General features: G+C 46.6%; 3 protein-coding genes and 1 long non-coding RNA gene across 57 annotated transcripts; 2 read left to right on the forward strand and 2 right to left on the reverse strand.

Annotated features, from left to right (window-relative positions):
* Positions 1-11,161: 11,161 nt before the first annotated feature.
* HELLS (helicase, lymphoid specific) lies at positions 11,162-55,062 on the forward strand. 3 transcript variants are annotated; one of them, XM_054035693.1, is made up of 22 exons: positions 11,162-11,275; positions 13,179-13,300; positions 25,207-25,329; positions 26,728-26,787; positions 27,375-27,411; positions 27,523-27,587; positions 28,286-28,327; positions 29,874-30,098; positions 32,593-32,775; positions 32,964-33,107; positions 35,793-35,989; positions 36,626-36,722; positions 39,572-39,733; positions 44,570-44,712; positions 44,965-45,103; positions 46,234-46,317; positions 46,431-46,550; positions 46,778-46,894; positions 47,794-47,953; positions 53,731-53,827; positions 54,044-54,120; positions 54,837-55,062. In XM_054035693.1, exons 1-22 carry the CDS (start codon positions 11,245-11,247, stop codon positions 54,932-54,934), a joined length of 2,523 nt encoding a protein of 840 aa, XP_053891668.1. In that variant the 5' UTR covers positions 11,162-11,244; the 3' UTR covers positions 54,935-55,062. The 3 variants fall into 3 exon arrangements, with proteins under 3 accessions (XP_053891668.1, XP_053891669.1, XP_053891667.1); XM_054035694.1 differs by lacking the exon at positions 11,162-11,275 and adding an exon at positions 20,818-20,912 and having other exon boundaries at positions 13,219-13,300; XM_054035692.1 differs by lacking the exons at positions 11,162-11,275; positions 13,179-13,300 and adding exons at positions 18,092-19,621; positions 20,818-20,912.
* Positions 55,063-72,155: 17,093 nt separating this feature from the next.
* Positions 72,156-162,956, reverse strand: PDLIM1 (PDZ and LIM domain 1). Of its 3 annotated transcripts, none has more exons than XM_054034782.1 (8): positions 162,798-162,956; positions 130,631-130,782; positions 104,135-104,219; positions 88,459-88,529; positions 85,041-85,346; positions 81,055-81,203; positions 77,233-77,350; positions 72,156-72,694 (listed from the first exon to the last, which is right to left on the reverse strand). In XM_054034782.1, the coding sequence occupies exons 1-8, from the start codon at positions 162,891-162,893 to the stop codon at positions 72,508-72,510; spliced, it is 1,164 nt and encodes a 387-aa protein (XP_053890757.1). In that variant the 5' UTR covers positions 162,894-162,956; the 3' UTR covers positions 72,156-72,507. The 3 variants fall into 3 exon arrangements, with proteins under 3 accessions (XP_053890757.1, XP_053890758.1, XP_053890759.1); XM_054034783.1 differs by lacking the exon at positions 162,798-162,956 and adding an exon at positions 156,571-156,670; XM_054034784.1 differs by lacking the exons at positions 85,041-85,346; positions 88,459-88,529 and adding an exon at positions 88,782-88,978 and having other exon boundaries at positions 162,798-162,950.
* Positions 162,957-170,177: 7,221 nt separating this feature from the next.
* SORBS1 (sorbin and SH3 domain containing 1) lies at positions 170,178-459,622 on the reverse strand. Of its 50 annotated transcripts, none has more exons than XM_054034661.1 (38): positions 459,545-459,563; positions 379,067-379,122; positions 307,720-307,824; positions 277,434-277,489; positions 277,255-277,329; positions 276,497-276,565; positions 274,559-274,654; positions 269,817-269,936; positions 268,295-268,330; positions 268,049-268,152; positions 262,625-263,443; positions 261,703-262,074; positions 257,295-257,442; positions 252,801-252,830; positions 245,355-245,530; positions 241,989-242,052; positions 240,447-240,521; positions 240,050-240,112; positions 230,000-230,047; positions 229,762-229,891; positions 226,899-227,013; positions 222,572-222,655; positions 213,657-213,722; positions 212,983-213,084; positions 211,607-211,656; positions 206,275-206,450; positions 202,653-202,741; positions 200,552-200,719; positions 199,355-199,401; positions 198,015-198,129; positions 197,781-197,906; positions 196,473-196,667; positions 193,993-194,745; positions 192,433-192,546; positions 177,791-177,850; positions 177,029-177,219; positions 174,171-174,283; positions 170,178-172,245 (listed from the first exon to the last, which is right to left on the reverse strand). In XM_054034661.1, exons 4-38 carry the CDS (start codon positions 277,441-277,443, stop codon positions 172,178-172,180), a joined length of 5,067 nt encoding a protein of 1,688 aa, XP_053890636.1. In that variant the 5' UTR covers positions 277,444-277,489; positions 307,720-307,824; positions 379,067-379,122; positions 459,545-459,563; the 3' UTR covers positions 170,178-172,177. The 50 variants fall into 50 exon arrangements, with proteins under 50 accessions (XP_053890636.1, XP_053890637.1, XP_053890631.1 ...); XM_054034662.1 differs by lacking the exon at positions 459,545-459,563 and adding an exon at positions 419,123-419,138; XM_054034656.1 differs by lacking the exon at positions 307,720-307,824 and having other exon boundaries at positions 459,545-459,622.
* LOC128840548 (uncharacterized) lies at positions 318,474-340,563 on the forward strand. Its single transcript, XR_008445667.1, has 5 exons — positions 318,474-318,567; positions 319,149-319,228; positions 320,171-320,336; positions 327,935-328,015; positions 339,555-340,563. It is a non-coding gene; the product is annotated as an uncharacterized LOC128840548 (long non-coding RNA).
* Positions 459,623-576,716: the final 117,094 nt, after the last annotated feature.

Below are 576,716 nucleotides of genomic sequence, written 5' to 3' on the forward strand. Positions count from 1 at the left end.
CCTCCCCGGAGCGCTTCTCACGTCCCCCTCCCACACCCCTGACTCAGCTTACCAGGTGCTGCCTGCCCACCCCTGCTTCTTTTTAGACTTCCCGCGAACCTCTGATTCACGGGAAGCAGGGGCGGGGGAGGAGCAGGGGGCGGAGCGTGCAGGGGAGGGGAGGAGGGGGAAGTGAGCTGGGGGTGGGGTGGAGAGCTGTGGTGCGGGGCCCTCTTAGCGCGGGGCCCAATTCAGCCGAATCGGCTGAATCGGCCTAAAGCCAGCCCTGGGGAGTAAAGAGGAACGGTTTGGGGGAGGTGAGTGTCCAGACTCCCAGCCACCCTCTTTCTCGAAGGAGTAAAACAGAATCCTGCTTCCCACTAGGTTTAAACCTCGCTTTATGTGGTTTATGCACAATAGATGCCTGTATGTGCTCAATGGCATCATCTAGAGAAGCCATCTCATCCACAGTTTTCACATTTTTATCCCATAGACACTGTTTCACATCATCTTTACATATGCTTAGGAAATGTTCCTGAGCAACCAGGTCAAATAGTCCTTCAAAGCTTATAACCCCTTTTCCCCTCATCAACTTTCCCATCAAATCTTTCATCTTGTTTACATATTCCCGTTACTCATGTCAGCACCCCCTTAAAATTTCTAAATTTTACTCTATATGTTTCAGGGTAATCTGAAATTGCTTCAAAACCATTTATTTGAATTTACAATAATCTTAAGCATCCTCAATTGGCATTTCATTGAATATGTAACCCTTCTGCCAGGCCAAGTTGATAGCAGCAAGGGCCGGGTTCAGTACATAGGGGTCCCTTCCCAACAGCGTGACACAGAACCAGCTCGAGCCCCCACCCAGTGACCTGGGAAAATCTTACACAAACCCCTAGGCGCCTCGAAGAGGCAATATTTCCCCTCTCGCAAGCACAGAGCCTCGGTGTAGCAGAAAATGTTTAATAACATGAGGTAAACGACATAGCATTAAATTGGGAAAACACCACAACTAGAGTTCATAGACCAAACCATGAGCGAAGACCCACCCCAGCAAATTGGGCCGTGTCCTCTCCCGTTGGTTCTTGAAACCCGCGACCCAAGAATCACCAAAGTCCCAAAAGTCCACCGATCCCAAAGTCTCTTGGGTCCAGCAACCCAAGAATCACAAAAGTCCCAAAAGTCCGACAACCCCCCAAAGTCTCTGTCCCTGATCAGTGCAGCCCCAGAGTTCAAAAGGGGGGGGGTGAGCAGGGTGTTAAGGGGCACCTTACGTGATCCGAGGCCAACCCGGCTGCTTCTCCGTGGGGTTCCACCGCAGCCTTACCACGAACTGCTCCACTCCACCCACAGTCCTACTCCTGCCGTCCCACGAACTGCTCTGGTAGCTGCTCCGCTCCACTCACCGACCTGTGAGCCGCACTGCTCCGCTCCGCTCCGCTCCAGCCGTCCCTTGGGCTGCTCCCACAAGGCTCTGCTCTGCTCTGCTAGCTGCTCCTCCAGCCGCTCCACTCGCCCCTGCTAAGCTAAGTTAGCTTAGCAATATAGCTTCAGGCTCCCCCACTAGTTAACACAGCCTCAGTGATCTCAGCTCTTAAATAGCTTTAGCTCTTTTGTGATTGCAGCTTGTAGTAGGGGAGCCCCAGTGCTGGTGCACTAATGGCCCAGAGTAAATTCAGTTCAGCAGTCTGTAACTAGACTCCTAAGGGAATCAAAGTTAGCTCTGACATTCAACAGTGGAGAGAGGAGGAGGTGCAATTGGTGTTTCAGGCCCACAAAAGGGACCCACACCACCAGGTACCAATACCTGCCCCCAACCTCTCTCAATTCACTGGGTTTTGTAACCCATGCCCCTTGACAAGCAAATGCTACTTAGGTAATGGTGAATGACTCACTCAGTCCTTCTGTCATACACCAGTTCCACTGGCCTTGATTCACAGAATCAGGGTAACAAAACTTTATTCTTCCTGCCCCAATAACAGAGAAACTGGGGATCCCACACCAGCCAAAGTAACCACTTTGAGTTGCTGTTGTTTCCTGCCAGGCGAGTGGGTGTGCCTATGCAAACAAGATCAGCCCCTGGAGTTCTTTTCCACACTCACCATAATTCACCACCAGATGTCAGGGTAGAGCTCATCCTGACTCTGCTTACATCTATATCCAGAGGTTTACCAGTTAACTTGGCAACCAAAGTGGGGATTTTCTTGTCATCAGGAATCTGATGAATCACACACAGCCTCTCAAAGGTAGTGAAATAATCTGCAACATCACTGATCTTGGCATATGCAGGAGACAATTGTTCCCATTTGTGGATTTTTGGAGAGGTGGGAATTAGTGGTGGTGGTGGCAGCGAGGGTTTCTGGTTCTGCTTTTCTAGCAAGTCCAATGAGTGCTTTCACTCTCTCTCTCTCTTCAGTTTTGTCATTTCAGTTCCATACTCCTCTGGTGTTCTATCTCCGCAGCCTCTTTGGCTTGTTTCTGGGCTTTGGCTTCTACTTCCTTCTCCTTTATGTCCAGTTCTTTCAGTCTCAACTGGTGCTCGTAGTCTCTCTCTTTTTCTGCTGCCTGCAGTCTGAACAGCTCAAGCTTCGCAATTGCTTCACTGCTTTCATTCATCTTGCTACTTTTCTGTCCCCATTTCCATTTCCTGAAATAAGCAAACAGAAAATAATAAACCGGTAACCTTCTCTTTGACTGTTCTCAGCCACCACTCTTAAAATCTCACTTAAAATCTCTACACCAGTGTATGAAGTGCAAATCTCCCTCAGAACAACAAGCTGTGCATTTCACCCAGCTCACTGTTCCACTGTGACGAGTTCCCTGGGGTGCAACCTGGAACTGGGGTACTGCTGAGTCCTCTGTTTTACCCAACCAGGGCTCCCTCTCACACTGTGATGCTGTGACAAACTACAAATGTCTCCAGGTCCTGCACTTACACAGCCATCCATAGGCAGGGACACACCCAGCTGAGTTACATGTATGCTTCTCCCAGCCGCTCATGAACCAACAACGGAGAGACTCCAGCCAATTCCCCCACAGCTTCCCAGCCTAGGACCCCAGAGCTGTACCATCTTGCCTGACCGGTGTAAATTTATAACCTAGTCTGCCACTCCCTCCATGTGGAGAGGACACACACATGCCTTTGTAACTGAGGTGAGAATTCCCAAGCACTTCAAGCAAAATATGCTGTTTTAGGTATAAGCAGGCTCTGAATGAATTCTCCCCTGACAGTTAGCTGGGGGGAGAGACTTCAGGAACAAACTGTATTTACATAAATACACCTACTCTGCTTAGATATCCAGCAGATAGAGCAGTGTTGCTCAAAGTAATCAACTTTGCCTGGTGTTGGGTTACAAATAACTTCTGAATGCAGTGGTAATAAAATGCTGTAATCAGTGTGTTGTCATTATTGTATGAATGAAGGGACTTCCCCCTTGAAGCCTGGGCCAGTCTCCTCCGATGATCTTCATCTTCTTGGCGTCACAGTTGTTTCCAGCATAGGTGGTGGAGGAGAAAGGCCCCCATCATGCTGCAACTGTTCCTTATTTTATACCTTTGGCCCATGTGCCTGGCACACACTAGCCCAGGCGTGTCCTGGTTGGCTTTGCAGTGAACACGCAGCCCCCACGTCACAGTTCCCAATCCCATTGTGTGGTGCTTGCATAGCTGTCACATAGCTGATTGATGGGTGGTCCACACCCACCAGAGCAGGAATCCTTTGCATGCCATTAGCAAACTTACAGCATATTTCAGTAACAACCATAGAGCACAATCTCATAACTATACATATTACTGCTAAACACACTTGAGCAGAACACTGGGTTTCAGCAGATCATATCTTTTCCTATGATATCTTACATTGCATGCTTTGTATTAAACAAAGCATAATCATATGAGACTGGTGAATATGGGGATTCCAGTGTACTGTTTTGAGGCACAGAGTGCCACAGGGGCGGTGCAAAAGGGGTTAGTGGGGCGGTGGTCCCGGAAGGCAGTTTAGGGAGGGGATGGGGCAGAAGGGGTTAATGGGGTGATGATTCTGACGGGCAGTGGGGAGTGGCATGGAAGGGGTTAATGGGGCAATGGCCTTGGTGAGCAGTTGGGGGGATGGGGTGGAAGGATTAATGGGGGATAATGGGGGGTGTGCTGGCCCAGAAGGGCTAAAGCGGGCCATGCCCTGGCAGGCAGTGGGGGTTGGTGGTGTGGAAGGGGTTAATGGGGTGGTGGCCTCAGCCCAAGTGGGGATGGGGGGTGGCGCAGAAAGGGTTAATGGGGAGATGGCGCTGGCAGGCAGTCGGGGGGTGGCACAAAAAGAGTTAATGAGGCAGTGGCACTGGTGGGCACTGGTGGTGATGGGGTGGCATTGGTTAATGGGGCAGTGGCCTAGGCAAGCAGTGGGGGGTGGTTGTGTGGAAGGGGTTAATGGGGAGGTGCCACTGGCAGGCAATGGGGGGGGGGGTGCTGGCCCAGAAGGGCTTAAGGAGACAGTGCCCTAGCGGGCAGTGGGGGTTGATAGCATGGAAGGGGTTAATGGGGCGGTGGCCCTGCAGGGCAGTGGGGGAGGGGAGCGCAGAGGAGGTTAATGGGGGGAAAGGAGGGAAACTCCAGGGTGTGGCTCTGGAGCCCCAGAGAGAGGAGGGTTGCAGCAAGCAGGCCCTCGCAAAGTGAAGCAGCAGAGAACCTTCCTGAAGCATGGGAAGGACCGGGCGGTCGATCAGGGACACCCCAGGACAGGAGCCAGGAGGAGCACTGTGCCAGGGAGGAATCGCCCGAGAAGGACAGGCCGGAGCTGGACACAGTATCACTGCTGCCCAGAGCTGCATGGGGCTGTGAGTACTGAGACTCCATCTTGGCCATGAGAGCACTAAAGTTACACATAGATGAACATAATTTGTTGGGGAAGAGTCAACATGGTTTTTGTAGAATGAAATCATGCCTCATCAACCTAACAGAATTTTTGAGGGGGTTAACAAGCATGGACAAGGGGGATCCAGTGGATATAGTATACTTAGATTTTCAGAAAGCCTTTGACAAGGTCCCTTACCAAAGGCTCTTAAGCAAAGTAAGCTGTCATGGGATAAGAGGGAAGATTCTCACATGCATAGGGTTACCATACGTCCGGATTTTCCCGGACATGTCCGGCTTTTTGGGGCTCAAATCCCCGTCCGGGGGGAAATCCCCCAAAAGCCGGGCATGTCCGGGAAAATCGGGAGGGAGGGCTGGGCCGGGGTCGCGGGGCCGGGCGTGCGGTGCCGGGCCGGGAGCCGGGCCGGGAGCCGGGCCGGGGCCGCGGGGTCGGGCCGCCGAGGGGGTGCGCGGGGCCGGAAGGTCGGGCCGGGAGCCGGGCCGCCGGGGGGGTGCGCTGGGCCGCGGGGCCGGGAGGTCGGGCCGGGAGCCGGGCCGCCGGGGGGGGGTGTTGGGCCGCGGGGCCGGGAGCCGGGGGGTCGGGCCGGGAGCCGGGCCGCCGGGGGGGGGGTGCGTTGGGCCGCGGGGCCGGGAGCCGGGGGGTCGGGCCGGGAGCCGGGCCGCCGGGGGGGTGCGCTGGGCCGCGGGGTCGGGATCTGGGGGGTGCGCTGGGCCGCCGGGGTCGGGATCTGGGGGGTGCGCTGGGCCGCCGGGGCCGGGATCCGGGGGGTGCGCTGGGCCGCCGGGGCCGGGAGCCGGGGGGTGTGCTGGGCCGCCGGGGGCCGGCCGGCAGTGCTGGGCGGGCCGGGGGTGGTCGGCCGGGGGCCGGGGCCAGCACCCCAGGGCCCGAGCCGACCCAGGCTGGAGCCGCCGGGGGGCCAGCCTGGGCCGCACCTCCTCCCCCCACACCGCCCCTTACCTGCCCAGGCTTCCCGCGAATTAAATGTTCGCGGGAAGCAGGGGAGGGGGCGGAGACTTTGGGAGGGGGCGGAGTTGGGGCAGAGGAGGGGCGGGGCTGGGGGCGGGGCCAGGGCCCCGTGGAGTGTCCTCCTTTTGGAGGCACAAAATATGGCAACCCTACACATGCATTGGTAACTGGATAAAAGATAGGAAACAAAGGGTAGTAATAAATGGTCAGTTTTCAGAATGGAGAGAGGAAAATAGTGGTGTCCCCCAGGGGTCTGTACTGGAACTAGTTCTATTCAACATATTCATAAATGATTTGGAACAAGGGGTAAACAGTGAGGTGGCAAAATTTGCAGATGGTACAAAACTACTCAAAATAGTTAGGTCCCAGGCAGACTGCGAAAAGCTACAAAAGGATCTCACAAAACTGAAGCCCTTGAGGGATTTCAATAATTTCCATCCCACCATCAACCTCAGCCTAGATCAATCCACACAAGCGGTCCATTTCCTGGACACTACTGTGCTAATAAGCGATGGTCACATAAATACCACCCTATACCGGAAACCTACTGACGGCTACACTTACCTACATGCCTCCAGCTTCCATCCAGGACACACCACACGATCCATTGTCTACAGCCAAGCTCTAAGATATAACCGCATTTGCTCCAATCCCTCGGATAGAGACAAGCACCTACAAGATCTCTATCAAGCATTCTTAAAACTACAATACCCACCTGCTGAAGTGAAAAAACAGATTGACAGAGCCAGAAGAGTACCCAGAAGTCACCTCCTACAAGACAGGCCCAACAAAGAAAATAACAGAACACCACTAGCTGTCACCTTCAGCCCCCAACTAAAACCTCTCCAGCGCATCATCAGAGATCTACAACCTATCCTGAAAGATGATCCTTTACTCTCACAGATCTTGGGAGACAGACCTATCCTCGCTTACAGACAACCCCCCAACCTAAAGCAAATACGCACCAGCAACCACACATCACTGAACAAAACCACTAACCCAGGAACCTATCTTTGTAACAAACCCCGATGCCAACTCTGTCCACATATCTATTCAAGTGACATCATCAGAGGACCTAATCACATCAGCCACACCATCAGGGGCTCGTTCACCTGCACATCTACCAATGTGATATATGCCATCATGTGCCAGCAATGCCCCTCTGCCATGTACATTGGCCAAACCGGACAGTCTCTACGCAAAAGAATTAATGGACACAAATCTGACATCAGGAATCAAAATACTCAAAAACCAGTGGGAGAACACTTTAACCTGTCTGGTCATTCAGTGACAGACCTGCGGGTGGCTATATTACAACAGAAAAACTTCAAAAACAGACTCCAAGGAGAGACTGCTGAGCTAGAATTGATATGCAAACTAGACACAATCAACTCCGGTTCGAATAAGGACTGGGAATGGCTGAGCCATTACAAACATTGAATCTATCTCCCCTTGTAAGTATTCTCACACTTCTTAACTGTCTGTACTGGGCTAGCTTGATTATCACTTCAAAAGTTTTTTTTCTCTTAATTAATTGGCCTCTCAGAGTTGGTAAGACAACTCCCACCTGTTTATGCTCTCTGTATGTGTGTATATATATCTCCTCAATATATGTTCCATTCTATATCCATCCGAAGAAGTGGGCTGTAGTCCACGAAAGCTTATGCTCTAATAAATTTGTTAGTCTCTAAGGTGCCACAAGTACTCCTGTTCTTCTTTTTGCGGATACAGACTAACACGGCTGCTACTCTGAAACCTATCACAAAACTGGGTGACTGAGCAACAAAATGGCATATGAAATTCAATGTTGATAAATGCAAAGTAATGCACATTGGAAAACATAATCTCAACTATCCATATATAATGATGGGATTTAATTAGCTGTTACCAATCAAGAAAGCAATCTTGGCGTCATTGTGGATAGTTCTCTGAAAACATCCACTCACTGTGCAGAGGCAGTCAAAAAAGCGAACAGAACATTAAGAAAGGGATGGATAATAAGACAGAAAATATCATATTGCCCTTATATAAATCCATGGTATGTCCACATCTTGAATATTACGTCTAGATGTGGTTGCCCCATCCCAAAAATATATATTGGAATTGGAAAAGGTACAGAATTGGAAAAGGCAACAAAAATCTCTCCTCGTATGGAACGGCTTCCATATGAGGAGAGATTAATAAAACTGGGATTCTTTAGCTTGGAAAAAAGATGACTAAGGTAGGATATGCATCCGAGGGTGCTAAAGAAATTGGCAGATGTGATTGCAGAGCCATTGGCCATTATCTTTGAAAACTCATGGCGACCTGGGGAGGTCCTGGATGACTGGAAAAAGGCTAATATAGTGTCCATCTTAAATAAGAGGGAAGAAGGAGGATCTGGGGAACTACAGGCCAGTCAGCCTCACCTCAGTCCCTGGAAAAATCATGGAGCAGGTCCTCAAGGAATCAATTCTGAAGCACTTAGAGGAGAGGAAAGTGATCAGAAACAGTCAGCATGGATTCACCAAGAGCAAATCATGCCTGACTATCCTAATTGCCTTCTATGACGAAATAACTGGCTCTGTGGATGAGGGGAAAGCAGTGGATGTGTTATTCCTTTAGCAAAGCTTTTGATATGGTCTCCCACAGTATTCTTGCCAGCAAGTTAAAGAAGTATGGTCTGGAGGAATGGACTATAGAAAGCTGGCTAGATCATCGGGCTCAACAGGTAGGGATCAATGGCTCCATGTCTAGTTGGCAGCCGGTATCAAGCGGAGTGCCCCAAGGATCAGTCCTGGGGCCGGTTTTGTTCAATATCTTCATTAATGATCTGGAGGATGGCGTGCACTGCACCCTCAGCAAGTTTGAAGATGACACTAAACTGGGAGGAGTGGTAGATATGCTGGAGTGTAGGGATAGGATACAGAGGGACCTAGACATATTAGAGGATTGGGCCAAAAGAAATCTTATGAGGTTCAACAAAGACAAGAGCAGAGTCCTGCACTTAGGACGGAAGAATCCCATGCACTGCTACAGACTAGGGACCAGAAAAGGACCTAGGGGTACAGTGGACGAGAAGCTGGATATGAGTCGACAGTGTGCCCTTGTTGCCAATGGCGATTTGAGCTGTATAAGTAGGGGCATTGCCAGCAGATCGAGGAACGTGATCGTTCCCTTCTATTCGACATTGGTGAGGCCTCATCTGGAGTAGTGTTTCCAGTTTTGGGCCCCACACTACAAGAAGGATGTGGAAAAATTGGAAAGAGTCCAGTGGAGGGCAACAAAAATGATTAGGGGGCTGGAGCACATGACTTATGAGGAGAGACTGAGGGAACTGGGATTGTTTAGTCTGCAGAAGAGAAGAATGAGGGGGGATTTGATAGCTGCTTTCAACTATCTGAAAGGCGGTTCCAAAGAGGATGGATCTAGACTGTTCTCAGTGGTAGCAGATGACAGAACAAGGAATAATGGTGTCAAGTTGCAGTGAGGGAGGTTTAGGTTGGATATTAGGAAAAACTTTTTCACTAGGAGGGTGGTGAAGCACTGGAATAGGTTACCTAGGGAGGTGGTGGAATCTCCTTCCTTAGAGGTTTTTAAGATCAGGCTTGACAAAGCTCTGGCTGGGATAATTTAGTTGGGGATTGGTCGTGCTTTGAGCAGGGGGTTGGACTAGATGACCTCCTGAGGTCCCTTCCAACTCTGATATTCTATGATTCTATGATATGACTGAGGTCTATAAAATCATGACTGGTGTGGAGAAAGTACACCTCTACCTCGATGTAATGCTGTCCTCGGGAGCCAAAAAATCTTACCGCGTTATAGGTGAAACCGCGTTATATCGAATTTGCTTTGATCCGCCGGAGTGCACAGCCCCGCCACCCTGGAGCATTGCTTTACCGCAGTATATCAGAATTCGTGTTATATTGGGTCACGTTATATCGGGGTAGAGGTGTAAATAAGGAAGTGTTATTTACTCCTTCTCATAATGCAAGAACTAGGGGTCACCAAATGAAATTAATAGGTAGGTTTAAAACAAACAAAAGGAAGTATTTTTCACACAATGCACAGTCAACCTGTGGAATTCCTTGCCAGAGGATGTTGTGAAGACCAGGACTATAACAGGGTTGAAAAAAGAACTAGATAAATTCATGGTCATCAATGGTTCATCAAGTTCATTAATGGCTATTAGACAGGATGGATAGGGATGGTGTCCTTAGCCTCTGTTTGCCAGAAGCTGGGAATGGGCGACAGGGGATGGATCATTTGATGATTACCTATTCATTCCCTCTGGGGCACCTGGCATTGGCTACTGTCGGAAGACGGGATGCTGGGCTAGATGGACCTTTGGTCTGACCCAGTATGGCCGTTCTTACGGTGGCCCCAGCAGGCCGTAGTGGTGTTGAAGGGGATAATGGGGATGTGCCCCCAGGTGGCAGTTGGGGGGTGTTGTCGCAGAATGGATTAATGGGGCAGTGGTCCTAGCGGGCAGTGGGGAGGTAGTGCTAAAGGGATCAATGGGGCAGAGGCCCTGGTGGGCAGTGAGAGGAATGATGGCTCGGAAATGGTTATTGGGGCCAAGGCCCCAGCAGGGAGTGGGGTTGGTGGTGGTGTGGAAAGGGTTAATGGGGTGGTAGCCCTGGCAAGCAGTGCAGATGAAGGTGTGGAAGGGGTTAATGGGACTGAGGACCCGGGAGGCAGTGGGGATGATGATGTAGAAGGGGTTAATAGGGCGGTGGCTCTGGCTGGCAGTAGGGGTGGTGGTGCGTAAAAGGTTAATGGGCAGTGACCCTGACAGGCAGTGGAGGTGGTGGTGTGGAAGTGGTTAATGGGGCGGAGGACCTGGCAGGCGGTGGGGGTGGTATGGAAGGGGTTAATGGGGACGGAGCACCCGGCAGGCAGTGGGGATGATGGTGTGGAGGGAATTAATGGGACTGAGGACCTGGGAGGCAGTGGGGATGATGGTGTGGAGGCGGTTAATGGGGAAGTGGCTCTGGCTGACAGTGAGGGTGATGATGCAGAAAACGTTAATGGGGCAGAGGACCCGGCAGGCGGTGGGGGTGGTATGGAAAGGGTTAATGGGGAGGTGCCCCCAGCGGGGTGTGTGTAGCACAGAAGGGGTTAATGGAACGTTGGGCCTAGCCAGCCGTGAGGGGTGATGGCGGGGAACGGGTTAGGGGGGGGGGGGCTGGGAGAGATACCCCTCCCGTGTTCAGAGCCCGGATGTTGAACATCACTTGCTCGAAGACAGGCGGGTAATCGTGCGTGACTTGGCTACTTACGGGGAACCAGGACGGTATCGCGAGAGCGCCCCTTCTCGCTGTGCTTGGTAGCGCGCGGTTTTGGCGGCTGAGTGGGTCTCGCGACACTTGTAGCGCGTGGTAGGAAGTTTGGCGCGGGAGTTTGTGAGGGGAGCGGAGTGGTGTCGGGAGCTTTCGCGCCAGCCAGCCATGCCGGCCCGCAACACCCCGAGCAGCGGCGGTGAGCGTCGGTCCTCTCCCAGGCCTGTGGGGTTCGGAGGACGCAGGAGGGGAAGGAGGAGAGTCGGGGGCTGGAGGGAAGGGATGACTGGGGAGTGTGGGGGGGAGGGAATGGGGGATGACTGCGGGGGGGGGAGTGCCGGGGGCTGGAGGGAATGGGGGATGACTGCGGGGGGGGGAGTGCCGGGGGCTGGAGGGAATGGGGGATGACTGCGGGGGGGGGGAGTGCCGGGGGCTGGAGGGAATGGGGGATGACTGCGGGGGGGGAGTGCCGGGGGCTGGAGGGAATGGGGGATGACTGCGGGGGGGGGAGTGCCGGGGGCTGGAGGGAATGGGGGATGACTGCGGGGGGGGGAGTGCCGGGGGCTGGAGGGAATGGGGGATGACTGCGGGGGGGGGGGAGTGCCGGGGGCTGGAGGGAATGGGGGATGACTGCGGGGGGGGGAGTGCCGGGGGCTGGAGGGAATGGGGGATGACTGCGGGGGGGGGGAGTGCTGGGGGCTGGAGGGAATGGGGGATGACTGCGGGGGGGGGGAGTGCTGGGGGCTGGAGGGAATGGGGGAGGACTGCGGGGGGGGAGGGGGAGTGCCGGGGGCTGGAGGGAATGGGGGATGACTGCGGGGGGGGAGGGGGAGTGCCGGGGGCTGGAGGGAATGGGGGATGACTGCGGGGGGGGGGAGTGCCGTGGGCTGGAGGGAATGGGGGATGACTGCGGGGGGGGGAGTGCCGGGGGCTGGAGGGAATGGGGGATGACTGCGGGGGGGGGGGGAGTGCCGGGGGCTGGAGGGAATGGGGGATGACTGCGGGGGGGGAGGGGGAGTGCCGGGGGCTGGAGGGAATGGGGGAGGACTGCGGGGGGGGGAGGGGGAGTGCCGGGGGCTGGAGGGAATGGGGGAGGACTGCGGGGGGGGGAGGGGGAGTGCCGGGGGCTGGAGGGAATGGGGGAGGACTGCGGGGGGGGAGGGGGAGTGCCGGGGGCTGGAGGGAATGGGGGAGGACTGCGGGGGGGGAGGGGGAGTGCCGGGGGCTGGAGGGAATGGGGGAGGACTGCGGGGGGGGGGGGGGGAGTGCCGGGGGCTGGAGGGAATGGGGGATGACTGCGGGGGGGGGGGGGGGAGTGCCGGGGGCTGGAGGGAATGGGGGATGACTGCGGGGGGGGGGAGTGCCGGGGGCTGGAGGGAATGGGGGAGGACTGCGGGGGGGGAGGGGGAGTGCTGGGGGCTGGAGGGAATGGGGGATGACTGCGGGGGGGGGGGGGGGAGTGCCGGGGGCTGGAGGGAATGGGGGATGACTGCGGGGGGGGGGGAGTGCCGGGGGCTGGAGGGAATGGGGGATGACTGCGGGGGGGGGGGGGGGAGTGCCGGGGGCTGGAGGGAATGGGGGAGGACTGCGGGGGGGGGGAGGAGGGGGAGTGCCGGGGGCTGGAGGGAAGGGGTGACTGCAGTGGGAGGGCTGGGAGCTGGAGGAGGAAAAGAGGGCACATGGGTTGAGAGGGTACTGTGAGGTGTTGAGAGGAGGGAGGGAGTGGGTGTATGGGGCAAAGAGTTCAGAGGTGTGAGGCTGAGAAGTGTGGGTACAGGTGTAGGAGGTTGGACACTGAGGGAAGGGAATGGCTGCAAAGGATCTGGATGGGATTGATAGTGATAATTGCAGTGGTTAGAGTGGAACCTTCTTGACAGTGTACCCCAACATCTCATGTTCAGGGTCAGAATTGCCATTCATTCCCAATGAGAACAATCCTGAGACTCTTGTGCCCTGTATGGCACATGTCAGTTGATTGCTGAGCCAGTGATGCTTACTGCTGTTAACGTGGCATTGTGCAGAAAGGAGCATCTACTACTGTCCTCACGCTGCAGGGAGGCTTGTGCTCTTTGAGCTTATTTATGGTTTTCATGCCATTGTAGGGCACCTGGGGGCAGAGATGGGTGAACAAGCAGAAGCAGCTGTGATTACACCATCCATGCTGGAAGAGGAGGAGCAGCTAGAGGCAGCAGGGATGGAGAAGGAGAGGGAAATGCTGGAAAAGGTAAATTGGAGGGTGTAATCAACCAGCCACCGCCAATACCGGGAGTGAGCCGGGGAGACCTCGTGCACTCGCAAGGGGGAAGAGACCTATAAACCCCCCCTGCTGGGCTTTATCCCCTGAGCCCTGAACCCACCGAACCTAACTGAACTGCACCACGTGAGGGTCACCCCATCTCCATTACCCAGCCCGCTTACTTATACCCATGACTGTCTGTACTTTCTGTATGAGTGATGGCCCCTCACCGCTTGTCGGCTGTATCTTGATGCCGCCCACCATTTACCCCCCCCCCCCATTGGGGACATTGCAGTCTGTATATATTATGTGTGCTACCCAACCCCAAAATACCAGCATCCCCCTATACTCTGTATGTTACCCCCAATGACCAATAACTGACGCTTCAAATCTTCTGTATCATTTATTTTTAAAATATTTTCTAATAAAATTTCTGTCACCGGCAAAGCCAAAAATTATGTATTACTTTCTGCCTGTGGGTGCAGATTTGTTACATTCACTTAACTGACTCGTTACATGCTCGGACCTGATTTGTTGGTACTTGTAAAGTTGGGCAAGGTAATGGAGTGGGTAATATCTACAGCTATGCTTTCCAGAGTGGAAATGGTTCATCAGAGTGCACTTCAAGTGAAATCAGTTTCTCAGAAACTGAGAGAGTTTGTAATATTTTGTTATGGTCAAAGGACTGCATTATTAACGTTTTTTTTCACCTTATCAATAGATATTTAAGGTGACACTGTCAGTTTACAACTTTGTTTGTTAAATAAATTTGTTAGTTTAAAAAATGTTACTAATAACACAAGTTTAATAAAAGCTTTAGAACTTCAAATCCAATGTAGCTGTCACCATTATTTATCTGTGGCATTTCTTGGGCCTAGAAGTACTGAACGTTGCACTTTAAAAAATGATTTGGAAAAGGCAGTAGCTTTATAGTGAATTGGTAGGCAGTTCACAACAGTTTGTGAATCACCCATTTCACCTTTTAGTCATCTTCTGTTCTTTGTGTACGCTTTTTATACAGCAGCAGGGGAGAATAAACTTTTTTTTTAAATGGAAACATGATTATAGCACCACAAAAATTGGCTGGACTAGTACCCGAAACTACTTTAAAATAATTTTTTTAATTGATTACATTTCAATTTGACAGTGTCCTTTTAAGCTTGAGTATTTTAAACTGCTATGGCTAGAAACTAGTATTTTATACACCCTGTAATTATAGCCTCTGGTGAATAATAACTATAGCTAGGAATTAATACTTATGGTAAGCATTCATCTCTAAATTTAGCAGTTTCTGAGAATGTCTACAATACGTCTGTTAGTCTAGATCCAGACTAACACGGCTACCCCCTGATACAAAAATTATGTTACACTTGAAGTGGGGGTGAAATAAGATGATCAGAATGATGTGATTTTTTTTTTTTTTTTTTTTTTTTTTTTTTTTTTTGGAGAGAGACAAGATGGGTGAAGTAATACTTTTTTTTGGACCAGTTTCTGTGGCGAGAGAGACAAGCTTTCTAGCTTACAACAGAGCTGTTCTTCAGGTTTAGGAAACTACCTGGAGTGTCACTGTTAAATACAAAATAGGTAGTTAATGAATATTTCAAGGGGCCATTCAAGGTGAAGTGGCCCATTAACACCCCTTCCATCCTGAAAGGATGGGAGGGAAGAAAAGGCAGCTTGGTGGTGCCAGGGTCATTAATGGGTTATAGATTGGATTTATAGCTTATTACAACAATGTGTCTATTCCAGTGTTTCTCAACCAGGGGTAGGTAGAGGTCTTCCAAGGGGTACTTAACTCATCTAGATCAGTGTTTCTCGATTTGGAGCTTGCAGCCCCGAGAGTGGTCATAGGATGGGTTTAGGTGGGTTGCAAATGCATGGCTGGCATTAGAAGGTGGCAAGCAGAGCAGTTGCCTGGGGCTCCATGCTTCAGCCCTGGGCGGCAGGGCTTGGGCTTCAGACAAGGCTTACAAGTGAAAAACAGAGTCACAGTGAAATGTAAGTACATTACTTGTATTCCAATGAATTTATTTTATAATTATATGGTAAAAATGAGAAAGTAAGCAATTTTTCAGTACTAGTGTGCTGTGACACTTGTGTCTTTGTCTGATTTTGTAAGCAAGTAGTTTTTAAATGAGGTGAAACTAGGGGTACTCAAGACAAATCAGATTCCTAAAAGGGGTACAGTTGTCTGGAAAGGTTGAGAACCACTGGTCTGTTCAGTCCCTGATTTTTAATGTCTAGCAAAGTTATGAATTTAAGCTCCCACTCTCAACTTTGGAAGTGTTGTGCAGATTTCCTTTGAGAATGAGGACTGAGAGGTCAGATATGGAGTTGTCATTTTGTGAAAAGCATTTGCCACAGGTGATGTGGTGTTTTTGTCTTTTATAATTTTTCTAGAGTGTTCATTTGAGAGCATAGTGATTATCTGGTTTCAGCTACATTGTTGTTTGGGCATTTAGTGCACTGGATGAAGTACATTGTATGTTGTGATGGATGTGTAGGACTTATGGATCTTGAAAGGTGTGTTGTGGGGAATGGGGGTAGATCATTGTAGCAGTAGAGATCCGTATACAGGTTTTGTCTGTTGTTCTGGCAGGTCTGGTGCTTCTTTGAGTTGATGTGTCCTGATCTGAAGGGAGCTTGCTTCTGATGATGAGCTTGGAGAGGCTGGGGTTTGTTTGAAGGCCACAAGAGGAGGTTTAGGAAAGATTTCTTTCAGGATGTGGTCCTCATCAGGTATGGATTGTAATTGTTTAATGATACCCCATATGGGTTCCATTGTGGGCTGGTAAGTGACAACTAGGGGTGTGCGGTTGGAGAGAATTTTATTTCTGTATTGAAGTAGGTTCTCTTGAGGGTATATCAGTGGCCCATTCCTACTTCTCTGGTGGAGTGTCCTTGTTTGATGACCGTGGTTTTGAATGCATTAAGGCAGTGGTTCTCAAACTTTTGTACTTGTGGCCCCTTTCACATAGAAAGCCTCTGAGTGCGACACCCCGCCCTCCTTAAATATATAAAAAAGTGTTTTTAATTTATAACACCATTATAAAGGCTGGAGGCAAAGTGGGGTTTGGGATGGAGGCTGACAGCGCGTGACCCCCCATGTAATAACCTCACAACCCCCTCAGAGGTCACAACCCCCAGTTTGAGAACCCCTGCGTTAAGGGGTATATCCTAATGTTCTCGTCAGAGCATATTATGTGGAATCTGAGTGCCTGGCTGTAGGCAAGATTTTTTTGATGTGTTTGGGGTGGCTACTGCATCTGTGAAGGTAGGTGTGGCGATCTATGGGTTTCTTATATATAGCTAGCTGTCTGTAGGATTCCATTGCTGAAGTTGATCATGGTATCCAGGAAGTTGATGCTAGTGTGGCAGTGCTCTAGTTTAAATGGATCGATGATGGTTGTTGAATTTGTGGTAGAAATCTATGAGGGAGTTTAAGTTGTCTGTCCAGAGAATAAAAATATTTATGTACTTCAGGTATATAATTAGTTTTGTGCTGCATTTGTCCAGAAATTATTCCTCTGGGTGGCCAGTGAAGAGGTTGGCATTCTGGGGGCCATCCTAGTACGCATGGCTGTTCCCATGGTTTGGACAAAGTGAATATAAAATTGTTATGGGTGAGTATGAAATGGATGAGCTTGGTGATGTGTTTGGGGTAGATATCTGAGTGTTACCAATTGTCTTGGGGTATGTCTATACATACAGTGCTGCAGGGGTGGAGCTGAACCAATATGCTGCACCACTGCAGCGCATCTAGTGAAGACACTCTATGTGGATGGGAGAGAGCTCTCCCCGTCAGCATAAAAAAAAGGCTCTGCGAGTGGCATCAGCCATGTGATATTGTGCTGTGCACACGAACACTTAGGTCAATGTAACTTATGTTGCAGGTGGGGGTGGAATATTCACATCCCTGAGCGATATAAGTTTTGCTGACATAGGCTGTAGTGTAGACATAGTCTTGTAGATGTTTGAGGCAGGCAGTGATGCTGTCATTGGGAGGAATGTTGGTGTATAAGGAGGTGGTAAGGATGGTGTTCTGAGGGAGGTTTTTAATGTTGCAGAGTTTCTGGAGGAAGTAAGTTAAAACAAAAATTAAATCTCTATAACTATAGTCTTGTATTTCCTCACTTACTACAATCGTCTGTATTGAATTCTCCCTTATTTTTCACATTGCGTGTTTGAATATGATCTTATGTTCAGCTACATGGAAATTCCTATGTTTAATAATGCCCAATCAGTTCAAATTTAGTGAGTACTAGAACTCTGTACCAATGTTTTACTGTATCTTACAGTTTATGCAAGTTTTGAAATTGGAAACATCCAGGGACTAACACATCTGGCATCCTTTCTGATACCACTTTCAAGGCAAAGAAAGGATGAATTACCAGAGTGAAGGTTAGGTGCAAAAACTCTGAGAACATGCATATATTTACTCCTCTACCCTGATATAATGTGACCCGATATATCCAAATTCGGATAGAACGCGGTAAAGCAGTGCTCCGGGGGGGCGGGGCTGCACACTCCGATGGATCAAAGCAAGTTTGATATAACGCGGTAAGATTTTTTTGGCTCCCGAGGACAGTGTTCTATCGAGGTAGAGGTGTTCACACCTCTTGGTAATGAGTCTGTGAAGGACATAACCATATGCCAGTTTTGCTCATTAACTTTTTTTATTGCTTAAGCATTTTGCAAAAATTAGCAGACACACATTCATTAACAAGGATTTCAGATATGACAAGTTTGAATTTAAAATGCCAAACCTGTTTTATCTGACCAGGGCTTCAGTATAAATCAAATTTCTTAACTTATAAAAACAGAGATCTCTTGCTCTGATAACTCAAATAACTGAATGGATTTTCTTCAGACTCTCAAGTTAGAAAAGAGAAACTTCTACTATGGAGTAATAATGAGATTTCAATCCAGAATAACAGTGAAAAAAGGACTTACAGTTAAAGTGCCTTCCCAACCATTATTATAAAATTGCTAAGAATGTAATAAGACTGATTTATTTTTAGCAGTCCCCTACAGTTCTTCTGAATCTATAAAATTCCTTTCTAGCATTGGCAACACTTTATTATCCTTTATGCCTTCTCCTACCAGCTCTAGTATCTTTCAGGCAGGAGACGGGCATTAGAAGCATGGTGTCCTGCTAGAACCTGCATGTTCAAGAAGGCCTCATTTTTTCTTCTTGTCACTACTTTGCACCCCCGGTAGGTAATTTGTACAGCAGTTCAACCGAGGAGCCACTTTTCTATTATATGTGCTGGAGGCAAAATGCTGCTTTGCAAAACTGTGAGAATACGAAGTCTGATGAAAAGAATAGGGAAAACGTACTGCAATAAGAATCCTGATTGAAAAATCCTGCTGGACAGAGGGAGACTGACTCAGGTGGACAAAATGAGAGCCTATTCTGGACAAACGGAGTGAGTCAAAAGTCTTAAATGCTGCATGGCATTTAAAAGGCAGCTTTTGTTGACAAAACAGCGACTGCGTACGCACTGCGCTGCAACTCTTGGCAGCAGAAATGTCCTGCTTTGGTGACAAAATAAAATCATCCCGACAAAAGACATAAGGCTTTTGGAGCAAAATTTTTGTCGACAAAGTGCCAGTGTAGACACCACGCTTGATTTAATCACTTAAATTGGCCTCAGAAAGGTGTCCCACAATGCCCACCCTGACTGCTCTGGTCTGCAGTTTGAACTCCACTGTCCTGCAGCTGGGTAAACAACCCCTCCCCCTTAGAAGCCCCAGGAATTTTTGAAATTCCATTTCCTGTTGGCTCGGCATGGAGACGTTTCATTGCATCTTCTCAGGTGACCATGGCAGGTTATTGCAGCAAACATTCTCCCGCTTGGACCACTATGGAGCTGCTCAGTATATGGGAGAGGAGGCTGTGCAGACACAGCTGCACTTGAGCCGTAGGAATTTTGATACCTATGGGCAGATTTCTCAAGGCTTGTGTGAAAAGGGCTATGATCGGGACATGCTGCAGTGCAGAGCAAAGATAAAGGATCTGAGGCAGGTGTACCATAAGGCGAGGGAGGCAAACCATCGCTTCGGTGCTGCACCTAAGACCTGCTGGTTCTACAAGGAGCTGGACGGTATCCTCGGTGGTGACCCCACCACCAAGAGCCCCGTGGATACTTTGGGCCCGGAGGCGGTAGAAAGAGCACCTAACCCGGAGGAAAAAGTCACTGATGAAGAGGTGGAGTTAGACGATGATGTGGAGCTCCTGGTGGGGTTGCCCAGTGGGGCGGGCAGCCTTGCTCTCTGGTGAGCAAGAAGCAGAAGAGGAGACGCCTGGTAAGTGGCTGTGGTTTGTGTAGTGTAGAGGTGGGTTCAGGGTATAGAAATGTACAAGGCTGGCTGTGTTTCTGTGTGCTGGACGTTCCCCTGTGCAGCTAATCAGTACAGCAAAACAGGGTATTGATGCACACAGAGATCTCATGGGAATCCTTCTGAGAGATCTCCAGGAAAGTTTCCTGGAGGTACTCAGCAATCCTTTGCCGAAGGTTCCTTGACAGAGCTGCTTCGTTCCTTCCCCCATTGTAGGAAACCTTCCCATGCCATTTGTCTATCACTTTTGCCTGGACCAAAGCAGCACACAGGCAAGCAGCACAGGGACCAGGGCTGAAGCCACAAGTGTGTAGTAGATGTGCCCTTGCTTCCCTGCTTACCCTCAGAAGTGAGATCTGTTACTTTTCCACAGGCGGGGTTCATTGTGGGAAAATTTTAGAATTTTTTCCCTACTTGGCTGCAATGCAACCCTTGCAGAATGCTCTTTTCCCCATGTAGAGTGCTTCCCCAGCCAACACTCACCATGATTTGGGTGTTTGCCGAGATGTGTGCTTGCCAAGAGTCAGTGACAGGTTTCAGAGTTGCAGCCGTGTTAGTCTGTATCCGCAAAAAGAACAGGAGTACTTGTGGCACCGTAGAGACTAACAAATTTATTAGAGCATAAGCTTTCGTGGACTACAGCCCACTTGTTCGGGTGCATATAGAGTGGAACATATATTGAGGAGATATATATACACACATACAGAGAGACAACAGAAAAACTTCAAAAACAGACTCCAACGAGAGACTGCTGAGCTGGAATTGATATGCAAACTAGATACAATCAACTCAGGATTGAATAAGGACTGGGAATGGCTGAGCCATTACAAACATTGAATCTATCTCCCCTTGTAAGTATTCTCACACTTCTTATCAAACTGTCTGTATTGGGCTATCTTGATTATCACTTCAAAAGTTTTTTTCTCTTACTTAATTGGCCTCTCAGAGTTGGTAAGACAACTTCCACCAGTTCATGCTCTATGTATGTGTGTGTGTATATATATCTCCTCAATATATGTTCCACTCTATATGCATCCGAAGAAGTGGGCTGTAGTCCACAAGTGATTGTTATGTTACCAGAGGTGTATTTTACTGAAATGTTTCAATGCTGCATGTGAATTTAACAATCATGCTTCTGTGCATTGTTCCTTGTGCTTCGGCAGATGTGGCCTTGAGGAACACCCCATGCACACCGTCCAAACATCTCTGCCAGATAAGAAAGTGCCCAAGATGGAGCAAAGAAGACATGTTCCAGGAGGTACTGCACTTCTCCAATGCAGAGAAAAGGGAACACAAGGAGTGGAGGGGAAGCCAAAAGGCAAGACAGAAAAGATAATCAGGAGTTTAAGGATGCTACTGAGTGGACGATTAAAGTAATGGAGGAGTGCAAACAGATACTGAAGTCCTTAATAATGCTGCTGACTGAGCAGATCCATGCCCACCCTCCCCTGCAGCACATTCAGAACTCTTTTCTGTGCCCCCCCCTCAACTCCGCCCACACATTCCTTTCCACTTTCTGGGACTTCTCAGTTTCCCCTTCACTCCACCCCTCTGGACAACTTTCAAAATAACTGGACCTACACACAGCTCTGAAAGTCTGCCCTTCCCTGTTACCTCCTTACCTACCAAGCGTCTGTGTGTGTTGTTTCGTATGCAATAAAAGCAGTTTTTGAATGGTAACTCATCTTCATTTGTTTCCTACAAATTCAGATAGCAGGCACAACCAATACATACACAGGCAGTTTAATCATTTGCTTACTGGAATGTAAGGCCCCAAATTTCACCATTGCTTCCTAGGAAAACTACATGTAATCACAAAGATATACATTACTGGTTCTTGTTTTCAAAGTGTTGTCTCAAAGCCTCCCTGATTTGAATTGACCCCTCTGATAGCCCTGGTATCTGGCTGCTCAAAATCAGCAGCCAAGAGATCTGCTTCCACACTCCACCCGTGAGCAAACCTTTCACCCTTAGCTTCAACGAGATTATGCAACGTACAACATGCGGCTATGACCATGGGATTATCATCCTCATTGAGGTCTAACTTGCCATAAAGGCATCACCAGTGTGCCTTTAATCTGTCAAAGGCACATTCCACTGTCATCCAGCACCTACTCAACTTCTTGTTGAACCGCTCCTTACTGCTGTCCAGGTTTCCTGTTTAAGGTTTCATGAGCCATGGCTGTAAGGGGTATACTGGGTCTTCCAGGATCAATATGGGCATTTCAACTTCCCCCACTGTAATCTTCTGGTCTGGAAAGAAAGTCCCTGCTTGTAGCTTTCTATACAGGCTGGTGTTCCTGAAGATGTGTGCGTCATGCATCTTCCCAGACCACCCCGCATTGATGTCAGTGAAATGCCCACGGTGATCTACAAGCACTTGCAGCACCCTGGAGAAGTACCCCTTCCAATTGATGTACTCTGTTGCAAGGTGGTCTGGTGCCAAAGTTGGAATATGTGTGCCGTCTATTGACCCTCCACAGTTAAGGAAACCCATTTCTGCAAAGCTGTCCACTATTTCACACACATTTCCCAGAGTCAAGGTCCTTCGTAGCAGGATGTGATTAATTGCCCACTTGCATTAACGCAGCCCTGTCGGTCGACTTCCCGACTCCAAATTAATACGCGACCAACAGGTAGCAGTCTAGGGTCGCCAACTTCTACACAGAGATCACCATGTGCTTCTCCACCAATATGGGAGCTCTCATTCTGGTATCCTTGCGCCACAGTGCTGGGGAGAGCTCTGCACACAGTTCCAGGAAGGTGGCTTTCCACCTCCGAAAGTTCTGTAGCCCCTGCTTGTCATCTGAGACCTGTATGAGGATACGATCCCACCATTCAATGCTTGTTTCCCGAGCCTAAAAGTGACGGTTCACTGTCTGCAGCTGTTCCGTGAATGCCAAAAGCAATCTAAAGTTGCTCCTATCCATATCAGACTGCTTGTCAGGCAACTGGGAGTCTTCTTCAGTTAGGAACTTTGTGATTACCTGCACTGCCATCCGCAATGTCTTCATGACAGTGATCAGAGCTTAGGAGAGCAGTTCAGGATCCATCCCTTCACGCAGAGATGGCGGGGCGAACTGCAAACATGGGCCATTGAAAAATGCTGCGAAAGAAAGCTGGAAGCCCATGGAATGCTGGGACAGAAAACAATGCGTCATGGGACATTGCACCCGGTTCCAAGATGCACCATGATCTACTCCACCTTCCTACAAGACCTCGTGGCAGAAGGTGTCCAGCTGGACTGTGGGATAGGTACTCAAGGTGCATTGCTCAAACTGTTGATAAGTGCCCCAATTGTGGATGCGCTCTGCCGACAGAGGGAGCGAGTGTGAACATACAATACCAATTTTTATTATAAAAACGAGGAGTGCGGTGGCATCTTAAAGACTAACAGATTTATTTGGGCATAAGCTTTCGTGGGTAGAAGTGGGTTTTTTTTACCCACGAAAGCTTATGCCCAAATAAATCTGTTAGTCTTTAAGGTGTCACCGCACTCCTCATTGTTTGTTTTTGTGGATACAGACGAACACGGCTACCTCTCTAATTTTTACTATAGAGCTTGTTGAGTGTCGACAAATTCTGTAGTGTAGTCAAGGCCTTGGTCTTTAGGCTTCTTCCCTTGTATTAGCCTTCCCGGAGTTCTTGTGACACACCTTGATAGGAGGACTCTCTGCCCATGCTCTGTTAAGAGACCCTCAATGGGGGATTGAGACTCAAACTCCCTTACTCTTCATTTTCTCTCATTAGAAGCTGAGAGGTTCTAATCTTTTTAGTGCGGTCTGTGTGAACTTATCCAGCCAACAGTCGACCAGTCAAATCATGTTTAAAAACAAGATTTATTAAAGGTGGAGAGAAAATTATAGTAGAATAGCAGAAACAGGGTTTTCATAACATCTAGGCTTAAAGCTAAAAATAGAAAAGGCATTCTCAGTTTATCAATAAAATTAAAAGAAAACTGTACATCTCTTAATCAGTCACCTCACCCTGGCACAGCTTCTCCCTCCTGTGCTTCAAACCCTCTCTTTCTTGATAGCCTGACTGTTGTGGGCTCTTACAAAATAAAAAAAAATCCATCCATCCATCAAGTTCCTCTTCAAGGCTCATCCTATCAGGGCAAAGAGTACATCAGCATTTCCACAAAGTAATGTGTGGTCAGGTGCACTGTCTAGAGGAAATGAGTGAATCTGTTTCCCATACAGTGATTATTGCCCCATCATTCTACTAACATCCTTTCATTTAGTTCTGGAAGATTCCCCACACCTTTCTTCCCTCCCCCACCAGAGAGCTTTTCAAAGGTAGTTGTAGAGCTATCCGGCAGAACGTGGGTTTTAGATATGCTATTTCACCCTCCTTTCAAATGTCTAGTATTTTGACTGCTTAGTGCTAAGCTTTATTCCAGTTCTTTTTTGTTTGGGTTTAGAAAAGTAATTCACAAATCTCATGGCTGAGTTTTTACTATAACTTTACTCTGTATCAAATGCAAATACTACAGCTTCTCTGTTATGCAAGGCACTAAAGATGTTAATTCTAGGCGTATGTGTGACTGACTTGCTCTGCTTGGTAAAGTTAATTTGGGCTCTATCCACATTGTAAGTTAAGATTTGTTTGGAAAGTATAGAGCAGTTATCATTTAAAGGCTGTTTAGTTTACTGAGTATATGGCTAGAAACCTTATGTTGACAAAGTATTTGAAAGCATATTAAAATCTAAGAAATTACACACTGAAAACTGTGTGGGAGAGGAGTTATCTGTCCAAATCCTCTAGGGATACATCTTTTGGTGGTGTGTGGTGTTCATACCCACCCAGCCCACCTCACACGGGTATAAATAGCAGTATAGCTGGTGAGGCACGGCTTAGGCAAGTAAAAAAACACCTGAAGGCAGTGGGTATGTATGCAAGTATATATCATACATGCTCTCTACTCACCCAAGCTGTCTTCCTATCTATATTGCTAGTTTTAGCAGTGTAGTGTCCTGCTGCTTCCCTGCTGCTGGAGCCTTTCCCCTCTGAAAGAAAAGATTTCCCTAGCAGGGAAAGGGTTGGGCTGCTCCCTTCTGTGGAGCCTTTCCCTGCCACAGATGAAAGGTAAAGCCTTCCCCTGCTGCTGGAGCCCTCTCCTACCAAAAGTCAGGACACTGGCAGGAGGGAAAGGCTCTGTCACCTCCCCACTGCTGGAGCATTTCCCCTCCATGGGGAAAGCTCTGGTAGGGAGAGGCAGCTGGGAAAGACCATTGCAACTCTCTGCTGCCAGAGCCCTTCCCTGCTGCCTCCCTTGTACCAGAACCTTTCACGGAGGTGTAGCTACACGCCACAGTGTGGTTGCATCCTGCTTTTCACTGCGTCATGTAGCTGCACATACATGATATGTATGCATGGTGGTGGTGTGTAGTGTAGATGTAGCCTAAGTGTGTAACGATTGGGAGGGAAGGTCTGTATATGTGTAATACAATTGTAGCTGTCTTGTTCAAGATGTACAGAATGGTTTTATTCATTTCAAAAGAGTAAAAGCTGAAATGACTAAAGATATGTTTTCCTTCTTTGTTTGCAAGGCTCGCATGTCCTGGGACAGAGACTCCAGTGAAATGCGCTACAAGAGGCTTCAACATTTGCTTGAAAAAAGCAACATATATTCAAAATTCTTGCTGACCAAAATGGAACAGCAGCAACTGGAGGTAGATGTGTTCTAAGTTTAAATGACAGAATTTTATTTTTTTTTTAATTATTATAGAGCACTGTAAATCCTAGTCTGCACTAGGGAATCTTACAAAAATATTTCCCTCAGTGGGAGCGTCTGATGTCCTTGCCACCTCATTAGTTAAACCCAGATAAAAATGCCAGAAACTATTACAGCCCTATCTATATTATAGCTTCTTCTCAAGTGATTTTTTTTTAAGTTCCTAGTATAGTCACAGCCTTTGCATAACATTGATAGAATTTTAAAAATAAACTGAAGCCGCCCCCAAAGAGCTTCTATTGTATCTAAGGTCCGTGATAACAATAAATCATCAGAATTCTTATTAATGGCATTAGTCTTGGGGGATGTGGAAAAGAGGGAGAGGTCTCTTTTTACAACAAATTGAGAAAATATTTCAAAATAAGAGACAAGATTAAAGAAGGTGGGAAACCAGGCATGAGAGGATGATGATGGAGCAAAGATGTAAAGTAGAACAAGGAGCAAGAGGTGAAGTAAGAGTTGTACAGAATATTTAAGGTTAAGAAATAAGCTTAAACTTGGTACAAAAGGAAAGAGGAAGACAGTGAAGGGATTCAAGGGGATAGATGTGGTCAGCAGTGGGAGAGAGAGCATTGATTTTTGATAGACTACACGGGCTTTTTCCCCCAAATACTGGAGTCTTCAGTCTTTTAAAAAAAAAATCTGATTAGAACAATCTGCAGTTATTACACCTGTATAAATGCATACTCGGAAAGGATATTTTGCTTAACATGTTCCTATTTTAAAACTCCTTGCTTTTATGTATTGCTCCATGTTACATGTACCAAAAAGATCTGTGAGGGATTCTAAGAATTCCTGACTGAAAAGTGAGAATTTTAACAGTGTTTATCTTTTAGAAATCCTAGTTTCTTCAACGTAATCAGAAGACTAATTCCTTTTAAAGACACTGTAGTCAGTTAAATTATCACTTCTGCTGTATTTGGAACAATGCAACGTGTAAAACTGAAAGTGCAGCTACAGATCATGCAAAAATAGATTACAGGGAAGGCGTAACATTTAAGCCATTAGTTTTATGTAAAATAAACACTTAACTAGCTTACAAGCTTCAACTTTTTTTGCGATAAAGCATTTCTGCTATGCAGATTTTCTTTTGATAGAATTTTAAGTATCCAGCAAAAAGCAGTACAAAATAATTCTACTTACCCACTGCCAAACAATTTCAGCTACTTACCAGCTTTCATCTTGGCACCATTTTAAAATATGACTACAAAAGCAAAACCAGTCCCCATCTTACATTGTTAATATAGCACTGTGTGTATTCAGTGTCTATTAGTATTTTTATAATGGATAGATTTATTGCAGCTGTTCTATACAAGTAAGAACTTTGTTTTTTTAGGAGCAGAAAAGGAAAGAGAAATTAGAAAAAAAGAAAGAAATGTTATTAAAAGCGGCAACGGTAAGATGTGTTGGCGGTTTTATACAAATTGCTTCTCTGGGATCTGCATGACAAATACCCTGAAATTGATATAGCAACATGGGTTTCAGAGTAGGCTGTAACTTTTCCTTGATTGGTAAATGTTAAAAGTTAAGTTAGTAGAAAAAAATATTTTTTTTCCAGTCTTTGGCTTTACTCTTGAGTGTATGCACACTGTCATAAAGCCTTTTCCATGTATGTCCATGTCACACAACTGTCCTCTTAAGCAAAGCCATACTTAAACTTTTTTTGAACAGTTGTACCTAGAATGGCTTGATTTTCCAAGGTGGGCCAGGACTTTTTGAAAAACAGTTTTTAGCCCAAACTTTATTCAAGACTACCTGATGGTATATTTTGAGCATGTTATGTTGGACCTTGTTCTAACATCGCTAGATGTTATTTTTAGAAATCTATTTACAGTGTTTGGGAGTAACAGTTTTCAAAAATGATGTCCAACATAGTTACAAACTATGTAAACATGTCAGTGCTGATTATACCTTTCTCTTATCTATCCAAGAGATACTAGAAAATATTTAAGTTGATAATGCTTTTAAATATTCACTTTCTAGAGTCAGAATCTAACTGATGAAAAAGAGGAGAAATCTGGTAGGTTGATCTATCATTAGGTTTTGCTTTTTGTCTATATTTAAGTATAGTTTTATTAATTTTTGATGTCGCTTACCTAGTATTTTGAGCCTATGTGATATTTTCTTATAGCTGTGAAGAAAAAAAGAGGAAGAGAAGATGAAACCTATTACATTTCAGAAGTCATGTCCAAAGAGGTAAGAGTGCATTTTATGTAATTTGCAGCAAATAGAAAAATATTTTCAATACATTAGCATTCCCTTGTGATGTAGCTTCCAGATACTGCTGTCTTATGGTACTGCAGCGTATTATAAACATGCATAGAATTCATTGATGTGCAATTTCAGAGAGGTTATTGACTAAAATGTGGTGGTATGTGATTTCTGCAGCTTATATTATCATCTCTTTAGCATAATCACACACACCTTTGTTAACAAAATGAGGCATTTAAGCAGACTTCCAGAAGGTGTACCTATTTCTTCTCTCCCCAGCGTGTGTGTGTAAAAACGTAAACTTTATTTTGTATTCCCAGCTGTGTGGCCTTGAGCAAGTTATTTAATTTATCTGTGCATGTTCTCCTTATCAGCAAATGAGGATAATACACCTCTACTTCGATATAACGCTACCCGATATAACACAAATTTGGATATAACGCGGTAACGCAGTGCTCCGGGTGGGGGGCGGCTGCGCACTCCAGCGGATCAAAGCAAGTTCGATATAACACGGTTTCTCCTATAATGCGGTAACATTTTTTTGGCTCCTGAGGACAGCGTTCTATCGGGGTAGCACTTTCAGATCCTGGGATTAAAGGTTCTACAAAAATAGATATTGCTATATTAGTTTTTCAAGTTGCTATAAAGCATATTTTACACTGGCATTTTTGTTTTATTTCTAGGAAATCTTGTCAGTGGCCAAAAAAAGCAAAGTAGAAAATCAGGTATGTCCATGCATATTGTTACAACTTAAGTGTACACTGTAAAACCAATTTAAATGTCTCTAATTTCAAAATTCCTCGGTGTATTTTAGATTGTCTTTACCTCATTTTCTGCCCCCATATTTTAATTGTTTATTACTGAAAACCTACTTTTCTAACTATCCATATTTGTTAATCTAAGTTGCACATACCAACATGGAATAAGTGATTTTAAAATAAGTATCTGAAAATAGAATTCTTTATCTTGAAATTTTTTTTATTGGATTATGCCTCCAAACATCTTGCTAAAGAGAGAGGTATACAATGCAGTTTTGCCGCTTGTTCTCTGTATTAAACTGGGAGGAAATGTCTAAAATATGTTAGCTCAATTTCTCTCTTCATTCTAACTGATAAAATAACAAATATGCATTTTTTACATTTATATAGAATAAATACAATTTTAGGAAAAATAAGCACTGGGAACCCTATATAAGATGTATGATTTTTGTCTAACTTGATTTTATTCATGACAAAGTGGTGGTTTTACTTATACATTATGAATGACTTTATGTGGTATATTTTTAAACTTGTTCTGTAAATAAATGGCTAACTGATATATCATTAGGTGCTCTACTAGAAGTTTTAAAAGTATGGGGTTAAATGGTGCACTGATTTAATATTAAGTTCAAGCCTCCAGAAGTTGGAGCCTAAATTTGTCTTGTATTAAATGTGAATTGTTTGATAGTGTAGTGTGAAGCACAAGGGAAACATCTTTGTCTCTCAGAATATAAGTCATATGCTCAGGAAAAACAGAGTGCTGGAGTATCAAATCAGGCTTGCGACATACACATGATAAATTGTTCTAGTTTTGAGAATTGATAAGGTGCAGGATGGTGGGGAGTGGGGTTGGTTGTTCTTATAGGGAATTGAGTGTGTGGGGGGAGCCAACTTCTAGTGGTCACTAGAATTTGTTTAAAAAAGGGAAATAGTTCCATGTGAAATATGCCGTCCTTTGTGTGTCAAGTTTTGAGGTCTGTTCACTTTTATGGATAGCAACTTGGTGTTCAACTTTATCATTTTATTTAGTAAATATTATTGCTTTTAAACTACAAAGAGTTGAAGGATACATTGCCATTGGGTGGTTGAATGTTTTAAATATTACACCTCTACCCCGATATAATGCGACCCGATATAACATGAATTCGAATATAACGCGGTAAAGCAGTGCTCCGGGGGGGGGGGGGCACACTCCAGCAGATCAAAGCAAGTTCGATATAACGTGGTTTCACCTATAACACGGTAAGATTTTTTTGGCTCCCGAGGACAGAGTTGTATTGGGGTAGAGGTGTAATTGGCTAGGTGGCAATATCATCACTGGAAATTTTGTGCTTGAGTCATTGTGTGTGGTCAGCCACACTTTGATTAAATCTGCCTTTATCATTGCAGCTGGATATTGTTTTGCCTAACTGTAACATTGACTTGCAGATTTGCCAGAATTCTCAGCAGCTTGCTGAGTGTTAACTAAGCTTTGCAATGTTTGTACTTAAATTCTCTGAACTTTCTTCTGTAGGATGAAAGCTCTTCTAACAAACTGTGTGCAGAAGACCTACAGAAAAATGGAGATTCTAATAGTGTCATTAAAGATAGGTTGTCGCAAGCTGTACGACATAATGCCAAGCACTTCCTTGATCCAGTACGGAAATTTAACGGGCAGCCAATACCCTTTCAACAGCCAAAGCTTTTTTCAGGAGGTGTTATGAGGTGGTACCAAGTTGAAGGCATGGAATGGCTCAGGGTATGAATCTGTATGTTAGCCTAAATCTTATGTTTATACTTATTTCAACAGAAGATGATATTGCTCATGTTTCAAAGTCTTCCACATTAAGTATATTGGGGGAACAGTGTTTCTTTTGGGTTTGGCACCAAAGCTGTGCAGAGCTGGGTTTTTTTGTTTTGTTTTTTAAGGAACTCTTGGTCCACGTTAGCTTTGGCCTTTCCAGCCCTATGTGGTTGACTGAACTGCAGAAATTGCATGCACGTTCCTTTAAAAGAAGGGCATATGTATGGGGACATTGCCACGTAATGTCTGGGTGAAAGTTTTGAAGGAAAACCGCTTAAAGCCACTCTTCCAATAGGAGTAAAACATGCATATGGGAAGCTGTACTCCGTTTTCTCTGTTACAATGTACTGATATTTCAGGCAGGATTTTCCTTACCTGATTTCAGATGAGCTCTATCTCAAGTGTCAAAAATCAGTGCTTCCATCTTTGTTTTGAAATTATGACTGGCCTGTAAAGGATTTCTAAAACTTAAAATTGGGCTCATACACTTAGTTTTTTAAAGAATATTCAGGCCTCTTTTATACATCATAAAGTTTTTCTTCTTGATTTTTCACTTTAGAAATATCAGGAGTGTCAAGTCTAGTCTTCCCTGCTCTAACTAGAGAATGTCTTGGGGATCTGATGTGTGTTGTGAGCTCTTGCAACCTATTTGGAGAGTTGATATTTTGAATTTTTAACAAAGACTTTTTTTATATAGGGCATTGGAGTTAAATGTATTAAAAGATTTAAATATTCTGACAAAAAGTCTTTCCTCTTTCAACTGCTCATGGTTACAGGGCTAACTGCACCGGTTCCATGTCTGGTCTCTCTAAGTGCACCTCTTCAGGTGCTAGGCCTCTTGCCCGTACCTGTCGCAAGGTGGAATCTTGTGCCGTTTTCCCACTCTTAGACAGGAACCTGAGTATACCAACTGCTTAACATCCAGCAGGTCCAACCCAGCTTCAGGCATGTGTTTCCTCCTTATGGGAACTTGTGACCAATGATATTGACCCAAGAGCCTTCTAAAAAGTGTTTTAAAATCCATTTCTCTCTTGAATATTTGTTCCTATAATTGCTAAATAAAAATAAATAGCCTACATGCACATTCAGTTTCATCTAAATTGTGCACTTCGCTACATATGGAAAGGAAAGTCTGACTTAACAACAAGAACAGAATAGACCCAATTAAGTCCCCTGTAGTCATCACAGGGCATACCTACACTACAGATTTCTGCTGGCACTGTTATGTTGGTCAAGGGTGTGAAGAAGTGTGCCAGCAAATGCCCCTACTGTAGCCACAGGTACACTGGCAAAACTGTGCTTTTTCATGTTATAGCTTATTTCTCTTGGGCTAGGAGGTTGGAAGAAGCTTTACTGAAAAAATTGCAGTTTTTCTGGTATAAGTTGTGTACACTCTAGGAGCACACTTTGTCTGTATGGTATAATAGTATATCTATACTACCAAAGCACTCCTAGTGTAGATGTGGCCATAGGTCTTGTCTACCCTGAAAGAGACTAACTTTCTAATATTTAAAAAACAAACAAACAACCCCTCTCCCAGCTTTTCTTTAAATCTTTTCCACTGACTTTTATCCATCAAAGAAGCTTAAAAGGATACAAGCGCAAGTTTTTCCCTCTGATTGTTTTTGGCTCAGACTTAAAGGTAACAATGTGCTGATTTTAGAAAGCAGATGATAAAGGCTAGTTGGCTAAAACATCAATGTAACTACACCTCTACCCCGATATAATGAGCCAAAATATCTTACTGCGTTATATCGAACTTGCTTTGATCCGCTGGAGCGTGCAGCCCCCCCCCCCCCCCATCCGAGTGCTGCTTTACCACATTATATCCGAATTCGTGTTATATCGGGGTAGAGGTGTATGTAGGGAGATTCCTACTTCTGTGCAGAAGCATGACATTACAATTATGCAGCTGGTTTTTTGTTAGCTATGTCTCTGTATTTGTTTAACTTGTAAAGCATATTTATTCATGGAGCAAGCGTTCACTCTTAAAATTTATTTTAATATTGAACGCTAAAGTGTCTGAATATGAAATACTCAAAATGACCAAGCAGAATTTTTACCAAACTTTATAAAAAATTACCTTTTAGTTTAGAAACCAGCATGAAAAATGTCAACAGAAAATTTCTAGTGAGGTTATCATATCACTTAGGGATAAGCGTTCAGTTAAGGGCATACAGATACCTGATATGTGTCCAAGTTCTTGCACTTTCACAAGGCCAGTTGGCCACCTAACCTGCCACATGTATACGTAAATATTTGACTGGCACATGCATACAGTCCTTTGTATCTAAGTTAGGCAAGTAGAAATTTTATTCATCTAACTCTGAAAATATGCGTATGGGAAGAGATTGATAGCAGGAGCCAAATGGTGAATGCAGTCATAGGTGTTTATATTCACCTGGATGTCTAGTGCTTATTAGGCATATGTATCTTTCTGTGTATGCAGATGCTTTGGGAAAATGGCATTAATGGCATTTTGGCTGATGAAATGGGACTGGGAAAGACAATCCAATGTATTGCTACAATAGCACTGATGGTAGAGAGAGGAGTCCCTGGACCATTCTTAGTATGTGGTCCCTTGTCTACTCTTCCTAACTGGATGTCCGAGTTCAAGAGATTCACTCCAAAGGTAAAAAGTATTTTCTTTTTAGTGTTTTAGAAGAGCAAATTATTTCATTCTCATAACTGTTTTGATTTGGAACTTGTTCTATATGTATTGTAACCACAGTGGTAGTTCTTACTATAAAATGTGATTACTATAAAATGTGTGGGTTCTTGATTGCTACTTATTAATGGAAGTATAAAAACTCCTTTTAGATTCCCATAATGCTGTATCATGGAGCCCAGCAGGAACGTCGTAAATTGGTTCAAAAAATTCACAGGCGAGAAGGTTCACTGCAAATTCATCCTGTGGTCATTACCTCGTTTGAAATAGCCATGAGGGACAGAAATGCCTTGCAGGTACGCAGTGCACCTTCACAGGTGGAATGCCTCAGTATCTCTAATATAGCTTACAACAGTGCTTTCTACTGCTGTAGAAACTTCAAACGTTTTTTCTGCTGGGTAGCAGTGTCACACCGTAACAGTTAGAGCTGCTTTTATCAGTTTCTAAGTGCACTGTTCCCTCAGTGTCTAGAGCCCTGGATTGGCATATTTAGTAACTTCCTGAAAAAAGTAGAATGCATTACCCAAAATGGGTTGTGGACAATGGTAGGGAAATTACAGTAAGAAGGCAAGCATAGTCATTGGCCTGAAGCAAACTTGTCCTAAGTGATCTCTCAACAGATGGACAAAAATTGGTTGTTTAAAGGGGAGGTGGTTGTGACGGGTTCCCACTCGTGTGCCACCTGGAACTGGGGTACCACTGAGCTGCCTGGGCTCCCTCTCTCACTGTGCTGCTGTGACAAGCTGCAGACCCCCTCCCAGTCCTACACTTCCACCAGCATTCACACAGGTAGGAACACATCCAGCTGCAGTTACAGGCAGGCTCTCTGATCAGCCACTGCATGAAGCAACAGTAGAAAGTCTACAGCCAAAGTAATTCAGCTCCCCAGGCACACACTCCCTCTGGAGTATAAGCCCAAAATTATACCATCTTGCACTGCATAGGCATTTGTACAGTATAAGCTCATAGCGTCTTTTCTCCTCCGTCCGCCCCCCCCCCCCCCCACACACACACGTGGAGAGGAATATGCAACAGCCTTTGCCCCTTGAGCTATGATTTCCCATGCATTTTGTTCAAATGCACTGGTTTAGATAAAGCAAAAACAAGTTTATTAACTACAAAAGATAGATTATAAGGGATAGGAAACAGATCTAAGCAGATTACCTAGCAAATAAACAAAACACAAACTAAGTTTAATATATTATAAGATTAGATATGAATTAACAGTTTCTCACCCTGAGAGATGATACAAGCAGGCTTGCAGATTCTTAAGGAACAAGCTGCACTTGCTTTACAGCTTGAAATCTCCAAGTCTTTCATACATGTCTAGAAATCCTTTTAGCCTGTGTCCAGCACGTCCCCCAGCTCAGTCTTTGTTCCTCAGGAGTTTTCTTGTGTGGGGAGTGAAGAGAAACAGATGATGTCACTCCTTATATAGCTTTAACATATGGTGGGAACCCTTTGTCCCAAAGCTCAGCTTGTGGAAAAATACTGGCATCCCAAGATGGAGTCCAGAGTCATGTGACCTGGTCACAGGCCCTTGCATACATTACTGAGGGCTGGTCAATACGACGATGTTGTCAACAAAACTTTTGTCTTTCAAGGGTACTTTAAAAAGCCCACCCCGTGAAAGACAAAAGTTTTGCTGACGTAAGTGGCAGTGTGAATGCGGCTTTGTTAGCAGGAGCCCTCTCCTGCGACAAAGCTAACACTGCTTGTGAGGTTGGAAATATTTTGTCGATAAAAGTGCCTACAAAACACCAACAGAGCGTTTACACACGCTGAATTTTAGCAACAAGGAGACAGCCTTGTCGCTAAAAGCTGCATAGTGTAGACAAGCCCTGAGTCATAGCAGCCATTAATTACAGGCTGCCTGGAACCTTCAGATGATGAAGTTCTTCTACGGTCCATTGTCTTTGATGGGCCATCGGCACTGTCTGACTTCATTGTTGTACCTGAAAGACTGGCTGTGGGTGTTTTCCAGAGTAAGCCCATTTGAAATACAGATCCCTAGTCAGTATTCATAACTTCATATACAAAAATGTTACATGCATACAAATAGGATAATCATATTCAGCAAATCATAACTTTTTCAATGAAACCCCACATGACTTATATTGTACAAAATGCATCATAATTATGCCATAATCATATATATATATAGTAATATTACTGTGAAGAATATGGGGTGCAGTGTCAGAGTGGGTTGTGGAGTAGAATTTGTATTTAGTACAGTATATTGGAGTGGTCACTTAAGACAGGAGGTTGCTTAATAATGGTCATCTCTGCTTTTGCTGTAGAGTCAAGGAAGGAGCATTCCTGGTGCAACACATTTTTCTATATCCAGCTTAATAACATTTCAGTTCTACATCAGTTTTTGCACTCCTGAATAATATAAACTATAAAATATTACAGAAAGTACATTAAAAACGTTAAGGTTGCAAAGTCAACAGTTAGGAAGTGCCAGAATTAAGGTTTCCTGTTGCTCAAGCATGGTCTTCACGGAGTATGCACGAACTGAGACTTTTCCACGGCTTATAACATGGCCAAATTTGGGGTGGGTTTTTATGGATATTTAGAAAGACACTTCACTGACACATAGGTCAGTCCTTGCCGATTTTAACTCCCTGCTCCACTAGAGCTCAGATAAAGTCACATGAATTTAAAATATTTTTGTTAGCCTTGTTCTTGGAAACAACTTGGAGTGTTGTGGGTGAAATTACACACACACACACACACACACAGCCTTCCCCACTCCCCCCAAAAGTCCAGCCTGAGGTAGATTCTAGGCATGGGAAATTTTAGCCTAAACAGTTGAAGTTTGGCAAAGTTATAAGCAAATGACGATAGGGTCTTATAATTGGGAGTGTTGGGCAGCCATAATAGGGAGTTCTACTAGTCCTGTCGGTAATATGTATTTTGATTGTGGCAAAGATCACATTCCTTGAAATGCTAGGTGACCTCTTCTTTTCTTTCTGTAGCATTGCTTCTGGAAGTATCTGATAGTGGATGAAGGACATAGGATTAAGAACATGAACTGTCGTCTTATCAGGGAATTAAAACGGTTTAATGCTGACAATAAACTTCTGTTAACTGGTACTCCCTTACAAAACAACTTGGCTGAACTCTGGTCACTACTTAACTTCCTGCTGCCAGATGTATTTGATGACTTGAAAAGGTAGGCCATGGTCTATTGGCCCAGACTGTTTGTGTGTGTTCTGCATGAGCTACTCAGAACTAATGCCCTGCATCATTACAACTATCCATCTGTTTATTTGAGTTGGATAAATTGATAAGTTATCACACAGTGATTGGAATCATCTTTGTTCAGTGATGGAGGGGCTTGAATGACTTCTCCCTTCCTCAAGTGACTTTTTTTTTTTTTTTCCTGAAGTTGCTTCCACAGAGAGGGAAACAATTTTTATATCTCAGCCAGTGAGCAAAAATTAAAATCCTCTGAGCCAAGCAGCAAGCATTAAGTTTTCCTTCATGACTACCTGTCACATCACAGTGCCAAAAAACAACTTGAATTCAGTGCTAAGCTGGAAAGAGGTTGCAAAGGTCTAGTTCTACAGCAGAAATAATGTTATTTTGTATAACAAATTGCACTGTGCTTTTCAACTAACATTTCTATTTATTATAATTCAGTTTACAATTGTCTGGCCTTAGATAAAAGAAAATGCTTGTTTTAATTCTACCCATTGTACATCTTTCATACATAAGGTGCTTTAGAAACTTATTTGGAGTTTGACACACATTCAGATAACAATAACGTATATGAAATAACTCAAATTTGTTTTGTCTCTGTCTCTAGCTTTGAGTCCTGGTTTGACATTACAAGCATTACAGAAATTGCTGAAGATATTGTTGCTAAAGAAAGGGAGCAGAACATCTTACACATGTTGCACCAGGTCTGGGTTCTTGATGATTTTGCTGTTCTTGTTTTAAAGTTTTATTGCACCTTTAATCCTGAGCATATTATTAGAACAGATTTCTTCTTTAGAGTTGATCATAACACAACTTCTTCGGGTGATTGCTCATGTGTATTCCACAATAGGTGTGCGTGCTCGCCACGTGCACCGGTGCCGGAAGTTTTTCCCCTAGCAGTACCCATAGGGGGAGCACCCTCCACGACCCCTGGAATGGCAACTACCTGGCGTGGTATAAGGGGAGCTGCGTGCTCCTACCACCCTCAGTTCCTTCTTGCCGCCAGTGAAGGTGTGTCGGAACGGCTCTGCTCCAGCTTTGCAGTAGTTTGTCCCCAGAACTGTTCGTTCGTTCAACGTTAGTACCTGTAGTTAGTTAGCTTTTTAGTTAGTTTAGTTAATCAGTGAGCCCGGGCCAGGGCATGCCCCACACCCCGGGGTTTAAGTCATGTGGCTCTTGCAGGCGTTCTGTGCCAAGGAATGACCCGCAACGCAGACTGTTTGTGCTGCTTGAGAGAAACCCATATCAGTGAAAGTTACAAAATTTGCAAGTTGTTTAAGCCTCGGACCAAAAGAGGACATTAGGCTCCGGGCCATCCTGATGGAGTTGGCACTGACCCCGATTCCAGCACGCCGCTCCGAACCAGTACCCGGCACTGCGGTGTCAGTACGCAGTGACCCTCCAGTACCATCGACCAGTCGGCACCATTTCCCGTCCATGGGGCACGCCAAGAGGGCCATGAAGACTCCCTCTTCACAGCGGCACCGAGGGAAATCTGGGACAGAGGATAGGCCCATGTCGGGCAGTCCTCAATCGCCACAAGGCCCCAGGCCTCCGACTCAAGCTGAGCGGAGTAGCCTGGTCCCTTTGGAACAGGCCTCTTCGGATGTCTGGATGCCTTCTACGTCTGAAGCCCTCCAGGCAGCCTGGGACGTCATGTCCATGACTGTGCCTGGAGCCCAACCGATGTCAGTCCCGCGCTCCAGAGGCAAACCGCCCCTGGGATCCCCAAAGCCGCCTCCAGCCTGGTACTCGTCTCAGTCGAGGGAACATTCCTGACGCCGATCACTGCCCAGCGACTGCTCGGGGCAGAGTCCACATGGATTGCCCTCAATGCTGACCAGACTGTCTGGCTGCGTTCCATCCGTTCAGGACTTGCGGCACCGCTTGTCCTCAAGGAGCGAATATCGACGTGTCCGCGGTGGGTGTTGCTGTCGGCCCTTGTCTCGGAGAGGATACCACAGTTGGTCATGACACTATTGTCGACGCAGTTCCCACTCGGACTCCTGCTCCAAGTCTCCGCCAAGACATCGCAGCCCCGGGCATCAATTGCTGGCATCTCGCCATCGCGGGTCTGCCTGTCGAGGCCGTTTGTGAAGCAGCTATTACCATCGGTACCAGTCCTCAACGTCGAGATCACGGTCCCATGGCCGTCGTAGATCCTGGCACCGCCACTCCTCCCGGTCCAGGGACAGCAGCGGATCTTACGCCAGCCCAGTATCCATCTGTAGCCGTCCCTCGGTGAGCCAGGCCAGACAGCCGGTCCCGCCGGTGCCATAGCAGATGCAGTGGCACCGAGCGTTGTGGCCGGCCGAATGGTACCAGTGGTCACCATGGCCTCCGGTGGAGCCCCCGGTGGGGGCTCTCTCGGTGGCTGGAGCTTCGGAAGCACCATCGGCCTCCCTCTCATGTCCCACCGACTCTTTCCTCGGGGGTCTAATGTCCTCTGCACCGTGCCCGGAGTCCGACCAGCTGGTGGACCCTCCAGTGCTGGCTGACACCCAGAGCGCCGCACCGGCCTCTTCGCCCAACCCGGAGGAGGTGATTGCAGCCCCTCCCCCCTGTGTCCTGCAGGAAGACTCGAGGGCCCACCAAGAATTCTTAAAGAAGGTGGCAGCATTACCATTATAAGGATTTCTCAGTATTTTAGTATGTCCCAAATCGTCACAAAGACATGCCTATTCCCAAGATGTATGTAGCTTATAGCGTGTAGTTGTATACAGCTCTACAGGCCAAATTCTCTAGTGTAAATTGGCACTACTCCATTGAGGTCAATGACATTGCACCAATGTATGCCACTAGAGCATGGGTCACCAACCGGTCAATCGTGATCGACTGGTCAATCCTGGAGACTCTCTCCCAGTAAATCACAATCTCTGGTGGTGCATCGGGGCTGCTGTTAAGGCAGGCGCCCTGCCTGTCCCAGCCCCATGCCTCTCCCAGAAATGGCCAGTGGCCCAGCATGGCCCTGGGGGCAGGGTTCTCCATGCGCTGCTCCTGTCTGCAAGCACCGCCCCCACAGCTCCCATTGGCTGGGAATGGGGAACTGTGGCCTGTGGGGGCGGTCCCTGCAGAGAGGGGCAGTGCGCAGAGCCACGTGCCCCCCACAGGGTGCGTTGGCCCCTTTTGGGAGCGGCGTGGGGCCGGAGCCGCATGAGGTAAGCACCGCCCCCTTCAATGGGCAGGTTCTGAATGGCTCTGCAGCATTACAACCAGGAGTAGTATGAGTACAGCAGGCCCAGCTATGCTGGACCAGAATTTCTCTTCCACCACCCAACCTGCAGCCTCCCAGAGCCAGCCTTCCATATCCCCTCCTGCACCCTAGCCCCGAACCCCAACCCGCTGAAAGTGAGTGAGGGTGGAGGAGAGCGAGCGATTTTGGGGGTGGGAGGTGGGATGGAGTGGGCGGGGCCCCGGGGAAGGGGCAGGGTAGATCCTGGGTTGCCCTTAAATTCAAAAAATGATCTTATGCGTAAAAAGGTTGGAGACCGCTGCACTAGAGAGCTTGGCCCCACTGTTTAGTGGTTGTAATACATGTTTGTTTACATTTTAGATTTTGACGCCTTTCTTATTGAGAAGACTGAAATCTGATGTAGCTCTTGAAGTTCCTCCTAAACGAGAAGTTGTGGTGTATGCACCACTGGCAAAGAAACAAGAAACCTTCTATACTGCTATTGTAAATCGGACCATTAAAAAGCTGCTCGGAAACAATGAGGTACCTACTGATGTGGATTTCAGAAATGTATAAAACTATTATGGTCAATGGTTCACGAACGAAAATACCATAGCATTGGTTACACTAATAGTGACTTCTAAAACACATTTTTTTTACCAGTTCTGTTTTGTGTACAGATGCACAGCTCATTAGTTATATTATAATTCTATACATTGAAGTTGAATAGAAACATTCTATCTGATCAATTTTGGTGTCAAATTTTGTTTGTTACAGGTCTCTAAAATATTTTCCTGATTTGAGATTTTTGACTTTTGTCTATTATTTCATTGCCACTCAGCTCAAAATTGGCTTATTACCCTGTCAAACTTTCCATATATTTAAATCTTTTTAAACTTCAGCACTGCTTATTATTGAAGAAAATAATAAAACTGAGCAAAAGCTTTTTGTTGTGAATAGTTCTGGGCTTAATCCTTCTGCCACTTATTTCAATTGGAATTTATTGCTGTTGACTTCAGTGGTAACAGAATTTAGACCATGTTGCTCCTTGGCTAGTTTTAGCCTAGAAAGGACATAATGGTATTTCTATAGTTCACAGCTAAGAGACCTTCCTCTTGCTCAAGTAACAGTTAAGGTTGTTGTGATAGTTCACAAGATCAATGAGTGCCCATGCTCCTCTTAAAAATATGAGGCTTTCAGTATCTGAAGTTGTGTACTGAGAATTGAGGCAAAGGGCACACAAGTGACAAGTGTCAAATTTGTAAGTCCTTCAAACCCAGGACAAAAAAGGAGCGGGACAACCACCTTAAAGTGCTCCTGATGGAGTCTGCACTCACTCTGGCACAAGGGCAATAGTTCAGCTTGGCACCAAGCACCAGGGTGTCGGTGCACAGTGCTCTGCTGGCACCGCCATGAGTCAGCACTGATCTCCCTCCATGGCTCTGGCCAAGAAGCCGAAGAATACAGTGTGGGGAAGATCTCCTACTTCCCACAAGGGAAAGGAGAAGGCTGGGGGATGAGCCAAGACCCACGCCGGCAGCTCAACGCCCCCTTCAGGAAGTCGGGCCCCAACTCGAGTTGAGCGGTGCTGCCCATCCCATACCTTGCCTGCAACTCCGGATAGCAGTGGAGGCCTCTGTCAGCTTCAGGTGCCATCGACACCTGAAGCCCTACAGGAGATCCCGCCTTGGTACCTCCTTGTACGTCCCTGCCTCAGTGGCACTGTTCCCCATTGCGATGGACACCCCGCCACCGCTCGCCTGCTCAAAGCCGTCACGTCTCAGAGATAGAGAAGCAGGCTCAGCAGAGCCCTCTTCGTGTCTCCTGACTTTGGGCACCGACAGCAGGATTCGAGGCATACCTCGCCAGTAGCCTGGTGCAGACCCACTGAGGCATGTGCCCCACCCAGCAGACGCACCAAGACCGACCCCTCGCATCTCCAAGGGCTCGGTATAGATCACGGGACTGATCGGGGGACCAAAGCCACCAATCACTAGCCCATCGTCATCTGTCTCCAAGATTGCCATATTTGGGAAGATCCTCCTGGCAATCGGCTCGTGGTAGCTCCCAGTCCTGCTTGAGATCCTGGTACAGGTCGAGTACATCAGGCATAGATCGCTGGATTTCCGACGCTGATCCGCCGAATGCAGTAGGTGTCCCCGAGGCCCCGACCAAGACATTCGTCTCACTCAGACAGGTCTACCTCAAGGCGCAGCGACCAGCACCAGTCAGACAAGAGCCACCGCCCTGCCCAATCTTGGTCTTGGTACCGATTGCTCCAGTTATAGCTCCGGCATGGAGCAGGGTCCCCTGTCTGTGGGACGAGCTCCGATGCCTGCGGTGCCATCTACATCATCTGCACCAAAACCCATCCTATGGCCCCAAGCACAGTGGCCGGTGCCATGGTATCCATAGAACCCTTGGGGAGTCACCCAGGCTGCCCACTCGATGCCGGCCCCCTCCAGTGCTTGTGGCTTTGGGTGGGAAAGACCCCACAGGTCCAGGAGGACGTAGGAGAGCAAGCTGCTGGACCACCAATGGACATTGAGGATCCTACAGCACCAGCATCATCCTCGTCATCACCAGACAAGGCTATCACGGGACCTTCTCACCCAGTTCCTCAGGATGATGCTAAGACACACCAAGAATTATTGAAGAGGGTTGCATCTCACCTGGGGCTTCAGGCAGAGGAATTGGAGGAGTCTTCGGACTCCCTGTTTGACACCCTCTGCTCCTCCTATGGTGGCTTTACCCCTTCCAGGTGGATTTCCTGGCGGATGCAGAAGTCCCAGAGATGGATTGCCTCTTGGCTGAGAGCCGACGAGTGCGTCCCCCCTTGCCTGTTGATGTAGAACATTTGAGACTGTGTTGTCCGTTGGGACTCTACAACCTTGCCCGACAGGTGAGGTAGGAACATTCTGCATGCCCAGTGGATCGCTCTGAGTTCTTTGACGTTTATGTGAAATGTCATCTCTTCTGGGGATCACACACCCTGCGTCTGGAGATTGCTGAGGTGCACACCTCAGCCGAGGTCCAAGGTGTCCAAAACCAACTCGATGGAGTGAGGGGCGGTGTCGAATGGAACTCCCTCTAGGACTGTCCTGCAATCGGTCCACCATCGCAGTGAGGTAAGTATCATTGGGGGGATGGTAACGATCTTTTCCAGGTGATCCCTGGACAGGGAATAGATCGTCGCCAGCCATGGCTGCAGGGCAATCCGTCTCTGGGACTTCTGCATCAGCCACGAAATCCACCTGGAAGCTTGTCATCTCCCTGGTGTCAAGTACATGCTAGTGAATCACCTCAGCAGGGACTTCTCCTCTTACTACGAGTGGTCGCTCCACCCAGAGGTAGCCTGCATGATCTCCCAGAGGTGGGGTACTCCCCAAGTGGACCTACCAGACAAAACAGGAAATGTCATCGGTTTTGTTCTCAGCAAGGACTCCCTCTCCGATGCCTTTCTCCTGTCCTGGTCAGGGAGCTTGATATATGCGTTCCCTCCGATTACACTCATCAGCAAGGTCCTGGCAAAGATAAAGAGAGACAAGGTGCAGGTTATCAGATCTCCCTAGCATGGCGTCGCCAGCAATGGTTCGGCATGCTCATGAACCTGGCAGCGGCCCCTCCCTGGCCCCTGCTCAACCGGCTGGACCTGCTGTCACAGGACCACGGTCAGCTATTACACCCCACCTCACGTTCCTCCACCTCTCGGTGTGGATGCTGCGTGGCTGAACCTGGAGGAGCGGACCTGCTCAGATGAGATCCAACAGGTCCTCCTGGGGAGTAGGAAGCCCTCAACCAGACTGACCTACCTGGCCAAGTGGATGAGGTTTTCCTGCTAGGTGTCCGAGCGTGGCATCTCTCCCTCGCATTCTTCCGTACAGTCTATTTTAGACTACTTGCTTTGTCTGAGGAACCAGGGCCTCGCGCACTCTTCCATTAGAGTACATCTTGCAGCCATCTCTGCTTTTCACGCACCGATCCAGGGCCAGACAGTGTTTTCTCATGACATCATGGTCAGATGCTTGAGAGGCCTCGAGAGACTCTTCCCGCCAGTACGGACCCCTGTCCCACAGTGGAATTTTGGTTCTTTGAGCCCCTGGGCTCCTGCTTCCTTTCCCACCTTTCATGGAAGGTCGCTTTCCTGGTGGCAGTGACATCGGTGAGACAAGTCTCTGAGATTAAAGCCTTGACCTCAGAACTGCCGTACATGGTCTTCTTCAAAGACAAGGTTCAGCTGTGGCTCCACCCAGCCTTCCTGCCGAAGGTGGTATCGATCTTTCATATGAACCAGATCATCATCTTCCCGGTGTTCTGTCCCAAGCTGCACAAGACCAGTGAAGAGAGGCGTCTTCATGTGCTGGACGTCCGTAGGGCCTTGGCTTTTTACCTACAGTGTACCAAGCCTTTCTGCAAATCAACTCTGCTCTTCATCACCACAGCGGATAGGATGAAGGGCCTTCCAGTGTCCTCCACAGAGGATTTCCAACTGGATCACCTCTTGCATATGTTACCAACTGGTGGGGGTCCTGCCGCCGCTGATCGTCAGAGCCCACTCGACTAGAGCTCAGGCGTCCTCAGGAGCCTTCCTGGTGCACATCCCTATCCAGGACATCTGTAGAGCCGCGACTTGGTCCTCTGTCCACATGTTCACGGCGCATTATGCCATCACTCAGCAGGCCAGAGACGACACTGGGTTCAGCAGAGCTGTATTGCAATCTATGAACTCCTACCTTCATTGGTACTGCTTGGGAGTCACCTAATATGGAATGGACATGAGCAAGCACTCGAAGAAAAGAGTTACCTTTTTCCATAACTGGTGTTCTTCAAGATGTGTTGCTCATATCCATTCCATGACCCACCCTCCTTCTCCACTGTTGGAGTTGCCTGACAAGAAGGAACTGAGGGTGGGGGGAGCTGGCGGCACCCCTTATACCGCGGCATGTGCGCGCCACTCCAGAGGGTGCCAGAGCTGGTCCCCTACTGATGCTGCTGAGGGAAGAACTTCCGGAACCAGTGCATGTGGCGAGCGCACACACCTAATATGGAATGGAAATGAGCAACACATCTCAAAGAACACCAGTTACGGAAAAAGGTAACTGTCTTTTTCTGATGTCTGCTGCAGACTAGTCTTCATTACATCAATGTCATAGAGAAATCTGGGCAGTATAAAATATTTTCCCAATAATTTATATTTACCTTCAATAATGAATATTGGGAAATGTGTACTGTTAGTGAAGAGACTCTTTTTAAGCAGCAGATATGTTGAGAATCACTGGGAATCCAAGGGATTGGGTCACATCTGACTGCCCTCTCCCCTTCCTCCCAGTGATACATGTGAAACGTCTGCTGACTCACAATTTATATCACTTTCTACAGGAAGAGGTAGTCGAGTTGAGTCCTACAGGACGACCAAAGCGTCGAAGTCGAAAAGCGGTTGATTACCGTGAACTAGATGGTGATACACCTGATGAGCTGGAAAAACTGATCAGCAAAATGCAAGAGGAAGTAGAAAAAGAGAGGTGCATATCTTGAAGAAAAAAATCCGTTTTAAAAATATCTTTATAGCTTATAAGATCACTTTAAATACACTATGAAATATTGCATAACATTGAAACTGAATTGCTAAATCAAGATAAATGAAAAGCTGTATTATCCTTTCTAATTCTGAAAATCCAGAAGTTCACAGTAGGTTTTCCAGACATTTGTTAGGTTGTACTGTACTTGAAATGCATTGACATTTTGCTGTACTAATAATATTGTGTCATTGCAAGGCCAGTGATAGAAATGACCATTCCTACGGATTCAGAAATCAACCTTAAACTGCAGAATATTATGATGTTACTGAGGAAATGTTGTAACCATCCATATCTCATTGAATATCCACTGGACACTGCCACACAGCAATTTAAGGTACATATCTTGAAGCATTCAGAGCAGTGTTCTTTGAAAATTATTGTAGGTAATGTAATGCCAGTGAACAGTTTTAGGCTTGTATAGTATGCTTCTCCACAAAACCCTACCAATGTGATATTGTCTTGTTTTGAAATTTCTACAGCAGATATGAGAGGGAGTAAGTTCAGTGTCTGTTATGTGGGGGGCAGTGCCTGTGGGTGAGAGCCATGCGGAGCGGCTTGTGGGCCTCTGCCTAGGAGCTGGCCTGCTGCTGGCTGCTTCCAGGGCGCAATGCAGTCAGTGGTGCCAGGACAGGCGAGAAGCCTGCCTCTGGATCCTGGCTGTGCCGCTGACCAAGAGCTGCTTGAGATAAGCCATCACCCCAATCCCCTGCCTCAGCCCTGAGCCTCCTCCAAACCCGGAGCCCTCTCCTGCATCCCAAACCCCTCATCCCTAGCCCCACCCTAGAGCCCCCTCCCATACCCTGAACCCCATACGCCAACCCCTTGCCCCAGCCCTGAGCCTCCTCCCACACCCCAAGCCCCTCCTCATCCCCAGCTCCGTTGAGTCACGGGCATCAACAATTTTCTTCAACTGGGTCACCAGAAAAAAAGTTTAAAAACCACTGTTCTAGAGAGAGCTTCCTAGAACTGGTATACAAGACAAAATGTTCTTTCTGGAGCTCAACATCCAACCCCCCACTCAAAAGATAAGTATATATAAAGATCATCTTAATAGTTTTTTTATACTACATAAATCCTCTTACTATATTGAAAAGGGGAAAAGAATTTGGATGATATATAATGTATATTTGGGAGTTTTAACCCTCTAACATTTTTACTAACCCTTAATAAGCCATTAATGAAAACCAAAGGATCTAATTCAAAATATAGTCTTGCAAACTAACATGAGCATGACTGCCATATAGTTGAATCCACTATCATTCAGAGGGGCCACTTAGAGGTTGTCAAGAACTTTGAGCCACAACTAATGGTTGACACAATCAAATGATCTAGACTGGACAAGGATGGGATAGGATTAGCCACGCAGGTGGAAGCCTAGTGCATTAACTGTCATCGCTAATACCTGAATGTCGATGCATCTGAGAGATTGTAAATCTTGACTTTTCCTTTTTACTCTCTTTTAAGGTTGATGAAGATCTAGTGAAGAATTCAGGCAAATTCCTACTTTTGGACCGGATGCTGCCAGAACTGAAAAAGAGAGGTCACAAGGTATTTTTGTTTATGAATATGGATAATAACTGATCACTTGCCTTGTGTGTGGTTTTTGGTGTTTGGTTTTATTTTTTAAAATAGGGATATTGAGGAATCTTAACTACTTGTAGGTGTTGCTGTTCTCACAAATGACACTGATGTTGGACATTTTGATGGATTATTGCTATCTGCGGAATTACAAATTTAGTCGTTTGGATGGATCCATGTCCTATACAGAGAGAGAAGAAAATGTAAGTATCAGCTTAAATACTTAAGTGCATGCATCCAACTCAACTAATTGCAACAAATTCATCCTCTGTTGGTATGCTTTATATGTAATGCCTTGTAGAAAGACAAAACAAATAATATATTTTTAATCATCTGATTTAATTTAAAACATGGGGTTTAAAAAAAAAAACCTGCTGACCACATCCTTTTATTCTGTATGCTGTTTCATGTTAGATGTATTCTTTTCCAGATGCATAAATTTAATACAGATCCTGAAGTTTTCATATTTTTAGTGAGTACACGGGCTGGAGGCCTGGGCATTAATTTGACTGCAGCAGACACTGTCATCATCTATGATAGTGACTGGGTAAGATGACATACTGTTTCTCAAATGCTACATCATACAATTTTCTACTGTAACCCTAGATACTCACTTAGCATCTTTGTGTTTATAGGATGCTTTACCAGATAGTCTATGAAAGTAATGTATGTGAAAATTTCATAGTAAAATATATATATTCAAATTAAATATGTAGCCTAGGGTAATGTGCTGCCCTATACAAACCACCTAAGATTACTTTGTAGGCAACTGGCTGATCCCCTGAATTTCCTTTTAAAAACAGGCTTTTCTGCTACTTGAAAAGAATGTGTACTGCTTGAGTGCTGATAATTATTAAAATGTCTACCTTGGAGAGAAGAAGTTTAAAGCTCTTAAAGAAGTTTGAGCCCTCTTGGGCAGACAACTTTTGCAAACTTCCCTATTTCAACAGCTGCCTTGTTGGTTTCTGGTCCCCAAAATTTCCCCAGTCAACTGACATCCCAAAGCTCCAGCCAGCTACAACCCCACTGCCTCCTGTGAGTCTCAGGAGGATGGTTGAAGAGCTGTTAGGAGTCCAGTCCCTATGGACTTGGACATCTTCAACTTTTTCAGTATACAGCTACTTAGGCTGCACAAGCATACTTAGCATATCCCTTCCCAAATAAACAAATTGAGAATTCAGGAGCAAAAGTATTTCTCAGTGAGGGCTAATTCCATCATTAATTACAGATTTTTTTAGTAAAGGGATAAATATCTCTCACTCATTCTCCAGAACATCTGAACTGTGTTTTCTCAATCTTTCCCACTTCCCACTATACAAAATCCCCCATGGTAGATTTTACAGCCTGAAAAGTGACAGCTTGGAAAGCTGAGTGATGGAAAATGGAATCCATTGTGCATCTTTAACAATTAAGCTAATTTGATTTCTTTAATCTCGTTCATTTTAGAACCCCCAGTCTGATCTTCAGGCCCAAGACAGGTGTCACAGAATTGGTCAGACAAAGCCAGTTGTTGTTTATCGCCTCGTGACAGCAAATACTGTTGACCAGAAGATTGTGGAGAGAGCTGCTGCCAAAAGGAAGCTAGAGAAGTTGATTATTCATAAAAGTTAGTAAATTAATTCTTCAGAACTGTAAAACTTTTTTGTTCCATTAAGTTACTGTGGGGAATTCTTGCTGTAATTCAAGATTATTTCTAGTTGTCCTTGTTAACAGAGAAATTCTCTATATGTAAGTAGTTCGTCTCCTTTTTCTAAATATGCTTGTTTCTCTTAGCCCTTCTAATCAGCACTCCGTGCATTCTTTAGCATCTAGCCCGAATTCTGTGACATGATGCTGAATTTGGCTGCAAATTACTCTTTTCATGCATTTCAGACTGCTGCCTCATTTGTTCTGTCACTAAAATACTGGGCCCTTGCTGCGGAACTTGGGGTCAGTGTGTGCTATACCTCCTCCTGGCTTTTGGGGAGAGTGAGGAGCAAGGACAGTGTGTGCTGGCCAGGGAGAGAAACAGGAATGAAACCAGGCAGTAAGGAGCGAGAGTGGTTAGGATGACTGGGGACATGAAACAGCTGTTGGCAATATCAGCTTCCAGGTTTACAGTTATCTACCTTCAGGGAGGAAAATGTCTTATGGACAAGATTCAGAACTCTGCCTTTAAGTTGGTCTGAAGCTTTGAGAGAGGGGCTTTCTAGCTGCACAGGCAAACTTGTCTAGCTTTGGATCACATCCATTGAAATCAGCTGAAATGTGGGGGGGCAGAGGAAGGCAGGGAGAACAATATGTTGTCTGACAACGTTCAGATCAGCAGAATTTCATAGAATCATAGAATCATAGAATATCAGAGTTGGAAGGGACCTCAAGAGGTCATCTAGTCCAACCCCCTGCTCAAAGCAGGACCAATTCCCAGCTAAATCATCCCAGCCAGGGCTTTGTCAAGCCGGGCCTTAAAAACCTCCAAGGAAGGAGACTCCACCACCTCCCTAGGTAACGCATTCCAGTGTTTCACCACCCTCCTAGTGAAATAGTTTTTCCTGATATCCAACCTGGACCTCCCCCACTGCAACTTGAGACCATTGCTCCTTGTTCGGTCATCTGCCACCACTGAGAACAGCCGAGCTCCATCCTCTTTGGAACCCCCCTTCAGGTAGTTGAAGGCTGCTATCAAATCCCCCCTCATTCTTCTCTTCTGGAGACTAAACAATCCCAGTTCCCTCAGCCTCTCCTCATAAGTCATGTGCTCCAGACCCCTAATCGTTTTTGTTGCCCTCCACTGGACTCTTTCCAATTTTTCCACATCCTTCTTGTAGTGTGGGGCCCAAAACTGGACACAGTATTCCAGATGAGGCCTCACCAATGTCGAATAAAGGGGAACGATCACGTTCCTCGATCTGCTGGCAATACCCCTACTTATACAGCCCAAAATGCCGTTAGCCTTCTTGGCAACAAGAGCACACTGTTGACTCATATCCAGCTTCTTGTCCACTGTGACCCCTAGGTCCTTTTCTGCAGAACTGCTACCTAGCCATTCGGTCCCTAGTCTGTAGCAGTGCATGGGATTCTTCCGTCCTAAGTGCAGGACTCTGCACTTGTCCTTGTTGAACCTCATCAGGTTTTTTTCGGCCCAATCCTCTAATTTGTCTAGGTCCCTCTGTATCCGATCCCTACCCTCTAGTGTATCTACTACGCCTCCTAGTTTAGTGTCCTCTGCAAACTTGCTGAGAGTGCAGTCCACACCATCCTCCAGATCATTAATAAAGATATTAAACAAAACTGGCCCCAGGACCGACCCTTGGGGCACTCCGCTTTAAACCGGCTGCCAACTAGACATGGAGCCATTGATCACTACCCGTTGAGCCCGACGATCTAGCCAGCTTTCTATCCACCTTACAGTCCATTCATCCAGCCCATACTTCTTTAACTTGGCGGTAAGAATACTGTGGGAGACCGTATCAAAAGCTTTGCTAAAGTCAAGGAATAACACATCCACTGCTTTCTCCTCATCCCCAAACCCAGTTATCTCATCATAGAAGGCAATTAGGTTAGTCAGGCACGACTTCCCCTTTGTGAATCCGTGCTGACTGTTCCTGATCACTTTCCTCTCCTCTAAATGTTTCATAATTGATTCCTTGAGGACCTGCTCCATGATTTTTCCAGGGACTGAAGTGAGGCTGACTGGCCTGTAGTTCCCCGGATCCTCCTCCTTCCTTTGCACCCCTATAGATATATATTCAGTTCTACTGGGGTTTTCTGTACCATCTAGTCCACATGGCCAGTCTTGCAGTCACAGAATCATGGCATTTGCAGGACCCTGCCCACAGAAACTATCCAAAAATTACTATTTAAAGTAATTTCTGTAATAAAATAATCCTGGTAAAATAGTTTACATGTCTCATTTTGTATGCAACACAATCCAGTAATTTACTTGCTGCTATTTTGACTTCCTAGTTGGTAATCTCTGCACAACCCAAGTAACAAATGGTTTGGTGGAACTATTTCCCTCTCGTCGTTACTGATGAAGGCATACTGATTGGGCACTGTGATAAATCTGCTATAATTATTCTGTTGATCAAATTTTAACAATCCTGCACTCTGGCCTTTTTCATAAGCACTAAATCCACTGAAATAGGAAGTTGTCTATAAAGAAGTTTTTTATAATCTGGTGGGCCTCTGACAGTAGCCTGTACTTTAAATTTCAGAAGAAGGTAAGGAGTTCCCATAATACACCAAAAGCTGTATGTTGGGGTGGGGATAGGCAGAATGAGAGAGTTAAATTGCTTGGTGTGATGTTTTTCAAACTGTAGATCATAGGTTACTGCTAGTTTTTGGGTGATATTTGCCAGTCTTGAATTAGTGATGCTGATGAGGTTCAACAAGGACAAGTGCAGAGTCTTGCACTTAGAACGGAAGAATCCCATGCAAGAATCCCAGTTCTGCAGAAAAGGACGTGGGGATTACAGTGGATGAGAAGTTGGATATAAGTCAACAGTGTGCCCTTGTTGCCAAGAAGGCTAACGGCATATTGGGCTGCATTAGAAGTGATTATTCCCATCAATTTGGCACTGGTGAGGCCACATCTGGAGTATTGTGTCCAGGTTTGTGCCCCCCACTACAGAAAGGATGTGGACAGATTAGAGAGAGTCCAGCAGAGGGCAATGAAAATTATTAGGGGGCTGGGGCACATGATTTATGAGGAGAGGCTGAGAGAACTGGGATTATTTAGTCTGCAGAAGAGCAGTGAGGGGGGATCTGATAGCAGCCTTCAATTACCTGAAGGTGGGTTCTAAAGAGGATGGAGCTTGGCTGTTCTCATTGGTGGCAGATGACAGAACAAGAAGCAATGGTGTCAGGTTGCAGTGAGGCAGGTCTAGGTTGGATATTAGGAAAAACTATTTCACTAGGAGGGTGGTGAAGCACTAGAATGTATTATCTAGGGAGGTGGTAGAATCTCCTTCCTTAGAGATTTTTAAGGCCTGGCCTGACAAAGCCCTGTCTGGGATGATTTTGTTGGGGTTGGTCCTGCTTTGAGCAGGGGGTTGGACTAGATGACCTCCTGAGGTCTTTTCCAACCTTAATCTTCTATGATTTTTAGCCTAGTCTGTTTTTTATACTCCACTTACATCATGGTGATATCTAGCCAGGGCTGTAAACAGAGTGGGGCAGCCGTCCGGATAGAAAAATGGGGTGGAATTGGAGGAGGGGGGTGATATATGGGGGCATATGCCCCCACCCCCATAGATTTCTGACTTCCATTTAGCACGGAAGTTTTCAAACTATGAAGAGTGCCTCCCACAGTTTGAAAACCGTTGCCTTCTGGTTGCTTGGAAGCTGGTGGGAGCCACCCAGCCTGCTCTTGCCTAGCACTTGCTCGCTACTGCCCTTGCGTTCCTCTGGGCAGGGTAGTGGTGGGGCGAGTGCCTCAGAGAGCATCTCATGGCAGCTGGGCTCTGCGGACAGGGGCTGGACTCCTTCGGGGGAGAGGCAAGAGTGGGCCGAGTGGCTCCCACCAAACTGTGGTAGGCGCTCGTCATAGTGACCCCCACATCCCTTACCCACACTGCCCTATATTTCTGTCCCCGTGGTTTTGCACTTGGGCGGCTACCCCTCTCAACCTGCCCCAGTTACAGGTCTAGTATCTGCCAGCAAATTTCTTGGCTTTTATGACCTATTAAAATATGAGAAAAAGCATCTCTCTCAGGAATTTCTTTGGTATAAATGCAACTGATCCAATTTGCAGATAAACTAAAATGGGAGGAGTAGTGCAAACAAAGGAAAAACTGTAAAATGACCTACCAAGATAAGAGACATGAGGGCTTCAGGCAGCAAGGGAGTAGGAGGGATTGGGACTAATAAATGTAAAGTCCTTTACAAAAGGAGAAGAGACACATGGCATGGGATATGTTAATTGAGCAATCTGACCTATTGCATTAATGCAAATGTTTTTCTTCTCATTAATTATTTGCTAAACCTTGTTCTCTGTAACTAAGTACTAGATTTTAATCAGTGGTCTCTTCCAGGACTCCTCCTGTCAACAGTCACGTTGGAAGTGGTTACAGAGGGCTGGTAAAATAGAAGTAGCTCCAGATTTGGAATTGGTTACAAATCAGCATAGCTTTCAGATCTTGACGCATTTTGTTTTATCTTTTATATTTATATATAATAAAAAACCCATAGGAAACATCACCTTTAAAAAAGCTGCATGAAGAGAAGATTATGGTTAAGATCTCAAGTCAGGAAATCTCAAAGTAAAGTTATACATGCAAACTTATTTCTGCACACTGTGTATATACATTGATCGTGTCTCTTTAAAATGATTACATACTGTTTCTCAGTATTTCATGCAACTTTTTCTGCATCTGAGAAGTACATTGTTAACCTGTAACATATGTTAAGTACTAAAGCACTACTACAGGGAGAATTAACAAAAACTTAGTGGGGTGCGTGGTGGGGTTTGAAAGCAAGATCTTAGACGTGACTGAGGAAAGAAAGAGGTGCATAATGGGGGAGACAAGGATGGGCAGATGCTTCAGTAAATGTAACAGAAGTTCAGGCAAGGTTGGGTGAGTCCAATGATAACAGAAAGCTGCGAGGCCTTCTGGGCGTGTGTTGTGTTGTCCTTGGCCAATTAGAAGTAATCTTATACCATTTCTTGATAGACATGATAACTGATCCAAATGACATTTAATTTCATTAAACCTTCCAGGTCTCATCTTTAGTCATACTTTGACTGAACCCCTATATCTCTTGTTTTTACAACACCAGTACACACTATTGTCTGGAAGACTTCTCTTCCGTTCCCACACTCAGATCTGAATTGGAAACATCCAGATTTGGGTACAAAAAAGTGTCTGGATGTTCTCATCTGAAGAAATGTGCTTGTTTTAAAAATGTTAATCAAAACGGTTATAGCTAATTCACTGATTGAGAGAAATACACCCCAATAAAATGGGCAGGATATCTTTCATTTATTCTCTATCTTGTAGTGATAATACGCCTCACTTTTTTCAATCAGCAACATTGCAAACTGGACACACTTCGGCATCTACCATCTAACTTTATTTGCAATGTTTTTACTGTAAGTAGAACTAATAGCTTTTCCACTGTGTGGGCGCATGTCAAATCAGTGTTTTGCAACTTTTTTTTTTTGCGTGCCACAATTAGAAAGTAAAGGCCTACATGAAAACCTTTCATGCAGCTCTGACTTTCACTATTTAATTTAGTCATCACAATTTAGGGCATGTTTGGTATATGTTTAGGCAATATATCCAAGAATAGTTTCTTTCTCTCTTTCTCTGTTGGGTTAACAGCATACATTAGATGTCAGTTTATAGAATTCATTGGTAATTTGGTAGCCTTTATATTCAAGAAAGGCTTCTCTTTTTATAGATCAGTTTAAAGGTGGTAAATCTGGGTTAATCCAAACAAAGGGCTGCTTGGATCCTAAGGAATTAATGGAATTACTGAAATCCAGGGACTACGAAAGGTATGTTAACTTCCACATTTTGTTAGTCCTGGGAGATGCAAATAAGTGTCTGAGGATCTCAACAACCCTACCCTTCCGATATTGCTAAATGGGTTGTGGGTCTCTGCTATATGGGAGGGGAGGCCCTGTGGGATTCTGGTATGGAAAAGCGGTGTCCTTGGGTGGAAAAATGTTGAGAACTGCAGTGTTTAGACTAAGATACTCTTATTTCTATAGAGAGGTTAAAGGATCCAGAGAGAAAGTAATCAGTGACAAAGATCTAGAGTTACTGCTGGATAGAAGTGATCTTATTGGTAAGTAAAACTAATTTGGTCCTCTTTTCCTATTTGACAGTAACATGTGTAGAATTTTTCCCTTATATTTTATATGTAAAGGCTGAGGAGAATTGCCAATGCCTTTATTTGTCCAAGAGCAGGGTCCCCACAGAAATTTCTAATCAAATTTTGTGTCAGTGTTCTGTTCAAACAAAATGGATGTATGTGAAGTACCATTGTCTACTACTACATTGACAACTAGAGCTGGTCAGGAAGTTTAACAACTTTTTTGGTCTGAAAATGCCAATTCATCAAAACTGAAATTGTTCCTGGGAAATGAAGGGTTGTTTTGATGAATTTCCTGTTTCGAAAATCTTTAAAATTGTCAAAACAGGACATTTTTAAAACATTTGTGGGGGGGACTTGAAACAGCTTTTTGTTTTGAAACACGAGCTAATTATAGTATTTCTTGTTTCATTTTAACCTTCAAAAAAAAAAATTGAAATTATTGAAATGAAATGTTGCAGTTGACCTCAACCAAAAAAGTCTCAGATTTTGTTGTTTTTCCTCCTGATTTGGGATGGGGTAACCATTTCCTACCCAATTCTATTGACAACTAACACTCAGCATGTTGTATATTTCATTCAGCATCTGCTAGTAGGAGGAACAAGCTTCTTTCTCTGCACTGTTCTACTTCCAATGTAAGACTATACACAATTTTGTTTAACCTTTACTTTTGTTTGTTTTTCTCTTAGACCAAATGAAAAAGTCTGAATCAGCTGAAAAAGAAAAAGTGGGAGTGTTCAAGGTCCTAGAAGATTCTGAAGACTCTAGTGCAGAATGTGTATTTTGAAGCATGACTGGCTTCTTAAAGTACAGCCCAAACTTCTTGGGACTAACAGCAGAGCTTGTAAGGCCCTCATTTATATATAGTGACTCTTGATTATGCTGATTCTTCCCCTCCCCCCCCCCCCCCCCCCCCCCCCCAGCCTGGTTCAAATCTTTTTTACTTTTCAGTGAGTTGTACAACACATCAGGTAGCATACTTCATGATGTAGCATACCTAAAAATTTCATACTTGTGAACCTCACATGAAGAATTACGAAAATGAACATGTTTCAGATGTTTAGGTAGCTTGTGTGCTCTAGTGACACACTGCCAGGTTTGTACAAAATCTTCCTGTGGAAGTCGTGTGAAATTTTTTTTTTCTGTCTAATTTGACCTAATGTGTCATTTATGATTTTATTGGGAAAGGGAAGAGTGTCTAGTACATTTGTTTACAAACAATCGTGTAACTTCAGTTTTAAATTTTGCAAAATATTTTGCTAATAAATTTGTCCATTTTGTCATGTGATTTTATTGGGGGGGGCGGCAGCTTTCAGTGTAAGAATATCTTGTTTAATTATGCCTCTTTCTGATCTGTGAAAGGTCCCTTACAGGTGAAACTAGGGAAAATGATCAAAGCTACATACTTTTCAGTGGCTTATGTATAATATTTAGAAAAATTGGACAAGCACAAGGCCATGGGGCTGGATGCTCTGCACCTGAGGGTGCTAAAGGAGTTGGTGGATGTGAGTGCAGAGCTGTTGGCCATTACCTTTGAAAACTCAGGGCGATCAGGGGAGGTCCCAGCTGACTGGAAAAAGGCTAATGTAGTGCCCATCTTTAAAAAAGGGAGGGAGGAGGATCTGGGGAACTACAGGCCAGTCAGCTTCACCTCAGTCCCTGGAAAAATCATGGAGCAGGTCCTCAAGGAATCAATTCTGAAGCACTTAGAGGAGAGGAAAGTGATCAGGAACAGTCAGCATGGATTCACCAAGGGCAAGTCAGGCCTGACTATCCTAATTGCCTTCTATGAGGAAATAACTGGGTTTGGGGATGAGGGGAAAGCAGTGGATGAGTTATTCCTTGTCTTTAGCAAAGCTTATGATACAGTCTCCCACAGTATTCTTGCTAGCAAGGGTATGGGCTGGATGAATGGACTATAAAGTGGATAGAAAGCTGGCTAGATCGTCGGGCTCAATGGGTAGTGATCAACGGCTCCATGTCTAGTTGGCAGTCGGTTTCAAGTGGAGTGCCCCAGGGCTCGGTTTTATTCAATATCTTCATTAATGGTCTGAAGGATGGTGTGGACTGCACTCTCAGCAAGTTTGAAGATGACACTAAACGGGGAGGAGTGGTAGATATGCTGGAGGGTAGCGACAGGATACAGAGGGACCTAGACAAATTAGAAGATTGGGCAAAAAGAAACCTGATGAGGTTCAACAAGGGCAAGTGCAGAGTCCTGCAGGTAGGATGGAAGAATCCCATGCACTAGGGACCAAATGGCTAGGAAGCAGTTCTGCAGAAAAGGCCCTAGGGCTTACAGTGGATGAGAAGCTGGATATGAGTCAACAGTGTGCCCTTGTTGACAAGGAGGCTAACGGCATTCTGGGCTGTAGGAGGAGGGGCATTGCCAGCAGATCGAGGGATGTGATCATTCCCCTCTGACATGGGTGAGGCCTCATCTGGAGTACTGTATCCAGTTTTGGGCCCAACACTACAAGAAGGATGTGGAAAAATTGGAGAGAGTCCAGTAGAGGGCAACAAAAATGATTAGGGGGCTGGAACACAGGACTTACGAGGAGAGGCTGAGGGAACTGGGATTGTGTAGTCTGCAGAAGAGAAGAATGAGGGGGGATTTGATAGCTGCTTTCAGCTACCTGAAAGGGGGTTCCAAAGAGGATGGATCTAGACTGTTCTCAGTGGTACCTGATGACAGAACAAGGAGTAATGGTCTCAAGTTGCAGTTGGGGAGGTTTAGGTTGGATATTAGGAAAAACTTTTTCACTAGGAGGGTGGTGAAGCACTGGAGTGGGTTACCTAGGGAGGTGGTGGAATCTCCTTCCTTAGAGGTTTTTAAGATCAGGCTTGACAAAGCCGTGGCTGGGATGATTTAGTTGGGAATTGGTCCTGCTTTGAGCAGGGACTTGGACTAGATGACCTCTTGAGGTCCCTTCCAACCCTGATACTCTATGATATGCAACTTCCATGTGTAACTTTTCCATATTCTTAAGGTACTGGGCTAAAGCAATCACCTGAGACTACATGCCCCAAGCATGGAATTTGCCACAGACTGGTATTTCAGGATCTATGCTTTAATGATTTTCTGCACCCCATAGGCTTCTTTCAAAGCCCTAGACCAGTGGGCGTTGTTAGCATGAAGCAGAACAGCCAGCCCTGTCCTGCAACGTCTTTATAGAAAGAAAATACAAAACCAGATGCAGCAGCGAGGCAGGGGTTCAGGCACTGCTGATAAAGCAGGCACCAGGAAGATTGCAATGCGCACAGCAGCACCATACAGGATGGAGAGAAATGAGTGCTGCTTCAACCCTCCCTGCGCCAGCCCAGAGCGCCCTCCTGCACCCTGAACTCCTCAGCCCCAGCCCACACCCCTCATGCCCACCCCAGAGCCTGCACCCCCAGCCAGAACTGTCACCCCCCACACCTCAATCCTCTGCCCCAGCCCAGTGAAAATGAGCAAGTGAGTGAGGGTGGAGGAGACTGAGCAGGGGGCAGGGCCTCAGAGAAGGGGAGGAGCAGGGCAAGGATGTTCAGTAGGGAGACCAGCGGTCCCATTTTTAAAGGGACAGTCCCATATTTAAGCCCACCTGCAGGTGTTCCAACTTTTTCTTAAAAACAGGCAAATTGGCCTATATTTTTTGTCTCCCCCACATCAGTAGTGGTGGATTCTGCTGCTAGCTGGATGCCTGCTCACCAGCCCACCAGCGGTGAGGGGCTGGGGGTCCAGTGACCGACAATAGGGGTGGGTATGCAAGGCAGGTGGCAGGGTGAAGATGCAGCACGTGGGGCCAGCCATTCCCCTGCTGGTCCATCAGCCCAGCTGGCTCTTGGCCACTAGGGCTCCATCCCATTTCTGGACAGCACTTGGGAAAGCCCAAGAGCCTCCACCCGGGGTACTAGCCAGGAGGAGCCAAGCGCCACACAGCACTGGCATGGGGAAGCCTCTCCACCCCTCAGCTAAACTCTGGAGCAGTGGGGTGAGGAGGAGGGGGGAAGCAATTTCCAGCCTGTTCACTCCCTATACCTACAAGATCCACAGCAGCACCCGGGGCAGGGGCTTAGCACGCTCTTCACTCCCCGCTCCCCCATCCCACCCTGCATCCTGCCCCCAGCGAACATAGGACTGCTCCATCCCCTAGGCACCCTCCCCTCCTATGCCACCTTTCTTGCTTGGTTTGCTAAAGCCCCTGCAGTCAGGTTCCCTGGGCCCTTGTGCACCCTTAGTAGGGTTGCCAATTTTGGTTGTATTCCTGGAGGTTTCATCACATGACAATCCTTAATTCCTAGAGACTTCAGGGCAATCTTGGAGGGTTGGCAACCCCTTCCTGCCTGTGCTGCAGCTGGGTTATGTCAGGGGCCAGTAGCAGCCTGGAGGTGTTAGCTGCCTTTCAACCCGATGGGGTCAGGAAGGGACAAGCTGCTTCCAGCACCCAGGGTCGGATGGGGGAGACGAGATGAGCTTTGCAAAGACACAGGCCAGGTCATCCCACCTCCCCGGCACCTGGAAACAGCTCCTGTCCCTTCCCTTCTGCAGAACCGAAAGGCTGCTGGCCACATTCTGGTATGAACCCTGGCAGAAATGGGGGGGGGGCACGCGGGGTGGCACGCATACAAGCCTGCATGCCCCTACACATGTTGTCTTGGGAAAACATGATGCAAGCCTGAGGAGAGGCGGATCCGTCCCTAGGGCCCAGCCAGGCATGGAGGGCAGAGAGCACCAGGTGGGGAGGGGAGGGTCGGTCAGCCACACACACGCACACCCTGTGAGAGAGGGATATGGGTGTATGTCACCTCTCCGTGTGTGTCCTGCTGTGCCCCCCCCCCGCCACTGTTAACCTTAAAGATACGGTAAAATAAAAATAATCCAACTACGCAATATTTCTTTTTAACTGGGCTCAGTCAACTTGATGTTAATTTGAATGTTTGTACTGCATAGTTCTGATTGATTGCTATTGAACTAGCTTGCATACAAGTAATTTTACCAGGTGTCTCATATTCAGCATAGAGAACTAGGTCCCCCTAGTGTTCGGTTTTCTGCAATCGGAAAGTTGGCAACCCTAGCTTCCGAGCCACACCGAGCTCTGCTTCAAATCTTCCTGTGGCAGCGAGGAAGGGTTAGCTAACCTTCTTTTCTGACACCTTAGAGACTAACAAATTTATTAGAGCATAAGCTTTCGTAGACTACAGACCACTTCTTCGGATGCATATAGAATGGAACATATATTGAGGAGATATATATACACACATACAGAGCATAAACAGGTGGGAGTTGTCTTACCAACTCTGAGAAGCCAATTAAGTAAGAGAAAAAAAATGGCTGAGCCATTACAAACATTGACTCTATCTCCCCTTGTAAGTATTCTCACACTTCTTATCAAACTGTCTGTACTGGGCTCGCTTGATTATCACTTCAAAAGTTTTTTTTCTCTTACTTAATTGGCCTCTCAGAGTTGGTAAGACAACTCCCACCTGTTTATGCTCTCTGTATGTGTGTATATATATCTCCTCAATATATGTTCCATTCTATATGCATCCGAAGAAGTGGGCTGTAGTCCACGAAAGCTTATGCTCTAATAAATTTGTTAGTCTCTAAGGTGCCACAAGTACTCCTGTTCTTTTTGCGGATACAGACTAACACGGCTGCTACTCTGAAACCTTCCTTTCTGAAGCAGAGTAGGAAGGTTGGGATCTCCTGGGAATTCCTCCTTTTATAGCTCAAGGATTTGACGTACCTCCCTTCCTTGTCTGTAGGAGAGGCAGAGAAAAAGCAGAGAGCTGCATTTCTGGGAGGTTTCCCTCCTTCACCATTATTCAGACTCCACTTGACTTTGGAAATTTGCAGCCAATACTTTAGCACCAAGATACCTCGTTGCAGAAAGCCTCAGGAGATACACTACTGGCATGAGGGCTGTGGCTACAGCGCCACTGCAGTCAATGGCATTGCACCCACTCATGACAATGGTGGATTTGGCCCACAGAGGCCAATGTTTATTTAATCCAAAATACATGCATTTGATGAAGTGGGTATTCACCCACGAAAGCTTATGCTCCAATACATCTGTTAGTCAACTAAAAGGTGCCACAGGACTCTTTGTTGCTTTTTTACAGATCCAGACTAACAGGGCTACCCCTCTGATACAAAATACATTAGTTCACAGTATTGTCTAGATTCAGGCTGGTGCTGTCTCTCTCGGCACTGCAGGACCAGGAGTTTCCTCCTGAAAATGCTCAACACACGAGCGAGAGGTTTTCCTTTAACCTATATAATAGAATAAGCCAAAATGACTGACTCATTTAAAATACTGCCAAAGGGATTTCCCAACTCACACACAAGCATGAGATGATTTCAAAGAGGTGCTGAGCATCCTCAATGCCCATTGGGCTCAGCTGGAATTGTGGGTGCTTAGTACCTAGGAAAATCAAATTCTCTCTCTCTCTCTCTCTCTCTCTCTCACACACACACACACACACACACACACCCAGTGTGGGTCTTTTTCCCTCTCTAGCAGGTGGACCATGTAGACAGTTTTATGGGTCAGGCAGCTAGGTTCATGCTTTTAGATCCAGAGACCCTGAGTTCAACTACCACAGATGACCCACCAGGTGTGTGTGGGGGGAGTGTATTCTAACAAGGAAATAAGGATTTAATTTCTCACCTGTTAGTAGTTGGAAGATTATTGGTAGTTTCCATCCTGAAAAAGGAAAAAGTTGTCCCAAGTTGGAAGTAGTAACGTTTACATGCGTGCACACACGATCAACTTTCCAAACATGCTGGTGGACTCCTGACTTGAATTCTTCCCCCCCGCTGCATGGCCAGCACTTACTGCAGTGAAACAAAGCTAAAACCATCAGAATCCTGCAAGAACACCCATACAGAGATGTATGTTGTATGGGCCCTTTTCAACCCTAACCATCCATTCTAGGACACAAGATGTGGTGGGAGCCTCACTGCCTGCATACAGCATGGAAAACTTGCTCTACTGACCCGTTTACATTGAGTGGGTGGGGGAACAAAACCAACGCCAGCTAACATTAATCCTTGCCAAGAAGCTCATTCCAACATTCATACCCAGCCGCACACTCGCCCAAGTGCCACTGAGATGCTCATCTCTAGCAGCTTGCTGAGGAATCAGTCCTTGCACCGTTCAAGGTATACTCCCCATTTGACGGTGCTGGGAACCTGGGGTCAGAGGAGACACTAAATGCAGCAATAACAGAAGGTGCTGTAAATGCCAGGGATGAAAATCACTCAAAGCAACACAAACCATGAGGAGTTAAGTGTTAGTAGTTTTACAAAGATTGGCTGTAGCAAACCCATGAAAACTAGCTCTCTCTTCAAAAGAGCAGGATGAATAATTCAAGAAGCACTTCATCAGTATTTTTATAAACAAGCATGTAAGCTCATTTGTCATTCATGCTATTCATTTCTCATGAAGAGTCAGATCGACTGGTTTATTCATGAAAATGTTTGCTAATCACTGGAGTTCCATTAGCAAAAACGACAAATTGCACTGGATGCCATTCATTAATCTCCTGTTTAAAGTGCCTCATCCAATCAGGAATCAGAAACAATGTCATGAGACTTCAGTGATCACTCACATGCCACAAATGACGGTGCTTCATCTGTGGTATTTGAACCCAGGGTCTCTGGGTCTAAAAGCATGAACAAATGACAGCAAATGAATGGACAAAGTAAAAACAAATAGCTTGCACATAATCCATAGGCTGCTATTTCTTAAATTTTTCACTTGAGTGGTCTTGTGAATATCAAATACATTGAAAGAGGCTTGGGATCAAGTTGTCAGTAGACAAAATACGCTATGTTCATCAGGGCCCAATTCAAAGGGCAGCACTTGTGCAAGGCCACTGGACTTGCACAAATGAGCTGCTTCCAAACCAAGTGGATCCTATATGCTCTGGTGAGTTTGCTTTCCCAGATGTCTCACTAACTTGAATCCACTTCCTTCCCTCCTCACCCCCTCCTTCCTTTCCTCTCATTATATTCCAGGATAAACATTTCCTGATTACAAGCAGATCTTGAGGTTACTGGAGAAGGAGCTGGCAAACCCTGTTTCCCTTTGTTCTGTTCCTTTTCAAAAGAGTTCACTGAGCAGCACATTTTAAGAAGGTCAAAGAAAAGTATCATACCTGTCATGCCATGGTTATCAGAGCCCAGTAGAGATTGCTATACTTCTAGCTTATTTGAGCCCAGCCAAGTACCTATGGATGCTGTAAGCAAGGGAACCTTGGAGTTGTTTGAATCAAGAGGATTATAGTGGCTGTATTGTAAACAAAGTGAGGGCATTCAAGCCAATGCAGCGATAACAAAGAATGACTGAGGACCAAGGTGGGACATTTGGCAGACATTTCAAAACAGTTCCTTCTTACCATCAACTCTGACAGTTGGGAGAGAGGGCAGTTCATGGAATGGCCATGAGCAACACATCTCGAAGAACAATAGTTACGGAAGATAGAAAACCGTTCTTTCTCCTTCGAGTGCTTGCTCATGTCGATTCCATATTATGTGATTCACAAGCAGTATCCCTGGAGGTGGCCTTGGCATTCACGGTTTTGCGGCTTGCAACACTGGTCTACTGAAGCTGGCGTCATCGAAGGCCTGCTGGGTAACGGTGAAATGGAATGCAAAGGTGTGGCCCAAAGACCAGATTGCGGTTTTGCAGATGTCCTCCATTGGTACCGGAGCGAGGAAAGCTACTGCTGAAGCTTGCATTCTGGTAGAAGGGGCAGTCATGACAGCTGGCACCCCTACTTGCTCATAGCAGAACTTGATGCAGGCGGATATACACGAGGAGATTCTCTGGACAGAAACTGGCAGGCCTTTCATCCTGTCCGCCACTGTGACAAAGAGCTGCGTCGACTTACAAAAGGCTTTGTTCTCTCAAGGGCCAGTGCCCTTCTAACATCCAGGGTATGTAGCTTGCATTCCTCGCTGGATTTATGAGGCTTTGGATAGAATACCATCAGGAATATATCCTGATTATCGTGGAACAGTGACACACAACCTTCCACAGGTGCTGACTTTTTCACTAGGAGGGTGGTGAAGCACTGGAACAGGTTACCTAGGGAGATGGTGGAATCTCCTTCCTTAGAGGTTTTTAAGGTCAGGCCTGACAAAGCCCTGGCTGGGATAATTTAGTTGGGAATTGGTCCTGCTTTGACCTCCTGAGGTCCCTTCCAGCCCTGATATTCTAGGATTCTATGACTTTCCAATGTGCTGGGGGGTGCCCAACCCTAGCTCTGCCCCAGGCCCCACCCCTTCCCCCAAGGCCCCATCCCGTTCTACCTCTTCCCACCCCTGCTCCACCCCACCCCGCTTCTTCCCGCAGTGTTCCAGCCTCTCCCTGAGCATGCCCTTGCTCCTCTCCCTTCCCCCCCCCCCAGCCTCCTGCACACCATGAAACAGCTGATTGCTGCAGGTGGGAGATGTGGGGAGAGAGGGGGAAGCGCTGATTGGTGGGGCCCGCCAGCAGGCAGGAGGCGCTGAGGGGAAGAGGGGAGCTGATAGAGAAGGTTAGGGGGGTTGCCGGTGGGTCTCAGCACCCACCACTTTTTCCCCATGGGTGCTCCAGCCCTGGAGCACTCACGGAGTCGGCCGTGATGCCACCTTCGGCAAGAAGGCTGGGTGGGGCCGCAGTTGGACCTTATCCTTGTAGAAAAACGTATAGGGGGTTCTGATGTGAATGCGCTAATCCTTATCTTCCAGGAGAGGGAACACGAAGCTAATGGCTCGAAGGGAGGCCCAGTGAGCCTTGACAGCACCAGGTTCAGATCCCAAAGCAGGATAGGGTCACAAACCCGAGGATAAAGTCGCTCCAGACCTTTCAGAAATCTGACCATGAAAGGCTCAGATAGCCACCAAGTGGACCCTGATTGCTGAAAGAGTCAGACCTTTGTGATTTAGATGCAACAAATAGTCTAGGATGGATTGTAGGGAGGTCTGGTCAGCAGGCAGGTTTTGGCCTGTGGCCCAACATGAAAAATGTTTCCATTTGGCCAGATAGCCTGCACCAGGGCTACCTTTCTGCTGCTCATCAAGATCTGTTGGACTTGAGCCGAGCACGTCTGTTCCTCCACATTCAGCCACGCAGCAAGCATGCCATCAGGTGGAGGGATGCTAGAGTCAGGCGTTGGAAATGATTGTGACGGGAGCTCTAATGGAGCTGCTATTGAGAGCTCTAACAGCATGCCGAACCAGTGTTGGGGCAGCCATGCTGGAGCTATCAGGATGACTTTTGCCCTGTCCCGCTTGATTTTCAGGAAGTTTTTGTGCACCAGTGGTATTGGAGGGAAGACATCAGGGACCCTGATCACGGGACAGGAAGGCATCTGACAGGGAGCCTCTCTCGAGTCAGAGACATTTTCTGTTCTGTCTGGACAGGTCCACCTGGGGAGTCCCCACCTTTAGAAGATGTGGTTGGCCACCTCTGGGTGGAGAGACCACTCGTGGTGAGATGAGAAAGCCCCGCTGAGGAGACATGCCAATGCATTCTTGATGCCTGGCCGGTGCAAGGCCATGAGATGAATGGTGTGCTGGACGCAGAAGTCCCACAGTCGGAGAGCCTCTTGGCACATGCCTGACAAGCAGGCTCTGCCTTGCCTGTTGATGTAGAACATTGCCATGGTATTGTCCATTAGGATCCGGACCACCTTGCCCTCCAGAAAGGGGAGGAAAGCTTGGCAGGCCAGCTGAATCGCCTTGAGCTCTGTGATATTTATATGCAGGGAACGATCTTCCTGTGACCTGAAACCTTACGTGCTGATGTTGCCAAGGTGGGCTCCACATCCCAGGCCCAACGCATCACAGACCAAGGGTGCTGTGGTACACGGGTCCACAAAGGGGAACCCTCCAACACCGATTGGGGTTCCGTCCACCACCTCAGTGATGCCAGGATATGTGATGGGACTGCGACCACCCGGTCCAAATCGTGTCTGTCTGGCATGTAGGCTGAAACCAGCCACGCCTGCAGGGGTCTAAGACACATGCTGGACCACGTAAGTAAATGCTGCCATGTGGCCCAGCAGCTTGAAGCATACCCAGGCGGTTGCGAGTGGGTGGGCTCTCACATGGGAGATGAGGTCTGACGTGACTCAGAACCTGGACTCTGGCAGGAGGGCCCTGGCTTGGGCAGAATCAAGCACTGCTCCTATAAACTCTATCTGCTGAACTGGGGACAGCATTGATTTCTGTTAATTTATAAGCAGACCCAGATCCTGACAGGTTGACCTCACCAAGTTGAGGCTACCTTGCACTTAAGCTCATAACCTGCCTCTGACTAGCCAGACATCGAGGTAAGGGTAGCTCTGCACCCCTCGATGTCTCAGGTAAGCAGCCGAAAGGCAGAGCCACGAACTGATAGTGGCGTTGACCCACTACAAATCGGAGAAACTTTCTGTGTCCATGGAAAATGGAGGTACGGAAACAAGCGTCCTTCAAACTGAGGGCAGCAAACCAGTCTCCTAGATCCAGAGAGGGAATGATGGAGATCAGGGATACCATGCAGAACTTCAACTTCTTGAGATATTTATTGAGGTGACACAGGTCTAGGATGGGTCTGAGGTCCCTTTTGGCCTTTGGGATTAGGAAATACAGAGAACAAAACCCCTTTCCCCTCATGTTTAGAGGGACTTCAACACCTTTAAGAGGGTTTCCACCTCCTGGACAAGGCCTTTCTTGTGAGAAGAGTCTCTCAAGAGAGACGGGGAGGGGGTGGTAGTCAGGGATGGAGGAAAACTGAAGGGTGTACCCAGAATTTATGGTGTTGAGCATCCAGCCGACCGAAGTAATTTGGGTCCATGCACTACAAAAGGGGAACAAACGATTGAAAAATAAATGGGGGGGACTGGATCCAATAAATTTGGTGCATTGTCCTCAGGCGCACCCCCAAAATACTTATCTTGCATAGGTGCCAACTCCGTGGGTGCTCCAGGGGGAGCCAACTCCCTCCTTCCCCCCAGTGTCTCCCGTCTGCTGGTGGCCCCGCTGATCAACTCTCCCTCCCTCGCAGTGCCTCCTGCCAGCCACAATTCTGTGGCGTAAAGGAGGTGCTGGGGGAGGAGCAGGGATGGGGCATGCTCAGGGGAGGGGCAGAACTGGGTGGGAAGAGGTGTAGTGGGGGTGAAGCAGGGGCAGGAAGGCGGGGTGGGGGCGGATGGGGGTGGGTGACGGCGAGACCTGGGGCAGAGTGGGAGGTAGAGCACCCCAGGAGCCCAGAGGAAGTCAGTGCCTGTGCTGTTTCGGGCCCTCTGATTGGCGCACAGAGCCCGATTGGGTGGCTGAGGATGACCGAGTGGGATGACAGCTTTGGAAACCCTTCTCTCTGGCCCTTCTCCTATAGGAGCCTTGCCTTGAGGGGCCAGAGAATCTTGACAGTGGTGGAAGAGGCAGAAATGACTTCCTGGAGGCATGTGGTGTGTAAAGCCCCAGGAAATGGAGCATGGCATGGGAGTCTTTCAGGCAGTGCAGCTGCCATCCGTTTGCTCTGAAAATAGAGCATTGCTCTCAAATGGGAGAACCTGGATGGACTATTGGACCTCCAGAGAGAGGCCGGAGAACTGCAGCCATGAACTCCGCCTCATCGAGACAGCCATAGCCATGGCTCTGGCTGCCAAGTCTGCTGCAAACAATGCCATCTGGAGAGAAGCCCTGGCTACAGACCTGCCTTCCTCCAGAACAAACCTGAACTCCTGGCCCAGGTCTTGCAGCAGGGAATCTTTATACTTCCTAGAGATCTAACCATCAGAGGAATGAAGTTCTGGAACAGCCTTCCAAAGGGAGCAGTGGGGGCAAACGACATATCTGGCTTCAAGACTAAGCTTGATAAGTTTATGGAGGGGATGGTATGATGGGATAGCCTAATTTTGGCAATTAATTGATCTTTGACTATTAGCGGTAAATATGCCCAATGGCCTGTGATGGGATGTTAGTTGGGGTGGGATCTAAGTTACTACAGAGAATTCTTTCGTGAGTGTCTAACTGGTGAGTCTTGCCCACATCCTCAGGGTTTAGCTGATCACCATATTTGGGGTCGAGAAGGAATTTTCCTCCAGGGCAGATTGGCAGAGGCCCCGGGGGTTTTTCACCTTCCTCCGAAGCATGGGGCACGGGTCACTTGCTGGAGAATTCTCTGCACCTTGAAGTCTTTAAACCATGGATTTGAGGACTTGAATAGCTCAGACATAGGTTAGGAGTTTATTACAGGAGTGGGTGGGTGAGATTCTGTGGCCTGTGTTGTGCAGGAGGTCTGACTAGACGATCATAATAGTCCCTTCTGACCTTAAAGTCTATGAATCTTCATGGAGGATTCCTGGGCCATCCCCATGCACATAAAGTCTTTTTTGGAAAGCACGCTGCATAGCTAGAGTGGCCACCGATACTCACTACACCTACTTTTTTGTTCAGATTAAACATAAAATATAATAGCACGTAACCTAAAGTTTGATTAGAAACGTGTACTCACCAGAGGTGCCTTCCCCAGCATCACGCTCTACCGCCAACTGGTCCTGTGAAGGGATGGGCTCCTGGGTTAAAAACAGTTCTTGGCTGTCGGGGAGAATGGATCCGCTACTTGCCTGCCTCACATTCTCATCAATCATCATCATCAAGGTCCTCCTCGTTGCTGCTTGAGGTCGCCCAGGGCTCCTGGCAGGTATCCATGGAGTGTTTTGGGGTAGTGGTGGGGTTGCCACCGAGAATTGCATGCAGCTCCTCATAAAAGCAGTATGTCTCTGGGGCAGAACCAGAACAACTGTTCACCTCCCTTGTCTTCTGGTATGCTTGCCAAAGCTCCTTCATTTTCACATGGCACTGCTGCGTGTCCCTGGTGTGGCCCTTTCCTCCCCATGCCCTCACAAACTTGGCATAGAGTCAGCGTTTCTTCTGCTAGATCAGAGCTCGGCCTGCACAGACTCTTCTTCCCACACAGCACTAAGATCCACCATCTCCAGTGTACTCCACGCTGGAGTGCCTTTGCGGCCTTGAGTCTCTCTGATCAGCTGTGCTGGCGAGCTCTGCACGCTGATCAAACAGGAAATGAAAATTCAAAAGTTCCCGTGGCTTTAACAGGGGAGCAGCTCTTTCCTGTGTACCTGGCTAACGTGCAGTGGAGTTGAAAGTGCTCTCCAGAGCAGTCACATGGAGCACTGTGGGACACCTCCCGGAGGCCAATTCATTCGAATTACACAACACAGTGTCTACCCTATGTCCATGTCAACCCGTAGATGTCGAATCAAGTGCTACTCCTCTCGTGGAGGTGAAGTATAGAAGTCGACTTTACAGACCACTTAGGTCAGCGGAAGGGACTCTATAGTGTAGACACATTATCAGATTGACTTAACGCAGTTTATGTTGACCTAAATTTGTAGTGTAGATCAGGCCTCGGATACAGAAGCAGTTTGAAGAGACCACTATCACACTTGCTGAGCAAGAGCGAGAGAGGCATTCCAGTGACCATCATGGGTGATCAGAAGGAACTGAGAGGGCACAGAGCCAGCGCTGCTTCATATACTGGTGCATGAGTGCGGCACTCCAGAGCCAGCCCTACGGATACCACTAAGGCAAAAAGTCTTTGGCAACAGTGCACATGGGCACTCACACACCTAGCATGGAATGGACATGAGCAAGCACTCAAAGAACCACCACTATCACTTGTGGGTGAATACTTTTCACAAAGCCATCATTGTATCTGACCTCTCAATCCTCATCCTCAAAGGAAACCTACATAAAACACTTTCAAAAGATGACACTGGGAGCTTAAACTGAAAACTTTGCTAGACATAGAATCATAGGAGATTAGATTAAAGATTAGACCTCAGGAGGTCATCTAGTCCAACCCCCTGCTCAAAGCAGAACCAACCACAACTAAATCATTCCAGCCAGGGCTTTGTCAAGCTGGGCCTTAAAAACCTCTAAAGATAGAGATTTCATCACCTCCCTAGATAACCCATTCCAGTGCTCCACCACCCTCCTAGTGAAATAGTTTTTCCTAATATCCATCCTAGACGTCCCTGCCTGTAGTGCCTTTGGGCTGGTACAGCTACGCCCCGTTCCTTACTCCATGCACATCATGATATCACAAGGGAGCCTCAGGACAAATGCTTCCTCTCACCTGCTCATAGGTTTGGAACAGTCAATTTTTACCGGTAGATGTCGGTAAGTGTCTATACACCCAAAAACCCACTAAAAAAATATTTCCATTGATAACAACAGAAATTCACAGCTAGGCAAAGTAAAAAAAAAAGTGCAGCTGGAAACTTTGTAGAGTGTGATTGAAGGATATTTACTTGGTATGTTTTGACGTGATGTTGACAATTTGTTTTTTTGAACAGTTACAAAGATTTAATGTTTTGAATTTCAATGTCTACTATCCCTAAATACTTATTGTTGAACCCGTCCCATAATTTCATGCAACTGTGAAAATTTCAATCAATAAAAATTAGGGCTGTCAAGCGATTAAAAAAATTAATCGTGATTGATTGTGCTGTTAAATAATAGAATACCATTTATTTGAATATTTTTGGATGTTTTCTACATTTTCAAATATATTGATTTCAATTATAAGACAGAATACAAAGTATACAGTGCTCACTTTATTACAAACATTTACACTGTAAGAAAACAATAGTATTTTTCAATTCACTTAAGATACGTATTGCAATGCAATCTCTTTATCATGAAAGTTGAACTTACAAATGTAGAATTATGTAAAAAAAAAAAACCTGCATTCAAAAACAACAAGTCCACTTAGTCCTACTAGACAAATTAGAGGATTGGGCCAAAAGAAATCTGATGAGGTTCAGCAAGGACAAGTGCAGAGTCCTGCACTTAGGATGGAAGAATCCCATGCACTGCTACAGACTAGGGACCGAATGGCTAGGCAGCAGTTCTGCAGAGGAGGACCTAGGGGTTACAGTGGATGAGAAGCTGGATATGAGTCAACTGTGTGCCCTTGTTTGCCAAGAAGGCTAATGGCATTTTGAGCTGTATAAGAAGGGGCATTGCCAGCAGATTGAGAGATGTGATCATTCCCCTCTATTCAACATTGGTGAGGCCTCATCTGGAGTAGTGTGTCCAGTTTTGGGCCCCACACTACAAGAAGGATGTGGAAAAATTGGAAAGAGTCCAGCGGAGGGCAACAAAAATGATTAGGGGTCTGGAGCACATGACTTATGAGGAGAGGCTGAGGGAACTGGGATTGTTTAGTCTGCAGAAGAGAAGAATGGGGAAGGGGAGGATTTTATAGCTGCTTTCTACTACCTGAAAGGGGATTCCAAAGAGGATGGATCTAGACTGTTCTCAGTGGTAGCAGATGACAGAACAAGGAGTAAGGGTTTCACGTTGCAATGGGGGAGATTTAGGTTGGATATTAGGAAAAACTTTTTCTCTAGGAGGGTGGTGAAGCACTGGAATGGGTTACCTAGGGAGGTGGTGAAATCTCCTTCCTTAGAGGTTTTTAAGGTCAGGCTTGACCCTGGCTGGGATGATTTAGTTGGGTATTGGTCCTGCTTTGAGCAGGGGGTTGGACTAGATGACCTCTTGAGGTCTCTTCCAACCCTGATATTCTATGATTCTATGATTTGATACTTCTTATTCAGCCTATCGCCCACTTCTTGTTTACAATGTCACCTGAAAGTGAAAACAGGTGTTTGCATGGCACTGTTGTAGCCGGCATCGCAAGATATTTATGTGCCAGATGTGCTAAAGATTCATATGTCCCTTCATGCTTCAACCACCATTCCAGAGAACATGTATCCATGCTGATGATGAGTTCTGCTCGATAATGATCCAAAGCAGTGGGGACCGACGCATGTTCATTTTCGTCGTCTGAGTCAAATGCCACCAGTAAAAGGTTGATTTTCTTTTTTGGTGGTTCGGGTTCTGTAGCTTCCGCATTGGAGCGTTGCTCTTTTAAGCATCTCCACACCCCGTCCCTCTCAGATTTTGGAAGGCACTTCATTCTTAAACCTTGGGATAAGTACTGTAGCTATCTTTAGAAATCTCACATTGGTACCTTCTTTGCGTTTTGTCAAATCTGCAGTGAAAGTATTCTTAAGATTAGTGACATGTGCTGGGTCATTATCTGAGACTGCTATAACATGAAACATTACAGAATGCAGGTAAAATAGAGAAGACGACATACAATTCTCCCCCAAGGAGTTCAGTCAGAAATTATTTAACACACTATTTTTTTTTTAAACGAGTATCATCAGCATGGAAGCATTTCTTCTGGAATGGTAGCCAAAGCATGAAGGGGCATACGGATGTTTAGCATATCTGGTACATAAATATCTTGCAATGCTGGCTACAAAAGTGCCATTCAAATGCCTGTTCTCACTTTCAGGTGACATTGTAAATAAGAAGCGGGCAGATTATCTCCCGTAAATGTAAACAAACTTGTTTTTTGTAGCGATTGGCTGAACAAGAAGTAGGACTGAGTGGACTTGTCAGCTCTAAAGTTTTACATTGTTTTGTTTTTGAGTGCAGTTATGTAACAACAACAAAAATCTACATTTGTACGTTGCACTTTCATGATAAAGAGATTGTACTACAGTACTTGTCTGAGGTGAAATGAAAAATACTATTTCTTTTGTTTATCATTTTTACAGTGCATATATTTGTAATAAAAATAATGCTATAAAGTGAGCACTGTACACTTTGTATTCTGTGTAGTAATTGAAATCAATATAGTTGAAAATGTAGAAAATATCCAAAATTATTTAATAAATGTCAATTGGTATTTTATTGTTTAACAGTGAGATTAAAACTGCGATCACGATTAATTTTTTTTTAGTTAATTGCGTGAGTTAACTGCGATTGACAGCCCTTAATAAAAATGTAAAAAAATTCTTAACAATAAACATCTAAATTACCAAAAGATACAAATCGAATTCTGCCAACCCTGTTCAGAATGCGAAGTGTTTTTTGGTGGTGGTGGTGGTGGTGGGGGGCTGAAGGAGGCCAACATACACCGAACTGGAAGAAATGCAGACAACGGTTTGCCTTGTAGATTCATTACGTTTATTGAACATGAGCAGAAGGAAAAACAACTGAGACACACAGCTTCTGTGCTTCGGCTTCTGATTTTCATCTGCAATCGACAGTGAAGGGAAAAAGATTGGACAGTACAAAAAAGAGATCCAAACTGGTTTGTCAGAGCAGATTTTTAAAAATGCAAGTGTTGAACAATTAGTGGCACCTAAGGCTAACAGATGGAGGGTTACTGTGGCAGCAAAAAAAAAGCCATGCTGAGCATTGCTTATTGCAAGGCGGGTTCAAGCGGGGGGAGGGGGGGCTGCTTTTTGGAAAACAGTAGTGTAGGAAAAATAATACAGAGCTGATGATGTCATTCACTTTGGAAAGACGGTGACCACCTCATAGCCTTCGGGTGGGGTCACTCGCTCCCGGGCATGTGTCTCGCAATAGATGCAATCTTCCACAAAGAAGTGTCCTTTCTGCTTGAGGTTTGTCCCGCAGTCGCTGCACACATAGCATTCTGGATGGCGCTGCTTGTCACGCAGTTTCACGAACGCCCCCCTGTGGGAAACAACATAATGGCTCAGCTCTGGGGCTCCTGAAATCACCCAAGGACTCCCTGGCTGAAATTCCCCATGCTTGCCCACCACTGGGACTGCTCCAGACAGCACAGCCATCCCCTCGAGTGGGAAGGAGGCAGCTGTTCTGCAGCAGCAATGTGCCAGTGAGAATATCTATGGGGAGCATGGCTCTAGGGAGGCAGAATGTGGATATCCTCGCTGGACACAGACTGATGCCCAAGAAAGATTAAAAACTCTCTCCCCCTCACACACAGTGCAGGCCAGGGCCATGCAGGGTTAGAGAGACTATGGGCAAGATCTTCAGTTGGTGTAACCCCACTGCTCCACGTGGTGCTACATCAATTTACACCTGATGAGGATCTGGCCCTGTGACTGGTTAGCGCGATGCACAAGCAAGAACCCTTTTCCCAGAAAGCATTTTTAGAACTGGCCTTCCCACTTTTCCAAGCACAAGCACAAGGAAGTTCCAAGGAAAGTCCCTGGTCACATTCTCTGGTGATATCCCTGGCGAAGTTCCTTTGCTTTCACTCGGCATTGTAACGGATCCCTGTCAGACCCCTTTGCCTGCATCTCCCGGGCAATCTGTCCAGAGACATCCATGTTTCTATGGCTACACTGTAACTGTGCTTGCACAGTCTCTTCTCCCCACAGGCCCAGGAGATCCAATACCTCCCGTCTACTCCAGACAGGAGCATGCCCAGTGAGTGGAGCTGGCATGGTTGGCTGTGCTTCTGGGTGTGCTGGGCAATCAGGAAAAGGCATTTAAAAAAAAATGTGGGGTGGGGGTTAAAGTGGGGAGCAGCTTCTGGTCTCTATGACCCTGGGACAGTGGAGTTTACAATTGTGAACAGAGCAGTCATGGTAACAGGGAATGGGGCATTGTGGGACAGCTGCTGGAAGACTGTTAGGGTTGACACAAGTCACACTTGCACTGCATCGACCTCAATTGGTTGACTATGGCTCAAGGCCGTTCAAGGCGGTGGCTTTACTGCATTGGCATAACAGGGCGCTTATGTCAGCCAGAGACAAATTTGAGTGTAGTCACATACAGAAATAGGTTGGCGCAAGGTGACTTACATCAACCTAACTTTGTAGTGTAGACAGGCCTTAGTCTTAGAGAGGAGCTGGTAAACAGGTATGTGCAACACTGAGGGTGTACCATGAACAGTGGGTTCGAATGGCTCAAAACCAAGTAAAATTAGCCAAAATATAACTCCAGCACAACCAGTTTGGGCAAAGGGCTGCAGAACCAAAGGGCAGCCCTCTGACTTGCAACTTAAACAGATGTTTGTGGGAGAGGCAAAAGGTGCCTGGACCCTGGCTGAATTTTCCGATGCAGCAAATAGTCACTAACTCCTACGCTGTAGTTAGGTTGTCTAACTGTTCCATTGTATGTGGGCCTGCCCCCTCAGAGAAACACAATGCAAATGCTATTTGCAACTAGCCAAACCAAAATAAGGAAACTACACAGCAGCTTGTTAGCTACCTGAGGCAGCTCCCAAACAATTCCCTAGGAGTATAATTTTGCTCTAGCAGCACTCTCTTGAATTCATTAGTTACACTGTTTATAGTACAGAGCTTTCCAGACCTACCCAATTGTTAGAGTAACTGCAGGGTTTCATATTTTAATGCTGATTCCTATTTTACATGACACATATCCCTGGTAAAAGAACTCATTGATGTTCTAGTGTTGGTCAGCGTTCAGGCTATGCCAGGCTTGTGTGATTCTGGCACGGAGGATGTATGCAGGAGAATGGGAAAGTCTAATGGAGGCTTTGTATATATGGTCTGCAGAGGGAAGGTTTTAAACGAAATCTTCCAATCTGAGATCTATTTAAAGATTCCGCTTGAACTCCCAGGCTTAGAAAGGCAGAATTCTGCAGAGACAGCAGTTATAAAGAAACCAATGCTAAAAGATAAAAGGAGGACAGAAGATCTCATAGTTAGGCCATGTCTACACTTACAAGCTTACAGCGGCACAGCTGTATCGATACAGCTGTAAGATCGCTTGGGTAGCTGCGCTATGCCGATGGGAGAGGGCTCTCCCGTCGACATAACAAAACCAGCTCAATGAGCAGCACTATGTTGGAGTGAGGTGCTGTGCACTCAAGCACTTATGCCAGCAAAATTTATGTCGCTCAGGGTGTTTTTTTATACACCCCTGAGCGACAAAAGTTTTGCTGACATAAGTGCTAGTGTAGACATGGCCTTAAGGTACTGGACTGGCGAGTCAAGAAATCTGGCTCCCATTCCTGGCTCTGCCACACCCTCTGTGTTATGTATTATTTGCATTGCAGTAGCTCCTAGAGGCCCCGGCTGAGATCATGGCCCCATTGTGCTAGGTGCTGTACATACCCATAATGACAGTCTCTGCCTCACAGAGCTTATGATTTAAATAAACAAGACTGACAATGTTTGGGGGGGGAAACAGAGGCACAAGAAGTGATGTGACACTTGTCCAAGGTCACACAGCAGAGCTGGGAAGAGAGTCCAGATCTCCAAACTCCCACCCCCACCTGCCTAAGGCTCTGGGAGGGAGTTTGGATGAGGTCTGGGGTGCAGGCCCTGGGCTGGGGCAGGGGATTGGGGTGTAGTTAACCTTGCTCCTTTTTTTTTTTTTTTTTTTTTTTTTTTTTAAGTTAATAGTTAAGAACATTTTTTTAAAAAGACACTGTAGAATTCATATCCAAAATTTTCTTTTAAATTTTATAAATCAGTAAAAAACATGTTTGGGTATGGACAAATTTCTGAAAATTCTCAGAAGTTTTTTAAAAATTGAGTACAACTGAGAAATGGATCTAGAATATATTCAACTTATTTTCTTTTTAAAAACAGATATTTACTAAGAACCACTTCCACATTCATTTTTCTTCAGGAGAACTTTCATCTCTGAATTAACCTTGGTGATATAATAGCTACTCCTGATAGGTTGGGCTCTGGGAGGGAGTTTGGGTGGGGGAGGGGATGTGTGGGAAGGGTGTGCAGGATCTGGGAGTTTGGGGATGGGAGGGGGTGCAGGCTCTGGGAGGGGGTGCAGCACTTTCCTGGGGCTCCTAGGCAGGGCGGGCCGGGGGGGCCTCCATGTGCTGCTACCCCCAGGGACTGCCACCGCAGCTTCCTATTGGCTGCAGGGGCACTTGGGACAGGACACAGACCCACCCCACCCAGGGGCTGCAGGGAGGGGCCAGCAGCCACGTGAAGCAAGCAGGCAGGAAGCCACTCAGCTCCGCTGCTGGTGGTGAGTGGGGGCCCCGGACTGTTTTAAATGTGGGGGCGCCTGGGGGCAGAAGGTGGGTCAGAGGCAGAGACCAGTGCTGGAGCCGGGCCCGTGGTGCCTGGGCACTAAGAATATTCCTGGTACCCACGGGCCCATAGAACTCGCCACCCATGACAGGGAGTCACCGTGTCTGTGTGTGTCTTAGTGACTTGATTTGTTCTCTGTCAGTCTGAAATAAACCCACCACCTACACTGAGAAATACAGGCCTGGATCTGTGTGTCCAGAAAAACGTAGCCCCTGCCTCAGGAGTAGGGTTGCCAACTTCGTAATATTTAAAAAACAGACACTCCAGCAGGAGTGCTGGAACCTCCTCCACCCTGCCTCTTCCCCGAGGCCCAGCTGGCGGCCCCAGCTGAGATGGAGCTGGCACAGATGATGACCTGGTGCCTCCCCCCCCCCCCCACAATAACTGGACTTTGGGTGTCTGGTCAGTAGATCTGACTGGACACTGTCAGGTCCCCTTTTCGACTGGACTTTCCAGTTGAAAACTGGACACCTGGCCACCCTAGCAGACCTTTGCAGGGTTCACTGGCAGCATTTGTGAAACCTTCTGAAGGTACAAGCACCACGGGCCAATTTCCAGGGGAGCCAAGTGCCCGTAGCTCTCACAGAACAGGAGTCCTAGACAGCAGGCCGTATACACACAATAGAGTATGGCAAGTTCCACTCTATGGGCACATCTACACTGCATGTTTCTTTTGGCAGCGTGTAGCGTATATACCAGCACAGCCCCCTAACATGGGTATAAACCACAGTGTAGCTGGTGAGGCATGGTTCAGGCAAGTAAAGACGCACCTAAAGGGAGTGGCTATATATGCGAGTACATCCCCTGCATGGCTCTATTCCCCCAAACTATGCTTCCCTATCTATGCTGCTATTTTAGCTATGGCCTCCCCACTGCTAGAGCCCTTCCCTGCCACTGGGAAGACTGTAGGGAGACAGTGGGGAAAGACTCTGCCAATTCTCTTCTGCTGGAGCCTTCTCCTGCCGCAGGGAAAGACTAGCCCTGCCAGAGCCTTTCCTTGCCACAGTGAAAGGCTCCGTTAGTAGGGAATGCTGAAGCTTTTGACTACTCTCCCCCCACCAGAGCCTTTCACTGCCACTTGTAGCACATACCACAGCACAGATGCAGCAGAATTTTCACTGCAGCTTGTAGTAGATACACATACCCTACACGCTGCTACCAGCGGTGTGTAGGGTAGACATAGCCTATAAGCAATTGGGATGGGTCAATACTTACACAATGCCAGATCCACACTTATCGCAAATGGGCAGCTTCTGGGCATTTCCAATCGATGAGGCAACTTTTGTCATTGGTGGTTTCACACTTCTAAATCCAGAAGGTTTATTGGGATCCCCTGGGGATAGGAACAGAGCACTTCGGATTATGGGTTGCACAAACAAAGAGGAATCTTTAAATCCAGACTGGATGCTTTGCTAGAGATGGTCTAGTTCAATACAGCTGTTGGACTTGAAGCAGGAATTAAGCCAGGGAACTCCTAGGGCCTGTGTTATTCCAATATTACTAGCCTTACAGTAAAGAAAGTGGATTATGAAAGAACTTTTAAAATAATGTGGCAGTTAAGAAGGGCTGCAGATCCTCTCAGTTTACAGACAGTGGTACATACATTATAGATCAGGATAGGACAGAGGGACTTTATTCCATCTCAGGCAGGCCGGGACAGGGCGTGGGGGCAAAACCCTTGGGTCTCTCAAGAGTATGTGACTCAAACCCAAGAGTGAGCTGCTTCCAGTGTTTGCCAAAGAAAGGGGATAAAACCCCATAGAAGCAGCCACAATGGCCGGCAATATAATAAACACAAGTTGCTGCAGCCCAGGCAACATGGCACTGATGAAAGAACAAAGGAGAAAGCTTGCGCTATGATTACGGCCCTACCAAATTCATGGTCCATTTTGGTCAATTTCACGGTCATAGGATTTTTTAAAATTATAAATTTCATGATTTCAGCTATTTAAATTTGAAATTTCACAGTGTTGTAATTATAGGTGGTCCTGACCCCAAAAAAGGAGTTGTGGGGGGGTCGCAAGGTTATTGTAGGTGAGGAGTTGCAGTACTGCTACCCTTACTTCTGTGCTGCTGCTGATGGCGGTGCTGCCTTCAGAGCTGGGCAGCTGGAGAGCGGCGATTGATGGCCAGGAGCCCAGCTGTGAAGGCAGAGCCACAGCCAGCAGCAGTGCAGAAGTAAGAGTGGCATGGTATGGTATTGCTACCCTTACTTCTGCACTGCTGATGGTGGGGCGCTGGCTTCAGAGCTGGGTGCCCAGCCAGGAGCCGTTGCTCTCCTGTTACCTCACTCTAAAGGCAGCACAGAAGTAAGTGTGGCAATACCGTGACCCCCTTAAAATAACCTTGTGACTCCCCCTGCAACTCCCTTTTGGGCAGGACCCCCAGTTTGAGAAACTCTGGTCTCCTCTGTGAAATCTGTATGGTATAGGGCAGGGGTAGGCAACCTATGGCACGCATGCCAAATGCGGCACACGAGCTGATTTTCAGTGGCACTCACACTGCCCGGGTCCTGGCCACCAGTCCAGGGGGCTCTGCATTTTAATTTAATTTTAAATGAAGCTTCTTAAACCTTTGAAAAACCTTGTTTACTTTACATACAACAATAGTTTAGCTATATATTTTAGACTTATAGAAAGAGACCTTCTAAAAATGTTAAAATGTATTACTGGCATGTGAATCCTTAAATTAGAGTGACTAAATGAAGACTTGGCATGTCACTTCTGAAAGGTTACCAACCCCTGGTATAGGGTAAAAGCATACACAAGACCAGATTTCACGGTCTGTGACGCGTTTTTCATGGCCATGAATTTGGAGGGCCATAGCTATGATGCAGCTGCCAGCTACAGCTCCTATTATCACAGCAGAGTACAGAGAAAGGCTAGAGCACGGCCAGCCACACGCTCTGCAGATGCTGTTGCACCATTTGCCTATTGGGCCAATGGCTCAACATGTCAAAGCTGGCTCTCAGCTAGCCTGCTAAGACATCCCTGCCTACATCAAGGACATCTGTGCCGTTGTACCTACATCACTGGTACCCAGGGGTGACCCCTGTGGTTGACCACTATACCAAGGCAAAGCAGGGTTTGCACTAGTGAAGGCTAAACCGCAGAGGTGCAAGTCCCACTTGGCTCCAGTCCAACTCGTCTATGTTTGTGTTTTGCCCACCATAGGTGTATTGATGTAGTTACGCATCTGCAAAGCTCCTTAATCCTGAGTCGCCTTTGAATGGACCAGGAAGGATCCAGCACCACTTCAGAGTCACTGCCGCCCATGATGATGTCCCTCAGTGACATGTGTAACTACTGTTGCTCCATCCAGACAATCCAATATGATGGACTGTGCAGGGAAGAGGCACAGCAGCTTGCTCATGGTAGCCAACTCTAAAACATCTTTTTAGTTATTTAAAAAAACCCTTCCTACCTTATTTTACATGAAATGTGACACACCCCCCCCCCCCAAGAGTTCTAAGGCTGAAAAGCGATTTGAGGCTCACCCCAGAGGGACTGTTATTTCATTGGTTGTTATTCTGAATTTCAAGATAAATAAAGACCAAAAGACACAGACCCAGATCCTCAGCTGGTGTAAAGCAGTCAGATGACTGAAGACAGCGGTGTCTCTGCTGACTTCCACCAGCTGGAGATCTGGCTCAGAGTCTTTGAGCATTTGCTGCCTGCGCCTGTTTATCACTGTAAACTTTAGCAGCATCACCAAGCATCTGGACTGGAATGCCAGAGCCTTTCTGAGCTGTTTTGAAGGGGAAGCAAGTTAAGCAACAAACATTCTTTCAGGGATGCATAACTTTACAGGTCCTGCTCAGTATCAAGAATCAGCAGCTCAAAATGAAACCAAGCAACAGCCCATTTTGGCTCTTTATCAGGCAGGCACATTTCAGTGCTAGAGGTTTCCAGCAATGCTGCAAATCCTTGCAAAGTAGAAGAAGAGGTTTCAGAGTAGCAGCCGTGTTAGTCTGTTGCCTCTTATTTTCTTCAGTGCTATTGAGAACAGGGTCGACTTTCTCAGTGATTGACAAATGAAATGAGAGTTTCTCACATATGTGCAGAACTCCCATCAGTAGTTGTAAGTTACAAACATGCAACATAAACAGGGACACTTAAAAATATATGATTTTATCTTGGATTAAACTAAAAGAATTTTAAGAATCTAATTTTCTTCTCACTTTAAGGCCATTTGTTTGCTCTTTGCAAATCACTCAGCTTAGACAATGAAATTTGACAGATCTGTTTCACTTCCAGACTCATACCAGACCACCATGTTATTACAGATGGACTTGAACATACACCTCCCCAGTGCTGTGAACTCAGCCAAAGAAAGGCTTTTAATTGGCCATTCATCAAACACATCTCTTTCCCTATCTAGACCTGTTTGTTAAAGAAAGGAGTTAAAAACAAACAAACTTAAGATCTGGGGTTCAACTAAGTACAACACAGATCCCTTTGACAAGAAGATTGTAGTTGTGCATTGCAAAGTCCAGATGTTGACACAATGGTGCCAAAAAAGAGTGGCACCTTCAGCTACTCGTCCTTACCAGATCCAGTAACTTCCTGGATTTCAACTGCAGCTGATTTTTCCCCTTTCCTTGTTGAGAGGATGGAAACTGCTAGCTTTAGAGCTCACACCCTCACACACATTGTCCCATACAATCTTGAATCTAAAAATTCTTTACCCAGTGAAAAGTGAAGCCTGATATTTAGAAAATTTGGGGGAGTTTTTAAAAACTTTTGTTAAAGGATTCCTTTTTGATGTTTTAGGGTTTGTTTTTAAAATGCTCATGCCGTAAGAGTTCAAACTCATGGGTACATATGGATAACAACTGTATGGAAAGAGTATCCCTGCACATGGAAGTTAATGGAAAAGTGTCTGTCTGTAGGTTTCTGTGGAAATCATCTACAAAGACCACTTTGAACAATCAGTAGGTGGGGGAAGAGGGTTTGCTTTTAAACCAAATGTAGACTATAGATCAGATCATAGCGAAGGGAATCTGCCAGTCACATGGAGAACATAGTAACTGCTTACCTTCAGATTCTAAAATTTCTTGTAGCACCAGGAATGAAGCAGATTGCCTGGGTGGTTCCTTTGGGTCTTCAGTCTCCTGGAGCATCTTGTAAACCTCAGACTCCTTGTCTATGACAAGGTTATTGGAGGGCTGGTTATGTTGCTCCAAACTGGGAAGAATATTAAAAAAAATGCTTGATAAATGACCTATAATTAAAACAATCCACTGCCACAATCTGTAAATACTATAATCTAAGAACAAACACCCCCATATGCAAACATATAGCATACAACAATGGTGATAGAGGCTATGTTTGCACAAGTAAAGTGCAATCCTAGTGAGATGAACACCATGGCTTCCCAGTGGAAAACACTATTTTTAGAGGATTTCCACTGTTTCACTCTCTCTCTCTCACCCACACTTCTCAAGTATACTTTGCAATTCAATGTAAGAAATTTAAAAAGGGGCTTTCCAGGAATAACAGTTCTGCTGAAATTTAAAAAGGCCCATTGTGCCAAAAAGAATGAATTGTGCTGCTCTTGGAGCAGGCCCAGCTCCTGTTGTTTAAGAAGGGCGATCTGGCTTGGTTCTTAGCACAACTAGAGCTGGAGACAGAGAGTGTTTAGTGCAGGCAATAGGGAGCAAGTGGGGCTTAGTAATGAAAGCTGAGTTTCAACTTCAACTGCAGAGTGGGGACTCACTGCTTATTCCTGCTCTGGGAATATGGGGGGGACCAATGCTACAATTCAGCAAAACACTTAAAAATGTGCTTAACTTGAATAGGGGAATTTGTATTCCATTCCTAATATTACTTACACATATCAATATTGATTAGCTTCTATTAATAATTCTATAATTAAAAAATCCTTTGCATTATAGAGAGACCTGGTCCTGCAGACCTTACGCCTAAGAGTGACAGCTGCAGTTTCAAGCTCAAAGTGCTTTTTAAAAAATGGTTATCAATATTTCCATTTTACAGATAGGGTAACTGAGGCACAGAGCACTTCAGCAATTTGCCTAAGCTCACAGAGCAGGTCAGTGGCAGAGTCAGGAATACTGTTCCACCTCCTGCCCCCAAACTGCTGCTTTAAGGGCTGGATCTCCATTGTCTACCTAGACATTTTTTTTGCCTTTTGTGGTGAGAGTGATTAGCAATCTCAGTTTAATGGTTTTGGTTTTGAAGTGTAAATGTAGCACCTCAGAATATAAGCCATCTCTCTGTGGATACATTTGTGCTAGTTAAAGCATCCTAAACAAATGCAGCTGGAAACATTACCCAAACTGGATTAGGGGCAAATGTCTTCTTTAAAAAAATGGGACACTGAAGAATGAGTGTCGTCTGCCTACAAGGTTAAATAATATACAGTGAGACACAAGTGGTTTGCTAGGTTCAGCCTATAAGAACACCACTGTCGCATATAGTAAGTGCAGGCACTTGTAAACAAGCATCCTGAAATTGAGATGAATTTGTAGAGAGAAATCTTTTTGATGATGAAGCAACTGCATATTTTCCATGCCAATTTGTAATCAAGTCATCTAGGGGTTAGCCTGCACAATAAACACTCCAACTGCCAGAGGTAAATGGATGGCAAATGTTATAATGCACTTTTTCATGAAATAATCTCAAAAAATGTTCCCATCTATGGTAAAATATTCTGGAGTGAAAGCAGTGTATTCTTTCAAGCAATATACACATACATTCAAGCGTCTAGAATATGAATCTCAATGACCTGAAACTCTTAGCAGAAACAGGATCAAGTCCCGATGTCTTTTACATAGGAAATTCCCTGGATTATCCTAAATTAATCCATGCCCCCCATTACATTCTTATACCCTGGTGTTCTCCCGTCACCTTTTCTACTCTCAAAATAATGGGCTGACACCCACTGTTAGTCTTTCAATCACAATACTAAGGATATTTAATCCATGTACATTGAAAAGAAAATGCTAAAAATTGTCTTATGGAGCATTATAAACAGACACACAACATTTCAAACAAACAAGTATTGTGACAATGTGCATAATGTACATGTCAGATCTTCCACCTTTTTAGCACTTAGTGATCCATTTTTTAGAAAATGAGACTATGAAGACAGACCAAAAAAAAAATAAAAATCTTTCATGAAATTGTGCAATCGCTCATATCTTGAGGAAGGCGCACATACTAATGTTATTAATACAAAGTGATAGAACTGGCTTAAAAGTAAGAGTCTGTGGGGACAGATTTGGCAGAAGACAACTCTGACATCCTTCAGTGGAGTTAATCATTCCAAAAGGAGAGCAGAGGAACCTTGCTAATTCATAGTAGTGACCAGGAGACCCACTGTTGAATTACTGAGTTTTGCAAATTAGCAAGAAACCAACGCCACAGTAATAAAACCCACAAAGAGACAGCCTCACTTAGTGTATTTTGGCAAGTGTAATTTCGCTTTTATTTTACTGTAGTACATTTTGTAAAGGTAACGAAGGTCTTCGAGATTGGGCGGTAGGGAATTCTAATGCCACAGGAACTGAACTTTTGCATAGAATATGGTGGAGACCCACTTGGGTTCTTTTGTCAGCATTATCAGGGTCTGGATTAGCAAGGAGAAGTAGTGATGTTTACTGTTCCTGAGGTCAAGCATATCAATTACAAGTTGTAACACTGAAATGCTTTGCTCCTTGTAGGTCACTAACTGCACTGCATTGTTATAAAGTGGTGGCTATCTGGGATTTCGTGGCTGTTATATTGCAAAACTTGGCCGCATGGATCTCTGCAGTGACTGTTGGGTGAAAACTCGGATCCTCCTGCTCCAAAAGCATATGGTCCTTAACACTAGATCTAAAAGGACTGTTAGCAGTATATGAAACAAAGCTCTGCAGTTCTAATTTTGTCCAGCAAAGGAGAGTGGGACTCATACACAGTAGCCAGTTCATAGCACTGTAAGACGAAAGAGACACAAACTAACTAATAATCTAAGAATGTAGCGCTGCAGCTGATTTCCTGTGAAAGGAATTGGCCTCTTAGCTGTTCTGCAAGATGCTTCAAGTGGTTTAAGCTTTGCTTTTCTCTGCCCACTTTGATTTTAATGTCATCATCTGAAAACCAATTGTGCTGAATGTTGTTTGAAGTGTGCTGAATGTTGACAACTGTGATTTCATATAACTCAATACAGATCCTGACCTGCTGTGCTAGTTAGCATCAGGGAATCACAGCGCTAAACTGCCTACCATCAATACAGGCTAATACAATGAAGAAATATTTATATTGCTTTCTGTAGCTCTCAAAGCACTTTATAAAGGAGGTAAGCATCATTACCCTTACAGATGGAGAAACTGAGGCACAGGGCAGTGAAGTGACTTACTGAAAGTCACCCAGCAATCCAATGGCACAGTTGGGAATAGAACCCAGGTCTCTTGAATGCCAGTCCAATGCTCTACTAGGTCACCCTGCCTCCAAAATTGGACTAACTCAGGCTACATAGCCTGATCCTTCAGTACACACATACACCCACCAGTGATATGTGAAATGAAAGCTCACAGGACACTTACCAGCTGGACAGATGGCAGTGCCTTCCAGTCACTACCGAATTAGGAATTCGGGAATGAAATGTTACCAGTCTGGTGCTTTAAATAGCAACCCCACTCACCCTTCCACTGAACAAGTCAAGTCAGTACAAGACCATTTTTCAAGTAATCAAATCTTGTAAGTTTTACGTGTGTGTGTGTGTGTGTGTGTGTGTGTGTGTGTGTAAGTAAAAAAAGCAGCAGAGGAGAGTGGCAGATTGATTTGGTACATTTCGGTGCTTTGCATTGTGCACAGCAAAGAAATGCAATGCAGAGAAAGCGTCTGTGATGAGAACATCATGCACTACGTTTTCATTCAGAAAGGTGACACATAAAACCTTGGATTCTTGGTGACAGGTTGACACTGTGAGCAATGGACAAATAACAAGTCACTTGTGGAGATGAAGCCGTGGATGCACATGTGCGCCGAGTAAGCCACGCATGCAGCAGGCAAGGTTACCTGGGAAAAGCAGGGCTAACGGAAGAGATCTGCCCTTGTAAAGTATCCAGGATGTTTCTCTGGGAATAGAGCTGCAAGGGGGAATTAAATTGCACGTGCGCCACTTTGAGTCCCGGCACCTCCACTTCCACAGGGCTGTTGGGGCAGATCTGAGCGGCTTGCTTTAGCTGTTCGGGCCCCACTCTCACTTGGCTTGGGATGGAGGAGGTGCTGTGCCTCCTTTGCAATGGAGGCAAGGAGGTGTGCGGCTGGAGAGGATTATAGACCGTTGCAAAAGGTGCCTGGAACCCAGGAGGCGATAAACGGCTAGAGGCAGGAAAGGGTTACAAGGGAGGTTGTTTTTTTTTTTTTTTAAGGGTTGCAGAGTTGAGAGGAAAACACAGAGGGGGGAAGGAAGGAAGGAAGAAGTTAATGGAGGACTAAACCAAATTCCCAAGCAATTCTGAAATGAGTACTTCAAATCAGGCATTCCTTTCGCTAGAAGGATCCACCATACAAAGATGAGCTCTATGGTAAAGCTTCTGGCTAATGCTGATGTGCTGACTGAGCACAAAGGAGTCTACACTGCAGTCAGGAGATGTGACTGAGCGCACGGAGGCATGCCTGAGCTAGTTTTAATCTAGTTAGATCAGGTATGCCTACATGAACTGCAGTCCCACCTCCAGACTGCAATGCAGACCACCCAAAGGATACAGTGTAACAGGAGGAACTAGATGCTAAGTCCCTCCCCTCACCCACTCCCTGTCACCATAAGGCAATTCTTTTGTAAAGATCTGAAAACCAAGTATAGTGGTTGCAGTTTCTCTGGCCAGACTCTGCATCACTTACACCAGTGTAAATCTAGAGGAAATGCACTGGGCTGGACAATTTCAATTACGTTCCTCTGGAATAACACTGGCAAACGGATCTGGTCTCTTGAGTTCAGAGAAAGATGCTCTGGATGGGGGCTGGGGACTGTGCATTATAGATCACGTGATGTTAGATGAACATGGTGCCAGCCCCACTTTGAATTCTGAACCATTGAAAAACAAGCCACAGAGCATCAGTCACTATTGTCTGGGGTTTGGACAGGCGTAGGCCCCATTAAAGCAGCCTTGCAGTAGCTGTTAATTCAGTTCTAAAAGGACACCTGTTTGGTAAACAAAATCCTGCTAGGCTTTAGCAGCTATTTACAATCTCTGCCCACCCACTGCCACCTGCCCTCTTTCCAGGGAGGGAGGGGGGAGTGACAGCCCTATGGGGCTCACTGACACCAGCCTTCTTTCAGGGGAAAGAAAAGGCAAAAATAACCCTGAGGGGCAGGGAAGCCAAAACGTTGACGGCATTGTCCTGACCTTATCAGGGTGGCTACAAGCTAGCATAAGCACATATGGAGCCATGTTTTCAGACTAGTATTAAAAGGTCTCGATTTCTGCAGGCACAAACAACTGTGACCACAATTGAAGTTCCTAGACCTCCCCCTTTTGACTGCACCTGCAAGTCAGGGATTTAGAGGACTAGCACCTAAAGCACAGGCATAAAACGGCACCTTTGAAAGCAGAGGCCAGTATCTTCAGATTGTGATGGCATCTGTTCTGTGTTTGTGCAGCACCTAGCACCACGACGTCCTGGTCCATGACTAGTGGTTCTAAGCACTAGGGTAATACAAACAACACCGAAGTGCTCTGACTTCTTGTTATTATCATTATCTCCATTTTACAGATGTGGAAACTGGGATGTCGGGAGGCTAAGTGAGCGACTTGCTCAAGGTCAGAGAGGAAGCCAGTATCAGAGCCAAGTACAGAGTCCAACAGGTTCCTGGCTCCCAGACCTGTGCTCACATCAGCGGACATACTCGGGTTTGTTTCTAGCACTTCAGCCTAGAAGCAGGCTAGTTTTTTTGGTGAAGTGAGAGTTACTTGGCAAGGGTCAGATGCAAACACAAACCCACCCCCATGGCTGTTCTGCTTGGATTACTGTTGAGGTAGAGTATGTTTTCAGACTTGCAATCTCAACCATGTAACAGGTTGAGCAGAAGAGAAACAATTGCCCAGAGCTCTTTGCAATTCTTTAAAATCCAAAGAAAAGGGCAGTTTAATAAAAACTCCAAGCCTGGACATTGTCCCTGTAACATTTCAAAGCTCTCTTTGAAAAGGGGAACAGGAGTACTTGTGGCACCTTAGAGACTAACAAATTTATTAGAGCATAAGCTTTCGTGGACTACTGCCCACTTCTTCGGATGCATATAGAATGGAACATATAATGAGGAGATATATATACACACATACAGAGAGCATAAACAGGTGGGAGTTGTCTTACTAACTCTGAGAGGCCAATTAATTAAGAGAAAAAAAACAAACTTTTGAAGTGATAATCAAGCTAGCCGAGTACAGACAGTGTGATAAGAAGTGTGAGAGTACTTACAAGGGGAGATAGTCAACGTTTGTAATGGCTCAGCCATTCCCAGTCCTTATTCAAACCGGAGTTGATTGTGTCTAGTTTGCATATCAATTCTAGCTCTGCAGTCTCTCTTTGGAGTCTGTTTTTGAAGTTTTTCTGTTGTAATATAGCCACCCGCAGGTCTGTCACTGAATGACCAGACAGGTTAAAGTGTTCTCCCACTGGTTTTTGAGTATTTTGATTCCTGATGTCAGATTTGTGTCCATTAATTCTTTTGCGTAGAGACTGTCCGGTTTGGCCAATGTACATGGCAGAGGGGCATTGCTGGCACATGATGGCATAGATCACATTGGTAGATGTGCAGGTGAACGAGCCCCTGATGGTATGGCTGATGTGATTAGGTCCTATGATGATGTCACTTGAATAGATATGTGGACAGAGTTGGCATCGGGGTTTGTTACAAGGATAGGTTCCTGGGTTAGTGGTTTTGTTCAGTGATGTGTGGTTGCTGGTGAGTATTTGCTTTAGGTTGGGGGGTTGTCTGTAAGCGAGGACAGGTCTGTCTCCCAAGATCTGTGAGAGTAAAGGATCATTACAAACGTTGACTATCTCCCCTTGTAAGTACTCTCACACTTCTTATCACACTGTCTGTACTCGGCTAGCTTGATTATCACTTCAAAAGTTTGTTTTTTTTCTCTTAATTAATTGGCCTCTCAGAGTTAGTAAGACAACTCCCACCTGTTTATGCTCTCTGTATGTGTGTATATATATCTCCTCATTATATGTTCCATTCTATATGCATCCGAAGAAGTGGGCTGTAGTCCACGAAAGCTTATGCTCTAATAAATTTGTTAGTCTCTAAGGTGCCACAAGTACTCCTGTTCTTCTTTTTGCGGATACAGACTAACACGGCTGTTACTCTGAAATTTGAAAAGGGGCTGCTCTTTCCTCCGTACCACACTGTACCCTTCCAGCACTGCTTGCAAAGCCAGAAGAAAAGACTAATTGTACGAAGTGCTGATAATAAAGCATTGGGCACCTGTTTCGGTCAGAGGGTGATTTTAAGGGCTGGTATGTCATGCTGAACGCACGCTGAAACTGCGCTGGTCTCTGGCAAACAAAAACACACAATTGTTAATTTCAACTTTGCACCTTGCAGAATATTCCCTGCCCCCACAAGCCATGCCCCCCGGACTGCATCCAGTCTCACACCTGCTAGCTGCACTCCTTCCACAAGCCTGAAAGAGAATTGTCCCATGTTAAAGAATGGATACGCTCGCAATGAGTTTATGACAAAGCTCACTCCATGACAGACATCCCACCAAGAAGGGCGCAGGGAGAGAGAAGTGGGGAACTACTTACGGCTTGCTGGGGTCCTGGGCATCACCAGATGACTTAGACTCCACAGCACTGTTGAAGGTCTGGATGTTTTCTGAGGAGTACAGGCCTGCGGGACTGTTGTACTGGGCAGTGATCACTTTGGGGGCAGTGCTGGAAGCGGTGGCAGCAGTGAATGGCATAGCACTCCGGTTGTGTGCGCTTCCTATGTGCCTTATTTCCTGCATGCAAGGGAGCAAAGGCAATGTCAGAAGTGTCTGACATGCAGGTGGGAAGTGCCAGGGCAGCCCGATGAACATGCAGCACGAGGACAGCTCTGCATAACCAGAGAAGCACTCTCCCCAAATCCACCCAGCTGCGACCCTACACTGGGACAGAGCTCTCAGCAGCCTGAAGATCTTCGTGCTACAAGCATCCCTATCCACAACTGCTCGCTCTGCTTGACAGCAAAAGAGTCCATAAAGCAGACATTAGGCGTCAGCGATGATAGATCACTGGAAAGACGGGGCTGAGGCACACATATCAGAGCTTTTGTCTCGAGCTGTCGGCAAACTTCACTGGATCCACTGAATTCAGTCTCAAGCTTTTTTATTTTTATTTTTTTATTAATGGAATGGTTTGATTCTGGAGCACAAGTTGGCACAACCGCCCTCTCACTGAGCCCCCTGTAAGCCAGCCCTGGGAGCAGGACTGTTCAGATTTATCATGTGACTGGGCTTCCATTCAGATCTAATGTAGGCTGACATTTTCAAACGTGACTAGTGGATTTGGGGGGGGAAAGGGGGGAGGTTCCAACCTCTCATACCTTCAAGAGGCCTGATTTCCAGAGGATGGGTGCTCAGCGCTATCCAAAAGTCAGGCCTGGTTAAGGTATCTCAAGTTGGGCATTGAAAAATTGAGGCATTCAAAAAATTACTAGCCACTTCTGAAAAGATCCCCTCATATTCTCGCCGACATAAAGCGGAGAAATGGAAAGGCATTAAAAATTCTTGCATGTGGTTCCCGAGTAACAAATACCCATAGGTTAGTTATCAAGACAGTGAATTTCACCTGCTACAAGGCTGTGTGTCCCATTTAATTCAGTCAGTCTTCCAATCTGAGCTTCCAATCAATTTGATCAAAAACTCCGGAACCAAAATTCCTTAGTATTTCTTTAATCAAAATAAAGAATGGAAGGTTTTTGTGTTTTTTTAAATATTCCACCATCATCTTGCCTTTCAATGGCACTTTTCATCCAAAGCACTTAATGCTGGGTAAGTCTGAACCTCATCTACAGGCCCAGAAATGGGGAGTAGAGAGGTAAGTGACAGGACAAGAACACAGAGCTAACTGGTGCCAGGCCAGCCCATTCCTAGGGCCTCTGGACTAGCCATTAGATTATGCTGCCTCAAGCAGATATTACAGGACACTTAGAATCACTGGCTATAGAAAGTTGCTATTTAATAAGAAAAGGACAAAATTCTGAAGAAGAGACATGCTCAAGGAAGATTCTTCTGAAGAAGAGACTGCTGCAGCTACAAATGGAATTATTCACATATTGCTCTTGACATAAACACTGTTAAATGCTATGCAAGCTAGGACATGACGCCAGCTGGGCACGTGAACATTAAGGCCTTGTCTACACTACAAAGTTTTGTCGGCAAAAGCTGCCTTTTGCCAACAAAACAGGGCAGGTGTAAACACTGCAAAGCTACTTTTGGTGGAAAAACTCTGCTGTTTTGCCAACAAAATAAAACCACCTCAATGGGAGGCATAGAGCTATTTGCAGCAAACTTTAAAAGTCATAGCATCAGTGTAGACGCTGCTGCTTGTTTTGTTGACATAACTGGCTTCCACCAGTATCCCACAATGCCCATCATCATGACTGCTCTGCTCATAGGCGCCGACTTCCCCTCTTCCCCATGGGTGCTCGACACCCCCCCCCTCCGTCCCCACTCCACCTCTTCCATGAGGTCCCCCCACCCCGCCTCTTCCCACCTCTTCCCCGCCCCCATTCCAACCCCTTCCCCAAATCCCCATCTCCTCCCCTGAGCGCACCACGTTCCCACTCCTCTCCCCTCCCCTGCCCGGAGCGTGCTAACACTGTTTGGCAGTGGCTGGGAGAGAAACGCTGGGAGATAGGAGCGGGAATGCGGTGCCGGAGGGTAGAGGGGGGAGGTGGATCCGGGGGGAGGGGAGCCTGGCTGCCAGTGGGTGCAGAGTGTGACAGTGTACCCCATAAGGCTTTATGGGGAGGGGGTGCTTATAAATGTATGGATGACATAGCTGGAATATGTTTTGTGCTTCCTGTGCCATGTAACATATCTCCGTAAAGGTTATGGTCTACTATATCTATTCATCCAATTTGTACATATATATCATTTTCTACTCGAGGTTAAGAATATGGGCTGTATGCTTGCTTGATTTCTAAGTAAGCTTTGTGAGGCATTTGGTCAGCTTCTTTAGGAAGGAATGCGCCAGGTTAAGTACCTGATCAGGAGGCACTTGGGGAACAATGCATCTTGGAATGCTCCAATCCACATGAGAAGTCTTCCTGGAGACATGCAAGATGCCATGTGGACGGCTTGCAAAGACTGAGTCATGCAGGGGCATGTGACTTGCCCAGGTGGCTCCAAAACTCCATCTTGGAGCTGGACTTTGCATAGGAGGGAGGAGGGGGGTCTCCACCCACAAGAGAGAGTCTATTTAAACCTGTGGGAGACCCCTCCATTGTGGGTCTTCAGCTGGCCAAAGAAGGAGCCTCTCCACCCTCCCCCCCCAGGATACTTGAAGGAGACTGAAACAAAGGACAGTAACTACAGGGGGTGTGAGTGATTGCTGGACCCAGGCTAAAAGGAGATTAGCCTGTAAAAGAGAGCATTCTGGAACTGGTGAGGAAATTATCTGTATTCAGTTTGATTAGGCATAGATCTGCGCATTTTATTTTATTTTGCTTGGTGACTTACTTTGTTCTGTCTGTTACTACTTTGAACCACTTAAATCCTACTGTCTGTATTTAATAAAATCACTTTCTATTTAGTAATTTACTCAGAGTATGTATTAATACCTGGGGGAGAAAACAGCTGTGCATATCTCTCTATCAGTGTTATAGAGGGCGAACAATTTATGAGTTTGCCCTGCATAAGCTTTATGCAGGGTAAAACGGATTTACCTGGGTTTAGACCCCACTGGGAGTTGGGCATCTGAGTGCCAAAGACAAGCACACTACTGTGAGCTGTTTTCAGGTAAACTTGCAGCTTTGGGACAAGTGATTCAGACCCTGGATCCAAACAGGAGTGGCTGGCTCAGCAAGACAGGGTGCTGGAGTCCTGAGCTGGCAGGGAAAACAGGAGCAGGGGTAGTCTTTGCACATCGGGTGGCAGCTCCCAAGGGGGTTTCTGTGATCCAACCCATCACACAGAGCACCCACTAATTTTTCCCCGTGGGTGCTCCAGCCTGAGAGCACCCATGGAGTTGGCACCTATGGCTCTGCTCACGATTTTGATCTCTGCTGCCCTGCAGTCATGCACTCGCCCCCCCTTTCAAAGCTCTGGGAAGTGTCTGACAGTATCTGACAGCCAGCTGCTGCTATGCTCCAGGACCAAAGAGCAAATCATTAACATGGAATGCTCCTGTTCTGCCCTGCACTAGGAATACAGTGGCAGGCAGACTGATGCTGCAAGGTGTGTGTGGGGTGGGGACTGCTGTGCTGTTTTGACATTCCTCAGCACGACTCCCCCATCCCCAGACACACCACTCTCCTCTCCCTCCACCCACACACTTCAGTTGAAAAGTGTCTGACAATCTAGCACAGGGATCAGCAACCTTTCAGAAGTGGTGTGCCGAGTCTTCATTTATTCACTCTAATTTAAGATTTTGCGTGCCAGTCATACATTTTAACGTTTTTAGAAGGTCTCTTTCTATAAGTCTATAATATATAACTAAACTATTGTTGTATGTAAAGTAAATAAGATTTTTTTAATGTTTAAGAAGCTTCATTTAAAATTAAATTAAAATGCAGAGCCCCCCGGACCGGTGGCCAGGACCCGGGCAGTGTGGGTGCCACTGAAAATCAGCTTGTGTGCTGCTTTTGGCATGCGTGCCATAGGTTGCCTACCCCTGATCTAGCAGGATGCCCATGGAACAATGGGATTGAGAAACCTGTATCATGTGACGCTGTACCTGCCCACTGAGGCATTGCAAACCCTTCCTAAAGCATCCTGCAGTCAATTGCACAGTGAGATAACTACCCACAGTGCACTGCTCTCTGTGTCGATACAAGAGCTGTTAGTGTGGATGCCTGCTCTAGATCTTTCAAATTTGTGATGACCCTGTTCTATTGTGAAGGGTCTCAGGCCTAAGTGACACAATATTAACCAGAGGCCTCATCACCATCTTAGCTTCTTGGGTCTACAATCCCTTACCCCAATTAACACAGCACTCCTTCTGTACATCTCAGAACCCTAAAGCAATGCTACCGGTTTGACTGGTACAGAATAAACCGCCCATTTCAAAAGGACAAACAAATTCCCCACAAAATGTTCATTTTAATGTTCAGTAACATTTCTAGATTTCCTTAGCCAGCTGGCTGCTGTTCCCAAACTGACAAGAGTCAATCGGAAATGCTCCCATTCATGAGTCACTAGAAACCAATGAGGTAGCTAGAGACAGTCATGTGTGGGCTAGAAAGAGGAGCTTTCACATGTCATCTCCAATTGGAGTGTCTGGGCATTAGGCCTGTAGGTTTCTCACAAACTGATGAAAGACCGACCCCTACAATAAGAAGTTAATGTCCCATTTACCCAGCAGTGCTCAAGCCTTTTGTTCAAGTCTTATTTCAAGCACAATGATGACACTGCTCTTCTGTCCATAAAGATAGTCTTTCCCATGGCAGAGACTGTGGATGGTAGCAAGAAATGAGAGTGACCACTCTGTCAATTACCCAAGGGAAGAATCAATATTCTTACCCCAGGAAAGAATTGGCCCAATGCAATTATTAAAACCTAGGGTTACCATTCGTCCGGATTTACCCGGACATGTCCTCCTTTTTGTGCTAAAAATAGCGTCCGGGGGGAATTTGTAAAGCACTCACAATGTCCGGGATTTCCCCCTCCCCCGGCACAGCAGAGCGAGCGGCTGGGAGGGCTGCAGGAAAGTCCCGGGCTGGACTCCGGAGCAGCTGGAGAGGAGCTCCGCCCTGCATTCTGAGCAAGTGTCTCAGCACAAAGTGCAGCCCTCCCCTTTTGCAACTGGGAGCAGTTTCTGCCATGCAGGGTAGCAAAACGGGAGCGAGAGCACTTTGTGCTGATACAAGGGCAGCTCTCCCCTGCAACCCGGTCCGGACCAGGGACCGGGTTTTGTTGTGCAGGGCCAGGGACCGGGTTTTGTTGTGCTGGGGAGCTCAGCCACGTGTCCGGCTCGCACAGAGCCCAACACCCTGTTCTGAGCAGCAGGGTAAGGGGGGGCAGGAGAAGGGGCAGGGAGGTTCTGGAGGGGGCAGTCAAGAAACGGGGGGGGGCTTTTTGGGGGGAGTGGAGAAAGTTTTGGGCAGTCAGGGTACAGGTAGGGGGTAGGGTCCTGGTGGGCAGTTGGGGGGGGGGGTCTTAGGAGGGGGCAGTTAGGGGACAAGGAACAGGGAGTCTTAGGTAGGGGGTGGGGTTCTGGAGGGCAGTTAGGGGCAGTCAGGGGACAAGGAGCGGGGGGGGTAGGGGGCTGGGAGTTCTGGGGGGGAGCTGTCAGGGGGCAGGGGTGGGGAGAGGGATCGGAGCAGTCAGGGGACAGGGAGCAGAGGGGTTTAGATGGGTTGGGAGTTCTGGGGGGGGCTGTCAGGGGGTGGGGAGTGGTTGGATGGGGCGTGGGAGTCCCAGGGGTCTGTCTGGGGGTGGGGGTGTGGATAAAGGTTGGGGCAGTCAGGGGACAAGAGGCAGGGAGGCTTAGATAGTCCTGGGGGGCAGTTAGGGGCAGGGGTCACAGGAGGGGGTAGTCAGGGGACAAGGAACGGGGGGAGGGTTGGGAGGTCAGGGGGGGCGGGAAGTGGGAGGGGCAGGGGCGGGGCTAGGGCGGGGCTCCTCCCGTCCTCTTTTTTGCTCGCTGAAATATGGTAACCCTATAAAACCCCCATTAAGAGGATGCAAGTAGAAAACTGTTTCAGTCACGTGTATAATAATACTCCTGGGGGGATTCTGCGGGACTGTGTGCCCACAGAAAATGCCCGCCCCCCCGCCCCAGCTTTCCTGTGTTTCTCTGTAGAAAAGGGCACCAAAGCAAAGGGAAGCCATGCTGGGGTGGGGGGAGGTGAGCACCACCTCCTGGGTCCTAGTGCCAGTCATGCTCCCCCTTCTGTGTACTGGGAGCCCTCCTGTTTTCTATTCTGTGCAACAGTGAGTGCCTGCAGTGGAGCTGGGGGAAATGAGGGAAGGGAGGTGAGGAGAAGAGGCAGGGGGGGAGAAAGGGGAGATGGAATGTGAGAGTAAGGGGAGGGGAGGTGGGGGGGAATGTGTGAGGGGGTGGAGAATGAAAGGGGATAGGGGAGTCGGGAGCCCGGCATGCGGCGTCCCCTCAGCAGCAGATGGGGCTCCCCCATTAAGCAGGCCCATTGAACCCTCACCCTGACAGGCCCTCCCTCCCAACATCTGTACCCCTCTGACAAGCCCCCCGCCCCACTGGTTCCCAACCAGCTGCACCTGGACCCCCACCCCATCAAGCCCCACTCCCCCAGCACTCAGACCCTCCCACTTTGTCCCCCACACCAAGCCTCGCCCCACCAAGCCCCATCTCCCCACACCCAGTCCCCCCCAAGCCCCAACCACCTTCACTCGTAGAGTCCTATTGCCCCTGCACCCGGAACCCCCCCCCAACGAGATCCTGTGTATCTAGATTCTCCACTGAGCCACCCGCACCCAGATTGCCCCACCCAGAAACCTCTCACCCCGTACCTGGATCCCCTCACACTAAGCCGATCCACACTTGGATCCTGCTGGGCTGAGCCTGCCCACCCACCCACATCTGGTACACAAGGAATAGGAAATTCTGAGGGGTTATGTCACACAGGGAAAATAAAGGAACTGAGGAGCAGGATTCTTCTTCCCTACAGTCAAAGCTTCCATTCTCCCACCTCCTCCCGAAGCCAAAAGCTGTACTAGGAGGGGCAAGGGTTCTTGCTACCACTCCTCCTTCAGCGAATGGAAAACCTGTCGTATGAAAAGAGACTAGAGGAGCTTGGGTTGTTTAGTCTGACAAAGCGAAGGCTGAGGGGGGATATGATTGCTATCTTTAAATATATTAGAGGGATTAATACAAGGGAGGGAGAAGAATTATTCCAGCTTAGTACTAATGTGGATACGAGAACGAATGGATATAAACTGGCCGTGGGGAAGTTCAGGCTTGAAATTAGACGAAGGTTTTTGACCGTCAGAGGGGTGAAATATTGGAACGGCCTTCCGAGGGAAACGGTGGGGGCGACGGACCTGTCTGGTTTTAAGATTAAGTTAGATAAATTTATGGAGGGAATGGTTTAATGGTAAAACATAGTAGTCAAGGAAAACCAAACAATGGTAGGTAAATCGTATAATGGCTGACAGGGGTCAGGCTGGTGACTCTTGCCTATATGCTCGGGGTCTGACTGATCGCCATTTTTGGGGTCGGGAAGGAATTTTCCTCCAGGGCAGATTGGCCGAGCCTCTGGAGGTTTTTCGCCTTCCTCCGCAGCATGGGGCAGGGATCTCTAGCAGGAGGGTCTCTGCCGATTGAAGTCACCTAAAACAGGATTGGGGACTTCAACAGCAGAGTCCAGGGAAGGGGTAGGGACGGTTTTATGGCCTGCAGCATGCAGGGGGTCAGACTAGATGATCATAATGGTCCCTTCTGACCTTAAAGTCTATGAGTCTATGAGTCTATGAGCAGCATTCGAAGAGATACTGCTGCCTCCCCGCTGTGCTTGTGGGGGGCAGGCGTGTTGCCCCAAGCAAGGCAGGGAAACTGCTGAAATCCCATTTCAGGTCTCAGTGTTGTCAACTCTCCTGATTTTAGGGTCTTGCGATATTTGGTGCTTCTTACAACCCCAGCTGGTGGAGTCATGGGGCTACATGAGAGACTCTTTTTTTATTTAAAAAGTAAGTTTCTAGCCCTTGTTGTTGGGAGAGAAAAGCTTGAAAATCTGACCCCCTCCTCTGCCACAAAGGCTCCAAACTCAGGGGGCAAATGAGAACACAGAATTTTGAAGATCTCCTGGTATTTTTAAACTAATCTCATGATTTTTGAACTGGATTTTTGAACTGAACTGGATATTGCACCTAGATATCTGCTCCAAGAGAAGAATATTAACATTTCTTGGTGTCCATTGTTTATCTGCTCTACACTAGAGATGGGTCTAAGTCCAAATCTCAGATCCAATGAGCTTTAGGTTTATTGAGAGGAGTTGTTCAGATCTGGAACCAAACTTCTCACCTCAAACCCATCCCTCCCAGCACACACCATGCTAGCTTTGCATCTCTGCCTTTAAGAGCACAGTTCACAGAAGTATGTTTAAGCCAAAGATTTAGCAACTTCAAAAACAAAGTTATTGCAGCCAACTCTCTCACTGATTCCCGGTGCACAGACCAATCTGTCTGAGCTCCCATCTCTCTCTGAGATCCACGGGATGTGTCACGGCTCTTGGGGATTAGAGTGTCTTCACATAGCCTTACTCTTTTCTCATCCTTCCAAAAGCTTTTCTCATGTTTTGAAAGCAGAGTAGAAATTTGGAAGATTTTTTTGATGAGAGGGAGGCAAGGGGACAAAGCTGTCTGACCAGCTTCCCACATCCTCTCTCTCTCTCTCTCTCTCTCTGACTTTCCTAAAGCATTCCATACCTATGTAGTAATGCTGCCTAAATAAAGAAAAACAGGAGGTCACCAAAAGCCAACAAAGTTCAGCCATCTCCAACTAGAGATGGTTACGTTATAGACTATTGCTTCACACAGACTGCTAGTACACCCACAGCCTTATCAAAGGTCATATCAACAACACACCCACTCTCTATACTTTATGGCTTCTAAATCTCCATGGAGACAAATATACAAAATGGAAACAATTACATCACCCCATAGGACGTGAGCAACGCTGCCTAAGGAAACCTCGGGAAAGTTGATACATGTGGCTGACTGTTTCAGCCATCACCTGAATGCTGCTATTCACTCTCAGAAGTAACTAGAACATGTTTCTGCAGGTTATGTCTTATTTAAGACAAAACAAAAATCACTGTTCCGTTGTTAAGTTTACACAATTTTTGGTTAAAGGAGCCTTAAACCTTAAATTAACCTTAAACCTGAATCTTCCACTTAGATTTTTTGGGGATGTTCTAATATTTGTGCCTCAAAGTAGGAAGAGAGGATCCTTTGGGAAATGGGTCAGATCACCTGGAAATGACTGCAGCTTAGAACACTCTCGAAGCTGCTCTCACAGTCCATTTTATCTGCTTATTATTATTTGAATACAGACGCACCTAAAAGTGCAAACTGAGATCAGAGCCTCACTGTGCTGGCACTTCACAAACATAGTAAGAGACAGACCCTGCCCCAAAGAGCATGCACTCTAAATAGGCAAGACAAAGGATGGGGGAAAGGAAGTATTATTCCCCATTTTATAGATTGGGAAACTGAGTCACAAAGCGACTATGTGACTTGCCTAAGATCATTCATGGAGTCTATGGCAGGGCCAGGAATTTAACCCAGATCTTCCCGGTTCCAACTCATTACCTTAACCAGCAAGTCATTCTTCCTCTCCTATCTGGATCCCTATGAAACAGGGAAATGAAGCACAGAGGGCAGGTGGTTTTGTCCTTTCCACTGGGGCGGGGGGGGGGGAGGGGGAGAAGGGTAACTCAAGTGGAAACAGATGCTGAATGTGACACCCTTAAGATTTGGGTGAGAAGCACAAGTGAAATAATTGAGCAAATATACCAGTCATTTCCTTCCTCCAAAGTTAACAGTCACACCCAACACAGAACTACATCAGCTAGCTGACCCATCGCTACTGGAGGGTTACAGGCTTTTTTAGTAAAAACTGGTTTTATCATCACTCTACGATGTGATACATATGCTACCACAGCCATAACTCTCTAGCTAAACTTCCCACAGTCCTAGCTATTCATTTGAATGATTGCTCTCTGTACATCCTAAGGCTGGACCTCTTGGAGACAATGAGAATCTTCTTCAAGGAGTTTTGGATCAGTCCCTAAATGAACCACATATAGTTGTGTATGTAATATGGGACCAAAACTAGTCATTCTGTTCAGTATATGGCCCCCACACTCATATGAACAAGTACTATGCTTCTGGCAGAGCAAAAAGCCACCTCAAAACACATGCTATCTATTCTGCAAGTGAATAAATGAAAGTTCTATATCTAACTATTGCTAAGAATAATTTACTCATTATTTTTAATTATGAGTAAGCTATAATGATAGTTGCTTCTAAGATTCTGCATGTCCAACAAAAACATCTACTCACCCAACAAAAGTAAAATATAATAACTTGTACAATGATGTTGGTAAAAAGTTAAATCATCATTTTATTAGGCCTATGCTGGTAAAATTCTTGAAAGTTTTGCAAGGCTGGCATAGACAGCATGATCTGCTCAGGGTATGATGATGGATAAAAAACCCCATTTGCAACAGGCAAGATCATGAAGTCTAATTTGCTATTCTATACACAGAGCCCCCAAGTTAGCCAACCTGGCATGTTTGCTACATTTCCCGGAGAAATTAGCACTTTCAAGTTGACATTGCAGTCAGTGTCTACGTTGCAAAGTATCACTTGCAGCAGTCATTGAATGGGGTACGGACAAACCCCCCTAAGGTTTATTAAAAGCGGGTGTTATTCATGTCATTATTCTTTTTTTCTTGGCAGATTGGCTCGAGACATTTAAAGAGGCACTGGCAAAGCTGGCAAGCTCAGTGGGCTCTTCCGATTATGGGTTGGATTGCAGAACTCTTCCCTCACTGTGCCAGTTTGTCCTGCTCGCATACTAAAGGAGAGAGGGTGATTTATCCAGTGCCTCAATTTGTTAAGACTGCTGCAGCTGGCTCCACTTTTAAACAGGCTCTAAGAGGAGAGTGATGACAAACCTGATGTGAAGATTAAGCCTAGAGACACTGGAAGTAACCCTTTAATCCAGGGATGCCCATATTTTGCCAGGACGTATCTAGTGGGGTCCCACAGCTGTCTGTCCTAGATCAGGTTCTATTCAATATTTTCATTAATGACTTGGATAATGGAGTGAAGAGTATGCTTATAAAACTTGCAGATGACACCAAGCTGGGAGGGGTTGCAAGCACTTTGGAGGACAGGATTAGAATTCAAAGTAACCTTGATTAATTGGTCTGAAACCAACAAGATGAAGTTCAATATGGACACATGCAAAATACTTCACTTAGAGAGGAAAAATCAAATGCACACATACACAATGGGGAATAACTGGCTAGGCAGTAGTACCACTGAAAAGGATCTGGGGGTTAGAGTGGATCAAAAGTTGAATCTGAGCCAAAAATGTGATGCTGTTGCAAAAAAGACTAATATTCTTGGGTGTATTAACAGGAGTGTTTTATGTAAGACATGGGAGGTAATTGTTCTGCTCTACTCAGCACTTGTGAGGCCTCAAGATGGGAGTATCGTGTCCAATTCCGAGTACCAAACTTCAGCAAAGATGTGGACAAAACTGAGGGAGTCCAGGGGACAGCAACAAAAATGAATAAAGGTTTAGAAAACCTGATCTGTGAGGAACGGTTAAAAAAATGTTCATATTTAATCTTGAGAAGAGATCTGATAACAGTCTTCAAATATGGTAAGGGCTGTCAAAGAGGACAGGAATCTATTGTTCTCAATGTCCACTGAAGGAAGGAAAAGAAGAAAGCAGCAAGAGAGATTTAGGTTGGAACATAGAAAATGCTTTCTAACTTTACTATAAGGTTAGTTAAGCTCTGTAACAAGGGAGGTTGTGGAATCCCCATCACGGGAGGTTTTTAAGAATAGGTTAGACCTACCACCTGTGAGGGATAGTCTGGTATACTTGGCCCTGCCTCAATGACCTCTCCTGATCCCTTCCAGCCCTCCATGTCTCGGAGAGCTGCATCAGCAGGCAGTTGGTAGCCGAGGGCTGAAAATCAAAGGGGCACACCCATAATGTTTGCTTTCACTTAGAGCTTTCTTTATAAGCCAATAGAAACTGCTTGCCTGAGTTCTTAAGCAATAAAAACCTGCAGTTGAACTTGGATCAACTCTTTTGTCCTGTGCTTACAGGAACAAGAAAGCTGAAGGCTGCACCTCAGGACTACACAGTCCCTATGCGGTCTATTCAGGGGTTTATACTGTGTTCATCACCAAAGTTCCTGAGAACCCCTTGGTCTGCCCCTGCTTTAAACTGAAAAGAATCCACACCTCTAGGCATTTTTAAGTGATTTACAAAACAGAGAGAGGTTGGTGGCAAAACAACTATGTAGGTAAATTCAACAGCCAGTATAAGCTCAGCAATAGTTCTCGCATAGCCTTGGATTTAACTCTTGCTTCATTTAAGAGAGGAAGCATTAGCCAAGCACTGAGGTTATCCTTGCTTTTACAGAAGTGCTGGGGGATCTTTAGTACTTCGAGGGTCATGTCTGCCCACCTCTTCCAAAGGATGGAGTTTATACAATATTCTATAGTGCTGCAATGCAGTGTCAGAGCATGCTACGAGACTAGCCCCAGCCAAGGTGGCCAAGTTACAAGCTCCAGCTCTGAACTTCTCCAGTGTTTGGAGGTAGGAAAGCGTGAATCCAGGTGGTTTGGGCCCCAACTCTCCATAACTCACAGGCTAGAAACCCACCAGAGAACCCACAGCCATAATGTCCACCTCTGCCTTATCCCCTCCCAACCTACCAGCTTATGTGGCTTGCTGTAGCTTTACTTGTCTCAGCCACTTGAGGAGTTGACTGGGAGAAGTGCTACAGCAAGTTCTGTACATCAGCTGCTAGCCTACCATGAACACTGATCCCCTCCGAGCCTGGCATGGAACAGGGAAAAAGATGAGATCCAGGACAGTTCCTGGGCAAATAGCTCCAAGTTACTGCATCAAGATGGTCTTATTCTATACAAAGGCTCGTTTTGTGGTACAAGTTTACCACATAAATGTAGCAGGACAAATTAGTATTTTCCTGATTACACAATGAACTATTCTCACATTCTAATTTCGCTAGAAAAAAAACTCAAACATGGTAAGTTCTAGGACCAGATTCTGATCATTATATTGGTGCAAATCCAGAGCAACTCCTCTGATTTCACTGCAGTTACTCCACATTTACACACGTGTAACCATCTGAATTTGGCTCAAAAAATTCTTTGGGGATTGGACACCAGGAGCTATGTGAAACCGGGCCTCTGCTAACAGAGCCAAATCACAGCCAAAGGCAGAGGCTGAAAATAACAATGGGAAATTTTGTTTTTAAAGCTGTCAACCCCCAAGGTTTATTTGTATCTCCTGGCATGAAACCAAACAAAGGCTTCTCCTCCCTGCCACAAATGGACAGTGATGCAAAATGGGCACATTATCTTTGTATAGGATGGGTTATAAACACTTAGGTCTAGATCCTCCAAGACATTTAGGCTTCTAGCTTTCAATGATTTTCACGGAAGTTAGGAGCCAAAATACATTTGAGGATTGGCCTTCATATATTAAGTCTGACCCCACTTAGTGCACTTTGTCATGCTAATAAAGGGGGAAAGGCACTAATGGGAGTTGGAGGTCTTCATCCCATTGACTTCCAAAGGAACCTCACTGCCTTTGTCCCCTAAAATTGACTGAAATTGAATTGAAACAGGCCACTAGCATGCTTCAAAACCCGTGTCCTCAAATGGACTATGCACACCACAAAGGAACTGAAACCGTGGCACTCCCCCATCTCCAAAGCTTTCCCATTAGTCAGTATCCCTGCATTTTTAGCATAAATGAGTCATTGTGAGAATGAATCATTTGTCTCCCACCCTGCCTTGGGGCCTCTCTTATCTAGGAAAGCCAACAAGCTTAGCAATGATTAAGATTAAAGTGTTCAAACTATTATTTATGGCCTATATTCTGTTGCACCCGTTGTGTGATAGGCACTGTTCACATATACACATAGTCCCTGCCCCAAACAGCTCACCATTGGTAAGTCATTTAGATAAGTTCTTCAGGGCAGCACCTAGAGAAGGGGTGAGCAAACTTTCTGGCCTAAGGGGCATATCTGGGTATGGAAATTGTATGGGGGAGGGGGGCCATGAATGCTCACGAAATTGGGGATTGGGGTGCAGGAGGGGGTGAGGGCTCTGGGGTGGGGCTGGGGATGAAAGGTTGGGGGTGCAGGAGGATGCTCTTGGCTGGGACCATGAGGTTTGAGGGCAGGAGGGGACCGGGGCTGGGGTAGGGGGTTGGGGGTCAGGGGTGCAAGCTCCGAGCGGTGCTTACTTCAAACAGCTCCCAGAAGCAGCGGCATGTCCCCCATCCAGCTCCTACACGGAGGCACGGCCAGACAGCTCTGCACACCGCCCCATCCCTGGGTGCCGCCCCTGCAGCTCCCATTGGCTGCAGTTCCTGGCCAATGGGAGCTGCAGGGACAGCGCTTGGGGCGGGGGCTGCGTGCGGAGCCCCCAGGCTGTCCCTACACATAGGAGCCAGAGCGGGAACATTCCACTGCTTCCAGGAGCCACGGGGAGCGGGGCAAGCCCCCAATCTCATTCCCTGGCAGGAGCTCAAGGGCCGGCTTAAAACATCTGGCGGGCCGGATGCAGCCCCCAGGCCATAGTTTGCCCACCCCGACCTAGAGCAATTCTGAGGCTATAGAATGATGTCTGGGACCTAACAACATTCCAGGCTACGCCATGTTCCAAAGCCAGCCTGAGGCTGCTAGCTCCTTGAGGCAGGGCCTGTCTCTCTCACTAGACCAGATGAGTGCCTAGCACATCATGGGCAGTATGGCAAAAATGAGTACAAAGAAAACACAAGGCTCTTTCCAAACCCAGCTCATCATGCACCACATCAAGCCTCGTTAAGAGCTCAGCTGGGCCACAGCAGAGTTCAGAATAAGGACTAGCTCACTCTCCCTCACAGAGATCATAGAATCATAAAATATCAGGGTTGGAAGGGACCTCAGGAGGTCATCTAGTCCAACTCCCTGCTCAAGGCAGGACGATCCCCAACTAAATCATCCCAGCCAGGGCTTTCTCAAGCTGGACCTTAAAAACCTAGCACTAGCACAGCTAGTCTGCTCGCTCTTTGAAGATTTGAGGCCACTGTTTCCACTGAAATCAGCTGGAGCTAGAGATGCTTAGCACAGCTGAGAATCAGGTCATATGCCACTCTAGGACAGGGCACAGTGAGGAAACAACAAATAGCACAAGCCCATTATTACTTACCTGGGGTTGAGATGCTAGATTCATCTTGTATGGATTGGGCTTTCCCTCCTCTGTCACCAGAGGGGACCAGACTTTGGATTCCGTTCTGCAATACAGGAACATTAACGATGGTTAATTTGATAGTTTTCTTTCCTTGGTTCAGTTATGGGGATTCAATTAAATGGTTTTTAAACCATTCAGAAACAGGAATCTCAGCACCACAAGGGAAGGGCAAGGGCTGGAAAATATTCCACACAAAATACTGGAAAAGTCAATCTGCACGGGTAGATTGTGGTGGGGAGGAAGAAAACTGCAGTGTAAACTAAAAACTGTTAAAATCACAAGCTCTCCCCTTAAAATCCTAAGGGTTTTCCTTGTCCTGCTTGCAGGCTAGGGGGCTCTGAAGGAAGCATGCAGTCTGTGTTCTCAGTCTGCAGCGATTCAGCACAGAATGAGGCATGCTTCTGTTTTAGCCAGGGAACAGCTTGCTTTGTCTCTCTCTGTTTTTGGCTACAGTACATTTTTCTGGATTCTTCTAAGTAAAGTAGTGTTATATTGCAACCTTCCAACTAGAGTATTTTATGTTTTTATTTAAATTCTGTGTATAAATTCTGTGTATATACCACAAACATAACAAGTTCAAGAACCATTTGCTAGTGAATCCTGTATTAAGTGACCAACTCCAAAGACTGACAAAAAAGGTGGCCTAATAGAGGTGGGCTGAGAACTTTCCTTTAAAACTGGAGGGGAGCCTACAGATGTCTAGGTCTTTTTGACTGGATACCAAAAATGTGTTTTTATATTTAAAAAACCCAAATATGTAAAAACATTTGAAATATGGCATTTTAGCATAAGAACATTAAGTGTTACATAGAACTGTGCAAAGTGCAGAAACTCCTGCACACAAAGTCTCCTGATTTGATCACATGTCCTGTGGTATTTGGCATTTAAAAAAGAAAAAGAAAAAGAAAAAACAGCTCCTAGATTCAAGTGATTACATGAGGCTCCCAGCTTTTATTTTAATAAAAGTTAAGTTTCTAGCCCTCATGGTTGGGAGAAAAGTTTGAAAATATGACACCACCACCCAAGGCAAATAAATACTCCACATTTATTATTTTTTTAATTCTCATGTTTTTTGGGGGACTAACTCATGATTTTTGAGTGCTTGTGGTTGTGAAGCAGTTCTGCCAATCAGCTAGGAGATGGTGCTACTGTGCCTGGGCACAATTCTGGATAGCTGGAGTGAGCGGGAGAGGTTAAACACTGTGAAATGGCTTGGGGACCTAGGTTGGGGTGATCCCTTATTAAGAGGGAGAGGGCTTACAATCACAGGGTTCATGGTATAGAAGAGAGGAAGGCACCAGATGGAAGAGTTCTGATCCAGCTCTGAACGCGTTTGCATCAGACCCATCCCTAGCATGGTCACTACTAACCGAATGAGCCAGGGATGTAAGGAAGAAGCATTTTTGACAACAGAAGTTACCAGAATTTCCAATAACGATGGCCAGAAATCATTCCAGTAAACATTCCAGCAACGCGTTATAAACAGTAAGGTACATCTACACTGCAACAACAGACCATTGGCATGGCTGAGCTTAGCCCCACAAGCCTGGGCCAGCCAGTGGGGCTAAAAATTGCAGTGTCGACATTTGGAGTCAGGCTGGGGGAAGTCACACGAGGGGGTTGGGTCTCAGAGCCTGGGCTCCAGCCCAAGCCCTAACGTCTACACTGCTGTCACTGCAATTTTTAGCTCCACAGCCTGGGCCCCGTGAGACCAAATCAACTGACCCCAGGCTCTGAGACCGGTGCCATGGGGTTTTTATTGCAGTGTAGACATACCCCAAGTGCCTGATGCTGTGACCCTTATTCATGGGAGCAGTTCCTTTGGACTTCAGGGTGATAACCCACATGAGTAAGGGCTGTTTGAGTCATTAGGAATAGCTGGGAGGCAGTACTATTCATGTCTTTTCTTCAGGCACATATTGAATACACAGAGTATGTGTTATATCCTTATGCTGGCCTGTCCTAAATTCTAATCTTTTTGTATATAAAAGAATGTTACTGTTGATTAAACAGAGGCCTCTTGAGGGCTTATAAAATGATCTGTTAGACTCCATCCCTGGGATAGAGTGAGAACTCCAAGAACCCAGGGAGGTATTTCCACTGTGGATTGACTGGATTATTTGTAAGTTTCCCCAAACCAGCCTGCTGTGCAAATAAAGATTAGGAATACAGTAGCCCCTAGGTTTTAAAAGATCTTAAAACATAGAGTAAATACAAACTAATGATTATGGCTCAGGACATAGCCATCCACAGTCCTGGGCCTGAGAAGTCTTAGATTCTCTCTGCCCCAGCCTTCCCATATTTAACTGCCCCATCGAGATGTTGTGAGGCTTACATTTGTTAATGTTATATGTGGAATTCTTTTCTGAAAAATTTCCCCAATTTTTTAAAATTTAAAATTGTTAAAATGTTTTCAAACATTTCTGTCAGTTCAAGAACTGGTTTAAAAAAGGGGGGAAATTGTGGCAATTTCACTGAGATTTTTCCAGTTTTTATTCAAATTTGGAAATTCCACATGGCTGATAAACTCTTCAGAAGAGTTTTAAAAAATGTGTCCTGTTCTGACAAGAACCATTTTGCATCTGCAGTGGCAAACTCTACCTTTTAGATACCTAATTGCCCAACTGCACCCACAAATTAGATCCTTGAGTATTGAAATAGGATTTGCATATGCTATTAATACAGATGTTGGGAACAAACCTCTTTAAAAATCAGGCCTGTAATCGGGTGCAAAGGGGTGGGAAACAGAAGAGAGTGACTACAGGGCCACATTCATTGCAGAGGAAATACCACGGACTTACACAAGGGATGAATTTGGCCCATATCATTTAACAAGCCGCTTCCCATTGCCATTCAGTTTAAAAAAAGAAAAGAAAACCAAAATCTACAAGCCCACCACTCTTTCTCCTCCCTTAGTGATAGAGAGCTCTCCTGGGTATAGCATCTACCTCCTGTTAACATCTATAGTACACAGAACATTAAACATTAGAAATCCAATACACTGGAAACGCCTCATATAGAAGTAGGAAGTCGGTCTCATGTTGGGCCAGTTTAGTGCAGTATGCAAACTGCAATCCAGGGATAGAGAACCTCTTTCTACAAGGCAGGATAGTTAAAAAAAAAAAAAAAAAAAGTTTCATTGCAAGGGTCCATCTGTACCACTAATACCACCTGGCTTATATGAGAGAGTTGGCTTTTAATGGGAGTTTCGGGCACCCAAAAAATACAGAATGAAGTTTGCTATACAGCCTGACCAAAATACAACCACCTCCAAAATGGAGGTTGGCAGTCAACCAGTGCACAGTCACTGGGGATGGAGAAGTTTTGGCCAGAAGACAGAACCCCTCCCCTTATAAACAAAGAAATAAGATCTTTAATGATCATATAGACCAGATGGGACCTCTGTTTTCATCTCACCTGAAAAACAAGATACACCTCTATCCCGATATAACACTGTCCTCAGGAGCCAAAAACTCTTACCGCGTTATAGGTGAAACCGCGTTATATCGAACTTGCTTTGATCCGCTGGAGCCCTGCTTTACCGCGTTCTATCCGAATTCGTATTATATCGGGGTAAAGGTGCACATCACAAATTGCATGGAATTAAAATAAGCTACCCAGAATGGATGAAAAGCCAAGCTGATATTGGCAGAATATGAACCCTAGTTCCAAATCTGTAGGTATTTCAAATGATTCTTGGACTATTAAAGATATCCTTTAATACTAATTATCACGGGTGCTAAATCCTAATATAACTGGCCTATTTCCAATATAGACTCCCTTCTCCAAGCTCTCAATAATAATGTTGTCCTGCATCAGCATCAGACTACCAAAATACGGGAGCATTAAGATGCTTTACAAGGCAGATAAAGTTCTCTTCAGCAGAGCTTGGCAAACATTTTTTGGCAAAGAGTAATTTCAACAAAAAGTTCTTTGGGGGGGGGGCTCTAAAGCTTTGCAAATTTGGGTGGAATTTAACAAAATAGTTTTGGATTTTTTTTTTTTTTTTTTTTTTAAGTTTTAGAAAAAAGTCAAAACATTTCATTTTGACCATTTCAAAACATCTTGTTTTCATTTTTTTATTTCAAAACAGTATTGCATTTTGAAATTTGGCCAAAGTAAAACAAACACAAACACACGCACATGCAAGGGTGAAAAACAACAAACAACCAAACTAAAATGAAAGATTTGGGAGGAAACATTGTTTCAAGTCAACCCAAATGTTTCAAGCAACTCAAAACAATTTTTTTATTTTGAGTTTTTGAGCTAATGAAAAGTAAAAAAAAAAAAAAAAAAAAAAAAATCTATTCTCTGAAATTTTTTTCCAGTTTGGTCCCTAGACCAAATAATCAATTGTTCCCTCAGCCCTAATCTTCAAGGCAAGCCATATATCAACATGAGACAAAATTCTCCCCTTTGAGTCAGCGGATCTGACTAAGGCCTTGGCTACACTTGTGAGTTGCAGCGCTGTAAAGCCGCCCCCAGCGCTGTAACTCACTCCTCGTCCACACTGGCAGGGCACTTGCAGCGGTGTACCCAAGGAGATACAGCGCTGTAGGTACTCCACCTCCCCGAGAGGAATAGCGAGTATTGTGCTGCCGCTGCAGCGCCAGTGTGCCTGCCCAATGCGCTGTGAATGGCCTCCAGAATTATTCGGCAGTATCCCACAATGCCTGTTCTAGCCACTCTGGTCATCAGTTCAAACTCTACTGTCCTGGCCTCAGGCAACCAACCATGTGACCCACCCTTTACATTCCCTGGGAATTTTAAAAATCCCCTTCCTGTTTGCTCAGCCCGGTGTGGTGTGGAGTGCTATCAGCAAATCTTTCCAGGTGACCATGCCTCCACACGCCAAGTGAGCCCCAGCATGGAGCAATGGCGAATTGCTGGACCTCATCAGTGTTTGGGGGGAGGAAGCTGTCCAGTCCCAGCTGCGCTCCAGCCATAGGAATTACGATACCTTCGGGAAGGTATCAAAGGACATGATGGAAAGGGGCCATGACCGGGACCCCCTGCAGTGCAGGATTAAAGTGAAGGAGCTGAAGAGTGCCTACTGCAAAGCCCGCAACGCAAACGGACGCTTGGGTGCTCCCCCCCTCAACCTGCCGATTCTATAAAAAGCTGGATGTGATACTTGGGGTTAACCCCACCTCCACTCCGAGCACCACCATGGACACTTCAGACCCAGTGGGGGTGGGGGGGAGAGAGGAGGAAGAGGAGGAGGAGGAAAACGGGAGTGATGGTGGTGGGCCGGATGGAGACACTCCAGAATCCCTGGAGCCATGCAGCCAGGAGCTCTTCTCGAGCCATGAGGAAGGACGGTAGCCATGCAGCCAGTCGCAGCGGCTGGTACTTGGTGGAGGACAAACAGAAGAGCAGGTTCCCGGTAAGCGGTTTTTTTTTCAGGAAGGAATTTTTTTGGTGCTGGCTCTTTGGACGAGGAGGGTTAGGCATGCATGCCTAGATGCGGAATAGTGCATTGATGTGGTTTATCACATCGTGGTAATCGGCCTTGGTAATCTCCTCGAATGCCTCATCCAGAACGTGTGCAATGCGCTTGCACAGGTTTATCGGGAAAGCCACCGTGGTCCTTGTCCCAGCCAGGCTAACGTGTCCACGCCACTGTGCCGCGAGGGGACCATTGCTGCACACAGGCAAGCTACATATGGGCCAGGGTGGAAGCCGCATTGCAGTAGAAGACCCTCCCTTGCTTCCCAGGTCACCCTCAGCAGCGAGATATCGTCCAGGACAAACTCCTGTGGAAAATGTTGGGCAGTGTAGCTGCCCCCTGAAGCTGTTGGCTCTCCCCAAGGCACAGAAACCCAGAGGACAGTGCAGCCCTGAAACAATCAGTCCCCCTTACTCACCATTTTGAGGCTCCAGTGGGATGTGTGTGCTTTGTTTCACATTATGCAATTGTGCAGACCCTGTGTGTTTTCTACTCCTTAAGTGCGGGGGAAATCATTACTCTGTCTGGCATAAACAATGCTGCCTCTGTTAAATGTTGCATTTTGCCTATACAGCAGCATCAACCTTGAGACCTCAGCCGTCCCTCTTATCGCCTGCTCAGAGACTGCAAAGACTCAGGAAGAGACCGCGAAAAAGCAATCTATTAAAGAGAATGAGAAAGCACAGAACTGGAGGGAGAGAGAAAGCAGGATCCACCAGGAAAACGCAGCGCACCGGCAGCAAAGCACCGCACACCGGCAGCAAAGCACGGATCGGCTCATAAGCATCTTGGAGCGCCAAGCAGACGCTATCCAGGAGCTCAAAGCCATGCAGAAAGAGAAGCAGTACCGCAAACGCCATCCTCCCCTACAGCCCTTGTCCCAAAACTCTTTCCGTTGTGCCCCACTGTCACCTCCAACCCACTTTCCCCAACTTCCGTGTTCTTCACACCACCTGCTGCCTCCAACACCAGTATCTTCACCACCCAGCCCTGAAAACCACGACCCTTACCCTCTGCACTCAACCCCCATCACCATGCAGTATAGCTATCCTGAAGTGCAGCACTCACTGCACAGCACACCAGACAGGACATACGTGAATCTGTGATTGTGCCGTTTCCCACTCCACCCCCTTGTTTTCTTTTCAATAAATGGATTTTTTGGCTTTGAAAACATTCTTTATTATTGCATAAACTAAAAGATTCCTTAGCCCAGGAAATAAACAGGCACTGCAAGTCTGCTTAACAAACACTGATTCCTAAAGATTGGAACTACTGCACTTCACTCCCGTGCAGGGCACCATATATCACTGCTGGTCTTCAGCCTCAAATTGCTCCCTCAAGGCATCCCTAATCCTTGCAGCCCCGCGCTGGGTCCCTGTAATAGCCCTGCTCTCTGGCTGTGCAAATTCAGCCTCCAGGTGTTGAACCTCGGAGGTCCATGCCTGAGTGAAGCTTTCACCCTTCCCTTCACAAATATTACGGAGGGCACAGCATGCGGATATAACCGCAGGGATGCTGTTTTCGGTCAAGTCCAGCTTCCCATACAGAGATCGCCAGCGGGTCTTTAAACGGCCAAAGGCACACTCCACAGTCATTCGGCACTGGCTCAGCTGTAGTTGAACCATGCCTTGCTGCTGTCAAGGCTCCCTGTGTAGGGTTTCATGAGCCACGGCATTAACGGGTAAGCGGGATCTCCAAGGATCACAATGGGCATTTCGACTCCTCCTACCATGATCTTCCACTCTGAGAAAAAAGTCCCGGCCTGCATCTTTCTGAACAGCCAAGTGTTCTGAAAGATGCATGCGTCATGCACCTTTCTGGGCCAGCCTGTGTTAATGTCAATGAAACGCCCACGGTGATCCACAAGCACCTGGAGAACCATAGAGAAATACCCCTTCCGATTAACGTACTCGGATCCTAGGTGGGGTGGTGCCAGAATAGGAATGGGCATCCCATCTATCGCCCCTCCACAGTTAGGGAACCCCATTTGTACAAAGCCATCCACTATTTCCTGCACGTTACCCAGAGTCATGGTTCTTCCGAGTAGGATGCGATTAATGGCCTTGCAAACTTGCATCAACACGATTCCAATGGTCGACTTTCCCACTCCAAACTGGTTTGCGACTGACCGGTAGCTGTCTGGAGTTGCCAGCTTCCAGATTGCAATAGCCACCCGCTTCTCCACTGGCAGGGCAGCTCTCAATCTCGTATCCTTGCACCGCAGGGTGAGGGCAAGCTCCTCACACAGTCCCATGAAAGTGGCTTTTCTCATCCAAAAGTTCTGCAGCCACTGCTTGTCATTCCAGACTTCCATGACGATGTGATCCCACCACTCGGTGCTTGTTTCCCGAGCCCAAAAGCGGCATTCCACGGTGCTGAGCATGTCCGTGGGGAATGCCACAAGCAATTTCGTGTCGTACGCGTTACGCGGCTCGATAGCATCGTCGGACTCCTCACTCTCACTGTCACTTTGGATCTTAAGGAATAGTTCAACAGCCAAACGTGATGTGCTGGCGAGATAAGTCAGCATACGCCTCAGCAGTTCGGGCTCCATTTCCTGCAGACAGATCGCGCTGCACAGAAACCGCTGAAAGATAGCACCAAAGGTGGATGGAAACAAAGGGATTTCCGGGATGCAAAGTGATGCATCACGGGGCGTTGGGACAGGACCCAGAATGCCCCGCACCCACGCCCCCTTCCCACAACCCACGGCGCCAGAATGGGAAGAGGTGCTCTGTGGGATAGCTGCCCATAATGCACTGCTCCCAATAGCGCTGCAATTGCCGCAAATGTGGCTACGACAGTGTGCTGACAGCTGTCAGTGTGGACAGACTGCAGCGCTTTCCCTACTCAGCTGCACAAAGTCAGGTTTAACTCACAGCGCTGTACATCTACAAGTGTAGCCAAGGCCTGACATTCCACTGTACCTACAACACACAGGACTCCTGGCTCCATGCATGAGATGAGACAGCAGAGAGCCTAGCTCAGGTACACAGACCACAGAAGGTAAGTTTGGCGTTAAAGACAAACTACTTTATGCAACTATCAGATTTGCCTTCACATTAAAAAGAAAACATTTTGATTTCCAAGTCTGCAACCATCCCAATTTGTCACTGGATATAAATAGAAACAGCAAGGTCATCCCCAGCTTCACTTTCTATCCAAGTTAAAAGTTATCCAAACAAAAAGGTTAAATAGTCAACATTTTTATCCCCCTGTGGCCTGTGAGGATAAAGTTTCCCTTTGTCTTCACAACAGCTGCTACAAAATCCTTCCGTCAATCACTCAGTGAGCAATTTACGGCACCAGATAAGGTGTGAAGAGGAGAGAATTTAGCACTAACAGGTTTTAAAGAGTGAATTCTTCTAACAGATTTAAGTGAAGGCCTTCTCCAGCTACACACTATAGAGTATATAAATAAAGTCTGTGCAGTTGGATGACTGGTTAGATTAGTAATAGGCAACAAGAGCCTCTTACTAATAAATAAAAACAACGAGGAGTCCTTGTGGCACCTTAGAGACTAACAAATTTATTTGGACATAAGCTTTCGTGGGCCAAAACCCACTTCATCGGATGCATGGAGTGAAAAATTCAGTAGGCAGGTATAAACTCACACCTTCTTGTCAACTGTTGGGAATGGGCCACATCCACCATGACTGAATTGGCCTCGTTAGCACTGACCCCCCCCCCCCCACTTGGTAAGGCAACTGCCATCTTTTCATGTGCTGTATATTTATACCTGCCTATTGAATTTTTCACTCCATGCATCTGATGAAGTGATTTACGAAAGCTTATGCCCAAATAATTTGTTAGTCTCTAAGGTGCCACAAGGACTCCTCATTGTTTTTGCTGTTACAGACCAACACGGCTACCCCTCTGAAACCTGTTACTAATAAGTGATCAGTTAAATCCAACCCAGATGGTGGCATCTTTTCAAATTTTGCTCAGATGGCAGAGGCTGAACACCCACTGGACAGTTGTTTGGCTACAAGCCACCAATGAACTGGTGGTCTCAAACCAGCTCCTGGGGAAAGGAATTCAACCCACAAAAAAGTACCAACAGGACTGGCTCTAATCACTAGGTTTACCATACGTCCGGATTTTCCCAGACATGTCCGGCTTTTTGGGCTTCAAATCGCCATCCGGGGGGAAATCCCAAAAAGCCGGACATGTCCGGGAAAATCGGGACATGAGGGGCCGGCGGTGCCGAGCCAGGGGCTCGGGGGCCGGGCCGGCGGTGCGGTGCCGGGGGTGCTCGGCCGGGGGCCCAGGAGCCGGGCCAGGGGTGCTCGGCTGGGGGCCGGGCCAGGGACTCGGGGGCCGGGCCAGCAGTGCGAGGCCGGGCCGGCGGTGCGGTGCTGGGGGTACTCGGCCGGAGTCCCGGGGGCTGGGCCGGGGACCGGCAGTGCTGGGCGGGCCGGGGGTGCTCGGCCAGGGGCCGGCACCCAAGGGCCCGAGCCGACCCAGGCTGGAGACGCCGGGGGGGCCAGACTGGGCCGCGCCTCCTCCCCCCACACCCCGCTTACCTGCTTCAGGCTTCCCGCGAATCAAATGTTCGCGGGAAGCAGGGGAGGGGGTGGAGTTGGGGCGGGGACTTTGGGGAAGGGGCGGAGTTGGGGCGGAGGCGGAGCTGGGGGCTGGGCCAGGGCCCCGTGGAGTGTCCTCCTTTTGGAGACTCAAAATATGGTAGCCCTATAATCACCAGTCCCTCACACACACACAAAGATGTAACATGAGCCAGACTGAATGGTTACAAAGGGACTTTTCAGCTCTGACCCTTCTGCTCAGGACAGAGGTATACATGAGGAACACAGAGAAGACAAGGTTGCTTCCAACATTGTCCCTGTTTGTAGAGCTGTCAAGCCTGCACTTTTCACCAGTGCTAGGGATGGGGTTTTATAAAGGCACCTACGAGAATTAGACACCCAACTCTCATTGAAAGACAATAGGATTTGGACACTAAGGATCTTTTACAGATCCCAGACTAAAGTCTCAGAGATTTGAGATTCACAATTTGGTTTACATAGAACTTCCTTTAAACTCAGCCTCACCCAAAATAAAAGAGTTTCAATGTCAGGGTGCAGGAGGAAGAGAGGGACTGGGCAAGTTTCCTTCTGGGGCGGACACAAAACTCATCCAGGGTTTGTGTGCCAGCAGCAAACATGGGCGTGTGGAAAATGCTCTCGTCACATGTTTGCAGCTCAGGTTTCTAAGCGATGTAGTTCACCACAACAGGGCGAGTACTACAGGCACAGAGGAAAAGTCACCAGTTTGCTGCCCCCCCCCCCACAGGCAGAGACCAAGACACTGGATCAGAAAAGAATTCTCTCAGCTCCTGAAATATATCTACAAGGAATCAGGGGAGGAATTGGTAGGAAGGAGAAGAGGGAAAGCGCATACGAGTTAAGACAGAAGTATGGAGATATATTTCATAAATACAACATTTCACAAAGTTTGCCCTGAACATGATGTTCTGTAAACATAGAGTCTAGATCCCATTTTGCTGTCAGTATTCTGCATACAGAAATGGGCCTGAATGGTGGGGAAAGTTCAGAGCTGGACAATGCAGATCTAATTCTGTAATCAGGGATTGTAGAAATACATACTGTGAGAAGGGCAGATTTATATTCCCACTTTAAACCCTGGGCTGAAAGCGACCAAGTAAAATCTCAAAGAATTAACCAAAGCGCTAACACAAGAACGTTCCTGGCACAGTACAAGACTTAATACAGCTGTCCTGTCCCTTTCTGGGGTGGGAGCTGAGTGTGTGAGAAAACAGAAGATACCGTCCCCCTCTCAAACATTTTTAGAAGGGAGGTTTAACAAGCCGTGAAAGATGCTGGTTTGATGGCTAAGCATAGTCACCTTCAGGGCATGGTGTTTTCAACTATCATCATAGCAAAGTGTGAGCCCCAGGGTACAGATATGAGGCAGTAACTTTTGTGTCATTCATTATATGGCTGACTCACTTTCCCACATAGATACTATTTAAATATTGTACCCAATCTGTGGCCAGCTAGGACTCCAGGGGCACCATGAGGCTGTGCAATATGGCTGTTTGGAACTTTGTGGAGGCAGTGGGGCTAGAACGGTCTTCTTGCTCTAAAAGCACAGGCCTTTACCACATGACTTAAAAGGTACCACTTTGTTAGCAATCGATTCTAGGGCCTATAACAGATTTGAGCTGATTCTATTCAGAAAGGCAACAAGTCACACACTTGCCATTCATTACAATCCCCATGTATTAATCCCCATCTGACTGTTCAGACTGCCATGGTTTTTCCACTGGTCAGCTAGACAGATCGGTATTTTCACATGAAGGAAAGAGGCCATAAAACAGGGAAAACCCCAGACTTCAGCAATCATTAGTAAATTTCACACAGGAGTGCTGTAACACAGAGGAAGTCCCAGAAAGCAACAAAGAGCTCTTCTTGGGCTCCAGAGCTGCATCTGAGGATTAGACAATCTGCATGCCCATATATAGACATGCACTAAGCATCAGTTTTTTCCCAGGGCCAAGAGAATTATTAGTAAGCTGACAGGGCTGGAAAATTCCTGCTGGCAAGACAGCACAAGGCAAAGTTAAGAGAGTCAACAGAATTCACAGGGATCTGTTCTTAGAACGTCATAACAGAGTAGAATGTATATCACAAAACCAGTCCTCACCAGTCCAAACTAATCAGTGCCTCCGGTAGCAAGTGTACCTGCATGACACAGAACAGTTAAATCTTTTTTTACAACCCCCCACCCTTCCTTCTCATAATACCTGACAGTGTTTGGGTTATTGCATTGTTTACTTTTGTTGTAATATAACCTGGTAGGAGACCATACTTCCCTGTGCTCTTGGCAGCTTAAGAGAACGAATGCACAGCTTCACTTCTTGGCACCAGTTCTGCCAGAGTAACAGACTGTTTTTCAAACTAAAAAGGTGTGATAAGAATTTACATGCTGGTATCAGAGCCATGAAAGGGCAGCTAGAAATTTGATGAAGGAGATGGTGAGAGCAGGAAGAGAGGTGGCTATGGCTACACTGGCGCCATACAGCACTGCAACTTTCTCGCTCAGAGGTGTGAAAAAACACCCCCCTGAGCGCAGCAAGTTACAGGGCTGTAAAGCGCCAGTGTGAGCCACGCCTCCAGCACTGTAAGCTAATCCCCTCGTGGAGGTGGAGTACATGCAGCGCTGGGAGAGCTCTCTCCCAGCGCTGGCGCGCGACCACACCCGCAGCAACGCTTTGAAATTTTGAGTGTAGCCACAGCCATAGTTGTATTCCTTTCTGCAAATATTGTCATACTATTGCAACCCACACATGCTTTCATCACAGTGGAGAGAGGATTACTCAGAGAAAAAAATATTTTTTGATAGAGACATGCAAAATGTTGCCTTTTGGTTGTTCCTGGTTACATACCAGCATGGCATATGGGTCAGAACTTCTCGTTTGCTCAGTCATATTGTGAGAGCCAAGGATATTACAATTAACACCAACTTGAGCTAGCCAGTAAAAAAAAGCTTTCGTCTGGATCATCCAAATCCATTTTATGTGCATCTATTCTAGAGCCACACAGAAAGCTTGTGTATTTGGCTTGGGTCAAATTCAACAGATGCATCTGCACTGGAGCTAGTGGAGTTGAGTGATTAATTTGTCTGTATGAGAATTTGGCTGTTTTACTTGGGTTTTCCCTTCCTTGAGTGTTCTGTCTGTTGGTCCTACTGAATCTTTTCCCATCACCAATGGCTCCCAACATAGTCTGAGTTCCCAGTGTCCTGGTGATGTTCTCCTATCTGCCACTTCTCTCCTGCTTCTCATACCCTTAAAGGAAAAATCGCATGCTCATTTTGATCATATACAGCTGGGAAAAGATATTTTGCTTTGCCCAAGAATCCCAATTTTAAAAAAAGGAGCACAAACCCTAATTAAAATAGGACAAGAGTTCAGATCAAAGAGTCCAGTGCCAGAGCCAAAACTTCATCTCTCCAAAGGATAGAGCAGGCGCAAAACCCTAGTTGTGAAACTCCTGAACTTGGTGATAAGAATTAGGGTGGAGAATCCAAACTTTCCCCAAAAAGTCTGGAAAGGGTCTTTGGATCAAGCTTTCAGTCCTGATCTGAAACCAGATTTGATCCAGGATTTTGGTTTTGGGGTCATTCTCTTTAACCAATAAAGGGCAGCACCTCTGGATACTGAAAGAAATACAGAGCCAGAGGGGGAATTTGGGGATGGAGGCGATGAGGACTGCACTTGCTTATATATGTAGTAAGATGGAACAGTCTTGAGTCTGCTGGAGTATGCCAGCTATTATAGATCAGGGATTTTGTTTTCTTTGTTTTTGACTATGAAAGGAGCATGAGACATGGAGCTTGATTGTCCAGCACTGAAGACAATGGGAGCTTTAGCAGTGACTTAGAAGAGAACTTTACTTTTATACTTGGGAACTGCTTTTTAAAATCCCCTCCCACCTGAACTGGACAAAAGTACAGTGAATGAATGAATGGAAATGCTAACAGGCATAAACTCTCTGCTAGTCACATTAACCTAAATAGGAATTCAGCATGTGTGTCAACATTCTAGAGCTACCACACTCAAATGGCAGAAAACAGAACCCTCCAAGGGGTGTTATGTCAATGAGCAAAACAGCAGGCAGTGCATTCAGAAGAGCACACTCAGCAGACCAAATTCATGCTTGGTGTTAACTCCTCAGAAGTTAGTGGACATCCACCAGACCTGAATTTTCCCCATTGGGTGAGAGAACAAAACATGCATGTTTTCTTTAGTCAGTAATTTGATCCACTCCCACAAGCTGTTATCCTGCCTACAATCTGGTCTGAAATATTTTTGAGCTATTACCATCATTAAGGAAAATACCGAAACAGGAAACATCAGAATGCTGTTGATATTCATAATCAAGTACAGAGCACAAACAGCATTTCCTTTACCAGAACTGCTTGTGTCCATCCAACTCTCTACGTTTATGCTATTTTTAAACAGAGGCACATGCAAGACTAGGGGTAATTCAGCCACACAACTCCCATTAAAATAAGTTGGTCACATGGGTAACCAGAGACAAACACTCATTTGTAAGGTTAGGAATAAACTTGCATGATACCTTCATGGCTTTTGGAAGCTTATTAATATCATGAAGATCATGAATCAGTGTTTCATTCTGCTCTCCACTTCATAAAATGGAGATCCTCATCTATCTAGTGATGTATGCAGTTCCCATTACCATAGTATCCAAGTACTTAGCTCTGTAAATTGGATTCAAATCCATGATCTGGAGTCAAACCCACAATTGTAAAAATCAGTAACTAGAACATGATTGTAAAAATCACTAACACTAGACCTGAACCATGGGGCAGTTTCCCCTCCCAATCTTGGGTTCTCAGAATCTTTTGTAGACCTCAGGAACCACACCAGGCTCTAGGTTATCATTTTAAAATTATTTAGGTCCAAAAATTAAGATCCCTAGATTTTATGCTCTCACAAGGTGCATGTATTACTGCTCTTGGCACATAGAGAATATGAAGATGCAGCTTAGCACATTGGCCCTGGCCCTGCACCTTCTTCCAGCCTCACATGATTTATTGTATTGTAGCTTAAGTCCTCAAAGACAATCTCAGAAAAGATAGATCATATCAATTTCAAAGCAACTCATTTACACATAACAGAAATGGTACGAAATGAAGTACTCAGGGCTAAATCCTGAATTCTTTACATGTAACATGGCCACCTGACTACAAGGAGCTAGACAAATTATCCTCATTTCATATAGGCCATCAAATAGTTACATGGTTTGCTACCATGGATATGAGCTGGTGACTCAGAGGTGAAAAGCTCTATGCTCCATTAACAAAAGGAACCACCCAGGTTGAGATGATTTTTTTGATCACCACTCGTCTCCCCCTGCAGCTGAAGCCAGGAGCCACTGGGCCCTGGAATTTTTATAGCCTGTTTGGAGGGGTGTGGGGGACCTCAAAGAAAAACAGAGAACCCCTGCTCTATGCCACATTCCATCCTGGTATCTGAGAATGTGGAAAAACAAATATAAAATGGTTTCTTACCTCTCGTAACTGCTGTTCTTCAAGATGTGTTGCTCATGTCCATTCCATGTCAGGGGTCTATGCTCGCCACATGCACCAGCACTGGAAGTTTTTCCCCCCAGTGATATCCGTAGGGCTGGTTCTGGCGCCCTCTAGAGTCCTGTGTGTATGCGCTGGTATAAGGGATGCTACTGGCTCCCCCATTCACTTCCTTCTTGCTGGAACTCCAACAGAGGGGAAGGAGAGTGGGTCATGGAATGGACATGAGCAACATATCTCAAAGAACAACAGTTACGAGAGGTAGGTAACCATTTTTCTTCAAGTGCTTACTCATGTCCATTCCATGTCAGGTGACTTACAAGCAGTGCCACTGGAGGTGAGCAGGAGTTCATGGATGCATCGATTGTAGTACCACTCTGCCAACGCCAGCATCGTCTCAAGCCTGCTGAGCGACGGCATAGTAGGTCATGAAGGTATGGGCAGACAATCACGTCATGGCCCTGCAGAAGTCTTGGATTGGGACGCGTACCAGGAAAGCTGCTGCTAACTCCTTTGCTCTTGTTGAATGAGTTGTCACTATCGGTGGAGACACAGCTTTTGCCTGCTCGTAGCAGGTATGGATGTAGGCGGATATCCAGGACAAACTTCTTGGAGAGGACACCGGAATCCCTTCATCTTGTCAGCCACTACAATGAAAAGTTGAGTAGACCTGTGGAAGGGTTTGGTTCACTCAAGGTAGAAGGCCAGGACACATCTGATGTCGAGACTATGCAGACGCCGCTCCTCATTGGAATAGATGTAGGAGAGAGCAAGAAGCCAAGGGCTCAAAGGGGGTACCAGTGAGCCTGGAAAAGACCAGGTTGATATCTCCTTGAGGGACTGGATCACGGATATGCGGAAAGAATATTTCCAGACCCTTAAGGAACCTGATGGTCATTGCATGAAAGAAGACTGATCTACCCTGAATGTGAGGGTGGAAAGCTGATATGGCTACCAGGTGCATCTTGATCAATGAAAGTGCCAGACCTCAGTGCTTTAAATGGAGCAGGTATTCCAGAATGGATTGTAAAGAAGTCTGAGCTGGAGAAAATTTCTGTTCTGACACCCAGCAGGCAAAGTGCTTCCACTTAGCCAGGTAAGTTGCTCTGGTGGAGGGTTTTCTGCTTTCTAATAGGATCTGCTGGACCTGTGCAGAGCAGGCCTGTTTCTTGAGGCTTAGCTACACAGCATCCATGCTGTCAGGTGCAGAGAAGCAAGGTTCGGGTGCAGCAACCATCCGTGGTCATATGAGAGCAGGTCTGGGTGGTTGGGAAGCGTCTATGGGGCTCCACCACTAAGTCCATGAGCATGCCGAACCAATACTGGTGAGACCATGCCAGGGCTATCATAATGACTTGCACTTTGTCCCTCTTGATCTTCAGAAGGACCTTGCTGATAAGTGGGATAGGTGGGAAGGCATACATCAGGTCTCCTGCCCATGACAGGAGAAAGGCATCGGATAGTGAACAGCTGTTGAGACCTGTTAGGGAGCAAAATCGGTGGCATTTTCTGTTTTGACTGGTAGCAAATAGGTCCACTTGAGGAGTTCCCCACCTGTGGAAGATGGTCCTGATGACTTCTGGGTGGAGGGACCACTCATGGTGAGAGAAGAATGACCTGTTGAGGCAATCTGCTAGTGTGTTCAGGGGAGATCAGAGGCTTCCAGATGGAAGGGCTTCTTGGCAGAGGGCCGATGACCATGCTTCCCCTTGCTTGCTGACATAGAACATCGAAGCTGTGTTGTCTGTCAACACCTGCATTACTTTGCCCATGGGATTCTTGCACCACTTCACACGGCCTGGGGACCAGGGCATGCCCTATCCCAAGGCTAAGTCCCTTAGGGGACTACCTCACCTAAACCTAAATACTAAAACTACTAACAAACTACTACAGTTAACTATATACATGAGGATCGAAGAGAACCACTGAAATAAACACTTGCCAAGGCAAGAAGACATTCCAGCACCATCACTGGTGGTAAGAAGGAACTGAACGGGGATGGGTGGGGGAACGTCATCCCTTATACTGGCGCATATGCTCACGACTCCAAAGGGTGCCAGAGCCTGCCTATGGATACCACTGGGGGGAAACTTCTGGCACGAGTGCATGTGGCGAGCACACACATCTCATAGAATCATAGAATATTAGGGTTGGAAGAGACCTCAGGAGGTCATCTAGTCCAACCCCCTGCTCAAAGCAGGACCAACACCAACTAAATCATCCCAGCCAGGGCTTTGTCAAGCCGGGCCTTAAAAACCTCTAAGGATTGAGATTCCACCACCTCCCTAGGTAACCCATTCCAGTGCCTCACCACTCTCCTAGTGAAATAGGGTTTACTAATATCCAGTGGAATGGACATGAGCAAGCACTCAAAGAAAAAATGGTTACCTGCCTTTCATAACTGTTGTTCTTTGAGATGTGTTGTTCATGTCCATTTCATGACTCACCCTCCTTCCCTGCTGTTGGAGTTCTGGCAAGAAGGAACTGAAGGGGGTGTGTGGCAGTGCCCCTTATACCGGCACATATGCACGCCACTCCAGAGGGCGCCAGAGCTATCTACGAATACTGCTCAGGGAAAAACTTCCGGCACCGGTGCATGTGGTGAGCAGACACACCTGATATGGAATGGACATGAGCAAACACTTTATGAAGGAAAATTATCTGTTCTTCTTCGACTGAGACTGTACTCCGGCCAGTCTGGTTTCCAAAGAATCTTCCTTAAAGCAGGATGTCCAGAGCCTTAATGAGCCAGGGTGCTGTGTGGCAAACGCGTAAGGGTGTCTGGTTTGTTGCCTTTGGTTCCCAATCTTAGGCATATGGTTCTGATGAAATACATCCTAGAATACTCCCATATCTGAGCCACTAGTGATTATCTTTGAAAACTCCTGGAAGATGGGAGAAGACCGGAAGAGGGCAAACATAGTGCCAATCTATAAAAAGGGAAATAAGGACAACCCAGGAAATTACAGACCAGTTAGCTTAAATTCAGTACCCAGAAAGATAATGGAGCAAATAAACAATCAATTTGCAAACACCTAGAAGATAATACAGTGATAAGTAACAGTCAACATGTATTTGTCAAGAACAAAGCATGTCAAACCAACCTAATAATAGCTTTCTATGTCAGGTTAACAAGCTTTGTGGATGGGGGAAAGAGGTAAACATAGTACATCTTGACTTTAGTAAGGCTCTCGATACTGTCTTGCATGACATTCTCATAAACAACTTAGGGAATACAACCTAAATGGAACTACTATAAGGTGGGTGCATAACTGGTTGGATAACCATTCCTAGAGAGTAGGTATCAGTGGTTCACAGTCAAACTGGAAGGGCATATCAAGTGGGGTCCCACGGGGATCAGTTCTGGGTCTGGTTCTGTTCAATATCTTCATCAATGATTTAGATAATGGCATAGAGAGTACACATATAAAGTTTATGGACGATACCAAGCTGGGAGGGGTTGCAAGAGCTTTGGAAGATAGGATTAAAATTCAAATTATCTGGACAAACTGGAGAAATGGTCTAAAGTAAATAGGATGAAATTCAATAAGGACAAATGCAAAGTTCTCCACTTAGGAAGGAACAATCAATTGTACACATACAAAATGGGAAATGACTGCCTAGGAAGGAGTACTGCAGAAAGGGATCTGGGGCTCATAGTGGATCACAAGCTAAATATGTCAACAGTGTAACACTCTTGCAAAAAAGCAAATATCATTCCGGGATGTATTAGCAGGAGTGTTGTAAGCAAAACACAAGAAGTAATTCTTCCAGTACCCTCTGTGCTGATAAGGCCTCGACTGGAGTACGTCGTCCAGTTTTGGGCATCACATTTCAGGAAAGGTGTGGACAAATTGGAGAAAGTCCAGAGGAGAGCAACAAAAATGATTAATGGTCTAGAAAACATGACCTATGAGGGAAGATTGAAAAAAACTGGGTTTGCTTAGTCTGAAGAAGAAAAGACTGAGGGGGGACCTGATAACAGTTTTCAAGTACATAAAAGGCTGTTACAAGGAGGGTGAAATATTGTTCTCATTAACCTCTGAGGATAGGAGAAAAAGCAATGGGCTTAAATTGCAGCAAGAGAGGTTTAGATTGGACATTAGGAAAAACTTGCTGCCCACAAATTGCCTATGGAAATTGTGGAATCTCCATCATTGGAGATTTTTTAAAACAGGTTAGACAAACACCTGTCAGGGATGGTCTAGTTATTACGTAGTCCTGCCTTGAGTGCAGGGGACTGGACTAGATGACATACTGAGGTCCTTTCCAGTCCTATACTTCCATGATTCTATCAGCTTGGACAGCATGTTGCAGCATATCAGAGAAAGGATTCCCCTGGCCTTCAGGACACACACAGTCTCAGCACTGTCAGTAATCAGTGGCAGATTACTGCACGGGGCGACGAGGTGTGTGCCCAGGGATCCTGGCCAATTTGGGGGCACTTACAGGAGTGCTGGGATGCTGGCCCCGCCCCCTGCTACTTCCTCCTCTCCCCACCCCAGGGCCTGCTGCCCTGCTCCTTCTACTCCCTAGGAGGCTCTGCCCCCTGGCCAGGCCGGAAGCCAGTGCCAAGCTGTGTATGGTAAGGTAAGCATATTCCCCCCACCCCTCCCGCCTTGCATGGAGCTGGCCCAAACCCCTCTTCCTTCCCTCCCCCCCCAGGAGGCGGGGCCTTGGGGGGAAGGGGAGGGGCAGGGGCTAGGGCCCCGTGGGAGGGGTGGGGGGCGAGAAGAGAAATGTTATTTGGGCCCAAGGCCCCAGTAAATATTAACCTGCCTCTATCAGTAATACCCTTGTATAGCCTGTGAGGCATCATGGTAATAGTATAAATTTAAGTTGTGGATCAATAGGACTAACTGTTAACACTTCATTGGGGCTTATGGAGCTGAACCTAACCCTGAAGATCTTACTTGTTTCCAGAAAAGCATCTTGATAATGGGCTTTTGGTTCTTTGTTTTTGAACAGCTCCCTCCCCGTAGCTAAGGAATTGTTCCAGTTTTCTGCTCCACACACCCTATGAATAGCTTTGTAGGCATGGGTGGTCACTGGCTTTGGTTCTCCTATTTGTTTCATGGCTTGGTGGAATACCTCTGCACACCTGACTGCAATCACCTTCTTTGCTTGCAGAGAAGCCATCTGGGATTATTAACAGTCTCCTTACCAGCTGTATTATCTGTTCCCATTTCCAGTGAGTCCCTGTGGATAGTTTTTAGGGGCTTTTGTTTTCTGCTGGTTTATTTAACACTCCAGAGAAAGGAGTGAGTGAAGTATCTCTTGCCCCACAAACACCATTCATTTAAGTCATTATGGCAGTTTCTTCTAGCAGCAAAAGCCCATACAAACACTTACAGGAAGAGTTCAGCTTAACACTCTGTTTTCCATCTTCCTTTCTTTTCACGATGTACAAAGGAACAAACATTCTCCCAACAGACCGGGAGCATGAATGACAGGGACTAGGCACCACAGCTGGAGGAGCCAGGAGCTCCTAAGCTCCATCCCTGCCATCAATTTGCTGACAGAGTTTGGACAAGTCATTGGTGAGCAAGGGACTCCTCTCCCACAGAAAGCCTTCCAGTGGCCAAGCACATTGCATCCACTGTGCTGAGTGACCTTGATGCCCTGCCCAGCACAGCCATAGGACTACTGGGCCAGTCATCTCAGCCAGCAGAGCTATTTCACACAGCGAACAGGCTCATCAACCCATTCTGCTTAGCTCAGGGACCAGACCCAAGCATCGGCGGACATGAAGAGTTGTCAGCATACTTCATCATTCAGATCAACTGCATACGTATGGAACTAACTGGAAAAGAAAATTCCACCCTGGACCTAGCAACAGAGGGTCCTGTGGCACCTTTGAGACTAACAGATGTATTGGGAGCATAAGCTTTCCTGGGTAAGAACCTCACTTCTTCAGATGCAAGTAATGGAAATCTCCAAAGGCAGGTATAAATCAGTATGGAGATAACGAGGTTAGTGCAATCAGGGAGGGTGAGGTGCTCTGCTAGCAGCTGAGGTGTGAACACCAAGGGAGGAGAAACTGCTTCTGTAGTTGGATAGCCATTCACAGTCTTTGTTTAATCCTGATCTGATGGTGTCAAATTTGCAAATGAACTGGAGCTCAGCAGTTTCTCTTTGGAGTCTGGTCCTGAAGTTTTTTTGCTGTAAGATGGCTACCTTTACATCTGCTATTGTGTGGCCAGGGAGGTTGAAGTGTTCTCCTACAGGTTTTTGTATATTGCCATTCCTGATATCTGACTTGTGTCCATTTATCCTCTTGCGTTAGTGACTGTCCAGTTTGGCCAATGTACATAGCAGAGGGGCATTGCTGGCATATGATGGCATATATAACATTGGTGGACGTGCAGGTGAATGCAAAGGTGCCACAGGACCCTCTGTTGCTTTTTACAGATTCAGACTAACATGGCTACCCCTCTGATACTTGACACCCTGTACCTGTTTGTATTACCTCCCTCCTCCACCCCCCCAATCCTCTCTGACTGCATTTGGCCCCTTCACACACGCTGAAGCTCAAGAAAATGATCAAAGGTTTAGGAAACCTGATCTATGAGGAAAGGTTAAAAAACTGGGCATGTTTAGTCCTCAGAAAAGAAGACTGATAACAGTCTTCAGATATGTCCAGGGCTGTTATAACAAGGATGGTAGCCAGTTGTTCTCCATGTACACTGAAGACAGGACAAGAAGTAATGGGCTTAAGCTGTAGCCAGAGAGATTTAGGTTAGATATTAAGAAAAACTTTCTAACTCTAACAGTAGTTAAAAGCTCGGGAACAGGCTTCGAAGGGAGGTCGTGGAGTCCCCATCACTACAAGCTTTTAAAAACACTGGTCAGGGATGATCTAGACAAACACTGGTCAGGGATGATCTAGGTTTACTTGGTCCTGCCACAGCACAGGGGACTGGACTTGATGACTTCTTGAGGTCCCCTCCAGCCCTACATTTCGATGATAAGTCCTGAAAAATACTAGAGCACAACCTGTGAAACGGATCCATGCCCTCCTGGCTGGTGAAAGCCAGTGAAGAACAACTATGTTCACTACTAATGGAAACAGTTAATGCCTTTTTCAGAGAAACACACCTAACGAGCTCCTTAGGAGAAGTTATTGCATTTTCTATCCTCAAGAAGCCAACACTCAACCCAACCCTGAGGAACTTTTCCACTACTGTCCGGTCTCCAATCTCCCGTTCCTGGGCAAAATAACTGAGAAAGGAGGAAGCAACAAGTTCCAACAACACATGACATCAATCAACATCCTGGATACCCCACAATCAGGGCTCAGACCAAGCCACAACACAGAGTCAGCTCTAGTGACCCTAAAAGAGAAGCCTCTCCTGGCCATGGGCACAGGTAAGATCTCCATGCTCTACTGAGGTCCAGCAGTAGAGCATGGAGATCTTACCTGTGCCTCTTCAGCCTTTGACACAGTGGACCATAAGGAACTGTTAACCCATCTACATGATGCAGCAGGAGTAGATGGCCCAGCACTACAGCAACTCCAATCGTTCTTCTCTACAGAACTCAGAGTGTGATGATGGCAACTGCTCCTCCGCTCTGAAGGACCTCATTGGCGGGTTCCCACAGGATCCGTACTATTCCCACTTCTAAACGAGAGCTCTGGGTGAGGTAGTGACACCCCACAGGCTCAGCTGTCAACAAGATGCCAACATAACTTAACTACATAGCTTCATTCTCAACTGATGCAACCACTGCTACTCTTGGCATGTCAGAATGACCACAGGGAATCAGCTCCTCCATGAAGAGCAGCTAGCTCAAGCTGAACCCAGGGAAGATCAGAAAAACTGGCCAAGACAGCGTCTCCATCGAAGGCTCACAGGCCCCATTCGTCAAAGTGCAGTGAAGCCTCTGGCTCTGGTTTTACTCCTCACTAAGCTTGGTAGCATCAGTTTCCAAAAATGCCTTCTTCCACCTCCAGCTCGCTAGGAAACTTCATCCTCTTCTCCCAGAAGAAAACCTGGTCACAGTGATCCATGCATTCATCACCTCCAGGCTGGATTACCGTCGCTGAAGCATGATTGTGAAGGTGATGCACAGACTTTATCTGCTCACCTTCTCCATGAACTAGGGCGCCATGAGCACATCATGCCTGGACTCAAGTCCCTCCACTGGCTCCCAGGAAGCTTCTGATGCCAGTTTAAGGCCTTGGTCCTGATTTTCAAAGCAATTCATAGATCAAGCCCCAGCTACATCGAAGACCAAAGTTCTATCTATGAACCAATGTGACAGCCGTACTCCTCTGGGGCAATGCGGATCACAAACCCCAGGACAAAGCATGAGGCTCATTTTGGCATGTGGCACTCATTTCCTGAGCATATCAGCACAATAGAAGATGGTCCCATTGAGCATTTGGTGATGCTATGTATGGAGAGCGCACTGCAAAACTAAGTTGGATTATGTCCATTCAGAGCCACTGCCCAGCTCTGCATGCCTGCCCAGCTGGTTAGAATTATTTTGCTGGGCTGCTTCCCTGCCCCACTCTAATGAAATGCACAAAGGGCAGCCATAAAGTAAATGACTCGCTGATTAATATTAGCACACACATTTAACAAACTAAATGATCTGTAAGGGTGCACTTACCCACAGGCTCTACCAGCTCTGCTCTCCTCAACTCCCGGCCAACCAGACCCACCCAGGGGGAAACAGGATACTTCAAAGGGGCACACGCACTTCCCTACAGGAAGCAAGAGGGCTGCCAAGTTATATTCTGCACCGTCCTGATCATGAGAAATGGTAGACTTAACCCAGGCTAGTCACACCACTTTCACTGCACCCAGTCCCCTGCTCCCAGCTTTCAACTGTCAGCTCCTTTCGGCAGGGAGCATGACCTCTTATTGGACTGGGAAGCGCCTGGTGAACTATTGGAACTAACCAAACGTTAGAATGCTCAATACCACAGATCAGCCCTTGGCTGTGGAGCCCCCTCGCCCCTCTCCCCCCAACAAGTCCCCCAGCACCACCTCAGAGAGAGCAACTCAAAGGACACTGGCAAAGCAGGCAGTTGGCAGATTCCTTCCCCAGAGGGTAAGAGGATTGAAAGCTTATTGTGGAGGAAAGAGGGGCAACAAAGAAAGCTCCTAAGGACCAAATTTCCAGAAGTGACAAATGAAGTCGATGGGAGCTGCGAGTCCTTGGTACCTCTGAAATGTCAGGCCCCAGATCTTTAAAAAGCAATGGGCCTAGGAGAAGGAGATCACACTTTCCCCTCTGTGTGCATATGGTGCAAATGCCAGGCCGCGAGTGGCGGGGGAAACAAGAAGTCTCTCTCCCGAGAGCTCAGAATGGAAGATGAGGCGAGACGTCTGTGCCCTACAATAATGACTCAGGATTGGTTTAGTGGCAGAACTAAAGAAAAACCCTTTATGGCTCTTGTAGGTTAAGATGAATCCATGCAATGGTATCTGACACATAGGGCCGGTGAAGGATATTTTTTGCCCTAGGCGAAACTTCCACCTTGCACCGCCCCCCCCCCCCCCCGCACATCAGTTCATTGAAGGGCAAATCCCAACAAGCCTTTATAGACCCCAGGGGCCAGCCTGACCAGGGGCTGCTCCCCAGACCAAGTTCCCCCCCTCCCTGCCCCCTGAACTCCTCTGGAGGGTGCACAGCCCCCCTGCGAGTCCTCCCCACCCCACCCAGGCAGCCCCCGCCCCGAGTCCACTCACTGGCTTTGCCGGGCTTGGGCCGCTGCAGCAGCTCGGCAGGGAGGAGCCACCTTCCGGAGGCACCGGAGAGCCAGAGCATCCCACTTGTGGCAGCGGCAAGCCCCAGCCATGGAGGAGGAGCTCGGCAGGGAGGAGCCAGCATGGTGCAGGGGTGCAGCAGCCCTGCAAAGGCAGCGGCGCCACTAGCGGGGAGCATCTGCGCCCCCCGCCCCTCCTGCCCAGGCTGCGTCCCCCCCACCCTCCGCCATGTCAGTCCCAGGATATTAGAGATACAAGGTGGGTGAGGTAATATCTCTTATTGGACCAACTGTGGTTGGTGAGAGAAGAGGTGTGTGTGGCTCGAAAGCTTGAGAAGTTGGTCCAATAAATCATTTTATCTAACAGACACAAAGGCCGTGATTTGCACAGCTGTTCCCTGATTACTGAGGGCATTTCATTTCTAGAACTCAACAGGTGAGTTCACATTCAAATGATGCACTGGCAATTTGCATTGCTATCCTTGCAGTCACCCACATGGGCTGCTGTCAAGCTGCATGCATCCCACTTCAAGCTCATCATGGGCCACCAAAAGTAACGAAAGGCAGAAGCACTGAGCTACCGAAAGAAATCTAAGTAAAACACTGCAGTATGGGCACCATGTCAGTCTGCATTGTTTGAGTGAGCAACTCCATTAAACTTTAAAAGGTACATCTAATTCTTGCTAGTATCCTTGTATGTGGCCAGAACTGGCTGGCTAACAGCTCATAGAGCAGGAAGCCACATAGTGTTAAATTAATTCATCATGAACATGCATGCTCGTGGTTACTCTTCCACCTTGGTTATTAGTTACGACGACGACAGGGGTATCTTAGTGGTTAAAAATAAAACTCAGGGTCTGCTAGAGTGCTATTACTTTGGTCTTACATGTCCACTAGAATGAAAAGATCCCAGCTACTTACTTTCCTTCAGTTTCCTCCTGTCAGGAGTCACAGAACAGGCCTAGCAAGGTGTCCAACTATCAGCGAATTGGCCACCTGGACTGCTGTTTTCATTGTGCCAAAGAGCAGCGAACACGTGCAAACAGCATTAAGTTTAAAGGCTGACCCGCAATTCATTGTTGCAATACAAACCATGCCACTTAACCCAGAAAAGAGGCCAGGACAGATAAGCTAATCAGATACTGTTGCCATCAAAGTACAAGACAATAACGGTTGCCCCCAGGATGAGCGCATCCTCTCGGTGACTTACCTGCCAACTGTCAGAGTTATCTCATCTATGCAGCTCTTGATTTTGTTCTGTGCTTCTAAGTGTGTCATGTTATCTGTGTTCTCCCCATCAATTGCCATGACGACATCTCCTATACATAAATTGGCTATTGCAGCTTTGCTGCCAGGAGTCACCTAGGAGAGAATAAGAAGGTAACAATCCAAGAGAAACTGGATTCTTCCATACAATTTCTAGTCCCTTCAAAGTGATGTCCCAGACAAATTTCAGAAACAGTTGACAAAGCCCACAGTGTTGTCTGGTTGATGTCAAGGAGTGGGGGGCGGGGGTGAGAGAATTCAACATTAAAGGTATGTTTTAAATAAAAGGGTGACTGAGTTTAGATCCAGATACCAATTTTCCCCAAATCCAGAAGTATTAGAGTCCAGGGTTTTGCTTTGAATCATAGATATGGGGATGTCATCTTTTCCCCATATGCAAACTTCAAACATTTATTTCTTCACCTAGATGACTTATTTTAGACTAAGGAAAACAACCAAGAATGAACAAAGTCTCAGAGAGAGAGAGAGCGCGAGCACGTGAGCAAGCTCAGCAACTCACTAACAGTCTGCAACTGAACACAACTGCTCTCCACCATGGAGGGCCTCACAATGGGCAATTAGGAAGGCAAGCTCCTTAGTAACATTTCTCTGTACACTACGGAAGGCAGCTACACAAGTTCAGATCTAGATCACAAACTTACAAATCTGAGCACAGGGGTGAGGTTTGGGCCTGAGATTTTGGTTTCGGCCTCATCTCTAATTTTAATGAGTCAATTAAAACCAAAAATAGTTGCAAGATAATAATTCCCACTTTGAAGTAAGCGACTTGAAGGTAAAAATGGAGCAATTCAAGCAGGATGGAATGTTCTGCATACAAAGGCAAAGCATTGGAAATTTAATCCCACATCTAACAGGTGCTGCTGTGAGCACTAAGACATTTAGGGATGGCAGGCAGAGAGCCATGCAGAGTATTAACATACCCAGGAACATCGGCGCTTCTATTGGGTTTTGCCTAGCTTATGCAGAACTGTGCCCCACTGTGAGCACTGACATGCACTCAGGCATCTCTTCCACATTTCCATTTCTTTAACACTAGCAAAATGATTCATTGATGCATTGCAGGACCCACTTCTCTGGACTCCAGAGGAGATGCGAGCTAGATGTCCTCTACTCTGAGCAATGAGCACACTTCTTTATCACCTGGGGCAACGGATGGTTCTGTCTCTGCACCTGCAAGGTTCTGTACCAGCCTGTGCTGTGATCCTGCCCAGGGGAACTGGAACAGAGGGGGGCCAAGGGGCCATGGCCCCCCCACTTTTCGCCACGGGCATGGCCCCCTGCTCTTCATAGAATATCAGGGTGGAAGGGACCTCAGGAGGTCATCTAGTCCAACCCCCTGCTCAAAGCAGGACTAATCCCCAACTAAATCCCCAAATGGACCCATCAAGGATTGAACTCACAACCCTGGGTTTAGCAGGCCAATGCTCAAACCACTGAGCTATCCTTCCCCCTCTTCTGCTTTCCCCCCCCAAGGCCCTGCCCCCCAGTCAGGCCAGAAGCTGGAGCCTAGCCCGGATAAGAGCGGCACGGGGAGCCCGAGCAGCTCTAGGGAGTCGCAGACCCTCCACCTGCCAAGGGTGGGGAGGCCAGAGAGCATTCCCACCCCAGTCCACCGCCCAGGGCAGATAAAGGGTCCCCATAGCTGCCTGTGCCGTTCTCACCATGGCCCCCGGGGCCACGTCCCCAGGCCAGACCAGAAGCCGGAGCCAGGTAGGGGAAAGAGCCATATGGGCAGCTGTGGAGAGCCACGGACCCTCCATCTGCCCTGGGTGGGGGGCTACTCTCAACCCCAACCCGGGGCAGGTGGAGGCCCCCACTCCCCGGCCTGGCTCCGGCTTCTGGGCTGGCTGGGATCTTGGGGGGAAAGCGTAGGGGCGGGGCCACAGAGGGGGTGGGGCCTCCCCCCTCACTTTTAGGAAGAATCTGTCACCCCCAATTCTGTCACATCTCACAAGGCAGCCAGCATGCAGGGGGCATGGGAGACACCTGCACTATGGGCCTGTTTCAAAGCCCATTGAGGTAAATGGAAAGACTCCCAGTCAGGTCAATGGGATGTGGCTGAGGTCATACTGCTGACCTAACCAGCACATCGATGAGGGCACAGCATCGCTGGAGGGCCTCATCTTTTAGGTCAGAATAGGGCTGTCGATTAATCGCAGTTAACTCATGTGATTAACTCAAAGAAATTAATTGCGATTAATCACAGTTTTAATCACACTGTTAATAGAATACCAATTGAAATTTATTAAATATTTTGAATGTTTTTCTACATTTTCAGATATATTGTATTCTGGGTTGTAATTGAAATCAAAGTGTATATTATTTTTGATTATAAATATTTGCACTGTAAAAATGATAAAAGAAATAGTATTTTTCAATTCACCTCAAACAAATACTGTAGTGCAATCTCTTTGTCATGAAATGGCAATTTACGAAATGTAGAATTTTTGTTACATAACTGCACTCAAAAAAACAAAATAACGTAAAACTTCAGAGCCTACAAGTCCACTCAGTCTTACTTCTTGTTCAGCCAATCGCTAAGACAAACAAGTTTGTTTACATTTACAGGAGATTATGCTGCCCCCTTCTTATTTACGATGTTACCAGAAAGTGAGAACTGGCGTTCTCAAGGCACTGTTGTAGCCGGCGTCACAAAATATTTACGTGCCAGATGCACTAAACATTTGTATGCCCTTCATGCTTCGGTCACCATTCCAGAGGACATGGTTGCATGCAGATGATACTCGTTAAAAAGAAATGTGTTAATTAAATTTGTGACTGAACTCCTTGGGGGAGAACTGTATGTCCCCTGCTCTGTTTTACCTGAATTCTGCCATATATTTCATGTTATAACAGTCTCAGATGATGACCCAGCACATGTTCATTTTAAGAACACTTTCACTGCAGATTTGACAAAATGCAAAGAAGATACCAATGTGAGATTTTTAAGGATAGCTACAGCACTCGGCCCAAGGTTTGAGAATCTGAAGTGCCTTCCAAAATCTGAGAGGGACGAGGTGTGGAGCATGCTTTCAGAAGTCTTAGAAGAGCAACAGTCCGATGCGGTAATTACAGAACCCAAAACACCAAAAAAGAAAATCAACCTTCTGCTGGTGGCATCTGACTCAGAAAATGAAAATGAACAGGAGTCAGTCCGCACTGCTTTGGATTGTTATCGAGCAGAACCCGTCATCAGCATGGACACATGTCCTCTGGAATGGTGGTTGAAGGGCCATATGAATCTTTAGTGCATCTAGCATGTAAATATCTTGTGACGCTGGCTACAACAGTGCCATGAGAACACCTGTTCTCACTTTCAGGTGACATTGTAAACAAGATGTGGGCAGCATTATCTCCTGGAAATGTAAACAAACTTGTTTGTCTGAGTGATTGGCTGAACAAGAAATAGGACTGAGTGGACTCACAGGCTCTAAAATTTTACAATATTTTGTTTTTGAATGCAGTTTTTTTGTACATAATTCTACATTTGTAAGTTAAACTTTCACGATAAAGAAACTGCACTACAGTATTTGTATTAGGTGAACTGAAAAATACTATTTCTTTCCTTTTTTTTTTTAAACAGTGCAAATACTTCTAATCAAAAATAAATATCAAGTGAGCATGGTACACTTTGTATTCTGTGTTGTAATTGAAATCAGTATATTCCAAAATGTAGAAAACATCCAAAAATATTTAAATAAATTGTACTCTATTATTGTTTAACAGTGCAATTAATCACAATTAACTTTTTTTAATCGCTTGACAGCCCTACGTCAGATGCTAAATCGAGCTCATTAACACCTGTAGTAATTACAGAGTTTACAGAAGGTGCGGTAAAAGCAGTGGCATTCACCACAGCATCCTAGCATAATTCCAGTTCAGCTAGTTACAGTCTGTCTCCCTTAAATTCACTTTGCTCTTTCAGCTCAACACTATGCTTGGCTTCTTGTCCTAAACTGTTGCCCTGCTAAACAGCTGCTGTGCTTTTCCTCAGAGGTGAGTGCATTCAGTGCTGGGTCAAGTGATCCCTGACTAAGCTTACCAGAGATTGCAAGCCTTAATAAGGGCATGGCTACACTTGCAGATGTAGAGCGCTTTGAGTTAAACCAGCCTTCGGAGAGCGCAGTAGGGAAAGTGCTGCAGACTGTTCTCACTGACAGCTGCAAGCACACTGGTGTGGCCAAATTAGCAGCTCTTGCAATGCCACAAAGAGTAGTGCATTGTGGTAGCTACCCCAGCGTTCAAGTGGCTGCAACATAATTTTCCAATGCAGGGGGTGGGGTGTGACAGGGAGTGTGTTGTGTGTAAGTGGGGGGGAGAGAGAGGGTTTTTTGGGGTGCTGAGAGTGTGTTAGCATGCTGTCTTGTAAGTTCAGACCCCCCCTCTTCCCCTGCCTCTCTCTCACACACTCATGGCAAGCAACATTCCACACTAATGGCTTGCTTTGTCCCAGAGCAGATAAGCATGCTGGCTGTCAGAAACGGAGCTTTGAAAGGGCATATCCGCATTCCTACAGCCAATTTCAAAACAATGAGAAGAGTGGCCACTTGACTTAAAGGGATTATGGGACGTTTCTGGAGGCTGATCAAAGCGCAATAATGCAACAACACCTTGTTCACACTGACGCTGGGGCCAAGGCGCAACAAGCATTATGCTTTTCATGGAGGTGGATTACCAGGAACGCTCCAGCTGCAGAGTCCAGGCGCTCTAAGTGCCTTGCTAGTGTGGACAGGTTGGGAGTTAGGGCGCCCAGGGCTGCTTTAACGCACTCTAACTTGCAAGTGTAGCCATCCGCTAAGTGTGTATAGAGCAATTTGAGCTCGTGGGAGAAAAGGCACTACGCAGAAGTACCGCTAGTGCAATATTAATAGAGGAAAACAGAGAAAAAGTCTAAAATTTTACATTTCAGACTGATGAACTAGATTACTTATTTTTTCCACTTTATGTTAAAAGGAGAATTTAGAAACTGAGGCCCAGATTCACAAAGGTATCTGCACTTAAAGTGTTGCATGTCTACACTTACAGTGGTACAGCTGCGCCGCTGCAACATGTCTGGTGAAGACATTCTATGCTGACAGGAGAGAGCGCTCATCAGCATAATAAACCACCTCCACGCGTAGGTACTGGAACGAGGGGTGCTGCCGCACCCCCTGGTTTGAAGTGGTTTCCATCATATACAGAGTTTACAGTTTTATTCAATAGCTTTCAGCACCTCCACTATACAAATTGTTCCAGCATCTATGCCTCTGCAAGTGGCAGAAGCCGTGTGGGTGGGAGAAGCTCTCTCACGGACATAGTGCTGTGCACACCAGCGCTTCCGTTAGTGTAACTTATGTCGCTCAGGGAATGGGGGGAGGTTATTCACACCACTGAGACACGGAAGGTGTAGTGAGCCATAGCCCTAGTCACAGGCACCGACTATTCAAATTGCTGGGGGGTGGTCGACCCCCGGCTCTGCCCCAGCCCCCACTCCACCCTTCCCCCCAGGCCCCACCCTCACCCCATCCCGCCCCAACTCCACCCTGCCATGCCTCTTCCTGCTCAGTTCCACCCCCGCCCCCGAGCGCGCTGCATCCTCACTCCTCCCCCCTGCAGGAGGCGGGCAGGAGGCTCAGGGAGGCAGGGGGGATGCACTGCTCCATGGGGCCCGCCAGTGGGCAGGAGGGGCTGGGGGGAGCTGATAGGGCGGCTGCCAGTGGGTGCTCAGCAAAACCATTTTTCCCCCATAGGGGCTCTAGCCCTGGAGCACCCACAGAGTCCGTGCCTATGGCCCTAGTCACCTAATTCCCCTTGACTCCAATGGGAGTCAGGCACCAAATACCTTTGAGGGTCTGGGTCTCAGGCCCTGTACTGCTGTCAGGCCAGAGCAGGTGGATCCCTGCGCCCACACAAAGCTTGACGGACTTTGTCGGGAGGAATGCACATATCCAGCTGCAAGATCGGGGCCTAACTTAGGGCTTCTCTTCACATACAGTGCTGCTGCAGCAGCATAATTGCGCTAGTGCAGTGGCACTTTAAGGAAGATGCTCCTACACCGACCGGACAGCTGCTCCCATCAGCATCGTTAATCCACCTCCCCAAAAAGCGGTAGCTATGGCAACGGGAGAAGCTCCCCTGCTGACATACTGCTGTCTACATGTGTGTGGGGGGTTAGGTCGATATAACTGCGTCACTCAGGGGTGTGGATTTTTCATACCCCTGAGCGATGTAGTTATACCGATATAGGTCTGCAGTGTAGACCTGTCCTAAACAACATTCACTTGCAACATTGCAACCACCAAGCAAAGTCCTTTAATGGCCCCAGGGGAAGAGGATAGTGATCAAACCAGGGATTAATCAATTATTTAAGAAACTAGCTTAAGGAAATGAGAAAACTGGACTGATCTGAAACATAAGCACAGGTTAAACCAGGGGTCTCAAACTCAAATGACCATGAGGGCCGCATGAGGACTAGTGCATTGGCCCGAGGACCACATCACTGACACCCACCCCTTGCTGCCCCCGGCCCCGCCCCTGCCCCCATTCCAACCAACTAATGAAAGGGTCTGCCATATGCCAGATACTGAAAACATCCACCTACTAAAATTTAAACCCTATCCCAAATCAAAGCTCTCAAACACCCCCTAGTTTTGGGAAATTCAGATCTGCTAATCTTTGCAGCTTCGATGCATCACTAAGGGAACTGTGCTCTGGTGGACTGAGACTTGAGAGACTGGGACCTGGTATCCCTGACTTGGCCATCAACTTGCTCTGTGACCTTAGGCCACTTTGTGCCTTTGTTTCCCCAGCTATAGAACGGGGATACAGCCTGTTACTCCACTTGGAAAAGGCACTGTCTACAGACATTTTCATTTTTTCTTATTATTCTCTGTAAATTAGATAAAATTCAAAGTGGTTACGAAAAATAATGCAGTAGCACTACCAATGCAATACTGCCTTAGACTGATCTAGGCAGTTTGCTCTTCTTCCCAGTACAAGCTAATTCCTAATAGCCCCCCCAACACTGCTTACATCTAAAAGCTTTAACCTATAGAGTCTACAGACAGCCAAAGGCATTGACACATGAGCCTGCTGAACAAAGCCTGATGAATCACAACTCCATAGGGCTGAGATAGTGGAGGCTGCAGAAAAACTTATGTTGTGGTTGCTCTGCACTTGAGGTATTGTGTTACCCTCCACTGCCTGCGTAGGGATGGTACGGGCTCACAGCCATTTTGGGGGCAAGGGGGCTGATGCAGACCCCAGCCCAAGACTAACACATCTCACCTAAGCAGAGGTTATAAGGGTGCCTCGTAAAGCAAGAAAAGCAAATTAGAAATAAAAGTCTTTAAAAACCCACTTCTGTCATTCTGTAAATAATGATTTGCCCTGAAATGTAACCTTCACTAAATCCTTCACCTGGCTGCTTCCAGCCTGCATTTTCTGTGCCTCATACCGAACGTGTCAGCACAAGAGGGGGAGGCTAGCAAAGGGGAATGCCAGCCCCTCCTTCCTGAATGATTAATGAATAGAAATAAAATCTCCTCTTCTCCTGCTTGACTCAGCTGGCATGATCTGTGTCTGGCTCATTTCCCCACTAATGCTGCGTTTGAAATTCTCCCTGTTACAAATTAGGTCCGTAAAGTGAAAATCCTTCCAAACTAGAAAAGAATTGCATAGAGTTGCAGATAGGAAGATGTACGGTTGCGTTTGCATTTCTGTCCCAGGCTTATCCTCCAGGGAAGATGGGGAGAGATGTGCGCATGTGTGGGAAGGAGCATGGATGAGGGGAAGCAAACTGAAAAACACTCCCTCTAAACTGTGGCAATCAGTGTCCAACCTGCAAATCCCAAGGAAAGGGACATCCAAAACTCACTGGAGGCTAGCATACAGCTACCACCACTAGCCAATCAGAATTCAGACAGCAAGCTTCTGGGAGCCAGAAAGCCAATGGACTAAGGGGCTCTCCTAACTTGTGAGGGGTTGCCAAATTATGGAACAGTCCCCATCTCCCTACCCCCAAGCAGAATGTGAGAATATAGGGCTCTGCTGTAACTGTTTTGTCATTTATTGTGCTCCACTAGCTGTGCCTCATCTTAGACCAGATACAGCTCGGGTCACTTCTGAGTAACCTGCCCTGAAAAGATACCCAGCCTCTGTGCCTTGACCACAAGGGACAGGCTGAGCATGAGACATTGACCTGGAGGGGGAGAAGAGAGCAAGCAGTCACCTTGAAAAGTGCAGGTGACATTCTTTTGGCCAGTCATGCCCTTTGAATCCCCTTCCGGCTATTGGGGGAAGAGGACCAGGGAAAAGGCGATTTGGAGAGAGATTAAGAGGATGGGAGACCCCTAAACCTCACTGCTGGAGACCCCCTCTCTAGGGCTGCCAACTTTCTAATGGCACAAAACTGAACATGCCTGCCCTGAGGCCCGCCCCCTCTTCGAGGCCACGCCCATGCCCCACCCCTTCTCGGAGGCCCTGTCCTGCTCACTCCATCCCCCCTCCCTCCGTTGCTTGCTCTCCCCCACCCTCACTCATTTTCACCGGGCTGGGGCAGGGGATTTGGGTGCAGGAGGGGGGTCAGGGCTCCAGCTGGGGGGTTTGGGGTGTGGGAGAGGGCTCCAAGCTGGGGCAGGAGGTTAGGGTGCGGAGGGAGATGAGGGCTCCAGCTGGGGGTGTGGGCTCTGGGCTGGGGCCGGGGATGAGGGGTTTGGGGTGTGGAAGGTGGCTCAGGGCTGTGGGAGAGAGTGCAGGGTCCCAGCAGCTAAAAGGCTAAAATGGTATACCTTGCACAGGAAAACAATATAGTAAAAATCCTGACTTCATTTTGATGCTTTGCTATAGACACAGTAATCCCATACCCATAGGATAGTCAAGAAAGATATACACAGAGGAGAATAATTGAATTACATCCCCCCTTCTTCCTCTATCTTTCCTTTCTTTCTCTTCTCCTGAGACTCTTCCCCCATCTTCAGCAATCTACATAAACCTTACCTAAAGAGGGTCTTGACCAGAGCCTGGAGATTTTCAAAGTGAGATCTTCCTGTTCTCTAATCTGAGATCTCTTACACTGAGCAAAGTCACCTAATACTTTTAACTGCAATTTTTGGTAAATCCGTCTTGTCTTAGCTTCCCTTCGGTCAGCAGTGCATAAAACTTGGACACCTATGGAAACTCTACAAGTATTTTTAACCAGACAAATATAATTCTGTCTTGGGCCCCTGAAACTCAAGATCAGTGGAACCATTTTAAATGAGGTCCAGTTCACGTGATTTACCCGGCCAACATGTGGAAAGGGCCAAACAAACCATAACCCATAAGGCACAGGCTTGATCCTGCACCTTCACTTGGCAAAGTGACCATTGAAATCAATGAAATTTTTGCTTAAGTAACGACTGTCCAGAGGTGAAAGTAAGCTGGGATGGGACGGTACAGAGGACCAGTAAGAAAAGGTGCAGTACCGTACTGGCAAGAAAATGGAGCATTCTCTCCCTCTCTGACTTCTCCTCCTGGTTCCAGCAATATTGAGGGTCCGGGAGCCCAGCTCCACAAATGTTCGGGGCCGGGTCTCCCCCCTGGCCCCACCTGCTGCCCCCCCATGCCTCCCCTGAGTGTGGGCTGGCCCCCCTTTGCTGCCCCCGTGCACCTCCCCGGGTCCCAGGAGCTGTCTCTCCCCTGAAGCTCCATGCTGCCTGCCTGCATTAACTGCTGCTGCAGGGTCCTAGTGCCCCGCCTCCACTGCTGCCAGGGCAGGCTGCCCTTCCCCCTCAGACCCTTTCATTTTCCGGTGGGACCCTCCACCTGTACAGCCACCCCCCTGCCCGCTGTCACTGCTCTTGCCCCACGCCGGGCAAGGGGCAGCCCCATCCCCCACCTCCAGTGAGGCTACAGTGAGGGGCAACAGCAGGGGAGGAGGCACACATGTGATGGCAGCCCCCCCGGCATGGCACCTACCACAGGGGAGGTGAAGGGGATTCCTGGACCTGAGAGGGGCCCTAGGAGCACGTGAAGTGACAGTGGGTGGGTGGGTGTGCTGCCGGGGGTGGGGGGAGTAGGGGATCCCTACCCCAGAGCTCGCTGCTGCCGGCAGGGAGAGGGCTGGGGGGAGTCCTCCTCTCTGGCTCCAGTCCCAGGGCAGCCTGCCTGCACCCCAAACTCATCCCCAGCCCTGCCCCACCCCAGAGCCCACACCCCCATCCAGAGCCCTCATCCCCCCACACCCCAACTCTCTGTCCTAGCCCTGAGCCTCTCCAACACCCCAAACCCCTCAACTCCAGCCCTCATCCCCATGCACCATAACCCTCTGCCTCAGCCGAGTCCCCCCCACACCCCAAACCCCTCATCCCCAGCCACACCCCAAATCCACCCCCAGCCCTCAGCCCTGCACCCCCTCCCTCCACGCTCCCTCCCATCTCCAAACTCCTTCCCAGAGCCTGCACCCTGCACCCCAGTCCCTTGTCCCAGCCCAGGGCCTGCACCCCAGACCTCCTCCCCTACCCAAACTCCCTCCCAGAGCCTTGGGCAGGTGGGGGGTGGAGTTTGGGGGGGGGAGAGTTTGGGCAGGGGCAGGTTCTGGGCACCACCAAAATTTCTACAAACCTGCCACCCCTGCCTGCAAGAGCTGGTGCATCATACCGGGGTGGACCGGCTTCCTGAGGCAGCAATTTAAAGGGCTGGAGTCCAGGGCCCTTTAAATTGCCGCCAGAGCCCCGCTGCCAGAGCACTGGGGTAGCAGCGGCGGGGCTCGGGTGGCGATTTAAAGGGCCCAGGGCTTCTGCCACCGCTACCACCCCGGGCCCTTTAAATCACTGCTGGAGCCCCACTGCCGCTACCCCAGGGCTCCGGGGACAATTTAAAGGGCCCGGGCCCTTTAAATAGCCCCTGGAGCCTGCCGGAGCCCTGGGGTAGCGGCGGCAGGGCTCTGGTGGCTATTGAAAGGGTTCAGGGCTCCCGCTGCCTCTACCACCCTGGGCCCTTTAAATGGCCACCGGAGACCTGCCGCCGCTACCCCAGGGCTCCAGCAGCAGGGCTCCGGAGACATTTAAAGGGCCCTGGAGGGTAGCGGCAGCCAGAGCCCCCGGACCTGCTGCTGGAGCCCCGGAGCTCCGTCAGCAATTTAAAGGGCCCAGGGCTCCGCTGCGGTAGCAGCGGCTAGAGCCCCAGGCCCTTTAAATCACCCCCAAACCACAAGGCTCCCAGACACCTCTGCAGCTGGGAGCTCAGGGGGTGATTTAAAGGGCTTGGGGCTCCCAGCTGCTGTTACCATAGCCCTAGCCCTGGGCCCTTTAAATCCTGATTTAAAGGGCCTGGGGATTTAAAGGCCCTGCCTCTTCCAGTGGAGGCCACGCCCCTCCTCAGGACTCCGGAGTACCAGCAAGTCCTTTAAGTTACTTTCACCCCTGCAACTGTCACACTGGCCCCTGTGTTTTAATGGTTCGGGTGTCAGTGTGGATAGGAGGGAATCCTCTGCTAACTTCTCAGACTGCTGAAGTCACTGGGAGTTTGTCATTGGTTTGAATGACAGCAGAATCAGTCCCTCGGTTCATAGCTCCTCCTTCAGAGTGAGAATCAGGACTGAGACCAGGGTGACTTAATTGCTTTCATTATCGAGCTGGATATGGGAAGAGTGAGGGTTTGACTACCACATGGGAGTATCCAGCCTGGGGTCGAGTAATTGAATTTGCATTGCACAAATAAGTTCCTTTTGATTGGAAGTTGAGCAATCCGCTGCCTGCCTCCCCAATTCCCAGCCCTCTCTTTGAACAGCAGCACAAAACCCTCCTCTATTAAAAATTTGGTCCCACCATCAGTCCACTGTAGCCACATCTCACATATGAAAGTAAGTGCTGTCAAGCTGTGCCAGCATGTCTGACCTTTGCTGCCTGAAACCACCATCAGCAATTTTTGTAGAGTAGCTCTTGCCAATACTATATCACTCCCCTTATCTGTTGTCCCCAGTACTTCCTCAATGTAGATACTTAAATATATCCATTGTTGCATCCACTTCGTGTGAAGGACAAGTTACCCAACTAGACTGTGCTGGTGACATTTAATGAGGCTCCTACCTATAGAGAACAGAATCGTGCTTTATGGCATAAAGGGGAAGCTCATTTCTCAGAATTACTGAGAGCAGAGTGGTGCAATAGGGCTCCATCTAAAGCAAGAGACATGGGAGGACCACCTATTCGATTCATTCTGGCTTACTCCTCCTCAGCCAGGCACCTATCTTGTCCACCTCTTGCCTGCCTCCGTCATCACATTAGCCCCATGGCTTTGGGTGACCCCTACTCCACATATGTGATGCTGTATGGAATATGTGGAACACTTTGTGATACCAATATTATAAAATTGCAAGGAATCTGACACGATATGCCATGTAAGGTATCTGTGAAAATGTTATGATTTGCCAAGTATAATAATCTTGTTTGTATCATCTTTGTATTGTGAGTTAGACATGTATGGTATATCTGTATTTCAAACTTGTACTGTGTTTCTGGGTGACACCCCCAGACAGATTGAACAGGCTAGGCAGTGCTGATGCCAATGGCCCATCAAGGGTCATCAACTGTACAATAAACCCATTGAAAGGAACCAGGGAATACATCTTATGGGTCAGCAAGGCACGTGGTAAGTCTGTGGATAGAGAACTAAGGCTTTTCCAAAATTCCATGCCATGTGCTGGGTAGCTTGTGTTTGGGACAAAGGAAGTACAAGCCGCACGGCAAAAGACTATAAGAGGCAGCTGCATCATCTCCATTTTGTCTTCAATCCTGCTTCGTATCTCTGGAGGAACTTTTCTACAAATGAAGCTCTGAACAAAGGACTGAATGACCCATCCAAACTTTGGATGTGTTCCAGAGGGACTTTCAAGCCAGCAAAGTCACCAATATTGCTAAGAACCTAATATGTGGACTTTGAAGTCTCTGTATGTATCTGATTGCTTCACCATTTCACAACTCTCTTCTTGTTCTTTCTTTTTTCCTTATAATAAACCTTTAGTTTTAGATGCTAAAGGATTGGTTGGCAGCGTGGTATTTGGGTAAGATCCAAACCTATACAGACCTGGTAACATGGCTGACCCTTTGGGGTTAGAAGAACAGTTTGTATATGTGAACAGAGTTTTTTAAAATAACTTCTCACTGTACTGGACCTAAGTGCTGATTGGGATCCAGAGAACTGGAATTCAATAAAGGGGGCAGTGTGATTTCTTTTGTAGTTTCTTGATAACCAGTGTGGGGGATCAGAAGCACAGTCTGTGACTGGTTGGGGAGTTTAACTTCAGTGTTAACCACTAGTTTTGGGAGTATCTGCTCTCCCTTTTGCAGCCTGCCCTGACCTTGGCATTTTCAATGAGGGTTATCCCAGACACAGTGGGTCACAACATACATAAGCTAGCAGAAGGTAATCAAAAAATAAGATAGCAGAGGGAAAATTAAAAAAAAAAAAAAAAATGGCCTGAGAAGAGATGCCAGCACCTCAATCAGGAGGAGAAGAATATCTAGTTATATTGTTGCTGATCAGCCAGGTGTATGGCCACATAGGCTAAAGTGGGTTCATACCTATTAAACATATGCCAGTGTTAAGTTTAATCCTTTGCCACCCACTCACATTTCTGTTTTGCCATATTCAGCATTTGAAATATTATGTTACACGGACTTGCTTTCTCCTAGTTGAAAGCCTGTAGCTGGTCAACACAGATCAGAGGCTAAGAGAAAATTGAAACAAGCAGGATTTTCCTCTTCAGGCAGGAGGGGGGGGGGAGGGGGGAAGAGACCCAAACAGGCATGCTCCCTTCATATTGTTCCATAAGATTTGGTTTCTCAGCTACTGCAACAAGCTATTTTGTACCTTTACAGTCACCCACTACAGCAGAAGAGAGAATCAGCCTACTAGTGGCCCAACCATACACTGGTGCTAGGAGAAAGCAATTATAGCTGGCATTCTAGCGCTCTAAAGAGAAGTCAGAAGAGAAGCCTCCCTGAAATCAGCATTCTGTTGCACAACCACCCCTGGCAATACCCAGACCATTAGCATGTTCTTATTTGCTTTTGAGTTGTATTTACTTAAATGGCTGGGCCAGGTGACAAAAGGTTTGTTTTTTCACATAACCCTTGAAGAGCACTGACACAAAATGGGGAAAGGCAGCCATCTGACACGACAAACTCTGACCTGGCCCAGTTCCTTCCCTAGGAATACAATAATCTCAGGGTGAGAAATATAACATCTTCATCTTACATGGAGAGCAAATTCTGCCCCAGCCTTTATGATAACAGTTAATGCCCAGGTGGAAGTCGCCTGGGTACTGGCTCATTTCTAAGAGACCATTGGGAGCGCTGGACCAAGAAGGGTTTCTGTCAGCTGGGATTTTTGGTACGCGCAAATCCCTGCCTTCTCTGTTCCTTGCCACTAACCACCCCTTACCCTGAAGCCTGTGCCAGTGTCTGATTTGTCCATGACACTAGGAAAAACAGCGAAGGCAGGTCAAGCTGGGAATTTGCTGAAACTGACACAGAGTTGGCACCCATGCAAGTTGCATCAGGACCAGCAGGCCACGAGTCACATTGTAAGAGAACCATCCTGGGCCATTTCTATACCAGGCAAAAATGGGATCCACCATTCACCACTGGAGCAGCTCCACGTAGGGCAGCAATGGGGCAATCTGCAGGACAGACAGTGCTTTGGCATTTTTACTCTAAGCAGGATCTACTGATGCTGCAATAATGGACATCTGGAGCCCCACCATGCTACTGCCTCCATCATCGCTAAAATACAAGTGGAGCTGCAACAGTAGCCACCAGGGGTGAATTACAGGGCCTGTTTTTGCCAGTGTAGATACAGCAGTCTGATGCATTTAATTAGGAGAAAGGCAAGAGAATGGCAGTGGCCCCTGGTATGCTGGGTTGGCCATGGAAGGAGCTGAGCAGGCAGAATGCTCCTCTTCAGAGTTCTATGGGCCAGATTGCATTGGCTGCCTTGACAAATGCTGTAGTGAAAATGTGAAGAATGACATGGTGACTTAAGGAAAGGGTTCCCTGGTGTGCGGTCGTCCTTCATGCCCATTTCACTAGCCAACAGCAAGAAATTAGCAAATGTGCCCAAGCTGATACATAGCCAGTGGCCAAGAGGTTATTCTGCTCCAAGCTCATCTTGTAAAGTGATCCACATTTTGAAACAAAATTAAATGTTTCTTGCCAGCCCTCAAAACACTAAACAGTGAGCGGTGCTGCCCAACAATGGACCCTTACTTGTCTGCCAATTACCATCCATCTTAGTTTGTTTAATTATTTAAATAAAATAACATCTAAAACAAACTGAGGAGCCCTCCATTTATGCTGCACAAACCTATCCAAACAGTAACCGACATTAGCAACAGAGGGTCGTGTGGCACCTTTGAGACCAACAGAAGTATTGGGAGCATAAGCTTTCGTGGGTAAGAACCTCACTTCTTCAGATGCAAGACAGAGGCTAACCAACATTAGTTAGCATTTGATACAGCACCTTCCATCCCTAAGCACTTTGCAGACTAAGCACATAGGCACCAGTGATAAAGTCACCAAGTGCGGTGTAAGGTACCAGCAAGCCAGTCCATGGTGCATTGCTCAACAGCTAGAAGAGAGGGGAAATGCAGCAGATGCCTACTCTACTGAAGGATCAGGCATTCTCCAGTGTCTACACAAATCTTTGTTTTTAAAAGGTCTCATCCCAGATTTGAATGGATAGGTCTCATTCAAATTATTCAAATATTGGTTTTGCCATTTAGCCCCCACCCCACACCCCACTTCTAAAGGCCATCAAAAGCCCATGAGGGACAGGCCAGATGTTACCAAAAAGAGATGAAGTTGGTCTCAAAGGAATGTGTGGGGCCAGAACTGGGCACCACAGGGTTTATTCCCGGTTCCTCCCATCGAGTGGCTGTGGAACTTTGGGCAAATCATTTTACATATGAGGAAACAGATCCAAAAAGGTGAACTGGGGATGATACCTTCCTGCCTCCTAGCAGAGTTGGGGTTATTAGTGGAAGGCATCCTATACCTGCAAAATGTTTTGTTCAGGTTTTGGAAGATAAAAGGAATGCAAGTTACCACTTCTCGGAGGCAGCCCTAGCTTGCTTAACCAGCATGTCAACAGCAGCTCATCAGGATCTCCTAGACTTCAGCACCATTACTGCAGAGAGAAACTCATGCTTCCTACATCTCAAGTGGCTCCCAGGGACAAAAAGGGTTTTCTTCCACATCAAACATGCATGTCTCCCCTTCACTAATCACTCTCTCTTCTAGTGCACATTTATCGTGCCAATTGTGAGTGAAAACCCTGAAGGTGTGTCCCAAACATATCCCCTGCCATATGGCAGGGTAACAAAGCAGTGCAGGGGCTTGGTGCACACACAGGTATTTCTCCTCCACCCCTTGTGTCTCTAGGACTACTGGTGGTGTTCAGCTTTCAACAGCAATGTCGGGGAAGGGGAGAGATTTCTTGCCCTCATTTTGGCATGTAACGATTCAGCATTCCTTCTCCCACCTTCCTAGAGCATATGAGATGCTACCAAGGGGAAAAGGATGTCCCTATAAATACACTGGGTGATTAACCAGAGGAAGTTCTTTCAACAACTCCAAAGCAGAACCCATTGCCTACCCCAGCAATGACGACTGATCTCATGCAACACAACATCACAAGAAGAGACATCTTGAGCAGTTTCATCCTATGGACCAGCCACCTCTCCCACAGACGGCTGTAGTTTCCAGTTATACGAAATTAGAGACAGAACTAAACTCACTTTAATGTAAGGGGTACTGTTACAACCCCTTGATTTGTAACGGTGGTATTTATTTCATCCTCTTGAGTGCAGGATGCTCTCAGACACAAATGTGAGAAGTAGGGACACACCTCTCTCCACAGGAACAATGGCCACCTGAGAAGCCCAACCCACACCACAACCCCAGCAGTTGGGAAGAGGGAAGGCCCTGGGATTCCTAGCATAGCGCTGTAGTGTCCCTGCATCCTACACAGAGGTTTCTTAAGGGGTTCTGGCTAATAGGTGTCTGATCAGTTGGAAGCCACTCTGGTTGCTGGAAAGGAGGAGGAGAAGAAGAAGGAGAAGGAGATCTTTCCCTCACTGGTTCTTGCATCCTGGCTCCTGCATATGGGGAGGCAGGCAGCATCACATAGGTCCACCTTTAGCAGATTGCCTTGCAAGCATAATGAAAGCTTAAATTCTGCAGAAATTGCTGGCCTTTGTCCTACCACTCTCACAGGAAAGTTTCCCACTCCTCAGTGGCAAGGAGCCAAGAACATCCAAGACCTCACACACGTATTTCTTAGACAAGCAATCCCACTGAAGCCATACTTGGGTATGGGTTACAGGCCCATGCCCCATTACTCTTCTATCCAAGCTTGTACTAAGATACCTGAGATACATTATCGCTATTGAACAGCCCACCCCAGAACCAGCTCCTCCCCTAGCCTCACCCCCACCCCAAGGAAGTTCAGTGCTGGCTTTCATCAGTACAGACTCCAGCTAGCATTAAAGCCTTGAGGAGCTAACCCAGGGGTAGGCAACTTATGGCACATGTGCCAAAGGCGGCACGCGAGCTGATTTTCAGTGGCACTCACACTGCCCAGGTCCTGGCCACCGGTCCAGGGGGCTCTGCATTTTAATTTAATTTTAAATGAAGCTTCTTAAACATTTTTAAAACCTTATTTACTTTAATATATAACTAAACTATTGTTGTATGTATAGACTTATAGAAAGAGACCTTCTAAAAACATTAAAATGTATTCCTGGCATGCAAAACCTTAAATTAGAGTGAATAAATGAAGACTTGGCACACCACTTCTGAAAGGTTAGCTCAGGGGTCGGCAACCTAACAACTTTGGGATGATTAGAAGTCCTGACTGCATTTAAACGATGCAACAGTTGTGCTGTTCCTAACCTGAGTCAGCTGCCCAGGTGTTTTAATTACTCACCACCTGAATAGCTCTTTCTGCCTGTGCAGACTACTATAAAGCCACAAGATTCATTGCACCCCATTCTATGAGAGTAACGTACATAAAACAAAAATGACACTAGGACTGGCTGAGAAGAGGGCCAGAATCCTGGAGGTGCAAGGATGGCATAAAGCTACATTTGTCCTTTCCCTACCACTTCTTCCCCAGCCTGTTCCTCCTGAGGATCCACCTCAGAATTGGAGCCCAGGAGTCTGTCAGAGACATGGAGCAGTCAGGGCTAGGCAGCACCATGGAGGATCTACAGTTCTCAGTGTAGCTGGAACAATCCACCTCTCCCAACATTACACACACACAGCCTGAAAACCGACAGCCAGCCCAACCCAAAATCCAATTACAGTAGCCACATCCACTGTTTCCTTTGGCAGCAGGTGAAGCATTTCAGTTAGTCTCTGGGTGTAAAAACCCTCCCCGTACCTAACCTAGACCTCTACTTAAATTTCATACCATGGCTACAGGTTCTTCTTCATGCACATGGAAAAGGTCCCAGCCCAGATTTTGGTGGGACCCCAGCAGGTATTTGCATATTGTGATCGGGTCTCCTCACAGGGAGCAGGGTGAACGTAGCACTAACCCCAGCAGGTTTGTTTCCATGCTTATTTGAGCTGAGAAGCTCAGCACACAAAAAGGATCTTTTTTTTCCAAATATGTCTTTTAACTAACTTTTACTCACCCCCATTGAGCTGCTCTTCTCTTCCTGTATCCAGCTGTTTACTAGGGTTCAGGGGCTAGATTCAGACTGGTATAAACAGGTGCAACTGCCCCGAAGTAAAGTGAGCAGCAGCTATTTACACCAAGGACAATTTTACACTGTTTACATGGATTTTCATGAGACTATTTGTTCCATTGAGTTGGGTAAACAAGATTTGGTCCCAGGTCTGACTTTGGGCAATAAAATCCAAGTTGTAACCCCTAAATCAACTTTCAACTAAATCAACAGTTTACAGAAAAGACCTGGATGAACCACTTAGTGGGCTTGGAGGACTGTGTTTAAACTTTATACAGGTATCTGATTACAAAAAATTCGGGCCTTATTTTGCTTTAAATCCTAGTCTCTCTCTCTCTCTCTCTCTCTCTCTCCTTTTAAACTTCATTAATAGACTGGGTCAGACTGAATTCATTGTGGCAAATTCAGGCCATTGTAACTGACATTGTATACTATGTGCATTTTTAATCTCATACACACATATAACCAGGCTGACACGTGGCTTCTTTTTCATTAGGGAAAAGATGATGGCGCACCAACATGTATTGCTATACATTCAACTGCTTTGGGCATTTCACAGACAGCTCCTAAATTATGTGCAGATACATAGCGCAAAGAGGAGATTTATTTATTTTGCTATGACTCATTGTAGAGCCAAATCCCCCTCTGCCTCTTATTTTGTGTCAGTCAATTGCTTTTAAGATCAGCACAACCAACTGGCAGGGAACACAAAAAAACAGAGGGATTCAAAACACAGGCTTGTGGAGCAATTCCACACAGATCTGTTATTGGCATGATGAGCAGCTCCATCAGGTCGATCTGTGTAAAATGGTAAGAGAACAAAGGAAATAGAGGTCTACCCCTCCCACATTAGGAGCTGATTAAATGTGGGCTGTTACACAAAAAGTGGGTCTAACTGCACTTCATTCAACAGGTACTTAAATTCCCTTTCCCAGATCCACTAACCTCATAGGAGTTTAAACTAGGAATAAACCAGCCACAGGACAGCCAACAAAGTCATAAACCTGTAGCATGTCAGTCAGCAGCATGGAGAGGATTTGTGATAAGATCCATCACAACAATCCACAGCACATCATCATTAGAAGAGTAAAGTTATGGGGCCAAGTCCTGTTTACTGTACTCACGTGAGTAAATCAAGCAGGATTTGATCTATTGTATATTACACATATCTATACAAAATAGTTTATTTGTAATAAGAACTTGAAAAAAAAATTCCCCTCAAGCCCTACAACATTAAGTTCTTTTTAAAACAAATCCAAACTCAGCAGTGTCTGCTAAGCATCCCCTTTCAAAGGACAGTTACATTCACATGACAGCATCAAAGAGAGTGCTTGAGAAATCCTCTCAGTCTGCTCCAACATCATAACAATGCTCCAGCTGATTTAGAATCATAGAAGATTAGGATTGGAAGAGACCTCAGGAAGTCATCCAGTCCAAGCCCCTGCTCAAAGCATGACCAACTGCAACTCAATCAGCCCAGACAGGGTTTTATCAAGCGGGGCCTTAAAAAATTCTAAGGATGGCAATTCTATCGCCTTCCTAGGTAACCCATTCCAGTGATTCACCACGCCCCTGATGAAATAGTTTTTCCTAGGGTGACCAGACGTTCCGATTTTATCGGGACTGTCCCGATATTTCCTTGTTTGTCCCGCGTCCTGACTGATGTGCGGTTGGGACACTGGACAAACAAGGAAATGCTCCGGAGCCTGGAGCCCGGAAGTGCTCCCCCCGCCCCCCACCGCTCCAACTCCTCCCTCTCCTCCCCCCATTGGCTCCCTCCCGGAATCCCCGCCTCTTCCCCAGGCTCACCATTCCTCCTCCCTCCACAAGCGCTGGAGGGAGGCCCGGGAGATGCAGGGGGAGCATGGGGCCGGGGTGAGTAAGAGTCTGGCCTGGCCCTGAGCAGGCAGGACTCAGTCGGGCGGTAGGGAGAGTAGGGGGGCGGCCCGCGGAGCCAGGCGGCAGCTGTTCTCCCCCCCCGGGCAGCGGGACTTGGGAGCAGCCGCTGCTGCAGCTCCCACTGCTGCAGGGGGAGGAAGCGGCCGATTGCCAAGCTTGGCGGCTGCGACTCTGGCGCCCGGGCCCGAACCCCCTGAGCCTGTTCCCCTGCAGGACCCAAGCGGGACGGGGGGGGGGCTGGGGCCTGCTGCCCCCACTTTGGGGCCACCCAGGAATAGCACCAGCTGGGCAGCAGCCCAGACGCGACTGGCCAGGGGCTGGGCGCAGTGTGCGCGCTGCTGGGACCCTGCAGCAGGCCCGGGCTTGGGGGGTTCGGGCCCGGGCTCCAGAGCCACAGCCGCCGAGCTTGGCCATCGGCCGCTTCCTCCTCCCCCCCCACCCGCGGCAGTGGGAGCTGCAGCAGCAGCTGCTCCCGAGTCCCACTGCCCAGGGCGGGGGAGGGGGAGAACAGCCACCGCCTGGCCCCGCAGGCAGCCCCCCTACCGCCCGACTGAGTCCTGCCTGCTCGGGGCCAGGCCGGACTCTCACTCACCCTGGCCCCACGCTCCCCCTGCATCTCCCGGGCCTCCCTCCAGCGCTTGTGGAGGAAGGGTGGTTTTTTTGTTTGTTTGTTTTGCCCCCCCCGCCCCCCCCCCCGCCCCATCACTCCCTCACACACACCCCCGCGTCCCGATATTTGACTTGGGTGATCTGGTCACCCTAAGTTTTTCCTAATATCCAACCTACACCTCCCCCACTGCAACTTGAGACCATTGCTCCTTGTTCAGTCATCTGCCACCACTGAGAACAGCTGAGCTCCATCCTCTTTGAAATCCCCCTTCAAGTAGTTGAAGGCTGCTATCAAATCCCCCCTCACTCTTCTCTTCTGCAGAGTAAATAATCCCAGTTCCCTCAGTCTCTCCTCGTAAGTTATGAGCCTCAGCGCCCTTATTTTTGTTGCCCTCTGCTGGACTCTCTCCAATTTGTTCACAAGCTTTCTGTAGTGGGGGCCCCAAAACTGGATGCAATACTCCAGATGTGGCCTCTACAGTGCCAAATAGAGGGGAATAATCACTTCCTTCGATCTGCTGGCAATGCTCCTACTAATGCAGCCCAATATGCTGTTAGCCTTCTTGGCAACAAGGGCACACTGCTGAAACATATCTACCTTCTTGTCCACTGTAATCCCCAGGTCCTTTTCTGTAGAACTGCTGCTTAGCCAGTTGGTCCCCAGCCTGTAGCAGTGCATGGGATTCTTCCATCCTAAGCGCAGGACTTGTTGACCCTCATCAGATTTCTTTTGGCCCAATCGTCCAATTTGTCTAGTTCACTCTGGACCCTATCCCTACTCTCCAGCGTATCTACCTCTCCCCCCAGCTTAGTGTCATCCGCAAACTTACTGAGGTTGCAATCCATCCCATCATCCAGATCATTAATAAAGATCTGCTCACCTCCTCCCCATACTGTGCTGCCCAGTACAGCAGCCTGGGAACTTACCTTGTCTGTGAAGACCGAGGGTAAAAAAAAAAAAAAAAAAAAAAAATAGCATTGAGTACTTCAGCTTTTTCCACATCATCTGTCACTAGGTTGCCTCCCCATTCAGTAAGGGTCCCACGCTTTCCCTGACTACCTTCTTGTTGCTAACATACCTGTAGAAACTCTTCTTGTTACCTTTCACATCCCTTGCTAGCTGCAACTCCAATGGTACTTTGGGCTTCCTGATTACACCCCTGTATGCTCGAGCAATATTTTTATACTCCTCCCTAGTCATCTGTCCAAGTTTCCACTTCTTGTAAGCTTCCTTTTTGTGTTCAAGCTCACCAAAGATTTCTCTGTTAAGCCAAGCTAGTCATCTGCCATATTTGCTATTCTTTCTGCACTTCGGGATGGTTTGTTCCTGTGCCCTCAATAAGGCTTCTTTAAAATACAGCCAGCTCTCCCGCAGTCCTTCCCCCCCCCCCCCCCCCCCCCCAGGTGATCCTGACTATCAGTTTCCTGAGGGAGTCAAGGTCTGCTTTTCTGAAGTCCGGGGTTTGTATTCTGCTGCTCTCCTTTCTTAGGGTTTGTATTCTGCTGCTCTCCTTTCTTCCTTTTGTCAGGATCCTGAACTTGACCATCTCAAGTTTGCCACCCACTTCTACTTCCCCTACCAAGTCTTCCCTTTTTGTGAGCAGCAGGTCAAGAGGAGCACGGCCCCTAGTTGGTTCCTCCAGCATTTGCACCAGGAAGTTGTCCCCAACACTCTCCAAAAACTTCCTGGATTGTCTGTGCACAGCTTTATTGCTCTCCCAGCAGATGTCAGGGTGATTGAATTCCCCCATGAGAACCAGGGCTTGTGATCTGGAATTTTCTGTTAGTTGTCAGAAGCAAGTCTCGTCTACCTCATCCTTCTGATCTGGTGGTCTATAGCAGACGCCCACCACGACATAACCCTTGTTGCTTTCGTCTTTAAACTTAACCCAAAGACTCTCAACAGGTTTTTCTCCAGTTTCATACTTGAGCTCTGAGCAATCATACTGCTCTCTTACATACAGTGCAACTTCTCCAAGTTTAATTAAACTTGGCAGCAGGACAGGTTTGGGCTCAGAACACAAATGTTACAAGTTTGAGCCTGAAGCAGTTTCAAAGATAAGTAAAATTTGTGGGGGGACAGGGGGGTGTTAAAAAGAGATTAGAGGAGCAGTGCAAATACCATAGACTGTCCTTTGTCTCTCATCTAAAATAAAAGAAGTCATCAAAGGCATTGTACTAGGGTCAGTGAAATCTGCTGTTTCCCCAACATCCAGAAAAGGATGCTCTAGTGCAGGCATGCACAACATGTGGCCTTGGGGCCGCATGCGGCCTGCATGGGCTCACTGTGTGGCCTGCGGGGGGTGAGTAGGCAAGCTGGAGGGGTGGGGGGCTGAGGAGACCGGCAGGGGGGCAGGTGAGCTGGTGGTGGGGGAGGGGGGCTGAGTGGGTGAGCCGGGGCGGTGGGGGTCTGAGGAGGCGAGTGGTGAGTCGGTGACTGACCTGTTCTACTGATCTGGTCTGGCTCCCATCCCCTCTCCAAGGGTTGCAGCTGTCTGGAGGTGCTGCCTTCCATACCTTCTTCATTCATACCTCATTCATTCAACAGGGCAATTGATTACAAAGTGGGGGAAGATCTTATTTTACTTATAGCAAAAAGACATTTTTCTTTTACCTTGATTATACTACCTTAGGGGCCTGCTATAACATATTACCAAGGTTCAATACTGCTGTTTCAGCAGAGTGACGCTGGGGAAGGAGGGGTTTTTCCCACTGGGCAGGAAGCGCTGGGGGGGGGGTGTTTTGGGGGGGCTGGGCGGCGCTGGGGGGGTTGTTTCTGTGGGGCGGGCGGCGCTGGGAGGGGGTGTTGTGTTTCGGGGGTGGCTGGGTGGTGCTGTGGGGGGGGGGGGGGGGGTTGGCGGGGCCGGGGGGTTTCGGCCCTCAGCTGTTTTCTTTGCAGTAATATGGCCCTCGCCACTTTACGAGTTGTGCAGGCCTGCTCTAGTGGGTCAGACGCTGAACTCAAGAGCCCTGGACTCAGTTCCCAGCTCAGCCACTGACTTCTTTGGACAAGACACTTACTATACCATGTGCCTCTGCTTCCCAACTGCAAACCAGGGTTAACCCTGACCTACCTCACAGGCATGTTGTTATGAGGATAAATGCAACTAACTAAGCATTCCAACACTGTGTACTTAGAGAGAATGGCAAGGTAAGAGGAAGTTAGTGCCTTTAGGTCTGATCCTATAAGCATTCCCCCTGGGTAATGCTCATGGAAGGCAATGGGAGTGCTATGCCCAGAGGGCTTAGCTCATAAAGATGACCACAAAGGGGGGGAAATGGAGTTACACTAACAGAAAATCATCATGACTCAGACCCCCCTAATGTCTGATATACCTACAATCAAAGAACAAAGGGCCAGAGCCTACTTACACCAGGGGGGGAGGGGCAGGGAAATATTAGGGGAAGATTTTCTACTGAATTTAAGGGGAGAAAGCATGAGCCTTTAAGCCTACATGTGCCTAAGTATAAACAAAAGAGAGAAAGCTTTATGACTTGAGGTCTTGGGGGTGAATTTAAAACAACAGAGATATGTGAGAAAACTGAACAGAGGGCTTCCAATGACCAGCATTTGTCTGACCAAAAGAAAAAAAATAAAACCCAATAGAGGGTTATTTTTCAGCCTGCCCAGTGCTAGAAATCAGTCTTGCACACACGAGTCTGCAATTATTAGTGCCACTGTTAACCCACCCAGCTACAATACATTCATCAGCACCGACAAGTGAAACTGATGAAGAGGAGGAAAAAAAATCTAAAGTGGCAACTTAAACACACTTCTGCCTAAAATCTTTTTACCTCCGATTGTTGTAAGAAATACCTAAGATTACTGTAAAATGGGGTAATGGTGCTTGCCTCCTTTGTAAAGCACTTTGAGCTGTACCGATGAAAAGGTCTTAGTAAGAGCTAGGTATTCATTAGTAGCGCAAATGAAAAACTAGAGAGAAAAAAAATTCTGTATTTTATCTTTGTGCATTTGACAGCACTTGGTTTCAGTTTCATCATTTCCTCTGGACAGTCAGCCAGTTTTGTTTGTGAGAGTCTTTCAGACAGCACTAAGGGGAATAAAAACATTAAAAAAAAAAAAAAAAAAAAAAAAGGGAAAAATGGGATTATAAAACCTCCCCAAAAAGAGCAGGAGAGCTCAGGCACAGTTAGCATGAATCAGAAAAAGAACAGGAGTACTTGTGGCACCTTAGAGGTGCCACTAGTACTCCTGTTCTTTTTGCGGATACAGACTAACACGGCTGCTACTCTGAAACCTGTCATGAATCAGAAGTTACAGTTCACATGCATCACAAATTGCATTATAAGTTCACGTTCTGGAATGTTATTCATCCAGGGCTTCTGCTAATTTTTAAACAATATGAATACACAGTACAGGAGATAAAGGTTTTGGCAGCAGCAAGAGCCCAAGCAGTTCCACTGCAGTGCTGGCATGGTACTGGAGGCTCAGTGGCTCCTTTGAGCATCTTATTTGCTCAGCTAGGGTTGGAAGTTTGAGCTACTGGTCTTCAGATTGGCAGGCAGCACAAAGTCATCAACACACTTCCCAGGCACTGTTCTGGGCAGTGACTGTGGGGAAGTTTTAAAGATTGTGTGCAAAATAAACTCCACACTCTTGCTCTCACACACACACAACTCACATTATTTGGATTGTGAGCTCTTTGGGGCAAGGACCATCTCATCATTGACCAAGCTTGTGAGGCCCTCTAGTTAACTTGATGGCATTTCTCCTCCTGTCTGCCAGGCTGAATGCTGCAGCTGACCATACTTCCAGGTTTCAGAGTAACAGCCGTGTTAGTCTGTATCCGCAAAAAGAAGAACAGGAGTACTTGTGGCACCTTAGAGACTAACAAAGTTATTAGAGCATAAGCTTTCGTGGACTACAGCCCACTTCTTCGGATGCATATAGAATGGAACATATATTGAGGAGATATATATACACACACATACAGAGAGCATAAACAGGTGGGAGTTGTCTTACCAACTCTGAGAGGCCAATTAATTAAGAGAAAAAAAACTTTTGAAGTGATAATCAAGCTAGCCCAGTACAGACAGTTTGATAATAAGTGTGAGAGTACTTACAAGGGGAGATAGAGTCAATGTTTGTAATGGCTCAGCCATTCCCAGTCCTTATTCAAACCGGAGTTGATTGTGTCTAGTTTGCATATCAATTCTAGCTCAGCAGTCTCTCTTTGGAGTCTGTTTTTGAAGTTTTTCTGTTGTAATATAGCCACCCGCAGGTCTGTCACTGAATGACCAGACAGGTTAAAGTGTTCTCCCACTGGTTTTTGAGTATTTTGATTCCTGATGTCAGATTTGTGTCCATTAATTCTTTTGCGTAGAGACTGTCCGGTTTGGCCAATGTAAGTACCCTTGTAAGTACTCTCACACTTATTATCAAACTGTCTGTACTGGGCTAGCTTGATTATCACTTCAAAAGTTTTTTTTCTCTTAATTAATTGGCCTCTCAGAGTTGGTAAGACAACTCCCACCTGTTTATGCTCTCTGTATGTGTGTATATATATCTCCTCAATATATGTTCCATTCTATATGCATCCGAAGAAGTGGGCTGTAGTCCACGAAAGCTTATGCTCTAATAAATTTGTTAGTCTCTAAGGTGCCACAAGTACTCCCATACTTCCAGGGTATGTTGGAGACATCAGAGGGCAGAACCCTGGGGACATCCAGAGCTGTGGAGTAGATGCTCAGCCAGCAGGGGGAGTCAGGGAGAGGCACAAGGCGGTTTCATTCCTTTCTCCCTGTGACAGTGTACCCCATAAGGCTTTATGGGGGGGGGATGCTTATAAATGTATGTATGACATAACTGGAATATGTTTTGTGCTGCCTGTGCCATGCAATATATCTCCGTAAAGGTTATGGTCTACTATATCTATTCATCCTATTTGTACATATATATCATTTTCTACTTGAGCTTAAGAATATGGGCTGTACGCTTGCTTGGTTTCTAAGTAAGCTTTGTGAGGCATTTGGTCAGCTTCTTTAGGAAGGAATTCGCCAGGTTAAGTACCTGATCAGGAAACACTTGGGGAACAATGCATCTTGGAATGCTCCAATCCACATAAGAAGTCTTCCTGGAGACATGCAAGATACCATGTGGACAATGGCTTCAGCCTGTAAAGACTGAGTCATGCAGGGACATGTGACTTGCCCAGGTGACTCCAAAACTCCATCTTGGAGCTGGACTTTGCATAGGAGGGAGGTCTCCACCCACAAGAGAGAGTCTATTTAAACCCGTGGGAGACCCCTCCATTTTGTCTTCAGCTGGCTAAGGAAGGAACCTCTCTACCCCCTCAGGATACTTGAAGGGAACTGGAACAAAAGACAGTAACTATAGGGGGTGTGAGTGATTGCTGGACCCAGGCTAAAAGGAGATTAGCCTGTAAAAGAGAGCATTCTGGAACTGGTGAAGAACTTATCTGTATTTAGTTTGATTAGACATAGATTTGCGCATTTTATTTTATTTTACTTGGTGACTTACTTTGTTCTGTCTGTTACTACTTAGAACCACTTAAATCCTACTGTCTGTATTTAATAAAATCACTTTTTATTTAGTAATTTACTCAGAGTATGTATTAATACCTGGGGGAGCAAACAACTGTGCATCTCTCTCTATCAGTGTTATAGAGGGCGAACAATTTATGAGTTTACTCTGCATAAGCTTTATGCTCGGTAAAATGGATTTATCTGGGTTTAAACCCCCTTGGGAGTTGGGCATCTGAGTGCTAAAGACAAGCACACTTCTGTAAACTGTTTTCAGGTAAGCTTGCAGCTTTGGGACAAGTGTTTCGGACCCTGGGTCTGTGTTGGAGCAGACAGGAGTGTCTGGCTCAGCAAGACAGGATGCTGGAGTCCTGAGCTGGCAGGGAAAACAGGAGCAGAGGTAGTCTTTGCACATCAGGTGGCAGCTCCCAAGGGGGTTTCTGTGATCCAACCCGTCACACTCCCTCCTAGTGTGCTGTGGCATCAATGCCTGCTTTGTGGTGGGGGAAGAGGGGCACCAATGCATCTGCTCTTCCCTTTCCTTCCAGTTCAGTGAGGAAGAAAGGTACATTTCAGGGGGGAGGCACCAGAGACACACACACAGCCCCTGGCATGGTGGGGAGGAGGAACTGGGTGGGGTGGAACAGACCCCTTGTGATGTGACAGAGGGGGGAATGGAGGGGAAGAACAAAGGACTTTGGCATGAGGGAGCAGCTGAAGGGAGGTGGCAGAGCTGCCCAGCAATAAGGGGGTTGGGGGTGCACACAAGGAGCTTGTGGGGGAAGAGAGGGATGGAAGGACCTGTTGGTGTGTGCAAGGAGCTCGTCTTAGTTCTAGGTATATGCAGGTGCTCTACAGAGTGTAGGCTGGGAAACCCTTGTCACTTAAACATCTAAAAATCTGGAGATCAATGAGTCTGTCAAAACTTTCCTACACCAAATCCCCAGTATCCAGCTGGTTTCTCTAAAGGGAAGCTTATAATGGGCACAGGGAGAGGCTCTTAGAAGCTTTTGCGAAACAGAATGTTCTTAAAAAGAACAGGAGTACTTGTGGCACCTTAGAGACTAACACATTTATTAGAACATAAGCTTTCGTGGGCTACAGCCCACTTCTTCGGATGCATATAGAGTGGAACATATATATTAAGGAGATATATGTACACACAAACAGAGAGCATGAACAGGTGGGAGTTGTCTTACCAACTCTGAGAGGCCAATTAAGTAAGAGAAAAAAACTTTTGAAGTGATAATCAAGCCAGCCCAATACAGACAGTTTGATAAGAAGTGTGAGAATACTTACAAGGGGAGATAGATTCAATGTTTGTAATGGCTCAGCCATTCCCAGTCCTTATTCAATCCTCTAGTTTGCATATCAATTCCAACTCAGCAGTCTCTCCTTGGAGTCTGTTTTTGAAGTTTTTCTGTTGTAAGATAGCCACCCGCAGGTCTTAAAATGTTCTTAGTACTTGGGCAACATGGAGTGATACAGCAGGGCCAGAGGGCAGCAGGAGAGTGATCAATGGGAGGTATATAAGCCCCAGGATGATCAGAGCCTTATTCCTTGTGGACTGAGGAGAGGTTACTACAAGCTAATTAGAGCACTTGGCACCAATTAAGGCTCAGACAGAGACCTAATTAAAAAAAAAAAACTTGCTTCAGTCAGACAGGAGAAGGGAAAGAGAGCTGACTGTAGTTTGGAAGAGTACTGTTGTTGACCAGAGGATCAGAGTATCAGGGGAAGAGAAGCCCTGCTCAAGCAGAGCAGAGGGACTCCCCAGGTATGGAGGACCAAGAGAAATCCTGCCCAAAGGGAGCGAGGGCAAGAAGCCCAAGAATAGGGGCTGAGGCATCTCTTCCCCACTGTGCCACAGCCCCGGGGCTGGGGGAGTTAAGTGCGCAGTCCTTGGGGGCCTTCTGCATGGCCGCACAGGCATGCACCTTAGAGGGAACTTAGGCCCTGACCCATCACATGAAGGAAAAGTGCGGGACCCACCATAATAGCGTCGGCCATTTGCCACAACGGGTAAAAGCGACCACTGAGAATTTACCACCACCTCAGTGCTGGAGAGCTACTGAAATGCTGCCCTTCGAGCAGACTGTAAAACTTAAGTACAGCAGCTTTAATGACCACTAGTTCTCTCAATCTACAATCTGGGTTTAGTTACTGACATTACAAAGGAGTTGACATAGGAGAGCTAAAATACTGGCACACAAGAGTCTCAGTCCGTGAGCCACTTAGAATTGCCGGTCTGATTTTCCTTTTTGAACAAAGTTTTAATACATTTGTGCTTTTGAAAATGCTTGTGTGTTTTGTTCAATAACCCAGCACCCAAGAGGCTAGCTACTCCAGTGGGTAATGCTACACGCCAGGCAGGGGAAGCGAGTCCTTGTGAAAAAGCTTTAATGAAATATTCCAAGGTGGGGAGAGAGACATGGAAAGCTAGTCTTTTACTTATGGTACTGAACTGAAAGTGCCGAGTTCAGTTCCTGGCTTTGCCACAGGCCTTCTGTGCAACACTGAACTCACTTAATCAATCAGTGCCTCAGTTTCCCCACCGGTAAAATGGGGGTAATACTTCCTACTTCACAGGGAGCTGCAGCCACATTAATGTGTGCGCAGCTCTCAGATACTTTGATGATAAGTGTAGCTCCATTTGTCATAGCACTAGTGTAGACAGGACCTTGCTGATTTTACCACCATATTGTCCAGCCTTGTACAGAGCAGGTCTTAAAGTCACATCTTCCTCTGTCCCCTTCGTGTACCTCCCAAAATATCAACCGCTGGCTAGGAGATTTAGTCCTCTAACACACGTACATTTTTCATGCCCTGAATGGTGGCATCATCAGGCTTCAGACTCAACAACCCACTGATGAAGGAAGGCAGATTGCTCTTCACTAAGAACCTTTTTTTGTTATTTGTTTTTTGCATTTTCAGTAACATTTCCACTTTTGGAAAGTCTTCACAACTTTACCTGAAAGGGAAAGTTATACTATGCTCCTTACAACTGATTAGCCATTTTAAAGTTTTAAGATCCAAATAAAAAGAGTAGCATTGAAAAAGTTATTTTCAGAAACAAACTAAAACAAAAGGTAGTTTGGCTCAGTGGCAGGTGTTCAACCAGGGCATCAAGCCAGATTTTCAAGGTTTTACATTATGCAATCCCTGCCTGCATCTCCTCCTCCATTTCCCCACTAATTGCACCAGCCTGGATGTAACTCCAACACAAACATTTTACACCCTTCCACACTGGCCAAGCCTCCACCCCTGCATTTTACTCATACCGCTAGCAAGACCCACTTCCACAGAAATCTGTTTTACAAGAAAACCAAGAACCAAAACCCCAAATACTACAACTTGAGCCACTGAGAGACATACATCTCTCAGCCTGTGGTCGTCCTGACTCCTATTATCCCGGCGTGGCGTCGGCGTGGCGTCATAGCCTCACTTCTCTAGCCAGCCCATGTTTAGATCACGATCTCTTTGGACCTAGGAACCACCTTTTTGGGGTGTGTGAAAGGACATAGCACCTAGAACACTTGAGAGTGCTATAAAATAATCAATAGCTCACCTACGTGTGCACACACACTCTTCCACTACTTCGGCATCAGCCCTGAGAAGCCTATCACCAAGTCAGCCTACTTTGCTAAGTTTCCTTCATTGTTAGAGTAGAGAATCAAAACATAAAAGAAAGGGAATTTAGCTCCCTCCTGCTAAAGGATTGTTGGAGTCAGCTTTGGCAACTCTGGCTTGGAGATAGTAACGGGGTGGATTCCAACAGCATCTGGCACGTGAGAGACGGGAACCTGGGGAAAGGAGCAGAACTCGCAGAGCCTTTTCCTGTGGAATTAGAGGCTTTCCAGCCACTGCAATGGGTGGGGAGGGTAGGGGAGGAGAGGTCTGCAGACCAGACTGTTGCCCAGATCTTTTCCGCACCGGCAGTGGCCAGGGACCATTCCGCTTACAGCACAGAAGGCCTGTGGCAGCACCCCTGTCTGCACAATCCCCACCAAGTACCCACGGGGCAGCCTTCCCGAGGCTCCCACTCTGCGCTAATCCCCCAAGTACCCACAGGGTACTCTCTCTGCACCAGCCCCACTCATACCCACAGCCCCCCCGACACCTCCTCTCTGCACCAACCCCACAGCCTCCCCAACGCCCCCTTTCTGCACCAATCCCCCAAGTACAAGGGAAGCTCCCCGATGCCCCCTCTCTGCACCTGCCCCCCATCCCCTCTCTTGCACCAGCCACCCGCACACCCCCAACACCCCTCTCTACATCACTCCGGGAAGCCCCCTCTGCCCCGCCCCACACACCTGCCCCCCGCAGCCCAGGGGCCGGGAGGGTGGCGGGCCCAGCGGGTCCCTACCCGAGAGATGGTGAGCGGCTGCTCGAAGTCCTTGCCCCCCACCAGGCGGAAGCCCCAGGGGCCCGGGCCCTGCAGGGCGACGCGGTGGCTGCTCATTCCGGCGGCGGCGGCGGCTGCTCGGGCCGAGCCGGGACCCTGCTCCGATGGAACCGGCTGCCCCGCCCCTGGGCGGGCTCAAGCCCCGCCCGGCCCCCAGCGCCGCGGAGAGGGGCGCTGCCTGCTGCCGGAGGTGGTCCCAGCCCAGCCCAGCCCGTGGCTGGGCCCCACCGCTGGGCCAGCTGACCACCGAGAGTCCGTGCTGCACAGCGCCGAGCACAGCGGGCCCGCCCCAAGCTGCGCTAAACGCACCAGTCAGGTACCCCCGAAATCATGAGACCCGAAAGAAATAATCGGCGGGGGGCTTGGCCTGCTGGCTTTTGTCAGCCTTTAGATTTCACAGCTTAAAGCAATGACGGCTAGAAACTTTTTGGTTTTTTTTTAAGGGAAGCTGTAATTCTCATAAAATCATCTGAGCTGTAGCTTTAAGAGAGATGCCAAATATTAAGAGACTTGCAATGAGGGTTGGCCACACTTGCTGTGTGGAGGTGCTAATGCAGTGGTGATCTGGCCATTACCAGGGGTTGACTGTTTGAAAAAATGTCAGTATATTTACTAGCAGCCTCTACAAATATGGTCATAAGTGAGCAATGTTTAATACCACTAGCTTGACTAAAAGAGCAAAGTACATTTGGCGGTGCTGTGTCTTTCTTTTTATGAGTCACATCAGAATAGTACACTTATCAGCTCTCAAAATTCAGTCATTCCCCCTCCATAGTGTAAACTTAGCAAGGTTACGGTACAGCCCGCTGCTCTGTTTCCATTATAGAGCTTAAGGGTATACTTTGTATTTCTGATGCTGCCCTATAAAATAAGTGGCATCCAATACAAATATGTCTTGTACAGGAATTCTTTCACTTTAACAGCCCTTGTGTAGAGTTAGCTGGAACTAGACCTAGCACAGGACAGTGGTAACTCTTCAATTTACCACAATGTTTTGTATATTATTACACTGTGTTACATAAAAAGCCTTGACTTTATTCAAGCCCCTTCTTGTAAAAATTACAGGCCATATCGTCCAATGGTGTAAATAGGTTGAAAAAATAGTGCTTTGCTGGTTTACATCACCTTATGATTTGATCCTGCATTTTTATTTCAAGCTCAACGCTAGTACTGTATCAAGAGTCTGGCTTTTCTCAAAGCCAGGAATAAAAATGATTCTCGACAGGCACAATTTTCCACATATGTTTGCCCATAAAATGTGGAGACTGTTGAAAGTCTAGACAACACAGTAGGGGCTCAATCCTATGGCACTTACTCATGCGAGCCCCACTGAGCTGTGTAATTTGGCCTCTATTCTGATAGCATCTTCCACACACACTGTGCCCCAAATATTTCACAGAGGAAGAGAAAAATTAAGAGGTGTAGGCCAAGAAGAGGAGAAACATTTTGCAGATTAACTAAGAACATATAGCGTCAGTAATTATTTCTATTGTGGCAGTGGTTTGGGACTCCAAAAGAAGGATTGGGACCCTTATACTTCCAAAGGGATGCAGCTGAAGAGCAGAAACAGAAAGAAAAAAAGATAACCCCCATTTCTTGTAATGATGTTCAATTCATACTAACAAGATGGCTTAGGTCTAAGCATCAAGACTAAATGAACCAGTGTACTGGATAATGGCTTGCTTTCTGTTTTGGCAGCACCATATGGTGAGCTCTGATGGCAAAAATATAGGGTTGTTCCCAAAGTTGCGGGTGACACAGTGGGCACAGGGCACAGAATTCCCTCACTGCCTTATCCCCTAAAAATTGATAAGCTGATTTAAAGATAAAAGCCTCTTGAGTAAGGAATGTAGGACTGAGCCCATAACTGGAGAACGAGCCTCTCAGTCATCTTTTTTCTTCCTGCTCCATTGCTCTCCCTAGACCTAGACCAAATGTCTAGTCACACTTCCTTTTCCTTCCTGGCAAGTCATATTAACTAGTACTTGCCAGCATGCCATATCTATCAGTGCAGACTAATGCCTGTGTGCCACATGGTCTGGATTTTACAGCAGGAACAGTACAGCAGTATATTAAGCTACACAACTAACTAGACAAACAGGAACAGAAAACCTGACGTATGTGCACCAAGGACATGTTAATTCTACCATTCACCTGGCAATCAGGAAGCTGCAGTGATCTAGCCACCATAAAGTTTACAGGTCTTCCTTTCACTTTGTCACCTTAGGCTATGTCCACACTACATTGTAACCTGGACTTACAATTGCTGGACCCAGATCTCAAAGCCTTGCTAACACGTCCACACCGCACTGCACAGGCCTTCTGATTCAGGTCAGCAGCTTAAACTTCAGCCACACTGCCAAATGATAAGGCTTGGACCCCTGTTCCAATGGTATTTGGGCTTGGACCCATCCTCCCCCCCCCCCCCCCCAGCAGCATCTTAGGACCCAGGTCCTGAGTGATTGCTGACCCAAGTCTGCCTGATTTTTATGTGGCTGGAAGGGGGCTTGGGCTCAAAGCTGAGTCAGATCCCAGGCTTAGTGTGCAGTGTAGCCAGACCCTCAGTGACACGGCAGAGTGCCTGCTAGAAATGCCAGGAAATAAAATAACCAAATCAATGTCGCACTAATGCAGTGTTAGCGTTTAGCCTTGGGGATCATTATATTGCTTTAATCAAATGCTCAACAATAATACACTAAACAATATGAAATCTTAATACAAGATTGCAACAAGAATAAGCAGAGGGTGGGCCTGTCTGCAGCCAGATGCCAGGCAATCAGGCAGGTAACACATATGAATTTTTGCAAAAAGGATATTGGCATGTGAAAAAAGCCTGACACTGACTGCCTCAAACCTCTCTACCCTGTCAAGAATTTTTGGTTGAGGGCATGGGATTGGGGTGAGGGCCATAGCGGCCTCCCTCACTTCCTATATACTAATGATTAACATGTGGAAGCGGAACAAGGTAAGCAAGATGACACAAAATCAAAGGGGCAAAATTAAAAGGCATATGCAATGCCCCAGTTAATCAGCTGCCAGCTGGCTCTTCATGCTGTTGGCACAAGGTCTTCCATGCTCTGACAGCTGCATTATGGCTACACATTCCAAAACAACCGCTACTCTTGCTTCAAGGGCAAGAGCCCCAGGGCATTAAGTAGCTGGATGTGTATCCCGTATTTGTCCAACACTGATAAGACACTAGCTGGGCAAAGCATCAAATGAGGGATTCAGCCTTGTTTTCATCAAGAACAACAATGGCAGAAGGAAGGATGGTCCAGTGGATGTGGGAGATCATCCTGTGATAGCAGTTTTCAGGTATCTAAAAGGGTGTCATAAGGAGGAGGGAGAAAACTTGTTCACCTTAGCCTCTAAGGATAGAACAAGAAGCAATGGGTTTAAACTGCAGCAAGGGAGGTCTAGGTTGGACATTAGGAAAAAGTTCCTAGCTGTCAGGGTGGTTAAACACTGGAATAAATTGCCTAGGGAGGTTGTGGAATCTCCATCTCTGGAGATATTTAAGAGTAGGTTAGATAAATGTCTATCAGGGATGGTCTAGACAGTATTTGGTCCTGCCATGCGGGCAGGGGACTGGACTCGATGACCTCTCGAGGTCCCTTCCAGTCCTAGAATCTATGAATCTATAACCATGGGCAAGTGCCTTAGTCCAGCCCAGGCCTTACCAGGGACTGAGGGGTTGTGAGGACAAACTCCATTGATGATTGTGCAGCGCTGAGGTACTACGGCGCTGAGGACCAAGTAAGTCAGCCGAGCAGTTCTAGTGCCTGGCACTTGGAAATGAAGCCGCTAAATCTCCACATTATGATTTGTATTAACGCCTAGCGGCCCAAACAAGGACCGAGCCCCGCCTTGTGCTGTGGTGCTAAAAGTCCTCAGCAGCCTGCACAGCGGAGGGCTATTGGCTGCTTTTGCAAAGTAAGCTTCTTGCTTCTACAGGTCAGAATCAGAGCAACCAGGCCTTAGTTACCTCTAAAGTGGCATTGGTCCCTTCCAGAGATGTAAAAGCCTGACCCCTAGTGGTTGTACCTAAGACCTGCAATACACGGTGTCACTAAATGAGTAATGGGCAAGCAGCCTAGGGGGATGTCTGCACTGCAATTAGCCATCCACAGCTGGCCCATACCAGCTGACTTGGACCCAGGGGGCTTGGCCCATCAAAGGAGCTGTTTAATTGCTCCAGCCTGAGCTCTGACTACTTCAGCGGGGAAAGGAGCGTTCTTTCTCCCTATGCATCTGGCTCTCTGAGCCAGTGCCCATTGAAGGCAGTGGAAGGATTTCTGTAAACTCCACCAGCCAGTTGACTGGACTCCTGCTGTCATGAGGTTTTGGCCATGAAAGAGAGTTACGCATGCACATCTGTAGGCAGGATATACCTCTGACAAGCTCTCAGATCTCACAGCCAGGCTGTTCTCTCTTTCAGAGGCCATCATCAATGGTGGTGACATATGGTTCAATCTTGTCAGTAACCTTTTCTAGTACTGGGGCCTCACAGATTCAGCCACTGCAGGCTTGACCTGTGAGCGATTCTCTGTTTTCTTTGGTCTGCAATTGTACGTCTGGCAGCTGCCAACATGCATACAATTAAAGCTGCATCTCTGTAAGTCTGGTGTTACTGCGACATCCTGTCCAGGTGCAGTCGGGTGACAAAACAGGTACCCAATTATGATGCCAGGTTTTGTCATTGGTTTTCAAGTTTGTGCCCAAACTTTGTGGGAACTACTCAGTCTGTGTTACTTCTTCTTGGGCTTTTGATGAGAGGTGAGTGTCTTATCAGTTACAATTCTGTCCCATCGAGGGAACTGCTGTTTAAACACATAAGCCAAGCCATTAAAATGTCTGCCGAGAAGAGGTGGTTTGAAAGTGATTGGCAAGGGGCTATTTTTAAATAAGGTTTGTGCCCTTTTGTATTTCTTTATTGTATATTATGGAAGTCCTAAAAGGGGTCTTCCCTCCCCTCCCCCACAAAACAAGCTCAGCTTTGTGTCTTACTTTCAACATACCAAAGGTGGAAACTTGGTCTTTCCTAGTTTTGCTGGAGGCTTTTGGGGGTGTGGTCTCCAATCTGTATAGAGAACTGTTATCCCTTTAATGTGAGGGCAGGGGTTCCATCTTTAGCCAAGACATAATTTCCTCCAAATGTTCTGTAGCCACCGGAGTTAAAACAGGTGTTAAACAAAAAACAGAGTTTAAGTGATCTGACTAACAGGCCCATCCCCTCTCAATTGCGTTCAGTCTCTTGGGATGACACAATTGCAGCAGTTCTCCAGTCTGCTGCAGCGTTCCACTGTAAAGACGACTAGAATTTTTAATGTAAAAAACAAGCAGAAAAAAAAATAAAGAAACCCCAACCCTTTCAGGCCTGCTTTATCCATCAATAAAGGGCACAAACCTAAGCATTTCTGTCCTTTGCATGTCACCTTTAAGGCCAGATCATTGGGTTACTGGTATCTTTGCCCACAGCTGATTGCAGCAGAGAATCTGAGGCAGAGATTCTGTCAATCTGCCTGGGGGGAGCGGGGCTACCAAGCTTGGTAGGAGCAGTGGTGATTGAGGAAAAAACAAGACACTGTCATGGGGGCATGCTAGGCAGAGCCCAAGGGTTTCTCTGGGGAGGGGAGAGTCTATGCTAAAGGACCAGGTAGGAGGGGTCCTGAAATGGATGGAGCTGTCCCCCTGTAGCCTTAATCCATGCACACCTCCCTATACCCTGCTCTTCAGTGGCTGGACTCTGTGCTGCTTGGATCTAGTTCCAGCTCTGCTTTCTGTGGCCAGTGATTCTCCACATTATGCCATTTGCTCTTTGGTAGAACCCTTCCTTAAGTCCCATGGGGATTTCTGCTTAAAACCTCATGATATGATAGTGCCCTTAATTCACATCTGTCTAGCATTTAAAACCCTTTGAGCTACTTGGTGGTCATTTAGCAAGTGAGCCTTTGCCACTGGTGCTGCAGCTGGTGTTCTCAGCCTAGAGCTCTGATCTTGCAGCTGAATGTCCGGGGCAGATATCCACTGCAACTTGGGGTACATCTACACAGCCCAGGTGGGTTGGCTGAGTGGGGCTCGCACTAGCGCTCCAACAATAGCTCTGTAGCCAGCACTGTGAAGTTGCAGCTCAGACTCTGAAGCTTAGGGACTGAGGGGGAAGAGAGGTGGGGCTTCAGAGCCCAAGATCCAGCCCGAGCCACAACTTCAAAGGGCTGCCTACGTAGCTCTATGTAGAGCTCTAGTATGAGCCCCACTAGCTCTTGGAGGCTCCCTGCTGTGGGCATTAGAGACATATCCCCTAGCAGGGCTTTGTCTGAGCACAAGGGTCTACCCTGGGCAGAGGCCCTGAGTCGCCATGGCACTTAGGCCCAGATGTTTCAAGGCCAGGGCCGTCCCTAGCCATTTGGGTGCCATACACAACTTCCTTGCGGGGAGCGGGGGGGGGGGGGGTGGGCTGTGTAGAGCCCCAGGCCTCCCCTCCCAGGGTCTGGGAGGCAGGAGCTGTGGGGCCACTTTTGGGGTATTAGCCCGCTCCGCTTCCCTCGCCCCAGCCGTGTCATTCGGGTGAGGGGACTTGGGGAGAGGGATTCCCCCCCCACTCACCGGCAGCGGCACGGGAAGCAGAGCAGCCCGGCCCCAGCCCGCTCTACTCCACTAGCTCCCAGCCGCAGCGCTCCGCTTCTTGCCGCCGGTGAGGGCCGGGGGTGGTCCTTTCCCCAACCCGAGCGACATGGCTGGGGCTGGGGCCGCATCTATCCACTTCCCGCTGCTGGTGAGTGCAGGGGCGATCCTTTCCCCGCACTCACCGGCGGCGGGAAGCGGAGCGCCGCAGCTGGGAGCTGGCGGAGTAGAGCGGGCTGGGGCCGGGTTGCTCCGCTTCTTGCCGCTGCCGGCGAGTGCAGGCTCACTGGGGGAAGAGGTGGAATGGGGGCGGCCTAGGGGGCGGAGCAGGGGGGAAGGGTAAGAGGCAGGGCAGAGGGAGTTGTCCGGGTCCCCACACCCCCCTAGGGACGGCCCTGCCCCTTGCACTGGGGGCTGGCCGAGGGATAGGGCTGGTCGCCAGGACTGGTGCTGCCACGTATGCAGCACGCAGCTGCCTAGGGCACCATGAAATTTGGGGCAATTTAGTGCCCCAAATTTCATGGTGCCCTATGGATCTGCGTATGCTTAAGGATGACCCTGTTCAAGGCATTTCAGCATTGCAGCGCTGAGCATCACTACGCCTGATTGAAGAGATTAAGGGTCATTTCCAAAAGGCCAAAATTCCACTGACAGTCAATGGCCACACAGCAACTCCCAGTAAACTTCAGTAAATAACTTGTACCAGGACCAAAGGAGTAATTCAGCCCTTCAATTTATTGTCAAATCGTCATTCACTGCAATAAGGAACCAAAATCAACACAAAAATAAATTGCGGTTTTTGTGTGTTTATAACTAAAAATGGCAACAGCAACAAAAATAAACCTTTAAATGAGTTGGTTATATACAGTCAATATCATCATGTTACTTTGTTGGCTAGATTAATTAGGTGTGATCCAGTCCTAGCAATAGGTCTAAACATTGCTGCAGATAACAAGAATGCAACTCAAAAGCAGAAAATCAAAAACCATAAATAAGATAAGGATTGAAGTTACCCCCACTCCTGCACAAAAATATAATGGTGCTTTGTGTTGTATTTGTATCGGGTTTAGAGTGGATATTTTGTTCTAAAACTCTTCATGTGAACTTACATAGAATTCCTTCATTTAAATAAAAATGAGAAAAAAAAACCCTTTCATAACTGCCTTTTTTCCTCCTTTCATTCAATTTGTTTAAATTATTTTTTTCTATACAAGGTAAGTACATTGTCTGTACAAAGTTAAATATACATATTTACAATCATACTTCCAAAGCACTTTGAGTCTTCTCTTCCGTTGATCTCAGCGAAAGATAAGTGTTTTTAAACCCAGGAGTATGGCTAATTTATCAAAATGTATTGCAAGTCATGCTAACAGTTAGTTGCAGTTACTGTTAATCAGTTTGTATAAAAGCATTGGCATAAAAATAGGCATTTTCTATTATTAAATATGGCTGATGCAAAAATAGCAATCTTAACTTTTGCTATTTGTAATGGAAATGTAGGAAGCAGTCTGATGCAACTGGTTTTATCTATACTTTTTTCTTTTTGAAACAGAATTTCTATCAAAAAGAGCATTAATTTTTGATTTACAGGCAAGCCGTGTTTTTTCAAAAAAGTACAAATATATGCAGCTGGTAATAGTTGTATAAACACAGCTTTACAAATTGGTTTGCCTTGCTAGTTTCATTAGGTGACAGCCTAATCAAGAACCACCACCACCACCAAAAAAAAGCAAGCTCAGTAATATTTTGCTAGCATCTATCCGAATCTCTACGATAGAATACCAGGAAAAAATAAAGTCTTTATTGCAAAGAGTATACTTCAAAATGTGTCCTGTCGTTCAGCGCAACATTTAGGGGGTAAACAGCCATGGGATTTGCAAACAGGATCTGTGCCCCCTAAATTTTCCTTTATTTTTGTTCCATTTTTGTAAAATTTGGGTTGATTCCTCATGGAAATTGTGACCCTGTTCGTTGCTATGCACACAATATGCTCACCCATACACACACACACACACACACACACACACACAAAAACCTGCAGGGGTGGATATTATGAAGCAGAATATTACCAAAGTTGAGGGTTTTTTTTTTGGCTGATTGCTCTGGATTAAACTGTCAGTTCAAAGCCCCTCCCCATATGATAGAGTGCTACCTAGTCTAATCACATAAACCGTTCTCTGCCGGCCATGTACACTAAGGTGCACATCATGAAGAAATAATTAAGAATGAAAGTGGGAGGCAGAGTGAAAATTACCTTGAAGATGGGGGTAATCTCAGAGAAGGCCTCCCTCAGTTATAGAGAGGGAGTAGCTGCAGAGCTGCATGTTGCCTCAATGCATTACAGTTCCCATTGCTTTTTCTCTCACACAAGCAAAACCTATCACACACTCTATTCTGCTGCTTCCCCCAACTCTGTCTCAGAGGTAAGTACTCAATGAAAAGCATGAAAACTAAGCTCTGAGCTCAGAACTCAGAGCTACAAAGGCAGCATTGTAAACTAGAAACTTTGTCTCTTTCCTTCAGCAAACAAGAACAGTAAACCCAGCATCACCCAGATCCAGGCCTGCACATTCAACCCAGAACTGTATCACATAACCACATCCCCATTCCACTTCTCATCTCTCATTTATTACATTAATAAATACTCTGATTTCAAAGGTCTTTGCTACTTAAATGTTGTCCGGTAAACAATACTAATCAGCAGGTGCATGATTGTTTTAGAGGTACAGCAGTTTCACATAGTTGCCTGGGAAAGTGCCAAACTGTCTTGTTCTCCGAGACGTACCTGTTGGGAAAGAAAATAAGAATGCAATTGAATAAGATGGAGCTACAGGGGAAGGTGACTGGGATTTGAAAGAGAAAGAGCAACCTGTTTTGTTTGTAAGCCAGGCTGGGTACAAATCATTGTTCTTGGCAACGCAAGAGAAGAGGGGTCCTGGTCAAAAATTCTGTTGTTCCTGAATAGAATTAACTGAAATAACTGTCACTAACTGCACTCATTTTGTTTTTTAATTTTAATACAGCAATTGTTAGTGCTGGATTGACAGGGCTGTAGTCTAGGGGCCAGACTGTGATCTTTGCTACATCCATTTAAATCAGCTGAAATCAATGGAGTGGTTTGCACAGGTGCGATGGAGAGCACAATCTGGGCTTGTGTCCTCAGAATACAATCGGGCCAGGCTTCCATGTGCTTTGAACCCACAGATGGGCCTGATGTCCAAAGAGCTCATCTCCCATTGCATTGCGTATGGCCAGACTTACAAAAGAACTCAGCACCCAGTGTACTTAGCTCTTTGGAAAATCTGGCCTGGGCAGCATACACACAGGTTTCATAGTGTGCCTCAGCCCTGCTCTGGAGGGAAGCCCTGCTAGGAAAGAGATGGGCCCTCAAGCCTCTCAGGGTATGTCTACACTTGGAGCTGTGGGTGTGAGGAGGAGGAGACATAACCACGGCTAGCTCTCGTCGAGATAGCGTGCTAAAACAGAGCACAGCTGCGGCAGCATGAGCAGCTGTCCTGAGTGTGTCCTCCATCAGGGGTGCTAGGAAAATACTCAGCTGCTAGTCCCTCCCCCCACTCACACTGCTGCGCTGCACTCCATTTCTAGCACGCTAGCTCAGTGAGAGCTTGGCAGGTATGTATCCTGGAACTGCCAATCATGCCCCAGCTTGACGCGTGCACAAACCCGTGGTCTGTGACCCATTCAGCTCTTGGCATCTCTGCTAAGGCTGCTACCAGGCATGCCAGCTACCATCCCTTTTGGAAATGTGCAGTGCATTGGTGTATTCCTTTTTTCTGCTTAAATGAAGGTCATAATCACCAACTACTCCCCTACTCATCTACCAAACCCTTTCCTTCAAATCCTTCTTTAAAATCTGTTTCTCCCAGCAATCCCCGCTCATTAACACTCCCTTCCTGCTCAGCCCTTCCCCTGGGACTTGGCTGGTTCAAAGCAAGCCCCTGAGCCAGGGGAAGTGTGTATGAAGTGCAGTGCAGCCCTGCAGCACTGTATCAGTGGGGTAGAACAATTAGAAATGGCTGATTTTCTTCCTTCAAGACTTTTCTTTGATGAAAAATGGCCCTTTTAAAAAACTTAATTTTACAAAAAAGCTTTTTTTGTTTGTTTGTTTTTTGTTGTTGTTGTTGTTGGTTTTTTTTAACATTTTCTGCTTTCTTTAAAAAAATAGAAATTTCAAATTTTGGAAATTTGATTTTCTAGATTGTAGGGTTATTATTTTATTTATTTATTTTATGTTTATCTCCCCTCAACATATTTCTTTTTCACACACACACCCCTTCCCCAGTTTTCCTTTCGTCACTCTCTGCAACATGTCAAAGCTTCCTCAACTTTGGAAAAATTCCAGAGTGGCTAAAGAAAAACTGAAATTCTGTAATTATTACACCTTTCCAAAACTGGGGAAATTTTGAAAAGTTACAGAGTAGCAAGAGGAAAAATGAGAAAATTAAAAAGTTGGTGGGAAAAACCCATCTGCCTGGATATCATTCTTGTATTGTTCTCAGTGGAAAAAATATGGGAAGAGAGGAAATTAAAAATGTTTCAAAAATATTTCATGACAATTTTTGGGAAAAACCCCCCAAAACACTGTTCCATTTTGAAGCAATTTCCAAATTTTGAAATTTTCCACAATTTATTCCCCATTTTTTATTACCTGTAATAATAATATTAGTACTAAACATATGATGCACTCACCCACAAACCAGCCATCATCGCATTTCTCCATGACATCTACAATATCTCCGTCTCTTAGCTCCAGCTCATCGTTGTTCTGGGGAATATAGCTGTACAGGGCTTGGTAGCTAAGTCTAAAGCCGAGGGAGGGAGAGAGAGAGATGTTACAAATTATACAGTGAACTCTGCTGACATCCAATCACATCCAATCATCCAATACACACTACAGTTTGAAAAGCTACCACATGTCTATTGTATGTCCTATTATGGAGTCCAAAACCAATTGTAAACAACCTGTGCTGCTAAATCAGGGCTAGGCATTGTCACACGAACACAGGAGCAATAGTACAGCTGCACTGCAAGGAGCATCCCAGAGAAGGAACTAGGATTAGGAAGCCACAACTTTCTCTTTGTTCCACCTTTGCTCCCAGGGAGTACTGCTGGTAGAACCAAGACTCCACCATTCCCCACCTCCTCCTAAGTCTGGGTACATCCACTTCTGCCCTGGGCAGAACGGATGTTCGTTTGCTTGCTCAGGCCTCTAGTCATATTTCATTGCACACTGAGTGTCCTGGCGCTTGACTGAAATGCCTTTGAGACAGGTTCGCTTTGTACACTGCAACTGTTTGAAGGAGAGGAGTATAGACAGGAGAAATCAGGGACCAAATTCTGCTGAGATACACACATGCGACTCCACTGCAACCAAGATGGAGCCTGTGGATTTGGAGATGAAGCTGACCCAAGCCCCTGGAGCTTTGGGTGAAGTTTGGCTCCAGTTCCCAGCCTTGCGGCTCAGCCCTATCTCTCCTTGGGAGTGAAATCAGTGCTGGCGAAAGGTGCCAAACATCCAGCCCTGGAGACTCTAGTCCTCAAGTTCTCCAGAGACTAGGCTAGTGGGAAGCACAAGCTCCGTTGATGCAGCCCCACCAATGGACTTCAATCACAAATGTTTATCAAGGAGTTAGAAAGCAGTTTTGGCTGAGAGTTTCAAAGCCATCTAGGGGATTTAGACACACAGTTCCCATTAATATTAATGGAAGTTATGTGTTTAAATGCCCTAGGCCAGAGGTTCTCAACCAGGGGTACGCAGAGGTCTTCCAGGGGGTACTCCACTCATCTAAAACAGTGTTTCTCAACCTGGAGGTGGCAGCCCCCATAGGGTTGCCAACTTTGGTTGGATGAATTCCTGGCGATTTCATCTCATGACATTAATTTTCTATTAAAGATTAATCTTTAATTCCTGGAGACTCCAGGACAATCCTGGAGGGTTGGCAACCCTAGCCCCCAGGGTGGTCATGGGATGGGTTTAGGGGGATCACAAGTGCAGGGCTGGCATTAGGGAGTGGCAAGTAGGGCAACTGCTTGGGGCCCCGCACCACAGGGGGCCCTGCAAAGCTAAGTTACATGCTTCAGCCCCATCACCTGGGGCTCAGGCTTCAGCCAAAGCTCACAAGTGAAAAACAAGCTCAAGTATCACACTGAAATGTAAGTACAATATTTATATTCCAATCAATTTATTTTATAATTGTATGGTAAAAATGAGAAAGTCAGCAATGTTTTGGTACTAGTGTGCTGTGACACTTTCGTGGTTTTATATCTGATTTTGTAAGCATGTAGTTTTTAAATGAGGTGAAATTTGGGGTATGTAAGACAAATCAGCCTCCTGAAAGGGGAACAGTCCTCTGGAAAGGTTGAGAACTACTGCCCTAGGCAGCTCTGGCAATCTCAGCAGTAGTTGCTAAGCCCAGTCAGTCCTTGGTTTCTCTGTGAACACTGCCAACAAAGGGCCTATTGAGGCCAATGTAAAAGTGGCTATATTGTGCTGTGAACAACTAGCCACCTAGGAGCTACTGTGAACCCACCAACTCATTTCCTATGAGCCAGATGGTAGGCACCAATATGGGCTGCATTTGAACCACAGACCTTGAGGAGAAAGTAGCAGGTTACAAAGTCTAATTCCCTGCGCTAGAAGTCCCACCAAGAAATGATACTTTCTATGCATTTAGCACCAAATTGTCCACTCTAATTAACCATGTCCCACCCACCATCTGCCTTATGTCACACTTCTCTTGCCCTCATCCCTCTTTATCTGTGCAACATCTATCTTAGGGGCTGATCCTGCAGTCACTCATTGCTGGGCATGAGGCTTGCTGTCATGAGTCCTACACCCTGTAGGAAGTATATGCAGGAGTGTGACTCTTAATTGTGAGATCTCTCGAGCAGCAGCTGGGAACCTGATTCAGATCCTGTGTATGTATGATAAACTGAACATTTACCCTGTGCTAATTTCCATTATGGTTTGAAGGACTGTATTACTTTACAAGCTTCCTCAAGCACTTCTTTCTGTCTCCATTCATTGGCGTGATGGGCCCGATTCTCACCGCTTTGCTCCTTGGGTAGTTTTTTACCCCTGTGCAAAGCACTACCCACTCAGGATGCTCGTGCTCCCACTTCTACACAGGTGAAAATGACTTCACAAGGCAGTGAAGAATCAGGCCCTCTGGCCAAAAACTTAGGACACAAGTTTTTCCCTCCATTTGTGTGTAAGAAACAAGGATTCAAGCTGCAGAAAGAGAAGATGTAGTACTGTCCACCCCAAGCATTCAAGAACCTTGAATCAGGGCACCCCAGTCATGTACGAGCAGCGCATTGTGCCCGGTGCTATACAAACACAGGGGTCCTGTTTTCAGGCTTTTCACTGCAATGACGAGGGCTAGAAACTTCCTTCCTTATTTTTTTAATGAAAGCTGACACTCTTGCATAATCACATGCCTCCAGGGCCTGGAGCTTTAGGGGAAGTACCAAATAATGTCACACTTAACAGCACATGACAGATGCAAACGAGGCCCCTGGGAGAGAGGGCAACCAGAACCACTTACATGTCTCCTGGTGTTTGACTCCTGTCAGGGCTGGCTCCTTGTTGATGTGCTTGAGGTTGCTGAGAAATGATTAGAGATGGTTTATTGTCATTAGAGGCCATCGTGTGGCAAGAGTCAAGAGGTTGAGAAATAGCACTGCAGTAATGAACAGACTTTTCTGCAATGTTTATGATCTCATTGCAAACTGCTTCCTGCGTGGTAGGCAGCATTGACATCCACGGAACACCCATAGAACAGTCAACAAGGAATGGGGGGGAAAGGAAAAAATAGACAGGAAGAGATGGGACATTCCAGATGCAGCACATAAGTCCAGTCAAACAAAAGAGTTGTAGATCCAGGTAAATATCCAGGTAGTGGAGTGCAGAAGGGATCCAGGTGTAAGCATGGAAAAACAGGCAATACAGAAGAATTTGGTACTTAGTTTGAAGCTTTGTTTAAAAAAAAAACACACAGAAGCGTAAGTGGTTGCAGTTAGTCAGCAGTGGCACCATTACAATCGCTACAGTTGGAATATGAGAACGCACACTCCAGTCATGCACTACTCATTTAACTCTAATCCAATACAGACAATGCAATTATACCAATTCCATGTTGACTCTGGTAGCTTTTCTAGATGCTAAATTCTATTTCTCCATTACAAATACAATGATATCTAGATTTTTTGTGACTAAGAAAGCAGCTGGCAACTTTAAATTCTATGAAGGCGTTACTGTCTGTGATAAGAGACGCTACAACTGCATCTGATTGAAACAGTGGCCTTACCACATAGCTCTTTTCAGACTCTGTGAGATCTGGTCCTGCTCTCAGTGAATGGTGAGAAGGCTGTGTGATCACCAAGCAAATTATAAGGAAGACATTTTAGCAGAAGTTACATTGGTCAGAATTAAAATTAAAAAATGACGCACAGAAAACCAAACAAAACACAAAACCACCCACCGCCACTTGATTCAGACAATAGGATTTTTAAAACAGAGGACATTGGAGAGTATAGCAATGCAATTGCATTGCAGCAGCATGTGTGCTGCAAAGGGTAATACAATGGCAAAAAAATTAAAGGGTTAGCATAGGCAACTAGAGGAGGAGATGAAAAGATATGAGACAGCTAGAGACACAGATGGCAAACAGCATTGCATTGAATTCCTGTAGGGGAAAAAGACATGGACAGAAGCACAAGTGTCAGACTATCAGACCTTTAGGCCAAAGACCCTAATGAAAAAGGCCATTGCCATTATCTCTGGAAAGGCCCTTGGAGACATTTAGGATCAGGAAAAATGACAGCTCAGCTGCCTCCTAAAGAGTGGGCCAGATCCTCAGCTGGTGTAAATGGATGCAGCTCAGCTGAAGTCACTCCCAAGTGCATTGCTGTCATAGGCATGGGAACTAGGAGTGCAGGGGGTGCTGCAGCACCGCCAGTTTTTGTGCAGGGTCCTGCCCACCACCCTGCGCCCAGGGTCCTGGTGCTGCCAGGCCCGCACCTGGGATCTTGACTCCTGGCTGCAGGACCTGCGCCCAGAGCTCTGTTCTTGGCCCCGTGCCTGGGGGCTCAGCTCCTGGCTGCTGCTGGCCCTGCACCCAGGACTCTGTTCATGGCCTGCCACCTGGAAGCACACGAGGTCCCCACAGCCGCCAGCCCCACACTGGAGGCTCTGCTCCTGGCCTCGCACGCGAGATCCCAGCCTTGGTCCCCTTACTCCTGTCTGCATCCCCCGACCCAGAGCCATGGCCCTGCTTCTGGCCCCAGCTCTGAGGTGTGGGGGAGGGCGCGGACAGGAGTAAGGGGGGAGGTGAGGTAAAAAGTTTGGCTTGAGGGCCATTGGCTTTCAGCACCCCCACTGTAAAAAATGTTCCAGCACCACTGGCCGCTGTCACTGCATGGGAGCTACACTGATTGACACTAGGTGAGGGTCTGAGCCGTCACATGAAATCTAAGAATGCAGCAGCCTTTCAGAGGGACCAGTGTTTCTGAACAGAGATGGGCCTGGACCCAACCCCAACATCTAAACACGTCCAAGCTTTAGAGCCATTGTGAACACTGCCAGCTAGGTGCATCTTTTCTTCAGCATTGCTCCTTCTCCACCTCCCCCTCACCACCTCTTCATTGGGGAACCATTCCCATGCCCTAGGTTACTTTCAAGAAAAAGCAGTTTGTTTGGAGAGTCTCAAGGTACAAATAATTGGATGGAACATGAAAAAAATTCCACTACAAATATTTGCATTTACATTGCAATCTTGCATTTTTTACACACTCAAAACTCCTAAGAAAAGCAGTGGACATACTGCCTGTGCAAGGAGTGCAGGACTCGTCCTCCCTAGGGCTATTATTCTAGTTTGCAATACAGATGGGTTGCCTAGGGTAAGTTATGTTGCCACTAGCTGTGAGCTTTCAGTAAAACGTTAGACCCAAATCTTTTTCCAGAGGGTCCATTTCACTCTTTCCCCGTATTTTTTGTTCATTTCCGTGCACCCTCTGCACTGCTGAGTTCTCCAAAGGCCTTGGTGTGCTGGCAGCTCAGGAGAAAGGCTGCTCACGGCATTTCCAGACAGAGTGAAGGGAGGAAATAAAGAACTTAATGGATGGCAGGAGATTTCCAGCTTGAGTTTGGACACTCAAGAGACTCAGCTAGTTCAGAGGAGCATAGCGGGGCTAACTTCAGCCATGGGGTAGCTCCCTTGAAGTTTCTGTGAACATGAGTTCCAATCTTCTGGAGGTTCCCCCACTGTTACATCAAAGACTAAAGTATCCTCTCCCAGTTCCTTCATCTTAAGGTCCCTGACCAGTACGCCCACCCAACCGCAATGCAGCCAGAAATCTCCTCTAGTCAATCTGGCTCTCTGGGGATTAATAATTATTCCTGAATCATTTTGCTCAGAAACTATTTGTTCTGACTTTGTATAGAAAATAGAAAGTGATTGGGATGGGCTTACCACAATGTAATTAGAGCTCATGGCATTTATTGGGTAGTCTGAAATTGTTACAGGACTTTTGGAAGTCATTCCTACATGGCCACCGTCAATACTGAAAGGCTAATAGGATGATTACAAAGTCAAAATCAGTATTTTGCAAAGGAACTCGATATAATACATCAAAGGCTCTGAAATCACAGTTAACTGAGGAGGGAAAAGCTGATTTTCATGGCTATGGTACACAGCATCTACACATAAGAATTATGGTTTGATTCAGGAAAACTTAGGCTGTCCCATCTGTGACACTGTGCAGTCTATATGGTTTTATAAAAATTTAATAAGTGAATATAATGTAACTGAAATGTGCATCATGCAAAAGGTCTCTTGTAAGGTATCACTGCAAGGCTTATGATCTACTGAGTGTGATCATCCTATTTGCACAAATGTACCACTCTTGTATCTGAAACTAAAAATATAAAATATAACTCTGAGGGCCTATTGTAATTATGTAAAGTGTGGGCCATTAATGGTGATTTGGAATCTTGATGGCTCTCATTAACCAGGATCATTGTCTGCAGATGGCTGTGTTTTTCTTGTAAGTCTTCCTGTATATGTGTGTGCTGGCAAGTGGATAATGAAGTCTTATAGTGACATGTGATCATGTCACCTGAACTGGAATCCATCTTTAACCTGGTGCTTTTCCAGTGAAGGGGGGTGGAAACCCAAAGAGAGACAAAGGATTCCCGCCTTATGCAAAAGATATATAAAGGGGTGGAACAGAACAAAGAGGGAGAGAAGAGCCATCATGAAGAATCCCCTAGCTACCACCTAAGCTGGAACAAGAGCTGTACCAGGAGAAAGAATTGTGTCCAGGCCTGGAAGGTGTCCAGTCTGAGGAAAAAACTTACTGAAGCTTCTCTGAGGGTGAGATTATCTGTATTCAGTTTGATTAGACATAGATTTGTGCATTTTGTTTTGTTCTGCTTGGTGACTTGCTTTGTTCTGTCTGTTACTACTTGGAACCACTTAAATCCTACTTTTTGTATTTAATAAAATCACTTTTTACTCATTAATTAACGCAGAGTATGTATTAATACCTGGGGCAGCAAACAACAGTGCATATCTCTCTATCATTGTTATAGAGGGCGAACAATTTACGAGTTTACCCTGTACAAGCTTTATACAGGGTAAAATAGATTTATTTGTGTTTAGACCCCATTGGGAGATGGGCATCTCAGTGCTAAAGACAAGCACACTTCTGTGAGCTGTTTTCAGGTAAACCTGCAGTTTTGGGGCAAGTAATTCAGACCCTGGGTCTTTGTTGGAGCAGATGGGAGTGTCTGGCTCAGCAAGACAGGGTGCTGGAGTCCTGAGCTGGGAGGGAAAACAGAAGCAGAGGTAGTCTTGGCACATCAGTTGGCAGCTCCCAGGGGGGTTTCTGTGATCCAACCCATTACACCATCCTAATATATTCCTTGCTGGAAATGCCCCTTAAGACCATAAGATAATAAGGCCCACGTAAATGGGCACACTTCCTATGGACTCACAGGGAGCTGCACTGGCGCATATATATATATATATAGTGTAAACATCTGGCTCGTCTCTCACCATGCACTTTCAGTATCTGCTCATCCCTCCATAGCAAAGGCCTGGTGAAATTAGTGGGCATCTGTTCCTTGACTTCAATAGGACTTGGGCCAAAATTGGAGGTGATGAGCTGGACCTAACTCAGGATTTGCCCAGCGTGGCCCATAGGGGTGCAGCTGGGAATAATGTGATGAGAAGGAGAAAAGGGAAATGTGGGCTGAACTGCAGGTAGAACCAGTGGATTGTGGGATAATCTCCTAATGGTAGGAATGGAAACCCCAATCCTCTGCGATAGTAAAACCAGATAGGCACAAGCCTGGGCAATATAGGGTAAGGAACCATCCCCAGCTGGCAGGCAGTGCGGGAGGGAAGAGAATGAGGCGACCTATGAGGTAGAGATTCCAAGGCCAGAAGGGACCCTTGTGACCATCTCATCTGGACCCCCTGAGTAACACAGGCCAGAGACCTGCTGCACATAATACCTAGAACAGAGCTCTTAGGAAAACATCCAATCTTGAGTTAAAAATGGTCACTGATGGAAAATCCACCATGATCCTTGGGAAATTGTTCCAATGGTTAATTACCCTCACTATTAAAAATTTACACTTTATTTCCAATCTGAATTTGTCTAGCTTCAACTTCCAGACATTGGATTGTGTTAGACCTTTCTCTGCTAGATGGAAAATTCCATTATTAAATATTTGTTCCCCATGTAGATATTTATAGACTGTAATCTAGCCATTCCTTAACCTCCTCTGTGTTAAGCTAAATAAATTGAGCTCCCTGAGACTATCATTACAAGACATATTTTCTAATCCTTTAATCATTCTCGTGGCTCTTCTCTGAAACCTCTCCAATTCATCAACATCCTTCTTGAATTGTGGGCACCAGATCTTTTCATCTCTACTTTCTGGAGGGGTGGGGGGAGAAGGGGAATATATATATGATCACATTGCTTCTCCAACAAATGACCCTGCCAGCGTGGTTTTGTATTCAAATGATCAACATTTTTTAAAAAGAAAAAAAGATTTTGTAGAACAAAAATATCAATAAATTGGGGATGGGGGGGGGGGAGCGTTTAAATATAGCATGTACACATGGGTAGAGGGGCTTTCACTGGCACATTCAAATGTTGTAATTGCCCTCTAAACGAACAGACACACATACTCAGAGGGCAGGTTGAGGTATCTGATCATATGATGCATAAATTTAAAGCTGTAAAACAGAGGGATCCCCTGGAGAAATTAATCCACCACCTCCACTGGTGTTTAATTAAACAAAGCTCTATAAGTAACATACCGTACAAAACCCATCAAGGCCACAGATTTACAATAATGCTCAGTGCTAAATCCTCACCTTAGCAAATCACTTAAACATATGCTTAATTTCCATTGACTTCAATGGCACTAAGGTGCTTTGCTGAATAGAGAGAAACTTAAGCACATGCTTAACATAAAGTTAAGTTATACGAACATTAACTATTTAGTCATATGGCCATAGCCTGCCTTGTTCCCCATGTCACAGACATGAGTAATGAGACAGCTTTGTAATGATACCAGAATAAATCTGCACAATTTAATAGTCCAGGCACCCACTGAGATAGGGTTTTCCTGTTAGAAAAAAGATCATGAGTGGGATTTTCCAAAGTGCTCAACACTGGCCTACCTCTTTTCCCATTGTCTTTTTATGGGGAGGATGTTTACCCATCATCCTGAAAAGTATAATGCAGTGGGCTAAACTGTTATGTGGCCACCTTACTTTCCCATCCACACATTCATGTCCCTCAGTCTGCACATTCCCTTGTATGACTGATGGACAGATTTTATTTTACAATTGTTATTAGTCCCTTATAGTGGGCCTGGAAATATTAGAAATATTAGACCCGGGACTGATTGAGGAATGTAGTTTTATGATTGAGCCTTGGGTGCACTCCCAGATAATTAATACATATGAATAAGATGGATATATTTGTAGTGTATATGGGTATATATGTATGTAAGGTAAGTGGGGAAGTGGGATATCAGGAGGAAATACAAGGAGGAGGGTACAACAGGGGAGGCCTCCTGATTCATACTGAGAGAGGGCAATCAGCTAGTTATCTTAGGTGCCTGTACACGAATACAAGAAGCCTGGGAAACAAACAGGAAGAATTGGAAGTCCTGGCACAGTCAAGGAACTATGACGTGATTGGAATAACAGAGACTTGATGAGGTAACTCACGTGACTGGAGCACTGTCATAAACTGTTCAGGAAGGACAGGTGAGGGAGAAAAGGTGGAGGAGTTGCACTGTATGTAAGAGAGCGGTATGATTACTCAGAGATCCAGTATGAAACTGGAGAAAAGCCTGTTGAGAGTCTTTGGGTTAAGTTTAGAGGCGAGAGCAACAAGGGTGATGTCGTAGTGGGCATCTGCTATAGACCACCAGACCAGGAGGATGAGGTAGACAAGGCTTTTTTCGGACAATAACAGAAGTTTCCAGATCACAGGCCCTGGTTCTCATGGAGGACTTCAATCACCCTGACATTTGCTGGGAGAGCAATACAGCAGTGCACAGACAATCCAGGAAGTTTTTGGAGAGTGTTGGGGACAACTTCCTGGTGCAAGTTCTGGAGGAACCAACTATGGGCCATGTTCCTCTTGACCTGCTGTTCCCCTACCAAGTCTTCCCTGTTTGTGAAGTAGAAGCAGGTGGCAACCTGGGCAGCAGTGACCATGAGATGGTCGAGTTCAGGATCCTGACAAAAGGAAGAAAGGAGAGCAGCAGAATATGGACCCTGGACTTCAGAAAAGCAGACTTTGATTCCCTCAGGGAACTGATGAGCAGGACCCCCTGGGAGGCTAATATGAGGGGGAAAGGAGTGCAGGAGAACTGGCAGTATTTTAAAGAAGCCTTATTGAGGGTGCAGAAACAAACCATCCCGATGTGCAGAAAGAATAGCAAATATGGCAGGTGACAAGCTTGGCTTAACAGAGAAATCTTCGGTGAGCTTAAACACAAAAAGGAAGCTTACAAGAAGTGGAAACTTGGGACAGATGACTAGGGAGGAATATAAAAATATTGCTCGAGCATACAGGGGTGTAATCAGGAAGGCCAAAGCATAATTGGTTGCAGCTAGCAAGGGATGTGAAGGGTAACAAGAAGGGTTTCTACAGGTATGTTAGCAACAATGAGGTGCAGGGAAAGTGAGGGACCCTTACTGAATGGGGGAGGCAACCTAATGACAGATGATGTGGAAAAATCTGAAGTACTCAATGCTTTTTTTGCCTTGGTCTTCACAGACAAGGTCAGTTTCCAGTCTCAGACTGCTGCACTGGGCAGCACAGAATAGGGAGGAGGTGAGCAGCCCTCAGTGGTGAAAGAACCGTTTAAGGACTATTTAGAAAAGCTGGACATGCACAAATCCATGGGGCCGGATGCAATGCATCCGAGGGTGCTGAGGGAGTTTGCTGATGTGATTGCAGAACAATTGGCCATTATCTTGGAAAACTCGTGGTGATCAGGGGAGGTCCCGGACGATTGGAAAAAGGCAAATATAGTGCCCATCTTTAAAAAAGGGAAGAAGAAGAATTGGGGGAAATACAGACCCGTCAGCCTCACCTCAGTTCCCGGAAAAATCATGGAACAGGTCCTAAAGGAATCTATTTTGAAGCACTTGGAGGAGAGGAAGGTGATCAGGAACAGTCAACATGGATTCACCAAGGGCAAGTCATGCCTGACCAACCTGATTGCCTTCTATGATGAGATATGGATATGGGGAAAGCGGTGGACGTGATATACCTTAACTTTAGCAAAGCTTTTGACACAGTCTCCCACAGTATTCTTGCCAGCAAGTTAAAAAAGTATGGATTGGATGAATGGACTATAAGGTAGATAGAAAGCTGGCTAGATCATCGGGCTCAACTGGTAGTGATCAACGGCTCGATGTCTAGTTGGCTGTCAGTATCAAGCAGAGTGCCTCAGGGCTCAGTCCTGGGGCTGGTTTTGTTCAACATCTTCAGTAATGATCTGGATGATGGGATGGATTGCACCCTCAGCAAGTTTGTGGATGACACTAAGCTGTGGGGAGAGGTAGATACACTGGAGGGTAGAGATAGGGTCCAGAGTGATTTAGACAAACTGGAGGATTGGGCTAAAAGAAATCTGATGAGGTTCAACAAGGACAAGTGCAGAAACCACGATTTGAGGACTTCAATAACTCAGGCATAGGTTAGGGGTTTGTTACAGGAGTGGGTGGGTGAGATTCTGTGACCTGTGTTGTGCAGGAGGTCAGATTAGATGATCATTATGGTCCCTTCTGACCTTAAAGTCTATGAGACTCCAATGCACTGCTACAGGCTGGGTACCGAGTGGCTAAGCGGCAGTTCTGTAGAAAAGGACCTGGGGATTACAGTGGACAAGAAGCTGGATACGAGTCAACAGTGTACCCTTGTTGCCAAGAAGGCTAACGGTATATTGGGCTGCAGTATTGCCAGGAGATCGAGGGAAGTGATTATTCCCCTCTATTCGGCACTGGTGAGGCTGCATCTGGAGTATTTTGTCCAGATTTGGGTCCCCCACTACAGAAAGGATGTGGACAAACGGGAGAGAGTGCAGCGGAGGGCAACGAAAATGATTAGGGGGCTGGGGCACATGACTTATGAGGAGAGGCTGAGGGAACTGGGTTTATTTAGTCTGCAGAAGAGAAGAGTGAGGGGGGATTTGATAGCAGCCTTCAACTACCTGAAGGGGGGTTCCAAAGAGGATGGAGCTAGGTTGTTCTCAGTGGTGGCAGATGACAGAGCAAGGAGCAATGGTCTCATGTTGAAGTGGGGGAGGTCTAGACTGGATATTAGGAAACACTATTTCACTAGGAGGGCGGGGAAGCACTGGATTGGGTTACCTAGGGAGGTGGTGGAATCTCCATCCTTAGAGGTTTTTAAAGCCTGGCTTGACAAAGCCCTGTCAGGGATCATTTAGTTGGGGTTGCTCCTGCTTTGATCAGGGGGTTGGACTAGATGACCTCCTGACCACCACCAGCAACACACTGGTGACCCAAGACCGCCGATCTGATAAGTAAGCTAGCTGTCCTCTGTAGGAATCGCGATCTAACATCTAGGGAACCCTCTTAGCCCCTCCCTGCAAATCCCCACATAGCGTAATAAAGTATGGATGTGCAATAAGGGTAACCTATAACATGAATAAACAGTACTGTGCAGGGCTGGGGCAGCACACAGAGGGAAACACACACACGCAGGGGATTGTAATTTTATGTAGAATTTGGCCCGTTTTAATGTATTGAGTTAGTACTAGAGATAGGAGTGAATCAGAACCCCAGCCCAAACAGCCCCACATGTGAGAGGGTCTGATATCTGGAACAAAACTTGGCTTTGAATTTCACAATTAGAGCTGCTCTCTAGAATGAGCTCAATTGGGATTGCAAACTGAAAAACACCCACAAACACTGAGGATGAGCAGTGTCGAAACTGAGGTCCAAACCTGGATCTGAATTCTGTAGCTCAGTTTAATTTCTGCTAAGAGCTTGTCTATATGAGGAAATATACCATCGTTACTATTGGTATAACTCCCACTTCTGGACACTGATCCAGAACAACAGTGGCCTTTTTTCAGTTTTGCTTATGTCACTTTTATAATTATACCAGCATAGGAACGCTGGAACATTTCCCCACGTGGACAAGACTTAGTGCTTTTAGCATTCAGTTAAAAATAATAGACGGCCAGATTTGGAAACTGGCCCATGAGTTGGTGCCTACAATTCTGCTCATGCAAACAGTGTCTCCACAAGCCATTCAGGGATATCTATGGGATATCTATTTGTACATACAAATGTGCTAACTGCACCCTAAATAACTGCCTACAAACTCAGAGGGCAGGTTGAGGCCTCTCATAATTTAATGCATAATGTTAACTTGATCCTCACAATGCTGTAGTTGTCATGGCATATGGAATAAAAATGTTGGCCTGATAAGCCCCCGAAAAGGCCATCAAAGCAGGGCACAAAATCATAAATAAAACAGCATCAGTTCAGCGTTTAGTCTGAAAGTGCATCTTTAGGATTATCATTTTGTGATCACGTCCTGTTCTCTCTCTCTTTCTCTCGCATACTAATGTGCAAACCACACACACACACGCACCCCCACCCACACACCTGTCCCTTGGGTATGGTGAATTGGAGCACCCACCCCAGACCCCGCGCTTTGTGGGGGCCCATAGGTGGGGAGGTGAAGCGGAAGGTGAGCAGGCGAGCAGAGTGAGGAGGCGAATGGGGACACCGTGCGAGGAGGAGCCCCCCTACCAGAACCACCCCTCTCTCCCCTGCGCCTCCTGCCCACTGGCAGGTCCCGCCAATCAGCACCTCCCCAGGATCAACTGTTTCTCAGTGTCAGGAGGCGCTGTGGGGGAGGAGCAAGGGTGCAGCACACTCGGGGGACAGGGCAGAACTGGGAGGGGAAGAAGAGGTGAGGCGGGAAGAAGCAGGGTGGGGTTGGGGCCTTGGGGGAAGGGGTGGAGTGGGGGCAGGCCTGGGCGGAGCCAGGGGGAGCACCCCTCAGCAGATAGGTGCTGAGTTTCTAATGTCCCAGGTCCCACACCTCCCTAGGGACAGCCCTACACACACACACACACACACACACACACACACACACACACACACACACACACACACACACACACACACACACACACACACACACACACACACACACACACACACACACACACACCAGTAGGGATGAGTGAATTAAATGCTAGGAGAAAACAAAGCCACAAGTAAATTGCAAATTTTGATTTTTTTAAATCTGAACTAGAAACAAATCCACCCTTGGGGTCAGGTACTTGGAATCTCAATCAAAATGGTAAATTCTGGGGCATGGGACTGGGAAGGTGGCTGTTCAATGAACATTTGCCCATTCAAAGCCGTTGTCCCTAGGGGAAATGGGGACAGAGGTGAGCAAAGGGCAAATCGCAGGCTTAACTCCATACTTCACCCTCAGAGAGCAACTGATGATCAGGGAAATGACTAAAAATGGCAACAGGTATCCAGATTCATCCTCCATCCACGAATTCCAGAACAAATTGGCACACTTTACTGGTGAAAACAACCAGCACCCCACACTAGCCTTTGCAAAGTGTGTGCTTTCTCCTTCATATATTGCCAGCCAGTGGAACTGAGCTGGAAGTATACTGACGTGTAAACAGACTAGAATACCTCTTACTCCTTTTGGGGGAATAGAGAAAGGAGGGGGTATCAGCAGTTCAGTGCTGACACTGAGCTGTTTCTGTTACAACAGTATTAACACTGGCTCCTTTGGTAGTGTTTGTAGGGAATTTGGGTGTTAGTGGGTTCCACAGAACCAGCTGAAACACCAGGCTGGACATTAGCAGCTATGCCAGAAACACTCTCCCCTCAACACAAAGCAATCAAGCCAATAATCACAGAATTAGCCACCCACTATCCTACAGATGTGAGTCAGATCCAAAACTCTGGATGCAAACATGTACAAACCCCATGCCCCTAACTTTGGGCCACTTGAAATCTGATCCTGAAGTTTACAAGGGCCCCCTACCTTTCCAATGTGCTGAGCCAGAACTCCAAGTCCTAACAGGTCCTAACACCTTTAGGTGTTCCCACTCCAGATTTGAACGCTGCAGCCTGAGCCCATCTTTACTGGCCCATACCAGAAAAAGGTGGTTAGTAACTTTTGGAAGCAAATAAAAAACAACCTCTGCAAAACCATCTTCTTGATACATTACATCCCTCTTACTTTAGACACGGATTAAAATTTACTGGGGTCCTGGGCACAAAGAACATTTTAGCCCCCCACACTGAGCCACATGGCCCCACCCCCTGCTCCTCCTCTTCCCCCCCCCAAGGCCCTGGCCAGGCTGGAAGTGGGAGCCAGACTGTAGTAATAGCTTCCCAGGGAGCCTTGGCCACCTACCCTGGGTGGCGCACCCTGGGGAGCAGGGACATGGACTGGGGGTTACTCTTGGGCAAACTGGCCCCCTGCCCAGGGCAGGTAGAGGGTCTGGGGCTCCCCACAGCTCACAGGCGCCAGCTTCTTCCAGCTTCTGGGGATGCTCAACCCCCTGCTTCACCCCAGGCCCCACCCTCTTCCCCCAAGCCCCCACCCCCGCCTCTTCCTGCCCCTGCTTCACCGCCGCCCCGCTTCTTCCCCCCCAGTTCCACCCCCTCCCCAAGTGCTCCCCGTCCCTGCTCCTCCCTCTCCCCATAGCGCCTCCTGCATGCTGCGGAATAGCTGATTGCAGCGGGTGGGAGGCACTTGGGAGGTTTGGGGAGTGGGGGCTGGCTGGTGGTTACAAAGCACCCACTAATTTTTTTCCCTCCAGCTGGAGCACCCATGGAGTCGGCACCTATGCCACAGTGACCCGGGCTCCCTGGGCAGCTCTTAAGTGATCCACAATCTCAGTATCTCTCCTTCTCTGGCTCTGGAGGGGTTTAACACTGTGGGTCCCTTGCTTAAATCAAGATCAAGGCTTCATGTCATGAGACTACACAGACATCACGAACACAGAATAAACGATGGCCTCTACTCCAAAGACCGCCAAACATTCTTAAAAGCCAACACAAGTGAACGTGATGGATGCTAGGAGGGTAGTGAGAGGGACTCTTGTAGTTACCAAGCTTAACAGGTGGGTCCCAAATCAGGTATGTTTTTATAAATAGCTTTGTTAGAGTTCCCTATCAAACCAGATCCCCTGGATTCCCTCAAGGCCCCACCCCAGGAACAAGTGACCCTGGGCTTGCTGCCCATTATTTTTAGAGTGTTTTATTTGTTTTCCTCTTCTGTACAGACTCTCTTCACTAGGGTCCCTTAACCAACATCATTAGTTCCTATATCTTCAGCGCTCTCAAACCGTGGGCCAGTCCCTCAGGGTGTGTACTCCCCATCTCTTTGCTGCTATGCAGGGCCCAGGATGGGTTCATGAGGCATAGGGAGTCCACTGATCAGTTACAGAATGCCTGCTTTGATGTCCCCACCTGTGAGGGTGCCAGTGGGGCCTGCCTGTTACCTAACTCCCTACTTAGGCTGCCTGTCACTAGGGACTTCCTTATTGCTATTGAGCGTATGTGGAAGATGCTCAGATACCGCAGTGATGGACAGCAGGACAAACCCCTAAGGTAGCAAGCTAGACAACTCCCCCACCCAGGAGTCAATCTCCCAGCCCCACAAAAGCACTCCCAGAGTCGGGAAATGCTGAAACCCAAGGGGCTCCTCACACTAAAACAAACCTCCATGTTGAGCTGCTGAGAGGGAATATGGAGCTACCGGGGCCATGGTCCCAAAAGCCTGGCATCACAGAAAGGAGGGGACAGAGGTCAGCTCCATTACCAGTTGCAGTTAGCAGCAAGAAGTACCTCTAGCAGAACAGCCCCTTTGCGCTGCACAGAATGCTCCTCACAGGTAACAGTCAGAGCTGCTGCCTCGCAGGAAAACAAAGCCTCCTGTGAACCCCATAGACTCAGCCCAGTGATGGGAGAGGGAACCAGAAGCTAGTCCGGCTCACACATCACCAGCAGACCAAGTACTCTTGGTTACACATGGGCAATCTAATGAAGGCAATGGGGTTAGGGCTGTGTGGGGCTCACCTAGGGGCAGGACCCGAAGGTGATAGGGAACAGGGAGATGTGGCTGCATATGGGTCACCTGAGGGTGTGACCTGAAGGTGACAGGACAGTTGGGGTGGGGACTACACAGAGGTCAGGATGTGGCCTATCGAATCATTCCTGCTGGTGATGCTACGAGGCTGGGAAAACCTTAGCATGACTCCCAGCTCCTGGAGAGTTTGAGACATTTGTGTCACTGAGACGATGAGTGAGTACAGGACCCTGTGAGGTGGGTTTGACAGTCACACACCAGAACAGAGCTGTGCAGTGAGTCACCGTTTGCCGGTGCTGTCATGGGGAGCCGCAAAGTCCTGCTCAGTGGGGGCACCGGGAGGGAGCTTCAGCCCCTGACAGAGAATACCGAGCAGGGAAGAAGAAAGGAAAGCCCTTGCAAAGGCTCCTCCCAGCCCAGATGCTGCTTGTCCTCATCCCCTGCATGAGCACCTTGTGCCCAGATGAGGTGCCAGAGCCAGGGCATGGCTGAGCACTGCCACAAAGAGGCAGACTGTGGTTGCTGATGGAGATCACAGCTTCCAGCAAACCCAGGGTAGCAAGTTTGGGGACCTGCGGGGGGAATCTGAGACCCAAGTCTCCAGGAGAACAATGGGGAGAGCCCGGGGGATGGGAGGAAGTCTGGGGTGAGGGGAGGAGACTCAGTAGGGGGGAGCAGGGGAAGAGGGCTCCATGTGGGGGCTATAGAGGGGGGGAATTTGGGCACCCTATCTACCACAACTGGCCAGGGGTGGAGCCTCAGGGGGGAGGGGAAGAGCCGGGGGCAAGGCCAGAGTTCCGGCGCTCCTGAGGGGGCCCATAAATTGGCTGGGGTTCCTGGGCAAGGGCCCCATTGGCCCATGTGGTAATCCACCACTGCTCTTACTAATTAGGCTACTGATCCCTCCAGGGACTGACCACAGCAATTCCAACTGAAGTTCACCATAGCTATAGGCACTCAGGATCTGACAGGATCAAATATGTCTTAAGCTAACACTTCGGAGGAATTTAGGGCCAGATCCTCAGCTGGTGTAAATCATCTTAGTTCCATTGACTTCAACAAAGCTACACTGACATACAGCCACTGAAGATTTCACCCACCCCGCACACTCCATCATTTCCACGGTGTCTGGAACTAACTTTAAATGACCCTTTAACAGGCTCACCATATTAAAGTCAGCAGATGTACTTCACCTGTGAAATCAACATATGGACAAGCAACCACATAACAAACTAATGACAATAGCATGGAAACAGTTCCAAGCCATAGAATAATTATCAGCAACAATGGTTACCTGGGGCATTCTGACCCTGTGTGTAAATCTAGGAGGTGGTTGTATTGTGACAGCAGAGGAAGAAAGTGCAGAGGAAGAGAGAAGAGCAGATGAAGAGAATGAAGTGTCTGCAGTCTTTTAAAGGAAAGAAAAGTTGGTCAGCTAAATGCATGATTTCTTATCAGAATCACTGCTATCATCTTTTGTGATAAGAGCATCCTTTATATATACACACTTAAATTTGGTGCACACATTTGGTGCAAACATAACTCCATGCAAGAGACAACACACCTTCCTAGCTTATCCTTCTTTGCTTACAACTTGACTGTATTTTAAAAATGTGCAGAATGTTAAGCTCAGGTAATGGCTGCTGGCAATACATAACGATGATAAACTATATCCTTTTGTAAAGCTTAGATATAATTTTGGTGAAGACCCTGGTTAATTTCCTATTAAAAAAATATAATGTGTTCCATGCTACCAAAATCTCAGAAGGCATTTTTCCCTCCCTTGTTTAATTCTGGCCCAGATTTTATGTTGCATCAAGATCATCTTGATACAGCAAAGGGGAAAGGAGCCCAGGCATCTGATTCTGAAGCTGCCAAAGCCCCAGCCTGGGTGTAAACAAGAACAACCTAGGAGGCTACTGTAACTTACTCCAGCTGGTTATGGTCTCCAAGGGACCATAAATCAGTCAAGATTTGGCACAGCGGGGTCTGTTGGGGGGTGTTGAAGCCAACTATGCCACCTCCTGCTAGCTGAGAGCTCCCCTAAGATTCCTCTATTCTTTTCACAGAGCACAGCTTGCTCTTCAGCAAGAAATGTATATATAATTTTAAATAACTGACTCACTCTTGGGAGAAAACACTACTGGCTTTAATTCTTATTTACACTAAGGTCCTTTTACCCCACTCTGGCAGTGTAAAGGGGTCTTACAGTGGGTGTTAGTGACATTTACATAAAGGGTAAATGAGAATCAGGCCCACTGAGTGTATTACAAGAAAAAATGACTCCTGCACTTTAACTAGCTGGCTATGCGAATACACAGACCCAGGTTAGAGGTTCACACCACCTCAGGCTCCATTAGGTTCACCTGCCTTCATTTTTATGAACAAGAACAGCATAGGATGAAATTTCTCTCTAGCTCGGATGAAATTTATACTTCAGGGCATAAACTGATCACCAGCTAGGGTGAGGAAGGAATTCCCTGTAGTCCATTGTTTTTGTACAGGGAGGTGAATTGCATGGAGGCTGCAATATACCTTCCTCTGACACATCTAGTAATGACCACTGATTGGGCCAGGATAGCAGACTAGACGAGGCTTTGGAATATTTGTCAAGGCAATTCCTACTTTCATGACTATTCTCCACTAACTCTTTCTATAGCCTTGCTGAATCCACTTCTAGGCCATTTAGCCCCTTGCACGCAGGAGACAGTATTGCTAACAGCCACTAGCTAGCTATAGTCCATAAAGGGATAGACAACAGCTACTGGCTCTGTGTGGCCAGCTGAGCAATAAGGATTTGAACACACAAGTAAGTGTAGGGTTTCAGAATAGCATACACATGCAGGAGAAGTACCTTGTTTGCTCCGCTTCGAATCTCTCTCAGTTCACCTTTCCTTGTGCCTCTTTTCTCAGCATTATTTCCCTCCCCAGTAGTGATTAGCTCCTGACATAATTGGCTTTCCCCAAAGGAAGCAAAGGGTTTATTTTCTGGGCTCATATTCTTGTCTAGATTTGATGTTTTCAAGCAACCCTCCACAGAGATCTCGGGCATGGGATTAAAGCCTTTGTCTGTCTCCTTCCAACCCTCTCTCTCACTGTTTCTGCTGCCTTCTCTATTATTTTGGACCTTGGTTTGGTTGCCAATGACATCACTGAGCTCGGAGAGGAAGCTCTCGGGTCTCCCAACAACCGAGTGAGGGGTCTGACAGCTGCTCAGGTTGGGGGAAGGGCAGCCAACAAACTTTTCTTCGCTTTGCGGAGTGGTGTGACTGAAAGTGTGAGCAGAGGACAGTGTCCTGGAGGAGAAAGATGGCAGTGGCGATATAATGGACCGTGGCGTGGAGGAGCCCGAAAGGTTAGAATGGTGAAGGCTAACAGAGGGGGAGGGGCTGGCTGCAGCTGAGGGTGTGAAATAGTCGATGGGACAGAGACAGCCTTCGGGGAGAGGAGGCAATGGAGGGGTTATGACAGGAGTACTGCTAGGAGACATTCCCACAGTCAGGGAAATCCACTCGGCCGTGATCGCCTGCACCTCTGGAGACAGAGCATGGCGTGGGAAAGGCAAAGGTGGAGGAGTTGGTGTATGGAGCAGCTCAGAGCCAGGAGACTTAAAAGGAAAGAAAAGGAAAAAAAGATAGAAATAAGACAAATGACAAGGAAAAGTACAAAATTCTCAAACACAAGTGAAGGCAGTGGGGAAATGAAGAGTGAGTGCAGGAAAGCAGGCGACACAGCATGGAGGATAAACGCTCGCTGGGGGCTTCATGCAGACTGCGAACCCTTACTCACACTGAGTAGTACCTTGCCGCTCAGTGACTGGAGCCATGGGGCTGCTGAAGAGCCAGCACTGCTACAAGGCAGGGAGCATCCCGGGAGTTGGCTCTTTGATTTTAAAGCAAGTTCTAGGTTTATGAAGCTGGAACAAAGATGGGTTGAACTCTGCCCTTGTCTAGGGGTGCAGGGCTCTTAGGCATGACAGGCCTAGAACTTTCCCCGATCATATGTGCGCACCAGCCATGCTTTGCAGGAAACAAGAATGAAAGGAAGAAAACAACTGCTTTTACTGAGAGAATTAACAAAACTGCTGAAAAAACAAAGAAAGGGTGCGTACAGGCTTCCAAACCAAGGGAAAAGCTGGCAGCAAGGTGGCGGCAGGCATGCCATGGCAACATAGGATGTTCCAGGCCCACACACACTGAAGCTAAGTTAAGATTCATTTTTTCAGGGAACCCCAAGAAAGCAAGCACGGTCTCCTCTTCGCTCAATGGCCAGGAACAGAAATACCTGCTAATAAGACCGCTAAAGGAAGACAAGGACAGAGACACTGACTGTGGCCCTGAAATTTGCAATCCTGCCCTAATCTCTGTTGCATGCCCCAACTTCCTGACTCTCCTCCCCCAGCATTACTCACTGAAGGGTCTTGTTGTGTATGTTGAACAGAACCAGCTAACATCTTTCCTTCCCTTCCTCACCCGCACCTGCACATACCTCATGTATGTCCTCAACTTTAAAGCAAAAATGTTTGCAGGCACAGGGTGAAGTGTATCAAAGGCTATAGAGCCCCACAGTCAGTCCTGGATCTGAGATTGCCACTACAAACAGGACAAACTGCAATCCCAAACTGCCACCGTCCGCTGTCTCTGTGGTGGATTTAATTCACCGTTTTTTGGTTTCAATTGGATTTTACACCTGTTTTAAAGGCAGTTTTGCGCTCCTAATGGGGCCAGACTGGCAGGCCCTAGAGACTCAAGCCTTCCATTTTGCTACTGACCATGTACAGCATGATCAATGGTAACTCAGGCCTCTGACACACTGTCCTGCCCAGCTGTCTCAGCCCTAAGCTGGAGTTGCTACATGGAGGGATAATTTAGGCCCTGATCTAAATCCTACTGAAGTGGATGGAAGGACTGCCACTGACCCCTTTGTCTCAATGCCCTTTTAATCAAACAGGATGCTCATCGCAGTGATAGTTTGACTTGTGTAGGCACCGGTCTCAAACTGGACCAAAGTCACTGACTTATCCCTGCAAAGGCACTGAAATTCACTCAACTTGCCATCCTTGCCAACCTAGCCAAGGTTCAATCTGTGATCAGAGATGAAATGCTTTTTGTCCTGTCCCCAGTCCTCCCAGCCACCCAGTCTTTCTGGTAAGTGAAGTGTAACCCCTTCAGATCAGTTCTCCCTGGGTCGGTACAATGGGAGCAAACTGGACAGGACGGATGGTGCTGCTGTACAGTACACCCTAACCTTGGCTGGGGATTTCTTCCTGCACACAAATGACTGCGTCCTACTGTTCTGTAAGGTCTAGTAACTGGCTACATCTAGCCTGGGTACCTGCGGGGAAGCCGTTGTACTGCGATTAGGGGATTGAGACATCAGCAGCTCAGGGTAATCAACAGCATTCTTCACTAGTGGCCGCTTGAGCACGTCCACGTAAGTGACAGGGAAGATGCCTTGGCGGTTGGTACCAGAGATTTTCCCTTCGTACCAGTTCTCATCAACTCGCCGGATCACCGTGATCCTTTCGCCCTGCAGGAGAGAACCATCACACAGCACTGATGCTAACCCAGCATGTAAACTTGCAGCACAGGAGATGACAGCCCTCGCCCCAGCTGAATTCAAGTCATCTGTGGCATGTGGCCCCACCCTTCTTGACATGGCAGCATGTTTCTGAGTTGAGCTGACTATGGAGGTTCATCCCTCCTGAAGCTAGCTCAGGCTTCTGCAGACTCAGGCAGGCAGCAGTCACTCTTGGGTCACATTTCACAGAGTTTCTTTGCATCCAGAATGTAAGAAACATTTTTTTATATGAAAGCTGAGGTTCTGATCTCATTATGTGAATCCCATAGCAGAGTCCCTAAGCCCTGTCACCAATCCTCTCCCCTTCTGTTCTGCTGACAAAACACACAAGAAAGACTTTTGAATCCTGATTATAAACTGCAAGCTCCAACCTTGAGTAAAATGAAAAAGAAAATAGAGAACATGGAATTTTAATATCAACACACATGCAATCATCTGCCACCTTTGAGATGGAGAAATTTTGCTGTTTAAGGTACTTTAATAAATGCGTTTAGTTCTGCTCTGAAAAGTGATTGAAAATGGCACCTTCTTACTCCCTGTCTACATTCATTGCCTTACGTGGGCACTACAGTAACACAGATATGTGTTCACTTCTATTCACTCTTGTGAGCTGGTTTGGCTCAGCAATGCTATGGGAGAACAAGCTAGTCAGTAATTCATCAACAGAAAGTTGATGTTCCAGTGCAGAGTCACATTCTGCACCTCATTTTACACCCATGCAACCCAAGTGATGGTAATGAGGCTGTGCAGGTGTCACTAAAGGTCTAATTTAGCATGCAGAATCACAGAACCAGTACTGCACCCATGCTAGTCTCTCTGGAGTGGGAATACAGCACGTGTCTGCTTTCTTGGATACAGATAGTCTCCCTGCAAAACACTCATCACAATATACTACGGCAATGGGTGCTGAATAAAACCCCCAAGGATTAGATTAAGATAATTAGATGATTCTAACATGCACAAAATGGTTGCCAATTTTAGTGGATCATCTCCTTTGAAATGATGCACCATCTGGTTTGTTTTGATGAATGCTTTCACCTGTCACGCCAGTGAGGGTCCTACCTTTCTGAATGACATTTCCACTCGAGTATCCCCGTTAAAGTTAAATTTAGCCACAGCATCTCCATACTCTAAAACCTGCATCGGGGCCAGCTTTTGGGGCTGGGCTTTTTCAGCTGGCGGAAGTAGCTGAAAGAAAGAAATGAAGTCCAATGACCCATCAGGAGCCCACAAGCGGGTGGCTCTGAGGCGGAGCTGTGGCTCTGGAATGAGAGCATTTCAAAAGGAAAGAGGTACCTCTATGTAGGAGCGTGGGAAGATGCCAACTCTGCCATGGTGTTCTCCTTCATACCAGTTCTGGTCAATCTGCTTGTAAATGTAAACGATGTCTCCTTTTTGCAGAGGAAGCTCCCTGTTAACAACATATTGGTTACAGCTGAAATGCATACTGTCCACAAACAAAGCACAATGAATTTCACTGCAGGAGAGAGAGGGGCTGTGTATATTCACCCTGGACATCCGAAGTGCCATCCCTGCTGGGTATCTCACACTTTCCAGGGGGTCCCTATCAACCCAACTGCTGCAAGATGGGTTTGGGAAGAAGCATATAAATCACACTCAACCCTCTCATCTAGATGCTAACCTGTTGTTCTTACTATGAGATGCCAAGGGTTTGCTCACTGTCTGGGTGCATTGTGGGTATGGCCAGACGTTATTGAGCACGCTCCCTTTCACAAGCAGGGGAAAGGAAAGGCAAGCAAGTGTTAAAAAGTACTAGCCACTGGCTGCTGCTGCTGCTGGATAGGATGGGAGGAGAGAGGACCGTGCCCACTTTCCTGCTTTGGGTTGGTCATTTCGCCTATACACTTGTTCACTTTGCAAGGAGATAAGTGGGCCAAGACCATTCTGAGAGAGTTTAGGAGGAAGCTAATTTGCTGATAATGGAAGCACCATATACATGACGCTCCATGGCCAGCCAGCCTTTGCAACGGTTACGGACTTTGCTTGGACCAGTCCAGCAGTGGGATTTGAACTTGGAAACTTCAGCAAGAAAAGCAGAAACCTTTTCAGCTTGAACGAAAGGACCAACTGTATCAGACTATCAAACCTCTTCTATGGGCCAGCCAACAGCGAATGACAAAAACCCACCCTGTCCTCTCCTACCATGGATGACACAAGCTCCTCTCTCTCTTGGCCACATCAAATGTATACAGTGAGCAGGTCAAAAACACTGTTCTCTCTGCAAGCTCAGGCTGGGATCTAAGCAACCAGCTGGGTTCTTCCTGCCTCTTAAAACACCACCAGTAATAAAGATCCTGCAGTCGGGACACAACTGGCAGCTCCGCTTACAATGGATGAAGCGGAGTTGAATCCAGCTCACCCTCCAGCAGGGGCTAGCAGGAACAAATACTTGTTTGTTTCAGTGAAGCAACTGGATTTGCCTCAAAGACATACTGGGAGCAGATACACAGGGTATACAAAGCTATTCTACTGACTTGAAGGACTTGCTTTGAATTACTGGATCAAGAGACACTCCAGAAACATTAATCAATCTTATTATACATCCTAAATGTTGCATGATATGCAGAAAAAGCAGATAGAGAGAGACAGAAACAACCATATCCAGATATACTCACTTTAATGTCTGTGCTTTGAAGTCAAACTTGGCTCTACCAAGTCTCATCTAAAGATTGAAAACAAAACAACAATTATGTTTTCGACCCATTACTGAAAAGGCTATGGAAATGCTTCCCAGCCATTTCAAAGACTAGAACAAATCAGAAGGAATTGAAGGAAAATAAGCATGTGTCTAAAATTGTCTCAAGTTAGACATAAAGATAAATAGGATGTATTACAAGCACGTCTATCAACAGCTTTTAGGGTGTGATTTTGTTGGCTGATTAAAATGGTCCTAAAATATTTTGATAATTTTTAAGCTACTATGGCAATTAAATAATAATATAAAAATAATTAGCAATTTTAGAAATAAAATAATTATAGTTGTTGGTAATATAATAATCATAATAACTAATATCTTGCACTCACATGGCACCTTTCATTCTGAAAGATCCCAAAGCACTTTAAAAACAATGGGTTCATTTCTGGCCTCAGTTACACCCATGCAACTGAGGGCAAAAGTTAGTCCTGCACACAGGAACCACCTCACTCATCACTGAAATGCAGCCACCTCTGGGGTGAAATACAGCAGCTGTTTAAACAGCACACAGCAATGATACACAACGGTTTAAGGCAGGAAGTAGCATTTGGCCACCTCAACACCCCAACTCTTATGAAAAGTGCCATGGGAGGACTTGAAAAGTATCTCCTCCTTGGTCTCTTTTAGAAGGACTAAATCATGTAATGTTTAGGAAACATGCTGGGACTTCTTCCAACCTTTCCTAGAGCAGTACTGAGCGTCTTTCAAAAGAAGGAGAACAGCATAATCTATTTCTAACAAAAATACAGGACAGTCACATGACCAGGATCAACAAGACATGAAGTTTCTAAGTATAAGGCACAGACAAGAAGACAATGTAGCAGTCTGATGCAAGGGATGTAAAATGCCTTTGATTCACTAAAAGTAGCTGATATTTAAACACATGCATCACAGGTGTGCACCAGCAATTCTCAGCAGGCATGCTTTAACATATACAGCTTGGTATAGAGATATCAATTAATTTACCAGGCACAAGAGCCAAAGCAATTCTAAATGAAGCCAGAATGGGAAAAAAATTAAACATTCTCTGGAGAGCTAATGTCGGCCTAAAGCGCAACATTGTGAGAGGCGAATATTGCATTGGGTCAAGCAGCAGACTGAGGTAACTATAACAGACCTCTGACCCAGATTTCCTCTTTGCTGTATCGTCTACATTTAGGAGGTCCCCAAACCGCTCATTAGTGATAAACTGATGGTGGGTTGGAATAACCCCTGTGTGCCTTCTAGCTGCAATATCAGCTTCTTCTTGCTCACGTTTAAGTCGTCTCTGGTCCTCTAAAAGTTTCTGCCATAAAATTGCATAAAATGGGCAGTAAATCATCTAGTTTAGGGCATTTGAAAACTGCCAGCAAATGTAACTTTAATAAAAAACTTCAGAGGTGCCGGCAAATAGCAGCAGCTTTAGAGAAATATACAAGATCAATTTTATCAACAACACAATGGTTCCCAGTTGATTAGCTTGACATAGAAAATACATTGCATTACAGTGTATTTAAATGCAGATTATTGGTAGTTCTTAATGGGATCATTTACAATAAAACAACTCTGCATACCAAGGACCTGATCCAAAACCAATGAACGTCAAGGGGAGTCTTTCCACTGACTTCAATGAGCTTTGATCAGGCCCAGATGGTCATTTAGGCACCTAACTCCCATTGACTATCAATGGAAGTTGAGTGGCTAAATGCCCTTTGTGACTTTGCAGATCTCCCCCTAGTTGCTTATGGCTCACATAACAAACATCATCTAGTAAAACAAGTAATTCTCACTAACAAAAGTATTTCCAGCTTCCCCATCCTTTAGTGGAAATGAAGGCCCTTGATCCTGCATTCCATGGGTGTGAGTGTCCATCCACCTAGATCTGACTGCAGGAGTGTGGTCCAAGCTTTGTGCTAACTCACCCAAGGGCCTTAAGTGCCAATGAATTCAGATAGTTGCTATTCATATATTTTACAATATTAAATTAAAAGGAGGGCTTAAAAATATTTCAAAGCAAGATGTTAAAATTATTCCAACTCAGAATGATAACATGATTCTTCAATGAAAAAATATCTCCCAGATTAAGTCACTGGCTTTTCAGAGAAGCAGATAGGTGGCTAATTAAAATTAATAACCTAACAGAGTGCCAGTAGTTTGTATCTTTCTTCAATATCGAATTTGGCCAGTGTTTGGAAAGACTGTGTGGTTCCCTTATGATGTTATTTTGTATATATACCGGCCAACAATTTCAAGGGGCTGGTGAATTTTGGGTGCCCAAACAGAGACATAGTAAAGATGCCTCATTTTCAGAGAGAATATTCAGCACTTTCTGAAAATGAGACCCGTTTAAAATGTCTCAAAATTGGGAATATCCCAAATCACTACTTGCTTTTGAAAATCTTGTCTTTACTAATTAATACTTGGCTGAAGAGACTTCGCTGACACCATTTTAGCTTATAGAAAGACCATTTTGCCCTCCTGTAAAGCACACCTGCTGAATTATAACAAACACAGTACATTCTCACTATATCGCCCTTCATTATTACGAACCTTTGGACATAACAAACGCAGTCCCTGGATCCCAACTACAGTCCCAGAGCCCCAGCCCCACTGTGAGGGGCTGACAGCCAATCACCTGGAGCCCCACTCCTGCAGGGGCTGACTGCCTGGAGCCCTGACACCCACAGCTGAAGTCGCAGATGCTATCTAAACTCACTCTCCATGACTGACTCCTAGCCTCAGGTATCATTATTAATAATAAATTAATGTAGCAAACACTTTTATCTAAGGCCACTTCGTTAACTTACATCAGCAGCGTATCATTCATTTTGATTGTCCTTTTGCTCTAATGAACCCCTGGCTATTATGAACAAAAGGCTTGGATTCCAACAGGTTCATTAGAGCAATGGTGTACTGTACGTCTCTAACAGATCTCAAAGTACTTTGCAAACATTAATGACCTCTCATATAATCCTTGCATGGTTGGTAAGTATTATTATCCCTATTTACATACTGGGTAAGTTGAGGCTCAGAGAGGTCAAGAAGAGACTAGCCCACGGTCGTACAGCAAATCAGTGGCAGATGCAGTAATAGAAATCTGGAGTCCCTTATTCTAACTACTACATAACACTTCCTCCATAAGTAGGTACGGAGATGCAGAGGCTATGTAAGGCCAAATGGTGTGCTTCCTGTATATTTAGCTGTTAGAAATGTTTCTAAACCACAAGGAAGGGCTTTACCTCTTTATCATCATGACGTCTACGAGTAATTTCTTCTGGAGTTTCCATGTAATCGACTGGTGCAAAATGCCTTGGTGATTCTGAATCTACTTCAAAACAACACAAGGCAGTTAAAACACAAATGGACTTAACTTATTTCACCAGAAAGGAAAAAAAAATATTTTGACAGCACTACAATTTGCTTCCATTACAGTTGAAAGGATTTTCAATTGTTGTTGACCAAATTCTCAGTCAAATATTGATAATGTTTTGGAATTTTTTTTTCCCTTTTGGGCTGTACTTGTGAACGCAGATTGAAACAAAGGATAAAACAAAGGTGGGAAAGCGAGTAAAAACATAAAAAGACTTTGTGAAGAAAATATTTGCTGCCATTGAAATAGGATTTAGCATATTACTGTCACCACCCATGCAAACACATACAAACATGATTGCACACTCAGAAACACAGAGACACAATTAGACCTGGAGGAACTGCTCCTTAGAAAACCAAATCAACTGGGTTGACGTATTCTATTCGCACATACGCAAGTGATACGGGATTAAGACTATCTCATTGCAAGATTCTCACATCCTAGGAATTGCCTTTGAGACAAACTGAGCTGGATGGCGATTAGAAAAGGCAGCAGAAATTGTTTTTCAGAAGTGCAACTGTTAACGAGTTCTGAACAAAAATGCTAAGCAAGACAGGCAAAGGACATCAGACACACGAGGAAAATGAGCATTGGGTGATGCAGAGGGGGGTCAACAAAAAATAGGGAGAAAAAAGCAAAGTGGGAAGACAGATAAAGTAACAGTGGTAAAGTACACAAATAGCCACCTCCAGGGTATGTCCTGAGTTCGCTTTGTGGGTTGTTGTTTCTATCCAAGCTGTGATAGAAAGTGTATGGAACAATATTCCCATTATTAAAGGAGTCTGGCATATCAGCTCGGAGAACGGAGCTTTCTGGACTGGATTCCATACTGGGGAAATGGCTAAGCCTTTCCACAATGTCAAAGGAAGACAGGCGCCTGGGGGCCAGAGGTCTGTCTTCACAACACCGTTTGTGCAGGGAGTGCTGACTCTTTTCCGCCTGGCACCCTCGTGGCTGAGCTATGTTGTTCTGGTTCTCAGTGCTATATACCAGCGAGACTCCCAGGCAATCCGGGGGCGGAGTCTTTCTTGGGCTGTGCTGGAAGGGCTTTTTCAATCTGAAGGGAAGTGGGCTCATCAAATAGACATTTCTGGGGAGTGCGTGCCTGTCCCCCTGGGTGTCCCCTTTGAAACTGGGGTTCTTGGAGGCCTGCTGTTGCTCGTGCCTACGAATGGTGGTGAACCTGGTGTAGGAAGCTGGGCAAGCTCCTTTGCATTTGTTTAATTTATATTTCCGGGGCCTGTTGGCATGGCTGAGGCTGCCGCCGCTGTCGTTGGATGCGTTGGACTGGAGATCAGTCTCGTCCGTGCAAGCCGAGAGTGTGTCCATGGGGACAATGTCACTGAGATCTGACGCCAAGTCCTCCACGTTGCTGCAGGAGTGAGAGGAGTTGTCGGCCATGCTGGCAGCATCCTTTTCTTCTTGGTTTGGCTTTGGTGACTCCAGGAGGGATTCTGCTGAATAGGCCGAGCTCAGGCAGCTCTTAGACTGGGGAGAGGTGGGCGATTTGCTTTGCCCACTGGAGAAGTCGAGAGCGGGCATGGACCGGGATCTCTGGATCAGCTGCTCGAAGGCAGTGATGCGGGATGAGACAGTGTTTTTGGGGATTTGCTCTGAATTCTCCCGACCGGGGCTCTGCTCACTTCTGTCCCTCAGCTCGTTCTCAAACTGGGATGCAATATCCCTCACGCTGCAGGATGAGATGGTGCCCAGGTGGATCCTGGACCTGTTGATCTGATGCATATTTTTATACAGCATTGTAAACTCCATCCCACTCTTCCTGGGAAGGTAGCCCTTCCTAGAACTGGTGCTGTACTCCTGTAGGTTCATAGTGCTGCTGGATTTGGTGACATATTCCTGCTTCGATTGCATTAGAAGGTTTTCTACACGTTCCCCATTGACCAGGAAAGCTTTTTTGTTATCAAACAAGGCACTGGAGCTACGAAGGTTCTCACAGCTTTGCGCTTTCTCATGAGGCAGCAGGATACCCTTTGTGTCCTGCACAAGAGCAGCAGGAGCTGCTAGTCTGGGTTTGAATTTGGAAGGGAGGATTTCAGTAATGCAGGCTTTTGCAGCTGATAAGGGCTTCTTATGTTTACATGCATGACCTAACATACTGGTATGACTAGCGTTAAAGGTTCGGCTATTAACTGAAGAGGGTGCAATCATATGAGCATTCCCACCTTTACGATCCACTGGTAAGCATGCAGAATAAAATAAATACAACCTGTTAGCTTAAATGCTGGAAAGCTATTGAGAAAGGAGAGATAACATGCTTGGATGTCACAAAATGAACTTTAAAAAACTGGTGTTCAAAAGAAAGAAAAAAGCAGAGACAATGCACAAGCCACGCTATAAAAGCAAGTGCAAAGATACAGCAAAATTCTGCAATGCTGTGGAGTTTCTAAAATCAGAAGCAGGTCTAGATTCAGGCCAGGAGCACTTGTAGGGCCCAATCCTGCCAAATGTTGAGCATCCTCCACACCATCCAAGAGACAACTCAGCATCTAGCAGAATGTGGGCCTTAGCAGGGATGCAGAGGGATTAATATTGCAAAAGCAGCCTCACTGTGAGCCAGTGATCAGACCAACCATGGTCCTGCCCACGCAACAGCTGCCAAGTAAATTATTCCTGCCAGGGTCAGGCAAGCCAGGGAGCATCTGCACTAAAACAAATGAACCAATCTGCTGGCCCTCGGCAGTTGTGCTCGCTGGGGACTGGCTGAGTATGCTCTCTGCACCCTTTGCACAGCTATGTTTGCTGAAAGCAGCTGGGAGTGGGAGATGAAGACCGAAACTCCCAGGTGTGATATGCTATTTTGTAGGAGGATTGGCTTGGAAAACAAAAGAACCAGCTCCTTTGCCCCCAGCCATTTTTAGCTTACAACCAGCTCAGAGATGCATCAGGCTTCTTGCCTGTCCCAGTATACTGCAAACTCCAAGGTGGAGGCTCAACAGTGCCACCAGTCTCTGCTGGGCTGGCTGCTCTCTTTGTATCTCATGAGCTCCAAGGCAATTGCCAGGTCAAGAGGCGTCCCATGTGTCTTTGAGTCAGGAGAGCCCCAGAGTGCATGGTACTGAAATGCAGACATGCTCAGACAACCAGACACTGCTTGACCTGATCAGACTGCACACCAGGAACAGCAGCAACAGCAGGGTGGCAGAAAGAGGACATGGGGGTGCTGCAGTTAGGAAGGAAAAGGGGAAGGTGGTGTTGGCCGACTGTTAGCAGTTGGAAAGAGGGAGACAGAAATAAGGGAAAGCAAAGGGAAGAGTCCTGACCCTGTTGGTAAGCTGGAGTTCGTTGGGGATTGGGTTAAGGGAAAGCGTGGCCAGGCTCGGTGGGGAGAGAAAAGCGGACGAAAGGCAGAGAAGGAGAGAGGAATGACAGGTAGACCTCACGAGGTTTGGATAAAGACCCAACCGCCCTCGGCAGTTCACCCACCTCACCGTGTGTAATGGAGGGAAGAGGTCAGTGCTCTGCTGACCTACCTTTAGTGGAAGCAGAGCTAGAAGGACGTTTGAGACCGCTTAGTCCCTGCAGCGGGATATCGCCACCTTCCAGCACACTTTTGTAAATCTGCCTTTCATTCTCCAAGCCAGCAGGGTCCGCTGATGCTGGTTCCAGCTCTCTCCTTGCTGTCTGGTAGCTGGGTAAATAGGCTGAGCTAGAATATGGGTTAAAAAAGAAAAGAAAGACTGATTTCTCTCTCTTACTGTGTGCTTAGAGAACATCATGAGCAGGTCAGAGGAGATCACTCGTGAACCCGTGCTCAGCAGTGCCTGTGATTCTTACACCTCTGCATGTCAATACAGCGGAGGTCAGATTTCTAGCTGAAGACCATGAACATATTGAAATCACACTTGAAATACTTAGCATTGCTATAGCATCCTCCATTCCACTGTCTCAAGGAGCTGTACAAGCTACACCTCTCTTCACACCCAAGAGACAGGGAAGTATTATCCCCGTGTTTTATAGATGGGGAAATGGAAGTACAGAGAGGGTAAGAGATTTGTCTAAGGGCAGATCTACACTATAGCCAGGATCGACGATCTGAGATTGATCCACCAGCGGTCGATTTAGCGGGTCAAGTAAAGACCCGCCAAATCGACTGCATATCGCTGTCCAGTCGACCCCTGTACTTTACCCCTGACGAGAAGAGTAAGGTAAGTCGACGGGAGATTTTCTCCCGTCGACTCCTCGTGGTGTAGACCCTGCGGTAACTCGACCTAAGGTACATTGACTCCAGCTACATTATTCACGTAGCTGGAGTTGTGTTGCATAGGTCGATTTACCGCGTTAGTGTAGACATAGCCTAAAGTTACTCAGTAGTTCAGTGGCCAGACTGGGAACAAAAAACAACACCTAAGCTTCTGCTCTAACCACTAGTCCTTTCTGCCTCCCATTCACAAATAGAATAGACTGTTTCAAATTTGAAACAGTCTATTCCTGAGGTTAAATTCTGCCCCAACCTGCATGGCAGATCTCAGTTCTTGCATTCTTTTCTGCCCACATGCACAGAGCTCCTCTATAGGGAGAGCAGAATATTGGAGGCCAGATCTGCCAGACAGATGCAAGAGCAGAATTCTGTCCCTGGCATTAGACTGAGATTTATGTTAAAAATAGATATGATTTCATTTGCTTAGGCCAACAGAAACTAAGGTGATTGATTACAACTCCATGCAGGCCAAGGTTAAGGAATCTCCCCAAAGGCATGAATCTGAGAGGTAGTTTGCTACATAGTATTATTCCTACAGCTCACTGTTCTCTCCCAGATACAAAAGGTCAGCATTGCCACAGTATAAATGACCTTTTCAGAGGCAGAAGACATGCTAAGCAGTCAAGCAGGTTGTGTGTTTCATAAGAGCAGATTTCATCTGATATCAGTGCTTGATAGGGTTGCCAGGTGTCCGGTTTTCGACCAGAACGCCCAGTCGAAAAGGGACCCTGGCGGCTCCAGTCAGCACGGCTGACCGGGCCGTTAAAAGTCCTGTTGGCAGGGCTGGCAGGCTCCCTACCTGGCTCAGCGCGGCTCCCTGGAAGTGGTGACATGTCCCTCGGGTCCTAGGCAGAAGGACAGCAACGGGGGCTCCGTGCGCTGCCCCTGCCCCACTCAGAGCGCTGGCTCTGCAGTTCCTGTTGGCCAGGAACTGCAGCCAACGGGAGCTGCAGGGGCAGCGCCTGCGGGCGGAGGCAGTGCACAGAGCTACCTAGCTGCACCTGTGCCTAGGCGCCGAGGGACATGTTGCCACTTGCGGGGAGCCACCTGACATGAGTGCCACCCAGAGCCTGTACCCCAAAACCCCTCCCACTCTCCAACCTCCTGCTCCAGTCCCCTCCCACATTCCAAACCCCTTGGCCTCGACCTGGAGCCCCCACTTGCACCCCAAACCCCTCATCCCCGGCCCCACCCCAGAGCCCGCACCCCCAGCTGGAGCCCTCACCCACCCTTGCACTCAACCTCCTGCCCCGATCCCCCTCCCGGGATGTGAATCCGGCATTTCTGGCCCCAGCACAGAGCCCACATCCCCAGCCCAGAGCCCATACCGTCCCACACACAAACTCTTTCCTGGAGCCTGAACCCCCTCCTGTGCCCCAACCCCTGCCCCAACTCAGAACCCCCTCCCGCATGCCAAACCCCTCGGCCTCAGCCTGGAGCCCCCTCCCGCACCCTGAACCCCTCATTTTTGGCCCCATCCCAGAACCCACACCCCCTGCCTCAGCCTGGAGCCCTCTCCCACACTCTGAACCCCTCTGCCCCACCCCCCAGCCTGAAGCCCCCTCCTGCACCCCAAACCCCTCCTCACCAGTCCCACCCCGGAGCCCGCACTCCCAGCCGGAGCCCGCACCCCAACCCCATCTCAGCCTGGTGAAAATGAGCGAATGAGTGAGGGTGTGGGAGAGTGAGTGACAAAGGGAGAGGGGATGGTGTGAGCGGGGGCAGAGCTTCGGTGAAGGGGCGGGGTAGGGGGCAAGAGTGTTCCGTTTTGTGCAATTAGAAAGTTGGCACCCTAGTGCTTGAGCATCTTCAGCCAGACACTGCACAATGACAATAATAAATAATAATAAATAATAATAATAAGAAGAAGATGAAATCTTATTATAACAAAGCTATACTGGGGACAAAGTATGACTCCTGGTAAGTTAAAAAAAAAAATCAGATCATTTACTGATTTGAGGAAACCATTAGAAAGTAGGCTAAGATCCCATGATTCCCAGATGTATATCTGATTTGTGTTAGCAGCAATAACATACCAACAGATGTATGTGTGTGCTTGGTTACTTGGGAGGGACATGGTGCCTGATGGGTACAGCTTCTTTCAATGCCTCAGAAAGCCATTAATGGAGTTGGAATTACAAGACATTTTGTCCTTTCAAAGGATTTCAGTTCCTGGATGGGGGAGGAGATCATGAGAAGACCAGGGCCCTGGGTAATAACCGAGCTAGTGAAAAACAAAATACAAAGAAAGAAGGGAATTCGGTGGCTCCCAGGCAAAACTCCTATTGGCTTCAATGGGACCCACAGCCAGAACCACAGAATGGGTATCACAAACACAGCACTATGCAGCCTGAGTCAGGTTTACCCCAATGTCTGGTTGTCAGGTTCCTGAGGAGCCCAAATGGGCAGCCCCAGTGATTACAGGCTGATATTTACTCCCCTGAGGTTCATGACCTGGGAGCGGGAAATATTTTAGCCCAGTAATTAAAGACCAATGACCCAGACGATCCTCTCTTGGGGAAACAGCTGTGGGAGAGGAAGTGTCTGGGAGACTCCCATTGGCCCATTGTTGACTTCTCCCCCATCATTGCCCACCCTGTGAAACAGGCTGCAGGGACTATCCATAGGAGGCCAGAGCCATCTGCATGGAGGTGCTATGACTCTGGCTTTGGCAGCCAGCAGCATCCCTGTGCCATGACAGCTCTGCTCCACTGGAGCCACACTACAAAGGATTCTCTGGCCCATGGTCACCCAGGGGAGAGGTGTGGCTCTGCAGAAAAGACAGTAAAGCCCCAGGCAGCATTACCTTTTCCACCTAAGCTCCACAGGGCTGGAAGGGGAACAACATATGACTCCTCCCAGGCTACCCATCCCATCCTCCACCTTCCCCTCCCCCAGCACAGATCCCCAAGTGCTTCAATGGGGGCAGGAAGAGAGGGGAGCCTGTGCTGCTAGAGGTAGCACCCCCATGCTCTTCCACAGGGGCAGATCCATGTGCAGAGAATACCTTCCCCCCTGCATGCAAATCTAGAGAGAATGATCCTACCCCATGAGCTGAGAAACAAAATATCATTTCCTTAAAACATTTACTGTGGGTGCAGTGTTTGGAGGTAGTCATCTAAACAGCACAGATGTGGTGGGAGTAAGTGAAGTGCCATCATTTAAAAATCTAGCCTTGGTGCTACATAATACAATGTAATTATATGTACATCTACATAACTTCACATATTAATGTGTATTCAGACTTTTGACCATTGTACCGACAGTAAATATTGTGAGGAGAATAGATACATATGGGAAACTGATTAAACATAATTCATTAAAAAAAATTAAAATGAAACAAACACTTAATCTATATAACTGGTAATTATGAGATTATAACCACTCCACAGAATTCAAGGGAGGCCAAATTCAGGAATTTTGGTTCACCCCCCTCACCAATAATGAGCATATCATTTATTTATGGAGAGCCCAACTGAACTCCTACAGCAGTCAATGGTGGAGTTTCCTTGGACTTTGGTGAGAATTGGGTAGGGTCCTGATGGAAGAATGAAGCATACTGATTTCAGCTGATGGAAGTGATCCAGGAAAGTAGGAGTCAAGGTTATCTGATGTAAGGGAAAGACTTAAAAGACTTGGAACTCTTTGAGTGCAGTCAGGAATTCAGAATCCTTACCAGCCATTGCCAAACATAAGCGACACTTATATATTTTGCAACACACTCTGATGTTGTTTAGTGTTATTAGCCTTCCTTTGCGAAAATAAAAATTAAAAAAAAAAATCATGAAATAATGGACTTGATAAGGCCAGGACATCTTCCAAATTATGATAATGGAAGGAAATTCCTTTGCAAAGTGAACCCAGGCAAAAGGGAACTGTGTAGAATTCCAAAACCACATATCATAAAAGGTCAAGGAAGATGAATATACATGAAATTTGCAGACATCAGAGGGGAAAACATGCTCTTCCTTACTCCCCATCCATCTGGATTGTATAAGTGTGCCTAGATGGAATACTACACATTTGTTTCAGTTAAAGAGAATAACAGGTTAGCAGGGAGGTGCTGGATCCCCAGTGGTGGTAAATTGGCACATCTGGCTCTGGAATTTCCCTCCATCTTTTACAGTAAACTGGCTCCATCTGCAATGCATCTGGACAGAGCACATCTCCTATTGAATCTTCCTCTAAAATAGCAGCATAAAATTGTAGTCTGAGAATTATTTAATTGCTTTCTTTGCCTAGAAAGTTGGAGCATTCAACTCATTGGAACATTTGCAATCAAGATGACTAGACATTTTATGTCCCATATAGCATGATCAATTATTTGTAAATTTAATGTAAGAGGAAGTTACAGTTTTGTTTGCTTTTTAAATAGAAGGCATGTAGAACAATGATCATTTCTTGTTTGAGTACTACTAAATAATAATTATACAATAACTTCCAACTTAATTCAAAACTATATAGCTGACCTTCTACCCTCAACTAATTCACAAATATCATGCTAATATTATCTGCATGTGTCACCAGAAAGAACCACTTCCAACATCCTAACAGAAAAGTTCCATAACTGTGAAACAAAACAAACAAGTGGTTCTAAAACTTACTAGGATGAATGGTCTGAAGACGTTTCCAGAGGAGTGCTGCTTGCTGTACTCTGCAAAAGTCCAAACAAAGAAGTCATTGATACACAAAGAGATGCAAAGAGAAAGAAAAAGCCTTGCTTAAGTCATTTTTCAGCTATACTGGCCTTCAGAAAACATTGAGATTTCAGTTTAAATGCAGTCTAATACAGCAATGTCTCTGCAGAAGACCAACAATTTTCTTGGGGCCCTTCAGGGCAGCAACAGGTTTTAAGCATAGCCGATGACTTTTCACGGTGCCTACTCTATTGTCTGCAAATGAGTCATTGTGAATAAAGCCAAAAGCTAGAAAAGAGAACCAGCCGGGCCAGGACCAGGAGACACATGCTTATAATTATTTCCCCAAGCTTTCCCCCTATACCCTCCGCCCCCGTTTTCTTTAAAGGTACAATCACATTTCTGCAGCATAATACATTCCTCAGCGTTCAAATCAATATCATCCTGCTAACAAGAAAAGAAATGGCTAAGCCCAGGTTCCTTCCTTAAGGTGCAATGCCAGCTGCACAGCTTCAGTAGCAAAAGCCAGCTCCCATCGGCTCACTTTTAATCCAGCTAACGCTTCCTAGGCACATTGTTTAATAATTTGAGGCAATTTGGGAAGAAATACTATGTTTACCTTTTAGTCTGTCTCTCCCCCTGTCCCCATATATAGATTCATAAACTGGAAGAAATGCAGATGATATACAAAAGCTAATGAGGTCTTTGAAAGAGCAGCTTCCAAGTCCCAATCAAAATTATTGTAGCTTTAAAATAAAATAATAAAATAAAATAATAATAATAATAATAATAGGAGCATTACCGAATTAATCTTTCTAGTCTAGGATTAGTTCTCATCAGGACAGCAGCGATAGCTACCCTGCTCAAGAAGGCCGCACTGATTGCAGCTTAAGGACAGTTGCATAAAATCTCTTGCAAAAAATCCAGATCTTAGGATAGGCACAGCATCCTGACATAAGAGTGGGGTATGTGTGAAAAAAATGTGGGAAGGCAGATCGCTTGAAAGGCACAAGATGGTGACATGACGTCAACCAAGAATTTAAAGCCGATTGCCGCTGCCTATTCATGTGAAAAATAGTGAGGGGGTTTTGTAGAGACACCAAACTCCAAACAAACCCTAGAAAAGGTGGAGGGGGAGGGGGAAACACTGTAGCTGAAATGGATTTCGAGCCAGATTCTCAGCATCATGTTTTATCATTTCTGACAGCTACACAGCAAGCCATGCAATCAGAATGGTTGGGGCATTATGTACCCCAGCCCCGTTTAATAATCATACAGCAGTGAATAGAGAGAGCAGAGAGTTGGGAAACAGGGATTGGCAGCATGAAAAGAAGAGGAAATACCTTCGATGGCTTTTTATCTGGCGCTTTATAAAGCTTCTCCATTTGTTCTAAATCTGCCTCTAACTCAGTCTGGTAGAGGTAAATGTCTTTTTCTAGATCAGTCTGGTTAAAGAAGGAGAAGAAGAATGGGAAAAATAATGCTTAGGGTTAGGGGAAAACAAAGGAATGTTAATTTTGAAATAAAAGAGCCTTTTTATTTAAAAAAAAAAAAGACAAAGATGGTATGGATAAGACACAGAAATTCACCAGTAATTAATCACTTTTCAATAATCACAGATACAATGGTTGTAGGCATTTAATATTTACATTCAGAGATGCACCAGGCCTGCTGGAATCTAATTGTAAAAACCATAAGTATCATAAAACCCACCTGTAAAAAAACCAAACAGATGATACTGTAACATTGATGCAATATGCTGTTAGTACAATTATCATTGCAGGTCAAGAACACAAAACAACCACTCATCTTTATGGTAGATTATGTTTTAAGGACTGCTTATTGAAACGATTTACTGGCCAACTTAATTGTTAGGATAATGAGTTCATGCCAAATTAAAAAAAATAGAGTCACCACCCACACACACTCATAAAACCCAAACGATGCCAGATTAAAAAAAAAAACCACACACACACACACAGCATACTGTGGTACAACATATGTGAGATAGAATTACCTTTCTATCCTCCCTAGTAAGTATAGAGCAATCTCCAGGAGTATAATCCCATATCTTTTTTGGAGGCTGATGGAAAGCAGAGGAGGAAATGAGGAAATGAAGATAAGGAAAGACATCACAGAGAATATGGAAACTGGATTAGAACACAGAGGGATACATTAGGGATTTGCATCAATACTGAAAATAAAATAAAATAAAAAAAAAAAAAGAGAGAAAAAAAAAGGGCAATCTGCTGTAGCACAAATACCAAAAGATTATGGAAGGCCAAGGGCACATGCACAATTTAGGGAGAGGTGTTTTAAATACTGTCTGAAGCCATTTTTTATTTTTCTAAGATGTTTTCATGGATTTTGCACCACCCAGAGGGAAGGCACAGGCAGTTGTAAAGCATTCTAAACAAAAAACACCCCAAAACCCAACAAAACAACAAAAAAGAAATCACAATAAGAATAAAGGTGTTTTCTTGCTCATTCTTCTTTTCAAAAGGAAGGGGTAGAACAATGGCCTTTCATAAATAAAAAGGAGATATATTTCCCCCCTCCATCCCCGCTCCCAACTGTGAATACATACCATGTTAATAAATGGCTGAATTTCCAGTGTTGGCATTGTAGAGCAATGAGAATGCACAGGTGTTATTTTTCATTTCACCTTTTTGGGAGGATGTGGGGGTAATGAACTTTGCAAAAGAAAATTCAACCTACATTTTATGGCTTTGGGGTTTTTGTTTGTTTGTTTTTAACTATGGTGGGATCCGTAATGTTGCAGAGGCCTGTTCGGAATGAAATCCTTTTGTCATGATTTCCCTTGCTAATTGGATAATGCCATGCTACACACATTTCCCAACAGCACAGCTCCCATGGGTGAAGCAGCTGCAGAGACTGTCTATTCTCTCTCAGTGAATCCAGAATAAACTTACTGATCACATTACCAAACAGAAAAAAAAACTGCTTCTTGTTTTACAAACAGAGCACAGTCCTAGGTGTTTACACTGTTCACACGGCTGTGGTATCTGAGCACCTGAGAGTCATTGAGAGAGACTAGAGAGAGTTCACCAATGTCAGTTTTACTGGAGGTGGAATTGAGCAGCAATCTTGCTCTGAAGTTCGGCTCCTGATCTGAATTTCTCCAAAGTTCTGGGATTGCCTGGATCTGGGTTTCTGGATTGAGCATATTTCTACTTTTTACTGCCACCTTTTGGGCTGCAGACACTATAAATGGCTATTATGAATCCCAAGAGGTCTGTTGTTGACAGTCATCAGTGTTTAGGGCTATGGAAGACAGTCTTGCAGAGTCAATGCGGGTCTCCCTTTCCCCAACCCCCGCTTCCCAGTATTGGAGCAAAGAGCCAAACTGCAACTGCCCGGGTGAAGGTGCTGGTGTGCGTTTGACAAGCCAATGGAACTATTGACTGAATGTTATATTCTGTGGACAGGTCCTGTGGAAAATCAGAATTAGGGAATAAGCGTATGGGGTGTGAGGTGGAAGGGTCTCAGTGATATATCCAAAAAAAGAGTCCATGCTGCCAAATTGTCCTAAGCTCTATGGGAACTGAACATCGAATCTCATTCAAACAACTGAGACATTGCCTGCACGGTCCCATGGGACTGGCTAGGAATGGATTGGGAATCCTGAGCCTCACTTCATCCATACCAGGACGACTGCTGAGACTTGCTCAATTCAAAGTCATGTTAACAGGGGACCTCTGATTAAACGTGATTTACCAGTGACATTCGATGACCTGGCTTTCTAGCAGCCTGGAGGAGTACTACTGCTGAGAGCTGTCAGCTGCTTTTTCAGACCAAGCGAGCAGCAGAGCTCATCTTACAGAGCTGAACTTCAGTGAAGCATTGTTCAACTTGCCACAGTTTCCAGTCGCGGCAGATTACTCACAGACTAAAAGGTCACACGTTGCATCAATGAGATTGATGTAACACTGCAGCATGGTGCCCAGATCATGCGCATGGACTCACAGGGCAGTTCCATCAGCCAAGTGGCTGCACAGCTATCGCACTACCAGGAGCTGCCGCGGGAGGGCATCAGAAATTTTCAAGACAGAAATATGAGGAAGCAGCTACAGGGGACACCTAGAAGCCCCAGACCACAAGACAGACTGGGCTAACAATGCTATCACTGTGTACTTAGGGTCAAATGTTTAACTGCAGTGATTCTCATTCACATGCATAAGGTTAAGATGATGGAAAGGATTCCTCCACCAGGATCCCTTCGGATTAACTTAATTTCTTCTGAATGCAGGAGAGAGGGGAGGCAGTCGTGGGAGGGATGGATGGAAGTCTTTGGCAGGACTGTAGCAAGAAGGCCATTGGTGGGTCTGCAGCAGGAGCTGGAAGGCATTGGTGGGCCTTGCTTCTTCTTATCTTCATTTTTCTACTTAGACCCCTTGCAGGTTCATTAATGCAGGGGGAACTTCTCAGTGCTATCTACCCAAGTGGTTGCAAAAAACAGTTACCTACCTTTCATAATGGTTGTTCTTTGAGATGTGTTGCTCATGTCCATTCCATGTCATGTCAGTTGTGCATGCGCTGCATGCAACATTGCCGGAGAGTTTTCCCACAATGTTATTGTTAGCGGCGGCTCTATTGCCCCTGGAGGCCTGCATTCATGTGTCACTATAAGGGTGCCACCAGCCCCTCGCCCTCTCAGTTCCTTCTTGCCGTCAACTCCAATGGTGGGGTAGAAGGGAAGGTCATGGAATGGACATGAGCAACATATTTTGAAGAACAGTAGTTATGGAAAGTTAGTAATCGTTTTTTCTTCATTGAGTGCTTGCTCCTGTCCATTCCATGTCAGGTGACTCACAAGCAGTGTCCTTGGAGATGGGCTACGAAATCGTGAGCATGCCAACTGTAACACAGCTCTTCCAAAATTGGCATCATCTCTGGCCAGTTGGGTGATGGCATAGTGGGACGCAAACATGTGAACCAATGATCATGTCACAGCCCTGCAGCTGTCCTGGATCAGAATGTGTGCCATGAAAGCTCCTGAAGATGCTTGCGCTCTCGTAGAATGGGCCTTCATGATAGCCGGAGGCAGGACCTTTGCTTGTTCAAAGAAGGCCTGGATACAGGCTGTGATCCAGGATGATCCTCTGGGATGACTCCAGGAGACCCTTTATTCTATCTGTGATAGCAACAAAAAACTGCGTAGATTTGTGGAAGGGACTTGTCCTGTCAATATAAAAGGCTACTGCCCTTCTAACGTCCAGGGAGTGTAAGCGTCGTTTCTCTCCTGTCTTGTGCAGTTTCGGGAAGAAGACAGGCAGGAAAATGTCTTGGTTGACATGAAACTGCAACACCACCTTGGGTAGAAAGGTTGGGTGGGGACACTGTTGGACCTTATTTCTGAAGAAAACAGTATAGGGAGGCTCCAAGGTCAACTCAGAAACTCTCCTGGCTGAAGTGATTGCTACCAGGAAAGCAGCCTTCCACGAGAGAAGCAGCAAGGAGCAGGACGCCAAGGGCCTAGACAAAATCAGGTTTAAGTTCCAAGGTGGAACTGGGTCACGAACCTGTGGGTAGCGCCTCTCCAACTCCTTGATGAACCTGCTCATCATCTCCTGGGCAAAGACCAAGTTGTCTTGGATTGGGGGTGGGAACGTTGAGATGACTGCTAATGAACCTTGATTGATGACAATGAAAGACCTTAGAGATACTCTAAGATGAACTGCAAGGAGGGATAGCTCAGTGGTTTGAGCACTGGTGTGCTAAAACCAGGGTTGTGAGTTCAATCCTTGAAGGGGCCATTTAGGGATCTGGGGCAAAAATCTGTCTGGGGATTGGTCCTGCTTTGAGCAGGGGGTTGGACTAGATGACCTCCTGAGGTCCCTTCCAACTCTGATATTCTATGATTCTATTCTATGAGGCCTGTGCTGGGCAAAGGCTCCACTTGGCCATCCAGCGAGTGAAGCATTTCCACCTGGCTAGATAGGTGGCCTCTGGTAGAGGGCATTCTGCTACCTAGCAAAACCTGATGGATCTGCTTTGAGCTCTGAGCATGCCCTCTCCTCTGGATTTAGCCAGGCAGCAGCTATGCTGTCAAGTGTAGGCCTATGAGGTTCGGATGAAGGAGCCTTCCGTGATCCTTCGGTATCATGTCTGGTCTGAGAGGGAGGAGCCATGGAGATGCGACAGAGATCTAGGAGCATACCCAATCAATGCTGGCGAGGCTATGCTGGGTCGACCAGGATAACCTTCGCCTTGTCCCTTTTGATCTTTAGTAGAGCTTGCAAACTAGGGGAATCAGAGGGAAAGAGTACAGCAGGCTGTCTAACCATGATCATAGGAAGGCATCTGAGAGAGAACCTTTGCCTTGACCGAACCTTGAGCAAAAGCAGTGACATTTCTTGTTCTGCGTGGTGGCGAACAGGTCCACCTGGGGAGTTCCCCACCTCTGGAAGATGACACTGGCGACCTCTGAGTGGAGAGACCACTCGTGGTGAGAGGAAAAGGACCTGCTGAGGCGATCCGCCGGCACGTTCCGCTCCCCAGGGCGGGGCGATACCTCCAGGTGAGTGGAATGCTTCACGCAGAAATCCCATAGACTGAGGGCTTCCTGGCAGAAGATCTTGGAGTGGGCCCCTCTGTTTTTTGACAAAAAACACTGATGCTGTATTGTCTGTCAATACTTTCACACTTTTGCCTGAGCGCTGTAGAAGGAACACTTTGAAGGCCAAGCATATTGCTCTGAGCTCCTTCACATTTATATGTAAGGGTATTAGTAGGAGCATTGCCTGCAGATCGAGGAAAGTGATTATTCCCCTCTATTTGGCACTGGTGAGGCAATTGGAGACAGTTCAGCAGAGGACAATGAAAATGATCAGGGGGCTGGGGCACATGATTTATGAGGAGAGGCTGAGGGAACTGGGCTTATTTAGTCTGCAGAAGAGAAGAGTGAGGGGGGGATTTCATAGCAGCCTTCAATTACCTGAAGGGGGGGTTCCAAAGAGGATGGAGCTCGGCTGTTCTCAGTGGTGGCAGGTGACAGAACAAGGAGCAATGGTCTCAAGTTGCAGTGGGGGAGGTCTAGGTTGGATATTAGGAAAAACTATTTCACTAGGAGGATGGTGAAGCACTGGAATGGGTTACCGTGGGACCTGGTGGAATCTGCATTCTTAGAGGTTTTTAAGGCCCAGCTTGACAAAGTCCTGGCTGGGATGATTTAGTTGGTCCTGCTTTGAGCAGGGGTTGGAGTAGATGACCAACTCTGAGTTCTCTTCCAACCCTAATCTTCTATGATTCTATGATTCCATGATAGTTCATCCCATGTAAGGGCGTTTGAGGTAGGTCACAGGTTGGGGGGCTGGATTTGCAGATGGTCTGTCGGAATGGCAAGTGGCCCAGTGCAGGTCACACCTCACTCCCCAAGTCTCTCTGGTCCCCCTTGGACACCAGAGAGCACCCTCTCTCTGTGCATTTCTTGTGCCGCTTCCTCTGCGCTGGGGATGTTGAATGATGTCGAGGGGCACACCGTGCCGGAGAAGCACTACGCACTGAGGCAACCGTGCTCGCTGCTGAGTCCAACCGACTCAGCTTGGAGGCCAGTCTAAGTGTGGCTTCCATCAGCAGGGCTTTCAACCTGATGTCCCTGTCCTTCTGAGGGTGCAGCCTGAAGCCCTAGCAGATGCTGCACTTATCTCTGATGTGAGCCTCTCCCAGGCACTTTAGGCAACTGGAGTGGGGATAGCTCTCTGGCATGGGCTTAGCATAGGCGGCACATAGTTTGAAGTCTGGGGACTGGGGCGTACCCTGTTCCGGGAACAATGTTCCTTAAGGGGCCTAACAAACTAACAAGAACTAACACCTATTAACTAACACTAACTAACTATTTACAAAGAAGAGTTCAGTAAACCACTGGAGAAGGTTTGCCAAAGCAAGAGAACACTGGTCCAACCATCACGGGCGGTAAGGAGGAACGGAGATGGCGAGGGGCCAGCAGCACCCCTTATACTGGCATATGAGTGTGGGCCACGAGGGGGCGATAGGACCGGTCCTATGGATACCACGCACTGACATGACATGACATGGAATGGACTTGAACAAGCATTTGAAGAACAACATATGTTTCTGCTTGGAACACTATTTTAATCTGGGAATCCCCTCTCAGAGGCTGAGCAGGTGGAGAGGACATGGCTCCATGACTAAAGACACAAATACGAATGTTGGAGAAACATCCCCTCCCATTTCTGCTGCTTTGAGCAAGGTTTTAGATATTAAGCATTGATTTAAGCCAATTTTAAGGAATGTGACTGAAGAGAGGACAAATATGCAGTATGCCCTAAAGCAGGGGTGGGTAGCCTATGGCCCGTGGGCCAGAGCCTATGGCCCGTGGGCCGGATCCGGTCTACTGCTTCATTTCATCCGGCCTGCAGTAAGTCTCCATGCTGCAGGCTGGAAGCCCAGTGCCTCGGCGTCCCCTCCCCGCTGCTGTGGGGGGAAGTTAGGGTTGCCAAGCTGTTAAAAGTCCGGTCGGCTCTGTGCAGCTCCCAGAAGCAACTGGCATGTCCCTGCGGCCCCTAGGAGCAGGGACCCCTAGGAGCAGGGGTTATCAGGGAAGCTCTGCGCACTGTCCCTGACCCCAGCGCCGGCTCCGCAGCTCCCATTGGCCAAAATGGGGGCTGCGGGGGCAGCGCCTGCAGGCATAGGCAGCTTGCACCGCGCAGTACCCTGGCCCCTCTGCCTAAGGGCTGGACATGCCATCCACTTCCTGGAGCAGCGCAGAGCCAGGGCAGGCAGGGAACCTGCCTTAGCCCCACTGCACCAGCGAGCGCGAGTTGCCTGAGGTAAGCGCCGCCCATCTGGAGCCCGCACCATCAACCCCCTGCCCCAGGTTGGAACCCCCCTCCTGCACCCTAAACCCCTCATTTCTGGCCCCACCCCAGAGCCTAGGGGAAGCCCTGAACCTCGGAGTCACGAGTGTTAGCTCATCCTGCTGCGGAGGGAAGCCCCGAACCTCCGCCCCCACCCCTGTGGGGCTGTGTGTGGCCCATGACTGATTTTTTTCTGTGAGTCAATGGCACCTGATAGAAAAAAGGTTCCCCACTGCTGCCCTAAAGGCCGTATTGTTTGTATAGCCAAGGGTCTGCTACCAGCATCTGTAGGCAGAGACAGGCTCCTCCCAGCCTTGTGGAAAGCAAGGACATGTGTCCTGAAGGCTTCACTACTATCACTGGTGCCTTCTTTAAATCATAATGGCAACAAGTCTAAAGCTAAAATATATCCATGTCTTCAGATGCTTGTGTGCAATTCACCATTGAAGCCAACGAGTGCAGTGGGGGAATGGGTCAGGGCAGAATTGTGCCTTAGACAAATACACAGTGAGTGGGTGTGTTTGTTTTACTATATGTACACACTGCAATACAGGCACAGGATGGGATTTTCCAAAGTGCTCAGCATTAGTCTACCTCTGCTTCCACTTAAGGCAATGGTTGTTCTACCAGTGACGTCAATGGGAGCACAGAGAGGCCAACGTTGAGCACTTTGGAAAATTCCACCATAAAGTGCAAGGCATGAGGAAGTGAGCTGCAATGGTTCTGGCTTGGGAGAAGTGCAATGTGCACTGTGCTAGATAAGTATAAAATGTCCCTTGTTCTGGTGCAGCAGCGTATAATGGGATATGAAGTTACTGTACTAACTTAGAACTACATGCTGCACTTCCTCAGCACTATCTATGCAATGGTCTTAAAATGCTTTATAAACATTTCTCAAATCTCACTTGTATCTTAGCAGAGTAGGTGAGTATTATTGGATAGGCAGAGAGTGACTTGGCCCAAGGACATAGAGGGAGGGGTGAGATCCCAAGAGTTCTGCTCAAGCCCCAAAAGTACACTCCTCCTATGACATGTTCAGTGAAACATGTCTCTCCCTGATCTTGTAACGAAGTTAAAGGGGCTGCATGAGGAGCACAGGACTGAGCCCATAAATTGTAATTGCTGGAAGAGGCTTATGAGATTTGAGTTACTGAAACTTGTACAGTATATGGGAGGAGCTGTGGGCTTGGATTCTGCTCTCAGTGATAGCAGAGAGTATCAGGAATAACTTCACTGAAGTCAAAGCAATTGCACTAGTGGAAAAACAGCAATAAGCGATATAAGAATCAGGCAGTAAGACTAAAGAAGTTCTTAAGAACACAGGGATAAAATTTTAAAAAATTTTAAATGGCCCAGACAATCAACACATCCCTCCACCAAAAGGCACCTGTCCTTATTGGATAATTAGGATTCATTTAATCATTCTTATAGCTGTAAAATCCAGGCTATGCGGCTGGATTGGAAATAAAAATATGATTTTCTTGCTTTGACTTTTTGGAGGGGATTGTTTCTGGGAACAACCCTGGGATCCTTGATGCAAACCACTGCAACATATTTGGCAGAGAACAGGTTGCATGAAGAAGGCAAAGAGCAGGGAACAGGGTCAAGATCAGTTTATAGACAGCTGGTACTTTCTGAGCACAGACGAAGGACCCAGGGCTATAATATGACAGTGACTCTCATTGACTTAAAGTTATTTAAGAGGTTAAGTAGCAGCCATCCTAGATCTTGTGAGGAGGAGGAGGGAACGAGAGTATGGAAAAGGGGACAAATAAATGAATGAGAACAATCTTTGCTATCTTTAACAAGTAAAACCTCAAACTGAACTCTGACACATGAAAGTGATATTGCCTCACTAGTTGGCATATTTTCCTGTGAAGTTGAAGGTCAAATATTATATCTTTAAAATGTTTTAAAATGGTCACTGAACTACTAGTATATGTCAGTGCCAAGGCTCAGTTATGAACTGTCATGTTTCAATCTGGAAGGGCTGTCTCATTGAGTATCTAGGAACTAGAGTAGAGTAGAGTTGCAACAGCATCATTACAAAATGCAGGTTGACTTTATCAATCATTGCAGCTAGCAAACTTACCGGTTTCCCAAACTCCAATTCCGAAAAGAATTTATACCAAGGTTCATTCTTTAAATCTATCTCTTCTGGGCTTATATCCCGAGTCTAAAGGAGTTGGTGATAGGGAAATGGAAGAAAGAGAAGGATAACATTATGCAAAGAATACATAGGAAAGGGACTGTTAGAGATGCAGTCTCAATGTTTTCAATTGAATAATGCGGATAGTTAGCCTAATAATTTAGTACTTCTACAATACCTTCCATTCAAGGATCTCTGAATGTTTCACAGCCATTTATTAAACCTTACAGCACCCCTGGGAGAGTATTAGTTCAATTTTTAGATGGGGAAACTGAGGCAGATAGTGGTTAAGTAATTTGCTCAAGATCACACAGCAAGTCAGTGGAAGAGCTAGGAAAGGACCTCGGGATTTCTAATTTACAGTCCTTTGCTCCTACTGTTAACCTTGAATCTGAGAGAGCTTTTAAGCCTATAATTTTTTTTGAATTTTCATTTTGAATAAATAAATAAGATTGAAAAATGCAAATTATCTATTGTTGAGCCCCAGATCAGCATTAAATATACTGCATCTTTAACAGCATGTGGATATGCGAGAAACTGTGGTCCATACACAGCAAACAGACTGAGAGGTGGCATTCTAAATCGAAGAGGACACAATTAGAGAGAGCACACTTCTGAAAGTTCTCAAAGGGGATGAATAGGAAGACAATATACTTTGCTTATTCACAAATAAATGTTAGAGAATCGGACAAAACCAGAATGAAGGAAAAACCAGACAGGACAGGTAACAGCACAGCTGAAAAGAAAGCTCCCTTTCATGCCTAAAATCTATTTTAACAAAACAACTTAAAGTTGTGTAACTATACTTTTGGTGACATGAGAGAACAAATCCAGTGCTCTAGATTACAAAGATAGATCTGGTTAAATTTGATTTAAATGGAACTAGCCTTTAATTTAAGTGGACCTAAGTGTATTATAAATGTATAGTAATTGCAGCAGGACATGGAGGCCCACACCTCAGCCTATACATGCTTCTGTTGTGGTGTATAGGGGCCATCCACAGGAGTCAATATAAGTAGCCCAGTGCTATCCACTCCACCCACTAGTGCTAGTGCAGGAGATGTGTCAGAGTCAGACTGCAGAAGGGAGTTTTTCCATGACACTGAATACTACAAGTGACTCTGGACTGCTGCGCATGCTGTAGGCAACACCGGGGAGGCTTCCATAAGTTAGAGCAGCCCCGAGGTGGCTTACACTCGGCCATTTCAGCTCCCTCAGCAGCTAAAAATCTGAAAGGCAAAAAGTTGGCATAAAGCCACCCTGGTCCCTCACTCCTCCTGGGCTATACCTTCTCTGCAGTGTGTCTACTGAGGTGCAGTCCAGAATCCTGCCCCGAAATTAAGGTGTTTATACAATAACTCAGTGAAGAGAGATGCAAATAATTTTGCCCACTAATACTGAGCACTTAGACAAATTTCACCTGTAGGCATCTTCAAAGGACTTTAAAAATCAATGAACCAAATTCCGCCCTTCCATAAGTGGATCCAGCTTCCGCTGAAGTGAGTCAGTCAGGAGTTGTGGACATGTATGCCAAGGCTGACTTTGACCCTTTACCTATTACAGGGCCTCTGTGGTGTACAGTAGGTGAGTAAGTATTATCACCCCCAGTTTACAGGGGTGGGAAAAGTGAGGAAGAGTCATGAAGTGACTTGCCCAACGCCACAGAAGAATTTTAAGTCAGAGATGGATTTAAAACTCAGGAGTTTCTAGCTCCCAGTGCTGTTCTCAGACCACTGGATGGCTCTGCCCAGGGCTCTTTTCACAGAAGGGGATTGTCGGATGCACTTCCACAATCTGGGTCCTGGTGGAGAAAACCTTAGAAAGTAGAGAACCTGATTTATCCTAATGGGATATGGCCAAAGAGAGAGTTCTGCCAAGGCTAGGGCCAAAACTAAGGCATGTCTGGCCCTCAGCCCTCTGTGCCGATCACAATAGCCAAAAACCAAGCAATTCTTCACAGTTTAGTGCCACCCCTTTGTGCTTACTCTTCTTATGCTTCCCATTTTATTATCTCCTGTCCTAAGCTGGCTGCTACCCAAAACAAGCCCCCATGGGACTATTTGACCCCATGGTGGGAGGGAGAAAGGGAAACGCTTGCATCTGAAAGTTAAATGGTTAAACTTTTTGTGTCACCTGGTGAAGTCACCACAAAAAGAGGTTAATTTCCAAGGGTCTAGAGTAAGCCTAGTTAAACCACAAGGGACTGGAGAAAGGTACTGCCATTAACTGCAGGCCAAATAGATGCAATGTCTCTATACATTACGTATTGACTCCCAAAAAGCTTGAGCTTGTTGCATAGTAAAATTTACAGTGGAACTGATCAAAAGGCCATTGAAATCAGTGGGAATCTTTTAATTGATGGCAAGAGATTTGGATCAGGCCCCTAGTAGCTACTGCTTTGAATATGGCATAGCAATTGCAATCTATTAATAGACTGCAAATTATCTTCAGATAACCTTTCTACTGGTTTTTAGGTTTCCCTCAACACCACAAAACAAGGTCTAAATATCACTATCATATTTAGACATGCTAGGGAAAAAGGATTCTGACATAGAGCACAATCAAACAGGCACTTCAGTTCCATTTTATTATTTCAGCACCTGTTCTGTGATCTTTGGTTTGAAATGACAGCTGGTAAAAAATGAAAAATGGTCAGGAGTGTCACTCTCAGAACTCACCTTACTCTTTACTTAACTGTGCAGGAGTCTTTCCAGCTGCTTTGCTGATTGTCCCTCTTCTGGTTTTTAGACTCTGATTCGGCAACGTATTTAAGCACATGCTTAATTTTAAGCATGTGAACAGTCCCATTGACTCGAGTGGGATTTAAGCATGGGCTTAAGTGCTTTGATGAATCAGGCTTTAAATCACAGCTAGCAGCCTTTATGGCAGCCAGCGGCCATTAAAAAAAAAAAAAAAAAAAAAAAAACAGGCACCTCACGTACACAGCAGCCTAAACTTTTAAACTGTCTTCCCTTCTCTGCATTAAGGTAGTTAAAACTGGTCCCAAACCAGTTTTCACTAACCAAATAGCAGAAGTGCAGGGTCTGGCAACCACCAATCAAATGTTAACACAACCAAAGTCTGAATCTAAGTGTGTATAAAAAAAAAAAAATCTTTATTTTTTGTATAAGTTAAACTTTTTGTACTAAAGTGCAAAGCTCTCCTTTCTTCTGCAAAATAAAGCAGTTATTGGCTCTCAGCTAGGCAAACCCAATATTTTGGTAACAGTCCTTAGCCAAAATTCCTGTTCAAATCAAGTGGGTCTTACTCCAACCAGAACGGCAGGAATGACCCTCCCTATTATACCCAAACTAGGGGCCTGATTTGCCTCTCACTTACATCAGTGTACTGCGTCCAATGCCCATTGAAGTCAAGGCAAGGATGCCACTGATTTCAACAGGCATTGGATTGGGCCTGGACCAAGAGTAACTTCATTTAAATTGATGGTGTTACACTGGTGTGAAAGGAGAATTAGTCCCAGGATAAAATAATGGGCCTTATGTTACTTGAAAGCAAATATTGAACAGGGAAAAAAGCCTGAGTCAGACATATTATTCAATAGTTTAGCCACATATTTCTGTTGCTTTTAAATTGCCTGTCACAACTGTATCTTAAAGTAAAAGGGACTGTTTGCTCTGTACAGCTCCTCAATCCTGCTCCAAAGCATTAATGAAAACATGGCCCAGACTTATATTGTAAGTCCCACAAACAATCAGCACTGTAAACTGTGCCTTTCAACCAAATACCCCTTGAAGAACAATCACTACTTTAGGTACCAAAATATTCACTTAATAAAAAACACCACCATATTTTTTAGCCCTTCCATGATTACACTAACAGCATGAAACTTACTGTTAACTTCTTTAAAGCTGCTGACCTCAGAAGAACACAAAACTTTGAACACTAATCGGCCTGCTGCTTCAAACGCTATGGAATAAACTATTGCTGTGCATTAGAAATGAGCACAGCTTGCAAACCAGAGACAGGCCATGGAGTCAAACACAGATTACAAACTAGGGTTAGTGAGCCATACTTAACACAGAAAACAACACGTCCACAAGGAAAGGCCCCTCTCAGCTCCCCAGGATCTGCCTTTAGTGGAGTAATTTTAAGAAGTTACTCAAACATTTGCAAAACAAAATATATGGGAATGGCATAACGTAGGAGACATAAGTGTAAGGAAACCTATCTGAATGGAAATATACAAGCGCTTGTGGAGCATATTGTAATCACAGGCCCAAGTCACGGAGCAGGATAAAAGGAACATTACCATCTTTTCATTGTCCAAAACAGAGGACTTTCCTGGCTGGTAGTCGTAAATGCTCTTTGGCTCTGCCCGATATTTTCTGGTATCCACCTTCTTGTCTGGGGGTTCCCAATCATTTCTGAGGAAAGAGAGGCTAATTAGCCCAGAACTCTGCTATTGCCATGAAAATGAGTGTATTCTTTGGACAAGCTCCTTCCCCAGTTAATCTGTGGCTCTCTCTTCACTGGTAACTGAATGACAAAAGTTTTGTCATTCAGAGGTGTTACCTCCCCACACACACACCCACCCAAAAGAGAAAAGTTTTGTCAACAAAAAGCACCGGTGTGAACAGCTACTGCAGATAAAACTACGGTCGCTCGTTGGGTGTGGACGTTTTTTGTCGACAGGAGAGCTCTCTCCTGTTGACAAACAGCAGCTACACTGCATGCCTTTTAGCAGTACAGCTGTGTCTCTAAAAGCTGAGTAGTGTAGACATAGCCTAAAGCAGGAAACTTGCTGCAAAAGGAACAGGTCAGATGGGTTTGGGTATTGTTTTTTATTATTGGTATTATTTTTTTAATAGCAACCAGAATTAAATTTGTGTATATGTATCAGCTGCTAAAAATCACTTGAAAGGACAGTAAAGGTTTCTTGCAATTCTTTTCCATGAATTGCCAAACTTACGCCTCTTTCCTTACTGGAAGTACCTAAGGCTGGGTCTACACTACCCGCCTGAATTGGTGGGTAGAAATCGACCTCTCGGGGATCGATTTATCGCGTCCCAATCGATCCCCGAATCGACGCTCTTACTCCACCAGCGGAGGTGGGAGTAAGCACCGTCGACGGGAAGCCGCAGAGGTCGATTTTGCCGCCGTCCCTACAGCAGGGTAATTCAGCTACGCTATTCGCGTAGCTGAATTTGCGTATCTTAAATTGACCCCTCTCTGTAGCGTAGATGTAGCCTTAGAGATAGGCCTGCAGAATTCCAACACCCTCCCACTCCCCCTCCACCCCCCCCGACTTTGAACTGAATCTAGGCTCGAACTCTTAAGTCAGCCTCTGAGACTAGAACATCCCCCCACACTCTGCCTGAATTTTGGGAAAAGATGGAACTGGGGCTGAAGTCTGTGATGTGGGCCCATCTTTCTTCTGCTGGGAGGTTCTAAGGGCTCATCTGTACTAGAGATCTGATCTGGTTGTACTGACCTGGCTTGTAAGTACAAATGGTTCAGACAACACTAGCCACCTGAAATGGTTTAAGTTCTGAGTAACATCCACAGTAGCACTGCCCAGACCATCTCGGTTGCAATGCACTCTGGGAACCTATCCCACAATTCCCAGAAGTAGTGCATTCTGGCAGGTTTTGCAAGGCCACCAGTGTGCTGAGACAGTAAAGGGAGGACTCAATTAAACCATTTCAGTTTGTGTGGATCTCTACTGGTACTCCCGTGGTTCACACTGGACTGGTTAAGCATTATCCAGAACTAAACCTGCTGGTAAAAGGTTGCTTGTTCTAGCCAGTTATTAGACCATTTGTAGAGTGTTTTATAAATATTCTAGGGGCTTCAACCAGTCTAATTTCCACAGTGTAGAACAGACCTGATTGTTTTAGCACTTCCAATCCTAGGAAATGTTCTCCCCAGCTAAGTCCTGCTGTTTTTGTTACCTGATAATGTAAAGCACTAATTAGTCTAATCTTTTGATTCACAAGAGTTTTTACCAGGAAGCTACAGTACTTCCTCTTTAATTGCTATGCTGGGAGAACATCATCCTCTAGTCATGTGGCCTTAGATGCTCTCTATGTTAGCAAACTGACTATGGAACTGCTCATTTGAAGCCAGTGCAAACCACTGTGAGGAAGTGGGAGCAGAGGGTTTTAAGAGCTGGTTGAATTAATCATTGCATAAAATATTCATAGCCTATTTTGCTTTCTCCCCAACCTCTGTTCAGTAAATGCATTCGTTATTATTACAATGAGCTTCTAAACGCAGGGTTAAAAAGCAGGAGTGAAAACAGTATCTGATGCTAACTAGGATTCGAAACTCCCATTGACTTCACAGTGAGTTGAACTGGGCTTCCAGGGCAGATTAGCTGATTGGGAAATAGGTCTTGCTGAATCTCAAACAAACTTTGCCAAATCCTGAAATAAATCCAAACCCTTGCTCCCCACAATGATGATGATGTGCAAGCTTCAGAGGCCCCAGGGTGCTAGGTGCTGCATAAATAAATAGTAAGAGATAGTCCTTGACCCAGAGAGCTTACAATTTAGACAAGACACACGAAAGACTAAAGAGGAAACAGGCACAAGAGTTGAAGGGACTTGCCTAAGGTCCCACAGCAGAGCCAGGAATAGAATGCACATCCAGCATTCCAGGTCCTGTCTGCTAGACCATACCACCCTTTACTTTCATTTTCACATGTCTCTGGATTTCCAAGTCCAGACTGGCTCTAGAAGGGCCTTTTTTTCAGGAGACTTCCAGCTCAGTTCTGTAGACCCAGGAGGTTTAGAGACACTTGGGATACTTATTAATATTTATATTATGGTGCAGTGCCTAGGAACCACAATCAAGGATCAGGACTTGCTGTGCTAGGCATTGTACAGACATGTACCAAAGGAAACAGTTCCTGCCCCAGAGAGGGCCTGAGCTACATGAAAAGACATGGAGGCAATAGATGGATGAGACAAACAGAGGGGGTAGGTTGGGATGATGAAGGAACACATTAAGGTTTTGATACCTATCAGAGGAATAGCAAAACTCCTTGCTATAATCCAGATCCATACTGCCCTGGACTCTGGGAAAGTTCAGCTCCAAATCTGGGTCCAAGCTTTGCATTGGAGTCCCCTCCCTAATAAGAACTTGTGAGGTTCTCCCTTAGTTCAGATTACCTTTCTGGGCTGGATTTCAGTGATGAAGTACGAGTTGGAAGTGGCAGAGTAGCAGATCTCTTAACAACCTTGTCAGGGTCAATGTTGTCCATCTCACTCTTGGACCGGGGCACTGAGGGCTGGGTTCTTGCTGCAAAAAGGCATATACAAAAATCTTGGTAAATTTCATAGGAGGCCAAGATGAGTGATGCTTACTGTTAATTCATGTCCATAAAGTTGCACATGAAATGTTACTTACTATCTTCAGAATAGGAATAATGAGGAGAGTAAGAATCAGAATCTTCATCTGAAAAACAAAACAAAATAGTTTGCAAGTGAGATGAAAGTGTTACTAAGAAGCAAAGTTTGAGGCCTCTCTGCTTTCTTTTGGTCTCACATTGTTCTTAATCTCATAGTAATGTGCCATACACCCATGACAAAGAGGATTCTAAGCAGTGAAAGTCACACTTAGAAAATAGTTTTTAGGTGAACTGTAAATATAAATTCTTTCCGCTTCTTCAGCACCTTTCTATGAGTGTCTCAAAGTGCATTACAACCATTTGTTCATTTAGTGTCACAAAACCCCTGTGGTAGGTATTATTATACCAATGGTACCAAAAGCTGAAAGGCAAACTGGGGTACCGAAACCTTAAGTGACTTGCCAAAGGTAATACCAGAGTCGGAGATGGAAATAGAATCCAGGAATTCTTGACTCACAGTCACATGCTCCAATCACTGGACCACTCTGCCTCTATTAACTAGTATAGTGAATTCAAATATATTAATACACACAAATTATTCCTCAAGTACCAACAATATGCTTGGTACAAAAAAAAAAACAAAAAAAACAAAAAAAAAAAACAACACATGGACCATGCTAGGTGCTGCATGTTCTTGTAGCAAAAAATAGTCCCTGTTCCAAACAGTGTACACTCTCAATAGGCCAGGCACATAAAAGGGTGGGATAAAAGAAGTCTCATCATTCCCATTTTATACATGGGGATTTAAGGCACTTAGAGCCAGATTCAAGGCACATTAAAGTCTGTGCTTGTCTTCAGGACAAGTCTTAGATGAGGTGCCCATGGTCTCAGGGGAAGTCAGTGTCAGGACTGGGAACTGAACCCACTGTGCCTGAGTCCCAGTTTAAAGCCATCACCCCAAGACTATCCTTCCTTTTGTGCTGATGATCCAAACTCAAGGTCTTGCAGATGTCCTGGAGATGTGGACAAGCCTAAGAGATACAGTGTAGAAAAATGTATTACAGTGCATTCTGCAAAAAGAACTGTGGGTAAAGGGACATTGGTGTTCTTGAGAAGAAATACCTAAAAAAGCCAAAGATTAAGGCTGGACAGTGACTAGAAATACAGAATGGATGAGGCCATCAGAAGAATAGGTTAAACCAAATGCCTGGTGAACTTAGTGGTGTTGATTGATAGCCTGGGACAGTGAAATACACAATCCATTGACCAGGTACAGGCCTGGCAATGGCAATGTAAGCACTCCCACGCCACCCCTGCCCTACCAATGTGCCTCAACCCTGATCTGTAGGCACCATTGCAAGGGGTGGCAGGGTAGCTCCTGCTCGCAGCCCAATCCTTGCCCTCTCCGTTTGAGGCTGTTGGTTGCTCATTCACTCTGAGGAGCCAATCGGTTTGGAGAACATAAGAACTGACTTTGAATTTCACCTTTAATTGAACCAAACTTTGTATGCTAAAGGCTCAGCTCAAACAAATCTTCTCTTCCGCCCTTCCCTTTTGCTGAATTGTCTTGGTAAGCTACATACTGACTGGAGCAGCAGCAGGTTTAGCTCCTAACAGATGGTTAGTGACTCCATTGTAATTATGATAGTCTTGAGCTGGCATAATGACAAACATCAGTTTTCAGCATCATTTCCATATTTCAAATCTAAATGGCAGAAAAAGGATGCTGAGTTAGTTAAATGTCACTCAAGGAAATTCCTGAGAGGCAGTTTGCTGGAAAGGTGATGGTTATTCCGATATTAAAAAAAAAAAAAAAAAAAAAAAAAAAAAGGATTTTCTCTAGAGAGTACAATATATGGCAAATCATAATATCACCTGTTCCTAAAAGTACAGGTGAATGAATGTCTAAAAATACCCTTTCAGCCAACTGCCTCTCAGGAAGTTATTTAAACTTGTGGAATAATGAAAACACTTCTTTACAAATTATTTTTTGAAGGAAAATGCCAAAATTCATTGCAGCTAATAATTCAGCCAATAAAAACATCTAGAAGCACTGCATTTCAAGAAAGTGCTAGTTTCCAGTTTCAATATTCTAGCATAGCAGTAATAACTGGAATATATATATATATATATATATATAAAAACACTTTGCATCTTAGTGTTTTACAAAGGTGAGTAAGCATATTTATTCTCCTTTTACAATGGGGAACACTGAAAGACTGAGAGGTTGAGTGACTTGGTAAAGATCATATAGTACATCACTGGCAGAACTGGGGACAGAAACCAGGACTCTTGATTCCCAGTCCTGTACCCTACCCATATGGCCTTCCTTATGGGAGGTAGGAATCACCAGTTCATGGCTTCCATATTGGACTCCTTCTGTGAGACAAGGACTTTTCCTTGTAATTTGTACTGAACCTTAAGGAGTGTAGTTGTGTGTGGGGCCCAAAGCAAAACTCTGGGGCTGAACTTCCCACACTTTGCAGGTGTTTGAAATAAGAGCCCAGATCAGAATTTTGTAAATGGCTTCTCTCTCTCTAATGACCTAATCCCAAACCCTGAATTTTGGATTGTTTGAAACCTGGATTTGAATTTTGAGGCTTCAGTACATCTCTGTTCACACCCTTTGTTTCATATTTAAAAAAACTTCCAAAAGACTTTGAATAGTCTAGAACTGCCACTATCTTGGATTCTCTAATAAAGAAAAAAATCCAAGCAGATATTAAAAGCCAAACATACTTTGCATGGTAGCAAGAACAAAAGACAAATGTTTGGTCTAAGAATATCACGACTAGCTAAATATGAGCATATTATTTATCTGTGCATTTATACATGAGCAGGAGACATTTATGGGAATACAAAGTCCTATTGCATTAATGACAGTGCTTTATGGCAAAATACATTAGTTCTGACAAAAGTAAAATGGATCCTGAAACGAGAAAATTGAATCATCTTTATAACAGTCATTCATCAGCTTACCACAGTCTGTCTGTCTCTCTCTCTCTCTCACACACACACACACACACACACACACACACACACACAGAGAGAGACAAAGTTCCTCCTCTATCTTGGTGGGTCCTGCGCTTATTGGCAGATTTTCTTGCCTCAGAGATTCACCATGTGGGTTGGGGAACAGCCCAGAGACCTTCCCCTCTGGAAGAACCCACAGTCCAGGTCAATTGGGAGGTTTGGGGGGAACCCAGGCCTATCCTCTACTCCAGGTTCCAGCCCAGGGCCCTGTGGACTGCAGCTGTCTATAGTGCCTCCTGTAACAGCTACAACTCCCTGGACTACTTCCCCATGGCCTCCTCCAAACACCTTCCTTATTCTTACCACAGGGCCTTCCTCCTGGTGTCTAATAACGCTTGTGCTCCTCAGTCCTCCAGCAGCACACCCTCTCACTCCTTGCGCCTCTTGCTCCCAGCTCCTCACACTCGCACCACAAACTGAAGTGAGCTCCTTTTAAAACCCAGGTGCCTTGATTAGCCTGCCTTAATTGATTCTAGCAGCTTCTTCTTAATTGGCTCCAGGTGTCCTAATTGGCCTGCCTGTCTAAACTGGTTCTAGCAGATTCCTGATCACTCTAGTGCAGCCCTGCTCTGGTCACTCAGGGAACAGAAAACTACTCATCCAGAGACCAGTATATTTGCCCTCTACCAGACTCCTGAACCCCACTGGTCTGGGTCTGTCACATATCCCTCCCCCCTGCTCAACGCCAAGGGGTTGGGCAGCTTGGGACACCAGACAGTGCACACGTGACAAGCCATCGGCGTTGCCATGACGACTCCCTGCTTTGTGTTGCACACGGAACTGGAAAGGTTGGAGGGATAAGAACCATCTGGTCACCCTTGTGTTCTTCTCCTTGTTCCGCTGCATCCATTGAAGAGAGGCATGGTCAGTCACGAGGACAAATCTGCGCCCAAGCAGGTAGTAGCGCAATGTTTCCATGACCCATTTTACAGCGAGGCATTCTCTCTCCACCACTGCATATTTTTGTTCCCTTGGAAGGAGTTTCTGACTGAGGTATAGAATTGGGTGTTCCTCCTCCCCGACCATTTGTGATAGAACGGCCCCCAACCCTACTTCCGATGCATCCGTTAGCAGGATAAACTCCTTGGTGAAATCAGGGGCTATCAGTACAGGGTTACTGCAGAGGGCAGTCCGTAGGTCTGTGAATGCTTCCTCTGCTGCATCAGACCATCTCACCAGATCAGGTCCATGGGCTTTCACTAGGTCTGTCAGGGGCCTTGCCCTTGTGGCAAAGTGGGGGATAAATCGTCGGTAATACCCCACCACACCTAGGAACGCCTGGACTTGCTGCATCAGACCATCTCACCAGATCAGGTCCATGGGCTTTCACTAGGTCTGTCAGGGGCCTTGCCCTTGTGGCAAAGTGGGGGATAAATCGTCGGTAATACCCCACCACACCTAGGAACGCCTGGACTTGTTTCTTGCGACTTGGTCAGGGCCAATTTTGGATGGCCTCTAACTTGTTCACTTGGGGTTTTACCAGACCTTTTCCCACAATGTAGCCAAGATATTTGGCCTCTGTAAACCCTACAGCGCACTTGGCAGGGTTTGCTGTAAGGCCAGCTCGCCTGAAGGTATTGAGGACTGCCTCCACCTTCTCCAGGTGGGTTTCCCAGTCTGTGGTATGAATGACCACATCGTCCAAATAGGCAGCAGCATAACTGTTATGCGGGCATAATAGCTTGTCCATGAGGCGCTGGAAGGCAGCTGGGGCCCCATGTAGTCCAAAAGGGAGAACAGTATATTGAAAAAGACCCTCTGGTGTAGAGAACGCAGTCTTTTCCTTTGCGTCTTCTGCAAGGGGAATCTGCCAGTACCCCTTTGTCAAGTCTAGGGTAGTCAAGTACCGGGCATTACCCAGACAGTCCACTAGCTCATCAGTGCGAGGTATGGGGTACACATCGAACTGGGATACTTCGTTTAGTCGCCGGAAGTCGTTGCAAAATCTTGTGGTGCCATCAGGTTTGGGCACCAGCACGATTGTACTGGACCACTGACTGTGGGATTCTTTGATGATCCCCAACGCCAGCATTTTTTTTACTTCTGCTTTTATTTCCTCCCTTTTTGCCACTGGCACTCGATAGGGACTCATTGTTACTCTGGCCCCAGGGTTCGTGACGATGTGGTGATATGTCTCGGTTGTTCGACCCGGTTTTGTCGAGAACACATCTTGGTTCCGGAAGATCATCTCAGACACCTCATTCTTCTGGTCTGGTGTTAAATCGGGAGACACTCTCACCTGTTTGGAAGGCTTGTTTTCCTGGGTTAGGTCTTTTTGGACCGTTGTGCATGCCTCTTGTGCATGCAGGGTTTCAGAAGGTTAACGTGATAAATCTGTTCTTGTTTTCTGCGTCCTGGCTGCCGCACCTTGTAGGTTACTTCCCCCACAGGGCCCCTGCCATTGGGCCAGAAGCTTGCTTTCTGCCGTGGGTACCAACACCATAACCCGATCCTCTGGTTGGAACTGTCGCACTTTTGCCTGGCGATTGTAATGGGTTTGCTGGGCCTCCTGTGCCTTCTCCGAACGTTCCCGTACAATAGGGGTAACCCGGGCTATCCGGTCTCGCATCTGCATTACATGCTCTATTATATTTCTCTCCTCATTGGGTTCCTCTTCCCAGATCTCTTTAGCGGTATCTAGTATGCCACAGGGATGATGCCTGTATAATAACTCAAAGGGGGAAAACCCAGTTGAGGCCTGAGGTACCTCCCGGATAGCGAACATAAGGTAGGGTAGTAAAGTGTCCCAATCCTTCCCGTCCCGACTTACCACCTTCCTTATCATAGCCTTGAGGGTTCGGTTAAACCTTTCTACCAACCCATCAGTCTGCGGATGGTAGACCGAAGTTCTCAGGGTATGTATATGGAGCAGCGTACAGAGGTCCTTCATTAGCGTTGACATAAATGGGGTTCCTTGGTTGGTTAATATCTCCTTTGGTAGCCCCATTCGGGCAAAGATCCCCACCAGCTCTTTGGCTATAGTTTTAGAGGCCATGTTCTGCAGGGGGACAGCTTCTGGGTAGCAAGTAGCATTGTCCAAAACAACAAGTATATATTGGTGGCCCTGAGCCGTCTTCTCCAGGGGTCCCACTAGGTCCATGGCTATTCGCTCGAAGGGGACCTCTATGATGGGAAGGGGTACTAAAGGTGCCCTCAAGTGGGGACGGGGACTGTGGCGCTGACACTCCGGGCAGGAGGCACAGTACCTCTGCACTTCTTCATGTACTCCGGGCCAGAAGAACCGTCGTAGGACTCGTGCCAGGGTCTTCTCTACCTCCAAATGCCCCCCAAAAAGATGACTATGAGCAAGACTTAATACAGCATTCCGGTGTTTTTGAGGTACTAGGATCTACTGTACCTTCTGCCCCTGTACTGGTGCAACCTGGTGTAAGAGATCCTTCTTCATTATGAAGTAGGGTCCTGGTCCCTGGGTTTTCCCTTCCACGGGGACCCCATCTATTTCAGTCACCTCCTTCCTAATGTTGTCATACCTTGGGTCTTCTGCCTGGTCCCGTCCAAAATTTCCTCTCCCGGGGCTAATCTGCCCACGATCTAGGAGCCCAGTCTCTGTTGCCTCTATTGGTTCAGAAGCATTAGGGTAGGGGTCAGACTCAGGTGCTTCTCCCTCCTGCGTGGCTTCCTTTTCAGCTGCGCGCGTCCGCCTACCTACAAGAGCAACCGTCTGGCTTTGGGTCAGTATTCGGGTTCCCAAGGCCTTAGCTGCCCTTCTTTCCCTTTTTGTCTTTCTACCCTGTCTGGGAGTGGAGAACAAATCTGGGGATATTTCAGAGAAGATTGGGGGTTGACAGTCTGCTGTGGATGCCTCACCAATTTTAGGGTCCCCATCTTTCTCCAATCCCCCTACTGGGAGTAAGTTTCCAAACCCTGGGAAGTCCCTCCCTATGAGCACCGGGTATGGGAGTTTAGGGACTACACCTGCTGCTACCTCAGTAGTGTTCCCTTGGATCTCGATTTTTACTGGGATGGTGGGGTAGTAACTAACTGTTCCATGGACACATGTTATCCCCGTACATTTAACCTGCAGCAGCTGACTACGCTTCATGAGCTTCCCTGAGATAAGCGTGATAGCACTCCCCAAATCAACCAGTGCCGTGGTCCCTACCCCATTTAGTTTCACTGGTCTGGTATACATATGTGGGGTTAGTGAGACCCCCACAAGGTGGATTAGGGAGCATGGATCTGCCCAGTTCCCCAGGTTACACTGCATAGGCTCCTCAGCATTGGGACACTGTGAAGCTACGTGTCCCCACTCCCTGCAGGCATAACATCTGTATGGAGCCCTAGGCATTCCCCGGTCTCTTGGTTTGGGCAGTCTAACATCACGATCCTCTTCTCCCTCAGTGCTCCGACTCTTTGTGGCCTCTGATGGGCCTTCAGCCTCTCTCTTTTTCCACCTGGACCCTCCTGGTGGCCCAGTCACCTGAACTTTAGGGCTTGGTGCTGCTAATTTAACCCGGGGTGCCTCTTCCTTAACTGGTCGGGTCAGCTCCCTCGCCTCTCTACCAGGGCGACAACCTAGTCATAGGTGGAGGGTTCGTTCTGGCTTACCCAGGCACGAAGGTCTGGTGGTAGTCCCCTCATGTATCGGTCGATGACCAGAACCGCTAGTATCTCTTCCGGACTCCGGGACTCCGTTTGCAACCACTTTCGTGTGAGATGGATGAGGTCATACAATTGGGACCGCGGGGTTTTGTCTTCCTGGTACCTCCAACCGTGATACTGCTGGGCCTGCACTGCTGTCGTTACCCCAGATCTGGCTAGGATCTCTGCTTTCAGATGGGGGTAGTCTGCCACAGCCTCTTCAGGCAGATCATGGTAGGCCTTCTGGGCCTCCCCACACAGGAATGGGGCAAGGATCCCAGACCACTGATCTCGAGGCCAGGCCTCCCATAGGGCTGTCCTCTCAAAGGCCAGAAGGTATGCCTCTATACCATCCTCCTGTGTCATTTTCTGCAGCCAATGGCTGGCCCATATGAGCCGTATCCCATCATGGCCGCGATTCAGCTCTGTAAGGGACTTTACATAGCTCAGTCTTGAGCAGCCTGGTCCATCAGCAGGCGATTAGCCTCTTGCTGCAGCCGCACTGCCTCCTGTTGGGCGGCTGCCTGGACATGGGTAGCCTCCTGCTGGGCTGCCGTAGCTTGTATCATTGCCCGCACTACGTCATCGATTGTGGTGAAAAAAAAAAGAAAACCCTCTCCCTTTTTTTGTGTTTTTGTTGTTGTTGTTGTTGTTGTTTTTTAAATCACCCTCCTTCTTCCACCGTGCTGTGCACCCCAAGATCCCACTCCTTACACCAGTGTGACAAAGTTCCTCCTCTATCTTGGTGGGTCCTGCGCTTATTGGCGGATTTTCTTGCCTCAGAGATTCACCACGTGGGTTGGGGAACAGCCCAGAGACCTTCCCCTCTGGAAGAACCCACAGCCCAGGAGGTTTGGGGGGAACCCAGGCCTATCCTCTACTCCAGGTTCCAGCCCAGGGCCCTGTGGACTGCAGCTGTCTATAGTGCCTCCTGTAACAGCTACAACTCCCTGGACTACTTCCCCATGGCCTCCTCCAAACACCTTCCTTATTCTTACCACAGGGCCTTCCTCCTGGTGTCTAATAACGCTTGTGCTCCTCAGTCCTCCAGCAGCACACCCTCTCACTCCTTGCGCCTCTTGCTCCCAGCTCCTCACACTCGCACCACAAACTGAAGTGAGCTCCTTTTAAAACCCAGGTGCCTTGATTAGCCTGCCTGCCTTAACTGGTTCTAGCAGGTTCCTGGATTATTCTAGTGCAGCCCCTGCTCTGGTCACTCAGAGAACAGAAAACTACTCATCCAGTGACCAGTATATTTGCCCTCTACCAGACTCCTGTACCCCACTGGTCTGGGTCTGTCACAACACACACAGACACACACACACACTATCTCTGCTATTAAGGCATCAAATACATTGCACTTGTATAGGATAGCACTTTTCATCCATACATCTCAAAGCACCAAAGGTGGGCATGTATCTTATCCCTTTGTCTCAAAATATCTGTTCCCCATTCATTTTAACAGGGGATGTGAGTCTAAATCCCCTAGCCTACTCTGACATAAGGGATCCATATTTTATGTCCGACTATGCACAACCCACCATACAGGCAAGTTTCCTACGTTGTAGCAGTAAAGGGCTCTAGAAAACCCCTACTGATTACCCCCAAACTGGCCAGTCCCAAACCACACTTTCCCCAGTGGGAGATGTCTGCCCACCTAGCCCGTCCTGGCTCCTGTTCAACTGAGTGCAGCAGATGCCAATGCTTCTCACATGTAGAGGACAGTCTCTTCAGCACTGGCTACTGCAGTAGCTTCTTGGAAAGTAAAAGTGCAAAGGGTTCTGAGCAGTGCTTGAACCACCACCTGAGCAACCACCCACCAGCAGCACAAAAGGATAGTTAGGGGATACAATCGGTTTCCAGGTAAAGCATGCAGAAGAGAATGCCAAATCCTGTCCTTATGCTCCTGAGGCCAGCCTTGAGCAAACCAACATGTGCAACATCCCATTTATTCTAAAATGTACATTAATAAAAAGAGAGATCGACACTAACAGCCTGATCCAAAGACCATGGAAACTTTAGGGAATCTTGCCAATGGGCTTCAGTGACTTTTGGGCCAGGCACTATCCTGTGTTAATATTAAAAACTTTAAAAGCAGATTAAAGAAATGTATTGCTCCCAAGCAAAACAAAACCATAGTTAAAGTCATCTTTCAAGGGACATCATCAAGATGAGATATGAGTCAGCATTGTATGAATGTTAAGTAACCACTGCACACATACGGCTAGGTATAGCTGACTATGCACATGAAACAAAGCAGAGCCCAGTTTTGTAGCATTAGTCAAAGGCTAGTGAAAAAGCCAGAAGAGCACCACAAAGCCAAAAAAGGCCTCAAACCATCACAGCAACACTCAGAAGGCAGCAAACTATTAGGAGGCAGCATGACACTCAGTGGCTAGGAAAAGCTCCAGGGAGAAAATAAATGAAAAAGGCAGCATTTGTGCAGCAAAAGGTATCTTGTCCTTTACTATTACCTTCAGATTTAGGACTAGGAGTAGATGCAGGAAACTGGTATGTAGGACAGTAAGGATTGTCTTCTGCAGCAGAGAAAAGCAGTATGTATTGAGACTATCCACAGTGAAGTGGAGGCACCATATAGTTTCCCCAACTTTCTATCACTGTAAACTTTTATTGCCTATTTTGATAATAGTAGACTGAAATGGTATCATACTTTCAAACAGATAAATGGGTTAGGAAGGTTTTAGTCATTTTATACATCAGAGACTAAGGCACACTAGGTGTACTCGAATTTCCACCATGAGTAATAAATGGTAATGGAAATCTAGTACCTGAATCTAGTTACTATAATGGAGCTACAGCACAGTTAACTCAAACACAAGACAACAGATACTCTGGCTGAACTTATGGTACCTTCGGGTGTTTGCTGGATTTCAGGAAGTTCAGGGAATTTGTAGGTAGGGCAATAAGGGTTTTCTTCAGGAGTTTCTAAGTGGAAGGAGCAAGTTTTGGAAAAAGAACAGAAAGGAAAGATTTAAAGAAGAAGACCAGGTGAAGCAAGAAACCACAGAAGTTGTGGAACGATCCTTCTCATGCTGAGTCTATAATGTAACAAAGCCATGGCAGGTCAGTGGTTATCACTGCACTGCACATCTGGGCTGCTTGGAAGACAGCAGGGATTGAACTAATCCTCTGCTCCTGAAGCATGTGCCTCTATCATTTGAGGTGAAGGAGAATCTGTGTCAGCAGCACAGGGGCTACAACTCACAGCTTGAGCAGTTCTTATTCCATTCAGTACAATGCAGTGGTTACATAAACTCACTAGTCAGCTCATCAAAATAGCATCTGCAGCAGCAAATGCAAATCAACTTGAACTAGTAAGCACAGCTCAGAATTGTGTTATCATGTACATCAGGCCTTATGTGTGGTTGGATTGCTAATACGACCTCAGTCATTTCTCACACTAATGAGAGACTTGGAACATACAATGTACCAAAAAGTAATGGATTCATGGAGGATATGTTGTAACCAATATATAAGTGCTCGCCATAATTTTGCCTTTTAAAGATATCAACAGTATTTAAACAGCAGAAGTTTGATCCAGATCCCACTGAATTTAATGGGAGTCTTTCCATTCACGTAATGGGCTTTGGATCAGGCCCTAAGTTATTAAGCAATGTAACATTACCAATTATTTTCTATTGCAGACTGTCCATATTTTCACAGGGTAGCCTCTCCTTGTTTAAAAGCCAATTCGGTGTCATTGTACTGCTAAGACTGAAGTTTAGGGACCTGTTTCCCAGCACCAGTTGATGGCATTGCTAAATAAGGACAGGAAGGCATTTGTGATGTTTTCTAACTGTAGAAAGGGGAACAGAGCAACCTGAATCCTGGCTCTGACAGGAACATTTTAAAACATGCATTTCTCTTTCCAAATAGGTTTATTTGGAAATGCTGGACTAATCAGCTCTGGGACGTTTCCTTGAGAAGGGGGAAAAAAGAGTGGACAAATGTGCTCCTGGGGGCCAAAATCTGAGCAGCGTCAAATGAACAGGTGGTAAAAGACCCCTTATCCCTTCTCACGCAAACACTCCCCACCATTGTGTTACACTGGCAGATTTCCTGAAATATACTAGTGTAGATGCAGCCTTTGTCTACCCACCACCCAGCTAATGATTTGGGATCACAAAACAATTCTCTTTATTATTGTTTTTATAAAAGGTATTTCAGTTCACCTTTAAGGGCAATTCACACCTCCCCTTGAACTTGACTGGGTTTTCTCCTTTGATAGTATTGTCTTTAAACTTGTTAGCTGATTTCTGTGTTCCAGAGCAAACATGGATTACTAATGCAAAATGCTTTATTTAATATCCAGTGCAATATTCCATCTATGTGAAGTAAACTGTTATCCAGTTAGTCTCTTTAAAAAAAAAAAAATTATCCCTGTTACAGTACCTTTAGTTAACCTGTGGATCTGTTTGAACATTGTCTTGTACCAGTCCTTTGATCTGTCCGTGTTCTGGTTTAAAAGTAAATAGATGTAAGTAAAAAACATTGGCCTGACTTCCACCAGATTTTCAATTTTTTAGGGTTACTTTAACAATCAAAGCTATGTGCTTTTTATCATATTTTATTTATTATTACTGAATAGCTATAAGCAAGATTGAACTAAATAATTCAGACAGCTTGTGGAATTGGGTGTGTTTCAAATGCCAGGACTAAGTCTCTACTACCAGTATAAACATTTTCAGGATTTTTTTTTAATTCAGTGAAAATCATTTTGGGAAAATTTAGGGCTAGATCCTACAAAGGGATTTAGCCCTTTCATATCCCACTGCTGTGTTCTGAACCCAAATTCAGCATCACAGCACTATTCCATTAGACATGGGGTAGGCAACCTATGGCACGTGAGCCAAAGGTGGCACACGAGCTGATTTTCAGTGGCACTCACACTGCCCGGGTCCTGGCCACTGGTCTAGGGGGCTCTGCATTTTAATTTAATTTTAAATGAAGCTTCTTAAACATTTTTAAAACCTTATTTACTTTACATACAACAATAGTTTAGTTTTCAGAGTAGCAACCGTGTTAGTCTGTATCCGCAAAAAGAACAGGAGTACTTGTGGCACCTTAGAGACTAACAAATTTATTTGAGCATAAGCTTTCATGGGCTACAGCCCACTTCATCAGATGCATAGAATGGAACACACAGAAAGAAAATATTTATACATACAGAGAACATGAAAAGGTGGAAGTAGCCATACCAACTGTAAGAGACCAATCAATTGAGATGAGCTATCATCAACAAGAGAGAGAAAAAAACCCTTTGAAGCGATAATCAAGATGACCCATAGAAGGTGTGAGGATATTGTAACATGGGGAAATAGATTCAACTAGTGTAATGACCCAACCATTAAATAAATAAATGGAGATATCCTATCTCCTAGAACTGGAAGGGACCTTGAAAGGTCATTGAGTTCAGCCCCCACCTTCACTAGCAGGACCAAGTACTGATTTTGCCCCAGATCCCTAAGTGGCCCCCTCAAGGATTAAACTTACAATCCTGGGTTTAGCAGGCCAATGCTCAAACCACTGAGCTATCCCTCCCTTCCCAGTCTCTGTTCAAACCTAAGTTAATTGTATCTAATTTGCATATTAATTCAAGTTCAGCAGTCTCTCTTTGGAGTCTGTTTTTGACGTTTTTGAAGTTTTGATCTTCCAGAAAACACCATCCTGGCCACTATGGATGTAGAAGCGCTCTACACCAACATTCCACACAAAAATGGACTACAAGGCATCAGGAATAGTATCCCCAATAATATCACGGCTAACCTGGTGGCTGAACTTTGTGACTTTGTCCTCACCCACAACTATTTCACATTTGGGGACAATATATACCTTCAAGTCAGCGGCACTGCTATGGGTACCCGCATGGCCCCACAGTATGCCAATATTTTTATGGCTGACTTAGAACAACGCTGACTTAGCTCTCGTCCCCTAACGCTCCTACTCTACTTGCGCTACATTGATGACATCTTCATCATCTGGACCCATGGAAAAGAAGCCCTCGAGGAATTCCACCATGATTTTAACAATTTCCATCCTACCATCAACCTCAGCCTAGACCAATCCACACAAGCGGTCCAGTTCCTAGACACTACTGTGCTAATAAGTGATGGTCACATAAACACCACCCTATACCAGAAACCTACTGACCTACATGCCTCCAGCTTCCATCCAGGACACACCACACGATCCATTGTCTACAGCCAAGCTCTAAGATACAATCGCATTTGCTCCAATCCCTCAAACAGAGACAAACACCTACAAGATCTCTATCAAGCATTCTTAAAACTACAATACCCACCTGCTGAAGTGAAAAAACAGATTGTCAGAGCCAGAAGAGTACCCAGAAGTCACCTACTACAGGACAGGCCCAACAAAGAAAATAACAGAACGCCACTAGCTGTCACCTTTAACCCCCAACTAAAATCTCTCCAGCGCATCATCAAAGATCTACAACCTATCCTGAAAGATAATCCCTCACTCTCACAGATCTTGGGAGACAGACCAGTCCTCGCTTACAGACAGCCCCTCAACCAGAAGCAAATACTCACCAGCAACTGCACACCATACAACATAAACACTAACCCAGGAACCTATCTTTGCAACAAAACCCTATGCCAACTCTGTCCACATATCTATTCAAGTGACACCATCATAGGACCTAATCACATCAGCCAAGCCATCAGGGACTCATTCACCTCCACATCTACCAATGTGATATATGCCATCATGTGCCAGCAATGCCCCTCTGCCATATTGGCCAAACCGGACAGTCTCTACGCAAAAGAATAAATGGACACAAATCTGACATAAGGAATCATAACATTCAAAAACCAATGGGAGAATACTTCAACCTCTCTAATCACTCAGTGACAGACTTGAAGGTGGCAATTTTGCAACAAAAAAACTTCAAAAAACAGACTCCAAAGAGACTGCTGAACTTGAATTAGATACAATTAACTTAGGTTTGAACAGAGACTGGGAATGGTTGGGTCATTACACTAATTGAATCTATTTCCTCATGTTAAAATATCCTCACACCTTCTATGGGTCATCTCGATTATCACTTCAAAGGTTTGGTTTTTTTCCCTCTCTCCTGCTGATGATAGCTCATCTCAATTGATTGGCCTCTTACAGTTGGTATGGCTACTTCCACCTTTTCATGTTCTCTGTATGTATAAATATTTTCTTTCTGTGTGTTCCATTCTATGCATCCGATGAAGTGGGCTTTAGCCCACGAAAGCTTATGCTCAAATAAATTTGTTAATCTCTAAGGTCTCACAAGTACTCCAGTTCTTTTTAATAGTTTAGTTATATGTTATAGACTTATAGAAAGAGACCTTCTAAGAATGTTAAAATGTATTACTGGCACATGAAACCTCAAATTAGAGTGAATAAGTGAAGACTTGGCACACCACTTCTGAAAGATTGCCGACCCCTGCATTAGAAAAGAGGAAGTGAAACTGATCAGCCTAACTTAGATATCAACATGAAGCAAAATAAGAGAGGAAACTAAATCCACACAACTAGCAAAAAGTGCAATGAGATTTTGAAAATTCTTTCACCCATAGTAATTGAAGGGGTCATCAGAACACAAGGAAGATTTTTGAAATAAATTTATTGGGCGTGATATTTTATCTTCAGTTACACCCATGCAATTCCACTGGCTTTAATTATATGGGTCTAAATGAAGGCAGAGTCTGGCTCTTGATTTTTATTTTCAGCATGTGCCTGTAAGCGTGAGTGTTGTTCTCTTACCCTCAGTGGAATGCCTACATCATCCACGGAGACATCAGCCACATACTGGGGACTCCTGACAGCTCTTCTCTTCTCATCCACTGCTGGCTTCTCTCTTTGAGCACTATCCTGAGCTGGCTTTTCCTGTGCAGACACAGTACCTACTTTATCAGCAACTGGTCTGTCTGGCAGGGAATCTGGAAATGAAGGAGGGGTGATCATTATCCTAATGTTCACCATTTCAGCACACCAACATATATCACTCTAAGGCAAAAATCCTGGCAAAGCATCGATGAGGCAGACTGTGGCACTGGGGAGAAGTGTCTGGCTTTCTGTAAATGTGCATAGAAAATGTTTGGCGCAACCAAGAGAGGGCAGGAACTCCTCCAATCATACGTGTAAAAAGCAGCAACACTGCTCCCTTCATGTCTGATACAATTAGCCCCACTACAAGCTCAGTCTTCACTGACACTCTGCAGTGGTACAGTACCTTTGGAGCCCTTTCCTCCTGGTTATTGCTCTCCACTGTATCCGAATGCCAGTTCCCAACATTTTAGGCAACCGTACCTGTTTACCAGACTAGGACCTCAGCCCTTCCACACAACATCTGACACTTCCCATTCAACTGTGCAACCTCCAGCCTGATTGGGGTTTGGAGCAGAGCAAACTCCATTGTGGTTAGCGTATCACACAAAAGAGCCTGCACAGAGAACCATCATTAAAGGCAGGGACAAGACCAAATTCTGTCTCCATTGGCTTCAGTGGACCCAGGAAGAATCAGCCTCAAAAGCCTGAAGCACAAGTACCACCCTAGGGGGTGGGGAACACTTCTGTTATAACAATGCCCAGGACCATTTGAACTCAGGTCTCATGCTCGCCTAGTGCATTTTACTTGAAAATGGTGTTCTTAGACAGCATTCTTCTCTGCAGCATCAGCACTAGAGAAAAGGAAAGCAAAATACACAATACAGCTGTGGGAAACAAAACTTTAGAAAAAGATGCAGGTGCCTTGGATCATTTAGATTCATAATCAGGACCCAACACACAGAAACCTGATAAGAAAATCAAGCAGCTATTTAAACCCAGCAAGAAAAAATTAAGGCTGAGAGGTTTTCAAAGGGATTTGGGTGTCTACTTCCCATTAAAAAAATGGGAATGGGCGTCCAAATCCCTTAGGCAGCTTTGACATTCTCAGCCTAAGTTCTTAAAGGTGTGTTTGCATGGGGGGGCTGGCGTGAAAAAAGGGGGCACTCCCACTGATGCATCATTCCTAGGGACAGAGCATCAATCTGGTGGGAGAAGAGAATGTTTATCCATAGCTTGATTCCAAGTATCAAATGGTTATTTGCCTTGCTGCTAGTCAGTGCATGATGGGGGGAGGGATAGCTCAGTGGTTTCAGCATTGGCCTGCTAAAGTCAGGGTTGTAAGTTCAATCCTTGAGGGAGGGGCCACTTAGGGATCTGGGGCAAAATCAGTACTTGGTCCTGCTAGTGAAGGCAGGGGGCTGGACTCAATGACCTTCCAGGGTCCCTTCCAGTTCTATGAGATAGGTATATCTCCATATACCCTGTCCCAATCCATTGAGGCTCTAAGTCTGTTTGAGCCCTCAACTATAGGGCCTTGCTCTTTGACTCAAGCTGGTGGCTTGCATTAGACAGATTTTTTTTAATATATCTAGTCAGAATTTATTTTGAATTGGGATAGATAAAAATGTCTTCTGAATTTCTAATGAGTATGTGATGAAAGAATGCAGGGATTCTCCTATGAGTACACAGCAGTCACAGCAGGGCTGCTGCTAAGCATTCTGGATACCTCTTGCCAAACACACCTACTATACTACTGAATGGTACAAGTACCCTGGACTATCTGTTCCCAAAAGACCAGCAGCAAAAGGATTAATTGGCATGAGCAATGCAGGCTGGGTGAAGAATGCTTTCCTCCCATGGAACAGATGCAGCAGACCAGACTGTTCAGCCTTCATTTCCACAGCTGTTCACCACTTCTCTGCGTGCGCTGCCCCCACCTCCCACTCAGGTGGCCAGAGACCTCAAACTCACTGTGTCTTTCATGGGGAATTCAGTAGAAATCAATTCTGCAGAGAAGTGCCATATCTGGGGTTTTTTTTAGTTAAATAAATAGAGCGTTTAGTGTCTGGGTAGCTAGCAGTTCCAAATGCTATCTCGCCTGTAACTGCTCTGCTGTCAAATAATGCTTGGCCTGGAGTCCAGTTCAGCTCTTAGAGCAGCTTCTCCCATCTGGTTTTCAATTACTTGAAAATTTGCACTGAAGTGTTGAAATGGGATTTGGGGCAGTAAATGCTTACCGGTAATTAAAATCCTATTCTGTAAACCCACCTTCCATCTTCCTCCTCCACCACCTGCGTTTACAGCATAGCGCACTTCCAAAGGACCATGACAACATTAACTACATCTTCCCAGCACACTGTGATGAGGGATATCAGCCCACTCTACCGATGGGGAAAACTGGAGCAGGATGGCCTCTACTTTTGGGTGCTTCAGTTTCTGGGTTCCCTCTGAGACACCCCAGGCATGATTTCAGAGGTGCTGAGCACCCACAACTCCCAACAGAACTGCTGGGCGTCTCAATCAGGCCACCTAGAAAATGGAGGCTCTTGTAATTAGGGGCTGCTTTAGAAAACATAGGTTTCAGCAATTTACCCAAGGCTATGCACAAGGCCTGGATTAGAACAGAGGGTACGTCTATACTTACCTCCGGGTCCGGCGGTAAGCAATCGATCTTCTGGGATCGATTTATGGTGTCTTGTCTAGATGCGATAAATCAATCCTGGATCGATCCCGGAAGTGCTCGCCATCGACACCGGCACTCCTGCTCCGCGAGAGGAGTACGCAGAGTCGACGGGGGAGCCTGCCTGCCGCATGTGGACCTGCGGTAAGTTCAAACTAAGATAGTTTGACTTCAGCTACATGAATAACGTAGCTGAAGTTGCGTATCTTAGTTCGAAGTGGGGGGTTAGTATGGACCAGCCCAGAGGCAATCCTAGCTCTCAGCTACACACTCAGTCCTTCAGGGTATGTCTACATTGTAATTAAACTGTGTGTGTGTGTGTGTGTGTGCGCGCGTCCGTCCGTCCCAGAGCCCAGGCTCCAGCGCAAGCCAGGACATCTACACTGCAGTTGTATAGCCCTGCAGCCTGAGCCCTGCAAACCCAAGTCAGCTGACATGGGATAGCCGTGGGGTTTAATTGCAGTGCAGATACACCTTGAGACCACATTACTGCCATGTACAATACCTAGCTCCTTTCCTACTGACACATGTATGTGTTAGCACCTGCCACCAGGCACCACATCAATTTGGCAAGGAACCAATGGACTGTTGGATGCTCTGGTACTACAATGTGCCATGTGGCACTGCAGAATGGCATGCCTTAAGCCCCACTAGAGGCAGGATTTCTCCAAATGGATGGCAGTGGTGAGAAATGTGTGTGATTTCACAGTCTGCTCTGTCAACGCTTTGCCAAGTCCTATCCTTGGTGTTACAGAACTGCATGCATTTGAGAAAGGAAGAACAGTTGTTCACATGCACTTTACCATATTGCCCAAAGCTGTTCAATTTGCAGAGCTCTGACGAGGGTGGTTAGCAGAGGAAGACTCATGCATTGTTCGGACAGTACCCACAGCAAACACAATTCTGCACTGCAAAATTCCCTCTACTAGGATTGTTTGTTTGCTTTTTAAATCATCATCAAACTTACTTTTTGGGGGTTCTTTTGCTCTTGAAAAAAGTTTTATAAATGGCAAGAACGTGGCAAGGCTAAAATAAAACTACTATTCAACACTTCTACCTTATTTTCTATCCCCAAGAACACACATACTCTCTGTTTTAGTCCTATTGTGCTCCTAATGTAGAGGTCCCCTTCTTCTATATTCACCTTTACATTTCTGTATTGAGTGTTTTACCCCATGGTGCAGCTACCTACTGTGCTACTAGGAACAGAGTACAGAAAACTCTGGTGAAATCAGAGGACTTCCATGACTCTGAAGACCAGAGGGAAGGAAGGTTTATGGATGTGAAATGATCTGAACTCAGGAAGAAATCTCAGCTTCCCAGCTCCCCACCCCAATCTCAATCCCTTGCGTCTTTTAGGTGAGCATGTAAAACAACCATGATTGTCACTTTCAGTGCCACTGCTGGAGATGAAAGACATGCTTCTGTGGTAGAAAGGAAATACTCCTTCCTACTGTGTCATCAGTCTGTGGAAGTCACTACCAGGGAAGGCCAGTGGGCCAGAGATTTGGACTGAACTTGTTGTTTTTGCTTTTTAAAGGATTGGTTAATCATGTGACCATTATTATTTTGTAATTGTGAAAGTTAAGGCTATGTTACCATAATCAAATTGCACACTTCAAGATGTAAGCCAATCACTTCCTGGGCTCAGGAGGGACTCGCTCTCCAGTTCCCTATAAGTAGCACAGGAAACCACAACACAGGTTGTGTGTTTATTTGCCAGATGGAGCATGCCATCTGAGTGGTCCTAGGCTAAGGTGCTGCTACCCTGGAAATATCTTAGACAGATAAAGGCAGACATACTGGACTAAGTGGACCAACAGTCTGAGCTCTGATTGCTATTCCTACAAGCCACACAAATTATTATTGGTGACGGTTTGGAGAGAGCTAAGGAATGATTTTGTGCTGGCCTGCAGAAAAACTCTCCTACCCAAAGCTTGAGATTTATGTGGTGCAAGGCAAGGGCTGGAGTTCAACATGATGGCACAGGCCCCAGGAGAGCTGTGGGAGACATTCCAGCCAGCTAAACCAACTTTAAAGATGTCTTTTGAATTCTTTGTCTTGGGGTGCATTTAGCACTGGTGAAAGCTGCAGGCTTTGGAACTTGGGCTAGCACGAGTGGCAGTAGCAGGACCAGGTCCTCACTCCGTGCCATCAGAGGTGCCTTGTCAGGAGGGTTGTTGCTCAAGGGGAGAGGGCAATTCAGTCTTCATGCCTGTTCAGCCTTTGGCCACTTAGCTGAGCTTGTCACCAAAGAGACCTAACGAGTGCCAATTTCAATGGTGTCTCTGGCAACATAGGCACCTGTCCTATAGGAAGTGGACTGAAGCCATCATCGCCCTTCACCATGGGCCCCCTTCTGAATGTTTCTGGACTCAAAGCAATGACCTACGAAAAAAGTTCTTGGGCCACATCCCACCCTAACTTATACATCATACAGCTCGTTGACATTGCAGAGGGTGTAAGTCAGCGCAGAATTTTGCTCTGGGGCCTGTAGAGAGCACCAATTGCATAGTATCAGGTACAACACTCGGTATCTTCTGAGCCATCTGTTCTGGGCAGCAGTGACAGGTGGGCATTCAGCATCAGAGTTTTGTTGGTGTGACTCAGAGGATGCAAGCCAGGGTCAGGGAGGTCAGCCAGCCACTGTTATGTGATTGTTTTGATAGACGGAGACCAGTTGTGGAGCCAGCAATGCCAGGGCACTCTCCAGTCCATATTGGGGACTGTTTAGGCTGGAACAAAAGCTGCCTAGAAATACTCCACACTGAGCCAGGTGGGAGGATTTCAACATATTTCCAGCTTAACAGACAAAAGAGTTCCTGATCACAACGGGAAACACTTTGGGAAAGAGAAAACCAAGAGGAAACATCTGACTGGACTTTAAAACCCCAGGGGGCAAAGAGGCAGCACAGATGCCGACTTGATTGGGAAGGGGGAAGAGAAAATGTTACACTGACTGATGTAGCTGAAGAGGGCAACGGCGCAGAGGAGACAGGCACTGTTCTTTGGGGCACAATATATAGGCCATGAGAGTGATGGGGCTGACTCTGCAGGTGTGGAGTGCCAGCTGATTGCAGGGGGAGTTGTCAGAGCAGGCCCTGTACTAAGCACAGAGACCAGGCTCCCTTACATCCACATTAGAGTGCCTGGGTACTGACTGCTTGCGCTTGCTCTCTCCTCTCCTCTCCCCCCTCCCCTCAGGTAGCGATACTGTTTAACAATAGCAGTTCATTCATATACCTTGCAGCTGCTGGTGAGCAGTGAGGCACTCTTCTGAATGTTCCTGTAGCCTACCATATGAGGCTCTATGGCAGGGGATGAGAACGATGAGGGGCTTGTCTGGACTATGGGATGTGAACTGTAGAGAACTTTAACATGTTGTGCTCTCACCACTCCATGTGGACCAGGGATCTCAAACACACGGCCCGAGGAGTTATTTGCTGCAGCCCACCAAGCTCCCCACCCCCCTCTGGAGTTATTTCCTGCAGCCGCCAAGCTCCCCTCCCCTACTGTCCCTCCTCTGCCCCAGCGTGCCGTGTCCCCGCTCATCCGCCTACCTCCAGATGCCTCCCGCCGCCAAACAACTGTTTGGCGATGCTTAGCGCTTTCCAGGAGGGAGGAGCGGGGAGCCGCGCGCTCGGGGGAGGAGCCAGATAAGAGGTGGGGCAGGGGCAGGGATTTGGAGAAGGGGTTGGAATAGGGGCAGGGAGGGGGCGGAGTTGGGGTGGGGACTTTGGGGAAGGGGTTGGAATGGGGGCGGGGCAGGGGTGGGGCCTCATGGAAGGGGTGGAGTGGGGGCAGGGCCGGGGGTTTTGTATCTTTATATGAAAATGTGTCAGTGAATGCGGCCCTCAGGCCAATGTGCTAGTCTTCATGTGGCCCTCATGGTGATTTGAGTTTGAGACCCCTGATGTAGACCCCCCTGGCAAAAACAAATTTGAATTAGTTCATATAGGTGTGGTCCTGTTTCAAAGAGGACAACAATAAAGTGAACCTGGTACTTTTTAGTTCCTGCCAGCAGGGTCTGCATGGGACAGTAAAAGCACAACACAAAGTACTCTACAACTCATGCCCATGTAGACCGGACTGCAGCACCATGTAGACAAGTCCTAGATTTCCCTTCAAGGAGGAACTTCCCAGCCCTGCTCGGAAAGCAGACAAGGGGATAGTGTGGGTGTGTTAAGTATGTAGGTGTGAGTGTGTGTGCGCACATGATTTTATCATGGAGTTTTATGATATTTGGCACTCTCATTAAAGCCCCAGCTCCTAGAGTCAGGTGATTACATGAGAATGTCAGCTTGCTTGCTTTTTCAAGTTAGTTTCTAGCCCTCATGGTTGCAGAGAGAAGCTTGAAAACATGTCCCAAGTGTATCCTATAGGTTCACAAACCAGAAGAGACCTAAAGAACTCAAAATATTTTTTTTTAAATCTCATAATTTTTGGACAGCGGGGATTAGCCATATTGCTGTGTGCCTGTCTGCAATTAAGCATGTTTCCAACATTTTTAGAAAAGACTAATACAAAAAGCTCAGTCGTGGTGGCTGAGCTGCAACACACATTTATTTTAAGGGATTCAGCTCGCTTCCTTGCAGTTTACTGAGAAGTGTGTTTGCTAAAGGCACTCTGCAAGCTAGCAAAACATCCACTTGACTCCAGCAGAGGCAGCAGCTATGGGGTGAGGACCTTTTGCTTCATACCTGCCAGGCTACTAAGCCGCTTTTGCTGTTCTGTGGTAGAGAAGGAAAACAAAAACAAAACAAAGAGAGTGAGACATAGACAGCAAGTGTCCTGTTGCTGTGTTTCTGACAGGCAAGAAATGTGCCATCCACACAATGGCAGAAACTGCTGGAGTGGATCAAGTTTTCAACACCCTGCCAAAGTGGCAAACCCGCCACCCTCCAAAGAGCAGCACTGGTGACTATTCAGCATCTCAATGCAAAGTGACCCGTACATTTGCAACAAGAAAGTATAGTTATGTCAGAGAGAAGGAAAACAGCTTAACAGAAGACAATTTAAAAACAATTGTGAAGACTTACTTCAAATAAACCAACAAATAATGCTCAAGTTAACAGCATGTTAATAATATTACTATTAAGTAATAACACAGCCATTTTTCTGCATTTGTAGGGCCTTTGTGGCAAGGAATACCAAATGCTTTGTGATCATTAAGACCCACAATATCCTTACGAGTTGGTGGACTGAATGATTGTTCTTAATTTACATATGGATAAACTGAGGTATAGACTGGCAAAGAATTTCACAGGGCCACTCTTTTTAGAAGCCTCCAGTTCTAGGTTCTCAGCCTGAGACACCTGAGAGGTCTCATGTTGGCCACCCAACAACTGAGACATTCAAAGTCAGTGGAGGCTGTCAGACAAAGTCACATAATGAGTCTGTGACAGAACTGAGAATAGAAACCAAACAGTCCTGGCTCCCAAGCCCCTGCTCTAATGACAAGAGAACACTTTCTCCCTAACAAGGAACACACTTTATTTGAAGTATACAGGACCATTCAAATTGTATTGTCTTACTAACAATATCAAACACTAATAATTTTAAAAGTTGATGTGGCGAATACAAGGATTTCAGAAGTTTAAAAAAATATTTCTCACTGGTTTCTGATTATGAAATAGTTTTAGATCTTGGAGACGAATGGCGCTCTTCAATGGAATGCCAATATCTTAGTCATGGCAATATGAGAAGGGCATGGTATGATCATTTCCTATTAGCAATAAGCCACTTCCTGCAATGCCTGTCAGGGAAATGATTACTTTGGGAGGATGGTTCACCATCCAACCAAATCTGCAGTATGCAGTAATCCCTTGAACATACACTGCTTGCTCAGATAAACAGACTTCTTCAGGCATGACATGCAAGGTGGGGCTACTCACCATAGAGGAATCCCTGGTTTCTCTCACCCAAATGCATCTCCCTCTGCAGGGATCACTGGTGTTCTCAAGCAATCATGAGAAAACTCTGCAAGCCCTGCCTCCTAGCCCAACACATTCCCACCAACCCCAGTGGAAGGCTGTCCCAATATGCCTTTGTGAATGTCACCAATACCCAGAAAAAACCCGGAAGCGCAAATGGAAAAGAGAAGGGCTTATGACAACAACGTGCCTGCCCTCAAGAAGGGAATGAGAACCCATCTGCTGCAAAGTTCCCTCTTCTGAATAGGGCATCAAGAGCAGAAGGGTAGATTCATCTGTGTGTTATAATCAAGGAAGTAGAGTTAGGTAATGGGGATCTTAGAGCCAGCCATCGCATAGGGAGGCCCCCTATTGAGGAGATGACCCTTGCCTTTTGTAGGAGTGTGGGGCTGTCCCTCCCTGTCAGTCTCAGAGGGAGGCCATGCCTCCTTGCTGTCACACCCTTAGAATGGTAATCTATCAAAGGGGGAAATTAGCAGTTTGTGAAGCTCGGGTCCTCTAAGCAGGGCTGAGCAGTAATCAGCCTCCGGGATTCAAGCCCTCCAGCAGGGTGGACCACCAAACAGAAAAGGGGGGCTCTGTCCCTCGGGCAGGGCTGAGCAGTACAGAGTCTAGGAGCCTAGGCCCTCAGGCAGGGCACCAAACAGAGTAGGGGGCTCTGACCTGTGGTCAAGGCAGAGCAGCAAAGGAGTCTATGAGTCCAGGTACTCAGCTCAGGGCGGGGCACCAAACAGTCAGGCATCCTGGCTCTGGCAGATGGCCAACAAACACAGGCCCCTTGGCCTTGAGTGTGGAGGCTGCCACCTCAAGAATGGGGTGGCAAGGGGTAGGGAGACACAAAACATGCAGACCTAGAATCAGGCTGAGACCCAATCAGACTGTTCTCAAGTTTCCCTGGGCTACTTCCTATGTCCCCTTTGTTTGGTACCTCCGTTCTGTGGCTGTCCTCTGTCTCCCCAGGGTAGGTGTCCAGCGGTAGCCCCAACAGCTCCTTGGTGCCTTGATCAGCCGGCAGCTATGACAAATCCTCAATACAGTCAGGATCCTCTTCGGGTTACAGTAGCACACAGGATGCATCTATCTCCCTCAGCAGCTCCAGCCCAACTGTGCTGCCAGACCTGCCTTTTCTACTTCCTGTTCCTGTTCTGCCCTTCGGTTTCCAGCAGGCTGGGCCTGGCCGTCTGGACTCTGCCCACCAGGGGGTGGTTTGCAGTCCCTCCCTTTCAGTCTCAGAGGGAGGCCATGACTCCTTGCTACACCTTTGATAATCAGGAAGGTCTTCTGACATAACACCCCATAGATGGTTTAAGGAGGCTGCGTTTGAGAAATGTTTCCTTGTTTCCTCCCCAGAGATGGAATGTACATAGGGTGAATGGACTTTAACTGGAGAAAAGGGAGTTCCTAGGTGAAGAGGAGGTTTACTCCCTACTAGCTCTCCTCACTATTAAGCAGAGAGGAGGCCTGTGTATTGAGCGAGATAGAGAAGTCAGGAGGAAGAAGAGGAACGTGTTGTTTAGCTCTCTGCACTACTAGAGATAGATCAGAGACCCAGACACATACTAAATCATTGGTGCTTCCAAGCTTGGTCATGGTGTGGACCCTCAGCAAAGTCTGAGGAGCTTGCAGGCTGTCAGCGAACGGCTGAGTAGATGACGATGGCTTCAGGGAAGAATGGAAGAGGCATTTCCTTGTGTGACAAAGACACCTGAATTGTCCTGAGTGAGAAAAGGCTCAGTACAGATTTAAAAACAACCAAAGGGTTTGGCTCTTTTCTGTCAAGGGGAGAACTGTATGTGACACAACAAACTTGAACACACCAAGACAACCTGGACTGATAGCTGCTCATCTTGGAGCAGCTGAAAGGCCTCTAATCAAGCTGCACCTACAGCTATCCAAAGCTCGCATGGAGCCAGGCTGCTGTCAGAGCATTGGCAGAAGGAAAGAGGGCCTGCGTCTTCCTCTGCCCAGAGGAAACATGAATGTGCCATGTATAGTATTTAACTCCATCCAAGAGCTGAGCTGGGCTTCATAGCCTTCCAGTCTTTACAGCCAAGGTAGTCATGTCACATCCCACTGAGGCTAAGTTAAGAGCAATGCTTTCCATAAAGGGAGAAGGCTCCTGTTAATGGCTACTGACATGGGCTCCAGCTGGAGCAGGGAGTATCACTCCAATAGTTAGTGATGGGTTTATTTAATTGTGCTATATTTCCTAGCAGGTAAACTGCAATCAGTAGCTCTGGGGTCAAAGACTGAAACCAGCTTTAGAAAAGAATCGAATACAATTGCGGAGGAACACATCTGGGAGCACTTTCCATAAGGATGATAAAAAGCAGGGGAGAAATGGAACTTGCTTCTAGTGGGTGAGCTTTGATTTCCTTGATAAAAGGAAAACGGTTAACCATTCTAGGCTGGGATTTTCAAAGCAGGGTAAGTGAGTTAGGTGCCTAGATCTCACTGGAAATCAATACCTAGGCAATACAGATCCCGACTGGGGCTGGGATAACATCACCCACATGGAAAGTCGAGTAAGGGCAACGTTTCTCTCATAGGATATGGAACCTACCCTGCAGAGGGAGCTATTGTAAAGGAGGGAAAGGGTTCGAATTGTAATTACAGATGGGTTTGAGCAAGGGCGGCTGTGGGATGATGTGATCTGGGGTTTTGATTTGTCCCATTACAGTTGCAAAGATCAATATCAAACTTCCCCAAAACTCTGGGGTCCAAGGCTTTTGTTTGGGTCTCTCACTAATTATATGTTGTACCACATCTGTGGCCATTACGGATGTCTCAACTATCAGTAAAAAGTGACAGAGTGTCCTGTGGCACCTTATAGACTAACAGACGTATTGGAGTATAAGCTTTGGTGGGTGAATATCTACTTCGTCACCCACGAAAGCTTATGTTCCAATACATCTGTTAGTTGATAAGGTGCCACAGGACTCTGTTGCTTTTTACAGATCCAGACTAACATGGCTACCCCTCTGATACTCAGCTATCAGTGTACAGCATGCCTCAGCCACTCACACCTACACAGTGACTGCAGCAGGGAGAAAACTCGGACACTTCTACTTCAAAAGTCCAGGCTCTGTCACCACTTACAGTACAGAGCCTAGGTCATCTACTCCAACAATTATGATTTCAGCCAGAAGGCAGCTGTACACACACAACATGCTCACCAGCTCATTACAATGAATTTCAATAGCTTGCTCCACTTGAATGAACCTGAGCCGCAAGTGGAGATACACCTGCATATCCCCTTACCTCTGTTGTGCTGCAAGAGGACAATGGTAGGGTTGACAATTGTGGTTGAGGGATAGGTGGAGGAAGGTTTGCTGATCAACGTTAAGGAGGATTGGTATTCGGTGCCAATGCGAGGCGGGGAGACTTCATTTAACACAGGACATGGTTCCTGGAAACGAGAAGAAGAGTCATTACCACTGCGCGTGAGCATCACTAGCACGCTGGTGTTTCTGGAAAAAGCCATTTTAAAATGGAATAAGAAAGGTACCGTAACACATCTTAGTAGAAGGCATAAGCACAGGTTGTTACCCTGACCCTGCAGGCATTCCGTTCCCTGTTAACTGCAGTTAGTATAATAAGGAATAACTATAGTTCTTTTGTACTGAGTTTCTCCCTCCACACCAGAAGAAGTGTCCTTGAATTCAACCATCATGCTATATAGAGCATACACTTGGTGACAGGAATGAGCTAATCTGGTCGTGAGAGAGAGACCCACACACTCACCCACTCTTTCTTTAAAGAGAATTCCTTTCCCAGCAAGACATGCAAAACTCATGCAATTCTGAGTGAAACCCGATTACTGCAGCTGGCTTTGCATGGAAGATCAGAAAAATAAGTTTAGCATCATTGCTTAGGAGACATTAGACAGTGTGATGCCCGGGCACACAGAACTATGGAAGAAAAAAAAAACAGCTGGAGGGTAACCAATAGGGCACTAGCATGGAAGGTACACAACACGGCTTCAGGGAGCAATGAGGATTGCCTAACCTGAGTTGCTCTATTATTTATTTTAATCAATCCTAGCATTACAGCAGCACCATCTGTGCTGCTGGAGCAAAGATTGGGTCTGCATGGAGATGTGAAACGCTACCTTTCAAACCAGGTGCATCAGAGGCACTCATTGCTGGGGAGGCTAGGGAGATGGGGCCGTTGGCCAAAAACGATACATGTATTTTTATGTGCTGATTTTGTCATTAAGGCAGAGCTTTTTCAAAGGTGTCAGAAGGATTTGGACCCCCAATTCCCACAGAAATTAATGGGAAATGGGCACCCAAAAAGCAAGAGTGTGAAGTAATGGAGTTCTGGATTTCTATGCTGCTCTGACTCCACGGTCAGAGTGAAATGCTGCAAGCCATTGGTCTGTGAAACGGAGCCGGCCCACAGGGCTAGTCATTCTTTAAAAAAGGGGACCAGAGATTCTTGCTCCATTGCTGCTGGCTTTGTTACTGTTCTGCAGTGCCTGATCCTGCATGCATGACTGAGCACAGCACTTTCGGCTGTGAGCAGTCCCACTGAGCTCAATGGTTGGAAGTGTCAGCAGGAAGTGTTTGTAGGATTAGGTAGTAACATGCCCCAAAGTGAGGCCTGGTGCCATAACAACCCATAGACCATTTCTCATCAGGGTATGCTATTAGCAGAACCACCAGCTACAATCAGCCTCACTCAATCAGAGAGGCAGCAGGGCTGAACTATTCAGCTCTCTTGCACTCTTATACCATCAAGTATCTAATTAGGCCTGAGTTATTTTATGACAACACAAGAAGAGGTGACTATTCAGCAGCCTCAAAACCAGGAGTTTCCAAAGCTCTCCAGGGGGCAGATCTAGCCCCCATAGTACCCTCAGTGGTGGAACCAAGGCAGTCCTGCTGAGCATAGGAGTGGGGATGCAGATCTGAATGCTCCATATAGACAGCATGCATCTGCTGTGTGCTGGGGAGCCCCCTTGATGCAATGCACAAAAGGCAGATGGGGTGTGTGGGAAGGGAAGGCTTGGTGGGCAGAGCCAGAGGACCACAGTGTAGTGAGCTACTTCAATCACAGTGGAGCATCTCCACAGCCAAAAATATAAACCAAACCTAAATTTGTCATTTAAAAAAAATGTTTGGAAAACAGAGTGGCGTCCTCAAAATCACACAAGATTGGCATCACTTTGCTCCCATTAGAGTCAAAGAGGGTCACAGTTTCAGAAGAACCTTTGTGACTTGGAAGCCTAAATCCCATTGACTTTAAATGGGATTAGGTTCCTAAGTCACTTTGGTGCTTTTGAAAGTTCTCCCCAATGGTAAAAATCCAACTGACCATACGAGCAGAGTTAGACCAATGCTGAGCACTTCTGCAAATGCCACTCTTTTCTTTCCACATGCCTCTCTGCTACTTCTTCCAGGCCCAGCCAAATCATCATGAGAGAAGTTTCAGAGTTGTAGCCATGTTAGTCTGTATCAGCAAAAACAACGAGGAGTACTTGTGGCATCTTTGAGACTAACAAATTTATTTGGGCATAAGCTTTCGTGGGCTAAGACCCAATTCAGCAGATGCATGGAGTGGAAAATGCAGTAGGAAGATATATACCCTGTTTCCCCGAAAATAAGACATCCTCCGAAAATAAGGCCTACTTACAGTTTTGCCTCTCGTTGTAATATAAGGCATCCCCCCGATAATAAGACCTCCCCGATAATAAGGCATCCACCGATAATAAGGCATTTTTCATTTCTGAAAAATAAGACATCCCCTGAAAATAAGACCTAGCGCATCTTTGGGAGCAAAAATTAATATAAGACACTGTCTTATTTTCAGGGAAACAGGGTACATAGTACATGAAAAGATGGGAGTTGCCTTACCAATTCTGTCGAGACAATTCAATTCAAGTGGGCCATTACCAATAGGAGGAAAAATCACTTTTGTAGTGGTAATCAGGGTGGCCCATTTCAAACAGTTGACAAGAAGGTGTGAGTAACAGTAGGAGGGAAAATTAGGATGGGGAAATTAGTTTTTAGTTCTTCTAGTGACCCATCCACTCCCAGTCTTTATTCAGGCCTAATCTGATGGTGTCCAGTTTGCAAATTAATTCCAGTTCTGCAGTTTCTCATCGGAGTCTGTTTTTGAAGTTTTTTTGTTGAAGAATTGCCAGTTTTAAGTCTGTTATTGAGTTTCCAGAAAGGTTAAAGTGTTCTCCGACTGGTTTTTGAATGTTATAATTCTTGATGTCTGATTTGTGTCCATTTATTCTTTTGCATAGAGACTGTCTGGTTTGGCCAATGTACATGGCAGAGGGGCATTGCTGGCACATGATGGCATATATCACATTGGTAGATTTGCAGGTGAACGAGCCCCTGATGGTGTGACTGATGTGGTTAGGTCCTATGATGGTGTCCCTTGAATAGATATGTGGACAGAGTTAGCAACGGGGTTTGTTGCAGGGATAGGTTCCTGGGTTAGTGTTTTTGTTGTGTGGTGTGTAGTTGCTGGTGAGTATTTTCCCACCTACTGTTACTCGCACCTTCTTGTCAACTGTTTGAAATGGGCCACCCTGATTACCACTACAAAAGTGATTTTTCCTCCTGTTGGTAATGGCCCACTTGAATTGAATTGTCTCGACAGAATTGGTAAGGCAACTCCCATCTTTTCATGTACTATGTATATATATCTTCCTACTGTATTTTCCACTCCATGCATCTGATGAAGTGGGTCTTAGCCCACGAAAGCTTATGCCCAAATAAATTTGTTAGTCTCTAAGGTGCCACAATTACTCCTCGTTGTTTTTATCATGAAAGAGGTTATTTTTGCTGGATTTTTCACTCAGGAGTTACTGGAAATCCTGTAATAGGGCTACTGGTGGTAAAATTTCTATACAAAGAGGTTCAGATGAGCATCCAAACCTTTACAGCTAGTCTTGTAGCTACATTTGCCCCCTTGTAAAAAAGGAAGTGGGTTTAAAAAGGAAGAAAAGCAACATAGAAAAAACAGGGTGATGTCCTGTCAAAATGTGAGAATTCTGAAAATCGTGAAGACCTCAGCAGGAACAAGGATATTTCAAACAAGGGGACACACTCTCCCATAGTGCTTAGAAGCTTGCAAGGGTCTCAGATTAGCAAGTGAAGTTACAGCTTGTGGGTCATTCTGTTTTGGCATGAACCTCACATTGCCTTCAGTGGGAATACACACATAGAACATGTGGCCCTTTATCTCCATGCAGGACAGAGTGTGCTGTCCTTAACCTTCAACTGCATTGCTTTTGCTGCTTCTGATGTTACTCACACATGGTCTGGGACGTGTCGTCGAGAGACTATCAGCTAGCCAAAGCTCAAGCAGCAGGTGTTATTCTTTCAGATGAGAAGTGCAAGTATCATACATAGTATGTTCCCCTAAGATGGTTAAAGCCAAAGGTGTAGATTATCCAGGAGGGACAGAGGTGGGGGAGAGAAACTGTAAAATATTGGGGAAAAACCAAACAACTGCACAGTTCCCAAGCCAGATAAGGTAGGTGACATACATGCACTGTAACAGGACGTAAACAAGGTTTCAGGGGTCATGCTGCTGGCAAGACACTAGTTAGTGCTCGTCTTTCAAAGCTTAGTATGTCAATGAGAAAGTTATTTTAATCTGGAAACAAATTCAGGAAAGCTGTGAGGAGGGTACTCGACAAGCTTACTGTACGTGAGAGGACTCCAGTGATTTCAGGCTCCAAGACTCTGTGCAAAGCCTCCGGGACAGGAGGCACCAGTGGAGGTGACGGTGAGAATGATGGCAGTTTCGGGCAAACTGGGGGCAAGATGCCAGGTGAGGAGGGCAGATGGTGATGGTGGGGACCCCTCTGGAGGTGAGGGGGAATGAAATCGTCTAGTGTCGGAAAAGTCAGAGGTGAGCCAGTAGGAACAGTCTCAGGGAACGTGGCACCTTGCCCCAAAGGTACCAAAGGCGGTGGCGGAGTGCTGGAGCTGCCTTCTTGCTCTCTGTCTGTGTTAACCTGGAGGAGTGGGACTACTATAATCTCAGGCTGAGCTGTGGTGGTAGAAATGGCATCCTGTGGGAAATAAGGTGGGGTTACGCAAAGGGGCAATCCATCCTTCATGGGTGCACATCCCAGTACTGCCTGGGTAGTGACAGGCTGGCATGCATCCAAGCCATTGGACGTTCCTTTCTCAGAGCAAGCCATGCCCTTAGGGATGTTCTGCTTAGCAGCCAAATGCTCCATGAACACACTGGATAAGGCATACCAGTTTTCCACCCATCCTTTAATTTTCGATCGAACCACAAAGCAGTTCATCTGTATTGCAGCACTTGCTACGATTACACCTACCTAAACAGGAATATTTCCCATAGCTGATTCCCCCCCCCCCCCCAACTGATTTTAGCCTGCAAACAACAGGCACACATCACACAAACATACTCTTCAGTCTTTGGGGGAGGAAAGTGAGAGGTTATTGAATAGCAGATGACAAGAATCAAGCTACACAAAAGCGACCTGCGGGCAGAAATTAGGAAGAAGTGCATACAGCATTAGGGGACACTGTATGAATTAGAGAACCGTTTGCACGGCTGAAAGAAAACAAGGTTATGAAGAAAACATGTACCATGCTGCGTCCCTTCACCTTGTACGGATGCTGCTGCTGCTGCTGCTGCTGAGTAAGGTAAGGTTCCTTTCTCATCCTGTCCCCACTGCCAGCCGTACTCTGGGGCTCTAGCACTTTGTCCCTCACAGCCTGAGGAGGTGGAGATTGAGTCCTGGAGGAATGGCTTGTACCATAGCTAACTGCGTCTTTACTGAGGACAATATTAAAGTATGGCCTGGGAGGGACAGGAGGATGGGGAGGAAGAGATTTTCCAGTATCTGTTACAGAGGAAACAATGTTGGTGGCTGGTGCTTGAGTGACCTCAGTTCCCAAATGGGGGCTCTCTATTTGGTCATGTGCAATGCTGGTGGAATTTTCAGATGCAGCTGAGCAAGTGCTGTTAGATAAACAAGCCACATATAGACTGCTGACCTTTTTATCCACTTTAGTCCCATACGTGGAATTCATTCCAGCTTCACTACTAGGATCTGCCCTGGCAGGGTTTTGATGTTTGGATGAAGTATCTGATAACAAGGAGCTACTTCCCGAAAGTGATTGCCCAGCATGCACCACGTCCTTGGGAATCAAGTTGGCTGATTGGGGACGCCCTGCAGAAAAGCATGGCTTCCCACTGGGTACTGTCACAAAGGGTGCAGGTGATGAGGAGTAACACTGACTGCTGCAGCTCAGTGACACACGCTGTGTATAAGGTTTGGGTGCATTCAGGTACACACAGTCCATTATGGGCACTGGCAGCAGGTTGGTTACTTTCATGTCAGTGCGAGGGTGCCATGCAAAGCTCTCCTCTTTTGGAAGAGGAGGACGGGGAGGGGAAAGGGCCTGTCCAATCAGATTCAAGGGAAGGAGGAGGAATCAGCACGAAATGAAGGGAAAAAGAAAAAAAATGAAAGAATGAAGTTGGTCATTAGACTTGAGTTAACAGGATTGAATTCAATGAGAACAATATAAGAAGGCCATACTAGGTCAGACCAAAGGTCCATCTAGCCCAGAATCCTGTCTTCTGACAGTGGCCAATGCCAGGTGCACCTAGGGTGACCAGACGTCCCGATTTTATCAGGACTGTCCCGATATTTGCTTCTTTGTCCCGCGTCCCGACCAATGTTTGGTCAGGACACTGGACAAAGAAGAAATTTTCCCTTCCGCTCTGGCGCTCGCTCCCCCCCCCGCTCCGGCTCCACCCCCTTCTCCCCCCATTGGCTCCCTCCTCAAATCCCCGCCCTGGCCCCGCCTCTTCCCCAGCATTCCTCCTCCCTCCCAGGCTTGCAGCATGGCGGTGCAAGCCTGGAGGGAGGGAGTGGCGGCGGCGGTGCCTGGATCCTGGAGCTGGTGAGTCAGCTCCAGCACCCGGGCACCGGGCGGGCGAGCAGGCAAAGGGGGCCTGGCAAGGGAGGGAGACAGGGGGGCTCAGCTGTGAGCCCCCCTGCCGCGCCAGAGGGCTTCTTCCCGGGCTGCCTCACCCGGGGCCGGGAGTGCAGCCTGGAGGCTGCTCCAGCCCTGCAGCCCGCGGGGCAGCACTGTGGGTCCGGGCGGGGGCAGCGCGGAGCGGGCAGGAGCCAGGTGGGTGGCAGGGGCCGAATCCCCGCTGCTGCTGGGGAGCCCCGCGCCTCTCCATCCCGCTCACGGCTGCGGCTCCTTCCCCCCCGGCTTGCCCCGCGCACATGCGGCGCACGTCCAGCTGCTCCTTCCCGGCGGGAGGGAGACTAGGCGCGGGGGACGCGCGCCGCATGTGCCCGGGGCAGCGGGGGGGGGCGCGTCGCGTCGGGAGGGAGCCACAGCCGCGAGCGGGAGGGAGAGGCGCAGGGCTCCCCGGCAGCAGCGGGGATTTGGCCCCTGCCACCCACCCTGCTCCTGCCCGCTCTGCGCTGCCCCCGCCCGGACCCACCGCGCTGCCCCGCATATGCCCATGGCGGGCCAGGGGGTGGGAGGCTCCGCGGGGAGGGCAGCGCGCGGGGCCTGCTAATGCCCCAGGCCCCTTAAATTTTTTTTGCTCCGCCCCCGCCTTTTTGGCTCCGCCCCCTTTTTTGGCTCCGCCCCCGTCCCGATATTTTACACTTGTAATCTGGTCACCCTAGGTGCACCAGAGGGAATGAACAGAACAGGTAAGCATCAAGTGATCCATCCCCTGTTGTGCATTCCCAGTTTCTAGCAAACTGAGGCTAGGGATACCATCCCTATCCATCCTGGCTAAGAGCCATTGATGGACCTATCCTCCATGAACTTATCTAGTTCTTTTTTGAACCCTGTTACAGTCTTGGCCTTCACAACACCCTCTGGCAAGGAGTTCCACAGGTTGACTGCATTGTGTGAAAAAATACTTCCTTTTGTTTGTTTTAAATCTACTGCCTATTAATTTCATTTGGTGACCCCTAGTTTTTGTGTTATGAGAAGGAATAAATAACACTTCCTTATTTACTTTCTCCACACCAGTCATGATTTTATAGACCTCAATCATATCCCCCCTTAATTGTCTCTTTTCCAAGCTGAAAAGTCCCAGTTTTATTAATCTCTCCTCATACGGCAGCCATTCCATACCCCTAATCATTTTTGTTGCCCTTTTCTGAACCTTTGCCAATTCCAATATATCTTTTTTGAGACGGGGTGACTACATCTTCATGCAGTAGTCAAGATGTGGGCATACCATGGATTTATATAGAGACAATATGACATTTTCTGTCTTATTATCTATCCCTTTCTTAATGAGTCCCAACATTCTGTTTGCTCTTTTGACTGCCACTGCACATTGAGTGGATGTTTTCAGAGAACTAGCCACACTGACTCCAAAATCTCTTTCTTGAGTGGCAATAGTGAATTTAGACCCCATCATTTTATATGTATAGTTGGGATTATGTTTTCCAATGTGCATTACTTTGCATTTATCCACTTTTTAAAGGATGCCTTTTTGCCTCTCACTGCTGCTTTTACTTTTTTGTTTAGCCACAAGCTAAGCACAAGTTAACAACAAGCTAACACGGTATCGTCAAGCCCAGCACTCAACTTGCTCGCTCTCAATGCTACTTGTTGGGGTATGAAAAGGTTTTCCAGCTTTCAAGTTCAAATCTATGAAGAGCATCTCTCTTTGCTTTCAGGGCTAACCTTACTCTGGGTACCGCAGGGAGCAGCCTGGATACCCAAGCTCCTAACATTCCCCAGGAACTTCTGAAATTCAGATCTGACCATCAGAACCAGTCTCTGTATTCCATGACCCCTGGCTCAAGCACTCCCCAGCTTTGGGCACATTCAGATCTAGAAGGAAATATGAATTCTACAGCTCAGGCCCTTCTCTACAGCACACTAAGCAGATTGCCGAAAACTGCGAAATCATACCGCAGTGACCTACTATACTGTGGTTGTTCCACTATACAGAGAGGTCAAATAAAAAAAGTCTCATTTACTTTTGCCAAAGGCTGACATCCCATTTCCCTTCTAAAAAGATCCCTCACTCACAAAGCACCCTCAGAAAAACAGAACAATTTAAATCTATAGTGGAATTGGGTTCCCAGAAACTTGTCTTTAGAGTGAAGCCTTCTGATAGCGAAATCATGTTCCTAGAGAAGCAAAAAGAAATTCCTTCATTGTTTCAATGCGTCGCAGTGTACAGATTGCAACTCTAGAACAGCGTGGAGATTGCAATTCCAGTTAGAGCAAAGATTTGCTCTGACCCAAATTGTTCTGTAGCAAAAGAACTGACTTTGCTACATGGAGGTTTCACTGTATTCATTTACAGTTGCAAGTAACTGTAAATCACCATCTGTTAGAAGGAAAACAACTAGAATGCCAGCCTACAGGATAGGAATTGCCTCTATTCTTCTTTGGAGGCTTTAACAGCTCAGAACTTTATTGCCTTGATCAATGTTCTCTTTTAAAATTCATCGCCCTAGGCAGCTTTGGGGCAGCTCCTATTCTCGCCTGTATTGGTATAAAATCCAGAGTAACCCCATAGATTTCAAAGTTGCAGTAGCCATCCTACCAGTGTTATACTAAACAGAGGCACTCAAGCTGGGATGAGGAGGAAGGCAGTACAGCACTCCCTGTGAGTGGCCCTTGGCTGTGGCATGGGCTTCCCCACTGGTCCAAAATAGCTAGAGTCTGCTCACAATCTGGGCATGATGTAAGGCACATGTATTTACACTGGCTGCTGTGGCGATGGTTGGGAGGGGAATCAGACTGGGGGAGGGGAATTTGGTCTTTTGGGGGTGGTTTAATGTTATTGTTTTTGTAATTTCTGGCAGGGGCTCCCAGAGCTTTGGATAGGCCCTTTTTTATCCTTGGTGTACAGCTCACTGAATAAATCAGGAGTTGCCATGGAGAGCCAGCCAGCAGCCACCCTGGTTAACACCGGGATACTGCAGATACAGCTGGGCGACTGGAAAAATACTGCCGCATTCCAGATGCTACAGAGTGGCAAATTGCTTGTTAACAGTGACCATGGTACTCCACATTTACACCCATGGGGCTGAGAGCAGAATATGGCCCTGTTTCATTTGAAATTGGTTTAAGTGCCTTCAGGACTCTTCTATAAACAGCGCTCTGTGAAACTAGAACTGAGCTATCTCTCCACTTACATGCCCAATAACTGACTGCGAAACAGCTGCATGTCTCATGCAGGAAGCAGCTCACTCCTTTAGTGCTTCATTACTTCTTATGCCCTCGGCGACTGGTGCCCTCTTCATCTTTCACTTAACATTTCAGGCACAGTGTCTGATCTGTGGCTTTGCCAAGAGCTCGCCACGATTAAAGCAATCGCCCTGTACTAGGGATGAGATTTTAATGGGGCTCCATTTCACATTTAACAGAGCAGAAACAGATGCCATTCCTCAAGAAGGCAGTTTATAAAGAAGGGTTGCTCAGGTTTTCCCATCCCATTGAATGCAACCTGAAAATTGCATCCATGCACACCAGTAACCCATCCATAGGTTAGCATTTCTCTTTGCTTGGCAGACCAATCCCAACACTTCAGATTAGACTTGGGAGGAAAATAACCTTTCCACTATGGGCTGACAAAAGGTTATATCATTTCTAGCGTTAAAGTGACAAGGCCTTCTCCAGTCATTTTTTAAGGCCACTCTGTGAGTTTAGGAAGTTTAATTCTCCATTCAGCCAGCTGCAGTTGGAAGGTCAGAGCGCATACATAAAAGACATACAATAATGGATCATTACCTCTTGGCTAAGCCTTCCCACACAAACAATGTTGAACGGTACTTTGCCCCCCTATGACCACCAAGGAGCTCAGCATGCTTTAACACATATTCATGAATTAAGCTTCACAGCACTCCCGAGAAAGATGCATTCTCTCCATTTTGCAGATAGGAAAAATGAAGGCACATAGACTTACCCAAGCCTGCGAATTGAACACAGGTCTCCTGACTCTGAATCCTGTGCTTGACCCCTCAAGAAAAGCCTCAGATCCTCTGGAAAGATGCTTACCTGTGGTTTGCCCTCTGAGGAGAGGTTGGGACGCACACTTCTATAGCCCTTGGCAGCCAGAGAAGATGGCTGGATATCTCCATTAGAGGATAACCTCCAATCATCTAAAAGGGGAAGGAGAACTTCAGGTCTGAGTGAATTTACTCTAGCTAGATGGGGAATGAGGAGAGGGGAGCTGTTGCTTTTTGCTGGGCAACAAGAAATACATCCGGGGAAACAACAAAACAAATCAACAAGCATGTGTACCTGTTTCTGGTTTTCCTGTATCCAGAGATATGTGTGCTGCAGAGAGGAGGGAAGGAAGAATGGAAAAATAAGAGGAAAAAATAAACTGTTACATTTACAGCAAACATGTACCCACTGAATTCAACATTCAGGCTACTTCATTTCACACACACAATGCTTTCTGACAGGGATGCCAAATTGCCATAGAAACTGGCCCTAAACATGATGCCCTCACAGTTTCTGACCTTTGTAAACACAAGGCGATTCATTCAGAGCAATGATAAAACAATTGGTCATTGACATTCAGCTGAGCTATCTGCTCTCATGCTGCAGTTTGGAGTCCAAATGCCCCCCACACAGTTGCAAATGCAGGGTCTCAGTGTCAAGCCATGATGTCGACTGGATAACCATAGCTGTCCTTTGTAACACTGCCACGTGAGAATACCTGGTGCAGAGACCCATTGACAAATAAGATGTCTATTTTGCAAGTACGGGTGGAGGTACGAAACAGGATGCCATTTTACAGCCCAGTCCCTGTGGCTAGAGGCACTGAGACTATCTACCCATCGCCCACTGAGTTCCTCCCCCTCTTCCGACATTAGCCATTTTGGCTGCTCACGTTCTGTGCAAAGAGCTCTTCCAGCTACAACATGCATTTCATAAAGTGATTGAGGGAGTCAGCAAAAGAAGTATTAATGAGCTCATTTCCATAGTAATGGGCTCAATGCCATTCATGCTGCTGGAAATTTATGAAGCGGCCAGCAGGAAGGGTAAGTGAAGGGGGTGGGGGTGAGGAAGCAGAGAATGGAGAGAATGAAAAGAGGAGAGGTCATGGGTGGAGCAGGAGGGGAGGAGAAGGGGGAGGTAGAAAACTGTGCATTAGGGCTGGAAAGAATAGAGTCACCCTTTCCTAACAACAGGTCCTGTAATTACATGTGCTTCACTTTCAGGGGAGAAGCTGAACAATCCTAACTTTTAATAGCATCTCCCCTTTGGGAATTCATTCTATATGCAAAATCCAAGGTGCAGGCAGGGTTAGTGATGCTTTGCTTGTCTCCTGTAATTAAGTAATTACACATCTGCTATTTAAAGACCGCAGAAATCTATGGCAACACTGTCAACTTGGGATGCCATCCCAGTGCCCTTGACTACTGCAAAAAAATAAATGCCATTGCAGCAGCAACTACACAAGGACACTTCCCATTCCTCCCAGCGGCCCGGGATGAAAGGAGGGACACAAAGGCCTACTTGGGAAGAAAGCATGATTTTTTTGGCACTCCTGCCAGCAACATGAAGCAACAAATATGCCTTTTCCCCAGTGGTGTATAAGTGGTTGTGAAACTCACACTCAGAAGTTCTGGGGCTTTGTCTTCCTCAAGCGGCTTGCCTCATGTAAGAGATTTAGGAGTCTGCTTTTGCTCAGGTCTTTAGCGCTAATGGGAGAGGATCATGCTTTTAGCACTGAAGACCTGGACTCAAGTACCATGTGGGGTCAGTTACAATTGTTGTATTTTATGTTTTACCTTTTACATACTAGACTTACTTTCTGACTGCTGGACATCCTGAGAACATGGGGGACTGATACTTGGCCTTTCCTCAGAGGCTAGAGATGCCCGTAGGGTCACGGTTCCTTTTCCAGTACAGACTTTAGTGGGATCCTTGTCTAAAGAAAACACACACAAAGGAGATGTTTTGGTGCATGTGATTCCGAGCTACTGGAGGCCATCATAGTTCTATGGCAGTATGCTAGTGGCTCTGGAGTAATTTTAACATGGTTGTCCTGAGGGAATTGTTCTAATTTTTATGCAGATGAACATTAGCTTTGGCTTTAAAACATTAAGTAATAACAGCAGTTGTATATTTAAAAAATAAGTAAGATAATTGATGAACACACAAATAAAGTTCTGAGTCAGTGTAACTCAGCTTGGAAAGTGGCAAGACCTGCTGGCTGTTTGGAATAAATTTCACAGGTTTGTTTGCTTTATTAGGCCTGGTCTACACTCAGATTTTGTACCAGTATATATTTTATATCACTATAATTTCACCCACACTAGGGTTGTTGTACCACTTAAAATATATCGGTACGAAGCAGCATAACTTGTGTGTGTAGACAAGGCCTTAGCAGTGAGTTCCATGCTGGATTGATGGAGAATGAAGTTTTATAGTTATCCAGAATAAGGGATGCAGCCCAGGCAGTGCAGCGCATGCCTCTCACACACCCTGCCCTCTTACTGTGCCATACCTATGAGATCACCCTATAGGGTCAGAAAGAAGTAGTTCAAAATACAACCACTAAGGTCACCTTCCTTCCCCATCAATCAGATCACATCAGCCCTTTGGAGGCAAAGATCTTAGGCATGTGCTTAACCACCCACATTTGAGTAGTCCCACTGAAGTCCATGGACTACTCATGCGCTTGAAGCCAAGCACATGCTTTGCTGAATCAGGGCCCGAGTCCCTCCACTGGCACCCCTTTCTCCAAGGCATCAAGTTCACAGCACTCCCATAGGGACTACTGGCCTTGAGGACCTGCAGGTCTGCAGCTCTAGGCTTTCTCCCATGCCTTCCCCTAGGAATGGAACACTTTGCCTGAGCAGGTCTGCAAAGCCATTAGTCTCTCCTCATATACATCTCTCCTAGGTCTCAAGCCCTCCAAGGTACCTCCAGAGACTAGCCCGATCTTTAGTCTGACCTCACATTCAAACCAATCTCCCTCACGTCACACACTAGCTTTTGCTGCAAGATGTTGGATTCCTTCCTTCCCTTGCATTTACCTCGCTTGTCATGCCATGTCTGAAGTTGGGCCCTGATCCTGCAGTGACAAGTGTAGATTGACTGCTGTGCCCGCAGTTCAGTGAGGCTCAGGTGCTGCTCAGGTCACAATGCAAGACCAGGGCCTTTGTTTTTAAGCTCCTTGGAGCATGGTTCATGCCCTATCTGTATTGTGAGTGTCTAGCGTACTGGTGGGCATGGAAATCAACATCATACTCAAGCTTCTTTGGGGCAGGGACTGTCATTTATTGTAGGGACTGGATGCTCAGCTGGTGCAAATCAGCATAGCACCATTGACATCAATGGAACAATGCTCATTTACACTACCTAAGGATCTGTCCCTGTCTTTGTATGGACCTCCATACTGTGATAGTGCTGTGGCTGAGCCACCAAGGTTAAAATACAGATAAATAACCACAACTTCAACATAGGAGGGGGGAGGGATAGCTCAGTGGTTTGAGCATTGGCCTGCTAAAGCCAGGGTTGTAAGTTCAATCCTTGAGGGGGCCATTTGGGGCAAAAATCTGTCTGGGGATTGGTCCTGCTTTGAGCAGGGGGTTGGACTAGATGACCTCCTGAGGTCCCTTCCAACCCTGATATTCTATTCTAACAAGTGTCAGATGTTTGGCTCTTATCTGAACCCTTCTGTGTTAGAATCGGTCCCAATACTTTATGGGCTTGGTGTGAAAGGCTGTCTCAAGTGGTGTGGATTAAGGCCTGTAAATGGAGGATGACAAGAGGGATCAGAGACAGGGACATACTTTCTTATTGCTGTAGTTCATGGCTCCATTTCAGCACCAGAGCAGTCCCAATAAATTCAATGGGTCTATTCACAAGCTTAAAGTTAGGTACGTGGTTGATATCTTGTGAATCAGGACCTAGGGGGCCCAGGTGGGCCCATCTTTGCCACAGAGGTCTGTCCTTGATTTACGATTAAGCCAGGGGAAGCACAGGCAAAAAACCTCAAAGGACTTTCAAGTACATTTTCACCAAGTGTTCAGAGCCATTTGTATTATTTCCAACCCACATTTTATTTCATGATCAGGCTTTTTTTTCTTTTTAAAGTAAAATTCGTCTTAATCAGTCTGGTAAAAATAAATTAAAAAACACCATCCACTGAAAGTGAAAGTGCAGGGTGTGAAGCTGAAGCCTCAAAATATCAGACTGGAGTTGATGATATTAAATGACTTTTTTTTTTTTGAGTGACAGGTTGACACATGCCCCAATCTGTACTCTGAAGTCACACTGTATAAATCTTGTATCTTGGGAATAGTGATTAACCCATAACAGGAACTACTGACTTTGGGCAAGTCATTTAAACATTCTGTGCCTCAGTTTCCCCTCCCTACTTTTTCTCTGTCTTGCCTGTTCAGACTAAGCAATTCAGGCAGGGAGTGCCTTGAACATTGGGATTCTGATCTTGGTTGGGGCCTATAGGCGTTACAATAATACAAATAATTAACAATATAACCATAACTTTATAGAGCAAGGGTATTATTCTGATTGTGAAACCCAATTTAAAAGCTGGGTGGAAACTATTTTACAAGCACTTTCATTGAGTTCTTCTCTGTCCCCCAAGGATGCCAAATATTAATGTATGAAGTATGTTGGGGTGGGGGGGGGGAGAGAGAGAGAATGTGTATTAAGGTGGCAGGTTGCAAGCACAACAGGACATGGTGCAGTTATTTACACACCCAGTTTTAAAATGCAGTTTGTGCCCAGGTGCTCCTTCTAGACCCAGCCTTCCCCAAGCCAGTGCTGAGCAAAACATGGGCTGTTTGCCTTTTGAAATGAACAGGCAGCACTGCTGATTTTGGTAATGCCCCTTACAGTCCCTGTCTATACTACAGATACAGGCAACCTATCTAAAACTCAGTTATAACCTCATTGTATTGTCCTCGAATCCAGTTACAAATATGGTTCCAGTGTGTAGCAGGGACTAGAGTCTGACAGTTCTTCATACTCAGATCAATGCCTTGGTCGCTCACTGGCCTGGTACCAGAGTTCATGTGCTTTTCCAACAGCCATTCCAGTATCTTTTGTTATTATACGCAAATTGAAAAATGCATGCCCATCCCAACACTGATTCAATTACTGAACATCTTTCCTGATGTTTGACTGAATGGTAGTGCCAGTCTGACCTTACCTGTTATTAGTTTAGGGACATTATCCTCTAGGGGTAGGGGTTGATTTACAAAACGCACAAGTGGCGGTTAGACGCCTAATTTGGGAGTTAGGTTAAGCTCCCCGTTAGTTCCCAGTATTTTGATTCTATAACAGTTTTTACTACGTCTACCATAATGTGAATGTGGTTTTATGAATTATACTGTCAAATGGGTCATGAAAACTAGAGATGCGTCTCAGTCAAAACCCCCAAATCTGCGCACCCCTGAACTTTGGGCTTCGAAACTTCCAAATCAGGATCCAAAAGATGCATATTTTTGAAGATTATTACTTATTATTAATTATTTTTATTACTATAGCACCCAGGAGCCCCGGTTGTGGGCCAAGACTCCACTGTGCTACGAGCTGTACCAACACAGAACAAAAAGGCCTCCAAGAGCAAACAGTCTAAGTTGAGGCTGTCTCACTTTTTTAAAATTAGTTCTTTTTTTCAATTTAAAGAGTCTTCCCTTGTAGTGTGGAAACTGCAGCTAGTAGAAAATTTTCCAACAGAACAATTCTCTCTCAGAAAATGGTGTTTTGATGCAACCAAAACATTTCATTTCAGCTTTATTGTTTTGACTTTTATATTATGTACTATAAGTTATAATACAAAAGTCTAAACATTTTGACTTTTATATTATAGATCACTGCAACAAAATATTTTTGGAATATTTCATTTTGCAAAAATAAAAATGCAGTACTTGACTTTATACCCCGATATGGGACAAAAATCAGATTTTGAGATCTCAGAATTTCCCACCCATTTTTTAAACCAGCTCTACTGGAAATACAAACACTGAGCACTGTGCTAGTGTGTCAGAACTGGCAAGTGAAAATGACTATAAATGGCAAGTAGAGTTGGTTAGTCTGGTTTCACAGTCCAAACTCAGCAAAGTGCAAAAAGGGTTAATGGGGAAGCTTTCACTTTATCATGGCAAGAGGGGTGTGTGTGTGTGTGTGTGTGTGTCTGTGTGTGTAGATTGAACCTGCAGAATAAAATCTCTGATGTCTGTTTACTTCTCTATGGACCTAAGATTTACAGGAAATATTTTAGACTCTTCAGGAGTTTGGTTTAAAATTGAGGTTACAACAGTAATGTTCATACCAAGCATTAGCAGAAGAGTTTAAGCATATTTGAATTTGGGATCTATGTAATTATGCCTGCAGAGAAACTGGATTATTGAAAACAATGAATTGTGTCATCATAGTTTAACTCTATAAGCTGTTGATGAAATCTACAGCACTGGAAAACAGTGAAAGAAGGATGAAGCTGAAAACTATCTTAACAAGGGGGTGAGGCAGACAGAGTGGATGATGGCCTACTAATGCATTTGAAAAAAAAGATACCTGTAGGTAGCATTAGGTCAGGAGAACTTTTCACTTTCTTCACGGGGATTATTTTAACAGCAGAAATAGAGCGTGCACATAAAGGGACGTCAATGGCTGCAAACACAAAAGTGTAGTTGGTGCATCCAGAAGGGAAGAACACAATTAAGGAAACATGCCACAAAGCTTTCTAATGTACTTGAGAAACCAGGAATGACAATAGCAGGAAATTTCATATACAAAAGCGGTCCGGAGAGCAGTGATGCAATCATTAAAAATAGCCCCTCATTCATCCTAATTCAGGATGTGTATCTGTTGTGCAGGGTACAGTACTGCTTAGTGAACTGACTGAGTCCCGGCTGCCAATATGCTGTGAGGGAAGAGAATCTCAAACATTCATTGGACGACGTAACTAAGGTTTAGTATAAACCTTTAGCCAAGACGCTACATATATTACATGCAAAGATAAAAATCTTGAAGTTGCAGAGTTAAAATTATGCAGAGTGAGGAAACAAACAGATTAAGATTCTGAGAATAACATTGATTGGCCATTCTGCACAAATCCTATGTTTTTGATGGTGTATATTTTACATCATCAATAGCAGGGAGTAGAGAATTGTGACCAGGAGTCTTGAAAAGTATCCAGAACCAAATGGTGCCATCAAGGTATCCAGTCTTGAGAGATCCAAGCAGCAAATCGGAGGGATTCTGTTTAAACTCCTTTTTTCTGCATACTAATTTTATCAGACATACTGGATTTTACCAACAAACACTGAACATTGTCTTAGAGGGATTTTTCTCTGTTATGCAGCACTGTGCAACATTCTAGCACTTGTTGAAAATTTCTAAAGGTTGCTCACTTCTCCAAAGCATCTGGTTCATCCTCCCCTACTCTTCCTAATGTGGCCTTGAATGAGCAATACTGAACTCTGTCCTCATGGGGCACAGGCAAAGTTAGTGATGGGTGAACCTCAAGAAGTTCAGCTGGGATAAACCACCTGAGGGGAAATCATGGTGCCAGCAAAGTCAATGGGAGTTTTGCTATTGACTTCAGTGTAGCCAGGATTTTACCTCTAGGATCGGACCTTGTAAGGCCTCTTCATACAGAACACTCATTGATTTCAAAAGGTTGGAAGCCTCCCTGAGCTTTATCCAAAACTGCTTTTGGTCTGCAGTGTTAGGCTCAGAAGAACAGCTTCTTCTTGTGGTGGTCTTGTGGCACTTTGGCTGCGGTTCTGGATAAAACCTGAAAATGCAGAAGCTGCCCCAGAATGGAAAGATACCGAGAGGAATGATGTGTGGAAGAACTTGGCTGAATTCTTTCAAACCTCAAGAAAGGTTGACTTCCAGTTTTGGGGCACAGTTCTGAGCTAATTTGTATTAGAGATGAGCTTAAATCAGAGACTATTATCCACCCCCTCACTGGACTTCAAGGGGAGGTTTGGACACAATGCCACCCTGTTCCAAACTGACTTTGGTTTGGGGAATAATCCCATTAACAAGGATTTGTAAAAGCAAAATATAGACTCTGTCAAGCTCTTGTTCTGATTCACTCTGAACCAGCTTATTCATTCATCTATAATAAATACACTGCCTGTCATAAAAAGCCATCAAAGGAGAGGAAAGGGAATGAATACCAGAGCAGAAGCCTGGAGCAAAAATCTTCCCACCCCAAATACACGAATAAAAAAAAAAAAATCTAATGGTGCAAGGGCAGGTTCCAAAGGCTATTGGAAAGGCTCATGTTCTTCAGCAAGTTTAGGATCAGGCCCTTGCTGACAAAGATAGTTTTCCTTAAAACATTAATGTTAATTTAATACTGTGTCGGTCCCCTCATGCTGTGGTTGCAGCTGAGCACAGTAAGACACTGTAATGATTCAACTGTGGGGAAATAGATGCGCCACTCCAACTGATGTGCAGGGGGAGCTGCAGAGATTATTTTGAATGTACTTGACTCACCTTGCTCTTGTCCATTGCTGCTTGATATCAGCCCATTGACCACGGTTTTCACACCATCAACTTCTTGTTCTGAAAGACAAAAGGAAAGTCGGGGCACCCGAAGATAAGTGAGCTCACGCTGATCACACTGCAGGGCCTGACAATATTCAGGATTTCAAAAAAAGCATTTCCACCGTCGACAGCAGAAATACAGGAGACATGCGAGAAAGGAACAGGACAGGGAATAGTAAAACACTGTGGATCTACATGTGTTGATACCATGCTTACTCACATCCCAGTGTGAGCTGATCACCAGATCTAGGGACAGAAATTCACTTCCATTCTCATCCTTGCCCATTGAGACTGAGCTCCTGGGGGCAGGAACTGTCTGTGTGTTTGTACAGCACCTAGCACAACTGCATTCCAGCCCCAACAGGGGCCTCTAAACACCACCATAAAAAAAAATAAATATCCACCCCAGTCACTGTTTGCTAATCAGTTACCCTCATACAAACCCACAGGAGATCAAGGGTCTGCCCAGGTGCCCAGTACTATTCCAGAAGTATCTTCTGAAGTGACACTCAAGGCTGTCCTAGGCTAGCAGCAACGGGGACCCTAAACCAATGGTCCCCTAACTGTGGGGCACATTCCCCTAGGGGGTTGTGGAGGACTGTTGGGAGGGTGCACAGTGGGGCCCAGGCCATCCTCCATGGGGGTGGGGAGAGAGTGCCACCCAGTCCTGCTCTGCCCCCAGTCCAGAGGGGAGGGGAAATGACAACCTGAAACCAGGGTTTGTTTTTCATTATGAAAACTTCTTGTGGCCCTCTCGACAGTGGAATCCCGCACGGGAATGGCTGATTCAGAGAGAACAGATAAAAACACAAATCAGTCACAGCATTAGAACTGGACAGGAGGATTTCTGTAGTTAAAGGCAGGCATGTGAGGAGCAGTGACTTACCAGAGCTCATTGTGCCAGAGGAATTTGTCTTCTGCACTTCCAGGTTCTGGTTTTCTCTGTTTAAATGAAAGAGAGAATCCTGCCGTGATGCGGTCTGTGCTGTTTACACTGATGGAAGCTTGCAGCACCCTTTTTGCAGATTGTGTGCTGGTTCCCCAACCTCCTCTCCCCACAAGGCTTATGAGACCCTGTTCCAGAGATAGGCCACAATCTTCTCCTGAGCGTTGTCTGGAAAACCAGCTATCATATACACCTATCTTTGCCTCCTTGGACAACAGCAGCATTACCTAGAATAGCACTGAGCACCCTTCACTCTCTCTGAAGCCAGGCCAACAGTTCCATTTCCTTCAAGAGCAGCAGCCACTAATTTCCCAGCCTAAGGAAAGGCAGAACCCAACTGAGTTTAGATCAAAGAGAAGCAGCATTTGTTGGTAATTTGCAGAATGGTGAGAAGACAGAAATAAACAGGATTTCCACCTAATGTGGATACTATTGAAGGAGCCTTTAGACCAGTGATACTCAGATCTCAGTGGTTCAGGAGCCAAATTAGCGATCAACATTACCGAAGAGAGCCACACTAGTGTAAATTCATTGTTTCATTTACTACAGTACTATATATTAATATTTAGTATAATTATTCTCACAGCAAAATGACTGACCAAGTATTATTTTATCAACTACAATTGGTTAATAACATAGGAAAAGCATCTTGCTTGGTTAATAACTTAGACTGGCTAATATTTAAATCACACAGTGTTTTAATCTCATGTACTGCAAAGAGCCGCAGAAGACACATTAAAGAGACACTTGTGGCTCGTGAGCCACAGTCTGAGTAAAACTACTTTAGACTATCCCTAAACTTTAAGTCACAAGATCTGGATTATATGCAAGGTCATCTGCACTAACAAGTTAGAAAGCTGTCTGGCCTCTGATAGCCTGTGAGATATGCAGCATCATTACAAGGTGTCATCTAGAGCTGTGCAAATAATGGCTTTTTCAGGTCACTAGCAATTTGGAACAATTAAAAAAAATAGTTTCAGGTCTATCCAAAAACTAAATTTTTCAAAATTTTCAGCAAATTCAAAAATTAAAAGGTTTGGATCAAATTAAATGTTTTGTTTCGATTTGGAGTATTTTGTTTTAACTTTTTTAATTGTTTAAAACAAATTTGAAGGAAATTTCACAATGAAAAATTGTTTTGAGCTAAAAAATTGAAACACTGCATTTTGAAAAATATCCAAATGAAATGTTTTAAATGTTTTTTCAGAATATTTGTTTGTGGTTTCTTTCCCACAACATGAATTTGTGAAACATTTAGGCATTATGGAAGCTGCACTTTTTTGCCAAAAAAAGTTTTAGATGAAAATTTTCACCTATATCTAATCTCATTAGAGAGAAAATCCCTGAGCAGGAAACCCCAGCACATAGTAGTGCTTAGATACCAACATGACTGATCATGGAGAAATAGGGTGGGAGGTCTTTCTTCTATGTAGTAACATCTTCAGAAACAAGGAAAGATGTTTGTTTCCCTACTTTGTTGTCAAACACACATTCACTTTTGTCTCAGTCATTCCCAGCTTCTCTAGCCCCATTTGAAGTTCATAGAACACAGAAAATGCTAACTCGCTTCATGTTCCCAATACAAAATGTGCATTGACTTGCCAGTGAAAGGTGTCTTCAGGGATGGATTTCTCTTTTCCTTTACTGAGTCGTTGTTTCTGGCTAAATGAACATTCTGATGTAGTCTTCAACTCCATTGTCTTGGAGCATTTTTTCTCATTACATTTCTAACAAGAGGCCTTTTGCGAGTGGAAGGATTCTTGGTTACCTATTCTGGCCCAGCTTCAGCAATGTATCAATTACCTCTTCTGTGCTCTGGGGATGTAAGCTGCACACATGTAAGCCTGAGTAAAGGTCTTTGTGTAGGCAGCTGCAAGAATACTGTTGGGATGGAGGAGGAGATAGAGTTCCCCGCAACCTGCAAACAGGCTTGCTCTAGCTACTGAGCCAGGCTGTAGGCAAAGATAGGGGCCATGACCAGGGGTGCCAGAACATGGAGAATCAGGGGGCCATGATCTCAAAAACACTTTTAAAAGTGGGAGGGCTATGTCCTCCCAATTTTTACCAGCGGTAAGGCCGAGCAACAGGGGAGGGGCAGAGAGGAGCACACAGGGTCTTGGGATGGGGAGGTGGTGTGGAAGCAGGGCTTCAGGGGAAGAGGCAGTGTGAAGGCAGGGCCTCAGAGGAGGGGCAGGGTTGCATGGCAGGGCAGGGCCACAGTTCAGGTGCTGGTGCCCCTCCCCCTCACTTTTAGGAAGCTTCCACTGCTCCTGGCCATGACCACTGCAGCCATTGATCCAAGTGTTCACAGACCCGAACCCCACTCACCAGAGCCCTTTCCCCCAGTCTGCCCTTAGTTCTGCATTGGGCTATTCTCTCTCCCTACACCTACTCTGCAGATGTCCATCCTCCATGCAGCAGAACTACATTGCTGCTATCAATATACTGGGAGACATCTGGGGCACATACTTTGATGGGTGAATATCATCCCAGAGGAATACAGCATTTGCATTTAAAAAAAAAGGCAGAATTATAAAGACAAATGCCTACTAAATATTAGGAACTAGAGAGACATAGTTAATTTTTCCTACTGTAAGTGCTTTGTGTCAGGGACTATTTTGGACTCTATGTCTGTACAGTGCCTGGCACAATGGGGCCTCTAGGAGCTACCATAACATAAACAAAGAGATTTCAACATCAATCCAGAAATAGTGGTGCACAGCATAAGGACGACACATTTTGACAATATAAGCCTGTATTTTCAAGGATGTATTATCTCCAGGGACCCAGCATTGAGGAATTCCTGCAGAAACAACTTAATGTCTTTTTGCAAATACAATGTATTTTATTTCCCCAAAAATGTAACACCAAAGAAATGTAAACTAAGGGCAAGCCAAGCTAACCCACTCTGACTCTTCATCCTTCTCAAGTCGGTGGCCCACAGACAGACATTTATAAGTCTGTCGATTACCTCCAAGCTAGTGAAGCTGGTCCTTTAGCTCAACCAGGAGCAGCTCATGCTTTTAGATCAAAAAGTACCAGGTTCCAACCCCTTCAGGGGCATCCATACAAGTTGGTGTCAGAGGCTATACAGAGACACTAGGTCTGTTTGCCATGCTTAGTGCCAGCCTGAGTTAATGGTTATGTTCAATTTCAAATACTTGGCCGTCTAGGTGAAGAAAATTCAACAGGCAAACTTAGTATGAGAACAGTCTCTTTCATGCTAAGCCTAGCCAATAGCTGGGTCCTCAGTCACTTGTCTGTCACAACAGATGACAGCACTTAAATTATTTTATTCACCGAAATAGCCACATGGGATACCCACTATGCCTTCGCGAGGATCCCAGAGGGCAGAAGTCATACATCGTGACTCCAAGCAGATCTCAGGACAACATAAACAATGCAACATGGGGCATTCACTCTAAAAAGGGACAGCAACAGCAGCCAAATACAAACCACAGACAGGCTGCCTGGCTCTACATGCTCATGCAACATCTGCTTTATGTTTCTGCTTCTCCACATGAGACACAATGGGCCACATCCTGAGCTGATGTTAATGGCACAGCTCCACTGGTGGAGAATATGGCCCAAATTATTTTCCTAACAGGGCTTATTCTGAGCCCTATGAAGTCTTCATTAGGCGAAGGATACAAATATTTAGCTTTCAGAGTGGTAGCTGTGTTAGTCTGTGTCAGCAAAAAGAACAGGAGTACTTGTGGCACCTTAGAGACTAACAAATTTATTTGAGCATAAGCTTTCATGGGCTAAAACCCACTTCATAAAACCCAGTCCTACTGTATCTTCCACTGCACGCATCCGACGAAGTGGGACAGTATCTTCCACTGCATGCATCCGATGAAGTGGGTTTAAGCCCACAAAAGCTTATGCTCAAATAAATTTGTTAGTCTCTAAGGTGCCACAAGTTTTCCTAGTTCTTTTTGCAAATATTTAGCTATCGTTGTTAGGAGAGAAGGAGCACATTAAACTAATTCAGCTCTCTCCAGCCTGGATCCAATATCTGTGTTCAAGGACACGTAGAAGAGCATAAAATTCCTAGATACAACCAGCTATCATGAATCAAATTTCTCTGGGTAAATAAACCACAGGCCAAGTTGGTCCCTTCGTGTGGGAGAGGGAAGCACACAGCAATGGCTGGTAACTCCAGGACTTTCAACTCATTGTTTCCTACCAATCATCCCCCTGTAGGAACTTGCCTTTGGGAGTAAGGCCTGGAAAAAGCTGTTTTGGCGGCAAGGAAAGCATAAAGAATTCCTGGGCAACAGAGGTCTCATCAATGGGACTGTTCACTTGCTGCAAGTTAAGCTTGTGTTTAAGTGCTTCGCTGCACTGGGGCCTGAATTCTCCCTGTCATTCCAATTGGATGAGAGATTCCTCTTCACTTCCTGTCCTAAACTACTAACAGCTGCTCCATTCCAGAGGTGGATGCATTTCTGAGTTCAAGTGATTCTGGCATATATAGTTTCTACACCATGGGGTGAAAGATACTACATAAATATAAAAAATCTTAGGTGTATATTGCAGAAAAATCTTGGGTGGTCGGACAATGTGAAAGTTAGACCACCCCCTCAATAAGTCTTTGAACATTATAATGACTTCATCATTTAACTCACCTAGCTCTTTAACCCTGAATGTTTTTTAGGAAAGACGTTGAGCTGGAAAATTAAATATATCAAGAGAGAAACACAGTAAAATGGATTCAAGGACTCCATACAATTGACCTAATTTTGCAGTTTTCATTTTCTGTGTGACTGCCTTCTGTGAAGCCAGGTCGACACTAAAGAGTTAGGTCAATCCAGCCACATTGCTCAGGGGTGTGAAAAATCCACACTCTGAACAATTTAGTTAAGTTGACCTAACCCACAGTGTAGACAGTGCTAGGTAGACGGAAAAATTCTTCCATCGACCTCACTACCATCTCTCCGGGAAGTGGATTGACTATGGTGACAGGAGAGTCACTCCCTTGCTGTAGTGAATGGCAACACTGAAGCAGCCGTGCAGATGCAGCACAGCAGTTGTAGTGTTTGAAGTATAGACATAGCCTGACATTCTTTAATTTAAAGCGGAAAGCACTATACACTCGTGTCTACACATTTCACTGAGGGCCTGGTCAAAAATCCTCTGATGTCAGTGGAAAGACTCTCAGTCATTAGAAAGGCTTCATCGAATCCAAGCTTCTGCAATTGTATGGGTTGCACACAAAATGTGAGCAGCGCTGAAGGCTCCATGCTGTTAAAACGGTCAAGTCCCTCTTTAGGAAAACTGGTACCAGAACTGCAAGGAGACTGTGAATTCAATGGCATCACCGATCTTGGCATCAGTTGGGATATAAACCCATAATTAAGAAGAAGCACTTTTCAATGGAAGAGATTCTGCGTATAAAAATAGAATGGTAATTAAAGGAAACAAGTTTGCCAAAAGTGAATGAAGAAGGAGGGGCAAACTAATTGCAATCTGACCTAGAAAAATGATGTTTCACACATTCCCCAAACTTATTAGCATTTACAGAATTTAATTAATATAGTGTTTAGTGTTTGTTCACTGTGAAATTAATCAATGTTATCAGCTGAATTCACAAATAGGTCAGGTGGCGGGAGTGAGATGCATGGCTGGTAGGAATCAGCATGTTTCACAGACTGCAGTTTGCAAAACTGATTTACACCGGGCAAGGCTCTGAGTGTTAGGTTTTATTACAAACAGGCAGCAAGCAGTAGCTATAGTCCTAAATCAGGAAAGCACTCAAGGATATGCTTCAAGTTTAGCATGTGCTTGAAGCTTTCCTAAATCAGGCCCACAGTTACTACTGCTGGTCTCCAAGGTGCTTAAAGTTAAGCATGGGTTTCAGTCTCACTGACTTTAAAGTTAAGCAGGTGCTTAGGTTCTTTAATGAATGGAGACTTTTCCAGAATTGGAGCCTATGTCCATATATATATTTATATACACAGCGGTGGTGATGTTTACACATACACAACTACTGCTGTGCAGGTATACATGTAACCCACACACCTCCAGAGTGTGGTGCTCTGTCCTCTCTAGTGGCACCAAGACCACTTAGAGATTAATGAGTCTGCTCTACAGCCTTAGCTAAGGGCCATATGGCTTTTAGCTTACGCAGTAGCGGCGCACGCACTAAGCTCCAGAGATCCCAGGTTTGATCCCGCCTGCTGATCACTGGGGTTTGTCCATGTTACATATACACTAGCACCCTAAATTAGTGGCACTCAAGAAGGTGGGATCCATCATATCCATTTTATAGACAGAGGAAGGAGTTCAGCAAAACCAGAAATAGAACCCCAGTTTCCTTCCTTCCAGCATCCTGTGCTAACCAGTAGACAGTGCTGCCTCTCCAGCAGACCTTAAATAATGCCTTTACTGAAATGTGACAGAAATAGCAGCAAAAGCTTCTGCTGTACAAATTTAAGACATGATGGCAGGTAATGAATTCTCAAGGGTATAAGCCAGGCGTTTCTGATCTTAAATGTGCCTACATCTACATGTTACATGTACTAGTTCCTTGCCACCACCCCTATATCTCTAGGCAGACTTTTAAAGACTTCTTCATCCCTTTTAGCATCAGCACATTTCTTCCAAGACAACAGCTCTTTCCCTACTTGGTGTGGAAAAGAGAGTGGTAGAGTCCTAGTTAGAAGGAATGCAGATACGCCTACAGCATGTCTCTGGATTATCTCACATGTTTCAAACATTCCAGGATCTCTCCCTACAATAACAATAGATAACAAACAACTCATTAATAGTTCAGTGTAAGGACACTGCTTTTAAGTCACTGGGAGCGCTGTAGAATCTGGCCCTATGGTAAGAATCTCATGAATTTGTTATTTTGGGTCAGGGGTTGTTTCCTTGGTTGTATACTGGTTTAGAAGCCTAGGCTGAGGTTTGTATGGCCACACCCAGCTCCTTCTACGTTGGCATCAAAATCCACTAGACAACTTTGCAAGTCTCAGCCTGAAAGGGGCAACGCTGGTTAAAAAAACTATTTTTAAAAAACAAGGTTTCCTTCCCTTGTTAGTAGTGACATCTCCACTTATTCAAATAGGATTTTTCACATGTAAATTGCCAAACCCACACATTCAAAAATCACGAGTCAGGTGACCCAAAAATCATGAGATCGGCTTAAATATCATGAGGTCTTTTAAAAGCGAGCAATACTTCCCAACACACCTGACCTGCAGTATGTTGCATGTATCCTGTGCCTTACTGTAGGCCTTGCTTTCCACATGGAGCTTGATCCTGGAGCACTGAGCACTGTGTCCGTGATCCAGCAAAGCACTTAAGCATGTGGTTAATTTGCAGCCAGTGGGAATGCTCCAAGCACAGGGCTAATCCCATTGGCTTGAAGCTAAGTATGTGTTTAAGAGCTTTGCTGGATCAGAGTCCCAGTGCTTGGACTGGATGGAGTCCTTGCAGGATGGAGTCCTTGGTACCACTTAACTTCTCTTCACATTGTGTTACATAAAAGGAAGAAAAAGAATATCAAAATACTGAAGAGAGTTTTGACTTAACCCATTCCACCAGCTCTCTCACAAATTGCCATTCCTTCCCTGTCTTGAAATACGTATGAAAATAAGTAGATCATTATTTTTATTTTAACAACCTGCCACTGCTTCAGAGGGCATTATGCTCAGCATCCTGTGATTGAGTGGCATGCAAGAACTGTGAATAAGCAATGTACAAGAGAGCCTCGCAAAGGTCCACACAAAAACTCCTCAAAAACAGCAGAGATACAGTGGAAAGCTTCACTCTTACCTGGCTGGCGTATCATGATGCATCACCACAAATAATTTATTTTAATAATTGTAGTTTAAATTAACAAAGCATGTGGTGGGTGATGCAACATCTTGCTTCCTGCCACCCCCCCCCCCCTTCTTTTTTTAAAAAACACAGTGCATGTTCAATTGAAAAATTCAGCAATTTGCAACAGGAACCGATGTCCCAGTATTTCATGCAAATCAGCATAATTCTACTGCACCGAGAAATAAAAGTCAAATAGGAAATGTAAACTTGAATGTTACGATTGCCACCTGTCTGATTTTCACCCGGAAAGTCTGGGTTTCAGTTTGTGTGTCCGGGTGCCATTTGACAAGCCCTGATGTCCATTTGTTTTAAATCTGTGGAAAAGGTGGTAATCCTAAGTGTAAGGAAGGAAGCAGAACAGCAGCAGCAGCCGCTACCTTGGGGGCCAGGTTGTTTATGCCTCTAGGAGCAGCATGTTGCCTTGTGCAGCCCACAGGTAGCAAGTAACGCAGCCTTGGCCGTGCTGGTGAAGACCTTGCAAGCCATGGGGGTGGGACCTGGGGGGAAAGAGGCAGAGAAGTGGCATGGCCTCAAGGGATGAGGTGGAGGAGGGTGCAGGGCCTTGAGCATCTAGTTACCAGCCATTAGAAAGATGGCAACCCTATTGAATATACCGCTTCAAGGTCTTTGGGATGTTTCTGGATGAAGACATCTTTCAGCAATGAACTTTACATTGAACAAAGGGCACCAGCCGTGTGAGTTAGTTCAGCACAAAGTACTTAAAATGAACATCTTAAAAGCAACAGAGCACAGAACTACATTTGGTCACCTTTCCCAGTAAGATGAAGACGAGTGTTACAGCTAAAATATGTAGGATCTTGTGCTGGAAAAGGGACTTTGATGCAGTTGAAACGTTTGATGGACTGACAGCCCTGCAGACTCAACTCCTTCATTAAATTTCAGAGAGTACAAGAACATGACCATGGTTGCATCTTTCTGCTGCCATGCCCTGCCCTGACGAGCAAGGGCCTCCTCTAGATCGGAGAGGACAGTTCAGTGTTCACGGGTCATACCATCTCTGGCCTGTTGGCTGAGGCAGCCAACAAAGGCAGCAGGTAGCACCAGCTGGGATAATGGCAGGCAGATGGATCCCTCTCCACAAGGAAATGGACTGGAACCACTAAATCCCAAAATAGTCTTTTGTCTGGTGAAAAAAGTTTCCCTGGGACCTAACCCCCCCCTATTTACATTAATTCTTATTGGGAAATTGGATTCGCTTAAAGTCACATTTTTCAGGAACATAACTACAACGTTAAGCGAGGAGTTACTGTAATTTGCCACCTAGTTATTCTGACCCTGTCACGCCTGTCCTCTGACTTCTGTGCCTGGTAGCTAGATGAGATTATTTTGGTGTTAGCTGTCAATGCAGTACACCCCAGAGCAATTGGAGATATAATGCTAAACTCTCCATAGTGTAGGGGAAGTTGTGTGTCATACCTGTCTGTGTGCACATGTACACAACCACATCACAGCCTCAAACATCAGACAAAGAAATTAGAGACGTAAAAGCAGACTCTGAAGTGTTTTAATCATATCATGCATTTATATTAGCGAGACAGTCCCAAGACACACCCGTTTGAAGTATTGGGATCTGAGGTTTTGTTCAGATCCACCTGATTTATAGAACTGCTCCCATCACACAGGCTCCCAGAGCACCATACAAACTTTCGCTGATGTACAATTTACACAAGGGAACACATCATGTACAGCTGAAGTGCTGCCACCTCTGGAGTGAAAGCAGGACATAACTAACAGCACATAACACTCAACAGTTTAGGGGACCTAATGTTACTGAGGCTGTAGGGGGAATTTAAGCAGGGAGAATGTAATTAGCAGGAATTCAATTTGGACAGAGTTAACAAGAGGAAGTGAAGTTAATGACATCAGGTTATACCCCCTGCTCTTGCAAAAAGTGTCCTGGGATCCTTAAAGGCCACATAAAGGTGGGCGGGAGGACGTCAGTTTTCTGTTTCACTTCATAAATTCTACATACTGGATTGATTTGGTCCCAGTTGTTTCAAGGCTACTTGGAGTAGATATGGGGCTTCTTCTGCCTAAAATCAATGGATGCCTTGGATTTGGGGGCAGAACAATCTTTCTGAACAAATAGATCTAACCATGGCTGCAGATTCCAGAAGCCCTAAGAGTTCACAGTTTTAAAGCCATGGACTCATTGTGCTGGCCATGGGCTTTTGATGCAGCACCTTTCCAGGGACACGGTCACACTAAACTGCATGTTCACTACAGTGAATGGCACCCTATAAATACAACGGATTAGATACCGCGAGCAGAGCCAGTCAGGCTTCTTGGACATTATCACGTGCAGATGTTGATGAGAGCTCTCAAGTTACACAACCACTAAAAATGAAGGAGACAATACTTACCATCGTCTAGATTTTAAGTAGAAATGGATCCAAACCACAAAAGTCAGATCCAGATACAAACTCCTCAGATGTGTGGGAAGGGTGTTCATTCAGGCCCAGTTCTAATTTTAAGATTCACAGTGAAATTCACAAATAAAGCAACCATCTAATAATACTATTTATATCTAGACAGTGGGTCCATTAGAATGGCAACATTTACTAACAGTCACCACACCACAATATCGGATACCAAAGTTGCTGTCTCAGATATAGGGAAACACACCACTATCTCCGATCACATGCTGTGCTAACTGCTGGCAAGCCCTGGTTTTCTAACAGCGACCAACATGTAGCACTACATTTCCCACAGCACTGCACAAACATTTACCTACTCATCTGCACATTACCCCCTTTTAAGGTAGGTAAATAATATCACCACTTCACACAGAGATGGGGAAACAGACACACAGACTCCAATTCTGAACAGCAGCTGAGCTCTACTCAGCTGGTGAAGGATGTGGGGGGTCGAGGGAACCAGATTCGGGGTGGTACCCTCTGGTCTCCCAACTTAAGATGCTAGAGCACCCTGAGGGTTGCTCTAACTCCTGCACAGCTGCCACAACTCTGCGGGGCCATTGCAAGAGCTAAGGCCAACCCGAGGGCAGAGGTACTCCATGTCTCTCCTGGCACACCCTTGACATGCTCCTCAGTCAGGTGCTGCAAGGGGAGGTGGAGTAGAGTCATTCTGCTGGGTCTTTGCCACCTAGGGGACCCTCCTATGTCAGAGGAATTTCCAAAGGCTGTTCATCTGGCTTTACAGACACCGCAGTTAGCATAAAGAGGGTGCAGCAGAACCCCAGAATGATGGCCAAAGCCATACAACAACCAGTAGCCCAGGTGGGAATAGAACCAGCTGTCCTGACTGCCTGTCCTACGCTCAGTGCAACAGACCATGCTGTCTCTTATAGCAGCTGCAAGAATGGAATTAAGAACATAGAGGCTACCTATATGTCTAGTACTGGAGATGCCCTAGGAAGGAGGTCTCAGCTGGGCACAGGTCTAAAATGCAATGGTCTTAAGAGGCTGCAGGCTAAATTCTGATATCCGATTACAAGTCCCTTCGGGAACAGCAGAACATCCAACTCAAAAACCCCTTTTAAATTCACATCATTCTCATTCTTCCAGCTCAATAATCAGACTAATGCATGGCCCAGAAGATTTAGTAGATGAAAGACAAAAAACAAACACACTTGCCATATGAGGCCAATCAGTATGGACCTGTGCCAAAACACCAGATTTGTTCCCATCACTTTGATTTTAGAAACAGGCCCAAGTTGCAAAATTTGGGTATTGACTTCGGTCACCCACCAGGGGCTGGCAGGGAGGAGGTAGAAATCTAGATCAGGATTCATCCATCTCCAGTAATCAGAACATAGATCCATTGCAAAGCCATCTAGAGAACTCTTTTCCTCAAACTGTAGCTTGTGATACACTAACAGAACTGGGAGTTAACCTGTGACACCCCAGCTAACATGGCATTAAGCCAGCAGCAGTACTACATAAAGTCCTGGGAGCTCTAAGAAGCCAGCTGATTACTAACCAGAAATCAGACTGTGTCCTTACCTTGGATCAGGCTTTTCAGTTAAAGGTGCCATTTGCTGGGTCCCCCTTCCACCCCCACTTTGAACTCCAGAGATGAAGTGTGAAAGAGTTAATTAGGATTTGCTCTGTGCAAATCAGCTGCTCAGTTCACTGAAGTGTAACAAGAGGTTTAGGGAGGCCTTTCTCTCTCTGGCACCCTTAAATACTTTGCTCCTCCCACCTCTGTGCTTTAATTAGCCAGCAGGCTCTTAATCATGTCAGCCTGTCACTTGGCTTGCTCACAATCAACCTCCTCCTCCCGCCTGCCTGGCATTCCTTCACCCTTAACATCATGCAGACACTGAATGTTCCAGCAGATCCATGGGGGGTGAGGGTGGTGGCAGGGGAGCTCAGTGGGGGAGGGTAGGAGAGTAGGATAGGGATGCTTTGGGGGAAGGAACGTGATGGACGAAACTCTATAAAATAGTTGGGTAAAACACATGGAAAGCACTGTGTAAAACAACAACAACACACCAAAGCAGCATATGCCTGTCCATGAGGGAACATTTTCATTAGCATCTGGCTATAGGCACTGGAGATCCTTTTACAATGAGTAGGATCACAGGGATTGGCTAATGTTTCCGCAGTTGGCAGAGTTAGGCCTGTAGTATAAATACTTGATATGATACCGAGAGAAACTATCAGTTTGAGAGCAAGAGAGATTAACCCCAGGATCTTGGGAACCACAGCCATGTTGGGGCATTCGTGGAGGGTAGTCCTCAAAGGAATGCAGGCTGGCTGAGCCAGGATTCCCCTGGGGGTCCCAGAGAGGAACACATGCTGGAGTGGGAGTGGTGCCAACCTTCATAGGGTTTAATGTGTGCTCCCCTGGGCTAGCTGGTAAGGAAGGAGAGTGGGATGATGGTCTCACCCTCTTTTGGGAGCAATTCTTCCAGTGCATGCATACAGGAAACAAAAAGACTGGGATTGTGGCATCCTGTATCCAGAGCTTGGGTTAAGTGACTTCTCTAAGGCCACACAGGAGGTCAGTGGCAAGTTCAACCTGGGGTGGAACCTGGGGTTCTTGATCCTCATCCTGCCTTTATCAGCAGACTATCTATTTCAGTCCAGCAGTTTTCAAATGGCACAGGCACTGGTGCTGGAGCTTCAGGGTTGCATGACTGGGATTCTAGGCTCCATCTCTCCCTTAAGCCTCTGGGGCTCATTGCACTGCCTTATCTCCCATTCAGTTGTGTGCTCTCTAATCTGCAGCCAACCTTAGGCTGTTCCAAACCCATCTTAGGGACTCTTGAGTCTGAAGTGCTATAAACCATGCTGCGGACAGAGCATTCACAAATGTCTGGAAGGCAAGGGTCTCCCCAGGGAACAGAATAAAGACTAGGCTAAGAAAGCATCACTAATGGAGAGAAGGTTGCTGACTGTAGAGGAACACAGGCCAAGGAAGTCTCTGGCTGGGTGCTTCATCTAATTTCAGATCCTTCTGATACATAAAATGTTAGCGAGGGGTCTGAACAAAAGCCCTCGAGGTGAAAACACACATGCACGTTAGGGTGTTTGAACTCTAGATCCAGCTTCAGATTCTGCAGCTCAAGCCCTTCTCTATTTTCCAGCCTAGCTAGTTAGCATCCCTATCCACAGCCTCCAGACAGCTGAGCTGGTACAGCTACCATCCTGGTCTGGTAAATGGACACAAGTGCACGAGGATGCTGGTAAGCACTGTTCTAGTCTACTTATGTATTTAGTATTGATCATACACCTCATGATGTTCTCAGTTATTTACCAGTATTAGAGAAGAGCCCAGTACTCAGAATTCACACCTGGGTTTCAAACGACCTAAAGTTTGGAGGGTTTTGGTTGGGCCCATTATACAGAGGAGGCCATTTGCAAAATTCAGATTTTGCTCTAGGTTTAGATTGCAAACATGCTGACATTCAGGTGTGTTTGGGTTAAGAGAGGGAGTTAATTCAGGCCTATCTACAGTCAGACTAAAGGATGACAGAAAGCGCTCCCCAACACAGGGGAAAAAACCTGATTTCACGAGCAAAACCAGAAAGGCCGACAAAACACACGGAATAGCCTCCAAAGTAAATGATGCACATTAGTAGTTCAGATTAGATTCACTGCATATTGTTTACATGTCACAAAATAACAAGGATCTTGGATCTTCTCCTCCAAGTCTATTTCTGGTGTCCCCGGCCACACAAGAAGGTCTGTCATGTCAGTGCAAAGCCTGCTGCCTACTGAGAACAGTACTAAGGGTTTGTAAACAAGCCCCAGACAATTTGTCGTCAGGTAGGAAAAAAAGGAGCACCATTAAAATGTCAAGAGAGCATAAGCTGAACTCCGTGTAACACTAATGGATGGAGAACTCAAAAGGGATGCAGGAAAGAGTCTCACTAGAGAGGGGCCTGGGAGGCAAAGTTTGAATCTTGATTCAAAGTTCAGGGGACTTCAGATAAAGGGCTGGGATTCATGTCCCTCCTGGGCTTTGGGATTTACAGGGTTAAGTTCTTGGGGGGAGGGATAGCTCAGTGGCTTGAGCACTGGCCTGCTAAACCCAGGACTGTGAGTTCAATCCTTGAGGGGGCCATTTAGGGATTTGGGGCAAAAATCTGTCTGGGGATTGGCCCTGCTTTGAGCAGGGGGTTGGACTAGATGACCTCCTGAGGTCCCTTCCAACCCTGATATTCTATAGTTCATGGAGACTACAAACATGCAGATGCTACCACAGGCTCCACTGCTGGAGAGAAGTCAGGCTTTGGGTGCTTTCCCCTGGAGTTCTGCTGCCAGATGGACTAAGGCAGAACCAGGCTGGGTGCTGCATTGCTCCAAGCAGCCACACATTCTGCTTGAGTTTAAAGCCAACACTCAGAGGCTATGGCTACACGAAACAGCTTACAGTGGAGCTGCTGCATTGATGCAGTTCTAAGCCCATGGGAGAAAGCTCTCCCACCGACTTAATTAATGCACCCCCAACAAGCAGTGGGAGAAGCTCTCCTGTGGACTGAATGCTATGCACACTGGCACTTAGCTCGGTGTAACTTACGTCACTCAGGGGGTAGCTTATTCACATCGCTGAGTGACTTAAGTAATACCGACGTAAGTGGTAGTATAGCGATAGCCTTATTGTGAGATGAAGTGTCTTAGTGGGTTGGGAATGAGCAACAACATTGGCTGACATTTTGATGATGATGTCATCAATGTAGCACAAGTAGAGTAGGGGCGTTAGGGGACGAGAGCTAAGGAAGCGATCTTCCAGAAAACACCATCCTGGCCACTATGGACGTAGAAGCCCTCTACACCAATATTCCACACAAAGATGGACTACAAGCTATCAGGAACAGTATCCCTGATAATGTCACAGCTAACCTGGTGGCTGAACTTTGTGATTTTGTCCTCACCCACAACTATTTCACATTTGGGGACAATATATACCTTCAAGTCAGCGGCACTGCTATGGGTACCCGCATGGCCCCACAATATGCCAACATTTTTATGGCTGACTTAGAACAACGCTTCCTTAGCTCTCGTCCCCTAACGCCCCTACTCTACTTGCGCTACATTGATGACATCTTCATCATCTGGACCCATGGAAAAGAAGCCCTTGAGGAATTTCACCATGATTTCAATAATTTCCATCCCACCATCAACCTCAGCCTAGATCAATCCACACAAGCGGTCCATTTCCTGGACACTACTGTGCTAATAAGCGATGGTCACATAAATACCACCCTATACCGGAAACCTACTGACCGCTACACTTACCTACATGCCTCCAGCTTCCATCCAGGACACACCACACGATCCATTGTCTACAGCCAAGCTCTAAGTTATAACCGCATTTGCTCCAATCCCTCAGATAGAGACAAGCACCTACAAGATCTCTATCAAGCATTCTTTAAACTACAATACCCACCTGCTGAAGTGAAAAAACAGATTGACAGAGCCAGAAGAGTACCCAGAAGTCACCTTCTACAAGACAGGCCCAACAAAGAAAATAACAGAACACCACTAGCTGTCACCTTCAGCCCCCAACTAAAACCTCTCCAGCGCATCATCAGAGATCTACAACCTATCCTGAAAGATGATCCTTTACTCTCACAGATCTTGGGAGACAGACCTGTCCTCGCTTACAGACAACCCCCCAACCTAAAGCAAATACTCACCAGCAACCACACATCACTGAACAAAACCACTAACCCAGGAACCTATCCTTGTAACAAACCCCGATGCCAACTCTGTCCACATATCTATTCAAGTGACATCATCATAGGACCTAATCACATCAGCCATACCATCAGGGGCTCGTTCACCTGCACATCTACCAATGTGATATATGCCATCATGTGCCAGCAATGCCCCTCTGCCATGTACATTGGCCAAACCGGACAGTCTCTACGCAAAAGAATTAATGGACACAAATCTGACATCAGGAATCAAAATACTCAAAAACCAGTGGGAGAACACTTTAACCTGTCTGGTCATTCAGTGACAGACCTGCGGGTGGCTATATTACAACAGAAAAACTTCAAAAACAGATTCCAAGGAGAGACTGCTGAGCTAGAATTGATATGCAAACTAGACACAATCAACTCCGGTTTGAATAAGGACTGGGAATGGCTGAGCCATTACAAACATTGAATCTATCTCCCCTTGTAAGTATTCTCACACTCCTTAACTGTCTGTATTGGGCTAGCTTGATTATCACTTCAAAAGTTTTTTTCTCTTAATTAATTGGCCTCTCAGAGTTGGTAAGACAACTCCCACCTGTTTATGCTCTCTGTATGTGTGTATATATATCTCCTCAATATATGTTCCATTCTATATGCATCCAAAGAAGTGGGCTGTAGTCCACGAAAGCTTATGCTCTAATAAATTTGTTAGTCTCTAAGGTGCCACAAGTACTCCTCTTTTGCGGATACAGACTAACATGGCTGCTACTCTGAAAGAATGTTTATAGGGGACTTTGGGCTTGTTCCTGGGCAGGAGCTGGTTGCAAGTGATGGAGCCAATTTGCTTCTGCTGAAGGAGGAAGGGGACCTGGCTCATGACACACTCCCACCGCTGTGTGCAATTCCACAGTCTCAGCTCAAATCCCTCTGAGTTTGGGGGGTTTGAACCTCAAAGCAAAACTCAGCCACAACTACTTGGGCTCCACCCAATGCCATAAATCTGCACAGGCTCATTCAAATGTCTACAAACCTCACTGAGCCTGGCTTAAGTTCCTGCCTTGTTAGGAAACACCTGCCTGAGTTTCAGTTGTGAATGTTTCAAAGTTGCAATGAGAGGTGAGCCACTCTCACCTGCCCCACAATCACTGGATTTCTAGGACAACTCAGAACTGTGTCTGAGCTTTGCAGCTTGGTCCTGCTGTCTGAGAACTGACCGCTGGAGCTATGAACACAGAAGTTAACACCCTGACATAACTACCAGGCAGCTCATTGTGAAGGTGACACAGCACAGTCTGCCCCAGGTACAGGTAGCTAGCCTGTCACAGGATGTTAAGCTTTTCAAGCCCTGGGATGGGGCCTAGTCTGAGACAGAACCCCCTGCCGCTGCATCTATAGCAGGTAAGTCTTTGCAGATTTTAAGAAGCTGGCAGGTGGCCCTTGTTACAGTGATCGGCCAATTAACCCAGCAGGAGGTATATAAGCTGCTGATGTTCAGCAAGAAGATACCTGTGTAGAGAGCAGGAAAGGGACCATTCTCCATGATTTCATTTCCTTCCTGCTATTTCAGGAGTGTGAAAATAGCACTACTCTGGGAGCTCAGCTAGAGGGAGCATGGGTGTGTTGGATAGTTCTTTCCTGTAAAAGGACTAAGAAACCCAGTACTGGAGGGAAGGAGGGGGACAGAGGGCCCAGCTGTACCCTCAGTTACATGGGTTTTTGTCCTACTGAAATGAATGGGAGTTACAGCTGGGTGACTGAGGGATCAGCTGGGCCCTCCATTGCCCACCATCTTGGGTTGTCATTTACTCCTGTGTAGAGTGGGGCTAAGACACCATCATTTGGATTTGGGGACACTTGACACCCACTTCCCTGGGCTGTAAATGGGGGCTCAGGTACAGGGCCATAGAGGATCAGACACTGTGTATGTGTTTATCTTGGGTAAGGCAGGAGCACCTGGGCTCTTTGACCCTCCTATTGAACCAGAACTACAGCTAGCATTTTTAAAAATCCGATTAGATAAATGTGGACTGGCTGCTGGCAGCCTTACAGGCAGGACTAAGCTGTAACACTTTTTTCTGTGAGGAGGCCCGCTTATTTTAATGGGAGTAGCTTCAGAGCATGGTAACACACAACTTGAGTAAGAGTAGCAGAATATGGCCCTAGATAAATAATAACAGTATCTCAAATTCCACCAGCTACTTTCCAGCTCTCTTAATCTTCATGCTTTAGGGTTTGGGATGATCTTCAGGTGGGGTCAGGGAGAAATTGTCCCCCATGATAGAGCACACTTCTCAATTAAGTGTATTTGGACAGTACTTACAATGATCTACATTGTCAGCTCTCTGGGCCAGGGACAGTGTGTCTTTGTTCTGTGTTTGTACAGCACCTAGCACCCTGGGGCCCTGAGCCATGACTGGGCTGCAAGATGCTACCATAATGCAAATAATGAATAATAATTTTGCATTCCTCTCACACAGCTGGTATTGTATTAAAAACACAAAATCCTCAACACTGAGCTTTGAGATCTCACACTTGTGCAAACAACAAAATGGAATGCAAAAGACTGGTTTAATGTAACCTTTTTAGATGGCTCTTTTCTTCTCATGACCTGTCGTGCTTAGCCACTGAAGGGTTGAAATATTCTGGAAATGTGTTAATCCACCAGGTTTGTTGCATCATTAGTCACAAGTGCCAGCACAATAGAATGATTTACAATCAAGGGCTGGAGCAAGGAGATGGTTCTTACCCAGTACCCTGGAGGTCAATATTGTGAGATGATGACAACCAAGAGAAGAAACAAATAATGGAGGAGAGAGTCTTCCACCAAGAGTGCCCTGCCATCAGCCCCCCACCATTCAATTCTAAGGGGCCGGACTGTGGAGTCCCTTCTCATACTGAGTAGTCCCCTCCTCCACAGTGAAGCTATTTGAGGAGTATGGTACCACTGCAAGGTGTAAGAAAGAGCTCCAGAGCTGGTACAGAGGCTGTTCTTATGGCACCTCTAGCTTTGACTAAAATTGAAGAATAACAAAACAAATCAACCATGCGGGAACGTTGAGTTCCCTGAGCTTTTCAGACTCATTTTGCTGACTCGAGAGGTTTAGGAACTTTGGCTCAGCACCTGAACTAGATGCGCATTCAAACTATGATCATTTGAGGGGTTGCTCAAGTCTAGTTCAATGATTAGGAAGGGAAGCTGGAATTGCAACAATAAGGGAACCCTGACAGACAAAACCCGGATGGAGACATCTGTCCATTTGCTGATATTTTTTGGTAATAACTTTCCCTGTTTGGGTTGCATCCTAATGGCTAATGACAACAGGCTAGAGAAGAAAGTAGCCTGCTACTGATCCCCTGCTACCTAGCCAAAAGAGCATGCAGAGCAAAGAGCAATGTGCTTTATTAAAGAAAAGAGTAAGTATTCATGGACGCTACGTCCTCGCTGGTCTAACTCTTAGACTATTGCACCTACTGTATATGTCATTAACATTGATGGACCTAGCCCCAAACCCCAGGCTGAGTAGATGTTTGGATCTGAATGTGACCTTCCCAAATGAAACACTTCAGTGTTTCAATTCATTGCCTCTAGGAGTTAAGAAGAACTTAATTCCACTTCTCTTCAACCCCTACCTCCCCACCAAAACTTGGTATGCACACTTTGGAGGGGCTGTAAGCAGAGGTGAAAGTAAGCCGGTATGGAGGAGTAAGAAAAGGAGACTGGCTGAGGGAGGGAGAAGCCTGCCCCTTGCATAAGAAAGGTTTAAACTCAGCTGTTCCCTGCGCTCCCGGGATTAGGAGCCCTTTTCTGGCATGCTTGTTAATTTCACTCACAGTTGCTGGGGGGGAGGGGAACGGTGTGTGTGACCATGGCAGGGGCAGTTCTTTTCTGCCCCCGGGATGAGGGGATCTCCTATACACAAAAAATACAATCAAAATCAGGAACCATTTCCAAGTTCAAATCTATCCCTTCCCTCCCCAGCAGAGGATCATGGTTGTGATGTCCAAACTGCTTGTAATCCTCTTTGAAATGTTACTGTTTAAAAAAAAAACACACAAAAAACATGGTGGGAAGATGTGTCATGATGCTCAGGGTTTATTTTGGGCAAAGCAATTTTGCTAAAGCAACTAAAGAGTCACAGGGAAAGCAAATAGCCCTCATAGACAAAACCACAAAGGGATTGGAGGGGAAAACTGGATATTCAGGGAAATTATTGTGCCTCCTTTGAAAGAAATAGTAGTTTTCATTCCACTCTCTTTATATATTGATTTAAACACCTGAAATGTCCTTAGGACATAGGGCGCAATCTCAGATCTCTTTTTGTTTTGTCCTGCCTGCAGAATGCAGAGGCTGAAATTGACAAAACTTTCTCTAAATATCTTGTATATTTCATGAAGGCTATTCCAGTTGTCCTTCATTCACCCCTGCCTTCCCCTACTACTAGCAGGGCCGGCTCTAGGTTTTTTGCCGCCCCAAGCAAAACATTTTTGGCTGCCCCCCGTCCCAGCCCTGGGCTCCTCGCCGCACCCCCCTGCTGCCCCAGCCCTGGGCTCTACCCCCATCCCACACCACCTGCCGCCCCAGCTCTGGGCTCCCTCATTCCTCCCCACCATTGCCCCCCCCACACACACCTCCTGCCGCCCCAGTCCTGGGCTCTCTCCCCCCCCCCCCCCACCTGCACCCTCCTTCCACCGCAGCCCTGGGTCATTGGTAACTTGCTCCCACAGCAGGTCATTCAGCAGGAATTTTAGATGTGCACAGAACACAGACAGGATTGGTACCCATATGGTTACAGAACTGCAGTAAAGTGGAACAATTTTCAGCTTGTGTGATTGGAGGATATCTGGATGCATATTATAAGACTATCCTACATAAATGAGGAAAAGTTGAGGTGTCTTTATTATTCTTTTGTTCCTCTCTTTCTTTCTATGGGGAATTTGCCAATGCAATATCACTGTCTTCCTTTTAAACAAACAAACAAACAAACAAACAAAAAAGCAATGGCTGTTGAAAATAGCAATTCCAGTCCTAATAACCACTGGGAAGCATTTCTTGCTCAATTTTATCCTACTTTTTCTACAGCAAGTTACAGTGAATCACTATATTTCATTTGGGAGAAATGAAGTAACAGCTACCCAAACTGAGCTTGAGCACCCCTGCATTTTGAGGTGTTCAAATCTGGAAGGCAGGTGCTGGGGGGGGGGGGCGCAGCTGTGGCTCTGCGGGGGAGCACAGCAGCATGTATGCAGCAGTGTGTCTGGCACTGCGCGGAGCCAGACACACTGGTCTGAGTGGCACAGTAAGGGGGCTGGGGGGTTGGATGGGGTGGAGGTTTGGGGGGGCAGTTAGGGGCAGGGAGAAGGGGGGGTTAGATGGGTCAGGGGGTTGTGGGGGCAGTCAGGGGACAGGCAGCGGTTGGATAGGCATGGGAGTCCTGGGAGTTTGTCAGGGGACAGGTAGGGGGTGGGGTCCTAGGGCGGAAGTTGGGAGAGGTTTCAGGAGGGGGCAGTTGGGGACAAGGAGAAGGGAGGCTTAGATGGGGTCCTGGGAGGCAGTTGGGGCAGGGGTCCCAGGAGGGGGCAATCAGGGGACAAGGAGCAGGGGGGTTGGATGGGTTGGGGTTTCTGTGGGGGGCAGTTGGAGGGAGTGGATGGTGGCAGGGTGGGACTATCCACCCTCCCTCCCTGTGGAGTGTCCTATTTTTTTAATGTTAAAATATGGTATCCCTACTCACAGTGCAGCTCTCCATTCACAGCAGGCTGCAACATGAGGTCTCAGCTACCTCCTTCCCTCCCCCCCTTTCCTGTTGGTAGTGGCCAAGGGAATGCTGGGAAGTGCAGTTCTTTCCCTGCTCCAGGGCTGGCTCTATAGGCAGGGAGCTAACCAAGGAACTACAGCTCCCAGGGCCCCCTGTTGGTTCTCAGCTCCAATGCTGGATCCCTGCCGCCCCTGCAAATAGGCTGCCCCAAGCACGTGCTTGCTTTGCTGGTGCCTAGAGCCGCCCCTGACTACTAGCCACCCATTGGTGTGCCCCCTGTACTCTTTTATGTGCCTGGAAGGGAGATTAAAAAATCCTTGATATCTGACTTGCTAGGAAATAGGGAGGATCTAGGGAAAGCGGGGCATTGGTGGGCATGGTGCAACGCAGTCTCTTGCCCCCCTGGCTCCCTCCCTGGCTGGCTGGCTATGTTTTTTGCCTTGGTTACTTACTCCTTGGCAGATCGAGCCCAGCGGCATCTGCCGGCTCTCTGCAGGCAGCAGCAGCCCACAGGGGCTGGTTGCTGGGGTCGCTGCGGGTCGATGGCAGGGTGCAGCTGCATTGTTTGTGACACATTCATACACATACATACTGTATGTATTACTATCCCGTGGGGAGGGTGCCGGTGCCCTTTTGAGGGATGGGGGCCAGGGGAGACAGTATTTCTGCTGCTCACACCTCAGGAACTTCTGTAAGAGGCAAGGTCTGGCTGGGCACTGCCAGCATATCTGTGGGCACCCAGCTTTTGGGTTGCTGCTTAATGGTGTCCCTAGGAAAACTTCCAGCCTCAGCAGCTGCTGTCCTCTCTTCCAGGCTGTGGGAGGGAGCTGCCCGGGAGACAGGGGAGGAGACGGAGGTCTGGGGGGCATGTGGCAGCAACAACACAAGCAATAGGGGGTGGCAGGTGGGGGCTGCAGCTCCAACGGGAACCACTACCCACAGCAAAGCCGCCCCAGCCCCTGGCTCAGTCCTGGCACGTGGAAGGTGTGAGTGGGCTAGCACAGCGGGGGCAAGAAAGGGGCATCCACGGGAAGGACTGGATGGAGCAAAGCATCCTTATAGCAACTCCCACATTGGGCCATACAGCTGCTCTCGCTGCTCTCCCTGTTGTTGTGCCATGTCTCGAGATGAATGTGCTGCACGTCGGCCCTTTCCAAGCCACAATTTCACATATGGCATGGGATTCCACTGAGTATAAGGAGGTCCCACACATGAAATGAATAGCAAGTCCGCCACATGACAAGTGGTAAGTGCAGTCCGTTTCACTGTAATGATGTTGTTCATCGCACTGAATCCCCTTTCTCAGTCAGCACTGCAAGGATGAGTTTTTTAAGTTTACCAGGAATGTTTTTTCCTCCAAAAGCCTTGAATTCAACAAATCCCTCAGTTGATCAGCCAATGCTCTTATTTCCTTTTCTCCGCAATGGGGATTCCCTGGATTCTCTTGCCATTTTTCGGGATTCAAAACTGACAAATTGTTAATTAAGTTCTTATAATTGAAAGACCTTTCTTCACGTGTGCTTTGATCGGCTTCGTTTGAGGCAGTTGTAAATAGCAAGCCTGCGCAATTACCATGTAGGGGTACTGTATGGCACTCAAAAGCTAACTTTGGAACATCCACATGAATGTCTTCCTGGGAAAACAAAATCTTCTTGTCTTGCTTCACAGATCTAAATCTACTCTGATCCAGGTATATTCTAAATGTATATGTACAGAATGGATGGATCTCTCAAAAAAGATAGCTCTTCAGTGTAGGAGTTGGACCAACAAACAGCCCCCTGGGGAAGGACGGACTCTATTAAGCAGCACACATTAAGCAGAAGTTCCTGAGGGGTGTGAGCCCAGAAACACTTGTCTCCCCCCCCCCTTAAAAGGGCACTGGCACCTTCCCCACAGGACAGTAATACATACAATATGTATGTATATGAATGTGTGTGTCACAAACAATGCAGCTGCAGCCTGCTGCCGACTGCCCCGACCCCAGCAACCGGCCCCTACTATTGTATTATAGTAGTATTGGAGATCCCCTCATCCAGGGGGCAGAAAAGAACTGCCCCTGCCATGGTCACACACACCTCCCCCCTGCCAACAACTGGGAGTGAAATTAACAAGGATGCCAGAAACAGCTCCTAACCCCAGGGGCAGAACTGCCCAGGGAACAGCTGAGTTTAACTATTCTTATGCAGGCAGCAGCAGCAGGCATCTCTTAGCCAGTCTCCCTGCTCACTGCAAGCTAGAGTCTAGAGGAGATCCCCTGCTGAGTGGGGGAGGAACGCAGAGCCTTACTGTCTGCAGCCTGGCTGGAGAAGGAGGGAGGAGATGAGAAACCAAGGTGACAGTGAGTTTTCCCCTTCCACCTGCTTTTATTAGCTCTGGATTTAAGCTGTGCAGCCAAATGCTTGTATTTGTTGTGTATATTAGTATTGGAGATCCCCGCATCCCGGGGGCAGAAAATAACTGCCCCTGCCATGGTCACACACACCCTCCCCCCCACAACAACTGTGAGTGAAATTAACAAGGATGCCAGAAACAGCTCCTAACCCTGGGGGCTGAACCGCTCAGGGAACAGCTGAGTTTAAACTGTTCTTATGCAGGAGGCAGGCTTCTCCCTCCCTCAGCCAGTCTCCCTGCTGCAAGCTAGAGGGGAGTCCCTGCAGCCGCTGCTGAGTGCCAGGCAGGGGGAAAGCATAGACTAGCATCGGGAGCCTGGCTGGAGGAGGAGGGATGACATGGAGAAAAATGTGACAGTGAGTTTTCACTTTTTCAGGCTTATTTCAATATTAAAGTTTTATTACAGAAAGGATTTTTAGTAGTAGTAGCAGCTTTATTTTCTATATCTATGTCATGCAATGGGAGGGATCCATGAAGTACACAGGAGAGGTGGGTTGCTTGCTTGCGATTGGACCATATGGGTAAGAAATGTAAATTACTTTAACCCCTGCCCAAACCCCAGGGCTCCAAGCTGCCTCTGCAACTGGTAGCTCCGGGGGTGATTTAAAGGGCCCCAGGCTCCTAGCTTCAGCTGGATCCCCGAGCCCTTTAAATCCTGATTTAAAAGCCCTGGGATTTAAAGGCTCCACCTCTTCTGGTAGAGGCCACATCTCTTCCAGTTGAGGCCCTGCCCCCTCCGCAGGACTCGGAGTACCGGTAAGTCCTTTAAGTTACTTTCACCCCTGGCTGTAAGACATCAGGCACTGATGAAGTTAAATCAGCATTCTGTAGCATTGCAGTTTCTAACTGCAGGTGTGGTGAGAAGGAATGTGCTCAATAGGAGGCAGACAAAAAATCCGGGCCAACCTTTCTGCTGCCCCCACCCCCAACTCAGCAGTCTCTTGCCCCTATAGCTGAGAAATAGAGCTTGGATAATTAACTAGAATGATTAGTGTTGTTCTGTGCAGCACAGAAAATACTGGGCCCCAATTTGCTTGTGTTCAAAATACAGCCCACCCAGGGAATATATAAAAGCTTGAGTATTTAGAGAGGCGGCAGTGGTCTAGTGTATTGGCACAGAGCTGGGAGACAGGAGTTCCTGGGTTTGCATATCAGTTCCACAGAGGACTAGCCAAGTTCTTTTCTGGCTCTGTCACCAGGATATTTGAGGGCTTCACAAACATTGGTGCATTTACATTTCCAACACCCCAGTCAGGTCAGGAAGTCTCATCCCCGCTCCATAATCAAGCAGCTGAATCACAGAAAGATTAAGGGTTTGGTTTTTCACACATGCGAACAGCTCCACTTGCACTGGAGAGGAGCTGCCAGTGTCCTGCCCAAGGTGGCTCAGACTGGGGGCCCAAACACTGAAAGTCCCAAAACTCAGAGGTTGCTTTTGAAGAGGCTGGACTAAGTGGCTTGCCCACGGACACACAAGAAGTCACTGGCACAGCTGGGAACAGAACCCATGAGTGTCCAAATCTCCTACATGACTTTACAAATCCCTCCCCAGTTCTCCTCCAGTAACTGAAGGCTTAGCCTAGATTAAAGCAAACAAGAATTTGCCCATCAAGCCATGAGTTGCACCCATGACACTTTGTCACTGGCCATGTGACCCATTCCACATAGCTCAGCAGGGCTCAGCAAACATTTCCCTCCAGATAACTGTAGATATTTCAGTTTTGGGCTCTTGCTGTCTGCCACGTGGAATCAGTAAAAGCTGTGAATCTAAGAGCAGATTGGGAAGACACTAAGGAAAACATTTGAAACATATTTCCATCCCTTCCAGCATCTCTGCCTAGATTCTCCAGCTGTTCCCAAACCTCAGTTGATAAAAGTCTTATTTCTGCACCGCTCTGTATTATTTAGCTCTCTCTGGCATTCTGAGATGGGCAGAGTGGGCGTGAAAGATGTGTGACATGGTTCAGATACCAGTTGCTGCTCCCTCTGGAGGAAACCTTGCCCTGGGCCTCCGTGGGGGCATAGTGAGAGAGCTAATCGTGCCTCCTCCCTCCCTGTAGCTTTCTAGCACTCACTGACACCCCAAGGCTGGGACATCTAATAAGGTGGCTGCTGCTCCATGGGCCCAGTGAGATGTGGTCCATCATGGGAGGGGCAATCAGGCCCCCAGCCCTTCAGAAATTATGCAACAGCCTCCCGTATGCAAAGGATGGGTAGAGAAGCAGGAGGGAAATGATGGTATGAGCCGCCAGCTTGATAGCTCAGAGATCCATCAAGCTCTAAGCACATTCCATTTCCTGTCCAGTGTAGGGACTATGCGTAAGGGCTGGATTTCACCGGCTACATTCTGATAAGCTCACCTTTGTTTTCTGTCTCCCCATCTATCGCTCTAACCTTCACATGACTCATTTAGTGATCAGAGTTCTCCATCTCCTCTGCCCCATGGACGACAGCCCAATCGTATTAATCTCCCATGCAAGCCATATGCAGCATTTAGATTATTTCTTCCCTGCCTTTGCTCCAGATTGACAGACCTGGAGCTCTTTAATCTCAGGCTGAAATGAATATTTGATCTGTGGATGGGGTTGAAGGTTATACATAAAAACAAATTATATATTAAATGAATGAAAGGAGAAATAGCACTGAGAGTTCTCCCTGGTGTCCTATGTGCCTCTGGCAAAAAATTCATACTAGACCAAAATATGTCGCAGCCCCTAACTTTGTTTAGTCACATCGAAAGAAAAATACCCGACTAGTTAGAGCTAGCCAGGGCCTGGGCCTGGGTTCCAGTGCAGGACACCTACCCAGACACTGAGAGCTGTGTGCCCACTCCCTCCCTCCTCAGAGCAGGGCAGGACAGAGCCTAGGTGATCAACACAGCTGAGCTGGCATGGGAAGTGTCCTCCATTGTTCCTGGGGTAGGCCAGTGGAAAATTATTACCAGTTCTCCTCCACTCCCCAACCAAGGAAGAAATGGGGAGGAATTGTGACTCCGAGGGGCCTCTTGGAGCGCCTTCTGGGCTCTGCAGCTGGCCTCTTACTCAAGGCAATGCCTGACAATACAGCCTGTCTCTGGAATAGCATTCATTAATGGTTCCCAAGTTCTGATTAGAAAAAAATATTGCAATGAGAACACGGGGTCAAATTCAGGCCAGGTGTAAAATAGTGCCACTCCATCAACATCAATGGAGTCACCCCTGACTGACAGTGGGGCAGAATGCAGCTGCTTTGGGAGGCAGCAGGATTAGCATGGCATAAAAACTGGCCTGATTTGTCCCATAAGCTTCTCCAGCATCCTCTTCCATGACCTGGATAAAGCGCTTTCCCTGTGTGGAGGGGCGGAGTGCAGAAAAGGCACAGCACTCTCATGCTGTGAATAGTCCCTACATGCTTAGCGTGATGGAAACCTTGAAGCTGCTGCCTCGTTTGCATTGTCCTGGAGGGGGTTTGTGTTACTGCAGTCGGATATATGTAACCCTTGAATCCCAGCTGCAGTATGTGTGTGCCTCAGACAACATGGGGAATGGGCATCAGTTTGAGGCAGCAGAGTTAGGTGGGAGAGGAGTCAACCAGACTCTGGAACACTGAAATCTGGGCCTGATGGCGCATATGACATGGGGAGGAAGGGGAAGAAGAGACTGGAGAGGCTGTTCTCCTGGTGCCTGCAGGAGGTCAAAGAAGGCAGGAAGCTGCCTTTCCCATTTGTCTCATTTGTAAAGCTCTAGCATCTCTGAGAAGCAACAGTCTCCCCCTCCGGGGGCTCTGACCCTTGTCTTCCTAACTACCCCATCCCCCAGTGGGCTTGCCATGGGGATCACACTATGGGGAGAAGGGTTTTACAGGCAAGCCTCATCCACGACAGTGTCTCTAAAGCTTTGTGCTTCGGTGCAAAGCTTTTCAAGCCTGATGCACTTGTGCCTCGTAGGGGTAAAAATATCAAGACTCATCTCAGAGCTGCCAGTTCTCTTTCAACCCAGAAATTAACTAACATGGCAATTGGGCCTGGATGGGATTCTGAACTCCCGACATTGTCTCCTCCTAAGAATACAAATCTGTTTTACCAGTGCTGCATCTCTATTGTCAAGGAACAATCAACCCCTTGACTTCCTCTCTGTGGTGTATGGAAAACTATATTAAATTGTGTAGCTATCACTTTAAATCCCAGAGGTTTCCTGGTCCTGCTTGCCGGCAAGGGCACTGTGTAGGGAAGGGTGAGATCAGAGTCAGTCTGCAACCAGGTAGCCCATGGTAAGGTGGGGTGAGTTATGCCTCTGTTTTATGGAGCAGCCTGCTTTGTCTTTCTCTGTTTTTGGCTAGCGTGGGTTATCATTCTGGATAAAGAATAAAAGTTGTGTTACGTTGCAACCTTCCAGCAAGAATATTTGTGTTTTTATCTCACTTCTTTCTGTGTGCATGTTGTAAACATAACACTCCTAACCAAAAACATGGCAGAGATCCAGACGCAATTTCTGGTCTTTCAACACAGATCTGTTCCCTTCCCTCCTCCCCCAAACTTTTCACACTAGCTTTGTTACAATGGAAACTGTGTGGAGTTCACATTATAAATCCTGCATCAGCATGACAGAGAAAGAGAAAAACAGCAGAGAAACAACCAATCAGCACTGCCAGCTCCAAGTATTTAAAAATAATGAAATTGGCTGAAAATTAATGAGATTTTTAAAAAAGCAATACAGGGGGGGGTTGTTGTTGTTTGTCTTTTGGTTTCTGAGCCTTTGGGATTCACTCCGGTCACATTTTGAGGCTTTTTTCTGCAACTATGAGTGCTAAAAACATACTGCTTGTTTTCAATCCAAGATGAGATTCTCAGCTAATCCCATGCCTCCTGCAGCTGGGGCCTTCAGAAACACACCACACATCACAGGGGTTCTCAAACTGGGGTCGTGACCCCTCAGGGGGTCACAAAGTTATTATATCGGGGGTCACAAGCTGTCAGCCTCCACCCCCAACAGTGCTTCACCTCCAGGATTTATAATAGTTTTAAATGTAAAAAAAGTGTTTTTAATTTATAAGGCGGGGGTCGCACTCACAGGCTTGCTGTGTGAAAGGGGTCACCAATACAAAAGTTTGAGAACCACTGAGTTGTATTATGAGACTCATGACAAAATCTGTGGCCAGATACAGAAAGGCAGCATGGTGGTAAGCAGATGTCTGGCATGCATTTAGCTCAGAGGGCAGGGATAAATTTCTCCAGGCGGGGCTTGTGCCTTTCCATGTGTGGGCAGCACCTTGCGCATAGTGGTGCTCTCAAAATACATGTAATAAATAAATAAATGTAGGAGCCTTTGGTGGTGAAGCTACTGAGTTTGATCCTTGTTGAGGACTGTGGTATCTGTACAGCCATGGGTCACTACAAGATGGCACTCAGATATGGGGCTTGAATTCCTTTGCGTCACACATTTTTGGCTACAGTAGGTCAGAAAAACCTAGACAAAACTATATTCCGTTAGCAAATGCAGTTCCACTAAAATTGAAATACTTCACAAAATCAGGTCAATTTCACTGGAATTCATTTCAGAAGAAAACCAGGAAAAAAGTTCCAACAATGCTGAAATGGAACTAAACATTTCATTTTTTTATTTGGAAACAACTTTTTGGTTTGCCCTTTTAAAATTTCATATTATATTATATCATAAGGAACATTTTAAAAAATGTCAATCAAAATTTTCATTTTTTGTTCTGATTCAGAATGAAGCCAACTTTCAAAATCCTTCATAAATGGAATTTCCATCCTCCCCACAGCTCTACTTTTGACTAGCTTACTTAACACACGGGGGGGGGAGGGGGAAGAGGGGGAGCGAGAGAGAGAGACCTTGTCACCCTCTGTGGTCAGACCCTGTTGGACAGCTTACCACTTACAGAGGAATTTAGCTCAAATGATAGAATCTTGTGATTGTGGTGCTGAAAGTCAGGGTTTGATTCTCTCCCCCCTCCCACCCCAAAAGGGTGCCATCTATCCAAGTTTTCCTACACCAGGTCCCTTTTTTGAGGTAGCTGTCCCAGATGAAATGGTTCAGGTGTCCCATTTTTTTGTATCTCAGAGATGGCAATCCTATCCCCCATTAATTCCCCCGCCCCTTTGCAGTGTACTCACTTTAATCAACTGGCTGAACTATTCAGGCCCAGTGGAAATAGTCAGGATTCTCCGCCAGCGATTCTGGTTTCTTTTCACATGTAACTATTACATAATAATGCATACCTATGAGAGAGAGACAGGGAGGGAAACGTGTTATATTAATGCCACTGCCCCTGGCATTCATTGCACTTACCGAGGAGTCTGGGATAGAGAAGTCATCCCAGAATTCATAGGAATCCAAGGAATTCTGGAACTTGTAGGGCAGGCACCATTAGAAATGTAGGCTGGGAGCAAGGCTTGCTGGGAAGATAGGGAGTGGAATAAAAGCCAAGCTATGCTCTGTGTAGAGGTGACCTTGAAAGTCTCTTTTCCTGGGGACAGTCTCTTAGGTCCCTCCAGGCAAGGGCAAACAGACAATGGGGGAGAAAAGAGAGATGAAGATGGAGAAAAAGAAAATATGGATGATAAAAATAGATGGGAGGAAAGAGGCCAAATCAGAGAAAGTCTGGTCACTCACAGAGCTATACACAACAGGGCAGCTTTGCCCCAGCACCATCCAGATGCACAACCACCACACTACAGCCACAGGTAGCAATGCAATCATGACTAAGGCTAAGATTTTGTCATGCATATTTTTAGTAAAAGTCATGGACAGGTCACGGGCAATAAAGAAAAATTCACAGAAGCCCATGACCTATCCATGCCTCTTACTAAAAATATGTATGACAAAATGGGGAGCTCCAAGCTCCCCACACCATTGAGGGGAGCCTGGCTCGGAGCCGCAGTGTCCCTTCACCGCCTGCAGCGTCTCGGAGCTCCGGGACATCCCAGCTGCCCGCGGCAGCTCTGTGCTCTGGGGTACCCTGGCCGGGGGACCCACGGGGGACCCATCGTCCACGGTTGCTGGGAGTTCAGGGTCTGCCCACTGCCTGGGAGCTCTGAGGCACCCCTGCCCTGGCTGGGAGCTGCGTGACACCCCTGCCCCCCGCCCTGGCTGAGAGCTGCGAGGCACCTCTGCTGCCCTCTGCAGCTGGGAGCTTGATCCAAGCAGTTCCCAGCTGCCAGGGCCATTGGGGGACCCTACAGCTCCCAGGCGCTGGGGCTCAAGTCACAGAGATCTCTGGAAGTCACAGATTCCGTGACTTCCATGACCTCTGTGACAAAATTGTCACCCTAATCATGACCACCTCTATTTGCATGAGGCATTGCTATGGATTGAACACATGCCCTCTAGAGGGAAAAGGCAGCACGACTGAATTTTGTTCAGTAAGCAAAAGCCAAAAACACGAGACCAGTGATACCATTCAACCACCTGATACTGAGAGGGGAATAGCTTGTATTGGAATATAGACCCAACCTAAAATGTAAAATGTCACGTTTCAAGTGGGTTTCATTGATGGGCTTTAAAGTAAATTTCCTCTGTCAAGATGAAGATACCAGAAGATAAGATGTTTGGCTTATAGCCCAGTTCTAAAATAGAAAAATTATTGCAAATGCCTCGTTTCTCAGAAGGAACTGGAGGTGATGAAGTGGAATATAATGTTTTATTTTTAATGTTGCTGATGAATGAATGTTGAGTGACTGGGGGATTGGCTAGTTTTCCCCCCCTCCCAATTAGCTATTTTTATAGGATATTTATATTGAATTTTACATAAACTGGTGATACAATATAATAGAGATTTTTTCACTCAGATAAGACCATGTTAACTTCCTCAGACATGGTCCTTTTTCTTTTCTTTCTTTTTTTTTAAGCTCAGAGACATCTCAGGCCTTTTTATTCTTTTTAATGTAGGGTGTGAAAGTGTGGCTGCGAGAATGCAGGTGTGTATGAGCACCCATACAACCCACATGGGCAAGGTGCCTGAAAGAAATGTTCCGCAGGTTTAAACAGTCCTAAATGATGTCTCGTAAAATTACTCCCTAAAGTGTGTTCTGTGTTTTATGTTTAAAAATCCTGAGAGACTTCAGCTTGTCCTCTGCAATTTCTGGAAAATGCACTGTCAAACTTCTAGTTATCAAAAATATTCCATTCAAGTCTATGCTATAATTAGGGCTACGATTTTGTCATGGAGGTCACAGAAGTCACTGAATCCATGACTTCCAGAGACCTCCGTGATTTGAGCTCCCAGCACTTGAGAGTTGTAGGGTCCCCCGCCACCCTGGCAGCTGGGAACTGCGGGGGCCAAGTTCCCAGCTGCAGAGGGCAGCAGGGATGACCTGCAACTCCCAACTGGGGTGGGGGCCAGGGATGCCCCAGAGCTCCCAGGCAGCAGGGGGCAGAGGTGCCCTGGAGCTCACAAGCAGTGGGGAGACCCCGGGGTCCTGGCCACCACGGGTGGCAGGGAGATCCCGAACTTCTGGTCACTGTGGGCGGCCGGGGTGCCCCTGAGCACAGAGCCACCGCGGGCAGCTGGGGTGTCCCGGAGCTCCGAGCCGCCAAGGGTGGTGGAGGGACACTGCAGCTCTGAGCCAGGCCCCCCTGGGTGATGTAGGGAGCCTGGAGCTCCCCATTTTGTCATGCATACTTTTAGTAAAAGTCACGGACAGGTCACAGTCTTCCATGAATTTTTCTTTATTGCCTGTGACCTATCCGTGACTTTTACTAAATATCCATGACAAAATCTTAGTCTTAGCTATAATCATCTCCGGTGGGGAGAGGAAAGGGTTAGCCACCACATAGCAATTCATTTCCAAGGTTGTGGTCCAGACATAAGATAATAATTTGGTTTCATATTAAGCTACTTAACCATTCAAATGATAGATCTGATTGATTTTGGTCACATTCTTTAGTTGGATTTATAAGCAAACAGCCACTTTTTTAGAATTTGTCTAAGGACTGATTATTGTTGGCATTACTGAGTCTAACTTGTTTGGTTTGTTGATTTCACCTTGACTGGACAGTTGTTTTGCTTTATTCTTAGTTTAGTTTAATATTATTAACAGTAGCTTAGCTTTGGTGATAAAGTTCCTTTGCTTTTATCTTTGTTTAAGTGTTCTAAAAAGATTGTTTATAAATCATATTTCTTTTAACAAGCAATCTGGGTCCAGATCCCTTTGAGACCTGGGATAGATACCAGCCAGTCAACCTAAAATCCTGTCCTGCTCCCCTAATAAGCCTATGGTTCTCATAGGATATACCCTGGACACACATGACGGGGAGGAGAAGGGAGGTGGTGGCCACAGATTAATAAAAAAAAATCAGAGAACAGAAAGGAAGCAAAGAAGCAGCAGGAAGGTTCTCAGAGGGATGTCAAAGAGTTTGTCTGACTGGACAGATGATGTTTTACAGGCCTCAAGAGTTATTTCAGGACCTGCTGGCATCCTGAAAGATAAGCCTGGAAGCCTGACTGCTGCCCAACAAAATTAGAGCGGTTCCAGAAAGAGAGAGTGAGAGATGGAACCTGCAGTGTAAGGTCTGCTGGATAGGTTTCTGCTCTACACTGGGGTCAGTTTTAACCTGGGCTGTGCCCCTTCACAGGCAGCCTCCCACTATATATAACATCATTTAAAATGTTTGTTTCCAGATACTGTGGAAAAATCTTACCAACTGCTCCAGATACGCACTGAGAAAATGTTCTTTGGTCAAGTGGTCTGCGATCCAACAGCACTGGGTTTGTTGTGATCGGAGCAGCTGGCAGGCTGTCATTGGCACGGTCCCCAGGGGTGGCCCGTCCATATAGACGAACTAGGCAGTCGCCTAGGGTGCCAAGTTAAATGGGGAGAAATTCGAGGGAAAAAAATCAAATGGAAAAAAATACAAATAAAATAACAAAGATGTTATTTCAATTCCCATGCGTGTACGGAGGGAATATGAATTATAATTCATTTCTCTACATTTCTGAGAATTTATTAGTATGTTAAATCTTTAATTTACTGCAAAAATAAAAAATATTTTGGCGAATTTTTTTCTTCAATTTGTGACGCAGGGTCAAGATGACACTCCGCAATTTTGATAAGCAATAACTCAGCCACAATGAAACACATCCGCCAGTGGCAAGAGCTGCAATGCTAGTGACACCTAACTCAAATATACATCAAGGTCGCATAGCTGAAATTCATGTAGAGTGGAGATATCGCGAGTTGATACATGTCAAACGGTCATTTTAACACACATCGCAAGTAGATGGTTAAGAATCAAGCGAATACCGTGGAAAATTGTATTTCTTGGTGCCAAAGAATAAAGAATAACATCTTTCAGCATTATAAATCCAAAATGTGAGTATCTTTAAGCGTTATTATTGGGCTGTATAATTATGAACTTTTCTTTGTTATAACTGGTTCACATGTAATAAATAAGGTACATAAAAAAGTAACAGCGTTAACGCTTAATAGACTACGAAAGTGATGACGTCACACTCCAAGCAGGTAACCAGGAGGAAGGGGATTTACTTTCCAAACAACCGGTGTCGGGTTATAACGTCGAAAAAGGTCATTTTGTTGCCGTATAAATGCTGTAACTAACTGTTTTAATAGGTAAGTGAGTGTATGTTACTAATCATTGAACCTTTAAGCAGTGAAAAGACGTGTTGGGATGGCTGCAATGTGGTTTAAATCACCAATCATGTGGTGGGTGTGTCAGCCATTCTTAACGCTATAATGCTTACAGTCGGGAGCACAGCACATAACAATATTCAAATGCCCAATGGCAGAAAGAGGAAAAAGAAAAGCCTCAGGAGCTGAGTATTGTAAATGAAAGGCTAAGAAGGAAAAGGACCAAGCAAAACAGGAGGGAACCTTCCTGAAATATCTTCTCTTTAATCCAAATAAAGATGGAAGCAGTTCACAGCATCCAGATGAAGGAATTTTACTTGGAGGGGAGGTTAGCTCACATCCGCATGGAAGCAGTTTGGAACATCAAGATGAAGGTATATTACTTTGAGATGAGGGTAGCTCACATCCACAAAAAAGCAGTTTGGAAACTCAAGATGATGGAAAACTTACTTCTAGATGAAGGCAGCTCATAACATCAGACTGATAGGGAAGTAGAGAAAATTTATTCACCTTCAGAGACACATGCAGAAATTGAAGTAAATGAAGTAGAAGGAAGAAAGGATGAGGAAGTTACAAACAAGTTACAAGTATCGGGGTAGCTGTGTTAGTCTGTATCCACAAAAATAACAAGGAGTCCGGTGGCACCTTTACAGTATGGGGACCCAGCTTCATGGCCCAGATGTGATGACAGTGTGTGGCAAATTCTCGTGAAACATGGACGAACAAGTTCATGAATTTCCCTTCCCTAAGGATGGAAATAAAAGAAAATTCTCTGCTCAGCATTACAAGAGGAAACTCATTAATGGGGCAGAAATTCATCAAAACTGGTTACAATATTCAGTGTCAAAGGACTCTGTGTTTTGCTTTTGCTGCAAGTTGTTTAGAAATCAAGCAATTGGTACATCACTTACTGAAAATGGTTCGAAGGACTGGAAAAACATATCTTCAATTCTCTCTTCACATGAAAGAAATACCGAACATTTGTAATGTTTTCAAAATTGGAAAGAACTTGAATTATGATTTGAAAAAAGGAAAAACTATCGATTAAGAAAATGTACGTGTGATCAAGGAAAAAGAAGAATATTGGCAACAAATATTAGAGCATCTGATTGCTTTAGTGAGTTCTCGCTGGGCAAAATTTAGCATTCCGTGGCCGCGGTAGAAATGAAAAATTATATACTCCAGGTAATGGAAACTTTTTAAAATTTGTTGAATATCTACCTGTGTTTGATCCAGTCATGAAGGAGCATCCACGTAAAATAACTGATCATGAAACACAGGTTCATTACTTAGGAAAAAATATGCAGAATGAACGGATTCAAATCCTAGCAAATGCCATTAAAAAGAAAATTGTAGAAGCTGCCCATTCTGCAAAATACTTTTCAATAATACTGGACTGTACACCAGATGTGAGGCATGTTGAACAAATGACAATGATCATTCGTTTTATGGATATGGAAAAGTCTGCAGATGACAATGTTGAAGTGCTCATAAAGGAACATTTTTTGGGTTTCTTATCACTGAAGGAGACGACTGGAGCATTTATGACTGAAACTATTCTACAAGAGCTTGAAACAATGTCTTTATCTGTTGAAAACGTACGTGGCCAAGGCTATAATAATGGGAGTACACCTCTACCTTGATATAATGCTGTCCTCGGGAGCCAAAAAAATCTTACCGCGTTATAGGTGAAACCGCGTTATATCTAACTTGCTTTGATCCACTGGAGTGTGCAGCCCCCCCGGAGCGCTGCTTTACCTCATTTATATCCAAATTCGTGTTATATCGGGTCACGTTATATCGGGGTAGAGGTGTAATATAAAGGGTAAAGACAATGATGTGCAAAGGAGAATGATGGAAATCAATCCTAGGGCCTTTTTCGTTCCTTGCAGTGCGCATTCTCTGAATTTGGTTGTCAATGATGCTGCTAGATGCTGTTTGGAGGCAAGCAGTTTCTTTGACCTGTAGCAACGTGTTTGTGTTTTTCTCAGGCTCAACATGCGGTTGGGAGATTCTGACTCGCTATGTGAATTCTCTAACTGTGAAACCACTTAGTCAGACAAGATGGGGGAGTCTCACTGATGCTTTGAAGCCTCTTCGCTATGAACTTGGAAACATTTATGATGCCCTAATTGAAATTTCTGATGATACTACCTTTACTGGATCATCTGGCAATATGGCACGTTCAGATCCAGAAGCTCCTGCAATTGGCCTTTCCAAGTTCAAATTTTTGACTTCCCTCATTTTGTGGTATAATATCCTTTTCAAGATTAACCTCACTAGTAAGCAGTGTGATGGGGCAAGGCCAGATGGCTATAGAAAAGGAATGGGAGATAGATATATTAGCCCCAGGCTAAACAAATTCCTGGTACCAGGATAAGTAAATGGTAGCTGCTCCAGGTCAATTAAGACACCTGGGGCCAATTAAGATCTTTCCAGAAAGCAGTGGAGATTGCTAGGTTGATTGGGACACCTGAAGCCAATCAGGGGCTGGCTGAAACTAGTTAAAAAGCCTCCCAGTTAGTCAGGTGGGTGTGCATGTCAGGAGCGGTGAGAAGTTGTGCTATTGGAGAGACTGAGCTGTATACACCATACTAGGTACAAGGAAGGAGGCCCTGAGGTAAGGGTGAAGTGGATCTGGAGGAAGTGGGGGCTGCTGTGGGGAAGTAGCCCAGGGAATTGTATGTGTGTGTCCTGTTCCTAAAAGGTCAGTTACCATAGCTGATACTATTAGGGTCCCTGGGATGGAGCCCAGAGTAGAGGCAGTAACGTAGCTAGCGGGATGCAGGGGAAGCAGCCGCTTCCCCTCACCCCTTTGCCCAAAAGCGGCGCCTTTCCAAAGCCAGCCACCGGCCGGAGGAGCAAGGGGGGAGCGCAGACTGGCTGCCCGCAGCACGGCCGGCAGCCATGGGGGGGGCGGCGGGCGTGCGGCCGAAGGAGCAGAGGGGTGCAGCATGCGGCCCGACCCCGCAGCCGCGGCTGGAGGAGCGAGGGGGGTGCAGCATGCAGCCAGAGGAGCGAGGGGGGGAGCGCAAGCTAGCCACCCGCAGCACGGCCAAAGGAGCGGGGGGGCACAGCATGCAGCCCGGCCCTGCAGCCGTGGCTGGAGGAGTGAAGGGGGACGCAGGCTGGCCGCCTGCAGCACGGCTGGAGGAGCAAGGGGGGGACGCAGGCTGGCCGCCCGCAACACAGCTGTCAGCCATGGGGGGGCGGTGGGTGTGCAGCCGAAGGAGCAGGGGGGGCGCAGCATGCGGCCCGGCTCTGCAGCCGTGGCTGGAGGAGTGAGGGGGGATGCAGGCTGGCCGCCCACAGCGCGGCCGGCAGCCATGGGGGGGCGGCGGGCGCATGGCTGGAGGAGTGGGGGGGGGGCACAGCATGGTGGCCGGAGGAGCGGGGAGGAGGGGTGGTCAGTGGTGCAGCCGGAGGAGGAGCCAAGGGGGAGGGTGTGGCCAGAGGCGGAGCCAAGGGGGGTGCCTTTTTTAGGTTTGCTCCCCCTCCTCTTAAAACCTGGCTACGCCACTGAGTAGAGGGCGGGCCCGGGCTCCCCCTTTACCCCCTGATTAATCACTGAGACTGGGAGACAACAGAGACTGTGAAAGGGAGGATCGCTTCTCCTCACCTCCCTCGCTGGCTTATGATGAAAATGGCTCAGTAGACTGTGACCCTTGTCTCTAGAGAGAGAAGGGTTAAGAGGAGGGTCACAGTGAGCCTCTGAGGCTAGCTAAATCCGTCAGGAAATGCAGGACCCACGGAGACAAGGACAGAGCTTTGTCACAGCAACTTCAGGAAAATAACTTGAACATACATTCTGCTATTCAAAAACTGCAGCAAACTAAAAATATTCTGGAGGAATTCAGAAGTGATGAAGGGTTCAAAAGAACACTGGTAGATTCTCTCGAGCTTGCTGAAGAAATAGACTTTCCAACAGAATTTGAACCAGAGCCAGTTCGCATTCGGCAAAAGAAACAGCAGTTTTCATATGAAGGACGAGACACACCCATTCAGAACCCAAAACAAAGGTTCAAAGTGAATTTCTACTTCGCAGTCCTTGATACTGCTATTCACTTGGTTGACGAAAGATTTCAACAGATGCAGCAGCTAGAGCTAATTTGGCTTTCTAGATGATATCCACAGCTTGCAAAAGAAAACAACAAAACAGATAAGAGAATTTTGTATAAAACTGGAGTCGGCATTGACTCATGAAAATTCAAGAGACATTGATGCTACAGATTTGTGTAGTGAGCTTCAGGCTTTTTCAAAACGATTTAAGAAACATTCCACTCCTGAAGAAGTACTGAAGTTTGTTTCTGAAACATTTTTCCAAACATTTTTAAAGCTCTATGCATTCTTTTAACTTTGCCAGTTTCCGTAGCTGGTGGGGAATGTAGCTTCTCAAAGTTAAAATTGATAAAAACATATCTGCGTTCAACAATGGTGCAAGAGAGACTTGTTGGACCTGCCACAATGTCAATAGAGCATGAAATAGCTGGAAAACTGGATCTAAAAGAACTATTGACTGAATTTTCAAAACGTAAAGCAAGAAAAGTCATGTTTTAAGAGCACAGAGTGTTTTTTATTCAGAGTGTTTTGTAAATACAGGTTAAAGTTCATTGAAGAGTTTTCTTATTTCTTTCTGTATTGGATGTGGTGGTAATGGCAGTTAAAGCAGGATAGCGTAATGGATGATTTTGGATTTGTAATAGTAAAAATTACAATTAACATTTTTAATGTATTTTTATTTGAAATCTGACTGATCATCTAGCTGTAGTGTACAAATCTATTCTGAAAATTTCATGTCTCTATTTTATCTTATCTTAGAAACATTGGTTGGACAGACGGATGGACAGACATACCAAATAATTAAGCTTCTGTTTACAAAAAAAATGCTTAAAAAACATTAAAAGGAAAAAAGGGGCAAAATGTTTCCCAGTTTACCAAAAAGCTCAGCCTAGATCTGTCTTGGGGCTTGGGGAGGGAGGCGCCGATTGCATGGTTCGCCTAGGGTGCCAGTTGCTGGGAGCTAGTCTAGGGCTGCCCCGACCATCCCTTTGCTCTGTCCCGGTGGTTGGCAAGGCATTGAACCTGGCGCAATTCCCAAATGCTGCTCAAAGCAGAGAGCTCAATACTGACCACATGGGAGAAGAGGTGGGTTTGGGTGTGGAGAGAGAAACTGGAACCTGGAAACAGCATACAGAAACCCTCTCCCATGCTGATGGTTCTTACAGCAAAACTTGAACCTCAATACACAGCATGGGGTGCGCCAGAGAGGACATGGGGAGCACAGGAAGCCACTCATGGGCCTTTGGAAGAGGTAAAAAGAGCAATGAGTAGTAGCAGTTTATGGGTGGTTCTTCTTTCCCATTCTAAAGAGGTTCAGCTAAGCATCCAAATGTTGGCACCTTTGGAGGTCTGCCCACCAGCGGCGTATTATTGCCTAGGCCAACAAGGCCAAGGCCTAGGCCTAGAGCGGCAAATTTGCAGGGGCGGCAAATTTGAGCACCCACGGAAAAGCTCCCCTCCCCCCTACTCCAGCTTGCCTACGCCTCCTCCACGAGCACGCCGCCGTGTCCTGTTTCTCTCCCCTACCTCCCAGCACTTGCGCCGCGAAACAGCTGTTTTGCGGGGGAGGGAGGGGGGAGGAGGAGGGGGAACACAGCGTGCTGGGGGAAGAGGCGGGGCCAGGGCGGGGATTTGGGGAAGGGATCCAATAGGGGCAGGGAGGGGGTGAAGTTGGGGTGGGGACTTTGGGGAAGGGGTTGGACTGGGGGCAGGGAAAGGGTGGAGTCGGGGTGGGGTCAAGGGCAGGCGGGGTGGCAATTATCTCAGGGCCTAGGGGTGGCAAAATCATTAATCCGCCATTGCTGCCCACCACTGGCTCCTGGCAGGTTCTAAAGAATTGGGATGTGGATGGAAATCCAGGGTGGATTTGCATAAGCACTCACCCTTGGACTAACTCTGATGTAGTGGAAAAACTCCCATTAGCATCAATGGCAGCAGCGTGATACAGGCCAATTGTGATACAGAGCCCCACTGATGGTTCACTGTTCTGGGTCAGCAACTCATTGAGTTTGACACAGTCAGTGTACCCCAACTCACCATTGTCATAAACTGTATCTAAAAGGGGGCATGTCATATGTCATTGGAAAGCCAGTAACCCATGGACTGTTAATATTCTAGCGTGACATATGTACAGTGCACCCACAAATGACCTTGTAGATATGTGCTGCAATATGTTCTTAACATGTATTTGGCAATTAGTGCCTAAGCCACGCCTCTTCCAGACACAGGAATGAGATTCCGCCTGCTGGAATGGGTCTCCCATGTAAATGGAGCAAGGTGTGATCAAAGACAATGAAAACCACATTTGCATGCCAGGTAAGCAAAGCTAGCGGGAGAGCCAGGAGGGAACAAGCGACCACTTAACAAATGCGAGAGGGGATGGACAGTGGTGGATTACAGTTTTATGGGGCCCTGGGCCAAAGCAAGTGTGGGCCCTTCCCCACCCCTTCCGCCTGCAGCCCCCGCCCCCAGCGTTCCTGCCGGGGAGTGGGGTTCGGGCTTCCCCCCATCCTGGTAAGAGCCCTGGTTGGGCAGGGGAAGCCCCCACACCCTAACCTCCCTCCCCAGCAGCCATGCTGGGTGGGCGGGCAGAGCGGGGCAAGACCCCAAGTTCTGATCCTGATCCCCAGCAGGTGGAGCGGGTTGGGGCACAGGGGTGCCCATTTTTCCCGGGCCTCCAATTGGCACAGCAGCACAGCATTCTAGGCACCCAGAGTTGCAGAGCAGGCAGTGACACAACCCCTCACTGGTCTGGGTTGAACCCCAAAGTGTCACACCAATCCCATGCACTTGTGAATCTTCCCTTCCCTTCCGCCCCCGGAATGGTAGATGTAATTAGAGACAGGTGAATGCTGAAGAAAAAAAGTTTCCACAAATATTCTTTTGAATTTTTACAGTAACTTGTTTCAACTGTGATCATATACCACCAGAAAGCTGACTGCAAGTGCAATGCTCAATCAGGGAAGAGAAACATACTGTGAGTAAACCTGTCTCCAGTCAAAACACCAACTCTCAACAATACACAGATAAAAAAGAACTCCAAGAAAAGATTTTAACAAGCTGAGAAAAATCCAAATCTGTTTGCAAACAATTCAAACAGGAAGAGTCAACATTTTAAATATGCTTCTAGAATGCTCACTTTTGAGCAAGGATTCCCCCCTACTTAAATACATCTAGGGCCAGATGCTCAGCCCTTCAAGTTTCCTCTAGCACAGAGGAGACCAAAGCTTGCATAGATCTAATATAGCCAGCTACTCATCAGCCCTGCCTGCTTCCCCACCCCCAAAATAGGGGACATTCCAGGATAGGGAGGTGGCATGTCAGGAACAAGAGGGGCTGGCCCAAAGCACAAAGTGTTCCAGTGTTTCTATTATCCACTAGTGCTCCCTGAGGTTGCTCTAACTTGTGGTAAGGGATAGTTCAACCCCTGGCAGCCCCCAGGATGTGGAGAATTGAGCCATTTATGCCCCTTCCTCAGATCTGCCAATCACTTGCCTGGCACCACTTTGAGGTGCCAGACAAAGTTCAAATATCATTTAAAAAACCCTTCACTAGAGAGACAATCAGAACATCTGAAGAGAATGAAAGGAGAGAGTGAAGGGAGGAAATTCCTTATTACACAGGGTCATTCTGTTTTAATCAGTGGCCTAATACAGTGGGGGTTTTCAACCTTTTTTAACTTGCGGCCCCCTAAAAAGTTTCAAATGGAGGTGCAGACACCTTTGGAAATCTTAGATAGAGTTTGCGGACCTGTTTCACCACAGGTTGAAAACCACTGGCCTAATGTGATCCAGTGAGTCCACCTGCAGTCTATGTCCTCTAACCCAGATAGGTTCAACTAGGCACAGCTAATCAACTGTGTATGCATTTGTCAGTTCAACACTTCTTTATTCTCACATTGATTTTCGTCACTACACAGTTTGATCTCCTAGAGCAGCCATCGAACAGGCAGCACAGCTTCCAATACCACCATGGGCAGCAGTGACAAACACCGTGAGTGAGCTCAGACCTGGAGCCTGCAGGAGGACGCAAAGGTCCACACACAGCCTCCAGAACCAGAACCAGAAGAGCCACGTTAAAGAAACGTAAGAGTTTTTCATTGTTTCCAAGGTAAAGCATGCGAGAGACTGATGCTGGTTGACATAATACTGTTATTTATACAGCGCCTGCCTGCCAAAGTGCTTGGGGCACTCTGCTGCAAAAATCAAAGCAAATGCAATGAATGAAAACATAATCAAATAAGAATACACCACAAATGAGGAGGCCAGTTTTAGAATAGGAGAGAAAGGGATCAGAAGGGACTAAGTATAGGGCCAGAGGCCATTCAACAAGCTTTTAAAGACAGGAAACGTTAAGGAGCTCTTTAAAACCAGAGAGACAGTTATTGCTATTTATATGTTGAACACACAGCAACAGACAGGCCCTGCCCTGAAGAGCCTACAGTGTAATTGGACAACACCAACAAAAGGTGGTGGGGGAAACAGACACAAAGGGGATAAATGATTTCCCAGGGTCCTCCAGCAGGACAATGGCAGAGTTGAATAGAGCTGACTGTGGAGATATCTGAGCCATTAGCGATTATCTTCAAAAAATCACTGAAGACGGGAGAGATTCCAGATGACTGGAGAAAGGCAAATATATTTGCCTATCTATAAAAAGGGAAATAAGGACAACCCGGGGAATTACAACCAGTCAGCTTAACTTCTGTACCCGGAAAGATAATGGAGCAAATAATTAAGCAATTGATTTACAAACAGCTAGAGGATAATAAGGTGATAAGTAACAGTCAGCATGGATTTGTCAAGAACAAATAGTGTCAAACCAACCTGATAGCTTTCTTTGACAGGGTAATAAGTCTTGTGGATAGGGGGGAAGTGATAGACGTGGTATATCTTGACTTTAGTAAAGCTTTTCATACTGTCTCGCATGACCTTCTCATAAACAAACTAGGGAAATACAACCTAGATGATGCTACCATAATGTGGATATGTAACTGGTTGGATAACCATTCCCAGAGAGTAGTTATCATTGGTTCACAGTCATGCTGGAAGGGCATAACGAGTTGTGTGACGCAAGGATCAGTTCTGGGTCTGGTTCTGTCAATATCTTCATAAATGATTTAGATAATGGCATTGAGAGTACACTTATAAAGTTTGCAAATGGGAGGGGTCGCAAGTTCTTTGGAGGATAGGATTAAAATTCAAAATGATCTGGACAAACTGGAGAAATGATCTGAAGTAAACAGGCAGTAGTAAAATGACAAATGCAAAGTACTCCACTTAGGAAGGAACAATCAGTTGCACACATACAAAATGAGAAATCTCTGCCTAGGAAGGAGTATCACGGAAAGGGATCTGGGAGTCATACTGGACCATAAGCTTAATATGAGTCAACAGTGTAACACTGTTGCAAAAAAACTGAACATCATGCTGGGATGTATTAGCAGGAGTGTTGTAAACTAGATGCAAGAAGTAATTCTTCTGCTCTACTCTGCCAGGCAGGTGGGAGAGACCCCTGACCCCCTCCCCAGCAGAAGCATCAGGCAGGTGGACAGAGCAGGACAAATTCCTGCACCCTGAGCCCACTCCCCAGCAGAAGTGCCAGGCGGGCTGAGCAGGGCGCGGAGGTGGCCATTTTTCCAGGGCCCCCCAGTTGGCCAGGACCCCAGGCATGGGGCCCGCTGGCCCAGTGGCTAATCTGCCACTGGTTTAATGGGATCATGAATTTATTGATGGCAAACTGTTCTATGCCGTTATTGTGAAGCATCCAGGGAAGTGCAGCCAATTGAACTGATCAGTCTGTGTCACTTAACTGGAATGTCCCACAGACCACTGAATTGTCTATGGGCAATAAGGAGAAGTATGATACAATTAATAATAATTAGCATATTAGACCAAATCCTGGTCTCCAACAATGGCACATGGCTTTCCAGTCAAGTCAATGGGGGCTGCACAAGCATATTCTGAGCACTCTCAGCTACCTGATATCTGGGCAGGGTAATGAGTCACCTGCCTCAGTGAGTCAGCAGAACCCATTCAGCCTCTTTCCCAGCAGAATCAACACCTGATGGGTGTGCTAATTCAGGCAAACCTTGCCAGTCTGTTACAGATAGACAATCATTCTTTACTTGGATGTGATGGTTCTTTTGGTTTCACCCATGCTACACACAGGTTCACACTCACATGCAGAAAGACACTTGGGAAGCTGCCAATATGTATCAGAAAAGCATCTAATACTACAGGTAGCCCAATAAGTGGCTGTGAAACACATCAGTACACAAGAGGTTGGCAGTGGAGAATGGCCAGTGAGGACTCTTCCTCTAAAAAATGCCACCTGCATGAGACTGGGGATCTCCTGGAGTGATATGGCATGGTGCTTCCAAGAGCCCCTGCTGTCTGTAGTAAGGTAGCACTATTTCCAGCTGGCCTAAGAGTGAGTAAACTCATGAATCTCCATCCCAACCGTAAGGACCCTTCTCCATCTCAACGGTAAGGACCCTCCATTTTAGCCCTGAGGATTCTGGGAGAGAGGAGTCAGCAGAGAACCAGAAAGGTGGGTGAACACACAAAAACTCCCCTTAGACTGATGTTGCAAATTATCCAGGGCTTTAGAAAGAAGGGAGACCTATTATGCTTTTCCAGCTGACGCCAGGGAGCCAAAACAGCGCATGCACCAGTGGCAGCTCTGGCCCTCTGGGTGTAATTGGATGCAACTTCAATGGAATTGCAGCTGCTTACACCAGCAATTTGCCCCAGTCACTTTGTGGAAGGAGAAGAGGGGCAGCATTATAAAGGGAGAAAATAAATGAATAGCTTCGTTATTACGATGCTCAAGGTCTCATTCTCCTCTCATGGCAGCAAGCCACTGATTTCAACTGCGTTACTCCTGATTTTACATCAGTGTCAGTAAGGTTAGACTCACCCCTCTTTCCCATCTTGGGCTCTTCTTTCAGCATCTCTCTAGATTTAGCTGAAGATGAGTCCATTTCCTCTTCCCCAGTGGGAGATTCAAGCCAGCCGAGCCCAGGCTGCCTGAGAAGAGCACTGGCACATCCTCATGTAAATCATTGCTCATTACATGTATTAGAGCATGTCAAGGAGGAGAGTGAGTAATGCTCTTCATACTGACAAAACTAAATACTTGCTTCTCAGGAAGGCAGCGCAGAGAGGTTGGCACCCAGCCCAGGCCCCAAAATAGTAGCAGATACCGCCAATTCTAATCTTTCAGCATCTGTTACATAAAAGTGTTAAAGACACGAGAAGTGCCACTACTTACTGATACATTAGGTGAGGGTCAGTAAGCGAGGCAATGGGTCAAATGCATAACAATACACCCACAGGGCTCTGTTTTAATTACATTTCTTCACATGGAATCACAATAGGCACTAATACCAATAAATAAAATGCAACAAAAATCTAACATTTACTCCTGGGGGAATTCGGTGCCAAAAAATTAAAAATTCTGTGCACAATATTGCAAAATTCTGCATATTTTATTTGTCAAAATAACACAATATAATCATGCCAGTTTCAATTATTTTGGTAATTTATTTCAAAATACTTCTCCAGTAAGTATGTCTGTAACAATACAGAAAACAAAAAAAGATTCAGGAAATGTTTTTTAACAAATTGATTCCTTACCAGGCATATTAATACAGAACTTTGAGTAATAATTAATTTAAACTACAATACAGAACTGTATTTCCCACACCCCTCAGAAGCACTGCAAAGGCTTGGGGGAGTCTGGGATAATGGAGGAGCTGTGGGAGAGGCAAGTAATTCCTGGGCAGGAACCTGGGAGTGAACCTGGAGGGTTGTTGGGTGTGGGTGGGAGAAGTATGGAGCAGTTTTCTGGGGTGTGGAGGGATTGTTGGGGAGCCTCCTCCATGCAGACCTTGGCTGACACCATTCAGTGCCTCTCCCATTCAGTCAGGCACATCTGCCCTTATCCCTGTGTAATCCTGCACTTCCCCTCCCCTGTGTCCCTGCACCCTCACTCAGCTACTCACCCCCGTCCCCATGTGTCCCTGCACTCTCATTCAGCCACCCCTCCCCTTGATCCCCATGTGGCTCTTCACTCCCTCCCATTCAGCCCTTAGCTCAGTGCGGTCACCCCACTAGCTCCTGTGCCCCCAATGCAGTCTTCCCCCCCCACACTAGTCCTTCTGAACGCCAGTCTATGTGACCCCCCCCTCCCCAGCAGCCCCGTGTGCCCCACTCTGTCCATCCCCCACATATCCTGTGCCTCCTCACCTGGCCTCATGGGTATGTCACTGTGACGAATGCAGCCTCGGCCCCCTCCCTCTCTGACTGGCTGCTCCAGCCCATGAGCCAGCTGCCCTATCTTCTGGCACCACAGCTAGGGTGACCAGACAGCAAATGTGAAAAATTGGGACAGGGGGTGGAGGTAATAGGAGCCTATATATAAAAAAAGACCCCAAAATCGGGACTGTCCCTATAAAATCAGGACATCTGGTCACCCTAACCGCAGCAATCTCTGGTGAGTAAAGGTGTAATTGAAGCACCTCTCCGGCAGAATGTATTTTCTGCAGGAAAAAAAAATCTGCAGGGGACATGAATTCTGCACAGAATTCCCCCAGGAGTAAACATTTGAGATCTGGCTCACTGTCTGGGTTCCTAAGAAGCTGTGCTCAATAAAACTGTCTAAGGAGAAAAAACAGACAGAGGATGGAGAGACAACACAGTGAATAGCAACAAGACAATGTACAATACCACTACCGATGGGAAGCATGCTTAGGATGAGACTGCAGCAATTAGACGATGATTCTTACTCCACTTCCATTTGGGACAGCATTTGCCATAATGCAGAGGTTCTCGACTTGTGGAGGTCACACACTGCTATCGCGGGGTTGCAAGCACCCTGCCCTCCAGAGATTGCTATACAGCAGGGGTACCCCAGCTCACTCCTGGCTGGATGAGAAGCAGTCCTGGAGGTTGGGAGGTCCCAGCATGGAAAAGGTTGAGGATGAAGCATTTCTCAAATGCGGCCACCAGGGGCTTTTCATGAGGCCAGAGCCTCCTGGGGGGTGATGGGGGTGCACAGGTGTCCTCTCCTCCAGGGCTGCCAGGAGGTGTTGGGCCCTTTCGTCCTCTGGAGCCACAAACTTTGAAGGAGCAGGCAGGCGGGTGGGGCTTGGGCTTCAGACCTGGGGTGGGGGACAGCAGGCTCCATCCCTTGGCCACAGACTTTGAGCCCTGACCCCGGTCCCAGCTCACCCCGCTCCCACCTGCTGCTTCCTCTGGCTTTGGGCTCCAGCCATGCAGCAGTGGGCTCTGACCCCAAGCCACAGGGGTTTCAGACTCCAACAGTGGGGTCATGTGATCCAGCTCTGGCTCCCAGCCGTGCAGCAGTGACTGACAGCCTCAAGCTCACCTCCTCTCACCCCCACATTGGCCCTGGCCCCCACTGCATCCTCCAGCCCCAGTCCCTGGCTGCACAGCTGCAGGGCTCCGGTCCCCAGACTCACCCCCCTCATCACCCCTGGCCCCAGCTGCCCCCTTACCATCCAGGGATTAGTTTATCTCCCAGCTTGCCAGGGCTATTGTGAAAAGTCTGTTGTGTAGAGTAAGTCTGTTGTGAAAAGTGGTATTTGTATGTTTGTTAATATCACTTTTCACTGCCTCCCAGCTAGCTAGCAAGTCTGCTACTAGTGAAAAGTGATATTAACAAAATACAAATATCATTTTTCACAGAAACAGACTTACTAGCTAGCAAGTCTTAAAAAAATAAGCAAACACCACCACCAAAAGAAACAACAACAACAACAACAAAAAGGGACAAGAACATGCAAAACACATTATTTGTTTCTATTCTGTTTAGGTCCAGTAAAGAACAGAAAACTGTACATTATTTTTATTATTGAGTCTGCGAAAAAACCCTACATCAATACATTACAATGATTTGGACATGTATATATGCATATTTATTTTGTTTTTCCTAAAGTTAATTGAGTATTTTTGGAAAAACTGTCAGAGCAGCCATCAGCAATAGTTGGTGGCCGCACTGTGAGGCCACCAAAAATTTTCTTGTGAGAACCCCATAGCGTATCAGACCATTGCTGTACCAAGTACATTTTTCTGCCTCCAGCAACAATCTATACCTGATACTCAAAAGGAAGGCAAGCATCTCTCACTCCCATCACTGCCCCCCACTTCTCATTAATGTACCTGATTAATTCTACAGTGCTGTGCATGGAGGACAACATTTTTACCTGACCCCTGTGGCAATCATTTTAAGCCCTGAAGCATAACCCTGGATACCTTATCTCAGCTAGCAACAAAAACATTATTAAATGTTTGTAAAGGAAATTGGTGCTTTAAATCCAGCCATGTTTCGACTCCGAGATGAATATAAGTTTTCATGGCTAACAACTATGGTAATATTTTCAGTCTGAAGAGGGATGGGGCGGGGGGGGGGGGGGGGGAAGAATGCAAAACTTAGATCAGAAGCAGGTCTCTCAACTTTGATTTTATAGCAATTATCCTCCTTCTACACCACTACTCAAAACCCACCTTTCTCTGTAACACTAACAATTCTCTTATTCTCATGCTTCAAGAGGAGAAGAGGCCCCTTAATTTCAAGCAGTTCTCTCTGAAAATGGGCTTCAGAGTCTTTGCCAAGGAGAATAATAGAAAAATCAATGCCAACAGCAAGAGGGGAAATATGCAGAAGAGCCACTGGCATTTGCTTGAACAGAACAGCTGGAATAAGTTGTCAATTTCACTTACCATAATTTCAGGCTGCACTGCCTGGCAAAGGGGACCATTAAAGAAAAGAAAGAGCTTGTGACAAGCTTATGACACATCTCAAAAGCAATAGCAGCCCTTCAGTTATTCAAGAAGCTGTGGAATGACAAACAGATGGAAATGAGAAAAAAAAAAACAAAAAACAGAACAATGTCATAAAACAAGTTCTTCTCTTGAGTGCAGGGGCAATGGCAGGCAGATGTACCATTGCCAGAGCAGAATCTGTCTGATCCAGTGCAATGACAGCATTACCTACAAATTAAACCACAGCATGCTGGGCAGAGAAAAACACAAGTAGTATGATTCAGTCGTGTCCTGCACATGCAGAAAGAATGCTGACCACACATCAAAACCCAGAGAGGAAAAGCAGAGACAATGCACTCTTCCAGGAAGAACAAGATCTACTTTGCAATGACTTATAACCCTTACATATCTGGTTATAGGTGCTGGTAATTGTATCTCAGCCTGGAGAGTCACAAATAGATTTTAGTGGGTTGCAACCAGTCTTCATTTCTTTAATGACTAGATAGAAGAGGGCAAACTTTGTTGTATTGCAACATGGGGTTGTTGTATGGAAAAGGTTGAGAAACACGGATAAGAAAATGTGGTGTATGAAGCTACACCTCTATAGAACACGATCCGATATAACACGAATTCGGATATAATGCGGTAAAGCAGTGCTCCGGGGGGGGGGGGGGGGGAGGCGGAGCTGTGCGCTCAGGCGGATCAAAGCAAGTTCAATATAACATGGTTTCACCTATAACGCAGTAAGATTTTTTGGCTCCCGAGGACAGTGTTATATCGGGGTAGAGATGTATGTAATGGACAGAATGGGTCATGGGATGTGTTCTCTGTACTGTAACTTCAAATGCATAAGAGTCTCCAAGATGTGATAGAGCTGCCATTCTGTGTTTCAGGTCACATGCAGAAAGCAAGTAACTGAGGCCAAGCTCTTTCAAGGTATTTAGGCTCATAACTTCCACAGGAATCAATAAGAGGTAGGTGCAATAACTTCCAGGATCTGGGCCTTTTTTTGTGTCTCTCTCTCCCCACTGCCCCTTGGAGACTTTATATTTGTTCTTTGTTGTTTTCCTTCATCTGAAATCAGTCATTTAGACTGGAAAGTACATTTTGCTTTTTGCAGGAGGAAATATTATGGGTGCGTATTGTTCAGAACTAGAGGAAGGAAAAAAAGCCTTGTGTTCTAGAGGCCATTCTTGCCCTTCATACTTGTACAAACTGTGTGTAATTTCAGAGTCTTTATACAGAACACAGTGAAAAGCCGCCATAAGATATTGATTGTAATCACTAAGGCAAAGTTTTTGCATCTCATGTGTTTCCTTGCCTCTGCACAACCTGTCTTATACCAGAAACTGCAAGTAATGATAACAGCTGACATGACTACACTGGGCATGATTTTCAGTTACACTAAGGAACTTAGATGCCACTCTGACAGCATAAAGGGGCATTGAAGTGGATGGAAACAGCCTCTTGAGAATATCCCCTGTATATGGCCTCTCCAGCTAGCATAAACTTAGCATAAGGGCTTCCGCAGATCAGTGACACAGCCAGAGTGCACTGCACTACAGCTACTCCATCCTTCTTGGTGTTCATAGGGGGCCTGGGAAATAGAATGTAGATTAGGTCAGCCCAGAGGTTGCTCTGATTTACTCTGACAGACAGATTGGCCCCTGCCTGACTCCAGAATTAGAGGAGCACAAATTTGGCTTAAAGGCTGCTTCAAGCCCAGGAAGACAGCAATGGAGAATCAGGCCTATTATGACAAGAGTTACAAATTCTCTTCGATTGGCTAGATGCAAACTGTTAGATCCAGCTCATCTATGCTGTCCCTCATTAACTTAGTAAGGAGGGCTTTAAACTAGGTTCACCAGGGGAAGGAGACCAAAGCCCTGAGGTAAGTGGGGAAGTGGGACACTGGGAGGAAACACGAGCAGGAGAGCGCAAGAGGGGAGGACTCCTGCCTCATACTGAGAAAGCAAAACGATCAGCGAGTTATCTTAAATGCCTATCCACAAATGCAAGAAGCCTGGGCATCAAGCAGGGCGAACTGGAAGTTCTGGCACAGTCAAGGAATTATGATGTGATTGGAATAACAGAGACTTGGTGGGATAACTCACATGACTGGAGTACCGTCATGGAAGGACAGGCAGGGCAGAAAAGGTGGGGGAGATGCATTGTATGTAAGAGAGCAGTCTGACTGCTCTGAGCTGCGGTATGAAACTGCAGAAAAACCTGAGAGTCTCTGGATTAAGTTTAGATGTGTGAGCAAAAAGGGTGATGTGGTGGTGGGAGTCTGCTATAGACTGCCAGACCAGGGAGTTGAGGTGGACGAGGCTTTCTTCTGGCAACTAACAGAAGTTACTAGATCACAGGCCCCGGTTCTCACTGGAGACTTCAATCACCCTGATATCTGCTGGGAGAGCAATACAGCGGTACACAGACAATCCAGGAAGTTTTTGGGACGTGTAGGGGACAATTTCCTGGTGCAAGTGCTAGAGGACCCAACTAGGGACAGAGCTCTTCTTGACCTGCTGCTCACAAACAGGGAAGAATTAGTAGGGGAAGCAAAAGTGGATGGGAACCTGGGAGGCAGTGACAATGAGATGATAGAGTTCAGGATCCTGACACAAGGAAGAAAGGAGAGCAGCAGAATACGGACCCTGGACTTCAGAAAAATAGACTTTGACTCCCTCAGAGAACTGATGGGCAGGATCCCCTGGGAGAATAACATGAGGGGGAAAGGAGTCCAGGAGAGCTGGCTGTATTTTAAAGAATCCTTATTGAGGTTGCAGGAACAAACCATCCCGATGTGTAGAAAGAACAGTAAATATGGCAGGCGACCCGCTTGGCTTAACGGTGAAATCCTTGCTGATCTTAAACACAAAAAAGAAGCTTACAAGAGGTGGAAGATTGGACAAATGACCAGGGAGGAGTATAAAAATATTGTTCAGGCATGCAGGAGTGAAATCAGGAAGGCCAAATCACACTTGAAGTTGCATCTAGCAAGAGATTTTAAGAGAAACAAGAAGGGTTTCTTCAGGTATGTTAGCAACAAGAAGAAAGTCAAGGAAAGTGTGGGCCCCTTACTGAATGAGGGAGGCAACCTAGAGACATAGGATGTGGAAAAAGCTAAAATACTAAATGCTTTTTTTGCCTCTGTCTTCACGAACAAGGTCAGCTCCCAGACTACTGCACTGGGCAGCACAGCATGGGGAGGAGGTGACCAGCCCTCTGTGGAGAAAGAAGTGGTTCAAGACGATTTAGAAAAGCTGGATGAGCACAAGTCCATGGGGCCGGATACTCTGCATCCAAGGGTGCTAAAGGAGTTAGCGGATGTAATTGCAGAGCCTTTGGCCATTATCTTTGAAAACTCATGGCTATCGGGGGAGGTCCCATATGGCTGGAAAAAGGCTAATGTAGTGCCCATCTTTAAAAAAGGGAAGGAGGAGGATCTGGGGAACTACAGGCCAGTCAGCCTCACCTCAGTCCCTGGAAAAATCATGGAGCAGCTACTTAAGGAATCTATTTTGAAGCACTAGAGGAGAGGAAAGTGATCAGGAACAGTCAGCATGCATTCATCAAGGGCATGTCATGCCTGACTAACCTAATTGCCTTCTATGACAAAATAACTGGCTCTGTGGATGAGGGAAAAGCAGTGGATGTGTTATTCCTTGACTTTAGCAAAGCTTTTGATAGGGTCTCCCACAGTATTCTTGCCACCAAGTTAAAGAGGTATGGGCTGGATGAATGGACTATAAAATGGATAGAAAGCTGGCTAGATCGTCGGGCTCAACGGGTCTAGTTGGCAGCCAGTATCAAGAGGTCCTGTGGCCAGTTTTGTTCAGTATCTTCATTAATGATCTGGAGGATGGCGTGGACTGCACCATCAGTAAGTTTGCAGAGGATACTAAACTGGGAGGAGTGGTAGATATGCTAGAGGGTAGGGATAGGATACAGAGGGACCTAGACAAATTAGAGGATTGGACCAAAAGAAATCTGATGAGGTTCAACAAGGACAAGTTCAGAGTCTTGCACTTAGGACGGAAGAATCCCATGCACTGCTACAGACTAGGGACTGAATGGCTAAGCAGCAGTTCTGCAGAAAAGGACTAGGGGTTACAGTGGACAAGAAGCTGGATATGAGTCAACAGTGTGCCCTTGTTGCCAAGAAGGCTAACGGCATTTTGGGCTGTATAAGTAGGGACATTGCCAGCAGATCAAGAGATGTGATCATTCCCCTCTATTCGACATTGGTGAGGCCTCATCTGGAGTATTGTGTCCAGTTTTGGGCCCCACACTACAAGAAGGATGTGGAAAAGTTGGAAAGAGTCCAGCGGAGGGCAACAAAAATGATTAGAGGGCTGGAGCACATGACTTATGAAGAGAGGCTGAGGGAACTGGGATCGTTTAGTTTGCAGAAGAGAAGAATGAGGGGGGATTTGATAGCGGCTTTCAACTACCTGAAAGGGGGTTCCAAAGAGGATGGATCTAGACTGTTCTCAGTGGTAGCAGATGACAGAACAAGGAGTAATGGTCTCAAGTTGCAGTGCGGGAGGTTTAGATTGGATATTAGGAAAAACTTTTTCACTAGGAGGGTGGTGAAGCACTGGAATGGGTTACCTAGGGAAGTGGTGGAATCTCCTTCCTTAGAGGTTTTTAAGGTCAGGCTTGACAAAGGCCTGGCTGGGATGATTTAGTTGGGGATTGGTCCTGCTTTGAGCAGGGGGTTGGACTAGATGACCTCCTGAGGTTCCTTTCTACCCTGATATTCTATGATTCTATGGAGGTGGCATTCACACTACTAACTCTAGATGATCATCACAGAAATCCCGTCAGCTTTCAAAGAGTCCACCCATGAAATATGACTTGCTAACCAATTTCTATTTAGATAATAATAGGCATTTTTAGAAGGAGTTAGTCAAATTAATGCTGGAGGGGCCAGTAGAATGGCAAACACATGTTGAGAGGTTACCAACAAAACTAGAGGATTACTTAGCTGGAAAGGAGGCAAGCAAGAATGAGACCTCACTGATTTTGGAACAGCAAATGAAGTAATGAATAAATGAATTTTCAAACTAGATTCATTTGTCCTGATTTATGTTGCATCGTGCTATAAAATGGCAATAAATGTAACACCAGGACAGCCTTTTAGGGGGGAAAAAGGCAAGACAAAGTCAGGCCAAGGAATTTATTACCACAAGAGGTACTAGAGGGAAATAGCTGCAGTGGATTTTCAAAAAGGACTAGAAAATGTTATGAACATAAATAATATCTGCAGCTGCAAGAGCTACAAGAGTCCCAAGGGTAATCAACCCTTTTTTCCGTGTGCACTTGGGCGTTGAGGTTTGCCGTCTTCTGAGGTAGAAATGGCTGAACATGTACAATCTGGATCTGGATCCTGAATGGCCTCAAAGATCAAAGTTTTTCAATCTGGGGTTTGGGTCAAGCACCCCACTATTCTAAGGTATTGGGTAATGACCACTGCCAGCGGCAGGAGACTGACATAAGTGGACACTCAGTGTATCTGATATGGCAATTCCTATCTGCAATGATTTATTAAGTTGGGAAAGCTATTCAGTGAGACACAAATGGCTTGCTTTATATCAGCCATCCTCATATTGCCCCACCAGTGACTCAACCCACTGTTGAGTGCTGGTCAGTCCCTACGTCCATTCTGTCCGTGGTCTCATTATTAGACTACCTGGGAAGGGTGTCGGCTCTGATGGGGACCCACTTCTACTAGGGCTGTCACTTGACAATCCATCCTGTCCGATACAGCCGTGATTCTAAAACCACACACCTGGGCCATCTCTTGAATGACCAATTGCGACATCCTCCTCTCTGATCTCCTCATCCTTCCTCCCAATCCCAAAATCATCTTCTTGTCTCACGGCTCTAACCATGGACCAGCTCTTTATCATGGACCAAAGATGGATTTGAACCTATGACCCAGTTATGTTCATTATTGGCACTCTGATTAATATGGTAATGAAAGATTAGATTGACAGGATGCCCTCATCTAGTCACCAGATCAGGCACTATTACATGCACTTGGGTTTTGACATTACATAATGCCTCTGACTTCCTACTATTTGGAAAGAGATTTCAGTTTCTCCTTTTTGCTTGTGCACATGGGTTTGTTGAGGGATTGTTTTAAAAAGAAGAACTTCCATTTTTCCATTCACAAGGGGCAAACTTCAAAATGTCAATCATTCAGTGCAGTCATTTTAGGTTAAGAGAACAGCACCACAACAAAGAACAGAAGTAAAGTCTCCATGAAAGAGTGCACCGAGTGTGTGTCCTCTATAATAGTCTGCACAGATCTGAGCACAAAATGGCTGCATGTCTCTAGACATGCAGGCCTTAGAGCGTTAAAGGTGCAGAACACAATGTAACCCTTCTGCCAGGTGATTAATGGCAGCAAACAAGGTTGAGTTCAATATATCTTGGGTCCCTCTTGACAAATAACTAAACTGGCTTGAGCCCCTCACCTGGAAACCTGGGTAAACAAAATGCACCAACCTGGAGTGCCCTTAGCAGGCAGATCTTCCCCACTCATAAGCACTCAGACTGTGCACAAACAAGGAAGTTGGCAGCAGGTATCAAGCGGAGGGTCCCAGGGGTCGATCTTGGGGCCGGTTTTCTTCAACATCTTTATTAATGATCTGGAGGATGGGATGGATTGCAGCCTCAGCAAGTTCGCAGATGACACTAAGCTGCGGGGGGAGAGGTAGATACACTGGAGGGATGGGTCCAGAGTGACCTAGATAAATTGGAGGATCGGGCCAAAAGAAATCTGATGAGGTTCTACAAGAATAAGTGCAGAGTCCTGCACTTAGGATGGAATCCCATGCACTGCTACAGGCTGGGTGGGGACTGACTGGCTAAGCAGCAGTTCTGCAGAAAAGGACCTGGGGATTACAGTAGACGAGAAGCTGGATATGAGTCAACAGTGTGCCCTTGTTGCCAAGAAGGCTAACGGTATATTGGGCTGCATTAGTAGGAGCATTGCCAACAGATCGAGGGAAGTGATTATTCCCCTCTATTCGGCACTGGTGAGGCCACATCTGGAGTACTGTGTCCAGTTGGAGCTCCCACTACAGAAAGGATGTGGACAAATTGGAGAGAGTCCAGCAGAGGACAACAAAAATGATTAGGGGGCTGGGGCACATGATTTATGAAGAGAGGCTGAAGGAACTGGGTTTGTTTAGTCTGCAGAAGAGAAGAGTGAGGGGGGATTTGATAGCAGCCTTTAACTATCTGAAGAGGGGTTCCAAAGCGGATGAAGCTCAGCTGTTCTCAGTGGTGGCAGATGACAGAACAAGGAGCAATGGTCTCAAGTTGCAGTGGGGGAGATCTAGGTTGGATAGTAGGAAACACTATTTCACTAGGAGGGTGGTGAAGCACTGGAATGGGTACCTAGAGAGGTGGTGGAATCTCCATCCTAAGAGGTTTTTAAGGCCTGGCTTGACAAAGCCCTGGCTGGATGATTTAGTTGGGGCTGGTCCTGCTTTGAGCAGGGGGTTGGACTAGATGACCTCCTGAGGTCTCTTCCAACCCTAATCTTCTATGATTCTAAGTCAATTTTGGGGAAAGGATATACAGTCATAAGCCTGGGAACCCCGCAACAGACTATATATGAAAATCAAGAGCAAAATACACAGTATATATCTAACTTCCTTCCTATCTGCCAATGAGAATGGCCCACAGGTAACAGTCCCTTGACCTGACCATCTCACCCACCGACAAAAACCCCTCTCATGGCTTGGGTCACATCTGGACCAAGAGAAGGACTCTTGGACTCTGTAACTGGGTGGTTAGGGTGGCACTATAGGTGACACAGGCCTGATTCAGAGCCGTTTTTTCCATCCCAGATCACTCTGAACCAGGCAGTGCAGCGACTTGATCCTGGGTCTCCCACATGTGAGGTCAGAGCCCTAACCACGTGGCTATGGAATGTGAGAAAATCCCTCTCTCACTCCCTAACCAGACAGCCGTGGACCTGAAGACATTGCTGAAACCTGTAGTTCTTGGTGAAATTAAATTGCACTGAAAATGTTCTATGTCTAAATACATGACAGGAAGTGAGATGTAATGGTGAACCTGCCAAGAGTGAAACTGGCCTGTTCCTAAGACGAGGACAGGTTTACAGAAGATGTGTAATAGACACCCTCTATTCACATAATGGATATAGTCAAGACAACAGCAGTGCCCCATCCTGTACCTATGAGCTGTTCTGGAGGGAGCAGCTCTAAGGATGAAAGGGTAATCCAATCATCGCAGCACATCTCTTTCAAGAGGCCATTCTTCACATCAGATGCTGTTTGCAAAGATAAATAACTGGGCTCTAGCTTCCTTGCATCTACAATGGGAAAGCATGTGTGTTCGCAAGTCATCCAAGCATTCATGGCCCCTCTCCTTGTTTATAGCTTTGCATAACATGCAAGCCTTCATTCCCCTGTGTTTTTCAATGTTCTCCAATATTTATCATGCACTCTGAACTCTCAGAGCTTCTCTCACAAACCAGGGTTGATTTTTTTGGCGGCTCTGAAAGCTTCCCAAATATGGTTATTAAATATCTGAGCAATAAAGAGACCCCACAAATATTCAAAAGCCAAATGAGCTATAAACATTTCAGACTCATAATAAATAAAAAATTGAGAGAAATGATGCAGCAGATTAAAAATCTGAGCAGCAAGATAGCTGTGCAGTTAACAAGAGTAGCAAAGAGTCCTTAGAAGGGTCCTACAACACAGTCAAATATGGTTGGAGAATTCCAAAAGGAAACACTTGTGAAGGGTTTGCAGCAGTGATGACTCACAGACAAAATTATCCAGAACACCGCGTGATTTGTAAAATACTTCTTAGGTGATGTGGCTCCATTTTTCAGATTTTAAAATAAGGAAATCGGATACAAAGAATCTGTTATAAAAACATGTGCCTAATTTAGCTGGCATTAAACATCCAGCTCAAACTTGGCCTGCTTCCTATACAGAGCTGCTTGAAATTGCAGCTTCACTAGCGGATGTCTTTGTGTATTTGATCCAGGGCAAAAGCTTGCCACTTCTTTTGGGTCGGTGCTACTCCAGAGAAGGGTCAGGAGGGAAAATTATCTGCCACCCAAGTTCCAGGGGCTCTGTGGGGAGCTACTTCCCCTTCAGACTGAGGGACTAAAAGGGGAGAGAAAGCACAGCCTGGTTGCACAGCTAGGATTGGCCTTACTGTGATGCACCCAGAATCGTGGGATCTTGGATGAGTCCTTGATTTCCTTTGCCTGAGCAAATAGGACAGACCCACAGAGAACATCTTTTAGCTGACTCTACTGGCAGCAGGGAGAATCACTGTCAAGCCACTACCATAAGCAACAGGAATTGGAGATTAACTGCACTGGAGATCACTTAGCCTCAATGGCTAGCTGAAGTCACCACGAACCAACCAAAGGCAGCTAAGAAAAAGTATTTATAGGATGGTGCTGGGGGGAGAGGAGGAAAGCAAAAGAGACTGAAGATGCTGGGCCAAACAAATTCCTGGTAAAAATCCATTGGCATCAATGGCATTTCATACTCTGGACCAAATTAATTACTGTGAAAGGGACACAGCTACTGGTGGGGAGAGGGTTAACCCCACCCCTTGCTAATAGTTAGCCATCACTGCACTCTGCTAGCAGGGATTGGTAGATCAGCCCCGTGCTCCTTGCAGGGAGGTGGTTGCACCTTGCTGACATCAGCGGCAAGGTCTGTTGAGGGGTAGGGCAGGTGGCAAATGCCTGCCCTCTCTCTGGTTAGGTTGAAACAAACCATTTGCTCTTGACGAGAACACTTTTACACATGGTTATATATATTCTTTCCCCCTCCATCCATGTAGGCAATAACAGTTTGTTTGTTTTTTAAGTTATAGCATGGCCAAGCTACCACTGTGTTTCACAAGGCTGTTCAAACAAGATTCTTCTTATAGTGCACCCAGGGCATTTGACCTGACTTTTGGACCTAAAAAAGCAGTTGGTCTTCAGTTTCTTTAATAAATAAATTCCACCTCAGGTGCTCAAACACTAGCCCAAACAAGTCGTGTTCTTTCCGTTAGCAGTCAGCCCCTAGTAAGTTCATTCCTAGGGCCAGATCCTCGGTTGGGGTAAATCAGCACAGCTCCACTGAACTCCCTGGGGGTTGAGGTGCATTTGGCAAAGTTGTGTAGTGCCCCACAGTGGGCCAGGCTATCTGCAGGCCAGGACGGAAGAGCGCTGTGTGGCAGTCACAGGCCTGGAATAACGGGCTTTCCCACGACTGGTGTCAATGGGCACAGAGCATCATGTAACCATTTCTTTCTTTTGCTTAAATCTGCAAGGTATGTAGTAGTGGAGATGGCTGAGATTAAATATTACACACTGGTCTGGAAACATGTTCTAGCCGTACTTGGAAAGAGTAGTTTCCAGGCTCAGTGGTTCACTATACACAGAGCAGGTTCTCATCTGGGTTAAATACGTAGTAGATTACATTTGAATGGTATAACAGTCCCAATAATTATTACGTCTGTTAGTCTATAAGGTGCCACAGGACTCTTTGCTCCAATAATTATTGGGTCATTTTTCCTAATATTCCACATTTCATCTAATCAACCACCCTATAACCTATGGCTTACTAGTCAGAGCCCCACAGGACAGCTAGGATGAGACTTCTACTAGTACAAACAGTTAGGAGGACCTAGAAAGCCAAGGTTCCCTGCAAATCACATCCATCCCATGAAACACGGACATGCCAGACTCACTCAGCATGGATGTAGTAGATTGACCTTCTCAGAGCCCGACTCATCCCTGTGCTGGAGGAATGCCTAAGCAGATCCTACACCTGTACCACAGCCCCTTTCAGCCTGCCACACAGGTGGAAAAAAGTGCTAGGGCTATGATGAAACCCACCTTGATCCTACACACACTATGGCAAAACTTCCATTGGTCCATAGGCTTCCCTGCAGCAAAGCATTTGAGCATGTGCTTATATACTGAGCAATGCAGTTTTAAGCACATGCATAAATGCTTAATTTCCATTGAAGTCAATGGTGCTTTGCTGAATAAGAATGGACTGCTAAATGAGGGTCCTAAAGATAAGGGGAAGACTATTGTCTTGTACAATTTATTCTCTTGTTTGCTACCAGACACTTACAGTTCAGAAACAAGGGAGAATCCTGAACAGTGTTCTCTCTAATTTCCCACACATGTGCGGAATGAATTCTGTTATGTACACCAATATGGAGGTGATGTGTGACAAGAAGTGCAGGTTCTGGCTGGGGATGCAGGCTGCCCTGGGGCTACGGAGGGGAGAGGCAGCACCTGGGCTGGGGGGAGAGGCACCTCTCCCCGCCACGGCAGCTCCAAGGATGGGGCTGCGGAATAGGCTCCTCTCCCACAGCCACAGCAGGTTGGGGGCTGGGCTAGGTTGGGGCCAGGGCACCTGTCCCCAGTCGCGGCAGGTACGAGGGATAGGCGCCTCTACCCCGGCAATGGCAGGTCCAGAACGGGCCTGGGTTTGGACTGGGGTAGGGCTACCCAGAGGGGGGGTGGCAATTTGCCCCAGGCCCCGGGCCCTGCAGGGGCCTCTGGCCCCATGTCTGATGCTCCCCCTCCCCGGGGCTCCCGGGCCCTGCCCCGCCTTTCCCCATCCCCCGGTGCCTCAGCGCGCCGCCACGCAGGAGCGGTCCTGGAAGCGCTGCAGCGCGGCGTGGCTCCAGCGGGACCTGAGCTCTGCCTCCTCCCACTGAGTCAGAGCCGCTCAGCCTCATGGTAAAGGAGCGGGGCAGTGACACGAGCTCCGGTCTCGCTGGAGTCATGCCACTGTAGCGTTGTCGAGGGCAGCTCCTGGACAGCGGCGTGTGCTGAGGCTCCGAGAGAGGGGAGAGGTGGGGGTAAGCGGCATAGGGGGGCTGGGGCCCAGGGGGCAACACAGGGTACATAAGGAAAGAAACCCCCTGGGAGGGAGCGGCCACCACCCCACCTAATGTGCCCAGAGAGACTACTTCTAGCCAGCACCCTTTTTTTTTTTTTTTTTTGGCTTGAGGTGGCAAAAAAGTTAGAGCTGGCCCTGGGCACACGGACTGCCCCCACCGTCCACTGCGGCAATTCGGCACGCTGCTTGGGGCAGCAAAAACAGTAAAGCCGGCCCTGCTTCTAGCCCTGCTTTCTCTCCCAGCTCAGGACTCCAGCACCCTGTCTTGCTGAGCCAGACACTTCTGCTCCAACAAAGACCCAGGGTCTGAATTACTTGCCCCAAAGCTGCAGGTTTACATGTCAGGAAAATTTCAGGGAGTAAAGACAAGAATTTTGGAAGAAAATGCCCAAGCCTATTTTTCTCCATGCAGTGCTCACACTCTGAACCTCTGTGGCACCCACGCTATGGAAACCAGTGTAGAGGTAAAAACGTATTTTGGAAATGTTCAGAAACTCTATAAAGTATTTGCTCTTAGCCCTGCGAGATGGAAAATTTTGCAGATCACTGTGAATATATCTCTTCACTCTGTATCTAAAACTAGGTGGAGCACAAGAGTTGATGCTGTTCGCCCCCTAATCAAAAATCACACAGGCATGCTGGAAAGTTTAATTAAAATTGAAGAGGAGCTTCATTTACCTCCTGAAATCCAGGCAGATGTTGACTGATTGATTAAGTGGCTTAAGTCATTTGAATTTGTACTTCTTACTACAATATGGTTTAAAGTACTTCAGTGTATTGATAAGAACAAGGTCCTATAAAGCTCCAAATTAACAATGGAAGAGGAAGCTAAACACGTGAGCAACTTAGTCAAGAAAATTCAAACATTGAAAGATTCTTGGCCAATTTTTTTTGAAGAAGCCAAACAAGTCACTTCAAGCCTTGGCAGTGACCCAAAAATGAAAAGTGACTCAAGGATCCGGAAGAACAAGCGATTCTTTGACGACACAGGGGATGCAGACTATACGTTTGACTCTTCCCCATATTCGGTTCAAAGTACAGGTGTTCTTCTCGACAATAGATTTGCTTCTATCAGAGCTAGGAGGTCTTTGTGAAAGAATGGCTGAAGCCTCAAATTTATTTTCACCCATTTTGTGTCCGCCAGATAAAATGGATGAATCTTCTATAGAAAATTTTGTTGACACTTTGGCCACAGCATATCCAAAAGACCTCCAGAGAGAAGATCTTAAAGAGGAACTTAGAATCTTTTACAAAATAAAACAAGATTCCAACTTAAGAGTTGATGGGTTATAACCTCTGCACTTACAAATCTGTAGAAACACATTTTCCAACCCTTTTTTGAAGAAAGCATTAAGAAGTGTATTTGTTTACGCCTACGAACAGTGTTGCCAGTGTCGGCAGCATCGGGAGAGCGTGCATTTAGTAAGCTAACACTGATTAAAAGTTGTTTGTGTTCAGCCACCGGGGAAGAAAGGCTGAACCATTTGCTCACTTTGAGCATAGAATATGAAATGGCCAAAGACATAAGTTTTGATGACATTATTAATGAGTTCGCCAAAATGAAAGCAAGGGAAAAAATTGCAGCTGTATAATTAATGTTCAGAACAATTTGTAAAAAAATGATTTCATAAGAAGCATTATGTAATTGCAAATGTATACATACCATTAAAGCATTTAATGTTTTTAAATAATGTATTTTGTGTATTTTCAAATTATTAAAAATTAATTTTTGAATGTATTTCACTGGGAATTTTTTTACATTTCCAAATGCAATACTATAGTATTGCAACTTTTTTTTATGGAAGGGGCCCCCGAAATTGCTTTGCCCCAGGCCCCCTGAATCCTCTGGACGGCCCTGGACTGGGGGAGGGGTGCCTGTCCCCCAGCCACGACAGGTCCACCGGGACTGGGTTCTTTGATTACCTGCACTGCGCTTAATAGGCTGCTGCGCAGCCACACAGCTTACAAGAAACTTATATCCTGAAAAGGCTCTGCATTCACCAGGAGATAGGTTTAGTTACTAAACTTGTTTCACTTCAGTCTATGTTACACATTCAAAAGCAAAGATACACACATTGCAGTGAAAGTGGTTTTCTTCAGAAGACAGACAGTGATATGCATTAGCAAGCTGGGGTCACTGGTAAATGCTTACTGGCAGTTGAAAGAATTTCTGAAATGCAAGAAACCCTGTTTTACTTCTGTGATCCAGCCTTGAACCTTTCTTTATTCTGGTTGTGATTTGCATCTATAGGCCCCCTTTACTAGAGGGGCCTTGCTCTGAACTTTATTGGAAGTGTTCCAGTTAGGGTTACCATATTTAAAAAATAAAAAAAAGAGGACACTCCACGGGGCCCTGGCCCCACCCCTTTCCCACCCCAACTCTGCCCCTTCCCCAAAGTCCCTGCCCTAACTCCCCCTCCTCCCTCCCAGCCACGCGAAAAGGGCTGCCCAAGCGCTACCGGCTTCACGGTTTGCCAGGCAGCTCCCAGACCCTGCGCCCCCGGCCGGGCACTTCCCCTCCCGGGCTCCGGCTGCTGTGCTCCTCCCCTGACTCTTCGGCTCTGTTTAAGAGCCAAGCTGCCCAAGCGCTCCGGCTTCGGGCAGCCCCCTTGCCTCTGGACCCTGCGCCGCTGGAGCAGAGCAGCTGGAGCCCGGGAGGGGAAGTGCCCGGCCGGTGGCTGGGGTCTGGAGCCAAGGGGGCTGCCCGAAGCCGGAGTGCTTGGGCAGCTCGGCTCTTAAACAGAGCCGAAAAGTCAAGGGAGGAGCAGAGCAGCCGCGGGAGGAGAAGTGCCCGGCCGGTATTTTTCCCGGACATGTTCGGCTTTTTGGCAATTCCCCCCGGACAGGGGTTTGATTACCAAAAAGCCAGACATGTCTGGGAAAAACCGGACGTATGGTAACCCTAGTTCCAGTTGGGGAGATCCTGTGTGCTGCAATCTAGCCTTAGAAACTACAACTCCCATGATGCCTTGGGGAAAGAGTGAGCGACTTCCTCTTCCAGGGAGTGCAGGGAGAGGAGGCAGTTGGGCTCCATTTTGTGGAAGCAGAAGAGAAGCCAGATTGATGGTATGGAGCTCTGTCTATACCAGGAGTGTTGCTAACTGCTGCTAGGACCCTGGACGCTGCTGCGGAGAGCCTGCTGGGGTTTTGATCGAGCAGCGAGCTTCAGAGGTGGTTGTAGGGTTGCCAGGTGTCCCAAACACCTGGTCAAAAAGGGAGCCTGGCAGCTCTGGTCAGCACCACTGACCGGGCTGCTAAAAGTCAGGTTGGCAGTGCAGCAGAGCTAAGGTAGGCTGCCTACCTGGCTCCGCACAACTCCCCAGAAGCAGTGACATGTCCCTCAGCTCCTAGGCGCAGGGGTGGCCAGGCAGGCTCAATGCGCTGCCCCCACACCAAGTGCTGGCTCCGCAGGAACTGTGGCCAATGGGAGCTGTGGAGGCAGTGTGCAGAGCTGCCTGATCGCCCCTTTGCGTAGGAGCCAAGGGACAGGATGCTGCTTTCGGGAAGCTGCCCGAGGTAAGCCCAGAGCCTGTACCCCATACGCCCTCACATGCCCCAACCCCATGCCCCAGCTCTGAGCCCCCTCCTGCACCCCAACCCACTGCCCTAGTTTGTAACTGCCTCCCGCATTCTGAACCTCTCAGCCCCACACCAGAGCCCCCTCCTGTATCCCAACCCCTTCATCCCCGGCTCAACTCCAGAGCCCTCACCCCCAGCCAGAGCCCAACCCCCTGCCCCAGCCTGGAGCTCCCTCCCACAACCTGAATCTCTCATTTCTGGCCCAATCCTGGAGCCTGCACTCCCATCCAGAGCTCTTACCTCCTTCTACACCCTAACCCTCTACCCCAGCTTGATGAAAATGAGCAAGTGAGTGAGAGTGGGGGACAGCGAGTGACAGGAGGGGGGATGGAGTGAGAGGGCAGTGCCTTGGGGCAGGATTTCAGGGAATGGGTGGAGCAGGGGCTGTGGCAAGGATGTTTGCTTTTGTGCGATTAGAAAGTTGGCAACCCTAGGTGATTGGTGGTTTCACTGGAACCAGGGCAGAGACTATGGCTGTGCCTAGAGCTGACTGAGGTGAGCCTGCAGTGAAGGAACTGAGAGTAACCTCCACTCTTGTTTGGGAAAGTACTTGCAAGGGAAGGGGCACAGCAGAGAGACTAAGTCTGAGGAGAGGCAGAATGATCGTCCCATTGAACCAGACCCAGAGCTGCTGACATTTGGCGGGGCCAACTCCAGTCAGAGGGGTTGTGCAGCTTGGTGCCTTGGTTGGACTGATACATAGAACCAACAGAGTTCTGGATGCAGCTTCAGATCTTCAAGCATGCAAGCAAGTGTCTAGGATTCTGAAATCCAGAGGAGTGTACACTCCGGGGTGGAGTAAATGGTGGCAGTGTAAATGTCAGTTAGATACATTTCATTTATTATTGTATAGTATATTTGTTAATTGATTTTTTCAACTGCCCCCTGTGGATTTAAATTAGTAGTGACATATCATCTTAGTCTGTTATACCCTGTTTCTTTAAATTGTTAAATAAAGGTGTGTTAACTTTAATTTAAGTATATTGGATGTATATTATTTATAATTGGTATTTTTTAGTTACACCCAGGCCACAGACTATTATTATTATTAGACTGGGTTTATTCCTGGAGGTTCCCAAGGCCGAGTGTGTACAGGGGCCAGCCAGCTAAAGTCGCCGCCAATTGTAAATTCCTTTAGGAATAAAAGGACTGCAGCAGAGGGGTGGCTAGAGGATTCCCACCTATTCAACATCACCATTGGGATACTCAGGATCTCCTTTAATGTCAACAACATCAGGCGCCCAGGAACACAAGTGAGGGTTGCCTGCTCCCAAGTAACCCAGAGAGGAAAAGAGGGGTTGGGGGGGTTAAACTGTGACGAACTGGGCCTGTTCTCACGGTGGTCTGTGAATGCTGACAGGGGAGTGTGCTGGGATAGTCTGCATTGCAGGATGGGATCTGCCCGAGGGCGCATACCTGAGTGTGTAACATGAGAACCCAGGAAGGGGTTGAAGGTGAGGTGACTCCTTAGCCCGGGAAACTGAACAAAGGCGGGGGGAGGGGTCGCAAAAGGAGAGTGCTGGAAGCAGGCTAGAAGGAGGCTGGAGAGATGGCTGGGGGGCAGAGATGGCTCTGACCCCCCCAAAGGGGGGTGGGCTGGCATGCCCTGGGACCCCAAGCTGGACCTAACTGAGGGGGGCCCTGTTGTCTGTGCCTGCAAGACCTGTCTTGGACTGTATTCCTGTCATCCAAATAAACCTTCTGCTTTACTGGCTGGCTGAGAGTCATGGTGAATCGCAGGAAGCCGGGGGTGCAGGGCCCTGAGTCCCCCAATACTCCGCAACATAAACATCATTCATGGGAAAGTCTGTGGTAATGCCATGACACTCAGAACTCACCCCCAAAGTGCAAGTCCTTTGGAAAGAAAGGGGAGAAGAAAGGGGAGAGGAAAGGCCACATTTTGACTTATAGAACTTATAGAATATATATAAAATCAAGAGGGACCTCTTCAGAATTTGTCATTTGCTATGGATCACTAAATATGTGTTTGCAGTTAGTTAACTTCAGGACTTGCAGTGTCCAAGAGGTCCCTTATAATAAGTACAGGAAGGTTCATGGGAATAGTGCAAATACTGAAGTAATTTTATTTATTTATCTTGGGTACAATTGGTAAATGGGTTACAATTTAAGAGTCACTATTCCAAGCAAACAATGGAATCCTCTGCACCTATCCACGTAGAAGATTCCAATAGGATTCTGGCTGCACTCAACCTGCATGTATTGTGGTCTCCACTGAAAGCTGGACCTAACCTCCACTCTCCTTCCTCACAACCGCTATCAATCTGCAATGCCACACACAGTGTCCCCCCGGGGTGGGCAAACTATGGCCTGTGGGCCGAGCCGTTTTAAGCTGGGCCGCAAGTTCCCCCTGGGGAGCAGGGTTGGGGGCTGCACCATGTGGCTTGGCCATGCTCTGGCGCGCCGACTGGAGCACTGGGTCGAGGGCCGGACCACGCGGTTCGGCCCTGCTCCTGCCGGGGTGCTGGGTTGGGGGCTGTACCACACGGCTCCCAGAAGCCGCGGCCTGAGTCATAGTATCATAGAAGATTAGGGTTGGAAGAGACCTCAGGAGGTCATCTAGTCCAACCCCCTGCTCAAAGCAGGACCAACACCAACTAAATCATCCCAGCCTGGGCTTTGTCAAGCCGGGTCTTAAAAACCTCTAAGGATGGAGATTCCACTACCTCCCTAGGTAACCCTGCTCTGGCTCCTACACGCTCCAATGGGAGCTGCAGGGATGGTGCCTGCGGATGGGGCAGCATGCAGAGCCACCTGGCCATGCCTCCGTGTAGGAGCCAGAGAAGGGACATGCCACTGCTTCTGGGAGCCGTTTGAGGTAAGCGCTGCTCAGAGCCTGCATCCCTAAGCCTCTCCCCATGCCCCAACCCCTTGCCTCAGTCCTGATCCTCCTCCTGCTCTCCAAACCCCTCAATCCCAGCCTGGAGCACCCTCCTGCACCCCAAACCTCTCATCCTGTGCCCCACCCCAGAGCCTGCAACACCAGCCAGAGCCCTCACCCGCACCCCAACCCCAATTTTGTGAGCATCCATGGCCCGCCATACAATTTCTATTCCCCAATGTGGCCCTCAGGCCAAAAAGTTTGCCCACCTCTGTGCTAGCCTATAATCACCACAGGTTGGGCCCAAGTTGGTAGCAGATCAGGTATCTCATCTGGGTTCCACAGCACAGTCCTGTTAGTCTGCATTCACTCTCCTGTGTCCCATTCTCAATGGCTCCTGGTTCCTCTCTGAGCCAGGCTGAGCAGGATTCATTCCACAACTGAGTTGAAATAAGCCATACAAGCACTTTGCATACTTGGAAAGTGGCATCCTTCCCCCATCCCTTATATAGTCAGAGTCAAGGAATACACACACGGCTAGAGTTTCACTAGCTCCCCAATAGCCCAGGATCCCACAGGCACACTGATTACATAGGATTCTGACTAGGGACGTCACAAAGAAAAAGCTAAGTAAGTACACCCTGTAATCTGCACTAAATCTGAACATAAGAGCAACTCGACATACAACCACAATATGTAAGGAGAAAAGCTGGGTTCAGTTGGCAGATTTCCCAAGGAAATGCATTGTGCCTTTTTAAACAAATTAGCTGAGAATGGTGACAGATTAGAAGCATTGGAAATTAAAGCACTACTCTGGGCCTTCTCCAAAGCCCACTGAAGTCAATGCAGCCTGTCTGCAAAATCCACAGAATGATATGGGCAAATGCTTCCCCACACTGAACTATCATAAGGAGGTAGCTGGGGATTCTGCAGTCGGTGGGTCTAACCTCAGCTGTGCCATGGAGGCCCTGTGTGACCGTGGGCAAGTCACTTTTAATGTCCCTGTATCTCTGTTCTTCCCCCATCTGTAAAAGGGAGGATAATAATACCATCTTCATAAGGCACTTTGAGATCTCCAGCTGGAAAGCACTATGGAAGTGCTGATTGCTACTAATATGCTTGAGCTCTTTTGGAAGCCACCTCTGGGAGGAGACTGTGCTCATGCCACATTCAGCCTCTGCACTGAGTCCTACAGAACGTGCCAAAAGTTAGAACTGATCATGACAGATTCCAGCACACTAGGAACTAGACTGATTCCAGCAACTCACTTCAGCAACAATAACCTTCAATCTCTTGACTTGTGTCAAATTCAGGCTGGCTGACCCTGAACTAAACGGTTCTGAGAGCTGTTCTGAACTCCTGGAGTTATCCAGTCCCCTAACTGCAGCCTTGAACTTCCCAGGGTAGGAGAAGAGCGGAAATGGCTGGGCAGGGATAGTAAACCAGAGAAACAGCTCAGTAGCTGTTCAGCAATCAAACTGAGAAGGGAGACGCATGTCCATAGTTCCTATGGAAAGGAGAGCTACCATCACAGCATAGCCAAACAGGTTTGAGGGCCTAGTTATTCTTCTCAAAATGATAAAGTGCTTCAATTTTTACTTGGAAACAATGGAAGTAAAACAGAGAGGAAGGATGTGGTTAAGGCATCAGATTGGAAGTTACCCCAGCTCTGCCACAGATTCCCTGTGACACCACGGCCAAGTCACTTAACTCTTGATGCCTCGGTTTCCCCACAGTAAAATGGGGCTAATCCTACTTTCCTCCCTCATAGCGAAAGCCCTGAATGGAGGGCAATGCCAAGGTGCTAAGTCATGTTATTTTACTGACTCAACTGCTGGAAATCAAACCAGCCATTTCCATAAAGTGAGACTCTGGTGAAGTGAGATCTGAGGAGTTAGAGATTGTGGCATTTTGCCATGGGGGAGTGGGGTGGGTGTGGAGCTGCATTGCCCCAGTAGGGGCACAGAGGGCTCAATTCCCCCAAGCTCCCCAAATCACCGGGCCAGTGCCCTCATTGCACCATCACTTAGAATGGCATAGCCTGCTCCCTCTAACTCTGTGGGCTGGTGTGCATTGGGAGCCAATGCTCTGCTCCTTTTGGGGTGGCTTGCGCCCCATGGACGCATATAGCAGCAGTGTGGCACTCCCTTGAGTGCAGGGGTGCACTTGCCCTGGCTCCTGTGCAGGAGTTGGGGAGATTCCAGCACTCACCCCTACTCTGTGCACCGCAGTAAGGGCTGGAAGTAGCCTGCTTGAAGCCAAGCTGGTTTTCATCAGTGTTCTTTAGAAAGCACAAGGCGAATGTCAGTACAGGAGTGTTGTTTACGGAGTACAGTATGTTATGGAAGCATCTTTTAACATGGATAATTATTCTGTGGAGAGGCAGCATTTGACTCTGAATTGCTAGTAACAGGTGACAGTGCTGCTGGCAATTAGTATGAATTGCCATGCAAATTGTTAGCAGCAGCCCATAAGCAGATAGAGAGATCTGTTAGGAGAATAGCTGTGGAAGCTGAATGCACCATTACCTACAGAACTAGCTGTCAGTGCTAAATGTCGGAGCTACACAACTGGGAGGATCAGAATGCTGTTTACCATAGGGACTACTTGACATCTTAATAGATTTCCCAAAACAAAGACGACTTAGCAACCCCAAACACTTGTCTCTTACATCAACAAGTCACTTTTTATTTTAAATGTTGCTAACACCACTTACTGTCTGTATGGGATGGTCATGAACATCCAGAATAGTGGTCTTGCATCAGTTAATCCCCAGCAATGCCAGCATGATAAGTAAGGTGAAGAGGAAACATCAGAACCAAAATACTTAAGCCTTAAGTCTCTGTGAAAGCTGGAGTATGTCACCCTGATTTACTGCCAAGCCACCACTTCTGGAGTTGGTTTCTGATAGAAGTATCTACAGAAATAAAGTGATATAACCCAGTACTAAATAATGAGAAGCAGCTCTGAAATAGACCATCATGGCAAATGGAAACTATGCCATTGCAAATGGCAAGTCTCTGACTGCATCACAGGATGAGTCTTGTTAGCACTAACAAACCATCTGTGCTTCTCATTATGAAGCTAAGTGAGAAGCTGATGATAACAGTGAGACTTTGCATTTCTGTAGCACTGGCCAACTCAGGATCTTTTATTGTGAAATATGAGTGTTGCCCCCATTTTATTGATGGAGAAACTGAGGCAGGAGGCATTGCAGTGACTTGTCCAAAAGTCTCATGGCAATTCATTGGCAGAGCTGTGAGTTGAACCCAGCTCTCAGTCATTTACTCTAACCACTAGACCATGCCGCCACCTTTGATAAGAAGAGGAATTCTGTATAGTTAGTGAACTCTCTAGGGGCTCTGTTTTCCTATGGACACAATGCAGCTTTGGGTTTCATGTCTACAATCTGGATCCTAGGAGCTGATTAACATGCTGAGAGTAGTGGTTAGATGCCCTTCAACTAAGGCACTCTCTGAATGTGCCTAGAGAAGCGTGTATACACAGCATGATAAAGGGACTGGGTATAGTCACCACTCCACTAAATCATTAGCTTGAACCTAGTCCAGGAGTAATCAAGAGTCATTCCCAGGTAATGGCTGTTTGGTGTCCCACATGAAACTGCATCTAATGTGAACCTGGTTCATAAGGGTCAGGCTGCTCTGTACATTGCCTTTCCACCAAGAACTCCATAGAGTTTCCCCATTTTGGTTTTTGTCAGCTCTAGGAGTGTTTCCCCTAGGAATCTCAAACTACAAGGATCTGTTTTTTTAATAAAGATTTTATTAAGACAGAAACCAGGGGTTGTGGGGGTAGTCACATCAGAACTACACAGACTGTGTTTACACACCATTTTTTCTTCTCAAAAGTTTCCCACACTGGCTACCCCTGATTCAGCTCCACTGTGCTAGCCATGGTAGCCGTGCTACTGTTGGCCAACTGCCAGCATTTTAACCGGCCAACTGCCAGCATTTTAACCAGCCTATCACCTACCCTGAGCAGAACAAGTCTAGATGATGTGGTGGTTAAAATGCTGGTGGCCAGCAATGCCCTTCTCTACACTAGTGCTCCCAGTGGTGCCATCACTGATGGACCCAGCGTTAGCAGAGGTGGGGAACTTCAGCCAAAAGGGTAACATTTTCAAAAGTGCCTTGGGGACTTTAATTGAGACATCGGCTCCAAGTGTCTAAGTCACTTGAAAATGGGGCTTTGGCTCCTAAGTGACTTTGCCACTTATGAAAGTTTAAGCCGAAGTCTAGTACAGACTCAGTCAAACTTAATCTTGACAGGTACAGGCTTAGGGAAATATACTGCTCTCTCATCATCCAACTCACTCTCCCTTATTGACAAGCTCAGACTCCACCTATCAGTCTTTCAGATCCCATCCTTGAAGGAGCTCCACTGACCTCTTCTTATCAGAGAGATTCCCCCTTTGTACCCTGAACAACTATACTCAGAAGGGTTAAGTCCAATGTGCTGTATCCCATAATGGCTAATTATTCTGTCTAACATAATTCCCCCTGGAAGTTTCACTCGGCAAAAATTTTCTTGGCTTCCTGTCCTAGAAACTGTAATGTATTGTTTGCTTTGCATTGTTAGGGCCAGAGCCAAAGCCCATTGAAGTCAACAGGAGTCTGTCCATTGATAACAGTGAGCTGTAGATGAGGCCCTAAAACAGCAGGTGCCTAACTCTCATTGACCATCAAAAAGTGCAGCCTATATAAATGTAGAACCCCCAGAATCAGAATTGTTTTAATCTACCCCCAATTCCGCTCCAAAACTATCAATGAACAAGCCAAAATGCTGTCCTAGTTCCAACTGACACATTCTCAGACTAGAACTGCCAAATTTGATTTACAACTTTCCGCATGCAAAAAGGTGGCGTTTGACCTGAAATGTTTATGGCATGAAACTCTTGGCTTATCAATGTTTTAAAAAAAATTGGAATTTGCTGCCAGCTTCAGGTTTTATTTTATTTTTATGACCCACTATATTTCCTGCCTTCTTCCCACCAGTACAGAGACTCAGCAGTGCTCAACAGCATCTAAGTTTTCCTTCCGAGATTTTGCAAAATGTGGATGGCAGATTAACACACGCTGTGGGGCTGTCTACATTATAACTCTTAATCAGTGACAGACTTGGCTCTAAATATGGGTCTATCCACACCCAACATTGCTGATTCACTGTTAGTAACCATGGCAAATAACCATGGATCACAACCTCAGCTGGCAAATGGTTGTTATTCTGTAACCAGGTCATAACACTTAGACAGGAACTCCTGATCATGTTTATCTATGGAGTTTGCCAGCCCTCCTTCTTCCCACCTCAATTTGTAATTGACCTTCCCAGAGTTTATTCTGTGAGTTGTCCTGCAGATGTTTTATCCTCTGCAGAGGCAGAATGGAATAGATTTCCCCCCCATATGTACTGATGCACATGCAGTTAGGTAGCATCAGTGTGGACACACAAACATAGCTGACAAATGGTTGTGGTTTGTAAGATAAGAAGTTGTTTGGATACAGCTCGACCACATTTGTTGTAACTACAACAGATGAAGAAGCCAACTCCAGATTCCAAGCACTGCAGTATTTATAGCAAAGACAAGGTTAGTGCAGAACATTTGGCAGAAGCAATATGAATAAAAAGCCAGAGGGGATGGCTCAAATGGTCTGAACATTAAGTTTGGAACACCAAACTCCCTGAAATCAGAGCATCAAAGTCCAGCAAACTTGATTCAGCCCTTCCTCACCCCAAGACATACACACTGTGTTCCACACAGGTTACTGTGTGAGTCTTCAAATGAGACTCTGGAGAACCCAGCATCCTTGTCTGTTAAGACATTAATATCCCATGGCCCTTTCAGAAGAGCAGGGGTTTGCCCTTACATGAAATTTGCCCTCTCCTGATTGCCTTGCAGCATGCTGACCACTGCCTTCAGTCCCAAGAAGTGGCTGCACTTCAGCGGTTCTCTGTAGTTTGGGACCTGAAGAATGATATTAACTTTAAAATATTATTGTTGATTAAATGTAATGCCTTTAATATGAGATACTTTCAGACAGGCTGCATGGCAAGTCAGAGTTTGCACAGGAGTTCTCTGCTGGAGTAATTTAGAACTCTACACATTTATTGGAAAAGTGCTGAATTACTCAATTCCAACCTGTTTTACTGCTCCCAAGTTATCAAACCACTGTGGTCTTTCCTTACTGTATTGCTGTTCACAAACAGTCAATGTTATTATCTGTATTTAACCTGCTCTAGTGGATCCTGTTTATTCCAGTGTTAATAGAGACGGAATATGCCACAAAGAGAAGGAAATATAGATTAAGTCCAGGAAAGATTTATGTATCTTTATTGATTCTAGCTCTGCCTATGATTTGAACAGAGTAGAAATGAAATAAGACATTTCCTCAAGCTACATTTCAGATCAATGTTACTTTTGTGCCACAATTGTTGACCCACTGAAATAGCAGAAGCTGTGCATGTTCTGTGCTTCAAGACAACCCAACCCTACTGGCCTCCCTCACCACCCGCCCTGCCCTGACACACACAAAGAATGGCTATGCTGTGTCACCTGTTTACAACCTGATCTCGCAAGCTTGTACACAAGCAAACAGCCCTTCCATGCATAATCCCAATAATATCAATGGGACTGCTTGGATGAGTAAGGACTACTCCTCTGAGAAAAGAATCAGGCCATCTGTTAGCCAGTTTGTTTATGAGGAGACCATAACTATATTAATCTACGCCTAATACAGTGGCCTCTTTATTTATCAAACAACTGTCTCTGATCAAATAACAATATATTTTTATTTACTTCTGCCAACACTTGAATGCAAATTGAGAAACATTACCCCAAGGTACATTGCAGAGTATTAATTTAAGCTTTAGTCTGTTAACAGTAAGAGGAAAAAGGCGGTTAATTTCTGTAACAAAATGCTCCATTATCAATCTGCAAAATGCATGTGGCAGTTAGAGAGTTATATCCTTGTGAACTTTAACAAGGATCCATTACGAAATGCCATGTGCAATTGGTAGATTGTTATAATGTTATGACAGAATGTAATTGGCTCTCACTAATAGTCTTGTGATCTATAGTATGGTTAACACAAGACAGGATATCACTCAGAATGATGCAATCTAGCATTTCAGCAATAAACATGGCATGTTGGATTCTATATTAATCTTTGATACTTGCGTATGATTAATAAAAGTAAATCACTCCATCTGGTACAGTTCCTCAGAGGGATATAAAATACCCTATGAATTCTTCACTGAACAGCTAATAACTTAGTCCAAGTGAATGACGTGAGCAGGCACTTACATAGCATTGGATATCATCAAAGGGCAGTACAAAAATTCATTAATCCTCACCACAGCTGTATGAGGCAGGCAGGCATTATTTGTTCCATTTTACAGATCAGGAAACAGAGACACAAGATGAGACATCCAGAGTTGTAACCAGCTGGTCCCACTGAAGTCAGAAGTAAAACTCCCAGGGCCTGATTCTCATTTGAACGGAGGCTCCTTAATTCCAGTCTGGCAGTGTAAAGGGCCCAATCTTAAGGCTCCTTTAGTGGCCTGAGTGTAAATAAGAATTAGACCTCCACTGATTTCAGTGGGAGCAGAGTTTGGTCAATGCTGTGTGCTGTAGAAAATCTCACCCAGAGTGGTTAAGTGTATGGGCATCGTAGGCAGGGGGAGGCTGTACCTCCCCAAACAGCCTGGTGTGGCCTCGCCCACACTCCACCCCCAGGCTCCCTCCTGCAGTTCTCGGTGCTCTGCCCTGGCCAAGCCCAGACTAGCAGGGACTCGGGGAAGCTGGTGCTGGGACCGCACTACCCGCCCTGCGCTCTGGGGCTGGCCACCCAGCGCACTAGGGCTGGGGGTGGCCGCCTGACCATCCGGTGCTGGGGGCCACGGCAGGGGTACTCTGGGCTCCTGCAAGGGAGGGGCATAAAAGGGGAGGGGAGAGGCGTCGCCTTGGGCACAAGGGGAGGGGCTGGGGGCTAGATGCCCCCAATGGCCGGGTTTAGTGACTTACCCAAGGTCACATGACAGGCTAGGCGGAGCTAGCATTAGAATTCAGGAGTCCCTGCCTGACATTAACAAGCTCTCAACCACAGTACCTCCCCTAAGTGTTTAGAAGTTACTTGCTAGTATCAGGGCTCTGCCAACTGCATGGGAATTTGTAAATTATTTCACAGGATTGTTTACATATAAATGTCAAGATACATTAAGCCATGAGACAGTAAGGGCTTAGAAACTTCTGCTGACTTTTCATACCAGCATGGTCAGTAATAAGTGCTGTATACACTAAGTTGCTGTAAACAGATAAATGGATACAACTGCAAGCCAACTGGGGCCAACATACAAAGTCAATTATATTACCCCAGTTATTGCACCAACTAGTGAGTAAAGAGACAGCAGTGAAGCAGGAGGAAAAGACAGGTGAGGTCTGGGAAGCCATGGGGGAATAGTGAGAAGGTTGAAGGAGCCCCATGAAACTACAGATCGAGATATGTCCATCTTTCTGGCTTTCCTTGACTTGACTGTTGGGGGAGACTGGCTTCTATCTGTCTAGAATAATAGAATATCAGGGTTGGAAGGGACCTCAGGAGGTCATCTAGTCCAACATGCTGCTCAAAGCAGGACCAATCCCCAACTGGTCCTCTCAAGGATTAAACTCACAACCCTAGGTTTAAGCAGGTCAATGCTCAAGCCACTGAGCTCCCCCCCAAAGAAGAACCTGGGGAATGAACCCAAGGCCTCATACATGCAACGCATGCACTCTACTACTGATCTACATCCCCAGACCAGTCTAGGTTGGCTTCTATCTGTCTAATCAGCATGGCAGATCTGAGCATGTTATAATCACCACATACAGACATCACTTACTTTGATAAGCTTCCACCCTCATGGGGTTTGGGCGTGGCTTGTCTGTGAACACATTTAGTAGCTGCCACACCAACTTGCAGAAGAGAACTAAGAGGCTATTGAAGAAAGCCACACGAGTTTGTCTGAAACTCTATCGTTTAAATAAATCCCCACCAGTGGTTACACTTTAACCATGTATGGAAGTTTTTCAAGACTTGAGTCATTAAATTCTACTGAGAATAAAAACTTGGCAAATAGGAAAGAAAAGCATTTTAAACTGCTCTCTAGAAAACCACCCTGCTCGTTCCCCTCAGTGTTATAGATGAACTGCCATGGGTATGCAGGAGGCGATTCTGGTTCTTTAGACAAGTCCATAAACTTAAATCATATCCAACATGTACAAAAGCAGTGAGAATACAAATTATCACACTAAAAAAATGTGGGAAACTTTTGATCTTATTAAAAAGCCTTTTAAAGTGGTAGCCTTGTATGTTATCTACAGATGAACTTCCTGCAAAATGTTCCACCCCTGCCAAAACCCATGGTATTTTTGGATAGTTTCTTGTTTACAATCCCTCAGCCTCAGTGTGTGGGGGCCACTGATTGTTTCCCATTTATAGGAGTAGCTGATCACATGAAAAGCCCTAGTAGATTTTAAAGTCACACTCCTCTCTTAAAGCACATGCCTTGCTAGGGAGAACATTTATGGCAGGTTTCCTCTTCCCTATGAAAAGCAGATATTTTAGAGTAAACAACACTTTGAGGAAAGATCAAGGATGTATTAAATACTGTGTGGGAACTTCAACAAGGAGATGACATCACCTGCTGTCTCCAGTGCAAGCATGTGGGACTAAACAGGGTCAATTTCCTGTTCTTGATTATACTAGTAGAATATTTAAACAAGCTGTCTTAGACAAAACAAAATGTCAATGGAATTATGTATTTTTTAATTCATCTATACACAGATTTACTAATGAAATAATTGTTCTGGAGCCCATGTAAAAACCGACCTTACTGGTGAGGATTGGATTGAAAACCATTTAATATATCCCCAAATCCTGTTGGGAGTGAGAAGCATTGCAAATGAACATGATTAAAGATGGTGTTTCCTTTCTAATGATAATTCTCTAAGGCTGGGGATTTTCAAAGTAATCTATGGGCAGCATGATCTACTGGATGGGGCACTGGGCTAGGACGCAGGAGACCTGGCTTCTATTCCTGGCTCTGCCACTCTGGGGGTGGAAGCTCCTTGTGCATGGGGGGGGCAAAGGGGGAGTGAGGGGAGCGACTACGACAGAGTGGGGGAAGACAGCCAGCTCCTGGCTGGGAAGGGACAGCCTGGTAGTTCCCACCGTCATTCCTAGGGTGACCAGACGTCCCGATTTTATTGGGACTGTCCCGATATTTGCTTATTTGTCCCGCATCCCGACCTACCTTCGGTCGGGACGCGAATTGTCCCAATATTTTGCCTCCGCTCACAGGCGGAGCAGAGCCCGGAGGGGGCTCGCGCCCCCCCCGCCCCGACTCCGCCCCTTCCTTCCCGCATTGGATCCCTCCCCAAATCCCCGCCCTAGCCCCATGCCCTCAGCCCCGCCCCCTCACTGCCCCATTGGATCCCTGCCCAAATCCCTGCCCTGGCCCCGCCTCTTCCCCAGGGACGCCGCATTCCTCCTCCTCCCCCTCCATCCCAGGCTTGTGCTGATCAGCTGTATGGCGGCGCAAGCGCTGGAGGGAGGGGGGAGGTGGAGACAGAGCGGAGGCAAGCTGGTGTGTGTGGGGGGGGGGATGTGGAGCTCCAGCGGCCTTTTTTTTTTTGCTCCGCCCTGCATCCCGATATTTCACCTGTGTGATCTGGTCACCCTAGTCGTTCCTATGGTAGTTCCTGGGCAGCTGGTGGCCTGTTCCCTGTGCTCCTCCATCCCCTCCTTGGCAGCTGGCATCCTGTGCACCAATGCCTCCCTTCCCCCATCCAGGTGCCAGTACCCTGTCCCATTCTCCACCCCACCTCAGCAGCTAGAGCATATGCTCCTCTTCCCCTACGGTGGGCGTCTCCATCAGGACCCAGGTGGCTTAAAGGCAGAACCAGGCTGGGTTGGGGACCCCTACCTGCTCCCTGGTGGCCAGCCCGATCTTGTGCACTGGAGTGGCCGCTCCAGCCCCTCTCTGGATCCCGTTCTTGTCTCCCCCCCCCCCACACACACACGTGTGTGTGTGGGGGGGGGAGAACATATCTGGGTCCTAATCACACCACATAAATCATTGGAGGGATGGAAACCTAGATCTGCCCCCACAATGTTTTCATTGCAGGGTGCTAGAACCCCTCATCCCCTGGTTCCACTGCCACTGACCTGCTGGTTGACCTGGGCAAGTCACTTCCCCGCTCTGTGACTCAGTTTCCCCATCTGTAGAATAGGGATAATGATACTGACCTCCTTTGTAAAGCGCATGGAGATTTGCTGATGAAACACACTAGATAAGAGCTAGGGGTTGATCATTACTGAATTTCAATGGGAGTTGAGCACCTAACTCTTTGACACCACTTTGAAAGTCTCAGACTAAATCTATTCTGATCTAACCATACAAGCACTTTTCAAGCATCTTTGAGTCCCAAACCACAAACCCTGTAGCACCGGGAATGTCAGCTATCAGCACTGTGGCCATATACCACTATTATTTACTCCAGTGTCAATCCAGAGTAACTCTGATGACTTAAATGGAATTACTACTGATTTTAGTTACACCAGTGTAAACCCAAACTATGGCCCTGATCCTGCACCCTTTATCTGTGTAGGTCCTTGCACCTGGTGGAAGCCCCATTGACTTCAACAGGGGGAGCCTGCACTACCCAATTGCAGAATCGAGGTCAATAATTCAGACACAAAGACTTACATGACTAAGGATTCCCAAGTCCGCCCTGCTTTCAAATATCAGCGTTAGTTATTTTAGTTCTTGCATCTCTTCTCCTATCCTTCTGCAGAATTCAACTTGAGATAGCATTAGAGAGGAAGGAGAGAGAAACACACCAACAAGTTTCAGCTAAACTTCATGAGAAAACAACACCTTCCTGTGCAGCTTGTATATCTTGTCCAGAAGAAGATATCTAATTAAATACAGGTAATGTTCTGCTCTTTATGGCATGGAGAATATCAACTTTTTATACTCATTAAACAGCCAGTGACACATCCTGGATAACATCCCATTTTCAAACACTTATACATATAATATACCATGTTTTCTATTTTACTGTGCCTCCTTTACTTACCACATAGGACACCACTGATTTGCCACTACTGCTTTATTTTTCTTCATCCTACGTCAATCTTTTTTCTGCCATCACAGTTGATTGTCATGGAAATGATTATTACATCACACAGAAAAGATCAGGATACTGAATGAGACCTAGCATTCAAAGAATTTTTAAACAGACAACAAAGGTGACCTCAGCATTGAGATGAGCACAGGTTTGGATCCTAAGACAGCAGCCTGGGAGGGTTTTGATTTGTCACAGAACTAGGCTTCAGAGACCTATTTAAGCTTCATGACAGCCTACTAAGTCCTTCTAGAGTTATGACAGATTCCTAGGAGCCTAAATGCATAATTCTTGGAAGTCAGATCCCAACCAGGTCAGGGGCTGGCTGGGATTTCTTGTATAGTAGGACATCCTGGAATTCTGGGCTCTGGGGAGTCTTTAAAGAATCCAGATGGAACTGGCTGATTTTAGTGGGATCTACAAATAAGTTTTTGCTAAGTTAAAACTTATTCATGTGCTAAATATTACTCCAGGGTGTTTAGTAGGGTACATATATCTGTACTTATTTCCATTGCTGTTTACTTTTAAAAAAAAAAAAAATTCTACACTCCCATTTTTATTAATGCTTGGTAACAGAGACAAGCAGGAAAACATACCATGTTTTCTAAATAGGCTTTTCAGCAGGACTTCAAGTAGTCAATCAATAGTTCGAACACACAAGAGGATATAAAAACCCTGAAGGAACCGATCTTTATTATTATTAATCTCACAGCAGCCTCTAGAGGCCCCAGTCAAGTCTGGGGCTCTATTATGCTAGGGCTGTATAAACACATAGTAAGAGACAGTTCTGGCCGTGAGCCATTTACAGTCTACCCAGACCTGGCAGACAGAGGAAGGGTTAGTACCCCTGTTTTACTGATGGGGAACCAAGGCACAAGAGATTACATGACTTGCCTGAGGTCAGACAGGAAGTCTGTGGCAAAGCTGGGAAATAAACCCAGAGTTCCAGTCCAGTGCCTTAGCCACATGACTATCCTTCCTCCTTGTCACAGGGTGGGCTGGCCCTTTAAGGGAGCTGGGCTCAGCCCCACGTGTGCCTAATTATCTGCCTCCCGGTGATGGATTTGGGCATGACATGATTGATGCCATCTATAAGAGGGAGCATGTGTAGTCAGTCATTGAGGAGGGGGGATCCTGGAAGGATCCCCTGCAGAAGAGCCAGGTGGATGGTAGGACGTGCTGGGAAGTCTGGGTAGAAGGCCTAGAAAACAGCCAGAAATGGCTGAGGCAAGACCAAGGCAAGAGCCGTGGGAGGTTTCGCCACAGAGACCCAGGGCTGGAGTGCGACTGGCAGAGGTCCCCTGCCCAGAGAAAGCTGGGAACTGAAGTCCTGAGACTTGAACAATAGGGAAGCTCTGAAGAAGGGATCAAATGGACTTGCCAAGCCTTGATACAGGGTAACAGCGGAGCCCTGGAGGAGGGCTAACAAGGACACACTGAGTGAGGGTGAAAAGACTTATTTTCTTGGACTTTCTGTTTACGCTAGGGAGGGAGGCCTGTGCCAAATCATATAGCGGTTCTCAACAGGGTGGATTCTAGAAGAAACTGAGGCACAGAGCACTAGGTACCAAATAATATTGTCACATTGCCTAAATCGTATCAATCTCTGTGGTTAGAAAAACAGTTCAGTGTCTCCTCAGGCACACGCACCAAATAAAGCCCTCAGAGGGGGACTCCTCTTCATTTAGAACCAGTTAGCTCAGGAGATATTTTCAATGATAAACAACAACAAAAAATAAGCCTTTACTGATTTAAGAATGGAAATAAATTAAGTGTGTATATGAAAGATACCTAATGGAAACATTCAGAGTGAAGGTGGTCATGAAATACTTAGGCTGAGATCTTTAGCAGCAACCCAGATCATGGGAATGCAAAAAGTCGCTTTTAGCCACTTTTGCAGCTATTTGCTCCTTGAGCCAGTGTAACTTAAGCCTTGTCTTCACTACAAAAAAAAAAGCGTGCTCTTAACTCATGGTAAAATCCCAGTGAAGATGAAGTAGTTTGTAGCTTCCACATGAGTTAACACGTTACATTAAAGTCTATAGGGGGTTTAACCTGACCTGCTAACTTGCATGAAAATGACAAACTGCCTCCTGTTACTTTGAGTTAGCTAACCAAGTTAAGAAAACACTTATTTTTTCCTAGTGAAGACAAAGACTTAGAGCAGCATCAGGGCTGCTCTATGTAATACATGGGGCCTATGATCCCAAGGAGCTATTCCAGCAGCTGAGAATTCCTGGACTGCAAGGTCAGCATGGTCATGTCTCCTGTAGACTAGGAGCTGGGAAGGGTTGGCTTAGAGCTGGACATGTGAGCTCTAGGCCATCCAAAGATGAGGGAAATCTTACTTCGGCAGGTCCTTTCTCTTGCCAGAGCAGCGCAAGACAGGCAGAATAGGGCTGAGGATCCAGTCCAGAGTTCTAATTTCGGAGTCAATGAAAGTATTAAACACAAACCACATACATGATTTTAAACCTGAAGAGTCAAAAATCTGCTCAGTCACACTGGTATAAATCACTGAATCTGGAATCACTGAATTCAGAGGAGCAACAGAGGGTCCTGTGGCACCTTTGAGACTAACAGAAGTACTGGGAGCATAAGCTTTCGTGGGTAAGAACCTCACTTCTTCAGATGCAAGTGAGGTTCTTACCCACGAAAGCTTATGCTCCCAGTACTTCTGTTAGTCTCAAAGGTGCCACAGGACCCTCTGTTGCTTTTTACAGATTCAGACTAACACGGCTACCCCTCTGATACTTGAATTCAGAGGAGTTACTCAGGATGTAACCAAGAGCAGAATCTAGCCTTAATACTCTTTAAATAACTTAACCCTGCTATGAGTGATGGACGTGAATCACCAAGTTGGGTCTAGCCATCAATGATTCAGGGTATAGCTGTGAAGTTCAGAACCAGATGTGAAGTTCAAGGAAGTTTGGATCCCGATTTGGTTTCAGCTCCTATTTTCTATCAACTTGGGACAGTAACTTTAGCAAAACATTTGAAAAACAAATCACTTTTAAATGGCTACAAACTGAGCTCCTCTTGCTTCCCCGTGTTGTACAATATTCCTCAGAGGCAAATACTGTTATCTAGCTTGTATATAGTAAGGTTTCCCGTCTATTGCTAATAATTAACTTGCATTTGCAGTTACATACAGAGGGGCTCTGTTGTACTTTTGATTTGTGGAGGTTCATTTATGGAAATTTAACAGAGCTGCCTTTTTGAGAATGGCACCAGCCAGGAATGTAGTTCTAACAAAGTATTTCAGCAGACCATTTAAAAAAATCCCAACCTGCTACAAGAATCCTCCAGCAAAATGTAACCGTAGATTTTTTTTTTTTTGGGCTGCTTCCCAGTATTCTAGGGGGAATTCTGCTATTTGCTGAGTTTAGCAAATGCAATCTAATGCTGAAGGAAAACCAGCAAAAAGGAACACCACTTTCACCATTTTCTCGGTTCTGTTTAGCATCAGAAAGTACTTAAAGGAATGGGAAATTTTCTGGTTGATATAAAGTTGAATTAAAATCCAAAAAGCAGTGGCTCTCAACGCATATAAGACAGACTGATTAGACAAGTGATCAACACATACAGGATAAAAATCACTCAGCACAGTCAGAAACCATCTAAGAGAAGGTAGAGCTTAACCTTTAAAGTCTACTCCCTTTGGAAACAAAGTCAATAATGTTTAATATATCACATTTAGTGTTTACAATGTAAAGAAAATCAACATGTTCCACTATATTTCCTGAACAATAACAACACTGAATTTATATAGATCCTTTCAGATCAGGATCTCAAAGCATTTTAAAAAGATGGAACATGATTATAAATCATGCAGAAAAGATGTTTACAGTTAACAGGGAACATATAATGCAGTAGTTCGAACAGAATCTACCTCCAAAATCAACAGAGAATCAAAAATTATTTATGCTGGAAAACCTAAAAAAGGACTGCAAAGATTTTAAATTTTCAGAAGTTTAAATACTCACTTTGTGAGGCTAAAGACACATCAGACTGAAATCCAGGGAAATCAAAAAAAGTTTGTACCAAAGAACTTAACCATCAAGAACATTATGAAGCCCTTTCTTTGAACTGTCCAGCTATAGGTATTTACTCATTTCACACAGGCAAAAAGCATGACACACTAGCAAAGCCTTTTATGTGTGGGTGCCAGAGGGGGAAGCCCTTCCCCAATGGTTTTAGTTCAGCCCACTCATTAAAATACAAAGTGAAAACAGCTGCTGTAGGAAGGAAGAGGATGTCCAGACTTTTTCTCCTTAAATTCCTTGGGTATAAAATGGTTTCATTGTGGAATTCCAGTAGGCAGAAAAATCCAGTGGTTTTAAGGCTTTGCTTTATAGTCTCAAACACCCTCTGTACTGAGTTGTAGAAACTGTATCTAAGTTATCTCAGAAATGAGTTAAGTGTAACATCCTGAACTGGATTGGAAACAACTTCCATTTCCAAAAAAACAAAGTATTAGGGAAAATATGAACCTAAAACATCTCCCCATCCCAAATGATTTTCTCCAAATGTGTTACAAGGGTGTGTGCTTTTTCAAACTACATCCATATGTAATATAACATTTGACCTGTCTATAGGGTCTGTCAGCCAGAGAGCGCCAAGCACACTACAAAAGTCAATTAATGCATACAAATACTTAAAATTGATAAATGCTTTTCATCCATAGTCCTTACTGCACTTTAGCTTTCACTAGGGTTACCATATTTCAGCAAGCAAAAAAGAGGACGGGAGGAGCCCCACCCTAGCCCCGCCCCTGCCCCTCCCACTTCCCGCCCCCCCAGAACCCCCAACCCTCCCCCCGTTCCTTGTCCCCTGACTGTCCCTTCCTGGGACCCCTGCCCCTAACTGTCCCCCAGGACTCCACCCCCTATCTAAGCCTCCCTGCCTCTTGTCCCCTGACTGCCCCAACCCTTATCCACACCCCCACCCCCAGACAGACCCCTGGGACTCCCACGCCCCATCCAACTACTCCCCACCCCCTGACAGCCCCCCCCCAGAACTCCCAACCCATCTAAACCCCTCTGCTCCCTGTCCCCTGACTGCTCCGATCCCTCTCCCCACTCCTGCCCCCTGACAGCTCCCCCCCAGAACTCCCATCCCCCCACCCCTTGTCCCCTGACTGCCCCCTCCTGGGACCCCTGCTCCTAACTGCCCTCCAGAACCCCACCCCCTACCTAAGCCTTCCTGTTCCTTGTCCCCTAACTGCCCCCTCCTAAGACCCCCCCCCAACTGCCCCTCAGGACCCTACCCCCTACCTGTACCCTGACTGCCCAAAACTTTCTCCACTCCCCCCCAAAAGCCCCCCCCTGAACTCCCGACCCCCCCCGTTTCTTGACTGCCACCTCCAGAACCTCCCTGCCCCTTCTCCTGCCCCCTGGCCCCCTTACCCCGCTGCTCAGAACATGGTGTTGGGCTCTGTGCGAGCCGGACACGTGGCTGCGCTCCCCAGCACAACACACAACCCAGTCCCTGCCCCCGTACTGTGCTGCCGGAGCGGGGCGCTGGGCTGCAGGGGAGGAGGAGCTGCCGGCTCAGAATGCAGGGAGGGAGGGAGGGAGGGAGGAGGAGCTCCTCTACAGCTGCTCCGGAGTCCAGCCCGTGACTTTCCTGCAGCCCTCCCAGCCGCTCGCTCTGCTCTGCCTGGGGGGGAAATCCCGGACATTTTGAGTGATTTACAAATTCCCCCCGGACGCTATTTTTAGCACAAAAAGGAGGACATGTCCGGGTAAATCCGGACGAATGGTAACCCTAGCTTTCACTAAGGAAAAGCTGTTGGTATCAGTATGCCCATTTAGTAAATGGAAGAAAAACTCCTAAGGTTACCAGCAAAAATGTCAAAAGATGTTCAGAGTGGCAAGGTGGGTGAAGTAGTATCTTTTATTGGACCAAATTCTATTAGTGAGAGAGACAAACTTTCGCACTACTCAGAGCTCTTCTTCAGGACCTGATGATCAAAAGGAGAGCCCTGCAAATCTGTGGCAATCCATTTTAAATCCATGGGATCCAAACCCGGCATCCAAAATTAGCAGCCACTTTTTGAAATTTAGCTTTAAGTGACTATGGGTATGTCTACACTGCAATCCAAAGTATGACTGCAGCACAGGTAGACATACCTGTGTTAGCACAGCTAACAATAGCAGTGAAGATGCAGCAACTTGGGGCTTCAGCACAGTCTAGGAATGCAATATGTCTCCAGGATTCCTGGCATGCTCGGACAGCCCACACTGATGATGCCACAGCTACACAACTATTATTAGCTGCACTAGCGCAGGTAGGTCTATCCAAGTTACAATCACACTTCCAGCTGCTGTGTAGACATACCCTCTGTCAGGGAAAGGGCCAGGCCAGACATGAAAATATAACCCAGTGGCCCAGTTCTGCAAACACCTATGCCCATGAGTAACTGCAAATGAATAAAGTTACTCATGTGTATGTGTGCTTGCAGGATCAGACCGGAGGAGTCCTGCTCTAACTACTAGACCACATTCCCTCTCTGCCTGTTATTCTATATGTTAACACATTTTGGCAGTGAAATCTGTACTTGTAACAAAATTATTTTAAATACATACATGCCTTTTTTATATTATCAAATGGTATTTTACAGTCTAAGGTAGGTAGACAATGGCTCGTTAATGGCTGTTCCCCTAGCAGCAATTATCTAATAGGTGCGTAAAAAGATTTTTTTTTAAATAAAAGACATTGAAAAAAATCCATGTAAGAGACCAAGCATTCAATATATTACAAAATTCAAAGGCAAGGCTGCCCACTAGCTCTGTTGGTTCAACAGCTGGTATTAATTATTAGTTAGAAATAAGATGCATTTATGCAAAACGAGGCAATCTATTGGATTTATTCATCATGGTTGTGACAAAATCAACCACCAATTCCCCCACTGATTCTGAACTGACTGGTTTCATAGCTGTACTTTTGAGTGTGCTTAATGTTTCCTGCAGGTCTGAAAAAGTATGCAAAATATTTCAGTGCAGGACCTTTGTATGGAAGTAATAGGAAATAAATGTCTCCCTTAAGGACTCTAGCTAGTATAGAACAGGGAGTCGGCTTTGATTCATAGATTCCTGGACCAGAAGGGGCAACTGTGATCATCTAATCTGACCTCCTGCACAGCACAGGCCACAGAGCTGACCCCGCAATAATTCCTAGAGTAGAGCAGCAGTCAAAAAAGCTAACCGAATGTTGGGAATCATTAGGAAAGGGATAGATAATAAGACAGAAAATATCATATTGCCTCTATATAATCCATGGTACACCCGCATCTTGAATACTGTGTGAAGATGCGGTCGCCCCATCTAACAAAAGATATATTGGAATTGGAAAAGGTTCAGAAAAGGGCAACAAAAATTATTAGGGGTATGGAACGGCTATCACATGAGGAGAGATTAATAAGATTGGGACTTTTCAGCTTGGAAAAGAGACGACTAAGGGGGGATATGATAGAGGTCTATAAAATCATGACTGGTGTGGAGAAAGTAAATAAGGAAGTGTTATTTACTACTTCTCATAACACAAGAGCCAAATGAAATTAATGGGCAGTCGGTTGAAAACAAACAAAAGGAAGTATTTTTTCACACAACATATAGTTAATCTGTGGAACTTCTTGCCAGAGGATGTTGTGAAGGCCAAGACTGTAACAGGGTTCAAAAAAGAACTAGATAAGTTCATGGAGGATAGGTCCAGCAATGGCTATTAGCCAAGCTGGGCAGGGATGGTGTCCCTAGCTTCTGTTTGCCAGAAGCTGGGAATGGGCGACAGGGGATGGATCACTGGATGATTACCTGTTCTGTTCATTCCCTCTGGGGCACCTGGCATTGGCCACTGTCGGACGACAGGATACTGGGCTGGATGGACCTTTGGTCTGACCCCGTATGGCCGTTCTTATGTCAATCTGGATTTAAAAATTGTCAGTGACGGAGACTCCGTCACAACCTTGGTAAATTGTTCCAATGGTTAATTACCCTTATTGTTAAATATGTGAACCTTATTTCCAGGCTGAATTTGATGACAGCAGGGATTTTGTGGGTGGGAAGAGGTGAGGTCCTTAAACATTTTTGAAAATGGATGCTGATTAATTATTTTTCAGTTATTTCTATTGCCAAAGAAAAGGCCCATCCACACTAGAATGGAAGGATCCAAGTTAGAGATCTATACTGTTCTCCTTGTTAGTTTTTTTTCCACATTAAAAAAAAAAGAAATGCTGATACCATATCCACCTGTTCATTTCTTTAAGCGGCAAAAGAGCCTGACAAAGAGCTGGAGTTCATAAGTCCTAAATGGGCTGTGACCACCCTGCCATGTCTCCACAGCAGCTGGGAGACGTCATTCCCAGCTCAGGTAGACATACATATGCTAGCTCTGTTCCACTACAAATAGCAGTGCAGCCATGGGTGTGGCTCAGGCTAGCCACCCAAGTACAGTCCTGCCCAGCCCCCTACGTACCTACTCAGGTGACTAGACCTCATGCCCTACAAGCAACAGTTGTGATTCCTAAAAGCAGGTGAGTGGCAGCCCCATCGGTTTAAAACAGGTGGTGTTGCTGGCTGGACATTTTCTGCAAAGGGCTTTACGCTTAGGTCTCAAATATCCCTTTGGGAAACTCTGGGCACTTCAGAGCTGTCCGTATTAGCAATGCTCCACTTCCTAGCCTGGAACCACAGAATCCCACTCCCCTCCTGAATCCTGGGAGCAGGGAGACCGTATGACCCTGAGGTTCTTTCTCCACTGTCTTTCCATCCATCCATCCTCTGCCTCCTTTGTCCTTTCCCCATCCCAAATACCCACATTGAGAAAAAATGCAGAATGAACAGCATCTTCGAACATTGCTTGACACATTCTCTTTTTCCTGGGCTTTCTCTGCCTTCTCGTCTTCTAACTCAGGGTTGTAACTCTTTTTTTAATGCCAGGATACACTGTAAATCTCGAAGAGGAATCGCTAGGTGCTCAGGGGAAATGCCATAATTTTTCTCCTCAGCTGCAGCCAATCTTTTAAAATTAAAGCTCTTATGGTTTGCAAGTCAGAAGGCATTAAAGAAATGACGGATAGGGAAGTTTCTAGGAAGTCACATACATCAAGTGCGGTGGTAATGTAGATATCCAAACAACTGCCAACGGGCACTCAGATATTCTATTTATTACACCAGCGAGAGTTCAACAAACTCATGTGACTCACTGCAAGAGGCTTTCTATTGTAAGCAGCGATTCCACCTTGTGCAGCAACCTTGTCGAGAGCTCTAAGCTAAAGCAAAAAGGGAACATGTCAGTAATTGAGGACTCCTAGCTGATGGAGGAATCACCAGATTCAGTTAGTGCAACTTCCTTTGAAGCAGGCCTGAACCAGTGCTCCTGCGGAGAGCCTCTGAACACTGTGTGGGGTATATTTTGGATGTAAAATACAGCCCTCCCCCCAAGTCATCACCATGGCAGCTGAAGGCCTGATCACACAGACTTTAGCATGGATTGAGGACACTCTTAAACCAAGTTTATTTCAGCAGCTGATGCCAGTACAGCACCTCACAAATAGGTTCATTTCATGCTCTGAGGTGCTCCTGGGACAGATCAAGAGCAATAGTTATATGCAGGCAAATCGTTGGGACTCTGGTGTGCCACCTGCACCACTCAGTTTGCCCACCCTCTGAGGCATACTTGTGCTTCCTGGGAGTAGTCAGTCCAGTCTGGCCAAAGCTGAGGTTACAGTATAGCCACCCTCCATCTCCAAGTAGATAAGGCAGCATGGCATTGAGAGCCTGGTCCAAAGCCCACCGAATGCCAGGAAAAGGCCCCCAGTGACGTCTGTGGGCACTGGGTTGGGCCCTAAGAGGAGTTTGTACTATTGCAGTTTGTTGAGCGCTGTTTGCCATTGAGGCTAACCCATTCCCCTCACCATTAAATAAATCTGCATTTGTGTTTACACTGGCTCCCTAGAGGTGTGGAGGGTGGTACTATTATAAACTCCATGATCTGAACTCTCATGCACTAGATGACTGTAGGCTAGTAAAGTCTGAGGAATTGTAAGATGCCACATTCCTGACTGAAGATCAGAGAGAAAAGAATCCAAGACCCAATTCAGCACAAAGAGATCCCAAAGATTAGTCATTTAACAAAATGCAGTCAGAAACTTGTGGTGGGACACTGCTGTGTGCCCTAGCAGTATATGGTTGGGGTTACCTTTTTGAGTGTAAAGTCCTCGGGTTCCTGTGCACTGGCAGAGTGCTATGCACATCTATGGTGCCATACAAATGACTAGAACTGCTTGAAGTTTTTGACCAAACAAAACTTTCCTAACAAAAAGGGGGGGGGGGGGGGCTGAAAACACATTTTTATGTGGGAAAACAGCATTTGGTGATTATTTATTTTTATTTATTTTTCAAAAGGTAATTTTGGAATGAAGCCAAATCAGTTTTTAATTTGTTTCACTTCAAATTAATTGTTTTTGAAAACCAATAAGCTTCAGTTTTGGGATTTTTGTTGGTTTCTTCCTTCATAGGTCTAGAAGACTGTAATGCCTCTACATTTTCTGGTACCATCACTTAACTAATATTCACAAGCACAAATACTAGTCCCAAAGGGCAAACCAATCACAACCCTGCTTTTTAAGCTCAGCATCTCCAATCCAGTCCTGTGTTTACCTTTTCACCATGAAATATACCAGTATTCCTTTGGATGTCCATCCAACAGAATCCTACAGCAGTGTTACATTTTCACAGCACCCTTCTAAACCAAAGGAGCCCTTCTGCAATAGAGACAAAGACAAACCCCAACTCTTACAAATAAATTCAACAACATTTATAAGATCCCTACAGAGCAGACAAGACCTCACATTTTCAGGTTTATATCAAGAGACCCATAAATTGCATGGAACTTTATGGGCCAGATCCCCTGCTGGTATAGATCAATCACTGAAGTAAATGGAGTTTGTGGATTGAGACCACCCTAAATCTACCTCAGAAGGCTGAAGGTCTGACCCAGCTCTACCAAGAATGAAACCTGTGGTTGTATAGACTCTAGATGTTCTGAATCCAGTGCTCAGGCCATCCCTTCCAGTGAACTCCCACTGAAAGAACACTGTGTTGAGAGAACTTTCTCCTACCAATCAAGTGAAACTTTCTGCTACTAATGATGCCTTTATTCTCATCCTCAAAGTGCACTCCACCTAGTTGGAAAAAAAAATCCCAGTCAAACCAATAACAACATAGCACATCAATACATTCAGTACATTTTCCATCTGTGGATGATTTCTTTCACTTCCCATGGAAGCCATCCCAGCACTGCAGCTCCTCACAGAATTATTATGGAAGTAACAGAACCAGTTTCACTATAATAGTTTGATCACAGTAATGCCTTTTTTGCACCTCACACTTTGAAGTGCAAAAAAAGCATTATAGAAAGAGAGAGTTCAATCCAGATGGCAATTATGGTCTGAAGCGTAGAAAGGCTCCCCACAAGATCAAAGGGCAGCAAAGACAATTGGATATAGTGCATGGTTTTATTAGGGCTGTCAAGCGATTAAAAAAATTAATCGTGCGATTAATCGCACTGTTAATAATATAATACCATTTATTTAAATATTTTGATGTTTTCTACATTTTCAAATATATTGATTTAAATTACAGCAAAGAATACAAAGTGTACAGTGCTCACTTTATATTTATTTTTGATTACAAGTATTTGTACTGTAAAAAAATAAACAAAATAGTATTTTTCAATTCACCTTATACAAGTACTGTAGTATCATCTCTTTATTATCAAAGTTGAACTTACAAATGTAGAATTATGTAAAAAAAACCTGCATACAAAAATAAAACGTAAAATTTTAGCACCTGCAAGTCCACTCAGTCCTACTTCTTGTTCAGCCAATCGCTCAGACAAACAAGTTTGTTTACATTTTCAGGAGCTAATGCAGCCCACTTTTTGTTTACAATGTTACCTGAAAGTGAGAACAGGTGTTCGCATGGCATTGTTGTAGCCGGCGTCGCAAGATATTTATGTGCCAGATACGCTAAAGATTCTTAAGTCCCTTCATGCTTCAACCACCATTCCAGGGGACATGTGTCCATGCTGATGACGAGTTCTGCTCGATAACAATCCAAAGCAGTGCGGACCGACACATGTTGATTTTCATTATCTGAGTCAGATGGCACCAGCAGAAGGTTGATTTTCTTTTTGGTGGTTTGGGATCTGTAGTTTCCACATCGGAGTGTTGCTCTTTTAAGACTTCTGAAAACATGCTCTACACTTCGCCCCTGTCAGATTTTGGAAGGCACTTCAGATTCTTAAACCTTGGGTCGAGTGCTATAGTTATCTTTAGAAACCTCACATTGGTACCTTCTTTGCGTTTTGTCAAATCTGCAGTGAAAGTGTTCTTAAAATGAACAACATATGCTGGGTCATCATCCAAGACTGTTATAACATGAAATATATGTCAGAATGTGGGTAAAACAGAGCAGGGGACATACAACTCTCCCCCAAGGAGTTCAGTCACATATTTAATTAACACATTTTTTTTTAAATGAGCATCATCAGCATGGAAGCATGTCCTCTGGAATGATGGCTGAAGCATGAAGGGGCATACGAATGTTTAGCATATCTGACACGTAAATATTTTCCAAATGCCTGTTCTCACTTTCTGGTGACATTGTAAATAAGAAGCGGGCAGCATGGAGCTTGCTTAGTTGTGCACTCTTGCTCTGAGCATCTCATAACCTCACGCCTTCTTCTGCAGTATTTCCAGAGCGAAGTAGGGTCCGCCACGCAGAACATAGTGATGTCCTGCAAGCAGCCCTGCTACAAGCCATTGAAAAAAACAATTCGCAGTTGCTGCTGGCAGTCACAGAGCAGCTACACTCTGGTGAGAGCTGTTTCTGGTCCCATGAAACAAGCACTGACTGGTGGGACCACATCGTTTTGCAGGTATGGGATGACGAGCAGTGGCTGCAGAACTTTTGAATGCAGAAGGCCATCTTCTAAGAACTTTGTGCAGAGCTTTCCCCTGCCCTGCAGTTCAGCCACACAAAAATGAGAGCTGCTCTGACAGTGGAGAAGTGAGTGGCGATCGCTATTTGGAAGCTTGCAATGCCAGACAGTTACTGGTCAGTGGGGAATCAACTGTGGGAACTGCTGTGCTCCAAGTGTGCAGGGCCATTAATCGACTTCTGCTATGAAGGGTAGTGGGTCTGGGAAATGTGCAGGACATAGTGGATGGTTTTGCCATGGTGGGGTTTCCTAATTGCGGTGGGGCGATAGATGGCATGCATATCCCCATCTTGGCACTAGACCACCTTGCCAAAGAGTACATAAACCAAAAAGGGTACTTTTCAATGGCGTTGCAAGTGCTGGTGGATCACAGGGGGCATTTCACCGACATCAACGTAGGATGGTCAGGAAAGGTTCATGACACAGGCATCTTTAGGAACTCGGGTCTGTTCAAAAAGCTGCAATCCGTGACTTTCTTTCCAGACCATAAAATTAACATTGATGTCGTTGAGATGCCTATAGTTATCCTGGGAGACCCAGCCTACCCCTTGCCATACACCGGCCATCTGGACAGCAGTAAGGAACAGTTCAACTATAGGCTCAGCAAATGCAGAATGGTGGCTGAATGTGCCGTTGGTCGTTTGAAAGGGCGCTGGAGACGTTTACTAACAAGGTTGGACCTTAGTGAAGAGAACATCCCCATGGTTATAGCTGCCTGCTGTGTGCTCCATAATATCTGTGAAAAAAAGGGGGGAAATTTTCTGCAGGGGTGGGCAGTTGAGACAGATTGCATGGCAGCCATTTTTGTGCAGCCAGACACCAGGGCAATAAGAAGAGCACAGCAAGGGGCACTGCATATCCACAAGGCTTTGAAAAGCTGTTTCAATAATGAGTCACAGTAATGTGAGTGGCTTGTTTGCATTGTGCTTTATAGAATCATAGAATATCAGGGTTGGAAGGGATTTCAGGAGGTCATCTAGTTCAACTGCCTGCTCAAAGCAGGACCAATCCCCAGACAGATTTTTGCCCCAGATCCCTATAACGGCCCCCTCAAGGACTGAACTCATAACCCTGGATTTAACAGGCCAATGCTCAAACCACTGAGCTATCCCTCCCCCTTTTCCAAACCTTCACCTGCCTTGTATGACTGTCCCTGTAAAGCCAATCCCCCACCCAAGCCCACTGCTTCTACTCAATAAAGAACATTTATTTCTCGATTCCATTTACTTTATTTAACAAATATAAGTAAAGAGGGAGAACAGAAAAATGGTAACCTTGGGGAAAAGGGGTTGTCAAGTTGGAACGGGAGAAACATTTTCAGCTTTATAATACCGCATTCCAGACCATCAAAGGTCTGTGAATTGGCGCCTTCTGTTCCTTGTACCCTCCCCCCGAGTTAAGTGAAAGGGATTGCTTGAGGGGAGGGTGATTCTGCACCAGGCAATGCTGGCTGGCTGTCCACCAGGGTCTTCAGAGGGACTCTACCCTCCTGCTTCTGTTCCTGCAGTTCAACCAGACGGTTCAACATGTCTGTTTGGTCCCTCATAATCCAAAGCATCTCATCCCCGTTCACTGTGCTGTTTTGCTGCTCCAGCCATGGTGAGTAAGCCCCTCCACGTCATGAGTGACTGCACTTTTAATGAAGTTTATGGCAGGCTCATGTTGGTAGCAGAGGTAGCTAGTCGAACAATGGCCCTTCCCTATAGCACCACGGGAAGCTGTTTACGAACAGGGTGAAGGGAGGGAAACGTTTTCACTCCCAAACTGCAGAATCTCTCACATGGGGTCCCAGTCCCAGCTTCCTTCCTTCCAGGTGCTTTAAACTACTTGCTGACCCACACCAAACACAGTAAAGGCACATTAGCAGCTGTGTGGTTTGGCGATCTGAAATGTGGGGGCATGGGGTGGGTCTATATGCCCTTTTTTTCCTTGTAAGAGCACTTTTAATGAGAACTACCCCCGTTTCTCCTAGGCGACCCTATGTGATATCAGTCTTCTGAGGGTAACAGAGGCAGAAAGGAAGGAGATGTTGCAAGCGTCTGGGCATAGACTCAGTCCTTATGCTGCTATGCTGTGTACTGCAATGATGCCAGTAGAATTAATTCAGGAGTTGTGTGGAAGAAATAAGACTGCCTTGCCCAGAAACCTTCTGCAAAGGATTGTAGAGTACCTCCATGAAAGTTTCCTAGAGATATCCTTAGAGGATTCCCAGGCTATCCCAATCCACATAAACAGTCTTTTTCAGGGGCCACCCTCTGCATAGCTGGAGCAGCTTCTTGTAAGCAGAGAACCACAGCACCTCACTTTTTCTTCACAGTAAACATGCAATACCACTGAATGTGTGTGCCCACTAAAGTTTAACAGGACTTTGATTGTAACTGTATACTCATGAGCGGTGCTTCTCCAGCATCACAGTCAGACACTGTGATGTCCTGCGATCCACAGGGCTCCAGGGTTAAAAATATTTCCTGGCTCTCGAGGAGAATGGATCCACCGTTTGCCTGTCTCCCATTCTCCTCCTCCCCCTCCACGATATCATTCTCCTTGTTGTCCCTAGATTCACACCTGTGAGGTGTCCACGTTGCTTGTGGGGGTGCTGGTAGGGCCACCACTGAGAATCGCATGCAGCTCGTTGTAGAACCGGCATGTGTGGGGTTCAGCCTCCCTTGCCTTCTGGTACTCTTGGCGAAGTTCTTTTATTTTCACACGGCACTGCTGTGTGTCCCTCATGTAGCCCTTCTCCCCCATTCCACAAGCGATCTTTGAACAGACTTCTTCTGCACAGACTCTTCTCCCCACACAGTGATGAGATCCACCACCTCCTGTGCAGACCAGGCTGGAGCGCGTTTGGGGCGTGTAGTCTCTATGATCAGCTGTTCTCAAGCTGGCATGCTCCCAATGCTGATCAAACAGCAAATGGTAAATCAAAACTTCCCAGGGCTTAGCAGGGGAGGGGCTGTTTCCTGTGTACCTGGATGCAGTGCAGCAGAGTTGAGAATGATCTCGAGAGAGGTTACAAATTAGCATTGTGGGACACCACCCAGAGGCCAATTAAGTCGAATTACAAAACGCTGTGTCTGCACTACCTCGCAGTCGACCCATGAAAATCGAATTAAGTGCTATGCCTCTCACAGAGGTGGATTACAGAAGTCGACTTTAGAGGCGACTTAGGTTGGTATAAAGGACCCAGCAGTATAGACACATATATTAACAGGTTGACTTAAGGCAGCTTCTTTCGACCTAACTTTTTAGTGTAGATCAGGCCTAAATTTCCAGTGTGTGATTTCTCACATTCCAAGCGTGCTTTGAAAAGAATCTCTGCATTCAGCTAAATGTCTAATAACTCCTCCAATAACTGGGTATCAAAAATGACTGCAGTGGCTGAGGAAAGGAGGAGAAAAAAGTAATTTCCTGGGTACTTTATTGCATTTCTGGACAGAGAAAGGCGTTTGCTTCTCAAACTGCACAAAACAGCTTAATTTGTGTAAAGCTGTATTTACATCCTAGAGTATCTGGTTCTTCCTGCATTGAATACTGTGCTTATTAGCATCTTTTAAAAAACAGAATTCAGCTGGAAGCAGGAACTTCAGGCCTCCTTTCATGGGCCTAGTAGTAGCTTGATGCTTCAGTGTCACTTGAAAACACAGTTCAGAACAAACAGTGAATGCACAAGAATGTGAAAGACACTTTGGACTTGGGCCCGGGGCAAAGAATAAAATACTGTGGTGTTAATGGAGGCAGTTGTACCTCTAGCCTCATGCTGCTAACACTGTCAGCCAGATCTCAGGGCCAGGCCCTGGAACCAGCCACAGTAGACAAAAGTAACAGCTGCAATTCCTTTAATATTCCTGAGACTAGATCCAGCTGGCTGTTGGAGAAGAAAAATTAAGTTGTTGTTTAATAGGCAGACAACAAGAAAAGGAAAGAAGTAACTACTAAACTACACTACAACTAACAGGTAATGCACTATCTAAGAGGTCAAAGGAGACGCAGGCTGTGCTGTGGATTTAGTCCCAGACTATAGGCGGTAGAGAAGGAACTGGGGGGCAGTCGGACCGCACAGTGCTACATATACAAGAGATGGGCACATGTGTGGTCCAATGGGCACTGCTGATGAAGATCCTCTGATCCCAGGCACAGGGGACGCTGCCGCGCCTACAGTGGAGCACCCACAGGGACATCACTGGAAGAACAGTACTTTCAAGTTAAAATTAGTTCGTATTCATTCACATGGCCCAACAGTGCTACATTTTTACAATAAACCAGAGGGGGGGGGGGTTCATCCAGAAAATTTGGTTACAAGGATACAAAGCAAAAAATAGTTAATTTAGTGCCTAATTCTAAATAGCTTATTTGGTGCCTCACAGATATGGCAGCTAATGAGAACTGTGTACCTAGATCTGAGGACAGAACTTGGCCCTTCACATGTATGACAGCGCACGAGTCAGAACTGGTTTTGTCAAGGAGCCTACACAGAAGCCACTAAAATACCTAACCTTCCTGTAGAAATGTTAGCCCCCACCTTCTTATATCTATTTTGGTTCCTCTCTAGTTCATTCTAACTGTAAGAGGCTCTGACTCAGACATAATGAGAATAATTCGCCTTAATTCTAGCACTGAAGAGATTTATGAAATCTTGTACACTCAGAGAAGTGTGTGAAAAGATGAACTGCTGAGCCTCAGGAAAAAAAACAGCTCTCTCAGATCTCTGATCAGGGTCAAACTAGACATTTAGACTTAAAAATAACAAATAAATCCACGTGAAGACAAAGGCCTATTGTATATTACTCACTCCTCCAGAACAACCTACAGCAGGGTGAGCGTTACATGGGAAAACTCAGTGCAAATTCACTTTCTAGCATTCTCAGCTCTTTTCTTCCAGATGTGAGGGCTGCGGACAAAAAGAAGAAAGATTTGTGTGCCCACAAATAGGCAGTAGGGGATACCTCCTTCCAAATGCACAGATTGCCACAGTTTCTTACAGAAATTCCATTAACCTAGGAACACTAAAGCAGAGGCACAGTCCCCTGCAAGCTACTCCCTCCCCATCCCACCCCATAGCTCACAAAGGAGCTGTGCTGCTAGAAGGTACCACCAAAGATGGGTGAGAGGAGAATTAGCTGTGCAGTGGGAGTTCTGACTAGAATGCTCCAGGCTTGCCAGGGTATAGGGTGACCAGATGTCCTGATTTTATAGGGACAGTCCTGATTTTTGGGTCTTTTTCTTATATAGGCTCCTATTACCACCCCACCCCCGTCCCGATTTTTCACACTTGCTGTCTGGTCACCCTATCAGGGTATGACAGTCCAGAGAGCAGATTCCCCTGACTCTACTCCTCCTCTTTGGGAGGGAGAAAAAGTATGTCCTTCCTCTCTCTGCTTACCAGCTCGTTCCCTTATGAAAATGTATGTAGAGTTCAATAGGAAATGCTAATTGTATATAGGCTTTTCAGACCATCGTCCAGAATTGTATAGAAAATGAAATTCATGCTACAGGATTCTATAGGAAGACTCAGAAAAATCTATAGAAAGGATCCCATTTTCTGTTAAATTCTGCTGGGTTTTTAGAGAAACTTGTTAATTTTCTATTAAACCTTATTGGTTTAACCCTATTACATTACATTTTCAATAAGCGTATTTGATTGAGTCTTAGCTCGTCCAAGTCACAGAGCAGGTTGGAGTAAAGATTGGTCTTAAACCCATGAACATCAGTTTCTTCTTTATTTAGTTGACATAACTTTAGTTCCAGAGCCTCTGGAAGAGCTTCCAGCCCTGCAGGCAATTCTCCCTGCACACACTGCTTAGGATATCAAACTCCTGCAAAGGAAATGCACAAGTCTGAATTCAGAACTTGACAACCATGGGAGCTCTGCCTATGGAGGTGCAGTGAGGCGGAGTGGCCTCCCACTGAGCCAAAGGGGGAGGAGCCACTCGGCGATTCCCTGGTGGGTGGAGCCAGGCCAGGCTCATCCCTCCCACCAGAAGCTAAGGTGCAGGACAGGAAGTATAAAAGGCGGGGTCTGTAACCCAGTTGAGTCTGAGCCAGATGTCTCCAGCCTGCTGCAGATCCCCAGAGCAGAACCCATGCTGCACCACGCCCTGCCCCTGGAGGAGGCCAACCCAGGCGAAGAGCTGCCAGGACTGCTGCTTGCCACATACCCCGAAGAGGTGGGGAACAACCCCGAGCCACAGATACATGATGGTGGGAGAGTAGGAAATAGCCCAGGGAAAACCGATTATAGTCTGGTTGTGTTGCTGCCCAAACACCAGTCACCGTGTTTCAGGCGGATCCCCGCTGACCCAGTGGTGGAACACTCTGCCACTGTTAGGTCCCTGGGCTCAGACCCGGTGAAGTAGGGTGGGCCCAGGTCCCATTACCCATGCTGCCAACTCCACCCCTGGGTGGCAGCCTCCCCACCTTAGGCCAAGGGGCCTGCGTTTGTCTGCCATTTGCTAGAGCTAGGACAACAGACTGTTTGTTGCTCCAGCCCTGCCTGAGGGTTTGAGCCCCTAGATTGTTTCCCTGAGGGTCTGGGCCCTAAGACTGTTTGGCCCCATCTGAAGGCCTGAGCTCACAGACTGCTTGTGGTTCTACCCTGATTGAGGGCCTGAACCCTAAGACTGTTTGCTCTGTCCTGCCTGAGGATCTGCACCCCAAGACTATTTGATTCCTCTACCCTGCCTGAGGGCCGGATCCCTGAGACTGCTTGTTTGCTGTACATTATCGTGCCAGAGGGGCCTCAACCCCAACACTTGAATCGCTACTCTCCTGAAACAGGGCAATGCCTCAGCGAATGTAGTGAAGCAGAGTGGCCTCCCTCTGAGCCGGCAGGGTAGGGGCAGGACACCACCGCTAATACTACAGGAGGGCTAGCAAGATTAGGTTCTTGGCAAGGAAGAGAAAGGGACATTGCTTCCATTTGGGATTGTTTTCGCCAGAAAATTACACTGAGTTAGAACACAACTTTGAGAGGTCACGTTAACTACGAGATATTTACTATGGCTTTTGCAATCAGTTTAGATAAGATCGAGCTGGTCATGAATTAATCTATTGGGGCCAAGGGTTTACCGATTACCAGATGATACAATGTTGAACATGACTTGCCCCAGTCTACACTGGCTGCAAAGTCATAATTATCACAGGGTGAGTGTGACAGGATACACCCCTGTGTTCACACCTACAGAGGTGTGATTTTTGTACAAGACATGTCTTGTGAGGAGTCATTTAAAAACTCATAATTTGCTGGTCAGTATTGTCCTGGTAAAATATGTGTGGCAACACTGTGTGAAGTTATAAGATTCTCCTGTATGGTGTTATTAACACATATTCCAAACCCCACAGTCCTGCCCACATAGAAGCTGGCAAATAGGTCTGTCCTAAACAATGGAATGTGTGATTGGCTTAATTTGAATTTAACCAATAAACAGAGTCATCAAGAAGAAAGGGAAGACAAAGGATTTTCAAACAGATAAAAAAAAACAGCAGGAAACATCCTTCCACATAGGCTCTGTGGCTCCTGGTGCTCAGCTGGAAATGTTTTTCCAAGAGGAGGACTGAAACTATAAAAAGGAGGGCCAAAATCCCAAGGCACCCCCTCTCACTCCCTGCCTATTGCATTCACTGCACTTGAAAAGACAAAGGAAGCAGCCATTGGACTCTGGGGGAGGGATCTTGACCTAAAGAGTTTGGTTAGTCAGATTGCTGAAGCATGTGAGAAAATTTTGTTTTGAATCTAATATAGTTTGTTAAGTTCGGCACTAGTAAGCATATTACTTTTATTTTTCTTGTTAACATTTCTGACCTTTATGCCTCATTACTTGGACTCACTTAAAATCTCTCTCTTTGTAGATAATACACTTGTTTTACTGTTTGGTCTAATCCAGTGTGTTCAAGTTGAAGTGTCTGGGTAAATCCATTTGGAGTAACATGTTGTGTGCAAATTCCCTTAAAAGGGATAACGGCCTTAACATATTTGTACTGTCCAGGAGAGGGCTGGGCAATACACGACATATGTTTCTGGGGGAAGATCTGGGACTGGGATTGTATTGGGGTCACCCTGCAGCATAACCAAGGCTAGTAAGAGCCAAAATCTGGCTGAAGCACACAGACATAGCTGGAAGTGACTTACATGCAGGAGGCTGTTTGTGAGGAATCCAGGTTGGAAGTTACAGCAGCAAAGCAGTGTAAAGGGCACCCCAGGTTAGAGGACCGGGGTGACACAACTACTCAGTCTGCACAGTTAGTTCACCTAACTCCTCAATGTCTTGCTCTAATTCAGTGTAATTTCCTAGGCTGAACCCTTCTTTTGTGCTTTAAAATGTTAGACCCCAAATCAAGAAAACAGGATGCAGAGACATACAAAACCAGAAATAAAGATGAATATTCTTTTGCCAATAGCGTTGCAGATTACTTTTATCAAGAATGGACCTTTCCATAATCTGCATTTGATACAGATCATTTGAAGAACAGGAATTTGTAAAGAACGTACCTTGAGCAAAGCATGGAAGAGGAGAAACTACAGCTCTACAGGTATGTTCCAGCCCACTGGAAAAGAGAAAAATAGTCAAATTACACAACAATGTAATGCAGCCACTGGAAGAATAAAGTGCAAAATGTTCTGTCAGCTCAAAGTAAAAAAAAAGGAACTACCACCCTGGGCCATCTGTGAAACCTGGCAAGCATCTTTCTTCCATTTTCTTCAACTAGTAATGTTATTTTTAAAAGCTAATAGTCACCATTTGTCTATGAATCATCTGATATGAGGCAACAGCATCCAAGTCTATATGAAACCCAAGGCAACATCATCTGTGTTTATTATTCTATAAAGAGCAGTGGTGCCAAGTTTCCTGCAACACCCACTTTAGACGCCGAAATCCAGAGGACTGAATGTGCTGCTGTTAGCGTTTAGAGACAGGAATACGGTTTGATCTAATACATCAGACAAAGGCTCAGTTGGTAATAAGATGGAATTGGATTCCACAGCAACTTAAAATAGTGCCAGATACTAAAAGCACCTTATGTAACTCATACCAGATAATTCATATTTATTCTCTTCAATTCTATTTCTCAAACTGGTGTTTTAAGCATCCTAAAAATACCATGACAGTTCACAGATAGCAGTGAAATCCTTCTAGCTAAATCGCATTAATGCAACTTGATTGATGTGTACAAATGTTTTATTTAACTCTGTTCTTACATTTGCTGCTACTGCATCACATTCAATATGAAATTATTCATGAACAGCTGTAATGACATGGGACTAATATCAGCACTGTGGCAATTACACTAGTAAATAGAGATTAATCTACATAGGTTCCTGTCAGTACCTACCATTGGACAGCACACCAAGACACAGAGGAATAAAAGGATATTGTGGATGTATTGGAGAACATCTCTCTGATGGTTCTGCCCGTGACAGCTCCATAGAGTGCCTTCCTCTGCCAAAGGGGTGGGGTTTTGCATGGCTCTCTTTCCATAAGGGGGTGAGTCAACTGGACGAAGAGCTGCCTGAATAGGGTGTTAGAGCTTAGCTGCTATCTACCCAGGGCCATGTAGATGTTGCAGTGCCTCGTACAGAGTAACACATTTGGGGACCCACCTAGCTACTTGCAGTCCTGCAACCAGGCACTTCTCTGAATGCTTTCCTGCACACCCATGCCACCATCTACCTGCAATCTCTTCTAAGGCTGCAGTAGCACCCCCCTACACACATAGCCAACCAACCTTTTGCAGGCTCTGAACCTCTGGTCACCCACCTAAAATGAAGTGAGTCTGAAGCACAAACTTCCAGACAGGAATGGTGGGAGCCCTGTTGGGGAATTCTTTCTTCACTGTAGCCTGCCAGCATGAAGGACAGGGAATCAAACCAAGGTCCCAGCCCTATGTGGCCACAAATGTAAAGTGAACCCCAAAGCCTCCCCAGGGCCTATGCTCAGAGCTGTTGTACTGATCTTTGCTAAGAAGCTTCAGGAAGTGCAGAAGCCCTATGTTTGTATTATTATAGACCTAGCTCAAGATCAGGGCCCCATTGTGCTAGGCATGGTACATAGACAGAGTGAGAGAAGTCCATCCCCACCCTGGAAGGTTTACAACCTAAATAAATAGGCAAGACAGACAAAAGTAGAAGAGGAAACAGAAGCTAAGTTAAGTGACTCATCCAAGATCAGACAGCAAGTCAGAGGCAAAGCCAAGCCAGTCAGAATTCAGGTCTCCTGACTCCTAGACTTGTGCTCTATTCATTACCGCATGTCATTGCTCAACTTACATACCCCTTCTACATCCACTAGCAGGAAGAGTTGTTACACTTACCAACAGGGACCCCAGAAAGCAATACGAGGGAAATCTAAGATACGGTGCATGAACACGGGAAGGGGTTTTGGGGGAAGCCAGCTGGTATGCTACATAAAAGCGGGCTCTTTTCTTCACTGAAACACACTCTCTGCTTCTGTGTCCCAAACAGTCATTCTACAGGTTCTCATGGACCTGGAGCAGCTACAAGGTGCCAATTTATACCTTGTGGGAAAGGCACTGGGATTAGAAATATGCATTCAGCTGGACACATTGGTTGCCAAAGCATGTTCACTGGCCAAATTTTCCCTTTCCCTTCAAGAAGAACATGGAGTCTGGTGGCACCTTAAAGACTAACACATTTATTTGGGCATAAGCTTTCGTGGGTAAAAACCTCACTTCTTCAGATGCCTAGAGTGAAGATTGAATAGATGCAAGAAGGTTTGTCTGTGAGATTCCAGTAGGTATAGTCCATATATACAAGTAGCAAAATCCCTGCGCCTCCACCCACACTCACCTGCAGCTTGATAAGTGCTTTCCCCAGTTGGCAGATCAGAGTTGCCAGCCCTCCAGGATTGTCCGGGAGGCTCCAGGAATTAAAGATTAATCTTTAATTAAAGATTATGTCATGTGATGAAACCTCCAGGAATACGTCCAACCAAAATTGGCAACCCTAATATCCAAACATGTCAAAAATGCTTCTACCCTTTCTAAGATCAGCGGACATGTTTGTCTGATGTTGAAATGTGTCTGTTCCATTTGGCTATTCCCCTGTAGATCAGAAGAGGCAGGTGGGTTGTTGCTATGTTAGTGTGTTATATGCCATAAGCAATTCTTCCCCTACTAACACCTTGCTCTGTGCAAGAAGTAAGGTTCTTTGGCCCTTTCCTCTCTCCTGTGTGCCTGGCAAGCTACTCTGGCTCATGACCGGGGGGGGGGGGGGGGGACTGGACTCCTCATCCCTCTGTGCTTCCACCCACAACTTGCTGACATCAGGGAGTATCACCACAGCTAGAGTCATATTCTGAGCAGAGGGCCTTAATCCCTTTCTCCTAGGTGTGTGTGGGTGAGTGACCGCTGTGACAACCTAACCTTAGCCATGCTGACTGACATAATATATAACCACTCCAATATTTGTCCTTGGTAACCTGTGAGACCTGATATCAGTACATCTCCTTTGCAGCAGATTTTTTTTTTGCCCTCTTTCATTTCCTGTTTAGGATGAGCGTAGAGGTAGAGGTACTTGATCTCATCATACCTCAGTTCCCATCTGTAAAAGAGACTAACAGAACTTATTCCACCTTACCAAGGTGCTGTGAGATGCTATGGATACAAAGGGTACAGGAATTCCATCATAACTCACTTCTTACTTTTGTAGAGGCTTTTCTGGGGAGCCCAACAGAAAAGCCTCTACAAAAGTAAGAGGTAAGTAATGATGGAATTTCTGCACCTTTTGTATTCATACTTATTATGTCCCAATCCCATGCCCACTAACATTAGTGGAAAGACTCCCCTTGATTTCAAGGAGTGTTAGATCAAGCCCTATCAAACCACATTTGACTTCATAAGCCTCCAAATGCCCATGCCGTTGTGGAAAATAAAGTACAAATTTGTTTTAAAAAATATCATTCATTGAAGGAGGAGCACTGAGTATGTGTTTTAATCACCAGCATCTGCTGCAGGAAGCTGTCTACAGATACATCAGCTCACACTTGTAGTCAGATGTTGCTAGATGTTGGCTGCATGTGGGAGCCCTTTGTGTCCTGTCCCAGCTCTGCACAGACAGTTGGCACAGCAGACCTTGATCGAACTGCCCAATAACCACAGACTCAGTTCGTATTGAAGGCACTTGGTCAGGTTTATTGTCAATGAAGCACGGTTCTAATGTCCTGGCTCAATGGTTACAGATACACTAACACATGTATGCCCGTTGCAGTTGACTAGCTCAGTTAATGGCGGGACTTTCCATTATCCCCTAGACCAACCAAAGACGACCTCGGAGATACATCTTTATACACAGATACAAACAAGTTATGAATTGCCCTGATGTATCTAGGTGCCACCCTCTGATGTATTTGGGTGCCACCCATTCCCTTGTACCTGTTGGTTCAATCAAAACATTTCTATCCATCATGCTGTCATCCTGACCTTATCTTTAGGATGGGTCAGTGTGTTGCTGTTCTCTTTGAGGAATATGCTGGTATCAGGCTGTTCTGGTACCATCCTTCTGGAATGTGTTTGCATATGTGTTCTTGTGCCTAGCACTGCTTAGGAATATGTGTTTCTGCAATATTATCCCTGTTCTTTCCAGATTTTGTGAGCAGGCCCTGCCTTTTGCTCACAACTTAACTTTGCTTTATAGCAGCAAAGCTTTGACCACTACTTTAGTTTAGGCCTCAGGCCCTCATACCACGCCTCTGATACAAGAGCTTATGTTTCAGGCCCTCTTCCTACATTATTGTTTACCGGTAAGAAAGATTTTGACCTAAAATAGTACTCATTTTTCACCCTTCACAAGCAAAAAACCCAGCCAAAAATAATAAAAAAATAAGGTTGGACTTTTTTTGAGCTCTAAGGATTTTTGGATAAAGCTTGCTGTTGAAGGCTGAGAACTCGTGTTCTACGTATATTCTGATTCCAAGAAAATGATGGACTTTCCATCTGTCAGAAGACGGCAAGATGTCTCAGATGGCTCACAGGGGGTATTATTAATAATAATAAATGTTGCCATTATACAAGCAACTCTGACATGAACTGTTCTTATCTAATGTTAGTTCAGACTGCCAAAGGAATGTGGTTTCAACTGCCTTGGCATGGAGCAGCAATTCTTTTCAGAGCCCAATTAACTTCAGTCACAAGCACACACTTCCTACGGATATCCCAAAGGATCAGAACCAAACCAGGCTACGTTCCTAAAGAGTAGAAGGGAGACCACAGGAAAATGAAATTCTGCCACTAATCTGTTAATTTACAGTTTGAAGAATGAACATTCAGAATGCCACCCACTCCCTAAAATAGCCTGGGGAGGACAAAAAACAGTAGCAGATTTTTATAGCTGTTGCACTCATCTTATTTCTGTTTCCAATAGTCAAGCAATGCAATGGTCTCTCGTAGAAGCTGACAGTACAGCAGATATTATAGTTGAGCGTGTTTATTTTTTATATGAATTATTCTGTAAATTATACAGAATTTATGTGCACTTCTAGGGCTCAGGGAAGTTGTCTCTGTGTGGAAACGTTTGGACGCCCTGGTGTAAAGTAATTAGGGCTGTCAATTAATCACAGTTAACTCAAAAAAATTAAGTGCAATTAAAAAAATTAATTGCAATTAATTGCACTGTTAAACATTAGAATACCAAATGAAATTACAGGTTTCAGGGTAGCAGCCGTGTTAGTCTGTATCCTCAAAAAAAAACCAGGAGTACTTGTGGCACCTTAGAGACTAACAAATTTATTAGAGCATAAGCTTTCGTGGGCTACAACCCACTTCTTCGGATCCGAAGAAGTGGGTTGTAGCCCACGAAAGCTTATGCTCTAATAAATTTGTTAGTCTCTAAGGTGCCACAAGTACTCCTGTTTTTTTTTTTTTTTTCAAATGAAATTAAATATTTTTGGATGTTTTTCTACATTTTCAAATATATTGATTTCTATTATAACACAGAATACAAAGTGTTCAGTGCTCACTTTCTATTATTTTTTATTACAAATATTTCTACTGTAAAAATGATAAACAAAGGAAATAGTATTTTTCAATTCAGCTCATACAAGTACTGTAGTGCAATCTCTTTATCGTGAAAGTGTAACTTACAAATGGAGATTTTTTTTGTTACATAACTGCACTCAAAAACAAAACAATGTAAAACTTTAGAGCCTACAAGTCCACTCAGTCCTACTTCTTGGTCAGCCAATTGCTAAGACAAACAAGTTTGTTTACATTTATGGGAGATACCGCTGACTGCTTCTTATTTACAATGTCACCTGAAAGTGAGAACAGGTGTTCACATGGCACTTTTGTAGCCAGCGTTGCAAGGTATTTACGTGCCAGATATGCTAAACATTCATATGCCCCTTCATCCCTTGGCCACCATTTCAGAGGACATGCTTCCATGCTGATGATGCTCGTTAAAAAAATAATGTGTTAATTAAATTTGTGACTGAACTCCTTGGGGGAGAACTGTACGTCTCCTGTTCTGTTTTATCTGCATTCTGCCATATATTTCATGTTATAGCAGTCTTGGATGATGACCCAACACATGTTCGTTTTAAGAACACTTTCACAGCAAATTTGACCAAACGCAATGTGAGATTTCTAAGGATGGATACAGCACTCGACCCAAGGTTTAAGAATCTGAAGTGCTTTCCAAAATCTGAGAGGGACGAAGTGTGGAGAATGCTTTCAGATATCTTAAAAGAGCAACACTCCGATGCGGAAACTACAGAACCCAAACCACCAAAAAAGAAAATCAACCTTCTGCTCATGGCATCTCACTCAGATGATGAAAATGAACATGCGTCGGGTCCCACTGCTTTGGATCATTATCGAGCAGAACCTGTCATCAGCATGGACGCATGTCCTCTGGCGGGGCGGCGAGTTATATTCTCTTGTAGTGCCCAGGCTCCAGCAATATTCAGGGCTGGGGGTCCCCTCCACCAATGTTTGGAGCTGGGTCTCTCCCCCGGCCCTGCCCGGAGCAGCCCCCGGAGCATCCCTCCCTGGCCCCCGGAGCACCCCTGCCTGAGTGAAAGCGGCACAGCTCTCCCTGGCCTCCACTGCCGGCAGCTACAGCACAGCACAAGAGCAACACCGGCAGCAGGCTGAGGCAGCTGCTGCTGCTACTGCACCTCGGGAGCGGGAGGAGGCACACATGTGCTTGGCAGCCCTCCCTTCCCCTCCCCTGGCACCAGACACCGAGGGGGCTTCCGGCAGGAGACATCTGGAGTGGACCTCCGTGACTCACCTGAGCAGCTATTGGGGCTTCGGTGAGTGTTTGACCCTGTGATCCACACACCCCCCTCCCCCCCGAGCCACCACTCCTGCAAACACTGGGCAAGGGGCAGCCCCATCCCCCACCCTCAGTGAGGCTATGGCGAGGGGCAGCAGGGGAGGAAGGAAGCCACATGTGATGGCAGTCCCCCCCCCAGCACCCACCACCCCCTTCCAGAGCCCACACCCCCTCTTCGGCTCCCAAATTCCCTCCCAGAACCCTGCACCCCAGCCTAGAGCTTGCACCCAAACTCTGTCCCAGAGCCTGCACCCCTCATCCCCTCCTACACCCTCAGCCCCTGCCCCAGCCCAGAGCCTGCAACCAGCACACAAACTTCCTCCCAGAGCCTGCACCCAAACTCTGTCCCAGAGCCTGCACTCTTCACCCCCTCCTGCATCCCCAGGCCCTGTCCCAGTCCAGAGCCTGCACCCCCTTCCCACACACCCCCTCCTGCACCCAAACTCCCTTCCAGAGCCTGCACCCAAACTCCCTTCCAGAGCCTGCACTCAGCACCCCCTCCTGTACCCCCAGGCCCTGTCCCAGCCACAGCCTGCACCCAGCACCCAAACTCCATCCCAGAGCCTGCACCCCAGACCCCATCCCAACCTCTCAACCGTCCTACACCCCAATTCTCTGCCCCAACCCAGGGCCTGCACCCCAGACCACCTCCCCCCACCCAAACTCCCTCGCAGAGCCTTAGGCAGGTGGGGGGCGGAGTTTGGGGGGGCGGGCTCTGAGCGTTCTGGGCACCACCAATATTTCTACAAACCTGCCGCCCCTATCCTCTGGAATGGTAGTTGAAGCATGAAGGGACATATGAATCTTTAGCACATCTGGCACATAAATATCTTGCGATGCCTGTTCTCACTTTCAGATGACATTGTAAACAAGTTTGTCTGAGCAACTGACTGAAGTAGGATTGAGTGGACTTGTAGGTTCAAAAGTTTTACATTGTTTTATTTTTCAATGCAGTTATTTATTGTACATAATTCTACATTTGTAAGTTCAACTTTCATTATAAAGAGATTGCACTACAGCACTTGTATTAGGTGAATTGAAATATACTATTTCTTTTGTTTTTTACAGTGCAAATATTTGTAATAAAAAATAAATATAAAGTGAGCACAGTACACTTTCTATTCTGTGTTGTAATTGAAATCAATATAGTTGAAAATGTAGAAAATATCCGAAAATATTTAAATAAATGGCATTCTGTTATTGTTTAACAGTGCGACAAATCTCGGCAGAGTCAGTAGCACACAGCCCCTTGAAGGAACTTAAGATGATGAAGAGATTTGCATCCCCAATGCAAGATCGCTGGTTTAGTAGGAGGCAATAACCTGCCACTGAGCTTCTCGGGCTTTGATAGGGACCAGATTTAGAAAGTCAGGATAGTCCTGAATTTAGAATATCAAGTGTCAGCCACTGTCAAGCTGGTTTATACCTAGGGTTACCATACGTCCGGTTTTTCCCGGACATGTCCGGCTTTTCGGCAATCAAACCCCTGTCCGGGGGGAATTGCCAAAAAGCCGAACATGTCCGGGAAAATGCCAGTTGGGCACTTCCCCTCCCGTGGTGGCTCTGCTCCTCCCCTGACTCTTCGGCTCTGTTTAAGAGCCGAGCTGCCCGAGCGCTATGGGCTTCAGGCAGCCCCCTTGCCTCCAGACCCCAGCCGCCGGCCAGGCACTTCCCCTCCCGGGCTCCGGCGGCGCAGGGTCCGGAGGCATGGGGGCTGCCCAAAGCCGGTAGCGCTCGGGCAGCTCGGCTCTTAAACAGAGCCGAAGAGTTAGGGGAGGAGCAGAGCCTCCGGCCGCGGCAGCTCTGCTCCTCCCCTGACTCTTCGGCTCTGTTTAAGAGCCGAGCGCTACGGGCTTTGGGCAGCCCCCATGCCTCCGGACCCTGCACCGCCAGAGTCCGGGAGGGGAAGTGCCCGGCCGGGGGCGCAGGGTCCGGAGGCATAGGGGCTGCCCGAAGCTCAAGCGTTACCGGCTTCACGGTTTGCTGGGCAGCCTCCAGACCCTGCGTCCCCGGCTGGGCACTTCCCCTCCCGGGCTCCAGCTGCGCTGGGGAAGCGCTGGCGGGGGCGCAGGGTCTGGGGGCTGCCCGGCAAACCGTGAAGCCGGTAGCACTCGGGCAGCCCTTTTCGCATGGCTGGGATTGGGAGGGAGGAGGGGCCGGAGTTAGGGTGGGATTGGGGCGGGGAAGGGGCGGGGTTGGGGTTGGGGCGGGGCTGGGGGTGGGAAATGGGCAGGGCCAGGGCCCCGTGGAGGGTCCTCTTTTTTTATTTGTTAAATATGGTAACCCTATTTATACCGTGATGGCTACAGCTACACAGCAAACTCTGTACACAGGCGATCCTACCAGAGCTAGCTTGAATGTAGCTAAAAAGGTAACAATAGTGCTGTAAACAGCATGGCACGGGCTTCAGCACAAGCTAGAGAGGCCAGTGTGTACTCAGGGTACATAATTGGCTCTCTTGCCTGTACTGTGCTGTTTATGTTACTACTGTTAGGGTTGCCAACTTTGTAATATTTAAAAACCGGACACTCCAGCAGGAGTGTCGGAACCTCCCCACCCCTTCCCCCTGAGAACATGCCCGTGCCCCGCTCCTTCCCTCCAGACCTCACCCCTGTCCCACCTCTTCCCCCAAGGCCCCGCTCCTGCCCCTTCCCCCTGAGAACATGCCCCCCATTCACTCCTCTTTCCCTCTCCCTCCCCCCCCCCACATGGGTCAGGAAGGACTCACCTGCAGAGCCGATTAAGGTAGGAGGTGGCCCTTGCTAAGTAGGGGCTGGCGCGAGTGATGACTCCGCACCTCCCTGCCTCCCCCGCCTGTGGAAGCCAGACTTTGGGTATCTGTTCAGACAGAAAATCAGACACCTGCCCACCCTATTACCCATGCTAGCTGTATTCAAGCTAGCTCAGGTAGGGAAGCCCGTGCACAGAATATTGAGTTTCTCTCTGTCCCCTTCTCACAGCGCATAGCTTTGTGATGTCAAGACGGCACTCCGACAATGCACGCTACAGCAGACTGCCTAACATGCAATCAAACAGCACAACTGGTAGGCTGGGCAAATGGGAGCCTGCCTGCCTGCTACTTGGTACTGGCTGCCTGTCTGGCACCTGGATCCACCTAGAGAGGTTAGATCTAAGCCTTTAATGAACGATTACGGCTCATCATGGGCACTGAGCACTTCTGAAAATCTGGGCCTGGGGCTTTATCTTTGGGAGCCTGTCAGGACGGAAGAGGAGCTGTCTATGTCCTTCCTGCTACAGATTCTGGCCTATGGCATGTCCTGCCTTCAGGGCTGGTATCCATGAAATAGACACTGAACATGTAAGACTCACACCTGTGAAGCCCTGACTATCACTAGCAAGGTGCTAAGTGCCCTGGGGGCTCCGAACCTCACAGGAGGGGCTCTGTGCCTCAGAGCAGATGCCCAGTTGTCTCTGAAGAGTCTGACACAAAACTATTTTAGTCATTCTGAAGGCATTTTAGAATCAGTATTTTAGCTGGGTTCTGGTGTGGTTATAGTCTGTGGGAGGCACTTATCACGGAGTTCCTGAGCCCCTTGAAACTCAATGCCCCCAAACTTTGGTGTTACAAATCCAGACCTGGACCCCAATCTGAATTGTGTAGATTAGGTACACTTCTGGGCACCCATCCTAAAGTATGTTGACGAACAGGCTCTGCATTAAAAAAAACCTACAAAGCTCATGCCATATTGAAGAGAATGTGTTTAATAGAAAACAAAGAACATTCATATCTATCTTGTTGCCCACAGGAGTTCTGACTCATTTTCACTTCTTTGCTGCATAAATGAATCCAGTATGTCGAAATGGCACTGTCAGGATGGTTGCAGTGTCACTTGTGACAGCATGAAGAAGGCTGTCATTTGCCGTGCTCTTCCTGTGAAGAAAGAGCATTCCCAGGCTCTGATGTGTTACACGCCTAACAATCCTTCCCGGTAAAATGTCAGGACTGTGTGTGTAAGGGTGGTGTGGGGCTGTATGTTTAAGCCCACTGCAGTTTGTCATTGAGAGGTTGGGAGTACATGTCCCTCTTCTCAAATGACATTACCTCCAGCATGAAATAGTGAAAGTTTGATTTGCAGTTTAAAATTAAATGAAACATTCTTCCCAACTTTGTCAGGCTGACTTTCCAATGCCCTTCAACTGAGGAACCAGCAACACTGCTGAAAGGTCTTACAACAAACATGTCTTTGGAAAAAGTGACCTCAGTCATGCAAAGAACAGAGGATCCTGAGAGGAAGAAAGTGATAAAAGAACAGGAATTTTTTCCCTCTCTAACCTTCTGTGGACTGTGATTCTAGCAACCAATGTTTTCCAACACCATGGGTGGGAGGAGTATTGTTTATAGTATATAGACAAAGGCTACAGCAGTAGCCAGATGAGGAGAATAACTTTTGTACAAGAACGGAAAAGTGAAGGGAAATGGCTAGGTGAGGACTCTTACAGGAAGAGAGACCATACTATGGTAGCACACAACTTTTCCTATGGAAAAGACAGAGATGTACGAAATAACAGAATATCATGAATAGTAACCATCTCATGTGATCTGTGGGTCTGTTGCTAACCAGACACCAAGAAAAGGCTGCAGTTCTCATTCCTAATTTGCGCTTCATTGGCAAAAAGGTCAAAGCTTTGCAAACATTGAGGCAGCCTCACATCACCCTTAAGAGATGGGCACTAGCCACTATTTTCAACAACATCCAGTGATTTTGGATGCCTCCATCTTTGGGTGCCCAACTTGAGATACCATAAAAGGTTTCTCAGCACTTTTGCTTTAAAGGCAGCCCAAAACCACAAGGTGTGTTTGAAAAGCTTGCTCATGCTCCCTGTTTGGCATCTGAAGAAATGGAGATGCACAGAGAGCTTCAGGCCAATATTGTTTAAACTTGGGTGCCAATATATTGATTTTTCAAGGTGTCAAGTACCTGCAGCTCCCACGTCGAAAATTACAACCCTATTATACAATTGTATAGAATGGCTCAAAAACCTACAGAAAGGCTATTAAATGCAATAGGGTTTCAGAAAAATTTCCATATAACTCTCTTGATTTTGTCCCCATTGGATTCGTACAAACCATCCAGACATGACATTCTGAAAATCAAGTCAGCTATTTATGGATTTAGGTGCCTCACTTTTGGCTCACAAATTTGATAACGTATTGGGAAGTGACGTGCCTAAAGGCAGGGCCAAAGAACAGAACCCAGCTCTCTCAACTCCCAGGTCCAAACATTAACCAAAAGAGCCATCTTCCCCCCACTGTTCCTCAGCTTGGCTAGCTGAGCCCAGCTCTCTCACTTGTCCATTTTTAGACATTGATAATTAAAATACTAATTATAGCCTCTGTAGATATTTCACTAATCTTCACACAGTAAAAACATCCATGCCATCATTTGATGCTATCAGAGTAACAGCTATGGCAGGTGCAGACATCAAGTTACAGTTTTGTTTTTCTAGCAGGAGTGGGGCAAAAATTTTGCCACCCCCCAAAAAAACAAAAACAAAAAGCCCCAAAGTTTAAGCAGATGTGCTAAACATTCCAAAGAAACATATCTGCCCCCTTAACTTCTGTCACATTATTTCCAACTGATTTTTATGCTGCAACTAGCTTTTCATAGCTGCGAAGAAGATAAATGTCTCATTACCAAAAATAAATCCATCCATTATGGATGACTGAGAGAGAGAGACACAGCACTACCTATTATGGTATCAAGCAACAGATTTCACTCCCTCTGCTACTGCCCATTAATTAACAATCTGACAAGGTTTTCAAAAGAATTTCTGAGCTCCTTTGCTCCCCTCTTTAATTCCTTCATAATGCTTTGTATAGATAAACATGTCAGGCCAGGAAAGAAGCGGGACACCACATCTAACACAGTGCAGAACTTGTTTTCTATTCAAATCCAAATTACGTGGTGAAGAAGCAAAAATAGCATCAAAAGGAGAAAAATGCAAGCAATTTACACGATGTAACAAGCATGCATATAATTCCCGGCCTTGTCCCTGGTTCAAGCAGCTTAACCACCACATTTGTCTGCATCCCCATCTGACATAGACCTCTCTATTGGCACAGGCCCATACCAGAATTATATTAATCAACCTCCATGAAGCTGCTTCACTTTGTGCGACAGCATCCTTTCCCTGAATGCTAGACACATGACTTTAATAGGAAAAGCTTTAGCTTTGATAGTGTGATTTCCATAGCTAAGAATCCATGAGCCCCCACTTTTTTCCAGTATATATTGCATTACATTTCTCACACTTGCTGAAGCCTGTATAGATCTCTCTTTCTCTGTCTCTCTCTCTCTCGCACACACACCTCTCTCTCTCTTGAGACTTTACTTTTATTCTTTCTTATTGTTTGCCTTCATTAAAAAAAAAAAAAAGATGTAGAGCAGGGGTGGGCAAACGATGGCCCTGGGGCTGCATCCGGCCCTTCAGATGTTTTAATCCGGCCCTCGAGCTTCCGCCAGGGAGAAGGGTCCAGGGCTTGCCCCGCTCCGTGCGTGTTGTGGCTTCACACGGCTCCTGGAAGGAGCAGCATGTCCCCCATCTGGCTTCTACACATAGGGGCAGACAGGGGGCTCCACACACTGCCCCCGCCACAAGCACCGCCTCCATAGTTTCCATTGGTTGGGAACTGCAGCCAATGGGAGCTGCCTGACCGTGCCTCCACGTAGGAGCCGGAGGGGGGACATGCCGCTGCTTCCAGGAACTGCTTGAGGTAAGCGTCAACCAGAGCCTGACCGCCTCCCACGCCTCAACCCCCTGCCCCAGTCCTGATCCCCCTCCCACCCTCCAAACCCATCAGTCCCAGCCTGGAGCACCCTCCTGCACCCTGAACTCCTCATTTCTGGCTCCACCTCAGAGCCCGCACCCCAGCCGGAGCTGGAGCCCCCTGCCGCACCCCAACCCCCAATTTCATGAGCATTCATGTCCCGCCATACAACTTCCATACCCGGATGTGGCCCTCAGGCCAAAAAGTTTACCCACCCCGATGTAGAGTGAAAGTGCACGTGTTCAGAAACAGAACCACCATTGAGCAATTTGTCACTAACACTCTACCTAAGAGTCCAAAGGAAGTGGGGAAAACCCCATACAGAATAGACAATATGCAAATGGAGAAACTGAGGCACAAAGAAGGTAAGTGGTTTTTCCTCAGGGTCATTTGGAAAGTATATGGAGTAGAGATGGGTGGAGAAAATTTTCATGGGACAGGAAAACCATTCAAGATTTCAAAAAAACACCTTTCAAAAATTCATGAAAAATGAGACTACCCCAGAATAGTTATCAGGACAGTGTTTAGGGCACTCTAATGCGGAGCAGGACCTTGAACTTGGGTCTCCCACATCCCAAAAGAGTACCTCTGCTACCAGGCTAGTGGCCAGAGTTTTGGGTAGGTATAGCACTGTGTGAGTGTTGGGTTCTAACCAGAAAGTCCATCCTAGGCCTGAGAAACCTTCCCTAGTGAAAATTTAATCAAAACTGATGCATTCCTGCCAAAAGTTTCTGTTTCAACCAATTGGCATTTTCTGGTTAAAAGCTTTTGTTAAAAAAACTCCCGACTAGCTGTGATATGGAGTCCTGGGCTTCATCCTGAAATCCAACTTTCCTCAGTGCACTTTTTTTAATCTCGGGGAGACAGGAAGGGACATCTTAAGTGGGCAGGAGAAACTGACATTTGCTCAGAGCCAGATTACAGCAAGGGTAGAAACTGTATTTCAGTGTAGCTTCTTTAAAACAGTGTAGGCAATTCCTACCCATGGGAGCATCTCTGCTTTGTGTAGATAAATTTCTTTGCTTCTGCAATTCTGCTTAGCACATTTAAGAACTGAGAAGAGCTGAAGGAAGTACCGTACATAACAGGTAATGTGGACTGTATTTATAGGCATTTGGTTTGAGGAATTGATTTTTAAGCAAATTTAGACTCCATTTTGAAGGGAAAAAATTGTTTCAGTTTTTACAAAATTGCTTATCTTGAACTAGATCAAGAATGGTTCCTCCTGAAGGTGCACTGAGCTCTCCAGAGAGCATGTGCAGAACCTACCAGCCCCCACCTCAAATGATTTTCAATGCTGCAAAATGACAAGTTTCAGAGTAACAGCCGTGTTAGTCTGTATCCGCAAAAAGAAGAACAGGAGTACTTGTGGCACCTTAGAGACTAACAAATTTATTAGAGCATAAGCTTTCGTGGACTACAGCCCACTTCTTCGGATGCATATAGAATGGAACATATAATGAGGAGATATATATACACACATACAGAGAGCATAAACAGGTGGGAGTTGTCTTACTAACTCTGAGAGGCCAATTAATTAAGAGAAAAAAAAAAAAAAAAAAAAAACTTTTGAAGTGATAATCAAGCTAGCCGAGTACAGACAGTGTGATAAGAAGTGTGAGAGTACTTACAAGGGGAGATAGTCAACGTTTGTAATGGCTCAGCCATTCCCAGTCCTTATTCAAACCGGAGTTGATTGTGTCTAGTTTGCATATCAATTCTAGCTCTGCAGTCTCTCTTTGGAGTCTGTTTTTGAAGTTTTTCTGTTGTAATATAGCCACCCGCAGGTCTGTCACTGAATGACCAGACAGGTTAAAGTGTTCTCCCACTGGTTTTTGAGTATTTTGATTCCTGATGTCAGATTTGTGTCCATTAATTCTTTTGCGTAGAGACTGTCCGGTTTGGCCAATGTACATGGCAGAGGGGCATTGCTGGCACATGATGGCATAGATCACATTGGTAGATGTGCAGGTGAACGAGCCCCTGATGGTATGGCTGATGTGATTAGGTCCTATGATGATGTCACTTGAATAGATATGTGGACAGAGTTGGCATCGGGGTTTGTTACAAGGATAGGTTCCTGGGTTAGTGGTTTTGTTCAGTGATGTGTGGTTGCTGGTGAGTATTTGCTTTAGGTTGGGGGGTTGTCTGTAAGCGAGGACAGGTCTGTCTCCCAAGATCTGTGAGAGTAAAGGATCATCTTTCAGGATAGGTTGTAGATCTCTGATGATGCGCTGGAGAGGTTTTAGTTGGGGGCTGAAGGTGACAGCTAGTGGTGTTCTGTTATTTTCTTTGTTGGGCCTGTCTTGTAGGAGGTGACTTCTGGGTACTCGTCTGGCTCTGTCAATCTGTTTTTTCACTTCAGCAGGTGGGTATTGTAGTTTTAAGAATGCTTGATAGAGATCTTGTAGGTGCTTGTCTCTATCCGAGGGATTGGAGCAAATGCGGTTATATCTTAGAGCTTGGCTGTAGACAATGGATCGTGTGGTGTGTCCTGGATGGAAGCTGGAGGCATGTAGGTAAGTGTAGCGGTCAGTAGGTTTCCGGTATAGGGTGGTATTGATGTGACCATCGCTTATTAGCACAGTAGTGTCCAGGAAATGCTGCAAAAATTATCCATTTAATCTAAGATCTTCAAAGGCCTCTTGGGGATTTACACACAGCTACCATTAATATTAATGGAAACTGTGCATCTAAATCCCCTAGGTGACTTTATTTGAAAATCTCAGTCTGGAGGTCTTGAATCTGTCCATCTACTTAAAGTGTAGTGTTATCTGCAAAGTCACTCTGTCAAAATGACATTGATTCAAATGTGCTCAGTTTAGAAGCAAAAGGTTGGGATTTTATTCCAAACTCTCAATCCTGTAAACTTGTTCTGGGCTCTGAGAGTCAAGCTGAGTTCTAGCTGGCTCATGCATTGTCACCAGCAGTAGATTCTGCCACATGAAATTAGTTAAAATTCTGTTAATGGGCAAGAATCAGAATACAATCTAGCTCCCCCTCCCAAAGCTCTGCAGGGTTGACCAGATGATTTAAAAAAATTATTATTTTTGCCATTAAAATAAGCAGATGTAGAGCTGAGTACACACAAGAAACAGGTTTGTTGAGTAAGAAGCTGCTATTTCTTTTTAAACTGTAAGCAATGACCTCCTGAGGTCCCTTCCAACCCTGATATTCTATGAATGTAAGCCAAGGCCCGCTGGCCAGGTCCTCAGCTAGGATAACAGGGCACAGCTAAGGTGAGGTCAATGAAGTCAACACATTTACACCAGCTAAGCATCTAGCCCAATGTATATGTATGTGTTTGTTCTGCCCATAGCGCAAAGGGGCCCAGTTCCTGACTGGGGCTTTTGGAAGACACTGCCATATATAAATATTCAATAATATTGTTACATAGTCACTTTTCTGATCAGAACCACACTGTAAAAAACAGATAATGCAGTTTTCAGCTGCAAGCCAAAGAAGAGGTCAGCCTATTCAACCCTTGAAAGTCAGCCTATTCAACCCTTGAAAAATACTATTTGAAATTTCAGAAACAATTCAACAGGGTGGGAAATTCCTCCATGTCTACAACATGGTAAGGGGAAAACATCAAGTCCCAGGGCAATTGTTTAGTTCATTGAATAATCTGAGCACATGATATTTCTAACTTTTAGAAATTGTGAAATGACTGAGCAACAGGTAATCTTCAAAATTAAACAAGACTCAATCACAGAAAGTGTATTTTCACTAAGAGCTTCCTGGAAGTGTTCCTGTTCTGTTCTTTCAATAAGAACATGTATAAATTCTTGTTAATCTTTAACTCCATGTTTTTTCTTTATTACATAGAAGTCCCTCCTACCACAAAGAGAGTAGTTGGAGCTTAGCACAACTGGACTGTTACTCTCCTTAAAAAACAAAGAGGAAAATGTGAGCGTTATTTTAGGGCAGAGGTCCCCAAACTGTGGGGCATGCCCCCCTAGGGGGACTCAGAGGGACATTCAAGGGGGGGCGCAGTTAGCCCGGGCTAGCCCCCATGGGGGGAAGGGAGGCAGCGCCACCCAACCTCATCCTTTCCACAGCTCTGCTCCATCCTCACTCCCAACCATGGCCTGTCCCCAGACCCCCTCCCCACCCTCAGCTGCGATCCCAGCTTCGGGCCCCTTGCCCTGTCCGCATCCTGCCCCCGAGCTCCAGCTCAACTCCCGACTCTGGCTCTGGGGGTGAGGTGAGGCGCAGACAGGGGTAAAGGCGGGGAGCACAACTCTCAAAAGTTTGGGGACCACTACTTTAGGGACAGCCAAATGACAACAGAAAATCCAAGATAAGGGGGAAGAGAAAAGACAGGAGTTAAACATTTTCTGTACAATATGCATTATGGAAACACGTACACTAATGCAACAACACTTCACTCAAGCATAAAATGACAAGAAGGCAATGTCATTTGGCAAATAAAAGTTACCAAATTGCTCCATTGCCTTCGGAGAGCAACCATAGTGACTTGGCCAGCTAGGAATTTAACCTGAAATGTAACTTTTTCCCTAAAAGTACAGAATGCTACACCTACACCATCATGTTAATCCTGACTAGTTTTACAATTTTTGTGTGCAGTGTTGTTGTAGCCGTGCTGGCCCCAGTTTATTAGAGACATAGGCACCAACTCTGTGGGTGTTCCAGGGCTGGAGCACCTACGGGAAAAAAAATGGTGGGTGCTCAGCAGCCCCCCTACCAGAACCTCCCCCTCTCCCCAGCACCTCCTGCCCGCCAGCGGGCCCCCCCAATCAGTGCCTCCATCCCACCCCAGTACCTTCCTCCTGCCGCAGATCAACTGTTTCACGACATCAAGAGGTGCTGAGGGGGAGGGGGAGGAGCAAGGGCGCAGCGTGCTCGGGGGAGGGGGCAGAGCAGGGGTGGGAAGAAGCAGGGCAGGGGTGGAGCCTTGGGGGAAGGAGTGGAATGGGGGTGGGGCCTGGGCAGAGTCGGGGGGAGCATCTCCCAGCAGATTAGAAACTCGGCACCTATGATTAGAGAGACACGTTGGGCAAGGTAATCTCTCTTATTAGACCAACTTCCCTTAGTGAGAGAGACAAGCTTGCAAGCTTACACAGACTTCCAATCCTGAGGTGCAGCTCTGTGTAGCTCAGAAGCTCGTCTCTCTCACCAACAAAAGATGTTCCAATAAAAGATATTACCTCAACCATCTTGTTTCTCCACGTTTTACATTCGTTAGCCGGAGAACATCTGTTCATAGCTAACCATCCAAAGAAGAGGGAAATTAATAAAAGGTTATGAAACAATCCAGCATGGCTTGCAAAGTATGACTTTTCTGGCTAACAATACTAGAAAGGATGTAAATCAACACCGAGAGATGTTAAAAATAAATCTCCCTATCATTATTTCCCAGTCCCCCCCGACACACACATCTTTCTTGTTAACTGATAAAATTAGTGCAAATCTTCCAGCAAAGAATCATAGTGAAGATGGAATAAATGTATTAGGTCAACTACTCTACCCCAGCAGAACATTTTCTAGGGCTTCTTTTAGTACCCAGTGATGGAGCAGCAGTTCTCAAACTGTGGGTCAGGACCCCAAAATGGGTCACGATGATGCTTTAATGGGGTTGACAGGGCCAGTGTTAGACTTGCTGGGACTTGGAGCTGAAGCCAACACCTGAGCCACATCGCCAAAGGTGGTGGGGGCTCAGGTCACAGGCCCCCCGCCTGAGGTTGAAGCCCTTTGGCTTTGCCCTCCCCCCCACCAGCCAGGGGCAGTGGGGCTCAGGCTTTGACTTTGCCATGCCCTCCCTCCCCTGGGACTGAAGTAGGGTTGCCAACCCTCCTGGATTGGCCAGGAGTCTCCTGGAATCGGCCTCAATCTCCCAGTTGCTATTCAAAGCAAGAGATTTTAATAGACCGAAGTCCAGTCAGCAGCGCCGTGGGGCTATGGCAAGCTCCCTACGTGCCCTAGCTCTGCACGGCTCCTGGAAGTGGCCAGCACGTCCAGCTCCTAGGTGTAGGGGCGGCCAGGGGGTCTCTGCGCACCGCCCCTGCCCCAAGTGCCGGCTCCGCAGCTCCCATTGGCTGGGAACTGAAGCCAATGGGAGCAGCAGGGGTGCTGCCTGCAGGCAGGGGCAGTGCACTGAGCCACCTGGCTGCCTCTGAGCCTAGGAGCCACAGGGACATGCCACTGCTTCCGGGAGCCACCCGAGGTAAGCACCGCCCAGCTAGAGCCTGCACCCCGCACTCCCTCCCGCACTCCGAACCCCTCGGCCCCACCCCCCAGCCGCAAGCCTGCACCCCCTCCCACACTCCAACCCCCTGCCCCAGCCCTGAGACCCCTCTCACACCCGAACTCCCGCCCAGAGCCCACACCCCAACCCCCTACCCCAGCCCTGAGTCCCTCCTGCACCCAAACCCCCCCAGAGCCCTCACCGCAAACCCCCTCCTGCACCCCAACCCCCTGCCCCAGGCTCAGCCCAGGGCCCCCTCCCACACTCCAAACCTCTCGGTTTGAGAACCACTGTAATGGAGCTTCCATTACTTCCCTTGGGAGACTATCCCACAAGTCAGTACCTTTCACTGCTGGGACGACCTTCCTTGATAGGCAACCTGTAATGATCCTTTTAATCATTTGGACCCATTGTTCCTAGTTTTACCTCCATGTACCATCCTAAACAATTCCTCTCCCTCCACGGTGTTTGCATCCTTTAGTATTTGTATACAGTTAGGTCTCCTCTGCCCACTTAATTGTTGCTCAGCCAAGTATTTTAGTCACTTTTAATCTATCTATCTGATCATTTTTGCTGTTCTTCCCGCCAATTTTCCAAATCTTTTTGATATTGAAACAAAATGTTCAAACTTGGATGCTACAAGGTAGCTATCTAGAACCATCATTATACACCTAAATAAAAGCGATCCAATTGCAATTGTCAGAGGAGCTGAGCACCTGTAACGCACGTGAAAGTGTTAGGTCCCCCGCTCTGCCTGAACCTCAGAGGGTCTGAGGCTGTTAGAACCCCAGCTGGGGCCACTGGGTTCTTTAGCTCAAGCTGTAACCGCTTATGCTTTTACCTGTGCAAGTCCCCAGTTCAATCCCTGATGTGCCAGCCACAGTTCCTAAGGGAGTCAACAAAACCTAGGGGTGCTCTGTGCCTCTGAAGTTAAGGGCTATTATTCCATTGCCTAAATGTGGGGCTACACGCCCAACTATAAGCATGCAGGGCTGTAAGCACTTTTAATGTTAGAACCACCAGCGGACACCTAGACTAGAGGTAGGGAAGCTACAGCCTGCAGGACGGATCCGGCCTGTGGCTTCATTCATCCAGCCTGTGGCAAGTCTCCATACCATGGGTCAGAAACCCCGAGCCTCAGTGCCCCACCACAGGGCTGGAGCTGTGAGGCTTGGCTCGCCCCACTGCAGGAGGAAGCTTGGGTTGCCAGGCTCTTAAAAGTCCGGTCGGCTCTGCGCAGCTCCCAGAAGTGACCAGCAAGTCCCTGCGGCCCCTAGGAGCAGGGGCGATCAAGGAAGCTCCACACGCTGCCCCTGCCCCCAGCACTGGCTCCACAGTTCCCGGGAACCGCAGCCAATGGGAGCTGCATGGGTGGTGCCTGCACAGCATGCACCATGCAGAGCCCTCTCACCTCTCCACCTAGGAACTGGACACGGCGGCCGCTTCTGGGAGCAGCACAGAGCCAGAGCAGGCAGGAAGCCTGCCTTAGCCCCGCTGCGCTGCTGACCAGGAGCCACGTGAGGTAAGCACCGCCCGACCAGAGCCCACATCCCTAACCCAGGTCAGAACTCCCTCCCACATCATATCTCCCTCCCAGACCCTACACCCCAAACCTCCTCCCACACCCCAACCCCCTGCCCCAGCCCTGAGCCCGCTCCTGCACTTGAAACCCTTGGCCCCAGTCTGGGAGCCCCCTCCTGCACCCCAAACCCCTCATCCCCAGCCCCACCCCAGAGCCTGCACCCCCAGCCAGAGTCCTCACCCCCTCCCACACCTCAACCCTTGGCCCAGCTGGGGCGTCTCCCGCACCCTGAACCCTCATTTCTGGCCCCACTCCGTGCCTAGGGGAAGCCCCAAGCCACCGTACCCCGCCCCGAGGGGCTGTGTGGCCCGCAACTGATTTTTTCTGTGGGTAAGTGGCCCCTGATAGAAAAAAGGTTCCCCACTCCTGACCTAGACTATCCACTGCAGTGTAATGTGATGTGCAAGGAAAGCCAATAATTCTAGATATAGCAAAACCCTGATAATATCAGAGCCTCCTCTCCATCCATGTTCTGATCAAGGTCTTTTAAAATTGCAAAGTTCTTTGCAGTCTCTTACATTTGACTTCTTAACGCATGGTTAAATTAATACCATATAAACAATATATGGTTTACCTATGGAGATAGGCAATTAAACTAGTCTCTAGGGCAGGAGTGGGCAAACTTTTTGGCTCGAGAGCCACATCTGGGTATGAAAACAACAAGGAGTCTGGTGGCACCTTAAAGACTAACATCTGGGTATGGAAATTGTATGGCGGGCCATGAATCCTCATGAAACTGAGGGTTGAAGTGCAGGAGGGGGTGTGGGCTCCAGCTGGGAGTGCAGGCTCTGGAATGGGGCCAGAAATGAGGAATTCAGGGTGTGGGAGAGGGGCCTCAAGGCTGGGGCAGGAGGTTGGAATTGGGGGGGGGGGGAGGTGATGGCTCCGGCTGGGGATACGGACTCTTTGTTGGGGCTGGGGATGCAGGAGGGTGCTCTGGGCTGGGACCAAGGGGGTTGGAGGGCAGGAGGGGGATCAGGGCTCGGGCAAGGGGTTGGGGTGTGGGAGGGAGTCAGGGGTGCAGGCTCCAGGCAGTGCTTACCTGAAGCAGCTCCCAGAAGCAGCAGCATGTCCCCTCTCCAGCTCCTACACGGAAGTGCAGCCAGGCGACTTGGCACACGGCCCTGTCCGCAGGCGCCGCCCCGGCAGCTCCCATTGGCCATGATTCCCAGCCAGTGGGAGCTGCGGGGGCAGCACTTGGGGAGGAGACAGCGTGCGGAGCCCCCTGGCTGCACCTCCGTGTAGGAGCTGGAGGAGGGACATGCCGCTGCTTCTGGGAGCTGCACGGAGCCAGCCCCCTGGCTGGAGAACCAGAGTGGGGCAAACCCTGGACCCTGCTCCCTGGTAGGAGCTCAAGGGCCAGATAAAAACGTCTGAAGAGCCAGATGCAGCTCCCGGGCCATAGTTTGCCCACCCCTGTTCTAGACAGAAAGAACATTTGTTAAGTGTGATGTAATTTGATCTGGAGTACTCCAAAAAAGAAGAATAGCTATTGTAAGAAATGTAGTCATGTGTCTTTTAAGAAAGCATTTTCAAATGAAAGAAGAACACCTGTGACAGTTTGTGGGAGCCCCTTGCTGAATGAAATCTACGGTGTCACCTGTGGATAGTAACATCACATATGGTAGTAGCATTACATTTTGGAATATCAAATAGCTGCATAATGAAGCAGACAGACGTAATGCACTTCCTGACTCTCTTGGGCATGTTTAGCAAACCAAGTGCTGAGTTCCCCTTCAGAAATTATGAAACTGCATTTTTATTGGTTCCATATTAGTTGTGCATAACAAGCAATATAGTTCTTAGAGTGCCAGCTCTTTGGGAGAGGGACTGTCCTTTTGTTTTGCAGCTGTGCAATGCCTAGCCCAAAGGCACCCCCTCTCTAACTAGGGCATTTCTAGGCAGTACTACAACTCAAATAATTAAATAATAATGATCTTGCAAGACTACAGATAATTATAGATAATTAAGAAACAGCATGAAGTATATAAATTGCAAAGAATACAACTGCAATGTAGGGAATCAGCAAACAGCTGGTGGTTGTTATTTATTCTCTATATTCCATAGCAATCTATGTCAAAGTGGGAATTTTCTATAATATTTTAATGAATCTTGTGTGCCTCCATTTCCCCTATATTTTGCATGGCTACCTAGAAGGTGTTGGGGAGAGGACTGTTTGCTCTCAGGAAAGGCTGAGACACATAGGTATGAAGAAGAACGGGAGTACTTGTGGCACCTTAGAGACTAACAAATTTATTAGAGCATAAGCTTTCGTGGACTACAGCCCACTTCTTCGGATGCATAGGTATGAACTTTGCCTGGCTGTCTGAGCCTGGATGGGTTATTACAAAATGGCTGGCAGAGTCCTATCCCAGATCCATGGAGAAGCCCAGATGATAATGGAAAATCCAATCCCCAGGACACTGACACCTAGCACCCAAAGCCCTGGAGGGAGATGGCTTTTCCCACCTCTCAGCAGGGAAGCTGAGCAAAAGCCCCGCGCTGGAGAGCAAAAGACTGGGAAGGTGTGAGGTGAGGGGCTGCTGGAGGGAGTCAAGGACCCTCACCTGGGAACTGATGGAGGTCAAATGGAGAGACAGAGAGCGCTTGAACATGGAGGTTCACTACAGCTTGCCTGGGCTTTGGGCTAACCAGAATGGTCTATGCTTTAAACTTCAGTTCTCTATGCTAACCTAAGGATTTCCTATGCTGTGTGCCAGTGAACTAATAAAACCAACTGTTCTGACAACACTATTTGAGCATCACTACAAATACTGGGTGAGGTGCATTAGTCGCTGAAGAGTGTGTAAGTCTCTACCAGGAGTCTGTCTCAGGCTATGTATACACTACCACCAGGATCGATGCTCTGAGATCGATCCACCAGCGGTCGATTTAGTGAGTCTAATGAAGCCCCAGATTGACTGACTAAAAAAAAACCCCAATCATTCTAGCGAGAGAAAGCCATTCCCTACTCTCACATTCATGGGCAGGGGAGGGAGGAATAATTAAAAAGTCAGGCAGGCACTGTAGCCTCTCCCGGTAGAATCTACGCCTTCTCTCTGGGCAAGCTGAATGGAGAGCACTGGCCACCTTTCACACACTTGGAAAGGCATAGGAAATAGGGTGAAGTGGGTTCTTTGGCAGGAAGGCCATCCCTGGTGAGTTATAGCATAAACTTCAGGCTCCAGAGCTACCCCTGGTGTCACTGGTACCATCCCATCCAATCCTTGAAAACCAAAATCGTAACACCCAAGACTGTCAAAAGTGACTAGTGATTTTAGATGCTTCAATTTTGGGGTGCACAACATGAGACCTCTTAAAGAGGTCTGATTGTCAGACACTGCTGCACCAGCACTCTGAAAACCGGGGCCCTTTCAGAGGTCTCAAGTCAGACACCACAAGATGGAAATACTCAAATCCACTCGTCACTTTTGAAAATCATGGTTCATGAAGAAAAGATGGGTTGTAACCAGCCTGATGCCACCCTATCAAATGTAATCAAATATATCATCTCGGATACAGAATCCTACAGATAATCTCACTCCCTTGCAAATGCTAGACTTTTTCAGTTGGATTCCTATTGGTTTCATCCATATTAAATACTCCAGGACTTGTCCGTAAGCAGGGCCGGCTCTAGCTTTTTTGCTGCCCCATGCAGCAAAAAAAAGCGCTGTCCCCCCGAACCCCCCACCGAGCGCTGCCCCGCCCCCCCAGCCGAGAGCCGCGCTGCCCCCCGCCGAGCACCGTGCACCGCGCCGCCGGAACCCCCCCTCCAGCGCCGCGCCCACGCCGCCCCCCCCCACCGCGCGCCAGAGCCCACCCCCCCCGTGCCGAGCGCCGCCAGAACCCCCCCCCCGAGCGCCGAGCCCCACGCTGCCCCTCCCCGCCGAGCACCGCGCCGCCGGAGCCTGCCCCCTCCGAGCGCCGCTGGAGCCCCCCCCAGAGCGCCGCCCCCCCCACCAAGCGCCGCGCCGCTGGAGCACCCCTCACCCGCGGAATGCCATGCCGCGCTGCGCTCCCCCCGCCGCCCCTTACCAGGTGCCGCCCCATGCATGTACTTGGGTGCCTGGTGCCGGCCCTGTCTGTAAGGGCCACTGTACATACATGGCAGACGCAACGGTCTCATACCTATATCGTGCATGTATGTCAGCTGCCTCCTCATTGCAATGTAGGGATCTTCAGGGCAACTCTATGTAGGAATTTACACCTCAACACTGTAATATGTGAGCATCTCACAAACACGAATAGCCTTACCCTCACAGCACCCCGCGTTATCAGTCTCACCACTGTACAGACAACCCCACCCTTAAGCACTTTAAAAGCCATCCTGCAGTTTCAATAAGGTTGCTGTCTGGGGAAAGTGAGTGGCTCAGAAGACGGGCTCTATATCCCATTACCATTCTCCTGTAAATTGCTGGTTCATGTTCAGTCTATGTCAGGAATAACCCAGTGTTGTGGCTGTTTTGTACCCTGTACTAAGGGAATCAGTACTCTCTGTCCAGTGTTCAACGGATGAGTGGATACAACCCAAAGAAAAAATATCCACCTCTGCCACAGGTACTAATTGTCCTCCTTGCTGCAGACTAGCAGAGACCCAAGGTTCTGTTCAGTGACTGTTAACCTTCCAGACTGGATAACTGCTCCATTGACTAGCTCAAAAAATATTAGGCACAATAAAACATTGTGGCTGTTGTGAATATTGCCCGAAGCTATCTAAACACTTGATCTGGCTTATTGCAAGTGATCTTTTTCTTGGCTTCTACTATCCTCTATGATTAATCAATTTTGTGCTGCCGAGGTAGCAAAATGGCCCTGATTCGTTGTCTTAAGTGTACACTGTACATCTCCATAGTATAACCCAAGTCGGCACTGGTGCTGCTTCAATTTGTTTCACTTTTGCTATTGCAAAGCATCAGGTGCCGAGCATATGACATCTAGAAATAACCACATGCATTAAAAAAAAATGTGAATGAACAAGACTGAAGCAGAAAATGAATTTAGCAATTTAACCCTCCCTTCAGGAACAACAACAAATTGTTGTTATCCTGTGAAAGGCAAAGTTTCCTGGGCAAACTCCCATCGAGTCCAGACCACTCTCTCGCTGTGAAAAAGAAGAGAATGCTCTTATAAAGTAAATAAACAACAATGTGATTCCACAGCTGTCATAACTATAAAGGGAAGGGTAACAGCTGTCCTATGTACAGTATTATAAAATCCCTCCTGGCCAGAGACTCCAAAATCCTTTTACCTGTAAAGGGTTAAGAAGCTCAGGTAACCTGGCTGACACCTGACCCAAAGGACCAATAAGGGGACAAGATACTTTCAAATCTTGGGGGGAGGCTTTTGTTTGTGCTCTTTGTTTGGGAAGTTGTTCGCTGGGACTGAGAGGGACCAGACATCAATCCAGGTTCTCCACATCTTTCTAAACAAGTCTCTCATATTTCAAACTTGTAAGTAAACAGCCAGGCAAGGCGTCTTAATTTTACTTTGTTTTCTCAACTTGTAAATGTACCTTTTACTAGAGTGTTTATCTCTGTTTGCTGTACTTTGAACCTGAGGCTGGGGGGGGGGGTCCTCTGAGCTCTTTAAGTTTGATTACCCTGTAAAGTTATTTTCCATACTGATTTTACAGAGATGATTTTTACCTTTTTTCTTTAATTAAAAGCCTTCTTTTTAAGAACCTGACTGATTTTCCTTGTTTTTAGATCCAAGGGAATTGGATCTTGATCCACCAGGAGTTGGTGGGAGGAAGGAGGGGGGATGGTTAATTTCTCCTTGTTTTAAGATCCAAGGGGTTTGGATCTGTATTCACCAAGGAATGGGTGAAGAGTTTCTCAAGGCTTCCCAGGGAAGGGAATCCACTTGGGAATGGTGGCAGCGGACCAGATCTAAGCTGGTAGTTAAGCTTAGAAGTTTTTATGCAGGCCCCCACATTTGTACCCTAAAGTTCAGAGTGGGGAAGCAGCCTTGACAACAGCATTAACAGAAATATACAGAGACTCGATGGACCAGATCCTTAGTTGGTATGAGTGGGGGAACTCCACTGAGGTAAATGGAGCTTCTCTAATTTACTCCAGTGGAAGATCTGGCACAACAATAATAAAATGGTTTCAGAACTGTTCCTTCTACATTCACTTGTCAATACAAGGAGTTCAATCCCTTGAATTTCTGAGTTTCTCCTTCTAAAGATCCTAAGACAGATTCTGATCTTGATTATACTGGTATAACTCTAGAGCAAGCAATTCCATTGATTTAAAATAGTGTTACTCCAGATTTACACCAGTGTAACAGTGAACCTGGTCCAATGTCATTAACACTTGAAGCAGTGTAATAAGTCTAATACCCTACACTTTTCAGACATTAGCCAGATCAGTTGTTGCATAAAAACAAAACAAAAAACTCCAAAGGACCTGAACTCGAGACTTGGCAGACAAAAAGCCCTTTAATTAATCTCTAACTCAGAAGTATTTGAGAGACCACGCCATCTAAATCCAAACTTTGCAGATCTAATGCTCTGGGGTTGCACCAGTGTCACCAATGGAATGGAGAATCAAGCCCCAAGTGTGGAACTTCACTTCAGGTCTCTCTCTTTTTTGTAATTTCAGTCAACATACACATAATTTGGGATTCTGTCCAGGAGAGTGAGAGCTTATTATAATCACAGCACTGAGATCTTCAGCTTTAAGGTATTTAAGTTTATGTTAGCAAGGACTGCTGGTAGATGAGGAAATGTAATCAGAAGAGATTCAGGAAAGTCAAATTACAATAAAAATTTAGAGGAAAAACCCAATTGTTTTCCTCCCATGGGAGAATCATCAACAGTTTAAGGACTGAAATCACAAGGTGAAACTTGTTCCTAACCAGTTTTTCCATAACTACCTGATAAATTCCCTGGGTTATACTAGATATTCTTGTTTTACAAAATACTTTAATGATTAATCCAAATGAGAATGAACTTCACAGCATCTGACTAACCCAATAAAGAAAAAGCCTCACAAGTAGCTGCAAAAAGCCAAATTCTGCCTCCCGTTACTCCAGTGAAATGGCACTGATTGCAGCGTGGGTACCCAAGCACAGAGGTCAGAATTTGGTGCCTAATGTGTGCAAAGGGAATATGTTCTAGCAGTCACTTCTGAGAGCACTATTTCTAGTAAAACCAGTCCCAAAAATGTGGGGAAGAGGAGGAAGAGAGAGAGCTCTGAAGCAACAGCTCAGATGTCACTTTCTCCCAGCCAAGGAACCTGGAGTGCATCATCCCAGAGGTCACTAGACTATTTCTGCTCTGCTAGAGACTCAAGAGTGAGTAAATCTTTCACTTGTGCAACTCTCGCAGAAATTATCAGGGGACAAAAAGTACATAATTGGCTGGATGCTGCATTCCCCCAAGCCATAACTCAAGAAAAGCTTCACCATCCTCATGAGAAGAGAGAGTGGTTCTGGTTTCCTGAAAGGATATACAAGAGGCAACACTCTGATATGAATCCAAGGTCTGCTGATCACACAGGTATGTCTACACTGCAAACACACACCTGCAGCTGGTCCAGGTCAGCTGAATCGGGCTCGTGGGGCTCAGGCTGCAGGGCTGTAAAATTGCTGTGTAGACCTTCGGGCTTGGACTAGAGCCTGAGTTCTGAGACCCTGCCAAGGGGAAGGATCTACAGTCCTGCAGTCCAAGCCCCATGAGCCTTAGCCAGCTGATCCAGGCCAGCCGCAGGTGTTTAACTGCTGTGCAGACATACCCATAGAGATCTCAGCTGTTTTCCTCTGTCCTTTAATTTAGGGTTACCATTCGTCCGGATTTACCCGGACATGTCCTCCTTTTTGTGCTAAAAATAGCGTCCGGGGGGAATTTGTAAAGCACTCACAATGTCCGGGATTTCCCCCCCGCAGAGCAGAGCGAGCGAGCGGCTGGGAGGGCTGCAGGGAAGTCCCGGGCTGGACTCAGGAGCAGCTGGAGAGGAGCCGGATCCGCCCTGCATTCTGAGCCGGCAGCTCCCTTGCAGCCCAGTCCGGCAGCACTGTGCAGGGCCAGACCGGGTTTTGTTGTGCAGGGCCAGGGACCGGGTTTTGTTGTGCAGGGGAGCTCAGCCACGTGTCCGGCTCGGCTGCACAGAGCCCAACACCCTGTTCTGAGCAGCAGGGTAAGGAGGTCAGGGGGCAGGAAGGTTCTGGAGGTGGCAGTCAAGAAACGGGGGGGGGGGGCTTTTGGGGGGGAGTGGAGAAAGTTTTGGGCAGTCAGGGTACAGGTAGGGTCCTGGGGGGCAGTTGGGGGGGGGGTCTTAGGAGGGGGCAGTTAGGGGACAAGGAACAGGGAGTCTTAGGTAGGGGGTGGGGTTCTGGAGGGCAGGTAGGAGCAGGGGTCCCAGGAGGGGGCAGTCAGGGGACAAGGAGCGGGGGGAGTGTTTGGGAGTTCTGGGGGGGGCTGTCAGGTGGCAGGGGTGGGGAGATGGATCGGAGCAGTCAGGGGATAGGGAGCAGAGGGGTTTAGATGGGTCTGGAGTTCTGGGGGGGGTGTCAGGTGGCAGGGGTGGGGAGATGGATCGGAGCAGTCAGGGGATAGGGAGCAGAGGGGTTTAGATGGGTCGGGAGTTCTGGGGGGGGGGGGGCTGTCAGGGGGTGGGGAGTGGTTGGATGGGGCGTGGGAGTCCCAGGGGTCTGTCTGGGGGTGGGGGTGTGGATAAGGGTTGGGGCAGTCAGGGGACAAGAGGCAGGGAGGCTTAGATAGGGAGTGGAGTCCTGGGGGGCAGTTAGGGGCAGGGGTCCCAGGAGGGGGCAGTCAGGGGACAAGGAACGGGGGGAGGGTTGGGGGTTCTGGGGGGGGAAGTGGGAGGGGCAGGGGCGGGGCTCCTCCCGTCCTCTTTTTTTCTTGCTGAAATATGGTAACCCTATTTAATTGCCAGACTAGCTAATACAACCTGCAGTACCTGAAAGTTGCCAAAGGGGGTGGTCTCCCCACATCATGTCCTGGAGCAGAAAGTCAGACTGAACTGAAAACACCATTAAAACAAAATGTTAGAGATGACGATATCGGAGTTGGATGATGAATCGTACAATCACTGTAGAGCGGTGGTTCTTAACCTGGGGTGCATGCACCCCCCTGGGGGTGCAAGATGCCCTTTCTGGGGGTGCAAGACATGCCAGATTTTTTTAGAAGGTAAATCATCAAAAACACAAATTAAGCACAGGCACGTAAGTACAACTACTTTGTTTCATCAAACCTATATATTTATTAACATTATACATTTTTTAATGATTACTGTAATATACAAACAAAAATATATATAGGTTTAAGGGGTGTGAGAACATAATTTTGATTTTTGATAAGGGGTGCGAGAACATATTTTGAGAACCAAAGGAGTGCAGGCTGCAGTAAAGGTTAAGAACCACTGCTGTAGAGAGTCACTAAGCAGGTGTGTCTAGGACTGGGCATTCACTCCTAATTTCCATCTTCCACAGATCACAACCTCTACAGTTTATTTCCCACTGTAGTGGCTCCGTGCCGGGGCCTTCCCACTCTGGGTCCTTGGGAGGCCATCCCACCTCACTACATCACTGATACGTCGGCCGCCATGGGGAACGAAGCAGTCTCCACTCGCAGCTGGGACTCAGGCCTGTGTGCAGGCTGAACAGCAAATAAACAGCCAATTAGCCCAGGCCCTGGATCAAGGCAGGGCAGCAAAGAGACTGAGGCTCAGGCTTTTGGCATGGGGAGACTGCTACCCCTGTGTTCGGGTGGCAGGGGGGACGCAGGCCCACCCACTCCACTGTGTCCCAGCCCAGGACCCTAACAGTGACAAAGCACTTTGTCACTCGGTCAGGGGGGATCTACGCCACAACACGCTGACTCCCCCTCTGTCAGCACTGCAGCCAGATGGGGGTCTACTATCCCTGGGCCACTTCCACACTCCCCTTCTTCGTGTACTTGTTGCTGTGAAGAGGGGTCGAGGTTGAGGGCGGCTTCCAGGACTGCAGGCAAGTCTTTGGGGGGTCTGGTCCATCGGTGGTCCAGGCCAGTCATCTTCTCCCTCCGGGGTCAGGTCCAACGATGGTCTGGGCGGTCGAGACTAGTTGTCTTCCTCCAGGTCTGAATCAGCTAGTGGCCCTGGTGGCCCAGGCCAGTCCTCTGCTCCCTCGGCACTCTCCGCCACTTCCCAGCTCGGGAGGCTACAGAAGGCATCTGGTCTCTCCGGTGGTTTCCTCCTACTGAGCTTTCTGGGCCACCTTTTATACTTCCTGCCCCTCCGCCCACCAGGGCTCAGTGCAAGGGCCCTCCCACTCCAGGTCCTCGGGAGGCCACTCCACATCACTACACCCACCCTCAGCAACACCATTGGCAAGGAGAATGAAGGAGGATGATACAGTAACTCCTCACTTAACGTTGTAGTTATGTTCCTGAAAAATGCTATTTTAAGCAAAATGATGTTAAGCAAATCAAATTTCCCCATAAGAATTAATGCAAATAGGGGGGTTAAGTTCCAGGGAAATTTTTGCCCGACGAAATACTTTATTTTTTATTTATTGGAATACAGTACAGTACAATTTTATACACAGTACAATTTTACACTGTACACAGCAATGATGATTGTGAAGCTTGGTTGAGGTGGTGAAGTCAAAGGGTGGGATATTGCACAGGGAATGCCTTACTGCTAAATGATGAACTAGCAGTCGGCTGAGCCCTCAAGGGTTAGCACATTGTTGTTAATGTAGCCTCACGCTCTACAAGGCAGCACGAATGGAGGGAGGGGAAACAGCATGGCAGACAGAGACAGAGACACACACCGTGTGCATGAGAGAGACGCGCATTGCCCCTTTAAGTACGCTCACCCCACTCTAAGTACAATGCTTTTTTAAGTAGATCAGCAAGTTGAGACAGCAGCTACTGCCAGCAAGCTCCCTCCGTCCTGAGCCCTGTCATGTCCCCACCCTGCTCTATGGAGATGGGGTACAGGAGCGGGGGGAGGGGGGGGCAGACATCCCCTGACATTAGCACTACTCTTCCCCCCACCCCTGCACAGCAAGCAGGAGGCTCCCGGGAGCAGCTCTAAGGCAGAGGGCAGGAGCAGCACACAGCAGTGGGGGAAGGGACACCTGAATTGCCCAGCAGTTGATAGGACAGCAACTGTGAGTGGGGTACAGAGAAGGGATGGGCACATTAAAGGGACTTTTGGGTTGCTGGATTTAAGACCCTGAGGGGAAAAGGACACTGCCCAACTTACTTGGGGGTGAGTCTTTTGCTCATGGTTTGTGTTTATGAGCCCTAGTTGCGGTGTTTTTCCAAATTAATGCTGAGTTAATTCCCTCCTTTTATTATTTTTGCTACACTCGGACTCTGTGGTTGCGAGAGGGGAAGAATTGCTTCTTAGAGGTGCCCAGAGTGTGCTGTGTAATTGTCCCAGGTCACTGGGTGGGAGCTCAAGCCGCTTTTCAGGTATGGTGTATTTCATGGAATCACAGAATATCAGAATTCGAAGGGACCTCAGGAGGTCATCTAGTCCAACCCCCTGCTCAAAGCAGGACCAATCCCCAACTAAATCATCCCAGCCAGGCCTTTGTCAAGCCGGACCTTGAAAACCTCTAAGGAAGGAGATTCCACCACTTCCCTAGGTAACCCATTCCAGTGCTTCACCACCCTCCTAGTGAAAAAGTTTTTCCTAATATCCAATCTAAACCTCCCGCACTGCAACTTGAGACCATTACTCCTTGTTCTGTCATCTGCTACCATTGAGAATAGTCTAGATCCATCCTCTTTGGAACCCCCTTTCAGGTAGTTGAAAGGAGCTATCAAATCTCCCCTCATTCTTCTCTTCTGGAGACTAAATAACCCCAGTTCCCTCAGCCTCTCCTCATAAGTCATGTGCTCCAGCCCCCTAATCATTTTTGTTGCCCTCCGCTGGACTCTTTCCAATTTTTCCACACCCTTCTTGTAGTGTGGACACAGTACTCCAGATGAGGCCTCACCAATGCCGAATAGGGGGGAATGATCATGTCCCTCGATCGGCTGGCAATGCCCCTACTTATACAGCCCAAAATGCCGTTAGCCTTCTTGGCAACAAGGGCACACTGACTCATATCCAGCTTCACGTCCACTGTAATCCCTAGGTCTTTTTCTGCAGAACTGCTGCCTAGCCACTTGGTCCCTAGTCTGTAGCAGTGCATGGGATTCTTCTGTCCCAAGTTCAGGACTCTGCACTTGTCCTTGTTGAACCTCAGATTTCTTTTGGCCCAATCCTCTAATTTGTCTAGGTCCCTCTGTATCCTAGCCCTACCCTCCAGCATATCTACCACTCCTCCCAGTTTAGTGTCATCTGCAAACTTGCTGAGGGTGCAGTCCACACCATCCTCCAGATAATTAATGAAGATATTGAACAAAACCAGCCTCAGGACCGACCCTTGGGGCACTCCGCTTGATACCGGCTGCCAACTAGACATGGAGCCATTGATCACTACCCCTTGAGCCCAAGGATTTAGCCAGCTTTCAATCGACTTTATAGCCCATTCATCTAGCCCATACTTCTTTAACTTGCTGGCAAGAATACTGTGGGAGACCATATCAAAAGCTTTGCTAAAGTCAAGGAATAACAAGTCCACTGCTTTACCCTCATCCACAGAGCCAGTTATCTCATCATAGAAGGCAATTAGGTTAGTCAGGCATGACTTGCCCTTGGTGAATCCATGCTGACTGTTCCTGATCACTTTCCTCTCCTCTAAGTGCTTCAGAATCGATTCCTTGAGGAGCTGCTCATGATTTTTCCAGGAACTGAGGTGAGCCTGACTGGCCTGTAGTTCCCCGGATCCTCCTTCTTCCCTTTTTCAAAGGTGGGCACTACATTAGCCTTTTTCCAGTCATAAATATTCCTGAACCATTTCTTTCTCCACAGAGGGCTGGTCACCTCCTCCCCATACTGTGCTGCCCAGTGCAGTGGTCTGGAAGCTGACCTTGTTCATGAAGACAGAGGCAAAAAAATCATTGAGTACATTAGCTTTTTTCCACATCCCATGTCACTAGGTTGCCTCCCCCATTCAGTAAGGGGCCCACACTTTCCTGGACCTTCTTGTTGCTAACATACCTGAAGAAACCCTTCTTTTTACTCCTAACATCCCTTGCTAGCTGCAACTCCAAGTGTGATTTGGCCTTTCTGATTTCACTCCTGCATGCCTGAGCAATATTTTTGTACTCCTCCCTGGTCATTTGTCCAATCTTCCATTTCTTGTAAGCTTCTTTTTTGTGTTTAAGATCAGCAAGGATTTCACTGTTAAGCCAAGCTGGTCACCTGCCATATTTACTGTTCTTTCTACACATCAGGATGGTTTGTTCCTGCAACCACAATAAGGATTCTTTAAAACACAGCCAGCTCTCCTGGACTCCTTTCCCCCTCATGTTATTCTCCCAGGGGATCCTGCCCATCAGTTCCCTGAGGGAGTCAAAGTCTGCTTTTCTGAAGTCCAGGATCTGTATTCTGCTGCTCTCCTTTCTTCCTTGTGTCAGGATCCTGAACTCTACCATCTCATGGTCACTGCATCCCCTACTAATGCTTCCTTGTTTGTGAGCAGCAGGTCAAGAAGAGCTCTGCCCCTAGTTGGTTCCTCCAGCACTTGCACCAGGAAATTGTCCCCTACACTTTCCAAAAACTTCCTGGATTGTCTGTGCACTGCTGTATTGCTCTCCCAGCAGATATCGGGGTGATTGAAGTCCCCCATGAGAACCAGGGCCTGTGATCTAGTAACTTCTGTTAGTTGCCTGAAGAAAGCCTCATCCACCTCATCCCCCTGGTCTGGTGGTCTATAGCAGACTCCCACTATGACATCACCCTTGTTGCTCACACTTGTAAACTTAATCCAGAGACTCAGGTTTTTCTGCAGTTTCATACTGGAGCTCTGAGCTCCAGTTGGAATTTTTCCAACCAGCTTAAGTTGGTGCCACCAATTAGTAGTGCACTTTAATGTGAGCTACCATTATTCAGCTTTTAAATAGGTTCCATATTCTTTAACAATAAAAGCGATTAGACTTTCAGATTCTTCATTTTGTCACTTCTTGGGTGCAGGCAAATGGTGGGGACACTCACTCTTGGTGAGTGGATCTGAGATTTTGCATGTTTTTTTAAACAGTTAGTCCAGGTTTTGTTTGGCAAAAGACCATCGGAGCTAGAACATTGCTATGGTTTGTTTGGGGACCAGCTGAATAAAGGCAACCTTTATTGTTCTGGAGTAACACTGGAGTAAAAGGGCTTAAATGTGTCCATAGGATTTAAACCACAACCAGCCCAGCTATAATGCTAAAGAAAAAAAAAGCCTCAGCTGTGTTAGGAGGACAGTGAATTTTCTACTAGAAGATGGATTTACTAAATTGATATAATTTCACTTTCCTTGAATTGCACTAGTGCATGTGAGATTTTGGCAAAAAAGGAAGAAACCACTCAAAAAAAAGATATTTTGAACCATATATGAGCATTGGCCTGCTAAACCCAGGGTTGTGAGTTCAATCCTTGAGGGGGCCACTTAGGGATCTGGGGCAAAATCAGTACTTGGTCCTGCTAGTGAAGGCAGGTGCTGGACTCAATGACCTTTCAGGGTCCCTTCCAGTTCTAGGAGATATGTTATATTATAATATATGGAGATATACCTATAATTAAATGACCAGCACTTATGCACTTTCCCTAACCACACAGGACATTCCATTTTCTTCCGATCTAAAGAAATATTTTCCTTAATTGTTTACAGCATTTCGTAAGCTAGGGGTGAGATACAAAAAGCTATCTTAGGTCAATGGAGGGGGGGATTTCCATTAGTTTCAATGGCCAGATCCCCAGAGATATTTAGGCACCTAACTGCCACTGAATCTGGCGCAATATGGTTTAAATCAGCCTCATGTGAAAAATTTCATTGATATTTCACTGCAGTATTCGGTGCAATGCATACAGTTGCACTAATTACCTTATATTTCTTCGGAAAACTCCAACCCAAGAATGGTTAGAATACTTTCTTAGACACCTATGTAATCATCACATGCCCAAGTCAAACAAACCTACTGTGTTTAAATTTCCTTCCTGCACTGGGAAATTGAACAATACTGTAAAATGCAAAAGGGCTGCTAATAGCTCAAAATCCCCTTTATTTTATTCCTATTAGTGCTCTGCACACATTGTAACATGAATGCTCAAAATGTACTACAGGTTGAGCCAAGATGCAAGAGTGAAAACTTAAGGAAACAGACCAGTTTTCTATTCCAATCCACGGTATCTCAAAAGTCCACTGCCAAGTCAGTGCTACTGAACTGATTCAACATGTATCATGTTAAAAACAGCACTGTATAAGGTGAAAGTTGCTAGGCTTGGATTCATGATGTGGATGTCAAATGAAATCAGACTAAACAATTTGAAAGATGTTTCTCAGCCAAAAATTGATAAACTAAGATTTAATAACAATTATCACCCAAATCTAAGAGAATATGTAAATTACTAGTCTGTGTCACTAAGAAAAGCTACAAGCTTTGTCTAAAACCAAGGGTACGTCTATACTTACCTCCGGGTCCGGCGGTAAGCAATTGATCTTCTGGGTTCGATTTATCGCATCTTGTCTATACGCGATAAATCGATCCCGGAAGTGCTCGCTGTCGACGCCGGTACTCCTGCTCCACGAGAGGAGTACACGGAGTCGACGGGGGAGCCTGCCTGTCACGTCTGGACCCGCGGTACGTTCGAACTAAGGTACTTCGACTTCAGCTACGTATCTTAGTTCGAAGTGGGGGGTTAGTGTGGACCAGACCTAAGTGAAAATGTTTTCCGCTTTCTCCCAAGTTTACATTTCCTCATTCCACCCCTTGGCTAGACAGATAAGTCAAGACATTTTCCTTCGCCAGCAGACAAAATGCATTTGCATAGCAACACCTGGTTAGATTGTAAGCTCTTTGGAGCAGATACTGTCTTGCTATTTTATATATGTCTAGCAACTAGCAGAATGGGGCCTTGATCCTAGATCAGGGCCTCTGGGTAGTGCTATAATACAAACAACAAATTATTATTCTGTCCAGTTCATCTGAGGCATGGCCAGTATGACAAAAGCAGTTTGTTTATATTGATGCTTTAGCCCAGGGGTCGGCAACCTATGGCACGGGTGCCGAAAGCGGCACGAGAGCTGATTTTCAGTGGCACTCACACTGCCCGGGTCCTGGCCACCGGTCCGGGGGCCTCTGCATTTTAATTTAATTTTAAATGAAGCTTCTTAAACACTTTAAAAACCTTATTTACTTTACATACAATAGTTTAGTTATATATTATAGAAAGAGACCTTCTAAAAACTTTAAAATGTATTATTGGCACGCAAAAGCTTAAATTAGAGTGAATAAATTAAAATTCGGCACACCGCTTCTGAAAGGTTGCTGACTCCTGCTTTATCCACTATTTATTGATCATTCCTAACCAAAGGCTTGAATAAAGGATCTTTCCAGACGCCAAGCTGTGGAGGGAGCATGTATGGAGAGGGAGCAATTCAAACTGGCAATCTGCTCGATGGGTCCCTCCCTGTCTCTAAGATGCATCCAATAAACGAGAAGGGCAGAGCCAGATTCTCAGCTGGTGTAAACTAGCATAGCTCTCCTGCCTCAGGCTGCCAACTTTCTAATCACACAAAACCAAACACCCTAGCCCCATCCCTTCCCCAAGGCCCCACCCCTGCTCACTACATTCCTCCTCCCTCAGTGGCTTACTCTCCCCCAACCTCACCCACTTTCACTGGGCTGGGGGGTTGGGAGGGGGTGAGGGCTCTAACTGGGGGTGTGGGCTCCAGGGTGGGGCCAGAAATGAGGGGTTCAGGGTGCGGGAGGGGGCTCCAGGCTGGGGCAGGGACTTTGGTGTCAGGAAGGGGGTGAGAGCTCTGGACTGGGGGGTGCAGGCTCTGGGCGGGTGGTGGGGATGAGGGGTTTGTGTTGCAGGAAGAGGCTCCGGGTTTGGTGGAAGCTCAGGGCTGGGGCAGGGGCTCAAGGTTAGGGCATGGGCTTACCTTGGGCAGTTCCCGGTCAGCCGTGTAGCAGGGCTAAGACAGGCTCCCTGCCATCCTGGCTCTGCGCTGCACCCCAGAAGCGGCCAGTAAATCTGGCTCCTAGGCGAGGGGGGCCACAGGGCTCTGCACACTGCTTTCACTTGCAGGCACTGCTCCCCCACCCCACCCCAGCTCCCACTGTCCCTGGTTCCCGGCCAATGGGCGTGTGGAGCCAGTGCTTGGGGTGGGGACAGCACACAGAGCCCTGTGGCCGCCCCCTCCTAGGAGCCAGATCTACTGGCTGCTTTCGGGGAGCAGCGCAGAGCCAGGACAGGCAGTTAACTTGCCTTAGCCTTGCAGCACTGCTGACCAGACTTTTAACGGCCCGGTTGGCGGTGCTGACCGGAGCCACCAGGGTCCCTTTTCAACCAGGCGTTCTGGTCGAAAACCGGACACCTGGCAACCCTATCCTGCCTGCAGTGGAGCTGTGAAGATCTACACCAGCAAAAGAGGTGGTCCCCAGTCTTTAGTGGATCTGCTTTTAACTCATTTAGAAGGAGAACCATTCAGCTACAGCTCCTGCCAGCAGGGCCGGTGTAACCACTAGGTGGCCGCCTAGGACGCCAAGATTTGGAGGCACCAAAAAGCGGTGCCCAAAGAGCAGCAACCAGCTGAGTGCAGGGCTCTGTGGGAGATACCATCTCTCCAACTGGGAGGGGACAGAAAGTGCAGCCCTGTATTCCCTGCTAGAGGTCGCAGTGGTTCAGTCTGCCCCGGGGGCAGGGCCACATGGCCTGTTGGAGTTGGTCGCGTGCAGACTCCCGGCCCGACCTGCAGGCCGCACTGCCGCCCGCACCTTCGGGGACATGAGCCTGAGCCGGGCGAGCTCCGCCTGGGGCCTATGGAGGGGAGCCCGGAGCAGCCGGTGAAGCGGGGCGGGGGCCCAGCTGCTCACATCCCCCGGCGCCTGGCTGCAGCCACCCATTGGCCGGGGCCAGGCCACGTGGAGGGGTGATCAGGACAAGACGGGGCCCAGCCAGGCACTGCCTTCCACATGGTGTCAGGTCGTGGGGGCAGGTCCCGGTGCACTGGGGAGCCTGACAGGCAGAGGGCGGTGGGGAAGGGGGGCTGACGTGGGGGGGAGAGGTTAGGACATCTGCGGCCAGGGCCAGCTCCAGGCACTAGCCCACCAAGCTTGTGCTTGGGGCGGCACCTGGAGGGGGGCTGCGCGGCACTCCAGCCCCCGGGGAGAGCGGGGCCACGGCCGGGCTCGCCGCCCTCCCCCCGGGGGTAGAGCGGAGCCCCCGCCGGGGTTTGCTGCCCTCCCCCCGGGGCGCCGGCCGCCCTCCCCCCCCATGGGGGGGGGGGGGGGGCGGCCGGCGGCTTTTTTGCCTGGGGCGGCAAAAAAGCCAGAGCCGGCCCTGTCTGCGGCTTTGCCGAGTGACCAAGACACGGATCCAAAACTTCCATTGGCCTTTGGGTCAGGCCTGAAGGACAGACTGCACCTGTCTCCAGATTAATTCTGTTATAAATGCTTTGGGGCAGAGGAGAGAGACAGGGCCTGCTCATCAAATAACCCGGCAACAGTCCCATTGCTGCAGTGGAGACACCAAGGGAAAAAAGTAGCAGCTCACCTCCCTCTTCCCAACACTGTACCCAGGAGGGAAGCAGGCAGTAGGATTCAGTGGAAAGGGTACAGACCTGTGAATGAGTACAACCTGGGTTCTGCCACTGACTTACTGTGTCATCTTGGGCAAGTCAGGGTGGCTCTGTGCCTCAGTTACCCCATCTGTAACACAAGTATAATGAAACTTTCTTGCTTTTGTAAAGCATTTGAGATCTATGGATATAGCTTGCTACATACATGCTCCGGGGGAAAGGAGGGGGGGAGGGAAGCGCAAGGTGGAAGTTTTGCCTAGGGCACAAAATATCCTTGTACTGGCCCTGCCTGCCAGTGCAGGAACTAGACAGACCATCTCTTTAGTGACCTCCTTGATACAGTGTGACAGAGCGATGAGGGAGGAGAGAGATGTGCACAGACATATTGAAGCACTAGCCAAGTTCATTTGGTTCAGTCCCCACTTCATATACGGAGGAAATTCTGCACTGTTAACTTTTACTGAGACTTGGTTCTGATGGAACGGGTTTAGGGAGCACTCCGTGGGGGCTAATCGGCTGACAAGCCAATAGAAAATGTAGCATTCAAGAGAAAATTGCCCAGCTTTCACAACTATTCAAAGACAGTAGGCCAAATTCAGGCAGGTTATACACAGGTGCAAGCTCCATTGGAAGGCCTGAATTTGACCTCTGATCCTTGGCCCATACCATACAAACCTATTTTTAAGTAGAAAAATAAAATAAATTAAAAAACAAACTATGGGTAGTTGTGTTTTAAAAAACACAGGGCCGTTTATTTTTATTTAATAAAGCAGTTTAAAAAATGAGTTTCAACTGTCTTTCCTGACTACAGGGAACTGCAGCCATAAAAACTAGCCATGTGGAAACTCAAGCCATATAACATTGCTGCCCCTACTGCTTCATGTCAAGATCCAAGCTCAAGTTAAGACAGTTTATCATTTTATTGTTATAAGTCAAGGAGTGGAAAAGCTGAATGACCTGGAAGAAGCCTTGGAAGGAAATCTGAAAGCTTCTGTAGCTACTGAGAAACTTGCACTATTTTCCTTTGATTTAGCACTAAGCAGTAAAGCTTGAAAACTTAAAACTCCAAGATAACAAGTCAAACACTATTCCCAGAGTCTGAATCTTGTTCTTGAAACTAAGCAAAGAATAATAGCCATAGATCTTCTTCACCGTGATTATTTTTAAAAACAAAAACAAAAAACAAATTTTTCCATGACACACAGCATCTAATGTTCCAGAGCACACATTGAAGTATCTGATCAAGATTTCGGCCTCTTCTCTTACAGTTTTGTTCATCGCTCTGGAAAGAGAGCTACAAAAAGCATCCTCTGGAAAGAGAAACACACCACAAAGCAGCTGGTGCAAAAAGCAATTTTGCACTCTGTATTTCTTTTCATTGTTGATTTCCTCACAAATCTTTTTAGCTCATGTTTGAAGAGTAAACCCTTCACAGTGAATTATTATTGACTGATTGTTACTGTGCGTGCACCATTTTAGCTCTTTCCAGTAGGCACAGATGACAAACACAAACACAATATTTTAGGGCATTCCAAGCATGTTATCGAAAGGACAGATCACTGCATCCTAGGCATGAGCTAATAAAGTCACACAACACCATGTTGCTCTATTCTCAGGTTGCAATGTCTCATATCAAAACACTTTGTTCATGTGAACTCTTAAAGTCCCATTCATTGCTACGGTTTGGGTTGCAATGAGAAGTGGATTAAGGCAGGGTCCACACCCTCATGCAAGCAGATGTCCTAGACTAAGCAGGGAGTCAGCAGTAGGCATCTGCACAGGGCACAGCCAACCGGAGGCACATTGAGGAACCAAAAGTGGATGGAAGATGAGGCCATTTGGGAGGGAGAAATCTTGCCACGGACTCAGTTTTGATGGCTCTGGGTTCTATTTAACCTTAATTCACTTTTGGTTGCAATGGATCAGAGCAGTGGGGAAGGAGGCTGGATATATCAACTTAATTTCCAGACATTCTAATGTTTGGTTTCTCTTTATATCCCTGCTTTAATGAGCCTCTAACACTGCTCTACAGCCAAAATGCTTCTGAAATAAATGTAGTCAAACTTTACTAATTCTGGGTCACTGAGAACGAAAATGATGCTTAAAATTGTTGATTGGCTCTAGTTTTCAAGATATGATATTGGGTCAGTATATACGACCCTTGACTTGGGAATGGAGGAGGATAAGTGAGTTCTAAAGGGAAGGGAATCTCAATTTAAACCAGAAATGACTAAAATACATCTTTGACTGGATCTATGAATAAATCTATGACTGGGTTTGGACAGTACTTGCTTTTTAGGCAAAACAATGAATGATGCAATCTGAAGCTGGTATTGCGTCATATACGATATGAATTGCATCATGTTATTCCTAGACGTCATATGAATAACAATCATAACGAAGTTTACATCACCCTGCTGAACAAATTGCCCTATATCAGCTCTAGAAATCATACAGTGTCGTGCTCTCTTATTTGTCAGTGTTTGATTTTGCAAAGGGACACATTTCTGTTTAGCCAAAGTGAGGAGAGATGCCTCGTACTTGTGTGAACAGTGCAGATAACTTCTGCCATGTTTGTGGTGAAGTGACTTTTGCATCACAAAAGCGCAGTATAACCACTATGGTTAAGAAAGCTTATCACCTTTATTTTGGCTGCAGAATTGGAGATCAGGACAAGAGGTGGGCCCCACACATATGCTGCAACACTTGTGCAACAAATCTTCGCCAGTGGTTGAACAGGAAAAGGAAATCTAGGTCTTTTGCAGTGCCAATGATTTGGAGAGAGCCAACAGATCCTACCAGCAATTGTTACTTCTGCATGGTGCCTCCAGTTGGGAAAGGTGTGTCAAAGAAGAAAAAGTGGACTGTGCATTATCCAAACATTCCATCAGCTATATGCCCAGTACCCCACGGAGAAGGACTGCCGGCTCCTGATGCACCAGAATCATTCTCACTTGAGTCAGTCGAGGAAGAGGAAGAGGATGAAACTTCTGGTCCTGAACCATCAATGTCACAGGACCCACATTTTCTCCCATCCCCCTCCTCTGAACCACACCTCATAACAGAAGGGGAGCTGAATGACCTTGTCAGGGATTTGGAACTACCCAAGAGTAAGGCAGAGCTGTTGGGCTCCAGAATACAGCAGTGGAATCTCTTGGCAGGTGATGTTAGGGTTTCCATGTTCTGTGACCGTCAAAAGGTTCTTGTCCCATTCTTCATGGAAGGTGATCTTGTAGCCTGCAACAACAATCGATGGTGTGATGGCAGCCCTCAACATCATTCACGATCCAGATGAGTGGAGACTGTTCATGGATTCATCGAAGACGAGTCTTAAAGCTGTTTTACTGCAGAATGGCAATGTTTTGCCATCAATTCCAGTTGGTCATGCAGTCCATATGAAGGAAACCTATGACAACATGAAACAACTTTTGAGGTGCATAAACTATGACCAACATCAGTGGCAGCTTTGTGGCTATTTGAAGGTTGTTGCTCTCTTGCTTGGTCTGCAGACTGGATACACAAAGTACTGCTGTTTTCTCTGCGAATGGGATAGTCGTGCAAGAGATTCCCATTACATCAAGAAAGATTGGCCACTCCGACAGTCATTGGAGCCTGGGAGGAAAAGGCAACAGAGGGTCCTGTGGCACCTTTGAGACTAACAGAAGTACTGGGAGCATAAGCTTTCGTGGGTAAGAACCTCACTTCTTCAGATGCAGCATCCACCACTTGTTGAATCAAGGAAGATTTTGTTACCACCCTTACACATCAAGCTGGGTCTGATGAAGAACTTTGTCAAGGCCATTGACAAAACACAAGCAGCTTTCAAGTACCTCCATGGAAAATTTCCAAGGTTAAGTGAAGCTAAGATAAAGGAAGGTGTCTTTGTTGGTCCTCAGATTTGTGAACTTCTTCGAGATGATGCATTTGACCATGCACCGCGTGGCAAGGAAAAGACGGTATGGAAAGCCTTCCAGTTAGTGGCAATAAATTTTCTCGGAAACAACAAGGCAGACAACTACAGGTTGTTGGTGGAAAACCTCCTCAAGGCATACAAAAGCCTTGGTTGCAACATGTCACTAAAGATACATTTTTTGCACTCTCATCTAGATTTTTTTCCACCAAACTGCGGAGCAGTGAGCGACAAGCACGGCGAGTGATTTCACGAGGACATTGCAACAATGGAGAAACGCTATCAGGGCAAATGGAGCCCATCAATGCTTGCAGACTATTGCTGGACAGTGACAAGAGATGCTCCATTTAATGAATACAAGAGACAAGCCAAGAAGCGCTGAGTAGACACTGAATAGGACTAAACTTTGTACATAATAGTTTTTTGCCTTTTGTTTCATAATAAATGTTATTTATAGAACCCTTTTGCTGATTTTTAAAGTGTTACATAAACAGGACAGGAGAAATATGATCATGTAAAGCAACCATAAACACATGAAAAGACCTAGGTTTACAATTTATGATTAAAACTCTACTATCTACACAATATACATAGACATAAAATGTAAAAACTTAAATATCTTAGAAACAGTAGCCAGTTGTTTTAATTGTCATATTTGAATTCAGCACATCAAAATACATAATAAATAGCACATTTTATCTCTGAAGCAGACGACTTCTCAAAAATTGTAGACCAGTGTAATTAGCCCCTTTCCTGACTACTGTATTATTATTTATTATGTGTGGTGACAGAACTGGGGGAGAGGGCTCCAGGGAGGGTCCAGAAATGGGGGGTTCAGGGTACAGGAGGGGGCTCTGGCTGGGGGTGCAGGTTCTGGGTTTGGGCTGGGGATGAGGCATTTGCAGTGCAGGAGGGGGCTCCAGGATGAGGCGGGGGGGTTGGGATGTGGGAGGGGGTACAGGCTCTGGGGTGGGGCCAGGGGTGCAGGAGGGGGCTCCAGGCTGCGGCTGAGGGATTTGGAGTGCAGGAGGGGGCTCTGGGCTGGCGCAGGGGGTTGGGGTGTGGGAGGGGATATGGGCTCTGGGCTGGGGCCAGGGATGAGGGGTTCAGGGAGTGAGAGGGGGCTTTGGGCTGGGGCAGGGTGTGGGGTGCAAGGGGTTGAGGGCTCTGACTAGGCTTTCAGGCTCTGGGGTGGGGCTGGGAATGAGCAGTTTGGGGTGCAGGAGGGGGCTCCAGGTTTGGGGGGGGCTCAGGGCTGGGGCAGGGGATTGGGGCTCAGGTTTGGGGGGGGGCAGGCTTACCTTGGACAGCTCCCGATCTGAGGCGCAGCGGTATTAAGGCAGGCTCCCTGCCTGTCCTGGCTTTGTGCTGTGTCCCAGAAGCAGCCAGCAGATCTGGCTCCTAGGTGGGAGGGGCCAGGAGACTATGTACTGCTGTCGGCCACAGGCACTGCCCCCCCCCCCCCCCAGGAACCGGCCAATGGGAGTGCAGAGCCAGTGCTCTCAATGTAGAGATAGAGTGAGAATGTAGAGATAGAGTGTGAAAGGCCAAAGGCCGTGTAGAGTTGGACCTAGCGAAGGGAATTAAAAGCAATAGTAAAAGGTTTTACAGCCATATAAATAGGAAGAAAGCAAAGAAAGAAGAAGTGGGACCGCTGAAGACTATAGCCGGAGAGGAGATTAAAGATAATCCAGGCCTGGCGCAATATCTCAATGAATATTTTGCATCGGTGTTTAATGAGGCCAATGAAGGTATTAGGGATACTAGCACCGTTACAGAGGGGCATACAGGATGGGGGATTACCGCATCCGAGGTAGAAACAAAACTTGAACGCCTTAATGGGACTAAGTCGGGAGGACCGGACGATCTTCATCCGAGAATATTGAAGGAATTGGCGTGGGAAATAGCAGGCCCATTAGCGATTATATTTAATGAATCTGTAAACTCGGGGGTGGTCCCGTTAGACTGGAGAATAGCCAACGTGGTTCCTATTTTCAAGAAAGGGAAAAAAAGTGATCCGGGTAACTACAGGCCTGTTAGTTTAACATCTGTAGTGTGCAAGGTGCTGGAGAAGATTCTGAAAGAGAAACTAGTTGAGGACCTTGAGGTTAATGGCAATTGCGATAAATTACAGCATGGTTTTACGAAGGGCAGATCGTGCCAAACGAATCTGATCTCCTTCTTTGAGAAAGTAACGGACTTATTAGATAAGGGAAATGCGGTGGACCTAATATACCTGGATTTCAGTAAAGCATTTGATACTGTACCCCATGAGGAATTATTGGTTAAACTGGAAAACATGGGGATCGATATGAAAATCGAGAGGTGGATAAGGAATTGGTTAATGGGGAGAATGCAGCGGGTCGTATTAAAGGGTGAATTGTCGGGTTGGAGGGAGGTTACTAGTGGAGTGCCTCAAGGTTCGGTTTTGGGACCCATTTTATTTAATCTATTTATAACTGACCTCGGAACCGATTGCAAGAGTGGGCTGATAAAGTTTGCGGATGATACGAAGGTGGGAGGAGTTGCAAATTCAGAGGAGGATAGGGATATTCTGCAGGGAGACTTGAATGAGCTTGTGAATTGGAGTATCAGAAATAGGATGAAATTTAATAGTGAAAAGTGTAAGGTGATGCACTTGGGGATGACTAATAACAATTTTAGTTACAAGATGGGGACGCATTGGTTAGAAGTAACGGAAGAGGAGAAGGACCTAGGGGTCCTTGTGGACCGCAGGATGACTATGAGTCGACAATGTGACGTGGCGGTGAAAAAAGCCAATGCGGTCTTGGGATGTATTAGGCGAGGTATATCTAGTAGGGATAAGGAGGTCCTGCTTCCGTTGTATAAGGCGCTGGTGAGACCTCATTTGGAGTACTGTGTGCAGTTCTGGTCTCCCATGTTTAAAAAAGATGAACTCAAACTGGAACGGGTGCAGAGAAGGGCGACTAAGATGATCAGAGGAATGGAAAACCTGTCGTATGAAAAGAGATTAGAGGAGCTTGGGTTGTTTAGTCTGACAAAACGAAGGCTGAGGGGGGATATGATTGCTCTCTTCAAATATATTAGAGGGATTAATACAAGGGAGGGAGAGGAATTATTCCAGCTTAGTACTAATGTGGACACGAGAACGAATGGATATAAACTGGCCGTGGGGAAGTTCAGGCTTGAAATTAGACGAAGGTTTCTGACCGTCAGAGGGGTGAAATATTGGAACGACCTTCCGAGGGAAACGGTGGGGGCGACGGACCTGTCTGGTTTTAAGATTAAGTTAGATAAGTTTATGGAGGGAATGGTTTAATGGTAAAACATAGTAGCCAAGGAAAACCAAGCAATGGTACGTAAATAGCATAATGGCCAACAAGGGTCAGGCTAGAGACTCTTGCCTACATGCTCGGGGTATTACTGATCGCCATATTTGGGGTCGGGAAGGAATTTTCCTCCAGGGTAGATTGGCTCAGCCTCTGGAGGTTTTTCGCCTTCCTCCGCAGCATGGGGCAGGGATCACTAGCAGGAGGGTCTCAGCCAATTGAAGTCACTAAAACACAGGATTGGGGACTTCAACGGCAGAGTCCAGGGAAGGGTCTTGCGGCCTGCAGCATGCAGGGGGTCAGACCAGATGATCATAATGGTCCCTTCTGACCTTAAAGTCTATGAGTCTATGAGGCAGCAGGTCCCCCACGCCTAGGAGCCGGACCTGCTGGCTGCTTCTAGGGTGCAGCGCGGTGGCAGGACAGATAGGGACTAGACTGCCTTAGACCTGCAGCACCGCTGACCGGACTTTTAACGGCCCAGTTGGCGGTGCTGACTGGAGCCGCCAGGGTCCCTTTTCGACCAGGCGTCCCAGTCGAAAACTGGGCACCTGGCAAACCTAACCTATACAGAGACAGTGAGTTTGCTTTTTAGAACAATGCAACCTCTTGGGCTACACTTACAGAAACATCTGTTGTGGTTCCTCATGTTAGAGTATAAACTATCAGAAATATTGAGGTTTTGAGGGCTAATTCTGCCCTTGGAATTACTGATTTAAATCAGGAGTAATTCAACTGATATCAGTGGGGTTATTACAATGCAATACTGGTGCAAGATGAGGCCTTCCATACACAAAGCATTTTCTTTATGTAACAGTGTCCCTGCCTTAATAGAAATTAAATATTCATTGACTAACTGTATTTGGTATGCAACCCAGGGCAAAACCAAAGTGCCTATTGTATCAAAAGAAGGAGGCGTATGCATTCAGGAAGCTACAATAGAATACTTTAGAAGGGATCTAAAAGCTTCCATTTTACAGCTCACTCTTCAGTTTTGATATTTTTTAAAAGGAGATGAATTGTTATTATCAATACATATACAATCACATTTTCCCAGCTGTGTTTACAAAGCCTTTTGCAACTGCTGTACTGAAGAGGCTTGCTTTGTTTTTTCCATACATAGCATTACAAGAAAAGAGCTCTTGAGTTTTCCCAATGAGGAGATCAAGGCTGAGATTTTTTCAAAGGACGCTGAGAGATATAGGTGCCCAACATCCACTGAAAACCCATGAGAGGTGGGTGTCCAACTGCATTAGGCACCTTTGGAAATCCCAGCCAAAGAAATTTGCCTTCATTTTTCAAACTACTTTTTGGAGGCAGAATATTGCAGGAAATTGGAGGTGTCATTAGCATAACATAGGCTTATGGGTTTCTGTCAACGTCACTGTGTAACAGCAAAAACAATGAGGAGTCCTTGTGGCACCTTAGAGACTAACAAATTTATTTGGGCATAAGCTTTCGTGGGTTAAACCCACTTCATCAGATGTATGGAGTGGAACATACAGTAGGGAGGTATAAATACACAGCATATGAAAAGATGGGAATTGCCTTACCAAGTGTGTGGGGGGAAAGGGGGGTCAGTGCTAACGAGCCAATTCAATTAAGGTGGAAGTGTGTAACAGGTTTTCTATTTTGCCATTGGCGATTATCCACCTCTTTCTTCAAGTGTAACAGTGCCCTGACTGGGCCATCTGCAGGAACTGAACCTGGGACTTATCTCTAAAAGCATAAGCCTCTATTGCTTAACGGACCAGGCCCATAAACTTCCATATGTGACTGATGCACCAGAGAGGGATACATTAATACGCTAGCATGATCTTGCTTCTTCCTAGTATGAATGCGTTAATGATGGTCATGCCGGCTCTCCCCCATTTTCATGTGCACTAGAATAGTGTCCTGCACTGCCCAATGAATTCTAGATTTGACTAGATCTATTAGGCAATAAAAATGTTTTTCAAGGGCTGTAGGGGAAGCACATTCACTTGGCCATTTGAAATCAGACTAGAAATAAACAGACAAGACTATCTGATGGGTAAAAGTAATTCATTTGTGGGGACAAATGAATGTGTCTGATTGACCCAATGAACATCGACCTAGATATCAAAATTATTGCTGTACCAGCACTAAATTCACTGAAAAAGATGCTGCATTCAAAAGGGAGAAATGGAGGTGGCCCTAACATCTTCTGATATCCCTTCTAAACCCCTATTTTCTCAGCAGGGAGTAGGTGTGCCCTGATGTGAGAACGCAGCCCAGATATTTTGAGAAATGGGCCAGTGCATGGTTCACTCCTTGAATGTGTTTTGGTGGCACCCATGCTTACTCCAACCCCAGCTTTAAGATACATGGTCTTCTTTAACATCCTACAGTCACAACAATGAAGTAAGTAACTCAGGATATGCTGGAAGGATGAGGGGCTTAGTAACAAATACCCAGTCTTTCATCCCCACACCAACAGTTTGAATCTAGCTCAGTTCCTAAGGCACTGAAAACCACTAACAGCTGTTGCATGGTCTCTGGGTACTATATTAGTGCTTTCAGTTCAACTCCTAGCATCTATGGGTCACATTTACCAGAGGTATTTAGGCACCTAGTGGGATTTACAAGGGGAGTTGGGTGCCCAACCTGCTTAGGGCTTTTGAAATCCCATTAGGTGTCCAGATGCATCTTTAGGCCCCCATATACCTTTGAAAATCTGGTCCTAAGTCTCCAAAACTCACAAGTCCATCATCATGGTTGGTACCAGTTGGTAGCCTCAACAAAGCAGCCAAGAGCTGAATGGGCAGATAGGCAGAACTGCCCTCTTGCTACAAAAGGAAAATCCTCCAGAACACAAGAAAGACCTCATTAGAATCTTGGGGGAGGCAGGCAACCATGTAAGAACAGCTACTAGCTAGCTACAACAGAACGAGAAAATGAGGAGCTAGCACATGGCTGGGATATATCCAGGCTATGTATTTGCAGAGGAGGTGCTTGATACTGTTCCTGATTATATAAACTTTATTTTTCTTCATTTTAACCAATTTTCTCTAAAAATCATAAGGGAGAGTGTAACACCAACAGACCACAGTCAGGATCAAACCTGGGACCTCTGGAGTTAAATGCACGAGCCTCTACTGCATGAGCTAAAAGCCATGTAGCTATTAGCTAAGGCTGTAGCAGACTCATTAATTTCTCTCTAATTTCTCTCTCTCTCTGGTCTCAGTGTCACTAGATGGGACAGAACACCACACCCAGGAGGCGTGTAGGTTACAAGAGCACTGTACCCAACCTACTGTTTGGTGCATGTGTACCCCTTCCTCACCCTTCAGGGAGCAGCTGCAGGGGATATTGTGTCTCAGGCAGGCTCCTCCTGGGGCAGCGTGTCTTCCCCTATTTGAGGAATGTGGCTAAATGCCATAATTTAGCCCTAAGACTAAAACCTTGAGGAAGAAACTTGCTGATGGAAGGTCTTTTCTTTCCATTGGTGAACCAGCTGATGCTCTCCACCAGTTTACAATCTTGTGCTGAGTACAGGGAGAAACCCCAGTTTCCGAAGATTGAATTGTGAATGTTGGAACTACATCCTCAACTGGTGTAAAATGGCTATAGCTCTATTGTCATCAGTGCTGATTAACAGCCACTAGGGAATCTGGCCCTTTGAGTTTTTAAATGGATCCCACTTCAAAACGCAGAAGGGTTTAGACAATTTTACCACGACCTAAACTAACGGGGTCAGAATGTCAAGATATGGTTTTAACAAAACAAAATGAAAACCACAACTTGCCCTGCCCCTTCCTGGAAAGTGCACAGCACAGCATTTCAGAGGAACATAGCCACCCCATCAAACTATCTAACACACATCAACACAAACAAAATGACAGCTCACAAAGGAATACTTTCTAGCTGCCCACTAAAATAGCTTTGGGAGATCAGGTCCATACATGGAATGAAATGGCTTTCACTGCAGTCCTACGCCAAGCTCTGTTCTGGAATGACATTTTAGGTAATATAAACAGTGTGAGGCAAACACATAGTAGAGCAGCCCAGGATTTTATACAATCAGTGCAACAAAAGTGAGATTTATTCAGTGCTGAATTAAGCTCTTTATATTGTTTCTACTTAAAAAGGAAATGTATTGAATGCAACAGTTCTTACAGATTTATCTTTCCTGACAAATACATTCATAACCTATTTTAGATTCCACCAAACAATGCCAGACCCAGTAAAAGTGAACACAAAATTTGATTGACTAATTAGAACACAGTGTAAAAGCTTTCCCTTTCTTTGTTCAAACAAATTACTTGGTGCCAGATACCCTCCCTCACCCATCCCAATAAACATTTAGCTATACAAAACTCTTATAATACAGGACATTAGATGTAGACAGATACTCTTTGAAATATTTGTTTGTATCCCTCTGCTTTTAAATCAAAAACTCAGAATCTGAATTTCAGAATAAGAACCTTTAGCATCCTTTACATGCCCAAAGAATAGTGCAATTTCAATTTAAACCTCACAACCCCCTTTAGGTTACATATAATCACACCGATTTTACAGATAAAGAAATGGAAAAGGAGGTTAAGTAAATTATTTATCCAGAAATGTACACTATGGCCACAATTTTCAAAAGCACCTACTGATTTTTGCCACCTCCATTTCTGGTTGCCTAACTTGGGCTTGATTTTCAGAAGTCGGAGATTACAACTCTAACTGAAATTAAAAGTTGCTATGGGTGCTAAATCCCTCTGAAAGAATCTGACCCAGAAACTGAGGCACCAAAGAATCAGTGGAAAATGTAGTCATAATTAGTTACTAGCACCAGGATTAGAAACCAGGAGATCTTGATTCCTAATCCAGCACTCATTCCTCTAGTCTAGAACATGAGTAAATTCTATTTTATCATGGTCATTGGTGCTATTGTAGCACCTTTCAGCTAAGAGTCGTAAGGAATATTACAAACATTTACCAAAGCAGGTTTCATACCAGCTTTGTGAGGGAAGTAAGATGTTTTTGTTTATCCATCTGTAGAATGGGAACTATGCTGTAGTATGATGGGTGGAATTAGAGAATGAGGATCAGGTTTCATGGGGAATTCATGTTGGTAAGGAACCAGGGGCTCAAGAATGCGATTCACGGCTGGGTTGTTGCTAGACAAAGAGTAGAACATCAACACGTAACATTGGCCTCTCGGCCCATATAATAAAGTTGTTTTCTACAAGTCTTCCTGCTTGGTGCATCACCTACTGCTAATAAAATATGTGGCAGAGAAATAAAGCTACTTGTTCAAGGTAACACAGTCAGCAACAGAGCTGAGAAAAGAAGCTAGAAGCCTGTCTCCAACTGCCATCTTTAAATATTGGGCCATGCTCTCTGTTATTGTGCATCACGAAATTGAGATCATGAGCTGCACCTCACCTGCTACTGAGCAATATAACATACATCTGATACGAACCATGTGTACGCTTTATGCCAATTCTTACACAGTGCAAGTGTAGAAATACATTACAAGAGCAGCTCACCAATAACCTCATCTCAGAGATACATCAGAATAAGAGCATGAAGGACAAAAATCCAGCAATACAAAGCAAGAGGGAAAAAGAAAAATCAGCAGATGATTATCTGCTTAGTCAGGATAGACATGAGGTCAGGGGAAATGGAAGGCCTGAGTTTAGAGAATATCATTTTCTCTATTTCCTTAGAGTAAAAGGCAAAGTAACATGAAACTAACATCTGTATCCTATGTAACAACATAATGAAATTGAAGAGAGCGGAGAATTACAGGAACATGAGCAATTTTCACTAGCAATCTGTGGACTAAAGGACACAACCTAAAATATTTTAGAGGTTCATTCATGCAGATCATTTGGGGATGGAATGGGGAATTGTTTATACAGGAGGTGACTTGGTGAGCACCTTTTTTTGTTCCATTTGCTATTATTGAAAACACTTAATGGCCAAATTTTCAAACATGGGCATCTCAACAGGACATTTAGATCAGTACATGATATATGGGCCAGATCCAAAGACCACGGAAATCAATGGGAGTGTTTCAATTTACTTTGAGGAACTTGAATCTGACACTATTTGCCTGTGTGTCTGTCTTCTATGACAAAGTGTAATTTAAGCATCCCAATGCAGAATTTGAATGTCTTTTTTAAGATGCCCACCTTTGAAAAATAAGCCAACTCCCAAGTGTTCAAAAATCATATGACTGGCTTAAAACTCAAGAGATTTTTACAAATAATATATTTAGAGATTTTTTTATTTGCCTTCTGGGCACTGAGCTTTTAGCAGTCACATTTTCAAGCTTTCCTCTGCAGCCAGCAGGGCTAGACACTTCCAAGAAAGAAACACTGCAAGTCCTCCTAATTGATCATATACATTGCAAGATTGCACCTCCTACTTCAGCCTTTCTTGCAGTGAAACAATAATCCTGAAGCTAGGACATCATAATGTCATGAAAGTAACTGTGGTTCCTCACAATTCAATGTTTTAAATTCCAATTTGATCCCTCAAGGAAATCAAAGAGTGGGAGAGAAGACAAGTCATTTAATAAGGATTCTAGGTACCTAGTATATAATTTTAAATATCTGAATAACAATCTGAAATTAATAATGCGCAAAAAAAGGAATGGATTTACAGTTCTCTAATATATTGGGTCCAAGTCATGCAATTCAGATCTGAATTTCCAAACTCCATACATCTAACTTCAGGACATTCTGATCCAGGTTTATGATTCAGCACATGAGTGGTATGCAGACCTCAGAACCAGATCCTGAAAAGCACCCACAAAGCTTGATCCAGGGATTTTGAGATCAGATACACCCCTGGGATTTTCCCCATATTAAAAACAGAAGAATTTGAGGGTGGTTTTTGTACTGCCATAGAGCACTTCATTGATCACACTCACCCTACCCAGATGGAAGGAGAAAGATGACAAGGTGAGACAGGGTTTCTGATATTTTTTTTAAATTATGCCCTGTACAGCAAACAAGCCATTCCATTTAATTTCTAGCCTGGACACTGAAAAGGCAGGACAAGAGATTTGAGTAGAGAGGTATAAGGTGTAGGGGGCACTATGATCATCTAGCTACTTCTAATCTCAATTAAACATATGAGTGGCTCATTGGGTTATGTAATCTGAGAATTTAAACACAACACTACTTCTCTGGTGAGCATCACAAAGCTGTATTACCAAGCTTTAATTACATATTCAGCAGCATGACTACCAAGATGAGGCTGTTGGAACTGCATCTGTCATAGCCACATTCCATGCAGCCCTTTCACAGTAGCTTGATGCTGCCTTATCTGAACTTGCACCTGAACATTTAAAGGGACAAACTGTGAACTGTAAACTCTGTCCAAGTATCAGAACATGGGCCATCTGCTGGGGTTCTGAGCACTGAAATTGCTCAGGAAAACCTGATTTAGGAGGTCTTACACTGAAACATCTCAAAGCAGGATTTACAAACCACAGAATATGTTTCAAGCTCTCCTTGAGAGGAAATGGGTAGCTGTTTCATTCCCAGGAGAAACCATGGTAATAATGATTATTCCAAATAGAAATTCAGCTTGATGATGACCTTCACAATAAGGAGGACAACTAATCCACACACACACACACACACACACACACACACACTGTGCAAGCTCTTACTGGGAAGGAGGATGTACCCTTTTAAGAATAGGGCATAATGGAATTCTTCTCCAAGGTATAAAGCAGTACTTCACCAGCAATGATTAAGGAAGGATGTGCATGCACTACAGCTGCAATTCTCAAACTTCATTGCACCATGACCCCCTTCTGACACCAAAAATTGCCACACGACCTGGGCAGGGGAGGGGCAGAGGGGATGAAGCCTGAGCTCCACCACACTGGGCTGAAGCCCTCAAGCTTTTGCTTCAGCCTTGGGTGGTGGGGCTTGGGCTTTGGCTTCAGCCTGGGCCACAGCAGTCTAACACTGGCCCTGGGGTTGTGACCCATTTTGGGGTCCCGACCCACAGTTTGAGAACCGCTGCCCTACAGCAAGGGTCTAGTGAGGGGATGTATTGTTTGTGCCTGTATTTTCCTTTCCTTTTGTTTTGTGTTTATATTGCATGTTTTGGTTATAAATAAATAGCTGGGACTGGATTTTCTGCATCTCTGTACTTGTGTAAGATGACACAGCTCCATTGATTTCAGAGGGCTTGTGGTAATTTACATCACCAGAGATTATGGTCTCATGAGTCTTTGCAGTTTGTGCTCTGAACACTGATGTCCTGAAGAGCCTCATATCACACACATACATACACAAACACACACGGCAAAAAATATGTATAGGTGGAAGAATGGTTCGGCATAAAGAATTGAAGACTGATCAAATCCAGATTCCTCCAATCCAAGCTCTTTTGGATTTCATGGAGGTGAAATTCTGATTCAGATCTCTGGATACAATCCCAAAGTTAAAAGGGGTCTATTTTCTGGCTCTTTTATGGCCAAAATCCATTGAAATCAAATTAGTCAAATCCAAATGGAAACTCTAGCCCCAGTTCCATCTTGGACCACCTCCTTGGTCCATCTCCTAAAAGAATTCAAACTGAGCCTTGACTCTCTTTTGGTCAAGGGAGAGGGGAAAGGTTGAGGCTGAAAAAAGTTCAGTTAACTTTTTGCTGTCATATTTTGCATTCTCCTTTTCTTCTTCCTGGTTGGGACTCAAAATGAAATCAGGAAAACATCATGAGACAGGCTTCTCTCCTAGTATTTCAGGGCCCAAAAAAAGTGCACGGAGAACAGGGCATGTTGTGGCAGTGACACTATGTAATGTGCACAGAATTTCTAGATTACAACACTAACAAATCCATAGCTATCCAGGACTTCACTAATGTCATTTTGCTGTACCTTGGCCACTTGGAATTTCTCTGCAACAGTGAGGCTAGAAAGCAGATTCTCTTCCTCCAAAAGCACAGATCCTTACCATTGAGTTAAGGGAGACTCAATAATAGCTATGTGCGTGTTGGTGGCACCTATGCAGGCCTGTAGCACCTGTGCGGGGGGGTGGCGGGGGGTCGTGAACTGGTCCCACGTGTGGGTGGGGGGAAATGGGGGCCTTCGGCTGGCCACTGCGGTGTCCCTTTGGGAAAAATATGGTCACCCTACTTAGAGTATGGTATACATACACTCCCAGACAGTTCATTACAGTATTTAAACAAACCCCGGAAATTCTCATTGCTCATTACAGAATTCACTTGTCACATAACGTACGGGGGATATTTTAGCACTATAGTATTCCCAACCTGGCTCATAGAAAACTCACAAGAAACCCATGATACCACAAGATTCCAGAGAAAAGGGGTCAGATAGATTTGTACACACTTAAGAAAAAACATCTCAGCTGTTCTATGCTTCTCTGAAAAGCAAATCATTTAAATTAGAGGCCTAAGTTTGAAAGTGTTGTCCTAAGTGATGAACAGAAGTTAGTAACAGAAAAGCAGAAGTCTAGAACTTGTTTAATGCCTGGAACTGAAGGAAGGGGTGAGAGTCAATGACTTGTCTTGTTGCCTAGCAAAGGACAACAAGTCTGTTTGTTATTGCCATTTAGCATCAGTCAAGCAGAGTCCCTGCCGCTCCCACCCACTTCAGCCTTGTGATGCACACAAACCGGACCTTTAGCAAAGTCAGCTTTATCAAGCAAGCCAGTGTGGCATAACTATGACCTGATTTTAAAACAAAAAATAATAGAACCACTCCCTGAAAACAGAATAACAGCTATTCCCCACCCCCCCAAGAAAACAAAGGGAGGCTCCTCAACTAATCCATTTTCAATGAAACAGAGCCTGCAAACAGAACAACATGACTTCAGCATAGAGATGCAGTCTGATCACAAGTATCAGGGGGTAGCCGTAATAGTCTGTATCTACCTATGCATCTGAAGAAGTGAGGTTTTTACCCACGAAAGCTTATGCCCAAATAAATCTGTTAGTCTTTAAAATGCCACCAGACTCCTTGTTGTTTTAGTCTGATCACAGACTCTCACTGGTAGAATGCAATGGATACTTGGTTTGTTTTTACAACCCAGTAATATAAAAAGACATTTTCCATCACCCTCTGCTGATTTTCAGCGACACAAGCAATATTTGCTCATCATCCTCCTGTACCTAGTACTGACTTTTTCATTGATAAAATAAACACTTAAAAGGTGACCTTTAAATAAAGGTTTTTAAACAGAAAACAACAAATGTGTGTGATGCTCTCTCCTGCTTGTTCTTTATCTTTAAACTATCACTAATGTCCACTCCGGGTTCCTTCACTTGGAGGTCTCGGCTGTAGAATGTGGTTAGTCAGCCCTTTAAAATTCAACAACCTACTCCCTTTATAAACAACAGCTTTTCTCCCAACTGCTGATTCACGTGTTTGAGTTAAAGAGCTGCTTGGTTTATTGGTGGGGGAGGATATTTGGGTTTTTGCAGGGGTGGGGGAGGGGGTGTTTGGTTTGGTTTTGGTTTTTAAAGTCCTTTAAACAATCTGAGTAAAAACTTCATCACTTCCTCTGTTAATTAATCAGCTTTCACTTGCATTATAGCCCTGAGAGAATTCTAACAGATCCACAGTCATCCATAGAAGGGGGAAAAAAAAAAAAAAAAAAAAAAAAAAACACAGTAGACTAGACACACATTTCTAATGTGAACAAAAAAAGTCAGGAAAAAGCTTGGGATGGGGGAAAACATTCAAGCCTTTCTTATACAGTAGTAAAAACACATGCACACAAGAAGAGCACAGCCCTATTTTTTGTCTTTTCTTCAAAGCCCCCTCAAAGAACAATAAACCAATTGCCCATTTTGTTTAATTCATTTGGAGGGGGAGAGAAGGAATACACATTCCGAATGTTTATGATGGTGACAGCTTGGAACCCCTAGTGTGAAGTGAATTGCTCTGCATTTAGCTCATAAATGCTATTCTTAGACTCAAAAATTAAGTTTTGGAATCAACATTAAATTACAGAAAGTGATTATCGTGAGATTTGCATAATAAGTGACAGGTTTTAATCAATAGAAATGTAATGTTCAAACCTAGACCTGCTTCCTGGTATGCAGGAAGGAAAGAGGCAGTGACAGTTACTATTTGGGAGTCAGATGGAAGGAAATTAGTGTGTTAAAGCAGGGCTTTGGAGCTGGAGCGCGGAGCAACTCCGGAGCTGCAGGTTTTTGCCTGGAGCTGGAGCAGAGCCGGAGCACAGCTCCAAAGCCCTGCCCATCAAACTGAACAATATTTTCTGTTTCCTTGGCCTCCCTTGCTGGCTGTTCCCACCTATTGTCTCTTGTTTTATACTTAGATTGTCAGCTTGTTGGGGCAAGGATCATCTCTGTGTTCTGGGTGTGTACAGCACTCAGTGCCATGGGGTCCTGAGCCATGACTAAACTCCAAGATGCTACAGTAACACAAATAATAAATACTAATCAATACCGAGTCCAATTATGCAGTTACTGTGGAACAGCCTCAGGCATCTAATTTTCCCCCTAAGGTGTGAGTACAAGGGGGCAGCCTGGGCAGCAGAAAGAAATGATAGGGCTGGGGGTAGGCCTGAGCCCAGAACCACTATGTATCCCTGTCACTGCAAATATTCTCCTGTTGCCACAGTTAAAGGAGCATGGAAGGAAATGGAGAAAAACTAAGGGGAGATGGCAGCTATTATGTGAGGGCCTGGTGTGAGGGGACTGTGGGGAGCGCTGCAATTTCAGTTGATCTGCAGGAATTGACAGGTCCATTTATTTTAGTGCATGTTCTTTTTAAATGACAAGGGTGCCCAGAGCAGTGATGGGTGCGCCTTTATTACACTCCAAATCAAAACGTGCAACTGGACCTAGACCTGGGTTTAGGATTGGAACACCCAAACAATCTGTTTGGATCCAGATCTGGGTTCAGTCCCCATCTCTGTTCAGCAGCACTGCCCACTGAATAAAACACAGCAATTCAGGATGGTAATGACTAGCATTACAACACACGGCCCGTATCCTACATAGTTCATAGTGAGCCACAAACCGCAACATGGGATTGCAGCCTTTCATGGAAAAAGATGGTCCCCAACTGCTCAATGAACATAAAAGTAATTTTCTCAACATTGTATGGAGGGAGGGAAAAAACAGATTCTGAGAAGTGAAGGACAATAAATTCAACTTCTCCAAATCCTCAAACTAGCAGGTTCCCTAATCTCTGCCCACCCTCTCAGAAAAGGGGCAGTACAAAAGAAAATAGAGAAAGAACATAAGAATGGCCATACTGGGTCAGACCAAAAGATACATCCAGCCCAGTATCCTGTCTACCAACAGTGACCAATGCCAGGTGTCCCAGAAGGAGTGAACCTAACAGGTAATAATCAAGTGATCTCTCTCCTGCCATCCATCTCCACCCTCTGACAAACAAAGGCTAGGGACACCATTTCTTAGCCATTGATGGACTTAACCTCCATGAAAAAAGCAACAGAGAGTCCTGTGGCACCTTTAAGATTAACAGCTGTATTGGAGCATAAGCTTTCGTGGGTGAATAACCACTTCGTCAGATGCATGCGTTGCTTTTTACAGATCCAGACTAACACGGCTACCCCTTTGATACTTAACCTCCATGAATTTATCTAGTTCTCTTTTAAACCCTGTTATAGTCCTAGCCTTCACAACCTCTTCAGGCAAGGAGTTCCACAGGTTGACTGTGCACTGTATGAAGAAGAACTTCCTTTTATTTGTTCTAAACCTGCTGCCCATTAACTTCATTTGGTGGCCTCTAGTTCTTATATTATGGGAACAAGTAAATAACTTTTCCTTATTCATTTTCTCCACACCACTCATGATTTTATATACCCCTATCACATCCCCGCTTAGTCTCCTCTTTTCCAAGCTGAAAACTCCTAGCCTCTTTAATCTCTCCTCATATGGGACCTGTTCCAAACCCCTAATCATTTTAGTTGCCCTTCTCTGAACCTTTTCTAATGCCAGTATATTTTTTTTTAGATGAGCAGACCACATCTGTATGCAGTATTCAAGATGTGGGCATACCATGGATTTATAAGCGTCAGCATTTAGGTGACAGACTGATCTTAAGTGCCATAATCTTCCAGTCAAGTTTTCCCCAGCAATGATTTTTCCACAACAGTGATGTCTCACACATTCATGGTATTTTCCATCCATTGGGATCCCAAAGTACTTCACAAACCACATGCAGCATAGATTCATAGATTATAGGACTGGAAGGGACCTCGAGAGGTCATCGAGTCCAGTCCCCTGCCCGCATGGCAGGACCAAATACTGTCTAGACCATCCCGGATAGACATTTATCTAACCTACTCTTAAATATCTCCAGAGACAGAGATTCCACAACCTCCCTAGGCAATTTGTTCCAGTGTTTAACCACCCTGACAGTTAGGAACTTTTTCCTAATGTCCAACCTAGACCTCCCTTGCTGCAGTTTAAACCCATTGTTTCTGGTTCTATCCTTAGAGGCTAAGGTGAACAAGTTCTCTCCCTCCTCCTTATGACACCCTTTTAGATACCTGAAAACTGCTATCATGTCCCCTCTCAGTCTTCTCTTTTCCAAACTAAACAAACCCAGTTCTTTCAGCCTTCCTTCATAGGTCATGTTCTCAAGACCTTTAATCATTCTTGTTGCTCTTCTTTGGACCCTTTCCAATTTCTCCACATCTTTTTTAAAATGCGGCGCCCAGAACTGGACACAATACTCCAGCTGAGGCCTAACCAGAGCAGAGTAGAGCGGAAGAATGACTTCTCGTGTCTTGCTCACAACACACCTGTTAATGCATCCCAGAATCATGTTTGCTTTTTTTGCAACAGCATCACACTGTTGACTCATATTTAGCTTGTGGTCCACTACAACCCCTAGATCCCTTTCTGCCATACTCCTTCCTAGACAGTCTTTTCCCATTCTGTATGTGTGAAATTGATTTTTCCTTCCTAAGTGGAGCACTTTGCATTTGTCTTTGTTAAACTTCATCCTGTTTACCTCAGACTGTTTCTCCAATTTGTCCAGATCATTTTGAATTATGACCCTGTCCTCCAAAGCAGTTGCAATCCCTCCCAGTTTGGTATCATCCGCAAACTTAATAAGCGTACTTTCTATGCCAATATCTAAGTCGTTGATGAAGATATTGAACAGAGCCGGTCCCAAAACAGACCCCTGCAGAACCCCACTCGTTACGCCTTTCCAGCAGGATTGGGAACCATTAATAACAACTCTCTGAGTACGGTTATCCAGCCAGTTATGCACCCACCTTATAGTAGCCCCATCTAATTTGTATTTGCCTAGTTTATCGATAAGAATATCATGCGAGACCGTATCAAATGCCTTACTAAAGTCTAGGTATACCACATCCACCGCTTCACCCTTATCCACAAGGCTCGTTATCCTATCAAAGAAAGCTATCAGATTGGTTTGACATGATTTGTTCTTCACAAATCCATGCTGGCTGTTCCCTATCACCTTACCACCTTCCAAGTGTTTGCAGAGGATTTCCTTAATTACTTGCTCCATTATCTTCCCTGGCACAGAAGTTAAACTAACTGGTCTGTAGTTACCTGGGTTGTTATTTCCCTTTTTATAGATGGGCACTATATTTGCCCTTTTCCAGTCTTCTGGAATCTCTCCCGTGTCCCATGACTTTCCAAAGATAATAGCTAGAGGCTCAGATACCTCCTCTATTAGCTCCTTGAGTATTCTAGGATGCATTTCATCAGGCCCGGGTGACTTGCAGGCATCTAACTTTTCTAAGTGATTTTTAACTTGTTCTTTTTTTATTTTATCTGCTAAACCTACCCCCTTCCCATTAGCATTCACTATGTTAGGCATTCCTTCAGACTTCTCGGTGAAGACCGAAACAAAGAAGTCATTAAGCATCTCTGCCATTTCCAAGTTTCCTGTTACTGTTTCTCCCTCTTCACTAAGCAGTGGGCTTACCCTGTCTTTGGTCTTCCTCTTGCTTCTAATGTATTGATAAAAAGTCTTCTTGTTTCCTTTTATTCCCGTAGCTAGTCTGAGCTCATTTTGTGCCTTTGCCTTTCTAATCTTGCCCCTGCATTCCTGTGTTGTTTGCCTATATTCATCCTTTGTAATCTGTCCTAGTTTCCATTTTTTATATGGCTCCTTTTTATTTTTTAGATCGTGCAAGATCTCGTGGTTAAGCCAAGGTGGTCTTTTGCCACATTTTCTATCTTTCCTAACCAGCGGAATAGCTTGCTTTTGGGCCCTTAATAGTGTCCCTTTGAAAAACTGCCAACTCTCCTCAGTTGTTTTTCCCCTCAGTCTTGATTCCCATGGGACCTTACCTATCAGCTCTCTGAGCTTCCCAAAATCTGCCTTCCTGAAATCCATTGTCTCTATTTTGCTGTTCTCCCTTCTACCCTTAGTTAGAATTGCAAACTCTATGATTTCATGATCACTTTCACCCAGGCTGCCTTCTACTTTCAAATTCTCAACGAGTTCCTCCCTATTTGTTAAAATCAAGTCTAGAACAGCTTCCCCCCTAGTAGCTTTTTCAACCTTCTGAAATAAAAAGTTGTCTCCAATGCAGTCCAAGAATTTGTTGGATAGTCTGTGCCCCGCTGTGTTATTTTCCCAATATATATCCGGATAGTTGAAGTCCCCCATCACCACCAAATCTTGGGCTTTGGATGATTTTGTTAGTTGCTTGAAAAAAGCCTCATCCACCTCTTCCACCTGGTTAGGTGGCCTGTAGTAGACTCCTAGCAGGACATCTCCCTTGTTTTTTGCCCCTTTAAGCCTAACCCAGAGACTCTCAACACTTCCGTCTCCTATGTCCATCTCTACCTCAGTCCAAGTGTGTACATTTTTAATATACAAGGCAACACCTCCTCCCTTTTTCCCGTCTAGCCTTCCTGAGCAAGCTGTACCCATCCACACCAACATTCCAATCATGTGTATTATCCCACCAAGTTTCAGTGATGCCAACAATGTCATAGTTGTATTTATTTATTAGCACTTCCAGTTCTTCCTGCTTATTCCCCATACTTCTTGCATTTGTATATAGGCATCTAAGATACTGGTTTGATCTTTCCTCCCAGTTTTGTCCTGACTCTCCTTTCTCTCTGCCAATATAGCCCACACTCCCTCTTGTTTCCGACCCATCTCCCCGGTCTCCATGTTCCCCACTTACCTGTGGGCTTTGCTCACCTGTCCCCGTCGAACCTAGTTTAAAGCCCTCCTCACTAGGTTAGCCAGTCTGTGTCCGAATAGGGTCTTTCCTCTCCTCGAAAGGTGAACGCCATCTCTGCCTAGCAGTCCTTCCTCAAATAGCATCCCATGGTCTAGGAAGCCAAAGCCCTCCTGGCGACACCATCTTCGCAGCCAGGCATTCACCTCCATGATGCATCTGTCTCTGCCCGGGCCCCTACCTTTGACAGGAAGAATCGAAGAGAATACCACCTGCGCTCCAAACTCCTTCACCCGTACTCCCAGAGCCCTGTAGTCACTCTTGATCCGCTCAGTGTCACACCGCGCAGTATCATTTGTGCCCACATGGATGAGTAGCATGGGGTAGTAGTCAGAGGGCTGGATAATCCTCGACAATGCCTCCGTAACGTCTCGGATACGGGCCCCCGGCAGGCAGCATACCTCCCGAGATGAAATGTCAGGGCGACAGATGGGCGCCTCCGTCCCCCTCAGCAGAGAGTCTCCGACCACCACTACCCTACGTTTCCTATTCGCAGTGGTGGCAGCAGACTTTCCAGCCTTAGGGGTACGAGGCTTCTCCTCCTTTACTGTAGGGAGTGATTCCTTCTTTCCTGTATCAAGAAGAGCATAACGGTTACCTATAACCACGGCAGGAGGGTTCAGAGCAAGGGTGGAGCACTGCCTGCTGCCAGAAGTAACCAGCTGCCAGTGTCCACCCTGAGCCATCTCCTCCTCCACCAGTGGTGTATCAGCAGTCCTGTGTACTGGGACAGCTACCTCAGCTGTCTCCACATGGACACTGTCGAGGAATTGCCCACCTGCTGCTCTCCCACCTGTAGCTCTCCCACCTGCTGCCTGAGAGATTCCACCAGCAGGCACCTCTCACATTGGATGGTCCCCCCAGCCTGGATATCAGTAAGTGCAAATTGCAAGTTACAGTCTTTGCAAAACCACACCAGGATCTGGGTAGAGGCATCCATGCTTAGGCACTCTGTCTGGCTACAGGCACAGGTGGAGGAGACAGTAGCAGTGCTGGCACAGGTGTTGCGGGTCTTCCTAACCATCGTAAGCCTCCCTCTGTCAAACTCCCGTCTGCAGCCCCCTGTCAGCTGAAAGGGTTGTTTAAGCAAACAGTTATGAATGTAGTTGCTTTATAGGTATTAAGGGGAATCAAGAGAAAACAGATGGAACTGGCAAGGGACCCTCGCCCCCTTCCAAACTCCCTTGCGAAACTCCCTGTTAGCAGCCCCTGTTTGCAAAGCTCCCTGGTCGCTTGTGCGCTGCTTTATAAAGCCCTGGCCTGTATGAATGCCCCACCCACTGATGAAGGCTCAGCCACTTACCAGAGGCTTCTAGCTTTCAAACCTTCCAACTGCCAGCCACAGCACACGGTCCTTCAAACAACCAAAACAAACAAACAGACTGACAAACACAAGCTCAGCACACAGCAAGGAATTGTGTTATCCATCACAGCCATCTCTGGGCTAGATTGCAAGAGCTGTTTAACAGCATGCCACAATGTCATGCAACAGGCAGGGGATTATACTGCACAGTCAGCACTGTAGGGGGAAAGCCAGAGCCCCAAGATGGCACTGAAACAAGACACCAGGGTTAATGGCCCTCCCCTTGTGCAAAGCACACTGGCCTTTTTAATAGGCTCGTGTGGTCAGGATCTTATCACCTTGAGAGCACAGTGGCCTCTAGCACCATGCAGTGGCATTGTTTCAGTACTGATTCAGAGGGAACAGTGGCCCCTACTGAGCCACCAACACCACTTCCTCCAGCATCTGTGTTTCTAGGCAAACTGAAATACAAGAGACATACATATCAACTGAGCAGATCACTTTCCCTGGGCAAAAGTGAGAATGATCGTCTTTTGCACTATTCATTTAAGGATCTCACCATACAAAATTAGACATCATAACCTCTGTGGCAGTTAGGCAAGCATCCCCCCAACTTTGCAGGCAGGGAAATTAAAGGGCAAAGAAGGTTGTGTGATTTGCTCAAGATCATGCACTAAGTCAGAAACAGAGCTAGGAATGGGATGTCCTGTCTTATGAATACCACACCAAGAGGAAGGGTAGGTGATTCACAGAGCCCTGCCCCAAAATACTTGCAAACTAGAATACAGACATGAGGCCAGGTACCCCGGAACAGGTGAGGCCAGGGGGCCTTGAGGGCAAGCAACAAGGGAGAAGGGGCGGAGAGAGAGAGGGGGCAGGGCCTTGTGGAAAAGAGGTGGCATGAGGGCAGGGCCTTGGGGGAGGGGCAGAGTGGGAGTGAGGGACAGTTCAGGCACCGGTCCCCCCACCCCCTTCCAGAGAGCTTCAGGCACTCCTGCATGAGGCAACAAGTGGAGGCTGGAATAACCAAGAGGGTGCCCAGCAGGTGTTAGACATAAATAAGGGCATGTCTACACTACAAAATTAAGTTGACTTAAGTTAGGTCGACCTACAGCCACCTCAGTAATTAAATCGGCGCTTCATGTCTACACTATGCTTCTTCTGTCGGCAGTGTGCATCCTCACCAGGAGTGCTTGCACCAACTTAAGTGGGTAATTGTGTGGCACTGTAGCCCTAAGGCCGTGTGGCTTCAGCTATCTACCCCCAGGTTCCAGCTGTCAAAGGCAGCAACAGGCAATGTAAGCAATGCTGTTTCTATACAGACACTGCATTGCCCTAACTACACCAATGTAAGCGCTACGCCTCTCGTGGAGCCGGAGTTATTAGGTCGGCATAGCAAGCAAGTTAAATCAATGGGAGGAACACTGCTGTATAGACGCTTACATAGTGAGGTTGACATAAGCTGCCTTTTGACATAAGCTGCCTTATGTCAACCTAACTCTGTAATGTAGACCAGGCCTTAATGAGCAAGTTTCCCCTGACACACTACTCCATATTCAAATCACTAGCTGGTGTGAAGTGCCATATGGGCATATTCAGTATTTCAGAAGATGATGGGTTCTTGCCACTTAGATGCACACAGAAGAGTAGAAGGAAGCCACCACAGTCCAAGCCCATCCAACCCCCTGGGTACAAGCTCGGGTGGCTAGCCTAAGCCACCGAGTGTGTAACAACAACCATAGTGCTATTTTTTTTCATGCTACCTCAAGTGGAGCTAGTGCGCGTCTGTCTCTCTGGGCTCGGAGGCTTGTGGACCTACCCCCTAGAGAGGCTTGTCTATACAGCGGCTTTAAGGAAGAAGTATAAAAATTTTAGGTTAGCAGGAAACAATGATCATTCAGCATCTTGCCCTCAGCCTGGGGCCTGTGTGTTCAACCGAGTGCCTGTACTGAGAGGTCTATGATGCACACCGCACCCACCTTCTTTGCACAGCTGAGGGCCACTTTACTAGGAGGGAAATTCTTCTGGGTGTCAACAGGGCAAATGGCTTAGCATTTGCTATGAGTTTTGGCACAGGCTATGAGATACTGCTGGCATTTTGGTTGTTGTGGCACTCAGGCCCTTTTGCATCATTTGAAACTGAGGTGCTGCTAGAGTCCAGCAAAGGACTAAACAAGGCCATTGTGTGGGTTCCACGTTCCCGCTCTCTCTCACTCTCAGACCAAGTCCACTCAGTTAAAAGTCGGATGATTTATTTAATGACCAGCCTTGCCATCTCAGCCTGGGAACTTCCTGGTCCTGATCCAAAGCTAGGGTTACCATATCTCATAAATAAAAAAAGAGAACCCTCCACGGGCCCTGGCCCCGCCCATTTCCCCACCCCTAGCCCCGCCCCAACTCCGCCCCTTCCCACTCCCAGCCAGGGGGAAAGGGCTCCCCAGCGCTACCGGCTTCAGGGTTTGCCGGGCAGCTCCCAGACCCTGCGCCCCCAGCCGGCGCTTCCCCAGCGCAGCTGGAGCCCGGGAGGGGAAGCGCAGGGTCTGGAGGCTGCCCGGCAAACCGTGAAGCCGGTAGCGCTCAGGCTTTGGGCAGCCCCTATGCCTCCGGACCCTGCACCCCCAGCCGGGCACTTCCCCTCCCGGGCTCCGGCGGCGCAGGGTCCGGAGGCACGGGAGCTGCCCGAAGCCGGTAGCGCTCGGGCAGCCCGGCTCTTAAACAGAGCCGAAGAGGAGCAGAGCCTCCAGCCGCGGCGGCTCTGCTTCTCCCCGACTCTTCGGCTCTGTTTAAGAGCCGGGCTGCCCGAGCGCTACCGGCTACGGGCAGCCCCCGTGCCTCCGGACCCTGCGCCGCCGGAACCCGGGAGGGGAAGTGCCCGGCTGGGGGTGCAGGGTCCGGAGGCACGGGGGCTGCCCGTAGCCGGTAGCGCTCGGGCAGCCCGGCTCTTAAACAGAGCCGAAGAGTCAGGGAGGAGCAGAGCCGCCATTTTCCCGGACATGTTCGGCTTTTTGGCAATTCCCCCCGGACGGGGGTTTGACTGCCGAAAAGCCGGACATGTCCGGGAAAAAGAGGACGTATGGTAACCCTACCAAAGCCCACAAGTTAACAGAAGTCTTTCCAGGGACTTCAGTGGCTTTGGATCAGGCCTTTTGCTCTTACATGGGACTCCCAGAGTCTTCAGCTGATAGTTTAGGCTGATGAAGCATAAGGCATAGTGTCATCCGGCTCATACTGTGTCCCAGCTCTGCTGGCTCCACAATGCCAGCACCAGTACATTTGTATGGGTCAATCTAATCAGTTTTTAATACATTTTTCAATGAGCACAAACAGACTTGCAGTCTGAATTGCTTTTGTTCTAAGAAAAAAACCACAAAGAACAAAAGTAAATTCTCCATGAGAGAGCAAAGTGCAGCTCTCAGCTCTGTCTTGTGAAGTGGCAGTAGCCTATCCAGACTCCTAACAACTAAAGGTCCATACACCTCACCACAGAAGCAGATCTATTGAGTCAGGAGGTGTCTCTCCATTCCTACTGGAAGTGAGAAAGCCCAACCCGATGGCAACAAACAGCGAAATAAGAGGCCTGGGATCTTTTAAATTAAAACCCCCAACCAAGGAGGAACAGATGTACAGAACACGCAAACCCAGGAGAAGGAAGATTAGCAGGGATTGTACAGACTGCAGCTACAACCAGGAAAAAAATATTCCCCTCCATTCTCATGCCCTGAGCAGAGCCATTTTATATGGGGTGGTTACCCTGCTCCTGCCCTAAAGGGCTTAAAACAGCCCAGAAGGCGGCTATGGCTGGGGTAATAAGCCTGGGCTGATTGGGGAAAGTGGGCTCAGCTGTGGCCATGCCCCAATCAGGCCCACCCGGCCTGTATAAAGAGGCTGGGAGCCAAGAGCCCAGCAGTCTCTCTCTGCCTTCAGAGGGAGGGGAGGGGAGGGGAGGGCCGGGCCGGGCCGGGCCGGGCCGGGCCGGAGTGAGCTAAAGACAGAGTACCTGAGTGGAGCAGGGCTAGGGAGCTCCAGCCTGGAAAGCCCCAAGCTGTGGCCTAGCAGAAGGCCAAGGGGTACTGGGGGTTGCAGAGGGCAGCCCAGGGGTAGGCCAAGGCAGCAGCTCTAAACCCAACTTTGCCAGTGATGAGTAGGCTGATACTGCAGTCTGCCCCAGGGCGTGGGGCTTGATGATGACTGGCAGTAGCCTTATACTGAGGCAAGGTGGGAATAGTGGGTGGGGGGTTCCCTGGGGAGGGGAGACCCTAAGACTGAGGGGTTCCTGCTAGGGGGCAGCACCCCAGGTACAAGGGCACAGGAGGCTAGAGGACCGGCGGCTCACTGGCTTGCAGAGGGCGCTCCTGGGTTGATGAGCTAATTCCCAGAAGAGACCAGCAGGAGGTGTCCCAGGGGTGAGTCTGCCCCTCTACACAGGTATTTGAATGCGATACTTGCCTGACCTACACCCATAGCTGAACAACAGGATTCCCCCATTTCTAAAGGGCTGCTGAAATGGGACCTGTGCAAGTTTTGGGCCTGATGCAAGATTTCTCTTTGAGTTCCTATTGTTTGCAAGCTAGCAAGAAGGCATAGAGTAATCAATTCACTGAAGATCACTGTTGTAGCTGCATGACATCCACATTGTATTTCTCTACTAATTAGAAAAAAAAACACAATTAAAAGAATTTAAATGGAATGATGCCCCGCCAGTGTCATTATCACAAAGACTGCTTAGCAGTTTTCTCCCATGTACACATCCATTCTGTCCCAAGAATGAGGACAGTCTTAGGGGGTATTTTTTGTTTCTCTCTATGTGCATAATTCTTATGAAAGCCTGCACAGGTGTCCAACAAACTGATGCAATAAATTAAATATACTTTAAGAAATATAATAAAAACCTACTGTTAATAAAGAGAAAGGATTACAAGGCCTGCAGGCCTATACATATAGTGGGTACTATCCATCGGTCTGATAAAAGCTAGCCATCCATCTGACATCAGTACCTTTAATACTTGTCAGTATTTTCCCATGGACAATGTAGCTCATATTTACATAAAGAAGAACAGGAGTACTTGTGGCACCTTAGAGACTAACAAATTTATTAGAGCATAAACTTTCGTGGACTACAGCCCACTTCTTCGGATGCATAGGTGGGCTGTAGTCCACGAAAGTTTATGCTCTAATAAATTTGTTAGTCTCTAAGGTGCCACAAGTACTCCTGTTCTTTTTGCGGATACAGACTAACACAGCTGCTACTCTGAAACCTGTCATATTTACATAATCTGTGTATTACTGCACAGAAAGCACTTTGGGGACAATGAATGTCTCTTACTGTGTGTTTGTACGGTGCCTAGCACCTGGGGGCCCAATGCTGGTGCCCCTACATGCAATTTTAGTTCAAGTAATAATGAGAACCTGTTATAAAAGAGGACAGGGACTAAGATTTATTATTTACTATCTTTGTTATGGACATCCAAAAACTGACTGTGTAATTCAGCACCTGTTTTAAAAGGAAGGCAATGAACTCTTCAGGAGCCATTGTACAAAGCTTCTGAAATAGCCCGACTTCAGCAGGCAAAGATTTACAGGTATTTTAGAGAGGTTCAAGCTACTAAGTTCAAATCCAAATTTCTCCAATGTCTGGGGAATTTCTATCAGTTGTAACAAAACATCTCACTGATATGGCAGAACTGAAAATGGCCAGACAGGTGGCAAATTGTGATTTCTACTTCTGACTGGCTAAGAATCACATGCATCCCTATTATTTTTATTAGTACATCTCTCCCACCCCATGTTTGTCTCATCCACTTGTTAGGTCTTGTCTCTTATGATCTCTTTGGAGCAGTTACTATTATTTACTATAGCTGCTTGTACAGCACCTCGCACAATGTGGCCTTAGCTTGGCTGACCTCTAGATGCTACCAGAATCTAAATATTAAAAAATTCACAACTCTTTTCAAAGGTGACAATTACCCCAAAAAGGCAGAACTTGAGTGAGACAATAGGGGAAGTCAAGACAAAGGATTCTAAGCCAGGATATAGTGCGAAGCATGTGCTTTAGATGTGTGTTCTCTTTTCAAATATTAGATGAGTGTAAAGTGGTTCCTAGTTTACTGAGGGTTATTTTCCCCTCTGTTCTTGGAGACTTCAAAAAAGAAAGAGAAGGGGGAAATATCAATAGATGTGAGCTAAACCACTACTAAAAAGGTGTAAAATATTTAGCAGGTTCTTTTAATAATTAACCAGCCCAGGAGTTTGTGAGCTCTCTATATTGATGGCACTGCACAGGTCTTGTCAAAGAAGAAACCAAACTAATCGCCTATTAAAATGTGTTATCATGGGTATGCTTCCAGGGTTTGGGAGGCTACACTGCCTCAGCAGAGGCTGTCGTGCATAACCATTTCCCTGAAGATCTTTCTTTGGGGTTTGAGTATATGTTGCATTCTTCCCTTTGGGATGATGTATTGAACCTAATAGGTTTCTGAATGTTTTTTCTTGAAACACACATTACACGAGAACAGGTTATAAGACTTCAGTGGTAACTGATATTACACACTGCCCATATCGCTACGTCCATGCACAAATATCATCTATGATCTCTCTCAGAGTAGAGGAGAGACAGGCCTCAGTTTCAATGAAAAGAAAGAAGATTCTTTGCTAAGGCGGCTGGACACAGATAGACCCCATGGCTCTTCCTGGATCTCTTTCTCCTAAAATGACTCACGGTCTGTACTGCTTACTATCACCATACAAGGTCTTCCTAAATCCTAGCCTGGACTCAGCAATCAAGGGGTAGACCGCTAACTATGGCCCAATATCCAACCTCCTAATTGAAGAGGTCCCCTGGGGAAATCTGTGGGCAGAGGATAAAAGAACAAACTGGCTTGAAACAGAAAAGCGGGCACAACTCCTGGAGCAGGAAGCAGCACTGACAAATACTGGATTGCACATGGGTAGTCTCAGAGAAGTTCAAGACTGAAGTCTGCAGCTGACCCCAAAGATCAACAGATTGGGGAGACAGACAGACACACAAATTTTGCATGTCTTCTAGAGATGGGGTTAGAAGCAGGAAGCTTTTCTGAGCCAGTATTATCTTAAATTCTTCATCCAATGGTTTATTTAAACATAGTTCAGCTCTTTGGCCACTGGCCAACTGTCAAATTTCTCTCATTATTTGCTATTTGAACTGTGTGACTGGTCAGTTGAGTCACATGCTATGGTTTCTGTGCCCTGACTGGCTGATTCCCAAACACAAGATGGCAGCCTTCGAGGTGGAAAAAGGGGTAATAGTGTGGTTGCAAAATCTGCAGATGACACAAAACTACTCAAGATAGTTAAGTCCAAATCAGACTGTGAAGAGTTACAAAGGGATCTCACAAAAGGCAACAAAATAGCAGATGAAATTCAATGCTGATAAATGCAAAGTAATGCACATTGGAAAACATAATCCCAAATATATATATATATATATATATATATATATATATAGAACGATGGGATCTAAATTAGTTGTTAACACTCAAGAAAGATCTTGGAGTCATTGTGAATAGGTCTCTGAAAACACCCACACTATGTGCAGCAGCAGTCAAAAAAGTAAACAGAATGATGGGAATCATTAAGGAATAAATAATAAGACAGACAATATCATATTGTCTGTGTAAAAATCTATGGTACTCACATCTGGAATATTGCATGCAGATGTGGTTGCCCATCTCAAAAAAAAGAGGATATTGGAATTGGGAAAGGTATAAAAAAGGGCAACAAAATTAGGGGTATGGAACGGCTTCCATATGAGAGATTAATAAGACTAGGACTTTTCAGCTTGGAAAAGAGATGACTAAGGGGGGGGATATGATAGAGGTCTATAAAATCATGACTGGTGTGGAGAAAGTAAATAAGGAAGTGTTATTTACTCCTTCTCATAACACAAGAACTAGGGGGGGGGGTCACCAAATGATATTAATAGGCAGCAGGTTTAAAACAAACAAAAGGAAGTATTTCTTTACACAATGCACAGTCAACCTGTGGAACTCTTTGCCAGAGGATGTTGTGACAGCTAAGACTATAACAGGGTTCAAAAAAGAATTAGATAATTTTATGGAGGATAAGTCCATCAATGGCTATTAGCCAGAATGGGCAGGGATGGTGTCCCCAGACTCTGTTTGCCAGAAGCTGGGAATGGGCAACAGGGGATGGATCACTTTATGATTACCTGTTCTGTTCATTCCCTCTGGGGCACCCGGCATTAGCCACTGTTGGAAGACAGGATACTGAGCTAGATGGACCTGTGGTCTGACCCAGTATGGCTGTTCTTATGTTCTAATGGATGTCGAGTACTTCTGAAGCAAGTCCATTTCACACAGGTATTCAGCAACATGAACATTCTAGGGAGCAAAAACTGTCCTATAAACAGTTCCAAAAACTGAGCCAATGAAGGGGAGTTAAATAATAATAGCAAAGACATGTCTTATTTGAACAAACACTTGCAAATATTTTTCCCGTGTTTGCACAGCCCCAATCAGAAGGGAATGGGAGCAAATAGTTATCTTTATGGGTTAAAGAGATCACCCTGTTTACAATTTAGTAAATCTCCTTGTTTAAATACCATTAATGACAGACAAAAGTCCACATATGCACCTCGACTGAGACAGCTTCAAAGATGCTCCATGATCCACAGTGAACATGGTATATTTAGACTCACAGAGTTGACAATAGACTCACAGACTTTAAGGTCAGAAGGGACCAATGTGATCATCCAGTCTGACCTCCTGCACATTGCAGGCCACAGAGTCACACCAACTGCTGAAATGGACCCCTAACATCTGGCTGAGTTACTGGAGTCCTCAAATCATGGGTTAAAGACTTCAAGATACAGAGAATCCACCATTTACACTACTTTAAACCTGCAAGTTACCCATGTCCCATGCTGTGGGCGGGGGGGGGGGGGGGGGAGGGGGGGAGGAAGAGCAATAAACCTTCTGGGTCTCTGCCAATCTGACCTGGGGGAAAATTCCTTCCTGACCCAAATATGGCGACCTGTTAGACCCTGAGCATGTGGGCAAGACCCACCAGGAAGATACCTGGGAAAGAATTCACTGTAGTAACTCAGAGCCCTCCCCACCCAGTGTCCCATCTTCATGGATCCCTTAGATCATCTCACCTAACATCTTGCATCAAACAGGAACGATCCTATTGCTATTCCTTCCCAGAGCTTATATAACCTTCTCTTGGACCTCACTAGCCACTGCACCTTGGGCTTGTGCTGGGGTAGAACACAGAATAACTCAAGCTTCTGTTAAAATTCCAGTTGTGCAGAACCTAAACCTGGCCTCTTCCTCCCGTCTGCTCCCAGGGCCCCCGAAAGGAGGCTTTTTATCACGTTACTAATGTGCCTCACCCCTCCTTGACTTGGAAAGACAAACTCTCAGAGTGGATTTAGGCTTGAGGACCGCCCTCTCTTGGCTGCTCTGCTGAGACTGCCAGCTAGGGTGCCAGATAGTGTCCCTTATGGTGGCTTGTGAGGGATATGGAGTGGGGCACTAGGGAAACCAATAGAGATAACTGAGCAGCAGCAGTTTCTGGTCCTTCAATCCAGGTGTCACCCGATCTGCAAGGACATTACATTCCTTTAGGATTTGCCATGATGGTGAACTTTTGGTCCTTACTGACCAGGGTCAAATTTAAACTGGTTACAAAGGTAAAAGGTTCTGTGTCCCATTACCAATCCCCTCATCCAGACACTGCCATCATGAAAAAACATCATTCTAACTTTATTTTATTTTAAGAAAAAAAAAAAATTATCAGCCAAACTTTGCTAGAGCTGGTAAAGTCTACCTGATTTATTCAAGGCCAGAATGGTCCATCTGTCCTTTGGGGGGCACACATATTGGCAATATTTTGTAAACATCTTGTTCCAATATGGCTATGAATCACATTAATGGGTCAACTGCATTACTGCTATTTTGTTTCCTATGTACCTAAGATGACAGGGCCATTGAAGATTCCCATCCACAGTGTTACTGGATGAATTCTCTGCAGGTTCTTGGAATAACTGGAAACGGAAATTATTTCAGTGGTATTCCTAACAATAAATCAATACTTTGTATTTTACACTAGGGCCTCTTTGCTACAAAGCTTGTAATGTTTGTAAAGAGGTTAACAAACTTTAGACCTCAATGCATCCTTAAAAGCTTGACAATGGATATACAAGGATTGTTTCATCCACCCCTAAAATGCAGCCACCTTTGTGGCAGCATGTTGGAACACCACACAAAACACTGCATAACATTTAGGACAGGAAGTAAACAAGAAAACTGCAAACACTTTAAACTGCATGGATGTGGAATTAAGTCTGTGGAACTCTAATTATGGTTACCCAGTAAGTTATATGGGGTTTTCCATTGAGACATATTGTTATTCAATTGCGTTGCTCAAAGTGTGAGGCTGACACCTCTTACTGAGTAGACTCCAAAGTCTTCCAGGGGTGATCAAGCCAGTCTGGAGAAAAATGACGTGAGGAGAAAAACAAAAACAAAAGACTCAGCAAAACCAGAGTCTGGTGCGAATTTACTGACCATTCAAACCTTTCACCTCATTAGTAATCACTGGCCTTTCCATGCCATAGGTCTGGTATACACTGAAACGTTATATTGGCATGTAGCTATATCAATCAGGGGTATGAGATTCTGGGTACTCTCCATTTTTGAAAATTTGATTCCTTGTTTAGGCTCTTAATAAGAATTTAGGAGCCTAAACTTTAGATTCCAATTCTAAAAATCTTGGCCGGAAAGTTTAAGCTCTAACCTCCTAGCCTCCCCGCCTCCCCAATAAGGATGGCAAACCCATCGGAATAAAACAACCTACCCACAACTATGAGCCTCAAGGACTTGTGTTAATATTCATTCATATTCATCACTGGAGATTTTTAAGAACAGGTCAGACAAACATCTGCCAGGAATGGTCTAGATCAGTGATTCCCAAACTTGTTCTGCCGCTTGTGCGGGGAAAGCCCCGGTGGGCCTGGCCCGTTTGTTTACCTGCCACGTCCGCAGGTTTGGCCGATTGCAGCTCCCACTGGCTGCGGTTCACTGCTCCAGGCCAATGGGAGCTGCTGGAAGCGGCAGCCAGTATGTCCCTTGGCCCGTGCCGCTTCCAGCAGCTCCCATTGGCCTGGAGCAGCGAACCGTGGCCAGTGGGAGCCGCGATCGGCTGAATCTGCGGATGTGGCTAGTAAACAAACTGGCCCGGCCTGCCAGGGGCTTTCCCTGCACAAGCGGCGGAACGAGTTTGGGAACCACTGGTCTAGGTAATACTTAGTCCTGCCATGAGTGCAGGGGACTGGACCAGATCAGTAGTTTTCAAACTTTTTTTCTGACAACCCAGTTGAAGAAAATTGTTGATGCCCGCAACCCAACAGAGCTGGAGATGAGGGGTTTGCAGTGGGGCGGGGACTCAGGGCTGGGGCAGGGGGTTGGGATGCAGGAGGGGGTCAGAGCTCCGGGTTGGGGGTGCAGGCTCTGGGGTGGGGCTGGGGATGAGGGGTTTGGGGTGCAGGAAGGGGCTCTAGGTTTGGGGGGCTGAGGGTTGGGGCAGGGGGTTGAGGTGCAGGGTAGGGGCAGGGGGTTGAGGTGCAGGGTAGGGGCAGGGTCTTACCTCGGGCAGCTCCCGGTCAGCGGCACAGTGGGGGTGCTAAGGCAGGCTTCCTGCCTGTCCTGGCACCGCAGATTGCGCTGTGTCCCGAAAGTGGCCAGCAGTAGGTCTGGCTCCTTGGCGGAGGTGTGCAAGCAGCTCCACGCAGCTCTCACCCGCAGGCACCATCCCCTGGCCAATGGGAGTGTGGAGCTGGTGCTCGGGGCAGGGGTAGCACGCAGAGCCCCGTGCCTCTCCCCGCCTAGGAGCCAGACCTGCTGCTGGCCACTTCCAGGGCACAGCGTGGTATCAGAACAGGTAGGGACTATCCTGCCTTAGCCAGGCAGCACCGCTGATGGGACTTTTAATGGCCCGGTCAGCGGTGCTGACCAGAGCCGCTGCGACCCAGCGCCTTACATTTTATGACTCAGTACTGGATCGCAACCCAGTTTGAAAACCACTGGACTAGATGACCTCTTGCCCAGAAAGAAGATTTAATGGCCAGATTACAAATAAACTAGGCAGGGCTAGCTGTAAATTTAGGAGCAGCACATGGGGCTCCCATCAATGCTTGTCTGTAATCAAGGCTTGTCTCCCCAGCCAGGAGAACTGTAGAAGCATCAGAGCTACTTCATGGGCATATGGAACACATTTATCATTGCTCTCCCTTGTGGCTGGTGCTTGGAGCCAACTCCCACAGCTAAACATCTTCATCTTGCCGGGGGGAGGGGTACTTCAGAGCAGACCCTTTGGCAGTGGTGAAGATATAGCTACATGTGGGAGTGCCTGGAGACATCCTTTCTAGGGAAAGCAGAAAGCTATGTCACTGGGAGGCAGCACGATCTAGTGACCAGGCCACTGGCCTGGGAGTTATGCTCCCGGCTCTGTCACTGGCCTTGGGAAATGTTCTATGCCTCTTTCTCCTTCCGTTCTTTACTTTGTCTGCCTCGATTGTAAGATTTTCGGGCCAGGCCTGCCTCGTGCTATATGTTCATACAGCACCATCGGGCCCATGGTCTCAGCTGGGGTTCTACTGTCATACAAATCATGCTGTGTAATGCATGTGCTGACCTAGCCTTAACCCTTGTGGCATAAACAATATATAGGTAGTATAGGGCCCAATCCTGCTATGTGTCTTCATGTGCATAGTGCCACTAAGGTCAATGGGCTTATGCACATGAATGAAGGTTTCAGGATCAGACCACTGGACTTTTAATCATTCCCCTGGCTTAATGTAAAGAAAAATGCAGCAAGAGAATAGATTTCATAAACGTGGAGCAGCCAAAAAGGACATAGAGCCTTTAGCTTAAAAAAAAAAAAAAAAAAAAAAAAAACCACACACCACACACACACACAAGGCTAATTTGGTATTCCCATTTACCCTGTCTTATAAGGCAAAAACAAAGAGGCACTCAATGAAATTAAGAGCCAAACATTTAAAGCAGATCCAAAGCAACACTTTAGGGAGTTTAGGCAATAGATAATTAACCAGTGGAGCTCACTGCTGCAAGATATCAGCAAGGCAAATCATTTCCTATCCATTTCATAAATGAATAAGCAAAGCAGCTTTGGGGATATTAAGTAGGATAACTAAATTCGAGGACCAACAACTGTTGCCCAACCCCATCTTTGAATGATGACTCTTCTCCACCCCCCCCCCCAATACTTTCACATATAGCACTCTTTTCAAAATAAGAAATGTAATTTAAGTGAACAGTAATTTAAACCTTTCATCAGATGCTCCCTTCTCTAAAGCTGCCACCGTGGTAATTCAGCATTTTCAGTATGCTTCAACATTTCACTGACATCTCCCCAGCCCTTGCACCCTTTCCCTCAACAGCAAGTGGAGAACGTGCAAGAAGAAACCGGCTTATCACATTATCTCCCCTTGTCATACTCCTGTAATTTTGTACTCTCAACATCACCTGTGCAATTACTGAGGGACGAGGCACCTGAAAATACTACTCATTTTGAACATACAATAATTCTTACTTTTCAAATTTCTAGCTTAGCCCTCCATGCATACAGAACATATTAGAAACCACTTTTTTTCTGGATAGAATGTGTGTGTATTGTGGAATAAGTCTACTGTGTTCTAAAGGTGGCACAACACTTGTGGTTTTGATTGTCTAAACATCAGTGTATTTGCATGTTTCTCTATAGATTTACTGTACTGGGGTTGGCTTTATAGAGTAGACTATTTTAAGATAATCAATAAATCTAAACAACCTATCTAAACAGAGTGTGAGTGAAGAACTAGTGCAACACAATCACTAAAGTATCAATGCTAGTATAAGAGAAGAACAGGAGTACTTGTGGCACCTTAGAGACTAACAAATTATATGTTCCATTCTATATGCATCCGAAGAAGTGGGCTGTAGTCCACTAAAGCTTATGCTCTAATAAATTTGTTAGTCTCTAAGGTGCCACAAGTACTCCTGTTCTTCTTTTTGCGGATACAGACTAACACGGCTGTTACTCTGAAAAGTATAAGAAGCAACATGGTTAGAGCACTAGTCTGGGGACTCAGGAGACATGGGAGCTATTCCCAACTCTGTTACTGAGCTACTACTTGACCTTGGGTGAGGCACTTAACCTCTCTGGGACTCTGTTTCTCCTCTCACCCTTTGTCTGTCTTGTCTCTTTGGCTGTAAGCTCTGTGGGGCAGGGAGTGTCTCTCACTATGTCTGTACAGCACCTAGCACCAGGGGTCCTGATCTCAAATAATACAGATTTTTAAAGCACCACTGTACAAATTATAGTTCAGGGAGAGCACTGCCAACACAAGCAGAACAAAAATACTGAGTGCAGGAGCACAGCAGCAGCTAAAAGTCAGTAAACCATTCCCCCTTTTCCCTTAGATAGATACACAGCACACCCTTGCTTGGCCAAATCCCATTCATGAAGTTCCAGGTTCCACTCTAAGTGGAGCTTTTGCTTTAGGAACTAACATTGATTCAGGCAGTTTGGAGGCATAGCAGCCTTAGGCTTGGCATGAGCACAGTACACTCACTGTTTAAAAATCAAACACGTACAAGCTGGAGAACAGGCAGTTTTGCTGAAATGAGATCTGCACAGCAGGGCAGAAATGGCTTTCCCATTACCCTAATAGGCTAATAAACAAACAAGAGATATTCTTGCTCGTGGCAAAACACAATGGTGATTTCTCACCGTCCCCAAGACACCTTACAGCAGGAGCAGAAACACCAGGGATGCAGGATCTGACATGTAAATAAGAGTGGACTGTAAATACAGCCCTTTTCAGGGACATAATTAAACTGCTGTGAATTCACAAGCACCAAGACATCTACCCCATCCGTCAGGCAACAGGGATACCTGAAGCTGTTGCTGTTTTTCCCCCCCACTCCTGAATTTTTTATGGACAGGTCTCTCCACGGGAATGCACGGACCACACGAATCCTTGGGAACAATGGAGTGATCTAGATTAACCAATAGCCCCCTCCCCACCCACAGAGACATTTTCTCCTTCCAGCCTTGTATTTTATTCAAACTACAGCAAGTGTTGATTCCCCAAATTAGAGTGTTCTCGGTGTGCAGCACGCACGGCGGCATTCATGCACTGCTGACTTGAAAATTGCATTATCTGCAGCCACTGATGAACGAACAACTGTAATACATACATCCTGCTTTTAGCTCTCCCAGGGCTGGGAGATGAAGCCTTTCCACAGAAGATGTAGTTTACTTAGTCCAAACACCCGTAGAGCACGTATGTGTATATTTCCCCTTGTGTTAACCGGGATGTTCTATTTGTGCCCACCCCAAAACCAAAATTCCATTTCTGTTTAAAGCCATGATTACAAAGTCTTTCCAAAGTCTACATCTGCAATCTCCTTAACCTAAAGGCTCTGTAATAAATCTTTGATTTGTATAAAAATTGTGGTGCAACACAACAATGTCTAGAATACAGAGACGAGACTAAAATCCTACAGCATGATGGCCTTTTACAGAATACCTAGTCGTCCTAGCTACGATGGCCTCAGTAATAAAATGGACCCCTCGGGATTCCTTAATGCGGTGTAAGTGGGGGGGGGGGGGAGAGTTGAATTACTAGCTACCACACCTGGAAAAGGTCTGGCTTGATGAAAAAGTTAAATGCATAGATGAGCTTACCTTGCAAATGAATCGACAGCTTCCTTGCTCCGAGAACACTACATGCTGCAGATTTGCTGCTCTGTTTTTCTGTGGCATGAAGTCCTGACTTCACAGACACACGAGCAGCTGGCCAATGGGCTGTGTTTCCTCCCACCTCATTAGAATGGCTCTGGAATCATCCACTCCGGCAGAGCTCAGTTGGCAAGCCTCACAAATGATTCCATTTTTGCTGTTGCGTTGGTGAGAAGGAAAGGGTCTGTGCTTTGCACTGGAAAAAAAAAAAAAAAACAAGGAGGGCTGATAAGAGTGCAATCAGACTTACTCTTCATCCACCAGGCAGCTTCTGCGCTGGGCTAGCCAGATGGCTAAGGCTCAGGTGAAACATCAAGGGATGTGAAATATCAGAGGGGTAGCCGTGTTAGTCTGAATCTGTAAAAAGCAACAGAGGATGTGGTATCCCCTTTCTACACTTGTTGCAGGCTTCCATCACTCCTAATCCCAGGCATGGTGAAATTGTTAGGAGGAAGGGTGGGAACCCACAATAAGGTCTTGAAGGGGCAGACAGAGTTAAGTATGTTGTAATTGTGAAACCAGTTAGCAAATTGTAATCAAAGGCATTTTCATATGTCCATCACTGTCTAATCTAGGGATAACCCAAACCACAGAAAAATAAGGAGAGGAGATGAGGGAAATTCCCTCCACTTCAATTATCTGTTCCCAGGCTCCAGACATTGAATTAATTACCAACCAAGGAGTGGAGAAGATCCCTACCTAATTCACCCTACATTTCACAAGCTATTTTTTATTGTGTATTGCAGTGGTGCTGAAGAGCCCCAGCCATGGACCAGGACTGCGTTGTGCTTGGTGCAGGACAAACAGAACAAAGACAGTCCCTGCCCCAAAGAGCCCCCCTGCAGAAAATACACATTTAAATCAACCCACTCAGGGTCTGATCTGCTGCCTGCAAGTAGCAAGAAATCCCTTGAAACCAACAGGGATTTTCACCTACCTCAAAACAGCAGGATCTTTCGTGATCTTTTCTCTTGAGCAATAGTATTGGTCCAAGTCAATGTCTTTCTTCTCCCCCTTCAGAGGTTTTAAAAGTTAACTACACCTCTACCCCGATATAAAGCTGTCCTCAGGAGCCAAAAAAAAAAAATCTTACTGCATTATAGGTGAAACCGTGTTATATCGAACTTGCTTTGATCCGCTGGAGTGCACAGCCCTGCCCCCTGAAGCGCTGCTTTACCGTGTTATATCAGGTCGCGTTATATCAGGGTAGAGGTGTATATTAGAAGTCACAGAAAAGTAATTTCATTTTCTTAGCCTCACCCCTATCCACTTAATCAGGAATACCCCAAATTAATTCAAATGGGACTCCAAAGGGAAGTCACTGGATGAAAATATGGCAACCTGCCTGAGAAAAGAGTGACTAGCTCCTGCTACCAAAGAGAGAACACATTGTGTCTGGGATTCTCAATGGCGCATAAGGGTGATAGGCCCCAAATCCAATCAGAACTAGGCACTAAATTCTCAAAGGCAGGTTTGGAAATCTCAGCCTTTAATTTCAGAGAAGGACTAAAGCCCAAATTCTCAAAACTATTTAGGCACCTAACTCCCATTAACTACAATAGAAGCAAGAGCAGGGGAAGAGTCCTAAAAGTGGGGGTGCCACAGGCTCTGGAACTATGGCCATGTCCCCCTCGTAGCACCCCTTCTCCCTGAGCCCCTGCCCTCACACCGCACCTTCCCCCAAGACACCGCTCCACACTGCCTTCCCCCCACCCCAAGACCTTGCCCCCTGCTTGCTTCTCTCCACCCCCTCCTCCTGTTGCTCGCCCTTACAGCCAGTAAAAAGTTGGAGGGCATAGCCTCCTGTGCCAGCACCCCTGAGTAGAAGTTTGATGCTTAAGATCTGAGCCTAGAACCCTCCACAGACAAAAGACAGGCTGTCTGAAATCCAAGTATTTCACAGGTGGGAGACATAAGTTATCACCAAGGACACCAGGCAGCCCTCTACTCTTCGAGATGGGACACATTAAGAGCTAGACATTCTAGTGCTCTGAGCACGGGACTGGGGAGCCAGGAATTCCTGAGCTCTAAATCCACCTGTGACATAGCTTCCTTGGAGGGCCTTGGGTGAGTCACCTTGCCTCACCAGCTCCTTCCTCTCCCACCTGATGAGTAGAAGGGGGATAAAAACTTGTAGCATCTTTGCAAGACTGCCAAGAAAATTTAGTAGCTCAGGCACAAAATCTTTTCCTCCCCATGATGGCTAGTATAAGCATGGGTTGGGGTGGGGAGAGAATTATGATACTTTACTCAGCAGTCTCCCCAGAAAGAATCCTTACCCTGAAAAACAGCAATCTGCAAGAGTGACTTGTAGGGAGGTTGCAAGGATGAGCTAATATTTGTCAACACTTTGAAGTTAGAAAATGTTCTGTTAGTGCAAAGCATAAGTCCACTAAAAGCAGACAGAGCCTTGGCTCTTACGTTTTCACCCAAAAGGTCAACATGCAGTAGAGGGCAAGCAGGGCCGGCTCCAGGGTTTTGGCCGCCCCAAGCAGCAAAAAAAAAAAAAAAAAGGCCGCGATCGCGATCTGCGGCGGCAATTCGGCAGGAGATCCTTTGCTCCCAGCGGGAGTGAGGGACCGTCCGCCGAATTGCCGCCGAATACCTGGACCTGCTGCCCCAAGCACCTGCTTGCCAGGCTGGTGCCTGGAGCCGGCCCTGAGGGCAAGGTAATCACTTTAGCCCCAATTCCTCCCTGTCCAGGACACAGAGCGAGAGATCTGTCTGCCTGTCCCTATACCATACTGGTGCTTCTGGGAGCCAGTTCAGTGCAGAGTCTGGCTACCCTAATTTGTGCCTGGCTATCCATGCTCCTAGGCACCTTGCAACAGCCAGGAAATAGCCATGGCACAGGGCTGACCTGGTTACCCCTCCTGGAACAGCCCCTGCACTAAGGGTTCTCATGTTTGGTAGGGTTACCATATCTCATAAATAAAAAAAGAGGACCCTCCACGGGCCATGGCCCCGCCCATTTCCCCACCCCTAGCCCCGCCCCAACTCCGCCCCTTCCCCCACCCTAACTCCGCCCCCTCCTCCCTCCCACTCCCAGCCAGGGGGAAAGGGCTGCCCCAGTGCTACCAGCATCACGGTTTCCCAGGCAGCCCCCAGACCCTGCGCCCCCAGCTGGCGCTTCCCCAGCGCAGCTGGTGCCCGGGAGGGGAAGCGCCCAGCCGGGGGCGCAGGGTCTGGAGGCTGCCCAGCAAACCATGAAGCCGGTAGCGCTCGGGCTTTGGGCAGCCCCCATGCCTCCGGACCCTGTGCCCCCGGCCGGGCACTTCCCCTCCGGGGCTCCGGCGGCTCTGCGTAACTTACACTGTATAAGTTACACAGAGCCGAAGAGGAGCAGAGCCCCCGCAGCTGGAGGCTCTGCTCCTCTTAGGCTCTGTTTAAGAGCCGGGCTGCCCCAGCGCTACCGGCTTTGGGCAGCCCCCGTGCCTCCAGACCCTGTGCCCCCAGCCGGGCACTTCCCCTCCCGGGCTCCAGCGGCGCAGGGTCTCCAGGCACGGGGCTGCCCGAAGCCGGTAGCGTTCAGGCAGCCGGGCTCTTAAACAGAGCCGCCATTTTCCCGGACATGTTCCGCTTTTTGGCAATTCCCCCCGGACGGGGGTTTGACTGCCGAAAAGCCGGACATGTCCGGGAAAAAGAGGACGTATGGTAACCCTAATTTGGGAGAGAGCCAGCAGAACTGGCTGTGAGCTTAGCCAGACAGGCCTTCAGCAATGGGGTTGTTCTCCAGGGAGGTTCTGCAAATGCTTTGCAGCCCTTGCACCAATGTAACTGACTTAATGGGAAGCAAGGATTGAGCCCTTTCTCTGCCTCAGAATGATGAATTGCAGAGTCAGTTCTGGTGTAATTCAAGTTTAGTTTTGAAACTGGAGGTCAGAGTCATTGAATCATCTCTGCCCAAGAGAGCAGGCATTATTGCATGCCAAAATGAGGAGAACTGTGATAAAACTAAGATACTTAAAAGACTAGAAATAGCACAGTAGTCAATATGCCACGCTTTCATGAATGTTGGTGCCTACATGGGAGCTAAGTTCTTTTGAAAATCAGGCTCATAATGTTTTAGTTGATACCAATAACAGTGGCTCAGCTGATTAGGAATAAGCCAGTATCTCCTGTCTAAGTGGATCTTAATGCTGGCTGCCGGTGATTCTCCTTTACCCATTTGCTAAAGTTTTGTGAATAGGAGTTTGTACTTTTTACAGCAAACACCTGCCCCCTGAAATGCCCCGTTTTCCTGCTCCACTTCCAGGCCTGCTATCCTGCTGGGGCTGCATTAACAAAGCCAAGTAATTGAATGTTACATTGCTAATTGCTGTTTTTCCAACACTGAGATGACATTTAGCACACCACCCCACTCCCAGAAGTGCTAATTTACTGTGGCAAGTCAGACACAGAAAAGAGCCAATAAAGACTGGTGTAACAAGAGCACTTGCTAGGCTGAGCACTTCTTAGAGGAGATGCCAGGTATGTCTTCGTTACCATCCAAGATAGATCTGCATCAGTGGCAGAGTCAGGGACAGAACACAACTCCCCCCATTCCAGGCACCCTTACTCCAGCCATGAGACATATCTGCCTCTTATTCAATATAAGAGTGTTTGAACTGGATGCAGATGACATCATCCTGACCCTGTGAAAGCCCCCAGACAGAACCACTGTATCACTTTCCAAAGGCAAATCATAAAGGGCAATACAACAGACAAGTTTACCGACACTTTACATTATGAATGGGATTTGTGAGCACATTAACTGTTTGTTTAGCCAGAGTCAAAAGAAAAATAGAAGCATATGAAACATTACTCTAATCCAAGGAGCACTGAAAGCAGGTATCATGATGACCCCAGCTATTGTGTCAGTGCATTCTGTTAGGGGTCCTTAATCCCCCATTGGCATGATGGACTTGTTCTGCAGTCAGATCTGTTCCAATTTCTGTTCCGTCACATGATGCTTGAGTAAGTGGAGGCAGAAATGAGACATGCTGGTTTCTGCTGTCAGCTGAGGCATTTGGAAAACTCAATGAGCCTGATTCCCCGCTGCCCAAACTCTTGTCTCATCATTTACACCTCTATTTCCATGCAAAGGACAGTGGGCATAAATCACCCTAGAACAGACTTTTTACTTATGTCTCACTTGGAGCAGGGATAACTTTTGACACAAGGCACAAAGCTATGGAGAATGAGGGCCCAAACAGAAGGTCAGATTCTCCCCTGCCTTGCACCTCATGTCACCATTTACAGCTCTGGTAAGTGCATGCAAAGTGAATGTTAAATGCTGCCTATCTTGTTCCCAGGAGCAAATGGCTGTACAATGCACAAGGCAGTCAAGAAAAAATTGTGCATAATGGTAACAAAACACCTAGCCCTTATACAGCCCTTTTCATCAATTGATCTCAAAAAGCGCTTTGCAAAGGAGGTCAATATCATCCCCTTTTACAGATGGGAAAACTGAGGCATGGTGGGGTGAAGTGACTAGTTCAAAGTCACTAAAGAGTGGCAAAGCTGAGCATAGAATCCAAGTCTCCAGAGTCCCAGTCAGGTGCGCTAGCCACAAGGCCATACTGCCTCCCCTGTGCCAACTAGGCCCAAAACCAGCATGGCAGTGTTTTACATCCACTTTGCACTGAAGCAAAGTCTGCACAAGCTGCAGGACAGTGGAAAATCAGGCTTGGAAAAGGTTCAGCTATTACCATGGTCTTAAATGCCTGCTCAGGGAAGAGGTTCAGTGCCACAGATTTCAACTAGGCCATGTGAAATGCTAGCCATGGTGAGCACTGCAGACTCCTAACGGATGTGGAAGGAGTCCAGAGAGCTATGCTTTCTATAAATCATTTTAAAATAAGATTCATGCCATCCTTTATTTGACCCCAAAAAACTCAGTTTGTCGCAAACCATTTAATTTAAGAGCCCCTGTAGATCCCCACTGCTTTTATTCATCATAGAAAAGGAAAATCTGTAAAGAGGTGGAATTCTTCCTCCCATTATTTGATAATTAATAAAAGAAGAATTCTGACTCTTCTTCTTGGAGTCTCACTGAAGAGAGGGAATAAACCCTGCCCTGCCTTTGTTACATCTCTGGGTCTGCTGGGTTTCAGAAGCTCAGGACAGGTTCAGAGTTCTGAATGCTGTCTTAACACTCCCACCACTGGCCATTTGGAAGCAACAGTGGAGCTAGACTAAGGTACAGTTGAGAACCAACAGTTTTCCTTATGGAAGAGTGACCTTTTGGATCTAAAATCCCTCCCTCACTGCTCTTCCGACCCTTGCCGCTACATGCTCCTTCACTCTCCCCCTGTCACTCAGTGGTGGGCAGGGTGGGACAGAGGAAAGAGCACAGGGCTGGCAGTCAGGAATAGAGCTGTGGGAATAACGGATTCCTCAGTTTGCTGGCAGTTGCAAAAAAATTGAAGGGAGGTGGAATCAGTTCAGGTCAAACCAAACCCAAAATATTTTAGAATTTTCAGCAAATCAAAAAAGTCAGAAAATTTTCATTTTGAGTCAGACAAATCATTGGACATTTCCCCCCCCCCCCTTTTTTTTTTTTTTTTTTTTTCTTGTTTTCATATCATAGCAATGTAGGGCTGGGAGGGAACTCCAGAAGTCATCTGCTGAGACAGGGTTTTGTACAACCTAGTCTTTAAAAGTCTCCAGTGATGGGGATTTCAAGACCTCTCTTGGTAACCAGAGCTGATCTACCCTGATAGTTAGAAAGTTTTTCCTAATATCTAACCTAACTCTCCCTTGCTGCAGATTAAGCCCATTACTTCTTGTTCTACCCTCTATGGACATGGAGAACAACTGATCACCACCCTCTTTCTAACAACCTTTTATATATTTGAAGACTGCTACCATGTCCCCCCTCAGCCTGCTCTTCTCTAGGCTAAACATGCCCAGTTGTTTCAACCTTCCCTCAGATGTCAGGTTTTCTAAACTTTTGATCATATTTGTTGCTCTCTTCTGGACTTTCTCCATTTTGTTCACATCCTTCCCAAGGTGTAGTGCCCCAAACCAGGCACAGGACTCCAGCTGAGACCTCCTGTTAACACACCCCAGAATGATATTTGGCTTTTTTGAGAAAGCATTGCACTGTTGACTCCCACTCAGTTGTGTATCAACCAAAAAAGTCTCCTAAACCAACTCACATTCGCTGAATGGTTTTGGCTAACCCAAATCTCAATTTTTAGTCAGAAAAAAGTGTCAGCTGAAAAACTTCCCCCAACTCTAGTCAGGAGACCGGGTTCTATTGATGACTGTGCCACTGACTCAATGTGTGCCTTGGGTAAGTCACTTCAACTCTCTGTGCCTGGGGCTTTGTCTGTTTTACCAGTTGCATCAGTTTTATAGGTGTGTTTGTCAATCGATTTAGTTAAACCAGTGTAAGCCCATGAAAAGATTCTTAAATGGGTTTAAACTGAGCTACAGACTAATGATAAACTAATTTAACATGATTTTAAAAAGATTTTATTTAAACCAGTTCAGTTTACAATGATACATAACATTGTGTCCGAGACATTATTGAAATAGCTAGCAGATGAAGTGGTGCCAAAATATGGTAAGGGAACAATTTCCAAGGCAAAAGCCTCTAAAGTTTCCCCCACGGTTGTAAAGATTTCTGCTTGCTTTATGCAAAGTTTGTCATAAATATAAGTCTTAAAATGTCAGACTTCTTAGGTGAGTGATGGGGAGCCACCGATCTCTAGTGCATCTCTACTGCCACACCCTGTACCACAGAATTAGATGATTATTTGGTGTCAGGGTGTGTGGGTGGGAAGGGAAGCTTGAAAGAGTTGCTAACATGTCTCACTGCAGCACAGCTGCTGCAAAGAAGGGAATTTTGTTTTCTATCAGCAAGAAAATGAGGTCTTCCTCTCCTTGGTGAAAGAGCTAAAGCAGTTAATGGTTGCAATAACCTTTACATTTCAGTTATAATGCCACTGAAAGTGGCAATTTACAGACCAGAGAGGTGTTGTTTCTTCTATCAGACTAACACACCTTTACATCCAAAACAGGGCTTAGCTCACCCTTTCTACTTCCATCATAAACTCAGTGGCAGGGTGGCAAGACAAAATATTCTAAAAGTGAAGGCCACCTCCTATTCTCTGTTTCTCTGATGTGAATCAAAAGTATTCCATTGACTGCAAGGAAGTTACTTAGGATTTACAACATAATAGAGAGCAAAACCTGGTCTCTAGTACAGTAACTCCTCACTTAAAGTCATCCCGGTTAACATTGTTACGTTGCTGATCAATTAGGGAACATGCTCGTTTAAAGTTGCGTAATGCTCCCTTCTAATGTCATTTGGCAGCCGCCTGCTTTGTCTATTGCTTGCAGGAAGAGCAGCCCATTGCAGCTGGCTGGTGGGGGCTTGGAACCAGGGTGGACCGGCAGCCCCCTATCAGCTCCCCCCCATATCAGCTCCCCGCTCCCTTAAGTTCCCTGTGCTAGGGTTACCATTCGTCCGGATTTACCTGGACATGTCCTCTTTTTTGTACTAAAAATAGCGTCCGGGGGGAATTTGTAAAGCACTCACAATGTCTGGGATTTCCCCCCTCCCCCGGCAGAGCAGACCGAGCGGCTGGGAGGGCTGCAGGAAAGTCCGGGGCTGGACTCTGGAGCAGCTGTAGAGGAGCCGGATCCGTCCTGCATTCTGAGCAAGTGTATCAGCACAAAGTGCAGCCCTCCCCTTTTGCAACTGGGAGCGGTTTCTGCCATGCAGCGTAGCAAAACGGGAGCGAGAGCACTTTGTGCTGATAAAAGGGCAGCTCTCCCCTGCAGCCCGGTCCGGGCCAGGGACCGGGTTTTGTTGTGCAGGGGAGCTCAGCCACGTGTCCAGCTCGCACAGAGCCCAACACCCTGTTCTGAGCAGCAGGGTAAGGGGGCCAGGAAGGTTCTGGAGGTGGCAGTCAAGAAACGGGGGGGGGGCTTTTTGGGGGGAGTGGAGAAAGTTTTGGGCAGTCAGGGTACAGGTAGGGGGTAGGGTCCTGGGGGGCAGTTGGGGGGGTCTTAGGAGGGGGCAGTTAGGGGACAAGGAGTGGGGTGGGGGGCTGAGAGTTCTGGGGGGAGCTGTCAGGGGGCAGGAGTGGGGAGAGGGATCAGAGCAGTCAGGGAGCAGAGGGGTTTAGATGGGTTGGGAGTTCTGGGGGGGGCTGTCAGGGGGTGGGGAGTGGTTGGATGGGGCGTGGGAGTCCCAGGGGTCTGTCTGGGGGTGGGGGTGTGGATAAGGGTTGGGGCAGTCAGGGGACAAGAGGCAGGGAGGCTTAGATAGGGAGTGGAGTCCTGGGGGGCAGTTAGGGGCAGGGGTCCCAGGAGGGGGCAGTCAGGGGACAAGGAACAGGGGGAGGGTTGGGGGTTCTGGGGGGGCAGGAAGTGGGAGGGGCATGGGCGGGGCTAGGGCGGGGCTCCTCCCATCCTCTTTTTTGCTTGCTGAAATATGGTAACCCTACCTGTGCAGCAGCTGCCTAGCAGGTTAGCAATTGCAGCTGTCCCTCCCCCCACTGCCATGTGCTGCTCCTACCCTCTGCCTTGGAGCTGCTGCCCGAGACTCCTGCTTGCTGTGCAGGGGGAAGGGGAGAAAGAGGGGTGCTAATGTCAGGGTGTCCCCCTCCCCCCTGCTCCTGCACCCTGCTTACCCCATCTTCCATAGAGCAGGGGGGATACACGACAGGGCTCAGGACAGAGGGAACTTGCTGGCAGTAGCAGCTGTGGTCTCAGCAAGCTGATCTAATTAACAAGGCAGTGTACTTAAAGGGGAAATGTGCATCTCTCTCTCACGCAGTATGTGTCTGTCTGAGATGCTCTCTCCCCTCCCTCCATTCCTGCTGCCTTGTAGACAGAGAGTGAACCCTTGAGGGCACAGCCAATTGCTAGTTCATTATTTAGCAGTAAGTCATTCCCTGGAAAATATCCCACCCTCTGACTCCTCCACCTCAACCAAGCTTCACAATCATCATCACTGTGTATTAAACTGTTTGTTTAAAATTTATGCGGTGTATGATTTTTTATATATATGTCTTGTCTGGCAAAAAAAAATCCCTGGAATCTAACCCCCTCATTTACATTAATTCTTATGGGGAAATTGGATTAACTTAACATCGTTTCACTTAAAGTCGCATTTTTCAGGAACATAACTATAACGTTAAGTGAGGAGTTACTGTAATGTCTTTTTACCAGGTCTTCAAATACAATGCTGCCCATTCACGTATTGTTTTCCTTTCTTAAGTGTTGAGTAGTGCTACTCAAAAAGAAATAATTATTTTTCATGGGAAATTTGCTTTTTTGATATTCCCCACAAACTCCCCCCCCCCCCCCCCCCCAAGAACCCAAAACTGAATTTTTCCTCAGTTTTCAAACACCATTTTTGCTTGTTGAAAAAGCTTTGATTCCTGGTAAACATTTCTAGCTTTTGATAACTAAAACTGAGCTGAAAACAAAAAAGAAACCAAACAAAAAAAAAACCAAATCAGTTTTTTTTTTTAAATGAACAATCAGAAAGTTTCAACAAAATGAACATTTTCCACAAAAATTGTTTTGTTCTGGTCAACAAATCTTGATGAAAAAATTCAAACATTTAAATTTCACATGGAAAATCATATTGTTTGGAAGCCATTGCTGCTCAATTTAAAATTAAATCATAAGATTTGTCCCATCTTTGACTGGCCAAGACACGATTTTTCCCCGCAGACCATGTTTAACTATATTTTTGTCTCATCAAGGTTAGGCTACTGCAACTTCATTCTACCTGGGGATCACAAATTGAATAAGAATCAACAATGTGATGCAACTGCAGAAAAGGCTAATATTCTGGCATGAATTAAGAGGAGTGTCATTTGCAAGACGTGGGAAGTAATTGTCCTGCCCTACTTGGCACTGGTGAGGCCTCATCAGGACTATGGTGTCCAGTGCTGGGCAGCATACTTTAAGAAAGGTGTGAACAAATTGGAAAGTGTTGAGAGGAGAGCAATAAAAACTATTCAAGGTTTAGAATACCTGACCTATAAGAAAAGATTGAAATACTTAGGCATGTTTAATCTAGAGAAGAAAAGGCTGAAGGGGGACCAGAAGGGCTGTTATTAAGATGGTGATTAACTGTTCTTCATGTCCGCTGAAGGCAGCACAAGAAATAATCAGCTTAATCTGTAGCAAGGGAGATTTAAATTTGATATTAGGAAAAACTTGAACTATCAGGTGTGACAAAGTTCCTCCTCTATCTTGGTGGGTCCTGCACTTATTGGTAGATTTTCTTGCCTCAGAGGTTCACCATGTGGATTGGGGAACAGCCCAGAGACCTTCCCCTCTGGAAGAACCCACAGCCCAGGTCAATTGGGAGGTTTGGGGGGAACCCAGGCCCACTCTCTACTCCAGGTTCCAGCCCAGGGCCCTGTGGACTGCAGCTGTCTATAGTGCCTCCTGTAACAGTTGCATGAGGGCTACAACTCCCTGGGCTACTTCCCCATGGCCTCCTCCAAACACCTTCCTTATTCTCACCACAGGACCTTCCTCCTAGTGTCTGATAACGCTTGTGCTCCTCAGTGCTCCAGCAGCTCACTCTCAGCTCCTTGCACCTCTTGCTCCCAGCTACTCACACCACAAACTGAAGTGAGCTCCTTTTAAAACCCAGGTGCCCTGATTAGCCTGCCTTAATTGATTCTAGAAGCTTCTTCTTAATTGGCTCCAGATGTCCTAATTAGCCTGCCTGCCTTAACTGGTTCTAGCAGGTTCCTGATTATTCTAGTGCAGCCCCTGCTCTGGTCACTCAGGGAACAGAAAACTACTCATCCAGTGACCAGTATATTTGCCCTCTACCAGACTCCTGTACCCCACTGGTCTGGGTCTGTCACACAGGATAGTTAAGCACTGGATCAGGCTTCCAAGGGAGACGGTAGAATCCCAATCTTTGGCTGTTTTTAAGAACAGGTACAAATACCTGGTCTAGGTTTTGTTGGTCCTGCCTCAGCACGGGGCAATAGGCCAGGTGACCTCACAATGGCCCTTCCAGCCCTATATTTATATAGGTACGTCTTCACTTACCGGAGGGTCTGGCGGCAGACAATCGATGTTCTGGGATCGATCCCGGAAGTGCTCGCTGTCGACGCCAGTACTCCAGCTCGGCGAGAGGAGTACGCAGCATTGACGGGGGAGCCTCCCTGCCGCGTCTGGACCTGCGGTAAGTTCGGACTAAGGTACTTCGAATTCAGCTACGTTATTAACGTAGCTGAATTTGCGTACCTTAGTCCGAAGTGGGGGCCTAGTGGGGACCAGGCCTATGATTCCATGACTTGGACAAAGTCACAGAGCCAGCAGTAGAACTCAGGTCTGAGAGTCCATTAACCTGTCTCATAGACCACATTGCTGTTTTGATGCCAGAGCCAAATTGTCCAGAGAAACTCTTCCCATGTAATTTCTCCTACAAGCTATCAAGTGACAATAAGCTCAACCAAAGAAACACAACACTTAGCAGCAACACATCATCAGAACTAGAGCTGGGTGCATTCCTAGAAGCAACTAACTAATTCAAAAAATTTCACCTTTTTATTTTCTGTTGGTAAATTAATTGTGAAGAGATCAGAATTCTCTAAACTGCATTTACTGCTCATAATTAATCAATAAGTCATTTCAGCAACCTAGGCTTGCTCTGAAGCTTGTTCAGGGCAAATTAAAGTGCTTTTAGCTAGGTTTGACTGTGCTCACTGGTCCTACGGGTATTGTTCTGTTCCCTGGTTAGATCTACATTACTCTTAGAATAAGGTGTCCCATACAAATACTTACAATTTATTAATCTGAAATTTGCTTTCTATAAATATTTTCCAATGATTGCTTAAAAATTCTGTTCCAATTAACACTCCTGACAATAAACCTATTTGCTAGTATATTCATGAACAGACAACAAAAAGGGACAGGAACAAAGTGCATTTAGGGTTTTCATCTAAGCAAATCTGCACACATTTTTCTTTACACCTCTACCTCAATATAACGCTGTCCTTGGGAGCCAAAAAATCTTACCGCATTATAGGTGAAACCGTGTTATATCGAACTTGCTTTGATCCACCGGAGTGCGTAGCCCTGCCCCCCCCCCAAGCACTGATTTACCGTGTTATATCCAAATTTGTGTTATACCGGGTCGCGTTATATCGGGTAGAGGTGTATTTATATTTGTTCATCTCTAATCAGTACTCATTGGTTTGATCATACCTTGAGGAGAGGACATCTGTAACCAAGCAACTACTAAGAGCTAGTGACTTATGCCGACACAATCTTTCATAGGGTAGCACATACACCACACACCCTGTCAAGAAACTTCCACGTATTACCCTCTGAGACTGGGTCAATCAGTAGAGAGAGCTGTCCCATCTGTCAGCATGGGGCAGCAAAATGCTTTTGTCATATTGAAACTAGGGATGGACAAATTGCTTCGGATAAATTATCCCAACCTCTTTCTACAGCATAAATCTTTGCTCAAAATAAAACTGAATAAGGTCAATTGGCTTATTCCTTTTAAGGATTTTTCACTTCCACCTCCCCTATATTTTTGTATTCCAGGTGTTAACCTAAAAGCAAGGGTTCAGAAATAACGCTGAGAAAGGCTCTTCTTGAAGTGTTTCTGGCCAGGCTGGAGCCAAGAATGATCAGAAATTAATCTTGCATAAAAGCCAAAACTTGCAATATTTTAGACCAAAGCCATGCATCAAATCTATGAACTTTGAATCTCACCCTACCTCACAACATGAAACCAGCCAGTTTGATTTCTCAGTATTTTCACTTGTCAGATGGAAGTCTTAAAAGCAATTTGGGGTAGCAGCAAAGTGATTATTCTCTGCTAGGAATTAATTGGTTTTCTTCTGCCTGCATTTCCATCCTTTAGAAAGGATTCTTGATCCACCCACATCAAGCCCAAAGCATTTGCAGTATAAAGGAACAGAGACAGGAATTCTAATCGGACTGGAAAGCCAGAAATAAAACTAAGGGCTGAAAGAGTATCAACTGTGGAATAGGTATGGTTTCCTTCATCTGTTCTAAGCTAATGAGCAATGTTGGATCTACATTTTGCAACTATCTTGCACAATAAGTCATAATAAACAATAGGAAGGTTTTACAATGTATATTTTTAAACAATTATTAATAACAATAAAATAATATTATTTCACATTTCCATTGAGCCTTCCATCAGTGGATCACCAGAGATTTTGCAAACATTAATGAATGGAGTCTTGCAACCCACCTATAAAGTAGGTAAATTTTATTATTCCCATTTCAAAGGTGAGACACTGAGACACAGAGATTTAGACCAAACTTTCCCAAGACTAGCCACTGATTTTGGAGTCTTTAGTTTTTGAGTGCTCAATGAGAAACAGCATAAAGGGGCCTGATTTTCATTAGTGCTGCACACCTGCCGTTCTCACTGAAGAATAAAATGTTGGGAGATCTTGGAATCATCGTGGATAGTTCTCTGAAAATATCCAGCCAATGTGCAGTCAAAAAAGCTAACGGCAGTCAAAAAAGCTAACAGAATGTTGGGAATCATTAAGAAAGGGATAGATAATAAGACAGAAAATATCATATTGCCTCTATAGAAATCTATGGTACACCTACATCTTGAATACTGCATGCAGATGTGGTCACCCCATCTCAAAAAAGATATATTGGAATTGGAAAAGGTTCAGAAAAGGGCAATAAAAATGATTAGGGGTATGGAACAGCTTCCGTATGAGGAAAGATTAATAAGATTGGGACTTTACAGCTTGGAAAAGAGACGAATAAGAGGGGATATGATAGAGGTCTCTGGTGTGGAGAAAGTAAATAAGAAAGTGTTATTTACTCCTCATAACACAAGGACTAGGGGTCACCAAATGAAATTAGTAGGCAGCAGATTTAAAACAAACAAAAGAAAGTATTTCTTCACACAACACATAGTCACCCTGTGGAACTCTTCACCAGAGGATGTTGTGAAGGCCAAGACTATAACAGGGTACAAAAAAGAAGTAGATACGTTCATGGAGGATAGGTCCAGCAATGGCTATTAGTCAGGATGGGCAGGGATGGTGTCCTTAGTCTCAGTTTGCCAGAAGCTAGGAATGGGTGACAGAGGATGGATTGCTTAATGATTACTTGTTCTGTTCATTCCCTCTGGGGCACTTGGGAACGGCCCCTGTCAGAAGACAGGATACTGGGCTAGATGGACCTTTTCGCTCAGAACCAGTATGGCCATTCTTATGTTCTTACGAGACTCCTGGCTCAGAGAGAGTTCAAACTGGAAACTTGCCTTGGTTAGTGGTGTCTCACCCCTTTTCTCTCTCATTCTGGGTACGGCTACACTGGAATTAGACACCTGCAGCTGGCCCAGGCTGAGAGGCTGTTTAATTGAATCATAGAATGGAAGGGTCCTCAGGAAGTCATCTAGTCCAACCCCCTACCCAAAGCAGAAACAGCAGCTACTAGGAGTAGGGTTTGAACCCACACAGACATGCATCCATTGACTCTTAAGTCCAACACCTTAACCACTTGGCCATACAGGTGTGGCTATTTGGGTTTGGGCTGAAGCCCAGGCTTTAGGACCCTGCAAGGTGGGAGGGCCCCAGAACTCAGGCTGCAGCCTGGCCCAAATATCTACATTGCAATTAAATGGCCCCTGAGCCCAAGCCTAAGTCAGTTGGCACAGGCCACCCAGGGGTTTTTAACTGCAATGTAGACATATCTTCTAATTCTCCAAAAGCAGCCTGCATGCTAAAAATCAGGGACAAAATTCACTACTGAGATAAGCAGCCACCATGTCACTAAAGTCAATGAAATGCCATCTGCAAATACGAGGGTTGAATTTGTCTCCTAGATGCTAGCCATAAGATAGCCCCTGTATGCTACCAGAGGGGTTCTCCAAGCATTCCAAATCTGCAAGGCTTTCTGGAATTTGTTAGTGACTGGAGCTGCACATTTCCATGTTTCTCTCCATTTAAGTGAGGTTTGAAATAGATGAGTGAGATTTATAGATATGGATCTGGACCTTCACAAACCTTTGAGGTGCTCACACACAGGCTTGTAATTGTGCATCTGAGGCCTTTCCTTGGCTTGAAACAAACATGTAAAGTGGAGGAATTCTGGAAGAGGCAGTCTGAATCATTGGGTATTCAGTGCTACAGTTCACTGATTAACCCTCTCCACCCAGGGAGTGTCAGTGTTTTACAGCCTACATGCACAGGATAAAAAAAGCCACAAACCTGTGACATGATTATAAGCAACACCAAACCACCTCATATTGAAATATTTTTCATATCTAATTTGCGGTTTCTGACTGACCAAGGAAACAGTCAGATATGAACCTCTTCCCCACTTGGGGCTGAAGTCTGCACCATATGATTATGTAGCACCTTTCATCCAGAGATTTCAAAGTACTCTACAAAAGAAAGTAAGCAGTATTATCCCCATTTTAACAGATGAGGAAACCGAGGCAGAGAGAAATGATGCAATTTGGTAACAATCACATAGCAGATCAGTGGCAGAACAGGGAACAAAACCCAGGTCTCCCAAGTCCCAGTCTACTGTTCTAGCCACTGGACCACAAAATCTTGCAACCTTCCAAGCCTCTGAGTCATTAAAATTTGTGCATTCATTTTACAATACAGTCTTGCTTATCTCAACTACCATTAGTTGAGATCTGTCCTGAGTTCTATGAATTATACTGAACATTCCCTTGAGTATCTCAACTGTCCACCAGGACAGGTGTGTTCTCCCAGGCATTTCCACTAGTTTCCAACCAGGTGCTTTCTTCTACTTGATGAGATACAGAGGTGTCCACCTCTGGGTCATTGCTTTGAAGACAAATACGATTCGTAGTGACAGGCGCTGTTACTAGCATGGCATTTCATTGGTCTGGGTGAAATGTGGTGATTGTTCTTAGTCCATATTCTAGAGTGCTCGATAAAAGTCAGAAGCAGACACAATTCCTAGTTGGCACCTTCCTTGGCTGACTCTCATTGACTGGGCGATGGAAATTGAATTTAGCATTAAACATTTATATACTGCAGCAGTATCTAGAGGCCAGCAAGCTCAGGGCCCCACCATGCTCGGCTTTGTTGGTGGGATATTGCAACTAGATGCTTAATGCCGATGATTCATCACAGGCACAAAGCTCATCTGATTGCAAATTTACTGGGGTATGGAGGACAGATTTTTGCCCCCAGCATATACTGTGAATAACCATAGTAATTATAGGAGGGGAACAGGGGACATCTCCCTCACCCAACGTTCAGCTTGGGGTGGTGGCAGCCATCTCCCCCCACCCTAACTTTTGCAGGGACTGAGAGGAGGCAGAAGAGGGAGGGGAAGAGGAGAGTCAGGAGCTAGTTGGGCAGTAGCTCAACTGAGTCTCTCCCCACCTCCTCTTGCCAGCTGTCCATCAGCTGATTGATCCAGCTGCAGTTGGGTTCCCATGCCTTTCCTTGTGTCCTCATGCTGGGCAGGAAGGAGGCTGTATCGGTGGCTCCCACTTGTAGCCAGCTCGTCTTGCCTTGTGAAGAAATAGTTATGAGGGGACAGATCCGAGGAAAGGGGGGCTGTCACAAGTGGAGGGCAGGGGACAAATACAGTCGAGGGGCCTTGTAATAAGAGGAGAGGCGGAGCAGAAGTGAAAGTAAGTGCTGGGCATCTTTGTTTACAGAAAGAAGATGGGGAGAACTCCGCGTATGGTGGGGTTGTTGTGAGCAGGAGGGTGTGGTCCTGCAGAAGAATGTCTATGCCTCCTAGCAACTTCTTGGACAAAGTTACCTCTCTGCCACAAAGCCCCGGGTTGATCTGGCTTCTTCTGAAGCAATGACCAGGGACAGTGTTTATAGTGATTGCTCACAGGTGATCCTATTTCCTGCAGTTTCAATGGGCAAGCATAGGTGGCCACTGATGCCCACAACCATCATCTTTTGCTGCAGCTTCCCTCCTAGAGGGGTTCCCTCCAGGCCAGGGTTGAGATGTGTTAGCGGGCAGCATGCAGAAAGCCTGTCTTGTCACTGTCCATCATGTATCAGTTCAGAGTGGTGGGAGGAGGGAATTCACTCTCAACAGCTGCCACCTTTCACCAGCAACCATCTCATTGTTTGGAAAAGGGGATGGATGCTATTACAAAGCTGCAGACTAACACAATCTATGCTATCCCAGCACTGAGGGCCCAGTACACCTGTGCATTTCAGCTGGTTTTTGCCACCTGATGCAAAGCATCTGTGAACCCACCCTAAGTTAGGCATGGGGCTACTCTAAAGTACATTGGATGGCCATGGCCCCCCGGGGCAGTATAGCTGCTAAGAATAGCCAGAGTTCAATGGCATTCTGGGCATGCCCCCATTACTGGGGTCTGCAGAGGGAGTGGGATAGGAATACAGAAATTGCAAACTGAATCAGACGTATGGTCCATTTAGTTTAGTGTCCTGTCTCTGATCAGTATTAGATATTTCAGGGGAAGGTACAGAAGACCTCACAGTAGACAGATGATGAAATATCTATTCCCCATGAAGGTCTCATCCTAATCCCTCATAGTTAGATTGTTTTAGCCATGAATCATGAAGTTTTGTATTCCTTTCAATACTACTTTTTTAGCATTAACTATAACAAACCTGTAAAAAGCGACAAAGAGTCCTGTGGCACGTTATCAACTAACAGATGTATTGGAGCATAAGCTTTCGTGGGTGAATACCTGGACATTCTTGTTATCTATATAAGAATCCAATTCCACTTTAGAGCTTGCTAAACTCTTGGCCTCAGCAACATCCTGTGGCAATGAGTTCCCCTGTGTAATCACATACTGTGTGAAAAACTACTTCCTTCTATTACTACACCAGCTTTGTGCCAGCTAGCAGGGCCGGCTCCAGGCACCAGCCCAGCAAGCAGGTGCTTGGGGCAGCCAACGGAGAGGGGCAGCATGTCCGGCTCTTTGGCAGCAATTCGGCGGCGGATCCCTCACTCCCTCTCAGAGCGAAGGATCAGCCGCCGAATTGCTGCCAAAGACTGAAGCGGTGGTGGTAGAGCCGAAGTGCCGCAGATCGCGATCGCGGCTTTTTTTTTCTTTTCTTTTTGCTGCTTGGGGCGGCAAAAACCCTGGAGCCGGCCCTGCCAGCTACGGACTCCTTATGCCAGCAGAAGCACCAATGAGGCGAGGGACCAACTACTTAGTAATTATACACACACTGGAATATGGAAATATATTTACATCATTTACTTTGTTTAAAAAACAATGGGCCAGACTCCAGCCTGGTGACATGCCACCTAAACTGATAGAGTTAATCTCAGGATGCATTTTAATACACTTCCCAAGAGCGATGTGACCACCTGCACCTTGAAAATAAGTCAACCGTTAAGTAGAACCTATGCAAAACCAAGGCGTGTAAAAAAGGGGTCTGTTCTATCTCTCTCTTGCTTGCTCATATTGTAAAAAGATGTTCCACATTAGATTAACTGGCCCCTTTGACTTCTCAGCTTTCAGAGGCTCTGTCTGTGTGTGGTCCATTCATCCTGTGAAGTACGACCAGCAATTCACGTGTGTCTGCCACATTGGCTTGCCAGCCGTGAACAGCCCATAGCATGTGTTGCCAAAGGAATCACACATGGATGTGATTTATGGGGAAAGGCAGCCTGGTAACGTGACCTCCCAGAGTCATGAAGGGGCCTGCGAAAGGGGGCCCAGACTGGACCAGAACAAAGCTCTGCCATTTGATGACTCAGTAAGATGTGGCATGGAAACCATAGAAAGGAAAAGGTAGTACCTGCTACAAGGGCAAGAGAGACACTGGGATGAGCTCACTATTCACTGGATTTATTACACAATAAAAACTTTATTTTATTTATTACCCAATAAAAACTTTATCTGTCTGTTTACACAGGAAAATTAGTCCAGAATAAAGTAGGGTGTGAATTTAAAATGGATTCACTATTCCCAATTAACTCCACGTGTGAACACTCTTATTCCAGAATGAGTGCCTTATTCCAAATTAGCTTCCCAAATGAATTAAGCTAATTCTAACTAAGGCACTCTTGTTGCAAAATAAGAACATTCACACATGGAGTTAATTGGGACTAGCTAATGAGGAATAGCAATTCTGATCAGACTCCCTGTGTAGAAAGCCCTAAGAGCAACAGATCTATGGTGATTTCCATAGGAGAACTAGCTCCCTTTGCAGTTCCTTTGCTGGCAGCAGGGGCTGTTATGCTCTGTCAGACAGGGAATCTCAAGCAACAGTTAATAATGGGGGTGAGGAAGGGAATACATCCCTGCTGTGCACATACGGAAGTCAGTGGTGTTACTCCAGGGATTGATCTGTCCCTTGTATCCCTGTAGCTGTATTTCACATTCTGCAGTCAGCTGTTTCCCCCAGAGCATGTTCTGTACACACATCTACAACAGAACCTCGATTTGATGAGCACCAGTCTTACAAACAGCCAGTTATAGGAACCATGTTTTCCCAACAGGGGAATGGAGGGGGGATAAACACATAATAAAAGTGATGTTGACAAATAACAAGCTGACAATCCTTGAATACACTGGAAATCGCTTTGCAGTGGTTTGAAGGACAAGAGGAAAGGAATGCAAGGCACCGGACTGCTACTTGTGCACGGTATCTACTGTAATTGTGAGATGTTAAGTTTTATGAACTTTCCTATTTTATGAACTCCTCAGTCCCCAGTTAATTAAAAAATCAGGGGTTCTATTGTATATAGATACACACACAAACACAATATACACCATGCGTGTCAGGGCCTACATATCGGCCCCAATAATCACTATGGCTGCACAGCCACAAAGCTCAACTTTGTATCTTGTTACCTGTCAACTCTGTGTTCTTGGGGAACCAGGGCAAAGTATCCAGCCTGTCTGACTCATGAAGGATCTCTCCACCCCCCAACCCAGCCTCTGCTTCAACCAAAACCGATCAGAAGAAAGACTTACGAAAAGCAATGAAAAGGCAGTGGGAGACACACCTAAACCCCTCCGGACAAGGGTGACAGGATTAAGGAAACTCCCCTAGCCTCATTTGCATCAGAGATGGGTCAGGGAAGCTTCTCCATTAGCATACAGAATTACCTAACAAATAAACAGAAAAACACAAACTAAGCTTAATATACTAAATAGATTGGATATGAATTAGCAGATTCTTAAGGCACACGCTGCATTAGCTTTACAGCTTAGGTTTCTCAGGTCTTCATTCACAGGCTAGAAATCCCTTTAGCCTGGGTCCAGCACTTCCTCCAGTTCAGTCTTTGTTCCTCAGGTGTTCTTCTTGTATGGGAAGTGAAGAACCCCTGATGATGTCACTTCCTGCCTTATATAGCTTTTGCATATGGCAGGAACCCTTTGTTCCAAAGCTTGGTTCCCAGACCAGACTGTGGAAAAATATTGACATCCCAAGATGGAGACCAGCATCATGTGGTCTGGTCACATGTTTTTGCACAGTCATAGCAGCAATGTCTGTTGCATTCTCAGAAAGGCTCATCAGGTGAGAGATAAGCTTCTCTTAAGGCCTATTGGGCTTTCTAATGGCCCATTACCCTGAATAGGCCCTTTACAACCAGCTATTGAGACTGAAAGCATCTTGTCTAGTGGACGTTACCCAGGTACATTTGAAGTACAGATACATATTCAGTATTTATAACTTCAGATGCAAAAATGACATATGCATACAAATATTCAGCAAATCATAACCTTTTCAATGACATTTCACATGACCCATCTTGCATAAAATGCATCATAATTATGCCACAATCATATCATAATATCAGAGGAGTAGCCGTGTTAGTCTGTATCCACAAAAACAACAAGGAGTCCGGTGGCACCTTAAAGACTAACAGATTTATTTGGGCATAAGCTTTTGTTGGTAAAAAACCCCGCTTCTTCAGATGCATGGAGTGAAAATTACAGATACAAGCATAGATATATTGGCACATGAAGAGAAGGGCATTACCTTACAAGTGGAGAACCAGTGTTGACAAGGCCAATTCAGTCAGGGTGTATATGGTCCACTCACAATAACTGATGAGGAGGTGTCAATACCAAGAGAAGAAAAATTGCTTTTGTAGTGAGCCAGCCACTCCCAGTCCCTATTCAAGCCTAAATTAATGGTGTTAAGTTTGCAAATGAATTGTAGCTCTGCACTTTCCCTATGAAGTCTGTTTTTGAAGACTTTTGTTGAAGGATGGCTACTTTCAAATCTGTTATTGAATGTCCAGGGAGATTGAAGTGTTCTCCTACTGGCTTTTGTATGTTACCATTCCTGATGTCTAATTTGTGTCCATTTATTCTTTTATGTAGAGACTGTCTGGTTTGGCCAATGTACATGGCAGAGGGGCATTGCTGGCACATGATGGCATATATCATATTAGTAGATGTGCAGGTGAATGAGTCCCTGATGGTGTGGCTCATGTGATTAGGTCCTCCGATGGTGTCACTAGAGTAGATATGGGGACAGAGTTGGCAATGGGGTTTGTTACAGGGATTGGTTCCTGGGTTAGTGTTTCTGTGGTGTGGTGTGTAGTTGCTGGTGAGTATTTGCTTCAGGTTGGGGGGCTGTCCATAAGTGAGGACTGGCCTGCCTCCCAAGGTCTGTGAGTGTGAGGGATAATTTTCCAGGATAGCTTGTAGATTGTTGATGATGCGCTGGAGAGGTTTTAGTTGGGGGCTGTACGTGATGACCAGTGGTGTTCTGTTATTTTCCTTGTTGGGCCTGTCCTGTAGTAGGTGGCTTCTGGGTACCCATCTCGCTCTGTCAATCTGTTTCTTCACTTCCCCAGGTGGGTATTGGTAGTTTTAAGAACACTTGATAGAGATCCTGTAGGTGCTTGTCTCTGTCTGAGGGATTGGAGCAAATGCGGTTATATCTTAGGGCTTGGCTGTAGACAAAGGATTGTCTGATAATAATATCACTGTGAAGAATATGGGGTGCAGTGTCACAACGAGAATATCCTTATTCTGATATGTACATTCTAGTTCACCTAAAAAATGTCATGCGAGATTTTAAATGAAAGCCAGTGACATACTAGTCATCAGTATCAATGTGAAAGATATGTACAGATATTATATAAGGAGTTATGTTTATATACCGAAAATATAGTTTTAAAATTTGTATTATGGCAAAAATGAAAAACAGGTTTTCCTCCAGACAGGAGGTCAGAAATGGGCATCTCTCTGTCAGGATGTAAATTAAGCATTGTAAGCTAATATACTGGATGCCCATTTACATACAAAGTCAGCAAAGGGATGTGAAGTCAACAGGGAAAGAGCACACAGGAAAAACAAACTATGGGTGGTTATACTGGCTGCGTACAAAAACAATAAGCTTGAGATGGTGTATCTATGGGGCAAAGAAGACACCATGATCCTGCTTCTAGGAAGTAAATGGGCAGTGCATTTACATTCATGAAAACAGGACTCAGCCAACTTTGGTTCAAAAACTGCAGAAGACAGTAAGTGAGACAAAACTTCTTTAGACTGGTGGTGAACCAGTTTAGTTGAGTCTCTAGAAAGCATGTTATGGTTTTGTTTGATATGTAACCGTTTCTTTCCCAATGTTCTTACTCACTAAATCTTGGTCTTTGATGATAACCTTATTCCTGTTTTCATTTTAAATTTATCTAAATGTTGTGATGTTAAGCAAAGTGCTGATCCTGAGTTGAATCCTACAAGCTGGTGTGAACACTGTTCCTCCGGGGACAGGAGACCTGTTGCTTCTGTGAGTGTTCAGTGGATAAGGGGAGTGGACACTACAGGTAACACTTCAAAGGGGTTCTGGTGTGCCTATTGTTAACCTACAATGCACAGTAAGGGCTGGCATAGCCCAGAACAGAGTGTTTGAGTGGCTGACTGGACAATGGTGTCAGGGAGCAGATGCCCAGCCAAGCATAAGCAAGACTTCCCTTTGGTGGTAGCAAGGGGGTAACAAGATCATATCAGGGTTGGAAGGGACCTCACAAGGTCACCTCGTCCAACCCCCTGCTCAAAGCAAGGATCTAATCCCCAACTAAATCATCCTAGCCGAGGCTTTGTCCAGCCTGACCTTAAAAACCTCTAAGGAAGGAGATTCCACCACCTCCCTAGGTAACCCATTCCAGTGCTTCACCACCCTCCTAGTTCTGGGTATGACTCATTGTTCTGGGTATGCTAAGAATGTTACACTCAAGTTCTCATTTTGCCTCCTGTTTGTCACGGACCAGTCCCGGCCTGGAACTCTATACAACACAGAGACATCTGTTGCAGTGGCTGAATAATATATATGGTAGGTCAGTCTATCGATGCATTGCAGTCCACATTGCCTCAGTGTCTCTGCTAGTGGATACTGATCCCTGAGCCTCCATTTCATTGGATGCAGGGGCTGAAACTTACCCAGAGCCTAGCTGATCTAGGGGGTTGGATGAAAGCTATTTGACTGAGGCTCAGGCCACACAAGATTAAGGTGATGCTGGAATATTAGGGGAAACACCTAGAGGAAATGGCAGCAGTAATATCTGCTCCTTTGTTTGAGGGAACTTAGCTAACTTTTCATACTCAGATTGCAACTGGAGGGGTGGGGGGCAGCAGGGCCGGCTTTAGCAAGAGCGGGGCCCGATTCCTGGGGGCGGGGCTTGCTGCAAGCCCCGCCCCCAGGACCCGAGCCGCGCCGCCGGGGGGCCCGAGCCGCGCCGTCGGGGAGGTCCGAGGGGGCCCCGCGCCGCGCCGCCGGGGGGGGCCGGGGGGGCCCGAGCCGCGCCGAGCCGCGCCGCCGGGGGGGCCCCGAGCCGAGCCGCGCCGCCGGGGGGGCCCCGAGCCGCGCCGAGCTGCGCCGCCGGGGGGGACCCGAGCCGAGCCGCGCCGCCGGGGGGGCCCCGAGCCGAGCCGCGCCGCGGGGGTGGACGGGGGGGCCCGAGCTGCGGGGACCGGGCCGGAGCCGGGCCACGGGGGCCGTGCTGGGGCCTGCGGGAACGGGCCGCGCCTCCCCGGAGCCCTTCTCCTGCCCCCACCCCCACCCCAGCTTACCTCGTGCTGCCGGCCAGCCCGCCCCTGCTGCTTAGTCTCAGACTTCCCGCGAATCTCTGATTCGCGGGAAGCAGGGGAGGGGGCGGGGCGTGCAGGGCAGGGGAGGAGGGGGAAGTGAGCTGGGGGCGGGGTGAACAGCTGCAGCGCGGGGCCCTCTTGGCGCCGGGCCCAATTCAGCCGAATCTGCTGAATCGGCCTAAAGCCGGCCCTGGGGGGCAGATCCTTGGCTGCTCCTAGGTGTCCAGACAACTGTGACTGCTACCTGTGCTTTTGGTACCTGCTTTGAGGAAGAAGTCTGGAGCCCTTTCTTTTGGATGCAGACCTCATCATCACAGTGATCCTGGCCTGTCTCCACCAAGATGGATTCATGCAACACACTCTATTTGGAGTGAAGACCACTTCAAAACTTCAGCTAAAGCAGTAGCTGCCCGCTTATTCGATGGAGTTTCTTATAGACAACACAGTACACATGTAAGCCACGGCATGCAATGACTTCCCACTCACTTCTTGGTGTAAGCCAGGGCCGGTGCTACCATTTAGGCAAACTAGGCAGTTGCCTAGGGCACCAAGATTTTGGGGCGCCAAAAAGCGGTGCCCCCAATTTTTTTTTACATCGTTCCTATGCCCCCTCCCCGAGCGAGCGGTCACCGCTCCACTTCTCCTGCCTCCCAGGCTTGCAGCACCAATCAGCTGTTTGGCGCCGCAAGCCTGGGGAGGGGAGGAGAATTAGAGCGGGGGTGGAGTGCTGGGGAGGAGGCAGAGCAGAGGTGAGCTGGGGTGGGGAGCTGCCACACGGCTCCCCGGGCCGGGGGGGTGGGGAGCTGCCGCGGGGGTGCCTAGGAGGGGGAAGCTGCAGCAGGGCTCCCCACCCCAGCTCACCTCTGCTATGCCCCTTCCCCGAGCGTGCCGTCGCTGCTCCACTTCTCCAGCCTCCTATGCTTGCGGTGCCCATCAGCTGTTTGGCTCCACAAGCCTGGGAGGGGAGGAGAATTAGAGTGGGGGCGGTGTGCTCAGGGAGGAGGCGGAGCAGAGGTGAGCTGGGGTGGGGAGCTGCCGCATGGCTTCCCGGGGGAGGGAAGCTGCCGTGGGGGGGGGCGCCTCAGGGCAGAGTGGGGGCGGGGAGCTGCCGCAGGGCTGGGTGGAGGGGGGCACAAGGTGGAAGTTTTGCCTAGGGCGCGAAACTTCCTTGCACCGGCCCTGGTGCAAGCCCAGGGCCTTTCACATCTACAGTAGAGGTTTGGATCCTAACTAGTTACCTCTCTGCTTGTGTGACAGGACAGCACTGAGGCTGGCACAGGTTCTCTACATGACAGCCAGTAGTGTAGCTAGCGGGGTGCAGGGGAAGCAGCCGCTTCCCCCGCCTTTCCAAAAGCGGCCGGAGGAGCGGGGGGGGCGCAGGCTGGCGGCCCGCAGAGCAGCCGGCAGCCATGGAGACAGTGGTGAGCCGGAGCCGGTTTCCACCGGTTTGCGGGAACCGGTTGTTAAATTTAGAAGCCCTTTTAGAACCGGTTGTCCGGGTTCTAAAAGGGCTTTTAAATTGTACAAAAGTTACAGCAGCTCCCTGCCCTGCCCCCAGCCTCAGCTCACCGGGCACTGGCTCCGCCTCTGCCTCCTCCCCTGAAGGCTCCCCCTCCTGGCTTCCCGCCAATCAGCTATTCGCGTGGGAAGCCTGGGAGGGCTGAGAAGGAAGCAGGAGCTTCTTGCAGGTAAACTGGGGGCGAGGGGGCGCGAGGAGGGACTCCTGCCGGCCGGGCGGTGCAGCTCCGGGCCAGCCCCCGGCCCCGACTCCGAGCCAGCCAACGGCCCCCGACTTCGGCCTGGCCTGCAGCTCCCCCAGCCCCCGATTTTGGGCCAGACCCCGACTTGGGCCTGGCCAGCGGCTCTGGCCCGGCCCCCGACTCCGGCCCGCGGCTCTGGCCCGGCCCCTGACTCTGGGCCAGCCAGCGGCTCCGGCCCTCGACTTCGGGCTGGCCAGTGACTCCGGCCCCAGCTCCGGCCCCCAGCTCCAGGCCTGCCAGCGGCTCCGGGCCGGCCCCCGACTCTGGGCCGGCCAGCAGCTCTGGCCCGGCCCTTGACTTCGGCCCGGCGCCCACGGTTCCCAGCCTCCAGCTCATGGGCCCCATCTCCAGGCAGCACAGTAAGGGGAGCAGGGAGGGGTGTTGGATAGCGGACAGGGGGTGGATTAGGGTTGGGACTCGGGGTGGTCAGAGGGCAGGGAACAGGGGAATTGCATGGGGGCAAGGGTCCTGGAGGGGCAGTCAGGAAGGAGCAGGGGTGTTGGATGGGGTGGTGGGGGGCAGTCAGGGGCAGGGGTTCCAGGGGCAGTCGGGACAGAGAGAAGGGGTGGTTGGATGGGGCAGGGGTCCTGGAGGGCCATCAGGAATGAGAGGAGGGGTTGGATGGGGTGGCAAGGGGCAGTTAGGGGACAGGGAAGGGGGTTGGATGGGGCAGGAGTCCTGGGGGGCGGGGGGGGGACATGACCCCCTCGTGGGGCAAGGAGGAGGGAACCGGTTGTTAATATTTTGGCAGCTCATCACTGCATGGAGGGGTGGCAGGCACGGCTGGAGGAGTGGGGGGCGCAGCATGGCGGCCAGCAGCCGCGGCCGGAGAAGTGAGGGGGGCCACGGGGGTGGCATGGCAGGGCCAGAGTAGCCATGTGGAGGAGGGGCGGTGTGGCCGGAGGAGGAGTGAAGCGGGGCATGGCCAGAGGAGGAGCCAAGGGGGGGCGCCTTTTTTATGTTTGCTCCCCCTCCTATTAGAAGCTGGCTACGCCACTGATGACAGCACCCAGATTTGCGTGGAGACAGGCCATGCTCAGCGCAGGGCTCTCTGCTCTGGAATTCCATCTCCTGCTTGCTGACAGAACCTGAGTTTGTTAACCTACAGGACACAATGCAAATCTGGTCTATTTTCCCCGTCTTTTTACCACGGAGTAGGGAAGTGGTGGAGGGCTGGGGGGGGGGGGGGAGTACTGGGATGGTAGGTAAAGAAAGATTGTTAGTCTAATGGCTAGGGCTCACTAGAAGTGCATGTATTTTCTTAGGCCATGTCTACACTACCAATTTGTGTTGACAAAAGTGATGTCAACATAATAAAAATCGCAATTTCATGTTCACACTTGCTCCCTCTGTCGGCAGATTGTGTCCACAGTGAGGGCATCATCATCGACAGTATGAGCAATGCACTGTGGGTACCTATCCTACAGTCCAGCTCAACACCTTCTGTCGCTAGGTGTTGTGGGATGATGGAGCAGATCACGGCACATCTTGGGACCGGGCTAAATGTCCCGCACTGCATTGCTTTCTGTCTCAGCACTCCATGGGCTTCTGGCTTTCTTTCACAGCATTTTTGCAATGGCGTGACCAGAGGAGGAGCCAAGGGTGGGGGCGCCTTTTTTATGTTTGCTCCCCCTCCTCTTAGAAGCTGGCTACGCCACTGATCATCATGCAGGTATGTGATGATGAGCAGTGGCTACAGAACTTTCGGATGCAGAAAGCCACCTTCCTGAAACTGTGTGCGGAGCTCACCCGACCTCCAGCGCAAGGACACCAGAATGAGAGCTGCCCTCACGGTAGAGAAGCATGTGGCAATCACTGTGTGGAAGCTGGTGACTCCAGACTGCTACCGGTAGGTTGCAAATCAATTTGAAGTGGGGAAGTCGAGTGTTGGGGCTGTGTTAATGCAAGTGTGCAGAGCAATAAATCGCATCCTGCTATGAAGGACTGTGTGATAAATGAAGGGGGGGATAGCTCCCTTTTATGGACCCAGCCAGCCAGTTAGCTGTAAAATCCCTCTTAGTAGCTATCTCTACTTGCTTTATCTGTAAAGAATTAAAAAGTCTCCCTGCATAGGTAAAAGGAAGGCAGTGGGCACCTGAGCAAAAGAGCCAATAGGAAGGCTAGAACTTTTTAAAATTGGGAAAAACCTTCCCCTTTGTCTGTCTGTATTGTTCTCTGGAGAGAGGGGGACAGAGCAGCGATGCTGTAAAAAGCTTTGGGCCAGGTATGAAAAATCATCAACTCATACCTAGAAACTACTCATTTAAAACCCCAGAAATGTAAGTAGATCAGGAAATGTCTAGAAAAATGCGATTAGGTTTATCTCTGTTTATTTCTTTATGGCTTGTGGACTCCTCTGTGTTAACCCCAAATGGTTTTGTTTTGCTTGTAACCTTTAAGCTGGACCTCAAGAAGGTCATTCTTAATGCTGAATTTTTGTAAGTGGGTTTTTTAACTGTAGCAATAGCCTGAGTTTTCAAAGTATTTTCTTTCTTTTTGTTTTTAATAATATTTACCTTTTTTAAGAACAGGATTGGATTTTGTGTCCTAAGAGGTTTGTGCATATGTTGTTTAATTAGCTGGTGGCAACAGCTTATTTCCTTTGTTTTCTTTCTCAGCTCTTCCCTGGGAGTGTGTGAAAGGGCTTAAGGGTACCCCAAAGGAAGGAATTCCCAAGTGTGCCTTCCTGGGTTCTCAAAGGGGTTTTTGCACTTGGGTGGTGGCAGCATCTACCCATTGAAGGTGAGAGAAAAGCTGTAACCTCGGGAGTTTAATACAAGCCAGTATTAATTTTTAAAATCCTTGCGGGCCCCCCACCTTCTGCACTCAAAGGGCCAGAATGGGGAATCAGCCTTGACAGACTGTGACTCTGGGAAATGTGCGTGAAATAGTGGATGGCTTTACAGAAATGGGTTTCACTAACTGTGGAGGGGCGATAGATGGCACATACCCTGTTTCCCCGAAAATAAGACAGTGTCTTATATTAATTTTTGCTCCCAAAGATGCGCTAGGTCTTATTTTCAGGGGATGTCTTATTTTTCAGAAATGAAAAATGCCTTATTATCGGTGGATGCCTTATTATCGGGGAGGTCTTATTATCGGGGGGATGCCTTATATTACAACGAGAGGCAAAACTGTAAGTAGGCCTTATTTTCGGAGGATGTCTTATTTTCGGGGAAACAGGGTATATTCCAATTTTGGCACCAGACCACCTTGCAATGGAGTACATCAATAGGAAGGGGTACTTCTCCATGGTGATACAGGCGCTTGTGGCTCACTGTGGGCGTTTCACTGACATCAATGAGGGATAGTCTGGGAAGGTGCATGATGCGCGCATCTTCAGGAACAGCAGCCTGTACAGAAAGCTGCAAGTGGGGCCTTTCTTTCCTAACCAGAAGATTACAGTGGGGGATGTTGAAATGCCCATATTGATCCTGGGGGACCCTGCGTACCCCTTACAGCCATGGCTCATGAAACTTTACACGGGACACCTGGACAGCAGTAAGAAGTAGTTCAACAATAAGCTCAGTAAGTGCCGGATGACAGTTGAATGTCCATTTCACAGATTAAAGGTGCGCTGGTGATTCCTTTATGGTAGGTTAGACCTCACTGAGGAAAATATTCCCATGGTCATTGCCACGTGCTGAACGTTGCATAATTTGTGGGAAGCTAAGGATGAAAGGTTTCCTCAGGGGTGGAGTGCTGAGGCAGACTGCTTGGCCACTGATTTTGAGCAGCCAGATACCAGGGCTATCAGAGGAGCCCAGAGGGTGGCTTTTCAAATCAGGGAGGCTTTGAGGCAGCACTTTGACATTGAGAACCAGTAATGTGTATCTCTGTCACAGGTGCTTCAATGTTACATTACATGTAGTTTTCCTAGGGGGCAATGGTGACATTTGGGGACTTATATTCCAGGAAGTACCGTAAGTGATTAAACTGCCTGTGCATGTATTGGTAGGGTCTGCAATCTCACCTTGTAGAAAAAAAATAAAGATGATTTACCATTATAAAGCTTTGCTTTTATTGCACAAGAAACAAGACACACAAACAAAGATGCTTGGCAGGAAAGGAGGAACCAGGTAAGGGCAGACTTTCACAACTGTGTGTAGGTTCAACTATCATTGTGAAAGTTGTCCGAGGGGGTGGAGTCATGGGGAAACAGAGATGTCCCAAAGTGGAAAGGATTGTGTGGGCGGAGTTGGGTGGGGGCATGGAAAAGAGTTCTGAATGTGCCGCAGTGGAGGTTGAGCACTAATCTGCTCAGTCTGCAGCATTATTAAGGACTTCAGCATCTGCGTTTGCTCCTCCATTACTTTAGTCATCCGCTCAGTTGTGTCCTTAACAAATGTGTGATTCTCTTTTCTGTCCTGCCATTCAGTTTCCCAGCACTCCTTGCTAGGGTTACCATACGTCCTCTTTTTCCCGGACATGTCCGGCTTTTCGGCAGTCAAACCCCCGTCCGGGGGGAATTGCCAAAAAGCGGAACATGTCCGGGAAAATGGCGGCTCTGTTTAAGAGCCCGGCTGCCTGAACGCTACCGGCTTCGGGCAGCCCCGTGCCTGGAGACCCTGCGCCGCTGGAGCCCGGGAGGGGAAGTGCCCGGCTGGGGGCACAGGGTCTGGAGGCACGGGGCTGCCCGAAGCCGGTAGCGCTCCGGCAGCCCGGCTCTTAAATAGAGCCGCGGGGACTGGAGCCTCCAGCCGCCGGGGCTGTGTGTAACTGACACAGTGTCAGTTACACAGAGCCCCAGCCGCTGGAGGCTCTGTTTAAGAGCCGGGCTGCCCGAGCGCTACCGGCTTCGGGCAGCCCCGTGCCTGGAGACCCTGCGCCCCCAGCCGGGCACTTCCCCTCCCGGGCTCCGGCGGCGCAGGGTCTCCAGGCACGGGGCTGCCCGAAGCCGGTAGCTCTCGGGCAGCCCGGCTCTGTGTAACTGACACTGTGTCAGTTACACACAGCCCCGGCGGCTGGAGGCTCCAGTCCCCGCGTCTCTATTTAAGAGCCGGGCTGCCCCAGCGCTACCGGCTTCGGGCAGCCCCGTGCCTCCAGACCCTGCGCCGCTGGAGCCCGGGAGGGGAAGTGCCCGGCTGGGGGCGCAGGGTCTGGAGGCACGGGGCTGCCCGAAGCCGGTAGCGCTTGGGCAGCCCAGCTCTTAAACAGAGCGGGGGCGGCTGGAGCCTCCAGCCCCCGGGGCTCTGTGTAACTGACCCAGTGTCAGTTACACAGAGCCCCAGCCGCTGGAGGCTCTGTTTAAGAACCGGGCTGCCCGAGAGCTACCGGCTTCGGGCAGCCCCCTTGCCTCCGGACCCTGCGCCCCCAGCCGGGCACTTCCCCTCCCAGGCTCCGGCGGCGCAGGGTCCGGAGGCACGGGGGCTGCCCAAAGCCGGTAGCGCTGGGGCAGCCCGGCTCTTAAACAGAGCCTAAGAGGAGCAGAGCCTCCAGCTGCGGGGGCTCTGCTCCTCTTCGGCTCTGTGTAACTTATACAGTGTAAGTTACGCAGAGCCGCCGGAGCCCCGGAGGGGAAGTGCCCGGCCGGGGGCACAGGGTCCGGAGGCATGGGGGCTGCCCAAAGCCCGAGCGCTACCGGCTTCACGGTTTGCTGGGCAGCCTCCAGACCCTGCGCCCCCGGCTGGGCGCTTCCCCTCCCGGGCACCAGCTGCGCTGGGGAAGCGCCGGCTGGGGGCGCAGGGTCTGGGGGCTGCCTGGGAAACCGTGATGCTGGTAGCACTGGGGCAGCCCTTTCCCCCTGGCTGGGAGTGGGAGGGAGGAGGGGGCGGAGTTAGGGCGGGGGAAGGGGCGGAGTTGGGGCGGGGCTAGGGGTGGGGAAATGGGCGGGGCCATGGCCCGTGGAGGGTCCTCTTTTTTTATTTATGAGATATGGTAACCCTACTCCTTGCATTCTTTTTTTTTCTGCATTGGAGCACTGCAGGGTCTCCCGGAACATGCCGTCTTTGCTGCATCTTGGGCACTTTCTTATCTGGCAGAGATGCACGGCTCGGCGCGTGGGGTGTTCCTGAAGGCCACATCTGGTGAAGCACAGAGGATAACGCACAGAAGCAGGATTGTTAAATTCATGCACAGCATTGAAACATTTCAGTTAAATACAGCTTTTGCAACTTTGCCATCACTTTCTCATTGACCCTAGCCAGGCACACATCTCTGCAAACACCCAAAGCATGATGAGTGTTGGCAGAGATGGGGGGCGCTGCACATGGAGAAGAGAGCGCACTCTTTGCACAGGTCGTGATGCAGCATTCTAGGGAACAAATTCTAAAATTCTCCCACACTTTTCCACAGGCAGGGGTCATTCTAGCAGATATCTCACTGCTGAGGGTAAGCAGAGAAATGAGGGTACATCTACTCCATGCTTGTGGCTTCCGCCCTGCTCCCTATGTTGCTCGCCTATGTGCCGCTTTGGTCCCTGCAAAGTGATTGCCGAACAGCATGGGAAAGTTTCCTACAATGGGGGAAGGAACAAAGCAGCTCTGCCATGGAACCTTCAGCAGAGGATTGCTGAGTACCTCCAGGAAACTTTCCTGGGGATCTCTCTGGAGGATTCCCGTGCGATCTCGGTGTGCATCAACACCCTGTTCTGCCATACCGTTTAGCTACACAGGGAAATGTCCAGCACACAGAAACACAGATAGCCTTCCACATTTCTATACCCTGAACCCACCTCCACACTACGCAAGCCACAGCCACTTACCAGGCATCTCAGCTCCTGCTTCTTGCTCCTCAGAGAGCAACTGCTGAGACTGGCTAGACACCTCTGGAGTGGAGAACAATTCCTGGCTACCTGCCTCACTGGACGACCCTGTCGGGAGCTGCACAGCCTCATCTAACTCCACCTCTCCACCTCTTCATCAATAACTTTGTCCTCCGGGTTAGGTCCTCTTTCCGCCACCTCCATACCCTCCAAAATATTCACGGGGCTCTTGGCAAAGGAGGTGGGGTTGCCACCGAGAATAGCCTCCAGCTCTTTATAGAACTGGCAGGTCTTAGGTGAAGCAACCTAGCAACAGTTTGCCTCCCTCGCCTTATAGTATGCCTGCCTCAGCTCCTTTATCTTCGCTCTCCATTGCAGCGTGTCCCGATCATAGCCCTTTTCGCACAAGCCTCGAGAAATCTGCCCGTAGGTATCAAAATTCCTACGGCTCAAGCTGGGACTGCACAGACTTCTCTCCCCAAATACTGAGCAGATCCAGTTTTCCGCAGTGGTACAAGCGGGAGAGTGTTTGCTGTGATAACCCACCATGGTCACCTGGGTAGATACGATAAGACTTCTACACATCAAGTCAGCAGGAAATGGAATTTCAAAAATTCCCAGGGCTTCTAAGGATGGGGGTGGATGGTTATTTACCTGATTGCAAGGCAGTGGAGTTCAAACTGCTGACCAGAGCGGTCAGGCTGGACATTGTGGGACACCTCCTGGAGGCCAATTAAAGTGATAAAATCAAGCGTGGTGCCTACACTGGCACTTTGTTGACAAAAATGTAGTGGAAAAAGACGTAAATCTCTCATGAGGGTGGATGTATTTTGTCGCCAAAACTGGACAGTTTTCCCAACAAAAGTTGCCTCGCAGTGTGTACGCACTCACTGTTTTGGTCAACAAAAGGCAGTTTTGGTGACAAGACTTGGTAGTGTAGACAAGGCCTGAATTGAGGTGTGGATGTGACTGGGGCTCTGGAGAGGTGCTTTTTAAAACTCAATTATTAATTTAAAAAAATCTTCATTGAAAGTGTGTTGGGGTTACTAGGCCTGCCTAAGCCAGAGTTCTTCCATGTTTTAACTCTGTCCTTCCATGTTTAACTCTGATCGACCTTAACAGCCAAGGACAGGAATTGGAATGTGTAAACAGCTAGTTAGCAATTACGACCTTGCTCATTTCAGGTACCGAACAATAATGATGAGGTTTGCATGTTTCTAGCTGGGGAAGGGGTAATAAACTAAGGGTAAACAGGACCAAATAACTGTTTAGAGAGAAGTTACTAACAAGCTAGATTTATAGCCCTAGAATGATTTAGTTGCTTAAATGTATAAACATGCCTTCGGTAGAGAGGGGAGGGGGTGTAGGGGGGGTGGTAGAGAGGGTGGGAGAGGGGGGGGGCTTAGTTGTAAAATGTATAAAGAAGAGAGAAACTGTTTCTGCTGGTGTGCTCGATTTGAGACTTGCCTGTCTCCTTGCACCACTTTGAGATCTCAAATAAACTTTGATTGTTTCTCCACCCCGGTATGTTTATTGGCGTGAAGCACTCCGGGCAACGAACCTCACTGTTGCTGTCCTCGGGCCCCTGTGCCGGCAACAAGTGCAAAGTATTATTAGTGGAGGTCTCCCAACCTCATATCAATCACACCCGCCTCTGATTAGCTTCTGAGATCTGAAGCAAGGAAGTACCTCTGCAGAAATATATATTTGTATAGACAAAAAATATTGACATGCAGGATTATGGACATACCAGCAATATATTGCTTATTTGTTTATATACTCTCAGGTCGCTGCTAGCGTAATAAACCATTCAAATGCTGCTCTCCAGGTTTGAGATATTAATGGAGTTCTTTTAGTGAATTATGACCTTGTATGAATTCATTCCATGTCCGGCTATTATCCAATGGAGTTATAGTTCCATTTTGATGCCTTGAGATTTGCACACATAATAACTCACAGCAGTGATAGGATTTATGTGAGCAATTCCTCACATACAGAGATAAATGTCCCTTGCATGTCCCTAGCAAGCAAGCAAGCTTGTTTTGCAGCTCATTTCCGATGTCCTTTTGCAAAAGGTTGCTAAAGCTTCAGCATCTGATACATGCATTGGACCAAATTATTCAGCAAGAAGGAAAATCCATTGCGCTAGCATACAGAGTCACAGGGGCCTCTGGAGAAATGCTCACCAGTGGAGACTATTACAATTTCCTCTTTAACTTCTTTTTTACCCCATGTGTAACACAAATAATGCTCCACTCCAGCCCCAATTGCACTATCCAGTTATAAGCTGAAGCCACACTGAGATTTTCAAAGTCCATGCTGTTCTGTATTAGAAGGGTAAGCCACTCTCATCTTGGCCATTCTCACATCTGAAGTCTGTGTCTGAGTCACACTGGCATGTCAGTTGCAAACAAGCAGAGTTAGCAAGCAAACGTATTCAGAGAAACAGATGCATAGAGCAGACATTTTCTGCAAGAAACTCTTGCAGGGCATAAGAAATGCTAAATTAAAGACATGTTCATAGGCTGGGATTTTCAAACAAGACAAAGGGAGATAGGCACTCCATTTCAATGGGATTTGGGTTCCTAACTCCCTTTGTCTCATTTGAAATGTCCAGCCATAGTTACTGAAGGGACAGATCTGTGAGTTAGCTTAGGCCTAAACAGAGACTGGGAATGGTTGGGTCATTACACTAATTGAATTTTTTTCCTCCATGTTAAGTTATCCTCACACCTTCTATGGGTCATCTCCATTATCACTTCAAAGTTTTTTCTTCTGATTGATTGGCCTCTTCTCAATTGGCCTCTTACAATTGGTATGCGTACTTCCACCTTTTCATGTTCTCTGTATGTATAAATATCTTCTGTCTGTGTGTTCCACTCTATGCATATGAAGAAGTGAGCTGTAGCCCACGAAAGCTTATGCTGAAATAAATTTGTTAGTCTCTAAGGTGCCACAAGTACTTCTGTTCTTTTTGTGGATACAGACTAACACGGCTGCTACTTTGTAACCGTACTCAGAGAGTTGTTATTAATGGTTCCCGATCCTGCTGGAAAGGCATACCAAGTGGGGTTCCGCAGGGATCTGTTTTGGGACCGGCTCTGTTCAATATCTTCATTAACGACTTAGATATTGGCATAGAAAGTACGCTTATTAAGTTTGCAGATGATACCAAACTGGGAGGGACAGCAACTGCTTTGGAGGACAGGGTCATAATTCAAAATGATCTGGACAAATTGGAGAAACAGTCTGAGGTAAACAGGATGAAGTTTAATAAAGACAAATGCAAAGTGCTCCACTTAGGAAGGAAAAATCAGTTTCACACATACAGAATGGGAAGAGACTGTCTAGGAAGGAGTACGACAGAAAGGGATCTAGGGGTTATAGTGGACCACAAGCTAAATATGAGTCAACAGTGTGATGCTGTTGCAAAAAAAGCAAACGTGATTCTGGGATGTATTAACAGGTGTGTTGTGAGCAAGACACAAGAAGTCATTCTTTCGCTCTACTCTGTGCTGGTTAGGCCTCAACTGGAGTGTTGTGTCCAGTTCTGGGCACCGCATTTCAAGAAAGATGTGGAGAAATTGGAGAGGGTCCAGAGAAGAGCAACAAGAATGATTAAAGGTCTTGAGAACATGACCTATGAAGGAAGGCTGAAAGAATTGGGTTTGTTTAGTTTGAAAAAGAGAAGACTGAGAGGGGACATGATAGCAGTTTTCAGGTATCTAAAAGGGTGTCATAAGGAGGAGGGAGAAAACGTGTTCACCTGAGCCCTGGTCTACACTACGAGTTTAGGTCGACTTTAGCAGGGTTAAATCGAATTAAGCCTGGACACGTCCACACGACGAAGCCCTTTCTTTCGACTTAAAGGGCCCTTTAAACCGGTTTCTTTACTCCACCTCTGACGAGGGGATTAGCACTAAAATCGGCCTTTGCGGGTCGGATTTGGGGTACTGTGGACGGAATTCGACGTTATTGGCCTCCGGGAGCTATTCCACAGTGTTTCATTGTGACTGCTCTGGACAGCACTCTCAACTCAGATGCACTGACCAGGTAGACAGGAAATGCCCCGCAAACTTTTGAATTTAATTTCCTGTTTGCCCAGCATGGAGAGCATAGGTGACCACGCAGAGCTCATCAGCACAGGTAACCATGATGGAGTCCCAGGATCGCCCCAGGAGCTATCCCTCCCCCCACCCTTTGGGGGGGGAGGGATAGCTCAGTGGTTTGAGCATTGGCCTGCTAAACCCAGGGTTGTGAGTTCAATCCTTGAGGGGGCCACTTAGGGATCTGGGGCAAAATCAGTACTTGGTCCTGCTAGTGAAGGCAGGGGGCTGGACTCAATGACCTTTCAAGGTCCCTTCCAGTTCTATGAGATAGGTATATCTCCATATATTATTGGGATGATTTAGCTGGGAATTGGTCCTACTTTGAGCAGGGGGTTGGACTAGATGACCTCTTGAGGTCCCTTCCAACTCTGATATTCTATGATTCTATGAAAAAAGCTCCAGCATGGACAGAACGGGATCTGCATGCCATATGGGGAGACGAATCAATGCTAGCTGAACTCCGTAGCAGTAAACGAAATGGCAAAATATTAGAAAAGGTCTCAAAGGCCATGAAGGACAGAGGCCATAACAGGGACGCACAGCAGTGCTGCCTGAAAATTAAGGAGCTAAGGCAAGCCTACCACAAAGCCAGAGAGGCAAACAGAAGGTCTGGGACAGAGCCGCAAACATGCTGCTTCTACGCGGAGCTGCATGGCATTCTAGGGGGTGCAGCCACCACTACCCCAACCGTGTGCTTTGACTCCGTTAATGGAGAAACACGCAACAGGGAAGCGGGTTCGGGGTACGCGGAAGATGATGATGATGATGAAGACAATGAAGATAGCTCACAGCAAGGAAGCGGAGAAACCGGTTTCCCCAACAGCCAGGATATGTTTATCACCCTGGACCTGGAACCAGTAACCCCCGAACTCACCCAAGGCATGCTCCCAGACCCTGAGGGCACACAAGGGACCTCTGGTGAGTGTACCTTTGTAAATATCACACGTGGTTTAAAAGCAAGCGTGTTTAATGATTAATGATTAATTTGCTCTGGCAATTGCGGCCAGTACAGCTACTGGAAAAGTCTGTTAACGTGTCTGGGGATGGAGCAGAAATCCTCCAGGGACATCTCCAGAAAACTCTCCTTCATGTACTCCCAAAGCCTTTGCAAAAGGTTTCTGGGGAGCGCTGCCTTATCCCGTCCGCCATGATAGGACACTTTACCACGCCAGGCCAGTAGCACGTAGTCTGGAATCATTGCATAACAAAGCATGGCAGCGTATGGTCCCGGTGTTTGCTGGCATGCAGACAACATCCATTCCTTATCGCTCTTTGTTATCCTCAGGAGAGTGATATCATTCACGGTCACCTGGTTGAAATGGGGTGATTTTATTAAGGGGACATTCAGAGGTGCCCGTTCCTGCTCGGCTGAATAGAAAGGTTCCCCGCTGTTAGCCACGCGGTGGGGGGAGGGGTGAAGTGATCAGCCCATAGAATTGGGTGTGGGGGAGGGAGGGGGGTTAGTTGGGTTTGTGCTGCATGTTAACCAGGGAACCGCAGCTCTTCCTTTTACATTGCAAACCCATTTTAAATGGCCAACCCAACAGGTGCTTGGTATGGGAAATGAGGGTGCTACTGTTTGAAACCATTCCCACATGTTAAGAAGGTGAAAAAAGCCAAAAGACTGTGGCTTACCATGGCTGCCTGCAAGCCGAAATCTGTTGCCTGGCACTGCGTGAGTGATCTCTCACACCAAACCGGCAGGCCCTCAATATAAGAGGAAAAATGCGACCTTGTAACGAAAGCACATGTGCTGTGTAATGTGAACAGCAAAATTTAACGTGAAAGAGTGTACCCATTGTTCTCTAAAATGTGTCTTTTTTAACCACCTCTCCCTTCTCCTCCACCAGCTGCAAATGTTTCTCCTTCGCAGAGGCTAGCAAAGATTAGAAGGAGAAAATGGTGGACTCAGGATGATATGTTCACGAAGCTCCAGATGTCCTCCCACGCTGAAAGAGCACAGCAGAATGCATGGAGGCAGTCAATGTCAGACTACATAAAAGCACAATATGAACGAGAGGAGAGGTGGTGGGCTGAATCGCGGGATGAACAGATCAAGTGGCAGGCTGAAGATGATAGGTGGCATCAGCTTGCAGACAGAAGGCAAGAGTCGATGCTCCGGCTGCTGGAGCATCAAACTGATATGCTCCAGCATATGGTTGAGCTGCAGGAAAGGCAGCAGGAACAGAGACCGCCGCTACAGCCCCTGTGTAACCAACAGCCCTCCTCCCCAAGTCCCATTGCCTCCTCACCCAGACGCCCAAGAACACGGTGGGGGGCCTTCTGCCACCTAGTCACTCCACCCCAGATGATTGCCCGAGCATCGGAAGGCTGACCTTCAATAAGAGTTAAAGTTTTAAAGTTTTAAACTGCAGTGTGTCCTTTTCCTTCCCTCCTCCCCCACTCCTCTCGGGCTACCTTGGCAATTATCCCACTAGTTGTGTGATGAATTAATAAAGAATGCATGAATGTGATGTAACAATGACTTTATTGCCTCTGTAAGTGGTGCTCGAAGGGGGGAGGGGAGAGTGGGGTGGTTGGTTTACAGGGAAGTAGAGTGAACTTCATCAAGTTCATCAAGGGTTCATCAAGGAGAAACAAACAGAAGTTTCACACTGTAGCCTGGCCAGTCACAAAACTCATTTTCAAAGATTCTCTGATGCGCACCGTGCCTTGCTGTACTCTTCTAACCGCCCTGGTGTCTGGCTGCGTGTAATCAGCGGCCAGGCGATTTGCCTCAACCTCCCACCCCACCAGAAACGTCTCCCCCTTACTCTCACAGATATTGTGGAGCGCACAGCAAGCAGCAATAACAATGGGGATATTCTTTTCGCTGAGGTCTGAGCGAGTCAGTAAGCTGCGCCAGCATGCTTTTAAACGTCCAAATGCACATTCCACCACCATTCGACACTTGCTCAGCCTGTAGTTGAACAGGTCCTGTCTACTGTCCAGGCTGCCTGTGTACAGCTTCATGAGCCATGGCATTAAGGGGTAGGCTGGGTCCCCAAGGATCACGATAGGCATTTCAACATTCCCAATGGTTATTTTCTGGTCCGGGAAGAAAGTCCAGCTTTCGAAACGGACCAGAGTGCCTGAAGACGCGAGCATCATGTACCTTTCCCGGCCATCCCACGCTGATGTTGGTGAAATGTCCCTTGTGATCCACCAGGGCTTGCAGCAGCATTGAAAAGTACCCCTTGCGGTTTACGTACTCGGTGGCTTGGTGCTCCGGTGCCAAGATAGGGATATGGGTTCCGTCTATCGCCCCACTACAGTTTGGGAATCCCATTGCAGCAAAGCCATCCATTATGGCCTGCACATTTCCCAGAGTCACTTCCCTTGATATCAGCAGGTCTTTCATTGCCCTGGCAACTTGGATTACAGCAGCCCCCACAGTAGATTTGCCCACTCCAAATTGATTCCCAACTGACCGGTAGCTGTCTGGCGTTGCAAGCTTCCACAGGGCTATCGCCACTGGCTTCTCAACTGTGAGGGCTGCTCTCATCCTGGTATTCTGGTGCTTCAGGGCAGGGGAAAGCAAGTCACAAAGTTCCATGAAAGTGCCCTTACGTATGCGAAAGTTTCGCAGCCACTGGGAATCGTCCCAGACCTGCAACACGATGCGGTCCCACCAGTCTGTGCTTGTTTCCCGGGCCCAGAATCGGCGTTCCACAGCATGAACCTGCCCCAGTAACACCATGATTTGCACATTGCTGGGGCCCGTACCTTGTGTGAGGGCTGTGTCCATGTCAATTTCCTCATCACTCCCGTCGCCGCACTGCAATCACCTCATCGGCTGATCCTGTTTTTGCTTTGGCATGTCCTGGCTCTGCATATACTCCAGGACAATGCGCGTGGTGCATAGTGCTCATAATTGCCGCGGTGATCTGAGCGGGCTCCATGATCCCAGTGCTATGGCGTCTGGTCTGAAAAAAGGTGCGAAACTGATGGAGGGCGGGAGGGGTGACTGACGACATGGCGTACAGGTACAGGGAATTAAAATCAAGAAAAGTGGCTGTGCATCAGGGAGAAACACAAACAACTGTCACACAGAATGGCCCCCCCAAAGATTGAACTCAAAACCCTGGGTTTAGCAGACCGTTGAAGGGGGAAGCAAATGAATACATCTATTTTTTACATCTTAAGCTGGCAGCAGATGGTGCAGCATGACTGATAGCCCTCGGCATCTTCTGGGTGCTTGGCAGAAGATACTGTACTACGACTGCTAGCCATCATCGTCAAGACAGTTCAATAGGACTGCCGGCAGGACTGAGTCTCCAGGAGACAAAGCATGTCTGCCCAGGTGCCTATGATTGAACTGGAGTACGACGACGACGGATACCAGTCGTAATACACCATCTACTGCCAAAAGGCAAGGGGCTGCTGCTGTGTAGCAATGCAGCCCCACGTCTGCCAGCACCCAGATAGCGATGAAGGCTACCAGTCATACTGCACCGTCTACTGCCAAAAGGCAATTAGCTGCTGCTGTGTAGCAGTGCAGTACCACATCTGCCGGCACCCAGATGACATATAGTGACGGTCAACTGAGCTGAGCTGAGTGGGCTCCATGGTTGCCGTGGTATGTTGTCTGCACAGGTAACCCAGGTAAAAAGGCGCGAATCGATTGTCTGCCGTTGCTTTGATGGAGGGGGAGGGGCCTGATGGCATGTACCCAGAACCTCCCACGACACTGTTTTGCATCATCAGGCATTGGGATCTCAACCCAGATTTCCAATGGGCGGCGGAGACTGCGGGAACTGTGGGATAGCTACCCACAGTGCAATGCTCCGGAAGTCGACGGTAGCCTTGGTACTGTGGACGCGGTCCGCCGGCTTCATGCACTTAGAGCATTTTATGTGGGGACACACACAATTGACTGTATAAAACCGATATCTATAAAAGCGGCTTCTATAAATTTGACCTAATTTCGTAGTGTAGACATATCCTTAGTCTCTAAGGATAGAACAAGAAGCAATGGGCTTAAACTGCAGCAAGGGAGGTTTAGGTTGGACATTAGGAAAAAGTTCCTAACTGTCAGGGTGGTTAAACACTGGAATAAATTGCCTAGGGAGGTTGTGGAATCCCCATCTCTGGAGATATTTAAGAGTAGGTTAGATAAATGTCTATCCGGGATGGTCTAGACAGTATTTGGTCCTGCCATGAGGGCAGGGGACTGGACTCGATGACCTCTCGAGGTCCCTTCCAGTCCTAGAATCTATGAATCTATATACCCACCCTGCCTACGTGCTCAGCATGATGGGACTGCTTGCCCAAATGGTCACTTTTGGCTGGTGTTGGATTCCCAGTCTCCTTGTTATTGGAGCAGGAGTAATAAAGACTTATTATTCTTGTTGTGTGAATCCAGGGCAGTAGAACTGTACTTGGCATTTCCCGATTGAGGGACTCACCCTCAACCACACACACAAACAAACAAACCAGGTACTTGTACCTGGTGGTGTGGGTCTTGCCTAAGGGCCCCAGACACCATTTGATTCTTTCTCTCTCCATTGTGTAATAACACAGCTAATTTAGACTCAATTGAGAGTCTTGTTACATGCTGCAGAGCTGAAATCACTGATATCTAGGTCTAAGCATCAGACCTGCTCTGGGATAGTGTCTCTGATGCAAGAACCTGTCCTGTGTGTACCAGCAGTGAAGCTCCCGCAGTAACAGCTGAAATCACTGAGAGCTGTGTTAAGTGGGGGGCCCTTAAGACATCTAGGCATTGCAAGCGGCCAGCAGGGCAGCTGGTGGAGAGTGCCAAAGCAGAGCCCTGCAGAAAGAGGCAGTGAGCGAGTGCCTGAGCAGCGGAGTGAGTAAGGTGCCTCCTTATCCCCTCTCCACCCAGGGTGGGAGGTGAACTCTGCAGGTGCACCTCTGAACTCTGGGTCTGCACTGTCCAAGGGCAGCAACTGTGAGTGGGGTGCAAAGAAGAGACAGGCATGTTAAAGGGACTTTTGGGTTGCTAGACTTAAGAACCTGAGGGGAAATGGACACTGCCCAACTTACTAGGTGGTGTGTTTTTTGTTTTCTGCTGTTTGCAGAGTTTCCCCAAATGAATGCTGCATTATTTCCCTCCTTTTATTAAAGGGTTTTTTTTGCTACGCTCAGACTCTGTGCTTGCGAGAGGGGAAGTATTGCCTCTGAGAGACACCCAGGAGGGTGGTTGTGTAATTATCCCAGGTCACTGGGTGGGGGCTCAAGATGTTTTTGTGTTGTGTTGTTGAAAAGCCACCCCTAGATACTGAACCCGGTCCTTGTTGCTGCCAGTTCTGACAGGCAGAAGGGTTACATGAATATGCTGAGACTACAACTCATTTGATCTTCTCTGATAAGGGTTTCTATAGCTAGGAATCCAGGATTAAGAAAGCTTGGTCTTCATTCCTCCTGAGTCTAAGCCTAGGATATTTCCACCTGCATCATTCCTATGCAGTTTCAGTCCCTGGGTGAGGCCATGTCCTGGTTCATTTAGGGCCTTGTAGATTAAGACCAGGATTTTGGATTTCCTATGGTAGTGATCAGGGAAACAGTGGAGTTTGAAAACATCACCACCATGCTTACCTAGTGTTTGGTTTCATAGCAAGCTGCTGCTACTTTAACTGTTTCCCTCTACACCAGATTGAGCGAGAGGAGCAAACAGCCCCTTGATTGTTTTTGATCTTTTCAAAGACAGAGGTGAATTTCACACTTTTCTGGGCACCACTTGGCTGTAAGTAAAGAATGCTGCAGTTTTTGAACCAATTAATTACAGGCTCATTGACCCACTTTGGCATTAAAATAACTAACAGAATTGGCTCTGTCCTTGCAAGAAGATTTTGCTTCTTTACATGTGTCTCATTTGGAAAATTCACTGTTTAGTGTTTGAGGACAGCATGATTATTCAAGTGGAGGAAAAAAGCAAAACAAACAAGGGTTATCTGACTTGACCCATAGAACTAGATCCCACTGTAACTTTAAAGGAATGACTATGGATAAATAGTAGGGGGTGACTAGCTTGCAAGGGGTCACTAAGGCTAGGTCTACACTACCCGCCTGAATCGGTGGGTAGAAATCGATCTCTCGGGGATTGAATTATCGCATCTCGTTGGGATGCGACAATCGATCCCCGAATCGATGCTCTTACTCCACCAGCGGAGGTGGGAGTAAGCGCCGTCGACAGGGAGCCACGGAGGTCGATTTTGCCGCCGTCCTCACAGCGAGATAAGTCGGCTCCGATAGGTCGAATTCAGCTACGCTATTCGCATAGCTGAATTTGCGTATCTTAAATCGACCCCCTCCCCCCCCCGTAGTGAAGACCTGCCCTAACAGTGATGACCACCTTTCCCATTATTATTTAAATGGTACTTTGCTTTGATGACCTACCTAGCTTTAGCACGTTTGGTAAGGGCGATGAGTTCTTGATTGCTCTGCTTTCTGCTGCGAGTGGGATCTTGTGGATGAAAAAGCAGGAGTTCTCCAGCCTGCTGCCTAAACAATACCCTTGTACCACATGTTTAGGACTCATTGTTACAAAGCATGGAGGCGAAAAGGACGCAGAAGATTCTTGCTGTATCTAGTGCTTCAGGCATATTGTTGAGCAGCTTTGCAAATTCTTTTTAGTTTTAATAGTAGAGCTGGGACAAAGCCAGAACCACAAATCCAACCCACACTTCAGTGGAAGGGCAGATTTAAACCTAGATTCTGAGCCTGCCTGAGCCTGACCATTTAGGGTCTGTGTCAGATACAAAACCAGAAGGGGCCAATTTGCTGGTTCTGTTCCAGAGGCAGGATTTTGATCTAAGATGGTGAAAGTGTCATGAAACCCTCTGATATGATGAGAAATTTCCCCTACCTAAATCTAAACCTAAACCTATATGAGAATGAATTTCATGAGGTCTGTGAAATCCAGATCTGAGCCCTGCCTAAATCTCATCCAGATCCATATCACCTTCTTGGTCCATCCCTGACAGACCTGTCAGCTATTCAGTAATACGTTCCAGTTTATCTTATGAATCCCAGATGGGTTTGGGGGTCTGTGAAAGAGGTGTCACTCCTCATCCAAAGTAGCAAACTTTCACTTTTTTCCTGTACTAGAAATAGCCAAGTTACCCTGAGGTCACCAATTCAGAGTGGCATCTAAAGTTCACCTTACATTTATTTTATATATTAGTTGCACCGTCCCCCTTCTTTGATTTTTCTTTCCCCTTTCATTTCACCTTGTTTCCTTCCATACATCACAGGATGTCTTTTCTTCAGTCTATTTCACTGTCTGTGTTTCCCCCAATCTACCTTTTCTCTACTGTTTCATAGAGCTTGTCGACATGACAGCTCTGCACTGGCCATGGGCGGTGGGTATCGTAGGCACAGGAAGGCATTGCCTTACCAAACAGCCTGATGTCCCCCTGCCCATGGTCCAACCCCAGGCCCCATCCTGCCTGCTGTTCCCTAGGACAGGCAGGCTGGGGGTCGCACCACTCCGCCCATCCTCCTGGTGCTGGGGCCGCACTGCCTGCCCAGCGCTGGGGTTGGGAGCTCTCTGGCTGCGCTGCCTGCCCAGCGCTGGGGTTGGGAGCTCTCCGGCTGCGCTGCCTGCCCAGCGCTGGGGTTGGGAGCTCTCTGGCTGCGCTGCCTGCCCAGCGCTGGGGTTGGGAGCTCTCTGGCTGCGCTGCCTGCCCAGCGCTGGGGTTGGGAGCTCTCTGGCTGCGCTGCCTGCCTGGTACTGGGGTTGGAGGTGCTCAGGCTGAGCTGCCTGCCCACCCACCCAGCACTGAAGCTGGCAGCATGGCCAGGGGGTGCCTTCAGGGGTGGGGCCAGCCAGCCAGCCAGGGGTCAGGCCCGGCAGCACTGGGAGGCTGGGGGCCGCGTTGCCCAGCTCTCCAGCGGTCCGGGGCTGGGAGCACTAGCCTGGGGTAGGGGCCAGCGGCCACAGTGGGAGCTGGGCTCCGGTGGGCATGGGGCCTCAGACAGAAGGGGCAGGGCTGGGGGCTAGCCTCCGCAAGCCAGGGGTTCACCCACCACCCATGGCACTGGCATAAACGTTCCTTATTCTGGCAGAAACTACTTTGTGTCCATCCAGATGTTGTCTTACACTGATATATTTCACACGTTAAATAGAAAGTTACGCCACTTTTTGCAATCAGCATAACTATTTCTGTGGGAATTAAATCAGTTTATTGGAAGGTGGATGCATTAGCCTTTCTGACATATTTACACTGGTTCAATTAGTCTTCCCTTTGCATTGGCTCACACCTGAATGTGATCTGAAAGTTTGGGGACTGTCTACATTTGGAATTTTTGCACCAGTGTAGGGATATTGATGTAATTGGAACATGTAAATTGGCATCAATGTGGATTACCCAGGTAGCTGGTTTCATTTCAAACCAGAGTAAGTTGCATCAGTATTAACTCTATGTTGCACCAATATAACAAGGCTTTTTGCAACACTTCATGCCCACACTGGTGCTGTGCCAGCTGAGCAGAAGTAACTGTACATCCCTTGTGCACCATGGGAAAGCTTTCTGCTGACTCTACATAGGCAGAGCAAAATGGTGGACTTAGGACAGGCCATGGGAGAGGCTGCAGATCTGCAGCTACACATATCTAGTGACTTCAGTATCTGCAGAGTTGGTGTGGAGGGCTGGGAGTGGGAATTCCATCCCAGCCACCGCCAGGGAGAGGGGGGTTACCTAGCAGGCTCGTGCTCTAGACTGGGGCAGAGGGTGGATTTCGGCTTCCCAGTTGCTCTGCCTTCCATCAGCATAGAGCTCAAATGATCTGATTCTGTGCAGGGGGCATGGGTTTCACCCTCAAGGCAGAGGCCCAGTACACTGCGGTGAGTGTGACCAGTACATACAGTAAATCACATAGATACCTCTACATACAGTAAATCACATAGATTCTCTATCAGAGAAATCCATTTCTGAACTTGTTGGCACAGGTTATATTTTGGTTACCAGACCAAAAATGTTAGAGTGTGCATTTCTCTATTTTAAAATTCAGTACATGGCATGTTCAAAGCATTGCACAAGCACTAATTAATCTCCGTGTCAAGGGTAAGCGTTATTAGTCATCTCTATTTTAAATATGTAGAAATGGAGGTACAGAGATGCAAAGTGACTTGCTCAAGACCACAGGCAGAACTAGAAATAGGACAAAGTATTTCCCGACTCCTACTTATGTACTCTGACCTTCACACCATATTGTCAGAGGCTTATAAATTTGTGCTGACAAATTTTTCTGGATTGCAGTTCAGCATGAGCAGCCAGTGTGTGAATTGTAATCCAATGTGATTCTTTATTTTTCCTTTGTATAAAACAACACTTGACAGCATGGAATATTATATTATTATTATTATTTATTTGTGTAACAGAATAGCTCATCAATGACTACATTGATTTTTTTTTTGAGGCAATGTTGTGAGTTGTCCTAACATTTACTAATATAACATTTAAAACTGACACACTGAATGCACAAATCAGTATTTCAGTGCCATTAGAACTGTCAAATGAATTACATGTGGTGAAGTGGAACCTTTCCTCTGGCGTTATTTACAGTATGGTAGGAATGTGATAGTGGAGATTAGTAAGAGAGCTGAGATGTGGGGAAAGTAATTGCAAGAAAGAAAGAAAAGTGATAGGAAGAAGTGTGGAGGCCAACATTATCATAAATCGGGGTAATCAATTATTGTTTGTCAAGGTCCACATTTCTTGGTCAAGGTGTAGTCAAAGTCCAGACCTCCAGAGAAAATAACACAAAAAAACAAATATCACCACCACAATAATAATTAATAATAAAGTAAATAAAAAGATTTCAGGGTCTGTTCGGAAGCATCTGGCGGTCCAGATTTGGCCCATGGTCTTCCTATTGACTACCCCATCATAAGTGGCCACCAATTCTAAAGGCTCAACTTAAAATGCCTTGGGGCTGACTTTCAGAGGTGCTGAGCACATGCAGCTCTTGCTCATCTCAAGCACTTCTCAAAAGGGATCCCCATGGTGTTTCAAGCTGAGCACAGGAAGAGTTCTTTTAAACATTAGGAATGAGTAAGGCTATGTATCTGTCATGGAGGTCATGGAAGTCACAGATTCCGTGACTTTCCATGATCGCCATGACTTCTGCAGTGGCTGGTGCGGCTGGCTCCAGGGCTGCCCAAGCAGATCAGGCAGCCCCTAGGCCAGCCGCACCAGCCATGGGTAGGGAAGTTTGGGAGGGGTCTCAGGGCTGGGGCAGGGGGTTGGGGTGTGGGGTGGCACTTATCTTGGGGGGGGCTCCTCCAAAGAGGCCAGCATGTCCCTGCAGGTCCTAGGTGGAGGGGTCAGGGGGCTCTGCGGCCCGCCCCTATCTACAGGTGCCGCCCCCCACAGCTTGTGGCAGGGGCAGCGCGCGGAGCCCCCCTGGCCTTCCCTCCTCCTAGGAGCTGCAGGGACATACAGAGCCAGGTAGAGAGCCTGCCAGCCCTGCCAACCCTCCCCCTCCATCCCCAGCACCAGCAGGGGTCCTGGGCTTCGTGTTGCCTCAGGAAAGGCTAGTTGAGGTATTTTCAACTGAAATCACCAATGATTTGCAGCCACTATTTCAGGATGGGGCTTGTTGCACAGAGACCCATCAGTGCCAACAGGCAAAGGGCTCACTGTTCTTTGCAAGCAACTCTTGTCTCAGACCTGACAAACTCACTACATATAACATACCACTTTCATGGTATTTATCCAGAAAGGGTAGTATGTGAGGTTTCCCCTGAAAGCTAGTAACTTATTGATACTGTGAGATTTGTGTGCAGGTAACAATGTAACTACACCTCTACCCCGCTGTGACGTTGTGCAGTCTATATGGTTTTATAAAAACATAATAAGAAGTGAATATAATGTAACTGGAATATGCTTCATGCAAAAGGTCTCTTGTAAGGTATCATTACAAAGCTTATAATCTATGGAGTGTGATCATCCTATTTGTATAAATGTACCACTCTTGTATCTGAAACTAGAAATATGAAATATAACTCTGAGGGCCTATTGTAATTATGCAAAGTGTAGGCCATTAATGGTGGTTTGAAATCTTGATGACTCCCATTGTCTGCAGATGGCTGTGTTTACCTGTGAGTCTTTCTGTATATATGTGTGCTAGCAAGTGGATAATGAAGTCTTGCAGTGACATGTGATCATGTCACCTGAACTGGAATCCATCTTTAACCTGGTGCTTTTCCAGTGAGGGTGGGGTGGAAACCCAGAGGGACAAAGGGTTCCCGCCTTATGCAAAAGATATATAAAGGGGTGGAAGAGAACAGAGGGGGAGAGGAGCCATCATGAAGAATCCCCTAGCTATCACCTGAGCTGCAACAAGGGGAAAGAATTGTGCCCAGGCCTGGAAGGTGTCCAGTCTGAGAAAAAGCTTACTGAAGCATCTCTGAGGGTGAGATTATCTGTATTCAGTTTGATTAGACATAGATTTGCGCATTTTATTTTATTTTGCTTTGTCACTTACTTTGTTCTGTCTGTTACTACTTGGAACCACTTAAATCCTATTTTCTGTATTTAATAAAATCACTTTTTTCCTTATTAATTAACTCAGAGTATGTGTTAATACCTGGGGGAGCAAACAACTGTGCATATCTCTCTATCAGTGTTATAGAGGGTAAACAATTTATGAGTTTATCCCGTATAAGCTTTATACAGGGTAAAATAGATTTATTTGTGTTTAGACACCATTGGGCGTTGGGCATCTGAGTGCTAAAGACAAGCACACTTCTGTGAGCTGTTTTCAGGTAAACTTGCAGCTTTGAGGCAAGTTATTCAGACCCTGGGTCTGTGTTGGAGTAGACGGGAGTGTCTGGCTCAGCAAGACAGGGTGCTGGAGTCCTGAGCTGGCAGGGAAAACAGGAGCAGGGGTAGTCTTGGTACATCAGGTGGCAGCTCCCAAGGGGGTATCTGTGATCCAACCCATCACACCCGCTATAACACGACCCGCTATAACACGAATTCGAATATAATGTGGTAAAGCAGTGCTCCGAGGGGGGGAGGGGGGGGAGGGCTGTGCATTCCGGTGGATCAAAACAAGTTCGATATAACGGGGTTTCACCTATAACACGGTAAGATTTTTTGGCTCCCGAGGACAGCGTTATATCGGGTTAGAGGTATATCTTGAAAACTATGCCCTTGTGGTCTGGGAGTGAAAGTGAGTTGCCAGGGAATCATATGTCTCCCTGATGACCCATTCAAGTAGGAGGGAGTTGTCACCCCCTCACTGGCTAACCCATTGTAGAGTGTATTGCTCCATTGTCCACCTTTGCACCAACCCAGAAAAGTCAATGGAAAACCATCAAAGACAAACTATAACAATCAAAACCATTTTGCAGTAAAAAGGAATGACATGACAGTGAGGCAAGCACCCGTTTGTGAAGGAGAAAAGACCAAGTCAGTACATCACAAGACTGAGGTAAGAACCTCTGCATCCATCCGCATCCATCTTGTGGAGCAGGGGCATTTCAGGAAAGAATGAATCCTAGATCTCATGAAGCCGGCCAGCTCTTTTCTTAGATGGGTATGGTAACTATTAAAAAGGGTAAGCCCTAGTGCACACTTTATGATTTTGTTTTGCATTGTAACCATCTGATTCCATCACACTCTTATTTCTAATGGAATCTCTATTCTTTATTCAATAACCCTTCTTTTGTTTATTATAAGTGCTCACAAATGCTGTGCATTATACAGGAACGATGGTTTAAGGTAAAACTGGGGTAGGCAGGGCCGGCTCCAGGTACCAGCAGAGGAAGCACGTGCCTGGGGCGGCACATACTAAGTGGTGGCATTCCATCCATTCTTTTTTTTGCTCTCTTTTTTTTTTTTTTTTTTTTTTTTTTTGCGCTTGGGGTGGCAAAAATGGTAGAGCCGGCCCTGGGGGCAGGCTGCAACTTTGGGTGCAGAGGATTTGGGATTTCTATGATTAGCCAGTGTCAGAGGCTGGATATCACAGGAGAAGGCTTTAAGGGACTGGGCTGCACCTCTTGTTAACCTGCCAGGTGAAGACATAGCCTGAAGAAGAATTCTTAAGTGTCTGAAAGGCTGGTGGAGCTAGGGGCTAACCCCCAGCTACTACAGGCAAAACTCCTCACTGTAGTGGTAACAAGGAGGTGACTCTCAGTCCTAGGAAGCCCAAGAACTGTCAGAGGGCTCTCCCCACTACAGGGGCTATGATGAATTCTTCGCATCAGAAGTGCATGTCCTGCCCAGAGGCAAAATGGAAGGAAATCTGTTCATTCCACTAAGTACCTCCCTCTCCTCTGATGCCAAGGGAGTTATTGCTGTAGTAAGGTTCAGGGTGTTTAAAGTCACACGGATCAAACTAGTGAGCTTTCAGATTTCTTTTCATGAAAAATGTTGTATCAGTTTTAACCAGCTCTGCACAGCTACACTCAAACACATGTCACTAAAGGGTTTGAGGCCCTTGGCAACTTGGACAGCTGCAGTTTGCTTGGGCAACATGAAACAGCTTATCAGTTGAATTCCTATTGTAAATAGAAGACATTTAATGCCCCAGAGAAGTGTGTCTGCCTCTTAGTCTGATTTGTGCCAGCATACAGCCAACAACAAAAATTCACCCCAACACCCTGGTGTGTAGAGTGCTTCAGAATCACAGAAGGCAATTATCTATGAAATTGTGCAAGTCCATTAAGATTCCATGATAATGGATGACCTGAGAAAGTCTTGGTTTAGGTTTTGTATTAGCATAAGCTGTTATCAAGCTCTTTCAAATGAGATGGACTGTAAAGAACTTTGGAACAAAGCCTCATCCTGATATTTTTAGTTCAGCCACACCACCACTATAATCATTTTCAACAAGTTAGAGACATGAAAAGGAAATAGCCTGACAAAGAGGCAGTTCTTACTGAAGGAAAACTTGATTCCAGACGCCTTTTGTTTTCCAAAACCAAATGATTACGTTTACCTAGAACAGCCAGCTAGAGACAGCATGGGCTCCATGGAGAGGACACTGGTCTGGGTGGCAAAGCTGGTGACATCATAAAGGTGAAGTGTCATCATTATACAGATGAGGAAATTGGGTAACACCCCTATCGTCCTTTGCAATGCACCCCTACCGTCCTTTGCTTTCTGTGATTTAAAAGTTATATGTAAGAGCCAGGTACAATTATTATATCCTCAGTAACATTTTATTTTCCAGACCAGCTGTTAAACTGTGGCCCATGAATGACTGGTGTGGTGCAGATATCTTCCTGGAGATGATCTCTGGATGGTACCTGGTCTCGTTTCCAGCTACTGAATCACATTAAATACTTTCCTAGTACAACTTCGCCATGTAAGCGAGTGCTGTGTGATCATTACTGGGAGGGGAGGCTGTCTCTGGGATCAAGCACACGAGGACACCTCTCAACTTGTGGCCAATGCTATGAAAAAGTTTTAGAGCACCTAGACTTTAGGGGAACTTTTAATCTAGTCAAGTTACTGACATTCATTTCTAAGTCAAATGATTTAGTTGGGAATTGGTCCTGCTTTGAGCAGGGGGTTGGACTAGATGACCTCCTGAAGTCCCTTCCAACCCTGATATTTATGATTCTATGGCAGTGGTGGAGTAGAACCTGATCTCTTGCCTCGAGCCAGGGGCTTATCCACTAGAACACCTTGCCTCCTACTCACCTGCCTCCCAGTCAGATAGTAGTATTTCCCTAAATTCATTAAAGATTGCAAAGCTCTTGAATACTACAATAACGGGGAACCTATACATATCAAAAATAGGTCAGGTTTTGTTCTTGGTGAACTCCTCTACATAAATTTGTTTGAAAGACTCCAAGCACCAGCAGCAGAGATTAGAGTGTTCAGGTTGAGGAAGGAGAATGGATTGTATTTAGCTGCCATGTCTCACATGTAGCCCTGGACAATACATGAAAGCTTCCTTCAAAGTAATTGCTGTGAAGTGCTTTTGGCACAGATGCCAAGACCAGACTATTTGCTCAGTGCTGAATGCTGCTTAGACCAGTGCCTGACCGTACAGTTCATTCTCCAGCTACTATATTTCAGAGCAAAGAACGAATGAGCAAATCTCAGATTTGCTATAATCCAAATTAATGACATCCTCCCTGCAGCAGCTGCAGAGATGGATAGCAGGAGTGGCTTTTTGAAATGACCATTGGCACAGATGTGGATGTTCTAGAAGAGGCAGAGAGAGAAGGAACTAGTTTTACACGTTAGTGTATAACCAGCATTGAAACAAAGAGGTCAATAGTTGCTGGCTCTAAAAAGCCTATTAGTCTTTCCACTGGTGGAAAGCCCCTTAGGGGTAGAGGCTGCAGTGAAGCAAAATAGCTGCCCCCTCAGTTGTGGGAGGGATGATGCATGTAGGAGGCTAGTGCTTCTCAGAGTGGGTGTCACTGGCTGGAAAGGGGCATGGCCAGGAGATTCAGTGGTTCCCCGTAGCAGGTGCTTCTCAAGGTTGTTTACACTAGCATTTCCTTTAAAGTCTCCCACTGTTCTAGCACTGGTTTAGGGCTGTTGCCTGGGGTTAAAAACCCCAGTACTCCCCCTTTGAGCTGCAACTGGGAGAGACTAAGGACATTTCTAGGGTAGACAAAGCAATAAAGCATCAGCCATAAACAGAAGCTTTCCCCTGGCAGAAATCCCATGGCCTTATCTACAATAGGAGAAAAATCAGGGACCATATCCTCAGCTAACATAAATCAGAACAGCTCTGATTTCAGTAGAGCTGTGGGTCTGACCCTAGATGTGTGGGTCTGACCCACCGCTGGCACAGTTCCACCACTTGTAACAATAGTGGAAACTATTGTAAAAATGGAGTTTTTTTAAGAGCAGGTTAGACAAACACCTATCAGGGAGGGTCTAGATAATACTTAGTCCTGCTGTGAGTGCAGGGGACTGGACTAGATGACCTCTCGAGGTCCCTTCCAGTCCTACAATTCTATGATTCAGAGCCCAAATTCCTTTCTATTGAAGCACATTCCAGGGAGCGGTGGAGAATGGCTCTAGATAGGAGAGGGGTCCCTAGATCTGATGTGCAATGATAAGAATTCAAATTAGAATCCTGCACAGGACTATTTTTTTTAATCCCGCTCCCATCCTGCCCCACAATACCCATTCCGACCTGCTCCCACATTATTTCTTGCATGTTTATCCTGCAAAAACCTTAGATCCCGCAAGAGAGACAGATTCCCATATGCTACTAAAAAAACCTGCCAAAACAATGGTCAGTGTGTGTGTGTGTGTGTGTGTGTGTGTGTAATCCAGACAATTTTTACCACTAAAAGAATAAAACAACTCTTGCTGAAACTATGTCAAAAATACTTTAACTACTGTTATAATAGACATCAAATCTCTTTCTATCCCTTCCTTAAATTTAAGCATTAAAACTTAAGTGTTTTCCCGCAAATTACTGCAGTCTGTTTTTGTTTTGCCCACCTAATCCTGCCTACAACAAAGTACATTTTACCAGCTCCTGCTATTATGGCAGCAGGTCCTGTGGGACCCACAGGATCCCAGTCCCACTGCGGGGCTCTGGTTCAAATCACAGGAGATCTTTCCCTGTTGCCAAAAGCTATATTGAAATAAGCATAGGGTTAGACAACATGGTAAGAACACCTGGACTCCTGATTATGCTACCACCAAAAGAGAAGAATGGGTCCAAAACTTTCCAGTGTAGATACAGCCCAAATGAGGGTAGCAGCAATAACACCTGCCTTCTCTCCAAGTGAATCACTCCTGGAATGCAGGAGGCCTGGGTGGGAGCACACCTATATGTGGTATATGGAAAACCATATTAAATCTGTATTAAAATTGTAGAGCTAGCACTTTAAATGCTCAGGGTTTTCCCCCCTGCTTGCAGAGGAGGGGACTCTGTAGGGAAGCATGTGAGCAGCAGTTTGTTGGCAGCCTGCCCAATTACAGTAAGGGGTGAGTTGTGCCTCTCTTAAGGAACAGACTGCTTTGTCATTCTCTGGTTTTGGCATGTGTTAATCATAGTGGGACTGGAAGGGACCTCAAGGGGTCTTCTAATCCAGTCCCCTTGCTTCATGACAGTATTATCTAGACCAGGGGTGGGCAAACTATGGCCCAGGGGCCGCATCTGGCCCTTCAGCCATTTTAATCCGGCCCTTGAGCTCCTGCCGGGGAGCGGGGTCCAGGGCTTGCCCTGCTCTGCACGTGCTGGGGCTCCGCGCGGCTCCCAGAAACATGGCTGCCCCTACGCATAGGAGCTGGAGTGGGGACAGAGGGCTCCACATGCTGCCTCTGCCCTAAGCACCGCCCCCCAAGCTTTCATTGGCCAGGAACCATGAGCATTCATGGCCCGCCATACAATTTCCATACCAAGATGTGGCCCTCGGGCCAAAAAGTTTGCCCACCCCTGATCTAGACCCTCCCTGACAGGTGTTTGTCTAACCTGTCCTTAAAAATATCCAATGATGGAGATTCTACAACCTCCTAGGGGCAATTTATTCCACGGCTTAACCACCTGGACAGTTAGGAAGTTTTTCCTAATGTCCAACCTAAACCATCCTGGCTGCAATTTAAGCCCAATGCTTCTTGTCCTATCCTCAGAGGTTAATGAGAACAATTTTTCTCCCTCCTGCTTGTAACAACCTTTTATGTATTTGAAAACTGTTATCATGTCCCCCCTCAGTCTTCTCTTCTACAGACTAAATAAACCCAATTTTTTTCAATCTTCCCTTATAGATCATGTTTTCTAGATCTTTCATCATTTTTGTTGCTCTTCTCTGGACTGTCTCCAGTTTGTCCACATCTTTCTTGAAATGTGATGCCCAGAATGAGACACAATACTCCAGTTGAGGCCTAATCAGTGCGGAGTAGAGCAGAAGAATTACCTCTCGTATCTTGCTTACAACACTCCTGTTAATACATCCCAGAATGATATTTTCTTTTCTTGTTACATTGTTGACTCATATTTAGCTTATGATCCACTATGACCCCCAGATCCCTTTCTGCAGTACTCCTTCCTAGGCAGTCAGTTCCCATTTTGTATGTGTGCAACTGATTGTTCTTCCTAAGTGGAGTACTTTGCATTTGTCCTTATTGAATTTCATCCTATTTACTTCAGACCATTTCTCCCGTTTATCCAGATCATTTTGAATTATAATCCTATCCTAAAGCACTTGCAACCTCCCAGCTTGGCATCGTCCACAAAGTTTATAAATGTAATCTCTATGCCATTGTTTAAATCATTTATGAAGATCTTGAATAGAACTGGAACCAGAACTGATCCCTGCAGGACCCCACTTGATATGTCCTTCCAGCTTGACTGTGAACCACTGATAACTACTCTCTGGGAATGGTTATCCAACCAGTTATGCACCCACCTTATAGTAGCTCCATCTATGTTGTATTTTTCTAGTTTGTTTATGAGAAGGTCATGCGAGACAGTATCAAAAGCCTTACTAAAAATCAAGATATACCACATCTACTGCTTTTCCCCATCCACAAGGCTTGTTACCCTGTCAAAGAAAGCTATTAGGTTAGTTTGACACAATTTGTTCTGGACAAATCCATGTTGACTATTACTTACCTTATTATCTTCTAGGTGTTTGCAAATTGATTGCTTAATTATTTGCTCCATTACCTTTCCGGGTACAGAAGTTAAGCTGACTGGTCTGCAATTCCCTGGGTTGTCCTTATTTCCCTGTTTATAGATGGGCAAATATAGTGCCATTTTCCAGTCCTCTGGAATCTCTCCCATCTTCCATGACTTTTCAAAGATAATCGCTAATGGCTCAGATATCTCCTCAGTCCACTCCTTGAATATTCTAGGATGTATTTCATCAGGCCCTGGTGACTTGAAGCCATCTAACTTATCTACGTAATTTTTAATTTGTTCTTTCCCTGATTTTAGCCTCTGATCCTACCTCATTTTCACTCATTTTAATGTTCTGGAAATGAAATAGTATTACGCTGCTACCTTCCATAAAGAGTATTCTGTGTTTTTTATCTAACTTCCCTGTGGGTGTACGCCATGAACATAACACTATACTCTACCTACATATCCCTGCATCAACACTAATGAATATGGCCTTGTGTCTGCAGCGCTCTGAGCTGTGTGTCTGGACAGGATAATGGTGGTGTAGGTGTTCGTAACAGCCCCAGCTTCTTCTTCTGCTGTTTGTGAAGGAATCTAAAGTTGACACTAGTGGATAAACAGTAAAGTTTTCCCAGCATTACTCACCACGTTACCCAGTGCTCTTTCCTTTGCATTATTTACAATGCAATTGTCTGCACTGAACAGGATCTGAAAACACACTGCTAAAGTTGGATCCCTCATGAAACAGCACACACAAGCCTCTGCTACAGACTCACTGCAGCTTGTTAGGAGACTTAGCGGTACTGGGAAGCAGGTTTGCTTTGTACAAAACATCATAGCAGAAAGGCAGCAAGGAAAGAGCAATTTATCTTTCTATAATCCAATTTACGTTAGCACCATTTTCCCTCCAGTGTCACTAGGTAGGGGATGTGGGATTAATTTCAACATGCTCTGGAAGTCAGGCTATACATACTCCTTTAAGTTTGGGTTCTTTTGTGAGGCAGTGGCTAATGGATAGAGTGTTAGCTTGAGGTTCAGGATATTTGGTATCTGTTCCTGGCTCTACTGCTGACCTGCTATGCAACCTTGGCTACGTCATTTCATCTCTGTGCCTCTGTTTCCCCTCCCATCCTTTGTCCATCTTGTTTATTTAGATTGCAAGCTTTTTGGGCCAGGGACTTTGTACATTGCTGAACACAATATTTACTTGTGTTACAGATAAGTTACTCAGAACATATTTCATACCAGAAATCCCACCCTCAGGAATTCATTACTAAAGAGATCATGTCACTAAGAGAAGTATGGGCATCATTTTGCTATAGCAATTATATGGCTTGTAGCACTGTTAAAAGTCCTTTCCAAGGAAACCTGATCAGCAAATGCTAAGGAATTTCTTGTGGTGTTGGACGGCCTCTAGTACACGCTTTCATGGCCATAGGCAACCCTCCAGTTTGACAAAGAACTGCTGCCCTACTCGCTGGGAGAGATGCCACTGGATTTATTTGACTGGATTTTCCCATTGAGAAGTATTTTGGTGACAAATGCCAACTATAAATGCTTAGTGTCTTTGTGATCCATATTTATAAGCTGATAAATTATACATTTACAAAGTGACCACCACTATCACTGAACAGGTCACCTTTAGGCTATTCTGATAAAAGAGTCTTCTGGAATCTGTGGAACTACTAAAACCCTCTGCCATGAGGTAAAGTGATCTACTCTCACTAAATTAACTGCTAACCTAGCTTCACCTTGTAGCACTGAAACTCGTTTAATGAAGTCAGTCATCAGTGTAAGGTGAAGGTACAAAGTTACCGGAAAGCTTTTGCCCAACACTGCAAAAAGCCAAGGAAGACAGAATACACAGGAGATTTCTCACCCAGATCTGTTCCCAAAGCACAAGTGGCTCACTGCCTTGGGAAATTCTAGGGCATTTACATTTCTCCTAAAGGAAAACTACCTTTGTGCATTAAGTTTCCATCCACAGTTTCTCTACATCTTGGAATAGCTGTTTTGTTTAAATTAGGATCACTTGAGACCATCAGGAAAAGCCAAGCTGTGTATTGGCTACTTAGATAACTGCACAATCTTATTACCAAGCCAGGAGCATAGCAGTTTGATAGGGCAAGTTGAAGAAAGTGACCCTTTTCAGTTAGATTGTACACTGCTTTAGGCCAGGACCATGTAGCACCCACTGACCATCTAGCAGAAGGGGACCTAATCCAGTCTGATGCCTTGGGCCACTGCTCTGATACATAATAAGTCTAGTTGAAACTGGGAAACCTTTTGGATATGGAGTAATTGTGCTAACTTAGAGCACTGCAAATACAGACAGTGCCTTATATGACACACAAACATAAGAACATAAGAACGGTCAGACCCGATCAGACCATAGGTCCATCTAGACCAGTATCCTGTCAACTGACAGTACCCAATGCCAGGTGTCCCAGAGGGAATGAACAGAATAGGTAATCATCAGAACAGGTAATCCCTCAGCTTCTGGCAAACTGAGGCTAGGGACACCATCCCTGTCCATCCTGGACAATAGCCATTGATGGACCTATCCTCCGCGAATGTATTTAGTTCTTTTTGGAACCCTGTTATAGTCTTGGCCTTCCCAACATCCTCTGGCAAGGAGTTCCACAGGTTGACTGTGCGTTGTGTGAAAAAATACTTCCTTTTCTTTGTTTTAAACCTGCTGCCTATTCATTTCATTTGGTGACCCCTAATTCTTGTGTTATGAGCAGTAAATAACACTTCCTTATTTACTTTCTCTACACCAGTCATGATTTTATAGATCTCTATCATATGCCACCTTAGTTATTTCTTTTCCAAGCTGAAAAGTCCCAGTCTTATCAATCTGTCATCATACCGAAGCCATTCCATACCCCTAATAATTTGTTTTGCCCTTTTCCAATTCCAATATATCTTTTTTGAGATGGGGTGACAACCTCTGAACGCAATATTCAAGATGTCAGCATACCATGGATTTATATAGAGGCAATACAATATTTTCTGTCTTATTATCTATCCCTTTCTTAATGATTCCCAACATTCTGTTAGTTTTTTTGACTGCCACTGCACATTGATTGGATGTTTTCAGAGAACTATCCACAATAACTCCAAGATCTCTTTCTTGAGTGATAAAAGCTAATTTAGACCACATCATTTTATATGTGCATTACTTTGCATTTATCAACATTGAATTTCATCTGCCATTTTGTTGCCCAGTCACCCAGTTTTGAGAAATCCTTTTGTAGCTCTTCAGAGTCTGCCTGGGACATAGCTATCCTGAGTAATTTTGTATCATCTGCAAATTTTGCCACTTCACTGTTTACCACTTTTTCCAGATCATTTATGAAGGTGTTGAATAGGACTGGTCCCCATACAGACCCCTGGGGGACACACCACTATTTACCTTTCTCCATTCTGAAAACTGACCATTTATTCCTATCCTGTGTTTCCTATCTTTTAATCAGTTACCAGTCCATGAGAGGACCTTCCCTCTTATCCTATGACAGCTTACTTTGCTTAAGAGCATTTTGAAAATCTAAGTTCACTATATCCACTTGAGCCCCCTTGTCCACATGCTTGACGACACCTGTGATGGTGCAGGACTCACCCCTGCAGCACCTCCTGCTGGTCATCTCAGGGAATTAGCTCTTTCCAGCACAGAGCGCCCTCTGCAGGCTGGTGTCCCACTGCCGCTGGCCCCCCCGTGTCCCTCCCAGGACCCAGTGCCTCTTGTCTTTGGGGTGCTGCCCCCTGGCAATAACCCCACAGTCTCAGGGTCTCCCCACCTAGGGGAACCCCCAACCCTCTATCCCTACCTTGCCTCAGTCATGGGCTATTGCCAGTCACCATCTAGCCCCCGCTCACTGGGGTGGACTGCAGTGTAAAAGCCACTCATCATAGGCAAGGGATTTTTTGACCAGCTGCCTTTCCCTACAAGCCAGTACCTCCAGGGGCCTTGTACCAGGTCCTGCAGCCTGGGGAGTTGCTGGCCCGGAGCTCCCCAACCCCTCTGGCTCTCCCCAGCTCTGCTTCACTCCAGTACCCTTTAGCACTCAGGCAGCTAGGTCCATCTCCCTTCTCAGCTAGAGGGAGACTGCTTGCTCCTGGCCCACTGCCAGGGTCAACTGGGCCCTTATTAAGCCAGCTGCAGCTGTGACTGCTTTCCCAATCAGTCCAGTTTTCAGAGCTGCAGCCCTCTCCAGGGCTGCCTTTACCACTGCAGCCCTCCCCAGGGCTGCTTGTACCCTTCCAGGGCTGGAGTGGGGTGATCACCCCGCTACAACCCCCCTCAAAGAATTTCTAGTAGATTGGTGAGGCATGATTTCCCTTTACAAAAACCATTTGACTCTTCCGCAACAAATTATGTTCATCTATGTGTCGGACAATTTTGTTCTTTACTACAGTTTTAACTTGTTTGCCTGGTACTGAAATTAGGTTTACGAGCCTATAATTTCCAGGATCACCTCTGGATCCCATTTTAAAAATTGGCATCACATTAGCTATCCTCCAGTCATTTGGTACAGAAGCTGATTTAAATGATAAGTTACAGACTGCAGTTAGTAGTTCTGCAATTCACATTTGAGTTCCTTCAGAACTCTTGGGTGAATACCATCTTGTCCTGCTGACTTATTACTGTTTAGTTTATCAATTTGTTCCAAAACCTCCTCTAATGACACCTCAATCTGGGACAGTTCCACAGATTTGTCACCTAAAAAGACTAGCTCAGGTTTGGGAATCTCCCCCACACCCTCAGCTGTGAAGACCGATGCAAAGAATTAATTTAGTTTCTCCACAATGGCCTTATAATCCTTAAGTGCTCCTTTAGCATCTTGATTGTCCAGTGGCCCCACTGGTTATTTAGCAGGCTGCCTGCTTCTGATGTACTTAAAAAAAAAATTGCTATTACTTTTTGAGTCTTTGTCTAGCTGTTCTTCAAATTCTTTTTTGGCCTTCCTAATTATATTTTTACGCTTCATTTGCCAGAGTTTATGCTCCTTTCTATTTTCCTCACTAGGATTTAACTTCCACTCTTTAAAGGATGCCTTTTTGCCTCTCACTGCTTCTTTTACTTTGTTGTTTAGCCACAGTGGCACTTTTTTGGTTCTCTTACTAGGTTTTTTTATTTGGAATATACATTTATAAGTTGAGCCTCTATTATGGTGTCTTTGAAAAGTTTCCATGCAGCTTGCAGGGATTTCACTTTTGGTGCTTGTGGTGGGCCTGGCACTGCCCCACCCCTCTGTGGCAGGGGTGTGATGGGGTGGCAGAACCTCGCCACTCCCAAGTTCACATGCTCGCCTCTCTGTGGGCAGCCCGATGCGGACGATATGCCCTAACGGCCAGAGTCCATGTAACTCTCCCCAAGCATCAGGACAGTGTGGCTCAATGGCCAGAGTCCATATAACTCCCCCTTGCAGGCGGGGTAGTACAGCCTAGCGGCCAGAGTCTATGTAACTCGGCCAAGTGTCAGGGCAGTGTGGGCCAATGGCTAGGATCCATATAAATCGCTCCCAGCATTGGAGTAGTGCAGCCCAATGGCCAGTGTCCATATAATAATCCCCCTCAGACAGGGTAGCGTGGCCTAGCGGTCAGAGACCACATGATTCCCATGGCATGTGGGGAGGTGGTAGGGGGACCCTGGCCCGTCCTCTTCACTGATCCTGATCCAGGGCCCTTGTAGTGGCAAGTTCCACTTGCCACCAGCTCGGCAGGGATCCTCCCACAACACACTAAGCGCCTGTGCAGCTCTAACACCGTTTGCCTCTAAAGTTCCCCTGGGTCACTTCCTACCATAAACGCTGGGTTCTCCCCTCCAGGGAGTCCTCCGGTCTATTCCCCTCCTATGACATACTCTGTCTGGGCCTCAGGGTGTGTCCCGGATTGGCTGGCCTCTGGATCCTGGAGCACAGGCTATCTCTCCTCAGGGACTGGCAGCATGCCTCTGGTGGTCAACCCAGACTGAGCAGCTCTGCAGGCTTTTATACCTGTTCTCCAGTTGGAGCATGCCCAGCAGAGCTTCCGGGGCATGGCTTCCTCTGCTAGAAAGAAACGGTTAACCCCTGCGGTACCAGCGCGCGGCCGCTCTGCTCCGTCACAGCGCTGTACCTTTTAATTTCTGTTTCACTAACCTCATTTTTGTGTAGTTCCCCTTTCTGAAATTAAATGCTACAGTGTTGGGCTGCTGTGGTGTTTTCCCCGCCACAGGGATGTTAAATTTAATTATATTATGGTCACTATTACCAAGCAGTCTAGCTATATTCACCTCTTGGACCTGATCCTGTTCTCCACTCAGGATTAATTCAAGAATTGTCTCTCCTCTTGTGGGTTCCAGGACTAGCTGCTCCAAGAAGCAGTTATTTAAGGTGTCAAGAAACTTTATCTCTGCATCCCCTCCTGAGGTGACATGTACCCAGTAAATATGGGGATAGTTGAAATCCCCCATTATTATTGAGTTTTTTATTTTAATAGCCTCTCTAATCTCCCTGAGCATTTCACAGTCACTATCACGATCCTGGTCAGATGGTCGGCAATATATCCCTACTGCTATATTCTTATTATTAGAGCATGGAATTACTATCCATAGGGATTCAACTGTACAGTTTGATTCATTTAAGATTTTACTCCATTGATTCTATGCTTTCTTTCACATATAGTGCCACTCCCCAATCAGCATGACCTGTTCTGTCCTTCCGATATATTTTGTACCCTGGTATTATTGTGTCCCATTGATTATCCTTATTCCACCAAGTTTCTGTGATGCCTATTATATCAATATCCTCATTTAATATGAGGCACTCTGGTTCACCCATATTATTTAGACTTCTAGAATTGGTATATAAGCACTTTAAAAACTTGTCACTTTTTAGCTGTCTGTCATTACATGATGTAATTGAATGGGACTTTTTTTTCATTTGACTGTTTCTCATCAGATCCTACCCGTATTTTATCATCTTCCATCCTCTCCATCTTACGAGGTCATAGAGAATCTCCATTAATAGACCCTCTTCCGCACCTGTCGGCTTTCCCCTAGCCTTAGTTTAAAAACAGCTCTACGATCTTTTTAATTTTAAGGGCCAGCAATCTGGTTCCATTTTGGTTTAGGTGGAGCCTATCCTTCCTGTAGAGGCTCCCCCTTTCCCCCAAATTTACCCAGTTCCTAATAAATCTAAACCCATCCTCCCTACACCATCATCCCATCCACGCATTGAGACTCTGCAGTTCTGCCTATCTAACTGGCCTTGTGCGTGGCACTGTAAGCATTTCAGAGAATGCTACCATGGAGGTCCTGGATTTCTGTCTCTTACCTAGCAGCCGAAATTTGGCCTCCAGGATGTCTCTCCTATCCTTCCCTAGGTCATTGGTACTTACATGTACCACAACCACTGGCTCCTCCCCAGCACTACACATAAGTCTATCTATCTATCTTGAGAGATCTGCAACCTTTGCACCAGGCAGGCAAGTCACCATGTGGTTCTACTGATCATCGCAAACCCAGTTATCTATGTTTCTAATGAAACTATTACCTGTCTTTTCCTAATAACTGGAGTTCCCTCCCCTGGAGAGGTACCACAACATCATCTGGAAGAAGGGTCCCAACTATGGGAAGGTTTCCCTCTGCTCCAGTTAGATGTTCTCCTTCCCTAAGACTTTCATCCTCCTCAACAGCACAGAGGCTGTCAGACTGGAGGCGGGACCATTTTACTCTTGTCTCAGAAAGTCTCATCTATGTACCTCTCTGTCTCCTTTAGCTCCTCCAGTTCAGCCACCCTGGTCTCCAAAGCTTGTACATGGTCTCTGAAGGCCAGGAGCTCCTTGCAGTGAATGCACAGATACACCGCCTGCCCATAGGGCAGGTAATCATACATGCTGCATTGGGTGCAATAAACTGGATAGCCCCCACTCTGTTGCTGGTCTTATTCCTGCATTATCTTTTTACTCCTGCAGCTCGTTCCTTTGTTGTTCTTTTGTTTTTATCAGGGGGTGTTTTTGGCTTTAAGTTTAAAGAATGTTAGGTGTATCTAGCCCCCCTCACATTTCCCCTGTAAACTTCCTCACAAAACTCCCCGGTTAACCGCTCCTGTTCCCTAGCTTCTCTGGTCGCTTAGGAGCAGGCTTTTTAAAGCCCGGGTCTTCCTGAGTAGCCCCACCTCCTGGTTAAGGGTTGATGGGTGCTAAAGGACTTAGGGATCAAAGCCTTGTCAAGAAGACCTTGGCTCTCAGCCTTGCCTAGCAGGCCGCTAGGCTCAGCACACACACAGTTAGCACACATTCCCCCAAACAAACAGACCACACGGTATATTTCAGTCAAGCACCAAGCACACCACAAATACACACACACACACACACACACTACAAACAACAAACGTATCCCAAGGGTCACATAATCGCTCCTCCTTCACCTGGAGAACTCGGCTTTGTAGCTGCAAGAGGAGTGTGTCAGTAGAAGACATATAGCTTCCCCGAAACCAGCTGCCCACTGTCCAGCTTTCTGTTTGAGACAGACCCAATTCTCAGGCCTGTTACCTCTGCTTGGTGCCAGACCTCCAGCACCAAGCAGGCTTAAACGTAATGGGTATGAGCAGCTGGAGGATTTCTCCTGTGAACAGGAATCCATCAGTGACACAGAACCCCCACAGTAACTCCAACAGCTGTCCAGCTGCTAGCACAGGAGGCAACACCAGGGCATCCCAAGCAATTCTCAGCTGCTGGACAGGGTTGGCACAGAACTGGCTCAAGCACTAGGAAGCCACTAATGGCTACACTGCAAAGAAAAACCCACAGTACCGAGTCTCAGGGCCTAGGTCAACTGACTCGGGATTGCAGGGCTAAAAATAGCAGTGTAGATAGGGTTACCATTCGTCCGGATTCCCCCGGACATGTCCGGCTTTTTCGGGTTAAAAATAGCGTCCGGGGGGAATTTGTCAATGTCCGGACTTCCCCTCCTCCCCCCATGCAGAGCTTGCGCGCGGCTTACAGAGCAGCCCAGGCTCCGACAGCCAGAGCCCTTCCTGCACTTCCCCCCCTCCTCTCTCCTGAAACTTGACACCACTCCCCTCCTCTCCCTCCCTCCCCCGCCCTCCCTGCACTCACAGAACAGCCCAGGCTGTTCGTCTGGAGCTCCGACCCTGCTCCCCTCCCCCGCTGTCGAGCGCGCTGCTCTGCAGCACAGTAAGGGGGCCGGGGGCCAGAGAAGCGGCAGGGAGGTTCTGGGGGGGGGTAGTCAAGAGCCAGGGAGCAGGGGGGAGGGTTGGATGGGTCAGGGAGTTCGGGGGGGGCTGTCTGGGGGTTGGGGGTGTAAGGTTTTGGGCAGTCAGGGTACAGGTGGGGCGGTCTCAGGAGGGGGCAGTTAGGGGATAAGGAACAGGGAGGCTTAGGTAGGGGGTGGGGTTCTGGAGGGCAGTTAGGAGCAGGGGTCCCAGGAGGGGGCAGTCAGGGGACAAGGAGCGGGGGGGGGGTCGGGAGTTCGGGGCAGGCTTTCTGGGGGAGGGTGGATAAGGTTTTGGGCAGTCAGGGTACAGGTAGGAGGTAGGGTCCTGGGGGACAGTTGGGGGGGGGGTCTTAGGAAGGGGCAGTTAGGGGATAAGGAACAGGGAGGCTTAGGTAGGGGGTGGGGTTCTGGAGGGCAGTCAGGGGACAGGGAGCAGAGGGGTTTAGATGGGTCAGGAGTTCTGGGGGTGGCTGTCAGGGGGTGGGGGTGTGGATAAGGGTTGGGGCAGTCAGGGGACAGGTAGGGGGTAGGGTCCTAGGGGGCCAGTTAGGATGTGGGGAAGGTCTCAGGAGGAGGCAGTCAGGGGACAAGAGGCAGGGAGGCTTAGGGAGGGGGTGGAGTCCTGGGGGGCAGTCAGGGGACAAGGAGTGGGGGGGAGGGTTGGGGGTTCTGAGGGGGCAGGAAGTGGGAGGGAGTGGAAGGGGCAGGGGCGGGGCTAGGACGGGGGCGGGGCTAGGACAGGGGCGGGGCTAGGGCGGGGCTCCTCCCGTCCTCTTTTTTGATTGTTGAAATATGGTAACCCTAGTGTAGACATTCAGGCTTGGACTGGATCATGAGCTCTGAAACCCTCCCCCATTGCTGGGTCTCAGATCCCAGCCTGAGCCCATATCTGAATGTCTACACTGCTATTTTGTAAGGTCTGAGGCCTTTTTCTGCAGCCATATTAGAAGAGCAGCAGCCATGAGCCAAGAAACAAAATGTCACATACTCACATTCCATCTACATTACAGTAAAACATATGTGATATCGGGCTGTTAAGAGGGCGCTCCTGTCCTAATAGCACCCACCATCACCAGATAAAAAAACCAGATCTTAAGATGGTTAAAGAAAACTTTGTTTGATGACATTCTGTCTGACAAGAAATCACTTATCAACAGATGTGGTTGTGAAATCCCTACTTCTTTATTATTTTCTTTTTATGGTCCCCACTTCTCTATTGTTTATCTGTATGGTCTCTGTCTGGTTCTCTGATTGTTTCTCTGTGTTACATAACTAATTTTGCTAAGTGTAAATCAATTAAGGTGGTGGGGTATGATTGGTTAAAGAATTGTTTTACAATATGTTAGGATTGTTTAGAAAATTGTTTAGTAATATTTTAGTTAAATGATTGGTTAAGGTATAGGTAAGCATGACTCAAGTTTTACTATATAAACTGGGATCCAAGAAGGAGACCAGCAGAAGGAAAAGAAGAGTAAGAAGGAAAGACCTGGAAGAAGAAGAAAAGAAGAAGAAGAAGAAGGACTGACCTCTAAGACACAGCCTAAGATCAAAGCTTCTAAGAATCCTCTGCATGACCATGAAGTGCAGCAACCAGAATCCAGATGAGACTGACCTTGCCTGGCCAACAGGGAAAGTCCACCTGCCTGATCAGGATTGGTGAGCATAGCATTGCATTCTTAGCGTGTGTATTCTGTTTGGTAATTGTTAATAAATACAGGATAAGGATATTACTGTGTAAGGCTCTTTCACTGGTAAAAGGTCCTGCAAATCCGCAGAAGATTATGCCCTGAGCCCTAGGAACTGGATAAGGGTGGGTGCCTTTTGCCCGGAGACCACGAAAGGGAATGGGTGGGGTGCCTAAATCAACCGGGTTACACTTTTAGCCCATGGAAGGGTAAAGGTGGGGTGTCCTAGAGTGTATGTAACAGAGAATTTTGGGCGGGTAACACAGCCATACTCCTGAGGAAATTCTGTGCCAAAAAAATAAAAATTATGTACACAATATTTTAAAATTCTGCAAATTTTATTTGTCAATAAATAAATGTGACTCCAGCGTGGCAGGGGGGAATACAGGCCATTGGCTGCATTGAGGTGGGAGATCACCCTGAAGACCTCACCTGCCCTGGTACAGGGACTTGGCAGTGAGGCTGCACCTGACTGACACAGTGCAAGGGTTGGGCCTTCCCCTCTGAGCCAGGTGCACCAGGTGTGGGGGAGCAGGCTCAGCGCAGCAGGATCCAAGTGTGGAGGGGCTTAGTGTGGGTGGATCTAAGTGTGGGGGTGAGATGTTTCTGTGGGGGGCAATCTGGGTGTGGGTGGCTCAGTGGCAGATCTGGATGCACAGGGGCTCGTTGGGGGGTTCCGGGTGCAGGGTCAATGGGACTCTCCAGGGGATCCAGGTGAAGGCGGTTGGGGCTCAGCAGTGTCTGGGTGTGAGGAGGTCTGGATGTGGGGAGATGGAGCTCGGTGGAAGGGTCTTGGGGGCTTAATGGGGGGTCCGGGTGTGAGGGGCTCACTGGGGGGGTCTGGGTGCTGGGAGAATGCGGCTTGATATCTGAAAATCCAGCCCTATAGGATGTAGGTTTAAGTCTTTCACATCAGCTGCTTGAAAGACTTAAACCTACATTCTATAGGGCTGGATTAGTTTAGACTCATGATAGATGAAGACTTTTGATAGATATAGGTTCTTATACATTAGCCTAGGCAAATAGAAGCCTTGTTATCTAACTCTCAGTCATTCAAAATAAAGTCTGAAAGATGCCATGTGTTTGTATTTCTATTCAATAATCTAAGCACAGCCAGAGTAGTAGTTAAGAAAACTTGCAAAATGTTCAGTGGCAAGAACAAGATCCTCTCCAACCAGCTACCCAGCACCCCACTCTTCTTTGTTCCATGTAGGTCCTTATACCATGCCCAGTGTGGTTAATAAATGCTTAACACACATACTTAATCCCAATAGTGCAGGTTCCTAGGCTTTTCTTGACTTGAATTCTTATAGTTTTCCAGATTTGGATCCAATTGTTGGGTAAGTCTCAAGAAGATTGGAGACTCTGGAAAGGCACTTAAGCATGTGCTTAAGTCTCATTAAAGTCAATGGGGTTTAAGCACTTTCCTGAATTGGATGCTGATAAGAACCAAAAGTGCAAGAGTTCAGGTGCTCAACAGAAGTTTAGGCAGACTAGGATACTGAGGCCTTGGCTACACTGGCGCTGTACAGCACTGCAACTTGCTGCGCTCAGGGGTGTGAAAATGCCCCCTCCCCCCGAGCGCAGCGAGTGCAGCGCTGTAAAGCGCCAGTGTAATCAGCGCCTGCAGCGCTGCAAGCTATTCCCCTCAGAGAGGTGGAGTACACTGGCGACGCAACTACACTCACACTTCACAGCGTTGCCACGGCAGCGCTGTGAATTCTCAAGTGTAGCCAAGGCCTGAGTCTCCTACTGCAGGAAACCAGTAATCACCTGGAGCAAAGCTCCAGAAATCTAGCAAGACTATGCCCTGCCTTTCCCCCCCTGCCTTGGACTGTGAGGACCAGTATCTGGCCAGGATCAGAAGCAAATGTGACAGACCCAGACCAGTGGGGTACAGGAGTCTGGTAGAAGGCAAATATACTGGTAACTGGATGAGTAGTTTGCTGTTGCCTGAGTGACCAGAGCAGGGGCTGCACTAGAGTAATCAGGAACCTGCTAGAACCAGTTAAGGCAGGCAGGCTAATTAGAACACCTGGAGCCAGATAAGAAGAAGCTTCTAGAATCAATTGAAGCAGGCTAATCAGTGCACCTGGGTTTTAAAAGGAGCTCACTTCAGTTTGTGGTGTGAGTGTGAGGAGCTGGGAGCAAGAGGTGCAAGGAGCTGAGAGGGTGTGCTGCTGGAGGACTGAGGAGCACAAGTGTTATCAGACACCAGGAGGAAGATCCTGTGGTGAGAATAAGGAAGGTGTTTGGAGGAGGCCATGGGGAAGTAGCCCAGGGAGTTGTAGCTGTCATGCAGCTATTACAGGAGGCACTATAGACAGCTGCAGTCCACAGGGCCCTGGGCTGGAACCCAGAGTAGAGGGCGGGCCTGGGTTCCCCCCAAACCTCCCAATTGACCTGGACTGTGGGTTCTTCCAGAAGGGAAGGTCTCTGGGCTGTTCCCTAACCCACATGGTGAATCTCTGAGGCAAGAAAATCTGCCAATAAGTACAGGACCCACTAAGATAGAGGGGGAACTTTGTCACATAAAGTAGTGCAAGAAAAAGACACTTCAAACTTTTGACCCTCAAAACAACTGAGTTCCATCTGAGTTGAGTCAACTTACTTATTTGACTTGACCTGCCCATCCCTAGCTAGGACACTTACACCTTCAGCAGTCCTAAGGAAACATACAAGAGGGAAAACTCACTTCTGTTGGCTTCAGTGGAATTATACCAGGGATAAATTAGCCCAAATGACACTTTCAAACCACTGTGCACAGGCAGGGGATGGGGGACTAGATAGAAATGGTAATGCTATTGCCAGATACCATCAAGTAGCTAAACTTTGGTGTAAACAATAATGTTGCATCTTGAAAAGCCATTTCAGAAGGAGGGCTGGGGTCCAGAGGCATGGAATAAACAGGATGAGAGTGCTCACTGCTGTGTTGCCACTCCTCAGTTCATTCCAAAAATAAACTGCTGCACTCTTAGAACAAAACCCTGACCAAGTGAGATACTAAAGCCATTATCTCAAGCCCTGTCCAGTACTCAGGCAGAAGGAGATGTTATCGGAAGCTGGCCAGCCAACAGAAACAACTGCTGAAACAAAATCCTTTGTGGCAGGTTCATTGTTTCCTGAACACCCAGCAGGCATCTCCATTTCTGGAATGGATCCACCCTGTGTAACAGCAAGGAGCTTTGTTAACATCATTAGCCATTATCCAAAGCAGCAAGACAGTGAATAAAGACAATGCAGCAGCTTACGCCTGTTTTATCACTTCTCTGCTATCAGTTCTTCCCCAGCTCCAAACAATAAAGTGAAGGGGGGAGTGTGTGTAGTGATTGGAACAGGAGACTGTGAATCAGGACTTCTGGAGCTAAATTCAAAGTTGAGGTGCAAAGTGCTGTCAACTGCAGATCAGGACATAGATTCTAGCACTGGAAGGGACCTCGAGAGGTCATCGAGTCCAGTCCCCTGCCCTCATGGCAGGACCCAATACTGTCTAGATCATCCCGGATAGACATTTATCTAACCTACTCTTAAATATCTCCAGAGATGGAGATTCCACAACCTCCCTAGGCAGTTTATTCCAGTGTTTAACCACCCTGACAGTTAGGAACTTTTTCCTAATGTCCAACCTAAACCTCCCTTGCTACAGTTTAAGCCCATTGCTTCTTGCTCTATCCTTAGAGGCTAAGGTGAACAAGTTTTCTCCCTCCTCCTTATGACACCCTTTTAGATACCTGAAAACTGCTACATGTCCCCTCTGTCTTCTCTTTTCCAAACTAAACAAACCCAATTCTTTCAGCCTTCCTTCTTAGGTCATGTTCTCAAGACCTTTAATCATTCTTGTTGCTCTTCTCTGGACCCTCTCCAGTTTCTCCACATCTTTCTTGAAATGCAGTGCCCAGATCTGGACACAATATTCCAGTTGAGGCCTAACCAGCACAGAGTAGAGCAGAAGAATGACTTTTCGTGTCTTGCTCACAACACACCTGTTAATGCGGGCCAGATTGCAGCCCTGGCGATGCGATCATGCAAAGGAGAAAGGGAACATAAGGACAACTTTTATTCTGCTGTTCTGGCTACCTGCATCATAGGTGGCAGCAACTGCTACTCCCCTGTGCAGACCAGTTAGTTTAACTTCTGTGCCAGGGAAGATAATGGAGCAAGTAATTAAGGAAATCATCTGCAAACACTTGGAAGGTGGTAAGGTGATAGGGAACAGCCAGCATGGATTTGTAAAGAACAAATCATATCAAACCAATCTGATAGCTTTCTTCGATAGGATAATGAGTCTTGTGAATAAGGGAGAAGCTGTGGATGTGGTATACCTAGACTTTAGTAAGGCATTTGATACAGTCTCGCATGATATTCTTGTCAATAAACTAGGCAAATACAATTTAGATGGGGCTACTATAAGGTGGGTGCATAACTGGCTGGATAACCATACTCAGAGTTGTTATTAATGGTTCCCAATCCTGCTGGAAAGGCATAACTAGTGGGGTTCCGCAGGGGTCTGTTTTGGGACCGGCTCTGTTCAATATCTTCATTAACGACTTAGATATTGGCATAAAAAGTACGCTTATTAAGTTTGCGGATGATACCAAACTGGGAGGGATTGCAACTGCTTTGGAGGACAGGGTCATAATTCAAAATGATCTGGACAAATTGGAGAAATGGTCTGAGTTAAACAGGATGAAGTTTAACAAAGACAAATGCAAAGTGCTCCACTTAGGGGGAAAAAAAATCAGTTTCACACATGCAGAATGGGAAGAGACTGTCTAGGAAGGAGTACGGCAGAAAGGGATCTAGGGGTTATAGTGGACCACACTATATAGCTAAATATGAGTCAACAGTGTGATGCTGTTGCAAAAAAAGCAAACATGATTCTGGGATGTATTAACAGGTGTGTTGTGAGCAAGACACGAGAAGTAATTCTTCCGCTCTACTCTGCTCTGGTTAGGCCTCAGCTGGAGTATTGTGTCCAGTTCTGGGCACCTCATTTCAAGAAAGATGTGGAGAAATTGGAAAGGGTCCAGAGAAGAGCAACAAGAATGATTAAAGGTCTTGAGAACATGACCTAAGAAGGAAGGCTGAAAGAATTGGGTTTGTTTAGTTTGGAAAAGAGAAGACAGAGGGGACATGATAGCAGTTTTCAGGTATCTAAAAGGGTGTCATAAGGAGGAGGGAGAAAACTTGTTCACCTTAGCCTCTAAGAATAGAACAAGAAGCAATGGGCTTAAAATGCAGCAAGGGAGGTCTAGGTTGGACATTAGGAAAAAGTTCCTAACTGTCAGGGTGGTTAAACACTGGAATAAATTGCCTAGGGAGGTTGTGGAATCCCCATCTCTGGAGATATTTAAGAGTAGGTTAGATAAATGTCTATCCGGGATGGTCTAGACAGTATTTGGTCCTGCCATGAGGGCAGGGGACTGGACTCGATGACCTCTCGAGGTCCCTTCCAGTCCTTGAATCTATATGGCCAGGAAGTGGGCAGAGCCAGGTTCTGACCACTGCAGCTGGGCCAATGTCCTGGGCGAAGTAATCCATGCCAACTATCTGGAGGATGGATTTGACAGGTGAAGAAGGGGGGAAACCAGGAATCAGACTGTGCCTCAGAGTCTGAATCTGGTTCCTGGCCTGCTTTAGGGGCAGTACAGCTGTGCACTCCCCCATCCTCACAACTTGTGACTAAGCCTCAATGGAGCAAACAAGTTGGAGTATTTATATAGCAGGGCCAGGAGAGAGGGGTGTAACAGGAAAAGTAGCTAAGAGGAGACGCAGCTGCAAGGTAAGGCAGACGCTACTCAGTGATGTGCAGCCTGGGTTTTAACTAAGGGCTCTAAAAGTGTCTCCCTTGGCCTGTGATAAGCCCATATACCAGGAGTGGATGTGCTGCAGAGAGCACTGGGGATTCTCTTCGTTCTTCACTTGCTGTCCTGTTTAAACAAAACCGTTTTCATCCTCCTATGCAAGGAGGGAGGCAGCCCTGAGTAGCAAATGGGCTTCTACAGAATGTATTTGCTGGAGGTGTTCCTGAAAACTGTACTGGGCATACGCTAGCATAGCAGGTATATGTCAAATAAGTGATGAAGGCTTTGTAGGGAAATTTAGATGCATCCTTCCATAGATTCTTCCCCAGAATACATGCCTTCTGGGGCAATACAATCTCTTCTATAGGCAGAAAGGTTTATTCTTCAGCAGTATTTTTATGGGCCTCAGGGATAACTCATATATGACATGGATGATTAAGCAGCATTCAGAGAGGGCAACTCCAAGATAGCAAAGACATGCTGGTCTTCCCTTCTGTTTGGTGGAGAAGTTGAGACCCTGCCCCTCCCAGCACTATTAGCTATACCCTTTCTAGCTCACAGGTTTCTTCATAAGTTGCATGCTGTGGCTTGCACTCACCTGTTCGGTTTACAGGAGGAGAGACTCCCTTGCATAGACTTCTTTACTGATGTGAAACTTGGCTGCTTGATGCATCATCCAGCCTGGCACCCTAGGTTCTATTCTCAACACTCCCACAGCCCACACCGTGTGACTTGGGGGTAAATCACTTTGGCTAAAGTTTTTACAAGTGACCACAGAACCCGACATACCTTGGGCCTGATTTTCAGGATTGCTGAGTATCCATTCAGGTAGACAGGATACATACAAAAACCACCCAAAAAATCCAAACCCATTTAGTGCCCCACACTGGGCTACCAAAACGGAGGCATGTACGCGCGCGCTCGCACACACACACCAGTTATAAGCCTGGTCTTACCCTCGCTCTGCCTTAGTTTCTGCATCTGTAAGATGGAGACAAGATGTACATGAGAATGTCTCACTGTTATACCAATAGAATAAAAACCAGCAGGATCTTATTAAGAGGTTTAAGGCAAAGATGCCACATTTATTGTAAATATAATGATAAAGCAAAAGTGAACAACATTGTTTGACTACTTATTTCTATCATTACTTATTTCTTATACACACATTTATTTATTTACACAATTATTTATTCAAGTTCTGTATAGGTGTTATAGTTACCAGCCTAGAAGTTGCTCATGCTAAGTTACTGGCCAGGTATCTTGGTCATGAGGATGGAGCCGAGTCTGTTTAGATGCACCTGATACTCCTGGAGGTTTGCAGCAGAACCAGAGACTCAAAGTCCTCAGTCTTTAAAGTCCATTTTTATAGGAATTAATTCCTATGTTAGTTTTATGAGAGCTGTTTTATCCTACTGTTACTGACTCAATCAGCAGATGGCACATTCCTGTCCAAAGTGGCACATTCCTGGTGGTTTCACACTGTCCAAAGTTTGTGTTTCTCATTTTTCCAGGTGATGGGGTGGATCCAAGTTTACCTTCGGGGGGGGGGGAGGGGTTCCTCTGGTGGTCCTACTTGACACATACTTCGGCCGCTGGATACTCCCTTTCTAGGCTGGCACCTCCCTAACCATTCATGTACATCAAGCATTCATTAACATACATTTCATATTTTAACCATATTTTAATTTACTGTCTCTACCACTTTCGGGGTGTGTGCTAATTTATTTGAGACTTCTGGCCCTTTAATCACAGAGGGTGGGGGTCTGTTCCTAGGAGCCATTGCTGTTACAATGAAGTGAAAGTCTCTTAAAGGCTTATAGCGTTTGTTTACATTGTATCAAATACTTCAAGAACAAAGTTAATTAACTTGTTTGTAAGTTTTACATAGTGATAAAGTATCTTTTACAGGACAGATACAATTAATAGTTTTTACAGACAGTAGCTTACAAGTTTTAACAGAAGACCCAAGAGATTTTTGTACTTGGTGAAACTGTTGGATTTTAAAGTGTGGGAGACAAATTATGGGGGGAGTCACTGCCGCTTGGGGGAATCACTGTTAGTATCTTCTTTTATATCCCTACATCACATCAAACCCCTTTGGTTGCCAAAAAGGCCAAAGAGGGAATGGATCCTATTGAATTAACAATTTGTCCTAGAGGTGAGACCCCTTCAGGGCAGGACAGAGACACTTTTGGTGGGGCAGGTAGAGAAGCTGACCCTGAGGCTGCTTATGAGGTCCATGCGCTGGGAGTAAACAGAAAACATCAGTGCCCAGGCTTAAACTTTTGAATAGTGATTTACCAGAGGTTGACATGGTATGTGATTACTACTGGGAATCTAACCAGCTAGAGAGGCTAGTTTCTTTTTAATGTATAACCTAATTAAGAGATTACAATATACATGAAGTAACATTAGGTTATGCCCTGCAAGTGATTTCTTCAGAGAGAATTATTTTGATATAAGCTCAGTCAAAGGGAGTGCAATTAATGAGGGGGAAACTAGCATTAAAAATAAATAAAAACCAGAAACATCCAGGAATGTTGGCAAGGAAAAAAAGAAACCTGTCAGATAGGAACAGAACAGTGTTGTGATCTGTCCTGAAACTATTTCCCCAAGTAAATTTATTATCTTTGATGTATAGCATAAACCCCTGGGCAGGACGGCTAGGAAATGGCAGGCCCTGCTCAACATGTTTGTCAGTGAAAGTGGGTCTTGCTGTTGGGTGTGTGATGGGTTGGATCACAGAAACCTCTTTGGGAACTGCCAACTGATGTGCCAAGACTACTACTGCCTCTGCTTTCCCTGCCAGCTCGGGACCCCCGCACCCTGTCTTGCTGAGCCAGACATGCCCGTCTGCTCCAGCACAGACCCAGGGTCTGAATTACTTGCCCCAAAGCTGCAGACTTAACTGAAAGCAGCTTACAGAAGTGTTCTTGACTTTAACACTCAGATGCCCAACTCCCAATGGGGTCTAAACCCAAATAAATCCATTTTACCCTGTATAAAGCTTATAAAGGGTAAACTCATGAATTGTTCGCCCTCTAACACTGATAGAGAAATATGCACAGCTGTCTCCCTGCCCCTGGTATTAATACATACTCTGGGTTAATTAATAAGTAAAAATGATTTTATTAAATACAGAAAGTAGGATTTAAATGGTTCCAAGTAGTAACAGACAGAACAAAGTGAATTACCAAGCAAAGCAAAATAAAATAAAACACACAAATCTAAGCCTAACACAGTAATACAACTGAGTACGGATAAAATCTTGCCCTGAAAGATGTTTCAATAAGTCTCTTTCACAGACTGGATGCCTTCCTAGTATGGGCACAATCCATTCCCCTAGTACAGCCCTTGTTCCAGCTCAGGTGGTAGCTAGGGGATTCTTCATGATGGCTCCCTAATTTGTTCTGTTCCACCCACTTACATATCTTTTGCATAAGGCAGGAATCCTTTGTCCCTCCGGATCCCCCTCCCTTCTCAATGGAAAAACACCAGGTTAAAGAGGAATTCCATTTTAGGTGACATGATCACATGTCACTGTAAGACTTCATTAGAATCATAAAATATTAGGGTTGGAAGGGACCTCAGGAGGTCATTTAGTCCAACCCCGTGCTCAAAGCAGGGCCAGACAGATTTTTTGCCCCAAATCCCTAAATGGCCCCCTCAAGGATTGAACTCACAACCCTGGGTTTAGCAGGCCAATGCTCAAACCACTGAGCTATCCCTCCCACCTACTGACTTGCCAGCACACACATATACAGGAAGACTTACAGGTAAAAGTCATCTGCAGTCAATTGTCCTGGTTAATGGGAATCCTCAAGATTCAAAACCACCATTAATGGCCTACACTTTGCATAATTACAATAGGCCCTCAGAGTTATATTTCATATTTCTAGTTTTAGATACAAGAGTGATACATTTATACGAATAGGATGACCACACTCAGTAGATTATAAGCTTTGTAATGATACCTTACAAGAGACCTTTTGCATGAAGTATATTCCAGTTACATTAGCATATTTTCATAAAATCATATAGAGTGCAACGTCACAGGGTCTTTAATGGTGTCGTGTTCCTCATTCTAGGAGGAAGCAGAGACATGATGTTGTTTTGCCAACAGCAAAACAAAGTGGAACTGTTCTCTCTCTTGAGCAAGTGCTACTCAGGTCACAACATGATACAGCAAAAAGAGACCAGGTCGTTTAGTGACCTAGCTGTCACCCTACAGTCTAATAGAGTAAATTTGCTCTATCCTACCCCACTGAAGTCAATGGAAAGACTGAAGGAACTAGATCAGGCAAATTACAGCCCACGGGCCAGCCGTTTTAATCCAGCCCTCGAGCTCCCACTGGAGAGCAGGGTCTGGGGCTTGTCCCGCTCCAGCCGGGGAGCAGGGTTGCGGGCTGCTCCTATGCATAGGGAGCACAGCTCCCCACAGCTCCAATTGTGCTGGGAACTGCGGCCAATGGGAACTGCAGGGATGATGCCTGCAGATGGGGCAGCATGGAACAGAGCTGCCTGGCCGTGCCTCCCCGTAGGAGCCAGAGGCGGGACATGCCGCTGCTTCCGTGAGCTGCTTGAAGTTAGTGCTGCCCCCCACCCGTGCCCCAACCCCCTGCCCCAGTCCTGATCCCCCTCCTGCCCTCCAAACCCCTCCGTCCCAGCCTGGAGCACCATCATCCCCAGCCCCACCCCAGAGCCTGCACCCCCAGCCAGAGCCCTCACTCCCCCTGCCCCAGCCCAGAGCCCTCCCCCCCACCCTGAACTCCTCACTTCTGGCCACATCCTGGAGCCCAAACCCCCAGCCAGAGCCCTCACCCCCTCCTGCACCCCAACCACAATTTTGTGAGCATTCATGGCCCGCCCTACAATTTCTATACCCAGATGTGGCCCTCGGGCCAAAAAGTTTGATCACCCCTGAACTAAATCCTGTTCATAATGAGAGTCTAAGTACAGCGACCATGCAGTCACAGCCAGACACTATTCTTGCCTGACACGCACTGCTTGAACCGTAATGCCAAGTTTCATGTCAGGCTGCTACTGTCACCTTATTCAATAGCTCTGAACAGCCTTCTCTGTCCCTCTGCTTCCCCTTTGCGTCAGACCGTAAATAACGGTTTGTATCCTAAGGCTGAGTCTCCCATTGTGCATGTGAGATACAGAAAAACAGTAAACAAGTTCTAAGTGCACCAAGGTTCATAGTCTTTGAAACAATTTGCCAAAGCAGTTGTACATTCAGAATTAGGGACTATGGGGAGTTCTGCCAGGACAAACCATGGTGGTGAGCAACAACATGTCTCTCTCCATGACTGACATCAACATAGGCTTTCAAGAAGATCTACTCTGTAGCCAACCCATGAGACCGACTTTTAGAGAAAAAAGGGCTGGATGTATAGCCCTGTAGGGGGCTCCACTACCTCACTTCTACTCCCAATTAAATCAGACAGCAGCAAGGTTTTCCAGTTGATCAGTAACATATGGCACTAACAGGAAGTATTGTATGATCCCTGATAAGCATGAGGGAGGTAGCTGTGACACTGCACTCCATATTCTTCACAGTGATATTATTATATGATTATGGCATAACTATGATGCATTTTGTACAAGATGTCTCTCATCAGGTATCTATAGAAAAGTTATGTTTTGCTGAATAAGATTATCCTATTTGTATGCATGTATCATTTTTGTATCTGAAGTTATGAATATTGACTGTTGTGACGATGCGGTTCTGGCGGGACCCAGCTGAGAGTGCCAATTCAGGATAAATTGCTAGAACAGAGCAGTCACAGCCCAAGGCTGGGGTTTTTCCACCTCTAAGGCAAACCAAACCAGCCAGACTAAGAGGACTTCGGTCTCACCCCACTGGCTAACCACAAGTCTCACAAGCAATTCTCTTAGACACTCCAGTTTCCCTGTATCACCACCAGTGCCACTCGTTATGGGGACAAATGGTTATGAAAACCAATACCCCAGTAAAAGAAAAAAGGTTCTCCTGATCCCATAGGACCAAGCCCCAGATCCAGGTCAATATACAAATCAGATCTTACCCACAAATCACGCTGTTGCCAATCCTTTAGAATCTAAAATCTAAAGGTTTATTCATAAAAGGAAAACGATAGAGATGAGAGTTAGAATTGGTTAAATGGAATCAATTACCTACAGTAATGGCAAAGTTCTTGGTTCAGGCTTGCAGCAGCAATAGAATAAACTGCAGGTTCAAATCAAGTCTCTGGAATACATCCCCAGCTGGGATGGGTCCTCAGTCCTTTGTTTAGAGCTTCAGTTGTAGCGAAGTCCCTCCAGAGGTAAGAAGCAGGATTGAAGACAAAATGGAAATGAGGCATCAGCCTTATATAGTCTTTTCCAGGTGTAAGAACACCTCTTTGTTCTTACTGTGGAAAATTACAGTAAGATGGAGTCTGGAGTCGCATGGGCCAGTTCATGCATACTTTGCTGAGTCTGAAGGCATATTTGCCTTCTCTCAATGGGTCCATTGTATAGCTGATGGTCCTTAATGGGCCATCAAGCAGGCTAGGCAGAGTTAATCCCAGCTTGTCTGGGATGTCACCCAGAAGCATAGCATAAGTTTGCCATACAGACAGTATAGAGCCAATATTCATAACTTTAACTACAAAATTGATACACACATATAGACAGCATATCATAACCAGTAAACCATAACCTTGTCTTAGACACCCCATTTGACCCCCTTTACACAAGATTTGGGTGCCACTACAGGACCTTGGTTGCAACAATGATCTATATGGTCCCAGTTTATGTTAATAACGTCACAACTATGTATCTGTATTTCACATGTAATCACACCTGGGTGACACCCACTAGGCAAGATACTTCCAGTCTAAATAGCTGGTTGTGAAGGGCCTAGACAAATTAGAGGACTGGGCCAAAAGAAACCTGATGAGGTTGAACAAGGATAAGTGCAGAGTCCTGCATTTAGGATGGAAAAATCCCATTCACTGCTACAGACTAGGGACTGAATGGCTAGGAAGCAGTTCTGCAGAAAAGACCTAGGGGTTACAGTGGACGAGAAGCTGGATGTGAGTCAACAGTGTGCCCTTGTTGCCAAGAAGGCTAATGGCATTTTGGGCTGTATAAGTGCATTGCCAGCAGATCAAGGGATGTGATCATTCCCCTTTATTCGACATTGGTGAGGCCTCATCTGGAGTACCGTGTCCAGTTTTGGCCCCACACTACAAGAAGGATGTGGAAAAATTGAAAAGAGTCCAGCGGCGGGCAACAAAAATTATTAGGGGTCTGGAGCACATGACTTATGAGGAGAGACTGAGGGAACTGGGATTGTTTAGTCTGCAGAAGAGAAGAATGAGGAGGGATTTGATAGCTGCTTTCAACTACCTGAAAGGGGGTTCCAAAGAGGATGGATCTAGACTGTTCTCAGTGGTAGCAGATGACAGAACAACGAGTAATGGTCTCAAGTTGTAGTGGGGGAGGTTTAGGTTGGATATTAGGAAAAACTTTTTCACTAGGAGGGTGGTGAAGCACTGGAGTGGGTTACCTAGGGATGGGGTAGAATCTCCTTCCTTAGAGGTTTTTAAGGTCAGGTTAGACAAAGCCCTGGCTGGGATGATTTAGTTGGGGATTGGTCCTGCTTTGAGCTGGGGGTTGGACTAGATGACCTCCTGAGGTCCCTTCCAATCCTGATATTCTATGATTCTAAGGGCCCATGAGGGAAAACTATAGGCCTTAGAAGAAGCTTATTCCCCACCTGGTGAGCCTTCCCAAGAACACTCCAGGCAGACTATGGATAATGGCTGCTATGACTCTGCAAGGGCCTGTGACCAGGCCACATGACTCTGGATTCCATTTTGGGTATCTATGGTTTTCCACAAGCTGGTCTGGGAACTGAACTGGGTTCCCACCATATGTTAAATCAGTGGTCACCAACCAGTAGATCGCGACTGACTGGTCGATCTTGGAGACTCTGACAGTTGCTCTCAGTCTCCCTAGGATTGTCAATCCTCCTGTAGCCAAACCGGAAGATCGGCCACTAATAGACCGGCGGCGCAGCAAGGGTAAGGCATCCCTGCCTGCTCTATCCCTCTGCCACTCCCAGAAGCGGCCAGCATGTCCAGCAGCGGCTCCTGGTGGGGGAGGGGCAGGGGGTCTCCATGCACTCCCCTCGCCTGCAGGCTCTGCCCCTGCAGCTCCCATTGGCTGGGAATGGGGAGTCGTGGCTGCTCCCTGGGCTGGAGCTGGGGGTTGGGAGGCAGGAGGGGGTTCAGGGCTGGGTGATCTGGTGCTTAAAAAAGTTGGAGACCTCTGCTTTAGATCTTCAGGCTGCTTTTGCCTAGTAAGCCACAGTAATTGAGAAATACACAAACTCCACAGGATTATCTCTTAAAAAGATAAATTTGGAACAAAGGGAAAATAATGGCTCTATGAAGCATAATTTAAAGAACTGGCAGTGCTTGTACATTATTTTTAAACTACACTTTAGATAAAACTTCTGTGCAGATATTGACTAATGTAGTTAAGCAATACAAGTCCATTCTGAGGCTTCTACCAATCAGCTGAAGACTGCACTGAGGAATCAAAGATCATTGATGCACTATTTTAACCCTGTTGTGGATGTCACATTTCAGTGTAAAAACCAGCTCTCAGTAACAATAACCTACTCTCAGAGGTTATACTAATATACTTTTACTGAACTGGACCAGTTTGTTGTCAGTATCCTGCTGGGAGAATTGTGTGGGTGGAATCTCTAAAGTAAGTCAGAGCTTTATTTCCATATTGCTCAAGTAATTGAATTGATCTCTTGATTAAAAAGCAATTGCTGTATTTCTACTTGTCTGGATTCCTACTGTTACTCCAAAATACAATTAACTTAATGCACTTTTTCAGCATGGCCATGAAAGCTCCCCTGGTGAGAAGGACTCTGATGCCATTTGGGAGCTGTAATATATATTTGAGGTTCATGGTTTTTACTGAAGTTGGTAGAGTGCAGAGTAAACCACTTTTCTCACTAGTCAGAAGGTATCTGCTACTAGAAGACTCTTTAATGCAGCAGACAAAGACATAACAAGATCAGAAAATTCAAATTGGAAATAAGATGCAAATTAGGTAACTGATCATTGGCACAAAATCCCAAGGGATGCTGTAAGCTTTTCATTGCTTAGAGTCAAGATTTGTTCTCCCTCTAAAAGATATACCCTAATACTACTGTGATGGGTTCTCACCCCTGGGATGCAGTCTGGAAGCAGTGGAAAACTGCCGTGCACCTCCAACCACTCAGTTAGACTGGTCCTGCTCACACTGCTTCCTTGGTTGGAGACACAGCCAGCCTTGCCCAGACCCTGTTATCACCCAACACGACAGCAGGTGACGCCATACACCCAAACTGCATTACCTGAGAGTGCTTTACCTAAGCCGCTCAAGTACAAACAGCAGACCCCAGCCAGTTTCCCAACTCCCCAGGCACACACCCCCTCTGTAGTATAAACCCAAAATTATATTGTCTTGCACTGCACAGGGATCTGTACAGTGCATGCTCATTAATATATCTGACCCTCCCTCAATGTGGAGAGGAATATGCACACTTGTGGTAATCAAACTGATTTTTTCCCCCACACACTTCACTTAAAGACACCACTGGTTTAGGTTAAAATATAAACCAGTTTATTAACTACAAAAAGATAGATTTTAAGTGATTATAAGTGATAGCAAACAGATCAACCCAGATTACCTAGTGAATAAACAAAAACACAGACTAAATTTAACATACTAGATAGATTGAATATGAATTAGCAGTTTCTCACCCCGACCGATGATACAAGCAGGCTTGCAGATTCTCTAGGCACAAGATGCACTTGCTTTGCAGCTTGGGCTCCCCAGGTTAGAAATCCATTTAGCCTGGTGTGACGGGTTTAAACCCCTTTGGGACTGCCACCTGATGTGCTGGGACTACCTCTGAGCCCATTTTCCCTGCCAGCTTGGGACTTCAGTACCTTGCCTTGTTTGAGCCAGACACACTAGCCTGCTGCAAACACAGATCCAAGTCTGAACCACGTCCCCCACAAGCTGCAGGCTTAACTGAAAACAGCTTAAGAAGTGCTCCTGTCTCCAGCACTCAGATACCCAGCTCCCAAGGGGGTCCAAACCCCAAATAAATCCATTTTACCCTGTATAAAGCTTATACAGGGTAAACTCATAAATTGTTCACCTTCTATAACACTGATAGAGAGATATGCACAGCTGTTTGCGCCCCCCACCCCGAGGTATTAATACCTACTCTGGGTTAATTAATAAGTAAAAAGTGATTTTATTAAATACAAAAGTAGAATTTAAGTGGTTCCAAGTAATAACAGACAGAACAAAGTAAATTACCAAGCAAAATAAAACAAAAGCATGCAAGTCTAAGCCTAGTACAGTAGGAAGCTAAGCAGGTAAATCCTCACCCTCAGAGATGTTCGAATAAGCTTCTTTGACAGACTAGCCTCCTTCTAGTCTGGGTCCAGCAATCACTCACACCCTTGTAGTTACTGTCTTATGTTCCAGTTTCTCTCAGGCACCTCTTTGGGGTGGAGAGGCTATCTCTTGAGCCAGCTGAAGACCAAATGGAGGGGTTTTCCCAGGGGCATATATAGTCTCTCTCTTGTGGGTGGAAACCCCTCTCTCCCCCTGTGTAGAACCCAGCTACAAAATGGAGTTTTGGAGTCACATGGGCAAGTCACATGTCCATGCATGACTCAGTTTTCTACAGGATGTTCCCAGGAAAACTCAGATGTGGATTGGTGTCTATCAAGGTTCATTGTTAGCCAAGTACTCCCAATTACTTGAATAACCCCTTCACACTATGTTGACCAAATCTGCCTTAGGTGCTTTCTACAGCAAACACTTTAAATGCAAGCATAGAACCAACGCTCATAACTTCAGATATAAAAATGATACATGCATACAAATAGGATGCATGCATACATGCAGAAGAACATAACCTTTGCAAAGATATGTTACATGGCAGATGATGAAGATGTCATCAATGTAGTGCAAGTAGAGTAGGGGTGTTAGGGGACAAGAGCTGAAGAAGTGTTGTTCTAAGTTAGCCATAAAAATGTTGGCATACTGTGGGGCCATGCAGTTACCCATAGCAGTGCTGCTGACTTGAAGGTATACTGTTCTTGTGCTTTTTCACCAACATTCTACACAAAGATGGACTACAAGCCATCAGGAACAGTATCCTTGATAATGTCACGGTAAACCTGGTGACTGAACTTTGTGACTTTGTCCTCACCCACAACTATTTCACATTTGGGGATGATGTATACCTTCAAGTCAGCTTCAAACCATCTTCATCACCTGAACCCATGGAAAAGAAGGCCTTGAGGAATTCCACCATGATTTCAACAATTTCCATCCCACCATCAACCGCAGCCTGGACCAGTCCACACAAGAGATCCACTTCCTGGACACTACAGTGCTAATAAGCGATGGTCACATAAACACCACCCTATATCGGAAACCTACTGACCGCTATACTTACCTACATGCCTCCAGCTTTCATCCAGACCACACTACACGATCCATTGTCTAGAGCCAAGCTCTAAGATACAACTGCATTTGCTCCAAGCTCTAAGATACAACTGCATTTGCTCCAACCCCTCAGACAGAGAAAAACACCTACAAGATCTCTATCAAGCATTCTTACTATTACAATACCCACCTGCTGAAGTGAAGAAACAGATTGTCAGAGCCAGAAGAGTACCCAGAAGTCACCTACTACAGGACAGGCCCAACAAAGAAAGTAACTGAACTCCACTAGCCATCACCTTCAGCCCCCAACTAAAACCTTTCCAGCGCATCATCAAGGATCTACAACCTATCCTGAAGGATGATTCCTCACTCTCACAGATCTTGGGAGACAGGCCAGTCCTCACTGACAGATAGCCCCTGAACCTGAAGCAAATACTCGCCAGCAACTACACACCACACAACAAAAACACTAACCCAGGAATCTATCCTTGCAACAAAGCCCATTGCCAACTCTGTCCACATATCTATTCAGGGGACACCATCATAGGACCTAATCACATCAGCCACACTATCAGAGGCTCGTTCACCTGCACATCTACCAATGTGATATATGCCATCATGTGCCAGCAATGTCCTTCTGCCATGTACATTGGCCAAACCGGACAGTCTCTACGCAAAAGAATAAATGGACGCAAATCAGATGTCAAGAATTATAACATTCAAAAACCAGTCAAAGAACACTTCAACCTCCCTGGTCACTCAATTACAGACCTCAAAGTCGCAATACTCCAACAAAAAAACTTCAAAAACAGACTCTAATGAGAAACTGCAGAATTGGAATTAATTTGCAAACTGGACACCATTATATTAGCCTTGAATAAAGACTGAGAGTGGATGGGTCATTACACAAAGTAAAACCTATTTCCCCATGCTAATGTTTTATTTTGTTTTTTTTTCCTTCCCCTACTGTTACTCACACCTTCTTTCAGAGTAACAGCCGTGTTAGTCTGTATCCGCAAAAAGAAGAACAGGAGTACTTGTGGCACCTTAGAGACTAACAAATTTATTAGAGCATAAGCTTTCGTGGACTACAGCCCACTTCTTCGGATGCATAAGCATAGTCCACGAAAGCTTATGCTCTAATAAATTTGTTAGTCTCTAAGGTGCCACAAGTACTCCTGTTCTTCTTTTCACACCTTCTTGTCAACTGTTGGAAATGGGCCATCCTGATTATCACTACAAAAGTTTTTTTCTCCTGCTGATAATAGCTCACCTTAACAGATTACTCTCATTATAGTTAGTATGGCAACACCTATTTTTTCATGTCCTCTGTGTATATATATCTTCCTACTGTATTTTCCACTGAATGCATCCGATGAAGTGGGTTTTAGCCCACGAAAGCTTATGCTCAAATAAATTTGTTAGTCTCTAAGGTGCCACAAGTACTCCTGTTCTTTTTGTAGAAATAACAGCAATCTCACAAACCCAAATATCCTTGCCCTGCCCCGTGCTGCCCCTTCTCCGAAGCCATGCCCTGCTCACTCCATCCCCCCTCCCTCTGTGGCTCATTCTCCCCCACCCTCACTTCACCAGGCTGGGACAGGGGGTTAGGGTGCGGGAGGGGGTGCGGGCTCTGGGCTGGCACCGAGGAGTTTGGAGTGTGAGCAGGGCTCTGGGTTGAGCCTGGGGTAGGGGTGTGGGAGGATGCTCAGGGCTGGGGCAGAAGATTGGGGTGCAGGAGGAGGTGCGGGCTCTGGAAGGGAGTTGGGGTGCAGGAGGAGGTGCAGGGTGTGGGAGGGGACTCACGGCTGGGGCCGGGGTGCAGGAGGGGGTTCAGGGCTGGGGTAGGGGGGTGGGGTGCAGGAGGGGGTGTGGGCTCTGGGAGGGGGTTGGGGTGCAGTAGGGGATGTGGGATGCGGGAGGGGACTCAGGGCTGGGGCCAGGGGTTGGGGCCCAGGAGGGGTTGGGGCCCTGACAGGGCACCGCTTACCTAAGGCAGCTCCCAGGCGGCGGTGCAGCAGGGCTAAGGCAGGCTTCCTGCCTGCCTTGGCCCCATGCTGCTCCCAGAAGTGGCCAGCATGTCCGACAGTGGCTTCTGCAGGGGGAGAGGCAGGTGGTTCCACGCGCTGCCCCTGTCTGCAGGCGCAGCCCCCAGAGCTCCCATTGGCTGCGGTTCCCCATTCCTGGCCAATGGGAGCAGTGTGCAGAGACCTCCTGCCCCTCCCCTCCCCAGGACACAGTTAGTGGGTGCAAGGGAAACCTGTTCAAATTCTCCACAGGTTTGTCCCTTGCGAAATCAATTACACCTGCAAGTGTAAAATGCTCCCAAATTTGAATGTGCATGTTTTATGCTCACTTTGCACAGGTGCAGAGAACTGTGCAAGTTGGAGGAGAATCCAGGATATCCTAAATACACAGAACTAGGCAGGTAAGCAAGATTTACTCCAAAGGCTATAGCCATATTCTGATCTCTTTGCTCATATTGGGTAGCACCTTATTCCACGAATAATCCCATTGACTTCAGTAGAGCTATTCATGAATACACTGTTCAACTGAGATAACAAGCTTTATATACACATGTATTGTCCAGGAGAGGGCTGGGAAGTATAGTATACACATTTCTGGGGGGAAATCTAAGTTTTGTAGACTTGCTACTGACCTGGAATTTTAAATGCATTTGCAGTCTCAAGCTTCCAATACAAAGTTAATGATCTATTGCATTCTGCAAAGCTGCAGTGATAAGTGTCTGTGGAAAGTACTGCTGAAGACCAAGGAGCTATTCAGTGAACAGTTTATCAGGTTATGTTTGAGAATGTCTGACCTGACTGATTTTACAAGTGTGTTACTTATTTGATGAATGGTTTATGCCAGCATATTCCAGGCTTTGTGCTGCCCATGAACTATTCACCACAGCTATGCTTTGAGAATTCACTATTGATATCTCACAGTTTGTGCTGCATCTCCCAAGCACAGTTGCCAACTTTCACACATTAAATAAGCACCACGACTTCCACAATAGGCCAAAAATCAAGCTAATCCCATTTCAAAACAAGCCCAAAACAAGCCAATCCATAGGCACCAACTTTTCCTGGTGCTGGTGGTGCTCAACCCGCCCTCCCCCCACCCCGACTCCACCCCTGCCCCATTCCCATTCCAACCCCTTCCCCAAAGTCCCCGCCCCAACTCTGCTCCCTCCCTGCCCTATTGGACCCCTTCCCGAAATCCCTGCCCCAGTCCCGCTTCTTCCCTGAGCACACCGCATTCCCCCTTCTCTCCCCTTCCTCCCAGTGCTTGCCACCGCGAAACAGCTCAACTCAATGGAAGCGGAGCGGAGATGTAGGTGAGCTGGGGTGGGGGTAGTGCGGGGATCTGCCGATGGATGCAGAGCACCCACCAATTTTTCCCTGTGGGTGCTCCAGCCCCAGAGCACCCACAGAGTTGGTGCCTCTGAGCCAATCCCTAAGAACCCCAATGCTCTCTGTGACTAGATCCCCCCGGTGTGCAGTATGGGACTGTGATGGGTCCACTGTGCACCCTGACTCTCCCCCCACCCCTTGCTCCTGTTTGCAAGGAACCGATCAAAAAAAAGAAGCAACAAGCTACAAGCCAAAAACTAGCCAATAAGCAACTCACAAGCCAATTAAGCCAAAAACAAGCCCAATTTCTGCATTTTTTTCCTGCAGGTTTGGCATGTCTGCTCCCAAGTCATATGTTATCCTCTGCTTCCTGTTTGGGTGGCTTCCAGACCACAAGCACATACTTCATAGAATGGTTGGGTTAGAAGGGACCACAAGGGTCATCTAGTCTAACCCCCTGCCAAGACGCAGGATTTGTTGTAGCTAAACCATCCAAGACAAGATGGCTGCCCAGCATCCTTTGGACCATGTCCAGTGAAGGAGCTTCCACAACCTCCCTAGGCATCTGTTCCATTGTCCTACTAGTCTTACAGATAGGAAGTTGTTCCTCAGATTTAATCTAAATCTGCTGTGCTGTAGTTTGAACCCATTGCCTCTCATCCTGCCCTCTATGGCAAAACAACAACTTTTCTCCATCTTATCTGTGGCAGCCTTTCAAGTATTTGAAGACCACTACTACGTCCCCCCTTAATCTCCACTTTTCCAAACTAACCATACCTAGTTCCTTTGCTCATATGCTGGCATTCCATCCCTCTCTGATCATCTTTGTCACTCACCTCTGGATCGTTTCCAGTTTCTCAGGAACCAGGGGGGGTTAGGTGCCCATGCCCTCTATTTTTAACATGGGTGTAGTTTCAGGGGGCAGAGGTAGCATTGCCCCCCAAACTGCAAGCCTCAGGCAGGCCCCCAAATTACACCCGTATTAAAAAAGGAGAGGCATGGTATGGAGCAGCGCCTGCATGAGGCTTGCAGTTTTGGGGGGACAATGCCACCTCTCTGCTCCCCAAACTATACCCATGTTAAAAAGTGGGGGGTGGCCACCTGACCTCCCCCCAGTTCTAGCATCTGTGGCCCCCCACTTCTACAAAGGTTCTGGTGCCCTTGCTCAGCAGTGATGATGCCAAGCCAGTTTCCCCCCATTCTGTATTTGTGCATTTGTTTTTTCTTCCTTATATTTGTCTTTGTTGAATTTCATTTTGTTGTCTATAACCCAGTTCTCCAATTTATCAAGATCCCTCTGAATTTTAGGTCTATCCTCCAAAGTATTGGCCACCCCCCAGCTTTCTGCCACCTGCAAACTTGAGCAGTATGCTCTCTATACCTACATGCCAGTGTCAAACACATGTTAATGTGTTTTTGCACAAGTATTTGAGTATTCACGACTTTCCCTTTCCAGGAACACTTGTGAAAAAAAATGTTTGCTTGGATAAATGTTAGTAGAAAGCAAATAACCCACAAGTTTCCCTTAACCAGTATTTGCCATTTAAATATTAATGGAAACATTTCTGTGGTGTTCACCTAGATCAGCATTTCTCAAATGCAGCCACCAGTGGCTTTTCTTGCAGCCACAGCCTCCTGGGCTGTGATTGGGGGGAGAAGGGGTAAAGCAGGGGCCCCTCCCCCTCCCTGTTGCTCCTGGATGTACTGCCTTCGTGTTGTCTGCTGGGGCTGCAAGCAGGGGTTGGGCCCTGCCCCACTCTGGAGACAGCTGGGGCACAACTCTGGAGGAGCAGGCAGCCAGTGAGTTCCTCACCTTCCCAGAGGTGGTGGGGCTCAGGCTTTGGGCTTCACCCTTGGGGTGGTGGGGTGGCAGGCTCTGGCTGCACGGCTTCAGGCTCCATCCCCGTCCCCCAGCCATGGGGCTTTGGGCTCTGGCTCTCCATTGTCTCCCCCACCCTTCCATTGCCCTTGGCCCTTACTGCCTGACCCCCCAATCCAGGGTTTAATTTGTCCCCAGGCTTGCTGGGGCTGAGTAAGTCTGCTGTGAAAAGTGATACTTTTATGTTTGTTAATATCACTTTTTACAACAGACTTACTAGCTAGCAATAAATAAATTACAATAATTTGGATGTGTCTGTGCATATTTATTTGTTTTTCCTAAAGTTAATTAAGTATTTTAGGGAAAAGTGTGAGAGCGGCCACCAGCAAGAGTTGTTGGCCGCATTCTGAGGCCACAAAAATTTTGTCCTGAGAACACCTAGATCCACTGTGCACATTTACATCTTCCACAGAGATGTATATTGGCAGATGCAAAACACACAGTATATGACAGGGTTACTTGGAAAGCTAGTTTCACTGGCCCCGATCCTCAGCTGATGTCAATCACTGCAGCTCCTTTGTTTCAGTTGGAATTATGGTGGTTGACACCAGCTGAGGTTAGGTTCCATTCAGTGCTGTCAGAAGAGGAAAGGTGGCAGGGAATAATTTCCCCAGAGACCTGGGTTTGGGTTATATTCCTGCATTTCTTTAGTTTTAGCTGCAGTTTCCCACTGGCCCAGTTCACAATATTATGAAATGTCATTTCAATTATAATTGCCTCTACCTTTTAATCCCCCATCCCCATCCCCCTTGGGACAACTGCTAAAGAGTTAAGTATAAACCCTGGAAACTCAACTCTGTGGCTTTCAGGAACTACAGAATTAGGCCCCCAGTTGCATAGTACTTAGCTGGGTTGTCAATCAAGTTGACTGTAGGAGTTTGTGTGTAAAAAAAGCCTAGAGAAACGCAGTTGTGGGCTGAATTTTTTTATCTTGTACTACATTATGACTCTATAAAGTACATCCTTCCCTTATGTTAGCTTTGTTATACCAAAATGGCATTGGCACCGGATCCTGAGACATTTCTAACTAACAACAGCAGGTCCCTACCCAGATCACCATAGTCATGAAAAACAGCAAATGGATGTGAATGTACATCCACCAGGACTGTTCTATAAATAGGAAAATTAAGTCCCAGGCTGTGATCCTGCAAACTGCCAGCAGGGCTGGCTCCAGGCACCAGCAGAGGAATCACATACCTGGGGCAGCACATGCTAAGGGGCGGCATTCCGTCCATTCTTGCGGCGGCACAGTCCGAGCGGTTTTTCTTTTTTTTCCTTGGGGCGGCAAAAATGGTAGAGCCAGGCCTGACTGCCAGACTTCAGTGGGGCATCACCAAGGCACAGCATTCCCCCCACACTGACCAGTCTGCAGAATTAGGGCTCAAGATGTTGCTGCTAACAGAGGTCCTGACTGGAGCTATGGATCTGCAACTCCTGCTGACTGCAATCTCCAGCCACCATGGTTAGCTGCTATGGCTTTAACCCCTTTATTTACTGCTCTGAAAAGTAGTACAGACACGTGTTACAGTCACATTCATCCAGCTCTTACATGTAACATGCAGCCAGCTCCCAGATAAATGAAATTTTACATGCAAGGCTGATAAGGGAGTCTATTTTGTTGTAATGAAAGAGAGAGAAATTGGAATGTATAAGAGACAAATCAAAGCTGTCAGGATTAGTCCTGAACTCTTCAAAATCCCCTATTCAGATAATGCTACTTCCTTAAATAAAGAGTTCAGGATTGGGCTAATCGCTATTAGTGCTGAACTCCTGGGGTAAGCGGCAAGTCTGAATATCTAGTGTGTTAGCTGAATAATCTATCAGAAAGAAGGGCTGGATGTAACTTGGAAGTAAAAGCATAAAGATTTTAGCCCAGCCTTTGAAAGTTATTTGCCTGTGTAAGAGGAGCTAAGCTAAAAATCCATTTCAGCAACTAGGCTTTTTAAAAGAATCCAGCAATCAATTTAGACAAGTCAGCCCCCCTGTGGGACAAAGCGTAGGCTTTACATGGTACTGCAGGTGCTATAAAACACATCTCTTTTGGCATGGCCCCCTAGACTAACTTGAGTTTTTAGTGTGTGTTAGTTATGCTTTTGATTGCATTCCAATCATGGTTTATTCGATAGAACAAAAGCCTCTGAGGATGCTTTATAAACAGAGTTTTAAAAAGTCTGCAAATTATTCAGGAAATAGGTGTAAGGTTAGGGAGAAGTGGATCCAAAATGGCAGCATGGACCGGCAAAGTGGGGATTTCACAACATAGACAGTGCTGGACAGCCCTAAGCAGTGTGATTTTTTTTTTCCCCCCTGCAGTGATTAATTGACAAGTACAAATGAGTTCAGCTGTGCACCTCATTTGGTTAAACACAAAGCAGTCAGCAATGATGGATACATGAGAGTTAAAAGAAGAGGCTAAAGGATGAGGAGGGATTCAGTTAGCTGTTACTACAGAGACCCCCTATAATCCAGATATCTGGGTAGCCAAAGGCTTAGAAAATAAGCAAACCAACAGGAAGCATACGCTGCTGCTGACCTATTAATCCAAAGAGAGCTTTAAAAACTGATTTGGATTAGTCAGGCCTGACTGTCTAGTCATTTAAAGTGTTCTCTGTCTCTTTTCATGCTGACTCTCAAACTCTGAGGGCAAAATTGCTGGAAATAGGAACTCTGAACTGCAGACACCAAGTTACAAGCAATGGTGCTTCGCTCTCTTGACCCCTTAAGACTCTGACAGTCAAGTGGATCAGAACTCCCAATTTATCTGCCTTCCCTTGCAGTGGGATGTGGACTTGACACATTCCCCTCTTGCCATTAGTCACAGTTTAGATGATTTTAATTTTAAATCCTGGCAGTTCAACCATTTTCAATATTTTAAGTGACTTTACTGCTAGACTAACAGCCGTGGAGACTGAAGGCCTCTCTCCAGAGACCAGCTACAGAATGAACAGCAGCAAAACAAGTTTCCACAACAGCACTACCTATGCGTCTCAACCCTGACCCGGCTGATGAGGCAGAGTAGGGAGATCTGGTTCAGGCATCCATTCAATCCTGGGTCTCTACTAAGACTGCAAATACCACTGCTGCAACAAGCAAACTGGATGCACCTGTCTTAGGGTGACATATTTGGACTATGTTTTAGTGACTTTGCTCCAGAATGCTAAATTTCTGACTGGGAAGTTTAGATAAATATTACGGCTGTCAATCAATCACAGTTAACTCACATGATTAACTCAAAAAAATTATCGTTATTAAAAATTAATCACGATTAATTGCACTTATAATAATAGAATACCAATTGAAATTTATTAAATATTTTTGGATGTTTCCCTACATTTTCAATATTGATTTCAATTACAACCCAGAATACAAAGTGCACAGTGCTCATTTTATATTATTATTTTTGATTACAAATATATGCACTGTAAAAATGATAAACAAAAGAAATAGTATTTTTCAGTTCACCTCATACAAGTACTGAAGTGCAATCTCTTTATCGTAAAAGTGTAACTTATAAATGCAGATTTATTTTTGGTTACATAACTGCACTCAAAAACAAAACAGTGTAAAAACTTTAGAGCCTACAAGTCCACTCAGACCTACTTCTTATTCTGCCAATCACTAAGACAAAACAAGTTTGTTTACATTGACGGGAGATACTGCTGCCTGCTTCTTATTTACAATTTCACCTGAAAGTGAGAACAGGCATTCACATGGCACTTTTGTAGCTGGCATTGCAAGGTATTTACATGCCAGATATGCTAAGTATTCGTATATCCCCTCCATGCTTCGGCTACCATTCCAGAGGACATGCTTCCATGCTGATAATACTCGTTTAAAAAAAAATGCGTCAATTAAATTTGTGACTGTACTCCTTGGGGGGAGAATTGTATGTCCCCTGCTCTGTTTTACCTGCGTGCTGCATATATATTTCATGTGATAGCATGTGACCCAGCACATGTTCGTTTTAAGAACACTTTCACTGCAGATTTGACAAAATGCAAAGAAGGTATCGATGTGAGATTTCTAAAAATAGCTACAGCACTTGACCCAAGGTTTAAGAATCTGAAGTGCCGACCAAAATCTGAAAGAGACAAGGTGTGGAACATGCTTTTAGAAGTCGTAAAAGAGCAACACTCTGATGCGGAAACTACAGAACCCAAACCACCAAAAAAGAAAATGAACTTTTTGCTAGTGGCATCTGACTCAGATGATGAAAATGAACATGTCTCAGTCCGCAATGCTTTGGATCATTATCAAGTATGGAAGCATGTCCTCTGGAATGGTGGTTGAAGCATGAAGGGACAGATGAATCTTTAGCGCATCTAGCACCTAAATATCTTGCAACGCCGACTACAACAGTGCCCAGGGCCGGCTCTGGCTTTTTTGCTGCCCCAGGCAAAAAAGCCAGGTGCCGCCCCCCCCCCCCCCAGAGCACCGGGGGGAGGGCGGCGAGCCCAGCTGGGGCTCCGCTCTCCCCGGCGGCCAGAGCACCGGGGGAAGGGCAGAGTGCCGGCCGGGGCTCCGCTCTCCCCGGCGGCCAGAGCACCGGGGGAAGGGCGGAGTGCCGGCCGGGGCTCCGCTCTCCCCGGCGGCCAGAGCACCGGGGGAAGGGCAGAGTGCCGGCCGCAGCTCCGCTCTCCCCGCGGCCAGAGTGCCGGGGGGAAGGGCGGCAAACCGGCTGGGGTTCCGCTCTCCCTGGCGGCCAGAGCACCGGGGGGAGGGCGGCGAGCCCGGTCGGGGCTCCGCTCTCCCCAGTGGCCAGAGCGCGGGGGGAGGGCGGCGAGCCCGCTGCGGCTCCGCTCTCCCCGGCGGCCAGAGCGCCCTGACAGTGCCATGTGAACACCTGTTCTCACTTTCAGGTGACATTGTAAACAAGAAGCAGGCAGCATTTTTCCTGCAAATTGTAACCAACCTTGTTTGTCTGAGTGATTGGCTGACCAAGAAGTAAGACTGAGTGGACTTTTAGGCTCTAAAGTTTTGCATTGTTTTATATTTGAATGTAGATTTTTTTTTGTACATAATTCTACATTTGTAAGTTCAACTTTCATGATAAAGAAATTGCACTACAGTACTTGTATGACATGAATTGAAAAATACTTTTTTTTTGTTTTTTACAGTGCAAATATTTGTAATCAAAAATATAGAGTGAGCACTGTACACTTTATATTATGTGTTGTAATTGAAATCAAGATTTGAAAATGTAGTAAACATCCAAAAATGTTTAAAATAAATGATATTCTATTGTTGTTTAACATCATGATTAATCATGCGATTAATTGTGGTTAATTTTTTTCATCGCTTGACAGCCCTAATAAATATATGTTTCCTAGTAGGCTAAGATTTTTAAAATGCATTATTTGCCAAGGTTATCATCTCACATTGTTGCTGTCTGGAGAGGTTGTTATCTTGTGACTTTTTTTACTAAACATTTTTATTATATTATAATTATTTTTTACATAAGAATGGCCATACTGGGTCCGACCAGTAATATATCTAGTCCAGTATCCTGTCTTCTGACAGTGGCCAATGCCAGGTACTTCAAAGGGAATGAACAGAACAGGAAGTCACTCCAAACTTCTGGCGAACAGAGGCTAGGGACACTCAGAGAATGGTGTTGCATCCCTGACCATCCTGGCTAATTGCCATTGATGGACCTATCCTTCATGAACTTATGCAGTTCTTTTTTGAACCCTGTTATAGTTTTGGCCTTCACAATATCCCCTAGCAAAGAGTTCCACAGGTTGACTGTGCGTTGTATGAAGAGTACTTCCTTTTTTGTTTTAAACCTGCTGCCTATTAATTTCATTGGGTGACCCCTAGTTCTTGTGTTATGTGAAGGAGTAAATAACATTTCCTCATTCACTTTCTCCATGCCAGGCAAAATTTTATAGACCTCTTTCATATATCGCCTTAGTCATCTCTTTTGCAAGTTGAAAAGTCCCAGTCTTTTTAATCTCTCCTAATATGAATCATAGAATCATAGAATATCAGGGTTGGAAGGGACCTCTGAAGGTCATCTAGTCCAACCCCCTGCTCAAAGCAGGACCAATTCCCAACTAAATCATCCCAGCCAGGGCTTTGTCAAGCCGGGCCTTAAATACCTCCAAAGAAGGAGATTCCACCACCTCCCTAGGTAACGCATTCCAGTGCTTCACCACCCTGCTAGTGAAATAGTGTTTCCTAATATCCAACCTAGACCTCCCCCACTGCAACTTGAGACCATTGCTCCTTGTTCTGTCATCTGCTACCACTGAGAACAGCCGAGCTCCATCCTCTTTGGAACCCTCCTTCAAGTAGCTGAAAGCAGCTATCAAATCCCCCCTCATTCTTCTCTTCTGGAGACTAAACAATCCCAGTTCCCTCAGCCTCTCCTCGTAAGTCATAAGTGCTCCAGACCCCTAATCATTTTTGTTGCCCTCCGCTGGACTCTTTCCAATTTTTCCACATCCTTCTTGTAGTGTGGGGCCCAAAACTGGACACAGTACTCCAGATGAGGGCTCACCAATGTTGAATAAAGGGGAACAATCACGTTCCTCGATCTGCTGGCAATGCCTCTACTTATACAGCCCAAAATGCTGTTAACCTTCTTGGAATCTGTTCCATATCCCTAATCATTTTAGTTGCCCTTCTCTGTACTTTTTCCAATTCCAATATATCTTTTTTGAGATGGGACGACCAGAACTGCACACAGTATTCAAGATATGGGCATACCATGGATTTATGTAGTAAAAGTGGAGGAGCTTGGTTTGCCAGACCAATCAGGAAAGCCACTGCTGACAAACTATGTGAAAAGAATGCAAAACACCAAGTCTTTGGACTACATTGACATGGAGAAAGCCTTATAAGGCAGTCACTGTCAAAGCCAATTTTAGAAGTATTTAATGAGGCTGCTAAGAATGCTGGAGACACAACACCGTTTATGAGAACAAACATGGCTGCCACCTAATACTTTCTATTTAAGCAAGAGACACCACACACTACAAACTGGAGGCCAATGTTAAGTGCATTGTCACTTGTTAATCTTGAAGTTGGAACTGGTTCCAAACAAGACAGGCAAATGCTCGGTATCTTTCTGAAAGAAACTCAACTTACTGGTTAAAAGCATGTGATGCAACAATGAAAGACTCAGCAGTTGAAAAAGTGAAGAACTCTCTCATCACATTAAAAAAATGTTCATTCATGGCTGAGGAAGGCACTGATTCAAATGGGCATCTAGTATTAATTCATTGCATATGTTATCTTGATGTCAGTGGTATGCCAGTAGATGCATTTCTAGACATTCCGGTTATAGAAGACACATCCCACTTTTTTGAAGAGTTAAATGCTTGAAAATTGAAGCCTAAGCAGATGGCTGCTTGTGCATTTGACAGAAGACAGTGGAGTACAAGCTTTGCTCAGAGAAAAATGTAACCCTAATCTCTCCTATACACACTGCAGAGGCCATCTATTCCAAATAGCACTAGTACGAGCTGCAGAATCTTCAAAAGACATTTACAAAGTCATACATTTAATGTCTTTGTTATACTCTTTTTTTCAGCAAGAGTCCCAAAAGACTGAACATCTTGGAAAAAAACAGAAGGTACACTGGGCCTGAAGTTCAAATTAGTCCAACCTGGAAAAACCCACTGGCTTTCTCATGAGCGATCCTTGACTGTTGTCTTAAAATTACTGCAACCGTTATTACTGGCTTTGGAAAGTGTCTACTGAGATAGGACAGATCTAAGTAGTGAGGCTGGTGCACTACTTTGGCTATTAAGTTCAAAGAAAACTATTGCCATTCTCTCTCTTGTAAATATCATGTTGAAACTACTTGGGTCATTAAACAATGCCATCCAGGCATCTGCTACAACTGTAGTAGATCTTTGTCCAGCAATAGAAGGTACACATGGATCAATCGGAGAGATAGCCACTGAAAGCGTACTGGAAGAAGCAAAGACTTCAGTGCAGAAGTTGACTAAGGAAGGCACCTGTATTGAATCCTTAAGTGAAGAGAACAAGAAGTGTTAAGCCAGCTGAAAAAGTACATAGACTTGATTCTTATAAATCTACAACAGCGATGTTTAGATTTTACTCCACCTCTAAGTAGCTTTTACAGATGCCTCTCTTATAAAACACTGACAGTTGAGTGAAGTGAGGCACTACAAGCAATCTGCTATTTGATCAAGACAGAATAGAGAATTTGAACACAGCATGTAATATCATACAACGAATGAATAAAGATTTGACTTCAACTTTTACTTTATCATCACTAGTGGTTTGACCCAATCTTTGTACTACGTTTCCTGAGGTGAAAGAAATAGAAATTCATCTCTTGCTACTCCCTGTCACAACAGCTACAGTTGAGCATTCTTTTTCCTCATTGAATAGAATTTTGTGTTCTGAAATAAGTTGCCTTCTGCCTGATCATGAGTATATCACGAAGTACTGGAAATATCGGACACAAGAGAAGCCACCAAAGATGAATGCACTGCATTCGAGAAGTTCATGAACAGAGTTGTGCAAAATTATGAGACGTAGATGTAGTGCTTCATAGTAAACTTGAGTAGCCAACTTTAATTTGTGATGATTTTAAAACATGACTTAAATCTAATTAAATGGTCATGAAACATTTTTTATTTTTTTACTATGGTGCCATACAACCCACCTTTGCCCTCATGGTCTCACCCCTTGACAGCCCTCACCACCACGACCCTATAAATTCAAACACCCCACCCCGATTTCAATTCCTGGGGGAAACATTGCCCTTTACTGCTTTGCTGCGGTAACCTCCAGTCTGGACTGCTCACAAACAGCCTCCAGGCATGTCTATGTGTGCTGCAGCCAGCCAGCCACACCTTGGCTCCTACCAGCCTTAGTTATACTGCAGGGTGATCCCAACACTTTCCGAGTCTTAGATTTCCCCCCAGAAATGTGTATACTATACTTCCCAGCCCTCTCCTGGACAATACATGTGTATATAAAGTGTGTTATTTCTTTAATAGAAATATTCCCACAACTTGCCACCCCAAATGGAGTTTGCCAGCCACTTCAACTTGAAAACATTGGATTGGATATAACAATGAAACAAGTTTATTAACTACAAAAAGAGAGATTTTAAATGAGTACAAGTAATGAGGCATAAAAGTCAGAAATGGTTACAAGAAAAGCTACTGGTGCCGAACAAACTACATCAGATTCAAGCAAAGTTTCTCACCATATGCTCTCAGCAGGCTTACTGACCTTCTTTATTTTAACTCTCATGTATCCATCATTACTGAGTGCTTTGTGTTGAACCCAGTCTTAGCTTAGGTCAGGACCCCTTCTCCCAGAGTTCAACAAATGCTTCCTTTTTCATTTCTGGTGCTGTGAATGTGATGGGCAAGAAGAGAGAGAGAGGTGCCTTGGAGTGTTTGTCCCTCCTTTTTATAGTGTCAGTCCCCCATTCAAAAAATATTTCCAGCTGAGATTCAGGAGACAGAGTCTATGTAGAACAGGGGTGGGCAAACTACGGCCCAGGGGCCACATTCGGCCCTTCAGACATTTTAATCCAGCCCTCAAGTTCCTGCTGGGGAGCGGGGTCCGGGGCTTGCTCTGCTCTGGCGCTCCAGCCGGGGGCTAGCTCTGCGCAGCTCCCGGAAGCAGCGGCATATCTCCCTTCTGGCTCCTATGCATAGGGGCAGCCAGGGGGCTCCGCACACTGCCTTCTCCCCAAGTGCCACCCCCACAGCTCTCATTGGCTGGGAACCATGGCCAATGGGAGCTGCAGGGCCGGCACCTGCGGACGGGGCAGCACACCAAGCCGCCTGGCTGCACCTCTGCGTAGGAGCCAGAGAGAGAACATGCCGCTGCTTCTAGGAGCTGCTTGAGGTATGCACCGCCTGGAGCCTGCACCCTGACCCCCTCCCACAGCCCCAGCCCTGATCCCCCTCCCACCCTCCAAACTCCTTGGTCCTAGCCTGGAGCACCCTCCTGCATCCCCAACCCCTCATCCCCAGCCCCAACCCAGAGCCTGTACCCCCAGCCGGAGCCTTCACCCCCCCATGCACTCCAACCACCTGCCCCATCCTGGGGCCCCCTCCCGCATCCTGAACTCCTCATTTCTAGCTCCACCCCAGAGCCCACACCCCCAGCTGGAACCCTCAGCTCCTCCCGCACCCCAACGCCCAATTTCATGAGCATTCATAGCCCACCATACAATTTCCATACCCAGATGTGGCCCTCAGGCCAAAAAGTTTGCTCACCCCTGATGTAGAAGGATGTTCCCTGCTGCTTTTCCCTCATCTGCTTGAGTGTCCTTTGTTTCCCTACCTGCTTGATTACTCAGTTTACTTCTTAAATGCGAATTAAGCAGAGCACACATTCCTTTGCTTGAGAAAGACCTGTTTACTAACCTCAGTTTGGAACATGTGTTAATAAAACCATACAGTGGAATCATAACTTCGTATACAAAGTTGCCACACACATTTTATCAGGACAAAAATGACCAGCAAATTATGAGTTTTCAAATCATACCTCACAAGGCATATTTTGTTCAAAGATTGTTACAATAGTGTGTGGACACAGGCGTACAATCTGTCACACTTAGAAATTGGACAAAGGCTGCCAAGTCATTAAATTTTATATCAGCTCACTAGCCAACAGATAATGGCTTTCTGTCACTACCAGCTTGGGCAAGATTGAAACCAGTGCCCAGAGGTGAAAAGTTTTGTATCCCATTACCAGCCACCTGAGCCAACCAGTTCTCATTGTTATATTTTGTCATGGTACACCCTTTTTTGGAGGCTGAACTGAGACACTTCTTGAAAGCTGTTTAGAATTCAGTGAATAACTGATTCAATTATATGCAGTTTCTAGAACAGGGATCGGCAACCTTTTGCACATGGCCCGTCAGTGAAGTCTGCTGACGGGCTGGGATGGTTTGTTACCTTCAGTGTCTGCAGGTTCAGCCAATCGCAGCTCCCACTGGCTGCGGTTCGCCGTTCCAGGCCAATGGGGGCTGCGGGAAGTGGTGCAGGCTGAGGGATGTGCTGGCCGCTGCTTCCCATGGCTTGTTATGACCAGTTTATTCACAACCAAGACAGGCATTGCATTCATGCTGATCCTTTGTACAGCTGTAGGAAGGAGTTTCCCACTGTCACTGAGAAATGTTTGATCTAGAGAAGTATGATGGTACCTGGGATCTTGACTCATTCACAGGAGTCTTTATAGCTTGTTGATTGCCATCAACTTTCAGAGAGAAGGTTTATTATTGTTCAAGTGACAATAGGACCTGCTTTTGCATTCGCAATATAACATATAACAATATGCATTCATCACCAGTTTTATACAGCAAACATGGATCACATCAGCCAGGCTAGATGTTATCTGTTACAAGTTTGTGTTACTGACTGCAATTGTTTTTGACAGATAAATGCAGGTTGCCATTTTCCAGCAGCAACTGGGCAGTAAATTAATCATTCATTAACAAGCCAGAGGGGATCTATTTTTAAGTTATATCTGCTGCAATAAGAGAAGATGTCAGAGTCTGGGGGAGGGAGGGAGGAGAAATCTTCAGCTCCTGATCTTGCTGTAGCTGACTCCAGTGGGCAGGGCCGGCTCCAGGCACCAGCCCACCAAGCATGTGCTTGGGGCGGCACCTGGAGGGGGGCAGCACAGCGCTCCGGCCGAGAGCTGGGCCTCGACTGGGCTCGCCGCCCTCCCCGCGGCGCTCTGGCCGCTGGGGAGAGCGGAGCCCCGGCCGGGCTCGCCGCCCTCCTCCTGGCGCTCTGGCCGCCGGGGAGAGCGGAGTCCCGGCCAGTTTGCCGCCCTCCCCCCGGCGCTCTGGCAGCCGGGGAGAGTGGAGCCCCGGCCAGCACTCCGCCCTTCCCCCAGTGCTCTGGCCGCCGGGGAGAGCGGAGCCCCGGCTGGGCTCGCCGCCCTCCCCCCGGTGCTCTGGGGGGGGCGGCGCCTGGCTTTTTTGCCTGGGGCGGCAAAAAAGCCAGAGCCGGCCCTGCCAGTGGGAAACAATGAGGGACGCCATCAGTCACTGATCTGGCAATAGGGTTTGCCAGAAGCTGCCCATGGCCCCTGCCAGCTACAGGAGAAGCCCAGTCGCCACTTCCAGGGTAAAAGGGGTAGGCTTGCTTGTATTGTAACACAACTCCATGTACAGCAGAGTTTGTGTGTGCCAAGACCACCGCAGTAAGAGGTTTCCATAGTCAGTGCCATGCACACTAACCCACTTCACAGCATTTACTTGGGTAAACACCAGCTAGTCTCTCTAAAAACCCTGAGGCCAGGGCCCTGACACTTACAATGGAGTTATACAACATAGGGTGAACAGAGAAACAACTGGCAAAGTCTGAAATGGAAAGCAATATTGACTAGCCAAGAGCTCACTGGGGCACTTCACCAACACAAAGAGCTAATCCTCACGCTGTGCTGTAGTCAATATTCCCACCAGTACAGACGGGGAAACTAAATGAGGCTCTGGCTCAGATTGTTGAGTGTGTCCTCTCCTTCCAGCTCCTGTGGATTGTGGGTGCTTAGCACGAGCCAGGCTGTCAGAAGTGCTGGGCTCCCACCACTCCAAATGGAGTCACAGATGTGGTTGCTCAAACCCGCTGAAAGTCAGGCCCTAAGTACGTCAAGTTGGGGAGCCAAGAACTGAAGCACAAGATTAGTGGGCACTTGAAAGACTGGGCCTAAAAGACTTGCCCAAGCCCACAATGGACCAAGTTCTCCAACACCAGTCCTCAATCAAAACTCCCACTGATTAAAGACTGTGATTGCAAACCTGTATCAGAGATGGCCTGAGAACTCAGTCATGACTCCTAGTCTAGCATTCAGACCACTGCACTAACCCTCACTACATCAGCCAGACCAGAGAGAGAGGAATAAGGACTAAACTGCAGGGATCAGTGGAAAGCCAACTGGATTTGGATAAAGAGGAAAAAGGTCTCTGACCTAATGTCTTCTGGCTTTTCTGCTGGCAGAAAAAGCTTTCTTTGCCTTCCTTTATTTTCCTGTAGGTCATCTTCCATGACTCCCTTGCGGTGAAATCTCCTGCATTCCCTTTAGAAAGACTGTTTTCTTCCTTCCTGAAATAGATACTTCATTGCAATGGTGCTGTCTTAAGGGCCAGTCTGTGTACAGGCCCTTTAAACAGGTCTGGGAAAAAGTGCTAGTGAGCAGCATGTTACATCCTGGTTGCGCATAATACCTGTTTTTCACTCACTCATTTCTTTTTTGTTTCATAGAATCTAACATCTGCATTGTGTTTACAAATGCCAACATGGGGGTGAAATGCTGGTCTTATTGTAAATCAATGGGAGCTTTCCCACTGACTTCACTAGATCCAGGCTATCATCCTAGGGTTACAAACTATGCCAAAGACCCTCCTTTCCCCCTTGTCTCCTTCCAGGCAAATCTTAAAAGTTTATACTTGGGAAGGACAGTTTTTTGGAGACAACTTGGCAATTTTACCCTCAGAATGTACTTAACACAATGACTTCATTTCCAGGGACATAAGATCTATTGTACCTCAGGATAAATATTGCTTTAAGCAAAATTCAAGTTTGACATCTTGGGTAGAGCTGGTTGAAAAATGGGACTGTTCATTAAAATTAAAAATTTTCCCTGCCCCCAGTCAAAAAGTTTCAAGTTTTAAAGTCTGACAAGCTTTAGACTCAATAAGTTATTTACTTCTGTAGAGGTGAATATCTGCTTAGCACCAACTGGGCAATGGTTAAATCTTCAAGAAAATTCATAACTACTTTTCTATTCCTTGGCATTTTCTCTTCACTGGATATTTCCACCTTGTGTTATTAGAGACAGACCAAATTGAAACCCAGGATCCAAACAACCCCATAATTTTGAAAAAGTTTGGATCTTACTGGAACTTCACAGACTATACCTGTCTAGCTGTGAAAGGCAGTATATTCTCCAATCCAAAAGAAAAGTAAAACTCTAATAAAAAGTTAGTTAATTTTTTACTTGTGGCACAAACCACTTTCTCCATCTCTCAGTGAGCTGTGTTTATTGGGTAATGACATCTAGTTTTGGAAAATTAAAGTTACGATAACAGAGACTGACCATATTGTATTTGCTCTAAGCAAGATGTAACATGATTTTTAAATATAGTTAATATGAAAATGCCACTGCAAAAAGTGTTTTAAAATGCACTTATGCAGTCACAAAATGGAAAAGTACCGTTTCCTTCATTTTCCTTACTTTAATGAGCACAGCGGTAGGAGGGCTATACACACAAACACACACTGCAACTATGGGTTCTGTCAGCATGCTGATCTGGTTTTATAGCAACTCACGGTATTTAGATTATACACAAGATTTTCCATATCCCTCTGTGATTGACCCAAGCTATCTGTAGATAAAGAGATGCCTTGACAGAAACTTACACTCAGGGTTCTCCCTCCAAAGAGTCAAGATTTTACATGTAGACAAAAAAACTGCTCCTTCCCCCAATCACATAGCGGGGAGAAGCACAAGAAGTATAACATCACCCCTTGGAATACAGTAATCCACCTATGCTTGACACCATAGAATATGCCATATAGGTATTAGATTTTGCTTCCAGCAGTGATCACTACCCAATGCTTTGCAGAAAGATGCTTAATGCATCTACCTAATTGTACAAGGTGCCTGGAGAAAAGATTCCTTCCCAACCCATCCAAATAAGCTTATAATATCAACCACAAGACTTGATAACCCTTATTTTAGCCTCATTATTATTAGAGATGGGCCCAAGCCCTGAATCTGAACAACCCTGAGTTTAGATGATGTTTGAAATCTTAGCCAACAGTTATTTTCTCTGGAATTACCAGTATATGTGAAAGGTGACAAACGTGATAATTGTTGTGAATTCCAACCCACATTCACTGCCTAGAATGAGAAATAAGAACTACATACTAATGCTGTTTCAGTCACATACACAGAGTATGGGAGCCTAATTCTAACCTCCTTTACACTGGTGTAAATCCAGGGTAATTACTGTGTAGTGAGATCAGAATCAGGCCTTGGGTATCTAAACAATATTCTCTTTATCCTCTGTTTCATGTGGCAGAATGTAGAAAAATTCCCTGCAATCCTAAGGTTATTTTTGGAAGCTTGTTAATTTCATGCTAATAGAAAGCACCATGTCTTAGAATGAGGTGAGCAAAGCAGTACATTTCTGACAGATTATTGATTCACATGCTTTTCAATTTGTTAATGCAGCTGAAATTCCTTAGCAAATATATATATACACACACAACCAAAAGACCATTCTTCCTCAATCCTGTTATGTACTGGTGGACTGCCATTGACTTCAATGAAAACCAAGTGTGACAGGTTCTCCCTGGGGTGCCACCTGGAACTGGGGAACCACTGAGCCCTCTGACCTACCACCCAGGGCTCCCTCTCAGCACTGTGCTGCCGTGACAGGCTATAGACCATTCCTGGTCCTATACTTCCACCAGCATCTACACAGGCAGGACACACCCAGCTGCAGTTGCATGCAGGCTTTGGCCAGTCACTGCATGAACCAATAATAGAGAGGCTGCTGCCAAAATTACTCCCAGCTTCCCAGCCTAGGACCCCAGAGGTGATCAAAACCCTAAATAAAATAAAATAATTAATGGAGATATCCTATCTCCTAGAATGGACCTTGAAAGGTCATCAAGTCCAGCCCCCTGCCTTCACTAGCAGGACCAAGTACTGATTTTGCCCCAGATCCCTAAGTGGCCCCCTCAAGGATTGAACTCACAACCCTGGGTTTAGTAGGCCAATGCTCAAACCACTGAGCTATCCCTCTCCCTCCTGTGCTAGTTAAAACCCCGACCAGTATGAATTTATTACTCAGTTTGCCTCTCCAATGTGGAGAGGAATATGCACAATATGCTTGTGTTAAACCAAGCTGAGATTTTTCCCCAGACACTTCAGTCACAAGCACACCAGCTTAGATAAAGCAAAAAACAAGTTTATTAACTACAAAAGATAGATTATAAGTGATAGCAAACAGATCAAAGCAGATTACCTAGTAAATAAACAAAAACACAAAGTAAGCTTAACATACTAGAATAGGATTTGAATTAACAATCTCTCATCCTGACTGATGATACAAGCAGGTTTGCAGATTCTCAAGGCACAAGCTTCACTTGCTTTACAGCTTAGGCTCCCCACCTCCATTCCAAGTCCTTTTCTTTCTGAGCTTCTCTTAGGTGTTCAGTTGTGGGAGTGAAGAATAATAGATGGGGTCACTCCCTGCCTTATGTAGCTTTAGCCTATGGTGGGAAACCTTTGTTCCAAAAACAGTTCCCAGCCCAGTTTGTGGAAAAATACAGGTACCCAAAATGGAGTCCAGAGTCATGTGGTCTAGTCACAGGCCCTTGCAGAGTCATAGCAGCCATTATCCACAGGCTGTCTGGAACGTTCTCAGGATGGTTCACAAGGTGGGGGATAAGCTTCTACTAAGGCCTATTGTTCCCCTTAATGGCCCATTACCCTTAATGGGCCCTTCACAACCAGCCATTTAGACTGGAAGCATCTTGCCTAGTGGGTGTAACCCAGGTGTGACTACATGTGAAATACAGATACATAGTCACTATTCATAACTTCAGATACAAAAATGATACATGCATAAAAATAGGATAATCATATTGAACAAATCGTAACTTTTCCAATGACACCTTAAATGACCCATCTTGTACAAAATGCATCATAATTATGCCCTAATCATATCATAATAATACCACTATGAAGAATATGGGGTGCAGAGTCACACCAATTATGTTATGTCCAAGAGCTGAATGTTTGTCTGAAGAGAAACCAGGTCAGACACACAGCAGCCATTACCAGTACCTCTGCCAATCTGTCCCTGCTATGGAATTCTGTAGGGTAGCTGAAAAGCCTGGAGAGTATTTCACATCCCCCAGCAAACAGGAAATTTAGAGTAATTTCCATAGAGCTTTATTGGTTTCATCCCTATTAAAATGTGGCCTAGACCTAAAGGCTTAACATTCCATTAGCAGATCCTTGAGCCATCCAGTCTCCACATTTTCAGCTGACCCATTTACTGTAAGCAGACTAAAGCTTGTTTATGTGGGTTCTCTGACCCTGCAGACAGGAAACACCCTCTGATATGATTTTACTGTGCACTGGAGTTAGGATCTACAGTATATTTCCTTTCTGTTCCTAAAGAACAGACGTAGCAGTCCTTTGCAACACATTACTATCAGTTTGCCAGCACTTTCTGGCTACCAACTATTGGGATTTTCTCTTCTTGTTGGGTTTGAACAGTGCCACACACTATGGTGTCTGAACAGTGTTTTGCTTGAGAGGTTAGCAGGAAGATAAGGTTTCCATGTACACAGGGCAGCCAGAGTTCACAAAAGGGAGACAAACATCTAGCTCTTATTTTCCTGTATAGGCACTTTGGGGAAGCTGAAATTACCAAGATTACCACCTATGGGAACATTTTTTGGAAGGGTTGTGCAATTAAGTTTTCATAACAGACTTATTTCAAGGGAGCGTGCTCCTGGAATTAGCTTCCTCCCTCGGAATACACAAAGGAATCCCCCAGAGATGTTTGGTTTGAGGGTGTATCTATCCATTGCTCAGATGTTTGAGGTGATCCTCAAATTGTCACCCATCAATTATGGCTGTATCCTTTAATTAAAAGGAGTTAGATGACAAAGGGAGTGAGTTTCCTGTTAGTTTTGCCAGCCCAGGGATAGGACAATCACAAACATTTTTTTTAATCCCTTTCTGTAAGACAATCTCATATTTCAGGGCATAAGCTAGTCACCTCAAGTGGCCAGGAAGACGTCTCTATGTACAACATCCCACAAATAATTATAAGAATGGCACAGGTAGGGTTCCTCTGAAATATCAGGTATTGGATGTTACTGAGGCAGGACGCTGGACCGGATGGACTGTCAGACTCATGCAGGGTGGCAGCTGTTGGCGCTATAAAAAAGCCCATAACGCAACCATAAAACTAGAGTCGCCACTCTTGATCTTGTCCAGGGTGGAGAGACTGTACGGGTTTGCAAACTAACTATGAAGAACAGAATCTTGTCTCTAAAATCTGAATGTTGTCACCCAGTGTGTTTCCAGCATGAGTGCTTCTGCTGATGTGTTATCAATGTCAAAAATTGAGATCAAGCTGTCTAAAATTCCAGAAGGCAAGACTATGGCATTCAAGTGGAGAGGGAAATGCCTTTTTGTGCATCACAGAACCCAGAAGGAGATTAATCAGGAAGCTGAAGTAGTATTGACTGAACTAAGAGATCCCCAGCATGATTGGTATGTCTACACTGCAGAATTTTGTCAACAAAAGTTATGCCTCTTTAAAGCGCTTTAATCAAATCGCTGTTGCATATCCACACTAGCTCCTTGTGTCAGCAGAGAGCATCCACACTAGCAGCTCTTGCATCGACACAGACAGCAGTGGACTGTGGGTAGCTATCCCATTGTGCAACTGGCTGCAGGGTGCATTGGGAAGGGTTTTTGCAATGCCTTATGGGGCAGGTACAGTGTCACATGATTCAGATTGATGAGTCCCATCGTTCCATGAGCATCCTACTAAATTGCCAGCTGCTTTTCAATTGAAGTGTGTGGGGGGAGAAAGTGTGACAGGGAGCGTGTCGGGGGAAGGTACAGACAAAGTGTGTATTGGGAGAGTTTGTGAGAGAATGGGGGGGCAGTGTGTATGTGAGAGAAACAGAGCGTGTGTTGGGGAGTGTGTTGGCATGCTGTCTCTAAGTTCAGGCAGCCGCTGGAAGCAACCAGTCCCAAGGCAGGGGAATGGGGGTCTCCCTCGCACACATCAGCCACCACCTCCCTCTCTGACTCTGCAGAGCACAGCAATCTCTCTCACTCTCATACACACACCTGCCTCTGTGTTTGTAGTTCAGGAGATAGCACCATTCCATGCTAATTATTTGCTCTTTGCTGCTGGAGCTCAGCTGTCAGAACTTCCCGGGCAGCTGAGTTCAAAACAGTGAGCAGAGTGGTCACGGTGAACATTGTGGGATACTGGGGGAGGCCAGTTATGGCGATATAATGAACGTCGGCGTCTACACTGATGCTTTGTCACTTTAGGTTTGCAGCAAAAAGCTCTATGCCTCTTGTCAAGGTGTTACCCCATGGATTGCCCAACATCAGTGAGCTGATGGCAAAGTTGGGAGTGCAACGCAGGTCTCCTACCTCCCTGTGCCATTCTCTAAAGCCCCAGACTACGCCGCCTCTTTGTCTGGGCATTTGTCCAGGTGAATTACCACGCCTGTGCATTCATCTCTTCTAATGTTTCCCATGTCCTCAGCATGAAGAGTCCTCTTCATCTGCTTAGTCAGGAGACACCACCTCCCTCAGCCCTGTGGTATGGAACACAATGTGCTATCGGTGAAGCATGTTCTTCAGCAGGTACAAACAAGCTTTTTAATGTAGACTGTTCTACCTCTCTCCCCCACTACTTTTATTTAGGGGTAATCTGTCTTCATTTAGTCTTCCTGTTCTCCCTCCTTTTCCTTCTGTACGGTCCTTGACCTGCACAGCTAGCAGAACATTAAGTGTTCTTGGGCTCAACCATGGTGCTAATTACCCAAGGGCTCTGCAGTGCTTTCCCCCCCTTCACTCTCTGCAGCCTTATGCACTATGGAAATGGCACAATAGCTTCCATTTGCCGAGGCCCCAATGACTTGTGCCTGGGGAAGAAGTATGTTGTCAAAGCTCATTTGTTTTAAAAACATATTTCAAGAAAGATTTAAGCACAGAACTTGTATTCTTGTCACTCCCGCCCACCCCCGACCCCGTGAGCTCCAGAGAACATTAGTTTCACATGATGCTCCTTAATTCCACCAGTGTAAAACCCAGAATAGGATAATTATCTACAGTGGAGTTACTCCAGATATGCCCTAGTGCAAAATTAGATCAGAATCTGTCCCTCCATTGTAAAACACAGCACAACCAGAAATCAGTCTGCAATTTCCCTGAGCACAGATACTTGGCATTTCCTAGCTTGAATATAAAGGTACAGCTCCCCTTCAGCTGGGAGGTGCAATTCCCAGCTCAAGCAGAGGTACATGCGCTAGCTTTGATCAAGCTAGCATGTGAAAAATAGCAGGGTGGCTGTGGCAGCATAGGCAGCAGCTGGGGCTAGCTGCCCAAGTAAAGATCTCAGCCTGCTAGTCTCCAGAGGAAGACTGACTGACTATTTGGCTACTGGATATAGGGTTGCCAACTTTCTAATCGCACAAAACTGAACAACCCTGCCCCGCCCTCTGCCTTGCCCCTAAGCCCCCCACCCCATCCCCATCCTGCCCCTTCTCTGAGGCCCTGCCCCCGCTCACTCCATCCCCCTCCTTCCGTCGCTCGCTCTCCCCTACCCTCACTCACTTTCACCGGGCTGGGGCAGGTGGTTAGGGTGCCGGAGGGGGTGCAGGCTATGGGGTGGAGTAGGGGATGAGGGGATTGGGGTGCAGGAGGGGACTCAGGGCTGGGGCAGGGGGTTGTGGTTGGGAAGGGTGCAGACTCCAGGACAGAGTTTGGGTGTGGGAGGAGGCTCAGGGCTGGCGTGGGGGGTTGGGGTGCAGGCTCTGGGAGGGAGTTAGGGTGCAGGCTCCAGCTGGGTGGTGCTTACCTTAGGCAACTCCCAGAAGTGTCCATAGGTGCCAACTTTCCCTGGTGCCGGTGGGTGCTCGCGCCCCCCCCGCCCTTGGCCCTGCCCCAACTCCACCCTTTCCCCGCCATTGCCCTGCCCCATTCCAACCCTTTCCCCAAAGTCCCCGCCCCAACTCCACCCCCTCCCTGCCCCTATTGGACCCCTTCCCCAAATACCCGCCCCAGCCCTGCCTCTTCCCTGAGCGCATCGCATTCCTCCTCCTATCTCCTCCCTACCAGCACTTGCCAGGCGAAACAGCTGTTTCGCGGCGCAAGCGCTGGGAGCAAGGGGGAAAAAGCGGGCACGGGGCAAGCTCAGGGGAGGAGGTGGACGCGGAGGTGAGCTGGGGGGGTGGGGTGGGGAGCTGCTGGTGGGTGCAGAGCACCCACCAATTTTTCCCCAGCCCCGGAGCACCCACAGAGTCGATGCCTATACTAGGGCCTGTCCTGGCTGGGCTTCCTCAGGACCTACTTGTCTGGAGGGGCCCAGCCAACCCCTCCCCCACTGTCCCTCCTCCCCAAAACTGGCTGAGACTGGCCAGGCTTCTGCACCAGTCCCAGGCAGTTCAGCTCTGGGGAGACTGGTGGGGCCCCATATGTGGTGGGAAGCAGAGAATGCCCAGAGCCAGAAGTGCACTGGGGTCTGGCCAGGGGGCAGAGAGGAGCTGACAGGTGGGGCCAGGGGGTGGAGAAGCCAGTGGGCAGGCCAAGAGGAGCAAGTGATGGGTGAGGGGGAGCCAGCAGGCTGGCGGGGTCTCGGGGTGCAGTGCAAGTGGAACAGGCCGGGCCCCTTCTGAGCATGGGCCCAGCTCCATAGCACTACTGGTGCCACTGTTAACCCAGGACTGTGGATAAGAGAGAAGTGCAATAACATGGGCTGACCAGAGAGCTGGGAGTCAGGAATTTCTGTGTTATAGCTCTGGATCAGACACTCACTTCATCTGTGACCCTAGGCAAGGTACTTAACCCCTTTGTCCCCATTCCTACAATGGCAGGGAATGGCAAACCATGGCCACTGGGAGCTGCAGGGGGCTGTGCCTGTGGACAGTCAATGTACACAAACTGTCTCGTGGCCCACCAGCAGATTACCCTGATGGGCCACGTGCTGAAGGTTGCTGACCCCTGGTCTAAATAGACACAACAGGCAGAGGGTGGGAGGGGAAGCAGGTGCTGAGAGTGGGAAGAGAATTGGCTAAGGCCACAGCAGGTCACTGGCAGAGCTGGGACTAGAACACAGCTCTCCTGATGCCTCACTTCCCTGTCTTCAATGCCAAAGGATTAAAATGCCTGTTCTTATCAGTTATTACAGGTGGGGCTGGTAGCACAGCCTATTAAGGTTCCCTGACACTTCTTACTGTAAAACTGTAACTGGGCTGAAATTTTCCATGCCAGGTGTCTGCCTCAGGTTGATTTTCTTGGAAAATTTCAGCCAAAAGAGCTCAGCTGTTTTCATATTAAAACACTTCTGGCAAGTTTTTCTTTGCAAAACCCTAGTGCCCCTGTGCTTTGGAGCAGGGATTTGAAATTTGGCAGGGATTGGCCTTTGCATCAGGGACATGCCCTGTGAAAATCCCCCCAGATTTGGCCAATTTATAAGCCACCCCACCCCACCCGGCGGCTCCCGCCCTGAGTCCACTCACTGGCTTTCCCGGGCTTGGGCCGCTGCAGCAACTCGGCAGGGAGGAGCCACCTTCCGGAGGCACTGGAGATTCAGAGTGTTCCGCTTGTGGTGGCAGCAAGCCCCAGCCATGGAGGAGCCGGCGCCGCACAGGGGGGCAGCAGCCCTGCAAAGGCGGCGGTGTCACTAGTGGGGAGCAGCCGTGCCCCCTGCCCCTCCTGCCCAGGCTGCGGCCCAGCGCCCCCCGGGGGCTCCTGCAGGCTGCAGTGGATGCATGCGGGCACCGGCCCCCATGTGCCCCCCGGCTCCCCCCTTGCCACACTCGGGTTCTGCAGCTCCCGGGCATGTGAGCTGCCGCTGCTGCCAGGGCCCTGAGCCTACACTGATCTGGGTCAAGCACTGGCATTGAGAACAGAGAGCCTACCTCTCCAGAGCTCTCAATGACCCCCCTACTGGCACCCAGGCAGCATGGAGGAAGAAGCCATCTGAGTCAAATGCAGAGGGGAGGAAGGGGAGAAGATTAGGACAAGGAGTCCGGTGAGACTGGAGGGAGGAGAGAATCTGGTCTGGCTGGGCAAGGAAACTGGCCTGACCTGGGGATGGGGAAAGACTAGAGGAAATTGGGACTGAGAGATTAGGACTGGGATGAGAAAGCAGAGGGGCAACTAGGACAAGGAGCCAAAGTTGGGGAGAAGAGACAGGACTGGGACAGGGCAGTAGGGGTCAAGCTTAAGGGAGAAGTAGGCAGAAGAACCAGTGACTACCAGAACACACTGCTCTCCAGAGCCTGAAACGGAATCCCAGATTCCAGACTCTCACCATTCCTCTGCTGTCAGCAAAAACCCGTGAAACCCTCTGGGCCAAGTGTCCCATCCCCCTCTTGTGCTGGACCTCAAAGGATGACAACCTACTACCGCTATATATTACTATATTAGCCCAGGAGGCAGAATTTGGTCCAGTGGATTTAGAGGTTCCAACACTCCCGCCAAACCATACGGGTGCTACTATAAAGCCCCATGATGTAGTTGCTTTTTTAAAAAAAAGCCTAGGAAATTATACATCAACTGTTAAAAGAACTTTAAGGTTGCAAAGTCAGGAATTACCAGAGTCAAGGTTGCCAATCCACCTAATTTGGCCTCTTGGTGAGTATGCATTATGATACTGTGGTTAATCACACGATCGCTTTTTCCCCGGGAACCTTGCCTCATTCAGTGCACAGGCTGGATGGTGCTCAGTTAATGAGCAGCTATTCAATATTTTCTTTTATCCTCATTGTTCAATGTGTGTCCATAGGCCTTATTTTACTGCACATTATTCAAACCCTGTTCTGAAAACAGAATTATTAATTTCCTTATGGTCTGTTCTATGGTGCTCATCACTACAGAATCAGAGTGCTTCATAAATGTTAATCAATTTTCACAACTCCTGTTTAAGGTGAGGGGTTGATATTATCCCCAATTTACAGATGGGCAGCTGGGGCATAGAGATTAAGGTCAAGTGTGTCCAGTAATTTTGGGTAGCTAATTTGAGATGCCTAGGACCTGATTTTAAACAGTACTTAGCATCATATATCAATTTTATGTATTCTAGCACAGCTCCCAATGACTTCAGTAACAGCTGTGAGTGCTCAGCACTTCTGCAATTCATGTGTGCCCAATGGTCTCAAGTTGGGCACACAGAAAAAGACAACTATCAGCTACCACCTGTGGAATTTGGTTTAAGTGACTTGCCCAGCATCACACAGGAACTCTGTAGCAGAAGCAGGGATAGAATCCTGTTCTCCAGGGCAACACTGACTTACCTTAACCATAAGGCTTCCTTTCTCTTCCTCCAATCTCCCACCTCATTCTCTACTCACCTTCCAGCTTCTGCAACAAATGAAGCAGAGGTCCTCCAGACAGCATCCTTTATTACACAACCCCAATTTCATCACCAAATTAGGTTTATCCTGTGCACAAGGATCCTGTGGGGGGAAAAATAGTCTATCATATTGATATGCAGGGGGGAACAAATTAAGGTTGTAGAGGCAACATTAATACTGGAATTTCCAAACAGGAGCACTTGACTTTGCAACCATAGTGTTCTTTTAATATAATTTTGTGTGTAATTGTAGAGATAAACCATAAGACAAGGATACTAAAATATTAAGGCCCAGATCCACAAAGGTATTTAGGCTCCTAATTTCCATTAGGGTTGCCAGGTGTCCTGTTTTCGACCAGAATGCCCGATTGAAAAGGGTCCCTGGCAGCTCCGGTCAGCACCGCTGACTAGGCTGTTAAAAGTCCGGTTGGCGGCGTAGCTGTGGGAACCACAGCCAATGGGAGTTGCAGGGTCGGTGCCTGTGAACGGGGCAGCACGCAGAACCATCTGGCCATGCCTATGAGTAGGAGCCAGAAGTGGGACATGCTGCTGCTTCTGGGAGCCACCTGAGGTAAGCGCCGTCCAGAGCTTGAACCCCTCACCCCCTCTTGTGCCCTAACCCACTGCCCCAGCCCTGATCCCCCTTCTGCCCTCCAAACCCCTCAGTCCCAGCCCGGAGCACCCTCCTTCACCCCAAACCCTCATCCCTGGCCCCACCCCTAGCCAGAGTCCTCACTCCCCCTGCACCCCTACCCCCTGTCCCAGCCTGAAGCCCCCTCCCACACCATGAACCACTCATTCCTAGCCCCAGCCCGGAACCCACATCCCCAGCCCAGAGTCCATACCCCCTCCCACATACTGACCTCCTGCCTCAGCCCAGAGCTCCCTCCTGCACCTCAAACCCCCCTCATCCTTGGGCTCACCCCAGTGCCTGCACCCCCAGCTGGAGACCTCACCTCCTCCTGCTCCCCAACCCCCAGAGCTAGCCCAGTGAAAATGAGCAAGTGAGTGAGGGTGGGAGAGAGCGAGCTACAGAGGGAGGAGGGATGGAGTGAGCCGGGGTGGGGCCTCTGAGAAGGGGCGGGGCCTATATGATGACGATGGTCCCTTCTGGCATTAAAGTCTGTGAGTCTTGGGAGCATGCACATCAGTCTGCATAGGCCTGTAACAGGACCAAAGCTCAGCTGTTGACCCATCCTATTAGCAGACCTTAGATGCCTGCATAGAGCTGCTAAGGTTCTGCAGTCTGGTTGGGCCAGGAGTGGCTCAATAACCCCATCCAGGATGCAAGGGAGTCAGGAGAAGGAACTAGAATACAGCAGCTTGCGGAGGGAAGCTCTAGAACAGCCTGCCTCAGGGTAAGGTTTATTATAACATAAGAGGTAGTAACAGCAGCTTACCCACCTGCTGCCCCAATTTGCTTTCTCCCCTCTCTAGTCAAGGCACCACTGGCACTTTTGAATTACTCTTCCTTTGTGAGGTCTGGTGTAACCTAATTGTTTAGCTCAGAGCCAACTCTTCCAACCCTCTTTCCAGGCTCAACAGCTCCTTCCAGCATGTAACAGACTTCCCCATTCCCCAAAAGAAATCTGATGAGGTTCAACAAGGACAAGTACAGAATCCTGCACTTAGGACAGAAGAATCCCATGCACCACTACAGGCTGGGGACCGACTGGCTAAGCAGCAGTTCTGCAGAAAAGGACCTGGGGATCACAGTGGTGAGAAGCTAGATCTGAGTCAGCAGTGTGCCCTTGTTGCCAAGAAGGCTAACGGCATATTGGGCTGCATTAGTAGGAGCATTGCCAGCAGATCGAGGGAAATGATTATTCCCCTCTATTCGGCACTGGTGAGGCCACATCTGGAGTATTGCATCCAGTTTTGAGCCCCCCACTACAGAAAGGATGTGGACAAATTGGAGAGAGTCCAGTGGAGGGCAACAAAAATGATCAGGGGGCTGGGGCAAATGACTGACGAGGAGAGGCTTAGGGAACTTGACTTGTTTAGTCTGCAGAAGAGAAGAGTGAGGGGGGATTTGATAGCAGCCTTCAGCTACCTGAAGGGGGGTTCCAAAGAGGATAGAGCTCGGCTGTTCTCAGTGGTGGTAGCTGACAGAACAAGGAGCAATGGTCTCAAGTTGCAGTGGGGGAGGTCTAGGTTGGATATTAGGAAACACTATTTCACTAGGAGGTTGGTGAAGCACTGGAATGGGTTACCTTGGGAGGTGGTGGAATCTCCATCCTTAGAGGTTTTTAAGGCCTGGCTTGACAAAGCCCTGGCTGGGATGATTTAGTTAGTGTTGGTCCTGCTTTGAGCAGGAGGTTGGACTAGATGACCTCCTGAGGTCTCTTCCAACCCTAATATTCTATGTTTCTATGATTCTTTACCACCCGCCCCATAGCCCCTACTACTGCAGGGCCCAAGGAGGGGCTTCTCCCGCACTCCTGGCTGTTTCCTCCAGCTCCCTGTGTGATGCACCAAGCCT

Source organism: Malaclemys terrapin, chromosome 7 (genome assembly GCF_027887155.1).
Source record: "Malaclemys terrapin pileata isolate rMalTer1 chromosome 7, rMalTer1.hap1, whole genome shotgun sequence".
NCBI classification, from domain to species: Eukaryota; Metazoa; Chordata; order Testudines; family Emydidae; genus Malaclemys; species Malaclemys terrapin.

Coding starts and splice junctions, on each gene's coding strand:
- HELLS (XM_054035692.1), top strand. CDS start 19,537: ATGATGTGGAGCTCCTGGTGGGGTTGCCCAGTGGGGCGGGCAGCCTTG. Junction 25,330..26,727: donor TGGAACAGCAGCAACTGGAG/GTAGATGTGTTC, acceptor TTGTTTTTTTAG/GAGCAGAAAAGGAAAGAGAA. Junction 28,328..29,873: donor AAAGCAAAGTAGAAAATCAG/GTATGTCCATGC, acceptor TTTCTTCTGTAG/GATGAAAGCTCTTCTAACAA.
- PDLIM1 (XM_054034782.1), bottom strand. CDS start 162,893: ATGAGCAGCCACCGCGTCGCCCTGCAGGGCCCGGGCCCCTGGGGCTTC. Junction 104,220..130,630: donor ATAACTCTGACAGTTGGCAG/GTAAGTCACCGA, acceptor CCTGTATTGCAG/AACGGAATCCAAAGTCTGGT. Junction 85,347..88,458: donor TCACCCTCTGACCGAAACAG/GTGCCCAATGCT, acceptor TCCTGCCTCTAG/CCGTTTATCGCCTCCTGGGT.
- SORBS1 (XM_054034655.1), bottom strand. CDS start 289,341: ATGGCACCTTTAACTGAAAAGCCTGATCCAAG. Junction 277,490..289,309: donor ACTGAAAAGCCTGATCCAAG/GTAAGGACACAG, acceptor TCATTTAAACAG/AGAAAACCAGAACCTGGAAG. Junction 200,720..202,652: donor GACGTCATGATGATAAAGAG/GTAAAGCCCTTC, acceptor ATTTTATGGCAG/AAACTTTTAGAGGACCAGAG.